Source organism: Dunckerocampus dactyliophorus, chromosome 15, assembly GCF_027744805.1.
Source record: "Dunckerocampus dactyliophorus isolate RoL2022-P2 chromosome 15, RoL_Ddac_1.1, whole genome shotgun sequence".
Lineage (NCBI taxonomy): Eukaryota > Metazoa > Chordata > Actinopteri > Syngnathiformes > Syngnathidae > Dunckerocampus > Dunckerocampus dactyliophorus.
Window position 1 is genome coordinate 1,404,465 of NC_072833.1, and position 483,503 is coordinate 1,887,967.

Consider the following 483,503-nt stretch of genomic DNA (forward strand, 5'->3'; position numbering starts at 1 on the left):
AGGTGGGTCCCATTACGTCCATTCCTAGCTGCCTCTTCTTAGCTGTTTTTATATCTTTAGTACGCACAGGAACGAGAAAGACGTGGGTTCACGTCTCACATACGGATTGTGAATGAAAAAAGTGCACTTTCCCTTGAGCGTACAAGATGTTTTCCTATCGCTTAGCCCAATAAACAGATTCATGCACATGCTGGATAAAACTGCATATTCTAAGTTGAATTCCCGAATAAAGAAATCAAGCTGAGAGGATGATTGTGATGCTGGTGTGGAGTCTGTGCTAGTTCAATGCAGCAGCATCAATCTGTTGCCCCCATGTGGTGGTGAGGCACATTGCCTCTATTACACACACACAAACACACACACACACACACACGCACGCACACACACACACATTTGTCTGTCGTCAAGACCATAAGCCTAATTGCTCGAGTGTCATTACCCACAATACAGCGGCGGGTTGCTGTGGGTGTAATGTGGGATTTGGGATGATGTGTCAAAAAAAAAACCAAGAGTCATTTTTCCATCTGCTTTGCTTGCAGAAGGTTTTCACATCACTATAGAGCACTGTTTTGTGGAACTTATGCAACCAAACTTGAGCTCCCTTCTCGCCAGATGATACCTAAAAGCAGATGTGTCACGGATTCATGGCGAGGCTTGTTCTACATGTGCAACTAATAGCGCTTCTCACTCCCTGTCCAACAGTAATCTGACAATCTCATTTATCGCTGCTTGTCCTGAAGGAGGTTCTGCACATTGGGCGCTCTCGCAGCACATGTGCCCCCACGAGGGCTTGCGTCCACCACATGGCCACACGGCAGGGACAGAAGGTGGCGTCTGGCTGCTGTCTGAGAGTTTATTAGAAGACTCAGTGTGTCGGTGCCAAGGATAGGTCCCAGAATATCCCTGTTTGCTAATGCTCAAACCTGGGGAGACTTCCTGCTGTTTAAGAGTGTTTCTTTGCATGTATACACTAGTGTGTGTGTGTCAGCTTATTTTATCACATTTGCTGCAAACTTTGCCTCGTACGCTGGTGATAAAACTTTCGATTTTGCTGCAGACTCATCACTCATCCTCTCCAAGCGTCATGAAGACATGTTATGATTCAAAATAAAATGGATATTCCTAATTTGATTTCTTAGGTGCACATTGAACCCTGCAAAGAACCCCCGCCCCTAACCCCTAACCCTCAGCCTATCATGACCCTATCATGGAAATGTAGCCATTGCATAGATAACTGCACATATGTACATTTATATGGAAGTTAACACAGCACATATTCTTGCTAGCATCAAAACTGGAATTTTAGACCACAACAGATGGATCCATGGACTAAATGAGTTATGTGTTTGTCGGTTACCTAGAAGCACGTTTTTCATGCCTGAAAAATGCTTCTCGTATTGATAGTTTCAGGACTTTGGCAGTCGTTCTCTTAACATAGTTGGTAGACCCTCCAGTTCGAGTATTTCAATGACTTTTGTTTGAGAGATTTCCCCATACCCTGCCCTTGGTGGAGGTAATGTTTTGAACATGTGTGAAATCACATATACACGCTGTTCAAAGTGACTACGACAGGTCTGGTATGCGAGTAGAAGAAAGTGCGACCAATCCAAAGCATCCGCGGCGTCCCGGTGTGCTTTGACAGCGTGATGAACGTCCACCCTGGCAAATGGGGGAGGCATTTGGATTGTAAAAACAACCCCCTCCCCATGGTCAGTTGTGTTTTGTTAGTGAATGTTGTGGTGTAAAAGCTTTCCAAGCAAAGCCATCTGAGATCAACAGTGTTACGGAAGACTTCTCTGGGCAGGTTTTGGTGTTTTTCGACAGTTTTGCCAGCATACCAAGGTGATATTCACCGTGGGCATGCTAGCAAAGGTGACACCTGTTGTTGTTTTGCACACTTCCATCCAAACCATCTTTTCCATTCCCTACTCCTCTGCCATCCTCCTCTCCTCCTCCTCCTCCTTCTGTTTCTCCATCTCCCCCCAGTCTGCCTCTCTCTCTCCTCCCCCTCTCTCTGTCTTTTTCCCCCTCTTCTTGTGTTTCTCTCCTGAGAGGTCCACTTTTTTTTGAACACTACGACCGACTGGCCCTCCACCCCACGCAGACAGTACGTCGTGAGAGGAGCGCAGGTAAGCCAGGATGGAAGGATGGATGGATGGATGGATGGATGGATGGAGAGTTGGTTTGTTGTTTGGATTGGTTGGTCTTTTGCGGGTGTGAGCTTTGAAGATAAATATGGGCTGGTGCTGCAACAAAGAGCATGGAAGAAAAGGGACTAGTCGGGATTGTAGTCTTTGCATTTTTAGACTTCTGTTTAGATCTGCATCATTCTAGTCGGGATTGTTAGGATTTGTAATGCCATAATCTTCCTGTGTTTTAGCGTTAAAGGAGTCTTTGCACATCTGTGTTGCGTTATCGCAGCAGGAGGTGATAGATGAAGTGGTGTTGAGGGTCGACTTGAACTCTTGAACGATTATATAATCCTTTGTGGAGTGGGTGTGGTGCTGCTGCAAGAGTCTCCTCTGGTTCTTGCCCTGACATCTTGTTCCCCACTTCCCCGTCCCTCTGCAGAAGCCATGTTTCCTCTCCGTGTACACCTGTTGGCAATGCTTGTCAGCCTGGCGCTCTGCCAGTACGAAGACTATGACTACGTGCCCATGTCCATGCTGGGACCCTCCAGCTCCAACTGCAACCGCGAGTGTGAATGCCCCATCAACTTCCCCAGTGCCATGTACTGCGACAGCCGCAAGCTTAAATTTGTCCCCGACGTCCCGTCAGGTATCAAGTATCTTTACCTCCAAAACAACCAGATTGATGAGATCAAGGCAGGCGTGTTTGACAACGTCACCGCCGAGCTACGCTGGCTGGTGCTGGACAACAACCAGCTCACCAACGGAAAGATAGCAGCAGGTACGATCGACAAACTGACCGCCCTGGAGAAACTCTTCTTCAGCCATAACCTGCTCACAGAGCCGGTTATCCCTCCCTCCAAGGCCCTGGATGAGCTGAAGATGACGAACAACAGGATGAGCAAGTTCCCCTCTGGGCTGCTGAGTGACAAGGAGAACCTGACCTCCATCAACGTGCAGTACAACCAGCTGACATCCGATGCCATCGCCGGGGCGTTCAAAGGGGCCAAGAAGCTGCTGTCCCTTGACGTGAGCCACAACAAGCTGAAGAAGCTGCCAGCCGGTGTGCCGAGTTCTCTGGAAATCCTCTATGCCGACTACAATGATATTGACGGCATCGGATCGGGATACCTGAACAAGCTGCCAGCTCTGCAGTACCTGAGGATCTCTCACAATAGGCTCGTGGACTCCGGGATCCCTGCGGGAGTGTTTAATGTGACATCTCTGTTGGAGCTGGACCTGTCCTTCAATAAGCTGCAGTCCATCCCTGAGATCAACGAGCAGCTGGAGCAACTTTACCTGCAGGCCAATGAGATCAACAGTGAGTGGGAATCCATCCAACTTTATTTGGTTGTTTGAGTTTAGCTTTTCAAGGCCAACCTGAATGTTCTCTTCACTTGTCTCCTCAGAGTTTGATCTGGCAAGCTTCTGCAAGTATGTCAGCCCCGTCAACTTTTCCCATCTGAAGCACCTGCGTCTGGACGCCAACAACATCACCCACCACAGCATGCCTTCCGAAACATCCAACTGCCTCCGCGTGGCTTCCGAAATCATGTTCGAATAAGGACGTTGCCTATCTCCAACAGTCCTCCTCCACTGTTTATGGATCTATGCTGGAAATAGTTCTCTCAGCAAATCACCAGTTCCATATTGCAGTATCAAATTCAATTAAACACCAATATCTCTATGATACAGTAGCCTATGTCAGGAGAGAACATGATATGTTGTTTCCTGTTTTTTTTCCAGGTTAATTTGTCAGCCAAACATTTGTACAGTCAATACTCAAATATATACCAAAAAAATGCTGTAAAATTTGACAATGACAAAAAGCTTAGAGGTGCTGTAGCCAAGTTTGCTAACCAGCTAACAACAAATTCTAAGATCACAATGAGTAGCGCTAGCTGGTTAGCAACCTCATCGACAACAGCATTAACGTGTTGAAGCTTCGATTATTGAAAACACACACTACAAACATTCCAACTTGACACGCTAGTGTGTCAAACAGAGACACAATGGAGTAAACAGCAAAGTTTGCATCTCCACCGTCTCAGCCGTAGCTTTCATTTGTCGTCTGTCTTGTGTGTTCTGTGTTTAGCATTTATTGTGTTATGTTTAAATAAGCCAATTGCTGTGCAAAGGGCCAGCAAGTGTGTAATTCGTGAAGAAATTGTAAAATACTTTTTCGGTATACTGACTTCATTCACAGAAAGTAAAGAGTCACACATGTTTGTGTATTGCTGATTTGTATTCTTCCCATGACTTGCATGAATTAAATGGTATCATTCTTTAATAATAAACTACAGCTTTTGCAGTTCTGGCGCTTCCATTGTTGTTTAACACGTTTATCACAATGGGTGAACTTGTTGTGGAAAACACACATTGTTTGGATCATTTCGTGACTCTGAATCTCATGAATTTACTGTGAGGAAACCCAACTCAGTTGAATAAACATTGTTTCCAATACATTTGTATGGTGCCTTTTGATATAATACGTGTCTGTCACATAAAAACACAGTGATAAAGCCTGAAATGATATCTGACTTGAATGAATAGTTAAATTAACAAAAGAAACCTTTAAGAAGGCACAGTCCATAGCTAGGTTGAACCTAGCTAATTGTTAACTTGCTAAGACTGCTGTACTCAACACAAAACACATAACAAATAAAATGAAACAACCACATTTTGATTGGGTATAGTCAAGATGACGTTTTCTGTTTAAAAAAAAAGAGGCTGGTGTGTGCTTGCTAACAAGGTTAGCCACTAACATTAGCATCTGGCTTTCTAATTTCATAAGCTTTCAGTGGAAGTCACATTGTTTTAAGTGTTGGTAAACTCATTTTTTATGGATCAAGTTGAAACTGACGTCTTAAAAGCTAAGTATCTCCAGTAGGTAACAATCTGCATGACAGGGTACTCATTGACACCACTTGCGACAGCGATGGAACTGCAAAATGTCGTGCTGTTGCTCTTGGCTTGTCACACAACACCATGCATGCACTTTCACATGACGGTATTCAATAGATTTGGGAGCACATTGTATTTCGCATTGTCTTTGTCTTTCAAATTTGGTATTTCAAAAGCGTTTTTTTTTTTTATCGTGGTTGGAAGACAATGTTGAGAACGTTAAGTGGTGTACTTGAGGGGGAAAAAAACATTTTTTGTGTGGTTTTGGCTTCATTTTTTCAGCAAAAAAGAATACAAGAGCAACATGACACAAAAATTATATAATGAGAGACAGCTGGGGCACACAAGAGAGGGGAAGAAGCTTATTGGGTAACAAGGAGGGCATAACAAAACCAGAAAGTAACATTTATTTCCATATATGGCACCATGTACTGTATGTATCTTACATACTTTATGGCTGTCTATGAAATACTTAGACAGCCTTTTTTTAAATACAATATCCATATTCCTACGAGTGCCAAATGTAACCGCATCATGTCCTGATATGTACCACATGTGCAGGAACCAACAACTATATACTGTATATGTATGCATATGTGGCAGCCATTCCCTGTGCTCAATTAAAACAAATATTGAATTCACTATAAGAATATTTACAATGTATTATTAGTATTCTTTTATGTGAGACCTTGTTTCGAGACAATGTAGTCCCTCATAGACAGAGATCAAGAGATGGTTTTAAAGTATAATCTAGCCTCATTTTGAAACATTGACAGACGTTTTTTTTGGTCTTAGTCTTTTATCCACAAAAGAAGCAATCAGGGAACGGTAAGTTGGGCACCTAGCAAGTACTGTATGTACTGATAAGGTCTGAGAGGTTAAATGCACTTTGCATTTAAATGCATTTTAACTCACAAGCAAGTCCAGATGAGTGGAGACAAACCATCTGGACCGGCCCCCAGTTTCCGCACAAACGTCCACCCTGCTGCACTACACATGGTGGAATCCAAACAACAGCGGGACAATCGTGTCAGCGCAGACCGTTGGAAGAAAACTCAACGTCGGATCGCAGGTAATGATGTTTTTTGCTGCATAGAAATAGTGCCTGGGTAGAGCTTGACTCTAGTCAATCCTGTTAAAAGTATCCTAGGACAGGTCCAGGCTTGGTGTCATTATGTGTCCTATGTACAGTTATTTGCATTTCACGCACCTCTCCCAGAATGTACTCACAAGATGGAAAACGTGCAAAGAATCTCTTTAAGGACTTGTTGCTGCTGTCACACACAAGTCAAGTTACCAAGGATTATCTTGTTGCATTGCATCGCTGGATGGAGCTGCCGTTCAACGCTGACGTCTTCCAAGGTCCGAGGTGACGCCATTGGCCTAATGAGACTTAAAGGTTAAAGCTAGGGAGTGGATAATTAGGGTCAATATCAGGAATATGCAATTCAAAAAACACAAGTTTAAGTTTGGGCTAAAAGACAGGACTCTCTCAGGTGTCTGCATAAAAGACTCTGAGGCTAATTAATTGATGGAATTAGCACAAAGGTTGGTAGTGACCTTCTGGGGATTTGTTGGTTCACAAGAGATCAACTGGAGGAAGGAAGCAAGTCCTGTGGACATGTGGACGCAAGCAGACTACAAGCAGGTATAATGGTGCATTAGCCTCGTTGTAAGTGGGACACCAGTCTCGCAAAAGACTTAGCGTGTGATTCTACACCTTGGGACATCTGATTGGCTCGAAAAAAGCGATGGTACAAATAGAAGGAGGTGAGAGGAGCAGTCCGTGACGACTTGCAGGAGGGAGGACACTTCTTTTGACAAAGTCTAAGGTAGGCAAACTTACATTAACTAACACTCCCTTTTGGGGACAAAGCTCTGACCCCCTTAAAACAGGTGTTTTTGTCTTTAAAAACTGTCCATCCACTCACTCATCAGTGGAAAGGTCGAATTTGTTCCGGACTGCTGCGAGAAACAAAAGCCAGATGTCTTCTCCATGGAATCAGCTCAAGAGAAATATGAACAGAGAGGATGGCAAAGCTGACCTCATCATTTTTCCTAGCTTCTGTTGTGTTGGACTACATTTATGTCCTATTATTCCTTACAGATGTTTATCTTTGCTAGTGTAGACTGTGTAGAAAGGAAACCCACAACCTATGGCCTAACAAATTAAAGTTGCAGCCTGTCTGGGGAAAAAAGTCCTTGGTTTCCTTTCATTGTTTCTGTGTTTTGTGTCGTGTATTACCCTAAGTATGTTTTTAATCACATCATTTACTCCATTCTATCATAGGATGTCCAGCAACATGGTACTCCTCTGCATTGTGTCCCTGCTGGGCATGGTCCTCAGCCAGGACATGCCCTACGACGAATTAATGGCCCAAATCCAAGCTTGCCCTCAACAGTGCCACTGCCCTCCCAACTTCCCTCGCGCCGTTTACTGCGACAACAAAGGCTTGAAGAGCATTCCCCAAATCCCTCCCTTCACTTGGTACCTCTACCTGCAGAACAATCAAATCCAGGTCCTCTCTGCAGACGCGCTTCGCAACGCCACCCAGCTGCGTTGGATCAACTTGAGTCGCAACAAAATCACAAGCGAGGGAGTGGAAAAGGGTACCCTTGATGCAATGCCGCGCCTGGAGCACCTCTACATGGATGACAACCTTTTGTCCTGGGTGCCGTTTCCTCTTCCAGCCAGTCTGGAGCGTCTAAGCCTCTGCCGCAATCGGATCTCCAAGATCCCTGACGGAGTCTTCTTGGGTTTGGATAAGCTGACCCTCTTAGACCTCCAGGGGAACAAGCTGATGGATGATGCCGTGACTGAGGTGAGCTTGAAGGGTCTTAGCAACCTGGTCCAGATTAACCTCGCCAAGAACCAGCTCAGCAGCATGCCTCTGGGCCTGCCACCCACCACCACTCAACTTTTTCTGGATGGCAACAACATCGACAAGATCCCTGTTAATTACTTCAAAGGTTTGCCCAAAGTGGCGTTCCTCAGGCTCAACCACAACAAACTTGGCAGCAGCGGCATTCCTCAGAATGCCTTCAACATTTCCAGCATTTTGGACCTGCAGTTGTCCCACAATCTACTGACGGAGGTCCCCCTAATCCCCCCGGGCCTTGAGCATCTTTACCTGGACCACAACAACATCAAGAGTAAGTTTCCCAAAGCACTCTATTAAAGAATTTGAAGGGCAAGTCGAATTGTTTTTCATTTCAGGTGTTAGCGGCTCCAACATTTGCCCTGTTGACGTGGAAACAATGACCGCAAATGACAGCACCCCACGACTGCGCTATCTGCGACTGGACGGCAACAATATCGAACCCCCCATTCCCAGGGATGTCATTCTGTGCTTCCGTCTCCTGAGGTCCATTGTAATCTAGATTAACATTGTGTAGACACATACTATTTTCTGCCACTAATTCAGGTTAATGGACCACTAGTTGTGCCTTATATACATGTCACACGAGTGTGTACATCCCTCACATTTCATTGTATCTTCTCAAGGGACATTACAATAGAAAAGAATCTAGAAATTGTTTTGCAGTCTAGATTTACTATCCACTGAACACACAGCTAGATTGTCTTCCTTCCTTTAGAGGATGCCCCACAGGTTCTCAATTGGGTTGGGGTCCAAGGCCAAGGTCCTCAGCAAGGCATTTGATCGTCTTGAAAGTGTGTTTGGGCTCTTTATTATGTTGGAAAACTGCCTGACAATGACACAGTATACATTGGAATTAATGTTTCCCCTCGTGCAGCACATGTGCAGCCCCAGACCTGATGTTGCCTGACTGCAGGCAAGACACAATTATCTCGCTACACTTGTGCTGCCAGATAGTTAGACAATACTGCCTGGCTGGTGTGTTCACTGAGAATTCATGTTTTTCTCAATGAACCGTAGCTCTTGCAGTGCCGACAGCACTCATGCAGCCCCAGCCCATGTTGCTACCCCCAGCACCATGCTTGACTTTAGCAAATTATCTTGCTATTCACTTGTGTTGCCAGATATTTAGACAGTAGTGGCTGTGTGCTGACTCAGTGGATATTAAGTTTATATTGCTATACAAGCTGTACACTGGCTAATCTGAAGTACTGTATATTGATTTTTTTTTGCATTGTCCCTTGAAAAGATATACTTCTGTGAGATATTGTATAAACATAATTTAGATAACAAAGATGATGAAGGCTTGTTTTCTATTGTTCAAAAAGGAGTCCAGTACGTTTGCTACAGTAAATGCGTTAGTAATTTATTTTATATTCATTGAGTTTCCTGTTAACGTCTATGGCCAAAATGTCAAGATGGCGTCTTCAGTTTTAATAAAAGTACTGAAAATACCGATACGCTGTCCCTCCAAGATCTACAACATTCCCAACAGGTGTCACAAGGTCAAGAGTTCCTCCATGCTTGTGATTGGCTGACACCTGCTCTCAGATCTGCTGTTTTGAAGCGAGCTCGTACCCAGCAAGGAGGGCCTTCCTCACGAACGGGGACTTCCTCTCAGCTTCATTCTAATGGGGGCTCCGCACAGAGGTCCCATTGTGTGCATGGGCCTCCGCATCACACACACACACACACACGCACACGCATATGCCAACTTCAGGAAGTGAAATATTTTAAGTCTGATTCAAACACACTCCTAGTAAAATAAGGCATACTCTTGTAAAAGGATAAGACGCTGCGGGGGGAGCGCTCTTGTTCTTTGTGTCTGATGTCTGAGAGATGTGCCGGGGTCTGGTTGGGTGGGTGCCCCCCCCCTTCCCTCCCCTTTGCCAGAGTGACCAAAAGCAACCTGCTCCGGTCCAATCAGCCTCAGTGCCTACCTTCACACGTAAGCGGCACTCAGGTCCGTCTGTCTGGTCGGACCTACACATGCACCCGCCGCATACACACTCTCGGACACGCACGTCGCTATAGGCCCCCTATAGCCCCCGCCCTCATCTTGAGGCCACCTCTGCGCGACCCCTTTGCCATTGGCCAAGACGCCGAGCCCTCAGCATCTCCATCGCGGCTGAAGGGAGCACTGGGGAAGGTCGGATACACAGGTAAGCTGCTATTAAGGGAGGGGTCGGTGGGGGGGACAGGTGACTCTTGGCTTAGGTTTGGGGGTGCTGCCGGAGAAGGGGTTGTTTGTCTCGATGATGGGATTATGTGATTGTGACCTATATGCTTGGCATTTGCAGTTGAACTCATCCTGGATAAGATATTCCCAATGAGATGTGGATGTCTCTACAAATGGCTACATTCTCTATGAGGTTCTTTATAGCGTCTTTGTAAATGGATGCTGTTCATGGCTTACACTGATGATTGGGATGCACTGGGCCTTGCTTTTGTGACCTATATGATGGATGTTTGCAGCTGTATTCATTTAGTTGTCCTCTCTTTGTATTTTGGCATCTTGCCCTGAATTTAAAACAACTCCAAATATGATGGGGAGCTCTCTAAAAATGGCTACATTCGCAATGGGGTTCTTTATTGCAAGTTTTTAATGAATGCAGCTCAGACCTGTGGCTATTAAGGGTGAAAATGGAGCACGTCAAGAATGTCCTGCATGGATCCAAACATAACACGGCCGCTATCATGGCGGCTCTAAAAGCACGCCTTCTTCACTTTAACAATCATGATCAAATGTAGACAAATATGATATGCGAATATGCAGCGAGAGAGAATAGCATTTGAGGGGGTAATATTCCCGAGACAGTGCGCATCTGTGAGAAGAAGCGCCGTTCCAAGTGTGTGTGTGTGTGTTTTAGGTGTGTGTGGTTGTGTGTGTGTGTGTACTGAATGAAGCGTTTCCTTGCAGCCCCAAGCTGACTGCCATCCTGTCCACAAACCTCGGTGGAATTTGGAGTTTGAGTGCTGAGACAGGCAGTGACCAGGCCCTCCTCATAAAGGCCCTCTGTCAAGGGCCAAGGGGTCGAGGAGCAAGCCTTGAACCAAAAAAAAAACCCTCCCTCCCTCTCCTCTTGCAAAAGTTCTCCGTCTAACCCTGAGGGCCAACATCTTGTCTCCCTCTCCTCCCTGTCTCACCCTTTTCTTCTTTCTTCTTCTTTTTCCCCCTCGTCCCTCGCGCTCCGTTTCTCTGCCCCGGCCTGGAGGACTCCGCTAGTGTTTTTGGACGCATGCTGAGCCTTGGCCGCACCTGTCAAATACACGGATAGAGCCACACGCTAGTGCCTTCCGTGCAAGCTGATTCGAGGCCTGTGGCTAACCATGCTAAAATGCTAATTTCCTCACTTTTCAGCATTCTGCAGCTGAATTGAACAACTGAAGACCCCAGAAGTAAATGTGAGATGCAAAAAAGGGTGGTGATGGGGAGAAAATGAAGGAATCCAAAGCAAATAGTGCACATGCCAAACCTAGCATTGAACACATACGCTATTTTCCTAATGTAAATCTAATGTAAATCCTATTTTCCATCTTAAATGTTATTGCCTCTCACTTGGCATCAGCCCTGCTGCCAGAAGACAATAAACAGAAACTCCCCTACATGGCTTGGGAAGCTTATAAGGCAGCTCCTGACCTTTGACACGGCAGAGATGGTTGAGCCAAGATGGCCGCCGCAAGCTAACTGAAAGCTATGACCTGTAATTATGACGCAATACTTGTTTATCGTCATGACAAAATCCAAAAGGTCAGTCAAAAACAGTTTTTGCCAAGGGATAATACATAAAGAAATGACAAATGGATGGAACTAATGGGCTCCACACACGGAAGGCAACAAACAAATGCGATTGGTGAAACTTGGGGGTATCAAAGTGGTTCAGAGGAGAAAAAGCGGCCTTTGTTGATCAAGTACCGGTACTCTTGCGAGTACCTGATCTTGCTACCATAGAAAACAAACATACATAAATAAACATAAATAAACTAATGTGAACTAATGTGAACTGGCGCTAACAAGTTCCCTTGCTGCTGCTTTTTTCTTTAAATCTCTACATTCTTTTTTTTTTAGAAAAGTCAAATTTAAGTTTATTTAAGTTTATTTTTTTCCTCCATGTTTACCTGCGAGAGAGAGCGCTGAATAGCATCCTGTCCGCTCATTGGTCAGTCAGTGAAATTCCCGCTGAATGGTCTTCTTTGAAATGTTGAACATCTTCCACTTATCCGAGGTCAGGTCGCGGGGCCAGCAGCTTAAGCAGAGAAGCCCAACTTCCCTCTCCCTGGCCACTTCGTCCAGCTCCTCCCAGTGGATCCTGAGGTGTTCCCAGGCCAGTTGAGAGACATAGTCTCTCCAACGTGTCCTGGGTCTTCCCCGAGGCCTCCTACTTGTCAGAGGCATCCTGACCAGATGCCCGAGCCACCTCATTTGGCTCCTCTCAATGCGGAGGAGCAGCGGTTCCACTCCCAGTTTCTCCCGGATGACAGTGCTTCTCACCTTATCTCTAAGGGAGAGCCCAGCCACCCTACGGAGAAAACTCATTTTGGCCGCTTGTACTCGCGAGCTTGTCTGTTTCCACAAAAAAACACATCATACAAAAAAAGACCGATGTTTCACTGTATGTACCATAAGTCTCCATTTCTCGTCAGGTGACTGTCTTTGTCCCCCGCCCCCCTTTGTGTCAAGGTGAACAATGAAGACGCTCGTGCGACTCGTGCTGGGACTCGTCGCCCTCAAAGCAGTGCTTGCCGGACCCCGGTTTTCCCGTCAAACGGACTTGGACACGTACGACGGCGGCAACTACGACGTGGACGATCTGAATTCGGAAAACCAGGAGTATGACTACGAAGACGGGCTGACCATCGACGATCCCGAGGTGAGAGTCGGTTATGGGCTAGAGCTGGGCCTGCTGATGTGGCCCATGAAAGACTTCAGACAGGTCCCAAAGCACTTGACATGAGGAACAGCAACATGGCGACTAGCACTACTGTCTAGCTACACAGCATACACAGTCACTTCCTGTTCAGTGCAAATTGTGGCAGTATTAAACTTGATTCTACCACAGAGAGCAACGATTTCGAAAAACACCTGAGAGAATTCTAAGGTCATTCAATCGATCGCAGCTGGACTGTTCAGGTTGTCCTAGAAGACTTTTCGTCTCTCATCTGAGCAGTCTTCATCAGTTCATGCGTAAGGACTTTTGAGACGACCAAAAAGCCAAACCATTCCTGTCTGGTCCTGCCTCCTCCATTAGAGGATACATACATTGGATCTTGCACCAAGCTCTCAGACTAGAGCTGTCCTATCTAGTCTCACTGGTACGTGTCCAACCTAGTCTTTGAGCATTAACCGATGACACCTGCTCGGATGAGAGACGAAGCGTCTTCTAAGACAGCCTAAACAGAAAATTCACAGGCATAGACCTGAGAGGATCTTTGAATAGCGTAGAAGATCTTATCTTATATTAGGCATTTGGTGGGGTTAAAAGATCAGGGAAGGAAAAAACACAAGATGAGGCATTTGGAAAGTCACTGAGTTGAGTCAAGTCGGAATAATTACATCAACAGGATTTAGCGCTCCCGTTCAGGCAGCTGCAAAAGACACCAAAGTCCCTCCAATGTCGACAAATCACATTAACAGCGTGGATGACAGGAAGGTGGACAAACATCCTCTCCAACCACGGAAGGTTCCTTTCGCATATGTTGACTCCGCGGGGTAGGGTGTCACGAGACAAGACGATACATGAGATTGGGTGTACGAGAGCGAGACGAGGCGGGATTTTAACATTAATTTTAAGAAAAGTGGAATGAAAAAACATATGTCAATATACGTAGATCTACTCATTTCACTTCTACTACGTTACAGTCTTCTGTACGACAGAACATTCGGGTCACATTGAAAAAAAAATCTGATTTCCAGGATGAAGTCAATTGACAACTTTTTTCTCGTAAATTGAAAACCTTATTTTCGGAAATTGACGACTTTTTTCCTCGTAAATCTACAAGAATAAAGTCGTACATTTATGGGAATAAAGTCATATTACCTTTGCCCAAGGCCAAAGGTCACATAAGTACCCCCTTTTCATAGCTGTCTCAGGCAATGCCTGTTATGACAAAGTGTGAAAATAATCAGAAATTTGGAGAATAAAGTAAAAGTAAAAGTAAAGTAAAATAATAAAGCTAATGTCAACCCCGCGACCGTGTCCGATGGTTGTCATTAGCAACAATGGAGGCCCGCTTCTTCCTGCTTTGCTCGTCCTCCTCACACTTAGTTTGCTTTTTTTTGCTTTTGACAAAGGGATTCCACAACTGGTTTAAATCATCTCCAGTCGTCTAATGTGGCGTTCCTGCCAGCCCACGCTGCGAGGGCTGCATTTCACGCTTTCATATATCATGTGAACGCTTCACGGCTCAAGCGTTCAAACGTGGCGAATCCCGGGAGGGAACGACTTCACCCCGTTGGTTGAAAAATGCACGTGGGATTGGATTTGTCAAATCCTGTCAAGAGAAGAAACAAAATACGAGAAAAAGACATTTTTTAAAAATGCTAAATAGACTTTTGGAGATACCGCTTAACAGAAGCAAACAAAACAAGAAACCAAACCAAATATATGTTTGATATATTCATTATATTCATTATATACATTATTTTCATGATAATATCTACTACACACAAAAAATATATAGTTTTTTATTTTGTATGAATTTACTTTATTTACTTTATTACCTTATTTTTATGAATTGCAATTGTTATTACATTTTTAAAAATATAACGCACAAAATGACAGTATGCGTTTGAAATTGTGTTTATTTATTGATATTATTCTTGAAATTCGCTGTTGTATTTTTTAAGTCACTAACATGAAATAAAAAATTTGTAATATTTTTACATTTGTTTATTTGTTGTTATTATTATGTATTATATCATGTAGTTACTTATTTTATTATAATTTCCATTAAATGAAAATAAATATTAACAAAATATATTTAAATGTTGTCTAATTTTATTTATTTATTCATGTTACTCTTTAAATCCATGATTGTATTTTTAAGTCACTATCATTTCATTAAATCAAAAATGATAAGATAAAAGGGAACCATGCACACAAATGTTTGTTGTTTTTTATTTCATTTATTTGATGTTATTATTATTTATTATTTCATGCAGTTACTTTTGATTATTTTATTATAATGATCTCTAGATGAAAATAAATATTAACAAAACACTAAGAAACATTTATAAATATAATTCATTTATTCATGTAATTCTTTAAATTCATTATTGTATTTTGAAGTCACTATCATTTTATTAAATAAAAATTATCATTTATTATTTCATGTCGTTACTTTTGGTTGATACTTTATTATAATTTTCGTTGAATGAAAATAAATATTAACAAACAATAAGAAAAAAAATATTATTTAAAAAAAAATTAAAATTGTATTTATTTATACCATTCTTTAAATTCATTATATATTTTTTATATATAATTATTATATATATGTATTTTTTAAGTAATTTTATTTATTTGCATTATTCTTTAAATCCATTATATATGTTTTATATTATATGTTTTTTGTTATTATTATTTATTTAATGTACTTTGTTTTTATTGATTATTTTATTAGAATTATCACTATATGAAAAGAAATATAAAGAAAACATGATGTATATAGATGTCAACATGTCATTTTTAAACATTTTGTATGTATTTGTTTCTACTTTACGACGGAGTATTAGGGCCACACAAAAATAAAATAAAGTCGTAAATAAATTTACGAGAAAAAAAGTTTGAAATTTACAAGAGAAAGAGTCATACATTTACGAGAAAAAAAAGTCATACATTTACGAGAAAAAGTCAGAAATGTATAAGAAAAAATTTGTAATACTACGAGAATAAAAGTCGTAAAATTAGGAGAATAAAGTGGTAATATTACGTGTCAGGGAAAATAGAGCATAGCTCTTCAGGAAAGAAGGAAACTTTCCTCTTGCTTTTATTTATAACGTGGCAGCAAAACAGAGCAGTTGAGACAGATTAGCATGGCTAGCCCCTCTCACTTCCGCCTACCTTATCCCACCCCCTCCACATGCCCAAAGCCAAAGGTCACATACAGTAAGTCCCCCCTTTTCATAGTTGTCTCAGGCAATGCCTGTAAAAGAAACGCACAAGTTTTTTTCGCGTACATTTAGTGTCGTTATTTTTACATGGTTATTTTAGTTTTATTCTATGAAAAAAATATGAACAAAAGCGTAAGAAAAAAAAAATAATAAACTACCACAATTACTCCATCATTTCATTCAGCTGAAGGAATGAATGCTGTATAGCGTATATGAAGTGACATATACAGTAGCTACTGGCATCGTTAGTCCAAGTGGTTAAATCCTGGTTGCTTGCTGGCTGTTAATTAGACGGCTCTCAAGGCCTGACGTGTGTTTTTAGTCCATGTGCATCAGATGTCAAGGGAGAAATGAACTCCATGCTTGTGGAATGCTGAGTCTTGACTTTCCACTTCCAAAGCTTTTTTTGGGGCGATTTATCTCCTCTTCTCTGCGATGTAACTCGAGCAAATCCTCAGTCTAGTCTGCTCGCAGTTTTTAATAACCTACTTTCTAATTGATGATGTGGATTTTTTTTTTTTAGACGTTCTGTCTGCTTGGCATGATGGAACTGAACTCTTAATGCAGCTTGAATTAATTGTGCATTGTCACATCAACAACAGTAAGCCTGATTGTGTTTCTCCTGACTGCTTTCCCAAGTTAGGTGTTTGTCTTGTGATGTGGCCCGTCTAAGCTTTATTTTGGACAACAGTGCACTTTGTCTGCTGCTGCTGCTGTGGTGGTGCAGGCCACAAAAATGTGTAAATGATACAGAACATGACACTGTGTGAATCAAGCATGTGTGGTATGATTCTATCTCTAATTATTTCCAACCAGTGGAGCTTCCCTGCCTCAGCTGAATGCATTCACTGACTAATTCTAGTAAGGCAGCAGCAGCGCTACATAATATTTGGCTTTGACTTGCATGCTTACATTGACTGTGCACTGCCGTGCTGTTTTTTCTGCACTTCTGCTTGCCAGTTTTTGGCCTCTTCTTTCCCCCTCGGGGGTATGTGTTTGTTTTGGGTTGGAGGGAGGGTGGGGGTGCAAATGGGTGCGCTTTCAAAGGCCTGCCTTGTTGCACCCTGCTTTATGAGAACATCCTTTAATTGCTGCCGTTAATGACCCGGCATGGCTTATTATTTCACTTACAGCTTCTCTTCTGTTGTATTCTTACCCATTTGCCACCATTTAGCATGTAAGCTGTTGTGGATTCTTGCAGCTACCATGTGTGTCTTGGTTCCACAAGGACCATTTGAGTGGATGTTGAAGTGTCAGGTATTACCTGCCTGTGGGCGGTGTGTGGGGGTTCATCGCCACCGTCTGGAGGAGGTTTGAACTGCACGTTGGACACATAAAAATGTCAATTATACACTAAAACATACGACGGAGTATTAGGGCCACATTGAAAATAATCTGCGCTTTCGAGAATAAATTTGTAACTTTAGGAGAATAAAGTCGTAATATTACGCGTCAGATGGAAAATAGAGAATAGCTCTTCAGGAAGGAAGGAAACTTTCCTCTTGCTTCGGGCAAGCTTTTATTTATAACGCCGCAGCAGCAAAACAGAGCAGTTGAGCACAGATTAGCATGGCTAGCCCTTCTCACTTCCGCCTTCCTCACCATACCCCGCCCCCTCCACGTGCCCAAGGTCAACGGTCACATAAATCCCCGTTTTCACAGCTGTATCAGGCAATGCCTTTAACATAAAGTTACGGCTTTTTCTCGTCAATGTACCACTTTATTCTCCTAATATTACGTTTTTTTTCTCGTAAATTAAAGATCTTATTCTCGTAAATGTACGACTTTATTCTCAATATTTCAATATTCTCAGATATTTTTTTTCAATGTGGCCCTAATATGGCCCCAAGGTGGTGTATTGTATGCTCGCATTTGTAGACTTCCAAGCACGTGCAAAAGCAACAGGTGGCGCCATTAATATTAACAAAAAATAGGACCCATGCACAAAATTATGTTTATTGTAATTATTTTTCATCATAATATATATATATATATATATATATATATATATATATATATATGTATATATATATATATATATATATATATATGCTATATATATGTGTGTGTGTGTGTGTATATATATACATACTTACTTTACTATTTTACTCCTATATTTTATTTTATTTTTACTCACTTTGTGTAAATATGCAAATCTTGTTTATCTTATATTCTTTCTATTTTATTCATATTGCATTGAATTTTATTTAAGCAAGCAATTTCCCTTGTGAAGCAATAAAGTCTGTGTAAATCTAAGTGTAAGGCTAACTGGGCTTTCTGCTGACACCTAGTGGATAGCTGTGGCTGTAGGCAGCCTCCTGGAGACATCTCTTGCTGGAGTTTTAAAGTCGTAATTCAGTTTTTGGCTGTCAGGGGTGTCCAAAGTGCGTCCGAGGGGCCATTTGTGGCCCGTGGCTGTTTTTTTATGGCCTGCGGCACATTCTAAAAATATAATTTAACAAAAAGCTAAAAACTGTGAAAAATTGAGAAATCGGCCTTAATCGTACAAGATAATATAAAACCATGAGATGACACTAATAATAGGCTTTGTCTCCTATGCCACAAAGCTGAGATGCAGTTTAAATGTAAGTTGCTGAGCATATCTACATGTATACAAAATATCAAAGTACAAAGTTGCTTCCTTTCATTTTTCACTATGTGGCCCTCGCTGGAAGAAGTTTGGACTAGGAAATAGAAGGGTTCATGTCAACATAAGATAAATGAGGTTTTGTTGGTTCTCGTATGCCCAATCAGCCGTCTGCCACTGGGGTCTCAGGTATGTTGTCTTCTCCTCAGATAGAGATTGGCACAGTGGCCCCGCCCGACTACAACTACCCAATACCAGAGGCGTCCTTGGAGGAGCAGGAGGGCCAAGAGGAGGAGGAGGAAGAGGAGGTCCCCCTGATGCCTCAGCTCATTCCTCAGGGCTCAGGAGGGTCCGGAGTTCTCATGGGCCCGGACACACAGAAAGGTCTGAAAAAGCTCACAAACGTGAAGTGTTTTTTGCGTTAAAGGGGTCTTGGACTTGTGCAAGCAGCATTGGCCTTAATCAATAACTAATCAATTGTGATCTTTTGTCTGTGAGAGCATGTGTTCCATTTAACTGGCTGTCCATGGTTAAATGTCTGTCCATTAATACCTCATCTTGTCTCTAACAAGAGGTGGAGCTGCGTCTGACACCCATTGACTTCCTTCATGTCTCCGGGGATTTTGGGGGCTCGGTGGGGTCTGGTGTCTCGGGAGCCTTGGGGGTTTCCGGGTCAGGAGGCTCAGGGGACCCGCTGGTCTCAGGCGCCTCTGGGGGCTCTGGGGATATAGTCTTCATCTCTGGGGCTTCTGTGGAGATCCTCAGCGGCTCCGGAGGATCAGGGCAGTTCTTGGCATCCGGGGATGTGGATTACTTGATATCAGGGGATCTCTCTGGATCTGCGGAGGTCTCCGGATCAGGGGACCTCCTGATTTCTGGGGATGTCTACGGCTCAGGGGATCTCCTAATATCTGGGGATTTTTTCAGTTCTGGGGATCTCTTGATATCAGGAGATCTCTCAGGATCAGGAGATCTCTTGATATCTGGGATGGGGTCCGCAACTTCTGGAGCCTCTGGAGACTTCTCCTCTGGGGGATCTGGAATTGTAACTGAACTTGGATCCGGGGTGTCTGGTATTGCCACTGGAGGGTCTGGGGACCAGTCTGGTTCTGGGTTCTCGGGAGATATCCTGACCTCAGGTGCCTCGGGAGGCTCTGGGGTTTCTGGGGACACTGATGAGTCCGGGATCTCAGGGATAACATTATTACCTGGAGGTTAGTACTTGAGGGACTTGGGGAACACCGCCTCTTCATTTTGTTTGGTCTTCATTGTGAGTGAATGAATGATTGAATGTCTATCCCACCTCTCGTCCTCCTAATGTGTCTCCTAACTCCTCCACCTTGGCTTTAACAAGAGGAGGAGCTGCCACTCCTTCCTACAACTATCCCACAAGAGGCATCAGGTGCTTCTGGGGAGTTCTCAGGAGTTTCAGGAACCTCAGGGGATCTGGGAGTCTCCGGAGACGTAGAGGTCTCCGGAGCCTCTGGAACTTCTGGTGTCTCTGCCTCCGGAGACACCGAGGAGCCTGGTATAACTCTGATCCCTGACACTGAGAAAGGTCAGTATTTAATCTACATCCAGAATGACAGGAGTACAGTTGTTTTTGCTTATTAACCAAAGAGTGATTTCCATTTAACGCCTGTTAAATGCAACAAAACATCCTGTAGTAACACTGCTAACTACCGCGGCAAACAGCCCCCCCGCTGGTTGCCAGTCTTGTGATCCATGCTCGTCTAACCTGTTTCCTCAACGCCTAATCTTGTCTCTAACAAGAGGAGGGGCTGCTTCCCACACAAGAGACCCCTCAGGAGGGTACTGGTGGTGTCGAGGAGACACCGGGCTCTGGCCTTCCAGAGCCGGATGAACCTGAAGAGCCTGAGATTGACAGGACAGGTGAGCAAGAGACCGGCGGAGCTCCAACAAAAAGTCATTTCCAAAATCATTTGTTCCAAAATCTTTTATAGACCACGCATTCGGCCTCCACAGAAGCATTCACAGTATGTAGTATGCGTTCTTTGTCTTCTTATTACTCTCGTTCTCCTTGCGTTCTCCAGGTATGCCCACATGCTTGCTGTGCACATGCCTCGGCGGTTCGGTCTACTGCGACGACTTAAAGCTGGACAGTGTTCCCCCTCTGCCCAAGGACACCACTCACTTCTACGCCCGCTACAACAGAATCACCAAGATCAACAAGTCCGACTTTGCCTCAATGAGTACGTACCCCGTGACCTCGGAGTGATCTTCCATAGCAAAGAGCTGACAGTGTGGTCTGATGTCTTTCCAGACAAGCTCAAGAGGATCGACCTGACCGCCAACGACATCACGTCCGTCGACAGCAAGGCGTTTATGGGTCTGCCTGAGCTGGAGGAGCTGGTGATTCGGGAAAATCACATCTCACAGCTGCCCGCCCTGCCGGAGACCATGACCCTGATTGACGCCAGCCACAACAACATTGAGTCCAAGGGGATTGTCAAAGAGGCCTTTAAGGTGAATATATCCACTTTTACAAGAGATGAAGACATTAAAACCTGAAAATGAATCTTTTGTGTGTATTCAGGACATGACCGGACTGCTATACTTGTACCTGACAGACAACAATATTGACTACATCCCTGTTCCTCTCCCAGACAGTCTGAGATCTCTACATCTACAGGTATATGGAAATTTCATTTTTGTAAAATAAAATAATGTCTCACACTGTTCAAACTGTTGCTGTTGCGCTTGGCTGCTTATTTTGGGCTGTCAAAAATAGCACATTAACAGCAGTAACTAATTTATTTCATTAATTACGTTAACATTTTTAGCATCATTAACGCACACGCATCATGTCAAGCCACAGCAAACCACAATAGTGTCCCCACAGCGTCACACAGAGTCTGCCGCGCTTGAATAGCTTAATTCTGATCTGAACACATTTCAACACCGTATATCTATGTCCAACTCACAAACACACGTATAGTCAGCTCCTCCTGGGAACGACACTTCCTCATCCTCCACCAGACAGCGAGGTGCGTTCACTGACACTCCAAAAAATCTCACTTATGCGTGTACAGTGTGTATGGTCTAAATAAACAGAAATACAAAGAAAAACACTAAGTGGATATTATTGTCTCCCACTAATGTACTCTAACTCTTATTTCAGAAGTACAATTTGCAAAATTTACGTATGCTCGGAAATCACGTGAACATGTGAATTGAACTTACGTTATGTAGTATCTATTAACCTAATACTGGTTTCTTTAATAGCAGAATATTTGAATCAGGCTTTAACTGTGTTTTTATGAGCAATGAGGAGTGGCGTTCAAAGACATAACATCATTTAGGTTGAAATCACATGTTTTGAGTGAATTTTCTGGGATTTCCGAGCAAACGTCAATGTACTAAATTGTACTTCCACATTAAGAGTTAGAAAGTGAGTGATAACAATATCCACTTATTGATTTTCATTGCATTTCTGTTGATTTAGACCACCCATACACACAATAAAGACTTTATTGTGATCTGACAATCATCATGTGATCATGACAAGTGTCGCTTGACGTGTTTGTTTGGCGTTGGAGTTACATATTATTCATATATTCTGTTGTTGTTGCTTAATTTATTGGTATATATGTTTATGTGTTTATGTTTCTTATGTTCTTATTCTTTCTTGTGTTTTCTTTCTTTTCTTGGGAGAATGAACAGAATAAGATTTTCATTGCATGGTATAACTGCTGTTTTACCATGCACATGACAATAAAACTCTCTAGAATCTTGAATCTTGAATATATGGTGTTGGATTGCACTGCTGTTGATGTGTTCAGATGAGAATAAAGTTATAAAAGAGCGTGACTCTGTGGGGAGCTACACTGTGCCGGCCTCTGTCGCCATGATAGAGAGCCGGCTTGCCATGATGCGTGTGCTTTAACTTCATTAACTCAATATACAGTATTACTTACCGCCGTTAACGCGCTATTTTTGACAGCCCTCATTTTAAGTAAAAGAAATGTAATCAACAAACTCATTTGTGAACAACTTAACGATATATAAATACAAGTATGTAAGACAATGTAACAATATCAACATAATAATACAATTATTCCATTTTTTTACATACAATTGTTTCACCTAAAATAAAGTCAATAGTTTTTTGTGTGTACACGGACGGACTTATTCCCTGAGTTTGTGTACAATATTCTGTACTGTAACAATATACAAAGATATAAACATATACTGTATGTTGGAGCGTCGAGTCTAATACTGAGAGTAAAATGTTGACGTCAATAGGTTCGCGAACTGTGAGTGTTGTCATCGTCCCTGATTGGTTAAATGTTGAAAATGCTAACGAAACCGGAAGCAGCTGAGTGGTCTCTGATTGGCTAAAATTTGTGAATAACGTACGCTGATTGGGCCATAGCACCCGGAAGTTGGTACACTTTTCTGTCGTTCATGGCGGGGGAATGGGCTTCGACTCCCGGACAGGGAAGGATCCCCGGCATAAAAACTAAACCAAAATACAATATGAACAATTTAACAGTATGACGTAAAGTACAACCAAAACACAGATATGGGTGAAACTGAAAAAAATATCGATCTGATAGCTCTGACGTCGAGCTGATGAAGCTACTATCAATGATATGAATACTCAGGGGTGCAGCCAGGAATTCTATTCCCCATGAATTGATATGTGGCCCGAACTGTTCTTGATTGTGACGTTAATATGGTGATGTGTAACTATGTAAGATATTGTGATCGGCGATGTATACGTCCCTTCGATAGCTCAGTTGGTAGAGCGGAGGACTGTAGTGGTTAATGCCGAAATCCTTAGGTCGCTGGTTCAAATCCGGCTCGAAGGAAGTTTTTGGTTTTTTTTCAACCCCGACTTTTCTGCTTTCACTTCACAGCGTAACAACATCCAGTCGATGCACGACGACACGTTTTGCAACCTGCACGACTTTAACTACATCCGGAACGCTCTGGAGGACATCCGCCTGGACGGCAACCCCATCAACCTGAGCCGAACCCCTCAGGCGTACATCTGCCTGCCCCGCATCCCCGTTGGGGACCTCATTTAATAACCACGACGAGCATGACCACACGCACGCGTCCTTGTACATATACATGCATATATGTTGACCCGTCACGTGCACGAGCATGCGGACACGCGCACATCACCCATACCACTCTGCGTGGATATTTCGTGTACCAGAGGTCTTCACGGTCCATAAACGCGTGACGTGAGTGATCATGCACACACACACACACACACACACACACAACAAAAAAAAACTGTTCCACAACTTGAATTAGGAGTAAAAAAAAAAAAGAAAACCCTCAAATGAATGTTTCTGTCTGGTGTCTGCTCACTACCGCTCAATTTTTGTTTAAATATTGTTTGTTTTGTAAAGATTAAAATATAAATATTATAAAATAAATGACGAATTGAAGGCCGGAGCTCTATGGAAGGTCACGTTTGAGTATCTTAATGCAATAAAAGACGCATTTTAAACATGAATCATTTGTTGTAAAGTCTGTGCTGTAGCTTAATTTCTACATCAGGGGTGTCCAAAGTGCAGCCTGGGGGCCATCTGCAGGCCACACCTCCTTTGTCATTCATCTGTGGCATATTGTAGAAATATAATTAAACCAAAAAGAAGCCAAATTGGGAAAAATAGAGCAAAATGGACCCACGTTAAGAGAAAAACCTGAAATGTTTACGCTAATAACAAGGGGTGTCGCAAGATCTGGCGAGACTGAAATGTGACAAGATTTGTCAATCAGGGAAAAAAAATGTCTCACGATAATACATAAATGAATTAATCACACGATAAATGCTGGTCTCTACATATTACCATGAGCATGTGTCTGTTTTCCTCATCTCTTGCCTCCTAACAGGCAGGAAGCATTGGTTTCAGCACCTTGATGCTCCATAGAACAACAGAGTGAGACCTCTTGTCAGTCAAACAGATGCTTTGTCTCTGTGGAGGGGAGGCGGGGCGGCTAGCATACACACACAAACACACACACAGTGCAGCAAGGAAGCCTCATGAGGAGCACTGCAAGGTAATGTACTAGAAATCAATATACAGGTAATAACAACAATGAGCAAAGTGAGCCCATCAACACGGACAAGCCAGTGTGCCGAATTTGTTCCAATGAATGTTAAAATCTCGTTCATCGTCTCTTCTCGTGAGTTGGGTGTCTCGTGACACCCCTACTAATAACGGAAAGCGTTTGGACCCCCCTGGTCTAGAGAATTGCTGAATTATTTGGGAGGAGAGTTGTGAATAACGATGCTAACAGCTTGCTATTGTGTGCTCTGTATGGAATAACCACAAGTCAATAAAGTTGTTTGACCTCTCCTCTTTATTATTACTATTATTATTGAGAAGGTGTACGACAATGCAAGCGTGTCCGTTTAATTTCCCAGCTAAATTAAATAAGATCCAAATAAGAAGACTGCAGCTGAATGAGTTCATTTAGAAAAATATGTCTCTCAAAACGAGTCTTTACAAAAATCCAACTTAAAGCAAACACGCAATCCTGTCACATGCTGTCGATGAGTTTTTCAAACAACTGCAGGAAGCGTTCCCGCCTGTCCTTAGAGCCGTCGTCTGCCTCGGGTTTCCCCATCGGCGCGGCTTTCCGGCGCTCCGAGGCCAGCCGCTCCTTGTCCCTCGCCACCATCTCCCTCTCCCGCTTCAGCGCCGCTGTTTCCCTCTCGATCAGCAGCTTCTCGCGCTCCAGCAGGACTCGGTCCCGCTCCAGGATGGCGATCTCCCGGTCCAGCAGGGCTCGTTCTCGCTGTAGGGCCAGGTGCTCCAGCTCTGTGGTGCGCCCTTCCACGTCCTCGTCTTGGTGGATGCTGTTGAAGTCGGTGCTGCCCTCCATCCCGTCATCCTCCTCCTTAGCCCCGTCTCCATTCAGCGTGACCTCAATTTCTGCGTCTCCATTCTGCACTTTAACTGGAGAGGCCGTCTTTGTGCTTGTTCTTATTTTCTTGACCTTAGAGAGTGGGGAGAAATAGCCTTTATCCTCAGGAGATATTCCCAGAATGGGGGCACTGCCTTCCAGCCTGCCCTCCATGGCGTCATTCATCAGGTTGAAGTGGGGCCATTTATCCCGATGGTCTTGGTCCTTGAGCGCCTGTGGTGGAAAAACGTGTGTCAAATGCATCAATAGAGGTGATTGGAATTTCCTTTTAAAGTGCTACCTTGTATTTTTTACGCAGGTTTTCCCATTTTTTGGAGGCTTGTCGGTGGGTTATCTTATCTTGCAAGCCCATATGTCTGATGATGGCAACGATCAGATTTACTCATCCATTTGAACGACCGTGAAGTGGACTCCATACATACCTCCATGCATACAAGGCAGTATTTTTCTTCCCAGAGAAGAGATAATTATTTGACACCCTCAGCTTCACAAAGTCTTCGGTTTCTTTTAAGTTGACTAGACGAGAAAGCAAACGAAACGTCCAAAATTACACGTCCACATCCAGAACCCAGTTGTCAAGTTTACACGGCGTCCTGAACGTGGCACAAGCACGGAAGTCCTACAGCTAGCCGAAGTTAGGACACGAACAGTCATTCATTTTGCATACTGTAAAATAAATGAAACCACCAGCATAAAGATAAAGTATCGAGACAGTTAACAATGAAGACCAAATCCGTACAAACTTAAGTACTGCAGCCGTGTCCTGAACATTGATTACGTACTTCGTAGGTCGCCATTTCAACCGTTCAAGAACACGTGTAGACATTTTATTTTATTTAAAAAACAACTAACATTTATGAACAAACTCCGCACGGTTAACGTTGTCGTGTGTTGTACTCGTGTAAGCATGGTCCTGGAACTCCATTTCGACTAGGGGTTAATAAATACCATGAAGTGCACTTCATAGACGAAGGGTGCCCTTCCGAGCAAGAGTAAGGGACCCTACCTTCTTCTTCTGTTGCCTCTGAACCGGCCATTTGCGAAATAGTGCCACCTGTCACCGTGGAGCGGTTAAACAAGATATTAACGTGGTGATGTTGCAATTGTATCAGTGTTATCTTTACGATGCTAAGCTCTCTCAACTAATATTGTATTTTTTGCGTACTTATTACAGTAGCATAACTTTCACATTCACTGTCATTTAAATGCTTTGCAGTACCTCATATCACCTGGTAGTGGCAGCAGCGCGTTTAAATGTAGACCAGAAAAAAGACGACGAAGAAGGCTGGTGACGGGAGGAGGCGGAAGTGACTGTCGAATGCTCGAGGCGCCAAAATTGAAGCGCGAAAAGTGCGAGATAAGGAATACAATAAGTATTGAATATACAGTTGAGAGATTTGATATCTGGACTGGAGGTGGGTTGTGGGAAGTGGACTGCATAGGTCTCGGCCGACGGCCTATATGGGCCCGGTACGACGAGACCGGTGCGCCACGACCTCCAACAAACCAAAAGAGATACGAAGAGCTGGTGGCGGTGGAGCGGAGGGAGCTGAAGTGCGAGTGCAACCAAACTGTACCGTGAGTGTAACAATGGGCTGTAGCTCAGATGATGTTAGCGACGAAGGGGCAGAGGAGATGGAGTACACACAGGTTAAAATAGCAAGGAAACAGTCATGGTCAGAAGCAAGCAGCGGGAAAGATCATGATGGAAGACAAACAAAGAAAAAAATACGAGCTAAAACAAATGGCAAAGAAGAGTCAGATGAAGAATACAAAGTTCTTATTACAATGAGCAAAGATAAAGGACATTTTCACCCAGTTCATCTGACTAAAGCAATTGAAAAAGAAATAGGGAAAGTTAAATACGCCAAAATGCTCAATAACAGAAGAATACTAATTTCGACAGCAAATAAAAGACAGCAAGAAAACATTATGAGATTGAAGTACCTTGATGGAGGAGAAATAAAAGTACACATACTAGGAGAGGCAGCAGTAATAAGAGGAGTTATATCAAACGTACCGTTGGAAATGTCCATGGATGAGGTGAAGAGAGAAATAAGAGGTGGCAAAATAACAGAAGCTAGACGACTCCAAACCAGCAGAGGAGGAGTAAAAAGTGACAGTTTGTCTGTATTACTTGTATTTGAAAAGACAATACCGACAGACATACGTATAGGATGTATGAATTTTAGGGTGAGGGAGTACATTCCTCAACCACTAAGATGTTACAAATGTCAGAGAATGGGACACACGGCACAGCAATGTCAGTGGAGGCAAAGGTGTGCAAAGTGTGGTGGAGAACATGACTATGGGAAGTGTGCTAGCGATGCTAAACTAAGATGTTGCAATTGTGGAGGAGAACATAGTGCCGCATATGGCGGCTGTGAAGTGCAAAGACATGCCAAAGAAGTGCAAAAATACAAAAGAGAAAATAAGGTATCATATGCTGAAGCAGTAAAGAATATAGGTATGTGTGTAATTAAGCAAAATAAACCAGTAGAGAATCAGGAAACTCATATAGACCAGACAGGACAAGTAGTAGGGCTTCCTCAGAGAACAGACCATAGAAGATCTCAATCAGAATGGAATGCTCCTCAACAGAAATGTAATCATAAGTGTGCAATTGAAGAAGACACATTAGTAGTAAATAAAAAGAACTTTGTAGCTTTTATATGTAAAGTCATCAATGTGGCCACGAGGCAGGAAAGGAAAAGTGACAGGATCAAAACGGTTGTGGAAGCGGCAGAACAATATTTAAACATCAAAGACGTGAAAGCAGAAGAAATACATAGTATGTTGACTATACATAATGATGCAGGACCTCAGAACGGTAATTAAAATCACAATGGTACTCCACATCCTACAATGGAATGCAAGAAGTTTAATAGCAAATGGACAAGAACTTAAGAAATATATAACAGAAAGTAGGAAAAGACCTGATATTATATGTGTGCAAGAAACGTGGCTTAGACCACAGCTGGATTATGTGTTGCATGGCTATGAATCAGTGCGATTCGATCGAAAAGAAAACCAAGGGGGAGGGTGTGCAACATTTGTGAGGGATGGAATAATATATAATAGAATAACAACAGCAAATGAAATAGAATGTGTGATTGTTGAAATACATCAAGCAAATACAAATATAATCATTATTAATATATATAACCCCTGTAAACTACTAGATGTTGAAACAATGGAGAAGATAATAAGGAGGCATGGTGGTAGAGAGATCTGGTGTGGGGACTTTAATGCACATAATAGTTTATGGGGAAGTAAGCAAACAGATCACAATGGAATAGTAGTAGAAGAACTCATGGATATCAGACAGTTAGTATGCTTAAACAAGGGAAATGGAACAAGAATAGATATACGGTCAAATACAATGTCATGCATTGATTTAACTCTGGTCTCACATAGCTTGGCAAGTTCCTGTGAATGGTATGTAAATGAAACCACAAGTATAGGAAGTGACCATTTTCCGATAAGTTGTACAATAAACGCAGAAGTAGATATCAAAGAAAGACACAGACATAAAAAGTGGTGCTTTTCAAAAGCGGATTGGAGAAAATTCAGGGAGGAATGTAGTAAAGCAGCAAATTCAATATCAATGGAAGGTGGCATAGAGGAATGCACAGTTAAGATCACAAATAAGATAATAGAGGCAGCAATGAAAAGTATACCGTGTAAGTCAATTGGAGGGGAAAGGAAAATGGTTCCATGGTGGAATGAAAAGTGCACAACAGCTGTAAAAGAAAGAAATTGCGCATTAAGAAGGTTAAGGAAGAACCTCAGCCAAGAAAATGTAATAAATTATCAGAGGAAAAAAGCTATAGCCCGAAGAGTAATTAAAAACAGTAAACAAAACGCATGGAGGGATTATTGCTCTGCCATAGGAAGGGAAATTAAGATAGGAGATGTATGGTCAATGTTAAAGAAGATGAGTGGGAAAAACGTGTTTACTAAAATACCTATATTAGAAGATAAGGGAACAATGTATGTGACTGATAAAGAAAAAGCAAATGTGCTGGGGAAAAAGTTTGCAGGGGTGCATAGTGGAGACCATCTGGATGAAAATCATAGACGAGGGAAGGAGAGGATGATAAAAAAGAATAGGGATGTGTTACTAAAACAGGATAGTGAGGAGAGTGTGATGGATGTTGAAATTAATATCAATAAATTGCTAATAGTATTAAATAAAAGTAAAGATACTGCAACAGGAGAAGACCAATTGAGTTATATTATGTTCCAGAATCTACCAGAAAATATGTTGGGAAAAATATTAGATTTATTTAACAAAATATGGGAAGAAGGGATAATACCAAAGCAATGGAAAAGTGCATTAATTTTACCATTTAATAAACCCGGTAAGGATCCAAAACACCCTGAGAACTATCGAGCTATTGCTCTTACATCACATCTATGCAAATGGATGGAGAAAGTTCTAGTCAGAAGACTTAACTATTTCCTTGAAAGTCGAGAGTTACTTACAACTTATCAGTGTGGGTTTAGAAAAGGACGATCAACAATGGATGCTGTAGTTAGAGTAAGTAATGAAATAGAGAAAACCTTTAAAATGAAAGAGTTGATGAATATTGTATTCTTTGATATTGAAAAGGCTTATGATTCCATGTGGCGGGAGGGTTTATTGATTAAGATGAATAGGATGGGAATTAGAGGTAGGTTCTATAACTGGGTCCTTGATTTCATATCGAACAGAAAGTTCAAAGTTAAAGTAGGATCAGAGATGTCAGAAGAATACAGTATAGCAAATGGTATACCACAGGGGAGTGTAATTAGCCCAGTGTTGTTTAACATAATGATAAATGATATATTCATGAATCTGGATAGAAGGATTGGGTCGGCCCTATATGCAGATGATGGAGTGATTTGGGCAAGGGGACGAGATTCTATAAATGTGACAAGTAAAATGAAGGAAGCAATAAAGAAGATAGAACAATGGTCATATGACTGGGGATTTAAGCTATCACCCAATAAAACATGTTACATGACGATTACCCGGAAAAAAGGCATAAAAAATCAGAACCTGATGCTATATGGACAAAACATGATAAAAGTAGATCATTTTAAATATCTTGGTATGTGGCTAGATCAGAAAGGCACATGGAAGACCCATGTGGAAAAGGTAGAAGAGAAATGTAAGAGGATAATAAACTTAATGAGAGCTGTTACAGGTAAGGAGTGGGGAGCAGATAAACAGTCACTAATATATATATATAGAGCTTTGATGAGAGCAAATATAGATTATGGAAGTTTTGTATATGGAGCTGCAGCTAAAACACATTTAATGAAAATAGAAAGAAATATTCACAAAGCATTTAGGATATGTACAGGTGCAATCATATCAACACCAATTAAAGCAATGCAGGTTGAGTTAGGAGAAGTACCGTATGACCTGAGAAGAGATCAACTTATGTTGACATACTGGAGTAGACTTAAAGGATGTAGGCATGGACATCTGGCCAAGAATGTGATAGAGGAATGTTGGGAGTATAATACAACTAAAAGTAATAGCTTTGGGTGGGTAATTAAAGATAAAATAGATAAATATAACATAAAAAATATACATATTAATAATTCTACACCCATAAGCAATATTCCTATCTGGCTATTTCCGAAACCTGAAGTAGATATACATATAACAGAGTTAAAAAATAAATGGAAAGATAATGAAAAAGGACATAAGGCAAGTCAATATATTAAAAACAAATATTATGGTTACTTAGATATGTATACAGATGGATCAAAAAGCGAAGAAGGGAAGGTGGGGATTGGAATTTATGTACCAACAATGAATTATAGCATCATTAAAAGATTACCTGACCAGCTATCGGTTTATACAGCAGAAATGATGGCAATTATTATAGGCTTGCAATGGATAGAGGAAATAAAACCAGATAGAGTGGTATGCTGTGTGGACTCTCTGGCAGCATTATATAGTATTAAAAATATGGAATCAAGTCGAGAGGATTTATTATTAGAAATACATCAAAACTTATTCCAACTACATATGTTAAAAATAGACATAAGATTTTGCTGGGTGCCTGCACATGTAGGGGTGGAGGGGAATGAGGTGGCAGATAAAATGGCTAAAATGGGAATTAGAAGGAATGAAATGATAGATATACCTGCTGGTAAAGGCGAAGTAAAGGCAATAATCAAAAAACAAATGATGGAGAAATGGCAAAATAGGTGGGATGAGGGTAGTAGCGGGAGAAAGTATTATAAAGTACAAAAATCTATCAGCACACAAGGGGTGAAGAGAAAAAACAGAAAAGAGGAAATAGTGTTAACTAGGATGAGGCTCAATCACACCGGGTTAAATGACAAGATGTTTTTGATAGGGAAATGTAAATCAAAAGTATGTATGGAATGCAAAAGTATAGAGAACGTAGAACACATATTACTACACTGCAAGAGATATAGGGAAGAACGTGTAACGTTAAGGAAAAGAATTAAGAAGATAGGAAGGGAATGGAGCATTGAGGGTATCTTAGGAACAGGTGGGGAGGGGGAAAGAGATATACAGAGGGCAGTGATAGAATATTTGAAGGACACAGGATTATATAATAGAATATAGATAAGTATTAGAATATTTTAGTATTATATTATATAGTATTATATAGTAATATATAGTATTATATAAGTATTATTATTAGGATTATTATTAGTAGTAGTATAAGTAGTCTCCTCACTATCTAAGATAGCATAAAGTAAGATACTGTATATGGCCCATGTTACATACTCCGGTACAGTAGGTGGCGGTATGCACCTTTTCAAGTCATGGTTGCAACCCGCCATTAAACTAAAAGAAGAAGAAGAAGAAGACGACGAAGAAGACACCAATGACGTCACAGGTGTAGCAAAATGGCGGTTGATTTGACTCTTCGATTTAGACGCCTCAACAGTCAAACGCGAAGTTTTCGTGAAAGTTTGCAGGATAATGGTAAGATTGTATTTTCTAAGGTAGGTATTTAAAAGGTAGTGGTTTAGGGCTTATATAATTCGAGAAAATTGCAGCCGTATGATGTGTTTATGAGCGACGAAGGAAAGTGTCAACGGTATATACATTGCAAGATAATACAGTTCTATTTAGCTAGCACTTTAAAACACAGACGGAGCATCATTAGCATGATGGCCATATAAAGAAAGTTCTATTTTGACGACGTCAGCAGCAGAATGAACCAAACTGGCCTCTGTGTCTTCCAGTAGGTTTCTCAGGCCCCTTTGGTGCCACTCAGCTGTGGCACAACATCATCCACCACCTGCACAGCCAGGTGGAGGTGCGCCGCCACCGAAGGCACCTGTGCGTCCATGCCGAGAGCTTCACTGGCTCGGACGCCGTCGACGCTGTCCTCAGCTACCTGATGCAGAACGCTGCCTTTTGCGCAAGTGACGTCTCCCGTCTCAAAGCCGCTCGCCTCTGCCAGGCCCTGATGGAGGCCAAGGTGTTTGAGCCGGTGGGCGCCAAGCTCTTTCGCCGCGACAAGGAAGTGGCGTTCGAGGACAGCGGTGGAAGCCTTTACCGTTTCCTGGAGTCTAAATCCGACATGACGCCGGACGTCAGCAGCGACGCAGAAAACCAAACAAAAGAGCTGACAATGAAGAAGAGCAAGCACGCCAGGTAGGCTTGCATGCTTGTTTATTTGTCAGTTGGCGTCCTACACTGGTGTTTGTTTTGCAGGTTGAATGACATGCACATGATCGCCAATCCTCTAGCTGTGGGATTATCTGACAAGAAGGTGGAGACGTTGCTGAGGTCCCTCAATTTGCCGCCTTCAACCACTACGTCCACTACCTTTCTTCCCAAAACCGGTGAGCTCTTGAGTCCAATTGAGGTTATGGAGTGAATATCTGACGTGCTGCTTTGATCACAGTGGTGGAGGAGGTGTGGAAGCAGCAGACCTTGCTGCAGCTGCTGCATATAGTGGAGCTGCCCGTGCTGGACAGCATCCTGGCTTCACCAGCCAAGAGGGGGAGGCCTCCACTGGGCAATCAGTACCTGGTTATTCCCAATACCTACCTGGAGAGAGAGCTGCCAGACACCCTCAATCTACCCCTGTAAGTCCTCCAATATTTTTTCTATTTTTAAATAAATGCACTGATGTCATGGCGTGTCCTCAGGTGGGATGGGTGGCTGTCAGCAGCCTTAGACTGCCTGGAGCTGTTCCCAGACCAGCTGATCGTGGTTGCAGGGGAGCAGCTTCGGCGTCAAGATGGCGTGGAGACGTCAGAGCAAGCGGCGAGCCAAAAGAGAGTCCTCTTCGACACCATCGCCAAGTACTACAGCGGACGGGAAAAGGCTCCAATTCTCTCAGGACTCTACCTGGACGTATATGTTGCCATACTTAAGCTGCTGGGTAAACACCACACTGATAAGACTCTCATTTGGGGGCAATTTTTGGGCAAAAAATATAAGAAGTTTATTTTGGAGCATATATATTTTTTAGATTATGTACAAAAGGGATCTTTCATTTATTCATACTAAGTATTATGCTTGAAAGGAAATTAAAATGGTTTATTTTGCTATATATTGTGATGTAAAGGAAAAAAGAACTATGAACAATTATTCTCTGGGTTTAAAAATATATGTAAATATATATATACTGTATATTTTTTTAAGCATTTTGCAGACTGTATCAAGTCTAAGCCTAAAGTCATAAAATGAAAAGAAGTGAAATTAAACAAAGGGGCAATAAAACCTAGAAAGAGACAGAAATGGCTTTCCTCGGGTTGCCTTAAATGAGCATACAGATGCATCACAATAAATTAGAATTTTAAATCATTTTTTGAGCAGTTCAATTCAAAAAGTGCAACTCCTAAACTCTATGTACTATTACATCACAGAGTGAACTATTTCAAGAATGTATTTCTTCATTGCTTAATCCAGTCATTTGGATGATTATATCTTACAAGCCAAATTCAATTCAATAAATAATAATATATAATAAAAATTGAAATATTATATTATTATTATTATGTTATATAATTAATAATGTATCTAGATTAATATTTTATACATTTATTATAATGTATTATGGATATACAGTATCAACAAATATATTTATATATAGCAATAATTTATACAACATTTACAAAATTATATATATATATATATATATATATATATATATATATATATATATAAATTGCCATTAATAACTATATATTTTTAGTTACATTTTTTATTTTTTTTTAATTATAATAATGTATTTGTTTATTATATTAATACTTTATTATTATTATTATTATTATTATTATTATTATTATTATTACAACTTATTTATTACAACTTTAAACTTGATATATCCTTGTTTACTTGCAGAAGAAGCCAAGGTGCGGGACGCCATCAGAGCGTCTCAACTGTGTCTCCGTCTCCTGCAGACGAGCTCGCGGGACGAGCTCAGACGTCTTTTAGCCTACATGGCTGCGGCGGCTCGCCCGCACGCCTGCCGCCTACAAAGACAGGTAGCCGCCCACAGCGTGACCTCCTGCACACGCCCAAGGCTAGTAGGTTGATTGTGGTTGCTTTCCAGAGCAATAACCGCATGGTGGTCAGCCGCACTTTCCAGAAGGCCATCGTCCATGATGCTGAACTCACTAAATCCCAGAGCGAGACCTTGGTGCTGTTTTTCATGGACAACCACACAGATCTCTTTAAGGTGAGTTTTCTTTATCTCGTATATTTCATGCAAAAACATTTACTTTGATTTTGATTACAGACCCCTACGTCCCTCATTGAAGCTGTCCACAGCACACTAAGGAGCATGCAGGAGGGTAAAGATGCCGACTCCATTGCCAGTAAGACTCATTTAACTTCTCAATGTGTGACCTTCTGCACGCTACCCTCCTCCACGTTCTCTCACGTCCTCTTTCCTGTCATGTGTGATTTTTCCGTTCAGCTCTTATCAAATGCACTTCTACCACCTTGTGGCAGTTTTCATGGCTTAAAACTACTCTAAAAGTGACATCCATTAGTGTGCAGTCATCACCTCCTTTTGCCTCTCGCGCCAAAAAAACATAAAAGACGTATAAATCCGTTTTTGGGTTACGCGCACATAACAGGCTTTACTCATGGCGCTCGTTCCCTTTTTGTTTTCACATCATCCAAGCGTTCACCTTCTGCAAGGAGGTGACGCCGCAGCAGTACCGGGAGCAGTGCGAGGATGCCACGCTGGATGGTCTCAAGCATCTCCTGCGGGACATCTCCTCCATCAGCGGCGTGACTGCTAAGGAGAGGAGGAGGCTCCTCAAGGAGTTTGAGAGGCATCACCCCGTGGTCTTCCTCCAGCATCTCTCCAGCGCCTTCTAAACACAGCACTATTGGAGTCGGTACTCTGCCGGTGGCAACTTTATGGCTCTTAAAATATCACTTTTACTGGTTCTATTGAGATTTTTGTCAAATTCTAAAGGAGCTGTTTCGAAGCAACAGCTCAAGTAGACCCCAATGATGAGCAACATATATGGACCAATGAGGGAAAGGCTTCTTGAGGCGTCATCTGTACTTCTGTGAAGAATGTGTCAGACGTTTCGCTCCTCATCCGAAGAGCTTCGTCAGCGAACTAACAAGTGCTGGTAGCCTAGGCCTTAAATACAGTAAGAGTGGGTGGAATTGGTGTGCCAATGCCCTCCTCCTATTGGTTCCTTACACTAAGGAACTCGTACTGTATTTAAGGCCTAGGCTACCAGCACTTGTTAGTTTGCTGATGAAGCTCTTCGGATGAGGAGCAAAACGTCCGACACATTCTTCACAGAAGTACAGATGATGTCTCAAGAAGCCTTTCCCTCGATGGACAACTCCTGTACGACTGAGAGCCTACACAGACGTATATGGACCAATGTTTCCCTCGCCCAGACGCGGGTCATCAGGGCCCCCCTCAGGAGCCAGGCCTGGAGGTTGGACACGATGGCAAGCGTCTGGTGGCCGAGCCTGCGCCCATGGGGCCCGGCCTGAAGAGGCAACATGGGTCGGGGTCGGGTGCAGAGTGAGTTGGTAGATGTATTGAAAGTAGTGAAATAGTGCTGTGCACATGCCAACGCTAGTTTGGGTTTAATTTTGCATTTTCTGGACTACTAATTTAATCTATGGTTGGTTGTAATGATGTTTTATCAATATTTGTTCTTCCCTCATGCTGAAACCAAGTTTGAATGCACTTTGTTTGATTTGTTTTGCTTGAAATTATGTCTTTAGTACATATCTTGTAAATGTAATTAGCCTTTTTGTGTTGATTGAATATGTACAGTAAATTTACTGAACATGATGTGCTCATTTTACAATTGTCCATTTTTCTAAACATTATATCGGCAGTTATTGCAATTTAAAAAAATATATTTAGTATTATTGTTATTCATTATGTATTACTGCACTACAAATTTGACGTGATCTGTCCGATATTTGTATTGTCTCTCATGTCTTGCCTTGTTTGTTTTTTTTAATTTTGTGATTAAACTCATTATAACTTTTTGCAGAGCTGTTGGAAATGTAAATTTCTCTTAGAGATTAATAAAGTATAATACCGACGAGCCCAAACGTGACGTCGACGCACACGACTCAACCCGGAAGTAGCGTTGTGTTCTTGCTAGCCTAGCAGGCTAGCTAATTCTGTATGCGACTTGAAAACATGAGCGCTCTGAGTCACAGCCTTCAGTGACAGCGCTCCTTTTGGAGTCTGCTTTAATTTTTTTTAAAGGGGGAATCACTTGAAGACATCTTATCAATGTAAGCTACATGAATATTTCACCCTGGTGGTGTTTGTGTCAATCAAACGGGACTCTTGTCATGACTGGTTTTACTGCGCATTGTCGGCTAGTTAGCGTCGGTGAATTATTTGAATCACAAGTCACAACACCAAGCAGAATTCATGTCTACTATGTCCGCGTTTATATTTGACTAATATGGATGAGTTCAAATGAGATTTAAAGGGTTATTCGTTGCCAACATCAGTGTAGTTGGTGAGGCGTACTGTTAGATTGAATTGTCACATTCGTACATACAATAGGTATCGATATGCAGCAGATATCAAGTGATATCTTCAATTGTGTTTAAACGTGATGAAGTGGACACATGTCACCGAGCTGTCATTAATATTTTGTCTCTTACGCCAGCTAATGCTGAAAGCTAACAGATAGCCTGCGCTACTAGCTGACCAGCCATAATGTGATTTGTTTATTTAATAAATGGTCCACTTAGTGACATTAGAACGTCCGAACCAGACAAGAACGTGTGAGTAATTGTCGCAAAGCCCCTTTGTTAGAACGTGATCAGAGCGTTTATGAAATAAAAGATGCACCAGTTCTGCTTTATTTGTCCTCAGTTGTTGACAATGAGGGCAGGGAATGTGATAATGCCTGAAAATGAAGCGACATGCATACACAGTAATTGAATCTTTGCGTTTCAGTGTGTAAGATGAGCCTATAGCGCTCACCCTCATCTAATTCATTGTAGCATATGTACGAAATGTATTTTACTCTACCACCAATGTATCCAAAGTGCTGTGCAGTGACGTCAAAATGTGTTCAGATGTGTTCTTTTGTCCGACTTCCTGTTGAGTAACAGCCCTTCAAGTTCCGTCTGAGGTATTTTGAAAGTCTTGTATGGCGTCTAGTTTTGTGAAGCTGTAACAAAGAAGGGGGTAGGTGGGGGGAAGTTAATCATCTTCTAACCTGAGAGTGCAGTTTGCAGTCTGCCGGGAGATGCTAACAGCCCCGGGCTTCCTTCCAGCTGCCTGGTCCGCCTTCGACATGGAGTCAATGCTGAACAAGCTGAAGAGCACAGTGACCAAAGTGACGGCCGACGTCACCAGCGCCGTCATGGGCAACCCCGTGACGCGGGAGTTTGAGGTGGGCCGACACATCGCCAGCGGCGGTCCCGGCATGTGCTGGAGGATCTACAATGGCACCAAGAAGTCCACCAAACAGGTTATTTGTCTCCCCTCGGACATAAACCCACCATCATTTACATGTCTATAGCTTCCTTGGGGTGTTTTTTGTCCTCTCCAGGAAGTGGCCGTGTTTGTGTTTGACAAGAAGATGATCGACAAGTACCAGAAATTTGACAAGGACCAAATTATCGACTCCCTGAAGCGAGGGGTACAACAGCTGACGAGGCTGCGGCACCCCCGCCTCCTGACGGTGCAGCATCCTCTGGAAGAGTCAAGGTGACACAAACATCACTATCCATCCATCTTCTATACAGCTTGACCTCATTAGGGTCAAGATTCAAGATTCAAGATTCAAGAGAGTTTTATTGTCATGTGCACAGTACAACAGCAGTTATACCATGCAATGAAAATCTTATTCTGTTCATTCTCCCAAGAAAAGAAAGAAAACAAATGAAAGAATAAGAACATAAGAAACAAACACATAAACATATATACCAATAAATTAAGCAACAACAACAGAAGAGACATTAATACAAGTAAATAATACAAATAAATAAATAAATAAAGTGCTATGAGTGTGTGCGTGTGTTGCGTGCGGCGTGTGCGAGTGCTTCGTTGAGGAGCCTGATGGCCTGTGGGTAAAAGCTGTTTGCCAGCCTTGTGGTCCTGGACTTCAAACTCCTGTAGCGTCTGCCTGACGGTAGGAGTGTGAATAATGAGTGTTGTGGATGTGTGCTGTCCTTGATGAGGTTGTGTGTTCTGCGTAGGACTCTAGTTTTATAAATGTCTTGCAGTGAGGGGAGGGCTGCCCCAACAATGTTCTGTGAGGTCTTGATCACCCGCTGGAGTGCCTTCCTATCACGTGTTGTACAGTTACCGTACCAAACAGTGATGGAGGCGGTAAGGACACTTTCGATAGTGCATCTGTAGAAGCAACTCAGGATTGTGGTGGACATGCCAAATTTCCTCAGTCTTCTCAGGAAGTACAGTCTCCTTTGGGACTTCTTCAGAATTTGTTGGGTGTTGTGAGACCAGGTGAGGTCCTCGCTGATGTGTGTGCCAAGGAACTTGAAGGTTTTCACCCTCTCCACCTCAGTCTCATCAATAAACAGGGGTCTATGCGGCTCCTTTTCCCTTGTTCTTGGGTCGATGATCATCTCTTTAGTCTTATCTGTCTATATCTATGTCTTATCTGTCTTTAGTCTTATCACGGGTGAGCTGGAGCCTATCCCAGCTCTCTTTGGGCGAGAAGCGGGGTACACCTTGGACCGCTCCCCAGCCAATCACAGGGCAAATATAGACAAACAACCATTCACACTCACATTCACACCTATGAACAATTTAGTAGCCTGACATAAATGTTTTGGGGATACAGAAGGAAGCCGGAGTACCCAGAAAGAACCCACGCAAACACGGGGGAGAACATGCAAACTCCAGAGATTCAAACTGGGCTCTCCAGACTGTGAGGCCGACACGGCAACCGCTATTATCTGCTCATGTTGTGTTTATTTTATTTTTGTTATCAGTAAGCAATTTATTGCAAAGAAGCATTAAAGTGAAACAGGCTGTTCATCAGCTGATCAAAGATTTTTTAAGAGTACAATCTTTAAAAGGCAAAATCTTGGCAAAAATGCAGCTTGAATGTGATTTAGTGTCAGGTGTTCACTCTGTCATGATCTCTTGATGGCAAAGGCAAAAAACCTTGTCTTTGAATGCGGTGGGATTGTTGAGCTGCATAAGCCGTTGCTGCTGAGGTTGGACGCAGTAAGACAGTCATTTCAAAGTTCTTCAAACATCCCAAGGCTCATGGAACAAAAAAGTCAAGTGGTAGACCCAAAAAAACGGCATCAGCCCTGAGCTGGAGGATCCCATTGGCTGTCCGTCAAGACACGGGACCATCCTCGGCTCAAATGAAGGTTGTTACTGGTGCAGTGTGCAGTCCAATAACCATCAGAGGCAGTCTGCCAGGGAAGGTTTTTAAGAACAAAGTAACATCTTCCAAGGCCTCGTCTTCTTCAAGGCCACAAAATTGCCTGTTTGCAATTTGCAGGAGAGCACCAAACATGGGACATTGAAAGGTGGAAGAAAGTTTTATTCTCCCTTGACGGTCCTGATGGCTTCCAATGTTACTGGCATGTCAAGGAGATTCCACCTGAGATGTTTTCCACACGGCACAGTGGAGGGGGCGGCGTCATGATCCTTCAATGGAACAATGGAGCTTCAGGTTGTGCAGGGGCGTCCAACGGCAGCTGGCTATGTGGAGATGTTGCAGGGGGCATCCCTCATGACTGAAGGCCCTCGTCTGTGTGGTAATGACTGGCTTTTTCATCCTGCCTGTCCCCTGGATCTAAATCCAATGGTGAACATTTGGGGATGGATTTACAAAAATGGACATGAGTTCCAGATGGTGGATGCCCTCCGTGAAGCCATCTTCCCCACCTGGAGCAACATCCCACTAGCCTCCTGGAAACACTGGCATCAAGCATGCCCAAACTCATTTTTCAGGTGATTAACAAGAATGGCACTGCTCATTACTGACACTTTTTTCCAACATTTTATTTCAGTTGTAGGAGTTTTTTGAGCTATGGTCTTAAACTTTTGATCAGCTGATGGACAACCTATTTTGCTTTAATGCTTGTTTGCAATCAATAGCTTACTCCAGAATGTTTCTGTCTCTCATGTCTTTTATTTGCATTTTGAAGCCCTACTTAGAACCCTCTGAAGATCCCACAGTGCAAAATTACAATAGACTACGCAGACCTTCTCTAATGCCTTTATGAGCGAGGGCAAACGGGTAGCGCCAAATTTTTCTGTGGCAGTCGAAATGTAATCGCAGTGTTCTGTCACAAGTAAATGAGTCCATTGGTTTGGATGTAAAGTTCATTGATTGGAAAGTTGACACCAAAATGAGGGTTTCATGCATTTATTGCAACAAGTCCAGCTCCATTCATTGGATTTGCTGTCATTTTCCCACCGTCAGAGACTGCCTGGCCTTCTGCACAGAGCCCGTCTTTGCCAGTCTGTCCAACGTGCTTGGCCAGTGGGACAACCTGCCCAGCCCGGTGCCCAATGACATCAAGGAGTACAAGCTGTATGACGTGGAGACAAAGTACGGCCTGCTACAGGTGAGTGAGTACGCAGTCGTCGTTGGGTGTGTGTGTGTGGCTGAAACGCCATCAGATTCAAAAGTTGTTTGTTAAATCTCTCCAGATCTCAGAGGGGTTGTCCTTCCTGCACAGCGGAGTCAAAATGGTCCACGGCAACTTGTGCCCAGAGAACGTTATCCTCAATAAGAGCGGGTCGTGGAAGATTATGGGTTTTGATTTCAGCATTTCAACAAGCAACCCGTCCGATGCTGAGGTGAGTCCTCGCGTGTCTTTGACAACAATCAGTCCCGTGCAAATCTGCTCTTCAACCCCCCTGCAGCCCAAGTACTCCTGCAAGGAATGGGAGCCCAACTTGCCGCCGCTCTGCCTCCCCAACCCCGAGTACCTGGCCCCGGAGTACATCCTGTCCGTCAGCTGCGACACGGCCTCCGACATGTACTCGCTGGGCGTGGTCATGCACGCCGTCTTCAGTGAGGGCAAGCCTGTTTTCCAAGTCAACAAGCACGACATTTTTAAGAGCTTCAGCCGGCAGCTCGACCAGGTGCGGGGGCGACAGGTGGAGGATGGTGACTTAACGCTGACGCACACTTGACCGCCATTGTAATGTCGGTCTCGTCTTATTGTAGCTCAGCAACATCAGTCCGGCGCTGCTGAATAAGATACCGGAGGAGGTGCGAGACCATGTCAAAATGCTGCTCAGCGTCACGCCCAACGTCCGACCAGATGCCGACCAGATGACCAAGGTGTGCGTCCGCTCATCACACCTCATCATCATGACGACTGGCAGTGTCTTGACAGTTTTCTGTTGATCGTGTGTGTGTGTGTGTGTGTGTGTGTGTGTGTGTGTGTGTGGATGCCAGATCCCGTTTTTTGACGACGTTGGCGCAGTAACCCTCCAGTACTTTGACTCGCTCTTCCAGAGGGATAACTTGCAAAAGTCCCAATTCTACAAAGGCCTCCCCAAAGTCCTGCCCAAACTCCCCAAGGTAAGCTCTCTGATCATGTGACCATGACTTTAAAGATAGCGTACATGTCATTGTACCTCAGATACATTGCTGTACTGATGAACAGATGCATTATAATGTGCAGGTCAGTTATGGTATGTGCGTATGTGAAGCGTAAGACCATGAACTACAGTATTTACAATTTTCACATTTGGAACTTAACTATGTGCGTGCGTGCACGTGTGTGTGCATGTGCATGAATTAATATTTCCCTACAATGGTAACTTCCTGCACTCTACACTCCTGCGTGCTCTCCAACTTTACGGCGTAAAATTGCTCTAGAGTGGTGCTGAGTTGCACCATCACCTCTTAAAAGACGTATAAATACCTCTTTGGTATTGAATGAGTTAATTCATTCATTTGTGATAGCGAGGTAACCGTGATATTGCGAGGGATCACTGCACTGTTACACTCCTAGTGCCCACCCATCAGGATATCAAAACATTGGTCTTATTTCGTTTCTGGCAGAGAGTGGTGGTCTACCGCATCCTGCCGTCGCTCACCTCTGAATTTGTCAATCCGGACATGGTGCCCTTCGTGCTGCCCAACGTGCTGCTCATTGCCGAGGAGTGCACCAAGGAGGAGTACGTGCGCCTCATCTTGCCCGACCTCACACCCGTCTTCAAGCAGCAGGAGCCCATCCAGGTAGAAACGACAACAACAAAAAAAAGAAAGCAAGAAATGGAACTTTTTCAGACTTGTCTTCTCTTTGTGATGCTTCCCATGCTTCCTCAGGCTAGTAACATGGTAGGCCCACAGCTATGTCTGCCCACATGCAGTAGTTGATGCGCGTCCAAGTTGTCCTTTCATAACTGTGTCCCTGTGCAGATCCTGCTCATCTTCCTGCAAAAAATGGATCTCCTCTTGACCAAAACACCGGCGGAGGACATCAAGAACAGCGTGCTGCCGATGGTTTACAGAGCCCTGGAAGCGCCCTCTGTGCAGATCCAGGTGCAGCCACTTTGTGCCTTTGCAATACTTTATTATGTTTGTGATCACTTACACCGTCTTGTGTCCATTTTGTAACGTCTTCCAGGAGCTGTGCCTCAACATCATCCCAACATTTGCCAACCTGATCGACTATCCCTCCATGAAGAACTCCCTCATCCCTCGAATCAAATCAGCCTGCCTGCAAACCTCCTCGCTCGCCGTGAGTTTTTCTAAGCACTTGTCACACTTCACACACACGCATTTGGACTTTCTCCCTCCTGGTCGCCGTGCAGGTGCGTGTGAACTCGCTGGTGTGTCTGGGAAAGATCTTGGAGTACCTGGACAAGTGGTTTGTCATTGACGAGATCCTGCCCTTCCTGCAGCAGATCCCCTCCAGAGAGCCAGCAGTACTCATGGGGATCCTAGGTGAGCGCCACACTACCTCCTCCTCCCCCTCATCGTGTTGCTGAAAGACTACAATACTGTTCTCGTTGCAGGAATCTATAAGTGCACCTTCAGTCACAAGAAGCTGGGCATCCCCAAGGAGAATCTGGCCAGCAAGAGCCTGCCGCACCTCGTGTCGCTCAGCATCGACAACAACCTCAACCTTAATCAGGTAGCCTTTTGTTGGTCCTACAAAGATGTCCGACAGTTGCAACTCTTCAGGCTTATGTATATCATGCAGGGCCCTATCAAATCTGATTTATATTTTCCGAAAATTCTTTTTTTTTTTTTTTTACCTTTTACACGTATTTTACCAGCATAGAGTGTGTACTTTTGTGACTTTTGTGAGTAAATAAAATGTCCACTAATTTAAATGCAAAAATCCATACATTTATTGATGCAATGCATCATTGGCCAATTTTTCCCACTGGTTCAGAAAGGGCTGCAGCTTGGTTAACGTTTCTAATGGGAGGTCATCCTCTGCACACATTGCTACAAAATCCTCAGACTGCAATGCCCGCTTGTGGTAAAGGAAGACATACTTACCGATGCAATTCCAATTGTGTTACTAATGTATGATATTTTTTATGACACCCTTATTTTGTTGATAACACAGGTGTCCAATTCAAGGACCAGGGGCCGGATTCAGACCGCCATATCATTTTATGTGGCCCGTGCAAGCCTGGAGGTTATGCACGTCAAAAGGATTTTTTTAAAACATGATTTTATGTAATTATTTTCATGTTATTTTTTTTTAAATATTATTATTAATATTATTTTAATTATTGTTATTATTATTATTTTTTATATTTTTATATATTTTTGTATATATTTTTCAATTTTATGAATCAATTTTTTTGTTTTTAGTATTATTTTGGATAATTTTTTTAAAATATATTTTTTAACTTAAAATATATATCTTTTTTTAAATCAAAAAGACAGATACTTTATTCATCTCCAAGAGAAATTCACATTTCCAACAGCTCTGCAAAAATGTCGTAATAAACATTTTTTAAAAATCAAACAAAGAATAAGAGTAAACATGGAACAGATCACTTCAAATTCAAGTGCACAATAACACATAATAAGGGAATAAGTCCAGCCTTGTGTGTGTTTTATTAATCATCTTTCTAGCTAAATGTATCTGTTCTGTCAATTTTGACAGCAAAACTCGTCGAGTCCAAGTTAAAATGAACTATACAATATTTGTATACTCAAATTTGCGATTGATAGCTTGACTTTGTTCAATGTAAGTTTGTTGGTAAAACAGTACGAAGTGAAAATGATCATGAAATGTGTCATAATATCGTTAGGCGCGTATACATGAATATGGTTTTGTTTAAAGGGGGCAGCCCCCTGAGGGTTGGTTGGTTGGTTGGTTGGTTTAATTTATTTCGAACACGCATATGTCCGAAAAGGAGTAGGAAGAAGCAGAGCTTATTTAATCCTACCCCCTCTTCGTAGCACATCAATTGCTAATACATGTGTGTACATACAAACACGTGCATACATATATATACACCTACATCTGCACCTACACAAGTACGCACATTTTTACATATACAGTATACAGTATACAGGTACACAAATGATAAAAAAAAAAAAAAAAAAGTTTTTTTTTTTTTCCCTTTCTCCATTTTTTCCTCCTTCTCCTTTCCTTTTCCCTTTCTATTTATCCTGTCCTTTCTCTCCTGTTGATATCCACATCGTCTTTAGTGTTGCACTGCTAGTGACGCTGGGTTTGTATACAAGAGTTCCTTTTATTAATTATGTCGAGGTTATTGCTGTGGAATGTAGTCCTTCTCTGTCTTGTAGGGTGTTTCCTCCATTATGCTTATTATCATAGTAATATAATGTTTAATATGCATCCAGATCACTGATATCTTGGACAACAAACACTCTTGCGACTCCTGGACTTCCGTTTAGTTTGATGTAGATTTTCCCGTTAATTCTCCAAGTGTTTTGAATCTTTCCTTGCTTCCTCAGGTCTCGTGCTTTCCTGGCGATGTCGGAATTGCGTTTTGTGAGATACTCATTCACGTAGATGTTGGTGCCTCTTAGCTTCTTTCCCTGTTTCAGCAGTGCAGTTCTGGATTCCCTGTTGGTGAACTTAATGATGACAGGTGTGGTGTTGTTTCTGCCATGGAGTGGGACGCAAGTGTCAATACTGTTGACATCGACATCCACCTCCTTCGAGTGTAGGAAGTTAGCAATCTGTTGCTTTATTGAAGGAACATCTCTTGACTTGGGTGTGATTTGGAGCCCTGTGAGGACCACATCATTAATTCGTGCCATCTGATCCACCTCGTCAATGAAGTTTTTAATTTGCTCCTTGATATTCTCCTTTGCTTCTTTCTCTTCCTCAAGGGTGGTGCGAAAGTCAGCATTATCCTTCAATAGTGCCTTGATGTCATCCTGTAGAATGTTGATATCATTGCATAGTGCTCTATTTTCTTCCCTGGGGTCTTTAGCGTCCTTAAGATCAGTACGTGAGGTGGCTTCCATATGGTTTATAGCCTCCTTGAGAGCAGTGCGCAAGGCAGCGTTATCTTCCAATAATGCCTTGATATCATCCTGCAGAACCCTAACATCCTTGCAAAATGCTGTATTTTCTTTACGGTTTATCGCTTCCTGAAGAGCAGAGCGCAAGGCAGCATTGTCATTCAACAGTACCTTAATGTCGTCCTGCAGAGCCTTGATATCTTCCAAAGGGTATTTAACCTCCTTAAGAGCAGCGCTCAGGTCTGCAGTTTCATCTTGCAACTTCTTGACCTCTTTTCTTAGTTTTTTGATATACTTGTTCTGTGCTCTATTTTCTTCCATAATGTTTGTGATTGACTTACTCTGTACTCTATTTTCTGCCATAATGTTTGTGATACCATTCCTTATCACTGCATTTGAAGCTGAATGTTTCTCTGCCATTGAATGCAGTTTCTCAATTGCTTGCATTATTCGTGGTAGAGTGATCTCTCTACCCTCGAGGAACTCCTTGGTAGCCTTCTGAAACTCCAGGTATCCTGGAAAAAGGGCTTCTATTTTTATGTCCACGTCAGAGCCTGAATCATTTTCCTCTTCGAGTTCAGAGCCAGTATCATTTTTCTTTGTGTTTGACATTGTTGCTAAGCAACCTCTTTGAACTTCAGCAGTTCGCTAACTAGCTAGACTTGCTAGTAGCAGGTATCTATACTTGTATCTGTACCTCTCGACTATCCAAGTTAAAGGAATTCAGATGGGGGATTCAGCCATCAGCACTGATCCTGTGCTCATGAAGTGTAGTCAGGAAAGCACCAAAATAGTTAAAATTTCCAGTATCATCAACAGAGCTCCTGCCATACACGTCCTTCCCCGTCAAGGGAAAAAAAAAAAAAAAAAAAAAAAGCCATAACAGCAAGGTGGCCCACGGTGAAAATGACTGCCTCTCATCCTTATTTCACTCAGAATGTGCATGACGTCAGCGGGCATCATAAAGCGCTTGTTGGCACCCCTCTCGATTCTCTTCTTGAAAAATGTGGGCCAAGAGGAGACGCCTCACTGGGATCCAATGTGATGTTTAATGGGACTCCTTTCATTTCCCTACAGAATGTTCTGATGCTATTATGATGTGTGTTCCAGTTCAACTCGTTCATGGTGGTCATCCGAGAGATGCTGAGCCGCATGGAGGCCGAGCACAAGACCAAGCTGGAGCAGCTGCACATCATGCAGGAGCAGCAGAGGTAGGTCATCGATTAATCTATCCATCGAACGATGCAAAAAAACCCAACAACAAACGGGTCGATAATGATGACTCCCTCGATAAATTGACATGTGCATGTATGCGTGTGTTTGTGCGTCTGCGGGTCTCTCTATGCCACACAGGCTGGATGACAAGAGGGTTTACTCTGCTTCTGTCTGTGTGCGTTGGTTCTATAGTGGAATGAACAGAGAGAGTGGGCTCTCATCTCATTCAGACTCTTTGTGGAGGCGAGGCTACGAGCTACTACCTACCACCTTACTACCCTAGCAGCAGTTAGCTTCGTGAGCCAGCATACGCTAACATGAATGACTGTGTCAGGCTAATGTCTTACACAGATAAACCGTATGCTATACCTGAGTACCATCTAGTGGTTCAAATGTGAATTACACCTCTCATGACAATAATTAATGAAAAAAAAAGGTCTCAAAAGTGTTGCCGATAATATCGAATATCAACTCAAATTTTTAGCACAATTATTGACCAGCAACATTTGTTATCGTGACAGGCCTAAGCAGAGGTGCCATGTGATTTCAATAAGAAACAAAACAAAAGGCTCCTTCTTCTAGAATTGTTTTTGTTATCTTCTATCAGGAGTCTGAACATCTCCAACACAGGGAAGCAAACAGAGGAGACCAAAAGCCAGCTGTCCTCTGGAAACCAGGTGAGTCGGGAGCAATAAAGACTCTCATTTGCATTTCAAAGGTGTGCTTCATTCAGCCTGTATTTATTTTCAGATCGATGACATCTTTGGCAGCGCAGGGGTCAACGGGAAGGAGAACGGGTCCTCGGCGGCGGCAGCAGCCCCGCAGCCCAATAGGGTACAAAGATTTGATTCAGCATTTTGTGTTATTTGCATCTCGTCCACCTGATTGACATTCTGGCCTTTCTGTGTCCACCTCAGATGTCTCTGACGCTAGAGGAGAAGCAGCGACTGGCGAAGGAACAAGAGCAGGCGGCCAAACTGAGGAGTCAGCAGCCGCTGGCGCCGCAGAGCATCAAACCGCCCGCCGGGACCAACTCGCAGGCAAAGACGGCATCCTGCAGTCTACATTTCTGTCAGCCAAAATACTTTTTCTTGACTGGCTTGTCTTGTGTGTTGCAGACAAAGGATCTGACCAGCAGCCTTCTAAACAACATGGCGTCTCTAAACAGTATGTCCTTAGCCAACAAGCCTCGGCCATCTTTGGGGCAGGGTGCCCCCGTCTTCCCCGTGGGCTCCATGGGCACCCCGGTGTCCAACGGCTTCAACCCCGGCATGGGCTTCCACACGGCCGGCATGGGGATGAGCATGCGGTCTCCAGGCCCCAACGTCTACGGCGGCATGGCCACCACCACCAGCACCCCCAACTTTGGTGCCCTTGCACAGAATCAAACACCCGCCGGGCAGATGAACAAAGGACCGGACTTGTCAGCGCTGGACAGCCTTTTCACATCCAACAAGCCCAAAGTCACGCTCAACCAAATTGTTCCAAAGACGGCACCTGGAAGCCACACCCCTTGGCTCGGCCAGTTTGGTTCGGCCCAGAACGCTCAGAATGCGATGCAGGGAGCTTCGGCGGGCATGGGCGGGTTCGGCATGCAAGCGAACCCTTTTTTCAGCCCGCAGAACTTCTCTCAGACTCCCGTGAGCATGAACCAAAGCGGGCTTAAGCACAGCACGTCCGCCAACAATGACCTGAAAGACTTATTCGGCTGAAAGGGAACACAAGGCAGACGGGTTCTCGCACAGGTGACACTGATTGAATGTGAAGAGTTGAATTGAAAAATCCTCTCAAGGGTCTTTTGCTGTGTCTATTTTGGATCTCTGTCACATTCTGCACACTCTCGATTCCATTTCTATTTGACCCCAAGGACAAATTCTTCTTATATGCTGTCTTATACAAAGCTGTGGGTTTCCTACTCTTTTTCTACTTGATGAGATAAATCCCAAATGTTACTCTCTGATTCTGAGTCGTCTTTTTCCAGCTTTCAGTCTATTTGAGGATGGTCCGCATGTCTGGGGTGAGTTAGCCGGACGTGTAGCATCCAGGAAGTTCCCCTCGGACAAATGTGGAAACAACGTCTGCAGCACCAGTAATTTTGTTTTTGTAAACATCATTCCTATCCTGTAACATTCGAGGCTTGCTGCCGATGTTGCATTCTCTCACTTATGGTTTCGGTCCCATTTCAGCTCCTTTCTAGTTGCAGTATGACTGACTCCTTTGTTATATGGAGTGTTCCCCAGAGTGAGATGCTAATGCTGAGGGTAACGTACAAGGTGAAACAGTGCGTAGGCTGTTGTGCCTTACAAGGGTGAACTTGTATTGATTTGATTGTCATGCATTTTTTTTTTTTTTTTAACCAATGAACATTTAGCATTTTTTTTCTTCAAATGATTCCTGTTTTACACACACACACACAAACTGGAGTGTACCAGTCCTTATTTTTCACATTTAAATAACAATATATTTAGATATCGTCACTTTTCAGCAGTTTGAGGAGCCATGCCGGTGATACTAAGAAGTGGAAACATGCTGTTGATTTTAAAAGTGGCCTCTGCATTTTTATTTTTGTGTGATAGTTTAAAGGAGGTCTTAGAGTGAATCTTGTGCAATAATAATGATGATTTCTGATGGGATGGCACTGACCGACAGCGTCCACTTAACTGCCTGATGCAGTATGCTCACTATTTACTCTTAGGTTTTTAATGAAAATGCACTGTGGTCATGTTGTGTTCCTCTGAATATGTCAACATACACTACTGCTGTCATGTTTGTGTTGTGTGATTCCATGATGATGGGCCTCAATGCAAAGGAAAGCGTTACATATAAAGGAAAGTACACGATCATTACCATGTGCTCATTATTTACGACTAGCACCGTGACATTTGCACACGTGTACATAAATATTTGGATATGGCTATTTTCTGGAGGCATATCACACAAATGACAATCTGCAACTTTAGAAAATATCTGGAAAGCAGAGTAATGACGAAACTAACAATAAACGACAAAAATGTGCTATGGTGGCTTGATTTCATTTTAAAAGGTTTTGTTAAATACATATTTGAATATACTGTCATCAAATACGACGTGTAAGTTGATCCTTTAGTGAAGTCATATCCGTAAACAAAGACCTCCCACATGAAGCCAGGCCGAGCGTACCATTTAATTAAGGAGGGGTCACTACGAAACATACTCCATCCTCATTTGATCAAAATGTATACACATTTTAATTTATAGGTAATTTATAGGTAATGCTTAACTATTTTCTTGATATACTTTATCATAAAATGTCATAATCTATTCTTATTCTTTGTACGTGGTCTTGAACCCTACACCCCCGCGTGTCAGAAATGGTTTCTTCCGTTTGTCCTGGAGCTCCTCTGTTGGAACGAAGGACCTTTAAACCGTCACCATTACAACAGGAAGCGGACAAGCTTGACTTCATAAACTGACCCTTTCTTAACCAGTCTCATTCCAGGAGACTCTAATAAGGTAAGAACACGTTTTAATGTATGTATACGTACATAATTATATCTTATTGCAAATCATTGGTTTGTCGTGTGCAGCTGCACTCGAGTTGTGTTTTAATTGTGTTTGCATGTTTACAATCGTCAAATTAGCAACTGGGGACGTTTGTTTCCTCCACTGGACTGAACAAATTCATCATCCACACTTGTTTTGCTGCTCGTAAACACGACTGTAACAGCGATATTATTCACCATAAAAAGACAGCAAAGAGCGTTAATAAAGCGCCACAAAAGTGCTACATTAGTTTTATGCGTGTAACGGCTGTCGTTCTTTTGGTCTATTTTGTACAATGTTTCTGGCGCTTGTTGTTGTTTTGGGCTTCGGCCCAAATCACGTGTACCTGGTACTCGGCCGTGTGTGGCTATTCTTTGATCCATGTGCACGGCCACGGAACCAAAGAGTTTCCATCTAGAGATGATAGACGGGCACTGCACGCCAATGGAGAGTGGCCGTGCTTTTTAAGCCCCGCCTCCTCGACCCCCTGCTTTGTTTAATTTGTGCTGCAGCAACGTAAACCTCGCAGTGCTGTCTTTGTTCATACGATTGAACATAAAATGCTCCTAGAAAATAAATTTAACATTGAATCAAATTTTGCTGATAGTATTGACAAAAATATTTTTTATGATCATAGAATTCTCACGAGTTTGGCAGTGGGCCTTATTGTTAGCCCATGATGTGGGCGATGCAACACATTCTGGTATTTGACAAGCAAGATACCGATACGTTTTACTTTTTTTCAAGATCATTTAATAATTATGCAAGTTTTGCCTTTTAATTTAATCAACACACTAATTTGTGAACAATCTTCCAATATTTAACACAAAAATATTATGACAATGTAAAAATATATCCCCATTATTACATTACATTCAATTGTATGAGCGAAAGACGGTGAAAAGCGCAAAATACATTCCTGCATGGTTTTTCTCGTTGAGTCACATTCCAAAAATAATTGGAGGGTCTTAATTGTCCATTGGTGCGAATCATACCTGTGAACATTGAAAATGAGGGAAATTTTCTGGAAAATAATAATTAATTCTTAAAAAATAATTTAACAAGAGAACGTTTAAAAAAAACAGCAGCAACAATTGGAAACATTTTTAGTAATTTTACACGAATGAAGTCAAAATATTAAGAGGAAAAAAGTTGGAATCTAATGAGAAAAAGTCATAATTTTACGAGAATAAAGTTACAATGTTTGAGGAAAAATAAATATAACATATATTGAAAGAAAAAATGAAAGCAATGAATGAATTTGTAATTTTTAGAAAATTAGGCTGCGGGAAAAAGTTGTAATGTTACGAGAATAAAGGCAAAATATTGTGGGAATAAAGTCATCATTATGAGAAGAAACAGCAGAAATGGGGAAAAAAAGTGGGTGAAATTTTACGAAAATAAAGGTAAAATATTAAGAGATAAAAGTTGTATTCTAACATGAAAAAATACAACAAAAAAAATGTTTTTTGACCGTCCGTGAGTGCTGAATCTCGAATGTGCGGGGATTCACTGGAATTGTGTATCGTGTAATTATTATTCCTGGATTCAAGATGTCAAATTCTAGTTACTTACTTGAACTCTCTTTTGTTTTTGGGTCTTGTCCGTGAAAAATGACAATGTAGCAACTCGCTCAGCTGCATCCATCTCACGCGTGACCCTAATGAGGACGAGCGCCGTAGAAAATGGATGGATGGATTTACAGTGAATGTGAACTTTTAAATTGAGAAATGTCGTAGTTTCGAGACTGTCACCCACTTGTCAGGAAGGGACATCAGATGACAGACATAATCCCCATGTCCGTTTTCCGGAATCTCTCCGGATAATCCGTGAAAATTGGCCTGTTGCTTTATCCTGTGACCCAGCTATCTGCTGGTGCGGATGATGTAATAAACGCAGCAAGCATAGCATACGCGCACCCCCCCCCGTGCTATCTTTAAACCAAATGGGAGTAGGCATTCATTTTTGGCTCCAGATAACCAAGACCAGGAACATGAGCGTCCTGGGGGAGGTCACCCTGCCAGCGTGCACTTTGTAGATAATATGAGACACCTGCCTCACGTTATTAAACCTTTGAGAATGCCCGCGATGCAAAGAAAACAAGCAATCCCAGGTGAGATTGCGGAACGACATATCAGACGAGATAGCGTCACTCTCATGTAAAGGTGGGCGCATCGATCCAAACACCGATATTATCATTACCAGTGCAGTATCAGCATCTTTTTTTCCGTTCTCATGTATGCTGATTTTCCACAAATATGTGTGTGTTTTCTGTTGTGCATATTCTATACAGGTATATGTTATATACAGTGGATCGCCTCTACTCTGACATCATCCTGTATGCTACTCACGGCCACTAGGGGGCATATTTGCACACTATCAAGAGAAAGGGAGACCTGGCAGCTTGTAACTGAGCCTGTGCTTGGTTGAGGAGTCCTGTGTTTGCAACTGTTGCCATGGAAACACAATTGATCTCACCTGAGTGTCATTATTGCCCAAAGAATGCCAGCTGCTGCTTCGCAACTGTTCCAAGTTTGCTTGACTGCGGCTTTCTGTGATATTGAACCCGGCGGGAGTTTTTAAGACAAGCTTATCTTCCGACTTTACTCTCCTACCCCCGAATGCCGATAAGCCCTTAAGTGATGAAAAGGCGTGCGGCTGTCTCTCGGTGGGACGTTATACAAAATGTAACAAAAAAGTGTCCCCCCCCACCCCCCTTGCAGCTGTAAACCAAGATGCCTCTGAACGACGAGCGGCCGTCCTCCACTTCCAGCAGCGACGGGGAGTCGTCGTCGGAGCGCTGCGACAGCGCCACGTCGGCCAGCGACATGGACTGCTCCCGCGAGAGCTTCACCAGCGAGGGCTCCAGCAAGCACTGCACGCCCTCCTGTGAGTGTCCCCGCCCTCTACGGTCCTCAGTAGACACGTTCTCGTTTTATGCGCAGGTCTGTTGTCTCCCCAGCGAGCCCGCCTAAAACGCTCACCCTGGACGAGGTGATGGGCTCCGCGAGGGACCTCTCCAACCTCAGCTTGTTCCACGAGATCGTCGTGAACCGCAACTTCCAACTGGAGCCGCACAGACTACCCGAAGACAGGTAACAATCACACCATTAGACAAGACTTTTTTACTGCCAAACCTCTGTTGGACTGGTGTGGGGTGTAATGCTGGAAAAGAAGCAAAATATCCAAGTGAAACACTGCACAACACACACAGAATGAATACTGATACACCATTGGTGCCAGTTTGTCTAGTTTAGGGATGCTTCGATCAGGGTTTTATGCTGCCGATTCCGATACCGATCATCCAGGGCTGAAATCAACCGATACCGATCACACGGAATTATAAATTTTTCAATTGATTCACAATGAATGCTATCGGCATGGGTGCCGTTTTGAAGGGAAAAGTCAGGACAATTCCAAGGTCCCTTGACTGCCAGGGACCCCAAAAAATAGGTAATTTTCAATCAAATTAGTAATTAATAAGGTTAGTTAGGTACTACACTTCATGAAAGGGTTGCTGCGGACTGCAATAGTGCTAGCCACAGGTGATCGACTTTTTTATGATCGGCACTGAAAGGCTTTTATTGGCATATGCCGATCACGCAACTTTTTTTTAAAACTTTGATCCATAATGATGGAACATCAAACGTCTTGAAGGGGTGTGGCGCATGAGCACGCCTGGAAGCCCATCCATCTGTCTTCTTCTGCTTATCTGAGGTCAAGACGTGGGGGCAGGAGCATAAGTAGAGAAGGCCAGACTTCCCGAGGTGTTCCGAGGCCAGTTGAGAGACATAGTCTCTCCAATGTGTTCTGGGTCTTCCCAGCGACCTCCGACCGGTCGGACGTGCCTTGAACCCCTCTCCAGGGACGCGTCCGGGAGGCATCCTGACCAGATGCCAGAGCCACCTCATCTGGCTCCTCTCACATTATCTCCTAGGGAGAGCCCAGCCACCCGAAGTTGGCCTGGAAGCCAGGAAACCGTATTAGAAGTAGCTGCTAGGGAATAGGCGATATGGCCAAAAATCCATACAGGCAGCCTCTTGTAATAGCAATATGTTAGAGTTGGCTAGAATGAAAGAATAGAAGTACTGTAGAATTAAACAATGGAAGCACTGCTGCTTGTATTTTGCACAGGCAGGTTGCTCGGCATCCTCGTTAGCCTGCTACAGCGTGCACACGAAGAAGGCACACACTCATACCCTAGACTGACACGAGCTGGAACCAAACACATCGCCACACACCACTGATTGTCGTAGGAGAGGGGTACCACCCCTGCGTGGGTGGGACTCGGGAACAGTATAACAGAGTAGGCACTTCCTAGTTCGAGGCTTCTTCCTTGGATGGATTGCCTGTCAATTTCTTCACTAAAGACTGAAAATACAGAAGAGAGTGTCCCACTGATGTCTTCTCGGGATAAACTGATCAGGATGTAGTCTTTGGCAAATAAATGATAATAGAAGCATTTCAGAACAGGTTACATCGACCCGAAGGAAAGCCAAACTCTCTTTTTTGATGAAAGAAACATAGTATGTAGTTTTGAGAGCCCTTATTGTGGAAAACTTGAATTATTCAACATGATGTTGCAGATGAATTAAAAACAAGAAAATTCAAGTACTTGTGTGTAATTATTAGGGATGTCCAATATGCCAATATTGTCCAACTCTCAAATACTGCTGCAAAGCAGTATTACTATTAAATAGCAGTTTGCACATTATTTCTTAAAGGGCTATACTGTACATTTACATGTAATTCAAGGTATTGTAGTTATTTACAAGACGTTAGAATAAATGTGCGCCCCGTGCATCAGACTATTATTATCATGTCACTTTGTCAGGGAAAGGTGCTGGGACTTCCACTCACGTTCGCTCACAAATATTTGCACAAGTCGGGCCCGCTGATTATCTCCTGTCAGGGCTCGCAGTGCAGGCACGAGTCCAGCGACACGTCGCACAAACCCAACGGCGCGCGGCAGCTGCAAAACCGGTGTTTTTAGTTTTCCGAAAGGATCTTTGCAGCAGTTGCGCAACAGTGAAAATGATGTGATGCAGCCATTCTGTGTTTTTGTGGCTCTAGGTTGCAGGGGGGACCAAAAGTGGCGGCCCAGGGCTGTTTTTTTTTATTGTGGAAAATAGAATTTAATGCGAAAATTTGAATTCACGATGTCAAATTGACTTCTGTTTTGTTTTTAGTTATTATCTAATAACCATCGGAGTTTTAGTTTTAAACATGTTTTTCCGTACGTGAAAAAGGTTTCACGCCGCTGCGGTATTAGTCAGGAAAAAGATGTTCTTTCATGAATGCACGCTCGTGTCTGTTTGCAGCTTATGGAAGATGGTGCGCGACAATGTCCACAAGGCCTTCTGGGACGTCCTGGAGTCTGAGCTGAACGACGACCCGCCAGAGTACCAGCAAGCCATCAGACTGCTGCAGGAGATCCGAGAGGTGTTTTTATTTTGCTCGTAGTCCAAAATCACCTCTGCGGTAACTCCATTCAAACTGTCCCATCCTTCCCCACCTCGTCGGATAGATCTTACTGTCCTTCCTCAACCCGGGCGCCAATCGCATGCGGAGCCAGATCGCGGAGGTGCTGGACATAGACCTGATCCGGCAGCAGGTGGACAACGAGGCGGTGGACATAGCGGGCTTGGCCTCCTACGTCATCACGGTGATGGGCAAGCTGTGTGCCCCAGTCAGGGACGAGGAGATCAAGAAGCTGCGGGAGAGCACGGACAACATCGTGGCGCTGTTCAGGTAACGCAAAATGCAATGAGCAACATCACTGACTGGATGAATTAGCGATTGGTCGGCTTGTTTACCAGGGGATTACAGATGGAAACTAAGCAGTTGGGCTATGATCTGCCATATTTACATCTGTATTGTTTACAGACGTTCTTTAATATGCATTGTCCCTAAGAAAGAAATAAGTAGGGATGTAAATCGATTTGATACGGAACTACAATAACTAGATCCATTTTTAAGTAAAGGGATATCAATTTTGGAAATATGGGTCATTATTTTATTAAAAAAATAATACACACTTAAAAATCCCCCAAGACATTTACTGAAACACACACGAGCAGGCGTCTTATTTACTGTATGTCTTGAATGGCTACGATATTCAGCAATATGAGTGTAAAGGTAACTGTAGGGGTGTTATTTCATGCCTAGAGGGCTCTAATAATATTGAAAACCTAATATGGAAGATGTTAAACAGGTTTTCTACACTCTAACTATGAAAATATTTGATTTATAAATAAGAAATCCTACTTAATTGAAATCTGGTCTGGATCCAATCATCGATAACGAGGGATTACTGTACAACTCGCCCAGTGGGCGTACAGCCCACTTTTGCACTATCTGTGTATCTCCAACTCACAAACTCATCTCTAGGCCGCTCATCCTGGGAACGGCACTTCCTCATTGTCGCTAGACGACAGCGAGTTGCATTCACGGACACTCGGAAAATCACAGAGAAGTCTATTATGTGTTGTCGAAATGAACAGAAAGACAAAGGAAAGCAGTAAGTGGATTTTCCTGCCTCTCACTAGCGTAACTCCTACTGCGGAAGTACAATTTGCTGCATTTAAGTATGCTCCCAGAAAATACATCTACGCTCAAAACCTGTGACTTCAGTTAAAGTTACGTGGTGTCTTTGAACGCAACCCTTCACGGCTCGTAAGAAAAGTGTGAATCTGCTTGCATTAAAGAGACAAGTGTGAGACAAATACACTTTCAGACGTGTGTGGTGTCTTTTAGCTTGGTTTAAATTATGTTCATTTTGAGCTGTTAATACACACACACACACACACACACATACACACACACACACACACATACATATATATATATATATATAGCCCGAGTTGTAACACATCAGTTCCAGCTCAACAACAACACTCCCAATCAATCTGCTCGAGACGAAAGAAGCTAAGAAGCTTGAATTTCGGTAAACAGTGCCCCTAGCGTTTTGTCAGTGAACTACACATTACGCACTCAACCCGATGAAGATGCATAAAAGCATCAAGATGGTGTCGAAGGGGACGGCGCAGCAGCATAATCCAGCTTTAGGAGTGCATTGTCAAGTTTTTAAATGCTCCACACTAGGGAGATCTTCCGCGTGCTGGACCTGATGAAGGCCGACATGGTCAACTTCACCATTGACAACATGAGGCCCGTGATGCAGAAGCAGAGCATCGAATACGAGAGGGCCAAGTTCCAGAGCATCCTGGACAAGACGCCTGGTGAGTGAGCGACAACGCCAGCTTCTCCTCAGCTCCTGACCACGACAAGTGACAAAGTGGACCTTCTCCAGGTGCTTTGGACAACACCACCGCCTGGATCAAAATGTCTCTTGAGGAGCTGCTCACACAGGAGACAAGCAGGCGAAGTAAAGGACAGCAATGGGTGCCTGGACCCTTCCAGGTCCTCAATGTGGCCTTCCTCCGCATGCTCTCATGGGACTCCAGCAAGCACCCGCTCCCGGAGGTTTGACTTTTTTTTTTTTTTTTTCAACTCCATTGAAAATATCTAGCATTGAAGCACTGAAGTTGTGCTCTGGTCCTCTCAGACCTGGATGACTGATGAGACGCGTCTGCGAGAGGTGCAGGGCCAGCTGAGGCAGTGCCAGGCAGTCAACCAGGTGCTGCTCATCATCTTCAGCACCATCGGGGGCCCCATCCAGGGTCTGTCGCCCTTGTCAGAGCGCCTCAAGAGAATGACAAGTGTGCTGCTGGACGACATGCATAACCCGTAAGGACGCTTAACTCGGGTCCGTGGCGGCTACGCAGTGGCGTGCGGTACTTAGTTTCTTCCCGTTCTCTTTGTATTTAGGAATTTCAGCCTAGAGGAGGCACTGGTGGGTGTCAGCGCTCAGATCTGCAACGAGCTGAACAAGTCGTTGGCAGAGAGGAACTACCCGACGCTGACCCCGGCGCTCCAGGCCACCCTCACGGGACAGATCTGCAGCATCGCCCACAAGGACAACCCCATCCGCACACTAGTTGGTACGTTATGTCGTGTGTCTGTCTGTTTGACTGGAGTGTCCTAATGTGTCCTCTGGCCCCCTGCAGAGGACCGCGTCCAGCAGTACTTCACGGCGCTCATCTGTGACCCGAAACCCCAAGCCAGACTTGAACAAACACCAGCCGGCCTGTACGCCATCCGCACTGAGCTAGCATCGCTGGCGGCCAAGTTTGTCTCCCTGGTCCACTACAACAAGGCCGTCTATGGACCTTTTTATGCCGACATCATCAGGAAGCTGATGTTCAACAGGAGCCCGCCAGCGGCTTCTCCCCCTCAGGACTCTGCTCAGAACTCTGCTCAGGACCCCGTTACCTCCAACTGAACCTCGTCACCGTGCAGCCTGTTTTTGTCCTTTTACTAGTCACGCCAGAATAGCAAACTGGACTTCCGTCCTTTCCGCTACCTGCAAGAACACTACCAATTTAGCAGTGGGAGGAACTGCAGTGTTACGATAATCTGTTTTCTTTAGTTTTTTAAACTACTATACTAACATGTGATGGTAAAAGGGCAGGGGTTTGCTACATTTCTTACATGCAAATGTATGTCGGAGATCCAGCAAGAACATTGCTACACAGCAGCGTTTCAGATTCTTTATGTACAACACATTCTGACTATTTAAGGTTTTATATAGTAAGTCTGATCTAGAGGCACAACGGAAGCTGACACTTTTGAGAAATACTATAAACCAACAGCACTCTCCTCATGGAATACATATTTGAATAGCTCTTCCTTTAGCTTCTTAAATGAGCTATTTTTAAACTATGTTAGGGATTTCTAAAACATGTTTTGTCTGCATGAATGCATTTTATCATTTTTGCTTGTGTAATTGCAGAACTGTCTGACAGATGTTATGCCGTCTTATTCAGATTGTGTCATACGGATTTGGTGTGACTGGTTCGATTTTTGCGATACCTGATGTTACGTTACTGTAGCTGTTACAGTATTTCTGCAGTGGCTGAGAGAACCAAAAGGTGCTGAACGCTGAGGGATCCTGTGTTAAATGTGGATTCAAAGATGCACAAAGAAAAAAAATTATTTACCTTAACTGAAGTTTACATAAATATGTGGGAAGTTGTTTTATTCTGTACTGCAGTTAATATAATAAAAGTTAAAAGGATACAAAATTGTGGCAAGTCTGTATATGTATTTAGTGCACGGTAATATTTCATTATCAGTGCAATAATACGTTGAGATAAACACCTTTCCTGTCTCCAGGCAGAATGGTACGTTTATGTTAACTTGTACGTGTAAAAACCGCAACAACGCCGTGACATTATTCACAATTCTTCCTCTACTTTATATGGAAATATCATAAAGTCGGTGGGAGGGATTTGTTTTAAAGATAATATGTCGTAAATAAAGGTACACAGAATTATTTAGTCGAATGAATATTAATTTAAAGACAATTCAGTAAAAATTCTCTGACTTCCAAGCAAAACAGTAGTCTTTAAAGGCATCAGCGGTCTGCCCAGTTACAAACAAGGAAAACGGATTACCTCATACCTCACGTGGTTTACCACTGGCACACGATTGGTTAATCTCCCGCCGGGGCTGGTTGTTGTTTTCTGAACCAGGAAGTAGGCTGTCAGAATTGGGCGTGAGGCTACAATGATGAGTAATATAATTTAGTTGTACTCATTGTTTTTGTTAAATAGTAATTTACAACTGCAGCCGTGTTCAGTTGAATAAATAGCCTTCCCAGGAGAGAAAAGAAGAAAATCGTAAGTATGCGTCTTGGGTTACTTTCTTTGTTTCTTTTCAGAGAACACGTCTCGACATGTAGGATGTGTGAGTTTAAATTGTAAAGTGAATGACGATAATGAAGTTTTGTTTCATTTTTAGTTTGACAGGGCAGTTTATATGTAGGAGAGAAGTCGATTTAAATCAAATGAAGCTACAAATAATTGAGTACTTGTTTTGCATGTGTTTACAGTCATCGTTTCCCGCATGTATTTTGTTACACTACCTGATATATTTTAGCTCTTCATGCTAAGATATGTTTGGAAATTGTTTGCCTTTAATTACAGTGCAGCTAGCAAAGTTTTTCATTCATTGTGATATTTTCCATCTTGGCCTCCAGTAGAAAACACAGCTTCCGGAAGTTGTTGATGTTACGCCATGTCATTTCAATTCTCTTCTTAGATCAACTTGTCACTCTAGTTGTAAGTCAGCGTCTTGGTTCGAAAATTGCCGCATAAAACCAAAGAGTTGTAACATTAGAATTCCATTTTGCAAGCATATAACACAACAATATGACCTTCCACAGTTAACGGTGAGGTTCCTCCATTGCCTCAACACGACCCTGCATGGTCCGTGCACCGGGCGGACATGGTGTTGGAGGAAGGCGCGCGGAGCTGCCTGCTTCGCCACCGCCGCAACCTGGAGCAGGACATCAAGGCGTCCTACCTGATGGATCACATGATCAGTGACGGCGTGCTGACTGGGGAGGAGGAGGAGCGCATCAGCACTCTGGTTGGCTGAAACTCTACATCAGGGGTGTCCGAAGTACGGCCCGGGGTCCATTTGTGGCTATAGACACACTTTTAAAAAATATAATTTAACAAGACAAATACAAAAAAAAAAACCCTAGTAAAAGTGGAAAAATCAACAGTAATTTTACAAGAATAAAGTGAAAATACTGAGAGAAAAAAGTCTAACGAGAAAGGTCGTAATTTTACAGGATGACGTTGTATTACGTCATTTCAATAGCATAAAGTCAAAATATAAAAAATATATATGTTTTTTAAGAAAGTTGGAATATTATGAGAAACAAACAAAGCTGTACATTTTTGGGAAAATTAGAAAATAAAGTCAAAATATTATGGGAATAAAGCCATAATTACAAGAAGAAAATTTACAAAAAGAAAGTTGAAATCGTTGGAATTTGGAAAAAAGAACAGTAAAAAATAAAGTTAAAAATGAGGAAAAATAATGTTTTAGTAGCATGGAGTTGAAATATTAAATAAATATTAAAAATATCTTATTTTAAAAAAATATTATGAGAAACAAATAAAACAAAATAAAAATGTAGTTTTTGGAAAATTGGTTGGGGGAAAAGTTTTAAGAATAAAGTGGCAAAGCTGCATCCTTTCATTTTTCATTACGTGGCCCTCGCTCGAAAAAGTATGGACACCCCTGCTCTCCATGATCGTATTTGTGTTTTACTGAATATGTGACTAACGTGTGGATCTTAATGACAAAATTCAGCCGACCAGGAAAGATCAGGCGGTGGCGCTGCTGGAGCTGCTCCTCAAGAAGGACAACAATGCTTTCATTTCCTTCTACAACGCCCTGGTCAAGGAGGCGTACGACGATTTGGCCAATTTGCTCCATGGCGGGCTTCCCGGCGCCTCGCCCGAGTTGTGCAAGGGTTCTTCAGATAGCTACACATCCTACGGTGAGAAAACAACTTCACATTGCGGCGTAGCGTTATGTGTAATCGTGATTTCCTCGTCCCGTGACAGTCCAGACAGTACTCAGTGAAGGCGGGGTCCCCCAGAGGCCTGTGGTCTTCGTCAGCCGACCAGAGCTGGTCAACCGGATCCGGGATAAACTCTACTGGCTCCAAAAGCAACCGGGCTGGGTGACGGTGTTCGGCATGGCCGGGTCGGGGAAATCTGTTCTAGCCGCTGAAGCTGTCAGAGACCAGGGACTCATTGAAGGTGACTAATTGCTGGTTGGACTCACCCGAAATCCAACCACCAAAATGCCCACTTTTGTGGTGATGACGTCATCAGTGGAAAAAGTTTGGACACCCTTGCTTTACCGCCTTCCCTCTCTGGTGTCCATGTACAGACTGCTTCCCAGGAGGCGTCCACTGGCTGTCCATCGGCCAGCTCGACAAAGCCGACCTGCTGGTGAAGATCCAAGCGCTGTGCTTCCGCCTGGAACAGAGCCTGGACTCCCAGGCCCTCCACCGGACTCCCACCTCTCTGGACGAGGCCAAGGAACGCCTGCGCTTCCTCATGCTGCGCAGATACCCCAGGTTAATCTTCACTCATACGCGAATATTTGCAATAAAGGCAGAATTCCGCCATCTAAAAAACAATGTTTGCTGTTTGTTCGTTTGGAATAATGTGTCTCTCCTGGCTCTCCAGGTCTCTGCTGATTCTTGATGACATCTGGGACGGCACGGTGCTGAAAGCATTTGATATCCACTGTCGTATACTGCTCACCACTAGAAACAGAAGCCTGGCTGATTCCGTTAGCGGTGTGCGCTCTGCTTCGCTTGCCTATGGCTCATCTCATCATCAAGTTCTACCTTGTAAAACGTGCTTGTGACACTGTTTTCCCAGGGGCTAAGTATGAAGTAGAGGTTGCCGGTGGTCTGGATGACAAAAAGGCACTGGAGATTCTTGCCCTGTACACTAGAAGCGCACCTGAGGGACTACCTGAGGAGGCTCGGAGCATTGTGAGAGAATGTAAAGGTAATTGCACTACTAACGCAAGATCGACAGGCGGCTTGCAGTGATGCGGACTCTGCATCGGCCCGTTGTGGTGAAGAGGGAGCTGAGCTGAAAGACAATCAATCTACGTTCCTACCCTCACCTGTGGGCGTGAACCTTGGGTAGTGACTGAAAGGACAAGATGGCGGGTACAAGCGGCCCATATGAATTTTCTCCGTAGGGTGGCCGGGCTCTCCCTTAGAGACACCCTCCTGGGGAGGTGTTCAGGAGGTGTTCAGGGCATATCCGACCGATAGAAGGCCTTGGGGGAGACCCAGGACACGTTGGAGAGACTATGTCTCGCAACTGGCCTGGGAACGCCCCAGGATCTGCCGGGAGGTGCTGGATGAAGTAGGAAGTCTGGATGAGAGGGAAGTCCGCGACCCGACCCCGGATTAGCGGAAGAAGATGGATGGCTGGATTTAAAAAATCGTACAATTGTTACTGCTCGTTTCCCCCTACAGGCTCTCCTCTGGTGGTGTCGCTGATCGGAGCACTGCTCAAAGAGAAACCCAACCGCTGGCGCTACTACCTTGCCCAGCTGCAGCAGAAGCAGTTCAAGCGCATACGGAAGTCGTCCTCGTACGACTACGATGCGCTGGACCAGGCCATGTCGGCTAGCATCGAGGTGCTTCCCGACGAACACCGAGAGCTGTACAAGGACCTCGCTGTGTTGGAGAAGGACGTCAAGATTCCTGCAAAGGTAAGTACTTCATCAATATTTATTGATTATTTTCCTCATGAAGGTTCAAATAAAACTTGATACGCCAATCAGAAGCCTGAAGAAAGTCATTTCTGGAAAGGACAAAGTAACAATAAAGTGCAGCATGGGGGCCGTTTTCAGTGCACAGCTTGTTCTTGTTGGCCCTTGGCGTATTGTGAAAATAAAACAAATTTTATATATATATATATATATCCTAATCAATCATCTTCACGGTAAGATATATTATTAGATATTACACAATTAAGTATAGTCATCTCTCGCTCCATCGCTGTTTGAACATTGCTCCCTCACGCTATTGCGTTTTTTGAAAAAATAATCAATAAATGATTGCTGTTTCATGGTTGAAAATGCATATATAAGCAAATGTTACATATTCTTGGCCTAAATTAAGCATTTTCAAAGCATAAAAATGTTCTAAATGAACAAAAATACTAGGGTGCACGATAACCATGAGGGAATTATGACCTCATACCGATAAATCCGATAACATTAAAATAGCACAGATACACACGCTCTGAGCAGCCGGTGTGACGCCACGGAGGTCTCTGGCAAACCTTTTGCACTTTTCAAACGCCGCAGTGCTGCCGTTTCAGGTGGCTGATAAGGTTTTTTTGTGTGCTAGCATGCAAAATGTGTCCTCGGAAAGTGAATGTTTGTTTACAAGTGAGGTCGGGGAAGTTACGACAGGCAGGAGAAAAAAGGAGCGCTTAATCTGCTCACCTGCACAGTACAGGTAATCTCACCTCACAGGAGTGTTTTTTTAAATTGCTGGTTATTGGCGATATTTATCGGATGGGTATTTATCAGTATGGCGTCGTAATTCCCTCATCTCGGTCCGAAAATTATCGGCACCCCTAAAACAAGGTGTTTTTCATATTATTATTGTTTGATAGCCAATATCTAGGTCCACTTTTGTCATCCACATGACTCTTCTGGTACTGTTGGTCTCTCCAGGTCTTGTCCGTCCTGTGGGATCAGGAGGCGGAGGAGGTGGAGGACATTCTGGAGGAGTTTGTCAACAAATCTCTTCTCTTTGTGGACAGTCACAACAGACCGTACTTGTACTACCTCCACGACCTCCAGCTGGACTTCCTGGCCGAGCAGAACCGCACCCAACTGGAGGTCCGAACGGAGGTCAAGTCTCTGTTTGTGACTCTCTACGTGCATTTTGTTGAGTGTGTGTGTGTGTGTGTGTGCGCGCGCGCTTGCTTCAGAACCTTCACACCAAGGTAGTGCGTCAGTACCAGCAGCACTACAGCAGTGCTCCGCCCACATCGGGAGACGAAGAGTGCCTCTACTGGATCCGATTCTTGACCTACCACATGGCCAAAGCTAACCTCTCCCAGGTAACACACACACACACACACACACATGGCATCCATATTCCTGATGATAACAGCTCCTCCTCGATCCAGGAGCTCTTCTCCCTCATGTTCTCTCTGGACTGGGTCACCCTCAAGGCCAAGATACTGGGTCCAGCTCACCTGATTAATGACTTTGTGGACTATGGACCCATTCTGGATAAAAAGGTCTTAAATATGATGTGGATGAGCGTAAATAAGGAGTGTTTCTTAAACATGTCCCCGTTATTAGAACAGCGAAGTGCGCAGTCACTTCCAGGAGTTTTTGTCGCTGAGCGGCCACCACCTGGAGCAGCGTCCCTTTCCCGACGTGGTGCAGCTTGCTCTGTCGCAGCCGCAGGCCTCGGAGGTCTACAAGCAGGCTGTGGAGCAGGCACGGGACCAGGCCAGAAGTGGGAAACTGTACTTTGATTGGCTGTAAGCGAGGAAAAAAAAGCCTGTTTTGACCCACCTTTCCATTTGATACAAGGTTTGGTTTGTGTGTACAGAAATAAGAGCAGCGTGGAGAGTCTGTCCCGTCTGGTGATCCAACCTCAGCAGAGTTCCGTCTACGCCGCCTGTTTCTCCCACGATGGCTCCAGGATCGCCTCCTGCGGCGCCAGCAAGATGGTCAAGGTATCCCGTTCAGACAGACGACAAGTCAGGAAGTCAACGCTATGCTTGTATCACGTCATATCCCACGTGTCTCCAGGTGTTTAGAAGCACCTCTGGCGAGAAGCTCACAGAAATCCAGGCCCATGATGACGAGGTGCTCTGCTGCGCCTTCTCCCCCGATGACCGCCTCCTGGCAACCTGCTCCAGCGACCGTAAAGTGAAGGTGAACCCGGCGTTTGGAACTCTGCTCCCTTCTTCTCCACACTTTTTATTTATGAGAAGGAACTTTCTTTTTGTCTTCTTAGGTGTGGAACGTGGAGCGCGCCATGCTGCTGAGGGCCTTTGAGGAGGAGCACGAGGAGCAGGTCAACCACTGTCAGTTTACCAACACGACAGGCCGCCTCCTGCTGGCCACCTGCTCCAATGACAACTTCCTGAACGTCAAGGTGCTTAGAAGGCCACCAGCCTGTACGGTTTTGCTCAGGAAATTGACGCCTTGTTTCCTCCCTGCCTTTGCAAGCTATGGAACCTCAACAAACCTTCCTCACAGAACACCATGTTTGGCCACTTCCAGCCTGTCAACCACTGCTGTTTCTCCCCCGACGACGCCTATCTCTCCACCTCCTCCAACGACGGTACCGTGAAGGTGACTGACACCGTCACAAAGCAGTGCAAGCTTTGGAAAAACACACATAAACTGCTGCTTTGCACCCACACAGCTCTTTCAGGTGTCCTCCGCCAACGAGTGGAAGACCATCAACGTGTGCCAGTGGTGCATGGACGCCAGTGAAGAGGTCCCTGTCAAGTGCAGCACGTGGACCGGTGACGGCAAGCGCGTCGTGTGCGCGGTCCGGAGCGCCGTTTTGGTGAGCCTTGTGCAAATCTGCGTCTACGTTGTCCACAGTGTGATTGTGCTTCAGTGTCGTGTGTGTGTGTGTGACAGGTGATGGACGTGGGGACGTCGCAGTTGCTGTTGGAGATCAGGCCGGGTCGTTTGAGCATGGTGCAGTACTGCCACGCCTGTCCTACCAGCAACCTGCTGGCCATCGCCTTCTCAAACTACGCGGTGGAGGTACAACACGGCCACCACACTCTCATAGCATTGATTCACTGGACTACTTGTGGTGGTATGTTGGTTCCATTTAGTGTAGCGTTTCCCATGCATTCATTTGTGGCGGCCATATCTGCACACCGCAGTACAGTCATCCCTTGTTTATTGCGGTTAATTGGCTCCAGACCCGACCATGATAAGTGAATTTTAATAAGGATTCCTTATCTATAAATCAAATATTTTCATAGTTATAGCATAGAAAACCTGATTACGACCTTCTAAATATGGCGTTTAACATTATTAGAGCCCTCTAGACATGGAATAACACCCCTATAGTCACCTTTACATTCCTATTACCCAATATAGCAGACTTTAAAAGACAGAAAATAAGCCATTTAAGACCTAATATAGACTCACACGTTAGCATTGGGAGAGTCACGTCTAGTACTTCCTCCAGTGGCTATTGTCTCATCAAAGTAACGTTACTGACACTTAGTGACCAGTGTAGAATACTACATCAAAACATGTATTTGAATGCATCTTCTGAATGCCTTATATTTTTTATTTGACTTCATTTAGGCATTCTTATGCTTGAAAATGCTGGATTTAGGCCAGTGGTTTTCAGTTATTATCTGTCATGCCCCAACTGGGGGACAGAAACGTTTTCACGCCCGCCAATGCAACAAAATGAAGAGAAATGAAGCACACAAGCGTATTAAAGAGTCAAATTGCATACATGTTGGCAGGTCTGCGCATATACAGTCAAACCTGTCTGAGCGGCCACCTTTATAGAACGGCCACCTGCCTATAGCGGCCACTGAAAAATCCCCCACAGCAAATTTACATGTTATAGACCCTGTGTATAGCAGTCACCTGTCCAACGCGGCCAGCGGCCACCCATTTTGTCTCCCTTGGTCAATATCTGACCGCATATAGCGGCCAAATTACCAACTCAAGTAGAAGCTTCATGCACGAAAAAGTTTCGTTTTTCAATCAATGAAAGCGTCGTGTGTAGACTTTAATTACTGAGTCCTAGCTCAGTCACAATCATTCACAAGATCCACACAAACTGTCAGTTATTCCACAAAAAAAAGGCGTCTTCTTTTGAGCTTGCTATTTCCTGGTCAAACATGTAACTTTAAGAGCATTTGCACCAAAACATTACCGCAAAGTATGCTGGGAACAGGACGTGCTCCCAGCGACGCTACAATAAAAAAAAACATACGCTAGCATGCATGCGGCAGCGGGAGCAAAACTGAGTTGGGTTGTACTTAATTGAAGTATGTTAGAATGTACTCACGTTATTTTTCATCAATCCTCATCCACAAATCCATCAAAGTCCTCATCTTCTGTATTCGACACAAACAAAGCCGTCTTCTTTTCCGTTCGCTACTAGTCTGTTAACTTGTCAGTGTTATTCAGCTCCGAAGCAAAGAAGGAAACTTCTCCTGTTGCTTCTGCCAACTTTATTTCTTGAACGCGGCCACCAGACAGCAGCTCAGAACACACACACATCTCTCGGCATCGTCTCTCCTTCCTGCTTGCCCACAAGGCAAAGGTTAAACAAGCCCCACTACATAGCTGTCCAGCCAATGCCTGTAAGAAATGACACCGTTTATTTCCTGGTGTGCACTGGTCAATACTGTAACGCCGCTTGTTGTGGGGAAGGAGAGACTCACGTCGCCGATGCACTTTAATGGCTTTATTAACAGCGGAGAACACTGCAGGACTTTACATCCACGCCAACATAAACACACTTCCCAACTCTCTCCAAACTCACAGCTAGCACTGAGCCTAGCTCTCCTGCTCGGGACGCCCACCGTCACTTCCCGTCACTTCCTGATGAACTAAAGCTGTAATGACACTCTGCCGTATAAAAAGTAAAATATTAAAAACAAGCGTGAGACATTACTAGCACAGCTTTGTTGTGTGGGTCGTGGATAATAACAAGCCCAAGATTCAAGAGTTTTATTATCATATGCATAGTAAAACAGGCAGTTATACTATGCAATGAAATTCTTATTCTGTTCATTCTCCCAAGAAAAGAAAGAAAACACAAGAAAAAGATTAAGAACATCAGTAGTGCTGTACAACTTTTATCCGCAGTCCCACAGTGCCCTCTACTGGTCAACATTATTATTATTATTATTATTATTATTTTCCCTTTTTTTTTCTTTTTTTTCCTCTACCGGTCAACATTCAAACTGGACGCCAACCTGTCTATAGAGGCCACCTGTCTATAGCGGCCACTTTTGCAGACTCCCTCTAGTGGCCGCTATAGACAAGTTTGACTGTATTGAAAGTACGACCTTCCTCTCACCTTTTTCTGACTTCCTGTTTCTGTATAGTACTTTCTGTAGTGGCTAGTGACTCATCAATGTAACGTTACTGACCAGTGTGGAATACTACACATTATCACAATGTGTTTGAATGCGTCTTCTGAAGGCCTTATATTTGTATTTTACTTAATTTTGCCATTTTTATGCTTTAAAATGCTTCATTTAGGCCAAACGTATGTAAAATTAGCAATAAATATGCATAATTTGACCAATAACAGGCCGTATTCAACCAGGAAATAGCAGGATTTATTCATTGAAATATTGTTGAAAAACCGTAATTTAGTGAAGCCGTGAAATTCGAAGCGCAAGACTGACATTAAAGCACATTTCTCAACGAGTAGCGGGTCCTGGGTCCTACTCTGTTTTTCAGGGAGTAGCGGAGCCCCCACCTGGATTATATCCTTTAAAAAATGCCTGTTTTAGATGATGAAAAGGGATGCGTGTCTCTTCCAGCTGTGGGACTTGGAGGCCAATAAGAAAATGGCCGACTGCAGCGGCCACCTGAGTTGGGTCCAGCGGGTCCAGTTCTCCCCCGACGGCTCGCAGCTCCTCTCCTGCTCGGACGACCACACCGTCAGGGTAAAGACGTGCTACACCCGTGCTTCCCTACGAGTGCGAAGAAACGGAAATGTGTTTTCCTTGCAGTTATGGGAGACCAACAAGGTGCACACCAACTCAGCGGTGCGCCTGAAGCGGGACTCTGACGTTTACTTCAGTGAGGGCGAAGAGGAAGGAATAGAGTCTGAGGAAGTGGTGATCTCAGCTGCAGACAACTGCAACAGGCTGCAGGTGAGCTGGCAGCAGATTAAAAGTTGACAGGGTGGTGTATTTACGTGGTGTGTGTGTGTGTGTGTGTGTGTGTCAGGTGCGTGATGGCAGGGCAGGCGTGCTGCTGTTTCAGTCGGAGGAGAAGGCGTCACGGATACGATGCACCTGCTTATGTCGGCAGCCTTTCGCTGTGGCTCTCGGTCAAGAGGACGGCACCGTGCAGGTATCAAAAAACACTGCGTCATACTCACATGAGTACCGAGTAACACTTTTTGGGCGGTTCCTTTTCTCCAGGTGCTGGCCATACCCTCTGGTAAGGTGCTTGCCACCCTGCAGGGACACACCAGGACGGTGCTGCACTGCCAGTTCGTCCACGGCGGCCAAACGCTGATCACATCATCCGAGGATACCACCGTCAGGGTTTGTCTTCCTCACTTGGACACGGGTGGGCCCGTGCACAGCAGCATTGCATGCACACATACGTGCACATAGAATGACTCGAACACTCCTTGCAAGTTCTTAACTCATTCAATATCAAAGACGTAGTAATACGTTTTTAAAAACCCCAATGCCTGATCCCAGCAATGTCTTTATACGTCTTTTACCTTTTTTGTGCGAGAGGCAAAAAGAGGTGATGACGCAACTCTCCACTAATGCACACGCGTGCACGCGTACACACACACATGCACACACATCGTTCGGATCAATTTGTTGGTGTGTGGCGCCCCTGCAGGTGTGGAGGTGGCAGACACCTGAGTCTACGGTGCTGCAAGGCCACAAGGAGCAGGTCAGAGGCTTCTCTCTGCTCTCACACTCGCCGGCTGAGACAAGACTGCTGTCCTGGTCTTTTGACGGCACGGTCAAGGTGAACACTCACTTTGTCATTAAAATGGAAAAAAAAAAAAGTAGTGATATGTAATCATTCTCTCTCAGGTGTGGGATCTCGGAAGCGGAGAGAAGCTGCAGGACGTGGAGGCTCACCGAGGGGCCGTCTTGTCCTGTCACGTCTCCTCAGTTGGACGTTTCTTCGCCACCGCCTCTGCTGACAAGACAGCGAAGGTATCTGGAGCTCCCGTGCAGAATATATGTGTTTTTTTTGCTGTACTCCACATGAATGAGTCTTGCTTCTGTGCTTGAAGCTTTGGCACTGCGAGTCTTGGCAGTCTGTCCACACGCTGCACGGACACCAAGACTGCGTCAGGAGCTGCCGATTTTCGAGGGATGGGCGCCGACTCGCCACTGGGGACGACGGCGGTGAGATACGGGTAGGTTCTTATATATAATAACTCCTTAAATACAGTATATTTGTGTGTTCCTTGGCACACACATCAGCGAGGACCTCACCTGGTCTCACAACACCCAACAAATTCTGAAGAAGTCCCAAAGGAGACTGTACTTCCTGAGAAGACTGAGGAAATTTGGCATGTCCACCACAATCCTGAGTTGCTTCTACAGATGCACTATCGAAAGTGTCCTTACCGCCTCCATCACTGTTTGGTACGGTAACTGTACAACACGTGATAGGAAGGCACTCCAGCGGGTGATCAAGACCTCACAGAACATTGTTGGGGCAGCCCTCCCCACACTGCAAGACATTTATAAATCTAGAGTCCTACGAAGAACACACAACCTCATCAAGGACAGCACACATCCACAACACTCACTATTCACACTCCTACCGTCAGGCAGACGCTACAGGAGTTTGAAGTCCAGGACCACAAGGCTGGCAAACAGTTTTTACCCACAGGCCATCAGGCTCCTCAACGAAGCACTCGCACACGCCGCACGCAACACACGCACACACTCATAGCACTTTATTTATTTATTTATTTGTATTATTTACTTGTATTAATGTCTCGTCTGTTGTTGTTGCTTAATTTATTGGTATATATGTTTATGTGTTTATGTTTCTTATGTTCTTATTCTTTCATTTGTTTTCTTTCTTTTCTTGGGAGAATGAACAGAATAAGATTTTCATTGCATGGTATAACTGCTGTTTTACCATGCACATGACAATAAAACTCTCTTGAATCTTGAATCTTGAATCTTGAATCTATATTAACTCCTTCAATACCAAAGACGTATTTATACATTTTTATTAAACCCCAGCAAATACGGGACTTTTCATGCAGTTTTAAGCCATAAGCATTCGATAAGGGCTCAGTGTGGATCTTTTGCATGTAAAAACACACTGGACAGCAAGGAGGAAGTGAGAGAGCGTGGAGGAGTGTCGCACGCAGAAGGTTACACATTGTAGGGAAACTTTAATGTATGCACGCGTGCACACACACAGTTTAGTTCCAAATGTGAAAGCTTTAAATAGTTTATGGTGTTATATTTGTAAATAAATGGTTATTTTGATGTAAAACAACCCTTTTTTTGTGTTGTTTGTGTTGTGGTATAGTTGTTTAGATATTTGAGCTGTCACAAAAAGCTGGTATTTTCCTGAACCTATGTTCTCCTGCTGATTACTAAAGAACGGAAAAAGGTTTTTCTGATGAAAAACAGGAGTCTAATCTTTCTTTTGGTAGGTTCCATGTTTATGTAGCCATAGAACACAATATTCCGTGTGCCTTGAAAAATCTGAATTGTCTAAAATGGCTCGTACTGAGGGGGATATTACATAATATGGGTTTTTTTTTAAAAATTGCCTATTTTGGGTGAGAAAAAGCACAATTGGGAGGGTTTTACCACTAATATAAAAAAATGTGAGGCTGTGAATGTTTAAAATCTGTTTATTGGTGATTTTGCCAGCTGTGGAGCGTCAAGGAGGGCTCCTTGTTGAAAATTTGCTCACGAGACGGAAAGGACGGAATGGACTCACTGCACGGGGGCTGGGTGACTGACCTGCACTTCTCCCCAGACGACTCTCTCCTGGTGTCCACTGGCGGATACGTCAAGGTACGTTGACACGGACACCTCATGCTGGAAGCATACTTCCAAGTATTTTTATTGGTCTTGGTGTTGTCGTGTAGTGGTGGGACGTGGAGCAAGGCCAAGCCCTGCAGACCTTCTACCCGACGGGAAGCGCATTAAAGAGGATCCACGTGTCACCCGACTTCTCCACGTTCGTCACCATCGACAACATCGGGATCCTCTACATCCTTCAGAGGGTTAGCAGTTAGCTGCTTTAACAGCAGCTTCAACATTCAACCACCAGCAGCCTAAAAACACAAAGTTTACATCTGTGAGGTCTTTTGAATCTTTAACCCAATTCAATGCTTGATATCAGCCTGTCAATTCTTTTTTTTTTTTAACATTAATTGCACGTGAGGGATTTTCCACTCTTTGCGAGTTTCTTCTGAGCCACGACAAGTCATTATTATTCTTTATTATTCTTATTCTTTATTTGTGTCATTGTGAAATTACACGGTTGCCTTTTGTGAATTACTATCAAAATGAGAAGTACATAGGTTTAATGCTTAATGAAGCCTGTGATAATTATGATTATCCCTCTGAACTGTTGGTACACATGTTTTCTATGATGAAATGACATGTTATTAGTCTGACAGGTAAAACGGTGCATCTTTATTTGCTGTGATCTATCAGAGACGTTCAACATAAGGACACATTTTGGACATGCTTTTGTTATTATGTGCTCTTCTGACTGGTGCTTTAAAAGTCCATATTCCCTTCATCCTGCTCACGATCCATCAATAACTGTTGTGAGTGTCATGAACCCGATGACCCACTGAAATACTGTATGTGTGTCATTTGTGAAGCTAAATCTGCAAGCTAGCATTGCGAGAAGTCCTTTTTAAGAAGTAAAACTTGACAATCAAACTTTAAGGCTGTTTTATGTGCTTTATTTTGATGCAATTTACGTTTGCACAATAAAATAAGAAAAGTAGGCTAATTAGAACAGAGCCTGAAGCTAATGCAAAGGATAGCAGCTATTGGTTAGTTGCATGCTAAATCGAAAGTAAACAAAGAAATTGACCGGAAGTGGCAAATGGCGCCACTTTGGCAGCAGCTACACACAGTAGCTTATTAAAGACACCAAAGAGCGGTGTAAGAGGCGACACCAGAAGCATTTAGTGACAAAAACAACAAAAACCGAGAAGACGGAACGTTTAATATCAACTCAAAGAACATAAAACCACAATGTTTACATACGTGGATGAAAAGACGCTGGGATCCGCTGCGGATGAAATACACATCAATGGACAGGCGACGGCACGAAGTGATACGACGGGACAGAAAGTAACGCCGAGAGATTGTGAGGTCTGATATTTTTCGAGAAGGCACTTTTGTGATGCAAATGCATTACTCTTTTGAACGCACGTTGTTTTTAGAAGCCAAACTCTTTACTTAAGCGGCCCCACCAACTAACCGGAACTACGTTCCTCATCACCGGAATCCGACCAGAACTCGGCTCACGGGACGGAGTGCGGGGTAAGTCACGGCTGATACACTGCACTGCTGATGGGGATGTCATACAACTTCATATGGACTAAAAAATGACAGCCTAGCCTCACTCACTTCACTATTAGATGCAACAGGGTTCTTGTCCCAAGGAGTGGATGAAGCTCCCCACTGTCATAATCACATCGATGTTAAACACTTCATAATATTTCCACAAAATCCACTTTCTCATCACATTTGAAGTCCAAATAGCTAACTACATACCAGCAGACAAAACCGTAGATGCCGATAATGGCTCTAATTCGTAAAAAATAATAAACAATACCATGGTACAGGAACCGAAAGAAATCTTTCCCATGGTACAATTCCCATACCAGTGAGCTCAAACATCAAACACAAACTTTAGAGAAAAAAAATGTTCCACCCGCTCACAAGAACATCATTCAGCCTGGAAAGAGAACCTTGAAAATGATAGACAGGCCAGAACAGCCTACTGCTTGTCTTTCACTGAACAAAATAAAAATGAGACAAAATATCACCGTGGTTAAAAAAACAGTCACATTTGGAGTCCGTGGAGCAGAGGCTAGGCAGATAACTATAGCTGATTCCAGAGCAACAGAAAAAATGAGAGCCAGGTAAAATATGTAAACAAAGACCATAGAAAAGTCGATCGAAGACGACTGCTGACAAGCTGCGGTTAGGAAGCACGGTGAAGGTCGTGGACCAAAACATTTCATGCAGCTATGGATGGGGGCGGGGTCAGTCAATATGGAAGATTGCTTTTGGCTAATGTAGATATTTTAACTGTTACTACCAAATACAAGAGATTCTTTTAATCACTTTTGGAATACATGAAAAAAAATCACAACCAGAAAACAAAATTAGTTAACCTATTTACTGGGTTTGGAATTGTCCCAACTTTTCCCCCCTTTGCGGCGCCCCTGACAAGGGGTATAATTTGTCTCGCTGACCTAAAACCTCAAACGGAAAAAGAATGATTTTCTATCCCACCACTAGGAGGAAGTGTTTGTACAGAAAAAGTAGGCCACACTTGAGAGAGCGTATGTTTGCCACTAGAGGGCATAAGCAGGCCACACACAGAGCCCTCATTGTGTTGTGGAGTACAAAAGCCCTGCAAAACGCTCCCCCTCCGCATGGTCCCCCTCTCAGGATGAGTGCTTGTGTGATTTGCTGCCCTTTAAAGTGCTCTTGCTGCATCATCAGGAAAAGTGGAGCACAGAGCAAACCATCTTCAAGGCTTCAAATATGCGGGACTGTTATCTGTTCTATGTAATGTGCGTTGTGAAGGCCTAAGCAGATGTTGTGGCTCTAGGTTGCAGCATTGCTGCTATTTCAAATATGCTGGCTTCCTATCACTGAAGGTCAGTATTGGTGTAACACACAGAGAGCGGTTAGGCATCCTGTTTATGCGGAAGCCACACTGCAATCAATACAATGCCACTAAATGCTCGCTAATGGAACAAAGTCTTGTCTTTTCCCCAACGTGTGGGATGTGGCAGGTGTTAAGGAAGTCCGAATTAAGCACATTTACAAAGTCAGTTAGTGTGCTTGCATGTGTGCTGCCTGCTTCGGAAGCTGGGCACAGTTCAAGTTTCCTCTGCGGTGTGGCGCTTCGCTCAGCAGAGTAGAGAAGGGAGGGAGGGGCCGAGCAAGGAAGGGAAATGGCACTGGGCCCAAGGGCACCGTCGTAAAAAGTCTTCACCCGGCGCGCCACTCTAGCGAGCAAGCAGCAGCAGCAGCGTTATCCATGATGCGTGCGTGTGTCTGCTCAAAGATAAAGAGGTCCACGCCCTGCACATGACCTTTGACTGCCAACACAACACACTCCCCTCTACTGGCTACCCCACAGCACTGCAATGCAGTCCACGAGCAGAAAGGTCAGGCCAGGCGGTTTATTTATGTGCCTGCATAAGTACGACAACGCAAAACAAGCAGCAGGAAGCTCCTGATTCTGCAACACACATGGTCACAAATCTGCTACCTGTGTGCGTGTGCGTGCATGTGTGTGCGTGTGTGTGCTGAAAATCCTGACTGTGACCCTGACAGGAGCAGGACGTGTCTAAAGAGCTCTATAAATATCCCCAAGCAGATCTGCTGCTTGGTGCGAGCAAGGCTGCAGCCTCAGCACCCACACATGAACGCACCTTCTCCCTTTCTTGGACAAGATGGCAAGGAAAAGGAGAGCAGAAGGAGGAGGAGGAGGAGGCGTGGGAGGTAAAATGCCCGGCTGTGTTTCCAGTTAGTGCTTGCAAGGCATGATGGGGAGGAAGACAGAAAATAGTGGTGACGTACTACACTGGAATGAAAGGTCTCTGTGAGGTACGGGTGTCTTCAACACACTTTGAATCGCATTCATCAGTCATTCCCAGTCTCATGCTGTAGCTGAGGCAACAAGGTCAAAGGAGTCAGGAACTAGCTTTTACATTTATGGGGCGATTTGTGTACACTTGTACTTTTCCCCCCTTCACCCAAAAACTGTTACTGCACTTTCATTGCATGCATTCTTTTTTTCTATGAACTTTTTTATTCTGCGTCAGAATACAGACCCTTCACATCCATCCATCCATTTTCTTCCGTTTATGTGGGTACGGGTCGGGGGACAGCAGTCTCAGTAGGGAAGCCCAGACTTCCCGGTCCCCAGCCACCTCTTCCAGTTCCACCGCGAGGACACCAAGGTGTTCCCAGGCCAGCTGTGAGACATAATCCCTCCAGCAGGTCCTAGGTCTGGGTCTTTTCCCAGCCGGGCATGCCCAGAACACCTCACCAGGGAGGCGTCCAGGAGGCATCAGGACTAGATGCCCGAGCCACCTCAACTGGCTCCTCTCCATGTGAAGGAGCATTTAAGCATTCGCCCACAAATATGGCAAGACGTTCTCCCGTCAGTATCGAGTCGTTTCCTCGTAAGACTACAAGACACAAACTGATATAAATGACAAAGTATCATCATCATCCTCCGCACCAACAACGATGTGGAGGGCTGGCACCGTCATCGTCATGCTCTGCACTTTATGCCCCAAACTAAAATGTGTAACTATAACTTCCACATGAATAGAGAATGTGCATACATGCGTCAATAAACTTCGATTTAAATAAATTAGTGTCGGGTAGTCTGACAGGGAAACGTTGTGCCATTTTGTGGGCAAATATTTGACAGGAAATCGTCTCGGGAGGGAAACGACAATAACCTGGCAACGCCCCCCAAGCGAACGCCACCCTGGGCCATCACCCATATGGGCCATAGCTAGAACCGCCACTGATTCCCATGATATTCAAAGCTCATTTTTTTCAAAAAGGACAACTTTATTTTGTTTTGTTTCTCCTAATATTCTGACTTTAAAAAAATACATATTATATTTTTTGGAACATTTCGACTCCATGCAAATAAAATGACATTGTTTTTCCTCCTAGTATGATGAGTTTCTTGTTAAATTACAACGTTTTTTTTATGTTAGAATACACTTTTTTCTCTGTAACATTTGGACTTTATTCCTGTCAAGTTACTGCTGACATTTCCAGTTGTTGCAGTTGTTTTTCTTGTTAAATTATATACAGTATGTAGAATGTGCCACGGGGCAATAAAAAAACATCTGCGGGCCGCACTTCAGACACCCTCGGTTTAAAGACTCGCACCTTTTCATGAATAAAACCCAAAAGAAGCTGTCCATGCGACAGGAAGAAACTGTGACTGCGTTTTTATTGCGTGCATGCAGCTCTTCTTTCTGTTGTTGTTCTGTGTTGTTGTTGTTTGACGGTAACGTTTCATGCATTTGTTCCGCCTCTGGGTGTGTGGTAAAGGCCTTCCCCGTGAGCATAAAGGACAAGGATTGTGTTCTACCTTTAGTGCCGGATTGGACTGTAGGAGAAATCCCATGACTAGTTCCGAGCCAGGGAGCTGGTGGGGGAGGGACAGAGAAGGGAAAATGGGGGTCTAATTTTCCCTTCTAAAGACTTTATTGTTCTGACGAAACTATTGCCAGTCCCTCCTCTGTTGTCCCCACTTGACTCCTTCATCCCCCCGGCAGTGAAAATGCACAAAGATGAGCTTTTGTTGTCACGCTCAGCAGTGGGTGTTGAATGTGAGGAATTTGTGCTTTATAGGAAGTGGGAAATTAAGTCCTAAATGTACACCGGTTACGTGCAAGGGGCATCTCCTTGTTAAGCTGCTTTCTGTGGACAGCTTCCAAGAGGCTCCCTGTGGTAAATTATGAATTTGATGAGAAGGGGAGGGGGTGAGAGCCTTCTTGGGCCGAGAAGAAAAGCTTATTTGGTGCCATTTGGAGCAGCATGCTAGCATGCGATCTACTGTACAAATAACCACGGGAGGTCATCGTCTTTTATGGAGCTGCACTCGTCAGGGTAAAAAGCTACACTCGTCTGCAAAAATGGAATTTGGAATGAGACAATCTTTGGAGGTGTTTCGAGTGTGACGTACATATATGTCACCCTGCTTTGTTGCTCTTATGTACAATTGTCATTGTTAGCCTGGACCACATTCGCATTTGAAAATAAGGCACATTTTCCACAAAATAAGAAAACAAGGAAAATCCTCTTCCCTACCTTTGTCACTCACAGTACAGGACGTTTTTCTTTTTTTTGTTTGTTTGTTTTGAGGACAGTTAAAATATGGGAACCTGTTGAAACGGGAGGCTATGGAAGCCCGCTTCCATCACTGAAAGAAAAAACAATCCCAGTTGTAAATCAGAATTATGAGATTAGAAGTCAAAATTCTGAGGTTAAAAGTTATAATTATGAGATTAAAAGTCACAATTATGAGTGAAGTCAAAATGACGAGATATAAAGTCATAGTTCTGAGATAAAAATGTGAAATTACGAGATAAAAAGTTGAAATTAAAAGATGAAAAGTAAAACTTCTGAGATAAAAAGTCAAAATTATGAGATACAAACTTCATCACATGGCAGTTGGCACATGCACAGTGTATGTAAGAATTTGGACTTTTTACCTCATAATTTGGACATTTTTATCTCATAATTATGACTTATTATCTTAAAATTTGGACTTTTTATCTCATAATTATGAATGACTTATTTCATACTGTTGACTTTAGCTCATCAGACAATTATCAACATTTGTACTTTTGAAGTCATAATTATGACTTTTTACCTCATAATTTGGATGTTTTATGGGTTTTCCTTCAGTGTCAGAAACGGGCTTCCGTAGAAGGGCGACAGGAAAAAATGGGGAAAAAGCAGGAGGCTCGTGTGGCAGCTTGCACAGCTCCGCTGCTTCTTTTCATGCTCTTCAAGGAGGAATGCTGCAGTAACGCTCTCCTCTCATGAATTGATTTCTTGCATATACCTCCTGTGAGCCCTCCAGCCCTCGTGGGGTAGATGGAGGGGGGTGCATTGCAGTAGTAGGCCCAAGGGCCGCTTCCGGATGTAATCAGAGATGACTTTAGGGAAAACTGGTGCATTTGCATGTCTCAAAAGGCGGTCAGAGGGTTTCAAGGTGAGTCGCCGCTCTCGCACATCGACACACAAAAGTGCAGTGGAGTGATGCATGCTCGGCTGATCTCACTTTGTTTTGTCCCGTACCATGTCAAATCTTTCTGTCAGGGCCTCATATTTACTGTAGGTGAAGCATCGTATCCAATTTTATTTTATTTTCCTTTTCATTTAACAGTTTGTGTTTTGAAAGTTTTTTGTTAGTTTTAGCTATATTGCATTCATTTTCTTCTCACTGAGTTTATATTTTTTTTAATTTAGTAAATACTCAGTTTTGATATTCAGGACAAACTATTTATTTTTCCTTTTTATTGACTGATTGATGTTTTTGTGCAAATATTGGACTGTGACATCCAGGAGAAACACTGATGTGCCAATGTTGTCATTGCGCCTTTTCCACTTTTCTGATTGGCTAACGTGGACTTGGTGCTTTGGACTGGTGATCACTTTGAGCCCAAAATGTGTTATTTAAAATATTCCAATGTAAGATGAGCGACTTCATATCTTCAAGAAAAACTGCACTTTTTTTGGTGAAATTTTGCCCACCATCCACAATTCTTATGCGAGACACAAACACACGGGTTTTTTTCTTGTCTGGGTGTTTTAAGGATAGAAAAACATAAAAAGAGCCAGCTCATTGCTGCATGTATGGGACTTACTTATTACGCTTATTATGCTGCCACTACTGCTGCTGTGTTTTTATTTCCGAGTTAATTGGAGTTAGTTGGAGTTAATACTCGGTGTAGGCGTTCTATGTGAAATCAATGCGCCCTAGAATGGCCAAAATATGCTAAATATTGTAAGCATTACATGTTATCATGAATGTACCTGTTACTACATTCTCACAGCATGGATAGAAAACCATGAAACCTTGTTGGAGGTTTCTCAATAACGGGCTTCGTAGGCGGCATGGGTGTGTCCAGTTACGCGCACTACTGAGCTGTGGCTTTTCAGCTGCTTTTATGTCTTAGAGAAAGACGTGTGTTCATGTCTCACATAAGGATTGTGGATGATGGGCAAAATAAAAAAAAAGTGCTCTTTTCCTTCAAAATGTGTGTTGAAGACACATTTTACAACAAAGAGGATGCACTCGCCCGCCCCAATCACCTACAAATCCAACCTTTAATCGAAATCCAACAAATCACGTCACATCCCAACAACTCTGCCTTCACAAGAGTAAAAAAAAAAACAAAACAAAAAACAAAGCATCAAAAACTACAAATGAACTTTCTTGCCGCCTGCTGGTTGAAGAGCGATATATGCTTTCATGTTAGTCGCCAAAATACTCCACTACAGAGGTGGGCAAACTTTTTGACCCGCGGGCCACTTTGGGTTAAAAAATTTGGCGCCGGGGCCATCTGCACACATGGGTGGTCATCAAAGAGAACAACATACTTACTCACACCGCAACGAAACCAAAATCGTCCACAGCACGTTCACGCATCACACGTATCAACTACTATTACTACGACGTGGGTGATAAACAACAGCTAAGCAGTAAACACAACGCCTAACTTAAACTGTTATTTACATGTGCCCGCAGGGCATGCTGGGTCGTCCGTAATATGATCTATGAACAACAAAACATCGCATATCCAGAGTACGTTAACATCTCTCCTCGTTTACTTCCCTGTCGACCTCCTCAGCGTATTTTGCAATCAAGCAACAACGCGACAAACACTGCAAAATGTTGGGAGAGAGAATACCACAAGCTACCCAGCATGCCTTGCGGCAGGACTATATGATGGTGATTTTGGCATGGGTATTTTGCATAGATATTTATTTGTAGGTAGGTCAGTAGGCAGGTTACGTTGTGCTTCACGTCTTGTGTTGGACCGCCTTTTTCTACAAGCAACAGATTGCAGCTGACTATGCCTCGTACGAATCAAGCGTGCCTTAACAGCACGGCAAGTCATGTTGCTGGATACAGCTTCCATGTTAAAGGTTGTAAAAAAAGGAATTTGGAAACGACTGGTGAGCCAGATTCAAACGCTTGGGCCACAGTTTGCCCCACCCCACACCACCCATACCTCCTGCTACGTCTTCTTCTCCGGCATTCCAGGTGCCTTATGTGTTAATGAGCGAGGGTGAAACTCAATGAATGTATGGGGAAACACGGGGAAATAGACAAGACCAAATATACACCGTTGAAAGCCCTCCTCCATGACCAAGTCACATGACGGCTCAACAAACAAAAGTTAGTGCAAGTAAACAGCGACAAAAAAAACAAATACACGTCTGCCGTGAACCGTCACAGGACAATGGGCACAAACACGACATCATCGGCTGGTATCTCAGCTGACCGTATGGCACATTCACACTTATCACCCTTTGCACGCAAAAAACCGCAAAGGAGTATTTAGCTGCTCTTAGGCATCGTGTTTGGCTCTCGTGCACATGCACCAAAACACAATATTTCTATGAAAAATACCGGAGGAGAGGGGACAGGAAGATGCCAAATAATAGTAAGACCGCACACAGCGTGTCTGAGAGTTGGCAATAAGCTAAATATTTCCCCTTCTTGTCCCAGGAGGGTTCAACTTGGGTTGACTTGATTGGCCACCCGTGGCTCCTGTCTTGACCGAAAGCCTTATTTGGCATCTGGACGACAACCGATTGAACTATTCCCGCAGCTCCTCCCCGCCTTCTGTTTGACAACTGGGGGAGGTAATGGCGATGTAGGGGGTGTGGTCCAGCTGCCCCATATGTCAAAAAGATACAGTAACAACTCCCCGCCCCCTTAGAAATCCACCTGAATTAGTCCCAAGAGGCTTGGATGGAGCTATGGTGAATATTTATCTTGGCATTAGGGAGGGTAATGTATGAGCAGTTCATGTTTGCATTAGGGACGCTCACTGGCGGCGCACTAGCTCCCCGGCTCCTCTTGAGAGCAGCGTCCCAGCCTCATCCGCAGTGTTCCGCTCTTGTGCAGCTCCCACAGCTGCACAAACTCCTCAGACATGGCGTGGAACCAGCTGTTCTGCTGCACGTTGTCGTAGTAGTGGTGGCTGATGGGCCGCTCGGCCAGGTCCACCGAGAAGGGCCAGAAGCCGTACACGACCACCTCCTCGCACAGCCCCAGCGCCAGGCTCACCATGAAGAGCCCTGTGGAGAGGCGCCTGGCGTGCACGTTGTGGGCCTTCCAGAATTGGCCCACGCTGCGCAGGAAGGCCGGGTTGGCGAAGAGCATGGTGAGGTTGGACGAGGAGTCCGCCAGGGCGTAGGAGGCCCGCAGGGACGGGTCGGTGCCGGGCCTCATGGAGAAGGCCGGCATGTATATGTAGCTAGAGCCGTAGGCCTTCACGCTGTCCACAAAGGACTTTCTGGACCATAGGAGGCCCTGGAATCTAAAATGGAGATCACAGTACACTAATTATAGATTATTATCATTCATGACTGGACGTCTTTTGCTGTTACATCAACACAATGCAAAAAGACGTAAATACAATTACCTTAAAAGTTACATTTAAAAAAAGGAATAAATAAAAGTGAATAAAATAAAAAAATAAATAACAAATTTTACAAAATGAAATGAATAATATGGAAGTGAGTTTCCACCACAGAAAGAAAAAACATCCTGATAGGAAGTCATAATGATGAGATAAAAAGTCAGAATTATGGGGTAAAAGGCAGAAATTACGAGATAAAAAGTCAAAATTACGAGATAAAAAGTCATTACGATACAAGACGGTCATAATTATGAGATCAAAAGTTGATAAAATTCAGAATTATGAGAGAAAAAGTCATAATTATGGAATAAAACATTGAAATTATGACATAAAAAGTCACAATATAAAAAAGTAATTATTATGAGCTAAAAAGTTGTAGTTATGAGATGCAAACATGCAAGCATATATATTTCTTTCCTGTGAAATAAACCATAATGTGATGTTCTATGAAGCCGTCAACCCTTAAACACAGGTTACATGTGGATCAAACATCACAATGCATAGAAAAATGGGCCTTTTGCGTCACCTTTTGTCAATGATGCTGGGGTTGGCCGTCACCAGGTGGGTTTTGCTTCCCACATCCTCCACGAATTCCTTGGAAACGGGCGGAAGGTTACACCTGAATGTGGGGGAAAAAACATCCCAGCAATGAAAATGCGTTTCATGATATCTTTTCATGGGATGTGTCATTGCTTCGGTGAGATGAGAGGTTCAAGTTTTGCAGTGACTATGCAAAGCAAGGCCACTCAAATAAGACACGCTATTTCCTCCTCAAGCACCCTTCAGCTATTTGTCATTGGCAGCTCCTCCGTGCTCCTCCCCTGACTTGTTGACATGTTTGGAAGGCCCTAAATGCCAAGCAAACAACCTCATGACGAAGTCGAACTGGTCGATGTTGCGCCCGCATCGGCTGTGCCGCAGGATGCCTCCGTTTCCCACCACCGCACATTTCTTCAGGGGTAGCTGCAAAGGGTTGTCCTGGAAAGGAATCATAACAAGCGCACATCACTTCTAGTGAAACATGACTCATCTTGGCTTCACTCAAATATTGCAGCAGCTTTGCTCCAAGTTTCTGCTACAGCCTCAGAAGAACAGAGAGATTTGATCAGGAAGGAGATGGCTGCCGTTATGGAACTGCCTCCAAATGTCTTCACTTGGGCCGCCATCTTTGTTGTTTTTGCCTCCTTTTCACCCTCTCCGTCACATTTGATTGACCTTAGCGTGCAATCGCAGCACGTGATTGCCGATGAGATGTATGCACACGCACACTTCCTTCCTTAGGGGCTCCTAGGGGTTTGGAATTTCCATTATTTTGCCTCTTTCTTTCAGGTCAAACCCCTCCGACTAAAGCCAAACTTACCCAAAACCAGCTACGAACAGTTTTGTATTCTTTCATAGCAGCCCTCCACTTGTCACTTACTGCTGGCCCTATCAGAACACAGAACACTATCAGAAGCACTGACCTACATTTACACAACTTCCATTCTAGCGTTTCTTCAGTGAAATTGTATTCATTTACCCCAACAGCCAATTCTTTTCATTTAGTAGCATGTCTCTTGGCTGCACTGCTTCCGCTAGTGTATTTGTATCTTCCATATTTGTACCCAGAGCCTTCAGAATCAGGAGTGCCGACCCGTGTCACATACACACTATTAACAAAGGGGCTGTTTTTTTTTTTTATTTGGCCAATCAGACTTCAGATTCACCTCTCAGGGCCAGCAAGCCGGCCACAGTGACGTCAGCGCTTTTCTGTTCTCCGATTGGTTGATCGGAGCAAACAAGCTAAATTTCGCCCATAACGGTTGACTGAGCCATTAAACCGCAACACCGAAAACCGACCAGAGCTCGGCTCACGGGACAAAGTGGGGGTAAGGTTACCATTGATGCACTACACCGCTGATGGGAGGTCATACAAAAGCCCAACTGTCCCTTTCACACTTGTCCACCAAGACACATTCCTCTGAGGGGCGGAAAAGGTTCGTCTCTGATCAAATCAATATCTTGCATGAGGATATCACAAAGGATACAATAGCTTGGTTGTAAACTGGGGGGCTTGGTGGCCTGTGTGTGAAATAGCCACAAATAACCCATTGGTCATACAGGTCAGGGGTCTCACGGAGCCACGCACAAAGACCACAAAGCTAGCGTACTCGTCCTAAAATAAGATACGGGGAGAAATTAATTAATAAGAAAATTCCAGAATCCCAAGGACGAGGACCAGAACAGGACGCGTTGCCGTGGGAACCAGGTCAGAAGGGAGCCCCTTTGTGCTCTAAGGGGGACCAGGACTAGAATTGTCAATGGAAAAAAGAGAAGATTTCTAGAGGAACCATGAGGAGCTGGGACGTCTCCCTTGAACTTAAAATTGTGTCTTTTTGCTTCACACCAATAAATCTAAGATGGTGAAAATGAAACTGACAGATACTCGGTGGTACTGTGCTTGTGTAATAATAGCCGTTGAGGCAGCAGTGATGATGGCTGGGTTTGCTTGGGAGATGAGGAAGTGACAAGTGGATCAGAGCCGGTATCGTGGAGACAGGGATCTGACAGGGATCACGAGCTCAAGGCTCATGACCGTAGATGAAGCCACTAGTCCTTATGTTTACAACGCTCATAGACTAACATCCTTCCTGTGCTCGACCACTGAAACACATCCCGGTGTGTGCGCACATTCCTAATGAAGCCGCCGCTAATAATAGAGCGCACGTTAAGGGAGGTGACCGCAACATGCAAGGTGTGTCTGGATTTTGGCAAACATGCAAATGATGCATTCACTGTCAGACCGAAAGTGGTTTGTCCAGTTCACCCACATAGCCCTCAGATGATGTTGATAAATACTGGCCAGGAACGCAGTGCATGTGGAACTCATGTTCATTTACTAACTTATGTTTGGACACTATGAAACAATTTCCCTCCACGCAACACTGAAAACAAGAAAAGGCCAATGTTATTCACAAGAACACAAACTGTGGGTGCACACAAACAAAAATGTCTTCCTGTTCTTCAGTCTACTGCGCTTGGCTTTGAGTATTGTTTAGGTTAGCATGCTAACAGGCTAACACCTAGCTGGGTGCCTGTATTTTTTGTGCAGTGGAGCCTTGGGATAGATGAACATTTATTTTGATAAAAATGTGAGAAACACTATTGAATTCAAGAAACTAGAAAAGCACTGGGAGAGCACAGACCTCCGCCAAGCGCCACAGTTCACCCCATATTGTGACTTACACCATACATATTAGTCCTACATGTATTTTATCTACATATTTAGATTCCTTGACCGTGAAAACGCACCGTTAGCAAGTGGATTCTTAATGATATCAATATTAGTTCAGTAGTTATACACAAAAATGGCATTTTCCGTAATGGCGGTTTTGTTCCGATTTAGCTGCATAGCTTTTGAAGATACTGTAGAACACACTCCAGATTCCACAGTGTCTTGGCTTATATAATAGTGTTTGCTGCATGTTTATAGCTTCTTTGGTTGTCTTCCTATAAATGCCAAAGGTCCCCTATTTTTTCATATTCTGGATCATAGTATCCGGAATGATTCCATGATCTGGAGTAGTCTTTGATATTTTCTAGAACCTGTTGGAAACTTGTCCTGCATATTTTTTCCCCAAGTGCTCTGACAATTTCTTGTGGAGTTATATGCACAGATAGCGAAAATAATCTTCTCACGCGGTGTTAAAGAATTCCTGGGTCCTGGCGGTTGATCTCGCTGCCACACCATGCCTTTGGGAACAGTTATGTCTTCATTGAAGGTTAGGGTTAGTAACCTTAACTCATTTATCCCTTTCATTTGTCATTTATGTGCATTTACAATTGATTTACGCATGTGGACGGGTAACATAGCTGAGGAGGATGCACGCAAACCGAGGCAAAATTGTGGCGTGATTTTTTTTTTTAACGTTACCCGAAAAACAAGCTAATTGGGGAGGATGCTAACCAAGGTTCCTTCCACTGTATATGACTTGTTCAGAAAATAGTACTCACAGACTACCAAAATATATCGTCCATGGGTAAATCGGTACAACAATGTAGAAACTGCCCCTATCTGCTGAGCTTGTTAGCGGGTTGCTAAACACTTCACCTTTCAGTAGGATTTTGTATCAAACATAATGTAAAATGTCTGGATTTGTGTTATTGATGATTGATTTTGAACATAAATAGTGCTCGTCATTATTAGTACAATTTCTTATAGAGAATTGGGTGAATTAAAACAACTTGGATGGAAGTGTTAAGCATATTGTAATGTGTAGAAACCGTTTTTTTTGTTTAATTCATCAATGTTAGACATACAGCCTACTGAATAAATGATAAAACTGTGTATTTTAAATATAAATATGTCGAAACTGCCCCTATCTGCTGAGCTTGGCTTTGAGTACCGCTTAGGTTAGCATCCTAACACCGAGCAGGATGCTGAACACTTCACCCTTCAGTAGGATTTTGTATTAAACATATATGTGTGTCTGATTTGTTTTTATATTTATGACTTAGTTTACACTAGCTAGCAAAATACAGTATTTTTAGTAGCATACTTGTGTGTTTTTAATGTGAAATACTACCATGTTTGTAGCGTTTTAGTCATAAATAGTGCTCATTATTAGCAAAATTACCTACAAAACACCAGGCTAACTCTCGCCACCGCTCCTGTTATGATCTCCATTTCTTTTCACCTCACCTTCCCCCATATCCTTTGTGAACGAGCATGCACAGATCGCGCCTGCAAATTAGGGTCACATATTCATTGCATTTCTCCCCCACAAGCAGGATATTAGTGCACCGCTCCAAGGCCTTCTGGTTTAATAGTGCTGGTCTACTCCACTGCAAAAAAAAAACAAAAACACAACAATTCTGGCCACAGATTCACATGCCGTTGTGGAAGCATGCAAAAGTAGAGCAGAGAGCTTTATCTGGCTACAAACAAACACCCACTGGGACCATTTTTTCCATTGCGGTGTGCATGCAGGGACGTCTGTTTTTGGATTTCCAACAAACGCCACTCGAAAACAGAACCGTTCTGCATTTGGGTTGCAAGTAAAAGAGAAACAATGCCATCTGATAAATGCTCAACTTCGTTTCTGCACATCTCACATCCCTGACACCCACCAGCGGGCTCATATTGTGCTGAGTGCGTGCAAAACAATCGCCATCATACGCTCTCGGTTGCGCGGCCAGCAGCTCACCTGCACAAACAGCGAGTGCGTGTCGTTGTTGACCGTGTGCGAGTAGTAGAACTCGCCGTCGTACCACAGCACTTTGCCCAACGGCGTGTTCTCCTTAGTCAGCGCAAACTGCTTCTGGGGGTCGCAGCAGTCCCTCATCAGCTTCCTGTTGTAGAGGGCAGGGGGAAATCGTATTATACATCCAGAACATTTTGGTGAGGATCCTGATATACGTGCAGATAACCCCCATCCCCTCATTTATTGTCATTTTTTTCTATATTTTGTTCAAGGAATAATGCATGTGTCTTATTCTAGTTCCTAGGTTCCCAAAATGGGGTACGCCAATTGTAATGGGGGTACGTGAATACTAATAAGTATCAACAGAGCATGAAGCTGTTCATTGCTCTGTCATGTCACGTTTGAACCACTAGATGCTAGTCAAGTATCGTGTACATGTATGAAGTTGGCTATTGTGGCACTGAGTTGGTGAGGAAGAGGTAACTCATTACTTTGCAAGCAGAGGAACATCACTGCTCACCCACTGAAATCGAGGCCGGCAAAATTATCGAGTTCATTTTCATTCATTGGCTGATTCTTTCATTCATTTGCAAGCTGAATTTGCAAAAGCCTGTGACACTGGACAGCGAACGGACGGACTGAAAAGAGCTCTGCACCGCACTGATTCAAAAGATTCAGGCTATTTTTGGTATGCCTCCTGACCACAGATCTGGACCATAATGACAGGTCTGTTTGCCAACACACTGGCTTGAAGAGCCAACCTTCGCTCACATCCTCAGTTCACAGCCACTGACCAAGCAATAAGAGCTCAATCACATGACGACATTAAGTGCTCAGCAAAGAACATCAGGGAAATGAAGAACAACACTGCGTCGCTTCATCAACACAATTGATTGGCTGGGAGAAAATGTGGCAAAATGGTGAAAAAATGGTCCCATATGTCGCAAACGATGTGAAGGACTGACGATTGGGAACAGTACACATGCGTGAACATTGTGATTGTGACCGGGCTCCACATTACACGCAGGTCTTAACAAGATGTTGCTTCGACAGAGCAACAGGCGGCCACTTTCCCAATCAAAGGGGGCGGATGTGGATGTCAACAACATCCATACATGCACCCCAATGTCTGGCGAGAGGATTTTAAACAAGGTGGCACTGCTAAGGCAGAAAAGCAAGCTGAAAGGAAGAAGCATCTAGAAAAAAGCATGTGCCAATGACTTTACACCAACAACAGATTACACCAAATTCAACAATACAGTTCATTCACTTTTAACCTTTTCAACACCTTCCTTCTTTTCACACACAAAGTGAACCAAATGTAAAATGCAATATGTAAGCAAGCACATATTGCGTCCACGTGTCAGTTATGGTGTGAATGAGTTATCGGTAATTAGACAGGAGAGGAGGTAGCATTAAATAAGTTCCTCTTTCCTCCTACGCTTCTGAGACGTGCTGGAATGTGTGCCAAATGTAACCACGTCATGTTCCGTCATGTAACTGGTTAAGCATGTCGGAAACAAAATCATATCACACCAAATTGTTGCACACGATCCAGGTTATCATAAGAATTGTGTAGTATTTTCTACACAACTACTGCACTGCAACTTGCACAAAATGTAACCACCTTCAAATTCTAATTACAAGTAGGAGAGGAAATTGTGATTTACGATCACATTTGTCCTTTTTCTTGAGACACGTTAAGCCGGTTGTGAAGGTCGCTTATTGTTATTATACTAATCTTTATCTCTAAAGCTCTAAAGCTTTAGCTTGGAGAATTATCCTCTCAATTGATGGGCTTTATTGATACAAATGAAAAGCAAAAGTACCGTTGTTGTGTAGTTTCTTTACAGGAGGATGGATACAAGACAATGGGGGTACCTGTACAAGTCTATGCCCGTCTGGTTCCTCTTCCAGGCGTTCCCCTGCCTCAGCACCTCTTCCACGATGTCCTTTTCACGGGGGAGCCTGTACACCGGGAACACATAGAACCAGCACAGTACCAGCACGAACACAGCGGCCCACGCCGACAGCCTGGCCCGGTAGCACCGCATCAACATCTTCCCCTCTACGCTGCCTTTCTCGCTCCCTCGCGTCTCGGTCTGTCGGTGGCCTTCAGAGCGGCCGGTGCATGGAGGTCGTCTCCACCGAGCTGCCGCTTGCAGCAAGCCGCCGCCTCGTGCCGGGCACGGGGTGGAGAGTGACTGATGGCTCGGAGGCAATGGGAGGGCAGACGGTGGAGACGCCGCACGCAGGGCTGGTTTGGAGTCAAGCAGGTTTTGCTCACACGCAGTGCGTCTTCTCGGTGTACAAACGCTACCGCAGAGAAGCCATTCTCCCTAGCCTCCTTCTCGGCGTGGCGCCCTTTCCTTTCTCGGGGCCTCTCATCGGAGGTCCTGCAGCAAGGGGGAGTAGGCACTAGTGATGGGTCGTTCGCGAACAATCCAGCTCTTTGGACTGAACGACGAGAGCCGGTTCCTTGAAATGAACGAACCGTCGTTTTTTCTCGTCTTTTGTCCCCCCGTTTTTAAAACAAACAAGCAATGCGGTTAGTTTGGAGCTCGTTTTTCTCCTACGGGGAAGTGGATATTACGTCCATTGTGTACATACTAACTTTTTCAAGTGTCTTTTGGCGTCATTTACATGAAGCTATATGGTAAGAACTGCTTTAATAAGGGAGTCACTAAGTCCTGCAATAACAATGAATGTGCAAGCCATTAATATTTGGTGGACACTGGCAGCTTGGACTTAGGTCTTGTTATTGATTACTCTGTGCACTTTTGTGTGAAATTAAACTATAAAAAGGTTCTTTATACTTGATTCATTCTACTTACTGACATTTGGTTGGTGGATGCGGTCTAGTTTTGTCGATTTCCGGGGATGATATTTTGCTGTCCTACCACCGAGCTCCACACGAGGGAAGTATAGGCCTTGCGCATGCGCGTGTCCTCGACCCACGGGACCAAACAGTGGGATCGTTCATTGATCGTTCGGCTAGCATGACGCGGAAACGTTCTGAATATGTTTGCTGCGAACTTGAGGGGCAACATTCATAGAATGTTCCAAGAATGTTACATAAGTTTTGCACATTGCGGGAGCAATAGGAGAATATTATTTTAACGTTGGGTGTTACGTGGGTGTCCCTTGAAGCATACAGCCAGGCGTTACATGAAATGAAAAACTTTAAATCAGAGCAAATTCTTCATTTTTTAGAGCCTTCTTGTTGTCAGGTTTGTTTATAAGTTGAATATATTGTTCAAAATCTTTGAGGAAAAAAATGAAAATGTTTTTTTTACTGCAATATTTGCATTTGTGGATGAAAACTTGGCCAAAATAATAAATAGACAAAAGGACTAAAAAATGCCTGTATAGGAAATGATCAGGAACGCAAGATGGACAGGCGGATTGGTGCGACGTCTGCAGTGATGCGGACTCTGCATCGGTTCGTTGTGGTGAAGAGGGAGCTGAGCCGAACGGCAAAGCTCTCAATTTACTGGTCGATCTACGTCCAACCGGTAGGTGGCCTTGGGGAAGACCCAGGACACGTTGGAGAGACTATGTCCCTAAACTGGCCTGGGAACGCCTCGAGATCCGCCGGGAGGAGCTGGACGAAGGAGCCGGGAAGAGGGAAGTCTGGGCTTCCCTGCTTAGGCTGCTGCCCCCGCGACCCGACCTTGGATAAACGGAAGAAGACGGATGGATGAGGAAATTATCATTCAACAAGCCAAAGAAGCAGAAAAACATATCAGACATACGAAAATAAGTTGACAATCTTAAGCGTGTGTAAGAAAGAATATCACAGTCAATTATTAGACAAAAATAAAAACAATATTACAGCAACTTGGGGCTTTCTAAACAGTATTATAGTACTAAGAAAGCAGACTGTCCTCATTATTTTATGGTTGGAAACACCAATAATGATGATATGAATGAGGTAGTTGAAAAGTTGAATAACTACTTTGTAAATATTGGACCAAAACAGGAAGAAGAGATTCCAAAATTCTGGACAGTCGAGGAAAGGAATGAAACAATAGACAGGAATCTTAATTCCATGTTCCTCGCTGATGTGACAAAAAAGGAAATCACTGATCTTGTCAAGAACTGTCAAGCAAAAACGTCGGCTGATTGTAATGGAATTGAAATGGAAACGATATAAAAGGCTTATCAAGGACATCGTAGAACCGCTGAGGTACATCAGTAACTTATCATTCCAGACTGGTAAATTTCCTAATAAAATGAAAACAGCTAAAGTAGTTACAATCTTCAAAAACGGAAACAAACATAAATTTACAAACTACCGACCAGTTTCCTCATTACCACAATTTTCTAATAGCAGTTTGGACAAATGTATTAATAAGAATGAATTACTTGCGGACAGCCAATACGGATACAGAGCTAGCATTTCAACCCCCATGGCACTGATTGAAATGACTGAGAAAAGTACCAACGCTATAGACCAGCTGCAGTATTTATGCATCTGACAAAAGCTTTCCATACAATTAATCACAACATCCTAATTACAAAGTTGGAAAGGTACGGAATCAGAGAGTTAGTTTTAAATTGGGTTAAAAGTTACCTAGCAAACAGGAAGCAATTTGTAAAGCTAGGAGAATACACATCTGCAAGTTTAATTATTACGTGCAGAGGACCACAGAGTCAATACTGGGTCCAAAATTGGTTACATTGTTTATTAATGACATCTGTAAAGTGACTTAAAGTTGGTATTATTTGCGGATGATGCTACTGCTTTTTGTTCTGGGGAAAGCACAGGAGAGCTAATGAATAAAGTCACAGATGAAACGGCCATACTAAAAAGATGGTTTGATAAAAATAGATTATACTTGAACCTAAGTAAAACTAAAATAATGCTATTTGGTAATAGCAGAAAGGACATGTATGACCAAATACAAATTGACGGTGTGGACATAGAAATGGTGAGCAAAAATACATTTTTGGGATCATGATAGATGAAAAACCGAGCAGTAAATCTCACATTAACAATAGACAACATAAGGTGGCGAGAAACACCTCAATATTGATAAAGCAAAATTTGTTGAAATGTACGGTACTCCTCTTTCTTTTTGCCATCTTCTTCGTCAAAAGTGTTTGCACTAGCTACAGAATTAGCTAGGTGGAAAATTTACTTCTTGCTCTCTCTTAATGACCAGGGTAGGCTACCATATTATGGCGCCTGACCCCTAAAGCATCCGCATTGCAGTAGAAAATGGATAGACAGATTAAAATGCTTTATAAGTAGAGATGCGCCGATCAGGGTTGTAAAAGAGGTGTTGGTATATTATCCAAACGTGTGACCTCTAAAGGACTCTATAAGGCAACTGATTAGAATTTTCAATCTCCCCAGGTTGTCCGGCTGGAATAATGATCGCAGACGTCCCGTCACATTCATGCCACTCTTTTTATGAAGCTGTTTGTTTATGGTTTCTATAAGACACAAATAAGATAGTCGTAATCACATTAACCATGCAAAGCATATGCAATTATATCTAGACATAGATAGATACATCTAAATACAAATGTAACTGATACCAAAATACTGTAGGGCCATTAGGAGAATTACTGTCTTTGTGTATTCTCGCCAAGCGCTGAAAATTACAATTGTCCTTGAATGCACCGTTGGCTGGACGCAAATGAAACTTTAAGATTACAAAAGGTCAGTGAAGGCATCACCAGCGAATTTACACAACAGCAATAAAATGGCCAAATTAGACAGCTGAGATGAATTACACCTTCAAAGTGACATATATGATTCTAAAGAATTTTATGTCGAAAAACACAGCAATAAACAGTTGAATTAAGTATCAAACCGACTACTTCGCACTGTGAACTCATTATTGCACTCCACTTGTGCAATTGACCAGGCGAGGAAAGAGGGGAACCTCATGGATGCATGAACATTGCTGAGGTGAGACGTGTGTCCACATGGAAAGGAAAGGACTTTAATGACGAGGAGTCGCTGTTCCTCTGATGGCTGCCACCTGCAGACTGATGGAGGTGATCACACTGAGCAAACGCTGCTCGATTGAAGTGGGTGGAGCCACGTCCCAATGAGGAGGATATGATTACTTTGGGATGCCGATGCGTACAGGACGTCCAGGAACTAGTAAAGCTTCAACCTCTTGAGCAAGGGTTTTATGCTGCCGATACCAATCCTCCGTACGGATACTGAAACTCATCGATTGTAAATGTACTATTGACTTTATCAGGGGGTAAGCAACATTTTTTTTGTGAGAGCTACTTTTACAAATTGCCAAGAGCTACTCATTTTTGCAACATTTATCTTCACGGCTTATTTCAAGCCAAACAATGCAAATGTGCTTGACTTACCAGAACATTAAAACTCTGGTATTTACAACTCACATTTTTAGATTTCAGAATGCGTTTCTTTCTAGTCTTCCTCTAGCCAGTAACTAGGACCTCAAGATGCAGAGAAGAGTGTCCGTGTAACTAAAGTTTATTACAAAGAGTCCAAAAACACAAAAGGAAAAAGTGTAACATCATCCAGGCCCAGCCACGGGTGAAAAAAAATACCCAAAAATAACTAAACCTAAAACACTGCTAGACACAGGGATAGCAGCATCCAAAAACACATCCGGGAATATCGACACGTCGGCATATGTGTCGACCTCAAAGAGCGAAACCCCAAACCCCAGTGAATCGCTTCAAGAAAACGTCACGTGACCAATAAAGATGCCCTTTTGTAACTTAAAGAAACGGCAGAGAATCAGCGGTATAATGTATTCACTTATTCTTAAAAAGTTAATATTCTATAGAATGCTGTCAGTTTTTGTGAAATCAAAATAGTGGCCAAAGATAGATATGTGTTTGTCTCATAGGGGTTGAGGCGGATGAGCAAAAAATTAAAAACAAGTATAGCTTGTTCAAAATAAAACTTACCTATGCAATGTGAGGTTTTCTTGCATCATTTCACTTTCAATGTTTGACAATTTGCAAAAGGATAACAAAAAAAGCTTTTGTACACATCAAGCGCCTTTATTTGGACATTCATTTATAAAATCAACTTTTGATCACACGATCCACATCTATCCAAGCCAAATTTGAATATAAACATAATCCGAAATCGATCCTAGGTACAAGACACGTGTACAAGCGTCTTTTATAGCGACTACAAGTGTCTTATGTTAAAAGGTCACCTTTCATGAGTCTTGGAAGACCGAGCGAACTCCAGGGTCTCCCGCAGCAGAGCCTTTAGTCGCGGCAGGGTTGACCTGGAAAACTCTCAGACAGTGACAGAGGTTGCATGGAACCATGAAGGACAAAGCAGTGCAACAATACCTGCCCAGTGTTACCTGACTTGCAACCAGTGGCCAGACCACAGCTGAGGTGCGTTTGGTCCGCTCGTCGGGCCAGCGCGTCGGGAGGCTTGGGAGCGCTCCCTGACTGGGCGGGGCGGCGTCCAGTGCGCCACTGTGAGACAAATACAGCCCATGAATCGTGCGACACACACATGTAGTGCTTTCTTTCGACTCGGTAACATTGTAAATTAAAAAAAAGGTGTAAATGTACTATTCACACCTTTTCCAACAGGAAAAAGTTCCTCCGCCTTGGAATGCGAGGTCACGTCATTCCCCGACATCCGGGTTACCAACATGTGCTAAACATGTCCTCAAAGTCCCTCTGTTGGAAGGCAAGACAATTCTCATAATATTCAGAATCCAGTGCTGTGTAAACACTACTGGGTGAAAGGCATTCGCCGTAAAGAAGGGACGGTGTACCGAGCGAGGCGATTGGTTTCTGCGAGTCATTGCTATTCGACGCCATGTTGTCTTCGTGCTCGCTTATCAAGTACTGCGTGGTGTTCTCCGGCGCCATTGCTCCAGGATGAAGTTGTCGCGTGCAGGCCGCGGCTCGTCTGTCCTTCCGTTGATCCACGCTGTAAGGGAGACCGACGCATCTTACTGCCCGTCGCCCATCCCGTCGTTGGCGCTTCCCCGTGTTCTGCTTCGCCGTGGTGCCTCGACACGATCCGAAGTGCTCGTCCTCCTCAGCGGCCATGCGCAGCTGCGTCCAGCGGACCTTGGTTGTGGGTTTCAAAGTTAGCCGGAGAGCTTCCATGTGTTCAGCGTTGCTCACATCCATCGTTTCAATGCACATCGCAAGATTGTGGAGAGAAAATTTTACAGAAAATATATATTATCTTATAAAAGTTTACAATACTCTACAAGGACAAACTGGCACTACGACCTCGTAGCTTCAACCACACCAGTGCGTCAGCAACACGCCGGTTTTATGCAAAGGTGTTACCCATAATGCACTGCGTTGGCTAAACTTTGTGTCGCTACTGCCACATAGTGGTGTGGAGGTGCGTCACACTTTGAAGTATTCGTTCAGAGTCCCTAGAAAAAAACAAGATCATAGCCGGTACGCTTTTAGATCGGCTATCAGATGTGGAGCCGGTCACAGCCGCCAACCCTCCCGTGTGTGGCGCCCATAAGGCGGATAGCTTTGGAGATTTAGAATGGGTGATCCAGGAGGTTCGATAAATCAAATGCATATGTGACGTATTAGTTAAAAAATGCAAACTTGAAGTTAAGCACAAGTCACAATAGTTACCTGATAATTTGCATTTAACGAGTTGCAAGAAAGGCAAGGGGTATCGTTAAGGCCCCGTTTTATACAATGATCCACCAATGTAAGCTTTTGCATGAACTGGAAATGAAAAAATAATTTCAGATGTCAGTGGTAGGAAAATCAAACACCCTCAGGAAGATATTGACAGTCCTGAGGGTGCATGGGGAGCTGCCCAACCAGTCCACAAGTGTTTTGTGGGCTTGGAGATTGTATTCAATCATGTTTCCTAAAGGAGTACTTTGGGAGCTTGGGGTACCAGACCACCTACAGTAATTCAGGCGGTGCACTCCCTGTAAGAGCTTGATCCGCATTGCCAGCAATAAGTCTGACTCATTTTCAGTGATGGTTAGACTCCACCAGGGTTGTGCTGAGTCCCTGTTCATGACTATTATGGACAGAATTTCTGGGCACAGCCAGGGCGTTGAGGGGATCCGGTTTGGTGGCTGGAAGGATTGGGCCACTGCTTTGTGCAGATGATGGGAGCCTGCTGACTTCATCAGGCCGTCATTGTCACCTCTCAGGATCGGTTTGCGGCAGAGTGAAGTGGCTAGGATGAGAATCAACATCTCCAAGTCAGAGTTCATGGTTCTCGCCCGAAGAAGTTCACTAGTGAGGGAAGGATAGAACGTGAGATTGACAGGCAGATCGGTGCGGCGTCAGTCCGATAAGATGAAGAGGGTGCCGAGCCATCAATTGACCGATCTACTTTCCTGCCCTCACCTATGGTCATGAGCTTTTGGGTAGTGACCGAAAGGACAAGGTCGTGGCCAAAATGAGGTTTCTCCGTAGGGTGGCTGGGCTCTCCTTTAGAGACAAGAAAAGTCACTGTCATCTGGGAGAGACTCAGAACCGCAGCTCCTCCGTATTGAGAGGAGCCAAATGAGGTGGCTTGGGCTTTGTTCAGGATGCCTCTCAGACGCCTCTCTTGGCAGGTTTTCAGGTAGGAGGCCTCGGGGAAGACCTGGGACACGGTGGAGAGACTATGTCTTTCATCTCTCATTTCCACACGCAGAATATATGTACAGTAGGGGAGACTGGGGACAGTTGCAACACTTTTTACATTACTCTCAATTACTCAGAGATTATTTAGACTAGGCACACCAGATCCTTCCATAGTAAACCTACATCTGTCTGCTAAATACCCACACCATTTAAAGATGGCTACATATAACATATCCATCACAATATTTATTTGAATAAAAAGATGTTGCAACTGACCCCAAACCAATCAGGGACGGTTGCAACATATCAAAAAACGGTAAACTTCACCAAAATGTTATGCTTTTTGTTTAAATAACCACAGTATATAATATTAAAGTATTTAATAAGTTCAGTTTTGTGTAAAACATGGGCCTACTTTGAGTCAATGTGCAAATGTTACGGAAGCTATACAAACTCAATATTTCAGTTTGGGACAAAAAGAATAGAATAATTTAGAGTGCAAAAAACATTTATTACACATGTGAACAAACAGTGAACAGTTTTAGTGAACAAAATTCACATTGTTTTAAAACTCCAGTGAATATAAAGTTTGATTTTTAAGTTTTGTTAAAGGCACACAAATGCTTAAAAAATAAAACTGCAACACTCGCCTCTTCCCCAACAAATCTGCTGTCTTGTGAACTATTCCAGCAGCTTCTGAACAATTCTGCAGAACCCAGAACATTTCTGCTAACTCACAGAAAAAAAACAGACATCTTTTTCCTCTTCAGAGTCTGATACTTCTCTCTTCTTTTTTTGTTTTCTTTACACTTTTCTTTGTGGTTTGATGTTCTTGTATTCTTTTTTTTTGCCTTCCTCTGTTCAGATTTTGAATTATTTTGTTTATCATTCGCATTAATTTCTTATTATGATTCCCTATTCTGCCCATCATGAGCAGTAAAATATATTAATTGAGCCTAGTGTGGTCTATTTTGATATTAGCATGGGGACAGTATCAGTCAGGACAAAACACCATGTGCCAACTAGCCACAGTGACATTGACAAATGTAAGCAATGTTGCTGGATAGTCAACAAAACAGTGATTCAAACCAGGTAGGTTTGGAGTAATTCATACAAAATATTAGGATAGTATGACAAAAATACAGCTACTTTCATTCCTCCAAAACAACTTTGTCTTGATAGAAGCTGGACCAGATGCGCAATGTGGCCGCTTTCTTCTTGGCGAGTAGAGGGCCTAACTGAGCATGTGCAGTTTGAGTGTCATCACTCTAGCATGTTACTGATTAGACAAATAAGGCTTGTTGCAACCGTCCCCTGTTGCAACTGTCCCCAGTCTCCCCTACTATAAAACCATTTTGGGCCATTTGTTTAGACCGTTGCAGGACTTTAAACTACCACATGGTGGCAGTAGCGCCTCGTGCGTACAATTAGAAGGTAATTCCAGAGACTTTATGTGTGAATGCAAAGCGGAAGGAAGTGTTGATTGGTGTTTCAAGGTGTTATGGGTCATCTTTACCGGCTCCTGTAAAGCCCCAATGAATATCCTTGTCTTTGTGATGGCCTGGGGTGGGTGATGTTACTGCTGGTCGCCATGTGGTCACCGTGTGCTGCTGTGAGTGATGGCCAGCAATTACACCTGAAGCTTCACTGTGGATGTGTGCACTCGCAGAAGGCCGCTGTTGGGAGGATTAATGAATGCGCCTGCAGAGCTGCCACACCATCCATCAATTTGTGATTGGTGCAGTCCATACCACCCAGCAACCCCCACCCTGTACAGGTCCAGGTGTCACATCTGTGTTTCTAACTATAGTCTCTTACCAAACAATCCACAGTTAAATTCTTCCATGAGTTAACATTAAGAGGAATGGATCTGCTCATTTCTGTCAAACCTGCACTTCCATTGTAGGTGGCTGCTTTTAACTTTATTCCAAAATGACAGAAGAGCAAACTTCTCCCCACACAACACGCTGTAAAAGGTGCTCAAAGTTTGTTTTAAAAACACAGTGGCACAGCTGTGTGGTGGCGGCAGAGGAGTTACCATGGCAACCGTGTGCAACACAGGGTCAGCTCATTTAAATGAGACGAGTGCATTGTCAGGGCAAAGGCGCAATTTGTTTTACACCGGCCTTCGTGACAAATGTGCCAGGTGGTCATGTTAACCTACCTGCGCTCAGAACCAGAACATTAGGCACACCGAATGCATCTGCCTTCCTGGAGGTAATAGCGCTCCGCTTTGTTTGGTTGCAGTGGTGCAGAGCTGCAGCGCATGTCCTTGACATAGTTTGACACACATGCATGTGTCTGACTGCCAGGTAGCTGTCCAAGAAAAAGGGAGCTGGGGGATGGAAATAGATGTGGCACAAATGTCCCTTTAGTTTTGTGACAAATGAGTCGGGCCATCTCCCAAAGGTGGGGCCCCCGCTCCTTGTCCCACTTTCCTCTATTTCTGTTATTTAGCCCAAATAAGTTCACCAAAAAAGCTCTGGTTGTGTATGTGTGCCTAATATTGTGTCCCATTTTGTGCATTGCAGCCATCCTATTCCAGTGTCCTTGCTGGTGTTTACTGTTTGTGTGTGTGTCTGTGTGTGTGTGGGTGTGTGTGTGTGTCAGTGTGGACAGCTGTGTCATTGTCGACAAGTAAACAGCAGATGCCCGGTACCTGAACGCCTCACCTTGCCAGAAGTGAGCAACCATCTTTTGTTCCCTCTGCCTGCGGGACTCAGGTGTGTGTGTTACGGTTCTCTTGTAAACCCACCGACCTTTGGGCTCGACCTTGTGCGAGGCATCTAATGAGGCAGGAATGCCTTCTGAGACCACGCGGTAAAAAAGAAACGCCAACCACCACCACCTTCTGTTGCACATGGGTCCAAAACACTTAAAAAATAACAATAAAATAAAAATAACAAGGCCGAATGTGCTCCGGCTGGACACTAGGTACAGCAAGGTACAGCTGCACAATCAGTTGTGATTGACTGGCACTGTCAGAGCAGCATTAAAATAACAGTGTGCAGTAGGGGTGCTGAGAGATGTTTCTAATACTTCCTTTAGCCATACGAGGTCACCAAAATATTAGGAACACCCTTCAGCATGATGTCCTTCCGATGTCGCGTAGTTCCAAGTTGCCCACGATGCCGCTTGGCCAAAAGTCGTATCCCAGTGCCCTGTCGCCTCTCCGTTCTTGTGTACGTGATGAAGACGCTCGCATCTTCTGCTGTGGAACACACGTAAACAAGATGGCCGCAGCGCTCCGTCGCGGAAGAAGATGCGAGCGTCTTCATCACGGATACAAACATAACGCCGAGCCTAATTTTTGTTCGAGCAAGCATTTTTATGTTGCAAATGTATTACTCTTTTGAATGCATGTTGTTTTGAGAAGCCAAACTCTTTACTTAAATGACCCAGCAACTATGCGGAAGTACGTTCCTTGAGCAGCTGCAAGAATATAATGTTATAAATAAAATACAAAAACAAAGAGCCATCTCAAAAGACAAATTAAGTCAAAATAGGTCAAATCTCTTCATGCAAATTTTTCACGAACAAATCGGCTCTAAGAGCACGACAGCGTGTGTTTAACCCCGCCCCCTCGCCCTGCCCAGTGTGGACACAGAGACGCCGCCACACATCTTGGCCAACGACATTCGCCTTTGACAGAAAAGAAGAGGAAAAAAACGAACCGGCTCCCATTTGGCTCCCAGTGACGCGAGCCGGCTCCTGTTGTTCATTTCAAAGAGCCGATTCGTTCGCAACCGACACATCACTATATACTCTCTAATATTATGATTTTGTTCTACTAATATTTGGTCTTTATTTGTGTAAAATTAGTGCTCTTTTTCACATTTTTGCTGTTTTTTTTCAGTTTTCTTTAATTGTATTTTTAGAACATAAAAAAACAGCGGCGGGCTATAAATGGCCCCCAGGCTGGAGTTTGGACTCCATTCAATATTTGTTGAACGTGTTATACTAACTAAATTCAATGACTCACTTGATATAATTAAAATTGTGCAAACCACACAAGCCAACTTCAACTTTCACTCTCGTTTGATTGATAGCGGCTTTATTTAACATCCCAATTTGCGGCATGAAATATGCCAAGCAGCAGCAGATGGCACGTTTCCATGGGATTCAACCCCTCTCGGCAATTCATTCCGTTTTGTAATGAAAATGAACAAATTGTTTTTCTAGCTTCTCTCCATTCATGGCATTTTCATGAAAATAAAACAAGAAACTAGAGCTTCAGGCCCGTTCAGTACAACCTGTTGCCCATAATATGCTTGGCTCGCAACGGTTGGGCCCAAAAGCCTCTCAAAAGAAAACGCCTGAGTCGTCTGCAGTGATCAGTAATAATCTCCTGTCAATATGGGGGAGCTGTGAGTTTTGGCAGCAGCCAAATGAAGGAGATCGATACCACGGACAGGACAGTGTGAGCCTGAGCCCTCCCACCACCACCACCCGCCCGCCAAAAACCAAGCAACACCTGCCACCAGACACGCCGCCTGTCAGCAATTTGTCACCCGATGCACACAAGGAAGACAATGTCAGACATTTGTCCTTCCACTACTGCATGGAAATGTTTGAAACGCATCGCTAACATCCGCCCTCGTCGATATATAAGCTTCATTATGACAATGAAGGCTTACACTTAGAGAAAAAAAGGAGTATCATTTGTTATGCTGGTGGTCATAGGTCATGCAGTACCGCTTTGTGCCATAAGGGGGTGACAGTCAGCACAACTTCCTCTTTACTGTTTGTCAACCAAACTGCGGCCCGGGGCCATTTTGGCCCACAACTCTTTTTTTTATTGGTCCTCGGCACGTTATAAAAATACAATTAAAGGAAACAAAAGAAAAAAAACAACAGCCAAAATGGAAAAAAGAGCAGTGATTTTGCACAAATATTAGGACAATAAAGTCATAATATTAACAGAAAAAATAGTTGAAAAATAAAGACTAAAATATATATTTAAAAAAGGTATAGTATTGTAACAAACAAAACAAAGAATAAAGTTTCAATTTAGGAAAATTAAGTTGGGTAAAAGTTATTGCATTACAATAATAAAGTCAAGGTATTATGAGAATAAAGACATAATATTTTACGGGTCTTTTAATATGTTTTGACTAATAATAGGCCATGGTCAACCACGAAACAGCCGTCATATAACGAGGGAGCGATATTCGAACCACAATATAGCGAGGGACGACTGAGATTTTTGGAGGAGAAAAAAGGACGAATCTGTGTTGCATATTTTCAAATGATTTTTTTCTGTAATGCACAAAAAACAAAATAGCTCGAGCCACACCCCTGCTTGCAGTACCGCATTTTACCAGAGAGGGCCGCCTTGAGCACACTTGGGTTACCATGCAGGGCAAGGAAATCTAGCGCACTTTCCTGTCCACAGTTTCAATATTTCATCCTGAATTTTTGGTGAGGTATTCCTGACATTCTGCAAATTGTTTCATAAACAAGACGATCAATGTCCAGATATTCCACACACAAAGCCTCAGGGATAAAGTCTGTGCAATCAATGACACTAACACTGTCTGTCCAGGCCCTGGAAGAGGGGAAGAGAGAGAGGAAAAATACAGAAAATTGATTTTCGCTAAATTCTCTGCAGTAAAGGATGACTCACTGTCTCGCCGCCTTGACGTGAAAAAAAAAGTGTAAGTGTCAGTACAGCAGCCCCAAAAAAAAAACAATCCTTGCCGTGCACTTTGCAGGGAAAAGATGGACCTTCAGCACCATGCTGCTCGAGTCCATCTTACCTCGCAGTAGCACTTCACCCCGCAGAGTTTGTTGGGAATTGGTTTTATTGAGCGTGCAAGGGGAAGGGTGGCCGTGGGAGGCTGGCTGAGGGAATGAGCTGTCTCGGAGAGGCAGGTTGAAGCGGCGTGGGTGGGCGATGACACAGATGGGAGAAGAGGGCATCCGCCAAGGGCCAGCAGCGCTGTGTGGCACACCGAGGGAACGGTAACCATGGCATTAATGGACCGGGGCGAGGAAGTCACATGCACGCGTGACCGGACCGGGCCGTGACACCCTTGCCGTCATTCCAGTCAAACCTGAGTGCCATCGCAACCGCAATATGACATCTTATTTCCTCTCACAGCTTCTGATTTGCTCCACCGGGCTGAATGTGTCAACTCGTCGTTCTGGATCAACAAGCCAGTCTCACACGGGCCGGATAAGTAGTGCAACTTTTCAGAGTGAGTCACAAACAGACAAAATAAAATCTTATTTAGTAGTCATAACCTTTATCAAGGGCAGGGCCCCATCTTGCAATACCACTTTGGGTCACACGGAGGCAACAAAGAATAGAGTAGAATAGAATGGGTTTATTGTCGTTGCATTTTACAATACAATGAAATTGAAAAGCTCTTCCCGAGCCATTCATTCCCAGTCTCTGGCGTGCCTTCTTTACTGCAACCATGGTGTTGACGCTCCATTCTAACTTGAAACTGGACACCTTCATCCACTTCCTGGACTCCGATCCTCAGCGGTAGCTGCACGTTCTTGTTCCTCCTGAAGTCCAATATGAGCTCCTCAGTTTTTGTGACATTCAGGGACAAGTTGTCACGGACAAAGCACAGACAAATCTACATACAGTATGATCTCTTTTTACCGCTGCATCCATTTGTGTGTAACTTCCTTTCTGCAATTTTTCATATATGATGGATCCCCGCACAGTCTTGACCAAGAGTTTACGGCCCCTGATTTTAGGTCAAAGAATAGTTTTTTGTTCATTGTTTTATATTTGGAAAACGCATCTTGTAGCAACTATCTAGTCTTACCGCTTTAGTCGCTTCTGGTCGCGGGGGATTCAGGTCATAACACGCTCCAAATAAACAGTCCAGACAGATGATTGGTATGGTATGGTCCCGTTCATTGCTTTATCCCGTTGTTTAGAGTGGTAGAGTGAGCATGGGTGGGGCTGATTGTCATTAAGTGAATTCCTCTTGTTTATACATTCACACATGCACTAATATACTTGGGGAACAGTTAGGCACCAAAAACAATCACAATGACATTCTCCAAAAACAAAAACAATTTCCCAAGTATGTTAGTGCGTGTGTGAATGTTTAAATGAGAGGAATTAACTTCAATTTCTTTGTAGAAAGGCGCTTTATGAAAGTAAATACATTTATAGGACAGCCTTGACCCATCCAATATGGCGGCGGCGTTGACGTATGGCTCAGATGCGGCGTACCACACCGCAGCCTCGTGAACTACAACACTCACCTTCCCAGAATGCAGTTCTTCTTAAAGGGTACAGCGTTTATATGCTGTAAAAAAACACACACACACACACACACACAAAAATCCACGAAACAGCGAAAGGTGAACCGCGATAGAACGAGGGAACGAGACAACGAGCTGCACGTGAACGAGACAGGAGTAGAAGGAGAGTGCTGATTGGAGGAGACACAAGGATCAGGGCAAAACCCAGGTGTTACTAATGAAGGGACACAAGGAGCAGAGGAGAAAACACGTCAAGAACATTTTTATTCACGTTAGAAGTCAGCAAGGTATGCCAACATATTATTTACAATGATACAATTTCAGTGAACATGATTACGCGTACAGATATCTGACTTGTACTCGATACAATAGATTCTGCTAATGTAACTCCAAGGCTCCCCCCGCCCTTTGCTGGAATATGTTGCGTCTTTGCTCAGCACCGCAGCGTTCTCTCACATCTCCCTGGTCCGTTTCCCCTGACAACCGTATCCACTATTCATGATTATGCAAATAATATGGCTCGCGCTTGCCAAAGAGGCACTTATAAACACCACACTCCTTAAATCGTCCGCGTGTTTGCCTCTCCCAAGTGGCAGTTCGATGTGGAGGCTCGAGCGTAATTGAATGACACAGCTCATTAATTTCCCCATATTTGCACTTATGAAAAAAGTGAACACAAGCACGTGTGGGCGTTGTTTCATTTTTTTTCCACCTTAAATCCAAGCCTCCTACTCGGTGGGAAAAGTAGACTTTACTCTTACTTTGAGGCAGGAACAAACAAAACAGTTGCCTGCTTTTGTTCCATGTTTTGCCCTTCGTGCATCCATCAGTGTAATGATGGGGGAATAGAAAGGAGGTGCCTCTTTGTGCCAAGCCGTCGCTTCACTTTTAGCTTCCCTACACACGTTTTTGAGGATTTTGGTGAGAGGGGTGTTCTAAAATGTGGCGTTAAGATGATCAATACTTTTGGTTAAAGCGAAACGTCAGTTGCAAGTGGACGCCATCCTGACACACCACCAGGAACCCTACAATCTTAACCAACAATAAACACCAAAAGGCATGACGTGAGGAGAAAAAAAGCAGAAATGTTGATACTAAAAACTAAAACAGGCGTGCTAATAACTAATAAATTACAAACTGTAAATGGCTAATAACTCATAATAATGCAAATCTTTGTTTTTAAACAAACACACACACAACACACACATACATACAGTGGTGTGGAAAAAGTGTTTGCCCCCTTCCTGATTTATTTATTTTTTGCATGTTTGTCACACTTAAATGTTTCAGATCATCAAACAAATGTAAATATTAGTCAATGATAACACAACTCAACACAAAGTACAGTTTTTATATGAAACATTTTATTATTAGGGGAGAAATAAAAACCCAAAGGTAAATGGTCCTGTGTGAAAAAGTGATTGCCCCCTAAAGCTAATAAGTGGTTGGGCCCCTCCCAGCAGCAACAACTGCAATCAACTTGCAATGAGTCTCTTCCAGCACTGGGGAGGAATTTAGCAGAATTGTTGTCATTCAGCCACATTGGAGGCTTTTCCAGCATGAAGCGCCTTTTTAAGGTCATGCCACAGCATGTCAATAGGATTCGGGTCAGGACTTTGACGAGACCATTCCAGAGTCTTCATTTTGTTTTTCTTCAGCCATTCTGAGGTGGACTTGCTGGTGCATTTTGGATCATTGTCCTGCTGCAGAACCCAAACTGATGGCCGGACATTCTCCTTCAGGATTTGTTGGTAGACAGCAGAATTCACGGTTCCATTTATCACAGCAAGTCTTCCAGGTCCTGATGCAGCAAAACAGCCCCAGACCATCACACTACCACCACCATATTTAACCGTTGCTATGATGTTCTTCTTCTGAAATGCCAGATGTAATGGGACACACACCTTCCAAAAAGTTCAACTTTTATCTGGTCAGACCACAGAGTATTTTCCCAAAGGTCTTGGGGATCATCAAGATGTTTTCTGGTAAAATTGAGACGAGCCTTCTTTTTGTTCAGCAGTGGTTTTGGTCTTGGAACTCTGCCATGCAGGCTGTTGTTGCCCAGTTTCTTTGTTATGCGGGGCGAGGGAGCAATCACTTTTTCACACAGGGCCATGTAAGTTTGGATTTTTTCTCCCTTAATAAAAAGTTTCATTTAAAAACGGTATTTTGTGTTCAGTTGTGTTGTCATTGATGTTTCATATCATCAAAGACATTTTAATATTTAAATGTATTTGAGACATTTAAGTGTGGCAAACATGCAAAGAAACAAAGAAATCAGGAAGGGGGCAAACACTTTTTCCACTGTATATATACAAGTTGTCCCAAAAAAATGTATACAGTCTTCCCTCGCAATATCGCTGTTCCAGAGGCCTCGCTTATGCAGCTTAACAACCCCCTGCGTTCAAAGAGAGACATCTGTTTTGCCTTTGCCATCAAGTGTGAACACCTGACACTAAATCACATTCAATGCACGTTTTTGCCAAGATTAAAGGCCGTGGTTGCACACTTTGGATCAGCTGATGAGCAGCCTATTTCACTTTAATGCTTGTTTGCAATAAATTGCTCACTCAGGCTTTTTTTTTGGTGTCTCACTCCCCACTATGAAGCTTTACTTCCAACCTCCTTAAGATCCAACAATACAAAATGTAAATTCTTGCAAGTTTTCAACTGTGAGTGAGCATGTTATACGTTCTTCTTTCATTCATTAGCAAAACATTATGGATGCCATATCGGGTGTACAAGTGCCCAGCGCACACATTTTGATGCAGCATTCCTTATTTTCCATAAGGTGTGCATAAATGGCACATGCGTGTGAGTCACTGGTGTGTTTGCATGGCGTTGCCGGGCAGCACGCTCTCTCTGCGGGGATATGTGCGTGTGAGTGTGTTTTGTATAAATGACGATGGGAGGCTGCGTAGTAACCCTGCATGACAAAATCGTTGTGTTGACTGTGTGGAAAATCTATGACACGTCTGTCCCTCGTTCCACATGGTGGCACTCAAAGCCCACCCCTCCTTGACAGACCACAAACACACGTCGATAAAGATAGCCGGTACGGTTTTCTAATTGGAAGAGAAATAATTGCGTCAGAGATGGCGGGCAGCAGCAAGGAAAGAGTTGCTTAATTCTGTCTGAGCTGCAAGCCGCAGCCTCCAGTCCCAACATGGGGGCCTGTCTCTTCTAGTTTGAGAGTGTGCAGTGAAATGCCCTGCAGAGGAGCTGCACGGCACTGTGTGTGTGCGTGTGTGTGTGTGTGTGTGTGTGTGTGTGCTGAGCACTCGCACGCTTGTGTCAGGGCTAAGGATGTAAATCTCTCTGTGATGGACGACTGGATTCGGATCTAGAAAAATGCGATTCCAAAATGTTATATTTTAAAAACAGAACGATTTGATACAGTGTGCAAACGATACGATTCAATTTGATTCTATGGTTAATGTTTGCTGATGCAGACAATCTTACATTATAAAATAAAGAAGCCGATTCTATAAAAGTGGCATTCTTACAGTATTTTCAAATGTGCAAAAAGAAGGCAGAGATCCCCAACCACCCAAACTTTCAGGCATAGTGATTGAAATAAAAAAAAGTAAATATTTATAGCAAATTGTACTTATAAAATACAAATACAAGGCAGAAGAAGCATTTTAATTGTGAATGTAGTATTCTACATTGGCCGCTGGGTGTCAGTAATTTATTGGTGAGACAAGCACCAGACCTGATCGTCAGAACAGGCATTTGTTGCAGGCACAATAATAATAACATAATCATAATGAACACGCCCTACTGTCCGGGAATTAACCCACGCCTGTCATGCTCCGCAGGACAGGAAGGGTGACTTCCTGTCTGGTTCTCTTATTTTGTGTGGTGTACTTCCTGCCGGGTGTAGTGGATCTGTGCGCGGCTGGTTTCATAGGCCATTGCAGTTCATTGCATCTGTTCTCCTCGCCTGTGCTGTCACAGAGACATTGTTCTGCTACCGCCCAAGACTACCGTGCCACCAAAGTCCGTGAGGGAAGGGGTCCCCAACCGCCAGGCTGCGGGAAACTTTCAGTTGTTATGATAAAAAAAAAATGTAAATAACTACATCAAATTTGATGTAAATGGAAATCAATTTAGGAAATATGGGCCATTATTTTATAGAAAAAATAATATACAGTTAGAAATCCCACAGTTTTGCAAACAGTATGTTGTTTGTTACAAGCGGCGAGATGTCCCATTTTGTTCGACAGTCCCTGAAGGCACCATCTAACTTTATCCCACATTGCGCAGATAGACTACTATACTGTATTTTCTCCCTTTTTCTTTCACCTCGTATATACTATGTGGGAATGCATAAAGGTACGCTTTGATGATGTTATTGAGTGGTAATGTGAATATTTGTGTGTTGTTTTTGTGCACAAACTCAAGCTAATTCATGCTAGCAAAGAGCGATGTATAATCTCTCCAGGCTTGTGGATAGTGGCTCTGTAGTCACGAGTGCATGTAACTCGGTGTTGTTTTTGTCTTAGTTTTACACAATACCTCATATTTGATGTAATGTACGCATTGCTACTATTTACATCCATTCTCGTCGTCAGCCACAGCTACGGTGAATGCGCCACAATCCTTTCGCCGGCTCTGGCGTTAAGAGACGGACTGGATAGTCTTCGATACCCGGTGCATGTCTCTACAATTCCTGGCGGATTCTAATCGATCTGGGAGGCTTCCACCGGTGCAACTGTATCGCTCGCTTGTCAAATCAGATATCCTGTCGTGTCGGTTTATTGTTGACAACCCTCGTCAGGGCGGGGGTTCTTAATAAGGGTGCTCAAATGTTGTGATTTGGACGTGAGTTGGAGGAGTGATTGACTGTGATTAGATTTAGCATCCCGTAGCCTACACACTGCATGGTTATTTTTAGACCCCTTTTTTGCCTCTCACACAAATCCCCATCATGCAGGAAAAGAGACATGCAGGGATTCATTGTCAGCCCTTCTTCTTATTCGCTCATTACACAACACCGAAGCTCTTCCCACCCTGCGAGGGATGTGAAAAGACAAAAACATCCATCCCACAGCCTCGCATTTGTGCCTGCCGTCTTGTGTGTTATTAACATGTGTTGTCCTCTTCCCATCAATCCCACACACTTCGACTTATTTGCAAACCTACACAAATAATTGCAAAGCATGCGCATCCTGGCCAGACACTAAATGAGGCAATTTCCATTTTAGTCACACTCATGTAACAGGATACAGGCTGACAGAGGAATGAATATATCGCTCGTGCTCTCTCCATGTTGGTGGAGAGAGCTTTTTACAGACAAAAAGTCCGCTAGACTGATAGAAAAGCGTGATAGACTGCCGTTGACCTCAGCTTGTTTGTTCAATGTGTCACTTTGACATCAGTGTGGTACACTTTGCCCTTCACTGCAGCAGCCTTATCATTCACTTTGTCACGTATTAAGCAACCTCTTCAAAGCTTGGCTCGATTCCTTCTGTACTTGTTGTTGTTCTACTGTGTTCCACAGGAGGGTGACAGTGAGGCAGTTTCTAGCACAGGAGCATTGAATACTTTTCTTATTCTTTTTTTTTCTTTTGCAAATGCAACAGTGTTGCAGAATCCTGTCAAGGGCTTTGTCCAAGAAGCTAATTTGATCATGTACATATGCCTTTTAGTCATTACTTGTTGACACTATTCTGCTTTGATCCACAGGAGGGCGACAGTGAGGCAGTTTCTACCACTGGGATACTTTTGTTTCTTCATAGAGAAATGCAACAATGTTGTGAATTGTGCACAATCCTGTCAAAGGCTGTTGCCAAGAAGCTAATTTTATCATGTATATCTCCCATTTAGTGTTTGTTTGCTATAATTGTTGACACTATTCTACTTTGATCCACAGGAGTGGCTTGATGGATCAATATCTATCGCTAGCTCTACCTGAAGTGCCTCAACTGGGTGAGTGATGCAACTAAATCCACTGTTTTTCCCCTTTCTTTGTTACCATGTTGATGTTTCCGGCCACATGCTGCCCTCTATCTGCTCGGAGGATGTAATAGTAACCTCACATGTACATTGCTAACCTCCACATTGCATGGATTGTGCCACATCCTGTCAAGGGCTGATGTCTACAAACTAATTTTGTCGTGTATATCTGCCTGCCATCAGCATACACGCATGTACTGTCACATACACACATACCAGCATCCTTAGGGAGTCAGTTTGCTAAGTTTGGGTGCCGCTAAGTCTTGCAGAGAAACTTAATACCGCTCTCATTGTCCCCGGGAAGCTAACACCTCGCATGTGACATTTGAAGCAAGATGGTGCCACAAGTGGGAGGGCGAAGGTGATTTGTGGCTATCAGGGATGTTGTTTGTGTCGGCGTGGGGGCTTGTTGCGCCTGCCACGCTAATTGAAAGTTCAGCGCCAGTTGCCGCGCGCCAAAGTAAACCTGTGGCGAGGTGTGAGGGCTTTGACGCTGGAAGGAGTACCTCGGCGAGAACTTTGCGTCCGTCTCGGGGCAGGTTAACTTTAAGCAGGGTGACATTGGTCCAAAATAACCAATGGTCGCTAGGCTATGGTCCTTGGGGGCGTGGTCAGGTGATGCCGCATGCTGCCCTTGTCGACTAAAAAGCTCAGATGTCACATCCACGTTTGCTACAAGTCAGAATGCTTACGGTCACCTGAAGGTCCTGTGAGCGTTCATACTCTGTGCAATCTTTATTGTGTACGCAGTAAACTCTGGCAGCTTCACTCTACTGCATCCAGATTTGTCCTAAATACATTCATTCATAAATCATTGCTGTTTCGTAGTTAAATACGTCAAAAAATAGGCTCATTTAAACACATTTTACAGATATTTTTCAAGTATTTTCAAGCATAGACATGGCTAAATGAAGTAAAGCACAAATATAAGGCATTCAGAAGACGCACTCTAAGACATTGCGATGATATGTAGTATTCTGAACTGGTCACTAGGTGTCAGTAACGTTACAATGATGAGACTATAGCCACCCCAGGAAGTACTGTACAGAAACAGGAAGTAAAAAAAGGAACCACAAGGAAATCTCCCAATCCCAACGTGTGAATTGATAATATCTGTCTTTTTTGTGCATTAGATGTATTATTTTCTCTCATATTATGTCTACTGTATTGGGTGATATGAGTGTAAAGGTGCCTATGGGGTGGAGGGGCCTTTAATAATGTTAAAAAACATTAGAACAAAAAAACATGATTTAGACGGTTGTAAACAGGTTTTCTATGCTCTAACTATGAAAATATTCCATTTACCAAGAGGGAAATTCACTGATCACAGGCGGGTGCGGTGCCAATTACCTGCAATAAATGAGAGATTACCGCATCGTATTTGTCGGACAGGCCTTAGGTAATGCTGCAAGAAGAGGAAGTCCATTTCACAACAAGTAATATGTTTGTAAAAAATATCCTTTCAATTCATATTTTTCAACGGTCTTTTGTCACCTAAAAACCAAAATACTTTTCATGTGGATTTTACTCTTGTAGTGTGAAAAGCCACTCGTCATTCTAGTGTTTTGATTTCGATATTATCACGTTGTATTGTTGTGTTTACATTTTTTTGAGTTATTTGGAAAAAGATTTGTGGAATGTTTTCAACGATCGAGGTATAGTTTATAAATATGATACAGTATTGTTAATATGATATAAGTGTTGCTAAATGTATCAATCTGTGTTTATTACTTATATTCGTATTTATACTTTTGATTCAAGTCTTTCTACTTGGAATACTCACAATTCTCAGTTTTCTCAGTTTATGTTGCATTTCTTTCCACAAATGTCATTCTTCGGGCTTGTGGTTTGCGAGTATCGCCTTATGGATAGGCGTTACAGCGCCCTCTGTTGCTTTGGCATGCACATGACAGCCTGTTATTACGTTTTGTCCTAACAAAGAAGATATCGCTCAGTTTTAATCAAGCATTGTGTTATTATTTTGGGAGCATAAAGTGGCCAAGTGTGTGTTCTGGTAATCCATCCGACGACGACGGCGTCTCCAAAAGCTGATTTGAAAGCAGAGGCGGAAACGAAACACACGGTGCCCAGCGAGCCATCCTCCGAGGCTTTTAGTCGTCTAATTAATTGCTCGGCTGATGACAGAAAACAATTCCAGCGTATAATCACCAATCAATTAGTGTTTACTACAAAGTCGGGAGGCGGTCGCTCCTTAAATTACACTTTGCAACATTCAGGGCGTGTGCGGCTGTCCATCAGGTCCTGAGGCTGTTGCCATGGAAACTGTCCACACATTCCCCACAGTCGTTTCCGGCGACTACTTGCATCTCAATACTGCCGTTTTTTTCGCTTTGTTCGCCCAACTTTGGGGCAGCGGCGGCGATTATGCAATCAAAGTGGCAGCTACTCATTTATTTTCCATTATGAGTGAAGATAATTGGAGGGAAAACACAGCTGATGTTTTAAAAGACGCAGTCAAATCCTTAAGTGTGTTGCTTTGTAATATGCTTTTAGCTTGTATCTTTCACCTCACGTGGGCAGAGGTGGCAAAATAAAAGCTAGAAGAACGCGCAGCGGCACTTTGTCCTCACCTGCAGGTAAACACGGGAGCGTGTGGACGCGAGGCATCAATAAAAATGTGTCATACGCCACAACAGTGACTGTTTACTCGTGGCCGAGTCATGTTTGTGCAACGTGTCACATCCTTCGCCGCGTCCGCTTATGAATTTCCAAGCCTCAGACATCCAAAATGTCCTTGACAGAGGTCAGAGGGATCATCACCTGGACAAAGTGCGCCTTATTCCTGAGCAAAGACGCAGGAGTACGCTGCATTAGTGCCGAGCCTTCACAAAGGCCTTTTGAAAAGGCGCCGCATAATGGAGTGACGGCAGCAGTGTATAAAAAAAGGAAAAAAAAACCCTCACTTTGTTATTTGCCAAGGTAGCTGCGTCTTTTCATCAGACGAGAGATGCGGCCTACCCTCCAGAGAGCGAGGAATAATGCGCTGCTCTGTCTTTATTAGGAAGATGGCTTTCATTCACTGGCTGAATGCCTGCCCTGATTGCTGCTTGAATAAGTGCAACACGCTTGATTTACTGGCCCACATTCGGCCTAACAAAACGGGCCCGCGTGTGCGCACCGCGCTCGAAGGACGTGTGAAAGCATCACTTCAGTTTCCATGGTGGCAGTCAAACTGACCCGGACCAGCAGAACGGACAGATGCTGCGACTGATGGCCCAGGACATTCATCCACTTCCCATAGCGCTCGTCCTCACGCGGCTCACAGGTAAGATGGAGCCTATACCAGACTCACGTTTGCACCTACAGACAATTTAGAGTCTCCAGTGCATGTTTTTGGAATGTGGGAGGGGTACCCAGAGAAAAGTCATGCAAGCACGCCCCACAAAGATGCCACAAGGCTGGATTCAAATACAGTTGTCCCTCGTTTATCACTGCTCAATATTAATTAACAGAATATTTTCATAGTTATGGCATAGAAAACCTGTTTAGGTCCTTTCTAACTACGCCTTTTAACATCATTAGAGCCCTCTAGACATGAAATAACACCCCTATAGTCACCGTTACACTGTACTACCCAATATAGTAGATATCATCAGAGAAAATAAGACCTATTAGACATAAGATAAGATAAGATAAGATAACATACACTCACATGTTAACAGTTGCTTGTTTTTTTTCTGGACAGCATCTCATCAGTGTACTGTAATGGTGGCTGTACACTCGTATTACCAATATAGTAGACATCATAAGTGTAAATAAGCCACAGCAAATGTGTTCCCGAGGAGACCTCAGTGGTGGGTGGACAGGAAGTGACGTCGGTGGTTCAGAGATGAGGTTTAGGTTGTGGCCCCAATAGCAGCTTGTGTTATTATTACGATGATTACGTTATCAATAAGTGGTTGGCATGTCAGGATCAAGGACACCAGACTTGAGTAAGACAACTTATAAGTCAACAAACATCCAGCATCGGCGGGTTTGGCCGCCATGATGGTGAGAAGAATCCTCGGCACACTGCTCAGCCATTAATTGCTCCAACAGGCGCTCCAAAGGACCACATTTGTCATTTCTCAAGCTCCCCAAAACCAAGACAGGTATGTGTGGTGAAAATGTTGTTGTACGTAAACAGGGCAGTGGACAAGACTCACAAAGGCCGTATTGTGGGGGTCTTTGAGCTCATTTGTTTCTCTGGGTGATTAGTTGAATTTGTGACACGTCAGCTGGGCTAGGCTCCAACCTACCCCGCTACCCCAGGGTGGCTTTAGCAGCACAGAAAGTGAACGAATGAATGAACACTATTGTCATGAATGAATGGTATTATTATCGTGCCTGTTATGAGATCATTTAAACCTACAGTATATTGCAGTTGTGGCGATCAGGTTTTATTTTTATTACTGACCCCTAGTGGCCAATGTAGAATACTACATTCACTTTTAGAATGCTTCTTCTGCCTTGCATTTGTATTTTGGTTTATTTAGCCATTTTTATGCTTGAAAATGCTGTTATTTATTTTTTACTAACAATAGGCCGTGTTCAACCACGAAGCAGCATTTGTTTATGAATGAGTTGATTTTTGAAAAACACGATAGAGTGAGGGCACAATGTTGGAACTGCAATGCAGCGAGGGACGACTGAATACAAAAAATAAGTCCAAGGCTGCCATGCGCATGCCAAACAACAGGAGGCGCTATAACCCATAATGCAGAAGTGTGGAAAAGGTGGAGTAGACTGTTTGCAAACTACACTTTACAACCGTCACAGGGATTGCTCCACATTTGATTCTTCACCCTGATGTATGTGCGCTACTCGCTGTCATCCTTGCTTGTGGTTATTTACTTTATTTGGAACATGCTTAACAACATGACGTACATCAAAGGAGTAGGAAAAGGCAGATCTTATTTACTCCCATGAAGAAACTGGACGTTTGCTGTTTGTTGAAGAGGTTTCACCTTTAATCCAATACAGTGTTTATGTAGTGAAGATTGCAATGACCTCTACACTGGAGAGACCAAGCGACCTGAATACAAATGCATGGCAAAACATAGGAGAGCAGTTTCTTCGGGCCTGGAGTCAAGAAGGAGGGACATTCCTTTGAGGACAATGATGTCCAAGTTCTGCGGTATGGCTCAGGCGGTAGAATGGTCGCCTCCCAACCTGAAGCTTGCTGGTTCGATCCTCCATCCTCCCGTGAACATGTCGAAACGTCCTTGGGCAAGATATTGAACCCCCGATTGCTCGTGATGCTGCGTTATCGGCGTCAAACTGCACCGGATACCTGGAAGGTGAAAAGGAACACCACATGCTTGTGCTTTTTCAGAAAGTGGATCAATTATTGAGTTTTTTGCTCAATCTGTTCCATCCTTCTCCTCCACATATTGTGTTTTAGTACAGATGTTTTCCCCTGGGGTTTATTTCTCCTCCCCCACGCACCGGCGGGTACTGTACGTAGCACCTTGGTGCCGTCCATTTATTTCCTCATGAACACAAACGCACCCGTGTGAGGTCACCCACTGATGAATACCCTAGTGGCCTGTGAAGTGACATCATGCTAGGAAAGGCCCCGCCATCTATTGATTCCTGCGATCTATTCCCCTTTCTGGCTCGCAAGCGTCATGGCGACATGTAAAGACGCATGCGGCGTGCAGATGACCAGCCCTGAAATAGATAACCTTCTTCTCTCTGCTAGATTTTGCTTGGCCTACGAGCTGAAATAAAATGGATTACGCCCATCGAGATTGTGCGGCGTCATGGGTCAGTATGAAGAGGCCGTATCCATCTCATGTCTCCTTAGACTTAAATGTCGCAGCGCACGTCTGTGAAGGCAACGCCACAAAAAATTGGATCTGGATTGGCCTTTGATTTGGATCCTTGATGGTCAGCCTCCGTCTGCATGGAGTACTGCTCGCTCGTTTTCCTCCACAATAGCAGCTGTCAGAGTGCCAAGCCGGCTCAGAGACAACGCGGTCACCTGTCCTCTTCGTGTTTACGCCTTGGCGTTGCGAAGCTTGCTGCCTTTCTTTTGCCTTCACTTCTCTTTGAGACTGGAGCCGAGGTAGCGTGGTAAAAATATAGGGACGCTGGTAAGACATATTTTGTTGTCTCTCTCCCGTTCTTTCCTCCGGGAAACTGACGTATTTTGCCCCCCTCCAGTTTTAATCGTTTGCCTTATTTCAGGCCTTCAAAAAAAGCACACCAGAAAAATAACACAGTTGCTCCACAGACGGCAAAAAGACCAGAATTTCCCTTATTTTTTCTCATATTCATATTTTCTCACTTTTTATATCTTATTGTGCCACAACTGATGATGTGATTTACGAACAAAGTTGAAAACGGGCCACTCGGTTCGGAAGCCCCCCTTCAGGCCACACCGTGCATGCAACAAGCTAGCAGAGGTAAGCAACAGGCAGGCCCATTCAACATTTTTGCTGACATTTTTCGTTTTCAAATGCTTGGTTTGATTTCCCCCCTGGCCTGACAGTTGGCAGGTACTTCGTATATAGTTTGTAAAGTACGTTATCAAGAAAGGACATGAGCACGTGATGGCGTGGTGTGGCGCCATGAGTGTGGCAAACTGGTTTCATTTGATTTTGTCATGTGGATTGTTGGCGTTTTTGTTGTCTTTCTCCCATTTTTCCCCGGGAAACTCCCGTATTTTGTCCTTCTCACCCAGGGCCCTGCAGTTTTAGTCATTTCCCTTATTTCAGGCCTTCAACATAAAATGGTCAAAAATAAAAGCCCACCAGTAAAATAAAACAGTTGCCCCACACCAGCCTGAGGCCCCCGGCTGGAAAAAGACCAGAATTGTCCTTACTTTTCTTTAATATTCTGGAAATGTCCTTTATTATGGGCCTGCCTCATACTCGTTACTTTATTTTTGTTATATCTCATCGTGCCGCAACTAATGACGTGATTGATGAACAAAGTTGAAAATGGGCCACCTGGTCAGGAAGCCCCCCTGCAGGCCATAGAGTGCATGTAACACGCGAGCAGAGGTGAGCACCAGGCAGGCCCGTTCTAAATTTCCACTGACATTTTTGCAGTTTCCAAATGAAAATGTATTCTCCGCTGATCTGTCAGTTAGCAGCTAGTTTGTAAGCATAGTTTGTTCGTTATGTTATCAAGAAAAAAAGAGATGAGCACATGATGGGCATGGCGTGATGAATGTGACAAACTGGTTTCATTTTATGTTGTGGATTGTTGTCGTTGACAAAGGTCCAGGGCCTTGTGATGAAACCTGCTGTCAGTGGGAGTGTGTGGCTGGTGTTGGCTTTAAGCGTGTCATTTGTCAACACACACACACACACACACACACACACACAAAGCTCTCCTGTACTCAATTTGTCATCCAAGGCCAGAAGAGGAGGGAAATGTAGTGCGTTTGTTGCTACTTGGTAGTTCTGTCTTGATCATTTTGCCATTTAGAAGTTTGTTCGGCAAAGATGTTTCTTTATTTCTAAGAAGCCATGCTAGCATAACATTAAAACAAAGTACCGCACTCCATGACTTTGACTTATCTATCTTATTAAATCTCACAGCGACATCAATCAAACATGGAACACAAACGGTGTTGTTGTCATGTGTGCCAAAACAAATATTTCTGCACTAAGATGATATCTTCAAGCTAATTTACCACCTGTCCTCGTGCGATGATGCTGCTGTCGTCCTCCTCCAGTCGCTTGACTTCATCCGTTTATCACGACTCTTGCTTTGATGCACGGGACAGCTTGCATGCTGATGTGCTTATAAAAAATCTAAGAATAGGGGCTAGAATCCCTCCTCAGCTAAACCGGAAGCCGCTATTTTTAACTCCTCCAAGTCAGGTTAGTATGACGGATGAGGGGCGTGCGTCCCGTATATTGCATTAGCTGGGCACTCTTACAGACTCCTCTCTGGCCTCAAATGAGGTTTGGAGATGAGATGGATAGCGAGGCTCATCATCTATAGGAGTGTAATCAAACAACCATGAGGCTGGAAGTCTCGGCTCGCTGTGCTCGTGTGAGCCAGTTGGATGCTGGACGACGTACTCTTCTTCTTCAGAGAATGAAAACCTCCACTCGTGTGCCGTTTTTAGGTCAGATGATTCCATCACTGCGCAAAGATGAGGCCCTGGGGTGGGAAGGGGACACGGTGATGTAATACGCGCGTCCAAAAGTGTTTATGGAATAGCGTATATTCAATGAGAAATGGTAAACTCTATTACATTTTTCATAATGTATTTACTTTATTTATATATGTTTTCAGCATTTTTGGAGTACCCAGAAAATTGTTACGTTCTGGGACCACGAGCAAATGGCAAGAAACTGTGGGAAATGAGGCTGACGTTCTCTAGTTTCTGATCAACATTGGCAATAAAATGACTATTGGAATGATTATAGTTAGTTTCTAAAAAATTAGATTGAGCTCTTGAAGCGTCTCCTTCAGAAATGAATGGATGAATGAATGAATGAATGAATGGTGGCTGGTAGTGGTGGTAGACTGGTCAATGGTGGTCTATGATTCGTCCAAACACACTGAAGTACCTGCAGTTCAACTGAAGTGAGGACACAATGGGGGGGGCATACGTGATTGTTCACTTGGCAGGTCCTCCTCGTCCTGCTCGTGTTTTGGAGACAAAGTAATTGAGAGAAATCAGATTACATTAGATCAACACAAAGGATTATATTGCTGGGTCAAATCTCGGTAATCCGTACCAGATTACATTTTTTAAAAGGAGCCTCCGCCATGATGGACGACCCCGTGATTGAGCGGCGGAGGTGTCGCGTCTGAAGATGAGCGGAATCGCTTGTGACGTGGCGCTCCTCCACGAGCGTGCGGGGGTCACACGAGGACTGATCCTGAAAAACAATTCAGTCATCACTAATCTACCGTTTTTTCCTCTCTCTCTCGTTTTTATTATCTGAAAGCTCAGAGTCGCGTGGAAGCCCGTTTACGCCACGGAAAGAAAAGAAATGGTAAATCAGAATTAGAAAATAAAAGGTGGAAATTATGACAGAAATAGTCCAAATTATGAGATAAAAAGTCAAAATTATGAGGTGAAAAGTGGAAATGATGAGATACAAACGGCACATGCGCCGAGTGCCATGCGACGCAGGTGGCACGTGCGCGCTTTGGAGCTCATAACGTCCACTTTTCATCTCATCGTTATGACTGCATAACTAGGACTTTTTATCTCATAATTTTACTTTGTGTCATAATTATGACTTTCTTATATCGTACTTGTGACTTTGTATCTCATCATTTACACTTTTTATCTCATAATTGATTTTGTTATCTCATAATTTTGACCTTTTATCTCGCAATTTTGACTTTTTAGTCTCATAATTATGATTTCCCATTGGCACAGGCTTCCGTAGAGTCAAGCATTTGTCAATGAAAAATAATAAATTGAAATGAATAAACTGCGCATAATATCGTCATCATTTCCCAACGATTCAAACTACAATCAGTGGCAAATCTGTGCTGCTCAATCAAGTCAGATGAGCTGTTATTTTTCTTCCAACTATGTTTGGCTTCCGGGGTATTTATTTTTTAAAATACCATCTCCAGTCGGATTGCTCTGACGAAACTGATGTCATCGCCTACGCTGCTTCCAGCCACTAGGGGGCATAGTGGTGCAACATCAAGGCCTTGCTATGTTAGTTTCATAATGTTAGTGTTCATAACACATAAGATGTCCCACTCCTGTGCTAAAGTTTCCGGGCTGATGTCCAAGTCGCTAACTTCACGCGATTTATCAAGGCGGGCCGCGGAAACACATTCTCGACGTTCTCGTCAGCATCCTTGTAGGAGAGGCCAGAGTGGGCTTGACGTCTCAGCACATTAGCGAGCTGGCCGTGAAAGCAGCATGTGTGCACGCCCGTCTCTCGTGACGGGAAGGGTCCGCGCGTGGGTTGCGACTCCTTTCATGCGGCTTTCATTGCCATTCACGTCACATTGCTCACACGCCTGCAAAATATCCCAATAATAAGACGTTCAAGCGAGGACATCGCCGATGTATTTCGTAGAAACATTTGTCAGCTAATTAACTGGGAGGGTATTAGGACATGAAGTTGTTCTGCTTGAGTGTGTGTGTGTGTGTGTGTGTGTGTGTGTGTGTGTGTGTGTGTGTGTTCTGCCTTGAGCTGTGTGTATGGCTTAGCCAAGTTCACACCTCACGGAGCGTCAAATGGACAAATCAATTTGAAGGCTCATGGGGAAATAAGTGTGTATGCGCTTGTGTGTGTGTGGGCGGGGTTATGCAAACAGCATGCACGCCACACCACACGCATAATCGATGGCAAATGTGCGCGCGTGCGGCTGCATTAGCATATTGCGGGATTATGCGGTGGAGCGTGCTGAATGCTGAGCTGCACGTGCGCCACACTGATTGTTTTTATCGTGTAGTGTGAGGTAATGTTTGGCGCAATGACGTCATCTGAGTTGTGTTGTGTCGTCACGGCGGTGCTGACGGCACACTGCTGTTGCGTGGTGACAGACTGACACGGTGTCCTTCAGGGGGAAAAAAGGGCACATTTTCCAAAACGCACACGCACACACAATGTAGCGCTACTGTAAAAAAAAATCAAATAAAAAGTAGGCAGGGTCACGCCAGCGTTAACGCCACAATCTCAACTAACTCTGGCCGCCTCCTTTGCTTCCTCTGCAACAAAGTAATTGCATCTTGGCTCCAAATGTCAGCCTCATCAACTCGATTACCCGCCGACTTCCTTAATTGCAACTCAGTCATACTCATGTTATCGCCTATATTTGTATTTTACTTCATTTAGCCATTTTTAGGCTTGAAAATGCTTCCATCCATCCACTTTCTATGCCGCTTAGCCTCATTAGGGTGGCGGGGGTATGCTGGAGCCTATCCCAGCAGACTCCAGGCAAGAGGTGGGGTACACCCTGGCCTGGTCGCCAGCCAATCGCAGTGAAAATGCTTCATTTAGGCCCAAAAACTGACAATGAGCCGTATTCAACCACCAAACAGCATGATTCATTCATTCATATCTTTTTGGAAATGCCGTGATAGGGTGAAACGACAAAATTCAAGCCGTGAAGTGGCGAGGGACGACCGTAAAACGCACCTGGCACCCCTTTCGATTCTCTTCTTCCAAAAAGTGGCTCGCGACAAATCTAGTGAGTGTGGCTCTTCTCAACAAGCAGCGAGTGGTGCTGCTGGGGGCCCCTCCCCGCCCAAAAGCGCTCGCAGGAGGCCACAGAAGACACTTCATTTGCGCTTGTAAAGATATTTGTTTTGCTTTTCGTGTTTTGACCCGCTTTTTGCATGTGCGTCATGGCCAATCATGCCAATTCCACCTTAGAGATTCCGGATAGCTCCTTGTAGCTTTCATCCAAAATGACGGAACAACAAACTTCCTCCCCCACACGACACACGCAGTTATGAGCTGCATCAGCATGCGCTGCATGGACGCCAGCAACGTTGACCTGGAGGTGACATCCGGGTGAAATGAATGGATAGTTGGGGTACACACCCCCGGCTCATGCGGGTCCTCATCCCAAACAAAAAAAAGAATATTTCCCATGAAGGGGGGGGCGCTGTCACTCAAACCTGGTTCTTTCATTCACCTCGTTGATTCCGTTTCCCCGCCTTCACCGTTCCCAGCTCTGTGCCATCGTCGTATTTCTGGATCGGCGTTTACAGAGAATAGACTCACTTTGATGAGTCGAAGCCCCGCCGGAGGAGACTTGTGATCTATTTTGGTTGCACACAGCACACGGGACTCACGTGCACGCTACTAAAATGCCCTTGATGCGTTGCCCTTTGTGTCACAGGGGGGAGGAAAAGCTGCACATGCATGCATAATAGGAGGAGTGGGGGCGGGGCTATTTGGGAAGTTTTTATTTTCATTTTTCACCTCTTTTTCTCTTGGCGGAAAAATAGATGCGAATCATCCAACAGCCGTTCTCTACACACAGAATCATGCAGCTATTCTTGTGCGGCATGTTGCGCACTCGTTTAAGTCGTTGACACCCGTGATGTGCGGTGAGGTTCATGGCCGGTGACGCACGGACTCCTTTGGAGTTTTTTTAAAACTTTCAATTCTTGTAGTGCAGCTTGCTGAAGAAAAAGAAGAGAAGAATTGACGTTAATCCCATTTATGTTTACTATAACTGAAAAGCATTGGAGGGCATACCTTTTATTGGTACGTGAAGTACGTTTGTTGCAAAAGTCATCCTTATTTTTCCTTTTTATAAAAGGCCTCCCAGCCGCTTTGCATCTCTGTAGAGCAGGGGTGTCCACACAATAAGTTGGACATGGGAATACCAGAGAGCAATGGAGCCTATGGATTAATTTTTGGTCCACAACTAATTTTGCTTTGTTCAGTATTGAGGTATTCCTTGCCACTTATATTTTCTTATATTTTTACATATTTTCATCTATTATGACCCCCAGAACTTGTAGAACCGGAGCAGGAGCCTGGTTGGCATTGCCAGCAGTAAGTCAAGCCTGTTTCCGGTGAACGTTGGCCTCCGCCAAGGCTGCCCTTTGTCACTGATTCTGTTTATAATTTTCATGGACAGAATTTCTAGGCGTAGCCAAGGTGTCAAGGGAGTCCAGTTCGGGGGCACTAGGATCTCATCTCTGTTATTTGCAGATGATGTGGTCCTGATGGCCTCATGGGGCTGTGACCTGCAGCGTTTACTGGGACGGTTTGCATCTGAGTGTGAAGCTTCTGGGATGAGACTCAGCACCTCCAAATCCGAGGCCATCCTTCTCAGTCGGAAAAGGGTGGATTGCACCCTCCGGGTTTGGAATGAGGTCCTGCCCCAGGTGGAGGAGTTCAAGTATCTCGGGGTCTTGTTCTTGAGTGAGGGAAGGTTGGAGCGTGAGGTCGATAGGCGGATCGGCGCAGCGTCTGCAGTAATGCGGTCGCTGAACCGGACCGTCGTGGTGAAGAGAGAGCTGAGCCGGAAGGCAAAGCTCTCAATTTACCGTTCGATCTTTGTTCCCACCCTCACCTATGGTCATGAGCTTTGGGTCATGACCAAAAGAACGAGATCGCGGATACAAGCGGCTGAAATGAGTTTTCTTCGTAGGGTGGCGGGACTCACCCTAAGAGATAGGGTGAGGAGCTCGGGAGGAGCTCAGAGTAGAGCCGCTGCTCCTTCACATGGAGAGGAGCCAGCTGAGGTGGCTCGGGCATCTAGTCCGGATGCCTCCCGTACGCCTCCCTGGTGAGGTGTTTCGGACATGCCCAACCGGGAGAAGGCCCCGGGGAACACCTAGGACACGCTGGAGGGATTATGTCTCACAGCTGGCCTGGGAACGCCTTGGTGTCCTCCCGGTGGAGCTGGAGGAGGTGGTCGGGGACCGGGAAGTCTGGGCTTCCTTACTGAGACTGCTGCCCCCGCGACCCGGACCCGGATAAGCGGAGGAAAATGGAATGGAATGGAATGGAATGACCCCCAGAAATGTATTTTTGTTCACCCTGTCAGTGTCTACGCCGTCGCGTCGCTCAACACATCCAATCCCAGCCAAGACAAACCCTTTAGCACCGTCCATTTGTGCAAGCCCACCTCCTTTGCGCTTTCCACAGGCTCTTGTGTCCCTGTCCACTCCGTCGTACGTCTCTGATGTGTGACCCAGTGGTCTAAGCTGGTTAAAGCCTGTCGATACTGAGTGCGGGCAAAGGGGTGCGATGAGATAAAAATGCAAGGCCAAGGCAATGGAAAAGTAGAGCGAGTAGACAAGTCTGCTGTGGCCACGCTATCGAACATGTGCCATCATGTACCTACTGTACAGTACATCTAACACCTGTAAATGTGTAAAAAGAACAAACAATATGCCACTGAATGGCTGATTTGACGTCCTTCTGGTTCAATCTGTCACCTCCCCATGACAAGATGGCGACCTACATGTACTGTATGTCACAATAAGCAGCAAATAGATCCCAGGCACACTCGACATCTTCATCTTTTCTTCTTCCACCCCCTGAAGTGTCGCCTCTCGTCTTGCAGCTGCAGCATCACCGACACTTCTCCTCCTCTGCAGTGTCCAGCTAATGAAAGCAGTTAGCGTAAGGAGCTTTGGCTAATCGCCGCAATTTACCAGAGCAAAGAGGCCGATGCGGCGAGGTTACACCTCTCTCTCCCTACTTACACTTTATTGCACATTTCAGCGAAATCCTCGCAAAGCTCTGCGCTGGAGAAGATAACGCAGCCTCGCCCTGCGAGTCTCATGAATGCATCATGTTGCACGGCTGACAGGAGCCTTGACACCTTCCGAGGGCGATTAAACCTGAGTGCGAGCCACGCAGCAGGGGAGAAATGAAATGCTTCACAAGCGGAATTTGGCTCGTGTACTTATGTTGATATCTGCTATCTTACTCTTGTCTGGACACGCCCTAATTATTATACAGTCCTCCCCTGTCTATTGCGGGGGATAGGTTCCCAAAATAGCCCGCAATAAGTGAAATCTGCAAAGTAGTAATTGTTATACAGTGTATGTTTTAAGGCTGTAAAAGCCCCCACCATACACTTTATACACTTTTCTCAGACGGGCATTCACATTTTCTCACATTTCTCTCTTGTTTAAATGCTCTCAAATTCACATTTGGTTAGAATTTTAATGTACTAGGTTGGACACAAAAAAATTATGAAGTGACTTATGCTTATTTCACTCCTCTGATCGTGCCTCTTCGTCCTGGCGCCGTTCGGCTTGCTCCTACTGTCGTATTTTCCTCCTCCTCCTTGTCCTTCTTGAGCTGAAGATTCATTTACAGCATTCTGGAACTTCTGCCTTTCTTCAGCACGCTACTGCGCCTTCGTCTGCCGTCATAACAGAGAGGGCTGGCTTGGCGTGCGTTAATTACTCTGCGTTAACGCGCTATTTTTGACCGCCTTAGTGTTATTTATAGATGCAAAGCCTGAGCAGATCAGGCCCTCAGTGTACGTTGAGACACGTCCTTACTCTCGTCCAGTACAGCTGCACTTGAAATGATTCATTGCACATCATGTTTATTTTCAAAGTCTATACGTTTGCAAAGAAAACGAAAAACAATTTTAATAGCTCAACACATCTAAAAACACAAATAATCACTTGTTAAATGTTTTTACTTTGAAAATAAATGTCACTCTCAGCGGGCGCGGAATCCTTTCATCTGCTTTGCAAGTGAATCTTTGTCTGGCACACACCTCAACAACGACCCAAATGAGCTCTTTTATTGGCATCCTTTTTGACGATATTAATAACGGCTGTGTTACGGGGCCAAGACGACTAAATAGACCCAGAGCGGTATTTTGTTGAACAATTAGACGCCTGCGGAACCCAGCACGAAAGGGCTTATTAGCCAAAGAGCTAACAGTAATTACTTTACACCAATATCATTTTTTGCCATCCGGGAGGTTGCATTCAGGGACACTCGTGTCAAGTGGATTACAGTACAAGTCTGCAAAAGTTGCACGTATTGGCCCTGACTTGAAGGGCACTTCAGGGTCAAGGTGGTATGTTTGACAGCACCGCAGCCACGCTCGTGCTGTGCTGTCTTTTTAGTTTCTTCCAGTCAACTGCCCCCTCAACCCCCGCCAGCCCTCCTCGCCGCCTCATCCGTCTGTGCGCCTTGCTGATAAGAAAGTGCCCACCCCGTCTCGAAAAGGGGGAAACCATGGCAACGTACCATGCCACGTGTTGACATCACCGCAGTTAAATGTGGCACCACACCGCCCTGCTCCATGCCACTAGTTGTTCTGCCTTTGCTCCTCGGCTGGCTATAAATACATGCTTTCCTTCCCATAATTGCACATCTGACAGCCTTGTTTGGATGGCGGCAGGAACGAGAGACGCCTGGGAGGAAGAGAACCAGTGTGTGTGTGTGTGTGGGTGTGTGTGTGTGTGTGTGTGTGTGTGCGCGTGTGTGTGTGTGTGTGTTGGTGGAGATATACAAACAGTATCTTGTTCCATGCTCACAACACTTGCATGAACTGCTTCATTTAAGGGTAAAAAAACAACTATGGCCACAACATTAGCCGCCAAATTCAGCCTTTGCAAGGATAATAATAATAATACAATAAAACTACTACTACTACTACTACTAATAATAATAATAATTCATGCATTTTATTTTTAAGCGCCTTTCACAAACCCCAAGGACGAGGGTGTGCGGGGTTAACAGATGCAAGCAGCACACAACATAAAGTAGATGAACTCTTGTACTCATTCATCCCAGATGGAGGTGCCCAAAATCTTTCCACTGAAGAAAGAAAAAACTCACAGGATGCAGAGCGCGCTTTGATATTTTTATATATTATAGGCTATTTAAAGACAAAGCTTTGTGTTATTATTAGTCGTTACTGTCAATTAGTAGCAACATTTCAGCCTTTCTTTTTGTTCTATTTTTCTCGTTTGTCCCTCCTCATGGCCCCCCTGCTGCCCCCTGCTGCCATATTGTGATCATCTTTGAACGGCATCAACGGGCATGTGACCATCACATGTTTTTTTATAAATATTGGCCGATCGATGGGACCATCCCTCACATATCTCATAAACCTTTTAAAAACTGCCTGTCAGCATTGGCGGACTCGTATTACTGCATTTTACTGCAATTTAAATGTCGAGACCCGTCAATAATCCGGGGGGTGGACCGCGTCAAAGCTGTCATGTTTCACCTGAAGACAAGACAGCTCGAGCCAAGTCCGAAGTCATAGGCTTGAACTTTCCGACAATTCTCCTGGCTTGCATGTTGTGCCAATCACTGCCACTCTCCAGCAGTGTGGCGCGCTCAGCAATATAAGCCACACCCTCGTTGTCTGTTCTTAAATCTGATTTGACCAGAATCGATCCCACAGCGGGATCTTGCCTGTGGGTGTTAGTATCGGCATCAGTATCGCAACTGAATTCGCTGTATTCCCTGTTCAACACATGCGATGGTAAGTCAGGGCAGCTTTTGTCCTGAATCGGGACGACATTCCCGCTAAAAGAAGCTGACAGAGCGTGAATAAAAGCGGTGAACCAAGTAATGAAAAGGCTCTGGCTTCAAATTGTCACAATATTTCCATAACACTTGAATATGTCGGCCCCAGCCTCATTAGAGGCTCATGTTTGTCTCTCGTATTAAAAGATAATTCACCCACATAAAAAAAGTGTTCGGATGGGACCGGAGGCAGACGGGACGTGACAGTAATGTGTGTTTGTCCTAAACGTGCTTAGCTGTCACTGCCGTGCGCTGTTGTTGTTGTGAGCGTCCCGTGTTATGACTCAGTCTCTTAGCAGCCGCCTGGCCCTCACCACCACGCAGGCCCCTGGGGGCCCGGAAGCCACCACAGCCTTCATACTTCACTTCTACAAGTACAGATAGCGTGGAGGCTGGGAACTACTTTATCTGAATACAGGTTGGAGGGGAGAGATGGAGGGATGTTAACCCATCAGCCTGCACTCCATTAGCCGCACTAGAGCAGACGAGCCGTTAGCTTTGGCGATCACGACTCATTAGGCAAACACACAGCGACACGCACGTAAGGTCTGGCCAAACTGAGCATCCCGGGGTTTGCGCTTCCTATTCTGCATGCCGAAGCAAGCGGAAACATTACGGGAGGGCGATCACCTACGAGGGCCGTCAATTAGACTGCGGAATTACCTTTCGGACTCATTCATCCTGTTCCAATCATGTGTGGAGAGTTCCACTGCAGCCTGAAGACACACTAAGGACTTCTTATGCGTTGCTGCTTTTTAATTTCCTGGCCTCCAGTTGAGTGCTCCAGTGTTTTATTGCTTCTCATATTGATAAGAATAAATATGCACCAGGAGAGCCTGTTTATCCCGTTTGTTGCTTGGAGCAGCAATCAGTGCGCAAAGCGGCCGAGAAGGACGGATTCTTTTAATCTAGAGCGTTACCTCCGCCAGGGAGGTTATGCGTCTGCTGGCATTTATCTGTTTGTGTTCAAAATAACTTGAAAAGTTCTGAATGCATTTGGATGACATTTTCATGAACATGGAAGGACATGGAAGAACCGATTGCATTTTGGGGGTGATCTGGATCACCGTCTGGATCCAGGAATTTTTAACATTGCGATGGAGGACCGTTTTCGGCATTTGTGCATAGAACTCCACAAACAATGGGCAGAGCAAAAAAAATACAGGGCAAGTTTCCAACAGGTTCTAGAAAATATCAAAGACTGATCCAGATAATGGAATCATTCCGGATAAGATGATCCAGGATATAAAAAAATACCTTTGGAATGTTCATCATCAGAAGACAACAGATGAGGCTATAAACATGCAACAAACACCATTATACAGTACAAGCCAAGACACTGTGGAATCCGGATGTGTTGTATCTCCAAAAGCTATCAGCTTGATCCAGAAGAACACCACCATTACGGAAAATGCCATGTTTGTGAATAACTACTGAACTAATATTGATATCATTATGAATCCACTGCTAATGGTAGGTTTTCATGGTCAGAGAATCTAAATATGTAAATCAAACAAATGTCAGACTAATATTTATGCCGTAAATCACGATATGGGGGAACTATGGTGCTTGGCGGGGGTCTGTGCTCTCCGAGAGCTTTTCTCGTTAAATATGCTTCGTATTTTAACACTGATAGAAAAAAAAGTAGCGAGAAACAAAATATAAAATATGTTTTTAAAATAATATGTTAGCATAATCACATGAAAATAGTTCAATTAAGAAATGAATAAGAAAGAAACAAAAAGTATCAGCCCCCTCCCCCCGTTGCGGCTGACTGTCTTGATGCATTATATTAGGAACAGCTGTCATACTATTCAATGACTTTCATGATTTTGCACTTTTCCTACACACAAGTCCAAGTCTCTAAAAAGTGACCCGTCTTACACGAGTCCAACATGAGCACCGACTCATTTATAGCAGCACGGAGTGGGGGGGGGGGGGGGGGGGGGTCACCGTCATGCACTCTAAATATGCATGGGTCGGGCAGACGGGAGAAGGGGGGTTACCGAACTGTACGCAATGACATTTGGATTGGGTGGATTTAGAGAAATCCCCCCCCACAAGCCCTCCATGTTTTCCTCATTTTAGCGGATGCACACTCTTCACCAAATGGGGGGGTGTCTTTTATTGAGGCAAATGCAAACATAGCATAAATGATTATTATAGCTGATATCCAATATACTGATATTGCTCAGCACTTTGTTGCCAATAACGATATCAACCCATACTGATATTGGGAGGAAAAGACGGGGACAAAAAAGATAGAGACATGGACAACAGCAACAACAGTAATTGTGACAACAATAACAAAGAGATCTCAGAGATCTCTCTTCACCACAACGGTCCGGCACAGCGACGCATGTCGACCTCACGCTCCAACCTTCACTCGTGAACAAGACCTCGAGATACTTGAACTCCTCCACCTGGGGCAGGACCTCATACCCAACCCGGAGGGAGCATCCACCCTTTTCCGACTGAGAAGCATGGCCTCGGATTTGGAGGTGCTGAGTCTCATCCCAGAAGCTTCACACTCAGATGCAATCTTCCCCAGTAAACGCTGAAGGTCACAGCCTGGTGACACCATCAGGACCACATCATCTGCAAACTGCAGAGGCGACATCTTAAGGCCCCCAAACTGGACCCTCCTCAACGCATTGTTGCATCGACAAATTCGGTCCATAAAAGTTATGAACAGAATGGGTGACAAAGGGCAGCCCTGGCGGAGGCTAACGTGACATGACTGACTGCTGGCAATGCCACCCAAGCTCCTGCGATTAACAATCATTCCAAATTGCACATTTACGATCTGAGGTGCCTCCTGGAAATAATTCCAGACTGCGGACATACTGAGCAAGCAGGCTTTGTGGATGAGGTTGATGCTGATATGATCCAATATCTCATTTTTATGCCAATGTTGGCCCATCCCTCATTTTTAGTTGAGGAAATGTTGGAGGGTAAATAAAGCAACGTCTTCTCTCGCTGGTATTTTCCACATCAGCTACCCCCCCCTCGTCACGAAAACCCCCCATCCAGCCTTCCATGTCCCCCGCAAGGTCACATGACTCCCTCTCTTAAGATCCCACCTCTGACCCCCCCAACAATCTGTTATCAGTCGTCTCCATGGAGACGCCTGTCATCAGGACCAGTGTGGCATCTTGAGGGTTGGGGGCTATTTTAAACTATACAGTCGGGGCTAAAGTTGAGCAGCTGGGGGAAGTTCCACCCGGGGGGGCAGGAGGGGTACTTCCCAGCTCCAGTGGTACCATCCATGTCCAGGGCGTCCTTGCAGGAATGCCAGTCATCCCGAGCACATGATCCGTTAATGTAACGTTATGTCAGCAACCTGGAAAGTCCTTCAGCGAATAACAACTGGTCGTGGAGGGGGAGGTTCACGGGGTGGGGGTCGGCTTTGGAAGTTTCTGAATGATTTTCCTGACTGCTAAAGGAGGAGGACTTCCTCTCATACTGCAATACGACAATAATCTATCTAAGCAAGGGGTGTCTTATCTGAAAGGTTCCAAGGGCCACTTCGATATTCTGTAAAGCAACACATGTACATATACTACAAACTATATTGGGGTTTTTTGATGCAACTCAACTTTTTGGTATCGGTGAAAAAGGCTATTATTCCCCCAATCTAATTTTCCAGAAAGTGCAACTTTGTTTTGTTTTGTTTGTTGTAACAACTTTTAAATCGTCTTTTAACTCCCTTTTCCACTTTTCCACCTCCAAGGCACGCACAGCGCTTTGACACCGCCAGCACATTTACCTTCTGATGACGCAGCATTAGGAGCAACCGGGGGTTCAGCGTCTTGCCAAGGATACTTCGCCAGGATCACGGGAAGATGGACGATCGAACCGCCAACCTTCAGGTTGGGAGACGTCCACGCTGCCACCTACCGCCGCCGCGCTGTGTTCTATGCCCATATAACGATGGAAACTGCCAAAAGAAAGATTAGACTCCTGTAGTAATCAGCAGTGGGTAAGTTTCAGGAAAATATCAGTTCCTGACTAAAAAAGCAAGAAAACCAGCTTTTTGTGAAAATACACATTTCAAGCATAACTTTCACTTTGACACAAATATCTAAACAACTATACCAACATAAACAACACAAAACAGGGGTTGTTTTACATCAAAATAACAATTTATTTACAAATATAACAACATGGGCTTTTTACAATAGCTCTCTCACGTCCGCCTTCCTGCCATGTGTGATTTTACCGTCCACACGACCCCTGCCGAGCTCTTATCAAACGCACTTCTGCCATCTTGTGGCCATTTTTATGGCTTAAAATTGCATTGCATTCGTGGAGAGCTGCATCATCACCTCTTTTTGCTGCTTGTGCAAAAAAACGTAAAAGATGTAAATACGTTGTTGGGATGGGGCGTTCAGGTTTATAAAAACGTATAACTGCTGTACATCTTTGGTATTGAATGAGTTAAAAATAAGGTTAATAACTTTTTTTCTCGTTAGAATACATCTTGTTTCCCTTAATGTTTTGACTTTATTCTTGTAAAATTACAGCTGTTTTTTTCATTTCTACTGTTGTTTTTTTTCCCCATCTTTTTCAACTTTTTTTCTGTAAATGTTTTTCTCTTTACTACGACTTTATTCTCGTAATATTTGGACTTTGTTCTCGTATCATCATAACTTCTTCCGCAACCTAATTTTCCCAAAAAATGCCAACTTTATTTTCTCTTTTTTTTGTACTAGGGATGCTCCCATCAGGGTTTATGCTGCTGATTCCGATACGAATCATCCAGGACTGAAATTGTCCGATACCGATCACATGGATTAATGATACATTTTCCATTTATTTATAATGAGTGCCATTGGCCAGGGGTGTCGTACAAAGGGGAAAAGTCAGGACAATTCCAAGGTCCCTTGACTGCCAGGGGGGCCAAAAACTAGGTAATGGCTAATAAAATTTGTAATTAATTAATAAGGGGGGGGCAATGTGATTTTTTTTTTCATGGGACCCAGAATTCCTGGCTGCAGCCCTGCTACTGGATATATGATATAAAAAAAGGAATAAAATCACCTTCATTTAGACAAAACATATTGGTCTTACTTTCTGAAGACAACTCGTGAAACTTCCAGAGGACGAGACGCCTTCTTTAAGGAGACTTTGGTGGACCCGGTATCATCCACCACTGAGAAAGGCTGCTCTCGTCCAATGAATTCAATTCTTTTTTGGGTTATTAGCTTAGCTGTCTGACTGCCACACACATACGGGCGAGTGTTAGCAGACGTGATTGCTTTTGTTTAGAGGGAAAGTGGGAGGACGACGCTGCCCAAGATGTTAGTTAGGGCAAGACGCTACACTGCACGAGAGGATGGCTGCGGATGCAACGGTGCTAGCCACAGATGATGGGCTTTTGTCGATCACATGATTTTTTTACGGAAATTGTCCGATACTGATCGGTGGACGATCTATCGGAGCATCCCTAAATATTACAACTTCAAATAAATACCTTTTTCTGTAATATTTCAACTTTATGCTACTAAAATGACATTATTTTTCCTCATAATATTATGATTTTTTTTCCTCTTAAAATCACGACTTTCTCTCATTAGATCAGGTTTGACTTTTTCTCGTAATGATTGACTTTATTCTGGAAAAATTACTGCCAATTTTTGTCCGTATTTATTGAAATTCAAGTCCAATGAACAGCTTGAAATGGTACAAAGGTAAGTGAAGTGCCAGAGGTTTAACAAAAGTAAAAATGAATGTGTATTTCAGAATGATACTGTTTCAGAGACCACAAAATGGGTCAACAATTTAAATCTGTTGTGCAGAAACGGAGGCTGATCAAGCCTTGGCAGTTGGTGCAGCTCATTCCTGCATGCGTTCCAAGTTGTGGAGTACTTACTACCTCCTCTGTCTGCATAAAAACGGTGTTGGAAACACACTGTGGTACTACACCCTCGTGAACGTCAGTTGAACAGCACTGCGCTGGAGAAAGTCGTCTGTTGCTGCAAGAAGAAATGGAATGAAGAATGGAGGAGAGAAAGACCATCTTCACACTTCCAAACGGAGTTTTTCCTCCAGAGAAGTTGGAGTGTTCTAAAACATTTGACCGGTCGTGTATATTTTTAGATAAAAAAGCAGCCGCGGGCCACAAACGGCCCCCAGGCCGCACTTTGGACACCCCTCTAATGTACAGTATGCTCAGTCAGGGTTGAACTTGTTGTGTTGTGCGTACTGTGGGCGTTAAGTACTTGTGTAAAACTTGGCAGCTTGCGCAGCACCTGTGACGTTCTTGATGCTTGTTTCACATTCCGTTTGTCCTTCCTCTAAGTGCTGAAGTAGGCTGCGCAAACATTTGAAAAGTACTTTCAAGTAGTTAGCGTCTTGAAGGTCCCACACAGTGACGCAGCACGGATGGCTTCCAGAGGAGCAGCTCAGCCTCAGAAATGTTTCCTTTACTTGAAGAAAGTGTGTTTTTAGCAGGTGTAACATTGTTCACATGGGCCACATGTGATGTTTGCTCTTTAAAGAGCACACAGTTGTTGCGGGGGCGGGGTGGGGGTAGTGGGGGTCGTTTGGTAACGGTGTCAAGTGATGCCGCTGTTGTGTCACGTCGCTCGGCTTCAAACGCCGATCCACGAGGTCACTCTGACACCTCAACCGCATTCTGTAAGCAAACGGAAACTTCCGCCGGCCATCTTTTGTCGACCCATCATCATCATCATCATCATCATCATCATCATCATCATGTAAATCAGGAGAGTCCGAAGTTTAGCATTTAGTTTGGTTAGCATGTATTGACCTACAATGGTTTGGTTTTAGCATCTTAATGCTTTAACGTGTCCCTCACTGGAGAAAGTGAGCTGATGTAAAACCTGAACTTAGCCTAAATATAGAGACCGAAAGAGGAAGTTAAGTTATCGCTAAGAATTGTGCAGTCTGATACTGGACAAATTTACTGGATTGGATACTTCAAAAATATACAGCCGTCAATTCAAAGGATTCAATGTTAATAAACGGAATATTTTTGTAGTTAGAGCATAAAAAAACCTGTTTAGGACTTTCTAAATACGGGTTTTAACATGATTAGAGCCCTGTAGACATGAAATAACACCCCTATAGTCACCTTTACACTCCTGTTATCTAGGGATGTCCTGTGCCACATTTTTTGGCTTCTGATCCGATCCGATTTTTTTAGTAGTCTTGCCGATCTGATCCGATCTGGTACTGATCCTCTTTTTTTTTTTTAATAATAAGCTTTTGTTACAAACATTCATTTGTGGAATTGAATTTGGTTATGAAAATAGCGCTTCAAAGCATTCAAAATAATGCAAGCAAAGTATTGCTGAATGTACTTTTTTGTTACACAACGTGACCAACAACATTGTTTGTTTTTTGTAACAAACCTCTGTGAGTCCGGTCCCAATCCAATGAAAGATCCAATAAACGAGTGGTCCCCAGCATTTTTTGACCCACGGACCGGCTTGTGTTTCCACAAATCTCCCACGGACGGGGAGGGTTTGGGGGGCGAGGGGGGTTCTTACATTATAGCGATCCAGTGTATCTTATTCATTATGTATTGTGTAAAACTAAGACATGATCAACATAAATTAAAAGCACAAAATGAATGCAGACCCACCATCTACCTGTTCAAGCCTGGAGTTTTTCAAAGAGATGATTACATGGCTGTTTGACATGTGAGGTAAAAGCCAGGGTGCTAGCATGAATTTGAGACAAATGTGCACATTAGCACTCAATAAGTCATCCAACTTACCTTCATGCATTCCCACATAGTATCAGCATTTACACCACATATGAGGTGAAAGAAAAACAGTAAAAATACAGTAGTAGTCTATCTGTGCAGCATGAGATAAAGTTAGCACACGCACGATGTTGCGTTCAGGGACTGTCGAACAAAGTGGGATGGGTCGCCGCTCGCAACAAACAACATATAAATGCCAACTATGGGATTTGTAAGTGTGTATTATTTTAGGCTAGCGAGCTAAAGGCGTGAACTGAGTGAGCCCTCTTGTTGGTCATACAGTCTCTTTGTCTCGGTGGGTGTAGGCGGGGCTGCTAGCGTACATGCACACGTTGCAGAAGAGAGTAACATTGTAGAAATGCTTTTAGTAGAGTCTATGATTGTGATTTGTTGTATCGATTTTCATTGTACTTTTCTTAAAAGTAAAGTTAAAATCGCGTCTCGTCTCGTCCTCGTGTGTGGTCTCGTCTCGTGACACCCCTTGTTCTCACCCCAATTGTGTTGGTTCATTTGGGCAAGAAAGCACGAAGTACGATGGAACTTGTGGACATGCGGTCTATTACTCTATTACTAGATTTTTAAAAGGTTTTTTCTTTAATCTCAGTGAATAATGTGTGGTTGGTAGTGCCGACCCTCGTACTTGTTCGTATTGGTAATGATCTGAATGACTGCTAGCTTTCCTCTTTATTGAAGGCTGTTGGAGTTTATAACAGGAAATGTAAAAGCTATATGGCTTCCACTGTGTGTCCTGTGCCAAAGTATTGGGACTCATGTAGTCCCCCCCCATTCCTCACCTAATGGTCTGGCCCATGACGACGAGGGCGATGATGTGAGTGCAAAGCGGCTTTGGAGAGACGAGGCTTGTGCAGAAAACGGGACACAAAGCCGGCAAATAACAAGGAAAGAAATGTCACGCGTTGCATCTGGACGGGAGTGAAATATTGACTATCACACTGAGAAAGTTACTTATGGAAAGATTAAGACGCGTGCGCGCGCGCACGCACACACACACACACACACACACACACACACACACACACACACACACAACAAGATCCCAGCAAGGGAATAGTCTCACCGCCACATCTATCATCAGATCAGCAGGGCACTGCTTCTGAGATGTCACAGGAAGGTCACATGACTGAGTGTGTGTAAAAAGAGGGCGGGGGATTGCGTACTTGCAGCTCGCCGTGATGTAATGTTCACAGGCACGCCATGGCACTGCCTCATGCTGCGCCGCATCGCCGTCATCCTCTGTGCCCTCACACTGGCTGAATAAACACTCACAGAGGGATTTTAGAGATTTGAGTAAACAACTAAGGGGCGCCACTATTGGACAAAGTGGAGTTTCCCCTTCCCCCCTCCTTGTCATATTAACTATGTTCCTATTGGTCCAAAATTTAAAAAAATCATGTTTGGAAAGATTTAAAGCTTTAGCCACTGGATTTGAGCTCTCGCTCGACTCCCCCTGCAGTATTAGCAGAAGTCTTCTGCCCGCATGAAGCCTTTTGACAACAATTTGGACTTTAAATTCATGGAAAGAGCGATAGAGATGTGAAAATAAGCGAGGCCCCCCTCAGTGTTGTTTTAATGAGGTGCACTGGCATCGTTGTGGCAGTGGCATCACCTGAAGTGGTGTTCATTCGGGTAAACAAGCTGTGCTCCACAGATAGCACTCAGGCCATTCACCCCACCCTGGCACTCGGCCCGATTGCGACACGCACTCACACACGCGCACACAGCCTGCTGTCACATCCCAGAGAGGATCCCCAAAATTCCATTCTTCCCTCTTAAAGGAAAACTGCACAGTTTTTGGAATTTTGCCCGTCATCCACAATCAAGATTCAAGATTCAAGATTCAAGAGTTTTATTGTCATGTGCATAGTAAAACAGCAGTTATACCATGCAATGAAAATCTTATTCTGTTCATTCTCCCAAGAAAAGAAAGAAAACACAAGAAAGAATAAGAACATAAGAAACATAAACACATAAACATATAAAAACAGCTAAAAGCGTAATGGGATGCAACTATTCCGCCTATAAAGCCTTCAAAAAGCGCCAACAAGGCTCCATTTACATAATAAATATAAATATTAACCAAGCTACAGCAACACTGCTGTTGTTAACATTGTTACGTCAAAGAACTACTTTCCGGCGTAGTGACGCCTCGCCACACCACAGCTACCAGCCGGCCGGCGACTAGCCTTCACCGCACACTCGCTCACACTCGCGTCTGTGCCGCTATGGAAAGGTAACGCTTCATATTGGAGCTGCCGCCGCCGCTGCTGTGTTTTTGTTTTTAACGCTAGGTGTGGCGCTCCTTTCCTTTCTATGTTGCTATGTGACACCAATACATCCAGGAAGGTGGGGGCTCTTACAGCCTTAAAGCATGCAGTGTATTTGTATTTGTACTTTATTTATCCCACAGCAGGGAAATTCACTTGTTACAGCAGCAAGCAAGATACACAAGTAAAGAATACATCGTGACTACAACATGGTTCAGGTGGTGCAGGTGTTGTAGAGCCTGACAGCGGTCGGTATGAAGGACCTGCGGAACCTCTCCTTCTTACACCGTGGGTGTAACAGTCTGCTGCTGAAGGAGCTGCTAAGGGAACCCACAGTGTCATGTAGCAGGTGAGAGGTGTTGTTCATGATGGATGTCAGCTTAGCCAACATCCTTCTCTCCCCCACTTCCTCCACGGAGTCCAGAGGACCGTCCAGGACAGAGCTCGCTCTCCTGATCAGTCTATTGATCCTGCTCCTGTCCCTGTCCGTGCTGCCCCCTCTCCAGCAGCCCACAGCATAGAAGATGGCTGAGGCCACCACAGAGTCATAAAAGGTCCGTAAAAGAGTCCTGCACACACCAAAGGACCTCAGTCTCCTCAGCAGGTGAAGGCGACTCTGGCCCTTCTTGTAGAGGGCGTGGGTGTTGACGGACCAGTCCAGCTTGTTGTTAAGGTGAACAAAGTGTATAATCATTATAAAAATACCAAGCTGGCGACTTTGCAGATTTCACTTATTGCGGGCTATTTTGGGAACCTATCCCCCCGCGATAAACCAGGGAGCACCATGCGTGATCACAGCATGGATGTGAAACCACAACACCTTGTTGGAGGTTTTAATAGCAGCAATGTAGGCTGAGTAGCATGCATACAGTACGTGCATGCCTCTTTTTAGCTCTTTTTATATCTTTAGAACGCACAGAAGAGAGAACGACGCGTTCATTGTGGGTGATGGGCAGAATTCCAAAAAAGCGCACTTTTCCTTCAAGGGTCCATTATTTGCTGCTTATGAAACGGGACCGTTCCAACTGTCCAAATTCAGGGGTTGTTGTTGTGCAACTGGAGTGCAGGACCGCAGCGCTTCTTTCTTTGTTCTTTTTTAAACGGTGTGATTATGCAACAGGGGTTCACGTTGTATCAGCAAGTAACATTCAGGAGAATTATGAGTCATGTTGTCGTGCACCCCGTAGATGCACGTTCGCCTATCCTGCACACGCACACACACACACACACACACACACTTGAAGGTCTTGCCACTTGTGAACAATAGATGGATAAAAGTCCTTGGGGCGGCCTGGAAACAGAACACAGATTAAAATGTGCGCGACCCTGACCTCACAAAGACACACACACGCACACACACACACACACACACACACACACACACGAGCACGTTCGGCATTGGTGACAGCATTCTGACACGGACCAATAAGATGAGAGGCAGTTGCTGAAACTCGTGTGTGTGTGCGTGTGTGTGTGCGTGTGCGTGTGGGTGTGTGCATGTGTGTGCGTGTGCGTGTGGGTGTGTGCATGTGTGTGCGTGTGGATGTGTGCATGTGCGTGTGTGTGTGTGCGTGTGCGTGTGTGTGGATGTGTGCGTGTGCGTGCGTGTGCGTGTGTGCGTGTAGGCCTGCTGTGCTTAAATGACTGTCATTGCTAGAGTGGAGGAATTAGCACTCGTGAAGCTAATTACAGCTCATATGGATTCCTTCCTTTACTTCTCATCACTCAGTTCATCCAAGCCGTGCTTTGTCAAAAGGCAATCCCCGCCTCCGGCCTTTGTTTTTTCCCATTTCACTGTAATGAAAGCAAACATTACACCTGTGCCATGACTTATGCATGTTTTTGCGTCTAGTTTGAGGCCATTTGTGAAATGGTCGTTCGCATCAGAAGCAATCCGTCTCCCCTTTTTTCCACAGCCGCCGTCGCACAAGGCGGCGCTCATGTTCACGTTTGGGCCGCCCGGTGACCTCATTGTTGATAATTGGGAGGCTGGCTCCGCTCCGTCCCTTCAAAGGAGCGCTCGGTGAATAATGAATGAGGTTTTGGCATCATCGTTTGTTCAGGTAACAATGTTGGCATGTCAGGCCGAGCCACCCGATCCGCTCGCCCGGTGACATGATGGAATATGTTGGCCGGTGTTGGCTTTCGCCAGGTTTCACGGCTGCAATATTGATGAAGGCATGTTTTTTTCCACGGCTTCCTTTCGCACCGGCCTTGCCCCGATTGGTGGCGGCGGCGTTGGCGGCTAAGATGGCCGCACGAAGGACGACGCGTGGCGTAGCGTGGCTGCGCATTTTCCATCTGTCATGAAAGTGGAGCAGCTCATTACAACAGAGTGCTCTCTACTGAGCTGACCTGAAAACACAAGGAGTGTGCGTGTGTGCGTGTGTGCGTGTCTCACAGAAGGTTTTCAACCGTACCTTTCTTAGGTAATGTGTTCTTATTGAAGACATTTTCATTGTGTCTTGACGTTGATCCCGTGGGGGGGTTAATGTCCCTGTGGAGAACCCAGCAGGGTAGATCCGGCTGGCGGTGCTTCTGATAAGCATCGCAGGAAGAGCAGCCGAAGGAAGGAAAACGGCCATTATGGGAATGCGTTTACAACACGATTGCATCAACGCTTCTTTTTTTGCAAGAAGATCAAGGGACCGCCCAATTAGATCACCCCCCAACATCTTGTCTAAGCTGCCACCAGGGGGGCATCCAGGGTGTGCTATGATATGTGTAATGTAAGCCCCCCCAACATGCATGATGATTGATGTCAAGGTCTGCTCGCCTCTCAACTCCCTTTCCTCCTCTGCGGGGTGCACAGAGCGGAGAATGGCTTACCTGCTGTGTCCTTGTTATTGCTACATCCTCACAGCTGCGGGGGTGGTGGTGGTGGTGGTGCGGGGGAGGGAGGGGGGGGGATGTTGTGTCACGCTTCCATCTCGAACGACTGCCATGTTTTTAATCCGAAAAAACAGGCCCACGTCACTGTCCGCTTCCAGCTTGAGCCACGGAAGGGTAGTGGAGCTTATTTATCGCTCTCAAACAGGAAGTGAATTAAAACCCAGAGAGGGCGCGTCGCCCTCTCAGCCTCTCAGGGTTCCTCAGCCTCGAGAGAGAGCGCTTCTGTCGGGCCTCATTAAGGCTCCGTGAAGACTGCAAGAGAATTTCCTGGCTTCTCTCGTCCAATCAATACGACTTCTTTATTGTTTTACTGCCAGGGGGTAAATAACTCCTGGGAGGGGGCCAGAGGGAGAGATATGCCGTCCTATCTCCGATCTCCTCCACTCATCATATATTCCGCTTGCTAAGCCGTTTCCTTCCTTGCCATAAACAGGCTGACCCAGTAACACCAGGCTTGTTTCTGTTCAGCCTGGTGTTAGCGATAGGAAGGTGAAAGGTCAGCTGCCTGTAACTTTGACCACGACGTGTTGTCTTGTTGACATCTCACTGTGTCCCGAGTTGACCCAGTTAACGAGGAGGATCGTCTCCCCCGCGCTGCAATTGCCTGTTGACTCATTCTAGGGGGAGGAGGAGGAGGAGGAGGAGGAGGCAGAGGAGCAAAACACAGTGAGCTCATTTTAATTTTGCCTGGTCAACATCTCCTTACCGCTGTGGAGCTTTGATCTTATAGCGGCCACTCTGTGTATTGGTGCATACAGCGGAGGTTAAAGGTCACACTCTTACTTTCTGAGGCATGGATTGTGCGTCTGCGCTTCTGCGTAGTCAGTATGACGTCCTCTCTGGTGCTGTTTTCATCCTTTGTGCAACCTTCTACCGAAACACTCTGTTTTCCCTCTCATCAGCTCGTTAGCTGTTTAGCTTCCTTCGTCGTGAGCGAACGATGGTAATTAAAGAGAAAAGGGGATGTGTCAATGTGTAAGAACTAGCGGTGCTCCGATCGATCGACCACCGGTCAGTTTTGTGATTATTGGTTGGGCGGCGGCTAATTAGCCAAAGTGTGTGTGCGACAGTCGGAGGTCTAAGGCTCGAAAATTGTTTGGATTCGTCATCGCCGTCAATGGCGGTGGAAGACACCGAGTTTGCCGACTGCCTGGGGGTCCTCTTGCATCTGAGGTCTCCCTAGAGGAGGTGCCTGATCTTCTAAGTTTCACTGGTGATTTTGAAAAAGCAAGTCAAATATGTTTTTGTGTAAATTTGATGGTTCCCCTTTCATGTCATATATCACCAACGTGAGCCGCCACCACCACACGAGGCGCCTGCGAGCCTGCTTTTCATTCAGCTCTTCAGTGAATAATGTGAGAAGACGAGAAAGAAACGCATTGTGAAATAGAAAAGGTGAGTTGTGGACAGCAGCACGTTGCTCATGTTGTGGTCAAACAAGCACGTTGGCTTTGTTTGCCTTGAAATAAGCGACCTCTGGAGGTGCACGTCCAGCTACGCATGAGCACTATTTTCTTCCCCAAATGTCTGCAATGTTAGCGTGGGTTGGCGTGCTGCAGTTTAGGCGCAGCACCACCAACCCTGCACTCCGTCCTGACAGCAATGGCAACAACAAGTTAACACGTGCGCGGCCCCCGCTATAGCTCAGCGTGACAAGCCGTGGCACCGAGACAAGCAATGATGTCAACGTCCCAGCGGTGGCCGTCTCCATGTTGGGATATCATTTTTCCCTCTCTGTATTTATGGGCGAGTTTGTGTAAGGTGATACTGGGCAAGTCCCCCCCCCCCCCCCCCGTGCGTGCGATGATGAGAAATCAAAAAGCTGACTTATTAACACGCACGCCGCTGACTGCGCTGTTTTGCCCAACCTGAGACTCCTTCACTGTCAAAGCTTCAAGCCATCAGTGAGGCTTTTAGCTGATTATGGCTAGTATGAGCGTAATGTCACATATTGTTGGGTGGGGAGAACTATTTTATTTTGAAGGAAGTGGATCCCCACACATTCACTGTCAAAAATATGCTTTTTTCCCACAGAAAAAACGTCATTCATGCGGTGCATAATTCATGTACAGCATCCATGTGCCACTGTTAAAAAGGCTCCCGTTTTTACATCTTTATGCCTTCATGCTTCACTGATAATGTTTTTTTGTCAAGCGCTGAGATTTTACACTTTGATGGCGGTCCTTGAATGCACCTTAGTTGTGTAAACCGGAAATTGTTGCCAGAAAAGTAGTGTGGATTACGTAGAAAGGCCTTCTCTAGCCTGCCAGTCTCGTGCGCTAGCCTGACAACCCTGCTAAAGGTGACTCCGTGACTCTGTGACTCCGATTCCATGTGTTCATCGATCATCTTACGTTATCATTCATACGTTTTATTCTTTAAAATGCATTTAATAAGAGTGTGAGGCGCATTTAGGGCTTTAACTGGGATTGTGTCGCTGGTGAACAGTGGCTTTGGAAGAGAGAAGGGGAGGCTTCTGCAGCGGAATATAATCTAATAATTACAACAGTCACTTTTTATTTATTGCAAATGTTGATCCGAAAATGGAAGGAGAATGTCACATTCAAGCTAGCACGAGAGTTTGGAGGTATCTACTACAGTGGTGCCTTGGTTAACACCATTAATCCATTACAAGGTCCAACTCAAACCAAAACGGACTCTAACCAAAGCAAATTTTCCCATGGAAAATAATGTAAATCCAAATAATCCGTTCCACACACCCTAAAATCTTAACACAAAACACACTTTATAGACAATAATTCTAGTTTTACATGCAGGAAATGATGCAAAAATAATTCCAAATGACAAATGGACAACTGAACATTTAACATCGCTTTTACCTAGTTTCGGTGCACAATCCAAGATAGCGGTCGTGGCGTAAGCAAACCAGACGCTAAACAAGTGGGTGAACGCAAGCCGAGGCAAAATGTCAGCAAAAATTTGGGATGTTAACCGAAACGCGTGCTAACCGGGGCGGACGTTAACCGAGGTACGGATGTACCTGTACTCATTTTTCGCCATTCACTGGTGCTCCCGGAACATAACGCCAGCGGAAAGCAGGGTTCTTGGCTCTTTTGTACTCTGAGAGTTGTCTGCGTTGCGTATTTATTTGACTGCATCCATCCATCCGTCCATTTTCTATGACACTTGTCCTCACTAGGGTCTGGAGACTATCCCAGCTGACTTTGGGCGACAGGCGGGGTGCACCCTGGACTGGTTGCCAGCCAATCGCCAATCGCCAAAATGGTACATGCACACGCTAAAGCAAAGATAGTGTGCCTCAGTTCAACCCCCTGGAGTCCACTGTCATCTCATTCCCCGGCATGGTGCACAGCCTACACATCTTTGTGTGTGTTCTCACATGTGCCTCCCCACCTAAGCATGACTTGTTTTATTTTGAAAGACTCAGGAAGTACACTTACTGGGATTCTTTAAAAGGCTTCCCCCTCCTAAGTTTGTGTTTGGGTGTAAATAAAGGCTTGACATCTGGCCCGTGGTGGGCTATGTTCCACGTGAGCTTGGTGAGTCAGCGAGGAAGAGGGAAGCAACGTGTTTTTTTTTTTGAAAGGGAAGAGATGAGGGGTAAAGATGCAACAGTGGACGCAACATGAGCGGAGGCAAACACACGATAGCGGGATGCACGCAGCAGATGGAGATGGAGCGTTCACTTCAGTGACATCATTGGATTTCATGTGTGTGTGGGGGGGGTAAGGGGGAGTGCGCATGTGTTGCAAGTAGATGTGAGTTCACTGGAGCGTGCGCTGCATCCAGGAGGGAGGAGGAGGGGCGAGGCGGTGACGTTATTGTAATCTGGAATACTGAGAAGCCCAGCTGTGCAGAATCAGGGCATCGCCAGGGCTTATGTTACGTCACACACACACACGCACGCACACGCACACACACTGGCGCTACATGTCGCCTGCCGCGAGCCCTGAAGGAACTCAATGAAGGGCAAAGGTCAGGAGGGTGAGGGCTGCCTTTGTGCACGGTACCGTTCATAAAACATCCTCTATAGGGAAGTACTGTACAAGTATACTCATATGTCTTTTTAATGCATCTAGTATTATTACTATGATTATTCCTGGTCATGCCACACATTTGTCACGCTGTTGCTAGACAGAATTCATGAAGTCCCAAAAAAAATAGAATGTTAGGATGACATTTGTCGTTAAAAATGCTTTAGAACAGGGGTCCCCATCCACCGGTTTAAGGTGGGGCTGAAACTTTCAGGTGCAATGTAAAAAAAAAACAACACTTTTTTTTTTAATAGATTTTTAAATAGCTACATCAAATTTTATGTAAATAGATATCAATTTTGGAAATATGGGGCATTATTATATTTAAAAAAGAATATACACTTAGGAATCCCAGCACTTGTGCATGTTTACGGTGTTTGCTGCGAGCGGCAAGCCGTCCCACTTTGTTCGACGGTCCTTGAAGGCACCATCTACTTGTAACTTTCTCCCACGCTGCACAGATTTTTCACCTTTTTCTTTCATCTCATATTTGGTCCCAAATGCTGATACTATGTGGGGATGCATCAAGGTAAGGTTTGATGACATTATTGAGTGACTAAAGTAAATATTTGACCGGTCCACAACCTCAAGATAATTCACGCTAGCACATGCTAGCTTGTTATAACACATATGAAACATAAAAAACAAACTCCAGGCTCGTACTGATGAATTTTGTGCTTTTAATCTGATTTTGTTCCAGTCTTAGTTTTACACACCACAAAATAAATGAATAGCATTTGATCACTATAATGTATGACCGCAAATGGAACGAGAGCCGGTCCGAGTGTCCAAAAAGGCTGGGGACCACTCCTTTAGAAGACATGCTAGCATACATGTAATCACGATTATTTTAATAACCGATTAGTGGGTCGATGATTTTTTAGATTAATTGACTAATCAGATTTTTTTTTAAACGCATTTTTAAATTCCGCCTCTTTATTCAGAAACAGAAGATTTGAAGTGATAGAGCAAAGAAGGTCAGAAACACCAGATGGCCGCTTGAATATTCTGTTAAAATCATGTTAAATAATAAAAAAATGGAAATGTTTGCTAAATAGCTTCAGTAAAACAATAAATGTACACAAAAATACAATCATGATCATTTTCTTCGTCGATTAATCTGAAGCTTGTTGTTTGACTGAATGGAGGAATGGGGTCGACCATAGCAGTCAGTGGTTGGGTCCACAACGTATCAGAGAACAGGCAAGAATGCCCATCACTGTTTTCCAACGTCAAGGCTGATACGTGTGAATATCTTGCTTTGGCTAAAACGCATAGAAAATAAGTCTGCTTTCATGGATCACTCAGGAAATTAAAAAATATTCACATTTGAGAGGCTGAAATCAGAGGATGTTTACATATGTACATGAAAAAATGACGACTTGATGACCAAAATAGTTATCATCTGGAGGCAAATGCTGATTGACTTGCTAAGTCCGGCCTGGGGAACCCGCAAAGACATTTTGCGAATCGAGCTGTGTGAGAAATTTCAAGTCAAACACACTCACGAGTCAAACATTGAGGTTTAGTAACAGCGCCGCCATGTGGTGTATTTTTTAGAAAAATTGCAGCACAGGTTCCACAGTGCACGCCTCGATACGTTTTCACCCAAGAGTTTGATAACGCAAAAAATGCAGAGATAGATCCCGAAAAAGACGCCATAACAATGTCTATTTTGACGCTGTTACGCGAACCACCCGTCAAAAGGGCTCCCTCAGTGCAACTAAAAAGAACACAATGCAGGACACACACCGACCACGTGAGTATTGAAATCAACGCTTACAGTACACGTTAATGTACATGCACAACAATACTATGTTATACAAATGTACAACCCACAAGGCAGCAGCATGCCTTGCGGGTTCTAAATGAGCATAAACTAGTGTTGTATTGCATGTATGTTGGCGGGTAAGCGTCCACGAATGAAAAAGTACTGTATGGAGAGGACATGGGAACAGTAGCGTCGTGTGTGCATATTATTAAAGGCACAGTTGTCTTTCATAAGAGGAGTGTGGTTCCTGACCTGCTCAACGTTTAAAGTTTCCAGAAGAAACATTTGGACTCCACACGCGGGCAGAAATGTGCCCTAGGGGGCAAAAAATATCTCCCTTGCACTGGACTGTTTTAATGCACCTCGACGCAAACGACCAATGGCACCGGGTGCGGCAAAATGAGCCGTGGGGAGCCAGCGCCGTGACCGTATTTGGCAATGACCCCAAGGAGAAGGAAACAGCTCTACCCCTGCCGGCCTCCCATCTTCGCTGGTTATTTTCGACCTTAACCTCCAGCTCTTTTGTACTCGGCTTGATAAACATCAAATACCTTTTTTTTAATAGCCATGTAGAAGTGACTTTTATGGGCCGAAGACTATCAGACATGGCTGTGGGTTTTTATTAGTGTGTGTGTGTGTGTGTGTGTGTGGATGCGTCCCATGTGGTAAAGCCACTTTGCAACTTGTGTAAGGGTGTATTTACCCTGAGGGCCATCATGAAACAAGGTCATTGCGCCACATATTCAACATAATGAGCTATAAATAGAGCACGTGTATATGCTCTGTTGCATTATGCATCTATCTCATTCAGTCATCACGGCCTCACTACGTGTTGAAAGGAATTTATGTCACAGGAAATGTTCAAGCGGTCGCCATTGCTTTATGCCTTGCATGTGTTATACATGTTCCATACATCCCAGGAGGGCAAATTACCGTAGGAGAGGATCTATGCTCCTCAACTCTTTCAGCTGGAGTCTGCTTGTATGTACCGTATGTATTACAAAGTGCTGACTGTAGTGGACCTAAGTGGACACTGAGTGCTTGGTGGGGCGCCGGCCTCGACCGTCCACAATCGCATCCTCATTTCAGTGAGACGTTCAATACTTTGGCTGAAGTAGATCAGCAGATCCATGCGGGTTACCTTCAGGGACCACCATCAAAAATGGCAAGTAATTGGCAGGCCCATAAAAATTTCTCGTTACAGTGCAGTGCAGAAAAATTGAAGGACATGGGGGACTTTGATGTGTACATGAAATATGCAATCCAATGTAGGTGAGGGTATTGTACTATACGCTATATAAGACTTGTCTTTTAGGTCACAAAGCAAATGAGTGTAATATAGCTAATAATTGGGGATCTAAATCGGTTAAATATTTAATTGTGATTAATCACATTTTGACCATAGTTAACTCATTCAATACCAAAGACATACTTATACGTTTTTATAAACCCGAACGCCTAAACCCAAAGACATATTTATACATCTTTTACATTTTTTGCGAGAGAGGCAAAAAGAGGTGATGATGCAACTGCACACTAATAGATGTCACGTTTAGAGCAGTTTCAAGCCATAAAAACAGCCACAAGGCGGCAGAAGTGCATTTGATAAGAGCTCGGCATGGATCTTTTGCATATAAAATCACACTCAACAGCAAAGAGGAAGTGGAAGAGCGCAGCGGAGCTGGTTTTTTCCCTTTTTTAGTCGGGAAGTGATATTTTCCTGAAACTTGCCTATGTTCTACTGCTGATTACTAAAGAATGGAAAAAGGTAGAAACAAACTTTTTTTTCTGAGTCTAATGTTTCTTTTGGTAGGTTCCATGTTTCTATAGCCACAGAACACAATATTCTGTGTGCCTTGAAAAATCAGTCAAAATAGTCTAAAATGGCCGCTACTGAAGGGGTTGTCTTTTGACAAATGGCTGGGATTGAATGAGTTAATTAGTAATTAATCGCAGATAGAAAGAAGGTTTCATCTATAAGAAGTAGAGATGTAAATCTCTTTGTGTTAAACAATTCCATACGCATCTAGACACACGGCTTACGATTCAAAAACCATGTATTTTAAAACCGGAATGGTTCGACACGGTGTACAAACAACGTGATTGGATGCGATTGAACTTTTATGTTACGTTTGTTGATGTAGTCTCACATTATAAAGTAAGGAAGCCAATTGCATTAAAGTGGTGAAAGTTACGGTATTATCAAAAACGTTCAGGCAATGACAAACATAAATTAAATTAAATAACATAATTTGGGATATCAGTTTTGGAAATATGGGCCATTATTTTATTCAAAAAATAATATACAGTTAGAAATCCCCCAGTTTTTGCATGTTTAATATGAGTGGAGACCACTTTGTCCACTTTGTTCGATGGTCCTTGAACACACCCTCTAGCTTTTTCCCACGCTGCACAGATAGACTACTATACTGTACTTTCCCCGTGTTTTCTTTGTTGTGGTTTTTAAACAGTGGTACATGTGGTACATTCATTCATTCATTTTCCATGCCGCTCTTTAACAGGGTCGCGAGGGTACAGTATGCTGGAGCCTGTCTCAGCTGACTTTGGGCAAGTTCACCCTGGACTGGTCGCACATGTAGACGCTCGCCTCACATTCATACCGAGTCCCCAGTTAACCTAACATGCAAAGAAAAAGACTAAAAATAAAGAAAAAAGATTTATTTACCAAATATCTGCAAATTTGCAGGGACATGAATGCTGACAAATGTGTGCGGATCCGGAGCATCCGCAAGGAACTTTTCTTGAACACTTCCAAGCTATCTTTGAAGTCCGAAGTGCGTACTCTCCCTGCACTTGTGTGCGTTTTCCGCACGTCCAAAAACGTCTGCAAGGTGAGCTGCATTGTTTAAATTGTTTGCATCGTTCTGTCAGCCCGACAATAAGTACTTCGCCCTTGTGGTGACCTTGCATAGACCCGGTGCTATAGAAAAGCATGTGCACTTGCAGGTGAATAGTGGTGATTCCACACAGGACGGCTGCATTCACAGCAGATTACAATAGAAGGACCTAAACAAGGAATAAAGGACCAATTTTGCCACTGGGAGAAAGCCGCAAAGAGGCTGACCTTGAACTATGAGTCATCGCCACTGTAAAGGCTAGAAACAATTTCACAGCATTTCCTGTGCATTATCAGCTCTTCCTGCCACCGGCGGGAAGTCTCAACCTTGACGCGAAAGACACCCGAGCGCCATTGACAGACACAGTAAGGTCATTATTGCTTTGCTCGGAGGTGAGAGACCTCTCCCGAGTCTCTTAAGTGCCTCCTCCATCTACTCGACCGTTCTTCTTGTCACTGCCGGCTGTCCGTGAGACAGCCTCTGTCAAAATATGACGCCTGTCATGCCCAGGGAATCCTGATCGTTTGGTCATGGAGGGTCACCTTCAGTGTCCTTGTTATCTCCAGCAAACAGAAGCAGGTTTTTGTCAATCAAGGCGCGACATGACTTCACACAGATGAATGTATTAGCTGTGGATCCCGATGATGGTGACTTGGAACCCACAGCAGTCATGCTTGACCGTGTTTGCGTTGGTGTACCATAATTAGCGTAATGAGTTATTTATAGCCAGCTGTGGAATTAGCTGTGGAATTGCCAGGCAGCCTCGGGGCTAATTAAGCCACTTGCCAATCAATTATTTATGGCTTCCTGCAGGACAGTCGCTTGTCCCCTTTTGAATGCACACCATGGAAACACAACAGGAAGCAGAAAGCCCGTGGAGAGGAAGTAGTAGATGATAATAGCGTGGTTTGATGTGCGTGAGTGACAGGAGCAGTGTGTTTTTAACCATCCATTATACTGTAGAGTCTTATTTTGGTTGTGGTCAGCACCCAAAATCCAGTTTTGCAGTTGGATGGGAATGGCAACAATAGACAATCGAATAATTGTCTATTGCTTATTCTATTGCATGTCAATGTTTTTTGCGGTCGGGTTCAGCCCTGCACGGGTCACGACGAAGGTTGCGTATTGTTTGCATATCATCCGATACCGGTTCCAAATCAATCATTTGAAAACGGTGCTGGTGCTTAAACGGTGCCCAAACAGATGCTTAAAAAGAGAAAAACATACAAATTTTGTCTTAAAACAATGTCTTTTTATTTTTGCGGTGACGTGTGTGACATGCAAGTTGATCAGAAAAGTCATTTTCATGCTTCAATAATGTGAATGCTGTTTATAACTAAGTACCACATTCACCAATATGAAATCTAATCCACAACATAGTTACCAGGAGCAATACGGAACGTGAAATGTGTTAGATTTGACAGTACAGTACAGTATGGCTTAAAACTGCTCTAAAAGTACCATCCATAATGTCCAGTTGAGTCATCACTTCTTTTTTCCTCTCACGCAAAAAAACGTAAAAGATGTACAAATACGTCTTTGGTATTGAATGAGTTAATGTAACGTTAGTGACACCTGGTGACCAGTGTAGAATGCTACTGTAATGCCGGTGTTTGTGGTTAAGGAGTGACTCACGATGCACTTCAATCACTTCATTGCCAAGCGGAGAACACATATGCAGTGAACATTCACACAGGAGCTGCTGTCAGCCACAACTCACGCCAGTCACTGAGTCTGGATCTTCTGAGGTGAGGTACACCCAACCTTTCCAGCATTTTAGCTAGATCCAGGTGAAAAATGAACGTCAGGCGTAACACTGTCGCTACAGTCGACTCGGTGGAAACTATACCTCAGTTTTGCCTCATTTTGGTGCCACAAGCACATAGTCCGGTTGCTGCCATTTCCGTCGGCACCAAGTTTTGGTACGCATTCCTAGTCACGGTGTAGTGGTTGGGGACCCCTCAGCTCAACTATCTATGGGCCCCTTCTGCCAAGAAACATTGTGTCAAAAAAATCAACACCCAAGGATAAAATTAGATTATTCCCAGCTGGTGACATGAAGGGGTCAGCAGAAATCAGGTACTTTTAATCCACTCATTGCTGAGATCACCTGAACCGCATCTAGCTGCTAATAAGCACATTTGATGAGGTTGTAAAGGTCAGGAAAATTTCCATTTTGCACCTTTTAATTGTTTGGGGGCACTCAAAAGAGCAAGTAGCGTGTCCAGGATTTATTACAACCATTGCAGAAATGGTCATATTTTAGTCACACAGGACCAAGGATCTGGTGGAAGATGCAAGAATGTGTTCTCAAAAGCTTAGAGTTGACTCAGGAGGTCGGTTGGAGGCCAACAAAATCCATCTGCCGTCCCCTCAAAAGCACTAATGAACTGTTTTTCCCACGCACGTGTGATTGGATGGCGCTGTTTGCAAACCTGCAGGCTCATTTGTTATACAATACAGTTCGGCCTCCAATGGCGTCAACGTGTATGGAACAAACAAAGCTGGCCCACGGCAGAAGTTGTGCGAACGCTGACATCACAAAGTCCCACGTGTTTGTCTATTTTATCACATCCTTTCTCCTTTTCTCACTTTTCTTCTCACATTTTGACTCTGCGAGCGGTACATTCATCGCCACAGTTGCACTCAAAGCACATCTGTTTACTTCGAGACTGGTCTGTCCCAGCAGGCCTGGCAGTCGCCCAACACGCAGTGTGTGTGAGTGTGTGTGTGTGTGTGTGTGTGTGTTTGTGTGTGTCTTTCCTACCTGCTGCCTCCCTGTTTGCAGACCAGTCATCATGTTCTCGTTTTGAGCACTGAGGGAGATGACACATGGATGAACGTGTTCTTCCTGTGTGATTACAAAACACACCTGCAATGGCGTAGGGGAGAAGCAAACACGTTCCAAGTAGGCAGTCGAGTATATATAGAATATCATCAACACTGCACAGCGCAATTTACGCTGGCTTTGAAAGACCACTGTACCGCTCATCTGTTTCTCTCCAAGGACAAATGTAATCTCTGCCTCGGTGAGAAGCTGAGAAAGCTGCAGCATGCGTCAAAAGGTGGGAAAGCGTACTTTGTGGAGCTGCTCCGTGCAATTACACAACGTGCAATACGAGCTGGAGTCACAAATAGCTGCTGTTAATTCACTCACAGCGTGATGCGGTGTGTATCTTTGAATTTCGTGGTTATTTTAGTACAGATGCCGGTAAACTGCGGCCCACGGGCCACATACGGCCCATTAAGACGTTTCCAAATTATATTTTCAACCTTCAACATTGAAGCAAGTCTTGAACTATGAAAATGATTTCAATGGTTTCTGAAGCGAGAGGCTGAGCTTTCCAGTGAGACTGCATACGGGTCATTACGGTAGTCATAGGGACTCGTCACAGCAGCTTCAGGAAGATGAGGCTTTGATAGAAAGCAGAGTGGGGGGGGTTGTCACAAAGAGGGTCAGCGAAAGTTCAGCAGAAAAGTGGTAGAAGCAAATGAGGTAGTGTTTGAGGGAGCGTTGGGCATCAGACCATACAGATTTGAGCCATATCTTGACAAGCAACAGAGCAACATGGTGAAGACCAGGCAGCCAATCATCATCAAGGCGATGTGAATGTATGATATACGTAACACACAACACACATAAATCACACTAATAAACAGAATGCTGTTTTGCTGGCAGTGATTGCCACAGAGATACGGTGGTGTGAAAAAGTCTTTGACCCCTTCCTGATTTCTTTTTTTTTTTGCATGTTTGTCACACTTTGAATGTTTCAGATCATCAAACTTATGTAAATATTAGTCAATGACAACACAACTGAACACAAAATGCAGTTTTTAAATGAAACCTTTTATTATTAAGGGAGAATTTTTTTTTTTTTTGGTAGACAGCAGAATTCTTGGTTCTTGGTTATCACAGCAAGTCTTCCAGGTCCTGAAGCAGCAAATCAGACCCAGACCATCACACTACCACCACCATATTTTACTGTTGCTACGATGTTCTTTTCCTGAAATGCGTCGTTACTTTTACGCCAGATCTAATGGGACACACACCTTCCAAAAAGTTCAACTTTTGTCTCGTCAGACCACAGAGTATTTTCCCAAATGTCTTGGAGAGCTTCAAGATGTTTTCTGGCAAAATTGAGACAAGCCTTAATGTTCCTTTTGGTCTTGGAACTCTGCCATGCAGGCTATTTTTGCCCAGTGTCTTTCTTATGGTGGAGTCATGAACACTGACCTTAACTGAGGCAAGTGAGGCCTGCAGTTCTGTGGATGTTGTTGTGGGGTCTTTTGTGACCTCTCGGATGAGTCGTCGCTGTGCTCTTGGGGTCATTTTGGTTGGCCGGCCACTCCTGGGAAGGTTTACCACTGTTCCATGTTTTGGCCATTTGTGGATAATGGCTCTCGCTGTGGTTTGCTGGAGTCCCAAAGCTTTAGAAATGGCTTTGAAAACACTTTTTCACACCACGCTATATGCAGACTAGAAGCCATGAGACCAGTGAGCAGTGATTTAGGAAAACTGATGGCTGTTTAGCTTGTATGCTAGCTTGTATGCTAGCATTGAAATTTGCCATGAAAACACATCTTATGCTAAGATTGGGTGAATATTTCTGGTACAAATATGTGGCTTTACTTACTGTCACCTTGGCACGCTTTTCCATGGTCGAGCGTATTCTGGGTTTTGGACTTTTTGTATTTCCGTCTGCGTCGGTACTTGTGTTTTCACTCGCACCCGGTCTGGGTTGAGGAAAGAGAGTCAGGACAGCTCATGGTGGAAGAACCCTCTGGCAATAGTCCCAAACTTCCTTCCACTGAGGGATAGTATCCAGCCTCCCGCCCAGCACAATACCGACCAATCGGACCATGTCCATTTTGCTCGAGTTCGATGCACTTGCCTGGTCCATTTATAGCGGCGAATTAGGTCTTTTGGAAAGGTGAACAAGCTTACTCCTTCTGTTGGAGTGTTTGAGCAAAAGCCTGCCACACAACGCTCAGGCATCATATCAAATATGTATAACAACAGAAATTCAACACAAAATGTGGCACCACAAAGCTGGAAAGAGACTGTTTTTACTGACAAGACCTTTACAAAAGTCGACATTTGAGCCCACATCTAACATAAGATGAATAATTAATAAGGGAGTGTTGTCCCCGCTTCATCAAATGTCCCCAAGTGGCTCCAAAAGTAAGACATTCTACCTTCTCTTGGTTGTTTGTTTTTCTTATTCAGTCGCCGTGTTAGGAAGTCATGTTGGCTTGTTTGTTGTGTAGTAGGACTGTGCAAACCATCAGCAACAGTTGCATTATTTTCATTATGAAAAATATGCACACTTGTTCCACCCCTTCCTCTGTACGCTGCTATTTCTGCTCCCGTGTCATGCTCACATTTGCATAATCCCCTTTCTAGCATTCAGCAGTCAGAAAAGAAATGTGTGTAACTTCATTAAGCCACTTATTCATTCCCATGAATTTGCATTTGTATTTAAATTGCATTGTCCATTTTTAGCAGCGGAGCGTCATTAATTCTTGATCAATAGCCACTCAGAGGGCCGCAACTCATCGTCTGTAAGCCACAGTTTGTAAGTGGGACCGGTTTTACGTGAAAACGTCCTCTTGACTGGCGGATGACGTTTTCCTTATGTGCGGTGTATGTCTGCAGCCAGAGTGTGATTGCATGTGTTCTTATTCCGTCCATCCCGAGGCTCTATGAATGTTCTCTACTGGCTCCTGCTGCCCCCTCAAGCAGATGCTCACTCACAGATGCACACACACAAACGCACATAGCATTAAAAGCACAATGTTAACTCGACGTGAATAACCCGGCCATCATGGACGGTGTCTAAAAGAGCACACAAACACATCTTGTACTGCACGGCGAGATGGCGTTTGAGCTGCTCATTGCTGTGGAAACGGCAGGCTGGTCAGCGGAGGGAGCGCGGCTCTGCGGAGTAACAATGTTATCAACGCACCCGGGTCAGCTTAGGACAGACCACCCCCCCCAGGCCTCCCGTGTGCAGACTCCTCACAGGACAGGAATGTGCACTTCACTGGCCATGCTAGATGGAATTTATGGGATGCAAGTGGATGGAGTTGCATAACCTCGCTAATCTTGTGCGTACCTATGAAGGAGCATGATTACCGGGTGTGTTGTAGTCTTCTTGTGCTGAACACCACTTGTTCACTTTATTTACCTTTGCATTGATTCAAATTGCACTGTACGGAAACACCTGAGCTTGTTCAATTCTTCAAAATCTTCAAGATTAAACGCTCATAATTCACAAAATAATCATCAAACTTACTTACCTGGTCCCTGAAGCTGAAACGTGCTGGTCTCTCCCGTCAGCTCCTGGCAAACTTCTACTGAGAAAGCATCCTTTGTCTCGGTGCAATAGTGTGGTACGGCCGCTGCACAGCTAAGTACAGAAAGGAGAAAAGTCCTCTTCCGGACCTGGACTCAACATATGCGGGCCGGGTCCAGAGCCGTGTGGAAACACAAGGACAATAAAGACTCTTGATTCTTGACAGAACAAGCAACATCTTCACGCTCTGTCTCCTCTCCTCGCACACTCTAATTGTTTTTCATTTTTATTCTCGTACCCCCTGTCACAATTGCCGTACCCCTGGGGGTACGCGTACCCCACTTTGGGGGCACTTTTTTTTAGAACTTGTCTTGCATGCTTCCATATTTGTCGTGTTTATTTGTGAAATGCATCCAGTGGCATCACAGCAAAAGACGCATAACACGAAATGAGACCTGGCATTAGTTTGGGGGAGGAGCTTGCACATGTATCAGCTGATATCTGTATCGGTAACGAAGTGCTGATAATTTGGGTATATGGGTATATATCTTGGTAAGAAAGCAATATCGAGCCTCTCTGTTCATGATTATGTTGTTGCCCTGGTGGTACGAAGGTGCACACACCTGCTTTTCCTGGCCATGGAAGATGTCCAGTGTTGGGGAATGGTGTAAAATCACTGACATGAAAAAAAGAATGATACTTTATGTTATCATTAATTCCCGTCACGTCGCAGGGACTACACTGATGGCCAGTGTGCATTCGTGTGTGCGCGCTCCAAACTTGGAATGCAAATGCATGTGTCTCTCAGTTATTTATAAAGTGTTTTTGTGCTCAAGGGTGCGTACAAGACTTCCCCCCCTATCCTGTGTCATCCGCGTCCCCCGAGAGGCCACGTTACGACGACACACACAGCAAAACCAGGTGTGGACTTGAATAGTTGTGAATGATGCTGCCTTTCATTCACGATGAGATAGCCTCCCTGCGGGCTTGGTGTTGTGTCGCCATGGTGTACAATGGATGCAATAAAAGCCCGCCGTTGTCCTCCAAGCTGTCTGATATGCAAGACACGCACGCTCGGCCAGAGTGTCAGCAAATGCCATTATTGCAACACAAGAGAGCATCCCCGTTATAGGTTGATATGATCAGTTAAGCCACATGCTGGCATGTCAGCTGTGTTAACCTCCTGGGAAAAAAATAGGTCACTGTATTGAGATATTCACCAATCACATCGCACTGGATTACCACATGTAGCCAAAGCCCATGGGGATGTACTATTAGATATTGAAAATTAACTGGTGGATTTGGTTAGGAAGGGGAAAAAAATCTCCTCTTGTGTCTGAAGCGAGCGGCGTGTCACGCCGTCACATTTAATTGTGGTCAGTGGGGGTTTGTGGGGGAGGGACTTGTGGAGAAAATTTCACAGGCGGTCATTTGTCAAAACTGTGGCGAAAAATTACACGGACGAGCTCTGGAGCCCTTCAGGCTGAATAATGAATGGATTTCCTGCAAATGATTGCTGCAATAACACACGCAGACAGGAATCTTTCAATCCTTATGTGGGACGTGAACACACGTCTTTCTCGTTTTGGTGTGTTCGGAAGGTATAAAAACAGCTAAAAAGACACAGCTAAGAATGCACGTGATGGGAAACGCAATCGATTCTACGCACGTGCAGAACACGTCTACATCCGGTCGGCACACACACACACACGCACACACACACACACACACACACCCTCTCAAAAACGTTATTAAGATTTGAGAAATGAATGTCATATCCATGGTGCAAGAGGATAATTTGTATGCCCTATTTTCTTGGTTCCATAAATTATTTTAAGTTTTTTTCTCCACCAAAAAAAAACAGACAAAAGCATTTGCGAGCAAAAAATGTTTGGATGGATGGTATTTCTCTGTTTAGGAAAAAAACCCTTGAGATGAATCCATCATTGCACTCTGCTTATGGTCGCTTACATTCAAATATGCCTCATTTGATACTGTCAGAATGCACCTGTTACTGCTTGCTCACAGACGGGATATCAAACCATAAAACCTTGCTGGGGTTTTTGGAGGTGTTTTAATAGCAGACTTTCTAGGCGACATAGGAGTGTTCCATTACATGCATTAGTTACCTGTCTCATTTGATCTGTTTTTATGTCTTCAGAATGCACAGAAAAGAGAAAGTCGTGTGTTCATGTCTTACATAAGAATTGTGAGTGCAGCTTTCCTTCAAATATTCAGGGTTACATTACCATGCACTGCACTGTGAAACCGAGTTTCATGCTGATTTGATCCACATTGTGATTTCGGTGCCTCCGAACAATTTATTTGACTAGTAATGAGTCATCAGTCACTGTCGGTAATCAAAGATCCAATCAAAGGGACCTTGTCAGTGTCACGTCTGAACCGTGTTTATCTTCTGCTTGGACACCATCTTTCCCATACGCATGTATCATCCGTGTAAGATTACATCGAGATTAAACGCCCAGTAGGTTATTAACTTAATCAAGAGTGTGACCTTGGAATGTGCAGCTTGGACAGTAGTTGGTGGGCAACATTGAATGTTTCCATCTTACAGTGACGTTCCCCATCTTTGGGATGCGAGTGCACGCTTCCTGCCTTGACTCATGGATTCACGCGCCACGTTCTCCCGAAGAGACACAGAATGTGCGAAATGGAGGTGTCAAATGGAAGTGAGATTTGGCAGCATTATCAGTGTCACAATCAGACTTGGACATGTTGGGTTTTTTAATGTCATTGTTATGTGTATGTGTGAGGATGATTAGCCAGAAAGCCTGCGAAGATGGGGGAAAAGCTGTGCGAGCATTGTGGGGATGCCATGTTGCCTAACATACCTCACTCCAGCATGAAAATGATCCACTTTGATTTGCTCTGATTGCAGGAAAGGGTTAGGGCTAAAGGTCAGAGGTGAGAGGTTAGAGGTTAGGGTTCGACGCTCAAATGTTTGCTTTGGAAGTTGATGTCCAAAATTGAGCGCACTCAAACTCACCCTCCCACCAAACAGTGATGTTTTATTAATTAATTGATTTCTGGAAAAAAAAACACAATATTGTGAGGGAGCGCTAATCGAACCGCAGTATTGCGAAGGACGACTGCACTGAACTTGTAACAAGTTGGTCAATCGCACTTCGATTAGCATTAAAGCGACACACAAGGCTAGCATGCGCTGTGCTGTCCTGCACATGAACTAACCATTGCACTTCTTATTCACTCCAGTTTGTCAGTATTGGTACAAATTGAGTGGGGCATTTTTTCTCCTAATTTACCCCCCACCCCCCGCCAACACCAACATCGACATCGATGGATTCATATTCTCGCGTGGTTATGATCCATTTTCTGGGGGATTTATCCCAGCGGCGTCCAGCACTTTGCCGTGTAATCAGGCAAAGTCTGCCGGAAATCCTTTTGGACCGTAACACCTCAAGGTTCATCAGCTCTTTTTGCCCGCTCACAAGCATGCGGTGACATCACAGTCCACTGTGGGACTCAATGGACTGACCGCCTGGAAGGTCTAATTGAACGAGCCAAAGCTTGTGTTGTAATAAACACACATATACTCTCACAGTCCATCAGGTGTGTGACTAAGCGTGCCGTTGTCAGCGTGACGGAGGATGAGACTCGATAGTGCCCTCCCACACACACACACACACACATGCACATACACACAGTGGCCTCCCCGTTCCCCATCTGTTACCCACAACTCAGCAGGCCGTAGTGTCACCTGTCAAAAGTGCTGGTCACTGATTGCTACTGGAGGGTGGGCTGGCCCCGCTACTGAGTTTCAAACAACTGTCATGAATCCCGGCAGCTGTTTGGGCACAGGGCTCCTATTGTGGCGAGCCAGCCGACTTTAAAGAGCTCATCACGGACAGCTACTGTAATAGTGGGTCGGCAGATAAACGACCTGCTCAGACCGCGGACGGTCATTTCTTCAAGCGCCTGTCCTTTCATGTTTGATCTGAAGGAGCCCAATTAGGAGTAGAAGCTGCACTCGTCTTGGAAAGAAAAGTCTTGTGAAAATGTCCACGTGACTGTAAAGGACAAGACATGTTAGCATACATCAGGGGTGCCCAAATCTTTCCCAGCGAGGGCGGCATGCGGTATAATCAAAGGATACGGGGCCCACTTTGATATTTTACAGTTTGTTCACCAGCCCATGTAGATGTGCTAACAAGTTATTAATGTTGGCAGAAAAAACAGCCTGCAACTCAGCTTTGTGTTGTGGGTGACTAAGTGTACCATTACCTTTTCTCCACTGCTTGTTTTTCCACTTTTGCTGTTGTTGTTTTTCAATTTTACGAATAGTCCAGCTGTGTTTCCTAACACGACACGTGACTTTCTTCCCATAATATTTTGACGTTATTCTCGTAATGTCACAACCTTTTCCCAACCTAATTTTCCCAAAATATAAAACTTTATTTTTTGTTTTTTTACTAATCTTGAAAATAACATTTTTATCCTCGTGTTTTTCAACCAATCTTGCTCAAATTGGATGGCTAAAATGCTAAATATGAACCATGGATGAACTTATTAGCACATCACTGCATGTGCTGCTTTCATCCAACTCGGAAAATGCTTCATAATTGAGTTTTGATTGAGTTTGCGTTGACAAATGGTTAAACATGTTGTGTGTAAATGTTAGCATCAATGACATCACCTGGGGCACAAGACCAGAGTAACATTTCTTTACCGTGTTGTACCAGCTTGTTTACACTCTCGTATATAGATTTAATAGCACCCCCCCCATGTTTCCAAGGTGGCGTCATGTTCTTTGTGAGAGGCTCGTCGGCTGACGACAGGAGAAGCAGGAGGGGGAGGTGGAAGGAAGAGGAGACCGTGAGTCCAGTCTCCGTGTCCCACCGCATCCTCAAGTTACTCACGGGTCTCATGCATTATTGCTGGCCCTAATCTATTATGGATGAGGCAGGTACAATGCCACATAACCCCCGGAACCGATGCTCCCGTTGCACTCCTAAGCCGCTGGTGCCGCTTTGCCAGAAAAGCTCCACACCGCCCCGGAGCTTCGCAGTCGTGTCTTTCCAGGCTGTGACCTACATAAACAGGGAGCGGGGACAATGTCTCCAGGAGAGAGAACTAATGGGCGATGAGACAAGTGGAAACTTGGAAGTGACTCAACGGCAGAGTAAAAATATTAGGCAGTGGTGATCGCATGCATTATTCTGCATGACAATAGACCGCATTTAGCCGACAAAACAAGGCTGATGATTAGCGTGAACTTAAACTGGCCTTCATGCAGAAACATCGAGTTCCAGATAACAACTGTCGTGACAACTTGCAGACGCTTGCGAGGTACTCCCCCCTCTGGTCTTTTGCCTTTTTTAGCAAGATGCTACCACTCTGGGGAATGTGTTCAATCCCGCACTCCCCTCCTACGTTTGACACTCCGCTGTTTGACATTGGGAGGTAAACTGGAAAGATGGAGCACATCACCAAGCATGGCCTTGAAACTGGTCGACATTTTGATGATGCCGTCAACGTTAAGACACGGGATCGCCAGATGGATTGCCGTATTAAGAAAAGGATGTTCATCCTAGGCAAGTTCTGCACTGCAACAACTCAATTTGAGGGCGAGGCGTCCCGCGTTAGCTCACAGTTGCCATGACTTATTTGGACTCCTCTGGGTGGTTCTGGAACTGGGCTAGCTGAAAGTAGGGTAGCTGTTAACTAGGCTACGGACGACCATGTGGTCTGGCCTGTGTGGACTGTTTCCCCACTCGAACAAGAGGGTCGGCTACAACAGCTTTCCCCAACCTCTTTGAGCCCACAGATCAGCTCGTTTCTGTCAAACCTCTGATGGATGAAAAAAAAGAGTGAAAGAGCTGCGGTCCAGATCTCACAGTATTCTAATGCTCATGTTACATTACGGATACTTTCTTTAAAAAACTTTAATAAAAAAAAAAAAACTTCTCCACAAGGGATTTGACGCACACCGTAAATTCTGGAACTGAACGACTTCAGAATTCCTTTGTCACACACTTTGTCAGCCTCCCTCCTTGGTAGTCACTCTTGGTGTCACTTTTGTCTCCAGGCAAATTAGCCCTGGTGCCTGAGCTGTCTTCTTTATCACGCAGCAGTCCAGCCTTTGGAAACCCGTCGGTGATAGGGATGTAAATCTCTTTGTGATAGACGATTCCGTTCGAATCGAGATGGACGGGTTACAATACGATTCAAAACTATCTTAAAAACAGAACGATTCTATACGATTCAATGCAGTGCACAAACGATATGATTCTATTTGATTTGATTCTATGGTTAATGTTTGTTGATGTAAACATTATTATAAAATAAAGACGCCAATTATATGAAAGTGTGATTCTTGCGGTATTTTCAAATGTGCAAAAGAGCACATCATATCCCCAAGCATCTGGAAGGCACCGGCAAAAGTAAGAGAATAAATAGAATAACAGAATCAAACATCAAATGTATTTATTGTTTAGAAACAGAACAAAAAAAGACTTGCTGAATGAACATCTTTTTGTTTGATGGGATCAATAGTTTACATTCTATATTTTAGATCTATGTTTTTATGCCTGTTACATTTGGAACGTTTAAGTTTTAAAATGTCTTAACGTTGTTTGCCCATATACAGACATGGAAAACATGCTTAGACCCCCCTTGTTTCTTCAGTTTATTGATTTATTTTAATGTCTGGCACAACTAAAGGCACATTTGTTTCAAGATTCAAGATTCAAGATTCAAGAGAGTTTTATTGTCATGTGACCATGTTTGGACAAATATAATGATGATAACAAGTGTAGCTCAAAAGAGTTGAATTTCAGAGCTGATATCTAGCAACTTCCGTGCTTTTCTTAATCAAAACCAAAATCACCTAAGTTTTTACATGAATAGCTGTTGCATTGTACTGCCAAAAAATGTAACTCTTATGAGCTATTTTTGTTGTCATCGTTATATTTGTCCAAACAAAGGTACCTTTAGTTATATCAGGCATTCAAATGAACAAGAAACTGAAGAAACAAGGCTGCTCTAATCATGTTTCCCATGACTGTATGTGCCCTGCGATTGGCTGGCGACCAGTCCAGGGTGTACCCCGCCTCTCACCCGTAGTCAGTTGGGATAGGCTCCAGCATACCCGCGACCTTAGTGAGGACAAGCGGCATAGCAAATGGATGGATGGATGTCTTCATGTTGCTATATTCGTTGTATAGTGTGTGCAATGACAATAAACCTAACCTACCTATCAAAAAACCTAAGTCTTAACCTGCAGGCCAATCAATAATACAAAATAAATAAATAGTGCAAAGCCCCTGAAATAATGACACATCTCTTCAAAAGTGGCAAACATGTGTCCAAGCACAGATAGAAGTATTTGTCACATGGGTGTAATGAAAATGCTGTTAGCTTGGAAAAGTAAACAATCCCATACTCAAGATGTCATAACAATAGTTAGCACGCAACATTTCAGACTGAGCATCGTGTCTTCCACACTCCAGGTAGGTCACAAAGGTGCAACATTTCAAAGTAAACAAGTTACAAAACAAAAAGGCTACCGTACTCGCCTACGTTGGTCTGGCTGGTCAAGTATTGCGCCCTGCTTGTGAAATCCAAGACATTCCAAACTTTAGTTTTTTGTTTGCTGATGTGTTGAAAATCTTTTGCGGTGACTCACTAGCTAGCTAGCTAGCTTCCCTGCTACTATTTACGTCCATTCTCGTCTTTAGCATGCGCGACAATCCTTTCGCTGGCAGCCTGGGCTCTTGCGTTGTTTACCCGGTGCATGTCTCCACAGTCGATTAATCCGAAGACTCATGGCTGATTCTTATGGACACAGGAGGCCGCTACCGGCGCAGCTGAATTGTTCACTTGTCAACCCGGATATCCGGTCGCATGGGTTCATCGTTCACAACCCTCCTTGGTGACGGTGGATTTTTTTGACACTGCTCGACGCTGTCAGGATGCGCTGGCACACTTGAGCAAAAGATGTTAGGTCGATCGCCTTAATAGCTCGAAGGCTGCATCATGTGCATTTCTTTGTGTGTTTTCCATGATGATGGTGTGTGCATGAAGCGCAAAATGGCTGTTCTGAGGTATACGAGATTAGCGTATATTAGCGTGATTAGCGCAGAAATTAGCCGCGTCACAGTATAAGCTTCAGATAAAAAAGTAGCGGCTTATACTCTGGAATTTATGACACAAACAAAGCATATTTGAAGTAGCTCCTGTCATAACTACCCTCATTGGCCTGGGGAGCTCTTTCAGCAGCCCCAGTGAGAAAGCTTGTGAACATAGATAGTCTCCTCATGTCCGCACTGGCCGGTAGTGATAGCGTGCACACCCAACGTTGACCCCCAAAATGACGTATAATGCTGTCCTTACTAACTAGCAAGCTAGTTGGCAAGTCAAATGTATTGGGACAACCGGCTAAAGCTAATCCCATCGCTGAAGACTGGACGGCCTAAGTAAGTTGAATTGGCTTGCTCAGTCTGTCCTGCAGCTAAGTGAGTTTTCCACAGACAGACCAAAGGGGTAATTGCCACACACACACACACACACACACACACACCCACACACACACACACACAGAGGTCATTACATTACCACTAAGCGTCTCTATAAGCATCTCTATAAAGCCATGCAGGCATATCTGACATATCCATCTGCTACAGTAGATATCTGCCCCCCCCCCCCCCCCATCTGCCCCCCCCCCCCCCCCCCCTTTTGGGCTTAGGGGTGTGTCAGTCTGTGGTAATGGTGACGGAACATAAATATCATGATGGGGCTGTAAGTGTCCTATGTAAGTCTCATATGTCCACAATGGACTTAAATAAAGTATTGCTTGCCACTCTAAGGGTTTTACCTAAAGGAGGCCAAGGTGTATGTTTATGTAGTTATCTTGAGCGTGCACACACTGTGTTTTTTCCACTAAGTAGCATATGCCCTGCCTCTCTTCCTCTCCATGCCCTTCTCGCCTCCCAGGGGAAAAGCCCCCATGCGAAAGGGAAGAAATGGGGTGTAAAGGGCATGGAGTTCCCATTGGATCTGCCCCCAACTTTGCCCCATCTGTGCCCGGTGCAGGCTAGGCCGCATCTCTCTGGAACAAAACTCAATTTCATCTATCTAATTGCACACCCAAACCTTACAAAAACAGTTTTTAATTGCCGTGTGTTTGCTCCAATTTACCGAAAGTCACCTTTGCCGCAGGCAAGCGTTCCTCTGTGGGCTCATTTTCTTCTTGCTTTTTATAAACACCTTCCACGTTTCTTCTGCCTGATATTTTGGTCTGCTGTGGTTTTGTTATTTTTTCCACTTTCACTCCAGTTCTTCATGTCGTCATCTAAATGCAGAATCTCAGGTGGTTTCTCAGCCTTTGCTGTAACTAAATCAAGTCTATTTGTGTGCCCCAGATTCTGTGACATGTTGGATGCTCACTGGCCGGAATGAAGCCAGCTCCGCCTGTCTAGCAAATATGGAGGCAACTGACGGAAAACAGAACGTGGAAAACATGTCCGAGGTGGGGCAGCGACGGCTGTAACCAAACCACGCTGACACCCTTCTATGGTACCGGCGCACACTCGCACATGCACTTTTTGGGCCGGCTGGGAGGGTCACCGTCCTCACAAGCCAAGTTTGCACGTGAGGTGACTTATTATCTGTGAGTGGAAACTTGGCCCGGTGCTGCTGCTAACATGACGCTGGGGAAAATCTCAAATTTAGGTTATTACCACCAAAACCAGACCTGACAGAAAAAGATACTCACATTGGTGGTTTTATGCTACAGTACCCTTAGTGTCTGCTTTTTGGGGGGGTTTAAATTCCAACAAACAAATGAATTGTCATTCATTATAAAACTTCATATCAAAATTAGGGCTGTCAAATAGTGCGATTAATCACCGTTCATGATTAATCACCATAAGCAACTATGTCTGAAATATGCCCATTTGTACGGTATTTAATGGACAGAAAGACAACTGACAGGACAGGGTTATATCTATTTGTATAATGTCAATGGACGATACCACGTTATAAAAGGTAATGTACTTGTTTTCAGTGTATTTTCCAGCGTACTTAAATGTAGCAAATTGTACATCCGAATTAAGAGTTACGGAGTGAGTGATAAGAATATCCACTTCATGTTTTTGTCTTCCCGTTTATTTACACACACACATACACACGCGTGCATTATAAAGCCGTTTTTGTGATGTTCGGAGTGTCCCCGAATGCATCTCGCGCTCTTGTAATGAGAATGAGGAGGTGTCGTTCCCAGGTTGAACGGACGAGAGCCGCGTGTGAGTTGGAGATACATCCAGTATGTGGTGTTGGGATTGCGCTGCTGTTGATGTGTTCAGGTCAGAATGACGTCAGAAAAGAGCGTCAGACTGTGTGTGGCCGTGTGGGGACGCTCCACTGTGCTTCCGTCTGCCACAGCAGAGAGGCGTGCTCGCCACTGAGCGGCGACCCAAATTGCAGAATTATTTCCACTCAAACTTCTCAGATATCCTACATCTATACACAGGGACTGTTTGCATCACGAAGTGAGCTGCAGCGATGGGACGCCGCCCTCTCGTTATGGCACGCTCTTCTCTAGCAGATATCTGCAGCTGTGTGTCGGAGTCCCCACTCGATGTCCGTCCCCTCCTGCTCAAGCTTCATGCAGTCACCCACAAACATGACCCCCCATTGAAAACGGCTCCACAGCCCATTTTCGGGTCGTGACCCACAACTTGGAAATCTCTGACTTAGCCTGAACTGAATTCCTGAAATCGCTTAACTTTCGCACCAGACTGAAATGGGTCACAGCGCCACCTACGGGTGAAAAGGTTTTCAACACACTTGGTTGTATTTCATGCCTATTTCTAGTCCACGCGTCTTTCACAATAACTCCTTGTCTGTCACATTTTATTTTTTCTCCCTCGCACTCCGCACAACTCCGGCCTTTGTCCCGTCGGACGGTGCAGCCCTCGCCGTGCGGCTGCCCTCGCAAGTGCCTGCAGTAAATTCCTGGGGCGGTTGGAAACACAAACATTCCCAGTTCACGATAAAACCAACAACACCTCCTCTGCTTTCCTTTCCCGCCGACCACCACCTCATGCACACAAGCGAGGCTTTGTGCGACAGACTCACAAGGTCTCCCTTCAGACCTTCACACACCTGTATTATTCATTCGTTCATTCGTTGGTATCTGCCAGCTGTTTTTGCCTCACTAATCGTTTAATTGGAGACGTACTTGGGACAAAAAGTGATTACAGTCATTTCGGCAGACTAATGACACGCTGGCCAAGAGAGGTTTGTTGTTGCAATTTGCAAGAGAGCACAGCGGTGACTGATAGAGCCGCCGCTCGCCCAAATGTGATAAATAAAAAGACCCAGCAGGTTTCTAAACTGAGGTGTTATTCACCCGCCCTTTTGGAAACTCCTCACACATCATAAGTCTCTCTCAAAAGTATGCCACACTACTTTTTCGCCTTCAAAAAGGAGGAAGCCTAGAGCGACCCCCCCAACCCTGAACATCCACCCGCTACACCAAAGTGCTGAGCAAGTGGAAAATGCGACGAGCAACAGAGTTGCGTAGAAAGATCAGATGACCTAAAGGAAGCAATGTTCATGCGGCGCTTGAGTAAGAAGAAAAGTATCATTCTTTTTCCACTCCCTTTGACCTAAAGAGGAACAACAAGGCTGCACCAGTGCAACACTGCACTTTCCAGTCACATTTTTAAAGATGTGTCTTGAGGAAATTTGCTGGTGGACTTTTTCCATCCTCTCGGGGTGTTTGAATTGGACATTGTTCCATGTGTAGATAGCTCTTTAAATGTGTGATAAGACGAATGATCACATCATTCTTACCGTAAGAGAATGTATGTGTCAATATGACAAAGTCCTCTACGAGACTTAAAATCCTTCTTATAAGAAAGATCATGTCTGTGTTACTGTGCTTCTACTATAATAGCAAAGCTTTTGGGACGCTGACAGTGATTATAAATGGAACTGGCATGCCTTCAGCAAGCCCCTAAGTCCATTCAGACAGAGCTACAGTCAAACTTCCATCCATTTTCTATAGCACTTGTCCTCATTAGGGTCTCAGGTGAGCTGGAGCCTATCCCAGCTGACTTGAACATGCCGTGAGAGGCGGGGTACACCCTGGGCACAATCAAACATCCACACTCACTCACATTCATACCTATGGACAATTCCCGGTCTCTAATTAGGCTAACGTGTATGTTTTTGGATTCCAACCCTCGAGCTCCTGAATGTGAAGAAAACATGCTAACTGTTATAGAGTGGTCCTTCGAGCTGGATTGATGGGCATCTGAAGATAATATGGAGTCAGAACAAGCCTCTTCAGACCCAGCAGTGTGTCCCAGACCCCAGCGGGGGAGACACGGTGCATCTGGATGATTATGAAGTTGGAAAACACACACACACACACACACACACACACATAAGATATGTAGCCTTTGTTCAACTCGTCATTGACAGTTTGCCAGGGAAATCTCTCGGTGTACCGTCAGATCAGCATATACAGATACAGATTCAGCTTCCAGACGTAGCCACGGTAGCCACTTTACCACACTAACCACTAATCCACCAGGCGGCCTAATAATAACCAATTACATAGAAAATACATGTAATTATAAACTGTACAAGTTAGGTAGAATTTAAGGAAAAGAGCTGCAGCCGACATCTTCTCATTGTGTCTCATTGCTCTTGAACCTTTAATTATTAGTCAAGTTGGCTTGTCTCATAGCCCAGCAATTAAAGTTCTATGTTGGGACGATCTCACACACACACACACACATGCACACAACCACTGCAGCTAATTTGGTTCATCCTAAAAACCACTTTTCCAAACACTTTTTTTCCATTCTTGAAACTCTGTGAAAGTAGTACACGGTTTGTTTTCCATCCTTTTTGGAGGGGCTTTTTTAGGGCGTGCCCTGTCACTCACGACGCCGGCGTGTGAATAATGACAACCAGTGACGAGGCACGAGGAGACGCATCAGCATGCAGAAGGACTAATGGCACTTGACATTTACTGTAGTTCCCGAGATGCTCCAGAGCATATGGCAAGTTTCCACCTGGGAACCGAGTCAACAAACAAGACAACAGCTGTAGGCTAAATGACTGGGCTCCCCAATGTGAAAAATGCAAAGATTTCCTTGCAAAATCAGATTTTCATCGGCGTCAGGGATGGGATACGATTTATTTGGAGCGATAACTCACAAAACCAGACATTTTTGTGCCTCTCGCCAAAAAGCCTGCAGCGGATGTTAAGCGTGTGTAATAGATTTGAAGCGCAGATTTGATTGTATCGTGAAAGGTTCTGTTAAAAAAAAGTGCACCTCATACATTTAACTATGTACACACTAGAATGTTATGTGGAGGAAAAGTTATTAGGGGTGTCATCAGATCTTCTCGCAAAATTAAAACTTGACAATATTTCTTGTTTAGAGAAGATCTGTCTCGCGGGAACAGGGCAGCCAGACGTCTTATCAGACTGAGCTATGGCATCGCTACTGTGAATGATAATACACAAAATATGGAAGTGGCAGTGCACATGGCAGGATTGGAACCGCACATGCAGTGCTTTAGCACACCGTAAACCTTGCAATCCGACCTGCACTCGGCATTCCCAGCATCACTCGCTCCTGATGAGGATCGGGCATCGAGTCTCGAGCATCGATGGAAGCCGGGACTAACGTTGTGATTCTCTCCAGATTGTTCAATTTTTTTTTTTTTTTTTTATTCTTAGTTTTGATGCGCACTTCGTCGACCGCAACAAATGGCCGCCAACACCAGCGAAGAAGAAGCCGGTGAGCACCAACTAAGAAGAAGCGGCTAAAAAGTTTGGCTGAACTTCTTAAAAAAAAAAAAAGATGTCGTCTCAGTGCAACATTTGCAACGCAACGATATCATGCAAAGGATCACAAGAGTGCTTTCTTCTTTCATGCGCCACATCGGGCTTCCTCTGTCTCATGCCAATGTTGCCCAGGGTTTCAGGATGCCCGCTGATGTTGTGGAAGTTTGGTGTACAGTAAATAAAGGACGGGACCTATGGCTGCGGCTAGGCAAATTTATTCATGTGCACAGCCCGTCTCTATTAGCAACAGTTAAGGGACCTTCTCAACCCACACAACACACTTCTGGCCTTCAAAATAAGAGTGCTTTGGGCTACATCCTGTTTACTTGTGTTAACAAATAAGGGTGCCATTAAAAATAGCTCACACCAACATTGACGCAGTCAACCAAGTATGCTACTTTTCAAAAGTAAACATCTTTTGTGAAAATGTACTCCTATTAAAAGAAACTTCATAACCTTTATATTCAAGTTGAATGCTTTGATATTTATATGCTGCTTGGAAATAGCCCTCTGACAAATTCATAGTAAAGTTGATATCATTAAAAAGAACTCTTGGTAGCGCCCTCATTTAAACCGTTCAAACTTTTATGACCCTGACTCTTAAAAGCATCGGACTCGAGAATGACTGGGAACCGGAATCGAAACAAAGAATCAAAATCGGATCCGGATTGGTTTAAATTCAAACAATGCCCAACCCTACTTTTGACGCGTGACCACTTATTTGGTCGGAGCTCAACAGCTGCCGCGGTGTTAATATAGCAGAAGCTGTAGTAATTCTGCATTTGATCAAACTTACTGAAGATTTGTCAGTTCTAAACACGATCGCTGCGTATGACGTCTAACAAAACATGTGATAGTAGAGTCTTGTTCGAACCTCAGCATCATGGGAACTGTAGCTCTTTTAGCGTGAACATAAAGCTAATCTACTGCAATCTATTTTACACATGTCTTTATATGACTACACATCAGCATAAATGATTAGCAGTAGCAGCTACAACTGCCGTCCTTGTTTTAACTTGTATACTTTTTTGGTTTTGTTTCAATTTGTGGAAGGAAGTTGAACAGTTAAAGGCATCATGCTTGGGTTATGCATGCAAGGTTAGAAAATGCACCCTGCATTGTTTTGTCACTCAGTTAAATAAAAAGGTCTGTTTGTCCAGTTCTATATTTTGTATTGTGACACCCCTGACAGTTATGCATTTTGCACCACATGTTTACCTAGTGGTGGGCCGCCAGGGCCAGCAGGGCGTTTTCTGCTGGCCTAAACACTTTCAGAAGCACTGAACCTACATTTACAACTTCAATTCTAATATTTGTGCCATGAAATTGTATACATTTATTCACTACAGTCTATTATCTTCATTTCGTAGCATGTGTCTTGGTGACATTGCTTCCAGTACAAGTACACATATGTTAGATTTTTTTGTCCAATAAGATTTCAGCTTCCATCTGTTCCCATGCCAATCTAGTCTGCCCAGGGCCTTCAGAATCAGTAGTGCTGGCCCATGTCACTTAAAATCAATTAGCAATTGGGCTAATGTCTCTACCCAATCAGACTTCAGATTCACCTCACAGTAACATCAGCATTTTTCCGTCCTTTGATTGGGTGATCAGAGAACAGTCTGTGGCGATGTGGAAAGGGGGATGGATTGTCTATAAATAATCAGCATCTCTGGTGAGTATGATGCATTCTGTTGACATGTTTTGGTCATGTTATTTGATAAATGTTGATTCTGAACCGCTCCAGATGACTTGTTAGAATTGGCTGAGCACCAGGCAGCTTCCACCAGCGATGGTGGAAGTTACGTAATGCTCCAAGTTACTGACAGAAATGTTACTTGCCTTGTCATATTACGTTTATGTATATTATTGATGGTTTGTATAATTGTGACGTGATAGTGGTAGCATACCAAATGCACGGCCCGCCATTGCGCTTACCATACGTTACCTAAGAATGTTTACTTTTGTCATTGTTTATGCCTGCTTTTTTTTTTTTTTGATTCTTGCTGACAAATCTAACTGACAGTGATTGCACAAGCAAACTTAAAGTCATCGTCCTATTCATCCTGAGCTTCCTCTTTTCTTTTCTTTGTCTCTCCCTGACTCAGATGTTCCCAAAAATGTGTGCAAAATTTTCAAACTTTGCATTAGCTCATTGAACTAGCCCCACCTACTTGTTTATAGAACTGCTGTGCGGTGGAGGCACTCGTGCACACTGAGGCGTTAATGATAAGTCCCATTATGTCGAGGCAGCAAGTATAATACACACCGAGGTTTGACCCCAGCAGGCCTCGCTGTTTATCATCTACCACCACTAATGACGGCTTTTAACCCGGTGATCATCATGTAAAACATGCCTTCATTTGCTCTCGACCTGAGACATTGCAACAATGTGCCAGTGTGTCAAATATTAAAAAAGGCAGTGCTCTCTGTTTGCATTGTTGCAAAAGCACTTGTATTTATTTCACTTGTATTTCACTTGCAACTAGCAGCACTGCATGAATAAATGTGGAGACTCCTGAGTCACAAAGACTACAGGCATTGAAGGCGAAGAAGAAAAAACGCTACGTCATGGAAAGAATGACGTCAGGTTTGATTAGGGGCAAGGGGGACGTGCCGAGTGAGTAGCTTAGGTGGAGTCAGTGCAGACTGTGAAAAACCATGGAGGTGATGGTGACTGATTTTCGCATGCTACATCATACGGTGCTGCGAACGCTTGGAATAATCCCGTTATTATACGGCGATGTGGGAGTACGAGAACGGGCGGGGGTGGGGGGTGGTTAGACGTAACCGTTTCCATAGGCGACTGATATGCAGGCTGAGCCAATGGGAATCCACACCAGCCGCTTAGCCCCTCCTCTCCTTGACGCGCACCACAGGTCCCTGGTGGAGTTGTGGAAAAAAGAAACATGGAGGAGCGAGATGAGTGGCTCCGAGCACTTCCGCTTTTGCTTTAAGTCATCTGACACAAACGTGAGCAAGTCATACACGCAAGTAAGTTCGTCGTCATTAGATGCCGACAATTCACTACATTCGTCGCATTCTCCTCAAACGTGGCATTTGTAATAGACGGAGTGCTCGGGGGATTCTTTGACACAAATAACCATATGTGAGCGTTAACTTAGTAGCACAATGCTCGTGCTTTGTCTATAGGCCACTTTTAATGCGCGAGATAAATGTGTTTTCGAGCATTCTTCAAGGAGGGGAACTATCTTGACAGCTCGCTACACTCTGTACGCTCTGATCGTGGTTGGGACGTCACAGTGGGCGGGGCTTGCACCTCAGTCCAGAGGACCGAGCCTAGGAGTCTGTGAGACTGAGGGGGAGTGAGAGAGGTTGAGTGGCAGTCAGGGCGCTCTACAGAGAAAGGAGTAAGTATTTTCTCTTGTCCTACCCTCTATTACCACTTTAAAATTGCCTCAGGACAACGGCTGTCTCAGTTTGCCCCCGATCGCCGTCTCGGAGAGGAAGCTTCTGCGGACGAGTCTCCCATTTTGCAGGCAATGTTCAAACGAGACGCGGTGATCAAGCTGCGGCTGGTTAGCCGCAAGTCAGGCTAGTACGGCTAACCCCCTATCCGGGGTACAGACACTGACATTGGGCGTCTCGTCTTCCAGCCCAGTTGTCTTATCAGCCGGGATGCTGCAAAATCTCCGATGCACCTTCCTCGTTTGCTTTCCCTCCTTCGCCCTCCCTGGTTAAGTATCTCCCAGCTGTCAATCTGTGTGTTGCAGCGCTTGTGTGTTCTTTACAATCAGCATATGCTAACGCCTGCGAGCTACTAGGCTAGTAGTGTGAGCTAGCGTGGGTCGCTGTGGGCTTTTAAAACTGTTCTCTTGTCAGGAAGATTTCATTGAGGATTTTGGCTAGTTTTTGGCGATAAATGAGACAAAGTATTATGTATAAATTACACATAGGTTCCATTCTGCCGGAGGCGTTATTATTTCATATTGATTACCTGAACTAATAAGTCTTGATCTGTAACTTGTGATCTCCTCCACGGAGCACCGTGTTAGGGCCAAGCTGTCAGGCCAAGTTACCCGACCACCTGAAGTGTCGACCTGAGTGTGACTCTTGCAACCCCCATCCTTGATGTTGAACGACGGCTCCAGATGTCCAAAATATCCCCATCTACTGCAGCCTCATTAGGCATGTTAGCCTTTTTCCCATGACCTTGATGGATCCTGGAACGCTTTTTGCATTCCTTCACGTTACCTGCAAGCTTTGTCTGTGCGGTTCTGCAGCCACCGCGGAGCCCCTTTTTGGTGTCGAGATGAAGGGATCACTGCTCATCCAATTAAACGATGCAGCGCTGCCGCTGCAGGGACACCATATGGTCCTGTGCAGCCATTTGCAATTGCAATGTTTATTTATAATTACATGATAAATAAACATGATGAGGCTAATTGGCCTGCATTCAGTGATGCAAGGCGTGCCACTGTAACATGGTTTAGTTATCTTGAGGCGTGATGTAATGGGATGATGACAGCTAAGCACTTCCCTAATCAACCATTGTGTCCATAAAGGTGAATGATCAGTGTAGCGTTAGAACAGAATTGCCGTATTACGAGAATCAGGTTGTGGCTTTACAGGGATACTGTTGTAATTTTGTTAAAATGGAAGTAATTTAAGATGAAATAAAGAAAAAAGACGTAATTCTGCATGGAGAAAATGTGTATGACTGTATTACAAGAATGTAGTAGTCATTTTGCCAAGATAGGCTTGTATCATTACAAGGGATACGTTAAAAACTCTAAAGTAAAAATGTGTGATATGAGAAAATGTATAAAGTTGTCCAGTATGAGGGGAATTAAGCTTTGATAATAAATGAGAAAATACACAATTTTATGATGATCAATTGATAATGTCACAAGCTAACTACTGAGGATGTTGCAAGTTAGTTTTGTTTCAAGGCTGCATCGGCAGCATCATAAGTATGTTCCATAAAGGATTGTTATTGTCTTCATTGTGTCCCTAAGGCTCCTTTGCTTGCTGTCTCTTTCAGCCTAAAGAGCCACATAGTAGAGCGCGTTTAATGATTTATGTAAACCAACAGTAACACATTGTGTTGCTGTGCCTGAGGCCTTTGGACTGGGGCTGTTGCAGTCACTCAAGATTGATGAAAAAAAAAAAAAGATTGATGCCTCTCATCTTCCTCGCTGCAGACTATTGACAACACGGACGCTGCTGCCTGTCCAACAAAACAAAGGATATGAGTCAGTAGTTGTTACACTTGTTTTGGAAAGTGGTTCTATGGCACGGTGGTGTATCATTTGACACTCCTTGGCTGCGCGGCACATTTGGATCGCGTTCCCCTGCTTACATTTGTAATCCAGACTTGTTACATTTTGTACAGGGCATCAGCAACAGCAGCAGCACACTTCTGCTAATTTCCCCTTTGCATAAAATACTCTGTCCTCTTGACGGCAAAGGAGGGCATTCAGTCAGTTGAAAGCTTCACGCTGAACGCTTCCATGGTGGTGCAGTCCCACTTACAGCTGCCTCGTGTGCTCTGGAGACACTTACAAGCGGCTCCAGGCTCCAAAAATAACATTTTGTGTTGTCAATAAGCACCTTTTTGCTGTAACATATCTTGTTCACGAGGTACTGATGAGAGCTTACATGTCACTAACCTCCAGTGACGTGTGCTGTGTACACCGACATTGAAAGACACATGCAGGCTCTTAGTGTTTATGGTACACTTTGGTCACACATTACGAGGTAGGAGTTACATCAGCCAAAACGTTACTACCCCCGTTACTACCCAGCTACATCGCGGCATATCATAGAAATCCTCAAAAATCATCAAAATAATCACCCCTCCGTGTCAAATTAAGGTTATTTTATTGTTGCTTTTTCATATCATGTAGCCAGTAGCAGGGGTGCAGCCAGGAATTCTTGGCCCCATAAAAAAATCATGTTGCCTCACCCTTTTTATTAATTAATTACAAATTTTATTGGTCATTACTGGGGATATTTGATAATATTGGCCACTAATATTGCCATAGAAATGTAATATAGTTTTTGTATGATTCGGTGTTTGTTGAAAAATTTTTCCAACATTTTGGTATAACGTTGCACTTGACAAACTAACATTACAAGGTTTTTATTGTAATTTATGTTGTGACCTTCTCGAGACACTTTTTGCATTTTGAGTTTTTTTTTTTTTTTTTAACAAAAAATATTGGTCGTATTATACTGTATATAGTATATATAGTGTTGTAATTTGAGTTGTAGGATTAGCCACAGTTGACTGCATTTTTAGAACTGCATATTATGTATTCCTTACTTGTTAAAACATTTTTATTAAGGAAATGGGGAGAAAATTACAAGTCACTTGTTTTTGCTAGGGATGCACGTGATCGGCATATGAAGATAAATGCCTTTGAACGCCGATCACATGTGGCTAGTATAATCATGTCTGCCAAAACACGCCACGAAAACTATCTTACGGGGGTACTAACGGCAGCTAACGCACCCATGTGGGCAGCTCTCACCCGTATGTGTGTGACAGTCAAAAGGCTGAGCAAATAACTCGAAAGATAATTGAATTCATCAGACGAGATGACCAGCTTTTCTCAGCGGTGGAAGACACCGGTTTCGCCGAGTGCTCTCTCACTTACCTGGAAGTCCTGCTAGAGCTCCACCAACATACTCTCACATCCAAAGCCGTGTCTCATCCTCTGCAAGTTTCACAAGTGATTTATGTTCTCTTGAAAAAGTAAGTCAACAAATCACTTTGCCTCCCCTTCTTTATTAATGACTAATTTTATTGGTAAACACTAGGAATGTTCGATAATATCGGCCCACCGACTTTGGCATGAAATGTAATATCGGTATAGGCATTTTTCCTTATAATGAAAACCGGTAATAAGCATAATGCTGTACGTAGGTCTATGGGTATTTCTTCTTTATTTTCCGGCGGACAAATGATGACCTCATCAAACTGCCTCTCAAGCGTGTAAACAACCGTGGGTGGCTCGTTCCTTCTATTCTGTCCGTCCATTTCTATGTCGCTTATCCTGAATAGTAGGAATGTTACAATTCCCGGAAGTAAGCGACGGTAAAATCTGACACTGTGTGCTTTCCGGATGAGGACAGTCTGTGGAGACGTCCGTGAAAATGCTACTTTTTCGTAGGATGTCGGGTGTATTTTCATTTGAGATTACTTCTTCTGCTATTTTGTATCGGATTTGAGTGTTGAACCATATCCACTCATACGGCGGCTTCGATGTTAAGTCCAACTAAGTCTTTCAAACTCATGGATCAGAGAGCTTCAGGACAAGATAAAAGGTATGTAGGATGTAAATTCCCTTAAATATCTGCAGATGAAATTTCATTCAAATCTGATGGTGTGAAATATGTATATTTTGGCCCGGAATGACTGAGTATTTGTCGTGTGGCGTGGAAACCGATACAGCGTGCTGCTGCACTAAGAGTGCGAGGCATACATGAAAGTTAGGACCCTTGAATTTCATCCCTGGACTTTTTGATGATCAAAAAAATGTAAATGGATACTTTTTTGACTTTTAAAACATATGCCACAGCCTAAGACTAATGGCAAGTATTTCTCAGATGCTTTTCAATGTTGTTTACCGTTGGTGATATCGGTATCGATATTGGTAATGCAATGCTGGACAATATCGGTGTATGGAATATTGGTAAGAAAGCCAATATGGAGTATCTGGAATGATCAAATCAGCGTTCATAAAAGAAAGTGGCTGTTAGCTTTATAGGCTGACATGAGAGCCGGGACATCACTGTCACAAGAACATTCACTTTAAGGACACTTGGATTACGCACTACTGCGTGTCATTGACTCATACTGACGCTTTGGCCATCTTTCCACTTCCTGTCGTCATTCCCTTGCACTGCCTCTCACGTGTTGGTCCGTCGTGTCACAATGTAGGCACCCCCCGCTGTTACACAGCGTCCCCGTTGTACAGTGGCCCGGGACGACGGGGTCAGACAGCGAATGGAATGGCGGACTGGCCTGGGGCGGGGGCCTAGAACGGCGTGGCATAAAGAACACAGAGCAGGTCTCTGCTTCAAAGGCCGTGCTGATGAAAGATGCTCACCAATGTCTGGAGCTGCTGCATAACATTGTCAGCAGTGTAACATGCTCACACTTAATGAGTACACGTACATGCCTTGCAGCCTCTTTGGAAACACATTAGCACCTTACCCTGATCTTTTAAATAGAGCTTTTGTAAGATGTGGCACTTTCTTATTCAGTTAAAAGTGCAAGAATAGAAGGAAGCTCACATTTATTTATATTGGGGATGCTCTGATCAGGGTTTTATGCTGCCCATTCCGATACCGATCATTCATGAGTGAGATCGGCCAATACCGATACTGATCACATGGATTAACTGTACATTTTGGAATGTACTTATGATGAGTGGTATTGGCCAAGGGTGCCGCATGGGGAGGAATTTAGGATAACATCTTTTTTTTTTTTTCATGGGACCCAGAATTCCCAACAACACCCCTGCTACTGGCTCTCAGGCTCTTTAAAGAAGGAACCCTAAATCACCTCCATTTAGACAGACATTTTACTTACTTTTTCAAGAGAAGACATATCACTCACTGAAACTTACTGAGGGTGAGATGCCTTTTTTAAGGAGACTTTTGATGTAAGCGTACATGTGTCTGGTGGACCTATGGCAGTGCTACGTCGGTGAAATATTAGCAGGCAGGCAGCCAGGCTCCAAGTGAGAGAGCAGTCGTCGGAACCTGGCGTCTTCCACTGCTGAGAAAGGGTGGTCTAGTCCTTCTGATGAATACGATTATTATTGGGATTATTTGCTTAGCCTTCTGATTGACCTCTTGGCAGTGGCCTGAGACGCTGTGAGTGAGACGCTGTGTCACTACACCAGAAAGGTAGTTCTTCGGTGTTGGCGCCTACAATAACAATGTTGCTGTAGCTTGGTTCATATGCACGTCATGTTAGTGGCGTTTTTTTAGAGGGCTTTATAGGCGGAATAGGTGAATCCCCGTACATTCATTGTTAGCTGCCTTGTGCTATCAATGATGTTGTGTGTTCATGTCTCACATAAGGAATGTGGTTGATGGGCACATTTTTTTTAAAGTTCAGTTTTTCTTTAAGAAAAAAGCATGTGGTCTTTATAAAGTATATGGAAGAAAAGTGCTGAGAACCATGGTATCTTCAATAATTTACTGCATTTTAGTGTAAGTCCAAACTCATACCTAAATTGACACTTAAGTCACTCACAGAGAACACATGCAGGACATAAAATAAAACCACTAAATAAAGAATGAAACAGGACAATTCCTTACCTTTATTCCTTGTAGAATCTCAAGGGCTATACACACGGAAACGTTTTTGGCTCAAAACGGCAAAGTATTTAAGCCTTTCAGCCTCTCATCCACACGGGGACGGCATTCTGGGTGATGGTATTTTTTTTTAAAGTGTGGGAAAATCAGAAAATCTGAAAACGCCGGCACTACAATTTAAAAAAAACAATGACGTCACGCCCCTGTTGTTGTCACGTGACCAGAAGTGAGCTTTGACGACAAGCCAACATGTCTGAATATTTTGAGTGTCATGACTCACTGCAGTCGACATTCTCCCAGTATTTCCATGCCTTATACTCCCAAAATGGCGCATGTAATTCCAGGAGCCTAGCAAAGCTGAAGACAGCAGACTTATGCGCGTCCGTTCTTTCTTCTTCTATGGTTTGGTGTGTCAGGTGATTCTTTTCGGGTATCTGTTCACAGCGCCACATGTAGGTGTGCCTTGTGGATTACATCGTTTTCACTCTTATCCGTTCCCGTCTGGATGCAACTATTTCCGGTCACACTTTACAATAAGGTATACAAAAATACAGCAATTAGGAACTAATGACTAAGGCACACAAATTTAGACTAGTTACTGAGGAACTAATGAAGAACTAATGTGTCGAGTAGTTACTGAGAACCTAATGAAGACTAATGTGTTGAGTAGTTACTGAGGAATTAATGAAGAACTAATATGTAGAGTAGTTACTGATGAACTAAGACATCAGTTTAGAGTAGTTACTGAGGAATTAATGAAGAACTAATATGTAGAGTAGTTACTGATGAACTAAGACATCAGTTTAGAGTAGTTACTGAGGAATTAATGAATAACTAATATGTAGAGTAGTTACTGATGAACTAAGACATCAGTTTAGAGTAGTTACTGAGAACCTCATGAAGAACTAATGTGTCGAGTAGTTACTGAGGACCAAAGGCACGTCAGTTGAGAGTAGTTACTGAGGAACTAATGAAGAACTAATGAGTAGTGGTTAGGTACGTTCGTCCCTGATTAACTTTGTATACCTTATTGTAAAGTGTTACCCTATTTACTAATCTGGCACAGTGTGGAAGCGACTTTTTTTCAACCTGCCAAAAAAAATCCCCGTGTGGAAAGGGCGTCAGCCAATGCACCTGGAAACTTGATAGTAGCCTCACTTTGTACGTTAAGGTTATGCAAATGAGTACAAGTCTTAAACCACATGAACCATCCTTGAATGGCCATAAACACTTACACTTTTTACTTTTCAAGGTTTCAAACCATCTTTTAGCCTTCACCTGAAGCAACATAAGGCTCACTGGGATGTAGCGTGGATTCTGGTCTTCCAGCCAAAGCATTACCAACCTTTCCATCTCAATAATGAGACCACTCTACTGCTTATTATTACCGTCACTTTCATATGAGCACATCCTCATGATGATCCTAATGATCATGTGATGAGGTCTTTATGACGTTCATTTTCACTTTTGATTGCTTTTCTTTTCTTTTGGCGCACTGCCACCAATGAGCCTGCCTTACCTCTGAATTACGCTGCAGCATCACTGCTCCCATGTCGGCTATGCCGGCTGTCTTATATCAATATGATATCGGTTTCAGAGCAACATGTACAATAAAAGTGACTGATCGCATCGATTAGCTCCAGCTCAAACAAGGATTCGGGTTTCGCCGTCGCCATTGTTCACTACGACATCGGAACCTAAGTAGTAGGGGTGTCACAGGGTCTCGTACCACGAGATCTCGCAAGATTAAAACATGACAAGATTTTGTGACCTCGTGGGTACTAGGACTGTGACCATAATAAATAAATAAATGAATTACACATTAATGAAAATAAACTCATGATTGTGCTGGCCTCAATATATTGCCATGTGCATGCATGTCAGCTTTCCTCGTCTCTCGCCCCCAAACAGGCATGAAGAGGGTCATTGTGTGCATTGGTTTCAGCACCTTGGCGCATTTGTTCCATAGAACAGCATGAATGGAGTGAGCGCTTTTGTCAGTCAGTCTTTTTGTCTGGGGGGGTGGAAGCATGGCGCATAGGAAGAGTGTAGCCTCATGAGGAGCAATGTAAGGTAACGTAGTAGAAATTAAATTAGTAGATTGCAATATATGATGTATTTTTTCATTGTACTTTTCTTAAAAATAATGTTAAAATCTCATCTCGCCTCGTTCTTGTAGACCCGATCTTGTGTATCGCCTCGTCTCGTGAACCCCTACTGAATAGCTAGTCAAGCAGCGTCGTTTTGGTGGAGAATTGCATGTCACGCATCAGACCCCGCCGACAAGCTATAAACAAATCAAGATGCCATCGTACGGGCTGACGTAGTGACGACGCTGAAACTTAACTCATTCAATCCCAGCCGTTTTTCAAAGTTCAACCCCTTCAGTAGCGGCCATTTTAGACGATTTGGACTGATTTTTAAGGGCACACAGAATATTGTTGTCTATGGCTGTATAAACATGCCAAAAGAAAGATTAGACTCCACAATCTTTCATCAGGAAGATACCTACCTTTTTTCGTTCTTTTGTAATCAGCAGTAGAACATAGGTAAGTTTCTGGAAGATATCACTTCCCAACAAGAAAAGGGGATAAAAAAACAAAACAAAAAAACCCCGCTTTTTTGTGAAAAGATATATTTCAAGCATAACTTTCACTTTGACACAAATGTTTTGCTTTTGTGACAGCTCAAATATCTAAACAACTGCACCACAACATAAACACAAAAAAGTGTTGTTTTACATCAAAATATCAATTTATTTACAAATATAACGACATGAACTATTTACAATTTTCACATTTGGAACTAAGCTGTGTGCAAGCACACGTGCGTGCGCATGTGTTAAGATTTCCCTACACATGTAATCTTCTGCACTACACTCCTCCTTGTGTATCTTGCTGCTGCTGTAACAAGTGAATTTCCCTGCTGTGGGGTAAATAAAGTACAATACAATCTCCACAGTCTCTTTGATACATGCAAAAGATGCATGCTGAGCTCTTACCAAATGCACTTCTGCCACCTTGTGGCGGTTTTTATGGCTTAAATCTCCTTTAACAGTGACATCTTTTAGTGTGCACTTGCATCACCATCTTTTTGTCTCTCGTGCAAAAAAACATAAAAGACGTATAAATACGTCTTTTATGTTAGCATTGGGGTTTTAAAAAAGGGTATAAATACGACTGCGGTATTGAATGAGTTGATTAAGGCTTTACGCTTGGGAGGCATAATGAAGTGCAAAAAATTAACTAGCTTTCTCAGTGTAGCTGCACATGAGGCAAATACGGTATTCTTCCAACGCGTGCGAGGTGCATACCGCATTCTTGCACCACATGTAGTTTATTCTTCCGCCGTGCGGGCTGTAACTAGTTCTCGAGTGATTCTCATATTTAAATTTTTAGAATGAATTTATGAGAGCACATTTGTAATGACAAAATGTAACACGGAATGTCGTAAAGCCATCACTCCTGTATTTATTTTCATTACTTAATAAGCAATCTATCCATCGTAGCACATTATTCTTTTCTTTCCCTACTCTATTGAAAACACAGGAAATGAACAATCTGTCATTAATTGCGCACACATACGCCGTGAATGGGTGGGGTTAATAAGCTCTGCTTCTTCTTGCTTCTTTTCAGACATGTTGAAATGTGCAAGTGTAAACGTGATGTTCCTTAATGTCTTCTTGTGAAGCATATTTGACCTTGAAATAAGAAGTGTTACCTAAAGAAAAAGACTATTTGATAGCTTGTAGATATTTGTTCATATGTCGCTCCATGATCTCAGTAGGGGAGGGGCTGGAAGATGGAAAGTGTGTGCTGACTGCTGACACCTCCGACTGCGCCTTCGTAGGCTTTTTGGCTGGCTGACAGCGCTGGAGAGCCTCGTAGGGCTTCCAGTGCGCACGCTGAAGTAGCTCTCTGCTGCGAGAGGAGAGCCGGGTGTCTCTGCTTTGTACCCTCCACATTTACATGGCCTGACCCAGTTCGCGGCAGGCTAGAGGCGGCGGGAGGGGCAGGCCGGGGAAAAGCTAAAAATACCACCAGGCCTCATGTTAGGCGGCTTCATTGCGGAGGGATCCCGAGAATTGCTATCTTGGAGTTGTTGGCTCACGGAGGTGTACAAACTGCCAGAGGGTTTCCTTAGAATGAAGACTATTCTGCAGACGCTGACCACCGTTCCTTTTAATTGTCTCCATTTTCTGCAGATTTTCACCCGCACGTGTGTCGTAGCAGCCTCGGAGTAGCGGTAGCCTCTCCGGTGGTGGCGCGCTAAGGGTTAACCCCAGTCGCTGTCACTCAACCTTACCACGCCAGCTGCCAGGCGCTGAGATCCAATCGCAATGATTTTCCGCTGTTGTGACATGTGACCGGCTCCGCAACCCGAAACTGTCGCAGCGGAGCAAATGTTGGCACATCCCCATCACACTGCAGGGCTGAGGTGTCGCGATGGCGGCCCACTGGCAAACCAGAATTGCGTCCAGTCGAGGTGCAGCGTTTGAAATGAGTGCAGCAGAAAGCCGATTCTTCTGTACCGTTCTTTGCTAACTGCTTTGATCCTCAGCTACAAGAGGGAGTTTTTCCCAAGTGTCCTTGAGCAAGAAACCAAACCGCTAATTGCTCCTGAGTGACCCGTTTGCAGCCACCCGCATCACTGAGTGCTGTTAGTATTATTATGGAGGAAATGCACCGTGATAAATATATATGCTAGAGGACAAAGCTGTCAGGTGTTCCAGGAACGTTATCACAATGGACCGTTAACAGTGCTGGGCGTTCTAGGTGCTGACAAACCCAAACCTGACACATGCCAATGTGTTGTCTTTGGTGGTTGATGCTGTGGCATTTACTGTCTGAAGAGTAATTGTTTAAGCCCGCAATAATCTACGAGGAAAACCAAATTGAAAGCTAGGATTATGCGTGATGCTGTGATGTGTCGCCTACCTTTGCAGTCTTGTGCTGGTAGATATTTTTAGCCAGCTGCGTTGGCCATTCCTCTCATGAATGTCTTCAGTTTTCACAGTTTGCTTCAGGAAAAAAACATTAATAGGCAAGGCTACATGCAAGGCACACAAAATAATGACACTTGTTGGTATTGGATGAGCTGACAAGCATGTTTCCCCATCTATGCCCACTAACAAGCTCCCACCCTAGTAATACAAGCCGGCCCTGCTATTATGCTGCCTAATAAATAATAAATTCTGTCCTGTTTTTTCCATAGCAGATGGCACCAAGTAGAATCTCAACATGTGACAGAATAGTTTCCAAGAATCTCAATGGAACAAGCGGCGAGCCTTCATTTGTGCAGCGAGTGCTAATGCAGGCTACATTTGCTGTCGTGCAGCATCCATGTCCCGCTTTTATTTTGTGACATATTTGGAGTTGTTACTTTTTATTTCAGTTTAACAGCTTTGAGGAGCTCCGTCTCGCAGAGATGCTGACCTTTAGACGAGCACAGCTCGACTCATAAATGAATTCAAATCCAGTCAACTCTGAATGAACCAGGCCCGTTGCGTCGGTCATATTGAGGCTGAATGGGCGCCAGCCGCCGGTTACAATGGGCTCCCTGCCGCCGAGCACCCTGGAGCTCCCCAATGCCGCAGATAGTCTTAATTAGATTTAACGCGAGGCTTTTCCTGAAGTAATCATTCAGCTGGTCCCAGCTCACCGGCGGTGTGACTGCAGAGAAGGGAATTTTGTTCCCAGAGAGCGACCTCGGTACATGACAGAACACGTCTGCATGAAGAACGCATTAGCAGAATCCACTGCTGCGTCTGAAAACACACGTTAGATGAGCACCTTTATCTGAGCACCACAATCGAAAGGGTTCTTTGGTATGATCATGTGTAGTGTTGCCATTGCTGACAGTGTTTCCTCTTCTCTTTTTAGATCTGACTGCATGGTGATCTTCCGAGTCTCTGAGTTCTCCGTTGCCATGAAGGGCCAGGAAGACTCAGCTCTCCGAGGGAAATGGCTGGTTTTGTAAAGACCCTGCCCCGCGACCTGCTGCCACATGACTCCAGCTGCCTCTGACGGCCCTGTCGCCTTTTTTATGGGCGCTGCTACTTTGTGCACACTCGTGAGGATTTAAGCTTTTCCAGGAGACTTTTCTTTTTCTTTTTTTTCCCACCCCCACTGGTAACTCGAAGCTTTGCATTAGCGTGAGGAGCTAGCAAGACAATGGCGAACAACTCGTACAGCGGGGTGAAGAACTCCATAGTGGAGGCTAACCATGATGGAGAGTTTGGCTGCACACTCAAAGAACTGCGCTCCCTCATGGAACTGCGAGGCACAGAGGGGCTAAACAAAATTGGGGAGTCATATGGGGACGTTCAAGGATTCTGCAGCCGGTTAAAAACCTCACCCACAGATGGTAAAGTAACCCTTCACCTCACTTTAGGGCTTCAATGCGGATGTTTTGTTGAGAGAATGGTAACGTGGTCTGCACATAGTTTAGAAAGCTTGTCAAAAGCCGTGTTGCACACATCATCGGACACCTTGACATCACTTCCTTGGAAAACTCATATGTCAGACAGGTGGCTGGGCGGCCATGCTCTGACCCGGGCCACTCCGGCTCTATTTCAGTGCCTGTCCACAGCCCCTCTCTCCTGTTTCACCTCTGCGTCTCTGGTGTGGCCGTCTCAGACAGACCAGCTGTCCGCCCGGGCACAGCACCAGGCCTCAGCCAGGTTAATGTCCCACATGTGGGCCGGCAAAAAAGGAGGCTTTTCGCCCGCCAAGTAATGGCCCAAATGTGTTGTGGAAGGAGTGAGTTCATCTTTGGGGAAGCGATCGTGAATTAGTCTGTCGTCACCATGTTGTTCACCAGCTGGGTGTTGTGAAGATGTGATGTTTGGCGACATTGGAGCTTCAGCCTCCTTTATTCCTGCTACTCGTGAGCGCTCTGTTTCAGCATCTCTCTATAGACAGTCTAGTGCCTAATCGCCAGTATGACCTTGACTGAACTCTTATGGGAGAGGATTTTCAGTTTGATCCCAGATTAAAATGGCACCGCGTATTCACTGTCGCAGCAACAGTCCTCTGTATGCGAGGAGGGGGAAAAAAATTCCCTCGGCTTCATCTCGCCAGAGGGAATGCCGTAAATACCCCGCTGCATGGCAGCACAAATCATCTCTGGTTACCTTAACGACATGACGAGTGTACGCGGCACACTGTGCCATCTCCTGCTCTCCTGCCAGTGTACGATGGTGGCAGCCACGAGGAGGAATGGCTGAGTGTGCTGGGAGAGGCGCGAGTTGTTCTAACACGTATGTGACCGTGTCATACTTGGGGGGGGGGGGGGTGGCCCTTAAAGAGGCCTGTCATACTTTGTAATGTGAGTGACACGAGCTGAGATGCGCACTCGCTTCACCCCACCCCCGCACTGCGAAACATCCCAAACGCGTTCAATGCCACTGAGTGGCGAGCTTTGATTTTTAACAGTTCCATTCAGCTTGTTCGTCATTGCCGCGGGATTACAGGAGCTTGACAATTGAAAAGGGATTTCTAATTAGTTGGACGGTTACGCTTCAAAACCTCTTAAGCCAATCCCTCCCTAATCCTCCACATTTCCAAGCTCATTTTCTTCACCCAAGTTTTACTCAACTTTGGTGTTGCAGCAGCTTATCCATACATACTCGTGCATGTAGCATGTAGCACGCTTGGTTCCGACACCCACAGTGACACAGCATACCTGGTGTTTGTGTTTTTGCACAGCATAAAACAGCAGTCAGTGTGGGGTTAACAGGGTTATGCTTGGGTGGGCCAGGAGAGTACACATTTTGGACTGGAGGAATGCGTTGTGTGACATCTATAGTCTGACTCTTAGGCCCTGTCCACACAGGAACGTTTTTTTTGTTTTTTTTTTGGCAGGTTGAAAAAAAGGTGGCGTCCACGCCGTGTCGGATTAGTAAATAGTTGCATCCAGACAGGAGCGGATAAAAACGATGTAATGCACAAGGTACACCTAGGTGTGGCGCTGTGAACAGACACTTGGACAGAACCACGTGACACACCAAACCATAGAAGAAGAAAGAACACGTGCATAAGTCTGTCGCATAATCAGGAGAACGTCGACTGCGGTGAGTCATGACACTCGAAATGTTCAGATATTATGTTGGCTTGTCGCCAGAGCTCACTTGTGGTCACGTGACGGCGACGGGTCGGTGACTTGATTGTTTTAAAAAAATGAGCAGATCGGTAGTCCATACTGTTTTCAAAAAATACCGTTTCAGGGCACCCAGAACGCTGTTTCCGTGTGGATGAGAGGCTGGAACGATCAAATGCTTTGCCCTTTTGACCCAAAAATGTTTCCATGTGGCTAGTATGTGGCGTTTTAACACATACTGCCGCTCTCCGCTTTGAACGTCACATCTCAGGGTCACAGTGTCGCAAGGCGAAGTGCACCCGCATCTCTGCACTTGAGAAATCCTTAGATGCCAAAGAGCCACCATCATGGGCAGCTGCAATGTTCAAACGGTCTATTGAAATACCCGCAGCAGCTTTACTCTTAATGGGATCCCCTGAATTCTGTGCATGATGAGGCTCATTAAATGCAGAAGGCGCCTCCACATCGATATTATTGACTGGGCTCACCTGTTCCCCCCCCTTCTTCAGCTGACCTGTGTTTGATTTGTGTATTAGCAAAGTCAAATATTTGGGTTTCAGCTAGTTGATCATGCAGGCGCTGTGCTTTTGGGAGGCTCCCGTCGTTGGAATGTTGGTCACAAATCAGCCTCATTGTGTCGGATGTTGCTTTTTGACTCTGTCATAGTGGACTGATTTGTCAGCACATTGTGGGTCAGTGTGTTTACTTCTAAAGGTGTCTGTGTTAGTGTCTACACGAGGGCAAGAGTACACCTAAACCATTATTTTCAGAGTTAGTGTTCCCTCGTTTATCGCAGGGTTACAATTCAAAGCATGAGTAACTGAGATACCAATAAAAATGACTGTCAAGTTCACTGATTTCTATATTTCTAACAAAAAAAAGATTCAGCTACAGAACTTCTCACTTCAATATGCCTCACACACTCATCAAACACATTTAAAGTATAAAATGTGTATGTATTCACCACTAATGAATGGTTATGTAAAATGATTGGTGCACGGATGGAATTTAAGGCACAGTGTAGCCGTTAGCCTGGTCGTCAGGCTAGCACTCGAGGCTAGCAGACGAGAGAGGACGTTTGTCCAAGCCGCGTTTACATAACCCACACTGCTTGCTTGTTGTCATTCCAGCAGCGACTTACCATCGTATATTAACCCGTGTTCATCTCGCTGCAACTTTTGAGGCCGGATTGACTGCTAGCCAGCTGGTGCTTCATTCACTTTTGCGTCTCACATCTATGGTGCGTTCAAGGACCGCCGAACAAAGTACAAAAGCTCAATGCTTGACTACCAAACGTTATCAGTGACGCATAAACATGTAAAACTTTGTAACGTAGCGTATTTAATTTGTTCCGAAGGGTCCGACTCTAATTGAAACGGACCAAATAAAATTTTCCCATACGAAATCATGTCAATCCAATTATTCCGTTACAGAAAGTCAAAAATCTTAAGACATAACAGTTTTTTGTAGTTTTACATGCAGGAAATGCATAGCAAAGAGAATACACGCAAACCAAGGCAAAATTGTGGCATACATTTTTGACGTTAAACGAAAAACACGCTAACCGAGGTTTCACTGTACAGTCATCCCTCGCTGACAGCGGTTAATTGGTTCCAGACCCAATCGCGATAAATATGTTTTTGCGATGTAGAATTCAATATTAACACATTTTTTGTACTTAGAGCATAGAAATCCTGTTTATGACTTGCTAAATATGTTTTTTTAACATTCAGAGAGCCCTGTAGACATGAAATAATACTCTCTAGTGACCTTTACACCTATTATTCATTCGTTGTTTGCGACACATTATGCAACTCTTATGCTGCAGGGACTCGAGACAGCCGCTAGCTAGCGAGCTAACCAGTTAGCCTCAATTGTATTTCTTCTAAACTTAAGAAGCCAAAAACTTACCACTTCCACACGGGATGAGAGCTTTTTTTCACTCTTATGTGGCACATGCCATGGCCTACTTCATGCAGTGTTAAGGTAATGTAACGTAAGCTAATGTCTCAATGTTTTGTGTCATTACTACCACCTAGTGACCAGAATACTACATATCACTTGTATTTCAAATGTTTCCTATATACTGTATGTTTTAACTAATAATAGACCATAGTCTACCACCAAACAGCATTTCTTCATTTATTTATTCATTCACTTCTGAAAAAAACGCAGTGCAGTTGAGGGAGAAATAATGGAGCCGTGATATTGCGAGTGATGACTATAAATTATTATTGACTTAAGGTGAATGAGATGTGTTTTCTGTAGAAAAAATGACTTACAGCGGACCTTCGGTTCATATCATTAACCAATTCCAGAAGGTCTGATTCAAACCGAATCAGTTTTTCCCATAAGAAATAATCTAAATCCAATTATCCCACCAAACAGTTTTTTAATTATAGTTTTACATGCAGGAAACTATTCCAAATGTATATAAATACATACAAATGACAAATGAAAGGGATAAATGAACATTTAACTTGACATTTACCCTGATTGTTGACAAAGATGGCAATGACGAGCAGCAAGCGCCCCTCGGACACCAGCCGCCTTCATGAGGTAGTTCTTGAATTCAGTAGTGTTTCTCACCTTCTCCATCAAAGTGCTGGTGCTTGCAACTTTCTTTGGCTCCATTTTGGCTTATCTTGCAGCCGCGATCGAAAGAAAAGCAGATACTTGGGGTGTAACTGTTTGTTAGCAAAGAACTACAGTCAACTGCTGATGACGTCAAGGGGGCAATGACTTCCGGTTCTGGTTTCCACGCTAACAGCTGTGATGACAACAGGGACAGTTTTGGGACACATTGAGAACACAGTTGGACTCATGCAGTGTATTAATAACACCACAGGATGCACCAGACGGAAAATGTATGCAAACCGAGGCAACCAGAGTGTACGCTAGCTGAGGTTCTGCAGTATTTTTGGAGAAAATGAATGAAAAATGGAAAAATAATTTTCTGGACCAAAGATCCACAAATTTGCGGAGTCATGAATGATGAATGTGCAGGGATCCATTGTAAATACAGTACAGTTGCTGCCTATGTTTGAAACTAATGATGAACTTTTATTTCATGTATAATGCTTTTTTGTTAGGGTTGGGCGATATGGACAATATCATAAATTTAAATAGGTTTATAAAAAGCTACAAACCTTAACTCATATAATTAAACACACTTGTCTCAAACTGAAAAGCACGTTTACTGATTTATTGGCAACAAGCTGTGCAATACAGCAAGTGCATTTGGTGTCTACCAAACTAGATCAGTGCAAAGTATTCAGAATTCAAGTATACTCTTTAGTAGCAACTGCAAATTGCAAAACAGTAATGCAGCTAAATAGTGTCCTTTTCGACTGAGTATAAAGGCATCATGTCTTTGGCAGAATAACATGTCACTTCATGCCATCGTTTACTTGTCTTGTCGTAAGGAAGGCCATGAGCAAAAGCGTTTTGTATGTTTGAGTGAGTAAGTGTAGACGTGCTCGCTAGCTGACTGTTGTCTCTCGCGTCATGACAACTCTTACGTGTTTGCTCTTGAGATGGTACAACAAATTTGCCGTGTTCCTTCCTTTGCCGTCACCGTTGCTTTGCAAGCGTTGCATATTATGGTCTCTAGCGTGCTCTATGGAGACCAAACCACCTCCATATTACAGCGGTACCTCCCGGTATTTGCTTCTCCTCCGCCTTCGGCCTTGCTTAAATACAGTGCGCTGCGGCGCACAGTCACAGGAAATGCTCGGTAACTATCATTTATACCCGTTTAAGTCATATACAGGTATACCGATATATAAAAATGATCGCCCAACCCTATTTTGTGTGCATTTTTTGCACGTTTTCAAACCCTGGCTCTTTGTACAAATATTCAGGTTTTTAGCATCTGTACTGTAACGTGATGGCCAAGCCTGTCTCTCTGCATTCATTCAGCGTTCTTCCCAGAATTCTGAAGTCAGATGGCAGCACAAGTTATTTACCAAGCACACTATATTCTGTGATCGTAATCGTTTTGACTGATTTTATCCGTATGTTGTTAGACAAGCTGATGAGACCATGAACGTCACCTGCTCTTGTGACATCTCAAGAAGAACAGTATGTCATTCTGCCGAGAAGAGCTGTACGTGTGTGACATAGCCGGTGCTGTTATCTTTAGGAGTGTCCTAAAATGCGGTGCTCAGATCTGAATCAGCGCTTGTTGCGCTGGTGGTGTAATAACAAGGCCAGTGAAGGCTGTTTGCTGCCATGATTGATTAGTTAGTGGCAAGAGTGCAAACACTCAATCCCATCAGCGCCAGAAAAATGAAGAGTCCATCCATACAAGACTTTCAGGTGACTTACATTTGTTTTTTTATTACATCGTGCATACTCCTAAGGATGGTGTGACTGGCTGCCCTTGCATCTAAATGGCATTTAGAGTGCAAATATCCACACTCTCCTGCACCTTTTATTTCTTTCCGTCTAGGTGTCGTGTCCATGTACTGGACAATGCAATGTGTTCACACAGTCTTGTGGAGGGAGTAAAAAAAAAAAAAAAAAAGCACGACTGCATTGTAACCTTGACCCCTTCACTGGTGTCCAAAATGACAGTACTGGCCCGAGGTCAACCGTGGACAAGCGTCCAAATTAAGCAGTTAATGATTAGCCCCCTGACTCGACCCTGCGGTCCAGGCGGCCAAGGCCTGCGTATTTTCTGTTTCCGTCGCAGCGATGAGGCGTTGACTGCTCTGTCACTTGTATTTATTGCGCCAGCACCGAGGGAAAATGTGGCATAAAATTGAACGGGGTCGTAGCTGTCAGCATGATTTCATTAGAGGCTTAAGGAGTCAAAGCAGACGGTATGAAATGGCGAAGGAGCCGAACGGGCAATTATTGCAAGGTACACCCCGCAGCCTGTCATTCTGCTGGCAGTGACTCACTGCTACGCTCCCGTCTGCTAACAGACCTTATGAGAAGGATGCGTTCTGGTTGGAGTTTTATATGCTGGGCCTCAAAATGACATCTTCGAGCTCGAGCGATGGATGGCCAACCTCAATTTAGGTATTCTTTTGTGGCATTTACTGTTGGCTTGTGTGACAAGATGAGTGAGGTACCTTATTTGCTCCATCCGTGAGCTAAACAGGGTTTTGTAGGACCCTACGACACCTGTTTTTTCTTTTTTTCTATTTCCGTTTTTTCCATTTCAATTGTTTAGAATTCCGTTTTTTACCTGTAACACTTATTTTAGAGTGTGTGCTTTTTGTGTCTGTGAAAAAAATGGCCATTAATTAAATGCAAAGGTCCGTTCATTTGCTGATGCATTACATGATTGGATGATTTTGCCCGGTACAGTTGTCCCTCGCTACATCGCAGTTCGAACGTGGCTCCCTCACTCTATCACAGTTTTCCAAAAATAAATTAATAGATGGTCGCTGTTTTGCGGTTGAATACGGCCTCTTTAATCAGTGGTTCTCAATGATTTTGAGCTGCAAAGCATACAGTGCAAGAGTATTCAAGGGTCAAATTGCATGTTGAGTACGATAAATTAGTTGGCAGGCCTGCACTAACACTGAAGGTACTCTCTGCCCCTCTGGATGTACAGTATGAGTGTAAAGCCACTTCATGCTGCCATTACAATACACTGATGAGACAATAGCCACTGCAGGAAGTATGTCATCCAGAAAAAACAAGCAAAAAAAACAAAAAAACAAAAACAAAACAACAAGCAACTGTTAATGTGTGAATAATAATAATCAACAAACTTATGTGCCGTTATTGTGGAAGGAAGCCGTAGTCGCTGATGCAATTGCTTTGTTAATTGTTTGCACAATTAGGATGTGCACCGCTCTTATTTTGAAGGCCAGACTTGCACAGAGTCAGCGGGCAGCCTAAAATGCTGGGCTACATTAGCAGGCGGTAAAACACAGCTTGTACAGCCTGAGTCAGCCAGCCGGCTTACGCTGTCCGTCGCTACACGGAAGTTTTATCCCACGCTCTGTGACAAGTGAAGAGTTTCAACAGTTTTTTTCACCAACTTAGGTAACCGCGTCGACATGTTTAGTTTGGGAGGGGGCTGGTTAGTGTTTATGAGGACATGCCGCAATGAATGAGCGGTCCGCTGAGGAAATAATTCCCCACACAAACGTTCCTTCTCCTCACAATGACAGCATTTCCTTCACACTAAGTTAATTTCCACATTTCCGTCTGTGATTTCTGAAATGATAGGGCCTTAGTTTTGTGATTTGCCTGTCCTGTTTCCAGCGCAGCATTCTTTCTGTGTTCGACGCCCTCATTGCAGCCCGTCCGCTTTTGCACAGTCATACGGCCCTCAAAATTCTGCTCCACCTCCTCATCGCTTCACGCCGGCCACCCACCCACACAAAAACACGCGAGCGGTCTGCATGAATAGAGCTGAAAATCTGGTGCATCATCAAATGCGTGTAGGCCCTTTTAGAGTGTGTGCGTGGAGGCATCTGAGTGGGTATGGTGGGGGTCTCTGCAGCACGGTAGAATGTGAGGTGGCCAGGCATTTGTCGTCTATTCTTGTTGAGTTTGACTTGTCTATAGAATGTCACCCCCAGTGCTGCTGATTTCCCCGTGCAGATAATACTTGAGTCGTTGGGTTCAGCTGGTGACTTTTAGCCCACACAGTGCTGCATCCATCTGTTGCCAGACAAGATGGCTCCTAGTTAAGACTTAAGCATACTTTTCCTGATGTGTAAAGATGTAGCGTGGCACATTCATTTGAAACCTGTTTCCCCTCCCCCCCACCCCCCTCCCCTCCGCAGGTCTAAGTGGGCAGCCTGCAGACATCGAGAAGCGGAAAACAGTGTTTGGGCAAAATTTTATACCGCCCAAAAAGCCCAAAACGTTCTTGCAATTAGTGTGGGAGGCGCTGCAGGATGTCACCCTGATTATCCTTGAAGTGGCAGCCATAGTTTCACTTGGCCTTTCTTTTTATAGACCTCAAGATGTTGAAAGAGAAGGTAAGAATGAGTTTTTATGTAATAACCGGGGCTTTCAATACGCCACATTATGCACTCGTGACCATTTTTATTTTTTCTGCAGACTGTGGGAAGGCTGCTGGCGGCGGGGAGGATGAAAACGAGTCAGAGGCAGGCTGGATCGAGGGCGCCGCCATCCTGCTCTCGGTCATCTGCGTGGTGCTGGTGACGGCGTTCAACGACTGGAGTAAAGAGAAGCAGTTCCGTGGCCTCCAGAGCCGCATCGAGCAGGAGCAGAAGTTCACGGTCGTCCGTGGGGGGCAAGTTATCCAAATTCCCGTGGCCGAGATAGTCGTGGGCGACATTGCACAAGTCAAATACGGTAAGATGGGTGTAATATGGTGGTAACGTCATTTTAGTACAGTGCAGTGTCACAGCGGTGTTTCTTGTGTGTGACATTTAGGTGACCTTTTGCCCGCTGATGGCGTCCTCATCCAGGGCAACGATTTGAAGATTGACGAGAGCTCGCTCACGGGAGAGTCGGACCACGTCAAGAAAACGCAAGAAAAAGACATAATGCTTTTATCAGGTACCGGAAAGCCATAATGAGCACTTGCTAATAAGCACGACTGCTATGAGGTGGCGCCGCTTCAGTGCTCACCACATGCTGGCCTGTCTTGTAATGTTCTTAAACCAGTGCAGTGACTCATCGCCACTTGGGTGCATCCCTCCAACACTTCGTTTTGTGTATTGCTCTTGTTTCCTGTTCATGAATCACATGATAGCCAACCCCTAACTGCCATGGTTGAAATCAACACTTCCTCAATGCTATCCCTCCGTTTCCTGTTTAATATTGCTTTGAATTTTTTTTTAGCTACGTATTGGGCTTTATTAAAGCCTGCATTGATGTACTCTTCGGTGTCCCGCTCACTTAGCAAATTAATCTGCTGAGGCTGTTTGTGTTGCTCTTGGTAATTGGAACATGTGGGGAACTTAAGTGCTGTTTTTGCTTGCCTCCTCGCTCCAAAGGCACCCACGTGATGGAGGGCTCGGGGAAAATGGTGGTCACGGCGGTAGGCGTCAACTCCCAAACTGGAATTATTTTCACGTTACTCGGGGGTGGCGAGGACGACGACGACGAGGAGGAGGAAAAGAAGAAGGAGAAGGAGGAGAAGAAGAAGCAGAGGAAAAGTGAGCGTCCAGTCACCTGATTTGTGTCTTGGTCGTCTGTACGAGTTACAGCTTCAGAAAGAGTAGAAGCATTGCTTTCCTCACGACTTCTCTCTCCCTTGCAGACAAAAAGCAGGATGGGTCCATTGAAAATCGTAAGAAAGGTAAGATGCTGGTCAGACACTCGCAGGCCGCCTTGTTGTTGCGTAACGCAACTCTTGTAGTTCAACCTTGAACGAGCTGAACCGTAAGCTGATACGGAATTCATTTGGGATCTTTACTGGATCAGCCCTCACTGATGTTCAAATGATAAAAGTCTTTGTCCCACTGAATCGTCTTTGCAGAACAGGAAGTGGATCTGCAGAGCAAAAAACTGAATTATTGATGGTGGAGCCAGGAAAACAATGAGGACACCAAGGAGTGTAACCTTGTCAGAACACACACCCAAACTATGACAAAGCCAATCAAAAATGTCGATGTGCTCTACAGAACACCCACTGTAATTAGGGGGTATTTAGATGAATGACCATGAAATTGGGTACATATGGTTAGGGTAGTGGTTCTCACCTGCTTTGTCTGTGGGACTCACCATCACCAATGAAAAGCAGCAACATTTTTTAACGTAAATTTCTCAAATATTTTATTTATTTAATAAATTACTTGTATGTATTTACATTTTAAATGTGAAAAGACTTTGCTTAAAAGTTTGCAATGGTTAGGGGGCTGCCCACAGGGTGCTAACTTTTGTAAGGTGTTGCAAGCAGTATATCCCGCCCTTTTCCTGCTCGGAGCATGTAGGCTGCGCCCTAGGTAACACACACATGCGCAGGAGCCTTTGCTCAACGCTGGCGGTGTCATTTCGAGCCAGTTGCAAACAGTCCCTTAATGAACAGACATTAAAGTTGAGTTTGAATTTGATGTAGTGCAAAATAACATTGTGTGCTACCACAAAAGGTTTCATGATCAGTTCAGCAACAATACGTTTTTATCCACAAATTCATAAATTATTTGGGGGGGGGGAAAGTGTGTATAAAAGTTTTCAGTGTATGTTTATACCTGGGGAGTTGAATCGGAGCATTTGCACAGAGAAGTGCTGAGAAATGAAACAGGGAATAAAAAATCAAGCGAGTCTAGTTGCGCTGATGCAACACTCAGCTTTCAGGTAAAAACGGCAAAGTAAAAATGTACTAAAAGCCACTAAAATGAGTGATTTTAAGAAACAGTACAAGCAGGTGATGTTTCTAAAGTACAAGGAAGAAACACACAACACTCAATAAACAATGCAAAGTCTAATCACTCTTACACTGCCCATTAACTCTTCATTCTGGGGACTACATTGTCTGTACTCACTCATTATCGTACTCTCTGTCTATCTATTTATTATCATTAACTCTGCTGTATCATTTATTTGCAGTAAGTACAGACTTTGACTGTCATTGCACCACAGTCATGGAAAGAATGATTAGACCACCCTTGTTTCTTCAGTTTATTGATCCATTTTAATGCCTGCTACAACTAAAGGTACATTTGTTTGGACAAATATAATGATGATAACAAATATAGCTCATAAGAGTTTCATTTAAGAGCTGATATCTTGCAACTTGTGTGCTTTTCTTGATGATAACCACAACGTTCTTACATGAATAGCTTTAGCATCTTATGTCTTATGAGCTATTTCAGCAATTAACAGTCGTCGGTGTCCGCATCGCGATGCATCTAAGAATTGATTATTCAGCCCACCCCGAATTGTTGCGCTGACTTTCAAGTACTGGCGATCATCTGCTTCACAGCACACCTCATACATAGAAGAGATCCATGTTGACAACTTGGTGACAGGAAGTGTTTCTTGCTTCACGCATTTGTTAGGTACAGTAATGAAATACAAGGCATCAGCAAAGGTGAAGAATCAGTGCTGAGCAGGCAAGCGGGAGTGAGCGCCACCCCCGTAGCGCCGTGCAATGCACATCTGAAAGCCGTATAGCCCTTGACGGAGATAAGAAGCTAGAGTTTCCAGCAACAGTGGAAAATAGAGCAAAAAGGCATAATGTAACTAGAAAAAGCTAAAATGTTGATACTAATGAAAACACGAAGGTTTGTCTTTAAATGTACAGTATGTGTATGTATATATTTTTTATTATATATATTTTTTTAATTTAAAAAAAGTACAGCTGGACAGCCCTGATGTAAAAACACAAGTAGATAAGAGAAAAACAGTGATCTGTATTATTATTATTATTATTATTATTATTATAATTATTGGTCTCATATGTTGACAATAATATCTTTGAGCGTCATTTTGTTGGGCAATAAACATTTAAAAACGCAACTGCATTGTTTTGTGACTCTGTTAAATTAAAAAAAAGTCTGTCCAGTCATATTTTCTTTGTACTTTTCTTAAAATTAATGTTAACAATCTCGTCTCGTTTTGTTCTCGTGGGCCCAATCTCGTGCGCCGTCTGGTCTCGTGAGTTGGGTGTCTCGTGACCCATGACACTATTTACATCGAAAACAGCGCCGCGACCCACCAGTTGAGAATTGAGCACGCGTATGTAAAATTTGAGCAAGATTGGTTGACAGACATGGCTGCCATCAAACAAAACTGTTAGAGATAGAAAGATGGATGGCTCAACACAAGACTTCATGGCGTCCTAACTATTTCACCTGACTGCATATAGACGCAAGGCCTGAGGGAACTGCAGGGTTGTGTTGTGTGTCAAGTGCATTTCCTTGGCATTCATCTGGAATGTGGTGGAACAGGTCAGGAAGTCTGTCCTGGATTTACGGTGCTAGCGCTGTGCTGCAGAATGTCACAGCGGATGTGATAGCAGGTGAAACACAGGTGTTCCCATTAAAGCAGCCCCTCTGTGTATTATTACTTGGCACCGTAGAGCCCATGTTTAGTTGCCAGTGCCCCTCTCACCCATTTTACATTGCTGTGTAATTGGCTACAGTGGTTTTATAAGAGTGATTTTTAGATTTTAGTGTGACCCCGTTAGACACGGCGCTACCTGTCCTGTCGGACTCCCCTCTTTCCTCGCCTGGCACATTGTGCTTGGGGCAGCAGGTGCTACCGAATCCAGTTACAGCGATTAGTGATGAGGAGATTAAAGCTATGCAACAATTCCAGGGCCAGAACATCTGCTCCCCCCCCCCCAATGCCCTGACTCTCCCTGCGGCCCCCACCATTTAATGTCCCAATCTGAACCATCATTTAGAGTGGGACGAGCAGCAGGTCCAATTTAAAAGTTGACAACCACGATAACGAGGATGTTTCAGGGCAAGCAGCGAGGCCGGGCTCGCAGTCTGCTGGGACGGTGATCGGTGGTGCTCAGGTCTGTGACCACAACCCTGGCGATGGTCCCTGGTGCACGCATTCCCTCTGTCTGCCAGGAATCAGCCGTAATCCTTTAGACTGAGATTACTCCGGCCGTGTAAGTCCAGAACCAACCACAGTCCACAGCAGCTGCAATAGCCCAGTGCTAAACCCCCATGCTCCCTTTCCCTGCACCGTACCTTCACACACAATGCAGATAAACCTCGTCAGGGGTGCATGATTTGCCAGATGCCTGAACGAAATCATGCAAAGTTTGAGAGAAGAAAGCTGTGATCATTCTCCTGCAGGAGTTTAGAAGCTGTATCCTGACTGCCTGGCACAGCTAATGATTTTATCACGGCACTCATATTTTATCTGCTTGCGTGTCTCTGGGATTCCCGTCTGTTCTGCCTGCGAGAAAGGGGATGGCACTGCGAATATGGAGACACTCCCATTTGGCCTTCTTTTGTGCAAATACAAGGGTTTATGCATTATATTTTGTCCCATCAGCCACAATCCTTCTTGTTTCTGCTGCGTTCTAAAGATATAAAAACAGCAAAAAAAAGAGACAGCTCAGTAATGCAGGTAATGGGACACACCTATTCCCACCTACAAAGCCCGCCCCTAATAAAACATCTCCAAAAACCTCCAAAAAGGTTTTATGGTTTTCTACACATGCTTTGACCGTGTAGTAACAGGTACTTTCATGTAATACTTACAGTATTTTGACATATTTTGGCTATTTTAACAATTAGCAGAACTTCCTGCCGGGGTGCATTGATTTGACATAGCAACATGGAAAGGAACGCTACTTTAGCGTTAACTTTTCCAAACTCAAAAACAAGAACACTGCAGCAGTGGCGGCAGCTCCAATATGTAACGTTACCTTTCGGTAGTGACCTTGAGGCATTGTGAGCACGCCGCTGCGAGCGAGTGTGTGATTAAGCTAGTTGCTAGCCAGCTATTTGCTAGCCGGTGTGGTGTGGCAAAGTGTCACTATGCCACTAACCTAGTTTTTGGGTGTAACAATGTTCATGACAATAATAACACAACATAGCTGTAGCTCGATTAATATGCTGGTCACATGATGTAAATGGAGCGTTGTTGCCGCTTTTTGGGGGGTTTTCCAGAAAGCTTTCTATGCACACTATGTGCATCCCATTACATGCATTTAGCTGTTTTTATACCTTTATAATGCATAGAAAAGGATCATCAGGATCAGGATTGTTGATGATGGGCAAAATTCCCCCCAAAAGTGCACGTTTCCTTTACGCCATTTCATAAAGTTCTTGTTTGCTGCAGCTAAAGCGCAGGATGGCGCTGCGATGGAGATGCAGCCTCTAAACAGTGATGAGGGAGCGGATGCAGAGGAGAAGAAGAAAGCCAACCTGCCAAAGAAAGAGAAATCTGTTCTCCAGGGCAAGCTGACCAAACTCGCTGTACAGATCGGCAAAGCAGGTGAGGGGCAGTTTGGACTGCTTCTAAGCTTTTGATGGATTTGTACCCTTTTATTCCCAATTTCATAGTTTGCACCTGTGATTTCTTTCAGGATTGGTGATGTCAGCCATTACCGTCATCATCCTGGTGGTGCTCTTTGTGGTCGACACCTTCTGGATCCAAAACCTGCCCTGGGTCAAGGCCTGCACGCCCATCTACATTCAGTTTTTTGTGAAATTCTTCATCATTGGCGTCACCGTGTTGGTGGTGGCTGTTCCTGAGGGCCTCCCGCTTGCCGTGACCATCTCTCTGGCATACTCTGTCAAGGTATAGTCTCACAACTCGTGTGTGCCAATGAGCCAATTGCTGGCAAACAGATGTGAAGTATGTGTAAACTGTGGGGCCGCGTGGCAGTGTGCAAAGACCAATTTTAAATGTTACAAATTTGTCACACGCATAATTTTTGTGAACCAGTTGTGAATGCAACGTGAACGAACCGCGAATGCACCGCAACCTGTGTGTAAACAATGCGGGCGGTGCGTATCAGTGTGCCTCCGCGTGTCTCCTTCACATGAATGGGTTAACTTTTCCACCACCTCTTGGAGCAGGTCGGGGGGGATTCTCAAGCCATTTCTGTAGCCTCTTGGAGCTTCCTTGTGATTTTCTGTTATTAAGTGATTATAATGCCCAAAGCGATAGTCAGCAATTCCCTCTCGCATACTCTCCATGCTTTTTTTTCTAGTTTATTGCCTCCTTCCTGCTCCTAAAGCAATGTCTTCTACTCAGCAATTCCCTCTCCCACACTCTCCATGCCTCTTTTTTTCTAGTGTATTGCCTCCTTTGCACATTCTCTACCTGCAGCTGCAAGAAAATATAGACTTGCCTTTCTTTATTGCATGAGCTTCTGTCTTGTAGGTCCCTTGCAAATAGAGTAATTAATGAATAATGCCACAACTGCTTCACAGAAGCGGGAAGTGGTGGTGACAAGGCATACCAAGGCATGATAAGGGAGCGTGGTCATTTTGTGCCAATGCACACCATTTTCAGTCACGAATTTTGTGCCAAGTGCGTAATTTATGCGTAAACAGAACGCAGTGTGCAAAATAGTCTTCGCGCTTTTCATGGGGTGCCATACATAAATAAATGACACACATTCCTTCCATCTTCTATGCCCCTTATCCTCACAATGGTCACGGGGGTATGCTGGAGCCAATCCCAACTGACTTTGGGCGAGAGGTGGGGTATGCTACACCCTGGACTGGTCGCCAGTCAATCGCAGGGCACATACAGACAAACAACCAGTCAAAGTCATACCTATGGACAATTTAGAGTCACCAATTAACCAAGCATGTATGTTTTTGAAATGTGGGAGGAAACCGAAGTACCCGGAGAACATGCAAACTCCACACGGAGATGTCTAAAATGGCACGCATTGCCACGGCCAATTGCAGGACAATGCAGAGCAAAAACGAACGCAAGTGTAAATGCCGCTTTATCCTTGTGGCCAGTAGCTTAACACTTTAGCCCCTTAAAAGTAGCTGATAGCTTGAAGCCAAGCTACGTATCCACTCAGGATGCTGTTAATTCTCATCCTTCCAACAGAAAATGATGAAAGACAACAACCTGGTGCGCCACTTGGATGCCTGCGAGACCATGGGCAACGCCACAGCCATCTGCTCTGACAAGACTGGAACACTCACCATGAACCGCATGACCGTGGTGCAGGCCTACGTGGCCGACAAGCACTATAGGAAAGTCCCCGAACCGGAGAACATCCCCACCTCCATTTTAGACTTTCTGATTGTGGGGATAGCCGTCAACTGCGCCTACACTACTAAGATCATGGTACACCTGGTGCTTGTTAGTGTTTTTTTTTTTAATGCTCATTTAGCAACGCTCACCTATCTTCCCACCTTCCCCTCTGTAGCCTCCAGAGAAAGAAGGGGGCCTGCCTCGACAAGTGGGTAACAAGACCGAATGTGCCTTGCTTGGATTTTCTACCGACCTCAAGCGCGACTACCAGACCATTCGCAATGAGATCCCGGAGGAGAAACTGTACAAGGTCTACACCTTCAACTCCGTCCGCAAGTCTATGAGTACTGTGCTGAAGATGGCCGACGGCAGCTACCGCATGTTCAGCAAGGGCGCTTCGGAAATCCTCCTGAAAAAGTGAGAAACTTTTTGCTCTTTGTGACCTGAGTGGTTTGTCTCGTTGTCTCAACGGAAGATAGGTCTTTTCTTCTTCCAGCTGCCCGTGAATGATAATGTCTTAAAGCAGCTAAGAAGTTCAAGTGCATCCCACCCAAGCCCTTTACTTTGCGACTTATAAACAGGCGCTGAGAAAATGAGCTGGTAACAACTCGGTAAGCCTCTTAACCGAGCAGGCTTCTTTCTAACCCACAGAGGGCTTAGCGTGACGTCACTCTAGTGCAGCTCGCCATTCAAATGCTTTTGTTTTCTCCTTTGCATGCCCGCACAACTGTTTGGCTATTGTGCTCGCTTTTGGGAAGGGGTTCTACTTTTCTGATATGCCATGTTTTCTGCTCCCAAGGTGCTATAAAATCCTCACAGCGACTGGCGAGTCAAGGGTGTTTCGCCCTCGAGATCGAGAAGACATGGTGAAGAAAGTGATCGAGCCCATGGCCTCTGAAGGCCTGAGGACCATCTGCCTTGCATACAGAGATTTCACCACCGCCGACGGCGAGCCAGACTGGGACAACGAAAGCGACATCCTCACCAGGCTCACTTGCATTTGCGTGGTGGGAATCGAAGACCCCGTGAGGCCGGAGGTACATTTTGGCAAAACAAATGACATGTTTTGCACGCTTATTGAACGTGAACGAGCATTGTGGTTTCGCTCTGCTCCAGGTGCCGGACGCTATCAGGAAATGCCAGCGTGCAGGCATCACCGTGCGCATGGTGACTGGAGACAACATCAACACAGCTCGAGCCATCGCCACCAAGTGCGGCATCCTGCAGCCTGGAGACGACTTCCTCTGCTTGGAGGGCAAAGAGTTCAACCGACGGATACGTAACGAAAAAGGAGAGGTGGGTTGCAGCAGACCTCCTCAGATGCTTTAAAGCACAGGTGGCCATTACGTCGACCGCGATCGCGAAGGCAATGTGGTGTGATTGCATGGCCACTCTTACGTGCTGGCTGTGGGGGCGCTGCGGGGACATAAGAGATGACCATCGCTCTACGCATACAGTCTAACACAATACATCACGAACGAACGAACTCCAGCAAGCTAACGAGCTAACAAGTTAGCTTCCAGTGTATTTCTTCTAAACTGAAGAGGCTGACTATCAGCAGCTACTGTCTGGACGATGCATCCTTGGAGTTGCATTGTGCCATATGGGTTCATGCAGTGTAATGCAAGATACACATACGGTATACAGTATGTACAGTACATATACAGACCCTTTCCAAAAAATTAGAATGTCATGGATAAGTTGTTTAATTTCCATAATTCCATTCAAAAAGTTAAACTTTCATAGATTATAGATTCAGGGCCCACAATTTAAACGGTTTCAAGTGTTTATTTGTTTATTTTTACGTAATTTGGGTTTCCAGCTCATAAAACCCACGAAAACAGGAATTCAAAAAATTAGAATACTGTGAAGAAATCACCATTTACTTCTCAGTTTTTGCAGGAAAAAAAAGAAAGAAATTAGGATCACATCAAATCAATCAAAATATGGTACTTTCAAAACGATATGTCAATCTTCAATACTTGGTTGGGAATCCCTTTGCCTTAATCACTGCCTCGATGCCACGTGGCATTGAAGCAATCAGCCTGTGGCATTGCCTGGGAGTTATGGAAGCCCAGATTTCCTTGATGCTTGCTGTCAGCTCTTCTTTGTTGTTGGGTCTGGTGCCCCTCATTTTCCTCTTGAGAATACCCCATAGATTCTCAATGGGGTTTAGGTCCGGTGAGTTGGCTGGCCAGTCAAGCACTGTGATGGCATGGGCATCAAACCAGGTTTTGGTGCTTCTGGCGGTATGGGCAGGGACCAGGTCCTGCTGGAAGATGAAATCTGCATCTCCATACAGATCCTCAGCAGAAGGAATCATGAAGTCCTCTAAAACATTCTGGTAGACTGTTGCGGTGACCTTGGATTTAAGAAAGCAGAGTTTACCGACACCTGCACCGGACATTGCACCCCAAATCATGACGGACTGTGGATATTTCACACTGGACCTCAGGCAGCTTGGGTTCTGTTCCTCACCCGTCTTCCTCCAAACCCTTGAACCTTGATTCCCAAATGAAAGGCACACTTTACTTTCATGGGAAAAGAGGACCTTGGACCACTGGCCAACAGTCCAGTCCTTCTTCTCCTTGGCCCAGTGGAGACGCTTCCTACGTTGGCTCAGGTTCAGAAGTGGCTTGACCCGAGGAACCCGACAGTTGTAGTCCATCTCCCGGATGCGTCTGAATGTGGTGGTTTTTGAAGCTGTGACTCCCGCCTCATTCCACTCTTTCTGGATCTCTGCCAGATTCTTGAATCTTCCCTGTTTGATAATCCGCTGAAGCCCACGGTCATCTCTTTTGCTGGTGCATCTTCTCCTGCCACATTTTGCCCTTCCTCTAGACTTTCCATTGATATGCTTGGACACAGCACTCTGTGAACAACCAGCCTCCTTAGCTATGAACTTTTGTGGCTTACCCATCCTATGGAGGGTATCAATGATGGTCTTCTGGCCAGTTGGCATGTCTGCAGTCTTCCCCATATTGAACCCAACTGAGACAATTGAACCAAACTGAAGCAATTTAATGACACCTGGCGAAGCCTGTGCAGGTGATTTGAGTTTAGTAGATGATTAGTGTGTGACACTCACTTTAAAACATTCATGCCCTGCAAAATTTGGGCTGATTTCTTCACAGTATTCTAATTTTTTGAATTCCTGTTTTCGTGGGTTTAATGAGCTGGAAGCCCAAATTATGTAAAAATACACAAATAAATACTTGAAATCGTTTAAATTGTGGGCCCTGAATCTATAATCTATGAAAGTTTAACTTTTTGAATGGAATTATGGAAATTAAACAACTTATCCATGACATTCTAATTTTTTGGAAAGGGTCTGTATATGTACTGTACATACTGTATACCGTATGTGTATCTTGCATTACACTGCATGAACCCATATGGCACAATGCAACTCCAAGGATGCATCGTCCAGACAGTAGCTGCTGATAGTCAGCCTCTTCAGTTTAGAAGAAATACACTGGAAGCTAACTTGTTAGCTCGTTAGCTTGCTGGAGTTCGTTCGTTCGTGATGTATTGTGTTAGACTGTATGCGTAGAGCGATGGTTTACAACTTTTCCATGATATTCTAATTTTCTGGAAAGGGTCTGTATGTAATACAAATATATAATATAATATATATACGTACATATATTGTACATATACACTAAGTCCCCAACCAACAAACACAATTGGTTCCAGACGACCGTTCTTATGTCGAATTGTTCTTAAGTAGGGGAAAGGTAATATTAGCAATGATATAGCTACTACATGTATGTGTGTACACATATACAGTATATGTGTATGTATGTAAATATGACTTTGGATGCAGTAGTAATATTAAACCAGGATAATTAATAAAAAAAACAATAATAAAAGTGATATAATATGTAATGATAAATGTTATTTACCTTTGAAGAGGAGTGGTCGAGCATATGTCGTTGTGGTGGAGGAGGAGGAGGAGATATTGAAAAAAGAGGACAAATGGTCGTCGTCGTTAGACTCTTCTAAAAGAGGTAGTGTTCTGTGGGTGGTGTAGAATTAAGCAGGCCTATTAACTCTTCATAAACTTTAATCACACGCTCTGTCCGGGTCATATCATAGAGCTACAATGTAGGTTTCTCTATCCTCCCCTCCTCCCCTCCTCCTCCTCTTGTTCTCCCTGTTGGTCCCATTAGCAGTGTCACAGTGCCCTCTGCTGGTCAGGCATGTACCAGTATAAATATGGACTTATAAAGCAAAACACATGAAAATATAGACTAGTCGGCTTGTGCTCGTATCTCCGAAAGTTCGCACGTCGGATGTTCGTTAGTAGGGGACTTAGTGTACTCAATACATATTATATTGGGAATTAAATATATTTTATGTATATTATATTTATGAAATATTTACAAAAAATATGTACAAATATTTTATATAAATGATTTCATTTTTGTAGCAGGAGGTAGATCAGTTTGATTTTTTACAAGGAGCTTGCATGCTGAAAAGGTGTGCTTTAAAGAAATACTTTTCACAGGATTCATTCAGATTTTTCTTACTTCTAGATCGAACAAGAACGCATCGACAAGATCTGGCCCAAGCTGCGGGTGTTGGCGCGGTCTTCCCCCACTGACAAGCACACCCTCGTCAAAGGTATGTTTTTGTCTGATTCATGGATGCAAATGAGACTGAAAAATCAAGCGATGGACGGGCCTCTTTGATATTTACATTTTGTAACCCCCCCCCCCCAACTTTATTCTCATAAAATTGCTGCTGTTTTTTTTCCCCATTTTTCATTTTCTTTCGGCCTGCACTTTGGTCATGCCTGAGCTAATGTGTTTTGCTCCTCTAGGCATTATTGACAGCACCGTGGCCGAACAAAGGCAAGTTGTTGCCGTGACGGGGGACGGCACCAACGATGGTCCCGCCTTGAAGAAAGCCGACGTCGGCTTTGCAATGGTGAGTCGTGCTGCTCGTGGTGAGTGCGTCCCATGATGGAGTACAGCACACGCTTCACGATGCTCCGCCCTCTCCGTCTCCAGGGTATCGCCGGCACAGATGTGGCCAAGGAGGCGTCGGACATCATTCTGACAGACGACAACTTCTCAAGCATCGTCAAAGCCGTCATGTGGGGACGCAACGTGTACGACAGCATCTCCAAGTTCCTGCAGTTTCAGCTCACGGTCAACGTGGTGGCTGTCATTGTAGCGTTCAGTGGCGCCTGCATCACACAGGTGAGGCTTGCTCAATAAGTGCTCGTCTTCCTCCTCCTGGTCCTAGATCTCGTTTTGTCGCCCGTCGTCCTGCAGGACTCTCCGCTGAAAGCGGTGCAGATGTTGTGGGTCAACCTCATCATGGACACCTTCGCCTCGCTCGCTCTGGCCACAGAGCCGCCCACAGAAGCCCTGCTGCTCAGGAAGCCGTACGGCCGCAACAAGCCTCTCATCTCCCGCACCATGATGAAGAACATTCTGGGCCAGGGCGTGTACCAGCTGATCATCATCTTCACGCTGCTCTTTGCTGGTAAGACATCAGAGTGTTTTGGTTCATCAGGTGGTATTGCAGCTGGCCAAACTCCACCCTGTCTTGGTGTGCAGGCGAAAAGATGTTTGACATTGACTGCGGCAGGAACGCCCCCCTGCGAGCCCCTCCCTCCGAGCACTACACCATCGTCTTCAACACCTTCGTCCTGATGCAGCTTTTTAACGAGATCAACGCCCGCAAGATCCACGGAGAAAGGAATGTCTTTGACGGCATCTTCAACAACCCCATCTTCTGCACCATTGTCTTTGGCACCTTCATCATTCAGGTGTGCAGGATTTTGAGCAATGCACCCAGAACACCTCTAACCCCCACTCTTGTCCTGCAGATCGTCATCGTGCAGTTTGGAGGCAAGCCGTTCAGCTGCGTGGCCCTCAACATTGACCAGTGGCTCTGGTGCACCTTCTTGGGCTTTGGCTCTCTGCTGTGGGGGCAGGTAAGACGCTGGGATACCTTTTTGTGACGCAACACTGCCCCCCTGTGTTGAGATTAGCTCGGCGCACTCCTTTTTAATGCCGCTTCTGCTGACATCAATGCCGACTTCTTCCAGGTCATCTCCTCCATACCCACCAGCCGCCTAAAGTTCCTGAAAACGGCGGGCCACGGCACCCAGAAGGAGGAGATCCCTGACGAGGAGCTGGAGGAGCTGGAGGACATGGATGAGATCGACCACGCCGAGCGGGAGCTCCGTCGCGGCCAGATCCTCTGGTTCCGTGGCCTCAACCGTATCCAGACTCAGGTAAAGAACCAAGGGGGTCGTCTCTCCCGGCACGGCGCACACTCCACCATGGGAATCAAAAGCCATAAAGTCTTTTAACGCTCCATTGCTCTTACAGCGCCACTGCTAAAGAACCTAGCATTCACTGCTGAGAAGAACTGAGCTGATTGGAAAGAATTATGGTTACAAGATGTTCCATCTTGGTCTGATCGGTGCCTTTTTAAAGCCAGCTATCCTCCTTTTTTCCTCTTTTAACAAATCAAATGTCTTATGGTGCCTTCTATGCTCTGTTGTTGTTATTATTTCACTTTTCTGTCTTTCTCTCCCCCTCGTCTGGCTGTCTTTTTGTACCTCCTTGGGCTTTCTGCTGTCACGCTGTCTGGTTCTTTGCAGATGGATGTAGTGAGTGCGTTCCAGAGCGGAACTTCCTTTCAGGGGGCTCTGAGGCGGCAGGCCTCCAACTCCAGCCAACAACAGCACGATGTAACCAATGTTTCTAGCCCTACACATGTAGCCTTTTCCACCTCCTCCTCCTCCACCACCACTACTTCTCCTACTACCACCAACAACAACAACACCACCGCTGCCGCCAACTCCGCTTCTGACGCTGTGGGGTGTGAGTGCGTGTTCTCCTCTCGTGCATGAGACGTCTCCTCCTTCTAACATCCTCCTCGACTTTCTCTCTCTCTCCCTCCCTCTCTCTCTCTCTCTCTCTCTCTCTCTCCTAACGTCATGCTTATTCCTAATGTTTTCTACCAACAAACAAAAGGCACCCGCATCCTCCCATCAAGCTTGGATGACACCGCTCTTCTTATCTATGTGCCATGCGACCAGTCGGTTTCTGGCGTGGAGATGTCTACTCCTCTGTGTCATCACTTTGTCTCACGTTCCGCTTCTGCTTGAGGTGTTTTTTTGACTGTGATTAATACGGGAGGGCGGGGAATTGTGTGCGTTCTTCCAGTTTGACCCAAAAAAAAAAAAAAGTGATGTTCTGGATTGAGCAGGTTGTGTCTGTTGCAGTCTGTGACAAAGCCCCCCACCCCACCTTCCCCCGCCCCGCCCACCACCACCAGTGTGTAGCGCTCATGGGTCTGTGTCGCTGTTTTGAGTATACGCCCATGGACACGCTGTTAAAGTCCCAAAAGTGGCAGTGGGGGTGTGTCGTGTTCCTAAGTGCGGATGATGCGGGTCAGCATCCTGTGACGCTTTTCTCTTTTGCAGATCTTCTTGATTTGGACCACGCGAGGAGTTCTACAGAGTATGACTATAACTGTAGATTCCATGTTTTTACAGGCCCGCAATAACTCCACTTTCCATTGCAGCTCCACTCTTGTCCTTCAAAGTGTGTGTGTGTGTGTGTGTGTGTGTGTGTATGTGTGTGTGTTTGTGTGTGTGTCGGTCCAAATCCCACTGACCCGCCACGTGTTCTCCTTCAGATTCAGTGAATGTGTGATGGGTGTCATGGGCTATACTCAAAGGTTTGCTGCCGTTAGAGCACCAGGTAGCACATGCTCTGCATGGGTCTTCACTCTCGGCTCTCGTTTGTGAACTTTGACCTACTTGTGACGTTTTTGTTTTCTATTGACTTGCCAACCAGCTTGTGGACGTGCTTGGCTGCCGCAGCTTTTCTTTTTCTGTTGTTGTTTGGACACCAAAAAAAACGCTTCTGACTGACCATCTGTCTCGAGCCACGCCCCCCGCCCCCCTTGCTCTTCTGTCTCCTGTCCTCTCTCTTTCCTGTCTCCTCGCTCTTGTCTTCTGTCTCCTCTGTCCTCTCTTCTAAGCATGTCCAGCACCTCTTAGGCCTCCTTGTTCTTTTGCATTTTGAGTCATCAGAAGCGGGCCTCCCGCCAAGCGTTTTGAGTGATGCACTACCACTCTACTCACTCACGAGAGCACGCTCCTTTGGGTTTGACGCCCTCTCACGTGTGCGCTCTGTCCCGGAAAGCGCTCCGACACACGCCTCAGCAACGTAAAAATCAAGTTGGGCTCTGTGCCGTTAGACCCATAGTCCCTAAAAAGGTGAATGTTGCTGCAGGCCAGTAGACGAGGTTGCACGTCTCCCAAAGCCACACCCCCTTGACGAGGCCACTAAAACCCACCTCTTATTGACCCAATAAACTGTGTGCCCTCGGATTTGAACCGTCCAGGTGAACATACGCACATCCTTACATCCGTGTCTAAAACCGTGTTCTCTCCACCCCCTCCCCCGCAGATCCGGGTGGTGAATGCATTCCGCAGCTCCATCTCCCTCTATGAGGGCCTGGAGAAGCCCGAGTCGCGGAGCTCTATCCACAACTTCATGACCCACCCGGAGTTTCGGATAGAGGACTCGGAGCCCCATATTCCTCTCATAGACGACACGGACGCTGAGGACGACGCCCCCACCAAGCGCAACTCGGCCAGTCCTCGCAACACCACGCCCACGCCGCCCTCGCCGGCCTCTGCCTCCCCTGTCCCCGTCGTCGCCGTGGCGCCGCTGTCACCCTCCCCGAACCAGAACAATAACGCTGTGGAGAGCAGAAACCACCTCCTCCCCGAGGGCACCAAAGCAGGCGGCACCTCCGTGCCCGGCAGCCCCCTACACAGCCTGGAGACCTCCCTTTGATCAGAAAGCACGCCCACCTCTCCTGCAAGGCACCTTACCACTTTTCTACACGGGGGACAGTAAGCTTGGGGGTGGGGCTGTGCCGGGCTGTGGCCGGACTAACTTTGGGAGGAATGTAACGGCTTGTGTGGATGCTTTGTTCTTCTCTTCGGTTCTCCTTAACACCGCCTCCGCGCCAGGACTCTGCCCCCTGCCGCCCCCACCTCTCCCCGCCGCCCCCTTGGCTTTGGTTTGTCTGGCTCAACAAGGTGTGATTATAAACTCTTGATTGAAAGTGACCTGTTTTTCTTCTTATTCTGAATATAATGATTTGAATTGCGAAGAAGAGGAGGCGGTCCTCCCGGCTTGAACACGACGGAACCTTTTAGCTTCTCTTGAATCTCAGTGGTGTTGTATATTTAGCTCTTTGGCCCCCGCTCACACACAACTCGTTTCTGCTCCATTTGGCTGTTAATATTTTGACTTATTTATGTTTCATGGAGGAAAAAAAGCAGGTCTGTTTACAAAGTTTGTAGATACTTTTTTTTCTGTTTGTAGGCAAAAGAGCTTCCTGATGTATGATGCAGAAACTGGGACGGAGTTTAAAAAAAAAAGTGAATGAGGGGGTTATTTCCGATACTGCTGTATTTTCAGGAAAAAAAGGGTGTTTCTATTGAAACTTAAGTATTTTTGCCTGCAAGTTTTATTTGTTATATATTTGTAGATAAATATAGAAAGTTCTAGCCAAACCAATAAACACTAAGTCTTGTACAGAGAGGAGGTCCACCGGCCTGATGAGTCGGAACCACACGTTTGGGGCCTCGATGTCGCTATGAATATTTACTCTCGTTTCCATGTGCACAAAACCTTCCGGAAAAACCCTCTTTTTCATTCATTTATTCATTCATTCTTTTTGTGTTCAAAGATTTCCATGTGTTGAAAGCTTCTCAAAAAAGGGAATCCTGGGGGGGCTGGCATATTTAGCAAGCATCGCCTCTTCCACAACTGGACAAAAAGGGAAGGTTTATGCACATTCTGGCTTGTTTCAATGTCATTTTTGCACACGAGTGGCTAAGTTATTTATTCAATCAGACAAAACGTGAATGTGCCTTGGCTTTAGTAAACGTTGAAGCTTCGGTCCAGTCGCTTTATTACCTGACGAAACCCTGCAGATGCTTGCTAAATATGAAGCCCTGCTCAGTTGTATGTATTTTCATTGACTTAGTTCCTCAGCCCCCCCATTGGAGAACATTTGTTCATAGATTTAACGCGGGATGCTTGTGTATTCCATGCTACATATACTCCTGCACACACACCGGGACACCGGCACGTTTTTGGACACCTGATGTACTGGAAACACACACAAAAAAAATTGGACGTGCTTTTTTTTTTTTGAAGAAGAAGAAGAATAAAGACGAGGCATACACTGGTATCTATCTGCACAGGGTACTTTATTTCCTAGCAAGAGTTTTGATACAGTTCATTGAAGACAAATTTGTATTTTTATGAAGCTGATGAGACCTTTCATCGTACTCACAGTTTTTTGCAGGATTTGACACAGCGGGGAGGGTTTTGGCCACTAAAGTAAATGTGTTGTTCTGGAACATTCATCTCAGGGTGCAAATAAGCGTGAGGGAGAGAGAAGAGGCCTCGTTGTTTTGTTTTCAGTTTTTTATTACCACGTTTGGTTGGTTTGGTGGCTGCACGTTCTTACCGCAGCCCCTCCTGGCGGTCTTCACCTTGAGGCCCGTGGATGTGGAAGAGCCCCCGTGTTGGACTGAGAGGAGCTCGTCTGTTTGTTTGATGCTTAATGACAAAAATAGCAGCTGGGCTTGTGAAGAAATGTCTGAAATACGAGTGGAATCCATACGAGGAGTTTGTTCTGTAGCTTCATCCTGTAAGGGGAATGAATGTTTTTTTCCATCTGTTTTATGGATTTTTTTTTTAATCTTTTAACATTTGGAAATAAAAGTACTTCATGTCTGTTTATCTTGAGCATTTTAAATGGATATCGTGATTGGATTTACATTTGAAACCTGTCGAGTAATGTGTATGGTTTTTAAAAATAAAACATGTATTTAGCCTACGTGCGGGGCCCGCTCTTCATTTAAGAAGCCACAGTTTGCAGCAACACCAGAAGGAGGAAAAGCAACTTCCTGTTTTTAACTTAGTGATATACAACTGCCAGATAGTCTCTTAAATGTCTCAGTATCTTACAGTGCCATCCAGAAGTGAGGGCACGGTACTTTTTAAAGATTTTTCTGATTCAATACTAAGTTATACGGGCACTAACAAAGGTCAATGTGTTGTGATGAGGCAAAGGCCACCACAGAGCATTACACAATGGCAAATGTATTGCTCTATTTGCAGCGTTAACCATTTTTTAAAAAGAACACGTGTAAAGCTAATTAAAATCCTAGAGACAAATTCATGTATTTTTGTGGGTTTTGTTTTTTGTTTTTCACAATTTGCTGTTGATAACTATTCGAAGGTCGGTTATTATCATTTTAATTAGATTGTACGGTATAATTGTAGACAGCTGGGCCGCTAGAGGGCGGTAAACGTTTGTCCGCTGCTTTGTGGTCCCTGACACATGAACGATCGTAGATCGTGCAACCCGAAAAGAGCCGCACTATTGTTGCATAACCACTGGTGACATTTGAGCGAAAAACAACAAATGTAAACCAAAAAAACACATTTAATGACATGGTTATAGTTTTTTTTTATAGCGGAATTGATACAAAATGCAACTTTTCAAGGCGGAAGTGTGAGAACTCGCAGAGCTGGAACGCGAGCAGAGTAACGCGTCTTGATCTTGTGGCTATCTCTGCACTGCCTGTAGCGGCAGCGATGGAATCTGATCACAGTTCGAAGGTCTTCTGCCTGCGTGCGACGTTTTATGTGAGTTTTTAAACCTAAACACGCCTTACGTCTCCCCGAAACCACACAACTACACAAACCATAAACACATGCTTGGTCGTTTGGAGCTGCTTTTTTGTTTAAACGTACTAACCATGCCACTGAAATCGATGTGGTTTTAAGCTAGCGTGTATGCTAGTCGCAGTGATAAGCTGGAGGAGGTGAAAGCACAACACATTTGACTTCTAATGTTTATTTTTTGTTGTCTTAAAGGAGGCAGACATGATCCCCCACCGTCTATAAACTCTCCACAATGAAAGAGTGGTGGATACACGTCTCTTTGATATGCATTCCGCTGCTAGCCGTCTACCTGCATATCCCGCCGCCCCAGCTGTCACCTGCGCTGCACAAGTGGCACAATGGCGGCCGAGTGTTTACGTTCAGAGGCAGCAACATCTTCTACAGAGGTACGAGTCACAATAACCAACGCAAAAATGCCTTTTAGTGATGACTGTGTGTGGGATAATTGTATAAATGTATAAATAGCAGGTTTCCTCTCTGGAGCTGCTGAATAAACTTGCCAGGCTGATGAGGATTCATTCAAACCCAAATTATGACAGCAGTCTTTTCCAGGGATGCTGATGCGCCAAATCCTTTACGTGATGTGTGCGGAGAGAAATTAGTTTTTCTGTAGTTTTGCATCAAACGTTGCCCTCAGACTGGATTTTGCGCCACGACCAAAACTTTATTTTTGGGGGCTCATTTTTCATAACGTGTTTCTGCTGCCCTCCAGTGGCCAAGTTAGTCATTGCAAGTATCTTCCTCCCTTCGCGACAGACTCGCATGGCGCTTTGGGGAGCTCTGACGTCGTCGTCCTTCTCCACGGCTTCCCCACCTCCAGCTATGACTGGAATAAGGTCAGATCAACAAAATAAAAAAGCTTGGGGATGTTTTTGTGACACAATGTGTGTAACAGATTTGGGAGCCACTCACTCAGCGCTTCAACCGGGTCATAGCACTGGACTTCCTGGGTTTTGGCTTCAGCGATAAGCCTGTATGCAAGTCAAATGGTCAAATAATCTAGTACCTTTTATCTTTTTCAACAGCCATGTTGTTGTTTTGCTTAGAGACCACACAGGTACTCCATCTTTGAGCAAGCTAGCGTGGTTGAAGCCCTGGTGGCCCACTTGGGTCTGGCCAATCAACGGGTCAACCTGGTGTCACATGACTATGGCGACACAGTGGCGCTTGAGCTGCTCTACAGGTGTGTTTGGTTAATGGATGTATGTAATTCTATCAGTCAGTTTACATTGCTTATGTTGGTCGCAACCAGCAGAGGGTGCCAGTCATTTAGACCCAATTTATTTTAAAATGACAAATTAGAGGAAGGAAAGTGCACAGTTTTTGTTTTTTTAACAAAAAATGTAATAAATGTGTTGACAAACAGTATGACAGATTGGTGTAATGTGAATGCTCAGGAAGCACTTCTCTCTTTCGGACAGGAGTGACCAGAACCGCACGGGCCACCTGACCATCAACAGCCTGTGTCTCTCCAATGGAGGTGTGCTGTCTGTACAAGCGTCTTGTGAAATGTTCTGATTCGCTGTTGTAACCTGCTTCTCTTGGGGTTCCGACAGGCTTATTTCCAGAAACCCACCACCCTCGCCTGCTGCAGATGGTCAGTCCCGTTATAGCTCTCCCTCAAAGGGGTTAATTGGGTCGCTATAATTGATGAGATGGCGTCTCAGTGAGATCCATTTTGTCTTCCAAAGCTCCTCAAGGACTCCAGTTTCCTGGCTCCAGTCCTGATGCGTCTCACCAACTACATGATCTTCCAGAAGGGGTCAGTCCAGTCAAGCAGATATTTTTTTAAATGTAACTATACCCAAAACTTACTGTGTTTGTATTTCTGCACTGGTAGGCTCGGGGAGGTTTTTGGGCCGTACACACAGCCCACAGACGCCGAATTCTGGGACATGTGGACGGTTCTGCGCTACAATGATGGCAACCTGGTTTTGGACAGGTGTGTGTGCCTACGTTAACATTCTAAGTCTGTCCTTGTGGGTATTTCATTCTCTAACAACGATGAGCATGTGAAAGCAGCAGGTGGTGCCAAGCACAGTCCTCCTGTACATAAGACATGTCTGACTTATCTTCTATATGACTTATCTTAAATACCAGCCTTTGTGTAGACACGGTCCCTTTAATTCATCGTATCTTGTCTTTTGTATCAGTGTTCTGCAGTACATCAACCAGAGGTTAAAGCACAGAGAGAGATGGGTCGGCGCCCTCACGTCCACCGTCGTCCCGTGTAAGTGACAACATGCGCTCGCGCTCATTCACTGTTAGACATATGAACATGGCGGCCAGTAGAGTCCGTAGCTTCTAGGTTGTAATGTGTATGTGTTACATGCGGCACAAGTGTGATCACAGCGCTTCCTTTTCGTCATTTGCTGATTTAAGTGTGTTGTAGTTTGGATACGCCCATGCTGCTATCTAACTCCGCCCTCATCCAATGTCTTGACCTGCCCCCAGTCTCTAGCCCATCCCCCTTTCCTGTCTGACCCTGCCCTCCATCTTGTCTTTCAGTGCACATGATCTACGGCCCCTTGGATCCTGTCAACCCCCATCCCCACTTCATCCGTCTTTACCAGTGAGTACCTCTCCTACTTACCTTCACCGATATTAGTCAAATTATAATCGTGCTGCTTTTCAGATAAGGGTTAACGCTGTTGAAAGGTGTTCAGTTAGACTTCCACTATCACTTAAGTAGTACCTCCAGACAGCGTAGATGTTAGATGTAGTACTTTAGAGGTAAAGGGTGTCTACTGTGGTTCCTGCAGGCAGCTGGTGAAGCGGTCAACCATCACAGTTTTAGATGAGCACATCAGTCACTACCCTCAGCTGGAAGACCCCACTGGCTTCCTCAATGCTTACTTTAATTTCATTCACTCCTTCTGAGCCCACCATCAACATTAAATAGTTTTTTACAGAAAGGTTTTGTTGTAATCTCAATTTATTTTGCACATTTTAGAACATTTGTTATAGCGTAGAAGATTAAGTAGCATACGTTCCACCAAAAAAGTGAGCACATTGAGAGGGGTTGTGTCTTCAGCCCACCGACGCCAAGATAACATCGACGACCGTCTCCTCATTGCTGCGGACAGTCACCTGCATGGTGACGCCATCGGCCAGCGCAAGACGAGCACGGACCAGCGTGTTGTGTCCTCCTCGAAAAACACCTGAGAAAAGAGAAGAGCTGTAAGTTCAACTTCTGAAGATGGTGACGAGATAAAACCTACCAGCAAGGAAGAGGACGTGCGAGTTCTTGTTTTCAGGGACTTTATCGGAGCGTTCACATGGCTGCATTCCCAGGAAGCTGACGATGTTGCTCACAGCCTCTGCAAGAAGACAAAATCCAGTTGATGAGCTCCAAACAAGCAAGACATCACATGTACTGTGGAGACAATCATACCGTCCAAAGTGCGTACGGACGCCAACGCAAACGTCTCCTCCTTCTCAAAGTCATCTCCCACTTCTTCCCAGGCTGCTCCAAAGTTTGGCTTGAGAACCTTCTGGATGTGGTCCGCCACCGTCACTTCCAGGTCTTCCAGCTGAGGAAGAGGACAAGAATGAGAGGAAGCAAGCAAGAAATGCAGGATGGCGTGGGTTTCCATACCTACCACGTACTCGTCGTCATAGCCGTCGTCGTCAGGCTCGCCAGTGTTTGGGTCACAGTCTCGGACCAGGTACTTCAGTGTGCAGCTGAACGTGCACGATACTGTGGACAGCAGAAGACCATTATTCCTATTAAGTCTGAGCAGCCAATCTTCATGCCAGCAGTTCCTACCGGCTGTGGGGTCGTCGTCAGGCAATCCCACCAGCGTGTAGCACGATCCAGGTTGGCTGTACGGGAGACTGGCGGCTGGAATGTACTGTAGCACCTCATAGGACTCTGATGGCTCCATCTGCACCAACACCTGACACGACAAGGAACACATTGGTATTCCATCCCAGGAATGTTCACCGACTGTGGGCTGCAACCTTCTGTAGGAGCTGGTCGTTCAGCGTGTTGGTGCAGTCAAACTGGAACACCATGTGCCTGGCGAAGGTGTGCTTGATGCACCGCACCACATATTCTGTCTCAGCCTCTGTTAGCTGCACCGGCTCAGCCGACTTGAAGAGCGGACCCAGCCCCTTGAACTCTGGAATGGACGCCAGTTGTTCTGTGAGGAGTCAAAAAGCGGCGCTGGTTTAACAACAACAACAAAGGGAAACTGTTAAAACACCTCCTGGAAAACAAAGTCACACCTTGATAGATGTCCTGGCGTGAGGGCGCCAACTTTTCCGGGAGCTTGCTGGTCGCCATAGGAGCGATTTCTGGAAACCACGTGATGTCAAACATCCCCTGAGCAATCAGCACTTCACCACATTATGTAACCCTACCCGTTTTCTGTTCTGTGATGGGAGTGGTGGCGAGAGGGACAGTCTTCATGTCGAAGGGCTTGTCTGAAGGCTCCAAGGTGTACTGGTGCAATGCCTTCTCTAGGCCGGGGATGGACACAGACATACCTGAACACAGCACCACAAAAGATGAGGGCTGGAGGAGGAAGACCGGACCATCATGTGCGTCTCACTATTGAAGATGTATGCGGCGTTAAGGGCCTTCTGCTTCTGCTGCAGCACGTTCATGAAGAACGTCGCTCTGTCACGCACTTCGTCGTCGCTGTCCATCATGCACCTGCAACAGTACCATTGGCAGTCAGATATCCTGTGTAACTAAGTTGCAAAAAAAGGAGTACCTCTGCATCAGGACTAGAACACTCGGCAGCAGATCGTCATTTTGGGCCCCAAATTTGGCTAAAGCGCTGACTGCAGCTGAGGATGCAAAGAGGAAAATATTTGATTTGAAAACAAGTGCAATCATTCATGTGGCGGTAGAGAAACGTGAAACCAGCCAAAGCATGTCCACCTGCTCGGACAGCCTCGCTCTCCAGCACCACTCGGTTGAAGATGAAGCGGATGTACTTGGAGGGTTGGGGAGTGCGTGGGCCTTCTTTGCCCAGCAGGTGCAGGATCTTGGTGGCCAGCACCGTGTGCTCACAGTCCTCGATGAACTCACACAGGTGGGCCAAACCCGTCTCTTTGCTCTCTGGGTTCTCCTCAATAATGCTGATGATACAGTCCACGATGGCACGTTTGTACTCGAAGCCGCCCTGCAGGAATGGTTTTCAAAACCAGGTGAGCGCTTCTCTGCTTTAACCTCTCGAGTGAAAACATCAGTTTGCTCGGCTTACGTCGTCTCTCAGCATGTTGGACAGAAAGTTCATCATGACGCCGTGCTTCCTGGGGTACTTCTGACACAACGCGCTGATGGCCTGCACCACCACCACCTACAACGACAAAAACAAGCTCCTACTACAGCACAAGCATGAAATGTTTCCAAGTCCAAAGTATTCCGAGAGTGGGACCTTAAACTCATCGGAGATTTCGGAGACAAAGGAGGAGATCTGCTTCATGAGCCTGTCCACGCTGCTCTCGCTGCCCGTCTTCAGCAGCGTGGTGATGGCCAGAGTGGCGATACTTCGGTTGGAGTCTGTGATCAGGTTCTCCAGGTCCAGGTTGCACGCCGTCACGGCTGAGGGATGCTTCATCGCCACCTGGTGGACGCGAGTGGAAACAAAGTATGACAATGGAAGCGTTTCCTGCTCAACATCCACCTACCGTATTTTCACGACCATAAGGTGCACTTAAAAGTCTTCCATTTTGTCCAAAATGGGCGGGGCGCCTTATAATGCGGTGTGCCATATGTGTACTGAGTTTCAAAATACATAAGTGTTGCTGTGTGACTTTTATGAGCGCTCCACTTGACTGTGAGTGTCTCCTGCCGACACGCTGCTTGTAAAGTGGAAAGGGATGTGGACGTGACTGAAGACGCTAAAGGCATGCCCCAGTAGTTAGATAAGTATGTTTTATGAAATGTCGCCATCTATCCTTCAAACATTGCAGACAACTACTACTACATCACCAACATGGACGACGTGCCTCTCACTTTCCACATCCTGATGAACCACACTGTAGAGAAGCATTACAGCGATACACACAACGGGACACAAGAAGTTGTCTTTTACTGTTGTGCTTGGTTGCCATGGTAATGGACAGAAAGTGCTACCTGTAGTAGACACTGACTCCGCCTCAAGAAAAGTTTCCAGCCGGACTAAAGCGGCTGGAAGGACGATGAGAAAATGACAGAGTGACGTGTACGGAAAGAGATTGGATGTTTTTTCACACGCGTCACCACAAATGAAGCAAATGAACTTGGAGCTTAACATCATTCTGGGAGGCTTGACGAGGGAACTCCAACCGCTGGACATCGGTGTAAACACGGCGTTTAAATTGAAGTCTCGAGTGGCGTGGGAGCGATAGATGACAGCTAGCGAACACAGCTTCACTAACACTGGGAAGTAGTGCCGTGCGAGTTTCGCCACAATTTGTGAATGGATGTAAACACGGCATTCAAAGTTAAGTTGCGAGCGGTGTGGAAGAGATGGATGACAGCTAGCGAACACAGCTTCACTACTGGATTGTGGATGCTTGGGGTAACGTGTCTGATGTTGTTGGAGCTTTCACAAAAGCCAGCATCATTTCTGAGGCGCCGCACGGCAACAAGACTGACTGACAACGACGACAGGGAACCTGGCGTGTTTGATGGAGAACTTGCCCCGCTCTTCATTTGGGATACAAAAATGAGGACTTTGATGGATTTGTGGATGAGAATTGATCAAAAACAACGTGAGTACATTGTTAAATACTTCAATAAAGTACAACCCAACTCAGTTTTACTCTCGCTGGCTTTTTAAAAACATACAATAGCAAGCATGCTACCATATTGTAGCGTCGCTGGGAGCACTTCCTGTTCCCCAGCGTGCTTTGCGGTAGTGTTTTGGTGCAAATGCTCTTAAAGTTCCATGTTTGAGCTACATAGTTGTTAGTTATTGTTCTGCAAAAGTAGTGGTAGTGTCTTGTCTGTTTTTGCGTTGCTGTGTGATGTTTTTAGTTGTGCACCATGACTGAGACTGAGACTGTTGTGTTGAGTGATGACCTTCCTGATTTCAAGTGGGTCTGATAAACTGAATGAGAGTTCTGCTCTGAATTTATCTAAAGAAATAAAGCATTGTCGCGCCCTCACTGACTTCTGAGCGTCACTGTTTGTTTTGTGCATACCTGCGCCCAATAGTATGGTGCGCCTTGTGTATGTGTTAAAATAGCACCTGTAACTGAGAGTGCGCCTTTTAATATGGTGTGCTTTATGGTCGTGAAAATACGGTAATTACTCTGATTGAGTCTTACTGCCAACATGTGACGTGTTGATCTAATACTTAAAGTGCGCTTTGGGGGGCATATGATCCACATATGATTCATGATTTATTATCCTAATGTGCTGTGTCACCTGTAATACAAAGCTAATTGTTCCGGTAGCTTAGCATATATTGACCTAGTTCAGGTGTGTCCAAAGTGCAAATTCAAAAAATACAATTTAAGAAGAAAATGTTCAAAAACAGCAGCAAAAATGGAAAAATCAGCAGTAATTTTACAAGAATAAAATCTAAATATTAAAAGTCTAAAGTAATTTTACAAGCATAACCTAATATGAGAAAAAAAATAACGCTAGTAGCATAAGACTGAAATATTAAAGAAAAAGATGTCATTTTTTTAACATCCTAATGTGATCATTTTTTGGAAAATTAGGTTGTGGAAAAAGTGATTATGGGAATAAAGTTTTAATTATGGGTTTAAATTAGGGATGCTCCAATAGATCAGCATCGGCCTATTTCCGTAAAAATCATGTGATCGGCTTATACTGATACATGTCTTTCACCTGTGGCTAGCACGAATGCAGCCTGCAGCGACCCCTCCGTGCCGTGTAGTGTCTTGTCATCATCATAAACGTGTCAATATGTATAATTAATCCATGTTTTAATCCTGGATGATCCGTATCGGAATCAGCAGCATAAAACCCTGATTGGAGCGTCTCTAGTTTACATAGAAATAATAACAATAGTAATATTACAAGAACATTTACAAGAAGAAAGTTTAAATAGTTGCAAAATAAAATTTAAAAAGCACCACAAATGGAAAAACAGCTTTTGCAAGAAGTCAGAATATTAAGAGGAAAAATCAATTTTACAAGAATGAACTCGTAATATTAAGAAAAAAAGTGTCATTTTTGTAGCATAGAGTTAAAATATTAGCAAAAAAAAAAAAGTAATTTTATGAGAAACTAAACCAAATAAAATTGTAATTTTTGGAAAATGAGGTTGAGGTAAAAAGTTATGGGAACAAAGTTGTAATACAATGAGAAGAAAATGTACAAAAACTATTTAGACAAAGACTAGCCTGAGGAGGTCCATACGAGAGGCCAAAAGACAGTACAGACAGAAGCTGGAGGGCTACTATTCCACCTCAGACCCTCGGCGCATGTGGGCGGGGCTCCAGCACATCACAGACTATCGACAGCAGAGTAGCGTAGCCACGTCCAGCCAAACCACACTTCCAGATGAGCTGAACGAGTTCTATGCCCGCTTTGACACCCAAACTCCTGATGAGCAGAGAGGGTGGCTGGACTTGGGGAGCACACAGGACTCACCTCTCATGGTGACATCAGCTGATGTGCGCAGGGTTCTGAACAAAACAAACCCACGAAAAGCAGCAGGCCCGGACAACATCTAAGGACGTGCACTTCGGGTTTGCTCATCAGAGCTAGCTGATGTGCTTGCTGACATATTTAACCTGTCGCTTGCACAAGCATCTGTACCGACCTGCTTTAAGTCCACCACCATAGTGCCCGTACCCAAGAAGAGCAACGTGACCTGCTTGAATGACTATCGCCCTATAGCACTCACTCCCTATTGTTATGAAGTGCTTTGAAAGAATAGTCATGACCCACATCAAAAAGAGCATCCCGGCCACTGTGGACCCTCTACAGTTTGCATATCACCAGAACCGGTCCACGGATGATGCAGTCAACACCGGCATCCACACAGCCCTTTCTCACCTACAGGGCCAGGACACATATGTCAGAATGCTATTTATAGACTATAGCTCTGCTTTTAACACAGTCAGCCCCCACAAACTCACAAATAAGCTCCTCACACTTGGCCTGTCACCCTCCCTCTGTAACTGGGTGTTTAACTTTCTAACAGGCAGACCCCAGTCAGTCAGAGTCCACAATCGCACATCCAGCTCAAGAATTGTGAGCACTGGGACCCCACAGGGGTGTGTGCTGAGTCCACTCCTCTACATGCTCTTCACCTACGATTGCGTGGCCTCCCAGAACAACACCAGCATCATTAAATTTGCGGATGACACTACAGTCATCGGCCTGATCACTGGTGGTGTTGAAACATCATACAGAAGAGAGGTGGTGGACCTCATAGCTTGGTGTCGCGATAACAATCTCCTTCTCAATACAGATAAGACTAAAGAGATGATCATCGACCCAAGAACAAGGGAAAAGGAGCCGCATAGACCCCTGTTTATTGGTGAGACTGAGGTGGAGAGGGTGAAAACCTTCAAGTTCCTTGGCACACACATCAGCGAGGACCTCACCTGGTCTCACAACACCCAACAAATTCTGAAGAAGTCCCAAAGGAGACTGTACTTCCTGAGAAGACTGAGGAAATTTGGCATGTCCACCACAATCCTGAGTTGCTTCTACAGATGCACTATGGAAAGTGTCCTTACCGCCTCCATCACTGTTTGGTACGGTAACTGTACAACACGTGATAGGAAGGCACTCCAGCGGGTGATCAAGACCTCACAGAACATTGTTGGGGCAGCCCTCCCCTCACTGCAAGACATTTATAAAACTAGAGTCCTACGCAGAACACACAACCTCATCAAGGACAGCACACATCCACAACACTCATTATTCACACTCCTACCGTCAGGCAGACGCTACAGGAGTTTGAAGTCCAGGACCACAAGGCTGGCAAACAGCTTTTACCCACAGGCCATCAGGCTTCTCAACGAAGCACTCACACACGCCGCACGCAACACACGCACACACTCATAGCACTTTATTTATTGATTTATTTGTATTATTTATCTGTATTAATGTCTCTTCTGTTGTTGCTTAATTTATTGGTATTTATGTTTCTGATGTTCTTATTCTTTCTTGTGTTTTTCTTTTTTTTGGGAGAATGAACAGAACAAGAATTTCATTGCATAGTAGAACTGCCTGTTTTACTGTGCATATGACAATAAAACTCTTGAATCTTAAGAAAGTTGAAATATTTGGACAAATAAAACAGCACAACTGGCTTTATACTAATATGCTGACTTTTGCCTTCTTAGCGTATCTGCATGTGTTGCTAAATAAATCCTTTCATTTTTCACGATGCGGCCCTCCCTGAAAACGATTGGACACCCCTGAGCTATTTAATGTGCAGGATGTATCAAAGTGGCACCCCACATCCTATTTTTCTGTATTTGGTTATTTGGTGTAAAAAGCCCCTGCAGTACTGCATACAAGAGAGCGGGGGTACCTTGTTGAGGGTCCGGACTGCAGCATATCTCAGTGCAGCTTTGGGGGAGCTGCAGAAGAGCTGCAACACTGTAGGAAGACAAGCGTCATGATGAGTCAACTATGGACAGCATCAGTTGCATGTGCTTGTTTTGCAGCGCGTTCAAACAAACCAGACACGGCGGGGGCCAGCTCCCTGGCCGTGCAGTTTGGCATGTGCACGATGGCAGAGGCGGCCTCGTAGACCACCATCTCATTCTTGTTCCTCAGGCAGCTCTCGATGAAGTCAAACAAGGGGCTGTCGTGGCTGCAGACGAAGCAGGACGTCACATGAATGGTAATGGGAAATCCTACCCCCCATCCGTTTTACATCAAGTGCAATACATCTGTTCACTTCCTGTATTCCAAATAAACTCTTCTAGTTGAATACATGCACAGCTGATGAGATAAAGTAATAATGTGATAGTCAAGTTTCAAATGTAGTCCAATTTCATGTTGATTTGACAGCCCTAATAAATAACATGAAGTAGACGTAAGAAAAAAAATGAATGGAAGCAAGAGGATAAGGAGAGTCATCTTAGAGCTCCTTACCTTGCTTCTGTCTCGTCCAAAAGTTTACTGGCGATCCTGATGAGCATGCAGTAGGCGAACGGCGACTTGAGGCCCGACTTGGTGAACTTATTGAGCATCTTGGTGACGGCAAGACGGTCGTTCTTCCTCAGGTGATACAACAGGCCGAGGGCGTGGTACTGGAGCACCAAACACAAACACTTTACTGTCTTCTATTGGTTTGAAAGAGCATCTACTTCAGTGGTGTCCAGCTCTATCACATGGGGGGCCAAACCTCAAAGACGACTTTAGGTTGTGGGCTGAACTGGACATTACTCCCTCCCCACAACTTTGTATCTTTCTTATTTATCCTAAAATTTTTAAACACTTGTATATTTTTGCATATTGAAAGTATTAAAAAGGTTAAAAACCTTCTTGTCTTTTTAACCAACATACCTGGTGAATGCAGCACTCATATGAATCATCAGTAAACGCACACACACGCATGACAGGACATGCCCTAATAATCCAGGCTGAAAAAATAGTAGTTAGATTTTCAGAAAAGGCTTCATTTGCACCGACGACTCGCTAAGTCAGCAGCCTACACACCTTTTATCCCGGTTCCCCCTGTGGTTGCATTTTCAGGTTGGGACAAACAACTGAGGGACAGTTTTGACAAACGCAACTCTGTGGTGCAGAACATTAGTTCAGCCTAACTGCCGTTTCCACTTGGACACATTTCACTGCAGCACACAACTTTCCATGGGAGAGCAGAAGAGAGCTGGCTATTTTGTGGAGGAGCAGTCAATAAAAGCACGTCTTGTGTGAACTGCAAGCGGGAGGAAAGTTTTCCATGATTACTGTGGTCGGTTGTGGTCAAGTTAGTGTGGAATGAAGAAACCGATCAAGTACTTCAGGACTGCTTTGGCTGCACAAACTGGGATGTGTTTAAAACTGCAGCGGGGAGGGAAGATTGTACTGTTGATTTGGATGAATATGCTTCTGCTGTTACTGGCTACATTAGCACATGCATAGAGACTGTTAGCACCACCAAGTATTACAGAAAATACCCTAACCAAAAACAGTGGATGAACTGTGATGTAAGGGCTAAGCTACGTGCTCGTTCGACTGCATTTGTCATGGGCACCGCTGATGACTACAAAGGCCAGATATGACCTGAGGAGGTCCATACGGGAGGCCAAAAGACAGTACAGACAGAAGCTGGAGGGCTACTATTCCACCTCAGACCCTCAGCGCATGTGGGCGGGGCTCCAGCACATCACAGACTATCGACAGCGGAGTAGCGTAGCCACGTCCAGCCAAACCACACTTCCAGATGAGCTGAACGAGTTCTATGCCCGCTTTGACACCCAAACTCCTGATGAGCAGAGAGGGTGGCTGGACTTGGGGAGCACACAGGACTCACCTCTCATGGTGACATCAGCTGATGTGCGCAGGGTTCTGAACAAAACAAACCCACGAAAAGCAGCAGGCCCAGACAACATCTCAGGACGTGCACTTCGGGTTTGCTCATCAGAGCTAGCTGATGTGCTTGCTGACATATTTAACCTGTCGCTTGCACAAGCATCTGTACCGACCTGCTTTAAGTCCACCACCATAGTGCCCGTACCCAAGAAGAGCAACGTGACCTGCTTGAATGACTATCGCCCTATAGCACTCACTCCTATTGTAATGAAGTGCTTTGAAAGAATAGTCATGACCCACATCAAAAAGAGCATCCCGGCCACTGTGGACCCTCTACAGTTTGCATATCGCCAGAACCGGTCCACGGATGATGCAGTCAACACTGCCATCCACACAGCCCTTTCTCACCTACAGGGCCAGGACACATATGTCAGAATGTAGAATATGACAATAAAACTCTTGAATCTATTTTCACTTTGGCTTCAATTGCGAAGCGTGATTCAGCACATGAATCTTAATATTGGAAGCTCTGTAGCAGCATGAGTGAGCACGTAAACCGAAGTGTCTAGCGTTAAAACAGGAGTGCTGATTGGCACCCACTTGCTTATTATGCCCTGGCCAGGTTTGGCCACCATGATGGTGAGCAGAAACTATGTATTAAAAACACGTCTTCGGCACACCGCTCAGCTGTTAATTGCCCTCATAGATGGTCCAGAAGCAGTGGCGGCGGTACCACCCCCGGTCACTCTCCAACCACCCCACTGGCCATCTCAACAATTCAGGTATCAACTTATTGCCACCCCCTAACACAATCCGTCAGACGCACAACCCCAAAGAGTTTGCAGCTGTGGAACGGGCACATTATGCATTTCCCAGCATGCTTTACTGTAGTTAAAACTCGGGATGTCCGATATTGGCTTTTTTTGCCGATAACCGATATTGTCCAACTCTCAATTTCCGAATCCGATAAACAGATACCGATACGTGTAACATCACATATCATGTCATGTCACTGTGGTGAGCCACTATATTCTTTTAGACCTTTGTCTTGGAGATGAATAAAGTATCTCCCTACCAAGTCTACGTTTGTTTCCGCATCATGAGGTTGTCGTAGCCACTTAGCTATAGCTAAAGAATTGTTGCTCGTTGTCGAGTTGAGCGGAGAGTAAACCAATCAGTGCCACCTACCTCCACTCCTGTCCCGTTGTGAATCTGGTGACCATCAATGTGGGTAAAAATGTCGACTGACAACAGCGGCAACGAGCCCGTGGCAGCGCCGCTACAAGCTAACGAGTGAGCTCACGTTGGCGCTATCTGTGGCACACCGACACCCGTGGTGTCAACATATCAAGCCCAGTTCCGACTGCGAGGAATAACACAGGACGCCTACTGGCGCCGTTGGATGCCTCGATGACGGCAAGTACGGGAGCCCATAGGCCTAAATATACACACAATATCGGTTTTTATTATGGGGAAAAACCCAACACTGATATCAACTGATATTGTATTTTTATGCCAATATCGGACATCCTAGTTAAAACTTTGGACTATCCTATGCCTTTTTAAGGTGTTATTTGTACTGGGAAGGTATAATAGTTTAAGTGCTGCTGTTTTTAGTCAGGTACAGTTAAATTCTTTTGAATCTTTGTTTGAATCTGGCACCCTTATTAAGTACGGTTGTGAATTTCGTGGTATATACAACATTGTTAACGCTTTTAACGTTGAAATGCCAGGAGTAGTTTATACCGGAGGAGCCGCTGAATGACGCAGATCGCTGTAAGCACTTTGTTTGCCAAGTCAGTGAGGGGGGCCAACTCAATACTATGTTCAGTCCCACGGGTCGGATTAAATTGCAGCACGGGCCACATTTGGCCCCCCGGCCTGAGTTTGACACGTATGATCTAGTTCATCTTCAGTCAACTTCATTTATCGGGTAAGTGAGATGCAAAATAAGAGCTGTTCCCACCTGCACCATGATGTTATCGCTAGAAGCCGCCTCTTGAGCTTCATTGACCCAACGCTTCACCACGTCGTAGCTCATCTTCACCATGTGCTAAAAAACCCATCAAACACTCCATTAACGTTGCATGTAACACGTTTCCATTATTTTGATGTACGAGTGGGTCTCACCAGTGAGGACACCAGGGCTGAACTGGACACACTAGGCACCTTGTCCACTATGGCCTGCTTCATGTATCTCTCTATGGCCTGAAGCATGGTGGTCTGTGTCAAGGTGGCACAATTTTAGAGGTATTGAGGAACAAACACAGGAAGGCAGCAGGGTACTGCAAGCTGCTCTTACATCAGTGATCCTACAGAGGGCTCTGATGGCAGGTCCTCTGTACACATCCTCCTTGCCCGTCATGTCTTTGGTCAAACTACATAACAAAATTACGTCAAAGCTCAGGAGGAGGAGCCACTTTATTAGGAACCTAATGTTGAATACCTGCTGGTGACGATGATGACGTCCTCAGAGATGTTGGCCATCTCCTTGATGGTCAAGTAGCACATCCTTCTCAGAGTTTGCTGATAGGCGAATAATGTGTATTAATATGTTTACAGAACATCTATCTTCTAAAATAATAATGAATGAATGAGATTTTATGCAGCACTTTTCAAGGTACGCAGAGCGCTTCGCAGTAAAGTGATTCATTGAAATGCAAAGTCCAAAATGATGCCTCATCTTACGTCATTGGACTGAAAAAGCCTGGTCATGGCAAAGAAGGCCTCTGTGGCTTCTGTGGTCCCAAAATGTTCACCCTGGAAAGACAAAAGAAACCATTACGCTACATTCCAATGAAACGAACTCAACGCAGTCCAACCTGGTTGAGCAGGTAAATGATCTTTGTGAGAATGTGAAGACATCTCCGTGGGTTAATGGGGGTCTCGTTAAAGATGCGTGCCTGTGAACAATGAATGAGACATTTTAGGTAGAAGTTTGTTCATTAAGTCAAAATTATAATTACTATTTTAATAATGAATGAATGAGCTGCAGAGTGGCCGACCTACCTCCTGCAAAACAGCACTCTTCTCCAAGTGCTGGAAAGGGTTGGAGCCACTTCCTACAATGATAGTACATCCAATTTGATTCATCTAGTTGACTGGTAAAAGTATAAAATCGCACAAAACGCGCACACACATTAGCTGCATATTACGTTCCGCAGCTACCTTAATGCTAACTTTATAAGTGACGTCTTGCAGCAGACGCTATAAAGTTATATCAAAAACGACTCACCGCTAAGTGATTTAACACCATGTACATTTACACTAAGCAATATATGTGGAATTAATTTGACATTGTGTCATTTACGCGTACAGGTTACTCCGATAGGAGGTTCAGTTTTAGCTCGTCGGTTAGCATGCTAGCAAGGTGTTAGCCACCAGCTTAGAATCCATCTTGCAATGTTTTTTCCTTACGCAGTCGCCATTTAAAGATGGAAAACTCTCAAATTCTTACCGGACTCCTCGTCCTTCTTGTCAAATTTTTTAATCATGTCGTCGAAGTGTCGTGCAATGCCAACGAATTCTTTTACGTGTCGTGGCTGAAAGAAAACACCTTCCACGTAGTCATAAACCCAATACACTTCCTGTGTACACGTCATCAATTGACTCGAGCCAGGGTTGTTTTTCCCCCGCAAAACTTTATTTAAAATGTCGTTTGTAGCATTTACTTTTTAAAGTTATATTTATTTTTAACTTGTTTTATGTATTAATTATTTTTTATGTATAATGTGTTAGTGTGTTTATATATAAATATAATATTTGCAATAATATTATTTGTAATTAGAATTTGAATAATTAATTATATTTTTTTTAAATTCGTTTACAGGTTTACAACAAATAAAATGTATTTTTTAAATAGTGATTTATGCAAATAGGGGGAATCGCTTTTCCCCACATCAAAGCCAAACTATCTGTCATCCAACTATCTTGTGCCTTGCAAATTTGCACACTTTTTTTTACACAATATATGCATTAAATGCAGAATGTTTGAATATTGCTGTAGTGATGGATGAACATAAATGCCTAAAATTAAAAAATATATACTGTGCGACTAAAATTATAATTGAAAAATAATCTTCCAAGTAGAGGCGAAGTGGTCAGGGGGCGTGGTTGAAACTATCGCCCAAACTATTGATTGGCGGAATCATGTACGGGTTTTGCTGGCTGGGAGGACGTAGAGTCCCTTCATAGAGATACATTCAGGGACTCTAGGAGGACGGTCACTTTATTAAGTACACAGGAATTAGCCACACCCTCAAAGGCTGATCCACCAATCAGCTTTGTGGGGCTGTTCCTCATTTAAGCGGACAGGTAGGAGGGGCTAAAGACATGAGTGGCAGCAGTGCAATACCTGACACATTTGCCTTTACAGGTATAGAGGTGAAGTACATTGTTACTGTAGTTACACTAGGTTGCCACAGGGGGCAGCACTTGTCCACCTGAATGTAGTTATGCTAAATTGCCACAAGAGGACAGTATTGCGTTGTATTTGATGTGTACTTCATAAACAAATACACTCAATGACTTTGTTAGATTCTTTCCTATTTATTTAAAATTTTTATGTTTTGAAATGGAATGTTGGGTTATGCAATAATGGATTATAAATGAAATATAACAAGAAAATGGGACAAAAAGTGACGGCAGCATAGTTTGTGACTTCTGCTTTATTTGGGGAAAAATAATCCTTTGTTTTTTAGTATAAAAATAACACATCTGATGAGCACACACTCCTCGTATCTCTATCTGACACCGCTGCAAGTGTTCCTCACCGCTCTCGGGAGAACCGTCGAACATCTTGAAAATGAATTCAAAATGAGAAGATGAAATCAGTCGGAATTAAAATGATAAAAATATATTCCACTAAGTTTTTTTTCCTGGGAAATAATGTTGGCCTGCAAGGGGAAAGACGCAGATTTAAACTTATATAAGTGCCTGCATAATGTGTACATATATATTTACTATATATCATTGTACATACAGTACAATGCTGAATTATTGAACACAAATGAAGTGTAGTTTGACAAACATAAAATTAAGTTTTCATGAACACAGGAAGGGCGTGCATAATGGCGCTGTTACCTTTGACCTTCCGATCAACCAGTCATTTCCTTTAAAGAACAACAAAAAAAGCGTTGCCACCGCGTTACTTCCTCCGGCCGATCTGAGCGAGTAGGCGAGCGTTCTCTGCCGCCTTGGCGCGCTGGTTTTGGGCTTTGGCCACGTCGAAGAGGACGCTCATGATGTTGGTGGGCACGTCCAGGGACAGAGTCAGCCGGCTCCTGCGCGCCCCCTTAAGGCTGTTGCGCGGCAGAGGGCCCCCGAGCTTCACCCGGCTTTGGAACCGCGACTTTGCCGGGTTGTAAGTCCTTTTCTCTCGACTTTCAGACTCGGAAGACGAAGAAGAGAGGTACTCTGCGGGCTGCAGGAGGCGCCCCCAGCCGTCCTCGGGGGAGGAGCCGGTCACGTCGTCGTCACCCCGGAAGCCGATGGCCATCTGGTGGTCACACAGGAGGGAGGAGCGTCCGTTGGACAGGCGGAGGCAGAGGCCGGAGGAGGGCGAACACACGACAGACAGCAGCAGCAGGGTCTTGAGGGACGACAACATCGTGTGTGTGGGTGTGTCCTCTGCAGGGGGGACAAGTATCCAAGTATGTATTTTTAACGAGTGGAGCAGGACACTTTATTAGGTACACGCGCACATTGTAATGAGCACCAATGCAAGAGCTGCCAGTACAACGATCATTCTAATGTATGCAGTATTTTGTGTAATAATTTTATTGTTATTGTCCGTTTTCGATGCAATCAGCAACCATAAAAAAAAACATATTATTCAATGAATATCTCTCTGGCAAGGTCAATAAATATAATCTTGTACTGAATCTCATTAGATTGTCCAAGTTTACCAAATGAAGTGCATTGATACACTTTTGAGGAGAAATATTTGAACCAAAAACATTTCCTAACACTTCACTGAACAGTTTCAATCTCCAAGAAAGTTAACAAATATGAAAGCATGGACTTACCACACGAGTCCTGGAGTAGAAGGATATCGAGTGAAGAAAGAAAGAAAGTGAAATAAACCCCCAGCAAGAGGTGTATGTGCGGGCAGGGTGAGCAGCAGCGTGTTTTTGCGCCTTCATTTCCTGCAGCCTTCATTTAGTAGCAGCCATCAATGTGTGCTCGTGACGTCATCCCCATCTCACATTGTGTGATATTTTATTGCCTTTCTCCATGCTCCTTTATGGCCTGCCACGCCTTCATGTGGTCACAGCCCATCCACAGACACTTATCATGGTAAAAATGTTACTTTTGGGGGGGGATTAAAGTAGCTGTGAGTGTCAGCACCATGGACAGCAACAAAAGAAATGTGTCAAAAAATAGTATTTTTTGAATGATGAAAACTATGCTGTTGTTTATTTATTTCATTCATGTTTACTTTTGTGAAGTCTTATTCAAGTCCAAGAAACTAAAAATTGCATGTGGACTACAACACAATAAAGTGTTAACCCTACACGACAGTGTGCCCCCGAGTGGCTATGAGTAGAAAAGGTACAGTCAAAGTGTGTTCCCTTGTGGCTGTGAGGTGTATAGATACAGTACATGTGTACCATTTAGTGGCTATGAGTGGCATAGACACGGTCAGTGTGCCCCCTAGTGGCTGTGAGTAGCATAGAAACAGTCCAAATGTGTAAATAGTAGATTCCATCAAAATGTAGCATAGATACCATCTAAGGGTGCCCCTGAGTGGCAGTGCGTAGCATAGATTCAGTCAAAGTGTGCCCTCTAGTGGCTGTGAGTCGTATAGCTATCGTCAAAGTGTGCACCTGGTAGTAATGAGCAAAACACAAACATCAAAGTATGCCCCCTAGTGGCTGTGAGCAGCATACTATAGACCAGGGGTGTCCAAACATTTTCCACCAAGGGCTGCATACAGAAAAATCCTATTTACATATTATTTTATAAAAAGGCTTAACAATAATAGTCGCATATATTTAAAGTCAAAGCTTTGTGTTATTAATGATTTGTATCAACCCGACTGCTTTTTTATTACATGGTGCCTTTTTTTTTTTTTTTACTTTTCCCATTTTTGTTGGGTTTTTTTTAGTGTTTAATTTTATGTCGACAACATGCCATGGGCCAATAATGAACGAGACGCGGGTTGCACTTTGGGCTCCCCTGCTGTAGACGCCGTTCAAATATGCCCCCTAGTGGCTGTGCTGTGAGTAGTATAGCTGTTGTCAAAGTGTGCCCTCTGGTGGCGGTGAGCAGCATAGGGATTGGATAAGGGGGAAAAAAAGCCAATTTTTTTGGTTTTGGTTCCAATTCAAGCATGCAGGTGTGCATAATGAAGTGTCCAGTGAGTGCAAGGGGAAATACATCAAAGTGAAATGTTTGCTATAAGTGTATAATTACTTTATGGAACAATAGTAAGGACTGTAACATGTTCTTAGCAGGCCAGGCTGTGTGTACCTGCAAGGTGACGTGTTATAAAGCGATGGTATTTGAAAGCGCTAATAAGGCATTAAAGTGTTATGTCAACACGTTTCAATGCTAAAGATTTGCTCTCTGAGCAATGCCGGCCAGAGACGATCAAAGGACATCAGGGTTGTACACTAACGAGCGCGGTCGGGTTAATAAGGACGCTGCAACGGGCGTAATGGGCCTCTGCGACACTTGTCCTCCCACACTGCTGCTGATTTCTCCGAGGGGGGAACGACTTGCTCTTCTTCAACTTTAATAAGGGGACATTTGCGGCGTTATTTCTGGTTCCCTTGTGATGCTTTGACTTTAAAATGTGATAATCACATGTTGTGCTGAATGCCAAAATGAATGTCCATCTTTCGACATCTGACAGCATCTTTATGCAACTTTGCAGGAACAATACGGACAATACAGACTCACTCGAAAAGATGCTGTTTTTGGCGGGACATGAGTCACAGAGTTATTTTCAAAGATGACGCACATTAGCAATTTTTTAGTTTGGGTCAGGGTGGCAGGGTGGGGGTGCGTGAGGCGTCCTCTTAGCATGTGCCAGAATGTTACGCTGCAGAATCGTGAGAGGAGCTGAAATGTAAAAAAAAAAAAAAAAGGAAATAATAATAAACTGGGGCGTGGCTTAGAACATCAACAGCAGTAACCCCCCTCTTGCGAGCGCCACTGGAGGGGCATATGTGGCGTTGGAGCTGCCAAAAGACAGGAGAAGAAAGGCGCTGAGAGTGAAGTGTGACCCAAGTTGACACACTTAATGACTTTTGTAGCACCAAGTGACGTATAAATAAGAATCCTGTGCAGTGGCTTTCCTCATGTCCAGGCGCCACCGTCTGTGAAAGTGAAATGACACTCATTAAGAAAAGTCAACGTCCATGTTTTGCTTGTGGAGAGGCGCTATTGTCTTACCTTCTCCCTCCTGCCTCCTCCTGCCTGCCACGCACCAGCTGTGGCAGGCCAGCCTGGAGGGGAAGCGGTTACGGCTTCCACCGCAGCCGCCGTACACAAACGGACGGCACTCGCCAGAGTCGGCGTGGAAGTACCAAAGGAGGGCGTAGTCAGAGCAGACGCCTTCCGACATGGCTTCCAGGCAGCGCTCTGACCCTAGGAAGAGATGTGGAAGTTGAAAATACTGTCTTTACTTGGAACGGCACTGTTTGCAGTATTTTGTTTTGGTGTGATCCCTCGTCACAGGTGGTGTAATGGTACAGCTGCTGCCTTTTAAGGCAGACGGCGAGGGTTTAAAAAATTTAAACTTAAAAAAAAATTCTGTTAATTTGTTATTTAATGTTCAATAATTACATTTCATATTTATTTCACAATTTATTGATTTGTTTCCCGTGTATTGATATTTGATACCGTGCTACCTCGGTCAGCGTGTTTTGCGGTTAACACCCAACATTTTTGCTAAAATTTGCGCCCAATGTGAAATCTCGCGATACTCACACGTGATCATGCAACGCATTGTGGGCCCGCTGGCGCCATTTTAGGACACCAGCGTTTGTTTACATCAGAGTTGCTGTATTAACATTTTTGGGTGTCTGGAACAGATTAATTGGATTTACATGATTTTCTATGGGAAAATTTTCTTTGGTTGAGTCGGTTGTGGTTTGAGTGGGACCTTCTGGAACGGACGAATGACGTTAACCAAGGCACCACTGTATATGCATCTAAGTCAAACAGTCTACAAACAGCTTTTAATGGGTCAGTTTGGTTCTCTTTTTTTTCACGGGGCCCAGAATTCCTGGTAGAATAGAAATAATATTGGGCACAGGGCCCCATTTGTCGTATGTAGTATGATGCAGTACCACAGTACTACACAATCATGGCAATGTTGCATATGCAAAGGCAGATGTCAAATAAGTCTGTCTCCGCTTCTCCTTGCGTCAAATCTAGCACACGCCGTCAAACATTCATGGATTCCCTTTTTGCTTGATTTCAACAAAACTCATGACTGATAGATGACGGGAAAATGAGAGTGAGTAAACACGAAGAAGAATGCCAGTCGTCTTGGAGACTCACCAGAGGCTCCCGATCCAAAAACCCTTCTTTTTGTCCTGGCGGCCCCGCCCTCCACGGGATCTGAACACCGGAAAGACGGCGGAGATTGAATATTCATGCAGGCGGGACTGAAACATCACTTTTGGAAAAAGATAGTTATTTTGACTTGATGATATAATGACAAAGTTGGGTTGTATAACAGTGAGCGTCTTGTAAATAATAATGGCGTGTAACGGCGTACAGTTTGCTGCCTTTCATGTTTTGGATCACAATCAGTTGGGCTGCAGATTGGCCGCTAATGAGCCGTGTGAAATGTGCTGCTGCTTCTTGCAGCACTTTAACCCTCATCACCTGACTTTATGACTCCACTATGCTCATGGTGAGACCATGCCATTGCTCCTCTAGTAGCTGCATTACGGTACTGTCATTACCAGTGCTGTTAGATGAGAGTCCTTCCAGGTCCCCCAACTTTTCCCCCTCTTTGCCTCTGTCGTCTTCATCTTTTTCCACGTGAGCCTCATTGAGGTCGTAAGAAAGGTCGCCGTCTGCGGTTCTTCCATCAGGATCCACTGATCGGACCATGAACTTGTAGTCTAAACCTGCACAGACACACACACACACACACACACATACTTTAACACACTGGACTCTATGGCACTGGGAAGCCACTGGTTGTCCTGTGTGTGTTTACGTGTGTGTGTGGCACCGTGGTGTGTGCGTGTTCTTCTGACGGAACACAACAGATGGCCCCCACACATGCTGCTGCCACAGGAGTTCACTCACACACACACTCACACGCACACACACGGGAACGTTTTGGCGCAAATAAGAAAGAGTTGAGCGTGCACACTTACCACACTTGTGCACCACCTCCTGAGCGACTATGTTCTTCACTTCATGAGCCTTCACACAGAGGAACATAACCAGTGTGTGTGTTCTATCACAGTGTGTGTGTGTGTGTGTGTGTGTGTGTGTGTACATACTGAGAGGCCAGGCTCTCCCTTCTCCCCCTTCGCACCTCCAATGCCCAGCATTCCCTATGAGGACACGCACACGCTCACACTTATAATGAGCATATACGGGTGATGACAATTATGAGGGGCGACTCTCACACTCTGTCCTCTCAGCCCAGGCGTCCCGGGCTCTCCTTTTTCACACGCCTTCACTTTGCCTCTCCTGCCTCTCACACCCTGCACACACAGACACACTCCCAATTAGCATCCCTTGTGGGCATGTCCTTATTAGACCATTGCAGACACTGCCAAGTAGCCACGTGCAATTCGATACTGAACTATCGATACTTCCGACATCCGCTCTTCATGCTCCTAAAATGGATTCTCAAATCAAAATATCGATACATTTGATACTTCAGTCTTTGAGGTAAAGTTTGCCTGAAACGTTTGTGTCGACTGTGAACTGTGAATAAAGTTTTCATTCTTTTGGTAGTTCTTAATAATGAACCGTTTATTCCATCCATCCATCTTCTATGCCGCTTATCCTCACTCGGGTCGTGGGTATGCTGGAGCCTATCCCAGCTGACTTTGGGCGAGAGGCGGGGTCCACCCTGGACTGGTCGCCAGCCAATCGCAGGGCAGAATCATTTATTTGAATGGTTTGATTATTGAACTTATTGTGTTTTTTATTGTTTAATATACCTTTTTCACATCTTTTATATCCAATGTATTGTAATGGTGGCTTTACACTGGTATTACCCAATACAGTAGACATAATTAGAGTAAATAAGCCATTTAAGACGTAAATAAAACCCCTGTTTGTGTTTGTCACAGTAAATGTGTTCCTCAGGGGACCATAGTGGCGGGCGGACAGATGTGTGGGGGACCTGAAGCGACGCCGGAGGTTGAGAGGTTATGGCCCCAACAACAAGAGTAGCCCGTGTTATTATTAGGATTATTATGTTCTTAGTTGTCAGATCGTTTAAAGCTGCAATAAATGCCTGCTGGCGATCAGTCTGATTCTTGTCTCACTGAACAGTTACGGACACCTAGTGGCCAATGTACAATACTACATAGACAATGCTTCTTCTGCCTTGTGTTTCCTGAAATATGCTTTTTTTTTTTTTTTTTTTACTAATCATCGTCCGTATTCAACCATGAAACAGCAATCATTAACTTTTTGGAAAAAACCACGATGTAGCGAGGGACGACGGTACATCCAATTATATCGTACCTTGGCTCCTGTGTCCCCACGCAGGCCTGGGGCTCCTGGTGGTCCTCGGCCTCCGTCCTTTCCTGGTTTACCTGCTGAGCCCTTGAACCCCGGGAAGCCTGGGAAACCAGTGGCACCCTGCACAAGAAGATACAACACATACACATGAACCCAAAAACACAACATTTTGTGGACAAATAGCATGTCTAAGTGTTCTATACATAGTTCCACACCTTTATTCCTTTTCCTCCCGGGTCACCATTAACGCCGTCAATACCGGCATTGCCTTTGTCACCCTGATGGAACAAAACATTATATAATAAACAATGCAAAAAAAGAATGTAAACATGGCGTACCTTCCGTCCAGGCAGTCCATTCAAGCCAGGTATGCCAGGTGTGCCAGGTGTCCCTCCATCCCCCTGTTCAACAGAAATATTGGTCACACAGCATTGAGGACAAATTCAAGTGCAGGTGATTTACAAACCTTTTCACCATCACTGCCGGGACTCCCAAAGCGTCCCGGGACGCCCCGGAATCCCTTCTCTCCTTTCACGCCTTTATCTCCTGGTGATCCTACGCCTCCTGCGTCCCCCTACGGACAGGAAATGAAGTAAGCATGATGGTAACAAGACTTCAGGAGCATAGTTTGTTCTCCACAGTACCTGCTGGCCCCTCTGGCCTTGCAGCCCTTTGTCTCCTTTGTCCCCTTTGGCACCGTTCACGCCATCAGCTCCGTTGTAACCCTGAAGACAGCATCGTTATCTTAAATAATAGCACATGTTTAAGTCACGTACAGCATGTCTTTACCATGACTCCACTGACGCCTGGTTCCCCTGGATCTCCCTGGAGGAAATCAACACAATTGAATAGAATCACTAACAAAGCTCAGCGACATAACTTTACAAACCTTCTGGCCGACTGGTCCCCGAGGTCCAAAACGTCCCATAGCGCCCTTAATGCCAGCATCCCCCTTCAGGCCCTGGAAAACAATGACAGTGCAACCACAACGTACAGTATGCATTCCATAATGCAGGGGTGTCCAAACTTTTTCCATCGCGAGCTGCGTACTGAAAAATGAAAGGATAGACGAAACACTTTGATATTTACATTCTGTAAGCCACCACTAACGTTGATACGCTATATATATACTGTATATACAGTATATATATAGTATAGTGTACCTGTACTGTATACCTGTACTGTATATGTACAGGTGAAAAAGCGTATAATTACACTTTTTTTGCTTGTTATAATTGTTGTTATATTGTAATATTTGTAATATTTTGTCTTTATTCTTGTAAAATGACATCTTTTTTTCATCTTGACATCTTTTTTTCCATGACTTCCATCCATCCATTTATTCTCCTAATATTTAAACTTTATTCTCGTAAAAATTGCAGCTGTTTCTTTCATTTTTGCTAGTTTTTGCCCTTCATTTTCTTGTTTTATTGTATTTTAGAATGTGCCATGGCTGCGGGCCGTATTTTGGACACCACTGCCGTAATGGCAATTTGTGCAGAAAGTGCTCTACCTAGTGGTGAAGTTGTAGAATTACAATGCTGCCTGTCATTCAGTACCTTGACTCCAGGGGGCCCGTCCTCGCCCTTCTCTCCTTTATCGCCATCAAAACCCGGGGAGCCTCGCTCACCCTGGAACAGACCCAATGGTTAAATCGGCTCTCATTCGGACGAAGGAACTCCAAGCTCTCACCGTGTCCCCTTTGGCACCCTTAAATCCACGAGGTCCTTGAATCTGAAGCGCACTACCCTGCAAGCCATGGATGACACAGTTACCATCTAACAGAGATTATAGCTGACCAAAACAAACATACCCGTTCTCCTCTGACTCCTGGGAAGCCACGTTCACCCTAAAGTTATACGTGAAAACATACGATTATTCAAAAGTCTAAGCATCCGAAACACAACATCTCACCTTGACGCCTTTGTAGCCTCTCACGCCCTTAGCACCCTAAAACAGTGGAAAGAATGGATACTTTTCCATAGCTACGTGTCAATCATTTTGAATTCAAGGGTAAAATAAAGTGCTCACTATCATTCCTGGAGCACCTGACACACCCGGGGTCCCTGTGTTGCCCTGAAATAGTAACCACCAGTCAGCATAATAATGAGAAACATTGGAACATGTCAACATGAACTAAAACCTGTTAGATATCTATCATTTGCCGGGATCCGTCACCTTTTTTCCAGGGAAGCCGGACAAACCCTGAGGCCCTGGCTCTCCAGGAACACTGTCACCCTTAGAGGAGGAAAAGTTATACAGTATATCATTACATTGTTTATTATTATTATTATATTGAATTATTTGACATTTATATTGTTATTATTTTATTCATTCATTCGCTATGCCACTTAATCCTCATTAGGGTCACGGGAGTATGCCGGAGCCCAACCCAGCCGACCCCTGGCGGGAGGCGGGGCACGTCCCGGACCGGTTGCCAGCCAATCGCAGGGCACATATAGACAAACAACCTTTTACATTCATACCTATGGACTATTTGGAATCACCAATTAACCCAGTGGTTCTCAATTATTTTCTGTCAGAAATGTTTTCACACCCCCCGATTTGGGAAACTGATGAGTTGTGAAGCATATTAGCGTATTCCAGAGTCATAAGGCATCTTGAGTACAATAAATGTGTACATGTTGGCAGGTCTAACACTGGAAGCACCTCCTGCCTCTCTCAACCCCCCCAACAGTTCACTGCGCTGCCCCAGGGGGGCCCGCCCCACTATTTCAGAACCTAACCTAACCTAACATGCGTATTTTTGGAATATGGGAGGAAGCCGGAGTACCCGCAGAAAACCCACCCACGCACACACGGGGGAGAACATGCAAACCCAACACAGAGATGCTCAGGTGCACTATTATTCTTTTATTTTCACGTACCTTTTCTCCTTTCATTCCAGGCACGCCAGGAGGCCCCTATGAGAAAACATATACTAGAGTCATATATAGGAGACTAGAGTGCAAAAACATGTCAGTGTTATTTATATGTGGCCCTACGTCAGGTCCCGCTTCTCCTGTAAGTCCGGGGGCTCCCGGTGTCCCGTTTTTCCCCCGTCTCCCTCGCTCGCCCTGCATGGCCACACACCAAACATCCCATTTGCATCACCTTCAATGCGAAGCGTCCAAGCCGCTGGGAGCAACTTGGAAGAGGTTTTGTGTGTCCGTACTTCTCTGCCTGGCTCTCCCGGGTCCCCTGGCGGGCCTTTCACGCCCGAGGGACCCTGAATCCCGGCGCTCCCAAGGATGCCCTGGACGCCTTGAGCGCCAGGCGGGCCCATCTCCCCTGGTTCTCCCTGGGGGTTTCATGGAAGTCGTGCAGAGAATTGCATTTGTTTAATTGCTTTTGAAAAATACACATTTAATGAGACATTTGTCATCTTCTCTTGTCAGCATTACATTTTTTTTTCCAGAAGCAGACAAGATGTGATTTAGGCCCATGGATGCTTTGGAATAATTGCTTTCCAATTAAGCCATTACGGATTCATGTGCTCATACTCAACCTTCAATGAGTCACTGGGCAAATTAAATTTCCCAAATTGAAGTAGTAATGAGAAGCAAAGTCAATCAAATTTTAAAGTGATTGTGTTTTCATCTTTTATTCGTGTGTCACCTTGTTGCCGGGCGGACCAGCTTGGCCTTCAGGCCCGCGGTGGCCGATTCCTGGCTCTCCCTGAACACGACAATTTAAATCTCTTATCACTTCAATCATCATCTTTATGTAACTGCTTGATACATACCTTTTGTCCCTTTTCTCCAATGTCCCCCTGCAGAAAAATAGCACAGAGCAGAGAGCGGGAGAACACCTTAGACATCACAAGAGGAATGTGAGAACATCAGCGTTGTTTAACAAGGGGAATTATTCATGCGTGTGCTTCTTTAATCTGGCGAGCCAAGGAGGCTTCAAAAGGCAGGCCAGTGATGTCATGCACTGATGCAACATGGGTAATGTGGGCACAGAGAGTGGCCTGTTCAGTTTGGTTTTTAATTATCATTCCCGGTCCAAGCCCTTGGGATGGCGATAATGATGCTTGGAAGTGTTACAGTCCCTAAGATGACGCATGACTGACTGGATTTAGAGCAGGGGTGTCCAAAGTGCAGCCCAGAGTTTTTTATTGGCCCGTGGGACATTCTAAAAATATAATTTAACATGAAAACTAAACAACTGTGAAATTTCACAAGCATAAAGTGAAAATATTAAAAGAAAAAAGTCGTAATCTAATGAGAAAAGTTGTAATTTTATGACATAAACGTATAATTACCATAAATAACACCATTTTAAAACCATAAAGTTGAAATATTAAAGTTGTAATATGAGAAAAAAAACAAAATTTTGTAATTTTTGGAAAATTAGGATGGATAAAAAGTGAATGAAGGAATGAAGTCAAAATATCGCAAGAACATTTACAACAAAAAAGTTGAAATAGTTGTAAATTAAAAAAAACCCTAACACCAGAAGAAATGGAAAAAACAGCTGTAATTTTAGGAGGCTGGATGGATGTGTGCTATCTTTTAGCTTGATTTAAATTGTCAGTTCATTTGGAGCCGCTAATACATGCAAATATATAGAATCCTGTTCCGTCATGTATCTTTCTTTCAATAAAATACAGTAAAAATGGGCAGATTTCAGACATAGTTCAAATGCTGATTAATTATGATTAATTAATTTGAAAACCGTGATTAATCTGATTAACAATTAATTTGGAACAAGTTGCATACTGTCCCTTAAAATGGGATCAGATTTGGATGGGATTTGTATAGTGTGTGCAGGGGTTTCAAACCCAATTGAATCCGGATTGTGCATAGAAGAGCCATGTAAATGTGATACTATTTACCTTTGGACCTTGTTTTCCATCCTCCCCCGGCTGCCCCTTTTATTGCAAGAAATATATAAATGAGCAAGACGTCAATGTGATTTTAAACTGCTAGGACATTATGACAGGATGTGCGGCCTTACCTTGAGGTACAAATACTCAGCGGGGTACGGGTAAGGCTGTCTGGGTTCTTCTTCACCCGTCCTCCTCTCCCACTCCTCCCGGTCTACATCTTCCACCCGTGTCTCCCAGTCGCCACTCCACTCTTCATCATCAGGCCGAGGACCCTCTTCTTTGAAACGATCCTCAGCTGGACGCTCTTCCTCCTCCAAGTCAATGTGCCGCCGCCTCCCTCCTCTTGTTAAGTCTGTCTAAATCACAGCACAAGTCACTTAAACATGTTGTCTCCTTGTCTGGCAAATGAAAGCGCCATCATCTGGCCGAAGCTGACTCTTACCATGGAGCCAGGCAAGGGGCGACTCCTCTTGACCCTCATTTGGGACGGAGGTACCTGCCAAGGGCCCATCATGCGCATGAGCACAGTTCTATGCTGTAAAAATAAACTTTGCGTGTGTTTGCAAGCAAAAGAAGAAGCCAGAGACTTGGGCAGGGTGATTTCAACATATTTCCTTTTACTGAATAATACACATGAACAAATACAACAATGAAAATGTTCACCAGTGACACTCTAAGAGTAGGTTACAGTGTGGAAAGGTTTAACATAAGAATGACAGAAGAATGACTGAAATAGCATCCATGTTTCAATAAATAAAAAGTAAAGACAAATATACTCCTGATCAAATTTTAAGACCAGTTGAAAAATTGCAAGAATTTACATTTTGCACTGTTGGATCTTAGGGAGGTTAAAAGTAGAGCTTCAAAATGCAAAAAGAAGAAATGGGAGTGAGACAAAAACATTTTTTGAGGAAGCAATTTATTGCAAACAAGCATTAAAGTAAAATAGGCTGTTCATCCGCTGATCAAAAGTTTAAACTCTTGGGAAAAATGTGGATTGAATGTGATTTAGTCTCAGGTATTCACACTGTCATGATGGCAAAAAAGCTTTCTCTCTTAGAATGCAGTGGGGCTATTGAGCTGCATAAGGCTGCTGAGGTTGGACGCAGTAAGACAGTCATTTGAAACTTCTGCAAACATCCAGAGGGTTATGGGACAAAAAAGTCGAGTGGTAGACCCACAAAAGTGTCAGTGGCTGTGAGCCGGCTGTTCATTAAGACACGGGACCATCCTCGGCCCAAGTGAAGGTTGTTACTGGTGCAGAGTGCGGTCCAATAACCATCAGACGCCACCTGCCAGAGAAAGCTTTTAAGAACAAAATAACATCTTCAAAGGCCTCATCTTCTTCAAGGCCACAAAATTTGCAGGAGAGCACCAAACATGGGACATTGAAAGGTGGTAATGATTGGCTTTTTCAAATGGACGCTGCACTTCACAGAGGACTTCTTCTAGAGGAATAAGCTCACTCTTTTGGAGCATCCTGCGTGTTCCCCTCATCTATATCCAATGGAGAACATTTGGGGATGGATGGGAAGGCAAGTTTGCAAAAATGGACATGAGTTCCAGACAGCGGATGCCCTCCATGAAGCCATCTTCACCACCTGGAGCAACATTCCACTAGCCTCCTGGAAACACTGGCATCAAGCACGCCCAAACTCATTTTTCATGTAAGTAACAAGAATGGCGCAGCTACTCATTACTCACTCCTTTTTTCAACATTTTATTTCTATATCAGGGGGGTTCAGGTTTTTTTGTGCTATGATCTTAATCTGAATCTGAATGCTTGTTTGCAATAAATGGTTTACTCAAGACTTGTTTTCTCTCACTGCTATTTCTTATTTTGGGATTTTGCAGCTCTTTAAGATCCAACAGTGCATAATGTAAATTTTTGCAATGTTTTAACTGGTCTTAAAATTGAATCAGGAGTGTAGGTGCTGATGTAAAAAGCTATCTTTATAAATAACAGGAAGAATGTGACGTCTCACGCATTGTCCATGCAGTGCCGTTGTGAGAGTATATAACTCTACTGTCTGTAATTAAATGAGCTCCTGTTTCAAAGGGTTGATGTAATTTTGGAAAGTATTTTGATAAGTTAGACTGCTCATTTCCATTAAGGCAAGCAATAAATCATGCTGATTCATGCTTTAATGCTGATGCACTGGAAAAAATTTGACCAAGTCAGAAAAAAAGACAGCAGTCCTTTGCAAGAGCTTTGCATATCTAGACATGCATGCACATGCATCCATCACTGTGTGCGTGTGTGTTAATAAAATGAGGAGTCCACCTTGTCTGCTTCCTGTGTGCTGAGTGGAGGAGTTGGCAGTGACACCACATCCTGTTTGTGGCATTAAAAGAGAAAATAAACAATTTCATATTGTCACAACATTTCCTTCACAGCAAAAAGCTCAGCTGTCGCGACTGCTTTTCGATCGGGGAGCCAAATGAGATTCACTGAATCCGTGCAGGTGACAGCACCTAATTTCGTATTGAGCAGACGCCAGAATCAGCAAACTCATCTGTTGTGCCTTCCGGGAGGCACACGATAAGAGCTTTGCATCTTGTTTGTATTCAGACTTTTTTCCTAGCAGATGACCTTTTTCAAGCAAATAAGTTAACACTTTTAGTGGTGTGCTGTGAGAACAACTTGCTTGGCTCCTAAGTAATAATTGAGGAAGTAGGTGTGTAATTAACGCTGCTTCTCAGAGAGACAATGTGATTAAAGAAACAACGGTGTGTGTCTGACAGGCCGAGTAACAAGAAGGCGTCGACGTCATCAGGCGTCATCTTCAACTTGATGCTTCCAACGGCGTGCCAATGAGTCACCTACCTCCTCCTCTTGGCTGTAGTCTTCGCTGTCGTAAAACTCCTCTTCCTCCTTTTCCGGCCCCTCGCTTGTCTGGAGATGCAGGAATAAAAAGGATATAAATGAAGGGAGATATCATTTTGGAAGATCACAATTTGCCAGGGAGACAACAATGCCAAGCGACAGCCAGGGAGCACATTTAAATGACAGCTAACAGAAGCACTCAAACAATTCCTGTTCACACGCTTTCATCTTTCAATCTGGATCAAGATTAAATCCAAATGTAATTATTTAAATATGTTTTTTAAAAGATGGTCTGTTTGCCCTGTACAGCCTATCGTTCCGTGAAATCTAGTGCCCAAACAGTACCCAAGTGTGTCTTTTTAATGCAGTGCAACTGCTAAATAACCTGCCATGGGGACAAAGAAAGTTGTGAGTGCCACCAATTTGATAAATAAGGTGAGAAAAGCTACCGAATTTGATCTCGCCAAGGATGTAAGAAACACAATTGAATTCAAGTATTAATGTGATGGTGGTGTCTGTGTTGATCCCGCTGCCACATTGTGTCTTTGCCAACAATCATGTCTTCACTGAAGGTCAAAGTAACCTTAAATGTTCATTTATCCCTTTCATGTATCATTTATATGTATTTATGTCATGTCAAATTGTAAAAGTATAAAAATGTGTTTCACAATAACATTTTTGGCTTTCGAGAACAAATGAATTTGATTTACATTATTTCTTATGGGTACGTTTCAGTTAGAGTCGGACCTTCTGGAATGGATTCACATCCAGACCCGACCAAAGTGAAATTCAGTGAATTCGGATTCAATATTTATAAAGGAAGATTTTCGTACCTTCTAAATAAGTTTTTTTTTTAACATTATTAGAGCCCTGTAGAGATGAAATAACACCCCTATAGTCACCTTTACAGTCCTATTACCCAATATTGTAGATATAATCTGAGAAAATAAGCCATTTAAGACATGAATAAAACTCTATGACGTTTTCACTTTATTGATCTCCAGGGCAGCCAGTCTGACACGTATGCGTACATGCGTGCACATTTGTAAAATAATGGACTCTGCTGCACGACTGCTGGCTTTGTTTACATCATATTGCGCAACTCTTATGCACAGGCTACGGGATCACTGCAGGGACATAAGAGATGGCCACTGCTTTAAGCAAACTTGCTAGCCTCCAATTTATTTATTCTAAACTTAAGGAAGGGTTTGAAACTAAGTGGGGAAGAAGGTCGAAGTAAGAAACCAAAAACATAACGCTTCAACACAGAATGAGAGGAGAACTTTTTTTCACCATATCGTGTCGGACTCTGCATCATGGCAGTGCAAGCTAAGGTAATGTAATGTAAGGTAATGCCTCGTCAATGTAACATTAGTGACGCCTAGTGACCACAATATTACATACGACTGTAATGACACTATCCAAGGTTCCACTGTATTATCTATACATTTTATATTTTCTTAATTTTTTTTTATTAAAATTATTTCCTGTGGGAGAACATGCCTCGGTTTTCATGTGTTTCAGTTTTTGTCAAACCTTTTATAATAAATTAATGACAAAAGCCGAGGTTCCACTGTAAAATAATAAATTAAAACAATGGAAAATAATGATTTTTCCACTGTGAAAATTAATTAATAAATAGCCATAGTCCATTTCAAATCACATGGAATGTAAAGCAACAAATAAAAGTTTCTACTGCTTTCAAAGCATATTCAGCTGTGTTAGTGAAAGCCAGCGTGAGTGGGACATGCTCAGTGTGGCGTCCCAGTCAAGGACATTTACCAGGGGATGTCTCTGCCTCTTATGTCGTCTTTTATTTCCTTTGCCCTGGTTAACAGCCGTCACACATAATAGTCAGCGTTAATAAGGAGGATTTTCCTCATGCACTTCTGTACAAGTTAGTGCTCCGATAGTTACCTTCCCCCGTTCCCTGTTCTGTCTCCTGTGTCCTGGGCTTTTCCTCCCAGGGTTCATTTGATCAAGGATGACATTTCCTGGTACCTGAGGAAACACAGGCCCACTTAAATACACAAACAAAATGTAAAAACAAACATGTGGATTTACCTTCTGGCTTGTCGTATGATTAAAAGTTGAGTTCACGTTGAGTAAAGATGTTTGAGTCTCCATCGTCTCCTCTTTGGTCGCATTTAGCATTGCATTTAGTCCCTCCACTTGTTCTTTCAGTGGTGCCATTGTCAATGGTGTTGGACCCTCTGCAGTGTCATTCCAGGAATCCTTCAGAATAAGTGCATGTGAGAAAATGAATACTGCACTGCAAACAGCTCCCAGTGTGATGCAAAGTGCAGTCGTGGACAAAAGTTTTGAGAATGACACAAATATTAATTTTCACAAATCTCAGTTTTTATGATGGCAATAAGCATATATTCCAGAATGTTATGAAAAGTGTTAAGATGGATGGCAACTAATTGCAAAGTCCCTCTGTATCATGAAAATGAATTTAATCCCCAAAAAACATTTCCACTGCATTTCAGCCCTGCCACAAAAGAACCAGCTGACATCACGTTTGTGATTCTGTGGTTAACATACAGTAGGTGAAAGTGTTGACAAGGACACATGCTGGAGATGACAGAATAACAGATAACAGAATAACAGACTGGAAACTTTAAAAGGAGGGAAGTGATTGTAATCTTTGTTTTTCCTCTGTTAACTATGACTATCTGCAAGGAAACACATGCATTATTAAGAACTTCAAGGAGAGAGGGTCAATTGTTGTGAAGAAGGCATCAGGGAGCCCCAAGAAAGTCCAGAAAGCGTTACGACTGTCTCCGAAAGCTGATTTAGCTGTGGGATCGTGGCACCACCAATGCAGCACTTGAATGGCAGCAGGCAGGCGTGAGTGCATCTGCTCGCACAGTGAAGTGAAGACTTTTGGAAAACGGACAAAGATGCCACTTCTGTCCAGGAAAAACATCACACACAGACTGGTATTCTGCAAAAGATACAGATATTGGACTCCTGAAGACTAGGATATGAATCCCCTTTCTGATTGTTTGGGGCATCCGGAAAAAACTTTGTCCAGAGAAGAAAAGGTGAGTGCTACCATCAGTCCCGCGTCACGCCAACAGTAAAGCATCCTGAAATCCATCATGTGTGGGGTTGCTTCTCAGCCAAGCAAGTGGACGCAATCTTGCCTAAGAACACAGCCATGAATAAAGAATGGTACCAAATCAACCCCCCAAAGCAAACTCCCCAAACTTTGATCCCTTTGAGAACTTGTGGTCGACCCTCAAGAGGCGGTTTGGACAAACAAAAACCAGCAAATTCTGAAGAACTCCAAGAAGTGATTATATAAGAATGGGCTGCCATAACAACACTGCAAATATTGACTCTTTACATAAACTTTAAGCCTCTGACACGTATGAAATGCTTGTAATTACAGTATACTTCAGCATATCATAGTAACATTGGACAAAAATGCATGAAAACACTGATGCAGCAAACTGTCAAAACCAATACTTCATGTGTCATTCTAAACCTTTGGCCATGACTGTCCTGCAGTCGTACGTCCCTGCAAACTACAAGCACCTTTGTAGGCTGGTCCAACTCAAACCCCTCAATGGTTTCCAGACTGGAAGGGTCAGACTTTATTGAACTCTGTTAAGATGAGCCAGCCAATAAATTCATGAACAACTTGCATGTCAAGTCCCACATTTTGTTGAGTTTGCACTACACACTGTGTACTCGCTGATGACGTTAGACGTTTGCGATTCTGCGGTTGTCTTGGTTTTCTTGGAGCTTCCCAGTGCGTGAAGTAGCTCCTCTATGCCGCCCTGTAGCAGCCTCTCTATCAAAACCTTCAGCAAGGGCAGCTGGAAACAAAAATATACAAGTTTTGGCAAATTTCAACTTTAGCGTGTGTTCATGTAAACACACACCTTGATGCCATAGGCTTCAAACATCACTTCAAGATCCTGAATAGAAGAAACAAAATATGCTGTTTAGTTACTTTTCAATGAAAACAACAGAAAATAATAATAATAGAGAATTCACCTTCATCTCAAGCGATTTTCCGGGGGCTCCGGCATCACCCTGCAGAAGGAAAACACAGTGAAAATAAGAAATATACAGTACATCCAACTCATTTTGACTCATTGCACCTTTTCTCCTTTCATGCCTACGTCTCCTTTATCCCCCTGCGGTGAAGACATACATTAGCAAAACTCCTGGAATTCAAAATCAGCCCATTTCCCAGTTACCTTCATTCCGGGAGAGCCCTAAGCACATGAGAAACAAAAGGGAGGGATTGGAAGGTGTGGTTACTGACACCCATTGGGGGGTCATGTTGTGTTACTCACAGGAGCTCCTGGAGGACCCATGGGGATGGGAAAGGCTTGTCTGACTTCGTCGATGGTGGCGCCCTGTGAACGGACATACAACGCCGTTAGCATCCCCTGCTAACAGAGAAAAGATATCAGGTGATGGTTTACCTCTGCAGTGACGAAGACCTGCTTCCCGGGCAACCCTGGTGCACCTGGCTCTCCTTTACTGCCATCTTTTCCCTGTCAGGCAACACTTCAACTTCAAGCTTCTCACTGTGTTTCACTATACAACCTAAATACCACTTACATTTAAGCCCGTGTCCCCCTTATCACCCTAGAATCAAGAAAAAATAATGAGCAAAAATGTGAAAATTTCAGCAAAAAACAAATTCTCTGAAGTTTGTGACACATTTGGTAGACCTGTTTGCCTTCTTCTCCTTTTATTCCTCTTTCTCCCTGAAAAATGATTTGAAATTCAATTCAGCGAGCAAGAACATCCCGGTCGGTGGGATTTCAAAGCTCCTCACATCTTTTCCCGGCAATCCTCGCTTCCCATCGATGCCGGCTCTTCCCTGGAAAGAAACGGCATCAATCAAAGGGTCAAAACGCCACTCACATTGAGGAAAAATATTCTGGGAATAATCTTTGATGTCTTACTGGAGTTCCTGGTAATCCTGGCATTCCTGCAATCCCCATTCGACCCTGCTCACCTCTTTCTCCTTTCTATTGAGAGCAAAAATAAGGTAGAGAACATATTCCACATGCTAACTTGGTTAGTACACTTACCGCACCGGTCTCTCCCTTTTGCCCCTGCGTTTAAAATCAACCATCAGAAGAGCCCATTAAAAAGTCAGTATACTTGGTGTAAGTGCACGTGTGTTATATATGACCTTCAGGCCTGGTTCTCCTGGCGAACCATCAAGTCCATCTCTTCCAGAACCCCCCTGTACAAGGTGATGCAGGACTGTAAATAGTGCTGACGACACATGTGTCTTTTTAAGGAATTTGTACACAAACCAGAGAAGATCCTGGAAGTCCAGGTTTACCCTCTGGACCCTACGAAAGGATGGAAGGTATTTTGAAAAGGGTGCCTCAAAATAAAAAGTTGGACGATGATTCTACGACTTTTCACATAAGCCTATAACACCTCGGAGCACAATGTACACATTCTTTTACGGCCTACACAATAACAGGAAATGAGACACTCACTCTTGGTCCAGGTAGGCCTATCTCTCCTCTTAAACCTGGCTCCCCCGCCTCACCCTGATGGAAACAAGAGCAGGTTTTCATTGGGGCGAAAAGAAATCAAATACACGTCATATTAAGATACCTTAATTACTCGGGTCAGAATGCTGTCTCCAATCGGCTGCAAAACAGGCAAAGGATTTGATTGAGCGCATTGATTTCCCAGAATTGACTTCATTTTGTTTGGGGGGGTTGTTTATTGTGTCAACTTTATGAGCTCTGCAACAAATGGCCTTGATAAACATGACTGGGCTGATGAAACGCTGTCACACATGATTATAAAAGGTTTGTTTACTTGCGTTCCCGAAGGTCCAGGTTTTCCCTTTGTGATGACGGCAGACACACACACACACACACACACACACACACACACACACACACACACACAAACAGATAACTGTTAAAATCAAATGAAAACGTCACAATGCACACTCAACAGGCAGGACAAGAGGGAATAGAAGGCGCACTGAAGGGTGACACACACACAAAAGGCTAAAAGAAAGAGGCGACATATCAAAACAGTAATCGTGACGAGTGGATGCATCTCGTGTGGAATGACAAAGCAATGCAGTGGATCAGAACCAGGACCGTCTATGCAATCAATGCACGAATGCAAACACACACACCGGCTCGCCTTTTTCGCCTTTCTGTCCATCACGACCCTTTAAGAAGACAAGGAAACCATATTTCACTAGAATGAATGATGGAAAGTTAACATTTCCCATGACAACAATGCTAGATCTTACAGCTAGACCAGCGTTCCCAGTATCCCCTTTCGCTCCTTGGTCTCCTGGTTGTCCCGGTAATCCCAGTGGTCCCTGATCAAATTGAAATGAAACAACAGTTTATGGTCACTGCGAACAGTACAAGCACAACATATCCCTCAATTATGAGTTTATAACATGGATTTGTTTGCAATACAGTAGATCCCCGCTATTTGTGAATGGCAAAAATGCACCAGTAATTGATAGGCCCATAAAAATGTCTATTTTTGACACACGGTTCACTACCCCGACCCCTCCTGCTAGCTTGACGTTGACCTTCTCCTCCAATTTCAGGTCAACATTGGCAATAAGAGTGACTGACTATTATTAGATCACAATAGATACAGCTCCAGAACCATGGGTACCATGGGTATGTGTGGGTACTCGCCACTGATGAATGATACTGTGAGATGATTCATGAACAGATGTAGAAGTTATTAATTTCCAGTTTTGCATTTTGCACCTCACGGCATCTGGTGGTGCGTTCAAAGACCACCGAACAAAGTGTGAAATCTTACACAAACATGTAAGAATTACATGTATTGATGTACATTTTGCATCTTTTATCACGCATTTAGAAATTATTATGGATTTACGATGAATGAGATGTATTTTCTGCAAAAATATTGGCCATTTTTGGAAAATAAACATTACAAAAATAGTTTAAAAATCAGCAAATTCGGGGGGTCGCGAATGCTGAATACCAAGTACAGTCGTCCCTCGTGCAGCGCTGCCTCACTCTATCGAGGTTTTTCAAAAATTAATTAATTCATCCATTCATCCATTTTCTTCCATTTATCCATGTCCGGGTCACGAGGGTAGCAGTCTCAGTAGGGAAGTCCAGACTTCCCAGTCCCCGGCCACCTCCTCCACCTCCACCGGGAGGACATCAAGGCGTTCCCAGGCCAGCTGTGAGACATACAGTAATCCCTCCAGCGTGTCCTAGCTCTGCCCCGGGGCCTACTCCCAGCCGGGCATGCCCGGAACACCTCACCAGGGAGGCGTCAGGGAGGCATCCGGACTAGATGCCCGAGCAGACTCAACTGGCTCCTCTCCATGTGAAGGAGCAGCATCCTCCCGGATGACAAGCTCCTCACCCCCCCCTATCTTAAAAATGCATACTTAAGCAAATGTTACGTATTGATAGCCTGAAAGCATAAAAATGTTCTAAATGAAATAAAATATAAATACAGTCTAAGACAATAGAAGACATTGATGAGCAAGAAAACATGCATGTTAGGTTAATTGGCAACTCTAAACTGTCCATAGGTATGAATGTGAGTGTGATTTGTTGTTTGTCTACATGTGCCCTGCCATTGGCTGGCCACCAGTCCAAGGTGTACCGCGCCTCTCGCCTGAAGTCAGCTAGTATAGGTAGCTCCAGCATACCCCCGCCACCCTAGTGAGGATAAGTGTCATAGAAAATGGTTGGATGGAAGACGCTGTTGAACTGTATTCTACACCGGCCACTAGCTGGCACTAGTAACACGCACCAGTCTTTATCGCCAACGACAGGCTTTTATTATTGTATAATTCTTTATGTTATTATTGTATACTGCTCAAAAAAATTTGAGGAACATTTCAAAAACACATCAGATCTAAACTGGGGGAAAAATGATGTTGAATATGTTTCCTGATAATAAGTGGGTGATGTATTAGTAACAAAATGATGCCACATCATTTGATAGAAATGAAAATGATCACCCTATAGAGGGGGGAAATCAAAGACACCCCAAAAATGAAAGTGAAAAAATGATGCAGCACACTGGTCCATTTGGCTAAAATGTCATTGTAGCAACTTAAAATGATTCTCTGTAGTTTGTGTGGCCCCCACGTGCTTGTACGCATGCCTGACAACGTGGGGGCATGCTCCTAATGAGACTACGGATGGTGTCCTGGGGGATCTCCTCCCAGATCTGGACCAGGGCATCACTGCGGCACCTGGACGCATGGAGGAGATTCCAGGAGACAGGTAGTTACTCCAGGAGAGCTGGACAGGGCCGTAGAAGGTCCTTCAACCCTCAGCAGGATCGGTATCTGCTCCTTTGTGCAAGGAGGAACAGGATGAGCACTGCCAGAGCCCTACAAAATGACCTCCAGCAGGCCACTGGTGTGAATGTTTCTGACCAAACAATCAGAAACAGGCTCCATGAGGGTGGCCTGAGGGCCCGACGTCCTGTAGTGGGCCCTGTGCTCACTGCCCAGCACCGTAGAGCTCAATTGGCATTTGCCATAGACCACCAGAATTGGCAACTACACCACTGGTGCCCTGTGCAGTGTATAATTCTTTATCTCACAATAATAACAGAATAATAATAGTCATCATCATCATCATCATCATCATCATAACACAGGCTACTGTTGTGGGCGTACTCCAGCTGAAAAAACTCAACTCTGAATCTCCGACATCACTTCCTGTCCAGAAGACATTTATTGAAACACACACAAGCACAAGTCTTATTTATGCCTTAAAGGCTTATTTTCTCTGATTATGTCTAGTGTATTGGGTAATAGCAGTGTAACGGTGACTATAGAGGTGTTATTTCATGTCTGGAGAGTTCTAATAATGGTAAAAACCATATTCAGAAAGGCATAAAGAGGTTTTCTATGCTCAAACTACGAAAATGTTCAGTTTATTAAAATCGAATCCTACTTTGCTTTATCGCAGTCGAGTCTGGAACCAATCAACTGTGATAAATGAGGGATGACGGTATTGGGGCAATCCACTGCATTGCTGTTTTATTTGCAGAAAGGGTGTTAGAAATACCCTAATTCCTCTGTCACCAGGTTGTCCATGTAGTCCTTGTTCTCCCTGTGACACACAAATGTAGTTTACTCAAGTTTACAATCCCTTAACATGATGTTAAAATGTTTTGAGTAGACCTTGACTGCACCTTTATCCCTTGTTCTCCTTTATGTCCATGTTCCCCCTAAACACAAGGTCAACATGGTTTTTTGCTGATTAACATTAAATATGTTACGCATAACTAGATGCATTTTTTGCAATAGTGACAAACCAAACTTCCAAATCAAACCACCTCACGTGATTTACTTACATCTTTACCTCTTAATCCGGGCTGTCCAGGATTTCCAGGTGACCCAATATCACCTTTGTCACCTTTAGAGCCGTCCTGTCCCTGTACAGAAATAAATGTTATTAGGATTTATAGATACAAAGCTTTAGTAGATCGTTTTCTCTTACCTTTGGTCCTGGTTTTCCAGATAAACCAACATTTCCCTGTGAAAGATAGAAACAATCGACAGTATATAATCGCAGCAACGTACGGATGATCTATTTAGGGACTCACTCTATCCCCGTTCTCTCCTTTTGGCCCACGCTGCCCTGGAACCCCAAAACCTGGATTTCCCTGGAGACATCAATGAAACTAGAGCTGCAGATTTAAACATGAATGAATAGCCAGCAATATTTTCAACTTTTTAAGCGACCTTTTCTCCTTTGTCTCCTTGTTCACCCTTTATTCCCTGAGGACCCGTAGCGCCGACTGGACCGACGTCTCCCTGCAGGATGGGAAATGCGCCACACATCAATCGCCGGCTTTGGTCATGGGGGATTTTTTTGAACAGCAAATTGTCTTCACTGGAAACGGCTCAAAGGCTCCCAGAGTCACTCAGCAAAAGCTAATGAGGGGAAGTCTTAATTGTGTTTGATAGGAGCACCCAAAGGAGTGGGAGAAGACCCACCATGATTAAATGACAAGGTTCCCAAACAATCACTTCAGCTGAGTGATTCAGCTTCAGTGTGGGTGGAAACAACATTGCGGTGACACATGCAAGCAGGAAGTACTCACCCGAATGCCCTTTTTTCCACTGAGTCCAATAAACTGTTGTGATGGGACAAAATGAAAGAAGACTTAGTGCTGAAATGGTGGCCAAACAAAAAAAAAAGCTAGTCTTACACCCTTGGCAGGGTCTCCAGGGGCTCCTCTGGGACCCTCATCTCCCTTTAAGCCGACTGGTCCTGTTGGCCCCTGTGGAAAATGAAGGCCATATAGCTTTTACAGCCACCAAAACCTTGTGAAATAGCAGCAATGGTAGTTAGTTTTACCGTTATCTCCAAATGTAGACTTTTTGAATAGGGTATTAACTCATTCAATCCCAGCCATTTTCAAAAGACAACCCCTTCAGTAGCGTCCATTTTAGACCATTTGGACTGATCTTTCAAGGCACACAGAATACTGTGTTCTATGGCTATAGAAACATGGAACCTACCAAAGAAAATACTAGACTCCGGGCTTTCAGCAGAAAAAAAGGTTTGTTTCTACCTTTTTCCATTCTTTAGTAATCAGCAGTAGAACATACTGTAGGTAAGTTTCAGGAAAATATCAGTTCCCAACTAAAAAGAGCAAAAAAACAGCTTTTTGAGAAAAGATACAGTACATTTCAAGCATAACTTTCACTTTGACAAATATTCTTTACAACTATACCAACATAAACAACACAAAAAGGGGGTTGTTTTACATAAAAATAACAATTTATTTACAAATATAACACCATGAACTATTTACAATTTTCACATTTGGAATCGAACTATGTGTGCACGTTTGTGCACGCGTGTGCGCGTGCATGCGTTAAAATTTCCCCACAATGTGTAAACTTCTGCATGCTAGCTACACTCCTCCACACTCTCTCACTTCCTCTTTCCTGTCATGTGTGATTTTTCCGTTCACACGATCCCTGCCGAGCTCTTATCAAATGCACTTCTGCCACCTTGTGGCCGTTTTTATGGCTTAAAACTGCTCTGAAGTGTTAATGCATTAGTGGAGAGCTGCGTCATCACCTCTTCTCACACAAAAAAATGTAAAAGGCATATAATATGTAGTTGGGATCAGGTGATCCGGTTTATAAAAATGTAGAACTACGTCTTTGGCATTGAATGAGTTAAAGACAACAGCCAGATAGGTGCCACAATGGAAACCTTTGTGATGAGTGGGAGGGTGGGGGTGGTGGCTGCTTGAAATTAAAATCGGTGATGCAGGACAAAATGTGCCATTTGTGAAAGATACCCATTGAAGCTTTGACAATTAGGCTAACAATCATGTATAATCACCTGCATCTCTGTGACACGGTCTAATTTAAGAGACGGGAACAGAATGACCAGTGTGTGAATGTGTCAGGAGAACAGCCATGACAATAACCACGTATTCCTGTCTGCCTCCGCCAAATATACAGCCATGGAAAACATTAGACCACCACTGTTTCTTCTGTTTCTTGTTCATTTGAATGCCTGAGACAACTAAAGGTACGTGTGTTTGGACAAATATAACGGTGACAACAAAAATAGCTCTTAAGACAATGCCATAGCTCAGTTGTGTCCAAACGTTTCCCAGCGAGGGACGCATACGGTAAAATCACAGTATAAGGAGGCCACTTTTATATTATATATTTTGCAAAGCAACCCATGTAGCTATGCTAACAGGTTAGATACAGTTCAAGAAAAAACAGCCTGTGTCTCAGCTTTGCGTTACAGGTGACAAAGCGTATGATTATTTTTTCTCCACTGCTCAATTTTCAATGTTTGCTGTTGTTATTTTACAGTTTTACAAATGTCTCATTTGTCTTTTGTAAGTTTCATATTTTTACACAACACTGACTTTATTCTCATAATGTCAACGTTTTCCCAAACTAATTTTCCAAAAATTGCAACTTTATTCTTTGTTTTGTTACTAAAGCCTAGATGTGAAACAGATGGGGGGTAGGATTCCTACTCCTTTTGGACATGTGGAACTGTGACTTGTATTATGTGATGTATTCCACTGTAACTTAAATAAAATCAAACCATTACCTTTACCATTACCATGAAGCCTAGGTCGTACGGGCTCCTACGGCCGGCAAGTGGTCTACGTGCAAAAACCCCCCGCAAAACCCACGGAGGTCGTGCGTCCAACGTGCTGATTTGCAAGCCATAGTCTGGCCGCAGAGGTTCTTTGTCATGTCAAACCAACTCTACGGGCGCTTCCGTTTTTTTCAGCTTGCTAGACAAACCTACGCACTTTGGACCTCATCATGCGTCGTCCATACGGCCAGCGTGGGTCTTCGTATGTTTTGCTGGTGTCAGGTTTGGGCAAAATGTCAATTTTTTTGTACGTCGCACTTGCAGATTCCTACAGTATGTGTGTCGTGTGCCACACGTGCACCCCACATACGTAATTAGCGCAGCCAACACATGTTCACATATTTGGTACGTCCTCCATGCGTGTCGAGATCTTACTCCTTCAGGTCACCACAACTAAAATGTTTAGTGTAACGTAATTGACAAAATGAATTAGTTACCGCCGTTAAGGCGCTAGTCTCGACAGCCCTCGTATTGACACAATTAAAAAAGCTACAAACCTCACAGCACATCACTGCTGTAAATACATCATCACTTATCACACTCACTGTGGGTCCTAGTGGTCCAGCGGGTCCCCTCTCTCCTTGTTCCCCCTAAAACAGAATGCATTTGCTCATTTGAGACCTGCAAGGCTGTGCACTCACTTTCACACACCATCTATTACCTTAAAGCTGATGATACTGTATTTTACCTTTATCAAATTAGGTAAAGGCTTTGTATTTTTCTGTCTAATGGACTGACAAGATGAGTGTGCGTGTGTGTGGACTGGAGCTCACCTTGTCCCCTTGCTCCCCTTTGAATCCCTTCTTCCCCTGCAGACAAAATAAATGAGCAGGCATGGCTAATATCTCAAAAAGCATGAAGCCGCAGCTAGTGGGTTTAATCTCGTTAGCACTGAATAATATTCAGGGTAAAATATGCAAGACTTGGTGCTTTGGCTGCGGTGAAAAGTGTTATATAAAATGTAATCCATGATTATTAGTATTATTATTATTAAGAATAAAGGAATCAGGGAGAATAATGTCATACCCGAGGTCCAATGGCTCCTTGGACGCCTTGTTCTCCAAGATCACCCTGGAGAGGTAAATAGAGGCTGCATAACACTGTTGTCATGAAGTAAAATTAAATAAGTGTTAAGCACCTTTGGTCCCACTGGTCCTGTGACGCCCACATTTCCCTGCAAAACAATGGTTTAAACAGTGAACATGTGACATTACTATAGAGTCTAATAACACTATTTAACGCAGGAGTAGATCAAAGCAATCTCCAGCTACCACGCGAATATGCATCCAAAAGATGATTAGTTTGTATGTGCGTCACACCAAATTATTGAACTATTGCTGTACCTTCTCTCCCGGTTCTCCGCGAGGACCCGGAGCACCCTGAATGCCCACTCCAAGTACACCCTGCATCATCAGAGAGGTCACACTGACATGTTACATGTAGATAGTTCTTCAGAGTCCTTACCTTCTCTCCTTTCTGACCCGGTAAGCCCGGTACACCATCAATGCCCATAGGACCGGGCAAGCCTGCAATACCCTTGATTGTCGTGGTCATTATTTGTATGTGCACATTTTACGGTGTGAATGTGGGAAACAGAAAAAAAGACAACAAAATATCTATTTAGATATATATTTTTAGATATTGCATCTTAATGCTTTCTCTTGTCGTTTGTGCCCTTACATTGTTTCCATCTTCTCCTTTGTCACCCTTTGCACCCGGCTTCCCACGTAAACCCTTTAAAATGGATAAAACACACATAAAAATGTTATATATTTATCCTATATTATACATAGGGATGAAAACATCATCCTAATGTACCTTTTCTCCTGGTTCTCCAGTATCCCCCTGTGCAAAACATAGGGTAAGGATGGCTAGAATGCCTAATTCATTACACATTATATTACATTCATTATTATACATTATTGTATAGAAATTAGGGCTGTCAATCGATTAAAATATGTAATTAATCACATTGTCCAAAGTAACTAATTGCAATTAGTCGCATATGGAAAGACGTTTTTATCTACAATAAGTGTACCTTTGAAAGATCATTTTAAAGTTTTCAATACATCTCTCAACGTGAGACTGATAAAATGTTTGCTTTATGCTCATATTTGTTTATTAAACATTCCTTTTTTTAAAACAGCTCAACACAAAATGGACCTCAATGTTTAAAAAGCAAACACAATGTACAACAAGTGGACATTGGTAGGGCAAACTGTCCAGCACTCCAATATCATTCTCTTCAAGCACATCATCTGACAAAAGAGAATTGTGATTAACCTTACAACATTACAAATAAAGCTTTGCAAAAACACCCACCAACTAAGTGAAATGAAAACAGGGTGTTAGAAAAAGAAATACCGACAACTTACAAAAAATATAGTGCTGAAGAGCAGTGAGTAGTTAGTAGAAGTAGGACTGCGCCCATGTACTGTCACGCAGTCAGGCTAAAGCTTGCACTTCACTGCCAAACACTCTTTTACAAAGACATAAACACACACACACACACAAACACTCTTTTACACACACTTTATCACACTTTTTTTTGGTCTGGCAACTTCAACAGCGTGGAAGTACAGTATGACACAACATGCATGTTGTATGCTGTCCTGTTTCACAAACACAGTAGTGTAATGGCTAATACATAATAATAACAATGCTAACAAATTCCCTCGCAAGTCTTTACTACCATCTCATTGAGCGCCGTCTGTGCGTTGTCCTCGCCTACGTCCACCTTTGTCTCCACATAATAAGGTGACACAAACCCTCCAAATAGTTTTCAGCTATGCCCGGATAACCAGCAGCTAGTAATCCAAATTTTAGCTAGCAGCCGAGAGATGGCTTCAATCTAAAAAAACAAACTTGTTAGATGGGACACTCGTATGCCAAGGTACCGCTGTACAAATGACAATAAAAGGTACATGCAGTGCTCCGGCACATTCTCTAACTTCTTCAGTTTATTCAGCTGAGCCCAGCAAGTGGCATTTAAGACTCGACGAACTGCGGTGACAATTCAACTCACAGCGACAGGAGACACGAGTAACTTTGTTCTTGTTGAGAGAGCCAGCTGCCGGGGCTTTGAAGCTAAACTTACCATTCAAAATACCCTTTTCTTTCTCCATTTCTGCTCAATATTTGTTCCCGTTTGTGACTCAACAAAAACTGCAACACCGCTGCGTTTTGTCAAACTACGGTGAGGGCCGTTAACTTTGACAGCCCTAAGGGAAATACATCATTAACAAGTGAAAATATTTATATACATATACATATACATATATATATCTATATATCTATATATAGAGATTTTTTTTTTTACCTTAACAGATATTCCTGGTGGTCCTGTCAGGCCAGGCAGACCAGGGACTCCAATGGCTCCTGGTATACCTGGCGGCCCCTGAGGACCCTGCCACATAATAGAGTATTCGACCAAAACTCATTCCTGCACCATAAAAAAACATTTTTAAGAGGACTCACTGAGGATCCTGGTTCCCCTTTTCGCCCGGGGATGACGTTTGCATCTGGGCCTGCTATCACATAACCGGGTTCTCCCTATGTAGATGTAAGAAAGACATTTCCTGATGATCGTTCCACTCCAGAAATCTATCGATACCAAAGAAATCCAAACGTACTCTCTCTCCCCTCTGGCCCTTTGGACCAGTAAGACCAGGAGCACCCTGTCATTGTCAGATAAAAACAGTTAATATCAATAAACTTGCATGTTTGATGTCAATGTGTGTGTGTGATGGCTCATTTTACCGTATCACCTGGTACACCTGGGGGGCCCTGATAAAGAAAAGCCACACACAACAACACACACACACACACACACACACACATTAATAGAATACACTCAAACAGCGTCAGCGCGGGTTTGTGCTTTTTCACAATGCAGTTACCCGCTGGCCGCCGGAACCCGGGGGTCCAGTTCTTCCAGGCCGTCCAGGCAAGCCAGGAATGCCATCTGTTCCAGGAGGCCCCTGTTAAAGTAAAGCAATATGGCGAGCAAACAGAATCAAACCAAGCGACGTATAACACGCATGACACGACCCACTGAAATACAATTACAGCAGCGAAACGAGTGTGGAGACGCTGACATTTAACTGACTTACGGCCAGTAAAGCAAGCCACACTTCACACGTTTGTCACATAATTCTGTCAGTACTTGAGAGTTGGACAGTGTGTGCATCTCACCTTTTCACCTTTCTCCCCCTTGGATGAGGTAAACAAATCATACGGTCCGGGACTTTGCCTGAACTGCTAAATAAAAACAAGCATCAAATATCTCAGAATTCTGATAGGAAGATTCTGAAGTCTTAGTTGAACATACCAGACCACCAAGACCAGAACTGCCTCCCTGAAAAAGTACATGTTATCATGAATATTTTACTGCAACACAAACATTTTAAATACGTTTAAGTAGGATGCAAACTCACCTTTTGTCCTTTCTGGCCCTGACAAAAACAAGAGGAGAGTTCATATGACGTTAGTATCATCGGTATCATTGTTTCCTATTTGCTATATTAACTTGATGGCCCCACCTTGACACAGTGGGAGAGGCAAGGAAGCTGAGGTTTGGCCAGCTCCTCTGGGTCATCAGTGGGCGTGTCCAGCTGAGTCAGCTAAAAATGAACAAAAATGAAGATGTGGACAGCTCCTTCATAAAAAAGTTTTTACCTTCTCATCATCATGCACTTTGAACTCAGAGAGGAGTTCCTCGCTACAGATGCTCCCCAGGAATTCTCTCTCTACGGAGGGAAAGTCATCAAAGGTGGGCACATAGAAGATATTCTTGTAGCTGCTGGGGGTCGCGATTCTACTCAACTCCTGCAGGTCGGCATTGGCAACACCCACCGCCAGGACGCTGACACCTACACACGGACAACCAGAGAAGAAACCAAAATGTCTCGGTAGAACTGAACGTGGAGATTGGGAAGGAACTACGTTCTGACTGACCCAGAGCTCTCGCAATTCTAGAAGGTGGCACCACATCGTCCTGGGCCTTTCCGTCTGTAATCAGAACCAGAACATGGGCGACGCCCTGCCTCATGCCCAGAGACTCTTGAAACAGTTCCTGCAGGACGTAGCTGATGCCTTTTCCTGGGCGGAGACACAAACATTACACAACATTTGTATGAGTGATGATGATGAATGTGTGTATTTTGTTCACCTGTCTTGGTGTTGCCGCCTCCATAGCGGAGCCCTCTCAGCGCCCTGAGCACTGAGTTTCGGTCTTTGTGATCGTTGAGTCGAAATTCTATTCGAGGCTCATCGCTGAAGAGAACCACGGCTATCTGTGAGGAAAAAGAGTGTTTTTTTTGTCTTCACCTAAAACAGGGGTGTCCAAAGTGTGTCCCAGGGGCCATTTGCGGCCCGTAACACGTAACACATCGCCCTATAGCACTCACTCCTATTGTTATGAAGTGCTTTGAAAGAATAGTCATGACCCACATCAAAAAGAGCATCCCGGCGGCAACTGTGGACCCTCTACAGTTTGCATATCGCCAGAACCGGTCCACGGATGATGCAGTCAACACTGCCATCCACACAGCCCTTTCTCACCTACAGGGCCAGGACACATACGTCAGAATGCTATTTACCCACAGGCCATCAGGCTCCTCAACGAAGCACTCGCACACGCCGCACGCAACACACGCACACACTCATAGCACTTTATTTATTTATTTATTTATTTATTTATTTATATTGTTTACTTGTATTAATGTCTCTTCTGTTGTTGTTGCTTAATTTATTGGTATATATGTTTATGTGTTTATGTTTCTTATGTTCTTATTCTTTCTTGTGTTTTCTTTCTTTTCTTGGGAGAATGAACAGGATAAGATTTTCATTGCATAGTATAACTGCTGTTTTACTATGCACATGACAATAAAACTCTCTTGAATCTTGAATCTTGAATTCTAAAAATATAATTTAACAAGAAAACTCATTTAAAAAAACAGCTACAGTGGAAAAAATGGCAGTGAGTTGATGAAAATAAATTTAAAAATGAGGACACTAAAGGCATAATAGTAACCAAAAAAAGTTGTAACCTTACAAGGAAAAAAGTCTTAATTTTACAATAATAAAATTCTACTATTAAGTGAAAAACGTCATTTTATGAGAATAAAGTTATACTATTATACAAAAAAAAGTAATTTTAGAAGCATAAAGTTGAAATATTAAAATTAATAATTTTTAAAAATTTCAATATTTTTTTAAATTATACTAAAAAAAGTTGCAATTTTTTAAATTTTAGGTTGAAAAATAGTTACTAGTCCAAATATTGTGGGTATAAAGTCATAATATTACAAGAAAAAGAACATTTCAGAGAAGAAAATTGAAATATTTGTAAAATGAAGCAAGAAAGAGCAAAACATTGTCACAGTAGGAACCAAAGTTGAATAATACAAGTACACGCCTACTGTATATCACAAATCTGAGGTGCGGGCTGGTTTTTCTTTAAATATATAGAACTTCTTAGCATATCCACATGGGTTGCTTTGCAAAATGTAAAATATCTAAGTGGCAACTGCAGACTTTGATTTTTTTGGGATGCTGCCCTCGCTGGAAAAAATGTGGACACCCCTGACCTAAACAATCCAACTCAAGAATTAACATCCACTGTTCTGTACGGCGTTTTTGCATGGAGTACAGTCGTCCTTCGCTACGTCACGGTTCAAATATCGCGCCCTCACTCTAATCGCGCGTTTTCAAAATGAATTAATTAATGATTGCTGTTTTGTGGTTGACTACGGCCAATTATTAGTAAAAAATATTGAAATACAAGTAACTGTATATGTAGTATTCTAGCCACTAGGCATCAGTACATTACATCACATTGCCGCTACACCGCATGTAGTCAGCCGTGGCATGGCCGACATGATAGAGTGAAAAGAAGTTCTCCTCCTTTTCCATGTGGAAGTGGTATGTTTTTGGCTTCATATTTTGTCTTGGTTCCCCACTCCATTTGAAACCCTTTCTTAAGTTTAGAGTAAATAAATCAAAGTATAACTAGCTAGCTTGCTAGCATGCTATGCAGCCGTGGCCGTCTCTTGTGTGCCTTCAGTGATCCCGTAGGATGCGCATTAGCAATGTGGTGTAAACAAAGAATAATGGGAGTGTAAAGGTGACTATATTCATGGCTATGATAATGGTAAAAAATGTATATGGAAAGTCATAAAACATGTTTTCTATGCTGTAACTAGGAAAATATTCAATTTTCGTTGCGGAAATTCACTTACGGCGGACCCATTACTCGCGATAAACGAGGGATGACTGTACTCGTGTTGGCACTAACTTGTATGCCTCGAGGGCCAACGACAGGGAAGTAGGTTGCCATCCGGAATATGAAGTCCTTCATGTTGTTGAAGTTGTTTGCACCGATGCTGGACGACTCATCCACCAGGAACACCATGTCTACTTTGCTCTTGCTGCAATCTGACCCAACACAAAAGTCAGCAATTCACGGGCATAATAATGGGAACACGGACTATATAGAATACCTGCTTTTGGTTGTGCTGTGGTCTCGCTGCTAGGTGTGGTTATCTGGGGGGAGGCGACTGCAGTTGCTTTAGTTTCAAATACATTGTGATGACTTGGAGTCTTAGTGGTATTGGGTGTAATTGGTGGCATAAAAACAGGGTGTTTGGTGCCCCTTGTGGCCGTCTGAGGAACTGTGGTGTTGGCTGTGACATGAGGAGCAACTGTTGCTGGCTGGGATGTTGGAGGATGCAGGCCCACTGCACAAAACCATCGTAAATCATCGTCAGTTGAAATGTTTCTGATGCAAGGTGGTTTTCTGGGAGGCTTACATACCAATTCGCTGGTAAACAGTGCTAACTGGCCCCTCCACTTGCCCATACAAAGGCCTGATGGAGAAAATATACGTTCTGCCATATAAGAGATTGCTGATTTTAAAGGAGGTGAAACCAGGACCCAGCATCTCTTTTTTAGTCTCAAACACTGAAACGACACACACAAAGATTACATTATATCAGGGGTAGGGAATCTAAGGCTCGGGAGCCAGGTGTGGCTCTTTTGATGACTGCATCGGGCTCTCAGACATTTCTGAACACCATAAAATGTATTTATTGAATTTTTTTTTTCGTTGACGTTAGAAAATAAAACATTACAGAAATCACAGTGTTAAAAATAACGTTCAAAATCTAAAACTTTCTTATGCATTTTAATCCATCCATCCAATGCTGGTGGCCAAAGCCAATGCCAGCCGTCCTTTCCGTATTTTCCAGGTCAGAGACTAAAACTAGATTATTACCGGACAGTCTACCTGGACATCGAGAGGTCAAGTAGCTAATTCTGTGGAGCCAAGATGGCAAAAAGAAAGAGCGATAAGGAGTACGGCGCAAAACCATGCAGCACCAGAGGCCGCATTAACGGTAAGAAGTATTCTATTTATTATTGGTTCGCTTTAGTATAACGTTATCAAAAAGAATACATTCAGAGACTTACTATATTCTAAAATTGTTGCCCTTGCTGTTGTATTCAGTGTTGAAAAATATGATACGGCACTCACGGAAATACATTTAAAAATATGTGGCTTTCATGGCTCTTTTAGCCAAAAAGGTTCCGGACCCCTGCGCTATACTGTATAATGACACACATCCACTGGATGTCTCTTATCGTCACTATATTTTAGTTTTTAGCAATATTACAACTTGACAGTGAGCCAGAAATGTGAATATTACGGTACGAATGTCATCCCCCTCGCCACTGAAGAGTGCTTATATCCAACACACCCAATGCAATAACATTACGCTCGTCATATCCTGCTTCATCTCTGAGGAGCCCTGAGATGAATGATTCCTCATAATGTCATAACCGAAAAGGATTACTGACAACATTTCGATAAAAACAGCCTAAAGACGAAGGCACAAAACGCAAAGAGGAGCACATCGTAAATTCAAAACAACGGAGGTGTTACTTCAGTGTTTCGCCACTGACCTGAGATGTGCCGCCAGCTAAGAAGGTACCCGGAGACATCTGCCACACGGGTCCAGCTCAGAACTGTACTGCTGTCTGTTGTGTTCATTGCTGTGAAACCCTTCACGTTTGGAAGCTCCACTTAAGTCGATGACAAAAGAAGTACAATTTTACTTTTGACACAAAGATAGGGTATATGAGTTCCGGTCAAAACAAGGCAAAACCTGAAAAAACTCACAAGTGCGTGCTGTGACCAGGACAGAACTTCCCTCCCGGCTGCCCGCTATGGAGGACACTTGGATCTTGTAAGCCGAGCCCTCGCGTAGGTTCTTAATCGTGAAGCTGGTAACATCAGCAGGTACAATGTGGGACTTTTCTTCCCCCCCTAGAACAGGGAAAAGCAAGATGAGGCATGATGAAAGTAGAGATACTCTTTATGGGTCAGGCCTACAATTCGGTGCACTTTGAGCATTGTGACTTAAAAAAAACAAAAGCTTTCCTTTGCAAGAATTTTTCTTACTATCTGAAGGAGGGCTTATTAACTGGCTGAAATTGACATCAGATCATTTTTTACAGAACATATAGTATGTAATGTCATGGGAATATTTAGCTGCATACCCATGAAGTGAATCCAGGAGACTTTATACCCGGATGCACCAGGTGTTGTCCTCCAGGACAGGGTGACAGAGTTGGCTCCAGTGTCCACAACCTTGACCTCCTTCACTGTTTGGAGTGCTTCTGAGTCCAAGTCAGCAGCTGAAGATAAAATATACAATAATGTGATATTGATCTTTAAGTGATCTTTAAAATCAAAGCCTAATCTAATCTAATTACCACCTGTGAGCTGAGTTAAGGAGATTTCTGGCCCCTCTGTGTTGCCGTATAATGCACGGACTGTGATTGTGTAAGTGGACTGTGGGTTCAAGTCCTGGATGTGATAGACGAGAACACCGTAGTCCAAATAGCGTGACTGGGGGCTACCATGGTCTATAAAAACACAAAATAAAATGACATAAAATGCATGAAGCTTCATGACAAAATGCAGGTACAGTTGTCCCTCACTACATTGCGGTCTGAACATCACACTGTCACTCTATCATGGTTTTTCAAGAATGAATTAATTAATAAATAATTGCCTATTATTAGTAAAACAAATGTGCATATTTAAGGAAATTGTATGTATTCTTGCCCTAAATTAAATGTCAAGCATAAAATGGCTAAATCAACTACCTAAATGAAGTATAAAACACAAGGCAGAAGAAGCATTCCAATTGTGAATGTAGTATTCTACATTGGCCACTAGGTGTCAGTAATTGTTCGGTGTGACAAGCATCAGACGTGATCGCCAGAACAGGCATTTATTGCAGATGTAAATGAGCTCAGCCACAATAATAATAAACAGATCTTTCCGCCCGCCAGTAAAGTTCCCTAGGGAATACATTTATTGTGACACACACAAGCGAGTGTTTTATTTACATCTTAAATGGCTTATTCACTGTTATTATGTCAACCATATTAGGTAATACGAGTGTAAAGCCATTTAAAGCCGCCATTACAACACACTGATGAAACAACAGCCAATACAAGAAGTACCCTGTCCAGAAAAAAACAAGAAACCGCTAACGTGTGAGTCTATGTTATCTTATTTATGTCTAATATGTCTTATTTTCTCTAGTTATATCTACTATATTGTTTAATACAAACGTAAAGGTGACAATAGGGGTGTTATTTAATGTCTAGAGGGCTCTAATAATGTTAAAAAACATACTTAGAAGGTCGTAAACAGGTTTTCTATGCCATAACTAGGAACATTTTCAATTCACTTATCACGGTAGGATGAAACCAATTAACCGCAACAAGGGACGACTGTATATGCAGCAGGAGATGTAGAAAAAAATATCACCAGTTTTCCAAGAGAGTTTGTACTCAGTAGCGCCCACTATTGGACTCCACTGCACACTGATGGAGGTGCTTGTGTAGGACGTCACCTCAAAACTGGACACGTAACCTAGAGGAGCTGAGGAGAAAGAAGAGGAGAAACAATTAGGGGGGGTCATGTATTACTAACATGTTGGTTACTTTATTATTTTGCAAAGATTGTGTGTGAGTACGCACATGTTCGGAAGGTGGCAGTGATCCCAGGCCCGACCACAGACCCGAAGAGCACATAGAGAGTAAGCGCATACTCGGTGTCATGGGCGAGATTCTTCAGCTGGTACTCTGCAGTGGTGCCATTCAGAGCCAACTGCCTGGGACGGTCCCGACCAACAAACTCTATGAGCAGACAGCAGAAGTGTGAAAGAAGCTCTTGACAAAGAAAATTTAAGTTTCCAACTGACCTGCGGTGGGACCCCAAGCCAGGCGGTATCCTGTGGCCCCCGGTACGCCATTCCACGCAATGACAGCAGTGCTGGTGCTCACAGCCGATACCTTCAGGGTTTGCACTGCAGGGTTTTCCACTAAAAGAAAATGCATTTCAAATATATATTTATATAGACAGATATACTCCCTTGTACAGTGCAATTATTACATGTCTTGACTTTGGTGGATGTGACCGGCCCCTCTATGTCTCCAAAGATGGGATTCATGGTGATGGTGTACTCAGTGCCCGCATGGAGGCCCTGGATCATGTAGAAGTTAAAGGTGTCCCTGAGATTAATGTTCTCTATGTGGCCATCTGAGAAGCATGGAGGAACAAAAGGAGCAACTACGTCAGTACTAGTACGTGTGGAGAGTGGAGATCAATAACATGTCTATCTATCTATCTATCTATCTATCTATCTATCTATCTATCTATCTATCTATCTATCTATCTATCTATCTATCTATCTATCTATCTACCTTGTTGGACCACTTTACCTGGCGAGGCCCAGGTGAGACGGTATCCTGTAGCGCCTCTGACTGCTGTCCATCTGGCCTGGGCAGTGTCAGTGGTGGCGTTCTGGACCAGGAGCTCCTGAACTGGAATCAGCTTTACTATGAGACACAAACACATCCGCAAAAAAACATTCACAAGCATGTAATAAATATTTAAATGGGAAAAAATATAGCGGAACAATTAAGGACTATGATGGAATAAATCATTAAGGACAAATGACAGCCCTCTATAGCAGGGGTTCCCAACCACTGAACCAGGCCGTGGGAAACTTTCAGTTAGAATGATTAAAAAAATAAACTTGCTTAAAAATACATTTGTGAATAACTTCATACAATTTCATGTAAATGGATATCAGTTTTGGAAATATGGGCCATTAATTTATTTTTAAAAAATACAGTTAGACATCCCAGTTTTTGCATGCTTATGTCATTTGTTGCGACCAGTGAGCACCTTGTTCGGCGGTCCTTGAACACATCATCTAACTTTCTCCCACGCTGCACAGATAGACTGCTACAGTATACTGGATTTTTCCAGTTGTTCCTTTCATCTCATATTTGGTCCCAAATGCTGATGCTATGTGGGAATGCATAAAGTTCAAATATGATGACGTTAATGAGTGCTAATGTAAATTTTTGTCCAGTCCACAACCTCAAGTTAATGCATGCTAGCACATGCTAGCCTGTTATGACACGACGTTAAATCTTCTCTTTGAAAAACTCCAGGTTGCTACTGATGGGTGGGTGTTGGGTCTGTATTCATTTTGTGCTTTTAATTTGACGGTGTTCCTGTCTTAGTTTTACACACCACATAGCAAATAAATAGCATTTGAGCACCATAATGTACGACCCCCCCTAGAGCCAGTCCGTGGGTCCAAAAAAGGTTGGGGACCACTGCTCTGCAGACCAACATTACCATCCTGTGGATATGGGCTGCTACTACAAGTCAATACAACTTACATGTCCTTCCTGCTATGGAAACAGGTTCACTTGGTCCCTGTGGGTAAACTGCACAAATACTGATGGTGTACTTCCTGTCCTCCTCCAGGCTGTCAATCACGTGAGAGGAGGTATCTCCCGGAAGCAGCTGCTCGTACGCAAATCCTGGTCTGTTGGCTGCATTCCAGAACATGACAGACTGTTATTCAACCAAAAATTCAAATTGAAGCGTGTGTAATTGAGTTGAAAAATGAGGTTTACATCTTGGGATGAAGATCTTGAATCCGTTGAGCTTTCCTAGAGGAGGCGTCCAGCCCAGACGGAGTGAGAAGAGCCCTTCTTCAATAATGCGGAAGTTTAGCACTTGGGCCAACGGCACTACAAAAAGTGAGACATGTTGCTCATGGCAGCAAAGTCAAGCTATATTTTGGTGTTTTTGCACTGCACTTACTTGTCAGGACTGTGGCAGTCACAGACTCTCCGATGAGGCTGGGATACATGGCATACACAGTCAGGGAATAAGACGTTTTTGCATCCAGCTCCATCACCATGACTGTTGTCACATCTGCTTTCAGGTCAATCTGAGAAAGGACACCAGGATAAGTATCTAGTTCTTATATTTGGACCTTGTGTTCATCCCCCCCCGTACGGACAGGTACACAAAACAAATTTTGTCGGTAGTACCGAGCACCGATTTAACACCGATCGAATCAAAAGGTACCATGTTTTGGTGCCAGACGGCGTCATGGCGCAGATCTTAACACCATTCAATTCACAAGAGAAGAAGATGAAGCCAGAGGGAGGGGGAAATTAAAATTAATGCTACAGAAGCTGAAATAAGTCACATTTTTAAGTACATTGATACAATAAAACCTACCTGTTTAATAAATGTCAAACTTTAGGTTTAGTTAAGGGTTTTCATGTTGAAGACATTTCTACATCACTACAATGCAAACCAGCTGGAAGTTGTTTTGATATATTTGTTAGAGTTTACATATCCAGTGGTAAATATCTTAGATTACTAAAATGAGTAAATCAGCATTTATTACCACATAAACACACACAGAAGTACAGAAAACTGATACCGTTGAGTACCGGTATCGATTCCCAGGTACCGGGCACCGGTACCGTATTAGTTCAACTGTCAACTGTACCCATCCCTACTCACCTGTCTCTGCTGTGATTGGACAAGCTCTCCTCTGGAGCTGAGAGGGACAACCAGGAGTCGATACCCGGTGACGTCCCCTGTGGCTGGGGTCCACGTCAGTCTAAGGGACCCGTGGGCCAGCTCGCTGACCTGTAGATCTTTAGGACCCATGATGGGCTGTTCGACTAGAAACAAGATGAAAACGTGGAAATTTACATACACCGGACAATTCATTAGGTATACCTGCAGTTAAATGAGACCTTGCAGTGGATGTCACTGTGCAATTAGTTTGAGTATTTTTGACAATGTCCACTTCTTCCTCACCAGGCTGGAGTGTTTTAACAGGTCGCGGCGGCTCAGAGGCGGTAAAACACACCCTGCGGGACAATTTGGGAAGGATGGACTCCAAGAGGGAGAAGTCAGCACTGTGCAAGAAGTGCTCCTCGTAGGGCTGAGACACCAGAGTTCTCAGCTCTGATACGTCGATTCCCCTCACACCTGGACCCAAGGAGAAAGAAGATGTTCATCGTTTTCTAACTAGCTGCTCGAATCCAGAAGGGGGTCAGTGCTTTGCCCTTACGAGCTGTGCACTGGGCGTCAATCAGCACATAAATAATGATGATACTTTGTACAGGCTGACACATATATTAGTTTGGAAATAAAGTTCATTGAGATGAATGGTGCACTTGTTCAAGTCATAAAACAAACACAGACAGAACATGTGTGTGCACATGTGTGTTACGTATGCTGCATGAGAACCCCTCTCTTGTCTTCACGTTTGTTGACGCCCGCGTATCTCCTCTAGGGTGGTGCCGCACCGGGTGTCGTCCGGTGAATAATGGCACCAATTACAGCGCGATGGGCTAATGAGCAGTAATTATTGCAGCACTCCCAGCAAGGGGAGTAAGATGGTGTGTGACAGCAAGTAGTTCAACAGCCCAACATCCAGGGGGAAGGTGGTGTCCTGTACGTATGACTTCATTTCTCACTTATTCTTATATACAGATTTAGTAGATGCTTTGTTTGCACACATTCACTACTTTATCACATACACTTGCTCAAGAAAAGTAAACAAAGGTATTATATGCTCAATTGAAATGATTAAACAAATGGCATTAGAATATGCAGATGATAGCTAGTATCGTGGCCGCTGAGTGTGCTGTATACGCTTCAAATGTATTCACTCAGTGACACTTGGAAACAAGGATCTTGTACACACGATCGCACAGATTCTGGGAGGAATCCCATGAATTCCCACTGAACAGGACATGAATTTCTAACAGCAAGTAGGACGGCGGGGTCCAGATTAGATCTGAAGGGCCACTGCAGTAGGGATGTTGATGGAATTCACAATGGCAGCTCACCGACAGCATAGAGTGAAATCCCGTGGTCGGCCACGTCTCTAGCTGCCGCGTCAGTAGGGTCGTCCGAGGGTCCGTTTGTGATCAAAACAGCCACCTAAGGAGAGGGAAGAAGTTGTCAGGGCCTATACTTGTGATGCTTTTTCATGTATTAAATGTGCAGTCAGCCTTGATTAGGTACGGTATGGGGGGGGCACCAACTTTCGAATGCGGTGCATTCAATAAACATACATACACTGCAAGCCACACCCCACGTAACACAAATGCACGCGCATTGGGAATGTCTGTCATCAGCTATTAATAGGGATTGGGCAAAGTTTAGCTATTTACGTTGGCTGTCATTGGATATATAGCCTATCATAACCACACAATGACCCCAAATTGTTGGTTGAATTGAAGTCCCATTTTAAAAAACAGTTTAAATTGTTTTTCTGAAAAGAAAAGTATCTTGTCTAGAAATTTTCACATGGGAAAAATAATCTTATATTCATCTTTTATGAAGTATATCTAGCCAATTCTTATAAAGATATTTTCTTGGCCAAAAATTGCTTATTTTTTCTAATAACAAGCTAAAAACGTACTGTAATTTCCGGTGTATAAGCTGCACCCACTAAATTTACAGCTTTGTGCATATATAAGCCACAGCGGACTATTTGTCAGGAGCCAATCATGAGCTCTGAGAAAGCTCACAACAAGCTTGTCAACCCACTGGAAATGCAGGAGGTCATTACTCAATCTAACCGCCTCAATGATGTCAGCCTTCCTCTGGGCTCTGGGCTCCTCTGGCTCCCTCGGGTGGACAGATGCAGCACTGCACGCCCCGGCAGCAATAACCAATGAAATGCTTTGCTGGGATGCATTATGGGATGATGTTAAAATAGCTGTTGTTTTTTATTTTGAACTTGTATTGGTACCTGCCTTGTATATTTCTTAGCTACCTTTTGAGTGTTAAGTTGATGTGTGATGATTTTAGCATTGTTTGCTGGAAAGTGCTTGTCACTGCCATCCTTCCATAAAGGAAAATCCAGCATTTTTTTTTTTACAGCAGTAGCGCTAGCTAGCAGAAAGTCAAATGCATTCAAAATATATTTATGATCTGCTGAATGAATGAATTTGATTGCCAAAATGGAGGATTATCTACCTAAGCTCACCAAGAGGTGATCAGACTTTTGCAACAAAGTATCACAACTTTTCCTGGGGAAGGAAAGGCTGCATGTACGATCATATACAGATAAAAGACACAACACAAATGTTTCCCAGTTAATAAAAAATAAATGAATGGGACTATGAAGTATTTGTAAACAAATTGAAACAAATTTTCTTCTTTTCTTGCTATCCTCTTAATGAGCAACCTGAATTAACATAAAAAAAATCAAGCATCAATCAGCAATCATTATATTCAGGCCAAATATATATTTTTTTTGTTTTACAAAAAATTGCAAATATTTACTTGTTCAGTCTGTTCTTTTAAACCACTATTGGTAACATATGCTAGCCGGAGGTGTTTTTAATTTTTTTTTAATATTCTTTGGTTCAAAAAATGCAATAGTTGGAGCACCAAATCAGACACCAAAAATATAAAATTCTCATCTACATTGAGCTCCTTTGATCAACAGTGTGGGTGTTGCTGTTGGAATCAATGGTACAGTTTAAACATTTGCACAGTTGTGCAGCTAAATAATTAATGCACCGACGTCTGAGTAAAAAGCTCCTCATTTGAAAACAGCATCATGCTCATTAAAGCCCCACAGATTTGTTCATGGTTTAGCTCATGATAGAATACATGATTAAATAAATTGAGCAAACGGAACAAGCATGCCGCTGAGACTAGTAATTTGCTCATTAATAAAAATTAACCAAAGTCGACTGAAAGTTCAAGAAAGAAGACGAAAAGGGAGGACGACATCAATGTGAGATTGTAGCTGCTGCTTGCGCGCCCCAGCCACTGCAAATTCAATATATCAGTCTAATCCTCTTCCTGCTGCCTTCCCACGTCAGGTGCAAAATTATTCACAAGCTCACTCAAAAGATAGCACGATGATGGGAATGCTAACCGGCAGCGTTACACCGAGTCTACCGGGCCACTGATAGAGAAGAAAAATACTTCACATTTTATCGTTTGACAAGTTTAGTTGCTGTCTGGCGCTCTTGACTTTAATGTGCTCTTTTTATTCCACCCAAACAGGGCAATCAGAAGGCAACTTTTAGCAAGAAAGGGAGCATTTTTGGTGAATGAAGATACTCTGATGCAGTAGAAGCATGTGATTCCCGGCAGCCAGAAGAAGAATAAAGATAACAACGGCTGTTTTAGCACAATCTCTGTGTACTAAATACTTTTCCGAGCGAGAATAAATGACCCAGTACCTTGGGTGCATGGTCTCGACTGATGGCGGCGCTGAAAGCATGGTCTACAAGAAACTGGAGGGCGACACCCATCTTCCTGGACCCGCCCTCATAGGGCAGGTTTCTGACAGCCCTGAGCACCTCCTCCAGGGAGCTGTAGTCTGTCAACGCGATCCGCATCCTGCAAAGGGACAAAGGTGTGTGAGAAAACAGGAAGTGCTCTATGTGTTTGCATGAGGACTTTTACCTGGGTACGTCCCCAAAGACGGTGACGCCGAAGCGGACCCCCTCAGCTCCTATAACACTGTCCTTGAAGGAGGAGGCCACCGCTGAGATGAAGTCTTTAATCCTGGAGAAGCTGCTCTGGCCCACACTCCATGACTCATCCACCAGAAACACAACATCTGCCTGCACCACTGTCCTGCATGCTACAGGACGTGCCTATATCAGTGCTAGAAGGAGCAATCTTTCCAAATAAGGTCCATGTAAGAATTATTACTCAAAGCTAAGGTTGTGTTAAGGTTAAAGGGTAAATCTGCAACAATTTAGCAATATCCTATTCCACTTGTAACTTGTCACTAGATGGCAGTCTTGTCTCATCAGGTTTGCTGGCATCCTGCAGCAACTGCAAATTCCCATGAATTGTTAATGAGACAGAAGTCAGCCCCAAAAAGAGCATCAGTATTCCAAGCACTCCCACAGTAAAACTTTAGCACAGCAATGAGGAGCGCATAGAATATTAAGGTAAACACAGCCAAAATCGCGCTCAATCCCCCCCCTCCCTTCCTTGCTGAGCCAACAGGCGCTTCTTAATGGCCTGCACATATGACTCCATTACCTGGAACGAGGCATGTAATAAAAGGGACGCTGGTAGAGTAAATAAGAGAATGCTAGATCACTCATGCTACAATCAGCTTTCCTTTGGCTGCAATCCCAGGATTCCCCACAGGTAACATACGCCCCCACACTGACCCAACATTATGTTCCATGTTCTCTCACATATGTCAACAAAACAGATTTCTGCACAAAACACATCAAACACGATGGCAAGTTTGAGCGAGGGAGCAGCTGGAGGCCTGAGATGGACGATGTGATCAATAATCCAGAAGTTTAGCCAGCGCCAGCAAGCCTGTGATAAGGAGCAACGGATGCTGCAGGATGGTCTGCTTTTCAAGGTTATCAATTGTGATATCTCAAAGCTGGCGTGCAAATCTGTTAGACCACCATTGATTTCCACATTAGATCATAGTTGCTCAGTGGATTACTGCACATGATACAGCAGGGAAAAAAGGTAAAGGAATTAGGACAGACATCACTGTACAACAACAACAACAACAACATAGCGTACAGCAAAGGTGTCAAACCCGTTTTCATTGAGGGACACATTGCAGTTATGGCTGCCCTCTGTTACTAATACACAGTATATCAATATAAGTAGCAATATTACCTCATGACGTTATTACACAATGGCCCATGCATTTGATTGTTATATTTTTACTAACCAATCGATGGACAACTTGCTTTGAAATGAGAAGTGAAGTGAGAACGTGAAGTATTTATTTTTGATACAATGGAGTGGCTAAATGATTGAATCTCTTAATGCACACATTCTGGACAGACAAGACAGATGGTTTGAAAGAGGAATGAGGGAAGCCATCTACGTTAAGGTTGAGAAGCCATCTCTGAACAGAGGGGGAGGTCTGCGACACCACCTTTCGTACAATGCTGTCCTTTTATCCCTTCCTGAAAGATTCAATCATTTAGAAATGAACTAGGCACAGCCGCCTTGGTTTCAGGTGGGTCCATGGCCACCATTACATCTGAATGGAATGCTAAAGAAGGTGCTACCATCCATCGTTACCGGGCAGAGGCCCCACTCCATTTTATCCTAATGACCATCATTTGACGCCACAAAAGAGCCAAACCAATCCTGTCCAGACATGCCTCCGCCTTTAGAGGATAAATACACTGGATCTCACACCAAGTTCTCAGATGAGAGCTGTCCTATCTAGTCAGACTAGTGTTTGTCCCACCTAGTCTTTGAGCATGAACTGCTCGGATGAGAGGCAAAACGTCTTCTAAGACAACCTGAACAGCCCAGTAGCGATCCATTCAATGCCCCGAGAACACACAGAACAAATAGATTCAGAAGGAAAAAGGTGAAGTACATTATTGACACACATTATTCCCAGGCAGGAGACATAAAATGATGTGGTGGGCCACATCTGGCCCGCGGGCCGTGAGTTTGACACGTGTGCCGTACAGGCTTTATAGGCTTTATCTACCTCTGTAATGGGCAACTGTTGTTTTAGGATCTTTCTTTAAATTTCTCAATATTGTATCTGTTATCAGCTGCTGATGTGCTCCTTGGTCGACCTGTTTCTTTCTCTTTCTTCTTCAGGACATTCCAAATGGTTGAACTGGCTATGAGCAATGTTTGTGCAATGGCTCTGACTGATTTTCCATCGTCTCTCATATTCATTGCAGCATATTGTTTTTCACCCGTAGACAGCTCTGTGGTTTTCATGCTGTCTTCACCTCTAAATGCAGTGTACACAGGCACAACCTAGCCTACCCAATCCGAAACGGAGCACAGACATTTAGTGCTACTTATTGATTGAATAACTAATGTAAAAGGACACACCTGGGCAACGAAACACACCTGTCAGTCACATGTCCCAATACTTTTGCTCACAGGACAAGGGGATGGGTGTAAAAACTCAGTAATAAAAGCTGAAATGTTGCTCTCTGGTCTGAAATTCATCTTTTGATGTCGAAACCAAATATTATCAGTCTACAGCAAAAATAAAGGAATTGACCTGATTGTTCCAATTCCATCTGGAGGGCACTTCTCATGCACTCCAAATCATAAAAAACGTTTTGATGTGTAACAACGCATCCGTCATACATTCCAATACACAAGTGGATGAAATCACACGTGGAGAGTAGGGGCTCTACCTAGTGGAGAATGGGTGAATTACAGTCTTATTCATGGAGGAAGAGTGACGTCATACCGTCAGCTTGCGCCGTGACGCTCCGCTGGCGGAGGCAAAAGAACAGGAAAAAGAAGCAAATGGAAGAACGGCCCATACTCTTCCTCTCCTCCTCCTCCTTGCCCTGTTCCGATCACCTGCTCCTCCTCCCGCTGATGCTTCGCTTCACAAATCCTCTTCCAGGACGACGCTCCGGGATCATCAATTCCCACGCTTCTCTCCTCTTATCTAGACAGGGAAAGTCAAAGAAAGATAAAAACGTGAGCAGCCTTTTTTTAATGTTATGTTTAACTTCCCTTGATGAGACGTGCACGCATGCAGCGCAATAAATCACTCCCTGTTTATGATCTATTTATTGCCCATTGTCCTAATAAAAACGAGAATAGGACAATAAAAGCTCAGTTCATTGCAGGGTCTAAGTTGGCAGTGTGCAGACAGTTTTACAACACATTCCAACAAGAGCAAAGGTATAAAAGTCCCACACAGCAGCTTTTTAAATGGTCTAATACCAAGCCAGCTATCAGAGGCAATTACTGGGGCGTCTAAACAAACACGCCCCTGTAATTTATGACCCCCAATAATCCACAGAGCATTGCAGGGCTGGACACGCGCCACAGTTCTGCAAGAATATAAAAGAAAATCTTCATGCATGACATTGCCGATGAGGATGTTTGATTATGTTAATCCCTCCTCTGGATGTCAAGAATACTGATAAGAATATTTTATTTTTCTCTGAATGAAAGTACTAGGAAGTGCGGTTGCGTCCGCTAAGCCTGCTGACAGGTTCATTACTTCCAGAGAGGCCAAAGACGGTGTGCACACAAGCATGACAAACCTGAAATAACAGGCAGCAAGTTATCTAGTTAGCGCCTACACTTGCTTTACTTTGTGTTTATGTGTGTGTTTTGACAGGACACAAGTCATAATAAAGTATTTTTCTCTTTCGGGTTAAACTTTTGACGATTATTAGATTCACTCAAAGACAAAGGCACAGTTGTTTTAGCTCTTGTCTCGGCTGTCTCCCTTGCCAAGCAGAGTCTTTCTTATCGCAAGCAAAAGAAGAAGACACTCAAGGTTGTGGTGTCAGACATGAAAAAGAAGTATTGAGCAGCACTCCAGCTCAAGGGCCTTTGGCCGTGTTAAGCCAGTAGAGAGCGGCGTAGATAGGAAGATCTACAAGCAGCATGCTGTCAAGTGAAGCTCATCAGCGGCTGAGTCGTACAAATTCAAACACTCACATCAGCGCATGATTAGGAAGCAGATTATCTCATTTGAAATGAAGCAAACTCCATCAGGGAGCGGCACGGATGGCACATTAGCTGCCTTGCGGAGATGATTTTTGCAGATATGCGTTTAAATTGCCTGTATTAAAAGATTGGAAGATGGAAATCTACGACATTTCCAGGGCTTCTGTTCGTCCAGAGAAGCTGTGAGGTCACTGGAGAGACTATGGAAGACTATGGAGGACTTTGAAAGGGTTTAATAATCATCCTTGAGTAACGAGTGTGTGTTATCATAGTTATCACAACACAATATCAGTGAACGTTTTTATTGTGTTATTGTTGTGAATATATTTTTCTTGGCTTTGCTGAGACTTCATGGCTGCTGTAGCTTGGTTTACATACAGGTCAGTTATGTAAACAGAACACTGTTGGTGTTTTTTGGATTTTTTTTTAGGGCTTTATGGTCGAAATAGGTGTGTCCTGTTACATGCATTGTTAGCGGCCACATGCTAGCAGTTTTTTAGCTGTTTTTCTCTCTTTAGAACGCACAGAAAAGAGAAAGACGTGTAGTCATGTTTCACATAAGGGTTGTGGGTGATGGGCAGTCTTCCTTTAAAGTTCTCCTGACACCAAAACACACGTTAATCTTGTTTAGGCATATTTCCTTTGTCAGACGTGTGCTCGAATGTTGAAATATTTACCATTTTGTGCAATTTTCGTCATGTGTTTGAATCTGGTTCCCTGAACGTGTTCTGGTCGTGACGTCACAGCCAAGATGGCGTTGGTTCAGAAAGCTCGCTGGGGGGTCAAAATCATTTAATTTCAACTGTATTTCATTGTTGTTTATTTATCTATGACAGCAGTATGACAAAAATGTTTTATTAAATGACTACTTTCATTTTGTCTTGTTCAAACTTTTTTTGTGTGTCATAAGCTCTATAAACATACAAGTGACCAATATTAACTTCAAAGGCCTGTCTCAACATGTTTATCCCTATCTTGTAGGTCTATCTTCTACCAGTTAGCATAAAGGTGCCATAACAACTGATTTCCATCAATAGGGAGCAATTCCTGGAAATCCCTTGCAGTCGTTTGAATACTTGGCCCGACAGAAGGCTGCCTGACATTTACAGCGAGAGCTCCTCGCATACCAATGCAGATCTGTCTCTGCATGTATCTTATTAGCGCAGAAAGAAGCAACTTTTTATGAATGGCAGCCAGTGTGGAAGTGGCATGGCTTCAATATGCTGCAATCATTTTTCTTTGGTGGCACTATAATTGTCTGCAGCGCGCAGGCCATCCAAAGACACAATCACAGAAGTTGCCATTAATAACTGCGTGTCCTGCATTGTCTCACACTAAAGAACACTTGCAGAGGAGGGCATCCATCTGCAGGCATATCAAGCCTCGCCCACATTTTTCACAGTCCTTGAGAAGATTAAACAATATTACAAAATGAAGTTTACTGACTCATTTTCTCCCTCTCATGCACACACTTCGCCGGCCCTGCAAGTGTAGCCGCACGTCAGCTATTTCTACATAATGGCATTTTCCACCTCGCCACCTCCCGGAATGGATTATCCCCGCGAGACGGTTAGCGGCGAAAGAAGGCAGCACACGAGTCGGAGGCGATGCACGTCTGCAGCGTTGGAGTAATTCAGATTTTAAAAGCCGAAAGCGGAAAGTTTTCAGGTGCAGCCAAGCACACGTAGACAAGGGAAAATCTTTGCATTAGTGCAGGCATGTAAGGGCATCCTCCATGCATGTTGGAGTGATTCTAATCACAACAAGAGTGTTAGAGCGTGTAATACAAACAAGCTTTAACTATGCAGGGCTCAGGAGATTACCACTTTAGACGCTACCACGCCAAAGTAAAAGCTTGAGAGCCTCCTCCCCATTCTCACTTACTTCCATCCAATCAAGCTCATCAGAATAATCCAACAGGTCCAGGTGATGTCCATGGGGGGAGGACACAGTCCCCTAAAAGACAAAAATGTTATATCCAAGACAAAGCAAAAGTTTCAGACGACATGAACCTCATGTGTGGAGGAGGAGGTAGCTGTCTGTGAGTGAGTGAATGAATGACACTTGTTTTTGGGGCTTGGCTAACACTCAGAAAAGTTTGGGAACAGTAGGGGTGGGGGCTACTGCAACCTGTTGGCTCAGGAGAGAAGCCCAAGACAACACGAGGACAAGAAGAAGTGGGGGTGACTGTTTATAGAGAAAACACCTTCCCTTCAACAAAAGGAATTAAAACAAAGAATAAATCACATTTTTACAAGCACCCCCAGCCCCCTTTAGGTTTGGTTTGTGTTGGGGTTGGACATGAGGTCACCTCAAGGAATGTGGCCACCAGTTTAATGAGTTTTGGCCAGCTGTCAGTGCTGACTTGCTTTGAAAAACAAGTATTGTGTGGTCACATACACTCTGAAAAACTGTTGAGAAATTGCCAGAATTGACATTTTGCACTGTAGGTTCTAAGCAGAGCTTCAAAATGCTAAAAGAAGAAATGGATGCGGCACAAAAACATATTCAAGTAAGCAACTTATTGCAAAGAAGCATTAAAGTGAAATAGGCTGTTCATCAGCTGATCAAAAGTTTAAAGCCTTTAAAAATATTGACAGAAATGTGTATTGAATGTGATTTAGTGTAGATGTAGGTATTCACACTGTCATGATCTCTTGATGGCAAAGGCAAGAAAGCTTTCTCTCTTTGAATGCGGTGGAATTGTTGAGCTGCATAAGCAAGGCGTATCGCAGCGCGCCGTTGCTGCTGAGCTGGGACGCAGCAAGACAGTCATCTGAAATTTCTTCAAACATCCTGAGTGTTATGAACAAGAAGTCAAGCGGTAGACCCAAAAAAATGTCACCGGCTCTACGCCAGGACACAGGACCATCCTCGGCCCAAATGAAGGTTGTTACTGGTGCCGAGTGCAGTCCAATAACCATCAGACACCATCTGCCAGAGAAGGGTTTTAAGAAATAATAACATCTTCAAAGGCCTCGTCTCCTTCAACGCCACAAAACTGCCCGTTTGGAATTTGTAGGACAGCACCAAACATGGGACATTGAAAGGCGGAAAAATGTTTTATTCTCCCTTGACGTTGCTGGCATGACAAGAAGACCCCATCTGAGATGTTTTCCACACGGCACAGTGGAGGGGCCCAATCATGTGAATTTCTCTTGGAGACCAACAAGGTATCTATCCATCTATCCATCTATGATCCTTCAATGGAACAACAGAGTTTCAGGTTGCACAGGGGCGTCAAATGGTAGCCGGCTATGTGGAGATGTTTCAGGGGGCATCCCTCATGACTGAAGGCCCTCGTCTGTGTGGTCATGACTGGCTTTTTCAACAGGACAACTCTGCACTTCACAAAGGACTTCTTCTAGAGGAATAAGCTCACTCTTTTCGACCATCCGGCATGGTCCTCTCAACTAAGTCTAATGGAGAACATTTGGGGATGGATTTACAAAAATGGACATCAGTTCCAGACGGTGGATGCCCTCTGTGGAACCATCTTCACCACCTGGAGCAACATTCCCACTAGCCTCCTGGAAACACTGGCATCAAGCTACTTACTACTGAGTCCGTTTTTGAACATTTCTATTTTCTACTTTGATTCTATTTTAGGGGGGGTTTCAGGTTTTTTTGTTGAGCTACGATCTTAAAATTTGATCATCTGATGAACAGCCTATTTCACTTTAATGCTAGTTTACAATAAATTGCTTACTCATTAAATTTTTGTTTTTCTCATTTTGTCTTTTTGCATTTTGAAGCTCTACTTAGAACCTCCTTAAGATTCAACAGTGCAAATGTTAATTCTTACTATTTTTACAACTGCTCTTAAAACTTGATTCGGGAGTGCATAAACACCTAGGGGGCACAATGCAGCGTTGTAAAGTTGCAGCGATGTAGAAATGTAAAAGTATGTTAGCACATTGATTGGCTTTCTGGCTGTTGAGATGCCCCACCGCTGACCTTCTGCACATCAAAAGAAAAGTTCAAAAAGGGGGAACGAGTGGTTGTGGAACCCCCCCCCCCCCGTGTTAGTGCTCTCCCCTGGAGCCGCAATAGGGATATAAAGCCATGACAACACAAACACTGGTATTTCTAAACACTTCCATGCATTTTGACTTGGCCTGATTGAAATACCAGAAACGCCTTATTGGACATCGACTGCGCAGACACAAGAGCTGCTGCATGGAACCTGTTGGAAATATTCACACGGAGAGGGGGATATTAACTGGGCGATTCAGAACTAATAGCGCTGTTTACCTCCAATGGGTCTAAATTCAACCCCCTCCCAGCAAATACACGACTACACTACCTCCCCAGTGATGAGAGGTGGCAGCACACTTTGATTAAATTCACGCCGCAGGCTAACATGAAAACAATCAAGTGCATTGGGAGTGAACAGAAACAAAAAGAACGAAGGAGGAGGAGGGAAGGAAAAGTAGAAAAAAATTGTGCAATAAATGGGAAAAGCCACAGGGAGTCGAGGATGAAGGGTGTGTGAGTTTGGAAGCTTCAGAGTGGGAGGTGCATTGGGAATACACATGGCAGGCAACAACATCAGCATGTATTACTTCTTTGTGTGCGTGTGCTGTTGTCATTCGTTACAGCAGGAAACATGTGGAAGGTGCAACTTAGCTGGGTAAACATTAAGTTCTCCATATCCCCAAAAAATAACATTTGAATAATGTTATAACAGTAATATGGTTCTCTACAGCATGTTTATTACATAATAATTACATAATAATAATCACAAAGATAACAGGGGCCATTGTTGCAGGCGGAACCGACACCAAGCTAAAACTCAACTCTGAACCCCCGGCGTCGCTGCCTGTCCTCCATACATTCACTTCAACACACACACAAGCACGAGTTGTATTTATGTCTTAAATGGCTTATTTTCTCAGACCACATTTACAATATTGGGTAATACGAGGGTAAAGGTGACTATAGGGGTGTTATTTCCTGTCTTGAGGGCTCTAGTGATGTTTTATAAACAGGTTTTCTATGCTCAAACTATGAAAAGATTTAATTTATAAAGAACGAATCCTACTTGGCAGAAATTCACGAAGAGGCACAGTCGGAGGCGTGAAGTACGCGTGAGTCACTTAATGATTTCTTGTGTCCAACCTCATAGGTTGAGCATTCAAATTCAAAGGAAGGTTTGAACTGAGAGTGTTTAAACAAGACAGAAATGTGAGGCAATATGTGTGAGAAACATGTATAAAGTGTATGGTGAGGGCTTTTACAGCCTTAAAACATATAGAATCATTGTAAAAAAATGAAGTTGGCTACTTCGCGGATTTCACTTATTGCGGGCTATTTTGGGAACCTATCGCACGTCTTAAACAAGGGAACACTGTATATGTAAAAAGTGGATAAAGTGCACAATAACACTTCTTGGAGATGCGCACTCTGTTGGAAACAGGCGTGGACAAACGCAGCTCATTACCATTAAAGCTACACACACACAAAACGGCGTGTTCCCAGTCGGCCTTATTAAAAGCAATTCTAAACTGGCTGAATTGCAAGATCAAGGCTAGATTTGGATAACACACCATTTCCTTTATGTGGCTACACTGCATGGATAAAAGTGTAGGGACACAAGGACATCAAACCTACAGGAAGTCAGTAAATGCATTATATCAGTTCAATAACTAACAGAGTGCAACTCCCAAGGCGAGTGGCGATATATGAAAATGGAGGCGCATGTGATTTAATTACCAATTAAAATTCTATTTAGGAGAGCTTCGGCCATTCAGCACTACACCCGTGGCAGCTTCTCAAGAGGCGACTCCTTTCTTAATTGATGAAAAGCAAATGTAACGCACTTCTCAAATGTTCACCTCTGCTCCATTGGCTCCGTCTCAAATGAAAGGAGAGCCAAGCATCACTCTCTACCATGAAATGAAGCATATCTCATAGAGGCGCTTGCAGTTGAAATGAGTATTTTTTCCATTTAAAGATATTAAACACGTTCTTGCTGAACTTTGCCCGCGCACACGTCGGAGCATTTTGCAATTAAAGTGTCAGAATTGGGGCACGTCAACTTTTGTCATGACGCAAAATCTACCCTGGGGCCTGTTTGCTGGTGCTGTTGGTTTATTGTCTGCCCGGGCTCCTCTAAAGTGTGCATGAATGGACTGACATGCATGTCAGACAAATCTGATGCGCGTATAAGTTGTTGTTTCATATTAGGAAGATGGCGAGCCCTTTTCTGGCTTCGACAAGCAAAAGGTCTGCTGTGAGCCGAGCCTTTTATGAACATAAACACATGTAAACAGCGTAGTAGCTATGCTGCTGCACTCACACTCGGGCACAACATTTCATTTTTGCTGTGATAAATTCACCTAATTAGCCGTCTGTGACTGTGACGCGAGCTGTCATGGCAACATGAGGAAAACAGAGGTTGGCGTCGCGAGGCCTGCTTTTAGAACAGAGCGGCGGATTGAGATGCAGCCGAGGTCCCCGCGTTGAGAGAATTAGTCATGAGTGTGTGCCCAATTACCACTCCCGAGCTGACAGAGAGTCTCGAAATAATGAACGAAAGTGCTCCCGTGTACTGGCACAGTACATCCCATCAACACGGAGAAAACAAAAGGCAAGGCCAACAATAAATATGTACCCCTGGATTCCAAAACAACATTGAAAACTGAGTAGGACATTACTTTATGATTATATTCATGTCAGGGAGCTATATAACTTAAGGTAACGTCTGCACAGACACATGTATTTTAAAAACCTGCCTTTCCTCAGGCTAAAACCACCTTATGGTTTGCAGTTATAGCGCCCTCTGTTGCTCTGGCATGCACTTGACAGCCTGCAAATGGATCGCCACTTCGCGCTTCAAGTTTCGCGGCTTCACACTATCACGGTTTTTCAAAAAGATTTAAATGAATAAATCAGGCTGTTTTGTGGTTGAACACAGCCTATTATTAGTCAATATGCAAATAGCGCATATTGAAGCAAATTTTACATAATTTTTGGCTAAATTAAGCATTTTCAAGCATAAAAATGTCAAAATGAAGTAAAACACAAATATAAGGCGTTCAGAAGCCGCATTCAAAGACGTTACATTCTGTCTGCCCCCTCCTCAGCTCCCTTAGCACAGGAACACATTTACTGCAACACACACGAGCACCAGTATTTATGTCTCAAATGTCTTATTTTCTGTGATTGTGTGTGATTGCATATTGGGTAATACGAGTGTAAAGCTGACTACAGGGTGCTATTTCATGTCTAGAGGGCCCTATAATCATGTTTTCTATGCTCTAACTACAAAAATATTCCACTTATACTGTAAATAAGTAAATATAAATAAATCCTACTTTGCGGAAATTCACTTATTACAGTCGGGTCTAGAACCAACTAACCATGATAAACGAGGGATGACCGTAAAGGTGACTGCACTGGTATACATTCACAAGCATCATTTAAGTTTTACTCTCGTGATAATACCCGAAAAGTGTGACTTGCCTGCAGGTAAGTTGTCATCTCTTTTATATGCATGTGCAGGAACTCCACAGCCCGCGAAGGTCAAAGTGCAGCAGCTGTCCACACCTGACCTCTGAGCCTCCCACAGACCACGCAGACAGAGGGTGAGCAAACGAGTCGGCAACTCTTGCCCAGAGAGGACGGACAGACATGTTTGCTCTTGTGGGGACACAAAGAGATCATTAATAAATTGTTAAGGATAAATTAGGAATAAAGTCCACAAGAGTTAAGAGCAGAGAAGCAATTCTGCTGGCTTTCTGTGTTGCGTGCATTACTTACACTCAATTGGTGTTGGTCCTCACGCTTTGTTGTCCATTCTATGCCTGCAGAGCACAAAAATATCTGTAATGTTGTAGCTGTTCCTACAGCAGTGACAAAGCCGATTAAAGGCGTGTGGAATTAAGTAGGATTCAGTATTAAAAGACATAGTTTGGTTCTGATATTTTGATTGCAATCCCTTAAATGAATTATTAAAATGTTAAACTTGCGTTTTTATGGAAAAATATATAGATTTCTGCATGGCTCGCCAACTCAAAAAAAAAAGTCCCTAATCCAAATTTATCTTTGTCTCTCAATCATCTGCAATCATTTTGGGTGTCCAAAGTGTGCCCGGGGTCCATACTCAGCATACTCTAGCAATACAATTAAACAAAAAACTCAAAAAAAAAGGAAAAAAGCAGTAATTTTACAAGAATAAAGACAAAATATTAGGAGGATAAAGTCATTAGGAAAAAAAATAGCATGAATTAGAATATATTTATTCACAGTTGAATGCTTTAAGTCTTGTCTTAAAACCACACTTTTATTTTCTGGCTTTTAACTCGACGTGAGTTGTGTGGTCCTCTGTGTCTTTTATTGTTTTCTTTTTAGTTTTGATTGAGTTTGCTTATCCTAGTTTTTATTTTTACCAATTTCTTTGTTTGTTTTAAATGTTTTAATTGCTTTTGTTTTTATTTGATCTATTAGTTTTTACTATATGAATTTGTACTTTAAGTTCTTATTTATTATTTTACTACTTTGTGCAGCACTTTGGAACCTGTGTTTCTAATATGTGATATACAAATAACGTGGATTGGACAACATGCATTTATGTACTAAAAAAAGGGAGCTTTCTGGAATGTGTCTCCTTGCGTTGTGTAACAGTGCACGTCGGTCACAGCTGAAGGATGATACAAACACACACACACACAAGCAGAGACAAGTCTAACATGAGCGGGTCAATGCAGTTTTTTATGGCGGGGCTCAATAGAATGGAAAATGGCTGAAGGGCGGGATGATACAGCGTTGAGAGGCAGTTCCTGTTTATTTTACAAGTGTTGGCATAAAGATTCATATAAATCATATGAATCATATGACAGCCTGCACTGTTTTCATGAGCTGACCTTTTGATATGATGGGATCAAGTTAAGGAGCTGGGAAAAAGACTGAGCAGATGGTTAGGTGACAGCAATGAAAGCATGGACACCTGGGAGGGTTTGCAATCTTCAGCCACATAATGCGGAGCGCTGCACTCAGCTCCTCCATCACCCCATGAAAAGTCCCACTTTGAACTCATTTGATATGCACAGCACAGTCAAGACTGCAAGTACAAGGACGCTAGACTGTTTGATAGCCAGACATTCAGTGGATCAATCGCACTGATGGGGAGTGGAGTGGACTGTGAAGGTTCATAAAAAGCAGGAGAGCCAGTGACAAGAGGATGAAAATACAAAGAAGGGATAGCGGCGGCAAAAAACAAGAGAATGACCCAGAAAGCGAGGTTATATCTGATCATACACATACAAAACCATGGTTCAGGATGGAGACAGCTTGACAACTGACAAGAAAAAGTAGCCCCAGGTTGTCATCACCCTTTGGAGGGATGATGTCAACATCCAGACTGGAAGGTCAAATCCTTGTATACACACATCACTAAGTTCTGGTGACGTGGGAGTCCATTTCATGAGGTAACCTTACCTGTTTAACCCACCTGCTGACCCTGGTTGCTGGTTCCAAGATGAGGTTGTCCCACCCAACAGGGGGTAATGTTGGCTCAATTCCACTGAACCCCTCTCTGTCCCTGGAGGGGAAAAGGCATAAAGACTCATAAACACACCCAACTATAACGAAAAGAATGCAAAAGTTGAATACACTCCTGATAAAAACTTTTAGACCAGTTGAAAAATAGCAAGAATGTACATTTTGCACTGTTGGATCTTAAGGAGATTCTAAGTAGAGCTTCAAAAAAAGTGAAAGTGAAATAGGCTGCAGCTGATCAAAATTTAAGACCATAGCTACAAAAAAAACCCCTGACTTACTCCAGGTGGTAAAGATGACTTCACAGACAGCACAGTCGGGAACTGATGTCCATTTATGTCAACTTCCCTTGCCATCTATCCCCAAATGTTCTCCCAAATTGGATTTAGACCAAGGGAACACGCAGGATGGTCCAAAAGAGTGAGCTCATTCCTATGGAAGAAGTCAAGTGCAGCGTTGTCCTGTTGAAAAAGTCAGTCATTACCACACAGATGAGGGCCTTCAGTCATGAGGGATGCCCCCTGCAACATCTCCACATAGCCGGCTGCCGTTGGACGCCCCTGCACAACCTGAAACTCCATTGTTCCATTGAAGTATCATGACGACGCCCCCTCCACTGTGCCATGTGGAAAACTTCTCAGGTAGGATCTCCTTGTCATGCCAGTAACGTTGGGAGCCATCAGGACCGTCAAGGGAGTAAAACTTTCTTCCACCTTTTTATGTCCCATGTTTGGTGCTCCGCTGCAAATTCCAAAAAATGGCTGTCTTTGCTTATGCATCTCAATTATCCCATCATGTTCAAAGAGAGGAAGCATTTTTGCCTTTTCCATCAAGACATCATGACAGTGTGAATACCTGACAGAAAATGACATTGAGTCCATACTTTTGTCAAGACTTTGGCTTTTAAAGGCGGCGATCTTAAACTTCTGATCAGCTGAAGAACAGTTTAATGCAGTGGTTCTATTATTTTCTGTCATGCCCCCACTGGGGGACCGCCATTTTTTCGCGCTCCCCCGATTTGAAATAATATTTTATTTATCTGTACTGTGCAGACTGGACTGGAAACACAAACCAGCAAAATGCAACAAACTGGACAGCAGTGAAGCATACAAATGTATTGCATTCTCAGTGCAACACATTCTTACATGTTGGCAAGTCTGCACTCACATTGAAAGTCCTCCGTGCCTCTCACCCCCCCCCAACAGTTCACATCGAGCCCCCAGGAGGGCCCACCCGACTATTTGAGAAGCACTGGTTTAATGCTTGTTTGCAGTAAATCGCTTACACAAAAAAATCCTCTCATTCCCATTTCTTCTTTTTGCATTTTGAATCTCTACTGAGGAACCTCCTTAAGATACAACAGTGCAAAATGTAAATTCTTGCAATTTTTCAAGTGGTCTTACACTTTTGATCAGGAGTGTACGTGATGTTAACTTACATGATAACGGCGATGCAAGGTAAACGATCAGCAAGCAAGAAGTCAAAGTTTGTCCTTGGAAATTGCTCGCGCTAAGTGATGTTCTGCAAGTGGCGGCGTACGTGCAGGCTAAATGCAATTTAATGACTGAAATGTCATCGTCAAGGTCAGCAAGGACGCTGGTTTTATGAGGCAGCAGACAGGGATGAAACAGCAACATCCTGTAAAGTTATAAATGCTGACTTCTTTAGTATGCACTATGTATTGATTATCACAATTACACACCATTACAGTTCTATTATCCGCACTAGCTGGCTTTAATTACACTGGAGAGCGAGCGGGGCGCGTGGAGGAGGCGATAGAGAGGACGGGGAAGAGGGGGAGGCGGCGTCGGAGGGAGCGACGCAGATAGATGGATGACGCGTCGACACACTGCAGCAAACTAATTAAAACAGAAAGTTTTTGTTTCAAGCAGGTCGACAGCCAATGAATCTGGCAACGAATGAATGTGTCCGCAGGGAAGAGGCGGCGACGAGTTATACGTCCACGAGGAGCACGAGGCGGAGGAGAGCCGTTGCCATGGTGACTGAGCATTGCGCCACATCATGCAGCAGAGCTAATGCGGCCGTGCGTGCTGCCTCGGCCTTCGCTGTGTGACCGTCGTGAACGACTAAATATTTGTCGTCAGTGAGGGGCGCAGTGTATTGCAGCTGACGATACACTGCATTGTTGAGTTACAAAATACTAACACGTACTCACGACACAGGTGAGGCCATGGCTTTGCAGCTGCACCTGTAACACGGTTCTGTGCTTTCACTGTCTATTTTCACAGTCCATTCATTGGCTCGTAAGCGCCCCACTCCGCTAGTGCAGTGCGTTTATGGGGCCTAAAAAAAGGGGGAAACAAAGTAATTGTACAGTGTTACACATCACTGAACCTATAGCATACTCGGTGACAATGGTGTCAAAACATTTTTATATTTTTATATGCAATAATGTGTACAAACAACATGCATTCCTATAGTGATGTTTTTGGAGTCATTTTCTCTGCGTGTTCCTGCCAGCTCTCCCTGTCCTTTTGCTGCTGTGTTACCCAGGAAACCACGAAACTGCATAGTCAGCGTAATTTTCATTGAAGCACATCAACGTAGCAGTTTTCCTAGCATGTAGCCACCTACAATGGCTGGTGATTCATCACTTCCTCCGTATAAAAAGGCCGCTGATTGTTCCACAGGCCGGCACAATGTGAATTCATAGAAGGCGGACTGCAGCGTAACTAGGTTAGACCTCAGGGGGGCTCCGACAGACAATATCTGCCAAAGAATTATGACGGCGCTGCAACATCTGCTGCCTTGAGAGCGAGACAGACAGTGATGGATGGCCAGGTGTGCCTTCCTATTTACGAGGAAACACGAGAGGTCTGCGCATGGCCATTTGTACACCAGTTAAGTAGGCAATATTGTCTTCCATGACCAATCAAAAATGCACCAAAAACGACAAAAAAAAGACCAGACATGTTCAAGCATAGCAGAAGGAAACGACAAGATGAAGTGTTTGTTTTGGAGCAGAGCCATTGACAGACATGGTCTTCAAAACGAAACCTTGACACTATTCCTGCATGTTGGCCCTGTCTTCTGATTCGACGGCGGTGTGGCGGCTGGGTGACGGGATCGGGCTGTTAGCTTGAGGGGTCTTGCGTCCAGGTGGGATTGGCGGCAGGATGGGCTTGACACCGGATCCGGGCCGTCTGTCAGAAAGGGGCACCATGATGGCTGTGGCATCGGGTGGTTGCAATGGCAGGTCACCTGCAAATTACATGTCATTTGTCCGTTCTAAGATGCGACGGAATAATAGCATACAATAACAAAGACATATTTCTACCTTTTTTCACACCCCAACGCTTGCTCCCAAAGACGTATTCATACGTCTTTTACGTTTTTTTGTGCGAGAGGCAAAAAGAGGTGATGACGGCCACAAGGTGGCAGAAGTGCATTTGATAAGAGCTCGGCACGCATCTTTGGCATGCATTTACATGCTGGACAGCAAGGAGGAAGTGAGAGAGCGTGGAGGAGTGTAGAGTGCAGAAGGTTATGCATGGTAGGGAAATTTTAACGCATGCACATGTACACACGCGCGTGCACACACAGTTTACTTCCAAATTGTAAATAGTTCATGGTGTTATATTTGTAAATTAATACTTATTTTGATTTGTGTTTTTTGTGTGGTATAGTGGTTTACATAAGCAAAAAATTTGTCTCAAAGTGAAAGTTATGCTTGAAATGTATCTTTTCACAAAAACTGTTATTCTCCCTTTTATGTTGGGAACTGATATTTTCCTGAAACTCACCTATGTTCTACTGCTGATTAATAAAGAACAGAAGAAGGTAGAAACAAACTTTTGTTTTCTGATAAAAGACGAGTCTAATCTTTTTCTTTTATAAAGCCATAGAACACAATATTCTGTGTGCCTTGAAAAATCTGTCAAAATGTTCTAAAACGGCCGCTACTGAGGGGGTTGAATTTGGAATAATGGCTGGGATTGAATGAGTTAAAAACACTCACCTTTGAGTGTTTGTACTGCAAGTCCCAGGATATCGCCATCTAGCAGCCGACTGGATGCCGAAGTCACAAGTGATTCATCTAAGCTGTTGGGACAAGGATGAATAAATTCAAATGACAAGTGGTGCAGTTTCCCAGAGAAGCTGGGCGAGCTAAATTCCACTTTGTTTTGTTGCCTCGATACAAAAACTATGTCCCTCCGGGACTGTCAATTAATTGACAGCAGCGGTCTCTACGCTGTGACAATATGTGAAGAAGACACAAGCTGGGACGCATCCCCACTCAGGTTAAGTGCAGACAAGAAGACATGTCTGGAATCCTCTGCACAAACACTGAAGGTCTGAGTAATGCAGAAATGCATGATGTCACTTGTGTGTGTGAGTGTGAAGGCCGCAGGGGCATACAATACAAGGGACGTAATTGTAATTAAATTAGGGGTGAGAAGAGACACACTTATGTGAGCAAAACCAGCATTAATTTAACCTTTTCTCGTGTATTGTTTGTTTTATTCCTGTTTTTGAGGAGGTGAGGGTTCTGCTGAGTGCAAACAACAACAAGACCATTAAATTAGGCACACAGCTGGTTAGGAACCATTTCAGCACTCGTACACTTCACCCTCAAGGTCACAAACGAAGGCCAAACAAACCATCCAAAAGCAGTTAGGACAAGTGGGCCAATCAAGCCCATTTTCCCAGCGGCGCAGAGAGGACCACCACTCGGATTTCGGCATGAGTGTGCCGTCAAGTGTGTGTGCTGCTTCAAAATGAACCTTTTGATGAAGCGACTGTAGACCCCTGGCCTCTTCCCCACTACCGCTTCTCTTGCCGGCTGCTCTCGCCGCCGGATGGAAGCCAGCTCCTGCAGCAGGGAGACATGAGAGGGGGGAAAGTGCCCGATGATTGGCAGCGTCTGGCTGTGACCATCATTCACTCGAGAGGCTTCGCTGCCGATTAATTTTCCATCCCGCGTCCTGCAACTCACAGCGGGGGTCTTGCTGGGGGCGAGCTGTTCCCTGATCTTGGTGCAGTAGTTTTTGTAGTGCGGGAGTGAGGGGTCGAGCGCAGCAGTGGATGGGTAGGATGAAGAGGGTGACCTTGGCTTCTCCTCCTTTTGTCCCTCACCTGTGTTGTGGAAATAATATTTAATTACAAACTCACAGACACAAAAATATTTAATGACATCTTCCCTGAGGATGCTCTGTTGTACCTTCTTCCCGCTCCTCCAGCGACAGGTAGTCCTTCACCACCTCCTCCAGCATGTGGTAGGCTTGGTTCAGGTCATCTGCACAGACAATATGCTCAAGCAGCAATGAAAAAGAAGTGATACGTCAGCGCTGCATAAAAGTGATGAGTGTGCTGCCCTTCCCGCGTGTTTGTCTCATTAAGAAAACAGATAAAACGCAAAGGCATGACAAACTATTTGGCGGCGAGCCCTTAATACAAAGCGGTAATGGGACTGAAATTGTGCCGTATGGATTGTAGTGAGGTGCGTTCATTTATCTGAGGCCTTATCAGTGACACAGGGTGTTTGTTTGTTCTGTCTCTTGCTATCCCATCCAGAAGAATCCAAAATCTTCTTAACATATAGCCCAGCTAGGATTTTCTAAACTTTCATGCCCAAAGGACAGTCAAGTGGCTAGTTTAGTTTTTAACTAATATCCTAATACATTCCCACAATTAGTCATCATTTGTGAACCACTAATCTGGCAGGTAATGGCTGCGTTTACAAAACAAAGGTGGGTAAATGTAGTTTATTGAGTTATTAATTTGAAACTACAGCCTTTTAACTGTCGTCTGGACATGGGGGCAGGAGTAAAAGAAAAAACCCTGGTACTTGTAGTGTTTTAAATTGAATGCATGATCAGTATTGGACACTTGCAGTGCAAAGACAGCTCAGAGACGTACCGCAGGGAATGACATTATCAAAAAAGCCGGGCCGTTTCCTGTTGATGTCGGCATACAGCTCGATGCGCGACACCGCCATTTCAATCTGGGCTGGCGTGTACAGGCTCCTGCTTAACAGGTTGGCTGTGTACTTTTCAGGCAGCGTGGGGATGAGGAGAATGTAGCGAGGTTCAAAGATGCTCTTCTTCAGACTCAGCACACCCTAAAGAGAGCCATTAAAGTCATTCTTGGTCATGGACCATGCATCCCTACAGTGTCGGCCCACTCACTTCAAGCTCCATGTGCACACAGCATGCCAGTCCTTCCCTGGCGACGTCTTCAATGGCGTCCCTGCTCAGACCGTACCTGTGGCCACCATATTGGACGGTCTGGACAAAAGCACCCTGCATGTGTGCAACACAGGCGTGTTCCGTCAGGATGAACAACCTGAGGTCATGTGAACTTTTGACCACTCTCACCCATAACCCCTTCACCTTTAGTCTCCCTTTGTGGCAGTTTGAAGTGTTGTCTCTAGACACTCAAGACCAGCATTTTGTGGTAGAAAGTCAACAATGTGAGATTTTATGCTGAAAGCAGCTTATTGAACAATAAACAAACATGCAGGCGGTCCTCCTTTTGCCTCCATTTTTCATGAGCTGAACTCAGAGATCTTAAACTTACTAGACAGCATGATTATTGTACAGGTGTGCCTTAGCTTGGTCACAATAAAACGTGCAATTGTACCGTATTGCTTTGTGGTATTACAATATTTGAGAGACCTGCCTTTTATGTGCATGGAAAAAGTTTCAGCTCATGAAGAATGGGAGCAAAATCAAAAGTGGTGCGTTTATGTTTTTGTTGAGTGTACAGTCCTGTTAAAACTGCATTGAAAGTGTGCTACAAGGCACTTGATTTTTCGACTATGTTGGGTATTGCTGTTGAGTGAGTCTCTCCATTGAAGCTCTAGCTTCAGATCACGGAAGCTCACAGAGAGAGGACCCTGATTGGGCAAACCGACAAAAAACGTCATTTCCAGGGAAGGTGATCTTCACTGGCGGTCTGTGGTTACAGCGGTCATTGATTTTGACTGACAGCAGCCGGAGGAGTGAGTGGAGATTTGTTTCCCCGACGCAGTGACGTACGGGAGACAGCGGTCAGATCAGACGTGAAGCCTCTTCCGGAGTGAATTATTTCACAGCAATTCAACCCTACAGCTATTTTCCCATTTTGTACGTACTACATTGTAAGTAAACGACATTATCCCAGCGTTATTGAGTTTTGCTCATTCGCTGGTTCATTAAATCATATCAATGTAGCCTGCTAGGTAGCCCAGCCATGGCGCGATGGAAGCAGACAGCATTGCTAAAATCATACTAAATGTATACAGTATGTCAGACCCCAATGAGCTTCCCCTGTTTCAAAGACCAGCAGCGGCCACTGCTTTTGACATCCCCTACATATTGTCTCTCAAAATTACATCCTCAAAGACTAAATAGTTAACTGTAAAGCACGCCAGAGGACATAACAAGGAAAAAGACATGAAAGTTACAGGCCATAAATTAGGTGGATGACAACATAAGGAGACAGGAGGAGAGATGAAGAGGAAGAAGGGGGTCGTAACTGTTAACCTGCTTGACAGAAGGCACTTGCACGAGCGTGAAAGCCAAAAAATAGTCAATTACGACATGAAAACCGCTGTTCTTCATCCACACATGTTCAAACTTGACAAGAGCAAACGGGATGTTTCTCATGTTGGGCCTCGTGTCCCCATTCTTTATTACGACTCAGACCGCACCGTTTGTACCAGCTGCTGAAAGTCCTCTTCGTTGACAAAATGGTAATCGTCTCCGTTCTCTTCTCCAAAGTAGGGCCCCCTGGTGGTGTGGCTGATTCTGCGAGAGCACACAAACCTTCGTTTAGTAAAAATGGCCGAGGAAGCTCGTGACGTGTGACACTGACCCATATGCGAAGTAGTCGTCGAAATCGTGGCACAGGCGGTGGGCCAGTTCCCTTTTCCCGCAGCCTTGCGGACCAGTCAGAACCAGCATAGGATAGGGAGTGTCATGGCTGGGTAGAGTGCTGCTTGGACAGACACAGCATTTCTCTCACGTCTTACATACAAATAAAGAAAAGGAATCTTGCACACAAGACGGATGTGTTTTTCCCGTAATAACAATCCGGGGGAATTATCTGCAGCTCAGCAGCTTTCCTTGCCTTTGCCTGTGATGGATGGTTTTTTTTTTAAAGCGATGCTATATGAACTCATATTTTTATTTTCTTTGAGCGAGGCGATAACAAGACAGGCTGCAGATAAAGCCACCCGGCACTCGAAAAACAACTTTTACTTCTGTTTGTTTTGAAAGATATGTCAGAATATAACCACGTGTTAGCTTGACAGAGGAAATAAAGCAGTGCTAGTTTAGCACGAGATGACACCAGGAGGCGATACTAACGTATCATAGAGGAGCTGCGGCTGCATCAGCTGATACATTAGCTGGGTCATGTGATCCCTGGCTGCTACCACATCCATAGGAGGGTCGTACTTGTTGATGGACATCACCTGGACACCACACATTGATTAATATGACATTCTGAGAGAAAGCCATTTCAAAAGATGGTGTTTACTCCAAACCTTTTCTTCAACAGTGACTCTCTCTTGGTCCAACATGGTCAGATGCTGGAGGAGGAAGATCACAGAGAGCCTGTACTCTGGATGCTCCTACACACAGAACACAAGACACAGCATTGGAATATACAGCAGGGGTGTCCACACTTTTTCTAGCAAGAGCCACATAGTGAAAAATTACTATTTGATAAAGCAACGCGTGTATGTGCTAAGATGTTATATTTATTTCAAGAAAAAAATGCATCTCAGCTTTGTCATATACTGTAGGTGAAAAGGCCTATCATTAGTATCAACTTAGTATCAGCTTTGTCATATACTGTAGGTGAAAAGGCCTATCATTAGTATCAACTTAGTATCAGCTTTGTCATATACTGTAGGTGAAAAGGCCTATCATTAGTATCAACTTCATTCTTTGCTCCCCGCCCCCCCCTTTTGCTGTTTATTTTAAATTGTCCAAATATTTCAACTTTCCTCTCAAATAATCTTTGTAAATGTTCTTCTTTTAATATTATGACTATAGTATAATAATAGAATATAATAACATAATATTAGAAGTTTTTCCCCAACCTAATTTTCCAAAAATGGGTTGACTGTGCCACGGGCCAATAACAAAAACATCCGTGGGCCGCAGATGGCCCCCACCCCTGTTATACAGTATGAGTTCCAGTGCGAGGATACCTAATAGAATTAGGTAGAGTAGAATTACCTGTACAGGGTTATCCAGCAGATTCAATTCCCTCAGCAGAAGAAGATCATGAAAGTGTTTGCACTCCTCAATGTCACTAATCTGTAAAACGTATTTATTGTTACAGATTTATTACACTTATTATGTAAGTATTGGATAAGTAAGTATTGGTAAATATTTGTAATTTTTGTCTCTTTTTTCAAATACCTGATTCTTTTCCAGGTTGAGGGAGCCCAGAAGGTGTAGGTTCTGGAGGCCAGAGAGACCAGTGATGTGGTTCATAGCCAAGTCAAGAACCTGTAGCATCTTTAGGTTCTCCAAACCTGCGGTGCTCTTCAGCTGGTTCCCCCTCTGCACATTTAACAGATGCACTTGTTTTACTTCCAAGGCACTCCATGATTCCCTGTAGTTCAAATTAAAAGTGGGCCGCGGCCACTCTGCAGGGTTGCCAAACGCTTTCCCCACCCCCTCGCTGGTAAATTCTGACAGACGAGGCTGGCAAGGTGCTAATTCAGCACAATGCCAAACCTGCACAGGCGCTCGATCCTTTACTAAAGTCGTTATCTCGCTGTTTGGCTGAGCGTGACGCCTGGCAGAGGGTCGCTCGCTGCATGTCGGGAGAAGGCGGGGCCTCTCAAATGGGCCTCGGGTCGGCACTGGAATGGAGATGAGGCTTGCTGACAGGATCATGTTCACGGTGCATGTGCCAGGACCACTACTAGCTGGTCCCCAGACATAAGTGGGGCACAGCAGCCATGGCAACTGCTTTTGGGCCACATGGCAGGCTTCCGATTGACAAATCCAAAACATGAAGACAAAGAGACGCAAACAGGAAGATGAGTAACCCACCAGGTTGAGGTGTGTGAGTGGCACATCATCCAGGCTGCTGATGCTGGAGATGTTGTTGTGTGCCAGGCTGAGATGGGTCAGCTTGCAGCACTTCTCCAGACCGATGACCTCACCGAGTTTGTTGTCTGAGTAGTAGTGAGTTAAGAGTGCTTCATGCAAGCTAAAAATGGCAAATATTTCTGCACCTTACGGGTGTGCTTATGTATCACTCAGCGAGTTAACATCTCACTTCAAAGGCCTTAAAAAGTGCTGTCACTAAGCCTCTTCTAAAGAATCGCGGTCGTGATGCCACGGCCAGTATCATACCTGCCATTCTTGGGAAAAGTCTGAGAAAAAGTTGCATACCAACAGCTTGCTGAGTGCCGACAGATGCGTTCCATACTTTCCAGTCAGGCACAGCAAAATCTAATCATCAGGTAATATCTGGTTGTCAAAATCAAGGGAATAGTGTCTGCTATAAACCAGATTTAGAGAGACGAATCCATGCCTTTGTCTCCAGCAGGCTGGACTACTGTAACGGCCTTCTCACGGGGCTCTCTGAACGAGCTGCTAAACAGCTGCAGTGCATCCAGAATGCTGCTGCTCGAGTCCTGACTAGACCCAGGAAATATGAGCATATTAGTCCAAAGCTCAGGTCCGTGCACTGGCTTCCTGTCGTTCAGAGAATGGACTTTAAAACAGCTCTGCTTGTGTACAAGTCTTTTCACGTTCTAGTGCCAAAGTACATCTCTGACATGTTAGAGCCACATGAACCATCTTGGGCTCTGAGAAGCTTAGGGAGTGGTCTCCTGCAGGTGCTCAGAGCCAGGACTAAACACAGTGAGGAATGATTTTATGAAGTGACTTTGCCTATTTTTCTATTAAGCACTTTGGCACTGTGTGAATTGTGCCTTTATTAGCACCAAACAAGAGTTCAGGCTTCGCTCCGCATGTTATAACGCTCTGAGTGTAATGTTAACGCTGTAGCTCACACAGCTATGCTAGTGCGTTTGTATCTTCCTGTCCCATTCCTTAATGTAACGTTGTTGTATGTGAAATATGGCATCTATTACATTGGACAGAGGTACAGTGTATATGTAAAAAGTGGTGAAGTTATCACTTCCGGTGGCGACACACTCATTCGCATTAAAGCCACAGACACACAAACGGAGGGCGTGTTCCCAGTAGGGCTTACGAAAAACAGTCTAAAGATTTTGGACATCACACTTCCAATACACTATAGTGGTACTCGTGAGACTTATTTAAAATTGGTGAAAAATGGGACCTTGAAGGATACGGTCCAGATCTAGCTTCACAAGAGCTGCGTAGTCTGACAAGTCCTTCATTTGTGTTAGACAGTTGTGGGAGAGGTTGACCTCCTGTAAAAACAGCAAAGAGAGAGCCAATAATCCACACGGATATTCATTTAGGAGATTCAAGGGCGGTGAAACCCTTCTAGTGTAAGCATATTTGGAGTGACGGCAGATGGGATGAGGGGATGCAGGCTCGTCATGGGGGAGTAATGCAGGAGATTGGGAGCCTCAGCCACCACTCAAAGTTTGCCTTCTGCTGTCAGCTCAAGGTCCTGCGCTATACCTTCAGGTTCTTAGGGGCCTGGAAGCCAAGGAAATCCGAGATCTCATTGTGAGAGGCATCTAGGATGACGAGATAGGGCATGTGGCTGACGCAGGACAGATCTAGACGATGAAATACATCAGGATGAAGATTATACACAAGTAAAAATGTGCACGTTATCACGTCTTCATACCTGTAATGTTGTTATGTGGCAGCTCCAGCTGTTGTAGATGACCATAACTACACAAAACAGTGACATCCCTAAGCCTGTGATGCTGGAGAAAATGAATACACAATAAAGTCACTGAAATGTGGTTATGTAAACCCAGAATGTGTCTTACAGGGAGGGCCAGGTGGTAGTATGGGTGCTGAAGTCCAGTGCCGAAGCGACCAAGTTGGGACAAACAGCTGGACACCAACTCAACACTTAAAACACTGTCCTGTAGAAAACATACAGTATATGACAATGGTGCGTTAATCGTAGTTGTGCTATAGTAATACAAATCATATTCCAACGTTATTATACATGTGTAAAACTTTCACAGTCAATAACTGAGGATGTAAGCTCTGTTTTGGGCGTCATGAAATGTTTAGTGTAGCTGTAGTGATGCTCGAATACCTGTCAAAAGTGACTGATAGTCTACTGTAAATGACTTAAAATATATCTTTGTATCAATTAGAGTCAACCAACTGACCATTTTAAACATATTTATCTCCCAATAAGTCTTAGTTAGTTTGCAAAGCACACACAAGTACAAAAGAAACATTTTTTTTGCCGTTTAAGGTGCCACTTACCTCTGCTGCCATGTCCACCTGCCTGGTAGTTTCTTCTTAAGTAGCCACACTATTGGCTCGTTATTGAAACATAATTTAATGACGAACAGTCGTCTGTAAATGTCACTAGACTGACTCGTACGCCGCAGCTGTGACGTTTCCAACTGCTAGCTACCTCGCAATTAGCAGGGCGTGTGTCAGCGTCGCGTAGCAACGTATGGGTCGTGTCGAGAGCACGGGACCGTGGGTAACGTAGTCTACCATTGCGTTAGCCGCCGCTACATAGTGGATTGCGTAATATGTCGTTTTGGAAGGAAGAGAAATGTGACAACAACTGATTTGAAATACCTGTAAAGTCGGGAGAGTCCAATTGTTGACGTCAAATGTATTTAGTTGGGGAAAAAAAGCACATCTGTTGGGAAGACGTTGGGATCCCAGGGCGTCAGACTCGTTTTGACCGTAGGCCACATCGCAGTTACGGTTACCCTCTTACCCTCAAAGGGCCGCCTGTAATGTGAAAGCACACCGTATGTGTTATCACCTCATCATATTATCACACGTTTGATTGTTATCATTTACATTTGTGTTGTTTTACCAGCAAACTTACATTGAAATCAGAAGTCAAGGCGCCACGCGGAAATTGGGAGTATACAACTATTGTATAATTTATTTAAAGAAAAAAGAAACTCCAATTTCACTCAGTAGAACAAATATATTTAGTTTTTTTTTAAAGTTTTTAAAATATTTGATTTATAGTAGATTTTATTTGTACTATAAATATATTTAAAAAGAAATAAAAATATACATAAATAACAGTAACATTTACATATGTATATAAAATATATTTTTTAAAATACTAAAATAAAAAAATAAAAAATAAGTGTTTTTGATTTTTTTTTATTTTCATTACTATGTATACTATAAAATATATATATTAAAAAGAAATACAAATGTACACAAATAGTCATACAATTCAAATAGTATGTATATATACAATATTAAAAAAAATACTAAAAATCATTTTAAAAAAATGCATCTTTCTGATGTGCATTATTTCTATAAAACAATATGGCGGGCTGACTCTGGCCCCCGGGCCTTGGGTTTGACACGTGTGCCAGAGAATGAATAATGACACGAATCATTTATAACCTTATCTTCACTTCTAGTAAGATATTGATGTGAAACAGACTGTTATAGATGTACAATACATCTAAACCCACTTCTATATGTCAATGCAAATACATCAAGTATGAAATACACACATTTGAGTCTGTCTGACCACATGTCTCAAAATAATTCCAACTGTCATCCTCCCAGCGTTGATTTTTGGACGGGTCTCATGTGGAAAAGGTCAGACACCTTCCTGCAACGGAAGAAAAAGGCCTGCTTTGCAAAAACACAAGGCAAAAAACCCTTTTATTGTTTATTTGTTTGTATATCACATGTGCATTAAGAACAATCAGGGGACAAGTAAGCATGATTGGCCTGGTCCAGACGTACGTGCATTATATGTAGATATTACAAAATGGTAAATACAGCAGCTAAATAGTAAATGTGCTAAAGGATAAGGAAGAAAGAGTGCTGGATGGATTATTGACGGCCATTATTCAGTGTGACGTTAGTCATTATAGTCATTATAACAGAGACTGTCACATGACGCAGCAAATTAACATTCTGTTGAAGTTTCCCATGTATCGAGTTATCGAAGCAGCAGCTTTTAAGGGCTTATGCCAAGTTGAGTCAAATCCATCGGGGGCACCCGCAGCTGTTTTCCCATCGATCCCGGCCAAAGTGTCAATATGATGGATTGTGGCGTCAGCTTCAGGGGGACCGGCGGCGGGCCCACTGAGGTATCGACAAGTCTCTCGTCCACCCTCCTCCTCCTCCGGTTAAGTGCTCTTCTCCCAGGTTTATGGAGTGGACACTGGGAGGGTCGCATGATGGGGGAATTACTTACGTGTCAGTTGCATGATTTCAGTGTAGAAAAGTACTGAAACATGATTTGAAATGTGTAATGGTAACGCTCACAGCACAACAGATGAGATTTTTTCCTCCACACCCGAATTATATGGCCTTCATTATTGCAGGTAGGCACAGTGGGCCCAACTCTCCACTGCGAGACGGCAGAGCCGCTTCACACCGTGGTGATCTTCTTGTCTTTGCTGGCCTGCTTGATGGCGGCCTGCTCGCAGATGATCTCCTTCAGCCGCTGCAGACGCGTGTTCTGCGTGCTCAGATCCCCCACGCCCGTCTGGCTGCGGTGGAGCAGCGACAGGGCGTTGATGTACTCCAGCTCCGTGTAACGCACGCCCTGGTCCACCACCAGGTTGAGCAGCTCGTCCGCCGTGTTGTAGAGCATCTCGTAGTACTGCCTGTATAATGAGAGAGGCGATGAGGAGAAAATGAAAGGGAAACGTTATGCAGCTGTGTTTCTTTTCTTGTGTGTTTGTGTTGTTGCGCAGCAGAATCAAAGGGACAAGCACCATAGGGATAAAACACAAAAAGCTAAAGTAGCCGCTATTGCTGTCAAGCCCAGCTTCCTTACAGAGAACTTCAGGGACCTCCCGACGGTGCCGCTGGGAGGACAAAAAAAAACATTCACAACCGAGACACTTTTAATGAAGCACACAAACACAACACAGTGCACCAAAAACAACGCATGCTAAGGGCGCAGAGGTAACAGACTTCAATCAAAAAACAATGGATAATCCACTGCAATCCACACACACACTTCTCTCAAATCTGTCGGATATCATCGTAAATCAGTAGGGTTCTTGCTATGTGGCGTACATGTGGCGGTACAGTCATGCCTCACAAAAATGAATTCATAGCTGTTTCGTACTGTAGTGTACTGCTGCTTATTATCAGCCAAAAATGCATATTTAAGCAAATGTTATTCTGTTATGTTATTCTTGGCCTATATTAAGCATTTTCAAGCATAAAAATGTTCTAAATCAGTGGTTGTCAAACTTTTATACAGTGGCGTACCCCTTCAGACATTTGACCCAAAGCCATGTACCCCATAATAATAATAATGGATTAGATTTTATATTGCACTTTTCAAGGTACCCAAAGCGCTTCACACCCATTATTCATTCACTCCTCAGTTACACACTGGTGGTGGTAAGCTACATCTGTAGCCCCAGCTGCCCTGGGGTAGTTTGACGGAAATGTGGCTGCCAATTTGTGCCTACGGCCTCTCCAACCACCACCAAACATTCATTCACATTCATACACCAGTGTGGCAGCACTGGAGGAAAGGTGGGTCAAGTGTCTTGCCCAGGGACACAACAGTGACTGGGTGGAGGGAGCGAGGATCCAAACGTCAACCTTCCGGTTTGTGGACGACCTGTTCTACCTCATGAGCCACTGTCACCACTATTCCTGCACACTAAAAAAACATAAAGCTTTGTATCTTGGAGTTGCGTGATGTGCCGCTCTGCTGGCATGATGCATGAAAACACTTAAGAATGAACAACATTAACAAAAAGACAAGGCGGTGCCGGCATTGTTCCACACAGCCACATGGCTGCCCGTTGTTTATTGCCTCTGCGGTGGGAAGAAAGCTGCCAGCGTCACTTTCTAATTAAACAACCCCCCCTACACTATCCCGGTGGTCGACAAAGAATATTAATGACGTATGGACACCGCATGTATAGCTCATAGGTGACGTGTGAGGAAGAGGAGGATGATCACAATTCATTTCCAGCTATCGTAATGAGTGAGTGAGTGAGCGAGGAGGCCATTAACGGCATCCTCTGTCAGCGTGTTTGCTGTCTCACATTAGTTAGCCGGGCAGGGAGGGAAGGGAAAGGGGGCGCAATGAGGCGAGGATGGATGGATGGATGGAGAGGCCGGCCCTGATGTTCTCCGTCAGCCTGGACGGCAACATGCAACTGGACCGATGAGTTGGTGCAGCCATGGCAACACTGAAAAACAAGCCTTAATGATGAAAATGCCGTTTAGAATTTATGACTTTAGTGTCTATTTAAATCATTGGCTTGTGTTGCGTGGCTTGATGCAACATTAGGAACACCTTTGCAGTCTAATGAGGTGTCAAACTTTCTCTGTGTACGTTATTGGTGTTGCACTGCATCATAAAGAGTTTGGCTTCTCAAAACAATATGCATTCAAAAGAGTAACACATTTAACATCAGAAAAATGGTTCCTCAAAAAAACAAAACAAATCAGACGTCACAAATCGCTCTGTGCTATATTTGTCCCCACTCCAGCCGTGTGTGTGTGATGGAGACGCTCGCATCTTCTTCTGCTGCACACGTAAACAAGATGGTAGTGATGCTCCGTTGTGGAAGAAGATGCGAGCGTCTTTAAAAAAAATAGTTTCAACCCATTTTATACATTCATTGTGTTTTTTTAGTGCATGTACTGCCTGCAAGCAAGAAGAGGTGCAGGCGGTTGGACAGTCGCGTGCAGAGAGCAGCCGTGACAGCAAAACGTTGAAAAAGGAAGTGGGGAGGAAAGACAAAAAAAAAAAAAGGGGGGGGGGGGGGGTGGGGTGACAGGGAGGGAGACATACGGCTATGGAAGTGACAGTACGCCGCAGCCTGGGCCCTAAATACAAACAGTTTTATCTGTTGACACCTCACTAGCTTCTGACACGCTTGTCAGCTGTACTTATTACCATCTTCTCTCTGGAGACACAGCTCCCACCACACACGCTTCACATCTTAAACACGCACTTTGTGTTGGTGCACTTGAGGCACAATGGCGTCCGTGCACCAGTGTAGTCGCTTCCTGAAGCAGACAGGTGGAGGTGGGGGGGGAGTTCGGCGGGCTCGGCTCCCTCCAGCGAACTTGTTAGGCGGGTGTTGTGGAAGCAGCTTATGACAGCGCTTTGCTACCTGCCTACACGGGTCACTGCACGGTGTTTATGAGAGCGGAGGAGAACAAATTTGAGGGGCCACACACAAACTAACAGCTCAACCCGGATGGGAAAAAGGTCCTTTCAGGCTGAATCTGACTGTCTTTAGGTACTAATGGTGGTCTGTTTATTTGAGACAGCTTCACTCTACCACACATTTTCAAAAATATATTCATTATTAACTCATGCTGTTTCATGGTCAAATATTATGAGTAAAAAAATATGCATAATTCAAGCAACTTTTTACATCTGCTTTGCTGAAATGAAGCATTCTCAAGCAAAAAAATATGAATATAAGACATCCAGACGACTGTTTCTTAAACGGGTTTGTGTTTCTACTCACTCACTGTGTTCCGTAGCTTTACTCTGCATATACAGTGGTGTGAAAAAGTGTTTGCCCACTTTCGATTTCTTATTTTTTTGCATGTTTGTCACACTTTAATGTTTCACATCATCAAACAAATTGAATTATTAGCCAATGAAAACACAACTGGACACAAAATGCAGTTTTTAAATATAACTTTTTTATAATTAAGGGAGAAAAGAAACAAACCTACAAGGCCCTGTGTGAAAAAGCGATTGCCGCCGTTGAAACATGCTTAACTGAGATGAATTGAGATCTATCAGTGTGGAAAAGTTTATAAAGCCATTTCTAAAGCTTTGGGACTCCAGCCAACCACAGTGAGAGCCATTATCCACAAATGGCCAAAACATGGAACAGTGGTGAACCCAGGAGTGGCCAGCCAACCAAAATGACCCCAAGAGTGCTGCGACGAGTCATCCGAGAGGTCACAAAAGACCCCACAACAACATCCAAAGAAGTGCAGGCCTCACTTGCCTCAGGTAAGGTCAGTGTTCATGACTCCACCATAAGAAAGACACTGGACAAAAACGGCCTGCATGGCAGAGTTCCAAGACCAAACCCATTGCTGAACAAAAAGAAGGCTCATCTCAATTTTGCCAGAAAACATCTTGATGATCTCCAAGACCTTTGGGAAAATACCTTTTTGGAAGGTGTGTTCCATTACATCTGGCATTTCAGAAAAAGAACATCATAGCAACAGTAAAATATGGTGGTGGTAGTGTGATGGTCTGGGGCTGTTTTGCTGCATCAGGACCTGGAAGACTTGCTGTGATAAATGGAACCATGAATTCTGCTGTCTACCAAAAAATCCTGAAGGAGAATGTCTGGCCATCAGTTTGGGTTCTGCAGCAGGACAATGATCCAAAACGCACCAGCAAGTCCACCTCGGAATAGCCGAAGAAAAACAAAATGAAGACTCTGGAGTGGCCTAGTCAAAGTCCTGACCCGAATCCTTTTGAGAATATGTGGCATGACCTTAAAAAGGCGCTTCATGCTGGAAAACCCTCCAATGTGGCTGAGGGTGGGCCAAAATTCCTCCACGGCGCTGTGAAAGACTCGTTGCAAGTTACTGCAAACGCTCGAGTGCAGTTGTTCCTGCTGAGGGTGGCCCAACCAGTTATTAGCTTTAGGAGGCAATCACTTTTTCACACAGGGCCATGTAGCTTTGGATCGTTTTTCTCCCATAAATCATAAAAAGTTTCATATAAAAACTGCATTTTGTGTTGAAAAGAAAAAGAAATCAGGAAGGGGGCAACACGCCACTAGATCGACTAAACATGTGCTGTGTGAGCACACAGGTGTTTTTATTTGAGTGCCATTTGTTCCTCTCTTGTTGAAAAAGATTGTTGTACACTCCTTTGGGGTGGGGGCAGGTTGTTGTTTGCTGGGTGCATGAATGAAGCAGCTCTCTGTTTAATGCATAGAGCGTGTCATTATAAGATGCTGTGAAAACAGGTAACTCGTTTAGCTGTTTGAGTTGTTACAAAGAGTAAGAAGCAGCTTCAAATAGCAAATAGTGTGCGCTGCAAAAAAATGATATCGCTATATTGCTCTTAAAAGGCGCTAGCATATGTTGCCGAGGTAAATAATAAGCAGAGCGGGCTGTTGCCAAGCAACACCGACTAACTTTTGTGTTGTGTTTCTTCTTGGCTGTTTCTTGTCTCTGCTGGAGGCATGGATGGTGGACAGGAGGGTGTGTGTGTGTGTGGATGCCAAACGAGAGCTTTAACAACCAGTTACAGGACATAAAGAGTTTATATGGATTGAACCACAAGGTGGCAATGTTTCAACATGTTTGCTGTGCAAGGGAGAAGAGTGAGCGTGTGTGTTGAATTCTTCATGCGTTCTGCAGTGCTGGCGAGTGGCTGGCTCAGTTTTAACTCAGATCAATGCTTATTACTATGCCCTTGTCCAGGTCTCTCTCTCCCTCTTTTCCCCACACAAGCAGACGTATCCAGGAAAATAGCGCATGCACACACACACACCCACGCACACGCACGCACGCACGCACGCACGCACACACACACACACACACACACACACACACACACACACACACACACACACACACACACACACACACACGTGTACATAGTCAAGCATCTGCTGCCTCTCATGAAAGCAGTCTTCTGAAAAAAATAAGAAATGTTAACGTCTCAGACTGCTGGAGGTCTGCCTTCTGCTCCTGTCAGCTCCATCACAGCAAGACTAGGGAAAGGTCAGATCATTAGGTACACATTCCTTATTCCCTGATACGACAGCTTACACGTGCAGCTTGCATGCATGCTAATTGCGTGGCTGCGACTGCACGAGTGTGTGTGTGTGTGATCCAGACGGCCGCAGAATGTGCAAACAAAGCGAGCGGCGATTCCCAATCAACGCCTTGCAATCAGGGCGGCTGAGAGGCGGCGGAGGGAAAGGGGAGAGTAGCCGCCGCCAGCGCTCGCCATAATCAAAGTTGACAGAGGGGAGAAACAACTAATCAATGCTCTTTTTTTTGCACGTTCGTGGCAGCGTCTGTTAACTATTTCTTTGCGCCTCTGCTCTCACTATTGACTGAAACGTTTGCAACAGATTTGTGGTATTTGGTATTTGTGGTATGGTATTATTAAGTTCCTTTTGCTTTCTTGCAAGAAGAATCTATCACAGTTAACATCAGCAAACAAGTGCTGCGAAAGCTACTTACAACTAATCCTCCATGCTAGCTTTCCCTTACTTGGATCACAAGAGAAGATGTGTACCTGGCAAAGTCAAGGTCCGCCTCCCTGGACATGGTGATGTTGGTAAGGTTCTGCTGCAAGACAAAGATGTTCCTGCACATCTTCTTAATGCCAGACTCGCTGATCCTCTTGAAGTACTGAGCCCCGTTGATCAGGATGCAGGAGATCAGATGACCCAGACCTTGATGGAGAACCAGATTTTGATCATGAATGTACTTCAGAGTAGTCAGCGTACAGCTTGCATCGCAATACTACCCAAGATGCTCAATGCTTTCTTATCGATACCCGATATCGTCCGGCACATCACTAGTAAAATTATATTTTTCCCCCATTTTTGCTGTTGTTTTTTTTAATCTTCCAAATCCTTGTACATTTACTTCTTGTTAATTTACAATTTTATTCGCAAAATATTGTAACTTTTCCCCCAACCTAATTTTCTAAAAATGACAACTTTGTTCTTTTTTTTTCTTTTGGATCGGCCACTTTAGGCAACCCTGCTCTAAAGTTGACTTTCTACGCTAAGGTTTCTTGAAAAGCTGCACTGCAATACAAAAGCTTGCTGAAATGTGCCTGTGGATGCCCTGGATTACCTTCAAAGATGTACTGGAACTTGTGCTGCTGCAAGGCCGCCCCCATCACCTCCTCGATGGCTGAGATGTCCTTATTGAGTTTGACCACCAGCGGGTCGTAATCCATGCTCTCCACGTTGGCCACGATGGCGTAGTTGCCCTGCTTGGTCAGCGGGATCAAGTAGTGGAAGCAGTGCACCCTGCGTGAAGGGAATTATTACCTTATTTGGGGCTCTGGAGAGGTCTTGATTTTTTACAGCAGTAATTGTACTTGCAGTGCTTATCACAGCTGGGCGCTATTCAGCGGTGAAATATGATTAGTTAGTGAAACACGCCACAAACGTACAAGCCAGCTGAAACACAGAAGCTGAAGGGGCGGGCGAGGGGGGGGCGGCTGTCTTTTAACATTTTCTTTCACACCCAAAAGCGAATTGTAGCCTTCAAAAGCATTTAATTACAGAAGAATGTGGAGCACAAAGAAGCTTTTGGCACAGCTAATTCCTTATTCATTTGATCTTTTCCCGTTTGAATAAAGACATGAGCTAAGTGTGGGTACAGAACGCCGCTTGGGGGGTAAAACAATATCAGGAAATGTTTGCTATGCGTGTTCATACCTTGAAACTTCAAATGACCAATATAAATAAGACTTAAGCGTCTTATAAGGCTTATAAGGCAGTCACTTCCTTGCCCTGCTATCCTTACACTTGATAAACTAAGAGGTACGAAATGTCAAAGAAGTTTCCTGAATCTACTGTATCACCCTCCTTTGACCCCCCCCCCCCCCCCCCCCCCCCTCCTTTCCTCCGCATGGCTTCATTTAACTGGTACAACCATCGGGGGAAATTCTCTGGATGAGAGGAGCCAATGGAGTGTAGCATATAGCGGGACACACGCCTTGGGGAAGTTGTTTTTTTTTTTTCCCGACTGAAAGCATAAACAACGTTGCATAAGGGAGCTGGTGGGATGATGATGGGGCTATTAAGGGTTTGCAGGAGGGGGAGAAGGGTTATGGTGTGGTAAATGAACTTGCCATAATGGATTGTACACTATATGGGCAAAGTGATTGCCATTAAACCTACAGGAAGTGAAGAAAGTACGCGGCTAAAGCAGCTTCCACTCTTCAAGTCATGTTTTTGTAAAGTTAAAAAAGACTTTTCTAACCTCCCGTGCTCCAGGTGGGGCTCATAAGAAGTATCAAAATAATCTTTTTTTCTGATGAAAGATGAGCGTGTAATCTTTCTGCTGGTAGGTTCCATCTTTATACCTGTATATCCCTAGAACACAATATTCTGTGTGCCTTGAAAGAACGGTCAAAATCGTCTAAAATGGCCGCTACCGGAGGGACTGTCGTTTGAAAAATGGCTGGGATTGAATGAGTTAATGTGTTGAACAGCAATTATTTAGCCTACCTGACTTCCAGGTGCAGCACGAGGAGGCAGCGGTTGGCAATGTCCTGGAAGCCCCTGCACAGGTCACTGAGGGTCTGCAGGATCTGCTCCCTGCTGCGATCGCCGTCGCCCAGCGCATGGCTGTCGGATGCGCACGGAGATATACCTGCATGGTGAGGAAAGCACATTCAATCAAAGATATTCAAGTCATTTGTGAAGGGTTGGCTTATTTAGGATATAAAGTCAATCAGTGCAAGGCTCTGCCGCACCTCACCAAATGGCTAATATTGTTTATGCTAGCCAAAAACCCTCTGCAGTAGATAGCAGGAGTGTCTGCTGTTTGTAAGGATCTACACTACAAGGGTGTCCAAACGTTTGCCACCAAGAGCCACTTGGATGTGTCGTATACACGCACTACAGTATCAAAAAGTGTATCAAGTATGAAGCTAGTATGTTGTCTCGCTATAGAACAGCTTTTTCCTTTAAATATTTGGACTTTATTCTTAGAAAACATCATTCTCATACACTTTTTCTTGCTGGATTACAACTTTTTTCCTTAATATTTTGACTTTATTCTTGTAAGATTATTGCTTATTATTATTATTTGTCCTTTTTTTGCTCAATTATTTTTTTAGAATGTGCTGCGGGCCAATAAAAAAACCCTCGAGGGCTGCAAATGGCCCCTGGGCCGCACTTTGGACATCCCTGATATACTACAAAAGCGCTCGTCAAAGATCCTCTAAATGACAGGAGCGCTCTGCTGTTTGCGGTCAGCTTTTCCTGTTCAAAGTGGGCTGGGACCCATTCAAATATGAACACTGCTGGTTTGACTTGCATTCAATGAAATCAAATCATCTTAGAGTTTAACAAGCTAAAACCTTACATCATCTTACATAAACACCAAGATTAAATATACACAAGCAGTGACCTGCTTCAGTGGATGTGCAATGTAGCTATTCATGTCATTTATGTGTGAGGTTGGCACAGTCACATAAGGCAAGCAAACGGAAAAGCTCAACTTTCACACGCCTGCTGCGTCCTTCAGCTCGTCTTTGCGCGTTCCAGCGTCCGCCGGTGCTGAGGCAGCAAGAGCATGTGTCAGCGCACTGCAGCGTTTGCCACACAAAGGACCTGTGTGGACGAGGGTGTTAAAAAAAGCGCAGAGAGCATGATGAGTGTATATAAATTCAGCCCGGTGTAGATCAATGGTTGTAAATTGGCGAGGGGAGGACGGTGTTGGGAGAGAAATTGGCCCCGTCACTCATATGTAAGTCTATTTGGTCAATGAGGCGAGCGTGCGGCAGTATGAAGGGTGACTGTTGAGCCGGAGAATGCAGGGGTCCTCGATCGATGTGCCGCAGTCACGGCCGACTCCCCTGTTACTCTTCACGAAGGTCACACGTGGATGCAGGCTAGCACCCCACCTCCCACTCCCCATCCTAAACTACACAACGCAGAGGGACAGAGGCTGATCATCTCCCTTCAATGGCTCTCATATGTCTCACCTGCACTGCCACTGCAGCACACCTGCGCAACAACAACACCCTTCCGAAACAGCAACGACGGTGGCTGTAGTGTGAAATGTACCGCATCACGCTGGCAGCTCCTTCTAATATTTTGCCCCCCATGTTCACTCATAAAGAATTGTCTGATGAACAAACACTTACAGTATGGGAGTGGAGATCACTCTAAAAAGGGAAGATAACATAAACATATAAAAGCATAGCCCTAAAATATTCATTAAAAAGCTACTGGTAAATGCACATTTCAAATGTGATCTTATTCACGCCGCATATGGCGTTTTCGTTTACATTCTTTCATCCTTGTGCTCCCAGCAAGACAAACGTTTCTTTATTATGACTTTTATACACACTGTAGGTCCAGCTGCCACACACACTAATGAGAAATGAAAACGAGACATTTGGAACTGAAAAATGAGAAATCAAAGTAGGAAAGGAGAAAGAAAATGAACATAAAAAATGAGAAATGAAAATTGAGAAAGGAAAGTGCACGGGAAATAAGACATTTAGTAGGAACGACAATGAAAACAAACATAAGTAAATTAAAAATAAAAAACGATAAATGAAACCAGGAAATGTACATAAAAATTGTGAAATGAAAACAAGAAATGGGAAATGAAAGTAGGAATTGGGAAAGAAAATGAACAAAAAGATGAGAAATAAATGAGAACGATAATGGAATTGACCACAAAAAATGAGAAATGAAAATGAGAAATTACATTTGAGTAAAGAATGTGGGAAATGAGAAATTAAATGAGTACAACAACCAAAATAAACAACATAAATGAGAAGTAAAAAATGAGAAATGAAACCGGGAAATGAGAAAAAAAGTACACAAGAAATGAGAAATGAAAACAAGGAATAAGAAATGAAAGTAGGAAATGGGAAAGAGAATGAACAAAAACATGAGAAATGAATGAGAACGACACAAAAAAAGAGAAATGAAAGTGGGAAATGAGAAATTAAATAAGAAAAAAATGAAAATAAATATTCAAAAATGAGAAATGAAAACAGGAAATATAGGATTATAGGATTATACCACTGCTCCGCCCAGGCTTAGTGTAACGAACCAATAGGAGGAGGGTGTTGGCACACCAATTCCGCCCACTCTTACTGTATTTAAGGCCTAAGCTACCAGCACTTATTAGTTTGCTGACGAAGCTCTTCGGATGAGGAGCGAAACGTCCGACACCTTCTACACAGAAGTACAGATGACGTCTCAAGAAGCCTTTTCCTCGATGGACAACTCCTGTACGACTGAGAGCCTACACAGACGCAAGGAAATGACAAATGAAAATTGAGAAATGAAACAGTTTAAATGAAAGTGGGAAATGAGAAAGGAAAGCAAAAATAAGAAATGACGGAATAAAATGAGATTCATTTTTGAAACGAGTGAGATTAAATGTGGAAACAAGCGTTATACTGTAGGTGGTATTTGTATTGGAATTCTTCCGTGAAAATAAAACATCAATGCAGGAGTGCAGCTGCCATTGTTGTCAAGGCCAAACTGGCAGAAGTAGTGGTGCATAAACACGCCGATAAACTGAAGAGAAGGGAAGAGAAGTAAGCCTTTCAACTTAAAGCATTTCATCCGGCATTGTGTGCCAGGGCGGGCGCACGTTGAAGAGCAGATCTGCCATGTTTCACTGTGAGTTTTATCAGAGTAATTGTCAGTTCCTTTCCAGAGCGAGAGCTACCTTGTGTTTACACTGGTGAACACCCAATCCCCATTAGAGCGCCTTTAAATGAAGCCCTGATAAGACCAAGGGAGGCCACTGGCGATGGCAAACATTTGCTACTTGTGGGTCACTGCCATCCAATCAAGAAGGCAAACACGGTGCTCCTGTGTGTGAGGGGGGGGTGGATGGCATAGAAGAGATAACGGCTTCCCTGTCTATCATTACCCTCTAAATGTATGTTCTGCATATACGTGCACGGACTTGCTGGTTAATGAACTTCCTATTGAGCCACTGTCATATAACACCAACGAGTGGAGATACGCCCTCGCTTCCTGTCATTGGTTTGATACAAATCTCCATCCCTCTTAATGAATCACACCAATCGGGTCCGGCCTGATTTCTCCAGGGGTGTCTCGTAATGGCATTAATTGACTTCCTGTGATTGTATTTAGGGTGGATATCCCCTGCGGCCAACTTATCAGATCATTAGCACATAAAGAAGTCAGCAGGTTAGACACCAAAAGTGGATAAAAGCAGATTTAGGTTCCCATTGTGCACCATACACTAGATTAAAGCATGCATGCACACGCACAAAAACACACAGATTTCCTATGCTGCTTTGACTGAAGCGAGGGTGGCATCGCAGCATGGGGGCGCCATTAGCGGGTACAAATGGGCATAAGGCTCATGGGCGCAAAACATTGTTGCTCACACCTCCTCTTTTGCCGTGTGCACACTAAAAGATTAACTTTTATGGTGTACATGCATGCAAGCACCTCAATAAACATCTCATAGGACACCAACAACTTTTCTTGTATAGTGGGAAGATGGAGGAATATGAGAGAAGAAGGGTCTGCTGCAGGGGTGGCATGCATGATGAATGATTCATGAGCGAGTAACAGAGAGGAGGAGGGGGAGGAGGAGAGTTATTAATTATTTTGCTGCCTCTGGTAGCGAGGAGTAGCATCTGAGCACATGTCCAGAAGGTTGAGAAAGTATGGAAGGCATGCTTTACACATGCTTTCAAAAAAAAAGTAAAGTAAAAGATCATCTTCTCCTGTTGCACACACGCCTTCAGGGCTGTCTCGACTGTGAATAGCAATGAGCTTTATTAGACTTATCATTTAGAATGGACAGTTGAAGGAAAATACCACAGTCAAGGTTCCTAAATCCTTGTTGTCAAAGAAGGCTGCGGGATAGATTAGAGGGCTACGGCTGCACAAACGAATGGTTTTCATGGCCCCCACGTCTATCAACACACATACTGTAAATATGATGGAAAACTAGAAAAGCACTCCGTAGTTCACTCCATAGTGTGATTTACACCATAAATATCAGTCCTACATTTATTTGATCTACATATTTAGATTCGTTGAGCATGAAAACATCAGCAATTGGATTCATCATGTTATCAGCATTAGTTCAGTAGTTATTCACAAAAATGGCATTTTCCGCAACGGTGGTGTTCTTCTGGAACTAGCGCCATAGCTTTTGAAGATACAACACCCTCCAGATTCTACAGTTTCTTCGCTAATGCTGTTTGTTGCATGTTTAGAGCTTCATTTGTTGTCTTTCTACCATGAAAGGTCCCCTTGTTTCATATTCTGGATCATAGGACCTTGAATTATTCCATTTTTTTGGAATTCAGTCTTTGATATTTTGTAGAACATGTTGGAAACTTGTCCTGTATTTTTTTCCCCAAGTCTTCTCACCATTTTTTGTGGGGTTCTATTCACAGATGCCAAAAATGGTCCTATCTCACAATGTTAAAGAATCTTTTAAAACAGGGGCCTCAAGCTCAATTTCACTGGGCGGCAGTGAAGGTAGAGTCTGGGTGAGGCTGGGCCACATTGAGTATTGGGAGTAGGGCTGGGAATCTCAGGGTACCTCACGATACGATACAATTCACAATACATCCACGTGATAACACCACTGTTAGTTCAGTGTTGGTGTAAAATTTGCCGCAAATTTGAGACCCCTGCTTTAAAACATTCTTGGATCCAGACGGTGATCCAGATCACCCCCAAAATGTAATCAGTTCTTCCATATCCCATTTCTGACAATTCTTGAACATTTCATCCAAATCCATTCAGGACTTTTCAACTTATTTTGAACACAAACAAACAGATAAACGCTGCCAAAAACATAACCTCCGCGCTGCGCTTGCGCTTTGTGCTGCGTTTGGTGGAGGTAACAACAAGTTCATAAGGTTTCATGACTTCCTGGTTGCAAAACACACCATCACCATATTCCCCATCAAACATCATATTTTTTAAATGTATTTATGTACTATTATGAGAATGTAGGGCCGCACGGTGGCCTAGTGGTTAGCATGTTGGCCACACAGTCAGGAGATCCCAGATCGGGAAGATTTGAGTTTGAATCTCCGTTGGGCATCTCTGTGTGGAATATTTCTATTTCTATTTTGGGATCATGCTCCAAAATCTAAAAATAATAATCACAAATAAAAATCTAAAATAAAATAGTAAAATATACTGCAACAACAATATACTGTATTAATTTTGTGGGACACACGGTGGCCTATTGGTTAGCATGTTTCCCACACAGTGAGTGTGTTCGCATTTGCGTTTGTCTATATGTGCCCTGCGGTACCCCGCCTCTCGCCCAAAATCATCTGGAATAGTCCAGTGATGTTCCTTTGGTCTATCAATCATACATTCTAAACAAATTTTTTTTACAGACCACAGTTGTTGAGTGCTTTCAGAAGGGGAAGTGAACAAGCAACGAGCAGCGAGAGATACGTGCTTTCATGGCAGACTCTCCAGAAGTTTTTTCATTAGATTTGTCAATAGCCCCTTTTTTTGAAAAAGCAGGTCTAAGTGGGTCTGATTACACGCTAAATTGGCAACGGTGATCCCTCCAAATGCCGCACCTGGTATAAGATGGGCGAACAGGTAGCAGCAAATCTGTTTGCTGTGGGACGCCACAAATAAATGAGTGTGCATAATAATTTCAGAATAATAAGAATGCATTTGGTTTGCTGAGATTGTTGGGTAAATACTGTATTGTCAAACTGGATTAGATGTGCAGCGCTCTGACAAGATGGGTGATAAGAACAATCCACCTTCTCGGCGAGTCGTCATTGACAGCCAAAGTCACGCAAACACAGCGTGTTAGGATTCTGCAGCATGTTTGACTAAAACAAAACAAGAAATGCTCTCAGGTTGAGAGCTAAACGACAGAGACTGAAGGAGGAAAAGGTGTTTAGGGAAAAAAAAGAGGGAGAGGAAAATGAGTTGTTCATACCTGACTGCTTCTGTAATATAAAATCCAATTTGGAGAAGCATGGACGTGAGGGCGGGCGGGATGAGATAAGGTGGAGTCCTTCCCCCCCCCCCGCGGTAGCCTCGTCCCGTCACACACACGCACGCACAAGCACACACCGCCGTCAACACACATGTGCTCCTTCATCAGCTCGGCAAACACTAAATAATGAACAATGCACAGGCTGTCCCAGCATGATAAGTAAGTGCCCTTCGCCTCCGCACGTGCACACACGCACACACACACAAGAATTAATGACAATTACTTTGTCTTGTCCTGAATTCTTATCTTGGAGTAGGATGGGAACACTTTAAAAAGATACACACACACACACACACACACACACACACACACACACACACACACACACACACACAGGTGCCTGATTTTGATGCGAGAATGGTGATGCAAAAGTGATGACGGAGCTGGTGAAAATGAAAATGGTTTTAAGGGTTCAGATTAGCTCCAGAGAGAGGATAATGAGAGAATGTGTGTGTGTGTGTGTGTGTGTGTGTGTGTGTGTGTGTGCGTGCGTAGAGCGAGAAAGAGCTCTTTGACAACTCCAGTGAAGAAGGTAATGAGTGTGTGTGTGATAATACACTTAAACCAAAACTTAATGAAGCGCAGGTAAGAGGTGTTGCGGCACAAGCTGCGGTCGAGGATGAGAGAACTTCATAAATCAACACCCCCCACTACCTCCACCACGCTGCTGCCTAAATGGGCTGTGGTAGGAATTAAAACATTAAAAGTGTGTGGAGTTTGCATGTTCTCCCTGTGTGTGCCTGGGTTTTCTCCGGGTACCCCGGTTTCCTCCCACATTCCAAATGTGAGAGTGAATGGTTGTTTGTCTGAACGTGCCCTGCGATTGGCTGGCGACCAGTCCAGGGTGTACCCGGCCTCTCACCCAAGTCCGATGGGATAGGCTCCAGCATGTGACCCCAGTGAGGAGAAGCGGCATAGAAAATGGATGGATGTGAAAGCACCACATATCCGTCATGAAATGAAGCAGCTCATCTGTAATCGATAGCAACAAAGACGAGGCTTGCTTGTTCACATCAGCAAATCCTGTCGCAGAGGCACATTCCAAACGGCGGCTCCCAGCGTGTGGAGTTCACAAACAAGAATTGGGAGACTGTTCAAGGCGCCACAGGAGCTTACAGCAGCTGTGAGTGCGCTAACGTAAAAAAAAAGAAAGTCAAGTCTGTGCTATCAGCCGGCAACAGGCGGCAGCGGCCTGAGGCTCTTTTCACGGCGGCAGGTGACTTTCACTGACAAATCTCACGTCTGTGCTGCACAGATTCCACAGGAGTGAAAAAAAATATCACCATCTCTCAAAGGTGACATTTGCCTACCACCACCCCTCTGGGCAGCACTTATCGCTCCCCTAATAACGACTGCAATAGAATCAATGAATCGCAAAAGAGATGAAGATCATACTCACCAGAGCCATGATGCAGGCTGGCAAAGAAAGTCTTGAGGCGGCTGGCGAGCCACTCCATGCTCTCGTGGAGGTTGGCCAGGGCCTTGAGGTCGCTGACGTCACGCAGGATCTCGTTCTGGGGGATGAGCTTGTCTCCGAGGTTGCCCGTCAGCACCTCCGACTCCTTGGCGAACGCAGCCCTACATGATGGGAGATAAGAGAATGACATTACAACACACATCGATGAAACAATTGTGTGGATGCAATATGCGTACGGTTGCCGCTCGCTATGTCACGGTTCGAATATCGCTCCCTCACTACATTGCGTTTTTTCAAAAATGAATTAATAAATCATCACTGTTTTGTGGTTAACTGTGGCCTATCATTAGTCCAAACATATTGCAAGACCAGTTATCAAGTATTGTGGTCACTTAGGCATCACTAATGTTAGAGACATGACGTTAGATTACGTTATCTTTCACACGGCGTGGAGACTGGCTACTGAGACAGCAGAGCTGAGCCGACATGCCATGGCTGAGATCGAGTGGAAAATAGGTTCTCCTCTCATTCCGTGTGGAAGTGGTACGTTTTGGGCTTCTTTTTTCTTTCTTCCCCATTCCGCTTGGAACACTTTAAGTAGGGAATAAGTAAATTGGAGAGGCTAACTAGTTAGCTCGCTAGCCTGCTAGGCGTCTGTTATGTCCTTGCAGCGATCCCGTAGCCTGTGCAATGTGATGTAAAAAAAGAATAACAGGAGTGTAGAAGTGACTATTGTGGCGTTATTTCATGTCTACGGGGCTCTAATAATGTTACAACCCATATTTAGAAAGTCAGATACAGGTTTTCCATTTATTAATACTGCATCCTACATGCCGTAAATTCACTTCTCAGGGTCTGGAACCAATAGGCCACAATAAAGAAGGGATTACTGTATACCGGGTAAAGTCTTCTTCATCCTCTCTTTTTTGGCGAGTCTGTCTGGGTTGGGCCATGTTTGCCCAGTTTGGGAGGGACTGAAGCAGGCGACTGATGTCCTCATCTTTGGACCAGGAAGCACTGATGGTCAGTTTCTCCTCACACTGGACTATTCCCCTGAGGACACAGTTATTCAGCCAGTGAATCTGGAGTAGGAGCTGGACCTCTTCCCAGAATATACCCAAGAATAATTTCCATTTTCTACTTGGGTGTATAAACTGGCCTAGCCTAAATTTAGCCTAGACCATCATAACCATGGGTATACTCAGGGTGAGGGTATATTCTGGGCATTTAGCGGCCATTTGTCCTACTTTACCTGTAGGCTGTGTTGCAAATCTCCTTGTACTCTTTCAGCTTGTCGCAAACCATTTCCAGGAACTGGTTGGAGTAGGCGCTCAGGTCCTGCATAAGATTCATCAAATCCTGGATGGACTTCTCCACCACCACAGTGCTCTGGAGACAGAAGAAGAAGAAGAAGAAGAAATGGGCTGTGTTACCTGCTTGCCTCAGTTCATTTACACAAAGAGAGCAGGCGCTCCACTGGGAGGCGTAATGATCCATGGCGGGCCCGAGCACTGCACGCACTAAGGCTTCGGCTGTGGCCAAAGGCGGGTACATTTTTATTTTTTTGGCGGGTTGAAAAAAAATGGGCATCCACACTGTGCCGGATTAGTAAATAGTTGCATCCAGATGGGAACGGATCACACCTACGTGTGGCGCTGTCAACAGACACGCAGACGAAACCACGTGACACATCAAACTAAGAAGAAGAAAGCGCATGCACATAAGTCCGTCGTCTTCCGGTTTCCAAGGCTCATCTAGACTTACGACGGAGTGGAATTACTTCTACGAGCCATTTTGGAAGATAAGACAACAAAATATCAGGAGAATGTAGACTGGGGTGAGTCATGTCCGTTGAAATATTCAGATATTATGTTGGCTTGTCATCAAAACTCACTTCTGGTCACGTGACGGCGACGGGTCGGTGACGTCATTGTTTCTGAAAAACAACGGTTCGGCTGTCCACAGGAAAACGATAAGCCGGCGTTTTCAGATTTTCCCACTCTGGATGCCGTTTCCAATAAATACCGTTTCAGGGCACCCAGAACGCTGTTTCCGTGGGGGTGAGAGGCTGAAATGATAAAATACTTTGCCGTTTTCACCTGAAAACTTTTCCGCGTGTATAGCCCCTTACTCTCTCTGCAGCAGGGAAGGGGGTAGAAGGACACATGGCCTGCGGGATGGAAGGGAGGCGATAACAACTACAAAACATGGCACTTTTAGCACTGCTGAGGCTGCAAGGACTGCAAAAATAAAACAAAGATGTCATTTCAGCATCAATAGATTCGCTTTTTGCTTATTTTCTTTGAACAAATATTAAAATGTAGTTATTTATTTTTTCCCCTGTTCCTTTGTTAGTAATTAATGCATAAATCTTACTGACAAATTTCAGTCGCATGTTGAACATGTGAGTGTGTGTTAAGGTTTACTAGTTGGCGCCAGATGAGGATTGTCTGGCTTCCCGAGTGAGTGGCTGTGGCAATAATGCATCACAAGTACATATTTCCAATATCACGGGAACAAGATGAGGGGTTCATTATGCAAAACTGAGCAAATGATTGAGAAATGATCCAGAAAAAACAACCGTTGACGGTGGTCCAAGCTGCTGAATGGACAAGAGTAAACAATAGAATGCCCATCTACTGCTTCTCTTCACGCTGGGCCCCCTTGTCTAACTCTGCTCATTTAACACAGCCATTTGTCTTGGCCACCAGAAATCATTAAAAAGTAATCAGCGAAGCGATTGGGGAAGTTTTTTTTTTTTTTCCAAGGTCTACTCTATGTTAGTTGACCATTACATCGGAGAGAACGTGCACTGTCCACATTTCTCTCTCTCGTTCTTAATGATTCATGCTTAAAGGTCAACACACTGTGCTGTGGAGTGAAAAACACCCGTATTGCACTCGGGTGTTGCCGCAATAAGCCTGGAAACCAAGCCCGGCTCACTCTTTTAGAACACCGCCGCCACAGAGGAATACCCGACTTTGCAAATGGATGGTGGCTGTTTGATGGCATGTCATTAAGAGCGAAATAGCACCCGGAGATGCACAGCTGACATCCCGGTGGGGAGAAAAAGGGATTAGAATGCGTCAAGCTGCTGCTAAAAGTGGTTGTTTCCTTTAGTGGAGTGAGTTAAAACACACACACAAAGTGGGAATCACATTAATGTGCTAAAACGATGCACTTTGGTGTAGAAAGAGAATGGGCTTTTGTGTGTTTGTGTGTGTGGTGCGGAATGGATGCCAACCCCTCCTCATGAAAGGGCGATGGGGTGCTCCTCAAGGTCGCAGTGTTTTAACCCAAACTGTGACCCTCCCAAACTGCTCGACACCACACCACCCCGACCCCAGAAGGCTGCCAAAATAATGCACATGACACAAGATGATCTCCCCCTTCTGGCGCACACACACAGCTCGTCCCTCTCGTGGGTGAAGGCGAGGCAGGAAGGGGCCAGTGCGGGAGACCTGACACATCATTCATCAAAGTCAGACGAAGAGTCACACATGGAAGACTCGCTCTCTCTTAGCGACACACGCCTGACGGCTCGCATGTTTGTAACACATGACTACACAACTCAGTGGGCGTCCTGTCAAGAGCAAAGTTCCACATTGAGACAACAAATAGGCACAATATGCGTGTTAGGATTAATACAAGTGATCTAGAATGGCGAGGCTAAACAATCCCAACTGTGGGGTGCCGGGGGTTAATTTCCCACTCCGGTCTTGGGGTGTGCACTATAATGTCACTAATGAGTGACATTCGACATTCCCCACTGGGGCTGCTGAAAAAACATCCCAGGCTATGACTATAAATGTGGAGACATGACAGCAAAAATCAACCTAAATCATGACAGCATTGAATGCATTGCTGCCATTCCCATCCAATGACTTGTGTAAGACTGGATTTTGGGCGCTGACCGCTACCAAAACAAGACTCTGCAGCAAAATGTCACTCAAGCACATCAAACCTATCATGGAAAACAAACTCCAGGCTCGCATTAATGGTGAGTCAGTATTCATTTTGTGTGCTGTACAGTGTTTTCGTTTGATATTTCTTTTATACATTGCATTACATTACTGTGAGGTCTGGAACGCACCCCTCTCAATGGTATAAAAGCAGGGCACTCAAACTCAACTCAACCGGGGCCGCTAGAGGTAGAGTCAGGGTGAGGCTGAGCCGCATCGAGTATCCCACAAGCAGAGTGGAACCTTGGTTAGCGTCATTAATTCATTCCAGAAGGTCCTAAAACGTACCAAAAAAAATAAAGTACAACTAAACCAATTAGGGGTGTCTGAGAATAGTCGACTATTTGACCGTTCGAAGGAGTCTGCTTCGACTACCAATCTTGCTGTCCAATCAAGATTGCACCATTACAAATATACAGTATAGGAGCCACTCACGGCTGCGTACATTTTTTTTTTTTTTACCAAGAATGTCTTTATTTTTGTTATAAATAGCCTATTTTGATAGAAAAACGGCCTAATTGGAGTTCATAAAGAATTGAATAACGTGTGTTGAACAGAAGACCTACACTTACCCCATGTTAATAAAATCCCCCGCTTCAGTGGCACAATCCACAGGAGCTGAGGTGAGCGCTACCTTTGAACGCTGGAAAGACCGTCAACATCAGCGGCCTTTTTCGCTCACGAGGGCTACTAAAACCAAAAAATCGTCCCAAGTGTGGAAGTATTTTGAAAAGGTTAAAGATGACTCCATTGAGAAAAGTGCAACTTGTGTCAGCAAGTTGTCAAGTTGGGGGCCACAACTTTCGGGCCACTGCTATAAAGTGTGTGCCATACCGAGGATCTGGTGGGTCATTGCTGCAAGCGGACTGAAACCGTAAATTTCCCAATGTACACCTCATGCAATGTTTGCGCAGTGCTACAATCATTATGTAAACATGCCAACTAACTACAATACCGGCATAACCTCTCGCATTGCACTTCACAAGTGCGGAGAGGCGCATCGCCGGCGGGCAGACGAGATTGAGTTCATAAGGAAACAATGTCTCTTTCGTCGGGCGGGCCTTCCGACGCGCCGTTGCGTAAGTGTTCTAATTGAAAGATGAGGAGCAATATCACACTTGGCTGCTTGCAGATGGGCTGCCATATTATTACACTTTCCTGCCATTCTCACTCAAAACACACTTACACATGCAAAATGAAATATGGCGTTCTGGCATTAAAACAATCCAAGGAGTTAAGATGTGCAATCTGAGTCCTCGCAGTTGACTAAAAAAAAAAAGCCATTATACTAATTATCTCTTTGTTGGCTTATGTGTTCATTATTGTAATGGATGGGGAGCAAAACATGTAGAAAGCCACGATGCATTCATTGCCACATCTCATTAAGCAAATGTCAAAAAAAAGAATGTATCTTAGTTGAGGAAAGTTCAAGGATACATTCAAGCACTTTTCAGATTAATTTCCAAGCTTTTCCAGTGCATCACAGCCGCACATCAAATTATTATTTTGACTTATAACTAGGGCTGGCAAATGATTAACAATTTCAATCAAATTAATCACAGTTTTCAGATGAGTTAATCACAATTAACACTATTTGCAACCATGTGTGAAATATGCCCGTTGTTAGTGTATTTGATGTACAGAAAGACAATTGACAGGACACAATGATATATATATATATATATACAGTGTATATTTGTATGTATGAACATCTCCAAATCTGAGTCCAAAGTTTGCTCAGAGGATGACTAGAGGCGTGTTTGTGAGTTGGTGTTGGAATTGCTGTTGATGTGTTCAGGTTCTAAAAGAGCGTCAGACTCTGTGTGACCGTGTGGGGACGCTACACGATGCTTCCGTCTGGCGTCATAACAGAGAGGCGTCTTGTCACGATATGTGTGCGATTATTACGCTAAAAATGTTAACATGATTAATGAAACATTTTGTTCGCACCGTTAACGCGCTATTTTTGACAGCCCTATTTATAACATCAGAAGTGACGCTATAAAAAAAAAAAAGTGTACTTTATCAGCCCAAACCTTCCATCCTGCTAAACCAAAGGGCATGTTTGTCGTTGTGGCTGACATTTGGAGCCCTCCCCTCTCTCCTGCACACCCACTTCCAGAGGCAAAAGATGAGTACTTGCTGCACACAGACCTCCTCCCCCAAGGCTGCAGTTTTTGACATTTGGAAGTCACTGTGTTTTCACTGCAAACATAGATGAGCACCATTATAGTTGAATAATGTGCACATTATGACCAAGTGCAGCTTTTTGTGTAGGTGAGGGGAAGAACATCTGCCTGGAGTGCACATGTGTTTGCTGGGAGATAACCGGGCCAAGGCAGGTGCCGCCCACTGCTACCCCTCAAGCACTGACGAAAAGAAATACACTCTTGGGGGAGAGGAGGAGAGTGACTTCAGTGGGAATAAAAGTCTTGAAGTTACAGGCCACGGTGCTTATCAAGGCAGACTAAATAGGCTGTTTGAATGTTATTTTCATGCTAGCAGTGCACAGACTGCACTAACAACACCCCTGCCCTGCTGTTTACTTCACTCAACAGCACAGGTGGGTGTCAGGCAATGTTTTGCAAGTCCCAAGTCGCGAGTAAAAATGTGCAAGTCCAAGTTACGTCTCATGTCATGACAAGACAAGTCAAGACAAGTTCCACGTCATTAACTAGAAATCTTCAAGTCTTTACAAGCACTGTTTAGTAGGGGCGTAACGATTCGTTTTAATAACAATTTACATTTTACATTCGTATCACGATTCCTGGTTGCCGATACGATTCAAAGACAATATTATCATTTAGAACGATGCAATCCAAAACGACTCAATAACTTTAGATCGAAATATTTTCAGAAAATACTTGAGTAATTCTGAGTAATCAGTAAAGTCATAACTTTTTTGCTTTGACTTGACTTTTGAAGGAACAGTACGTGAGTAAATGTTTTTGCGAACCCCACCTCTGCATTTTCTTTGCGTTCTAAAGGTATAAAAACAGATAAAGAGACAGCTCAGTAATGCAGAGACTTTGCCATGATTTTCGGGGAAGAAATGTTCAATGGGTTTGTGTCCAAGAAAGCCAGGATCTTTGAAGAATGCAAGAACATGTACCACAGTGACCGTACAGATGCACTCATAGCTCAGGGTGGCAAGTTGACTTTTTCTTTGAAAGTTATTTGGATACATTTCTGATATACGTTTCTTTCCCCTCGGCTGGGATAGTGACATGCCAAGTGTGTTGTTTTAGTTCACATGCTTACACCTCTTGCGCAAAAAAACGTAGAAGACGTAGAATTGCGTCTTTGGGATCTGGCCTTGGGGTTCATGAAAACATATCAATACGTCTTTGGTATTGAATGAGTTAAATGTTCATTTCTCCATGACATGTGTCATGTTTGTGGCATTGTCTTTTCAATGTCAAACTGTGCATGTTAAAAAGCCCTTTACTGCCCCATGAGTGAGTAAAGTAAAAAAAATTTTAAAAAAGTAAAAAAAAATGAAAATAAATCTCCTCTCTCCCCTTGGCAAAACTAGGTAAAGTGGTCTTAAATGTTCATTTGTCCATTCCTTTGTCTTCTGTAGTCATTTTTGCATCATTTTCTGCATGTAAAACTATAATTACTGTCTATAAAACGTGTTTCTTGTACAAATTTTTGGGTGCCTGGAACGGATGAATTGGATTTACATGATTTTCTATGGGAAAATTTGCTTTGGTTAGAGTCGGACCTTCTGGAACGGACTAATGAAGCTAACCAAGGCACCGCTGTACCGTAATCATCTGGATTCTGGGTAGAAAGGTAGCGTCTTTGCATCACATGCTGCAGAAAAGCTTTCAAATTAAATGGAAGCAATTTGCACTCTTTTCATTAATAGCACATGTTCTTGTTGTGTTGCTGAGATTGAAGCACGTTTACGTGTGTATGTGTACAAATCATCCTTTTCACCCTCCCACTCACACTCGAGTCCCAATCACAGGGCACGGCTGATGAAGCTAACAGGTGTATTGTGTTGTGATTGCTGCACCCGCTGGGGGCTTCATAAAACACACACACGCGCAACACCCCTCCCCATTTGTGTATGTCGGCAATCAGCAGGCAGCAATCACACACACACAAATAAGCATTGCCTACACACACCATCACAAACAATAAAGGTCAGTGTCATTACGGGAGGTGGAGGTTCTGGCGTAAAAAGTGAATATGCGACGGAAAAGGTCAACATCATTAGCGGAACGTTGGCAGACTGTGATACAAAGCGTGCTCCATCACACCTTCAATGGTGAGAATGGAAAAATAAAGCAAGTTTGTAGGCATTGCTTGGAAACAAATGGGAGATATCACTGGTGGGCTGATCAGTTGGTTGTGCATACAAACGTTTTTCATAAAATGTTATGAAATTCCACAATTTGAGCTTTCTATTGTATTTGTGTGACGTACTGCTCTGGAGATTCTGCATTTCGACGTCATTTCAAGGCATTTAGGGGTAAAGATTAGGACATATGTTCCAAAAAGGTGGGAGGTCCTCGGGCAAGGAACCCTATTTGGAAACATCACAGGGTGTTTAAAAATGACCAAATGTGCACAATGTGTGATTTGTTACTGAAGACAGACAATCATAGCATGGAATCTTAAAAAAATTAAATGAACCTAATTATTTCACGTGAAAGTAGACGAAGACGGTGTGTGAATGTAGAATGAATGCTGAAGTATCCTACAAAGGTGTTGAAACCTATTCACCGAACCAGCAACCATCGAGCGTGACATGCAACATTGGAGGTCAAATGAATTTCGACCAATAGGGGGCGACATTGAAATGGTCCATTCATTTTCAATGGGTAACATTTCATGGAAAACATTGAATTATGGGAAATGCGTGAGTTTTTTAGAAAAGGTCCTGATAGGTCCTGACAGCCTACATGTCCTGAATGAGTTGAACGCTTTAATGTCGGAATGGTTTGAAGCAGCTCAGAAATGTGCAAGCAGGGAAAAAAATGGCAGAATTTCAAATGTTGGGATGTAAAAATGACCTTGTCAGCATTCACATGTCATTCTAAAATCAATCATCATGATCATTTTTTAATTATTATGATTTGATTATCATTACATTTAATAATAAAAAAACAATGTTGATACAGTCACAATACATGTACAAATATATGATAGTAGTATAGTTCCTGTGGGGTTTACAGGAGGTATGGGTGGTGGTGCTTGGGGGAGGGGGGCTTACAACATGATAAATGGAGCCACTCTGAGGAGCCATCCAACAGAGTACTCGTACTCCTCGCTCGCCTACATTCTTCCTCCATCTAACTCTAATTAAATGAATCAATCAGAGGCGAAGAGAGCAAAGCCGGACAGATAGCATCTCGTCGTTACGAGTGTTGGATTCCTCCAACATCTGATTCAAATAGAAGAAACATAAAAGGAGGGGGGGGGAGTGCTTTTGGCTTATCAGCGGCAGCATGTGAATGGACGTTCACCTCTATGGACGTGAACCTTATCTACTGGTGCTTGTGGTCTATACAAATATAAACATATAGCCAGGACGTGTCAGGCACGTGATCGTATTATTACTGTATGATATACGTACATGCACGATACACACTGGCCCTGTCTGAAAGCACTGGAGGCTTGTGATAGTCAAATCATCCCCCATATCGATATTACTTATTAACCTGGTGCTGCACGGCTATCGTTTAGTGATGTTTACATTCACCTTGACTCCTGTGCAGTTATTCCCACTGGGTCACTTTGGCTCAGACAGACCAGACACAGAGTTCCAATAGCCACTCAACATGATTTATTAAAAAGCCTTTGCAAAACGGAGCCATAAATAATTATACTGAACATATTTATTATTTATTTCATGACTGAATCATGTATTTTATTCTATTTTTATGAATTTGATGCTATTTACTACTAATATATTTCAAGCCTTGTAAGTTTTGATTACCAACACAATATTTAATGAGTGTGTTTGCGGTTTATGGTGGTGGACAACACCGCTAAGAAGATGGCTTCCCAGAGGGCATCCACTGTCTGGAACTCATATCCATTTTTGCAAACTTGCCTTCCCATCCATCCCCATATGTTCTCCATTGGATTTAAATGAGGGGAACACGCAGGATGGTCCAAGAGAGTGAGCTTATTCCTCTGGAAGAAGTCCTTTGTGAAGTGCAGCGTTGTCCTGTTGAAAAAGCCAGTCATGACCACACAGACGAGGGCCTTCAGACATGAGGGATGCCCCCTGAAACATCTCCACATAGCCGGCTGGCGTTTGACGCCCCTGCACAACCTGAAGCTCCATTGTTCCAGTGAAGGATCATGATGGCGCCCCCTCCACTGTGCCGTGTGGAAAAAAATCTCAGGTGGAATCTCCTTGTCATGCCAGTTTCTTCCATCTTTCAATGTCCCATGTTTGGTGCGCTCCTGCAAATCGCAAACGGGCAATTTTGTGGCCTTGAAGGACACGAGGCCTTTTGAGACATTTTTTCTTCTTAAAAGCCTCCTCGTGCAGGTGCCATGTGATGGTTATTGGACTGCACTCGGCACCAGAAAAAACCTTCATTTGGGCCGAGGATGGTCCTGTGTCTTGACGGACAGCCAATCGGATCCTCCGGCTTCCTCCAGTCACATTTTTTGGGTCTTCAACTTGACTATTTTGTTCCAGAACCCTCAGGCTCTTTTAAAGGCTGTCATCCTTTCCTTAATACGGATCAGCTGATGAACAGCCTATTTCACTTTAATACTTGTTTGTAATAAATTGCTGACCCAGTTTTTTTGTGTCTCATTCCCATTTCTTCGTTTTGCATTTTGAAGATATACTGTACTTATAACCTCTTTAAGATCCAACTGTGCAAAATGTAAATTCTTGCAATTCTTGCAATTGTGATCAGGTGTGTATAAACGCTAACTTTCCCACTGGACAGGACCACATGCTAAATGCTAACACCTTCCTGCTCTTGGAGCTACAGCTCACATTAGCGGCGCATGCTTCAGTGGCCGCAGTGAGCAGATGCGTCCATAAAACGTGCTCCCCTATGGTTTCCCATATGTGTCTGCAGCCCGACTCTGTGAGAGTGTGTTTAATGTGCTGAAACTATATTGAGTTCTCCCCCATCAGCACCCTCAGGTTATCATGCCAGCCATGTGTGTGCATATGTGGCGCTCCATGATAACACCTGGCGCACTTGATGGAGAGCTCACACTGTACATACGTGCACACACACAAAAAGTAGACACAAAGACATCTGCTACCTGATTGGAAACCCTTGCGAGTGTTTTACAGCGCAGTTGCCATAATCTTTAATCATGCGCTGCCGTCACAGAAGCGATGGGTGAGGACATTAAGTTCTTGCAAAAAAAATGACTTAAGTTTATTCTTGCTAGATAAAAAAGTGACTATGTTATTACAAAGAAAAGACAACCAAGTGAACAAAAACTACTCCCCCGAGTTGGACAGCAGTAGGTTATACAATATAATACAGTAAAACTATGGATGAAGCTGCCTAAACGGGCTGCGGCAGGAATCAAAACTAAACAAAGCTGGATGAAGATAGCAGTGTAGAACTACGTGTCACTTAACAAGGTGTTGCGTCATTCTGACTTCTTGAACCAAGTGTGGGACGGTAATTTTCTCCAACAAAAAACAGTTTGTTTGTTACCTAAACGGGCTGCAGCAGAAATCCAAACTAAACGAAACTGGATGAAGATAGCCGTGTAAAACTAGGTGTTCCATCGTTGTGACTTCTTGAAGCAAGTGTGGGACAGTGAATTTCTCTAACAAAAAAAAAGTTTAGCTCCTTTGCTGCCTATACGGGCTGCAGCAGAAATCAATACGAAACGAAAATGGATGAAGATAGCAGTTTAGAAATGTTTGGTTATCATTCAACACAGTTATGCTGTATCCTTGATTCCTTGACGCGTGTGGCAATTTTTAACAAACTTAAATGTTAAACTCCTTTTGCTGCCTAAACAGGCTGCGGCAGAAATAAAAAGAAAATCAAAGTGAAAAACAATGACGTTTGTTGTCAGTAACGCTCAGGAGTACTTTCAACACAGACTGGCAGAAAGAGAATGGAGTGCGGTTCCTGTGCCCTGCAAAATTAGCACACGACTGGAGACAAGTCGCACACAGTCAACCACACAATGACTCAGAAATAAAAGAGCATGTGGAAGCATGCCACAGAATTGTGCCAGACACTTTTATCTAGTCAAATTAAAAAACCCTCCAAAAAACAGACTGATAGAGCGTGAATGGAGTCAGGTTCCCAAGCCTGGCAACATTAGTGCATCAATATATTGGCACCCACTCTCATTGTGGTACGTTGGAAGTTTGTTCTCAGCATGAATCAGTACGCAGAAGTTACTTTATTACCTCACTTGTGCATTACAATGTTTTTGAAAGGTTTAGCTCTGAGCCTCAGGCGCCTTTTTGTTTCGACATTAAGCTTTTTTTCTTTACTGAACATTTCCTGTTTGATTGCCTAGAGAAAGTTTCATTTCTCAGTGTAATAAAGATTTCCTTGTGCCAAAATGTAAAAATTAATTTCCCCAATCACCAATCACGGCATTTTGTTCGTCCCTAAGGACAACACGGGAAAGGCTCTCATAATGGAAGACTAGCCGCACACAGGTAAGCAAACAATGACTCTAGAATGAAAAAAAAAAGTAAGTGAAAGCACGCTGCAGAATTGTGCCGAGCTCTTTTATTCAGTCCAATTAAAACCCACCAAAAAAGCCCAAACAAAAGGAGTGCTTTATTGCGCTCCACACTATCAGCAGAAAGGCTCATTAGCCACAGCAGCATAATTAGCAAGATGCTGCACTCCTCTCGTTAAGGAGGGGCCCGAGCCGTAAACAAACCCTGCTGAACTCCAAACACCCACTGCCTCGCGCTAGTGCTGTAATGAACTGATGTTTGCTGCATGGAAGACAACACACACACACTTTCCTACCTCTATTTGACAGTGTCTTTCTTGACTAAACAAACACAATTAAAGTGTATGCACATGCGAAAAAGGCAACTGGACAAAAATGTTAGCAGGCGGATATCCGCATGCCAACATGTCTGACAGCTGGGCTATGGACGGATATTACTGACTGTTCGGATCCGCACTTGGCCACTGTAATCCTCAACCTGCCGCAAGCCTCTTCCATTGCCAGAACTGGAATAAAGCCACCCAGCGCTAGTAGTGTTGCAGTGTTGTTAACATGCTGGTTCCTCACCTGGAGCACCGGCCTCTGGACACCCAGAAGCTTCATGGTATCGGCGCTGGCGAGGATCTTCAATGGGTCGGCTGCCTTGCTCACTGCCTCGATTTCCTTGTTGATCTCCGTTCGCACCTGATAAGGACGATTTGATATTGACATGTGTGTCAAGAAGACAGGAGTCTGTGTGTCACGTCACCGACCTGGTTGAGGAAAAGGTCGTTGATGTAGTATGTCAGGAAGGTGCGGAGTTGGCACTGCTTGACCTGGCCCGCCCCCATGTTCATCTCGATCTCATGGATGAACCTGAGAAGGATAGTAGCGACATATTACAAAAGGGTAAACAGGTAACGAGAGGAGGATAAGACAAGCAGCAACAGGTCTGCGAGAGCCAGAATTGTTGCTTGTTTGTAGGTGCCAAGTACTTCTTTTACTCAAGCATTTACAAATAGAGTCTTTCAAAATCATACAATATGACTTCCTGGATTTTTTTTTCAAACTCTGTCTCTCACAGTTGAAGTGACCTACAATGAAAATTACAGACCTTTCTCATCAGCGCCGAACCTGGGCGGACAGAGCCTTCTGTGTTGCTGCCCCCTCCCTTTGGATCTCACTTCCGCCACACATCTGTGACACTGCTGACCTTACCACTTTCAAGACTAACTTAAAGACACACTGCTTTTAACAGATAATCTCGTTAAAACATATATACAGTAAAGCCTGTCTTAGCGGCCACCTTTATAGAACGGCCACCTGCCTATAGCGGCCACTGCAAAATCCCCCGCAGCAAATGTACGTGTTATAGGCCCTGTGTATAGCGGTCACCTGTCTAACGCGGCCAGCGGCCACCCATTTCGTATCCCTTGGTCAATATCTGACCGCATAGAGCGGCCAAAATGCCGACTCAAGCAGAAGCTTTATGCACGAAAAAGTTTTGTTTTTTAAGCAACTAAGCCGTTGTGTGTAGACTTTAATTACTGAGTCCTAGTTCGACATACAAAAGCCGTCTTCTTACTTTGCAATGCCGCCCTGAAAAGATTCAATGACGGCCAAAACGGTAATCTTCCCACTTTGCAATACCGTGAATAGATTCTAAAATAGCCAAAACACTTGAATAAAACATCTAAAATATCACTTAATTGCCGACTAATTAGAGATTAGAAGCCCATTCAATAAGAAAGGAGCGATGCTATTGTTAGTTTACGACAATCTTCGCACCTCCTCCGCACTCACTTGTTCACGCACACACCCATTCATGACTGCTTCACGCGTATCCTGTACATATATCCTCAGGCTCGTTCACTAACATTTTTATTTCTTGCTTTTAAAATAGTGTTTAAAAAAAAATCAAAGATGGAAATTTGTGACGTTCTGCAGGACAGGAGCGAGCGTCCCCTGTCCTGCGCTCTCATTTGGCGGGCTGTGCCTTCTCCGGGGAGGAAGAGGCAGCCGCTTCATGCCTGGTGGCCGCGCAGCTGCGGTCAATTAACATTTGCGGCGGATAAAAGGCCAGTGCCGTCGAATGTGCGCCGCTGGTTCATTGTTGTCATTGATATTACTAGTTTCCTCACCGGAGCTGTTACCTAGATTTACCTACCTGCTTATGTGTCAACAGAGCCTTTTCCCCTATGTTTCTTGGTTTTGCTCCAGTCTTTTTGTGAATACATGTTAATATGTGTGCACAAATTCAAAATGGCCGCCGACCTGTCTATAGCGGCCACTTTTGCAGTTTCCCTTCAGTGGCCGCTAAAGACAGGTTTGACTGTATTTAGTAACTACATCACATTGCAATCACTTAATCTGGTCTTTTGTATGCACTTTTGACTGTTTGTTCTGAACTCTCCTTTTAGGTTTTCATGTTCTACTGTTATTTTGCTATTTTGTACACTTGTGTTTGTTTGCTTTTACCGTGTACAGCGTCCTTGAGTTTTTGAAAAGCACTCTATAAATAAACTGTGTTATTATTATTATGATCTTTTTAAGTGGGAAAACCAGCACTTTCGGTTGCTACTTTTTTGCCCCACTGTATGTACAGTATCTCCAACTCACAAACACGTCTCTTGTCCGCTCATCATCAGAACGACACTTCTCGCTGTCATGAGACGACCGCGAGGCGTGTTTATTATGCTTGTACTGTATGTGTGGTGTAAATAAACACAAAGGCAAAGAAAAACAGTAAGTGGATATTTTTATCACTGACTAGCGTAACTCTTACCTCAAAAGTACAATTTGCTGCATTTAAAAATGCTTGGAAATCCCTGAAAATACATCTACACTCAAAACACGTAAATTCACCTTCAATTACATTGGTGTCTGTGATCGCAACCCCTCATGGCTCACAACAACTCGTGTGACTCAAATGTTCTGCTACTATTCGAGTGTTAGGCAAGTACGTTTTCAGACGTGGTATCTTTTAGCTTGGCTTACATTTTCAGTTAATTTGGAGCTGTTAATACAAATGGATTTATCTTTCTGCACATAAAATACAGCAAAAATGGGCATATTTCACACATACTTGTAGTTGCAAAGGGTGATGAATCATGATTAACTGATTTGAAAAATGTGATCATTTGACAGCACCAATTTGTTTTGTATTTTTGTTGTACACTTGATACGGCCCAACCTCACCTAGACGCTACCCCCTGTGGACCCCAGGTAAGTTGAGTTTGAACTGCATTAGATAAAGAGCAAGAACCCTTTTGAGCGCACAAAGTGGCTCATTTCTGTCATTTCTGACAGACTGATGGAAAAAAAAAAAAAGAATGAGAGAGGTGCACTCCAGACCTCATCGTAATCTAATGCAATGGTCGTGCATAAAACAAAGAAAAGCAAAATATTAACAATCTGCTTGCCAGATGTCCAGATATAGGTCGTGCGGGAAACATATAGCTTCACCGAGGCACCTCGTTTGTCAGGATCGCTGGCCGCTGACCTCGTCTCGCACGCGCCACAGGGGCGACGTCACACAAGAGCGGGCGCCTTCTCGAGCGCGCGGCACATATAAATGCGCAAATAAATCAAAACGCCTCGCAAAAAAGCGTTGCAGTGACCTACAAGACGTGCGCTACGCATGACCCCGAGACAGCAAAAACAAGAGGGGGGGCTAGGTGAGGCAAACATGCTGCAAAGATGAAAGATTCCCTTGGTAAACCAAGCAGAAAGATTCCCTTTGCTTGGAGTTGAAATGATGCAGAGCTAAAAGTTGCATCATTGCAAACAAGCATAGACCAGTCGGGGGTAAGCTAGATTTTAACAATGTCGCTGTAGGATGGTTAATATGCAGGTCACATTATATGTAAATGGAGCGTTGTTGGCATTTTTTGGAGTTTTTTTCAGAAGGCTTTTTAGGGCGGAAAAGGTGATTCCCATTGGGCAAAATTCCCCCAAAAAGTGCAGTTTTCCTTTAAGGATTTCAGTACACAGGTCTGATCTTACTAGCTTGCTGCTGTCAGAATTGAAACAGATACTAAAGAAGCAAAGTGTGGTGCTGGACCATTTTAAACTGTCTAACTTATCTAACGCCACAAACCGATGCAAATTGAATGGAGTGAGGTTCCATAGGGTGGCAAAGTTAGCATGTCAATACATCTGCATCCAGGCAAGTCTTGCCTTTATTATTCAATTTGCCTTTATTAATCAAAGGAAACTTTATTTTGTGCATTTGAACATGAAGTGGGTATAGCTCTGAGCCTCCGGCCATTCTAGCAAACTACTCAGCATTTGCACCCAATTAGTCAGCAAGACTGGAGGCCTTTGTGTGTCAGCGAGAGACAGTCTAAACCGACTGCAAATCCTTTATTGATTCTCCAAACTGGACCGCAGCACAGAGTGGGAGAAACTCTTCTGTGGCCTAATTAAAGCTGTCATGAAAAAAACTGGAAAAATAAACAATGGAGGCCTGATAAACAGCTCCTCTCTATAAATATGTACACAACTTAAAAACACCCCCACCCACCCTACACTTTTCAAGGGAAAATTTCTGCTGACAACTTCATCTGTAACAAATCGATTTGGGGACAAAAAGTTGCCACTTTAAAGGCGTGCCTAGTTGCCCCAAGATCCATCTCGGGCTGTCGTTACTGTCATTGTTTTCGATACGAGCGTCAAGATGATGGATCGGCGCGTTTGTGCGTGAGCACAGATGGATTTTTGCAGACAGAGGTGATAACATTTGAGTAATGCGGCAGGGCCCGAGCAGTAAAAGTGCCATCTGGAGCCGAGGAGTCGAGGACACTGGGCAGCAGGGGGCTTAGCCGAGTTAACTGGGATAAAAGGGCTGCGAGTCGCCGTGTCAGGGCAATTTTGTTTATTAGCACTAAAGCTAATCTGATGACAACAGCACTCAGCGGATAATAGAACAGGACAACTCAAACCTACACATCAGAAGCATCAGCCAGGTTGCTACGGTGACCACACAGACCTGACAGCGAGCTTCACACTGACAACTCGGCCCGCCGTGTGAAATCTTAATAACCTTAAATAATTCACTTACCCGGCCTGACGCGCTCAAACAAACACTGACATGCAGCAAGGTTGTAATACAGTAGTGGCCGTCAATTACCACCAAAGGATCATGATTAGTGATCAGCACATAAAACACCGGCCGTGTCCTAGTATGCGGGGTTCCGACAGCATGGCCAAGGGTAAATTTAAACACTTTCAAGACCAGATTCCAGGCCAATTATCCATTTGTTGTGATTGTTACTGCAAATGTATGCATTTCAAGCACCAGTGGGAACCTCGCAGCAATAAACAGTATTGATTGTGTTGACTCCACAGTCTCAAAGCTGGCCTCTAGCATTTACGTGATATTCTTCTCAAGGTGTAGCGGCACCTCCCTCCCCCCCTTTAGAAGCCACATACAAAAAATCCACTTCCTAGGCAACAACTGGTGATTGCGCTTGACAGCATGTAATTATCTGTCATTAGCAAACAGATGTCAGAGTCTATGCTTTGGAGCCCCACAATTGTCCGTGTCATGCCCTGTGTGTTTGTGCGTGCGTGTGCGCAGGGAGTAATACTTAGGCCCTTGAATGGCATTATGTATTTATACCAAAAGGGAATTTAGGTAAATGAGGTAACCTGCCGCATTCTAATGCCTCTCTGATTGCTGGGAAACAGCTCGGGCTTGACTGTCTAAAGCAAGGAACTCCAACCTCCGGTGCACGGCCTGGCAGGTGGAGCTGAACCGGGCAGCAAAACACATTCAGACACCATAGAATCAATATACTGTACAGTTGTCCCTCACTACATCGCGGTTCGAACATTGCTCTCTCACGCTATCACATTTTTAAAAAAATGAATGAACTCATTCAATACCAAACACGTAGTTATACATTTTTATAAACCTGAACGCCCGATCCCAACAACATATTTATACGTCTTCTGGGGTTTTTTGAGCGAGAGGCAAAAACAGGTGATGACGCAACACCCCCACTAATGGATTTCACTTCAGAGCAATTTTAAGCCATAAAACGGCCACAAGGTGGCAGAAGTGCATTTGGCAAGAACTCGCAGGGATCACGTGGATGGAAAAAACACACGATAGGAAGGAGGAAGTATAGGAGTGTGGAGGAGTGTCGCATGCAGAACGTTACGCACTGTAGGGAAATTTTAACGCTTGCACAGGCACACACATAGCTCAGTTCCAAATGCGAAAATTGTAAAGAGTTAATGGTGTTACATTTGTAACTAGTTATTTTGATGTTGTGTTGTTTACATTGTGGTATAGTTGTTTAGATATTTCAGCTGTCATAAAAGCAAAAAATATTCCTGTCCAAGTGAAAGTTATGCTTGAAATGTATCTTTTCACAAAAAAATGGTTTTCTCCCTGCTTTAGTCGGGAACGGATATTTTCCTGAAACTTACCTATGTTTTACTGCTGATTACTAAAGAACAATAAAAGGTAGAAATAAACTTTCAGTTCTGATGAAACACGAGAGTCTAATCTTTCTTTTGGGAGGTTCCATGTTTCTATAGCCATAGAACACAATATTCTGTGTGCCTTGAAAGATCAGTCAAAATCCTCTAAAATGGCCGCTAATGAAGGGGTTGTCTTTTGAAAAATGGCTGGGATTGAGTGAGGTAAGTAAATGATCGCTGTTTTGTGGTTGACTATGGCCTATTAGTAGTCCAAAAAAATGCATATTTAGGCAAACTGTACATGTTTTTTTTGCCCAAATTAAGCATTTTCAAACATAAAAATGGCTAAATGATCTACAATAAAAATACAAATATAAGCCATTAAGAGCATCATTTAACTTGTGAATGTAGTATTCTACATTGGTCACTAGGTGTCAGTGACTGTACGGTGAGATAAGCACCAGACTTGATTGCTGGAACAACAGGCTTTTATTGCAGGTTTGATTGAATCTTTTAGGAAGGGATGAAAGGACAGCATTGTATGTGGGAGAAGGTGGTGCCGTAGACCTCCCCCTCTGTTCAAAGATGGCTTCGCAACCTTAACGCTGATGGCTTCCCTCACTCCTCGTTCAAACCATCCTTTGTCTCTGTCCTGAATGTGTCCTCAAAAGACTGCTGTTTCTCTTTGAGGTGCAGCTAGACCGTCTTGACCTGAGAGTTAGCCCGTCTGTGTTGTGCCATGCGCCCGCTCAGTGGCTGCTTGGCTTCCGGTGCATTCCTCACTGCGCTAGACAGCATACACCAGACTGGTTTTCTGGGTAGCTCAAAGCTCAAAAGGGTTGATGACGGTGAAGAGACTTGGAATTCATGCACTGCACCTAGAAAGTAAGCCAAAGGTAACAAATGCTTCTTGAAATGGAAAAAGGGCCGAGCTCCCATCATCCGTCTCCATTGGTAGCAGAGGCGTAATGATGCCGAAAGAGAAATGGGATAAAGACAAAGACGTGCAGAGTAAGCATCGATGAGAGACTCAGCACTTTTTTTTGTCTTTATCTCCCACAATTCCCCCCTGCAGGCATGAAGCTAGGTGCTGCGTTTTGAATCCTGATTTTGCCGCCTGGAGCGGGGAAGACGGATTCGGAGGGGGAGCTGTCACCCATCAAGGACGAGACACAGCGACTGTGTGTGAACTGAGAGTATTGGAGGTCCATGCTGCTACATCAACATCCAGCGACACTTGAAAGCACTTATCTATTTGCAATTATTCTTTCCTGCAGCACTCCCCAGCCACTTCAGCAAGAATGTCAAAGTCATTAGAGGATTTTAATGGATGGAGACACTTGATGAGTTTTTCAACCAACATTAGCGCTCCTTGCGACTGGCTCGGGGCCCCGACGCTAAATCTTCCGGTGGCGCTTTTTAATTGTTATTCAACTGCACGTTCGATATCGACTCTCTCGCGGATTATCGCAGCGCAATACACACTTGCTTACATTTATGTCGGCGTTGAATCAATTAGATGGCAACGCCGTCGCTGGGCTTGTCTGGAGGTTTCAATTGGCAGCGCCTTGAAGAACAGGAAAATTAAAAAGTTTAATGAAGGGAAATAGATTGCAGTGTGAATGCGTGATTTGGACTATAGATTTGTATACACAGCATACACAAATTAGCTACGCCTGCCTTGATAGTGCCACTTAACACACACCTCCTTTTATGCTTTTATCATTTTTTTTTAAATACCATGTGGTGCAGCAATGCTTGTGCAATCTCCTCTTCTACCACCAGATGGCAGTGTGTCAGCTTCCTTTGTTAGCCTCTGCATCATGCGTTTTGTAGCATTAACAGGAAAAGTTGAGGTGTGTGTTTGTGTGTTATAAAAATGCAGTGCTCGCTTAAATGACTTTTCACACACAGTTTAATGCATATGCTCTTCCCACGTAACACCAACGCCTACAGCTGACACCCTGCTGTTTGCACCCTGATGCTGCCTATGCCTTTGTTGTGTGCGTGTGTGTGCGTGTGTGTGCGTGCGTGCACAACATAACAAAAGAAAGAGCGGGTGTAAAGATGCGCCATGGAAATGATGTGTGTGTGTGTGTGTGTGTCCTTGTGCTTACAGCAGCAGATATAAATTGGCTTCATAATCAGGAGCTTTCCTTGGGGTACAGCGCAGCTAATGGGATATAAAGCGGAGGTCTATCTGCACGGACCAAGATGGATGACAGACAAAATGGACTGTCGCTGTGAGATAACACTTCTCATATTATTGTTTTGCAGCTTGACCCCGGTCGGCCCACATAAACAAAAATGGCAGGTCAGCAGTGAAACTATACACCTTTTCTGACAAATACTCATCATCACACACAGCATTCAAGGTAAACTTATTATTCTTATGCAAATTCGAAAAGTATGAATCTCTGGTGTACCAGAAGGTGTAAGGCTAGGTCCACGACGACGACTACTACTACTACTACTACTAGTACTACTACTGCAAGTTGTGTTTGTGTGTCTGTTCTGTGCATGCGTGCACGCAGTGTAGCGCAGACCAATTAAAAACGGGGGAGATTGATGAGCGCCCGGCAAGCAGCGAGACAGCTGCCTCCTGCAGACAACAGGAAATGAGACGCTCTCGTTTAGCTGACGCCGCCGAGTCACCACAACCTCAAAAGACAAATCGCAGTCTTGCCGCGGCTTCTCCATCTTCCTAACACTTGCCCTCCATCTTTTTTAAACTCCCTCTAATGTTGTGGCCAAGAACACCTTAGCGTTAGCAACATTAGTCTCTTTTTCACAGCTGATGACGTCGCATTGCGTGAAAGAGGCATGCTGCAGATTTGTTGACGCATACTTAATGTTAACATGCTCCTCATGGGAATTACGCCCCATGGAAGACAAATATTGGAGTTTGGACATATGGGATTGACATTATGAATCAAAAGGGTTATATTTATATCAGGGCTGTCAAAAATATCGCAATAACGACAGTAACTCATTTATTTCATTCATTACATTAACATTTTTAGCGGAATGAATGCGTGTGCATCACGTCAAGCTACATCTCAGTTATGACGGCAGATGGAGCCACAATAGCGTCCCCACAAAGTTACACAGAGTCTGCCACTCGTTCATAACCTTATTCTGACCTGAACACATCCACAGCAGTGCAATTCCACCACAATATCCGAGTATGAACTGTATCTCCAACGCACAAACACGTCTCTAGTCCGCTCGTCCTGCATGGGAACGACTCTTCCTCATTGTCACTAGACTACGGCAAGATGCATTTACAATAAAGACACACAGTCTTTATTATGCGTGTATGTGTGGTCTAAATAAACAAAGAAAAACAGTAAGTGGATATTCTTATCTCTCACTAATGCAACTAATTGTGTCCCACCTTATATCTTTCTGTTCGTAAAATACAGCAAAAATAAGCATATTTCTCACATTGCGGCATATTAATCACGATTAATTCATTTCAAAAAAGTGATTAATTTGATTAAAAAATTCAAATCATTTGACAGCCCTAATTTATGTGTTTTTTGCCTCCTAAACAACAGGCTATTCAGAAAACATGCTTGATGAGGAGCAAAGATCTGATTTGATTTTAAAATGTCATTATATTTAATTCTATTTATTTTATACTTGATTAAATTGTTATATTACATTTTTATATTATATATGTTTTCTTTATATATTATGTTATATATTTTTGTATTTATTTTATATTTAAAGACTTTTTTGTATTTCATTTACATATGATTGTATTATTTCTTATGTTGGGTTACTCAATGACTTATTTTCAAATATGTATCTATTTCAATGTTATTAACTTTGCAAGATTTGTCAGGTTTTTTGTATTGGTAGTGGGAAAAATCCCATATAAATATTAAACAACCATAAAATGAAAGAGTGTAAATACACATTATTCATTCATATGCGATGGCGGTGAAGCCTTCCTCTCTAATGCTCCACAGAGCTGATCCAGAGAAGATGTCCCGCTGTCACAAAGGGAGGCTACGGGCTCTAAGCAATGGCTTTTGTGAGCTTTGTGCAAAGTCGGTCAATAGAGACAGGTGACGGCACCCTCCTTGGCTGCTCCTACGGTGTGAAAATCAACAGGGGACAAAATCGCAGTCGGATATGAGCAGGTGGTTGATAGGATAACATAAGTGGCCTTTAAACATCATTCAAACAAACAATGTCATCATTTTAAAGGGGGAGATACCCTGTTGGGCAATTCTGGAGCAAAACTGAGCGAGTATTGGGTGTGGAAAAGTGCACAAGCTACAGTACGTTGTTACTCAAATGGCTCAGGCAAACCCTCAGAAAGCCAAGTGTGAGAAGTCGTGAGGAAAAAAAGCACTTAACCTGCACAGAAAGGCGCTGGCGGGGGGAAAAAGATGAACATGAGGAGTTGATTTGGCCTGTAAAAAGCCCAGCTGAACAAGTGGAGGTCAAATGGGACTGCTGTGAGTGCACGTGGTTTGAAAATGTATACACAGGTAGAAGAGCTACAGTAGTGCAGAATCTACATTTGAGCGGCAAATTGTGAAAAAACGAGGACAAGCCATGGTGGAACTCTTCTACCCCGAACCGCTGCACATAATATCAGGTTTTCAAGTCTTTTGCAGCAATATCATGACGCAAGTTTGATCAAGTGTAGAATTCCTACAGCTATGGACTGCCAACCGTCCACTATCACCAACTGCTTTCGAAAAGCTGGACTACTGCGTGATGACGCCTCATTTGCCTCGAGACGAAAGCGACACTGAGAGCGACAACGAAAGAGAGACTGTGTTACGAAGGAATTATGTGGCTGTTCAATTGTGGTGCTTTTGAAGAAGCCAACTTTAGTGGTTTTAGTTCCCAGCTGGAGGATGAGGATGGCGGTGGATGACCTCTCTGGTAGGCTACTGTTTAACTAGCCATGTTAAACACACTGTTCAGCATTGTTTAACTAGCCATGTTACATGCACTGTTCAGCATTGTTTAACTAGCCATGTTACATGCACTGTTCAGCATTGTTTAACTAGCCATGTGACATGCACTGTTCAGCACTGTTTAACTAGTCATGTGACATGCACTGTTCAGCATTGTTTAACTAGTCATGTTAAACGCACTGTTCAGCACTGTTTAACTAGTCATGTGACATGCACTGTTCAGCATTGTTTAACTAGTCATGTTAAACGCACTGTTCAGCACTGTTTAACTAGTCATGTTACATGCACTGTTCAGCACTGTTTAACTAGTCATGTTAACACACTGTTCAGCATTGTTTAACTAGTCATGTTAAACGCACTGTTCAGCACTGTTTAACTAGTCATGTTACATGCACTGTTCAGCACTGTTTAACTAGTCATGTTACATGCACTGTTCAGCATTGTTTAACTAGTCATGTTACATGCACTGTTCAGCATTGTTTAACTAGTCATGTTAAACGCACTGTTCAGCACTGTTTAACTAGTCATGTTACATGCACTGTTCAGCACTGTTTAACTAGTCATGTTACATGCACTGTTCAGCATTGTTTAACTAGTCATGTTACATGCACTGTTCAGCATTGTTTAACTAGTCATGTTAAACGCACTGTTCAGCATTGTTTAACTAGTCATGTTACATGCACTCTTTGGCACTGTTTGGAAAAAAAGCTTTCATTTAATCAAAAGTTGAAGACAAATTTCTGTGAAACATCCTTCTGTGTACAAAATATCCCTTGTCACGAAGTGGACCCCTGCGGCTTACAGACAGGCGTAGCCTATATGTGCAAATCTTGTTTTCTCTTTAAACTTAGTGGGTGCAGCTAATATAATGGTGCACTCTATAGTATATAAAATTACGGTATGTTGTGCGTCTTCCATAAATGTCATTTACAGTCAGAATGTATGCAAATAAAGTTAGTATTGTGACGACCTGATGAACAGAATAGCAGCAACACATTGTGCCACCTACAGCCTGACATAGATGACACCTTACCCAATGCCTTAGCTAGCTCCATTTTCTGCCCTTTATTTCACGACCGCTGTCATCACTGCTTGCTTATTCCATGTAATGCTCCCCCCCAATGCTGCTATATGTCAAAAACCTCCTTTGCCTCTTTTCCACCTTTCCCATTCCTTCCAGACCTTTATGTTAAACATATTGGGCTTTCCATCCTGTGGGTAATAAATTGAAATAGTTCTCGGGGCCCCGGTGAAGGCCTGATTGAATTTAAAAAGAAAAGTGCAATAAAGAGAACTAGTGGCGAGAGGTCTGTAACACACCTTAGGGCCCCCCAAGCTATCAGGAGAGCAGATGAGGAGTGGGAGGGAAGAAGGTGAGTAAGGGGGCATGAGAGGTAAAACAGGAGGGAGGTGGACAAAGTGAGGAAAAAAGTGAAGAAAGATGGGCGTCACTTTAAAAAACGTCTCAATGAGGGTTAGCATGGCCCGTAGGGCTGTTGGTTGGGGGGGGGTCGGGTGACAGCTCTCATATTGGCGACGGTCCGCAAAATGCAATTTCTACTCTGAGGCTAGGTGTCTGTCATATAAAGCTACAGCTGGGATAATACCGCCACACATCACAACGCAGAGAGTGGGTGGACATCAAATGAAGGCGGATGCCGCTCAGACTGACACCGGCCTTTCTGTACGCATCACAGCCAGAGGGGGCAAAGAATATGATGTGAGGGGTTAAATTATTCATTGATTCTTTGCTGCTGCTTGTCGTGTTTTGGTCAGCGAGCGTCCACAGGCGAAGCCAACCTTGACCTTTAACTTCGTCGTGTTGCACTTTGGCGTTCCTGTTCAAACCCGGATAGAGGGCGAACAACACGTCCGTCAAAAACGTATACCAGCTACAAGTGTGACCAAAGGTGGAAGTGCGGAAGAGGGGAGCAGAGGACTTCCAGGTCCAAATGTTTTCGCTAACATTTTAAAGTAAAATGTTATAAAATCACAGTGTTAAAAAAAGTTCAAAATATAAAACATTATAATGCATTTTAATCCGTCAATCAATTTTCTACCGCAATGCGGATGCTTTCCGGGTCAGACGCCAAAACATGATCATGATTGGATAATGCGGGAGCCTACCGGGTCATTGAGTGGTCAAGAAGTGAACTTCCCGCCTACCTAATTCTGTAGCTAGCGCAAACACTTTTGACGAAGATGGCAAAAAGAAAGAAAGAGGAGTACTGGACAGAGGAGCGTGTCTAATATGCAGTGATAAAATGTCATTGATGAAAGGGTCAAATATAAAGCAGCACTTCGACACACACCATGCTATATTTGCATCTTCCGGTAAATATCCAGCAGGGGACACCCGGAAGAAGGCATGCCAAGAGTTACTCCAAAGTGCAAGCTAGCCAGCAACAACTCCGTGTACAGAGCCGAAAAGCTGACGGGTCTTCAGCCAGCTTTGCTGGTTCTTTAGCAATAGTGAGGAACAGAAAACCATTCATAGATGGCGAATTTGCCAAAACATTCATGCAAGTCAACTTTTTGACGACTTTTCGGATAAAGACATGAATATCAAACGAATAAAAGACATGCCTCTGTCAGCAAGAACTGTGCATAATCGCACCATCATGATGGCAAATCAAGCGGAGGAAACACAAGTGAAGGACGTAACTGCAGCAGAATACTTCTTGCTCGCTTTCGAAGTGTTGACAGACGTAAACCATGTAGCTCCAGAAGTCACATTAATGGTAATATTTTATTCATTGATTAGCTTCAGTATACCAACATTATTAAAAATAATAAACGCAGAGACTTACTATAGTCTAAAATTGTTGGTCTTGCCTAAAAATGCATGCATTTATTTGTGTTCAGGCTTGAATAAATATTACATGGCTCTTGAGGAAACAAACATTTTTTAAAATTTGGCTTTCATGGCTCTCCTAGCCACAAAGGTTCCCGACCCCTGCTTTAAAAGAAATATGATATACAGTCGTATGCAAAAGTTTGGGCACCCCTGACAACCATAATTTCCATGAATAAATCATCGAGCGTTTGGAGCTACTATTACATTTTGATATTTGACATAACTGATGGACATATTGTAGTAATTCTTCATGAGTGAAATGAGGTTTATTTGATTAACACAAGATGTGCAATGTGCACCAAAACAAAGTTGGACAGGTGCAGAAATTTGGGCACCCCTGTCATTTTGTTGATTTCAATAACTCTACCTCGCACTTGTTATTTGGAACCCAAAATGGCACTGGGTGAGCTCATTAAGCTTTGTTTTTCTCTTTGAATCTGCTGTGAAGCTGGGAAACATGTGGTCCTCCAAACAGCTGAAAATAAACATCATCGTTTACGGGAAGGCCACAAAAAGCTATCGGAGAGATTTCAGCTATCACTTTCCGCTGTGAGGAACATAATGAGGAAATGGAAGACCACAAACACGGTCATTGTTAAGGCCAGAAGTGGTAGGCCAGAAGTGGTAGGCCAGGAAAAATATCAGACAACGACAGTCAAAGACAACCCACAGACCACTTCCAAAGAGCTACAGCGTCAACTTGCTGCAGATGGTGTCACTGTGCATTGTTCAACAAATAGAGGCTACAGGAAGCATCTAGAAGCTGTTATTTTTGCAAAAGAGGCTCTACTAAATATTCATTTTTCCGTTGGGGTGGCCACATTTTTGCACCTGTCCAAATTTGATGGGATGCATATTTCACATCTTGTGTTAATCCAATAAACCTCATTTCATTCCTGAAATACTACTCTGTCCATCAGTTATTGGATACATTCAAATGAAATTGTACTGTAGTAACAAACACTCAATCATTTAGAAATGATGAATGACGGAAATTGTCAGGGGTGACCAAACTTTTGCATACGACTGTATAAGTAATAGATTTTATACCGGGACATAACTGCATTGTTGTAGAAAAATATGAATCTTTTATATATTTATTTCAAAACAAATACACTATTAGATGAAATAAATATTTTATTTTAACATTTTTCGTTGATTAAAAAAATAATACTACGGTCATGAGCTTTAGGTTGTGACCAAACAGACAAGGTTGCGGGTACAAGCGGCCAAAATGAGTTTTCTCCATCGGGTGGCTGGGCTCTCCCTCCATTAAACCTAGGTCACAACTGGTTGTATGGGCTCCTACAGCCGGTCTACGTGTAAAAAACGCAGTGGGAACGCCTCGGATCCGCCGGGAGGAGCTGGATGAGGCAGGGAAGTCTGGGCTTCCCTGCTTAGGCTGCTCCACCCACAACCCTACGTCGGATAAGCGGAAGAAGATGGAAGGATAGTAAAAACAATTACATTATTATCATTAATACAGTAATAATAACACATTTGATATTTATTTGTATTTAAAATGTTGAGGTTTTTAGTTATTTTTGGCAAAGCTGTTGCATTTAATGCAGAGGATAACACAACAGATCTAAAAGAGAGCTGCCACTGCCAATAGACTCGCTGGCATTATCTGTCATTTTTTCCCTGGCTGCCTGTCTTGAGCTTGAGAAATATTTTGCCACTACGTCGTGGATGCTCGGGATGCTCTTATTACCTCTGCTGTTTTTTTCCCCCCCTCAACTGAGCCGGTGTGATATTCAATACTTCTGTTTCCCATCCTTCCAATCTCATTTACACTTGACACCTGACATTTGCATAATGGTTTCGCTCCATCTTCTAGCTTGTGAAACACAGGGCGATGGAGGTTGTGTGTGTGTGTGTGTGTGTGTGTGTGTGTGTCGATCTCCACCGCATCTTTGTGTGTGTGTGTGTGAAACGACTTCCTTCTTAATCTAACTCATTAAGCTTGCAGAGAACTCACGGTGCACTGCATTGGCTGATTTAGTGCAATTTGTCGGTGGGAACACGTAAATGTGCATGCTAATCACAGATTGTGTAACCCTAATCAGTCGCAGGTAGACAAAAGTGTCTGCCAAGATCAACAAGAAAACTTTTCTTTTTTTCCCTCGTAATAAAAGTAGCAATAAATGCTGATGAAGAGCTGGGGCAATAACACAAAACTCTGCTTCACACAACCCTTCCAGCCATGAGTGAAGCGTTGTACTTAGCAAACAGCATTGGAAACCAGCAGGGAATAAATATTAGAAATAAAGGATGTTCTAATGTGCTCAAATCCATTCGAAATCTCATATTCGCAAGACAGCAATCACATTACAAGATGCCCCTAATGTCATTTCACATGGGTTTTTTTTTCTGTGAGACATCAAACATAATGGATTTTCCTGTTTCCCCCTCTCTCTCCCTACTGCTGTTCATTCCACATACACAGTAGTCACCATTCTGGCTCAAAGTCCCATTGAATCGCCTTTTTGGCTCTAAGACCTTTGAGGCAACTATGAGACAATTTGGTATATTTCTGCTAGCCTTGAGAGAACTTTTAAAAGGACTAGAGGTGAGTTGGATGCAATCAGTCTGCCGGTTTGACTTTTCCACTGCTTGCACACTCTGTGGGCCGCTGCAGCATGAGCGGCTGGGGATCAGACCGCCACTGATGGGAGGGAGAAGGACGAACGGGACAGAAGCATTCATCTCCTTGACAAATGTAGCTTGTACACTTTCCAGTCTTCGCTCTCCTTTTTTAAACTTGGGATGACTCAATACAGGAAAGGAAGATTTTGAAAAAAGTGTTGCCTGAGAATAACAAACTATATGAAGTCAGAAAATCACAAGCATTGCAGACGAAGAATTTGAGTTTCTGTGACTTGTGGATTAGGTGATGAGGAGCCTTCAGTGAGGGCTTGAAAGCATTTACAACTGAAAATTCTGAGAGTTCAGAGGAAAAGTCCCGCTCCACTTGGGGTAACCACTGTAGAGTACTGTTTCCAACATCCCTTCGGAGGTCCTCCATTGTTGTCCTTTGTCTCTTCTTTGTCCGTAGCAGAAACCAGATCGAATGTTAAAATGTACAGCGCTTTCTTACCTTCAATGAACTTAAACCACTTTGACGCTGTTATCTCATTCATCCACCGGTGACACATCATCAGAAGCAACTGGGGGTTCAGTACCTTGCCCAAGACTACTTCATGGTCAAAGCGGACTGAGGATCAAACCGAGAACCAACAAGTTGGGAAAGGACCACCCTACCACCTGAGCCATTCAGCCCCCGATAGATCAGGACTGACCATTCCAGACTGTAACTTGGCAAATCGCTTGGTGTAACTGTGATTTACAGTACACATATAGTAGATAAACCCTTTGGAAGTCATTATTGTTCTTTGTCTCTTCTTTGTCTATGGCAGAAACCAAAGAAGGATCAACCACTCCAACTGTACTATGGTTAGCCAATGTAAGCCGTGGAACTGTGGTTTCAATTATCACCCATCGCAGTTTACTTGGGGTAACCACTACCCACTTTCCAGTTCAGTTCAGTACACATTTTTGGCACCATTTGGATGTGCTTCATTGTTGTACTTTGTATCTTCTTTGTCCATGGCAGAAACCAAATAAGGACCAACCCCTTCAAACTTCAAACTGTACCTTGGCAAGCCACTTGGTGGAAATGTGGTTTAAGTCATCACCATCGGCATCTGTCTCAACTTGAGCTTTGTATAGTATGTCACGCACGCATCCATTCACTCGCATCTGCGCGGGCTTCTTCAAAAGCACCACAGAAAAGGGCGAGCGGATCAATCAATTACATCTCTGCTCCAGCAATCAAACAAGGTTATTATCAGGCAGCCGCTCGCCGACCTGGAAAGGCCCGGCCAATCAAAGGCTGCTGTGATGTGGGGGTTCGGCGCTCGCTCATGTGGCAGTAACACCGAGTGGCAGCTCATGTTGTCAGGGGGATTGAAAAGGATGGAAGGAGACGGAAATGGAAAATCTAAAAATCAGCCGTTCACAATGTGTCTCCTAAGAAGGGAGAAAGTTTTGTATTTTAGTCTTTGTGTGGCTGATTATCCTGGCACATGGGCAATAAAGACAACACTGAGCACAATAAAAAGAATGAGGGCATATGGTAAAAATGGCTCCTCATTGTAGTCCAGTAATTCTACTGTATGAGCATTAGGCAGCATTCCGGCCTCCCACGTTTGTCCCTTCATAGCAACGGCTTTGAGGATATTAGGGCTTAATTGAATTGTTGTGTGCTCAAAATAGGAGAGAGTTCGCCTCATTAAATTGTTGTGGGTAACACAATACACAAGGATTCTGGAGGATACAATCTTATCTCGTGCAAATATTACCAAATGGAGACAACTGGGCATCACGGGGGACGAAGCGGCGACACATGACCTGGACGGGATTCCTGTGTGTGCGATACATATTTATATAAATCTTTGTTTCCAACTACTAATCAGACCAGGCATCAATTCCCAATATTCTACCACCCACAAAACCCTCGGGGAAGCATCAAAGCTGACTTCAGACAAAAAAAAGGCCTCCTTGAGCACCCCTCTCATATGACGACTGCCATCTTCATATGTTGCACAGGTTGCCCTGGGAACCCAGTGTGATTCCATTATGGGCTGGATAAACAAAATCAAAGCGTTTATACACCTTGTATAGCTGGAGAAAAGACCCCCGCAATGATGGATCTAATCTCTTGCACGGTATCTCCTGTGTGTGTGTGTGTGTGTGTATTGTTTTTATGCGTGTGCTTGCCAAAACATGCTGACGTCTTTTTCTCGTGTTGTTGAGGTGTGGTGTTGAGTATGTAATTCAGGACAACGGTGGAAATTCATTTTTCACCCAAGTTAATCCAGTCCAACACGTTTTTTTCATCTCTTAAGTGCACTTGTTTCATTTTGTCCCGTGGCATTGTAGATGTACATTTCCAAGGCTTTCTTTCCTTTCTTATTTGTCCGTCTGTGTTTTTTTCTATCAGCTTTTTTTCTTTGATCACTCCCATCTGCTCTGTTGTTGCTTTCTTTCGGTCTACTTTTATTCATCTCGCTCTCCCCGTGACCTTTCCAGGTCCCGGTATTTAATACATGTGAGTTAGAAAGAGATTGCTGAGCTAAAAATCATGTTGATCCATAAAGACAACACAGGAGAAAGAGCCAAGAGAAGGGCTGCAGGAGCAAAACCCCAGCAAGAAGGGCAGGTTGCACTTTTACTATCTGCAGGAGACCACTAATAGGCCCAATAGGAAGTACAGCTGATAATTGACAATCCAAACATGTCAAGGTAAAACTAAATCCAATACGCCTAAAATTTGCCTGAAAATAAGAAACTAAACCGATACACAAATTTACACTTACAGGTCAACGCAGACCGCACTGTGAGTTTAATATGCAATTATACACTACTCATTAACATTTTAAGACCAGTTGAAAAATTGAAAGAATTTACATGTTGCACTGTTGGATCTTGAGGAGGTTCTATGCAGAGCTTACAAACTGCAACAAGAATCTAGGACTGAAACAGAAAAAATAATTGAGCAAGCAATGTATTGCAAACAAGCATGAACGTGAAATAGGCTGTTCATCAGCTGATCAAAGGTTTAAGAAAACGGCCTTTAAAAGCCAAAATCTTGACAAAAATGTGGATTCAGTGTCATTTTCTGTCAGGTATTCACCCTGTCATGATCGCTTGATGGCAAAGGCAAAAAAGATTTCTCTTTGAACGTCGTGGGATTGCTGAGCTGCATAAGCAAGCTGCTGAGGTTGGACGCAGTAAGACAGTCATTGGAAACTTCTTCAAACATCCTGAGGGTTATGCAACAAAAACAAAATCAAGTGGTAGAACAATAAAAATTTCACCGGCTCTGAGCTGGAGGATCCCATTGGCTGTCCATCAAGACATGGGATCATCTTCAGCCCAGATGAAGGTTCTTGCTAGTGTCAAGCGCAGTCCAATAACCAAACAGCATCTGTGAGACAAGGCTTTTAAGAACAAAAAACGTCTTCAAAGACCTCGTCTCCTTTAATGCATGTGACAATGAAATGTGGAAGGAAGTTTTATTCTCTGATGAGAAAAAATGGACGGTCCTGATGGCTTCCAAAGTTACCCGAGATGTTTTCCGCATGGCACAGTGGCACACACTTCATGATCCTTCAAAAGAACAATGGAGCTTCAGGTTGCGCAGGGGCGTCAAACTTCAATGCTTTATGCTAATGTTTGCTAGGGGTGTCACAAGATCTCTCAAGATTAAAATGTAATTTAAAGTATTCCCTTGCAAATAGCAATTATCATATTGACCCAAATATGAGATGGTATCCCCTCAATCCCCAAAAAGGGTCGTCTTATATTTAAGGTTCAGATGCTCTTTAAAAGTATATTTTATAAGCCTTTACATAAATCTGAGCTGATCAAAACAGCAGAATATAAAAGTAACCACCTTATACCTTATTATGTATTGTAATTATTATGTATTATTATTATCTATGTTATTTATATATTACTGCACCGAAAAAATGACGTGATTTGTTCCCTATTTATTTATTCTTATTCTGTTTCGTCTTTTTCTTTTATCTCTCCTGTCTTGCCTTGGTTGTTTGATTTTGTGATTAAGTCTATTATGACATTTTTGCAAAGCTGCTGAAAATGTGAATTTCTCCTGGAGATGAAAAAAGTATCTATCATATTCAGGGTTGGCTTCTGTTCGGGTCAATACGGTAATTAATACTGAGAGTGCAACACACGTCCCAACTGAATTCTCCAGTCCAACTTTTTTCCAACTTCTTTAAAGATACCCCCATTTCACCTTACGCACTTTAGCGCTTTGTATTTGTCTTCTTTGGACTGTCTGCTCTTCGGGAGGGGATTTAATGAGAGTGTGGAATTAGTGCAGTGTCATGTGTGTGTGTGCCGTTTTCACCACAGGCTACGTCTGTGGGTGGCAGGGACCTTCTGTCCTCTTCCTGTCATCTAGCTTTCTGTCGGCTCCTCATTACTTTCATCACTTGTTCCACTGTCCTTCCCCTCGCCGCTCCCTCCGAGCGCCTTTTGTCACAGAATGACCTTGTGGGTATTTTTTTTTTCTTTCATTCGAGTTTTTGAACAAACTTTACCAGGGCCATGTATGCATAAATGTTAGCTAGTTTGGTTTAAAATGACACTAATGTATGTCTTCGGAGCATCACCTTGCCTGGGCCACCAGTGAAGGGTGAGAGATTGGTGGCCCACACCGAAGCCTTTCAAAATGCCAAAGCCCATCTTGTGTCGATAGAAGACACCACAAGTCAAATAAATTGGCTGTGATACTCTCCTGTGTAAAACACCTCGTTTTTTATTATTACCAGGCATATTTACAGTGGGGGAAAATAAGTACACTGCTCAAAAAAATTAGAGGAACACTTCAAAAACACATCAGATCTAAACTGGGGGAAAAATGATGTTGAATATGTTTCCTGATAATAAGTGGGTGATGTATTAGTAACAAAATGATGCCACATCATTTGATAGAAATGAAAATGATCACCCTATAGAGGGGGGAAATCAAAGACACCCCAAAAATGAAAGTGAAAAACTGAGGCAGCACACTGGTCCATTTTGCTAAAATGTCATTGTAGCAACTCAAAATGATTCTCAGCAGTTTGTGTGGCCCCCACGTGCTTGTACGCATGCCTGACAACGTCGGGGCATGCTCCTGAGACTACGGATGGTGTCCTGGGGGATCTCCTCCCAGATCTGGACCAGGGCATCCATGAGCTCCTGGACAGTCTGAGGAGCAACCTGGCGGCGCCGGATGGACCTAAACATAATGTCCCAGAGGTGTTCTATTGGGTTTAGGTCAGGTGAACGTGGGGGCCAGTCAATGGTATCAATTCCTTCATCCTCCAGGAACTACCTGCATACACTAGCCACATGAGGTCGGGCATTGTCGTGGACCAGGAGGAACCCAGGTCCCACTGCACCAGCGTAGGTTCTGACAATGGGTCCAAGGATTTCATCCAGATACCTAATAGCAGTCAGGGTGCTGTTATCTAACCTGTAGAGGTCTGTGCGTCCTTCCAGGGATATGCCTCCCCAGACCATCACTGACCCACCACCAAACCGGTCATGCTGAATGATGTTGCAGGCAGCATAACGTTCTCCACGGCATCTCCAGACCCTTTCACGTCTGTCGCATGTGCTCAGGTTGAACTTGCTCTCATCAGTGAAGAGCACAGGGCACCAGTGGTGTAGTTGCCAATTTTGGTGGTCTATGGCAAATGCCAATCGAGCTCTACGGTGCTGGGCAGTGAGCACAGGGCCCACTACAGGACGTCGGGCCCTCAGGCCACCCTCATGGAGCCTGTTTCTGATTGTTTGGTCAGAAACATTCACACCAGTGGCCTGCTGGAGGTCATTTTGTAGGGCTCTGGCAGTGCTCATCCTGTTCCTCCTTGCACAAAGGAGCAGATACCGATCCTGCTGAGGGTTGAAGGACCTTCTACGGCCCTGTCCAGCTCTCCTGGAGTAACTACCTGTCTCCTGGAATCTCCTCCATGCGTCCAGGTGCCGCAGTGATGCCCTGGTCCAGATCTGGGAGGAGATCCCCCAGGACACCATCCGTAGTCTCATTAGGAGCATGCCCCCACGTTGTCAGGCATGCGTACAAGCACGTGGGGGCCACACAAACTACAGAGAATCATTTTAAGTTGCTACAATGACATTTTAGCCAAATGGACCAGTGTGCTGCATCATTTTTTCACTTTCATTTTTGGGGTGTCTTTGATTTCCCCCCTCTATAGGGTGATCATTTTCATTTCTATCAAATGATGTGGCATCATTTTGTTACTAATACATCACCCACTTATTATCAGGAAACATATTCAACATCATTTTCCCCCCATTTTAGATCTGATGTGTTTTCAAAGTGTTCCTCTAATTTTTTTGAGCAGTGTATTTTAATATTTAAGAATATTTATTCCCCAGCTGATTTTGTAATTTTTCAGGTCACAATGCTTTCTGATCAATTACTTATTTCACTCACTGGAGTACAGATTAATTTATAACCTTGTTGATATTCTGTCTTTTTAAATAAGCCTACCAAAAAACATCTAGGGTTTCATCTATAAAGCTTGCATACGCACAAAACATGGCTGGAAAGTTGCATACACCGTTTTCCACAAAAAGTATGTAATCTATAAAAACTAGGGCTGTCAAAGTTAACGTGTTATGAAATTTCCTTTAACAGCACTTTTTTTAATGTCCTATTTGACCCTCGGTCCACACCGTAGTTTGAGGAAACGCAGCGGTGGATGTGGAGCCACAAGCGGGAACAAATATTGAGCAGAAAAGGGCAAAGAAAAGAAAGCAGAATTCATGCTTCCATTTATAACAGCAAGTCTTCCAGGTCCTGAATCAGCCAAACAGCTCCAGACAATCACACTCCCACCACCATATTTTACTGTTGGTATGATGCTCTCATTTTGAACTGCAGCGTTACTTTTACGCCAGATGTAATGGGACACACACCTTCCAAAAAGTTCAACTTTTGTCTCGTCAGATCACAGAGTAGTCTTAGGGATTATCAAGATGTTTTCTGGCAAAATTGAGACAAGCCTTAATGTTCTTTTTGTTCAGCAGTTGTTTTCATCATGGAACTCGGCAATGCAGGCCGTTTTTGTGCAGTGTCTTTCTTATGGTGGAGTCATGAACACTGACCTTAACTGAGGCAAGTGAGGGCAGCAGTTTTTTGGATGTTGTTGGGGGGGTCTTTTGTGACCTCTCGAATGAGTCGTCGCTGTGCTTTTGGGGTCATTTTGGTTGGCCGGCCACTCCTGGGAAGGCTCACCACTGTTCCATGTTTTCTCCATTTGTGGATAATGCCTCTCACTTTGGTTAGCTGGAGTCCCAAAACTTTAGAAATGGCTTTATAACCTTTTCCACACTGATAGATCTCAATTAATCTCAGTTATGTTTTAACAAGGGGTGGGGGGCCAATCAGTTTTTCCACATGGCCATGTAGGTTTGGATTTTTTTCCTCCCTTAATGACAAAAAGTTGTATTTAAAAACTGCATTTTGTGTTCAGTTGTGTTGTCATTGACTAATATTTAAATTTGTTTGATGATCTGACAAACATGCAAAAAAATACATCAAGAAGGGGGCCAACACATTTTCACACCACTGTATGTCTGGCTAACCAGGGATTTGGAGACCCCATCCAAGGCCCTGCGGAATAACTAATCCCCTCAGAATATTCACAGTCAGACATGCACAACCTTGAAGGCACCCGAGCATACATTCCCAACTTTTCTGCTGCTAGACGGTCCAAGACGGAACAGTAAACAAGCAACAGCCTTGGCGGGGAATTCAGCGACGCAAGCAAGGGATGCACGGCTTAGGTTAGGTGCCAATGACACACCGTATTGTCAGAGTAAAGCAGCCTAAGAGTGCACGCATAAACACAAGCATCTTTTAAAAAACCTTCTTTCTTGGAAAGTTTGGATGCTTCAATGGGAGAACTTGTCATATTACACAACTTGGCACGAGTTGTTTCAGCTTTATGTGGCCACACAAACAGATTGTGCGCAACCCGACTGCTTTTGTCATTAAAGCTGCCGTCGAGCTGCACGGCTGGTTGCGGGAGGTGCAGCGATCCATCAGCAGAGCTCTGCCATTAGAAAGCCATCTGTAAGCCGCGGCGTGCCAGTGGCACTTGTGGTTAGACGAAGGCCCCGCCTGCTAAACAACTCGGCGTGATTGATATGAATCGTTACAGACAGCATGAAAGACGAGTTTTGTTTTGGGGTTGTTTGACTGGAAAACGCCAGATGGTGAAGTTGAAAGAAGGGGGGACGTAAAAATGTAGCAAGTTGCAAAGGAAAAAGTAAGGGGGGGCCGCGATGTACATACTCTTGTTTGTCCTGTATTAGCCAACAGAGCCACCATCCAGATGGTCGCTGTGTCGCTGTAGTACCTTCAAGATGCTTTAGGAGTCAAAACATCTGCTGAGCTCGCCACTTGTGCCAAAACGTTACAATCATCCCACCCCTGCGCAGTGCAAATCGACATGGTGTGCATCAAATTGCGTGCCAGGAAGAACTATGAGAAAAAAAGGAAGCATCGCGCTTTAATGGATCCTTGAAGGTAATGTATCACAGCATCACAATTCAATAAGGCATCTTGGTGATTAGATTTACACCAATCTCATGGGAGCTGAGCTGAAAACTACCAGGCCTTCAGAATACTCAAAGTTAATGGCGAGGAAGGCTGTCGATCCCTTCGATTCCTGCAGGGTATCAACGAAACATCTCGTACATTGCATCAAAGCTGATTTACGGCAAGACGCTCAATGTTAAAAAAAAAAAAATCACAAATCGATGGATGGTGACTAAGAGGCTTTGTAACTCAATAAGTTTACTGGAATTGAGTCATGCGTCTTAAGCGTCTCGGCTTCTGCTTTCTGCTTCTGGCTTCATTGTGCTCGATGTTGAGACACATCAGGAAGTTTGTGTGGCGTACCTGTGAAGAGGCTGGAAGATGACAGTGATGTTCCTCGCGCCCGGTTTACACACAAACTTCATTTCTCCTCCTTCCATCAGGTTGTCGTCTGCGCCGCCTGCAAGACACGCAGAGACCCCATTAAAGACAGAACAATTGTAGCAGGGTTGGACCGATGTGAATGCATGCTCACACTCCTGCACCCCAGCTAACAGGGGTTAATCAGGAAATCACGTAACAAGCTCCGACAGTGATGGCACAGTACAGCATTGTGGGGAGGGGGTTTCTGCGTAAAGGGGAAAGAGGAGGATATCGCATGGGGGACAAAGAACACTGAAGCTCATTACCTCCGCTCATGCTGAAGTAATCGATATAATTGACGGTTTGTCGTCGATACGGAAAACTGCACAGCGGAAAGAATGAGCAGTCGCCCGGGTGTGTGTTCACGTATGCACGTCTTAAAGGAATAGAATTCACGGATGACTGTGCATGTGTTTGCATGCAAATTGTGAGGTACAGTATCTCACAAAAGAAACATTTTCTTACTGCCGTACTCATGGATATACTTTAGAGTAGTCAGTGTACAGCTACTTACTAGCCACTGAAAATGACACACAGCCATTGTCATTGCGTCTCAGTCTGAGGCTGCATGAGTGCAGTCAGCACTGGGGGATCTGTGGTTCATTGAGGCAAAGCTGAATTCCAGTTCCTGTAACAAGGTGCATTGGCAGCTCTGCCCAAGAGGATGAAGGCTGTGTTAGATAACAACGGCGCTCACACTAACTGTTGACACTTTGGACAAGGCATGGGCCGGTCAGGGCTTTCAAGGTATACCACGGTATGAAAAAGTCCATCTATCCACCCATCTTCTACCACGACAACGTGTGTGGCGAAGGAATTGTGAGGCTGTTTAACTGTGATGCTGAAGAAGACGACTTGAGTGGTTTTAGTTCCAAGGAGGAGGAGGAGGAGGGCGGCGATGAATGACTTACTGTTTAACTAGCCATTTTACACGCACTGTCCGGCACTGTTTAAAGTGTCGTGTTACACGCACTGTTTTGTTTATTTAATCAAAAGTTTTTTCAAAGATCTTTCAGTGTACTAAATATCCCACGTATGACGTGTTATGACACCTGCAGCTTATAAATAGATGCGGCCTATATATGTACAAATCTTTTAATCGTTTAAATTTAGTGCGGCTTACATTACGGTTCGTTCTTTAGTCCGGAAATGACAGTACCCTTGGGCAAGATACTGAACCCCCAGTTGCTCCTGATGCTGTGTCATCAGTAAGTAATTGTGGTAACAGTGTCAAAGCGCTTTGAGTACCTTGAAGGTAGAAAAGCGCGATACAAGTGGAAGTCCATTTACATGTTCATTGTCCACCACTTGCTATTTAGACAATGATGACTGTGTGTTGACTAATTTGTAAACTAAATCTATACTGCAATGCTTTACTACAACAGGAACTTACATTCAAGTTTACTTTCAATAGTATTGCCCCTTGAGAAGATAAAATAAAACGGTTGCTGAATTGTGAGAGTGTACTCACCATTGTGATTTGCGAGACTTCAATCAGCGGTGCCCATTAAGTCGATTTTATGTGTCACCCACATCATAAACGGCACTTTGTAGATCAAGGGTGTCCAAAGTGTGGCCTGCGGCTGTTTTTTGTACTAACTTTGTAAGATGCCTGTAACTATAACAAAAGTTATCCGTTCACTTGTAGCGGCTACGTGTCCTGAACTCCACTATAGAAATGTGTGTTTTCTACACTTTCGTTTGTGAAACTATTATTTCATGATGAAATGGAAAGTGTTCCCATTGCTTAAACCTTTTTATCATGTTGCCTTGACTTCAGCTGCACTGTCCTTTTCATTTCTTCTATATCTGTAATGTTTGATAGCAAATACTCACTGGACGTAATACGTGAACTATATGTATCATGAATGCTATACATAGCTATTTTGACTGACAGGGTATGTACTATGCAACTACTGAGGAATTGTGTGTAACTATCTTTATTGCCAAATTTAATTGAATTGTGAATTGCTGACTGATAACAATTTTGACAACCGGCAAACTTTAGAAAAAAAATATGAGCCATTAGTATTCAGTATAGCAGTTTCAGATTTTACCTGTTTTATAGTGAGAGGCAGATCATTTTGACTTGAAACTTACATGCTGCAAAAGTGTGTGCACCCCTGAAATACACGTACATAAATCGATAATATTTATAAATATTCTAAATATATAAGTTCTCTATGTTTAAAGTAGAAGTTGAATCTTTGGGACTCGGCCATTTTAGTGTGAGCACCCCTGCTTTAAATGATGGCAATGAGAAATCGCACACCATGAGAGTTGACTGGAAAAGTGATTTTTTTTTTTTTTTTTTAAGGAATAAAGCCTCAGCCTCGTGTTTTTTCTCCCCTTTCATTTCCATTCCCAATATGGCCTTGCAAAGCTTGTGTGATATAACACAAAGACACATCGATGTGTTCCATATTGCCTCTGCGGCGCGTGTGGAGCTGCGCATTCAAATGCATATCAAGCCATTGTTCCCGGGGCTGCTCGGGCTCAAAAACGTATTTCTAATCAAACGAGTTTTCTCCGAGACAACTGAATTTTCATTAAAAATGACAAGGGCAGCCTTTGCTCCGTCTCAAACTTTCTGGGTTTGATCTGCGTGATTCCCTGTGACTCCATCCACGGTGCCAATTCAATTAGGAGTCAATTACAGAAATATAAACAAAGCTGCCAGCAGGGCACTCTCCAGCTTCCTTTCTTTGTCCAACTTTTGGGAAGTTAGCGTTACCTGTCCAAGCCTAAACTACTTCCCTGTGCATAAACAAGCCCATGTGTGCAGACCCGATGACAATGACCAATTTAATTTCATGCTCTAAACATCTGCAGCCGTGTCAGACGATGCGAGCGAGTGGGAAGCCTCGCTGAGGGTCTGGGACCAGCTGCCAACAGGGGCATAACACTGATGAATATTAAACAGCAGCTGCCATTAATATGCATGGTCTTCTTCAGACCTGTCTGGACGTGACAGGGTGGGCTACGGTTACGGGTCAGGATGGCACCCAACGGCTGGCGGGCATCTCAACATAATCGTGGAAAAGTGTGATGATTTTGTTTGCCTGACGTGTGTGTGTGTCTCTCAGAGTTGGGGTTTTGGATAGGGATGTCCGATAATATCGGACTACTGATATTACTGGCAATAAAAATAGATATTGGATCATATCGATACAGTGGAACCTTGGTTAGCGTCATTAATTAGTTCCAGAAGGTCACTCTCTCATCGAAACAGACGTTAATTGAATTTTTCCCATAGGAAATCATTAAATTCGATTAGTCTGTTCCAAAAAGCCAAAAAACAAATTTTTATATGGAGTTTTACAGTAACAGTTTTACATGCAGAAAACAATATACAGCGTTCCCTCACTACATCTCGGTTCGCCTTTCGTGGATTTGCTCTTAAGCACGTATGAACATGCATTGTGTTCTGCGTCCTTGTGGTGTATTAGAGTGATCTAATGGTGCTCTGTTGCATGTGTCTGTTATTGTATTTACTACTGCTGCAAGAAGAGGGTGTTGTAGACGTGTCCAGGCGTGTCCAGTTTGTCTTAGTAAATATAGAGCCACAACAGTCCTGATTGGCTGAGGAAGAACCCGCCCATTGTGTTTTGCTTTCTGATTGGCTGTAGACCATTGTCAATCAATCTCAATCTTGTGCAAGACTGCCTGTTTCCTGTTGTAAGATCGCGAGCTGCTCGATCATACATGCTGAATGAAGGCAGACGTTACGCGGCTGTAGGGCGCCTGGGATACCGAATCTTTGGTTCATGAAGGACGAGGAGGAGGAATATGTTTTAACAAGGATACAAAAACGCTACAACCTAACACCGCCAGCGCAAGCCACAATCAGAGGAGTGAATACGCGCGAGTCACTTGAAATTTCTTGTGTCCAATCTCGTAAGTTGCAAAATTCAAATGAAATTTGAACAGTGTTTAAACAAGAGAGAAATGTGAGAAAATCTTAACGCCTATCCGAGAAAAGTGTATAACGTGTACGGTGAGGGGTTTTACAGCTTTAAAACATATAATAATTTTACAAATGTATAGTTGGCGACTTCGCGAATTTCACTTATTGCGGACTATTTTGGGAACCTATCTCCCACGATAAATGAGAATGAATAAATGGGATAAATGCACATTTATGGTTACTTTTACCTTCGTTGAAGATGCAATTCTTGGCATGAATGAAAACAGGAAGGGGGTGGTGGTTGATCTCGCTGCCACATCGTGTCTTTGGTAACAGTCACGCCTTCAATGACGGTAAAAGTCACCTTAAATGTTCATTTATCTCTTTCATTCCGCATTATGCATTTACAATTCTTTTATGGGTGTAAAATTATGAAAACGTGTTAGTGTTAACATTTTTGAGAGTCACCCGCTGGTGTGGTAGCTACAGTAATGGGATGCTAACAAGGAAGGAGGTTCCATCCATCCATCCATCCATTTTCTATACCGCTTCTCCTCATTAGGGTTGCGGGGGTATGCTGGAGCCTATCTCAGCTGACTTCAGGCAAGAGGCGGGGTACACCCTGGACTTGTCGTCAGCCAATGGCAGGGCACATATAGACAAACAACCACTCACACTCACATTCATATAAGAATGGACAAGAATCGGCAAGGAAGGAGGTTTTGGGATAAAATACATTCAGAACACAGTTGGGCGCGCGCCGTATTGTATGCTAACTGGAGAATGCATGCAAACCGAGGCACAATTGTGGCATAAATTTTCGATGTGAACCGAAAAACACACTAGCTGGGGCAGACGCTAATCGAGGTACCACTGTATAGGTCAGGGATGTCCACAGTGTGGCCCGGGGCACATTTGTAGCCCGCGACTTTATTCTCATTATATTGTGACTTCATTCCCATAATACTTTGACTTTATTCCCATAATATTATTTAATATTTCAATTCTATGTTACTAAAATGACATTATTTTTCCTCATAATATTCCAAGTTTATTATCGTAAGAATACGACTTTTTTCTTAATGTTTTGATTTTATTCTCGGAAAATTACAGCGGGTGTTTTTTCCAACTTTGTCAACTTTCTTCTTGTACATTTTCTTCTTATAATATTATCACTTCATTTCCATAACATTTTGACTTTATTCTGTTGTTTTTTTCATTTCATTTCTTCATTTTTGTTCTTTTTTTTTTTTAAGTTTTTGTCATATGCACAGTAAAACAGGTAGTTACACTACGCAATGAAATTCTTACTCTGTTCATTCTCCCTAAAAAGAAAAGAAAGAAAGCATGCGCTGCGGGCCACATTTTGGGGCACCCCTGGCAAAGAATGTCACAGATTGCCGGACACCTGTCAACAAAACATGTTGTTTGGTTGCAACAGTTCACTTTCAGTCTTTTTAGACACGGGCACCATAACTCTGAGATCATTTTTAATAGTTTGCGTGTTCAGTCAAAAGGGACCCATTTTGGGTGGAGGGAGGGTTGCAAATGTGCCTATGCAAAAGGGCCCCTAAATGTGTTGTCCCTATCATATACAAGAAGAGTGGCTCCCTGTTGTTTGCATTTAGGCAACAGCCACTCTTGTAGGTTGGGGTCCCCCGTGTAGATTGATGCCGAATGCAACACACACACACACACACACACACACACACACACACACACACACACACACACACGACTCCGATGGATCATAACCTGACTGGCTTAAAGGCGTATGCATACTCCGATACACTTACCTACACCACACAAGCATCCAGCCACCCACTCCCTACGGCGACTTGGCACCCGCTCCCCCATCCCACATGTAATCAAGTCAGTCAGTGACTTAGTGAAATTGCATTAGCCACACTTTCCTGGGTTTGATGAGGAAAAAGGGGGTCTGATCCTGCAGATGTAGGCAGCCATTGAATGTATGCGTGTGTGTGTTTTTGATTGTATTAAATCTTAAAACACACATCTGAGTCTCCTGGGACGTGTGTGTGTCTGGGTTAAGGAGAACGAGGAGACAAGCAAAGTGACAAATGAAGATAGGGAATAATCCCTCACTTACAAATTGGGGATGGTTATGGAACATGCTCAATTGGTGACTTATTCTTCCATTTCTATCGCTTTACTTTTTGGCGACAGCATCTGCCAGCATGCAATTTGCTGTTTATGAATAAGCCTGCAAAACTTTTGGCAAAGGCGTACCTATAGCAAACCCACAGAGTTGAAACCTGTGTCTCAATAATGCATGAATCATTGGTCATCCTTGGCGGGGGCACCCCATCACAATCTGTCTCTCTTCATGTCTGATTGGATCTTAACAAGAGATTTCCATTACTGAAATGAAATCTGACGCCACCATCCAGGAGACTGAACCCTCATATGAGAATTAATAGCATCAATAAATAATGGCATAAATAAACTGAGGCGTGAAATGAGTTGGATTAATTATTAAAAGTGTGTTTCTTTTCTGCATGGTGTCAGTAGGCTCCTTGGTGGATTTACTGTGAGTGATGTTATGACAACAAAAGTACAGAGTCCAATGAATACTGAGTGGTATTTAAACAAGTTTACATTTCACTGAAGAAATGCCAACAAAAGATGCTTCCAACTTTCTTCCTGTGCTCCCTTTCTGCCATCCTTTTCCTCCAATCAGCAAAACGGAGATTAAAAGCAAACACAGAGGTGCCAGTAATGACAAGACTTGCTCTAATTGAAATTAGCCTCAGGTTGGGGAAAATCCACCAGGCTCTGTCGATATGATTGAATTTCAGCGCTGTGTCAATGTCACGGGGTTCTACTGCTAGCCCCACAAAACAGTGAGGAAAAGCAATGGCGGAATCAAAAAGATAACTTTTAGGGAGTTTATTGTGCTCTCCAGATAGGGCAGGGCAGTGAAAAAGTGTACAAAAATGTGGAAAAAAGTGCAGAACTTGCAAGCGCAAAGTATTTACAACTAAAAAAGCACTCGGAGAGCACAGACCTCCACCAAGCGCCACAGTTCCTCCCATATTGTGATTTACACCATACATATTAGTCCTGCATTTATTTTATTTACATATTTAGATTCCTTGACCGTGAATTCAAACCATTAGCACTTGGATTCATAATGATATCAATGGGCCTCATTCACGAAACGTTCTTACGCACAAATGTGTTCTTAAAGCCTTCTTACGAAGATTTTTGGCATTCACAAAACGTGTTCTTAACTCACAGTCCTTAGATCTAAGAACAAATTCTACGAACGCTCAGGAGGACTCTTACGCACTTTCAATGCGCAATCGCCCTCATGATGGATTTTGCAACCTGATCCCAAAAAATGTAGTGCAAATAAAATATCCCAACAATTATTTATCATCAAAACAACTAAAATATACTCCATGGATAAATATATATTCAAATCCCAATTCATCAAAAAAAAAGTAGCTGTCTGGACGTGCGCTGCGCAGAGAGAGAATGTAAAGGGACCATTAGATTTATTTGCTGAAAGCCACCAATATTTGATGTCCCGCTTCAGGCTTCAGGCTTCCCTCTCTGTTCTTGCAGGTGTTCAGGATCATCAGAATAACATCGCAATGAAACGTGGTGTGCCTATTGCGCATGTAGCACCCCCAGATAACGACATGCGCCCCCAGCCACGTCTTGAGCCAGAGCACGGGGCTGCTGTATTAATTAGGCAGCGTCTAATCAAATGTAACCACAGAAAAAATACATTGTCACACACAAACTATGTATTTTGACTTTATTTTTCCATCATGATTGTGTAAAATATTTTGTAGAGTTTCTGAAATGGTTTGGTTTCTGATTGATGGCCCGCCTCCCGTTTCCTCCAGATCCCTCCGGTGCAGTCCAATCTTTTTTTTTTCAGTCTATTTTAAGTCAAAACACTTCTTTTTAACCTCTGCGGTGGTGCGTTTCTCCGTGGAAACGGCATTTATGTTTCCTGCAATGGTGCTCCATGCCGACTCTTTTTGGATGGCCTGATGACCGGTGGATACACGTGAAAATAAGGTGGTCTTGTGTTCGCTCACTCCTTGTAAAAGCACCTCTATTTCAGTAGAATTGAAGTTTTTCTTTCGTTTGTTGTCCAGCTACTCCTCAGTCTTGCCCTTGCGCGTTGCCATCTCCGCCTCCAGCTGCCTGTTGCGCACGGCACATTTTTTACCTTATATAGGAAATAATAGGCGGTGACCTATGCAAATTAGGGCTCACATGCACGGGCATCGCAGTTGGCATTCATCAACCTAAGAACACCGGTGCGAACGATTATCCCTACTTAAGAACGTGTCGTGAATGTGGCGCAGTTTCCAACCCGCGCCTTCTTAAGTACACTTCTTAAGAAGACTTTTAAGAAGATGTTCGTGAATGAGGCCCAATATTAGTTCAGTAGTTATTCACAAAAATGTCATTTTCCGTAATGGTGGTGTTCTTCTGGATCTAGCTGCATAGCTTTTGAAGATACAACACATCCGGATTCCACAGTGTCTTGGCTTGTACTGTATAATGGTGTTTGTTGCATGTTTATAGCCTCATCTGTTGTCTTCCGTTGATGAAAATTCCAAAGGTCCCCTATTTATTGATATTCTGGATCACAGTATCCAGCATTATCCCGTTATCTGGATCAGTCTTTGATTTTCTGTTGGAAACTTGTCCTGTATGTTTTTTTCCAAGTGCTCTGAGTTCTATGCAGAAATGGTGAAAACGGTCCTATCCCGCAATGTTAACAAATTCCTGGATCCACACAGTGATCCGTATCGCCCCCAAAATTTAAACAGTTCTTCCATATCCATTTCCGACAATTTTTGACAATTTTATCCAAATCCATTCAGAACTTTTCAAGTTATTTAGAACACAAACAAACAGACGAACACCGTCAAAAACATAACCTCTGTACTGCGCTTGTGATTTGATTTGAAAAAAACGCTTTATTGTATTTACAAAATATTTAGTGATGAAACAACATGATTTTATCTACTGTGTTTCAGGGTCAACACGACCTTCTTGTAGTATAATGCAATGCAGCTCCAACCTACTCCACTCTCACCAACTCTCTGCCCACCCACTACTCCCACCCTGATTGCCCCCTTATAAACCCAGGGCCCCTCCCACCAGGGCTTCCTATCCCATAGCCTGTGCAATGTAGTGCAAACAAAGAGTAATAGGAGTGTAAAAGTGACTATAGGGGTGTTATTTCATGTCTACAGGGCTCTAATAATGTTAAACCCGCATTTACAAAGTCATAAACAGGTTTTCTATGCTCTTACTATGAAAATATTCAGTTTATTTATATTACATCCTACTTCACCAAAATTCAATTATGCCGGTCGGGTCAGGAACCAATTAAGCAAGGGGTGAGGGGCGACTGTACTCACGTTTTTGCCATTTTCCGTCGGTCCCGGTATGGACAACATGTGCAACTCCCCTGTGAATCTACTGTGTATATATTATTAATTTTGACTATATTTTTTCTGGCTGATTTCCTTGTTTTTACCTCCCTCATGGTGAGGTGTGCAGCATTCATTTTTGTAGTTCATTTTTCCTCTGGTGAAAGGGCTGCTTTCGTTGACGCATGATTACATTTGGGTAGGTACCAAGATCATTTACATTCCTTCAGACGCCTAATTATTGCAGGAAGTAAACAACATCTAATGAAAATAGCACCGGGTCTCTAGCCAGCTGCCATATTCAAAAGAGGCACAAATGTATGACATGATATTAACCGCATGTCAGGTAACAGCTTCAATCTTATCTCCGCAGCCAGTTACGTAGCTGCAGGGTGAGAGGCAGAGGTTGGGCAAAGCAAAGAGACGTGTCATTTTTCCCTGACACCCTCATGTATAGAAATACCAACAATGTGTGGTTCAATTATGGCGTGTCGTACACGCTAGATGTTATGTACTGTACGTCATGTATGACAAAACTTGGTCTCGCTGGCAGCCTATGAAAGCCCTCGTCCGTTATTCGTGTGACGTGACTGGAACATTTATATATAGCTCGTCTTCTTAATGGGAATAGCAGACTGTGATATGTTGGTATTGTTTAGTTGATTTTGAACAATCTTAACAAGGTGACATTAAAGTACATCACATGCTTACACTTGCACAATTCAGCATGTCCAAAAAGGAGCAGGATGAAGCAGATCTTATTTAATCCTACCATCCTTGACCATGTCTCAGCAATTACAGATAGGCACTGATTTTCACTTCACTCTATTTTTACTATTACCGTTTTCTAACAGGGAAAGACAAGACTAATAATAATAATACAGAATAATAAATACAAGAGTAAACACTGACAGAAACATTGTATCATCAATAGGGTGTGTTAACTGCGCTAACTATTTTATTTCATTAAAACCAAGTTGAAGAAACTTTGATAAAATAATTTGGATAACTTAATTTCTGAGGTCTCCTCCCCCCACCCACCGAAAGTCCCTGTCAAGTTTGAAGCTTTTCAGGTGGAGTGTGTGTTCATTTAGAAATACATTTTGCAACGTATAGCTCCATGCGGTTGGCGTGTTATGATGGATTCATGTTAGAACATAAATGATACTAGCTATGCCAATTAAGTACATTTCAATTGGATCAACTTCATTTTTAAGAGCAATAAGCTTTAAAAAAGTGATTGAAATGTCCAACTATTAAGTCCAAGCAAGTTCAAATTCCTCTTGACAGAACAGAAGAAGATCGTTCTCCCAACTCAATTTCAGTTGTCCGTTGAACATCATTTTTGAAGATGTTGTCATTACTTAAAAATATTGATGCAAATTGTTGCGTTATTTTTTTCGTTGAGGCAGTGTATTATTTTTTTTTTAGAGTGTAAGGTTGTCAGCATTCTGCTTCCTCCGCTATTTATAAACACCACATGCGTGTGCTGTTTCAAGCCATCCCATCATTTTATTCCACATATTGATATTGCTAAAAGGTTTTTCTGAAACACGTCCTTTTTCTGCAGGTCGTACATTGGTGTTAAGCTGACTGTACAAATAAATTGCATGAAAGTACCCGTGCCTATTGTGTGCAGTAATATTATGTATTAAATATTACATCTTTACAAAGGATCATTGTGCAAACGGGAAGGGAAAAATCTACTTTTTCACCGACAAAGTTCAAATACCACGTGAGCTACCCTTTAAATTAGAATTGTGACGTCAGGTATTGATCAAGCACTCCGGAGAAGGGATGATTGACATGCAAGGCAAATATTATGACTGCTTTCATAATACTATGGCTCTACGCGCACTGGACACTTCATTAGGTACCTCTGCACAATTTTGTGCTTACCTCCGAGCAAAAACACATCAGAATGCTAAGCTCCCAGTGTAACATCACACATCACTTGGCAGGAATAATCCCTTTCTGCTTTATGTCCCACTCAGCATCACCTCCAGCACTACAACATCTCCCGCCAGACACTTTTCCATTTGCACCTCCTTTCCCCAGCCTTTGTACGAACCAGCTTGACACTGAATGCCACTCCTGCTGACCCCTTCTCGCAGGATTACGGCACTTTTTCTTATACATAATCAACATCTCTGCTACTTGTGTTTTCTCCGTAGGCTTTCTAATTGGATTGCTTTTTTTTGTGGTGAGACTATTTTGAATATCAAAAGGCAAAAAACAGAGAATGTGTGAAATACAATAGAAGGAGGGTGGTCAGGGAATGTGTATTTATTAGCATGCATGTGTTGATGGGGGGTGCTATCATGAGGGAGGGGCGAGCTGTCAAGTCCAACGTGCCCTGGGGCAAGGCAATATTACACCTAACACAATGAACAGCCATGACATAATAGCAAATAGTATGTTTTTTTTTAAATTGTAAATACATTTTGTGGTGGGGAGTTATGGATAAATATATTCTCACCTCACCTCCCGGATGACCGGCGTGTCATCTGCCGCCCCACACAGACAATGTAGAGGCAATGAAAGGGGTAACACGTCTGCAGCTGGAAAATTGCTATTTTCATCATTTATTCATAGGAAGTGTGATTGAAACTGGATGAGGTTGTGTAGTGTGAAGTAGTGGTTAAAAAACAACATCCACCAGCCTGGCTGTAGAATACATGTGGCGCCGTCATAAAGATTTGTGGATTAATTGAAGCGTATGAGGCGTGCGCAAGAGGCGAGCAATTAACTCGTCCTGTGTGTTTGCATGTGCTGCACTGATACATGGCCAGGCCTCAACACATACATCACACATTCAAATCCATTAGGCTGAAAGGGTTGAAAACAATAATAACAATATTGCATAGCTTCTCTGGGGGTTCCTTCTTACTGCACACACACAGTCGGACGAGACCTGAATGGAATGTGTTGATTAAAAGCTTGTCGGATCGTCCTCTCTAGTCTCCCCCGAGGGACAGTGTTTCCTGCAGCAAAAAAATGAACCCTATAATTGTTCCTGATGAGGTGTTTGGGGAGGCTGACCATGCACTGAGCCAATCAGTGACTTGCAGTGATGTATACAGTATTCAAAAAGTTAGTACAGCCCACACACTTCAGCAAGCATTTTGATGAGACTATCTTCTCAAAAGGCCAATGGAGTAGACCCCCGCTATTTGAAGGGGTTGTGCCCCCAGATCACCCGCGAATGGCAAGAAAAACACAAACAAGGCTGAAAAGAAGACAGCTTTTTTTTTGTGTCGAATACAGAAGATGAGGACTTTGATGGATTTGTGGATGAGGATTGATGAAAAATAACGTGAGTACATTCTAGAATACTTCAATTAAGTACAACCCAACTCAGTTTTGCTCCCGCTGCGGCATGCATGCTAGCGTATGTTTTTTTTTATTGTAGCGTCGCTGGGAGCACGTCCTGTTCGCAGCCTACTTTGCGGTAATGTTTTGGTGCAAATGCTCTTAAAGTTACATGTTTGACCAGAAAATAGCAAGCTCAAAAGAAGACGGCTTTTTTATGTGGAACAACTGACAGTTTGTGTGGATCTTGTGAATGATTGTGACTGAGCTAGGACTCAGTAATTAAAGTCTACACACGACGGCTTCGTTGATTGAAAAACAAAACTTTTTCGTGCATGAAGCTTCTACTTGAGTTGGTAATTTGGCCGCTATATGCAGTCAGATATTGACCAAGGGAGACAAAATGGGTGGCCGCTGGCCGCGTTGGACAGGTGACTGCTATACACAGGGTCTATAACATGTACATTTGCTGCGGGGTATTTTTCAGTGGCTGCTATAGGCAGGTGGTCGTTCTATAGAGGTGGCCGCTAAGACAGGTTTGACTGTACAAGCAAAAAATCTTATACTGATTTTATAACTTCTTGCAAGATACAAAGTGACAATATTTCTTGTTCAGAAAAAAACTCTCATGGCTACTAGGTCTGGGAGGATAATAAATAAATGATCTAATCACACAACCGAAAATGACCTCGGTGATTTGGACAGTTTTCTTTCATCTCCCACCTCCAAACAGGCGGGAGGAGGGTTCACTCTGTGCTTTGATTTCAGCACCCTGGCACGTTTGCCTCATAGAACAAAGGCATGAACGCAGTGAGACCTTTTGCCAGTCATTTCTTTGTCTTGGTGGGTGGAGGCAGGGCCAGTAGCATAGAAGACTGTAGCCTGGTGAGGAGCAATGCAATGTAACCTAGTAGAAATTAAATCAGTAGATTGCAATATGTTGTCAGATATTTTTTCATTGTACTTTTCTTAAAAGTAATGTTAAAATCTCGTCTCATGACTAGACCCAATCTTGTGCATCGTCTCGTCTCGTGTGAAATGGTATTGTATTGCATGTATGTGAGTGTGTAAGTATCTATTTCACTACCCGCATAGTCCATGTGCTATAATTACATTGTGTGTTCCACATGTTATTTTTGGTTGCACCGTGAGTAAGATAGGCCTTTGGGTTGCTAAGCTGCTGTTGGTTTGTGACGTGTGAGTAGGGGTGTAAATACCAAACAGCATACAAAACAAGAATACGCGGGGATCCACTGCACTATAGTAATGTATGTACTTTACAGTAGTCAGTGTACAGCTTGTATATCAGTATAGGTAGGTACTATGCACTTAAAATGAGTAGCAAGACAAGTGTGTCTTGGTTGTGGTAGTGTCACGGTCTGGCGTCTGCACAATTAAGGCAGTGCTAGATCACTATGGTGCTCACACTAAATACAGTCCAGCCTCGCAATATCATGGTTCGATTATTGGTCCCTCGCTATATTGCATTTTTCAGAATTAATTAATAAAGGATGGCTGTTTGCTGGTAGACTATGGTCTATTATCGGTCCAAACATATTGAAAAGCAAGTGATACATAGTAATGTGGCCACTAGGTAGCAGTAATGTTACATGAATGAGACATCCATCCCTATTGCATTACCCTACCTTGCGCTCCATGTAGCAGCCATGGATGCAGAGTGAAAAAAGGTTCTCCTCCCATTCCGTGTGGAAGTGGTAAGTTTGTGGCTTCTTACTTTGTCCTTCTTCCCCACTCTGACTGAAACCCTTTCTTAAGCTTATAAGAAATAAATTCGAGGCTAATTGGTTAGCTTGCTAGCTTGCGGACATATAGAGTCCCTGTAGCATAACAGTTGTGCAATCCGGTGCAAACAATGAACAGTAGGAGTGTAACGGTGACTATGGCGGTGTTATTTCATGTCTACAGGATTCTAATCATATTAAAAACTGTATTTAGAAAGTCATATACAGGGTTTCTACAAACATATTCCATTTATTAACATTCACACCTACATTGTGGAATTTCATTTATCAAGGTAAGGTCTGGAACCAATTAAACGCTATAAACGAGGGACGAGTGCACTCACCATTCGGACATGTGTTCACTTGGAGAATAACAGCCGTGCGTTGCGTCATTGTCAAAGGAGAGTAACTGTTCTGCTATACAAGCTGTACACTGACTACTCCAAAGTAGTATTGTCCCTTGAGAATGCTGAAATGTGAGGGGTGTACCCGCTGCAATGTTGTGTCCAAACTTGCTAAGGCGCTACATTTCCAACAATCAAACTTGAAAGTGAAGTGCATGTTGGTAAGCTCTTGACTTCAAATAAGTTGCGCCTTAGAGGTACACTTGACTAAGCTTGAAGTAGTCCACTAAATCCTGTCGCCGCAAGAACTCATCAACTCCATCTCTCATTCCGGGCGCCTCGCCTCCCAATTTCATTTGATTCAGGATGTTCAGTGCATGTTTTTTTTTCCTAATTTCTCCCCTCGCAAATCTCTTAATGGCTTCTTCGTTGGACCCTGATGAAAACAATGACTTTTAACCTTCCCTCTTCTTGCCTCCCGCCGTCCATCCATCCGTCCGTCCTCCAGCCAATCACAGTGGACTTATTTCACTTTCTAAATGATTTCTTACTCCTTCAATTTCTTTGCAGCCATTCAAAAGGCTGGGGCCCAGGAAGGCAGGCAAGCATTGGTGCATTGTGACAGGTGAAATGAAAGCTCAGAGAAATCTCATCTTCTTATGAACGCTTCGAGGCATTCAGCCAGTCAAAAAAAAAAAAAGAAAAGAAAAATCCCGCACTGTTCCTTCTTTCTGAAGGCGCAGACAGATGGAAGATGAAAAAAGGGGGAGCTGTTATTTCAAGACCATTTGGGGGTTTTCCTTTATCCACAGTTGATCACTGCTGTTCTTGTTTTCTCCATAGCAGCAAGGGAGGGGGCGCATGACTTGCAGGAATAGCAACTGTATTAAAACATTTTATTAACTACATTGCAACATATGCGCGGCAAATCAACTCTTTCTAGGCTTGTCATTGCAATTAAAAGAAAAGTGCACTTTTTTGTTTTAAACTTTCTCCACCATCCACAATCCTCATGTAAGACATGAACACACGTCTTTCTCTTTTCTGTGCGTTCTAAAGATATGTAAACAGATAAAAACAGTTGAGCTAATTACTGCACTTAACGGGACACACCAATGCCGCCTACAAAGATTAAAACACCTCCAACAGAGTTTTATGGTTTTATATACTGTACATGCTGTGAGCATGTGGTAACAAGTACATTCATGAAAACATGCCCATCCTTGCTCCCTCCATCCAGTCACTGTCTTTGTGCCTCCAACGCTGCCCACACTGGTGTATGAATGTGAATGAATGTTTGGTGGTGCTCGGAGAGGCCGTAGGTGCGGCCACGTCTCCGTCAGACTACCCCAGGGCGGCTGTGGTTACAGATGTAGATTACCACCGCCGGTGTGTGACTGAGGAGTGAATAATGGGTTCACTTCATTGTGAAGCGCTTTGGGTGCCTTGAAAAGCGCAATAAAATCTAATCCATTATTATATATTATATAACACTTGCGGCATTTTGATCATTTTAAGCATTACTGGGCGAATTGATTTTAAATAACATAGAAACCAACGCCTACACCTACTGTATGGGAAAAGTGCACTTTTGCCATAATATTGCGCGATTTCGACCAAGCCTTGTGTTAAATCAACATGGTTTTTGTTACTTTTGTGCAACTTCCTAAGTAATAAAACGTCATTCTCAGTCAAACACCATCAGATTAAGTTATAATTAACTGTGCCAGTGCAGTGTCTGCCCCTTTGATGCAGAAAAATACACCTTGTTTAGCCATTAACATCCCAAATTATAGCTGTTGAGCGTTCTTTTCGGCGCCTTCTTCTGGTGTACAAAAAAAGGGCTTTCCTGCACTTATCGGGACCATTTTTGTTTCCCCTATCTTGGTGGCTTGGTGTGTGAGAAAGGTGGGAGTGGCTGCAGACTAAAGCACTGCAGAGCGATACCTCAAGGTCGCAGGCAAAAAGAGGCAGAGAGTGGAAGCTGTGGGAGCCATGAACAGCAGCTTTGATTCTCCAGGGTCTGACTGTGCAGCTCACTCACCCCACTTTACGTGTGTGTTCACATATACTGTGTGTGTGTGTGTTTAAATGTTTAACTGAGTATACAACCCCTGGCAAAAATTATGGAATCACCAGTCTCGGAGGATGTTCATTCAGTTGTTTAAATTTGTAGAAAAAAAGCAGATCACAGACATGACACAAAACTAAAGTCATTTCAAATGGCAACTTTCTGGCTTTAAGAAACACTAAAAGAAATCAAGAAAAAAAGATGTGGTAGTCAGTAACAGTTACTTTTTTAGACCAATCAGAGGGAAAAAATTACGGAATCACTCAATTCTGAGGAAAAAATTATGGAATCACCCTGTAAATTTCCATTCCCAAAACTAACACGTGCATCAGATTAGATCTGCTCGTTAGTCTGCGGTTAAACAGGAGTGATCACACCTTGGAGAGCTGTTGCACCAAGTAGACTGACATGAATCATGGCTCCAACACAAGAGATGTCAATTGAAACAAAGGAGAGGATTATCCAACTTCTTAAAGAAGGTAAATCATCACGCAATGTTGCAAAAGATGTTGGTTGTTCACAGTCAGCTGTGTCTAAAATCTGGACCAAGTACAAACAACATGGGAAGGTTGTTAAAGGCAAGCATACTGGTAGATCAAGGAAGACATCAAAGCGTCAAGACAGAAAACTTAAAGCAATATGTCCTGAAAACAGAAAATGCACAGCAAAACAAATGAGGAACAAATGGGAGGAAACTGGAGTCAACGTCTGTGACCGAACTGTAAGAAACCGCCTAAAGGAAATGGGATTTACATACAGGGAAGCTAAACGAAAGCCATCATTAACACCTAAACAGAAAAAAACAAGGTTACAATGGGCTAAGGAAAAGCAATCGTGGACTGTGGATGACTGGATGAAAGTCATATTCAGTGATGAATCGCGAATCTGCATTGGGCAAGGTGATGATGCTGGAACTTTTGTTTGGTGCCGTTCCAATGAGATTTATGAAGACGACTGCCTGAAGAAAACATGCACATTTCCACAGTCATTGATGATATGGGGCTGCATGTCAGGTAAAGGCACTGGGGAGATGGCTGTCATTACATCTTCAATAAATGCACAAGTTTACGTTGACATTTTGGACACTTTTCTTATCCCATCAATTGAAAGGGCGTTTGGGGATGATGAAATCATTTTTCAGGATGATAATGCATCTTGCCATAGAGCAAAAACTGTGAAAACATTCCTTGAAGAAAGACACATAAGGTCAATGTCATGGCCTGCAAACAGTCCGGATCTCAATCCAACTGAAAATCTGTGGTGGAAGTTGAAGAAAATGGTCCATGACAAGGCAAAGCTGACCTGCAAAGCTGATCTGGCAAAAGCAATCAGAGAAAGTTGGAGCCAGATTGATGAAGAGTACTGTTTGTCACTCATTACGTCCATGCCTAGTGCAACAAAGTACTAGTGGTGTATTGAAGTATTCTTTTGTTGTTGTTTTTTTTCATGATTCCATAATTTTTTCCTCAGAATTGAGTGATTCCATAATTTTTTCCCTCTGATTGGTCTAAAAAAGTAACTGCTACTGACTACCACATCTTTTTTTCTTGATTTCTTTTAGTGTTTCTTAAAGCCAGAAAGTTGCCATTTGAAATGACTTCAGTTTTGTGTCATGTCTGTGATCTGCTTTTTTTCTACAAAATTAAACAACTGAATGAACATCCTCCGAGACTGGTGATTCCATAATTTTTGCCAGGGGTTGTAGAAGCATTCTGCAAAGTCACACTGCTATCTACTCTCTTCTCAACCGTGCCCCAGTGTTCCATCTCGACCTGCACCACACCTTCCCATCCATCTGTCCCTTTATGGACAGAGGAAGGTGGCTAATTCCAAACACTAATTGACTCCCTTGCCTTTTCAGTGATTCATTTCTTTCTTTTTGCTGATGAATCGTCACAAAGAAGTCATATTTTCCCACCTTTCCCCCTCTGGCAACACCCAAGCCTGACCATCATCTCTCTGCATTACACTCCGAACCGGCCTCCTCACCTTGCAATTCTCCGCTCTTGCTGTAGAGCTCCCGTCTCTGCTCCCTCAGGTAGGCACTCATGCTGATGGCATGGGATGATGACTCAAACCTACAAGAAAAGCAGGGAAGTTGATAAAGGTTATGTATCGGAAGGCTTGATGCTGCAATTTAGACAGGAGAGAAGTGCTTTTAGTGAGCCCTGCTAGGAACACACCATTATGTATGCCGCAGCTTTAATGCTAATGAGCTGTGTATGTCCACGGCATCTCCTACACAGTGTGTGACTTTACCCACTTTTCACAACGCACTGTAATGCTCCTAATCTTCAGATCAGGGGTCACCAGCGCAGAGCCCCCCACGACCACATGAGGTGCCCGCTCGCCTGCTTTTCATTCAGGTTTTCAGTTAATAAGTGTGTAAGAACACTAGAAAGAAACGCCTTCTGAATACAAAATGTGAGCGGTTAATGTTGTGGGAAAACAAGCATATTTCCTTTCTTTGGGCTATGAAAATAAATGTCACAAAAATGAGCAGCTCGTGGCAATTTTCATTTTGTAATTGTGGAGACATGCACCAGGTATTGCGAGAGAGGCCATCGGCCATCTTATAAACAACGTGAGAGCCTGGGCATGCGCCATAGCTTGCCACGGCTGCCGACGAGAATGGATTGTAAACAGTAGCAGGCTAGCTAGCTAGTGCGGCTGCAAGATAGTCACCACAAAGTATTTCAACACATGGCCTAAATGATGGCCTTAAATGGCTTATTTGCTCTTATTATGTCTACTATATTGGGTAATACGAGTGTAAAGCCATTTAAAGCTGCCATTATAATACATTGATGAGACAATAGCCACCACAGGAAATACACCGTCCAGAAAAAAAACAATAAACTGCTAAGGTGTGAGTCTATTTATGCTAATATGTCTTATTTTCTCTGATTATATATACCCTTATATATAAAGGTGACCATATTTATTTCATGTTATTTCCTGTTTTGAGGGCTCTAATAATGTTAAATTGTATTTATTTACTTATCGGCCTGAAACCGATTAACTCATTCAATACCAAAGATGTAGTAATACGTTTTTATAAAACTCAACGCCCGATCCCGACAACGTATTTATACGTCTTTTACGCTTTTTTGCACAAGAGGCAAAAAGAGGTGACGACACAACTCTCCACGAAAGCATTTTACTTTTTAAGTCACATTTTAACGCATGCACACACACACGTGTGCAGGTGTGCACACACATAGTTGGCTTCCAACTGTGAAAACTGTAACTAGTTGGTGTTTTATTTGTAAATAAATACTTCTTTTGATGTAAACCAACCCCTTTTTGTGTTGTTTATGTTGGCATAGTTGTTCAGATATTTCAGCTGTCACAAAAGCAACAAATATTAGTGTCAAAGTGAAAGTTATGCTTGAAATATATCTTTCACAAAAAGCTGGTTTTCTCACTTTTCTAGCCAGGAACTGATATTTTTCCTGAAACTTACCTATGTTCTACTTCTGGTTACTGAAGAACGGAAAAAGGTAGAAACAAACATTTTTTTTTTACAATGAATGATGGGAGTCTAATCCTTCTTTTGGTAGGTTCCATGTTTATATGGCCGTAGAACACAATATCCTGTCTGTCTTGAAAGATCAGTCAAAATCATCTAAAATGGCCGCTACTGAAGGAGTTAACCAAGAGATGACTGTATATTACTCTTATAACGTGATTAAAAAGTACATTTTGCGTATAAAGGGGAACCTATAAGAGTGAGTCCTTACTTGAAAAGTGACTGCTTGGCACGCTGCGGCTTCTTCTTGGCAAAGAAGGCGGCGAACTCGCTGCCCGTGCTGGCGTAGGCGAGCTGGGCCGACGGCTCTGTGGTGCTGCGACTGTTCTTGACGTCCAGATACTCCATGAGAAGCACCTGGACAAAAAAAAAACGTGATCAAAAAGTTACAAGAAACTTCAGTAACAGCTCCTAGTCGCTTTGCTTGAGTGCGCACGGCACCCAATGTTCAGTCTAGTTCATTTCAAAGGGTTCTTAAGTTCTTTCACACCAAACTCACGAATGATCTCCACAAATGTCTTGGTACGATGAAGAATTACGATTTAGGAGAAGCAACGGTCTCCCGCCTAACACTGATTAATTATATAATTGATTAAGAAGTCAGTCATTGCAATGTATTGTAATCTACCCACATTTTTCCAACAGAAAAAGGCCCCCGTGCACGTACAGTATGTACATGATGACCACTATATGCAGAGTGGTGTCGACCATTTGGCCAATGATCCATGGGCAAATCAGTCAATGTCCTATCATGCTTCATAAAAATCTTATCAACTTCTAACAATAGGATGAGACCATCGCGATGCGGCCAGAACAGAGAAAAGTGAACTTCCTCCACTCCATCATTCTATCCTCTCGTTCGCTCGCGCTCATTTTTCAAAATCTCTTTCGCGCCTCATCTTTCTATTTTCTCGCTCGCTCGTCTTAACTTCTCGCCCCCGCGTGGGATACATATGCTCTGAAATAGCACCCCGCACCCAGCGTCAAATGGCTCCATAATTTAGCGCGGGCCATTTAGCCTTGTGTCTAATTCAGAGGCGCGATGTGGGTCGGCCCCCGGAATGGGACATGGAGTAATGGCCGGGCAGATGAGGATCCATCCCCGCCGTAATGATGTAATTAAGGCTGCAGAGAGCAAGCCTGCCGCCATGCATGGGAAAAGCCGTTACATGAGAGCATCCTCTCACACAAGCAACAGCAACATGAGGATTGTTTACTAAAGTAAACAGTAGCTTGGGGCTGCGTGACACCACTTGCTACTAGCCTCACGCTGTGGCTAATCCCATCACTGTATTAATTACTAATGATGAGCTGATGGGGCGAAACCCCCGCTTGCAGCCCCCAAACACAACTTAATGAAATGCCAACGCTGCACTGATGAAGGGAGGGATGGGCTGCGACCCTACTTAAATTGCATTAGCCCGCTGACAGTGTGAACTTTGGAGGCAATTAACTGGACTGCGATGGGGGAATAAAAAGACAAGAAGGGTTCAGAAAAAGGCTATTTTGCATATATTTTCTCTTTTTGTAAATAAATAAATACATATACTGTATATATATATATATATATATATATATATATATATATATATATATATATATATATATATATATATATATATATAAGTATATACATATACATATATATATATGTATATGTATATATATAAAAGTATATATATAAAAGTCAAAGATGGCGCCCTCCGTGGCAGACGTCTCTGTGACACTCTCCCGTGTTTTTCTATTTTTTGCTATTTTATTGTTCATTTTGGACATTCAACACACTCACGCAGTACATTACAACAGGGAGACACTTTTGAACATCGGCAGGGTTCACCATGAACTTTCATTTAGCCTCTCAGACTTTGCCTTTCTTCTGCGCCGGGAGAACGCAGCAGCCTGCGGCCCCGGTGAGCTGAATACCCGGCGAGCAAAGCATCCGAGGCGTAAACGAGGCAAGCGAGCCGGCCTGCATGCTAGGCTAAAAGCTAGAGCGACTAGGCCACCGCTACCAAGCTTGCTGCTAGCCAACGTCCGCTCTCTTGAAAACAAGACGGACGAACTACGAGCAAGGATTACAGCTCAACGTGAGATCAGGGAATGCTGTGTCCTCACCTTCACAGAAACCTGGCTGACGGAGGATATACCGGACTCGGCGATCCAGTTGGAATCATTTGCTGCTTACCGGGGAGATCGGACTTTAGCGTCTGGTAAACACAGAGGTGGCGGCGTCTGTGTTTACGTAAACAAACGGTGGTGCACAGACGTACAGACGATGGAAAAGCACTGCTCGCAGGACATTGAGCTGCTGATGGTGAAATGCAGACCTTTTTATTTACCTCGTGAGTTTAGCGCTGTGTATTTAACTGCTGTTTACATCCCACCACGAGCTAACACTGCTAATGCACTAGGCCTCCTGCATGACATCATTGATAAACACGAGACCAAACACCCAGACGCTGTATTCATTATATCTGGCGATTTCAACCACTGTAACCTCAGGACTGTCCTCCCCAAATATTACCAGCATGTGAGCTTTCCCACAAGGGAAAATAACATCCTGGACCAAGTCTACAGCAACATGAAAGGTGCTTTGAAGGCTGTTCCAAGACCCCACTTTGGAAAGGCTGACCACATCTCTATATTCCTTTATCCAACGTACAGACAACTTCTCAAAAAAGCTCCCCCTGTAAGTACAGCAGTTAAAGTGTGGAATGAAGAAACTGATCAAGTACTTCAGGACTGCTTTGGCTGCACAAACTGGGATGTGTTTAAAACTGCAGCGGGGAGGGAAGATTGTACTGTTGATTTGGATGAATATGCTTCTGCTGTTACTGGCTACATTAGCACATGTATAGAGACTGTTAGCACCACCAAGTATTACAGAAAATACCCTAACCAAAAACAGTGGATGAACTGTGATGTAAGGGCTAAGCTACGTGCTCGTTCGACTGCATTTGTCATGGGCACCGCTGATGACTACAAAAAGGCCAGATATGACCTGAGGAGGTCCATACGGGAGGCCAAAAGACAGTACAGACAGAAGCTGGAGGGCTACTATTCCACCTCAGACCCTCGGCGCATGTGGGCGGGGCTCCAGCACATCACAGACTATCGACAGCAGAGTAGCGTAGCCACGTCCAGCCAAACCACACTTCCAGATGAGCTGAACGAGTTCTATGCCCGCTTTGACACCCAAACTCCTGATGAGCAGAGAGGGTGGCTGAACCTGGGGAGCACACAGGACGCACCTCTCATGGTGACATCAGCTGATGTGCGCAGGGTTCTAAACAAAACAAACCCACGAAAAGCAGCAGGCCCAGACAACATCTCAGGACGTGCACTTCGGGTTTGCTCATCAGAGCTAGCTGATGTGCTTGCTGACATATTTAACCTGTCGCTTGCACAAGCATCTGTACCGACCTGCTTTAAGTCCACCACCATAGTGCCCGTACCCAAGAAGAGCAACGTGACCTGCTTGAATGACTATCGCCCTATAGCACTCACTCCTATTGTAATGAAGTGCTTTGAAAGAATAGTCATGACCCACATCAAAAAGAGCATCCCGGCCACTGTGGACCCTCTACAGTTTGCATATCGCCAGAACCGGTCCACAGATGATGCAGTCAACACTGCCATCCACACAGCCCTTTCTCACCTACAGGGCCAGGACACATATGTCAGAATGCTATTTATAGACTATAGCTCTGCTTTTAATACAGTCAGCCCCCACAAACTCACAGATAAGCTCCTCACACTTGGCCTGTCTCCCTCCCTCTGTAACTGGGTGTTTAACTTTCTCACGGGCAGACCCCAGTCAGTCAGAGTCCACAACCGCACATCCAGCTCAAGAATTGTGAGCACTGGGACCCCACAGGGGTGTGTGCTGAGTCCACTCCTCTACACGCTCTTCACCTACGATTGCGTGGCCTCCCAGAACAACACCAGCATCATTAAATTTGCGGATGACACTACAGTCATCGGACTGATCACTGGTGGTGTTGAAACATCATACAGAAGAGAGGTGGCGGACCTCATAGCTTGGTGTCGTGATAACAATCTCCTTCTCAATACAGATAAGACTAAAGAGATGATCATCGACCCAAGAACAAGGGAAAAGGAGCCACATAGACCCCTGTTTATTGGTGAGACTGAGGTGGAGAGGGTGAAAACCTTCAAGTTCCTTGGCACACACATCAGCGAGGACCTCACCTGGTCTCACAACACCCAACAAATTCTGAAGAAGTCCCAAAGGAGACTGTACTTCCTGAGAAGACTGAGGAAATTTGGCATGTCCACCACAATCCTGAGTTGCTTCTACAGATGCACTATGGAAAGTGTCCTTACCGCCTCCATCACTGTTTGGACCTCACAGAACATTGTTGGGGCAGCCCTCCCCTCACTGCAAGACATTTATAAAACTAGAGTCCTACGCAGAACACACAACCTCATCAAGGACAGCACACATCCACAACACTCATTATTCACACTCCTACCGTCAGGCAGACGCTACAGGAGTTTGAAGTCCAGGACCACAAGGCTGGCAAACAGCTTTTACCCACAGGCCATCAGGCTCCTCAACGAAGCACTCACACACGCCGCACGCAACACACGCACACACTCCTAGCACTTTATTTATTTATTTATTTATTTATTTATTTATTTGTATTATTATTTATCTGTATTAATGTCTCGTCTGTTGTTGTTGCTTAATTTATTGGTATATATGTTTATGTGTTTATGTTTCTTATGTTCTTATTCTTTCTTGTGTTTTCTTTCTTTTCTTGGGAGAATGAACAGAATAAGATTTTCATTGCATAGTATAACTGCTGTTTTACTATGCACATGACAATAAAACTCTCTTGAATCTCTTGAATCTTGAATATATACATATATATACATATATACATATACATACATATATATATATATACATACATATACATACATATATATATATACACATACATATACATACATATATATACATATACATACATATACATACATATATATACATATACATATATATATATATATATATATATATATATATATATATATATATATATGTATGTATATATATATATGTATGTATATATATATATATATACATACATATATATAGCCCCTCCTGATTTCTTATTTTTTGCATGTTTGTCCCACTTATATGTTTCAGATCATCAAACAAATGTAAATATTAGTCAATGACAACACAACTGAACATAACATGCAGTTTTTAAATGAAACTTTCTATTATTAAGGCAGAAAAACAATCCAAGCCTACATGGTCCTGTGTGGAACAAGTGACTGCCCTCCCTGTTAAAACATAATTGTGGTTTATCACACCTGAGTTCAGTTTCTCTAGCCACACCCAGCCTGATTACTGCACACCTGTTCTCAATCCAAAGACGACTTAAGTAGGACCTGCCTGACAAAGTGAAGTAGATCAAAAGGTCATCATGACGAGATGTAAAGAAATTCTGGAACAAATGAGAAAGAAATGAACTGATATCTATCAATGTGGAAACATTTAGAAAGCCATTTTTAAAGCCTTGGGACTCCAGCAAACCACAGTGAGAGGCATTATTGGCAAATGGCCAAAATGTGGAACAGTGGTGAAACCCTTTGTGAGTTACTGAAAATCATCCGGCCAGCTAGTATCACCATCATAAGGCTGGACGCACTATGTGCTTATGTTCCTTAAACAACCACACACTAATAGTGTTTTGAGGACATCATTAGTATAATGACAACAAGGCAGCAAAATTGTTCAGTGACACTTTAAAAATGTGGACGGGATAATACTTCCCCGAGGGACAAACACAAGCTCCAAAATTAACGCATTGCTTGTTTGTTTTAAAAACAAAATATCAATGTGGTAAAAAGTAGGGATGTCCCAATCCACATTTTCTGGCTTCCAATCCGATTTTTTTTTTATAGTTTTGCCGATCCAATCTGATCCCGATCTTGTTTTATTTTTTTAAAATACGCTTTTTGTTACAAACATGAATTTGTGCAATTGAATGTGGTTATGAAAGCAGCTCTTGAAAGCATTAAATAGAATGCAAGTATTGCTGAATGTACTTTTTTATGACCAGCAATATTGTTTCTGTGAGTCAGGTCCCTAATCCAATAAAAAAAATCCAATAACAGTCCATCCAATAAAAGATAAAATTGCAAAAAATGGGCGTGCAAAATACTTTTAAGGTAGGCCTAATCACTGCACATGGTTATGGATCAATTCGTGGTGTGGCTACCACTGCAGCTACGGAGCTGAATATACACGTCCAACGTGACACTAACTTCTGCATGGTGGTGTTGCCTTTTCTTCTTCTTGCAGGTGAGGAGGATTACTGCACCTACCATGATGGAGTGTGGCCCAGAGTTACGAACGTTATACGGTAACCGGATCGGCCCGATCTCATGGCGGAAGCTGCTACTAGCCGATCTTCAAAATACAGCAGATCCCGATCAAGAGATGGGATCAGGACAACCCTAGTAAAAAGTCACATTTGGAGTCCGAAGATGAGAAGATAGGCGGATAATTCTAACCAACTGGCTGGCTAGCTGCCACCAGTGACAGCTAGGCAAAGCATGTAAACAAAGATGCAAGAGAAGTCAAACACCAGTAGGTTTGACAAGGGAGTGATCAAACACTGGCATGGATTGGCGTAGCCTGTGTCAAGCTGTCAAACTGAAACCATTGAGGTTTTACAGGATAGTGTTGATTCTCGCGGCAATATGGGACCGAGTGCGCCACTTGTCGGCTCAATACGGGTGTTGGAAACCCTGCGTGACACAGCGGAAGTGCACATCATGTCATGTTTGCGTTGTCATGACATGAATTGTCATGTCGTTTTTGCGATCGTCGTTGAAAGGCATTATAGGCATATGTATATATACACTAATCGGTGGCCGATCAATCGGAGCATCCCTACCATCCGGGCTAACACCATCCTAAAATGACAACATGCTGGTGCTACAACGTTGTCAATCACGTTGCAGAGCTCACTGACAAGAGATTCTATCCACAACTCTGCAAAAACATTGGTTGATTGGTTTTTGATGGAGTCTCTGGCGGGTTTGATGTAACAGATGTCGGCGGAGTGGGAGAAGGGAGAAGGACGTGATGGAGAGGAGAATTTACAGCTCGTCTTCACCTCACTGGGGCAAAATGTAAATAGGAGCAGAATAATTGTGACACGTTGTGATTAAAATGTTGGACGGGTACAAGGTAGCGCCGTGGCTCCTCATATCTAATTAAAAGACCATCATTGTCTTGTGATGGCGCTCGCCTGGCAGTTCAATTTGCCTCCCTCTCACTCGGCTGATGAGCTGACGCCAGTGATGTACTTGCATGTGAGTGTGTGTTTTGTTGATTTAATTCATAGACGTTAAATAATCATTTTACCAGAGCGATCCAAATAACAGAGAGTTCTGATGGAAAGAAATGGGAGCAATGTGTCAAAAGATACCGCAGAAGAAAAGGGAAATCACAGCAGTGGAAGAACTAAGGAGGACTTATCAAAGTGGAGCCCACATCCAAGAAGCTCACACTTGATGCTTCTGCTTAATCTTGAAATACATCTATTTGAAAAGCACAACTTTGAAGAAGAGAAGTGCAATAGACGGAGTGGAAATGCAAATGGAATAATGATGAAGCACATCTTCTACATGGAAATGCCACAAGATGGGATATTTTGGTTATTTTGTCAGCGGGATTATGCCCAAAGCTACTTATCTTTGCGCTGGTGTGATGCTTCAGCCATTAAACTTTGGTGAGGATCAGGATAAATGTGCAAATCCCGGAATTACAACGCAAGATATTGCACGGCTCTTAATGACATAATTCTGGACTGTTATCTCCGAAGGAAGTAATTCAGACTTAAAGATAAAAATGGATCACTAGTCATTATTGTGATCTTGCGGAAATGACACGGCACGAGGTGTTAGGAAATTGAGATACAATGCAGAACAAGACCGGTGCAAATAAAGAAGGGAAGAAATGAAGGCAACAATAACGTGATGCACATTGCAGAACACACAAGCACACACTTTGATGCAGCCAAACAATGCAGGCGGTCCTCGGGTTACGAACGACTTCCATTCCTAGAATGTCATGCGAGTCCAGTTGTAGTATCAAGAGAGCCATTTGGGCCCGTTTCCACCAAATTAAAACCCACTTGGAGCCACAAAACCTAAACTGAAGGTAATGCTACATATATAGCAGGGGTGCCCAAACTTTTTCCACCGAGGGCTGCATACTTAAAATTGAAAGGATTCAAGGGCCACTTTCTTATTTTACATTAATACAAACTTAGCTCTTTGCTGTCTTTTTTCCTCCATTTTTGCTGTATATATTGAAATTATTTCAACGTTCTTCTTAAATAATCTTTCTTTTCGTAGTATTACCACTTTCAATGTTCCATGCTACTAAAATGACATTTTTCCTCATAACATTATGAGTTTATTCTCATACAATTGCCACTTGACTTTTTTTTGCTTCATATATTTATTCTCATAAAATTGCAGCTGTTTTTTTTTTCCATTTTCCTTCTTGTAAATTCTGTTCTTGTAATTATGACAAAATATCTGGACTATATTCACGTAACATTATATCGTTTTCCACAAACACATTTTCCAAATATTAAAACTTTGTGTTGTTTTGTTTCTTTCTCATAATATGATAACTTAAAAAATAACCTCTTTGCTCTAATATTTTAACTTTTTTGCTACTGTAATTATGTTATTTTTATTCTCATAATATTACGACAATATTCTCGTAAAATTACATTTTTTCTCTTAATATTCTGACTTTATTCTTGTAAAATTACTGCTGGTTCTTAAATGAAATTATATTTTTAGAATGTGCTTTGGGCCAATAGAATAACAGCCATGGGCTGCAAATGGCTAAAGAGTTGCTCAGCGTCATGGTTTCTCACCCAGTTGCCTCACCAGAAGACACTGGCAGAATTGCACAGCACATGCTCAACTCCGACGCAGGACTTTGAAAGGCTCATGATGCATCAGAAGAGACGGTGTAGTGACTACACGGAAGCACACACCCGCTGGAGCCAAAGCAGAAGGATAAAAGAGCCGCGGGTTGCAGACCCCTGTCCTACATTGTACCCAAATGAACACCAAAGTCATTCACACTGAACATCAAACACATATAAAATACATAAATACAGTAATTAAAGGATTCAACACAAGAATTAAATGAGACGGTAATAAAAAGAGAACAACTTGTGGTCGTCCATCCATCCGTTCGTATTCTGTACCGCTTGTCCTCACTCAGGTGGGGGGGGGGGGGGGGGGTATGCTGTAGCCTATCCCAGATGACTTTGAGCGAGAGGGGCAGGGTGCACCCTGGACGGGTCGCCAGCCAATCGAAGTCCCTGTGGTTACCCTACCCTCTTAAAATGTTGTCCCATGCCAGTCTGGAAGGAAAACAACATCTTCTCCCTCCAGGTCTCCTTGTAACAGCACACGGAGTCTACGACTCCGCTACAGTTCACTGCCATTCACTCTTCTTTATCCTTAATGATGGTCACGACAGTCGAGCAGTTGGGACCAAAAGAGCAGCCATATTGGTGGACCTGTCTACTCTTTTTTTTTTTAATGGGGTTAATTATCACTTCCATAGTGTCGGCTTTCCTTTTCTTTGGCACATCGCCGCTTGGGTGACAGTCAAGTGCAAAAAGTGAACTAATAGGTGGTGTTACTCTTCCTCAGTGTGCCTGAGCAGGCACGTATTATTCTGCCATGTGTGTTGTAGTTCTCTGGAAAGTTTCTTGTTTACGGACCAAAATTAAGTTTTTCATGAACTGATGGGAGCGCGTTCCAGTCTACAAAACTTCGTAAACAGAAGAACACATGTACTACATTATTGTCTGCAGTCGAAAACCTCACTTTATGAAGACAGGTTCGTTGTGCAACAACAATCAAACAGGTTTAGGGAATATCCCTCCCCCCACTAAAAACAACAAAAACAAGGACAACTGACTAATTAGGACACCCACACCCACACACACTTCAAGCAGCAATTGCCACACATTCCCCTATGAGACTGGCCATAGGTCAGTGCAACATCTGCTTGGACAGCAAGAAACCTGCATAAATAGCTACCAATTAGAGAACCTCAAATTAATCCAAACACTCGCTTTATTTCTTTCAACTGCTGACAGATGGAATGCCATCTTAGAGTCACCCGCTGCCCTTTTCTCTTCACTGATTAATGTGCTGAGTTTGGTCGTGGCGGTGGATGAAAAACAAAAATGCCTGAGGATATGCCAGGCAGGGAAGTTCAACATTGAAATATTTAAACAATTAGGCACATATATATAATATTATTATTAAGGAGATTCATCGACAGTAGTATTATTAGTACTACAATGAAAGAAATAAAAATTTATTATTCTAATGCTACTAGGAAAAAAATTAATTCATATTTGATTCCACCTTTGCTCCAGACAACTTTTTAATATTCCTGTGTCGCGTCTGACCTGCAGCACCGTCTGGATCTTGGCGGACACGTCGGCCTGCTCGTACAGCTTGATGCCCTCTTCATAGGCGCCCCCGGGGCATTGCACGGCGATCCGCTGCAGGTGGGCCAGCACCACGCTATGCGCCTGGGCCACCGCCTTGAACTTGTCAAACAGGAGCTCCAGCAGCTCCAGCAGCAGCCTGAGGAGGGAGCCAGAGAGCACACAGAGGACCGGAAAGACATCGAGTGAGTGACTTTGCTCCAGCTTGAAGTGTGAGATGCTCCAATAAACGTAGACATGCGCTTCCACATTTCTGCATGGACTTGAAAAGGTACAACAAACCAGACTAGAGCTCCTGTCATTAGTTCTAAGAGGCTGCAGTTGATGACGAGAGCACAACCAAAGCCTAAGTGACATCCTACTAGATCCGAATGCCACTTGTAGCCATCTATGCTCATACTTTCAAAACAGACTTCCTGTTGTCCTCCGCAAGGACCAAGCTTTCCAACACAGGTTACACTAGCTGAGACTACTGGAAGACCCAGTGAAGCCACGCTAGTGAGTGCACAATCCATTCAGTCCATTATAAATAGTTTGGCTGGCTCTGGTACTCTCCTTTGACCTTGTATTCAATCAAACTGCTGCAAACACCAAAAAACATGGCAGCAGATAAAAGATAAGCATTAGTATTAAGATAATGTCGCCAATGACTATAAACACAAGGTCAGAATTATACGTACAGGCTCAAAAACACTCCCAGTCAAAATCTTAATACCAGTTGAAAAATCGCAAGAATTTACATTTTGGATTGTTAGATCTTAAGGAGGTTCTAAGTAGAGCTTCAAAATGAAGAAATGGGAGTAAGACAAAAAAAAAAAACTTGAAAAAGCAATTCATTGCAAAGAAGCATTAAAGTGAAATAGGCTGTTCATCAGCTGATCAAGTTTACGACCACAGCCTTTAGAAGCCAACATTTTGACAAAAATGTGTATTGAATGTGATTTAGTGTCAGGTATTGACACTGTCATGAGCTCTTGATGGCAAAGGCAAAGGATTGCTGGGCTGCATAAGCAAGGCCTCTCGCAGCGTGCCATTGCTGCTGGGCTTGGACACACACTAACAGTCATTTCAAACTTCTTCAAACATCCTGAGGGTTATGAAGCAAAAAAGTGAAGTGGTAGACCCAAAAAAATGTCACCGGCCCTGAGCCGGAGGATCCCATTGTCTGGCCGTCAAGCCACAGGACCATCCTCGGCCCAAAGGGAGGTTGTTACTGTTGCTGAGTGCAGTCCAATAACCATCAGACGCCATCTGCCAGAGAAGGCTTTTAAGAACAAAAAAGGCCTCGTCTCCTTCAACGAAAATGTCCCGTTAGGAATTTGCAGGAGGGCACCAAACATGGGACATGGAAAGGTGGAAGAAAGTTTTATTCCCTGATGAGGAAAAATGTTTTCTACATGGAACAGTGGAGGGGGCGCCATCATGATCCTTCAATGGAACAATGGCGCTTCAGGTTGTGCAGGGGCGTCAAATGGCAGCCGGCTATGTGGAGATGTTGCGGGGGGCATCCCTCATGTCTGAAGGCCCTCGTCTGTGTGGTCATGACTGGCTTTTTCAACAGGACAACGCTGCACTTCACAATGGACTTCTTCCAGAGGAATAAGCTCACTCTTTTGAACCATCCTGCATGTTCCCCTAAATCTAAATCTAAATCCAATGGTGAACATTTGGGGGTGGATCTACAAAAATAGACATCAGTTCCAGACAGTGGATGCCCTCCGTGCAGCCATCTTCACCACCTGGAGCAACATTCCCACTAGCCTCCTGGAAACACTGGCATCAAGCATGCCCAAAGCCATTTTTCAGCTCGTTAACAAGAAGGGCGCAGCTACTCATTACTCACTCCTTTTGTCAACAGTTTATTTAGTGGAGTTTCAGTTTGTTTTTTGGCTTTGGCCTTACCGATAGCTAATATTGTCCAGCAGTTCATTATCAATGTCGAGATCCTTCCCTCAAACAAATATCAGGTCACATTCTGTGTATTGAATGCATTATGCTATTTCATCATACATTTTTTAACTTTTGACATTGTAGTCCATGCTTGGCTCAAAGAAATCATTTAGGGCCCAAAATTGATATGACATTCAGTTCAATGATGAGAATATGTCAACTTCTGACCGCGGCTGGATGTTTGTAATAGCTGTAAAATGCAGTGCGCAGTAAAAACACCATTGTTCCCTACGAGTTCTACATTGGCTGGAGTTTCCATGGCAACAAGGCTCGACTTTAAGTGGAAGTGAACACCGGGAGAAACTGGATGTGTTTGCACCCAATGCAGGCAACATGAGAGCGCCCGTGCAAATGTGGTGTTAAACAACACACACAGGCCATTCTAACAGCAACATGGCCGCCTAATGCGTTGCGGTCAGAGGGGATTTCATGGAAAACAAGGCGAGCATCCCTGACAGAAGACAAGACGCTGCTCTTAAATGGTTCGGGATCGCTGGACTGAGACATGCGGTTTCCCTGGACGACGTCGGCCGACTTCAGCAAACTGCAGGCGGGGACGTGAGCGCTTTTAGGATGCGTTTGTATCGTCCGGTGGGGAATTGTTTGGGGTGGGTTAAAGCGTGACTTGCCAGGGTTTGAAGTGTGTTTTTATGTCTGGTGACAGGTTAGTGTGTTTCGTGACTAAGAACGTATTGCTTTCTTTCCCCACGAAGGCAAGATTAAAAAAACAGCAATTTGCAATAATGATGCAATGCTGTGCTCACCACATGATTTGCCCCTGCCTCTACAAAGAATAATACAGTAAGTTGGCTCTGCAAATGTTGGTTTTTAATAACTAATAATTCATTTGTTTCTTTTGGGTGTAAAAACTCATTCAATACCAAAGACGTATTTATAGGTTTTTATAAACCCCAACGCCCGATCCCAAAGAAGTATATATACGTCTTTTACGTATTTTTGGGCGAGAGGCAAAAAAGAGGTGATGACGCAAATGCACTGTAAAAGATGTCACTTTTAGAGCAGCTGAACGCCATCAAAATGGCCACAAGTTGGCAGAAGTGCATTTGATAAGAGCTCCGTATTGCTCTTTTGCATGCAAAAACACACTCGACAGCAAGGAGGAAGTGGAAGCGTGCAGAAAGTTAACGCATGCACACACGCATATACAGTTTAGTTCCAAATGTGGAAATTGTAAATAGCTCATGGTGTTATATTTGTAAATTGTAATTTGGTATTTTGATGTAAAACAACCCTTTTTTGTGTTGTTTACGTTGGTATAATTGTTTAGATGTTTGAGCTGTCACAAAAGCAAAAAATGTGTGTCAAAGTCAAAGTTATGCTTTCAATTGTATCTTTTCACAAAAAGCTTGTTTTCCCCTTTTTCTTGCAGGGAACTGATGTTTTCCTGAAACTTACACATTCTACTGCTCATTGCTAAAGAACGGAAAAACAAACTTTTGGGAGTCTAAGCTTTCTTTTGGTAGGTTCCATGTTTATGTAGCCAGAGAACACAATATTCTGTGTGCCTTGAAAAATCAGCCAAAATAGTCTAAAATGGCCATTACTGAAGGGGTTGTCTTTTGAAAAATGGCTGGGATTGAATGAGTTAAGAGGAACAAGTTGTAATCTAATGAGGAAAAACTCATAATATTTATGAGAGTAACATCGTTATGAGAAAAAATAATGTCATTTTAGTATCACAAAACTGAAAGAGAAAAAACTTTTTCTGAAGTCATAGTATTATGAAAAACAGACAAAACAACAAATGAAGTTGTAATTTGTATAAAATTAGGTTGCTATTATGATGCTACAAGAATAAAGTCAAAATATTATGGGAAAAAAAAGTTACATTCTAACAACAATAAACTTGCGGTGTTATGCAGAAAATTAAGTCATTTTAGTATCTTAGTAGCATAGCATAGAGTCGGAATATCATTAAAAACAAACAAAAATAAAAAGTTCCAATATTTGGAAAATTAGGTTGCGGAAAAAGTTAATGTTATGAGAATAAAGTCAAAATATTATGGAAATAAAGTCATAATTACAACAAAAACATTTACAAGAACAAAGTTGAAATTAATAACAGCAGAAAACGTTTAAATTTGTTTTTACGAGAATAAACTCGTACTACTATGCAAAAAATTGTCATTTTAGTAGCACTGAGTTGAAATATTAAAGAAAAAATGTAAAGTCGGAATATTACTAATATTATTACAAATGATTATTAATAAAATTTAAAAATTAGTTAATATGATAGGAATCAAGTCAAAATATTATGCCATTAAATTAAACTTTTTTTTTTTTATACAAAGATTGTTTAAAATGATTGTTTGAAAGTTAAACAAAAAAAAAACAAACAACCAAAATGGGGGAAAAGGAGCAAAGTTGACACTAATCATAGGCTTTTTCACCTACAGTATTTGACAAAGCAGACATGTAGTACTTTTCTTGAAAAATACATAACTTATAACTCAGCATATCTACATGTGCTGCTTTACAAAATACTGAAGAGGCAAAGTTGCATCTTTGCATTTTTCACTATGGGGCCCTCAGTGGAAAGTTTGGGCACCCCTGTGCTACAATATGCTGTGATGAATTAACCCCAATTAAGAGTCCACAATTTGTCTTTTTTAGCATTTTGGTTTGGTAACAGCACTGCAAACCTCCGCCTAAGTTATGTTTTCATCATTGGTTGTTTAGCTAGTTATTTCTTCGTGTGTACCGATCCAGTTCTGATGCAGATTTAGATGAAATTGCATATTGAGGAACATAGTTTTACTTCCATTGCAGCCAGGTAGTGCAAGGAGCAGATGCACTTAAATGCTCTGTAATGTGCATTGCACATTGTAATGAGTTGCACATCAAGAATACCTTGGTTGGCTCTCATGAGCCAGGTTTTCTCCTCTCTGGTAGGCGTGGTCCGCTATCTGCGTGGTGGACCTCTTTGCTATTTGCTTGAGCTCAGGCTCTAGCCGCTCCATGATGGCTTTGATGGTCTCTGGGATCTTCTTCAGCTTGGCCAGAGCCTGAGGGAGAGGGCCGCTCAGAGCAAAACATCTTGTAATAGCTGGTCACAGGTGTTCCTGCGTGTACCTTTATAAGGATGCCCATGAATTCCGCACTGTTCTCCTCTGGGTCAATCTCAGGGAGGTCTAATTGGTTCTCGCGCATATCTTGTTGAAGCTCACGCACTAGAGGGGATACAAGTATAGGTTAGATATTTTCAGGCAATAAAAAAAAAGATTAAAAATGCTACAAGACAAGCCTTTTTTCCGAATGCCAAATAACAAGAAATGTTACTCATGGCACTTGGAACACCCCTTTATTGTCTTGCAAATGTGATTGTTCCACTCTGGTGTTTCCTAAAGCTACAGCTTAATAACCTATCTATCCAGAAAAACATAACCAAATTAGTGGCCAAATTGAGAGCAAGCGAGGCTCCAATTTTCACCAGAATAGGCATCCCAATCAAAGCACGTCAAAGCACGTTAGGGGACGTAATGTTTATGGCAAGTTAATGGACTTTGGGTGTCGTCCCTCTTTGCCCTGTTTTCAGCTGCACTTTGCGTAATAACTATGACAATTACCAGCTACAAATGAGGTGCTCTAATGCTATTAGGCAAAATGGCCACGCTTAAGCCACTGAGGAGGCGGGCTGCTGCGCTGCTGGACCACAGCTGTTAGCGCACCGTGTTAGCGTATCAGCACTTTATGGCCTCAAGGCCCGTTAATTGCGGGTCTCTTTGAATAATTTAGGAAAACCTGCGGTTTAGCGTTTACTGCTCGGGCGCGTAACAACTGACTGAAAAGTCAGCGACGTGAGTGGAAGACGTCATGACGAAAACGAGCAATGGCATGAAATGTGAGCTTGGAAAAAAATGATGCCGATAGGAATGTTCAACCTTTTCATGAAGTTCAGTTTTTTTGGTCCCTGCGCATTTTCATTATCCGCATTATCGGCGTCAGTTACCAATCTGAGCACTACAAATGCCTCCCTACCAACCCCCTGCTATGATGACAGCGACGCGGTATGACAAACGACACAGATAAAGGCGGACAAGATGATTATGATGGTGGTGAGGGGGAGCGTACATTACCGTGGCGGCTGAAGATGTTGTGACAAGGGGGAAGAGAGGCAAACTTCCTATGCTTTGCACATGCAACAGCCCATAATGACATGCAAATGGCTGGAAGCTACACTGATGCTAATGACTTCATTATCATTAATATGAGCATGGCACCAGTAAAACTGAGATCACACCCTGCGCTCGACATGAGAGACCGTGCACACTTGGCGTTACGTTGATACACATTTACCGTATCTCACAAAAGTCACTACGCCCCTCACATTTCAGCAAGCAATTTTATTTCAGTATATGGAGGGTTAATATCATAGAAATGAATACACTTTATATTAACTGCAGTTTAGATTTACTATCCACTGGAAATGAGTCAACACACAGCCACGACTGTCTAGCAAGATAACCGTGTCAAGCATGGTGGTGGTGCAGTCATGGTACGGGGCTGCATGAGTGCTGCCGGCACTGGCGGTGCTGCGGTTCATTGAGGGAAACATGAACTGTGGCTTCAAAATGTCACAGTACATGTTGGAATTCATGTTTGCCGGCAGCACCAGTCATGGTCTGGACGCTACCACCACCATGCTTGGCTGTGGGCAACCTTGCTACTCACAATAATGGCGTGTGTTGAGTCTTTTTCAGTAGATGGTAAATCCACACTCCTTAAGTTGCTAAAGTATTGTCCCCTTAGAACAGCAGTCTCCAACCTTTTTTTTTTTTTGTGAGAGCTACTTTTACAAACTTAAAATGGCAGAGAGGAACTGATTTTTGAAACATTTATTTTTAGAGCTTATTTCAACCCAAACAAACTGAAGATGCTTGTTTTTGTTTTTGGTCTCCACAACTCACATTTTGTATTAAAACAACAAAGAATTGGCCATCTAAATGCATTTCTTTCTAGTGTATCTCACATGAACCAAAAACCTGATTGATTGTTGATTGTGTGCAGTTTGATTTCGTGCATACCGCTGCTTGATCCTGGCGTGCTGAACTGCGATGAATCCAGAAGTTTTCTGGGCGTGGAGAGGCCGCTGATGTCCAACGCCGGCATGGGAGATGTGTCTTTGTTCATGGAGCTGACACAGAAGAATCAAATGAGTCTCGTACAGGAAGTGGCAAGCTTTCATTACAAAAACAAACCCACAGTATCAATCTACTGTTTAACCTCTGTGGGAGGAACGGCTCCTGCCTCCCAATGAGCTGTTTATCCCGCCTTAAGCTGGAGGTGGGAGCAATTTAGACCCTTAAAAGTCTGGCAGTGTGAACACAGCCTGCCTGCTAAGTGAGTGGGCTGTATGAGGGGTTGGGTTTGTTGTTAGTGGCAACCCAATGCAGGGAGACCTGTCACTGCCCGACCCTCTGTAATAAATCACTGTAACTTGCTGACCCACTGCCACCTTAATTACTGCACCCACCCGCACCCACACACCTTAACATGTACGTGTAAACAAAACAAAGTAAGTAATAAGTTTCACCGCCACATGCAGGGAACAAGAAACTTGTTGAAAATTGAAAATGATCCCGCATCTGAGGCTTTGAATATTTTATTTCCGGAGTCTATGATGCAAAATATGTGGAAATGAAGCAACAAGTCACACACGCTCTAATTGCTTTTTTTGTCGGTAATTGTTCAGGAAATAACTGGCAACTCGCACCCGCTCGTCTTAGAAATGTGAGAACTTATAATGAGCCGGCCACAACTTTGCGGAAGCATACTTTTAACCTCATAGGCACAGAAAAAAGGGTTTTAACACCTCAGATGAAACACACAGGATTTGTCTTTATACGCTGTCTCTATCCGCCTTGCACATTCATTCGTATCTGTCAAACGGGTGCAGTCTAGCAGTCATGCATTGGCAGTGTCTTCTTACCCGGGAAGGCGTGCCGCATTCTTGTCCTTCTTGTGTCCCAGGCGACTGGTGGACTTGATGTAGAGGTGCCGGTGCAGCTCGTCGATGAGCACCAGGTGGATGTTGAGCTTCTTGCTGTGCAGCTCCAGACGCAGGTCGCTCAGACCCTCTACCTGCAGCAGGGGACCCTCCAGGGACTCCACGGCAGACACCTGCACAGGGACAAAGGACATCACCATCTCGTGCCAATACTTAAATCTCACAGCCACCCCCCTGGTAAAGCAACTAAACTAACTGTGAAAGGATAGAGAAGAAGAAGATGCTCGACGGAATACATGGTGGTTGGCTACACACAGAGGTTCTCAACTAGTGGGTTGGGACCCAAAACTGGATAGCAGGACCATTTTCAGTGGGTCAAAGCTCTTCGCCTGGGGAAAAATAAATAAATAAATAATGTGATGACCAAACGTCTGTGAGTGCACCTCACGTTCTTGTCTACGCTCTTTGCTTGCTACGCTGCCGCGAGGTGCATGTCATGTTTCTGGGCGACGGTCGAGCTTGAGTGGGAGAAGAAGGACATCGAGTGGAGACTTAGCGTACGGTCCGATGCACGCAGCTGCAGATATCTGCTAGAGGAGAGTGCGCCATAAAGAGACAGCGTCTCAGCGCTGCAGCGCATGTTGTGTTGGAAACAGGCCCTTCAAATATAAGATACATGAAAAGCTTCAGTTGAAAAATTCCCGCAAATTGGGGCACCACTTATTAAGGAGAGGCGACGGCGGGTCTCGCTGCCAAACCAGTTGAGAACCACCGGTGTACAACCATGCATTTTTAGTATCATCTCTCCTGCTCAACATACCATTTTATCTAACATTAACAAAAAGGACACTATTTATATATTTAGATTTATATATTACTTATTCCTGTATGAAGCAGAACCTGCATGAATCTGTTCCAAATGTGAACCGAATCAATTATTTCCATTGGAAATACTGCAAATTAATCTGTAATTAATTATCTGTAATTAATCTATAATTAATCTGTTCCAGACACCCAGACATTTCAACAAAAAGAACTTATATAACTTATAAGAAATTATAATTATTAATATTCATAATTTTACATGAAAAAAGCAATGCAAAATACATATAAATAAGGAATGAAATAGATCAACGAACATTTAACATTACTTTTACCTTTACTGAGCCATGCGGATGATTTTTCGCTCTAATCCCATTAGAAATTTTACGTTAACGAGTGGATGGTTAGAGCTGTACACTTGCTCACTCAAATTTTATTGCAAACTTCAGCAGCGGGTACAATCCTCATTACACACATCTGTTTTGTGTCTCCGTTAAACCATTCCCTCTGCAACCTGTGTTAATAGATTCCTACCTTTACATTCTAATCCTATTGTAACAGACTCTACCTTCGTACTTTGCTGCGACTCCTTTCTTGCATTCAATACTCTTTCTCACCTTCTTGGTGGGTGATTTTGCCGCGGTACTCAACCAAAGACAGCACAGTCTGTCTGACACTCAGAAACATGCAGGGCGCTTGAACGCCTCATCATCACAGGACGCACAGTGCTTATTAGGGGGAAGGAAGGAGACAGAATCTGAGTTTATCGTTCTGTGTGCATTCTATGAACAAATATCACCCTCCCACACATAATAAAGACGTTTAAAGGACTCCCTGGTCGAAAAGAACCGCTAAGCTCTCTGCAGAGGTTGAGTCACTAATGCTTTATTTCAGCACTCAATTCCACGGGTAGTTTGTTAAGGGCGCTGTTTGGCTGTATGATAACCGAGCCCATGTACCTATTTTTGTCATTTTCATCAAACTCTGAATACTACGAAAACCAAGGTTCCGCTGTAGTTGTCGCTCCATTGATGATAGTTCTTGCTGGTGTTACTGACAACGGCACATAGTGTACAGGGTTCATTCATCGGTGCACAGGTGCCCCGTGCTGTTTTTTTGTTTGCATGAATGAATGCTTATTCTGTTCCAGTTGCATTCCAAAATGAAAGCCGTATTAGATAAGCTAATGTGTCGTATACTTAAAAACAAACCTGTTGCATACCTTGAATAGCAATGCAATGCATATCTCTGTATGTCCTGTATCACATTGTATATTGTTTAAGATTAGTGGTCATATTATGAGCGCTGACGAGAGATTTGACCTTCAGTAAAAGTTAACAAAAATAAATTTGGCATATCAAAAAAAAAAAAAAGACAAGAGAAAGAAACGGAAAGGGACCCAGTCTGGTTTTTATCCAACACCAAGAGGCTTAGGACTGCAGGGAGAACTGAGAAGAATTCTAATGCTCTGAGATAAGCCTCTCTCAAACACAGTTTGAGTTCAGTTTGAGCTAAGCCACCACTTTCCAGCAAGAAATATCTGTGTAAACCTATTTTGGAATGTCCAGATCAATTAAATTAAGCACATTTTATGTTTTCAGGAAAGCACCGAAGCGTCTGACTGACTTTGAAGTCCTTTACAAAAACCTGTCAAAGCTACCAAGCGCAGGTTGAAGGAAGTTCTGCTTCGTTTCCGCCCTCGCCAGGAGGATTTTCACGCTCTTTTTGTTCTCACCACCGCCACCCACCTTCCACTGGAGATAACTCCATTCAAGCAGACCAATTATTGCCAAAGTCAGAAGATGTGTGGGAGTGACAGAGGAAGAGAGACATCACAGGGGCTGGTCGTCTGGCTACAAAATGCACATCAAACGCACCTGCACAGCATCACACTGCATTTATATGCGCACCGGAATTTAAAAAAGGCTACAAACTGGTCGTTTAGCGTGCAAGAGGACTGAGGAAATCAATCTAAAAGGCTTAAATATTGTTGTTTAGGACCCACAAAATGACTTATTTACCATACGAACCAGGTCAAAACCATGTTTCAATAAACCTGTTTTTAAAATAAATCTGTGTTCAAATTTACAGTTTGTACATGAAGATGTGTTAAGATGTGCGACATGGGCCGAGGAAAAATACTTTTTGGTGGGGTGCCCTCTAAATAAATGCAGGACTCACCAGCATGTCCGTGGCATGGAGGTAGTGCTTGCTGGCCATATAAGCCTCCAGGCGCTGAGGCACTTGCTTGATGCTTTCAATTTCATCCAATAACTGCAGAACGTGCTTGTGCTCAATGCCTTCAATCCACAGCTTCCTCAGCTCGTCCCGTTTGCAGTGCAGCAGCATTTTGCAGGACAGCAGATTCTCCTTCACCTGCAGAAGAAAGTGACTTCCTTGTTACGGTGCTCACTTGTTCATGTTTAGTATGACGCCTCTACCTGCTTGATCTTGTTACGGGAGGTAGTGATGCGCTCAGTGATGCTCTGGTACGTCCTAATAGCGGTGGTGAGCTCCGCATAATTCTGGACGATGAGCTCATCCAGATCCCGGTCACACGTTTCAAAAGCTTCCTCGAGACGGCCTTTCTCAGTCTCCCTGTCCTGGACATCATCGCTGCTGGACAAAGTCCTGGATGGAATAAAAAGTGGGAGACAAATACACATGTATATTCACAAATATGTACTACTAGGGATATGCACAACTGTTATGTTAAGAGAACAGCAAGTTTTTAAATATTATTATTATTATTGTTGGACATCTGCATTCAAAATTACAGAAGCTCAAGTTAAGTTCACCTGTCAAGTTTCCACAGTTCATTTTAGGTTCATCCTGAAACGTATCTGAAATATCCCTGACTTTTTGTGAATAGTATATACTGTATATAATAGATTGGTGCTATTCATGTAAATAGTAGACTAGAACCCAATAGCCGGCATTACTGTAACCCCTTAAACGACATTTATGCGGCAAAAAGGTAATCACCGGACTGTAAAGGTATAATCATCTTGAAGGGAGAGAGAGGAAATAATACTAAAGTAACAGTTAGCCGACACGTCATATTCGCTAAACACACGCAAATGAACCGAACAGGAAGGACACAATGCTAAAACAGCTTTAGCATCCACCTAGCATATTATCCGTAAGCGCAATCAGCCTCGAAATGCATTGCCTCCACTGTTAACTTGGTAAAAGGAAATGAAATATGTTACAAAGAATACCTTATGACAGAGATGAGAAGACCAGAGGGGTCTTTGTTTTTGTTGACAGCTCCCCTGAATCGCCCTGTGTCGGTCGCCATCTTTCTCAGTTGCGGCGGCGCCCAAACCGGAAATACGAAGCGGGTGTTCCCAAGCAAGGGATTGTGGGAGTTGTAGTTGAAATGGCGATTGCAGGTTTCGTGTCACTGTCGAGCAGCTTTAACACGTTTTTTTAGGGTTTAAGGTAGGTGTTTTTAATTCTAAAACATAATGTTAGCAGTACTATTACTTTAAATCATCGTGTTTTTAATTAGCACCACGTTTATCATTTTTTTATATGTCAATCCCCCCATTCCTGTTTAGGGTCACAACAGATGAGTCAATGGCATGAATGGTTTTGGCTTAGTTTTTACACCGGATGCCTTTCCTGACCCATGCCTTCTGCCATTAAAAGGCAGACTGATGTCCCATTACACCAGGGATGCACATATGTCAGTGACCACAATTAATTATGTATCAATATTTATTTCCTATTATTTCACATTATCAGTTTTACAGATGTCAAATAAGTGTGCCTGCTGTGTTACAAGCTGTATCTAAGTACTTGTTTTAATGCAATATTGATTTTTGACAGCATGTGCAGATAATAATAGACCCCCTTTATTGGAATGTTCGATCCATATCTCTTGAGATTGTAAAAGGAAAGCCAGCAGAGAGGCAAGTGTTTGTCACTTGGTTAATAACCTCTTCCATTTAGAGCATCCTTAGTGTTAGATTTGGCAGGGCTTTGCTTGGTCTTATCTCTGACAATCTTTGCTGTACCAATGACAATTGCAGGGCATTGATTCTTGGCACAGGTCAATTCTTTGTGGTCTAGACCTTGATTGATGTGCCGGTGGAATGATGAGATAACATTGTGGGTGAGCGCTATACGTCTTCTCTCACCTAGCCAAATAAAGGAAAAGATGCTGACGGTTTTCTTTTGAAAAAGAAAGGAATCCACTGGTTTACCTTTGAAATTCTTATCACCGAACCCTGCTGACCCTTTCTCATCGGCCCAACTAATCTACCTGCCTTCTCTTCACCAAGGTCATTCCACTCGACTTCGTGTGTGTTTGGACACAACTGATTGATTTGACTGTTGTAGAGCTTACCTTGTTGCCCTATAAAAGTATGTTTTTTTTTCGTGTTTTTAAAAAAATATATATATACGGTATATATCCAGTACAGCCAAACAGACTACAGTTCTAATCTTTAGCTGTTATTTTATTAAGTCACAATTCCGTCATGTATCTGTTATATAAGCCTTGTTAAAAGCCTGAGGCTTTTCAAACAGCACCCGGGGGCATTGCTGCATATTCCAGTTCTTCATTATGTAATCTGTGATCATAATAGATTCAGAGATGAGGGATTCCCCAGGGATTCTACTGCAATGCACGAGAACTCTATTCTTCATTCACAACGGAAGAAGTAGAATCAAAACATGTTCAAACGACGCCAAATGACATCTGGGAAAAATAGAAACAGATGTAGTGTCCAAATACCAAAATTACACCTAAGTATGACATATGAATCACAAAATTGTCTGATTCCTGACGTTTGTGGTTATAATGATGCATGTGTATATGTAAATATGGAGCAATTCATGTACAAAATTCAATATGCAATTGTATTAATATTCAATACATTAGATATGCAGATGAATTGTAACATAAATGTGTGGCCAACAACAATAAATGCTTAGAAAAGTCTTTATTGACCTAGTCTATGTGTTTTTACAGCAGCCCCAGCTTGCAAAAATTCAATCATCAGAGGCAAACAGCAACAACATAAGTTTTTTTTTTTTTTTCTGTGTTTACAATATACAAGAAAAATGAACTGTCAATCCAAATGATAGCCTTTCTACTCAAGGCTAATCAAATTGTGGTGTGGTACTTTTATATCCTGCAAGGCTGCATGACTTTCTGGGACATTTATGGTTTTGATTAGGAAAAGCAAAGCTATATTTTTTCATTTTGAAGCTGACAGGCTCCCAAACTTTGAATCAAATTGTAAACTGAAAACCCTAAGATATGAAGACACAGGCGTCTTTATGATTTTAGAAGGAGTTAATGTAATTGTAAGCAATATTGTTGTTCATACAAAGAAAGAAAAAAAACTCTGAAATGAGTAATGATACAGTGTAAACAACAGATTGTTGTTGAAAATGCACGCACCTGTACACTGGACAAAGATATGCCCCTCGTGTGCAAGTGAAACTGACAGTAATCTGGGCAACATTCCAAAGCCATAAGCAATATGTTCTGTTCAGTCTGAATTACAATAGGTCATCTGTGGCAGATACGCCTCTTCCTTCCTCCTCCTCACCTTCTGTCTCTCGCTCTGCTCCATAATTACCTCACAGTTGCATGCAATATATCCTTGTATTAATGTCCTGGCAAATGAAAGACATATCTACTCATAAGCTCCAAAAAAACACTTGATATTCATCTCTTAAAAGCACAAACAAATGTTTTTTTTTTTACCAGCAGTCCTTGTCCAATTGTTGAAATGTATTCAACATGGTGGACACTCGTAGGGTGACAACAGAGTAAATGTGCAAGAAGCAGATGTACGGAAGTAATAATTAATAATATAAATTCAAACATATTTTAAAATGTGAATTAATTCCTTATAAAATGAATGGGAGGAGAAAATACGTGAGCTCCTAGTGTTTTAAAACTTCCGGATACATGGGAAGAAATGACCAATCAGAATCGTTGATGTTTGGTTTAGAAATGCTGTTGTCCAATCACATGCGGTTTTCTTATTACGTCATCCTACCAAACCGGAACAACTGCGTGCAGGCCTGTGACAACTCCAAACGTTTGCTAACTATGCTAGTGGATGCTTGTGTTTTGTAATTCATGTAGATATTTTTAACCCATTTTGGGCGTTCGTTCTGACGATGGGAGCTAATAACAGTACCCGTCGTGTGTCGTATGAGTCAGACGAGAACGAGAACGTAACTGTGGTGAAGGGCATCAGGGTGAGTTGATTTGCACACATGCTTGCAAAGCGTTGCACTGTTGCTGGCAGGATGCAATGATTGTGAATGAAAATGAGCATGTTAGTGTTATTCTTTCAAAACGGCTTCATCTCTGTACGTGCGTTGCAAGAATAGTCGTTTTTTGATGTTGTTGTCTACTCGTCACAATTTATTCTGAAGCCTGCATGCTCAAAATACATTCACATGCATTCAGTTAGTTCAGTAAATGTGTTTAAGAGGGGGATATAAAAGTCATGGGAACGTTGATTTGACGTCAGAGGCCACGTGTATTTTCATGAGTATTTTGCTGGCTTGCATGTTTTGACACTTTTTCCACTTTATCATGCCAAGCGTACAAACCTGTTGCAAGAAGGTTGCTGTTAACGTGCAATAACTGCTGTGAATATGTGTACATTATGAGGCCATAGCTGCACCAATTGTAGCATCAACAATACAAACAAGACTGTGGTCACTTGAGCTACTAAGTAGTTCAAAATGGCTTCTAAAGTGAGCATGCGTGCGTTTAAATTTAGAAAAGAGAGGCTTTAGCCAATCAGCTAAGACTTGAGTTGGCAGGAGTCACTTCAGCATAAATGCATAATCCCATTCATGTTAATGCTGCACTGTTCAGTGTCAAAATGCTAAATTAAATCATGTCATTTCTGATTTCCAGCTGTCTGAGAATGTCATCAACCGAATGAGAGAACCTACCGTGGCGCCCCCCTTTGTCCCAAGTCCCAGGCCTGCACCTTCTCTCTCCTTGGTTCCTCCACCACCTCCCCCAGAGACCGTACCCTCACCTACGCACCCTTCTCAACCCGAGCAGGTAGAAGCGCCCACCATCATTGACATGGTGCTGCCCTCCTCGTCACCTGCAGCTTTTGAGCCTCTGCCGCCATTATCGACCCCTGCTACTCCTCCTCCTCCTACTGTTGCTGCTGTCGAGCCGGTAACTACAAGTACATGCTTCACTTCTCCCGCACCCGCTGATGCAACCATCCCCGCTGTAGTGAATGCAATAACCCCGCTTGCTCCTCCTCTAATTGAGCCTACTGCTCCTTCACCTGTTGCATCCTCTCCTGCTCTCCTGCTTCCTGATTCACAACTCCTCTCCTCCCTCCCTGTTTCTGAGCCTGTCACCACCCTGCCGGCACCTCCACAGGCTCAGGCTCCAGCGGGGTCAGAATCTTCTTCTCCTGTGCCAGAATCTAGTCCAGTACCTCCGCCGCCACCTCCTGCTGCACCAGCCAGTAAGTTTTCCATCCAGTTTGCATCCCAAACACATCTTCCACATAACTGGTAAAGTTGGTCAATATACATTAAAAACATGTCAGTATAAACACAGGTACAGTCGTCCCTCGCTATGTCCTGTTTTTTCAGAAATTCATGAATAAATGATTGCTGTTTGGTGGTAGACTATGGTCTATTATTAGTCAAAACATATTGAAATACAAGTGATATGTAGCATTCCGGTCAGTAGGCGGCAGTAATGACACAAAACATTGATATTCACCTTAACATCACCTTAACACTCCATGACGCCAATAGGGGTGTCACAAGATCTCACGAGATTAAAACGTGAAAAGATTTCTTGTACAGGAAAAGAAATGTCTCATGGACACTAGGCCCGGGACGGTAATAAATTCATTAATCCCACAATAAATGAAAATTAGCTCCATAATTTTGCCGGCCTCCGATGTATTGCCATGTGTATGCATGTCTGTTTTCCTTGTCTTCTGCCTCCCAACAGGCAGGAAGAGGGTTCACTCTATGCATTGGTTTCAGCACCTTGGAGCTTTTTTTCTGTAGAACAACGGCATGAAGGGAGTGAGCCCTTTGGTCAGTCATGCAATCTGTTTGTCTCGGTGGGAGGAGACGTGTTAGCTTGCTAGCTAGCGGCTGTCTCGAGTCCCTGCAGCATAAGAGTTGCGCAGTGTGTTGTATACAATGAGTAATAGGGGTGTAACGGGGACTGTAGGTCACTATGTATGTTATTTCATGTCTACAGGGCTCTAAAAATGTAAAAAAAAAAAAAGCACATTTAAAGTAATAAACAGGTTTTGTATGCTCTAAATCCGAAAGTATTCCATTTATTAACATTGAGTCCAATGCCGTGGAAGTTCATTTATCGCGGTCGAGTGTGGAACCAATTAACCGCTATGAACGAGCCCTTTTTCTATTTGCCATTGTCAGGATTGTGACTGACAATATGTTGTTTACCTTTTTAACGGGCAGACAAGCCTGTGTCTCGTCCTCCCTACGAGAACCAAAAGTTCATCATTATTAGAACAGTGCACTCCTTCGCTGTAATGACTCATTTCATTGTGAGTTACATAAGCATGTGATGCTTCGTCAAAGTTAATTAGAGGTTACGTGAGGATGAAGTGTCCAGGGATTAATTTGATGTGCGGCTACATTTTGAATTTTAATCATGTTTATTGTGTGGGTGTTTGCTCCAAAGCTTTTTGTCTTCAACGTTTTAATACTACTATATATTTGGACTGCATAATTAGTCTTCATTTTTATGATTCATTGTCAGCCTCTGATTGCTAAAGAAATGATTCATTCTTTCCCCTATTAATGTCAATAAAGTGGTAATTAGTAGAGCCTCGTCACTGCCGCTTGTGCACATTTTACATGAACAAGTTGACTGAATGTAACTAACTAACAAACTATTCATAATTTACACGAGGTTGTTGCACCTTTGCAGCATCTTTTATTTACTTTCCCCTCTTAAATTTGTGGCCAGAGTTTACCTCTAGCTTGCTCCCTCCCTGCTGCGGACATACGTATTAGGCAGAGGACATTTGAATGTTGCTCATTACGCCACACAGACAAGCATGTGGGCTGCAGAGTGGGCACAGAGTGGCGTCCGGGGCGTGGGCAGGCAGCCCCGTCCTTCTTCGCTGTGCTCAATCAACATGGTAATTAAAAAAGGCCAACTTATGCCATGCCACAGTGACTCCAGTGATTAAAACGACACCTCTGCAGCCTGGCGGGCTGCGGTAGAAGGGAAATGTGTTGCGTTTTTGATTTGCCCTTCCTTGACACCAGACAAAATTTTATCTGAGCCGTAGTGATCACAATCAGACAATTTAATTTACTCGCGTACAGTATGTTGCACAAAAGCATGTTTTTTTTTTTTTTGCCATTTGCTGTTCCCCTGGCAACGGTCTTCCTATCCACTTAAATGATCCCACCATTGTTTGTGCTAATTGGTTTTCAGATTAAAAGATAAATACAACAATAGTTTGCTGTATTTTGAAATGTGTTGCGTGCAGTTGGCGAGACAATGTTATTTCATAGCGCAACAGCGGCTTTTAAATGGCGGTTTAGTGTCTTTGTGATGTATGTAAGCAGTCAAAAGTTTGCAATCGTGTGCACATTTAACAGTTTTTGGCATACTGCAAATTCTCAGCTGTGAATGTCAGAGAGAGGGAGAGAAGCTGCTACTTGCACATTTTGAAAACGTATTCTTTAAATTGAAATCACGATTTGGAGTGCACGAGAAAGTGGAAAGGAAAACGTCATTCATTTCCAGGTGTACTTACACAGCAACAGAACCAATGAGTAAATTGCTCAGCCAGCATTAATGAGGTGAATCCGTTTTATTTTTTCCCAAATTCAGTTTTTTAAATTTTTTAGAATTCAGTTTTGTACCTTTTCCACTTGTTTTACCAGCATAGAGTGTCTGCTATTTGGGTTAGTAAATAAAATGTCCATGAATGAAATCCTTGCATTTATTGATGCGATACGGTACATCATTGGCCCATTTTGTCCAGTCAGCTTGGCTAACATTTCTATGTGGATGCCAGCCGCAGCACATATTGCTACAAAATCTTCAACAAACTGTAATGCCCGCGCTTGCGATTAAGGAATATGTAGTCATGGATTCAATTCCAATGACACCCTTATTTGGGTTACACGATTAGACAAATGCGACAGAACGCTTTTATTTTGAAGGCCGGAAGTGTGTTGTGTGGTAATTGATGGTTGATACGAGCCAGGTGCAAGAATAAACGTGCCTCTTGTCTTTTTTCACTCAGAACCTGCATGTCGACAGTGGGCATTGTAAAATGGTCCTTACGTTAAGGCGGTAAAACACAACACGGTGAAAATATACTCATCCATCCTGAGGCGCACGCGCACACGCACACAGCTGCTTTAGCACACTCGGCTAAACTAAGTTAACCCCGCTAGCTTCCATTCGCGCTCCGTAACAGAAGAGTTTCAAAGGTTTTTCGTTGCCGTGTCGACATGTTTAGTAGCGTTTGTGAGAAGATTCCGCCACAGTTCCTCGCCGGAGAAATGCCTGCACACAGGAACTGTCCGTCTTCCCACGACGACATCATTTCATTCACGTCACTTTCCATGAGATTTTGCGTTTAACAATAGATTCCATTTTTATTGGCCAGTTCTGCGAGTCTGTCGCTGATGACTTTATTGTAAACAAGACTCGGGCAAAGTGTAACGCGCACCAAGAGCGGCGTACCAGCATTTTACAGTGCATGCAGAGGTAGATAAAGCTGCTGGATGCTGACCACTTGTGATACCTCAAATGTAGCTCTTGTCTTCACTCTAGTCCAGTAGAAACTTAACGTTAAAGAGTGGACATTTAGAGGTTATGTACAGTCATTGCACTCATGTGCTGTAATGTGTTCCCCTGCAACCTGTGTGAACCTTTGCATTACAATCCTATTGTAAAAGAATTCAGTAGTGTTTCTCACCTTCTTTATCAAAGTTCTGGCACTGAAAATTAAAGGATGGTGGGGGCGGGGGCCACTTTCATATTTGGATGTATTTTATTTTTTATTTTGTGAAAAGGCAAAAAAAAAAGATTTAAAGCCCCTGTGGACATCCCTGTTTTAGGAGGAAGAAAGGAGACAGAAGTCAAGTTGTTTACCGTTCTGTGTGCTCTATGAACAAATCACACACACATAATAAAGAGTCCCTGGGCTAAAATCTGTCTGTAGTGTCCCACGTCACAAAGAACCTCCATCGGAGTCACCAACACATGGATGCTTTGTTTGGACACTGGACTCTGCGGAATGATACACGGGCAAAGGGTGTAGTTTGTTAGGCGTACTGTTTGGCCCTACGATAACAAAACATATGTTTTGTCAAAAAATGAATCCTATGAAAACCGAGGTACTTCTGTACTACTACGGTCGTCCCTCATTTATCGCGGTCAGGTGGTTCCAGACCCGACCGCGATAAGTGAATTTCCGCAAAGTAGTTTTTAGGGCTGCAGCTATCGAATATTTTAGCTATCGAGTAGTCCACTATAAATGTTTTCGATTAATCGAGTAATCGGAAAAAATATATTTTTGCTTGGTTAAAGTGCAATTGTAAATACATAAGAGAAAATAAAAAATGTCACTAAATAGTGAACGACCAATTGGTTTTCATTTTTTTACATAATCAACCGTTTTATTTCTTAAATTGACAACGTGCATAGGAACAAAGTGTGTTTTCTTGGGTCCGATGGTGCTTTTGTAGATGAATTTATCCATCCCAGAATAACTATTTATTGGAAAAGGAGAAAAATAATGACTTTACTAAGACGAAATGACATTACACATTATGTTGATGGCTGTGCAACATAGACAGGCTAACTAGCAATAAGACAAATATTCTTGATAAGATATTCCGTGTTAGCAGTGTTCAAAGTGAAATGAAGGCACCCGTAGTGGAACACATTACTCTCAACTCCCAAGGAATCCCTTGTTCCGTTCCACAGTATCGTCTGCTAGAAATGAGCAGCTACTGATTAGTGAGGCAAAATGTTTTATTTTCCATCACAGCGCTGCGTTTATGCAGATGAAATAAAGCCTGCATGAAGTCGCGTTACCATTGCAATGAACTTCCCACACATTGGACAGTAGTCATAATTAAGAGAAAGCTAGCCCTCCACACGGATAACGTTATGTTAGCAAGGTACATTAACCGTAATCTCACTGATTTGCGCTACGTTAATTTAACCGCGTCTTGCATCTTGCGCTCCATTCAGGAGGAGATGATGCAACCGATAAGATGTGCTGTCAGGGCCTGTAAGTGCCGCGTTACAATGGATACACGTCACGGTGTTCAACTTGCTGTTTAGCCACAAGTTTTCTGGTGACAAAATTGTAACTTGATTCTTTGTTTTCCTTCGTTCCTCCTCCTCCTTCCCGTGCCATCCGCTGCCTTCTTCATCCTCTGCGTGGGTGATGTAAGAGATTCCCCGAGCCAAAAAAAATAAATTCTCTGCAATTCTTTGTAACCGAGGTACTCAAATTATTCGAGGAATCTTTGCACCCGTTGTAGGATTCAGCATTAATAAAGGCAATATTTTCTTAGTTGGAGCATAGAAAAGCAGTTTATGACTTTCTAAATGTGGGGTTTAACATTATTAGGGTCCTGTAGACGTGAAATAACATCCCAATAGTCACCTTTACTCTCCTTTTAGTCGTTGTTTACGCCATATTGCGCAGGCTACGGGATCACGACCGCTGCTAGCACAGCAAACTATGGAGATAACAACAATAGTTAACCTCTCCAATTTACTTATTCTAAACTTATTCTAGAGTGTTTCAAATGGAGTGAAGAATCCAAAAACTTACCACTTCCACACAGAATGGGAGGATAACTTTTTTCCCACTCGATGATGTTGGGCATGCCATGGCTGACTCTGCAGCGTGAAGGTAATGTAATGTAAGGTGATGTCTCACCAGTGTAACATTACTGACACCTAGTGACCAGAATACTACATAGAACTTTTTTTTGACTAATAATGGGTCATAGTCAACTACGAAACCAGGATAATTAATTATTTAAAAAGTGCGATACAGTGAGGGAGCGATGTTGGAACTGCGATGTGGCGATGGATGACTGTAATGTGGTCTGTATTTTTCTGTCTACCCAAACAGTCGTGTGTGTGCCATATTGTGCATCATTGCAAACACCTTAGGAATGAACTACAGTGGTAACTGAGTGCCAGACCCTCAATAAAACTAGCTTTTGGAGGAGGGGAACTATGAAAAATGAGCTCGGATAACTCAAAAAAGAATGCTTGAATGACTTTTAAGTTTTGTTCAGCCCATTTTGCACTACGACTCTGATAACGCCTGAAGATGTGTCAGAATGTGTCCAGATTCCACCTCTGTCAAGGTGAAGAACCTGCTGACCTTCACCGCTGTGCTATAAATATTCATATAGCTGTGCCCACTTGCTGCACCGGACTAATAGTCTGCTCTGCAGTGTTCGGGTATTCCCACTGGGATGAAATGGAGTCAAACTTGTGAAGTGTGGACCCTCTCCTTTTGACGTCCCTTATTATCTGGAGAAAGGCCTCAACTGTCAGTTAAGAGCGTTCTGATGAACAGGAATGTGAGTTTAAAAAAAAAAAGACTTAAATGGCACCTGTCTGCTCGAGGCTGGAAGAGGTTTTTTCATCTTTGAGCACGGTGAAAGGTGTGCGTCGACTCCACTGGAATCGTGAGGAAGTGTTAATGTTACAGATTATGCCTTCCGTGCGGGTCCCGGGGGTTAATGAAAGTCCTGATGAGAAATGCAATTTGCCTTCGTCTATTATCTCCACTAGCAATAGTCGCCCGTCTCTTTTCTCCCACGTGAGGTTTTCCACAGGGCTCGCTGATTGGTGACGAGGCGAGGAAAAGGGACGACGGGGCCACACGTCTAAGACGATGATGAGTTTTTAATCTTTTTAACATTTACACGTCCTACTCGGGATCGAGCGGGCTCTGTCGATCCGGGATTGCGCCAGACGCAAGGCGAGGACCTCGGAGAGTGTTTATCATATCAAGCGCTGGTCTCTGGCTGACCTCCGTGGGTGCCTGCTAGCTACCACAGCCTTCTCTCCGGGAAAGGATACAGCCATAAGTGGGGAGTTTTCACAGCTCACCTGAACTCTACGGACTTTTAAGTATTACTTTTCTATTCAGAGTGCACGGACAAATGGTTTATATTTCCAGTGTAAATAGGGGAGCGCTGAAAGGGCAGTTGAAATGCCAGTTTTACATTCTGGGAGAAAAAGTTTCGAATGCCGATGCTTGAACTCTTGAGTTTGAGAGTTAGAGTCATCCTTCAGATCCTGTAATGAACAAAATCATCTTGTTTTTTCAAGATAAAGCATAATTCTGCATTGCGGCTTCAAATCATCTGAGGTTGTTTTTCCTAATTGATAGTGTGGCAATAAAGGGACAGACTACTGGATGGAGGAGACGTGTACCAGAGGACTTTATATGGAGCTTGGGTCGTTACAGGAGACAATGAATGGATGACGCACAACGACAAGCAATGAATGACAGGGATTCCATCTTGCAGCGTGTGAATATATACCCTCCAGCCCTCTTCTTACGATTCCCAGCAGCCGAAGCAGGGAAGCCCAGACTTCCTTCTCCCTGACTACTACATCCAGCTTCTCCCGACAGATCCCGAGGCGTTCCCAGGCCAGTTGAGACATTGTCTCTCCAACGTGTCCTCGGTCTTTCCCGAGGCCTCCTACTCGTCATCCTGACCGAGCCCGTAAATACACAGGACTTGATGGAAACAGGCCTTTGTGCCAATAGATGGAACTCACATGAGATGTGGAACTTCATCTCAGCCATGGGAAGGATGTACATTTTGGGACACATTATCAGTAGTGTGTCTTTGAACCTTTCAACTCTAGACACCCTCATCAAAAGCGGACAACTACAGGGTGATCAAGCCTGAGCCTGTGTCCCAGTTATATCCCTACTGAGAACCAAACACTGCCCCGCCCACCGGGTCGTCACTCAGCTCCCCCCTGTCTTGCCCCCGCACCTTATCCTTGGGTAAGGGCAGGAAGGGGTTTCAGACTTCTTTTGGGCCGTCAGACCAGATGTCCGACCCACCTCAACGCCACCCTACGAATAAAATTCATTTTGGCCGCTTGTACCCGCGATCTTGTCCTTTCGGTCACGACCCAAAGCTCATGACCACGGGAACGAACGATAAACGAATAACAACAAACTGCCCCCCGCACACACACACATTTCGCACACGAGCATGCCTGGAAGCCACGATCTGGATTATAGTTTTTAAAGTACCAAAACATAAAACTCCCTGAGCTTTTTCAACGTATTTATTGTAGCTAACATTTCTGGCAACCGGGAGACTGGTATATTTCTCACATCCACCTTCTAAATGGAGCATGGCTGATCCTGATGGAGTCGTAATGAAACACTCTCTGTTGCTGATCAATGATGCTTCTTGCTGCTGTCAAACACGACAGCTCAGGCATGAAGGATGGTTTCCCGACGTAGCGTTACCTCTCTATTGCACTCTGCGGATCATATATTCTGTCCCTTGTTAGCCGACGTTTCACTGACACGTGGGGGGGGTGGAGAATCTTTACAGTTAGCGTTTTGTTTTGCTTAAGCAGGTGAGTTGCCCTGCAGCCAAGTTATGAAGCATGTGGGTGTGCTAAAACTGCCGGGGCAAGGTGAACAGGATTATGATGATAGAAGGTAGCAGGGGGAGATAAATGCTAATGAGAGTGGATTTTATGTATTCGCTGCAAAGCTGCTAGTGTGCTGCAAGCCGGTAGGTTGCCATCCCTTCTGCATCAACAACACGGGCACATCATTCCACGAAAGAGTGAACAAGCAGGCTTGAAGCTAACTGTGTTTCACAAGGTTTTAGTGGGATTCCTACAAAAACTTCCATTTTGAGGGTCACACACGCTCCCTCACTGGTAACATTTTATGTCCTCATTATGTCCTCCTAAGCTGTCAAGATGGGCTGTGAATTGTATTGCTTTCTGACATGTTTTTGATTAGTTTTGAAGAAACTTGCCAAAGACGTTCAGTATGCGTTGTGTTCATCCACAACCGTGTGTTGCTTTGTTTGCGTTGCATTTTAATGATCGAATACAGTCGTCCCTCGTTTATCGTGGTGAATTGGTTCCAGACTTCTCAGACTTTTCCCAGGAAAAACAGGAGAAGTACAGTATAGTAGTCTATCTGTGCAGTGTGGGATCAAGTTAGATGGTGCATTCAAGGGCCGTCGAACAAAGTAAACATGCAGGAACTGTGGGATTTCAAAATGTTTTTGTTGATGTAGTTATTTATAAATTAATTTTTAAAAATTAAGTGTTTTTTTCCCCATTGCAACTCAGTTTCTGCCACCCGGTGGTTCGGGACCCCTTCACTAGCAGACCTTAGTGGTGGGCGGACAGATGTGTGGAGGACAGGAAGTGCCATCGGAGGTTCAGAGTTGAGTTTTAGCTTGTCGTGGTTTATGGCGCCAGCAGTAGGCCGTGTTATTATTATCGTTATGTTATTGTTGTTATTATTATTATTATTATTATTATTATTATTATTGTGAGATAATTTAAACCTGCAATAAATGTCTGTCTGGTGCTTATCTCACTGAACAATTACTGACACCTATTAGCCAATGTAGAATATCTTTTAGCCGTTTGTATGCTGAAAAATGCTTAATTTAGGACAAGAATAAATAAATATTTGCTTAAATCTGGATATTTTTAAACTAATAATAGGCTGTATTTAACCACAGAGCAGTGATCATTTATTAATTCTTTAATAAAAAAAACGTTAGAATGAGGGCACTGTGTTCGAACAGTGATGTAGCGAGGGACAACTGTATAGCATTTCCAGCGCGTTAGTACGTTATCCAGTTTAACTTGGCCGTAAATGTATTTTCTTTCATTGCATTGTTCAGAAAAGGCCATCTCGAAGGAAATTTGTGCATTTGCGTGTCGTGCCGTCATGACATTTTACCAGGTGGTAATAATAATAGCCGCTGACAATGGGGATAATCCCATCTAACTAATGCAGTGTGAGTGCAGTCTCCGCACTTACACACACTGCAGCACACCGTGTGCCTCTTGTGCCTTCAGAGCACGTTTTGGCCTGGTCGCCGGCTGCCATCTTTACTTTCATGCTTAATTACCTGCCAAGATAGACCGGCGAGGACACAAGTGGCGTCCGCGTGTGTGATGTCCCTGACATGGATATAGGTAGATAAAGGTTGCGGGGATTTGAGCATATAGAAGATGTCTGTGCTTGTGTGTTGTGAAAGGTAATGTCGTTAAAGTGTACAAGGTCTTTGTCCAAGCAAATCCCTCTCCAACACCTTTTCTGTCACGTTTTAGTTGATGAAGAAGCCCTGAAGAAGAAGATCAGCGATGAGTTGTATGAAGGCCTGGAGAAGCAGAGAGTCAAAACAGAGCAAGAGCTGCAAGCCTGGTGAGATGCACACACAAACACAATGTTAGGTACGCTTGCACTGTGTCGAAAGTAGTCATTTTATTTCATGTTTTCACATGACTCTAAACGACATTTGTGGTCAAAATGCTGGGGAAGACATGTAATACCAGCGTTTCCATACATACATTTATTTGTGCCAGGCTACGTGTTCGCCCTTGCACATAAACACACTGTGATGGGATGCCTGTGTAGCTTGTCGTTACAACTCTGTGCAGTAGGTGGCATCGTAACTCTTCTTCTTAAAACACCTCATACGCACCACAAGGCTACACATTCACCGGCTGCCATGCGCATTATGGTCAACCAGAAGCCTGAAAAAGCTGCCGCAGTTGACTTGATCGCGCATCGTAACGTCTCTGTTCATCAATATAGTGAGAGATTAGATGTACAATGATGTGTGCAGTATCTTTAAAATCAGTGCACGCTTCCATGGAACCCAGGAAACATCATGAATGTTTGTTTTCATCGGCCGTACACGTTATGAGGCCGCTGCACCAAATGAAACCAACACCCGTGAGTCAATAACTTCATGTTCTGTTGTTAAATAAGGTTTGAAAACATGAGATGATATCACACATTGCTTTTGACACAAACCAAAAAGCTCCTTTTTACCAGTCCACACACACAGTTTTCCAAAAATCGTAGTTTCTAAGGACAAAAACAAAAACGCACAGAATAATGTATGTTTATAAAATATCGGTATTCGTGCGGACACCGCCTCAGAACAATCATGTGACATGCATCAGCTATGCAAATTGCACAATGATGTCATCTTCCCCCTCTTGCATCTCAATGCCACAGATTTTTCGCAGTCCTGTGGGGAAACACTGTACAGTTGTCCCTTGTTTGTCCTGGTTTCTTGGTTCCTGACCCGACCGCCATAAATTAATTTCAGTGAAGCAGGATTCAATATTAATAAATTGAATATTTTCATAGTCAGAGCATTAACAAAAAACCTGTTTATGACCTTCTAAATACGCTTTTTTTTACCATTATTAGAGCCCTGTAGACATGAAATAACACCCCTGTAGTCACTTTTACATTCCTAGTGTTCTTTGCGGGGTCATAAGGGACTTTGAGCATAGCAAGCTACCGAGCTAACTAGTTAGCCTCTAATTTATTTATTCTAAACTTAAGTGTTGCAAACTGAGTGGGGAAGAAGGACAAAGGAAGAAACCAAAAAGGTACCGCTTCCACACGGACTAGGAGGAGAACTTATTTTTTTCTCTATCATGTTGCAAGTTAAGGTAATGTGAAAAGGTAATGTCTTGTCAATGTAACATTACTGATGCCTAGTGACCAGAATACTACATACTACTTGTCTTTCAGGATTTTTTAAAACTAATAATAGGCCATCGTCAACCACGAAACAGCCATCATTAAGTCATTCATTTTTGAAAAACCTCTAGAGTGAGGGAGCGTTGTTTGAACCGCGAGGGATGACTGTATGCAGTTATGAAACAAATTGTCTAATGACTTATGGGCAGTCGGTTGCACTGTCCCACCCCTTTGCTTGATAGCAGCCATGTTTTTCAACCAAACTTGCTCAGATTTTTCAGACACGTGAGACCCCAGATGATGTACCAAACTCTGTGGTCATTTGGCTAAACACCTTCAAGACAGTGGGTGTTGTGTAGAGGCACATTGAGTGGTGTGAGAAATTACAAGTCAATCCGACTTATAGGGGGATTACAGCTAAATTGCTGTTCCAACATCGCTCCCTCACTCTATTGCATTTTTTTTAAAAATGGCGACCAGTCCAGGGTCTACCCCGCCTCTCGCCCGAAGTCAGCTGGGATAGGCTCCAGCATACCCCCGTGACCCTAGTGAGGATAAGCGGCATAGAAAGTGGATGGATGGCATGGATGGAATTAAAAATGATGGCTGTTTCCTGGTTGGCTACGGCCTGTTATTAGTCCAAAAATATTGAAAGACAAGTCATACGTAGTATTCTGGTCACTAGGTGTCAGTAATTGATGAGACATTACCTGAGCACCGCATGGAGTCAGCCATGGCATGTCCGACATGATAGAGTGGGGAAAAAAAAAGTTCTCCTCCCATTCCATGTGGAAGTGGTACCTTCTTGGCTTCTTACTTTGTCCTTCTTCCCCACTCCGCTTGAAACACTTTTTCGTTGGCTTGGTAGCTTGCTATTTGCTATGAACGGCAGCCATCTCTTGTGCCCCTGCAGTGGTCCCGTAGCCTGCGCATTTGTGTTATACAATGTGGTGTAAACAAATAAGAATAGGAGTTTAACGGTGACTATAGGGTGTTAGTTCATGTCTACAGGGATCTAGTAATGGTAAAAAAGCATATTTAGGAAGTCCTCAATAGGCTTTCTATGCTCTCACTACAAAAATATTCCATTTGTTAATATTGAAGCCGACTTTGTGGAAATTTCGCAATGTGGTTTATTTATCAGAAAAATAATAGCATTTTTTGACAAATTTCCAACTTTTTGTGCGTAGCGGTTTAGGAGTAAAAGAGTTACACCGTTTTTTTCAGTCTATTTCTGAGCAGGTGTCAATCCAATACCGGATATAATTAGGAACATTTTCGGATGTTTCCCACTTTCATTAATAGTCAGAAAGGTCAGCATCCGTCTTCCAATCTGTGTTTCCAATCTGCATCCCTTCCGAAGCACATCAGCACTTTACTTCTCCAGATCAATTAATCATGCCTGCGAGAGGAAAGGTGCTAACCTGAGGTAATTTCCTGAGCGTTGGAGCAGGCCATCCGTTCAACCTGCTGGAGGAAGATACGCACTTTCCTTGTGAGGAGTTCACTTCCTTTTTGACCATCAAGAAGCAAGCAGGTGCAATAATTGTGTTCCCCACCCCCCTTGCTTCCCTCCGCTTTAATAGACCTGGATACTGTCCAGTGGACCCAAGTGACTAGACAACTGTGATTAGCTGCTAAACACACACCAAATCAAACACACACACACGCTCTCAATTCAGGAGGAGGTAGTGTTCGGTTATTGGGTTATTGATTAACCTCCTCCTTTAGACTCATTCAAGAGAAAAGTAGCTCGGACAAATCGTTGTTTTGCGCTCTCATGTTTTATTTTTTTTATGCAGGCCGTGTATTGATGTTCCTTCAAAGGCATAAGTGCTTCAGAATTGCTCCCTCCTTGCAATTAATGGACATCATGTTGGCTTTCAAGCCCTCGTTTAGACTCGAGAGACCAAAAAAAATGCACGCCTAAACAAGAAAGCAATCATCAGCTGCACTTGTATGTACCTCAGTGCACGTGTGTGTGTGTGTGTTTGTCTATGTGCACGCGCGCGCATGTCACTAAACTCCCGGCCTGAAAATAAATCTCAATTCTGGAAAATAACACACTTTTACAAGTCTGCAAAATGTTAAATGGCTGCATTTGTCACCCGTTCTCCCTGCTTTTACTGCATGTAGGGTGCTGGCCATAGACGGAGCAACGGTGTTCAATTGCCGAAGGGGAATCAAACAACAAAATGCAACCTTTCCTTTTAGATTTTATGAAGGTAGTGTGAGCTGAACCACTCCTGCATTTACGGGCTCTGGAAGTTACAAGCTTTGCCCCGGTTATCACCTCATTCGGGTCAATATGAGACTCAGTGCTTTGGCCATTTCCACTTTTCTCACACAAAAATCAAGTGAAAGACAAAAACATGGTGGCTGCATCAATGTGTGGGTGGTTGGACTCGCAACACTTGGGAATAAGTGTTGTCTCCTAAGTGAAGGAGTTTGATTGGCTTATTCAAGTGTTTGCGGTTAAAGATACAAGGTAGTTAAAAGTTTGCTTCTGTTGGGATGCAGCGATTTTGCTGCAAAAAGTCTGAAGGCTTTATTGGCTCGGCAGAGCTTTCAAGCCATAAATGAACTGCCCTTTTTTTTTCCTGCATGCGAGCAAAGTTAGGGCGCAGCGAGGAGTCAATTTGGATGTAGACCCCCTAACTCATTTGTTTGCAGGGTGCAGCTTTGCCTCCGCTGCCACTCTCTGCGAGGCATCGGAGCAGAACCACTTCCAAGAAATGGAATGAGTGCAGGATGGAACTGCTGTCGCTCTCATATCAACCCATCGCGCCCTTTTGTCATTTGTTCATCGGGACATGCTTGGTTGTTTGTGTGGAGATGATTAAATGAGTTCCACTTCCTGCAGGTGTAATGGTGATGTTTATGCACCGCATTGCATAGTCGAGGGTGCCACAGCTGACCATATGCTACTAGCCGTATACTAAGACCATTGCAGTTGACTTTTTATAGCTGCATGCATAGGATAGCTAGGAACAGCTTTTATGTTCCTTCCACTTCTAAAATGAATCATCTGCGTGCATGTGGCCTCGTCCCATTCAGGTGTGTTTATGTGCGAGTGCATATGTGTCGGGGAGCGTGCGCACGGGGCCATCAAATATTCATGGCCAGCATTCAGCGACATTATTCCTAACATCAATATTGCATAGGGCCTCTAAATGCCTTTGTTTCAGGGTGCTTTCTGCTGGACTCCATCCTGCCAGACAAATGTAGACGACTGTAAACGTTCATGAGACAGAGGGTGCATATTGCAGAGGCGGGATTTTTCAAATGCGGTTGGGCTCGTGGTAAAGGCGCAGATAATGCATACGGATTTATTTGCACGGTAGGCTTAGTGGTTAGCACGTGACATGTGAATTCTAATCTTTGTTGGAGCATCTCTGTGTGGGGTGTGTGTGCCTGGGTTTTCTCCGGGTACTCCGGCGCCCTTCCACATCCCCAAAACATGCATGTTTGGCTAATTGGAGACTCTTAAGTTGTTCATATGTGTGAATGTGAGTAAGGTAAAGATAAGATAAGAGACGCCTTTTATTAGTCCCACAAGGGGAAATTCCAGGTTTAAAGCAGGAAAAAGTACAAGAGCACACAAGCGCAAATAAAGTGCAAAAACAGGATAGTACCGATCAGAAGTTGTATCCACTATTTACAGCTGTATACATGTTGAGCAAGCCACTGGTTTATTGCATTGTTAATTGCATGTTCATTGCACAGGATGTTTTTTTACAGGACGTTTTTATTAGAGTCTGCAAAGACCTGCGATATCTCTCCTTCACACACTTTGGATGTATCAGCCTGTCATTGATGGAGCTCCTTAGTGCAGTGAGTGTGTGTTGGATGGGGTGGGAGTCTTTGTCCATCATGGAGGACAGCTTGGCTGTCATCCTCCTCTTGCCCACCTCCTCCACCTGTTCCAGAGGACATCCCAGGGCAGAGCTGGTCTCCTTTATCAGTTTGTCCAGCCCCTTCCCGTCAGCTGCTGTGATGCTGCTCCCATAGAAGATGGCAGAGGCCATCACAGAGTCATAGAAGGTCTTCAGGCATGCCCCCTTCACTCCAAAAGATCTCAGCCTCGTGAGCAGATAAAGCCTACTCTGACCTTTTGTATAAAGTGCAGTTGTGTCGTCAGTCCTGTCCAGCTTATGGTTCAGGTGAGCACCCAGGTACTTATAAGATGTTCTAGTGGGAATGGTAGCCCAGGGTGTAGCCCACCTCTCGCCCAAAGCCAGTTGTGATAGGCTATGGCTTACCTTTGACCTTTTAATTAGGACAAGCACTATAGTCATCCTTGGCTGTTTGCTCCCTCGCTATATTGCGTTTTTTCAAAATCTAATTCTTAAATGATGGCTGTTTTGTGGTTGACTACGGCTTATTAGTCAAAACACTTTGAAAGAAAAAGTTATATGTGGTGTTGTGGTCACTAGGCATCCGTAATGTTATGAGACGTGACATTAGATTTAGAGCTGCAACAATTAATCGATTACCCAATTGATCGACAACTGTTTTGATTGAAATATGTAAACATCCTCTGATTTCAGCCTCTCAAATGTGAATATTTTTTAATTTCCATAGTCATCCATGAGACCTATTATCTTTGTGTTTTAGCCAAAACGAGATATTCACACACATCAGCCTTGACGTTGGAAAACAGTGAGGGGCATTTTTGTCTCCATTCTGATACGTTGCAGACCCAACCACTAACTGCTTCATATTCATGTGGTCCATCTATGGTCGACCCAATTCCGCCATTCATTGAAACAACAAGCTTCAGATTAATCGACTAAGAACATGATCATGATTGTATTTTTGTGTACTTTTATTGTTTTACTGAACATTTAGATTTTTTTATTATTTAACATTTTAACAGAATATTCAAGCAGCAACCTGGTGTTTGTGCACTTCTTTGCTCTGTGTTCTGAATGAAGAGGCGGAAATTAAAAATAGTTTTTTTTTGTTTTGTTTTAATCCGATTCATTGATTAATCCAAAAAATAATCGAACTATTTGAGCGGTTGTTAAAATAATGGTTAGTTGCAGCCCTCGTTAGATGACATTACCTTCCACACTGCGTGGAGATTGGCTACTGAGCCAGCAGAGCCCAGCCGACATGCCATGGCTGAGAGAGTGAAAACAAGGTTTTCCTCTCCTTTTGTGTGGATGTGGTACATTTTTGGCTTCTTTGGCCGTCTTCTCCACTTGGTTTGAAACACCTTAAGTTTAGAATAAGTAAATTGAAGGTTAGGTTAGTAGCTTGCTATGCTAGCAGCCGTCTGTTATGTCTTTGCAGTGATCCTGTAGCCTGCGCAATGTGATGTAAAAAAAGATAAGAGTGTAAAAGTGAGTATAGGGGTGTTATTTCATGTCTACTGGGCTCTAATAATGTTAAAACACATATTTAGAAAGTCATAAACAGGTTTTCTATGTTCTTTTCCATTTATTAATATTGAATCGTACTTTGTGGAAATTGACTTCACCAATTAACCGTGATAAGCGAGGGCCAACTGTGGATGGATGAGTCATAAAAGAGACATGGTTCGTACCACCTTACCTTGTCCTCCATGATCCACAAAATGGATAAACAATAAACGATAAACAATAGCACAGCATACTTGTTACAACCCGGGGCTAAGTAACTTATTTGCAGTGGGAAAGTCAACTCACCAAAGTTTAATGAATTAAAAAAAAAAAAAAAAAAGACAAAAAGCCCTTCCTGTTCCCAAAGAAAAGGTCCCGATGCGCAGGACAGTGAGGTGAACCGGCCAACCCCATACAGGGCCGTCGTCCTGTTGCCTCACCGCTACACCTAAATAAGAAAAAAGAAAAACACAACTGAAACCGTTAACAAAGCAAGAGAGCAAAGCAGAGCACACCTGCGCACATTTATATGCTCCGGAGAGGGCGGGCCAATCATCTGCTTCCTGAAAAAAATCCTAATTAGACAGTTTGACATGTCCATGTTTTGCTTCCAGCTCCCAAAGACAACCCCAAACAGAACCCAGGTACCGCTGGACAGTGGCTGATGCCTACTATCTCACCAAGCGTACCGACCCTAGATTCAACAGTGGAGCTGCCAGAAGGTCAAAAGCCTGCCGCCATACTGCATGACTTCCTGTTAGGTGCTGCCCCCTCTTGGGTGCTTGCGCCCATAACCCCATCAACCCGACAGCACAGACTGCCAACCCCAGCTGTTCTCTTGGAAGTGTTGCCGCTTCATTTTAAGCAGTCCTTCAACATCATTCCATTACTTGGAGAGATTTTGTTTTTGTTTTTTTTACTCACTAGCCTCTTCCCCACCTGGCCCTGTCAACCTTTACAGCCAAAGGAAAAATGTCTCCAATATCCCAGGCAGAGTACAATAATGGCTAGAAAGCAATTGAGCTGAAGCAGACAGATAGCATCCAGCTAGGCATAGCAGTACTTTGCTCAGAGGAAACCCAGTTTTTTTTTGCCAGCCTTTCTTTTCTACCATCTTTTTATCTATTTTTGCACAGTGCCAAAACCAGTTCATGGCTGCAAATCATGACCTGGAGTCTTCTTGAGTAAAGTAACGGTGCAGTGACCAGGCAGGGATTGTGGGGAAATGGTGAATGTAAAAGGTCATTAGGAAGCGCCCCCCTGTGTGTGTTTGTGGATGTTTGTGACTGTGTGGGAGCCCAAACCTTATGATGGATGGGGTGTGCCGACATGTGCAGCCCAGCAGACTGTGAGTGGATGTGGCTGGCCTCCCTCCCATCTCTTCCACCAACTCCTCACTCCCCTCTTTGCTTGGTTTCCTCCAGGGCCAAACATGTCATGTTGCTGCTACTCACTTCCTTTTTTTCCTTTTTTTTTTTATTTGAGGGGAGCGAGCCACCCACCTCCTGCTGTTCTCCGGTACTCTCTGACATTTAGTCCGATTGCGGGACACATGGCGACTTGGAGGCATCCGACGTGACCTACCTGCCATCTTCTTGTAATCAGCGTGCCGTGTTAGGGTCATCACGTTGGCCTGTCTGTCCATCCGGATCCAACATTGACGACCTTACGGCTTTGATAAAAAATACTTTGCATAACATATAATTGAGGGGTGCCCTCAGCCTTTCCCAGCGAGGGCTGCATCACGAGAAATGAAACGATGCAAGAGCAACTTTGATATTTTGTAAACCAACCCATGTAGATATGCTAAGAAATTATATATATTTTAAGAAACAACTTTGTGAAAAAGCTTATTATCAGTATGAACTTTGGTCTTATTTTCCAGATCTTTCAACTTTCTTCACAAATAATCTAATCATAAATGTTCTTATTATATTTTGACTTTATTTCCATATTATAACTTTTTCTCCATCCTAATTTTTCAAAAATTACAACGTTTTTGGTTTATTTCTTTCGACTTTAAAAAATGCTATTTTTTTCTTCAGTATTTCAACTCTATGCTGCTAAAATGATTTGTCCTCATAATAAGAGTGTATTCTCATAAAATTGCGACTTCTTTACTCGTTCGAATATAACTTTTTTTCTCTTAATATTTTAACTTTATTCTCTTAAGATGTCAGCTAATTGCAGGCAATAAAAAAACAGCCACAGGCTACAAATGGCTTTTGAAAAGTGCAAAAGGTTTGCCACAGACCTCCGTGGTGTCACACCGGCTGCTCGGAGCGTGTGCCCGAATACAGTGCACTTTTCTGGGCCACAGCAGATGGCTCCCTCCGCTCTATCCTCTGGTTCTCCTGATAGTACGGTGGTATGTGGTGGTAATGTCATCATATTTGATTAGGACAAATCAACAGGTATTTCCTCTTACCTCCAGATGTGCACAAACTACATCCATCCATCCATCTTCTATGCCGCTTATCCACACTATCCCAGCTGACTTTGGGCAAGAGGCGGGGTACACCCTGGACTGGTCGCCAGTCAGCGACAGAGCACATATAGACAAACAACCATTCACACCTCTAGACAATTTGGAGTCGCCAGTTAACCTAACATGCATGTTTTTGGAAGCTGGAGTACTCGAGAAAACCCAAGCACGGGGAGAACATTCAAACTGCACACAGAGATGCCCACCACAGAGATTTGAACCCAGATCTTTCAGATCTCCTGCCTGTGTGGCCAACATGCTAACCACCATGCGACCACACAAACTACAGTTAAATGTAAAAGTAAAAAGTAGATATAAAAATGTCATCGGTACATATCGGTCTTGAGAAGCAGAAAGAAACGATATCGTGCATCTGTACATTCAATAGTTGAACGTGGAAGGAAATTCTCACTGAAGCAAGTTTCACTCTGAGCATTTGCATCCGTCTACCTATCTTTAAGTCTTCGCTCTCTGAGGATTCAACTTGAAGTTTATTGGGATCCTCCGCTGACGTTCGTTCAGTCTGCCAGCTGCCAGCGCCGTCTTTTCTGTCTTCATTGTACCTGGTCGTCACCACTGTTTGTTCCAGGCAGAGGAGGATGTTTCAGGGTTTCAGGGACGTTCCTCCTTTGCTCTAATCAAGCGCACCGTCGCTGCACCAGGAAGCGCGTTGCTAGGTAACTGCAAGAACCCAGCGACGGGGTTCAGATAGTGGTCTCGGTGTCTGCCGAGAGCTTAATGCCACTGTCTTCCAGACGTTAAATATTGACGGAGTATTTGGAAAAGATACATATTCATCTCCGTTCTTTGTTTTGTGTGCAGGGGCTTGTGACACGTATGGCTTGTAAGTGAATTAATAAGCAAGTAAATTAGCCTTTATCTATGCTTCATTAGCTCCCTAATTGCATTGGTGACCTTTTTGAATCATTTTGGTACATGCTGCACATATGTCACACCAGGCTGGTGTTGAGGCTGTCGGCTGATAAACACCGATCACACTTTGATACGTGGCAGTTGGATTATGCTAATAAGAAAATGACAGACTCCCTCATCAATGTGTAGATTTCCATAAAAATGATATCTTTGGAAGATGACCTGTGTTGTCAATGCCCACAGGCTGGAGGCCGAGAAGGCCCGCGCAGCGGCGCAAGCTCAGGCTGAGACCAAGCGCCACGTGGAGGACGAGGTGTCCAGGATCCTGTCTGCAGAGCGCACCGTGGCCCAGGAGAGCATCCAGCAGGCCGTCCTCAGGGAGAGGATCGCCACCGAAGACGAGAAGCTCCGTGCTCAGCTCTATGTGAGTACACCCGTGTTTATATTCATGTACTGACTCCATGAACTTTGGGAAGTTTTTTCATGAAAACTCTTTCTGTGCACACGCCGAGCTGAATCTATGTGCCGCAATCGACAGGTCATGCCTGGCCCACTGACAAATGTCAGGGTTTTTGGCGTGTTGGCAACACTGTGAGCGAGAGTTCATTGATCCTCAGCTTCCACTCACAAAACACTTTGCACCTCAGAGTTGAGTACACACGAACACAACACACAGTAAGTAAATATCTCAGCCATGTCATTTAATATTCCCCATCTGTGCCTCTTTAACTTTCTCTTTGTATTCTCTTAAATTGCCACTATAAGCATTTGGCAGTGTATTGTTTTCGGGACTAAACACATTTTCTGTCCTCCAAACCAATGCTATTGATTATATAGCTCATTTCACACACTCATGGCCATAATAGGAAACATATTACTTTTTGGAGCCAGAGAGCGAGCTCGAAAGAAAGAGACTTGTGCACATTATTCTTCATTCTCGCAAATAAATTCATTGAGATGTCCTGAAACAAGTTCAGCTGAGAAAGCATTTGTCCTTCATTGTGGTACGGCCGGACATGTTGTTATTAAGTATCTTTAAAAGCCGGGTCAATATTCAATCAGGTGCTTTGACTGTATTTCCGTGTGCTTTTAATTGAATGTGGATTGACCTGAAGTCTGTTCTCCACATTCACTGCCGCTGAAAACATTTGTCATTGGAGCTCACTGCTGCTGTTGGGCGTGCTATCGATTAGCTACAACCAGCCCCCCCAACTCCTCCAACACACCTCTACTCATTAAGATACAGGTCACGGCGCCCTTCTTGAACAACATGCATTTTCTCGTCTTCGCAGCCAATGTGAAGAGTTATGCCTCCCCACGCTCAACTATAACAGGCGGAACGTCTGCAGCCATGCCACGTTACAGTTGCAGTCCAGGGCAAAAAAAAAGGTGTTTCGGATTGAAATTCAGTCCATTGATTCTGCATCGCAAGGCCCATCTTTGCTCAATTATAAGCTTTTGTTACAAACATGAATTTGTGCAATTGAATATGGTTATGAAAACAGCATTAAAATTAATGTAACCAAAGTATTGCTGAATGTACTTTTTTTGACACAGCTTGACCAACAATATTGTTTGGTCGCTAATCCAATAAAAGATTCATTAAAAGTCCATCCAAGAAAAGATGAAATTGGAAAAGATGGGCGTGCATGGTTATAGATCAATTTGTGGTGTGATTTAGGATATGACTTTTTATTTTTATTATTATTTTTAAGAAACTCTCTTCAACGCAATAGCCCCTAATTCAAACAACCAGTGGTTAGACCAGCACTTCCCATGCGAGCTCCCCAGACAATGACACAGCAGTCCGAAGGGGACGCAGCGCTGTAGCTGCAGCCCGTCCAACGTGAAAGTAACTTCACCACGGTACACCGCAGACATGTCCGCATGGTGGTGTTGCCGTTTCTTCTTCTTGAGGGTGGAAGGAGTCGAGTGGCAACCAGCTTTGTGGTGCATAACCGCACCTAGCATGTTGGAGTGTGGCCCAGACTCACGAACGTTATATGCCAACCGTATAGGCCCGATCTCGTGGCGGAAGCCGATATTATCTGCTCTTCAAAATACAGCGGATAAGCAGCTGATCCCCATCCTGAAGATCGGATCGGGACATTACTCTACTCCCCATACTTGAAATTGGAGAAACTTCTACTGTAAACATACAGAATATACATACGCATGCAGTATAGTTTTAAATATGAATATTTATGTACACTTATACATGTATATTGGGGGTGCACACACTTTTTCAGAATGCAAGATGCAAGTCAGAATGATCCTTTTTTTGCTGTAAAGCATAAAATGTGTATAAACGATAACCTTACGGTAAAAAATAGAAATGATCAGTATTTCACATTAACAGGTCATCAAAACAGTTAATATGATTCAATAATTCACAATTCAGTTCAATGTGGCAATAAATATAATGTCTGAATAGTTGTGTACGTAAGCTGAGTAGTATGTCAATAAAATAGCTACATCGTATTCATGAGACACACTTCATGTATTGCGTCCAGTTAGCATTTGCTATCAAACATTAGAGATATACAAGAAATGAAAAAGATTATGCAAAGACAATGCAGACGAAGTCAAGGCAGCATATTCAAACGCTTTCAGCAATGGGCACATTTTCCAATGCGCCGTGAAATAATAGTTCCACAAACGAAAGTGTAGAAAACACACATTTCTACAGAGGAGTTCAGGACGTGAAGCAAAGCCACTAAACAATTGATTTTGTGGACCGCTGGTCTGGTGTGGGTACACCCTGTGTTTGACTTCTGTGTGGTGTATGTGATGAAAGCCTAGCACCCTATCCTTCAGACCTTCCTGCCAGCACTCACTCCCCCTACCCGTGACAATCCTTCCATCCAGTCAATCCAGCAGTAATTGAAACGTCACAGGAGCGTGGGCAGGGTTGCTTCTTGTCACTCACTGTTGTCTTCCACGAGAAGAAGGCATGTTCAGTGTCAGGGTTCACACGTGTTCTGCCACTAGAAGACCATGGAGAAGGACTTTGACCAGTGGAGTTAATTGGGAGACTCGTTAGGCGTTCATTGGATTTAGGAGGTCAATACCAGGGAAGGTTAGTAGCCAGAAAGACTGTTGTGTAAAAAATAAGCTCACTCTTGATGTTCCCCTGAATGTAATCATGAATAATGATAAACGCTAGCATGCACGATTAATGTACTCTCTTCTTCACAGTCCGGAGTTAATTAAATCACTCAGGGAGCTCCATCATACCCCTACCTTTTTGGATGTTGAACGACGTGGCCCCTCGCGCAGCCAAACCCCGGTCCAGTGGCCAATCCATCACTGGTCACATGCTTTCACAGGCTGCAACCTTAAGGCGGTATTTTCAATCAAACCCAGAGCCATCAATCTCCCTGAGATCCAAACTGGCCCGAGCAGGTTCTACCTGGTGGCAATCCTTGGGTTATTTGCTAGTCCAAAACATCTTTTCTTAATGCCCGCCGCATAACATCAGGAAGTTCTTATATGATACTTGCAGGACGTATATGAAAGGAAATGTGCAATTCATTCATACTAGAGATGTCACCAGACAAGACGACATGAGAGTCGAATGAAAATATACATGACAATATATTGCAATCTACTGCTTTAATTTCTACTACGTTACCTGCATTGCTCCTCACACTGTGTATGCTAGCCGCCCCGCCTCCACGCATCAAGACAAACACACTGTATGACAGACAAAAAGGCTCACTCCATTCATGCCGCTGGTCTATGGAACAAACACGCCAAGGCGCTGAAACCAATGCACAGGCTAAACCATCTTCCTGCCTGTTTGGAGGCGGGAGACGAGGAAAACAGACACGCATGCATTATTGAGTTCATTTTCATTCATTGTCTGGTCAGTTCATAGGCCTCGTGCCCACGAGAAATCTTTCTGTCGTGTTTCTAGTACAGTAGTACCTCGCATAACGTAAACCTCCTTTTACGTAAATTCCACTGAACGTAAAGAATTTATGTACATTTTTTGCATCGTATTACGTAAGGAATTCCATATAACGTAAAGCGTCAAGTCCGTGCAAGCGACAGGGAGACTAACAGAGTACACTAGGTGACGCCTTCTGACTTCACGCTCTCATTAGCTGATTATCGGGGCACCGCCTATGCTCTCATCTCACTGGCTGATTATCGGGGCACCGCCTACGCTCTCATCTCATTGGCTGACTTATCCAGCGCGTCCATGTTTGTGTGTGAGCTCCCTTCCTCATCGTAGTCGCCCTTAAACTAGTTTGCATGCATTGAAATCTCTTCTTAATTTCATGACTTTTATTTGTGTTAAAATGAGCGTAGTCATGGGCCCTAAACCAAGTGGAAGTCGTAAGAAAAAAGGGAAAAGTTGTCGATCGAAACGAAACAGGAAGTTATGCAGAAATTCTGATGCTTTATGCTCTCATTGGCTGATTATCGGAGCACGCTCTCACCTCATTGGCTGACTAAGACATGCTGCTGCCTTCCTCATCGTAGTCGCCCTTAAACTAGTTCGCACGCATTGAAATCCCTTTTTAATTAGTTTTCTTTTCTTTGTGTTAAAATGACCGGAGTCATGGGCCCTAAACCAAGTGGAAGGGATAAGAAAAAAGGGAAAAGTGTCGATCGAAACAAAGCAGGAAATGATCCAGAAGCATGACGGTGGTATGAAATGAAGTGATGTTGCTAGACTATACGGCCGTTCCCCATCGACCATACAAACAATAATCAAACTTATTTATTACCTTATTTTATCTTGGAATGTTACTTTACTATGTTTATGCTGTTTTCTTATATTTTCCCACCCACATTTTCCCATATTTGGTGTACTTATTTTTAATATTTTGAAGGCCCAAAGGTGTGAGTTTGGAAAGATCTTGGAATGGATTAGGCTATTTACATGTATTTTACGCTTGGTATAACATAAAAACCCTATAACATAAAGGTTCTTGGAACGGATTATTTACGTTGTAGGGGCGTCTACTGTATTCTGTAAATTTCAAATATTCATTTATCATATTTTATTCATCATAATTCACAGAACAACATGCCAATGTTGTCAAATGTTACTTTTCCCCTCATCAGGTGTTCTATTATAAGCTTGGATGCATTTTTCCTACATGGCTACCTTACATAAACTAGTCTTCACCAGATGCACTTTTCCTCCCCCTTCATGTTTCTTGCTGTCGCATTTCAGATACAGACGACTGGACCAGGCTGATAACATGCTGACAATTTAATTTCCTCAGTATTAAAGGAGACTTGCTGGGTTTTGAATTGCTGCCCCTTGGTGGTATTAAAAAAAAATCTTTAAGAATCTTTTTTTTTTGTCAGATGATGGGAAAATTAGGAGTGGGGAGGAAAAAAAAGATCGCGTATTATCTTTTGTTTGAGATAAAAAAAGGTGTTGGGAGGGGGGTCCATTTTTTTCTTCCCTCCTCTTTCTCTCCCACGCTCTCTTTGTGATTCTGCTCGTGGACGGAATCCACTGAAGCATATCTTACATGTCGGCGGGCCCGACCTCACCGCTGCCCAGGGTGTGGTGCCCACACGCCGTGCCAGTATTGGGGTGAGTCGGGAGGTCAGTGCTTAATTGGCAGGCCATTTGCTGGCACTCACCCTGTTAGCTAATTGGCACTGCAAGTGGGCATCAACGGGGCTGTGAAACGGCAGCTCGTCCAGTGATTGATGGATGGATGGATGGATGGATGGATGGATAACGACGTCGAGTCAGCCTAGGCTGCACAGTAAACATACTGCCTCAACGTCAATGAATGGTGATGGGCGTTGTCATTGTATTGTATTGTATGTACTTTATTTATCCCACAGCGGGGAAATTTACTTGTTACAGCAGCAAGACAAGTAAAGAGAACAGTGTAAAGAAAGCATAGTGACTACAACATGGTTCAGGTGGTGCAGGTGTTGTAGAGCCTGACAGCGGTCGGTATGAAGGACCTGCGGAACCTCTCCTTCTTACACCGTGGGTGTAACAGTCTGCTGCTGAAGGAGCTGCTAAGGGAAACAACAGTGTCATGTAGCAGGTGAGAGGTGTTGTTCATGATGGATGTCAGCTTAGCCAACATCCTTCTCTCCCCCACTTCCTCCACGGAGTCCAGAGGACCGTCCAGGACAGAGCTAGCTCGCCTGATCAGTCTATTTATCCTGCTCCTGTCCCTGTCCGTGCTGCCCCCTCTCCAGCAGCCCACAGCATAGAAGATGGCTGAGGCCACCACAGAGTCATAAAAGGTCCGTAAAAGAGTCCTGCACACACCAAAGGACCTCAGTCTCCTCAGCAGGTGAAGGCGACTCTGGCCCTTCTTGTAGAGGGCGTGGGTGTTGACGGACCAGTCCAGCTTGTTGTTAAGGTGAACACCCAGGAATTTGTAGCTGTCTACCAACTCTATGTCCGCTCCCTGGATGTTCACCGGTGTAAAGTGAGATGTTTTCCTCTGGAAGTTAATGATCATCTCCTTTGTCTTGCTGGTGTTGAGCTGCAGCTGGGTAGGCTCACTCCAGCTGACAAAGTCCCTGATGACCGTCCTGTATTCCAGATCATTCCCCTCTGAAACACAACCAACAATGGCTGTGTCGTCGGAGAACTTCTGGATGTGACACTGTGTGGAGTTGTGTGTGAAGTCCGAGGTGTAGAGGGTGAAGAGGAAAGGGGAGAGCACCGTACCCTGAGGGGCACCTGTGCTGCAGAGTACCATGTCAGACACACAGTGACGGAGCCTCACATACTGTGGTCTGTTGTGGTCTGTCATGTAAAGGGACATTAGATTCCACCCCAAAAGCATAATGAAGAGATGACATTTTAACATTCATTTTAAGAAAACATCACTGAAAGTAGTCAAGCGCGTTTTTGAAATGAATATTGTGACACAAATTGATGCCAAACAAGATCTTTTTCAACATTTTTAAGACCAAATAAACCACTTTTATGGTAATATGATAATAATAATAATAATAATAATAATAATAGTATCCTTCAGTCTGTAAAGTTGCGAAATTTTACGTTTGTGGCATGTATTTTTTTTCCTCACAGTTTGTACTGTCTAACGTTTGCAGCATTTCTTGAAGTGCTGACTTTTCAGAGGCATTAAAGAGCAGCATTTCTTTTGTGAAGACTTTCTGTGCAGTGTCATTTTTGTCACCACCGCATAGACCTACACACACACACACACACACACACACACACACACACACACACACACGTGTGTATATTATGTTGAAGACATGCTACACTTACTTGCATTTGATTTTGTGTCCACCTGTTGACCATTACAGGAGGAATTGTAGCCCCTCTTTTTTCCTCATTCAATTTCTAATAGTTAGACATAAATGATTTATTTTTACTAAAACTAGTTTAACATATTTTTAGTTTTTGTCGACTAAAACTAGACTCAGATATTTGAAGTTTTTGTTGACTACAACGATCACATATAGGACTGACTAAAATGTGACCAAAACAAGAATACAGGTGAATATATGGAGGCCGGTTCATTTTCATTTATCGTGTGATTCATTCATTAATTTATTATTGCAAGACGAGAAATTTTCGTTTTATACCCATGACATTGCTAGTAATAAAACATTATTTTGACGTTATTTCATTAAAGTCTTAAATTCCCAGACAAAACTTTGAGACTTAATTGAGTTTATGTTACTATTTGTTGCCTGTTCTATTATTTTCCCACCAGAAGGTGTCTTGTATCTGCATCATGAACTCCTGATCAATGAAAGCTTCATCTGTGTGTGTGTGTGTGTGTGTGTTTGTGTGTGTGTGTGTGTGTGTGCGTGCATTTGTGCTTTTTGATTTGAATAGCGTGCTTTCGTCGGAACCTCCTTGCTCATTCTTTCATGAATAGTTCCTCTTGCTTCTGACAAGTGAGTTGTATCAGTTAGCTTCAGTGGAAGTGAATGTTTCCGCAGGAGCTAATGGTGCTGGCGGCTCGGGTTTTGATTGAAGGCTGGAAAAACTTTGACATGGAGAGAACAAAGACGGAGTGGCGTCAGGGAGGCTGTGAAGAGCTGAAAAATCTGGGTGATGTATGTGCAGGAGGCAGACAGAGAAGGTGGGGAATAAATAGAGGCGCCTGGAAAGAGCAGACAAAATACAGATATTGATTTACCAGGCAGTTTTGAAACAACCTCCAATTAGGAAACAAACACACACAAAACTGCATAAAAAGTGCAAACTTTGAACAAGCCTCAAGGGGGATACTTTTAGTACAATGGCTCTACAAGAAGCTATTTTGGGAAGGAATAGGGTGAAATAAGAGTCAGGCAGATCATCCAGGTGACCCTGGATCGTGCAATCTTGATAGACAGAAGCTGGAGGTGGACGGCGAGCCCCCTCCCAGCTTCATGAGGCCTCGGAGGACCACCTGCTGCGGAATGAATATGCATGTGTGCAGACAAGGATGCAAGCATATGGAGGCAAGTAGGGATCCTAAGGCTGCAGGTACAAGACAGCTGAGGCACATTCAGTCGCCGCCGTGTGAGGTCCAGTGTCAGCAACACATCCTGACGCTGTCGGTTTCTTGCCACATGTGTCTTTGCCCGTGTCTTGAGTTGGACATTCTCCTCACCTTCTACCTGACACAGGTTGTCCTCTTCTCGCCAGCATTCACTTCTGTCCCCGGGGGCCTCTGTTGTCCAAAGCTAAGCAGACCTTCCTCCGCTTCTGGGTCTTTCATATGTCCTCTGCTGTCAAGCGAAGGAATTTTCTGTGTGTGCTTCAAGAAGAATGTGTTCAATCTTTCGGCATATTCGGCACCTCATCTGGCGCCTTCTTCTTTTTGACTTGCTATGGGCCCCCAGCACTGGAGGCGACGTCACCTCTCGTCCATTCATTTTCAATGGAACCTGCGCGACGGTGCGATTATCACCAGTCTCCGTCCAGCCAAGCAACACACGAACGTGCAGGTTCTGTGCTCATGCATGTCATCGTGCACACGCTTGCTTGCGACGAGATCCCAGAAAGTTGAAACTTTCCATCGCGACGTTTCATTGACCGACCAGTGAGCGGACAGGATGCTATTCAGTACTCTCTCGCAGGTAAACGGGGGGGGAATACTTACCTAGAAAAGTATGGACAATCGGAATTCAAGTATGGAAAAATATTCAAGTTTCCATGATTGTTACCACTATTCTGTTTTCTAAAAGATAAAGTTATGAATAACGGATTGATCTGTTTTTCAAGGCACTTGCTAGGGCAGCTAAGATGTTGGTATCAGACCACACAGTGGACGACACATCCCAGAAAGCATTTGGGAAGATTGACAAGTTGAATGGCCAACGCTCCGCTCTTATCCTCCTCCGACCCGTTGTACGAGCTACATTACCTTGCTATAATCTCCTGGAAGTTCTATGCTGACATACAGGCGTACACATTCAGCATGATGAAAACAAACCATTAATTCTATAATTTACTTACACCATACTAGAGCTGCAACTAACGATTATTGTCTCAGTTGATTCGTCTAAAGCTTGTCGTTTCCATTAAATAAGTAATCGGTTAGGCCCTAGATGGTGCAAACCAAGATGAACTGAACACAAACAGTTAGTGGTTTGGTCCGCAACATATCACAAAAGAGGCTTGAATGTCCCTCACTCTTTGCCAAAGTCAGAGCTGAAGTGTGTGAATCGATCGCAACTGGACTGTTCAGGTTGTCTTAGAAGACGTTTTGCCTCATCAGGCTTCAGGCTTCATCTGTTGATGCTCAATGGCTAGTTGGGCCAAACACTGACTAGATAGGACAGCCCTAGTCTGATACAAAGATAATAGGTCTGCTTTCATGGATAACTAAGACAATTTCAAAAATATTCACATTTGAGAGGCTGAAATCAGAGGATATTTATTTTTAATCAAGAAACAATTAATCAAATACCAACATAGCTGTCAATTAATAGGATAATCGATTAAATAACTGATGCAAATCTAATCTATTTACTAAGTCTGGAAAAAGCATGAAATCTGGAAATGTCAAATCCGTAGGAACCCTGAGCCCAGCATCCTGGTCGAGACCATCTAACATATGCCCCCTCCCCCCCACGTCTTGGTAATGAAGGTTCAGCCCTTCGTATCTCATGCGTGTTGGAAGTGACAGATGATCAGGGGGCCTCCAGAGGTTGCGCTCCCCTGAGCTCGCGACAAAAGGCAGCTCCACCTCGAGACAATCAATCAATCAGTTTACACTGCAGGCGTCCGATCAGCCACTTAATCAATCCGGGAGGGGGGGATTGGTGTGGGGGCAGATGTTGTTGCCGCCAGTGCAGCGGTGGCGTCGCCAGCAAAGGCTGTGGGGCTTGAGGTGTCAGAGAGTAGAAAGGAAATTGATTTTTCATGTTTGTACCAGGATTTTGCAAGCTTCTCAGAGAGTCATTTCCCCAGATGTGTTCCCTGCTTTCCTGAAAATATCTTTAGAAGAAGCCAGCCCTAGTTATCTCTGATGAGATTATATATTACCATAAACCCCACTGTTTATGTTTGCCCAAAATAAACGAGCATATTTTTCAACAAATTTTGGGGGCGACTGCAAAAGGGATGTAAATAAGGATGTCCCAGGGTCATTAAGCCCTCGTTTGTGGTCAAAGTCAATGAGGTCCAGACTACACAAGGACACCACGTACATCTTTTGCCCTTTTGGCCTCCTGGTCCCTGACCTGGGCAGGTCAGCCATCTAACCCAAGAGGTCATTGGAGCATTACTGACTGTACAAAGAGATCCCAAGGGACGGTATCTCTTGTCTGGACCTGAGGTGTGCTGATGGCTTTATCTAGCACACTTCTCCAGGCATCCTTCATTTGTTTAGGGATCATTCTGGTTGCCATTTTGAATATGACATCTGTCAATTGTCATTCTTATTCCGTCCACACTCTTGGCCTTCATCCATCTCTCACCTGGAAGCTACACCTTGACCATGCCAATTAGCACCAAAGCACGGTCACATTGCGCTGCCCTTTGACCCTCCCCTCCTCCTCCCTTCGTGTAGGAGCACATAGTGGACTCCTCGGGTGTGCAGCTTTGCTGTCGGGTTGTCACGGGTTCCCAAAGGTTTGTTATAGATGGGCCCCCGGTGAGCAGCTCTGACCCCGCCGTGCTGCAGCACTCGCTTGGACGGCGTGAGGGAGCATTGATTGTGATGTTACTCCTGACAGGGGTGAGTCGGACTAGAGAAAGGTGGGGCGAGGCAGAAGGCACCGAGGTTATGGATGATGCGCTGTTAGATAATGTGATGATTTCATTTGAGCACAATCGATCTTGGCAGCCTGCATCTGCTGTGATTTATATGCATCAAGTGTAACTTTAAGTCTTCTCATTATATGACAATGCAGATGTCTTCATCATTGAGGTGTGAAATGAGGAATGCATGCCGAATTGCTGATTCTTTCTCCCCCGAGGGAGCCATGGATTTGTTTTCATTTATGTAGAAACTGAGCCAAAATGTATTAAAAGTTTGATTGATCCAGAGTTCCTCTCAAGACTGCGGAACCCCGCATCCGATTTCCTGCTGTGGTATTACTTTTGGTGTCAGAACACCCCACCAAATCCGTGGGGGGTAGCACAATCTCTCTGCCATCCTCCACCTTGGCTCAAACTTGCAGGTAGTTAAAAAAAAAAAAAACATGGTTGTCCTTAATTATTCACCAGCTGGCTAATTGATATTCACCTCGCCTAAAGGATCCGTTTAATCTGACCACCACAGTCTCGGTTCTATTGCCTTGTCACCCTGAGCCATTGTGCTACCATACTTAATAGGAACCCAGGAGAGGGTGGCCACAAGTTGAGGGCGATTTACAAGTTCACGCTTTATTACGTTTTAAATACTGCAGCCATGTTTCGCTCTCTCTCTGGTCATGTGAAAGTCTGTTTGTCTTTCCAGAAGTGAGTTCTCTGTCCAAAGCTTTTATCCTTTTTACTTTTGAAATTGCGTTAGCGATCGTGAAAGTGCGAGCTCAGTGGCGTATGAAACAACCGCGTTTTCCATTCCTGGTAAATCGCCTTTTATTGTCCTCAGTCTGTCGCTTCTTTCCTCTCTCGGATTCACTTTTGCTCCTCTCATTCCTCATTCCCTCAAACCCACACCCCGGCTCTTCATTACGGGAACAAAAGGTATACGGGCAGCGGTGAGGCCTGCGCCATTGTTTGGCCTTTAGCATGATTAGATTATCTTTTAAAATCGGCTGAATAGGGGCGATCATTTGGAAGTAATCCTGACATAGTGTACGTGTCCGGGACTGAATGTGTCGTCAAGGAGGCGGGCCAGCATGCCCGCGAGCAGATTTAATGTGCGCTCACAAGAGAGGGGAGAAAACCCCCCCAGGGTACTCATTTTCTATCACAACCTCTCCTCCTTTAATGGCACCTTAAGTCTCGCCTTCAGCACACATTTATCTCCCCGCCTGCCCGCTCGTCCTCTGTGGATACAGCTGCTCCGGCTACTGTGAGTATCTATGTGTGCTTGGGATCAGCGTCTGAGGTTCTTGCTTGTGTCCTGCCGTCTGAGCGTGTCTTTTGTCTGCAGAGCTCTCCAGCCGCAACGTTGAACTTGAACACTTGACTCACACCCCCAAATGAGGTTTATTGGCTTCACACAAGATATGCAATGTGCATCAAAGTAGACAGGTGCAGAAACTTTGGCAGCCCTGTCATTTTGTTGATTTGAATACCTGTATTTACCTAGCGCTGGTTAATTGGAACAAGAAATGGGTTTTAAGCCTTGAATTTCATAGATAGATGCATCCAGTCATCTCATCGAAGGTATTTCAGGTGAATAGTTGCAAGTTGTTTTTCTCTTTGAATCTCCTGTGAAGACGGGCAACATGGGGTCCTCCAAACAGCTGTCAAATGATCTGAAAATGAAGATTGTTGAACACCATGGTTTATGCGAAAAAAGCTATCCCATAGATTTCATCTATCAGTTTCCAGTGTGAGGAAAATACACAAACACAGTTATTGTTAAGGCCAGGAAAAATATCAGACAAAGACAGTGAAAGAAAAGCCACAGACCACTTCTGAAGAACTATAGGAAGACCTCGCCTGAGGTACGCAACATTTGGGCAAGCAAGCTTCATTTTGGAATAAAGTGCTGTGTCACTATTACTGTACACTCCTGTTATTCTTTGTTTACACCACATTGCGCAGGCTATGGGATCACTGCAGGGACATCACTGCTAGCATAGCGAGCTAACTAGTTAGCCTCTCCAATTTACTTATTCTAAACTTAAAGTGTTTTGAATGGAGTGGGGAAGAAGGACAAAGAAGCCAAAAACTTACCGCTTCCACACGGAATGAGAGGAGAACCTCCCCCCCCCCACTCGATCTCAGTCATGGCATGTGGGCTCAGTAGCCAGTCTCCATGTAGCGTGAAAGGTAACGTCATGTTTCAAGACATTAATGATGCCTAGTGACCAGAATGCTACAGTACATATATAATGTGTCTTTCAATATTTTATCATAATAATATGCCATAGTCAGCCATGAAACCGCAATAATTTATTATTAATTTTTTTTTAAATCAGTATAGCGAGGGACAACTGTAATCTGATTACTTGTTTTTTTGCTGATACCAATATTGGATGGGGACACCCCTACTGAACAGTTCAGCCCAGTACACCATGGAAAAATCCTGACCCATGACAGGCATACCAGAACACATCTGGAGGAATGGGTCACTATCAGATATTGCAGACCGTGTACAGAAACCCAATCAAATGTGAACCATACCAACAAGAACCCTGGCCTTGATGTTGGACTGCATCGCAGGCATAACGCATGCAGCTCCACCTGCAAGTCAATTGCGTATTTCAACACTGATGGTTATCACTGCACAGGGAAATTGGACGAGCTAATGCATTTTTTTCTACATTAGGTGTACTTCCTTCATTATCTCGTTCTCCTTCAAACAAAGCGCTCAGCTTCAAGGCCTCATTTGCATTGCTGTTATCCTCCAGGACGATCCTTTGCAGAATGTCGCCGTATGACTTTAATGCATACATATGAAGAAGGGTAGCCTACATAGGTTATATAAAGTGGAAAAGTGAGTATTTACGTCCCGAAATAGTGCATCGTAAACCTCCCCCTCCAAAGTCATAGCTGAATACGTCTTTGCTTCAATATTCTTTTTCTTCTCTGCCCCCTCACTTTCTTTCAATTTGCTTCCTAATCAGGAGATAGGACTTAAGGTGAGTCTTTGACAACTTCCCATCAGTCTGGTTCTCTTCCATGATAGAGCCAAGGATTTATTTCTTTCTTGCTGTATTTTATATATAGTATCAGCCGTATGTTTAGTGATGGTCACAGGAGACAGAAGACAGGTAGGCTCTGTATATACACCCCTGTTCAAAATTTTAAGACCAATTGAAAAATTGCAAGAATTTTCATTTTGCACTTTTGGACCGCCATCGCTGGTCCTGTGGGGGGTGCCACTCGGTCCTTGTACGACGGGAGCAGGAACCCGGTTGGCATTGCCAGCAGTAAGTCCAGCCTGTTTCCGGTGAACGTTGGCCTCCGCCAAGGCTGCCCTTTGTCACCCATTCTGTTCATCATTTTCATGGACAGAGGCATCGGGAGTCCAGGTAGAGGGCCTCAGGAACTCGTCTCTGCTATTTGCAGGTGATGTGGTCCTGATGGCCTCATCGGGCTGTGACCTTCAGCGTTTACTGAGGTTTGCAGCTGAGTGTGAAGCTTCTGGGATGAGATTCCTCCAAATCCGAGGCCATGGTTCTCAGTTGGAAAAGGGGGGATTGCACCCTCTTGGATGGGAATGTAGTCTTGCCCCAGGTGGAGGAGTTCACATATCTTGGGGTCTTGTTCATGAGTGAGAGAAGGTTGGAGAGTGTTGGTGGGGTGTTCTGGTCATGCCCAGCCGGGAGAAGGCCCCAGGGCAGACCTAGGACACGCTGGAGGGATTATGTCTCATAATCTGGCCTCGGAACGCGTTGGTGTCCTCCCGGTGGAACTGGATGAAGTGGCTGGGGACTGGGAAGTCTGGAGTTTCATACAGAGACTGCTGCCCCTGCAACTCGAACCTGGATAAGCGGAAGAAAATAGATGGCTGGATGCATTGCTGTCACATAACCAGATGGGAGCTTTGACGACAAGCCAACATATCTGAATATTTTTTCTGGCATGACTCACCCCAGTCGACATTCATTCTCTTGATATTTTGTTGTCTTATACTCCAAAATGACTCTGAGAATTTATTCCACTTTGTCATAAGTCTAAACGAGACTTGGAAAGTGGAAGACGACGGGCTAATATGCAGGCCAGCCAGTGATCACCCGGTGATCCGTTCCCGTCTGGATGCAACTATTTACGAATCCGGCACAGAGTGGACTTTTTCAACCTGCCAAAAAAAACAAAAAGTCCCAGGAACGTTTCGACAAGGACAGGACCTTAGAACCTTAAAATCCAACAGTGCAAAATGTAAATTATTAGCATTTTTCAACTGGTCTGAATATTGTGATCAGGAGTGCATATACCTGTACGTTCGTACAGAGGACTGATGTTATCCTTTTGGGATGTACAGTACAAAGAAATGGTCGTATCTAAATATCATGCTCAATGCTGCTGACCTAAATGCATTTTGTGGATGTTTTGCAACACTGATTACATGTTCCCTTTGTGTGTGCAGGCTAAGCAGCTGGAGGCTAAAGAGGCAGACCTAAACAAGCAGGAGGCTTTCTACAGGGAGCAGGTGGCACGGCTGGAGGAGAGGGTGAGCTTTGAACAGTTTACATCAACCTTAATGTGACTGTAGTTGGAGTCAACAGGGCACTCAAACATTCAAGGGACATATTGGTGGGACAACGGTTGGCTTCGTCGAAAAATCAATACTCTTAATTAATCTTCTGTCTTCATCTTTCTGAGACATTTTTGGGCAATTCCTGACCTCGACCTCATCAAATATCGTTGTTGTCAACCTCATCAGTCACCTCTGACCCCACACTTCTGGATGATTGGGCAGAAAAATTCCCATAGATCCAAAATCCCATAGACTCCAGTATATTGTAGATCTTGTACTTCAAGGATGAAGTAGGACAAAGGGTGAATGTTGTTTTCCCCCCTCCCTGAAAGCAACACTAACCCCTCACTTATATATCTGATTGAACCCTGTGGAGGGATATAAGGCCCTGTCACGTTGCCCAAACGGCCGCTCCATGCCATCTCTCCCAGTAAGAGACACCTGCAAGGCAAGGGACCGGGTCAGCAATAAGAAGACACATGCGATCGTGCTGCTTTCAAATCCTGCAATAGAAAAATGCCCTGTTGGTGTGGTCAAATGTCACCTTCAAGGGTAAATGGAAACTGAAAACAGAACCATTTCACAGCTACCAACACAAAAAAGACTAAATAAATAAAAAAAAATGTGCATGCCTGTCAACGACTTCCCCCCCCATGCCCCGCAAAGGTGTTTTGTTTTGCTTTGTTTTTCAGCCAATCTTGCTAAAATTTTAGGCATGTGCTTGCCAGTGCCCTTAAAGGAAAACGGCACTTTTTTATTTGGCATTTATCATCCACGATGCTTACGTGCCTTTCTCTTTCCTGTGCGTTCTAAAGATATAAAAACAGCTAAAAAGAGGCAGCTCATTGATGCATGTAATGGGACACACCTATTCCTCCGCTATTAAAACCTCCAAAAGCATTTTATCATTTTAGATCCATGCTGTAACCATGTAGTATCAGGCACATTCATGATAACATGTAATGCTTACAGCATTTTGCTGTACTTTGGTCGTTTTAGGCTTTCCCAGAACTTCCTTCCTTGGCGCATTGATTTCACATAGCAATGTACAGTAGAAAGGAACGCTACACCTAGCGTCAAAAACAAAAACACTACACAATGTGTAGCATTACCTTTTGGTAGTCGCCTGAGGCGTTGTGAGCGAGTGTGTGGTGAAGCTAGTTGCTAGCCGGCTAGTAGCTATCTGGTGTGGTGAGGTGGCACTCCACCAGTGAAGTAGTTCTTTGGCGTAACAATGTCATAACAATACTAATAACAATGCCGCTGTGACCCGGTTAATATGCAGGTCACATTATGTAAATGGAGTGTTGGAGGTTTTGTCGGAAGGCTTAAGAGGCGGAATAGTTGCAACCATTACGTGATTTTTTAGCTGTTTTGATATCCTTACAACTCAGAGAAAAGAGAAAGCAAATATGTTGCAGTACTTACCCAAAACAGAGTGAGGAAAATATTGCATTTCTAACACCCCCATAGGGGACTGGCAGTTTTTTTCACACCCCCAATGTCTTTGGAAGTGTTTGAAATGGCCACGTAATCGCTACTTTGAATCACCTATGGGATTTCCAATGGAAATGGAACTCAACTGGAGTTTTTACTGAGAACCTGTTACCTGTCTGCTGAGCAAGCAAGTAGAGGCCAAATGGGGGGGGACGCACCCCACTATTTGAGAAGCACTTGCTTACCCCTTAATTTGTGGAGCACTTTTGTTGAAAAAGACAAAAGGCACCCAGGGATTGTATATGTCTTCATTAAAGCCCATAGGAGCACATTGGTGATGGTTAAATGGATGAGTCCCAAATAAGAGCATTATCGACTCCAAGCACCGACCATCCATCAGCCATGTTGGCCCCTGATCGATATCACTTGGATCAAAGTGTCAGCAGATCACCTTCACATGTCAAATCCAGGCTGAGAAAAGGGAATCGGAGAGGATGAAGGTTGAAGGGGGAAAACAAGCGAGTCCAGCGAAAAGTTTGGAGAAAAGTTCGTGAGCAGGAGGCGCCCACCGCTCCTCTCCTTTTTTGCTTCTGTTTTTCCAGCGAGAATGCACCAAATGTCTTTTTTACGCTTGCTGTCTTTACAGTATCTCCCATCACCATTCTTTATCCTCTAGTCTGTTTTACCTCAGGCTTCTCCCAACATATTTCACTCTAGCGGAAAGTAGGAACACAAAGCCAGAAAGAGCAAGAGAGCAAATATAAGCCTGATATATATTACATGTCTGTTCCAATCCAACATGGCCATTCATCAGAGAGGCTTCCAGTGACAGCCCATCAGCGGGTTCGCAAGGCAGCTCGGCATCGGGGCCACAAATAGCCTCTGAAAACAATATCTATATATTTATTACATCTTCACTCAATACCTGCCCGCTGTAAAACAATCTCATATTTAACAATCAACTGGCAACTTTCTTTCTTGTCTTTCTCCGATCAGCATTTTCCCTCCACTCCTCGTCCTTTTCTCAGAGAGGACTTTTCATCTTTTCTATATGTCTCTTCACTTTGTGTATTGATTTAATTGCATTTTTCAGCTCCCTCACGATGGGCCTAGGTGGTTGCAACAGTGAGAGCAATACTTCCTCAGCAAAGGAAGAAGTAACATACTGACCTGAATACACGCAACAAAAATATGAACCCAGCACAACCTCCGATATTGCTGACAAATCTGTCTAAATCTGTGTTTCCTAATCTATCCACCTCACAGGTGTGGCATATCAGGATGCTGATGAGATAGCATGATTATTGCACAGGTGTGCCTTAGTTGGCCACAATAAAAGGCCGCTCTGTGTTGGAGGTGGGGCGGAGGGGTCCGAAAACCAGTCAGTATCTGCTGTGACGACCATTTGCCACAAATCCCTCATACACCTGAAAGTTTTTGTCGCTTTTGCTTCATTATCTTTAATGCTTGGAAATAAGTCTCAATTTGCTAGCCCAGTTTGAACGATTGAAAGTACCAGGAAGAATGCGAGGACAACACAGCTGCTGAGACTCGTCTTCTACTGCACTGCAGGAGCAAGTCTGAGGCACTTCTGGTCACATGTTCTTTTACCTACCTTGGCGCTCTTATTTTGAAGGCCGGAAGTGTTGTGTGTGTTGAGAATGCCCGCTGACGGTGAAGAGGAGCTGGGTGCCTCTCGTCCTTATTTCACTCAGAACGTGCACGACGTCGGTGGGCATCGTAAAGCGCTCGCTTACATTAACAAGCGTGATGCACAACGCGGTGTAAACGCACTTGTGCTGCCTGAGTCGCGCCAGCATGCTCTGCCAAACTAAGCTAACGCAGCTAGCTTCCATTCACGCTCTGTAAGAGATGAGTTTCAAAGTTTTTACGCAAGCTTTTGTCGCCGTTTTGACATGTTTAGCTGGGGAGGGGACGGGTTAGTGTTTGTGATGAGATTCCGCCACAATTGAGCGGTCCGCTTCCCCACTCAAACCTTCTCCTCACATTTCATTCACAATTTCATTCGGTGTTTACCAGTAGATTCCGTTTTTATTGGCCAATTGCGTGTTTCTGGACTATAAGGTCCTCCTTATAATCTTAGATCTTCAAATCTGTTCTTACGATTCACTTAAAGTGCCGTTAAAATACTCAACTCGACTGATCTGCAAACATCGTATGTCTATGATTCAGCCAGAGAGCGTATAACAGCTGTAAGTTAGCGGAGCAGAACAACGCACCACATTTCATGCAGGTAATGGCGTTGTAATGTTTGACATTGTAACGGACGCCGCAACAACTACTTTCAACCTTGCAGCACCTGCGTAACTGCACCGTGTGCAGCAGCAGATAAGCCAAGCCATCAACACCTGGAATTATTTTCCCCCATTCATTAAAAAATGCTCGTTTTCCTCGCAAATGAACCTGGAGGATGTTTGTTTTTTTTAATGCCACTTCTATCTCCTCCATATCGCCTCAGTGTATTAGCGCTAACGACTTAATTTGTCTTTCCACACCCCCCCACCGAGCAGACTTTTGTTTGCCTTAAAAAATACACGCCTCGGGTAAAATGGAATTTATTCCATAGGCGGTAGCTGTTGATTTGTACGCGGGGCTGAACGCAGCACCGCAGTCTGTTCATCCAATGGCAGGAATTCCATGATTTGCTGTCCTTTGCGCCCATTTATGATATTTTTAGACAAAATGAGCGTGGCCCCCCTTGGCTCTCATCTCTGAGCTTATAAAAGGTACAAAGTTTTTCCGTGAATCACTTGGGAAAATAGCAGAAAAGCGCACAGGTTGTCTGCTGCTGAGCAGGTGACCACATTTAGAGTGGTACTACAAAGTGTTATTGTGCAGGCTGTGTGTGTGTGTGTGTGTGTGTGTGTGTGTGTGTGTGTGTGTGTGTGTGTGTGTGTGTGTGTGTGTGTGTGTGTGTTTAAAGTGGCAATCACTGTCACCAGTGGCCTTTTGTCTATCCCAGATGGATTAGCAGGTCGATTATTGCCATTAAGCTGGGTATTACTGCTTCAAATTTAGCATTCTAGACATCTTTCTGTCTTCCAGTGGCTTCTTTTTCAATTCCAGCACCCAGAAGGAGACTGTATTTTATCTGTAAAAAGGATTTGCTTTTTTTTTTTTTTTTTTTAATTCCTGAACTGTAACTTTGTCTAAAATGAAAGTCAATCTGTTGAGGGCCAAGAGGGCACAGATAAAACATGAGATTATGTTATCAACTTAACATTTCACAACTTTGCTTAGTTTTAGTCTTACAAGTCGACATCCTTGGCTTGTATTTTCTGTCCTGTCAGCACTAAGATATTCCTTTAGGGTTGCTAAAAGCAACAGGGGTGTTCACTGTGGAAGGCGGGCGTCCCGAAGGCACAGCTTGAGGGAAAAAAAAATAAAATAATGTTCATATCTGATTGGATAACTTTGTTTTGTGTTCGGTAACCAAAGACTTTAGGAGAAGCACAGCTGGAGAAAAATAAAAATATATATTTATATCATGTTTAAACTCTCTTGGACAGTGGTGTCCAAAGTGTGGCCCGGGGGCCATGTAGGGCCGTGGCCCCCAGCACATTCAAAAATACAATTTAACAAGAGAAAAAAACAGCAAAATGTAAAAAAACAAAAAACAGTGATTTTTACAAGAGTAAAGATGAAATATTGGGGGAATAAAGTAATAAGAGAAACTAGAGAAGCCCTCAGAAAGCACAGACCTCAGCCAAGCGCCCCCGATCCCCCCCATATTGTTCATTCACACCAAAATAATAATCCTACATTTTTTCGATCAGTCTTTATTTTGTAGAACCTGTTAGAAACTTGTCCTGTATTTTTATTTTTTTATTTACAAGTGCTCTGACCATTTTGTGTGGCGTTATATGCAAATGTTATAGAATGCTTTAAAAAAAAATTCCTGGATCCAGACGGTGATCCGGATCAGCCCCATAATGGAATCAGTTCTTCCATATCCCATTTCTGACAATTCCTGAAACTTTCATTCAAATCCAATCAGAAGTTTTCAAGTTATTTTGAACACAAACAAACAAAGAAACAAACATCAGCAAAAACACCACCGCCGTGCTGCACTTTGCAGAGGCAAAAATAGCATAAAGTTGAAATGTACTGTATGTCATTTTAAAACAAATTTTGATATTATTGTTGTCAAAGTTGAAATAATACGACAATAAGGTGAGAATACGAGAAGAATGAAGACATAAAACCAATGCTTTAATTAAACAGTCATCCAGGGACAGCGACTGTCTTGACCTAATGGAAAATAATGCTCCACTTCAGGTTCCTGCTCACATTTCAAGCATACGTGAAGGTTGTATGAAATGCAATTTACATATTGATGTCACCGAATGAGCCTCATCCTTTTTAATTATGCCCGCAGCAGCAGAATGCAGCACAGGTGTCCAAAGTGCGTCCAGTCCGCGTTTTTCAGCGTTGTCATGTCCCATCTTGCTTGGGCTCGCCAACATGACTATCGATTTTTTTTTTTTTTTTTTTAGCTGTGCAGCTCATTCCCATTGATCTTAGCCCAACTATGATAAATGTCTTCCTCAGGAGAAGCGGGGCCCATAGGGCCCGTGTATCTCACCAGATACCGAAAAGAAGCCCTAATCCTGGTTATTTTGTGTAAAACATCTCAGGTTCCTGACTCCACTCCATCAAGTCATCCACTGCATTTTACAACCTCTCACAGTTTGATCATAAATGTGCACAACAGCCAGCGAGGGCAAGGAAGCAGGCCTTCCTTGAGTAGTATAAATGTAGCACTGAGGTTATATGGCCGTGTTTGAAGAAGTAATTCAGATGGAGTGGCCCTGCTTCATTTACGGCAGGCCGCCTGGGGGAGGGGATCTTGACCTAGCGTCTGTACAGTGTTGACTAGTAACCTTGTGACCTTGCAGGACTGCTGTTATTACAACCTGCAATAGACAACTTGTCCTCTCCGTGCAGTTTTTACCGTAGAGGAGAAGGCAAGCATGAAGTGTTTCATTCAGCCTTGATTGCTTTTAGCTGAAAAATAGCTGCTTGTGATTTTGCTCGACAGACAGTTGTTTTGTAAAAGCCCCCTTTTTTCTATTTCAGAGTGCTCAGTTCTACAAGGTCACCACAGAGAACTACCACACAGCTGCAGATCAAGTGAATGCCAAGTTCAAGTAAGTTCTCCTTTTGTTCCTTTTAAAGTACAATGCAATTCAAAGTAACGAGGGAAAGGCTTCTTGAGACGTCATCTGTACTTCTGTGAAGAAGGTGTCGGACGTTTCGCTCCTCATCCGAAGAGCTTCGTCAGCGAACTAATAAGTGCTGGTAGCCTAGGCCTTAAATACAGTAAGAGTGGGCGGAATTGGTGTGCCAACACCCTCCTCCTATTGGTTCCTTACACTAAGACTGGGAGGAGTTGTGGTCTAATCCTCTCCTTCCATTAGCACCTCCGATCAAAGGGAAGTGTAGCTCCCTGTAGTTGGGTATGAACTCTTACTGTATTTAAGGCCTAGGCTACCAGCACTTGTTAGTTCACTGATGAAGCTCTTTGGATGAGGAGCGAAACGTACGACACCTTCTTCATCTCAAGAAGCCTTTCCCTTGATGGACAACTCCTGTACGACTGAGAGCCTACACAGACGCAATTCACAGTAATGTGAAACAACCCAATGCTGCGACAAAAATGACACATTCATCACAATTGGGTGCCTTCATATTGAATTCTGAGGGCTTTTAATCAGGGCAACTTTAGCTGATGTTGATGATGCAGCTGAGCGATAAGCCTGATGGTGTGTGTGTGTGTGCGTGTCCGTGTTAGACCGCGCTGCTCTTTGAAAGTGTCAGTATCACAAAGGCGAGAGATCATTGTCACTTGCTGTCTGATATCATGAATTTCTCTGCACCGCTGACAGTAGCTCCATATAGATCAGACATGGCAGGGTAAAGTAACCCCTCTCCGCTGACACGCATCAGTCAAAGAATGCATCATGAAGAGGAAAAAAATATATATATAAGTCACACTGGACTGGACTGGACTGGACTATAAGTTGGACTGGACTGGCCTGGAAGTTGTTGACTGCTGTGGGATTGACAGGGAAGTGAAAGGAAAAAGGCGGTACGAAGACTGTACGGTATGACAACACACTAAAGAGCGTAAAGATCACAGTTCACCACAGCCTGTCGCCACGTGTTCTAAGCAAAGTCACCAAACAGAAGGCAAACCCACCAGGGGGTATCTTACCCTTTCACGCCCTCTCAGTTTTAATTTAGTCGCAGTAATATAGTGTGCAGTTGAAAAATAAGACATAGGATTTTCTAATATCATATGTTTAATAATACATCAAAGATATTTCATTGCAAGGTTCATGGTTTAGAAGTGGGCAGGAAGGGGGTACATGACTTCCAGTCAGATGTGCTAAGGGGGTACATGACTGTGAAAAGTTTGGTTGAGGGCACGTCCGACCGGTAGAAGGCCTCAGGGAAGACCCAGGAGACGGAGAGACCATGTCTCTCAACTGGCCTGGGAAGGCCTCAGGATCCGCCAGGAGGAGCTGGACGAAGGAGCCGGGGAGAGGGAAGTCTGGGCTTCCCTGCGGTAGAAGATGGATGGATGGATGTGGTAGAGATTTCCACGTACAGTAGGTACGTAGCACCACAAAGCTTGAGCTTTTCTTCCTGTCACTCCCCGACCTGCTCGATATGTAGGTTTGGGGCAGGTCAGCAAACAACAGCGTTATGATGCTATGTTTCAAGACGATGGTGATCAACGAAGCAGAGTCATCCTACATAGTGTTTTGTGATCTACCAGTTGTTGAAGACACGATGATGTCGTCTTGTATTTGGGTTAATACGGTATTTCGTATTCCAGAAATTGTGAGTCCAGGCAGTCATGTGTCCAACACAGACATGTAACCCAAGAACTTGAAGAACCTTCTTCCATCCTGGTTCCATCTGTCTTCTTAATAAGAGGCCATTAGACTCCATAGTAATGCAGGGAAAGTGGATGAGGAGCCCGCAAGCAAATTGGGCCCCGGCCCTTGGGAGGTGGGGCTTATTGTGTTAGCTTGTCATTAGCCAGTGCTAACACTGGGATCATTGTCTCCCAGAGAAATGCTGGAAACTGATTAGCGCAGCTCACCAGGGGCGTTGTGCTCGACTCACGGAGGCTGGAGCGGAGTCTTCCCAAATCGCATTAAAGCGGGCTGGTAAAAAAAATATATCACTCACTGGAATAACATTAGTGCTAAATGATGGCGCTAACTGCGAGGGGTGGCGAGTCATGTGACACAGGCATGTGTGCAAAGAGTTTCGATTGGATTAAAGGGGGTGCATTTGTGACTGGATTACAATAGTAAGGTGTGTGTGTGTGTGTGTGTGTGATAATGAAATGTCAGGAAGGTCTGGTGTTACAAGACCAGGGCAGGGATGCAGTGAGGGGATCAAAGCTGAGGGTTAATTGGATGTAATGAAGCATCTTTGGCCTCAGCATCAGAAATGTGAATGATGGGATAGATTTTGTTGGGTGTTGTGTTGTGGTGCAAGCCTCCATTGTGTAAATAAATGTTATTTATTTACAGCAAAGTGAGAGGTTTCCGCCTCTAGCGTCTAAATACTTCCATTCCGGAGGCGCACATGGCTATTTTCCTCGTCCATGTTGGAAAATAAATGAAAGTGAGAAAGGAAGGACCTCATGGGAGGGAAGTTTGTGTGTGTGTGTGTGTGTGTGTGTGTGTGTGTGTGTGTGTGTGTGTGCACGCATCGAGGTTGTGCGCTTACATTTGTTTCGGTGTGCGCTGCAGCTGTTCCGTGCCATTTTTTTTTTTTTTTTTTATTCCCGCCAGACTTTTCGGAATATGATGAAGCTTCCCCAACCAGAACGAGACGGCGTCGCTCCGACCTCATTACATCCTCTCTCTTTTCAATATGGCTGTTGAGAAGAACTTTGGGGCACATCAGGTTCTAAAAGTTTATGCAGTGACGAACAAAACATATTGTTGCCTTCAGTACATGCCCCCCATGGGACCTTGACTTTTTTTTTACACCCCCCCACAACAGAATAACTCTCTAGCTTGATGGATAAATACAGTAATCCCTTGTTTAGCGTGGTTAATTGGTTCCAGACCCAACTGTGATGAATGAATTTCCGCAAAGTAGGATTCCTTATTTATAAGTGGAATATTTTTGTTGTTAAAGAAAACCTTTTTAAAACCTTCTAAATAGGGTTTTTAACATTATTAGAGCCCTGTAGACGTGAAAAAACACCTCTATGGCCACCTTTACACTCCTATTACACAATGTGGTAGACATAATAACAGAAAATAAGCCATTTAAGACATAAATAAGACTCGTGTGTGTTATAAATGTTTTACCTAGGGGAGCTGAGTGAGTGGCGTTGGGGGTTACAGCCGCAAAAGTCGCCCGCATTTGTATTTGGGATCATTCTGGCTGTTGTGAGATAATTCAAACCTACAATAAAAGCCTCTTGTCCCGGCTGAACATCACAGTACCATTACTGACACCTAGTGACCAGCGTAGAATACCACGTATCATTCACAGTGTCTTTGAATGCGTCTTCTGCGTGCCTTACGTTTTCATTTTTGATCATTTTGCCGTTTTTATGCTTGAAAATGTGCTTCAATCTGCATGTTTTTGGAAGTCGCAAAGTGGTGAGGGTACTAAAAAAAAATTAAAATAATTTCTAACAAAACCAAAGTGGACGTGCACATTTGTCCAGATCTGCACCAAAAGAGAAAGGGGCCCATGCCCCACCCCTCCAAAAGGTTGAGCTAGTTTTAATTGCTGTTGTTTTTGCATATTTGTGCTCACTGACAAACTAAGCAAGTCGGATGACAACATACCCTCCTTGACTACTACAGTATTTGCATCAATGTGTAAATTCCATATCAAAGCCTGAAAAAAAGGCTCTTGAAAATGCATGTAAAGCGTTTGAATTTGATCCAGGAAGAGGTTATTAACATTATCATAGCAGCTGAGCGTCATCTTGTCCTCTTGGACCTTTGCTGCACATTTCTTCCACAATACGGGAGCGATAATGTAACAACACGCTCGCTTTTTACTTTCACACGCCTTCCTCGAGACACCGACTGGCGATAAGCCCCTGCTGGTTCCCTGTGGAAATAGTACGTCTTCCCTCTGCATCTGATTTATATGTTGCCATATTCACTGCTTGTTTTTTTTTTTGTTCCCCCCCCACCACATCTGATGCATTATTTCACTGTCCAGTGTTTGAATGTGTGACCTTTCCTGCATGCCAGGCATGCTGGATGAAGTGCGAGCATGTCATGCCTCGGACTCCCAACGGGGGCTCTGGCTGGGGCCAGGCAACAAAGTGATAGATGGAAGATTATGCAAAGCCGTATGAAAGAATAAGAGGCCTAAGCCTCCTGTCAGTGCCGACCTTACGGGGGACTTCTTCTCTCTCTCTTGAACCCTGCCGACTGGAGCAGGGACATAGCACAGAAACGAATGAATAGCGCTGAAAAGCACGCCTCCGCCACATCTTACCTTGAAGTTTGCATTCACGCCGAGATCAGACTGCATTGTTACGCCTTTGTGTTTGCCACTGATTATGTACGCGCGGAACATTTTCAGCTTTGCCGCAGAGAATAAAACCTCATTTTACTTTCACTGTCGCCCGTCTCCTCCCTCAGGCTACAAAACTTACTTTGTCTATTGTTTATTTTTTGCCTCCCTTGAATAGATCTTTTTTTTTTTAAATTTAATCCTGTTGACAATAACAGTAGCCACAGTCCTCGCTTTATCTCAAGGTGAATAGAGATTGTTGCGGTCAAGAGAACACGAGGAAATACAACTTTTTAGGACACAATATAACAGCAAGCTAACAAGCAGAAGTAAATCTGTGAAAACACTGGAAATATTTAACAAACATTGCACCAATCATGCACTGTTATTAGTGGCATGATCACTTAGCCAAATTGTCTCCCATAGTTGGCCGGTGTGTGGTCTACAAAAACAAATAACCACCGGGATCCCCAATTAGCACCAGGCCCAAAAACATTGCCATAAAAGCTGTGGCTGTAGGCAACCACCCGATACATACAGTTTACTATGTGTATATATTTATTTATTTTTTGTATTAACTCCACAATAAAGCAGTCAGCATCCAGCAGCCTTTTTTTTACAGGGATATTTGGGATTTTTTGACATGAAATTGCATGACATCCCCATCAGCAGTGTAGTCCAATAATAGCGACTTACCCCCCACTTGCTCTCCTAAGTCCAGTTCTGGTCACATTTCTGTGATGAAGAACGTAGTTCAAAAGATTAAAACATTTGCGGAAATCACGGAAATCTGACCAGAAGTGGACTTAGGAGACCAAGTGGGGGGGTGGTAAGTCGCTGTAATTGGACCACAGTGCTGACGGGGATGTCTTACAGTACAACTTCATGTCAAAAAATCCCAACTATCCCTTTAACCTCTGCATGCACTTTAAAATGTTGCCACGCAGAATGAGTTCCATGTGTGCTGCACTGTTGTTTGCGATGAAGTTTGCTCCTTACAGCATTGGTTCTGTTGCTGCTGTGTTGTAAGATACGCTTGTTAATAAGTGACCAGTTGTCCACTTTCTCATGCACTCCAAATAATTATTAAGGATGAAAAAAAGTCATGATACACACTACTGATCAATATTTTAAGACCAGTTGACAAATTGCAACAATTTCCATTTTGCACTGTTGGATATTAAGGAGGTGCAATAAATTGCTCATTTAATTTTTTTTTTGTCTCCCTCCCAATTCTTCGTTTGGCGTTTTGAAGCTCCACCTAGAACCTCCTTAAGATCCAACAGTGCAAAATGGACATTTTTCAACTGGTCTTCAAATTTTTATCAGGAGTGTAAATGAGCCTTTTTCCAAGGAACGCCCCGCCCTCTTTGCAGTTTAGCTAAATAAACGTCCAGGCTATAATTGGAGCATTTGCGGTAGTTGTTGCTCCTTAAGTATGCAGCGTAACCATCAGCATATGAATGATACCAAAATATAACACCCTACTGCAAACTAATTAGAGGAATTAACTTGCTCAAAGTGCTCCTCTGTGGCGTCCGTTTACTTACTTTTTGTTTCTTGCAGAGGATGGAAGAAATCCAAAGACAAAATGGCCTAAATTAAAAATCTACCCTGCAAAATGTAAATAAGGTGTTGAGCCAGAGCTCTTATTGCTCTTGGCATTGCGCCTATTAGTTCAAATGAAAAATAGCCCTGCCTCAAAAATGAACCAAGCAATTAGTTGTTGATTATAAAGCAAAAAAAAAAAACGTTCACTCAGCAGATTAATTAGTCACAATGACAGGAGTTTACTGGGAGTTGTTTTGGTCTGAAGTAGTCTCATTTTGTCGCTAGGCAACCGAGGTGCAAAGACAAGATGGTGCCAGAGGAGGTGACGGAAGTCAATAACTGCTCTGAAAGCTCCTCACTGGCTGCGAAAGGCTCGCCGTTCCGTTCAACCCTGGCACCTTTTAGCAAGTGATGCTTTGTCTCCTCCGACCCCCAAGTCACCTCACTTCCTGGGATGCACCCGCGCCCATGGATCTCAGGGAGAAGGTGGGGGGGAGGTTTGGGGGTTCACGCAGGTCCGCTTTTAAAAAGCAGCGTGAGCAAAACGCCCCTCATTTTTCTCCTTAACTGCATCATTTATATTTATTTACCCCCCCTCGGTACTGACACTTGCTTTAACTGGAGGGAACGTGAGAGCTATTTAAGGGGCCACCGGCACCCACCCCTTAACCCTGTTAACCCCTAAGTGGACCCAAATGATGATGAATAGACAACGTGGTGATTGGGAACTCAATCTGGCAGCAGACCAAAGTGATCCATACTGTCCACAGAGTCACTTTATGGCTCACTGCTGCGTGTCTTTGTTCTTTATTTGTGCACGTGATTAAAAACAGCATGCAGTTACTAGGATCTGGTAGTTAGAGCATCGGAAACTTTTTTACGGCCTTTTTCGCATTGCTAGAGCCCATTATTAGAGACATGAACTAACACCCCTATAGTCACCTTTGCACTCGTATTACCCAATTTTAAAGACATAAGAGCAAATAAGCCATTTAAGACATAAATAAGACTCATGCTCGTGTGTTACTGTAAATGTGTTCTGGTCCTCGGGGAGCTGAGTGGGGGGGTGGACAGGAGTTGACATCAGGGTTTCAGATTTGTTTTGGCTCGGCGTAGGTTATGGCCGCAACAGTAGCCCATGTTAGGAATGGTTGTACCTGTTTTGAGATCATTCAAACCTTTTATTCTGGCGATCAGTAACATTAGTGACACCTAGTGGGCAGTGTAGAATACCATTGAATGCATCTTCTGAATGCCTTATATTTGTATTTTAGTTCATTTAGATATTGTTCTGTTTGAAAATGCCTAATTTAGGCCAAAATACATACAATTTGCCTATTTTTTTCACTAATAACAGGCCGTATTGTGAATCACCAATGTGTGTATGCGGACTAGTTTGTTGGGCGTGCTACTGAGCCGCTTAATAACCGAGACAGCAATCATTTTTGAGGAAAACCAGAGCGCATGAAAACGGAGGTACGGCTGTAATATCATCCATAAGGGGTCGACATATTTCGGCCGTTTGTATATCACTGAAGTAGGCCTGTCGCGATAACACATTTTGCTGGTAGATAATTGTTCTGCAAATTATTGTCATTTGATTTTATCGACATTTTTTTTGACAATTGTTTAAATGATGTCATGAGAGGTGTTCTTCACATCTGAACCACTAGGTGGTGCTCAAGTATAGTGTACGTTGTACCTGTGTGAGACATTAGCTTGACACAGAAGTTGCCAGAACGTATGTTTTTGCAATGTAGCCCGTGACACTGTTTGTGAGCGCGCACCATTTGGTTTATATTTGCAGACCAAACGCCTCAGTCAGCGTTGACGGTCGTGTACGAAAGGCTTGTTTTTTTGATCGTTCGATTAATCGACTCGTGACAGGCCTACATCGAAGGTATAAAAATGGTATACTTCAGTTTATAAGCCCTTTGAAATTGTGCAGAAATACAGAATTCCAAGTGCGCCATGATGTTCCTTGGAGGTCCGTGCACTCACTTTGTTAGAAGATGCTTCTCTCCAACTAAACTTCATGAATGTAGAATTTTTCATCCCTAATAACTTCAAATGATGGCTCAGCTTCAGCTGTGCGCGTGCATTTTTCGCACTGCATTGATCACAATATTGTCCTCGGCTGGCAGTCAATAAGTCGTGTAACCGAGCGAGCTCACGGAAATGTGCTGACATGTACTGCCGAGCTTCCACTTAATGATGAAGGGACACCTTGAGGAAGACATTTTGAAGGGAGGCGAGAAGGTAATCTATTCTAGCTAATTATATGTTAAATGGGACACGTTCGCCCTCTCTGCCCCTCCTCTCAACCTCCTTTTCTGTCGTCTAAGAGCTTATTTCCCTGCTTTCTTTGTGTCCTATTTTCTATATGGACCTTTTTGGGCTGCTCCAGCGCCTTGCAGTGGCCCCTCTGCTCTCTCTGCTTTGATTTATGACACAGCGCTGAGAATCTGTAATGTGGATATCTAAAGCAGCCCCCTCCTCCCTTTCATTCGCCCCTCTATCAGTGCATCACGGCAAGAAGGCTTAGTGTGTGTGTGTGTGTGTGTGTGTGTTGATATAGCGGCCTTTACCTTTAGCGCTACTGATGGCACAAGGCGACCCCCCCCATATAGTGCTTTAAATTTGCTGTCTCTTGGTTGCAGCACGCTAGCAAACATACACACACAGGCGCACATAAAAGGCATCTGTATCTGGCTTGATGTCTCCATTTGTGTCTCCGACCTCATGGAATTTTCTGAAACGTACCCATGAATCTCTGGGGGAAGAAGGAAAAGGTGAAAAACGCAAGCGCCTCCGTGACATCCTTCCCTAATTTGTAGCGACGTGGCCAAATGTCATGATACTTTATTTCCAGCAGCGTCATTTGTTTTAAAATAGCTGGCTTATGCATTTAAAAATGAGCGTTTCCGTTTCCATTTCACATTTGCTGCTGTCTGTACTCACTCCCCGCAGGAACTAAGAACCATTTCATTTTGCCTTCAAGCATAACTAAGTAAGCTTAGCAGGTTTTGGGGGGGAAACATGTTTTTTTGGTGTTTTTCTCAAGCTGCTCTGCCTCACACTTTGAAAATTGCTTGTCTACGCAACAGCGACAACAGAAATCAATAAATGCCTGTCACAGTAGGCTCAAAAGGATTACATTTAAAAGGGTAGTACAGTTGTCCCTCACTGCATTGAGGTTTTACAGAAAGGAATGAATAATTGATTGCTGCTTGTGGTTGACTTCGGCCTATTATTAGTCTAAAACATGCATATTTAAGCAAACATTACATATTCTTGATCTAAATTAAGCATTTTTAAGCAGAAAAATGTTCTAAATGTACTAAAACACAAATACTGTTTAAAGCAAAACTGCACTTTTTGGGGGAATTTTGCCCATCAGCCACAATCCTTACGTGAAACATGAACACATTTCTTTCCCTCTTCTGCGTGTTCTAAAAAGAGAAAACGAGTTAGCTTGAGCCAGCTAACAATGCACGTCATGGGAGGTACAGTACCTATTTTGACTATGAAGCCCTCTAAAAGAACCTCGAACAATGTTTATCGTTTTACGCGCCTGCTGTGATCATGCAATACCCGCTACATTGATGATAACGTGGTTCTTACGGTGTCTTGCCGTATTTTACGCAACTTCTTTCCTAGGTTTTGACGTAGCGCACAGGAGCTAGCGCTGCTTCCGTGATGACACTTGCGATGTCCGCTCTCATTGGGAGACGTGTTCTCCAGGCTGTAAAAGCCCTCACCATACACTGTAAACACTTTTCTCAGACAGGTCTTAACATTTGCTCACATTTCTCTCTTGTCACTCACATTTTGTTTGAATTTTAATGATCAACCTACGAGGTTGGACACAGGAAATGATGAAGTGACTCACGCGTGTTTCACTCCTCTGACCTCTTCGTCCTGGCGCGTTTTTGTATTCTTGTTAAAACATGTTGCTCCTGTGGTGGTACTTTCCTCCTCCGACTCGTCCTCCTTGAACCGAAACAGCCGCAACATCTAGCTTCCTTCAGCATGTCCTGAAGTCCAACTTTTTGTGCAATGGCTGGCTTCCTCTGCCTTTCAGGTGCACAACGTTTCGTCAACATTCTGGGTTTTGTCAGGGAGAAAACTTGCAACCATAGAGCATTCAGAGTCACATGGTTAGCTTCTTCTGTTTCTGCTATTGTTTGTTGCCGGTTAGCAAGCAGCTCACACGCCATGACCACAGTAAGAGACGGCACGAAGGAGATTGATTGACAGTGGTCTACAGCCAATCAGGACGCAGAAGACAATGAGCGGCGCAGACAGAAAAGAGAGAATAGAGAGAGACACCGCCAACCGTGCTAAGGCACACAACTACAACACTCAACTTCCCACAGTGCAATTCTTCTTAAAGGGCCAGGCGCTGCCTGTGACGGCATTCATATGCTGTAAAAAAACAAAAACATTGCACTTTTTAAAAAAATCAGCGAAAAATAATAATAATAATTTGTTTAGTCTTTTGTATTATTTATGAATGATTTCTGTGAGTTATTTGCAACAGGATGTCTCCAGTATTGAAGTGATCTTTTTAAATAAATGATGAGCGCAGTTCAAAAGGTAAAGATGGAGGGTTATTGTGCCGCTAACAAGTTATTGCTTGGTTAGCTATCCCAAACTCAATTGTTGCTGTGTGAGTGACTTCTTTAAGTTCCCAGTGTGCCAAAACGTAAGACTATGTGGCGATGAAGCATCGTGTCATTGTGTTGTATTGTAGCTGCCGTTGCAGTGACGATGTTCTTATGTATGAAATTCTTACGCGTGAAATGCGTGAAATGCTGCATTAAGTTGTAAATGGCACCAGGGCGGCTCCTGTGAAGCCAAGAAAGAGTGGCGGATTTGTCGCCGCAACTTTATGTTCATTTTAATGATAGATGATGCAGGATTGTCTGTGTGCTTAGCGGTGCTCTTGTCATCCAGATTAACTTCAGCGCCGTCTCAGCTTCTTTCCCACAGAGCATGCAAAAAAAAAAAAATCCCGTCTCCCTTTTCTCTCTCAGTAGTTCATTTACTGGTGATAAACACGGTGGTTTGTATCAGCAGGATGCACCTGGCATTACCAACAACGCCTAAGAAAGCAATTAGCCGCCACTCCTGCCCCTGTAGATGCCCACGGGCGGTGTAACAAATGAGCGCCGGGGTTCCATATAAGGAAGGCGGCTGTCGTCGTTCAGTACCCAACCTGACGCAGGGGGACGGCTAATATTCCGGACGGATCCCAAAAGGCCAAGCACGGTATCGCTGACCTGCACAGCCAAGGACAACTGGAACACATTTAACCACGTGGCGATGCATGGACGCGCACACGTCAGCTGCACTGGCTTCCTGCTGCAGTGCACTCTGGGTAATGACCCATGTTTTCCCCAATCCCCAGCTTTGCATCCAACAGAGGGATCATTTCTCTTCCCGGGGAGGCAAATCAAACATCTGATTCTGACAACGGGGGCCTTCAAGTCGCTGACAGGCAGAAAGTGAAGAGTTTGAGAGTTTCCTGTGCATTGGCGTGGACAAAGTGATGACGATGCCATTAATGCAGCGGTGTCCAAAGTGCAGCCCGGGGGCCATTTGCTGCCCGCTGCTGTGTTTTTTTTGTTTTGTTATTGGCCTGTGACATATTCTAAAAATAGAATAAAAACAACAGCAGCCAAATTGGAAACATCTGCAGTCATTTTACCAGAATAAAGTCAAAATATTAAGAGAAAAAAGTTGTAATCTAATGAGGAAAAATGAGTGATTTTATGAGCTTAACATTACAAGAAGATGGCTGAAATAGTTGCATCTGTCATTTTTTACTATGTGGCCCGCGCTGGAAAAAGTTTGGACACCCCTGCACGAGCGTAGTAGGCACTCACGTGCGCACATGTCGTCATTACGCATCTTTATGGGCTGCGCCACGCGATGGACAAAAGCAGCTACCATTGGTCGAGACACCGAGTGCGTGCCTCTGGTGTGCCCCGGCATCTGCTACGAGCATTTTTAAAAGGAAAGGCAGCACACGGTGATCTGCTGTCGTGGACGTGGAATATGGATGGACGCCTTGCTGTGTCCACGTTTGCCAAGGTTGGCCCTTCCGTTGTCATACCAGCAGTGCCTGGATGGACTCTTTTCCATCCCTCAGCGCTTCTGTTAATGCTGATCCTCGCTTCAGGTGACTGGAATGGTCACAAGGGGGAGGAGAGAGGCAAGGAGGGTTCTGCTCAGCAGTATTATTGCTCAATGGGCCGCGCTCGCTCCCTCAAGGAGCACAGATGTTCGTTACATTTGCCTTAATTTTTCCTCCCCTTCCACCGTGTGCTGCCTCATTTTCATCACCCTCTTTCTTTCCCTGTCCGCAGGCGCTACGAGGCGTATCCTGTGTGTGCAGACCTGCAGGGCCAGATCCTGGCGTGCTACCAAGAGAATGCAGGCAAAACCCTCCATTGCTCCAACATAGCAGCGCTGTACCTGCAGTGTGTCAACAACGCCAAACAGGTGTGCACAATGTTTAGGTCGAAAATAGCAAAACACTCAACAAACATTCCATTTCATTCATACCAAACACTTGTTCTGTCTGTAAAGAAAAATAAGCATGCAGCGTCACGGACAGATGACACGTAAGTGGTCACACTTTGTTCCGTGGCTGTCTGTGATTGGTGTGTAGCGGTTGGTCCTCGTGAGCGTTTAGTAGGATGTTTCCACAACCTCACCACAAGCACATCTCACCAGCGCAGTTGCATATCCACGCTAGGTACTCACAAATAGTCAAAAGAAATGCAAATGTTATTAAAAATACCATCAATTTATCTACAAATAATAATGACAAATACATTCAAAATAAGTCACAAATCCAAATAAATCCTCGCAAGGCCAAACCCCTCCATCAGGCTACCTCATCGTGTGGCCTTTCACTTCACTGAAAAGACAAACTTGCATTATGCGCTTTTATCAGGTAGAATATGATTTCCAAATCATTCCAGATGCCCTGGGAAAAAAAAAAAGCTACTTTAGCCGTAAGGCCTTATTTCCCTAATACCTGTCGACACAGGCGGCCTTTTGTGTGTGTTTGAATGTCATTAGCGTCGGACGGCACAAGTTCTAACGTGTTTTTGCAGTCGCACAGTGAAGCCACTCAGGTGGATGCTAACCTGATTTCCCGGCACTCACTCTGCGATACATAACAACCCAAAAGACTTATTTACATTCATGGAGCTTTTCTATTAGATTTACTTTTCCTCACAAATGACTTAAATTGGCTTTTCTCGCTCATCCTGGTGGGGCATTAGTATACATCTTTTTTAAGCTATATAGTGTGCATCATGTAAATTGGAAGGATGTTTTATTCATGGCGTGCGGCGAGCCAGGCGGCTACCTGTAGCCTCGTCAAGATGGGGTGAATTATGCCATCTTGTGAATTGTGGCTATGGTAACCCCGGCTCCTTGGCAATCATTGCCCAAAGCCTGAATTACGCTTTGGTGTAGACACTACGCCCCCCCCTCCAACGGCATCTTGATCTTTTTCGAGCTCTAGACCAGGGCTGTCCAGACGTTTTTCCAGCGAGGGCCACATAGTGAAACATGGAAGCATGCAACTGCGCCACTTGCATAGTTTGTAAAAGATATGCTAAGAAGTATCAAGAAAGAGTGCATCTCAGCTTTGTGATTTACTGCAGGTGAAAACAATTTATCGTTTGCTCTTTTGTTGGGTTTTTTTTTTTACATTTTCCAAATATTTCAACTTTCTTCTCAAATAATCTTTGTAAAATGTCCTTCTTGTGGTGTTAAGACTTTATTCTCCTAATGTTTTCACTTTATTCCATAATATGATTTCATATTTCAACTCTATGGGACTACAATGACATTATTTTTCCTCATAATATTGTGAGTTTATTTATGTTATAACCTGACTATTTTTCTTCATGTTTACACTTTATTCTCGTAAAATCGCAACTCTTCTTTCCATTTCTGCTGTTTTTTTTGTTGAATTAAGTCAACGTTTGTCTTGTAAATGTTCTTCTGGTAATATTATGATTTATCTGCGTAATAGTCTGGAGCGAGAACTCGGTGAGCAACCATGACACTCGTTAGTTTCTTTTGTCGCGAGCGAACAATGGTAATTAAAGAGAGAAGGGGAGTGTTATTGGCGCTGGAACTCATGGACGTGTTAGCACTCACTTTTATTGCAAATACTGACCTGAAATCGGAGGAGAAGGCGTCGGAAGGTTGGCCGTATGCCCTCCAAACGAGTCGTATGCACACAGGAGGGGATGTAGCCAAAGCCGACCAATCACTGACTTTACAGTCCGCGTCCCTGCAGTACGAGGTTACATTTTCCCAAAGCAGGAGGGGTGTGGAGGGGGAGGAGTGAGGCGGGAGCATAATCCAGACTTAAGGCGTTTAAAGTCATTACACTTTTGCGATAAGGCTCCCAAGCAATAAGTGACAAGCAAAGAAGAATGAGGCTAATAGTCACAGTTGGGATGTTTACACTGCTTTATCGGAGCCAAGCTGTGCAGGCAGCAAAGGTCAAAGGGCGGGACTTTGACCTCCGCTTTTTTCTGGCTTTGTCCTTCTCTGCCTTTCATGCTTTATGCAGCTGAAAAGTGCAGAGACGCCGGTGAGGATTCAAGGAGCAAGTCAGGATAAAGTCAACAGCAGTGCTAATTAGCCTTATCAGTGCAGTCGCTGATGACATTTAGAACCACTTTCACTTTCTTTGACGCCCTCCTCCTTCCCTCCTTAGTCACATTCCTAATGCATTCAGCACTTAACACCTCCAGATAGCAAACAGCCAGCCGGAGGCAGCCGGAGGGCAAGAAGGATAAAACCCGTCTCTTTCTCTCGGCCTCGCTCTCGTTCCCTTTGAATGAGTTTATCGTGCGGCCCCGTCACCGCGTCCACGGCCGTCCGCCTCATTCCGTATTCCCGCCGCAAGAGTGGCCCCTTGCTCCCTATCTTTCCCTTGTCCACTTCATTTCTCCCACTGCCCCTCCCACTCCCCTCTCAGGGCGGTGTTTGTGCTTTTAGAGCGAGTGTGACAACGGAGAAGGAAAACTCCTCAAAAACTTGATCAATTCATCAATCCGGGACCCCGCAGAAGATTCCATGCTGCCAGCTTTTTGGGAACAGTTTGAGCAGGACCATTTTCCTATTCTCTGCTAAAGTTTGACCTTGACAAAGGTTCCCAGCAGCCTGAGTCGATTTTGCTTGGTGCAATGGAAACAGCGCGGAGCGCGGATTGGTCACAGAAAATTGGCAGCTTCAAACGAGCACTTCTTGTCTTGTCGATGGCATCTTCCCGTCTTAAAAGAAAGGCTTCTGCACACAAGGGGGTAAACTGAACAACAGTTCCCACCATCAGTATCCCGCACCAGTCATCCCCAAACGTCGTAGTAATGTAGCAACGTATAAAACAAAGAACACTCGAGTGATTGGATGGGAATAGCAGCATGTCTTCAATGCGCTTGGAGATGCTTCTGGAGAGCTCCTTTTTAACCTGAATCCAAAATGACGCAGCAATGAAAATCCAGTTTTGTATAAGTAATTGGTCGGGAAAGGCAACAATGTCTCGCATGCAATTGCGGAAAGTTCAGAAGAGTTATTTTTTACTTTTGTGGAACGTTCTGGATAGTTATTTTTCCACTTTAATCCAAAATGACCAAACAAGGAAAATCCAGTCTTTCACAAGTAATTGGATGTGAGTGGCAACAGCATCTTCAATGCTAAGGTGGAGCATTCTGCTTAGCTCCTTTTAACTTGAATCCCAAAATGACAGAACAACGACAGTCCAGTCTTGGAACACTAATTGGATGGGATTTGCAACAATGTCTTCCATGCTTTTGGGGGAAATTCTCAATAGCTCCTTTTAGCCTTAATCCAAAATGACAGAAGAACACACGAGGGTTTTAGCACGTAAGCACACCTGGAATGTGTGCATGTGTGCACGTGATGTGACATCACAGTAAAATAAATTGACTGTAAAAGAAATCCCAATGTTTACTAAATGCATGTGTATTTACATTTAAAGTGCAGTTTTTCCCAAAATAATAACATGAAAAATCCAGTTTAATGTTGCTTCTGAATGCGTTTTGTGGTTGTGTGGTTGGGGGGGCCCCTGTCCTATCCTGTGTCTGTATCCTTTGTCTATGGACGCTGCCCTTACCTTTTGGGTGTCATCATGGGTCCCATGGGGTGCATTAGAGAAGAATGTACTATTTATGGCAGTGCGACCACTTTGGCATTATGGCGACAGTGTTACAACCGAAAGGGCCAATTGACAATAACGTGGAATCGCCCTCAAACTGTGCACTTTTACAGGCGGCTCAATAATAGGAGGAGCATTTTTGGAGGATCTGGACTTACTTCTCACTCCCTCGCCGTCATTTCCAGCCTTCATCTCTCCTCTAAGGCGGTGTTCATCCGGCGTCTTTAGCTGCAGCAGCTCCCAGTTCAAATGGTTATTGACAGCTAGTGCCGGGGATTTGTGGTCGCACTTATCGCGAACACGGAATCCACTGCCCTTGGGTGCTCTCTCGATGGCTCAGCCCTCCCTCCTCCTCACCACCACCACCACCTCCTCACATCCCTGTTCGCCTTTATTGTACTCCTCTTTGTCTTGTCTACCCCGTGTGACATAATCCTCTTGGTCTATTTTCATTTCTTGCTTAAGCTTGTCTCATTTGTTTGTCTGCAGACCAAGTTGAGGACCGGGGGTTAGAGGAAGAAAGGGAATAGGAAAGATGGAGCAATGAAGAGTTTTATTGTGTGGGATCTCTGATTATCGACCCACTGACAAGAAGAGGAGAGGAATGAGTCAGCACCAAGATGCACACCCTGAAAAAAAAAAGAAAAAACTCTGTGAACACCGGACCTGAAGCCCTGTCATGTGTCTCTCCTGTGGACGGCGGTGACACTTTTCCCTGTTTGGATCCACCGAAACGCCTTAGACGGACAATCACACGGTAGCAGATACAGTAGCTGACATTTCAGCAAGCATTTTCTTCTGCATTGTCAAGGAACGATACTCTAGGAAGTATTGTACTTGAGAGTAGTCAGTGTGCAGCTTGGATAGCAGTATCGATTTACTCTCCGCTGAAAATGAGTCAACAAGGAAGCATTATTGTCTAAATAGCTGGCAACACGAGCCAGTGGGGACGTCGCGATACACGATAGTGGCTGCACGAGAACAAGACGGTATTTTTAACATGACTTTAAGAAAACTACAATGACAAAAGGCAGGACTGTTACTTAAGGAGGTCACAAAACAATGCAGCTACATTGCATAGCTTTGCATGATGCCTGTAACTGATGAATTGAAACAAAAATGAAAAATGATAAAAGTTGAAATAATGCTGACAGCTGTAGCTGCTCCTACTAATCATTTATGTTGACGTAACGTTATGTCAAATAGATGGCAGGAGATGAGCTTTCTGTTTACTCTCAAAGAACGACCGTTGCAATGATGCTTAGAGTGCCTTACCAGGCCGTAGGTCCGTTTTGATCTGACAAATCTAGAGTAACTTTGATCAAATGCAGCTTCTGCAACTCCAACGGAAAAAACAGCCACATGTCACGAGCGGGTGACGCTAGAAATGCTGAAAGCAGACAGGATTGCAAGGTTTATAGTGCGCGTAAAGCACTTAATGTGCGGTTCCAGTCCTGCCTCGTGCACTGCCACTTCCGTTTTACGTGTATGAGCGATCAGTCTTCCCACAGGACGAGAAATCGAGGTCTGGTCACACCCCTACAAGCGAATAGCAAGAGAAGTGTGTTTTGATTACAGAAGCTCGGTGGTGGCGGGGGCATGATCTAGGCCTGCGCGAATGCAGCCGCAACTGGGGGAGCTGTGGTTCATTGAGGGCCGACCTGAATCGGCCACTCAATCACCTTCACCTTCCTCAGCAAGGAGAGAGCGTCCATGTCCAGTTTCTGCTTCCGAATGTCTCAGCCCTCGATGGAATTCATGTTTCCCTCCGTGAATGCCGACGCTCCCACAACCTCATGCGTGGCTATTCAGGCAATAATGGCCGTGCGTTGACTCGTCTTCAGTGGATAGCTCATCTATGCTGCTGTACAAGCTGTACACTGGCTGCTCTAAAATATATCCAAGCGTGCTTTTGGATAGTATAGTCCCTTGAGAAAAGGTTCCGTCATAAAAATGCTTGCTGAAATGTGAGCATCGTACTCGTGTCTCTGAGCTCTGAGATACTGTATCTGGACTCCTCCCACCCTCATGTACGCCATTACCCAGAGGAAGTATTTTTACAAACCTCATTGCTTTCTATGCACCCCCCTGCACACAAATACACGTGTTCACATCTGTGTTGTGCTTATTCGTGTAACTCCGATCAGAGGAGAAATAAAAGATGCAGCAACTCTTGTTGAACTTTTCTTTCCATTAATATGCAGCGGGCGCCGTCTCTCTGGCGTGTTTTATGCTAATAACGCGCAAGCCTTGATGGATGCGCGGCCCCCCTCGTGTTTGTCACGTCGATACTTTGCCAGGCGGAGCCCAGGAGGCTGGCAGTTGGGAAGTATTCGCAGGGCAGATCTCGAGCTTCATAATCTGTTTTGTTATTTCTGTCTTTATTTCTCCAACACCCCCCCCCCCCCCCCCCCCCCCCCCACACACACACACACACACACACACACACACACACACACAACCGTACTGGTGTCCCTGCTCAGTCTCTTGGAGTAATGTTGTCTTGGAGGAGGCAGCTTCTTCATGCTGCCCGCACCACTTTTTGTTGGGGGTGACGTGCAGGCAGGTGATCTTAATTCAGAATCGGGGGAGGAAATGAGCGAGTGGGACGGACGGAGGCAGAGAGGGGAAGGCTGTGTGTTCAGGAGAGTCTTTGGGATTAATCCCCCCCGTCCGTCAATCAGCTGTCCTTTTGCTTTCTGACTTTTGGAGTCCCTGAGGGGTTGGCTTCTGTTATACTGTTTGGGATCATGGCTAGTGGAGCTCACAGCAGGTGCTCCCGAGCTCTCTCCGTGTCTTCTCAGGCCAAGCTAAGTGATTTAACAGCAAAATCCCGCCTGCAATGAGGTTATGTCCCCTCAAATCAAATTAGGAGTCGACGGGAGGGGCATGTGATCAAAGCGGGGGGGGGTTTATGAAAGCCTGTACCATCTCAAGAGAGTTATTCATTTTCCCTGGAAAGTCTCAACAATGTCTTGGTGTTCTGCGTAAATGAAGTCATGTTATTTCATTTGATAGATGACGATCAGGCTTGTAAGTTGCATGTTCTGCTATTTTTATGTGCTTTTTGCACAACGTCCAGCAAACGGAAAAATTCACAACAGGTGACCTTTTTCCCCACAAAAAAGCAGATCTTCTATCAGTTGTTACGTCGTCGTCTCGGCCTCACGATGTCTCTCAGTGCATCTGTCTGTCTGTCCATCCGTGCATTCGGACGTTTAGAGAAGCTCAAATAAAGCAGGTTCATCCTCCGCTTTTAGTGAGTAGTGTACATCAACACCGATCATCCAAACTTTAAGACCAGCTGAGAAATTGCAAGAATTTACATTTTTGCACCGGGGCCATCGCCTTTTTTGTGTGTGTGGTCAAATTTTAAGAGGCGTCGTCAAGATGCCCTTGAGTTGTAAACACTGAAATAGAAGTGCACGGTGTTGAAATTCAAATCAGACGACGGCAGGAACTCCCCGCGGGGGACTGAGTAGGCCTGCGCTGTGATGGACGTGGCGAAGTGTGTGAAGGTGAGTTGAAATTGACTTCTTGGGGGAAAATAGAAATGTAATCAAAAGGCAAGAATGCTCTGGTGTGCGATAACTAGTGGTATTATTTGCTTCTCTGACATGAGTGAGTTTTTAATTGCAGAATGTTGCTTAAAACGTCTAATTTGACATCAGTTGGTGCTTGGCGGCTGACATTGAGCGTCTCCGCTGCTTGCACCGCCCGCACCTTGATGGACATGGCGCTGATCTCTGCTGAAGGTGAGTTGAAAATGACTTCTTGTGGGGAAACTCAAGTGTAAACAAAAGGCAAGAATGCTGGTGATGGGGGGGGGGGGCAATTGGTAGTGAATGACTTGGAATTTAGTAGGATTTTGTACAAAATGTAACAAAATTAGGAGGGATGGGGTCCACGTTTTTTGGCTTCCGACACGATACGTTTCTTGCTGATCTGGTACCGATCTTTTTTTAAAATAATAAAATAAGCTTTTGTTCCAAACATGAATTTGTGGAATTGAATGTGGTCATGAAGGCAGCTCTTCAAAGCATTGAAAATAATGCAAGCAAAGTTCTGCTGAATGTACTTTTTCATTGCACAGCATGAGACACTATTGTTTGGCTCACCTCTGTGAGTCACGTCCCTAATCCAATAAAAGATCAAATGGAAAACATGTCAAATACTTTTAGTGTAGGACTAATCATTTGGCATGGTTATAGATCCATTTGGGGTGTGATTTACAATACATTACTTTTTTTTTTTTAACTCAAAACAATAATTTATTGACAGTCCCTAGCATAGACGAGCAGCACTTCCTTTGCGAGCTCCCCGCACCATGACACAGCAGTCCGGGCGCAGTGAGGGGGACCTACCACTGTAGCTACGGAGCCGAATATCCGACGTCCACCGTGAAACTAACGTCACCACGGTACACCGCGGACACGTCTGCACGGTGGTGTTGCCTTTTCTTCTTCTTGCGGGCGGCGGGAGTGGCGTGGCAACCAGCTTTGAGGCGCATGATGGAGTGTGGCCCGCAGTTCCGAACGATATTATCCGATCTTTAAAATACAGCGGCCGACCTTCAGGATTGGGATCAGCTGCCGGGACATCCTTAAAAAAATTAGTAGAAGATGGCTGAGGTTTTTTTTTTTTTTTTGCTGCCATGAAAGGAGTGAAAAATATCAAGTTCTTCTTCAAAATGTTGTTTTTTCAGCACACCGTTGATGGAAAATGTAGTTTTGTGTCATTTGCGTTGCGCTAAGGTGAGGCAGTGAGGATAAAGCAGTGTTCTTGATTGCGGTCGAGTCTCTGTAACGATAACCTGAGCATTACTGGAGGACGCTAAGTGGTACACCGTAGATACCATCAGTTTCCTGTCATGGTCATTCCTGTTTCTGTTCTTTTCATTTCATTTTCGCTTCATGCGGATTTGATAACCCTCTGGAAAAAGAGCGCGCGTCATCTCTTTGTGCTGTTTGAATGTTTCTCCCACATCCTCTAATGTTGCATTGATTTTCTTCTCCTGCGCTGCGCCTGCATGTTGCTAAGAACTCCCAGTCCAAGTGCGTGCACACGTAGGAATGCTTGCAGGGTAAGTGATCCAACTCTTCATTGTAGTAATGGGCGGCCAGATGGCAAGCTGCTCCTCCTCATCCTCTGCCCGGGATGATGGTTCCATTCATCAGGCCCGGGCGCTTCCCCGAAAGCTCCCCCCCAGGCTACAACTCACTCCCCTTCACACCCCTTTGCTATTCACTCTTATTTATTTATTCTTGTTTTTTGTTTGAGTCTACCTTTCTTCTACTGTCCACTTTGTTTGTGTGCTGGTGTGTTTGCTTGGCAGCATAACTTCTGCTGTCACGGGAGGGGAGAATCCTGTCTTTACAGCGAGTAGGAACACAAAGAGAAGTAAATAATCCACCGCTCATCAGTCGCATAAGGCAGGGGTGTCCAAAGTGCGACACGGGGGCCGTATGCTGCCCAGCGGCTGTTTTTTTTTTTTTTTAATTAGCCTGCGGCATATTCTAAAGATATCATTTAACCAGAAAACTTAAAAAATGAAAGGAAAACCCATCAGTAATTTTACAAAATTAAAGTCCAATATTAAGAGAAAAATGTGTAATTTCATGAGAATAACGAAAGTAACTTCACTTCAGTAGCATAAAGCTGGAATATTGAAGAAAAAGATGTTTTGGTTTGTTTTTTAGTCATAAAAGATGATGAAGGTAAAATGATGGCAAGAAGGTACACGTGCGGGAAGAAAGTAGACAAGAAGACATTTCAAATAATCGGAAAATTAAAGAAAAACAAACATATGAGAATAAAATCCAATCAGAGTAAAGTCAAAATATTAAGAGAAAAAAGTCTCAATTTTAACAGAAAATGAAATGATTCCATTTCTAATCCTTCTCCTTGGAAATGGACTCCCAGTATCACCGTATCGCAGTATCACCGCGCTGAACAAGGCGTGGTCGTACTTGTCAGTCTCGGACCACATGTCCTCCTGTCCACTTTCTCATGCACTCCAGATCATTATGCATGTTACAAACTGGTTAACTGAAAGGGTTTCCAAGTTCCAGTGAAGCCTGCATACTCAGCATATCATTGGCCATGCTGATATCAGGATGGCTGTGCTGTATTGTGCTCCCACCACTAGAGGGCACATTCACGCGCTCTATTTTTTATGGGCTCTTGCTTCTGCACCGCACTGGTGTGTACCCCCAAGTTAATTCCACAAAAGAAAATAGAAACATTTTAGCGTTTGATGACATTTCCGCGGCGCTAAACCTGTTACACGGCCCCCGCATAAGCCCATCCAGCCGTGAACTCCGAGAGGCCAGTTGAGCCTAATCCCTTACGACTGTAAAATATGTTTCCTCACCCTTCACGAGGGGATTTAAATTACTTTTGCGACTTGTGTCGAGCCTCTGAAGCCAGGAGCTTGTTTTGCCCGCAGCATGCACACCCCATGTGGACGGGGGGGCTGCCGGATTGTAGAGTACGATGTTTCTATACATGGATACACAGTGCGGTGTTATTTATTATTTACTGTGTGGTGGGGGTGCATGCTGGAGGGCAAACAGGAGATATTGCACGATAAAACACACAACAGCGCGTCGTGTTCAATGCCCCGGTGTCTTCACGCGGCTGCCAAAATGTGCCTCCAGGCCTTCCTGTTCCCGTCCAGGCTGATTGTCATCGTGTGGTGTCATGTGACTGAGTCATGTTGGGTCACCACGGGCCTTTAACTGCCATCATGGAGCACAACGCATAGCTGGACACCAGACACACTAAAGAACACGCTCACATGCTGGCGCCCGTCTGTCCGTCCATCCATCCATCCATCCATTCATTCATTCATTCCATCCATTCATTCCATCCATTCATTCCATCCATCCATCCATCCATCCATCCATCCATCCATCCTCTTTCGCTTATCTAGGTCTGGGTTGCGGGGGCAGCAGTCTCAGTAGGGAAGTCCCAGGCCACCTCCTCCACCAGGAGGACACTGAGGTGTTCCCAGGCCAGCTGTGAGACATCATCCCTCCAGCGTGTCCTAGGTCTGCCCCGGGACCTTCTCCTGGCTGGGCATGACCACAACACCTCACCAGGAGGCGTCCAGACTAGATGCCCAAGCCGCCCCAACTGGCTCCTCCTCCATGTGAAGGAGCAGCGGCTCTACTCTGAGCTCCCCCCCCCCCCCCCCCCCCCCCCCCCCATCTCTTAGGGTGAGTCCAGCCAGCCTACGGAGGAAACTCATTCCAGCCGCTTGTATCCGCCATCTCCTTTCAGTCACGACCCAAAGCTCATGATGAGAGGTGAGGGTGGGGACATAGATGGGGGGGTAAACTAGGAGCTTTGCCTTCCAGCTCAGCTCTGTTCACCACGACGGTCCGGTACAGCACAGCAGTGATACGGTCGCTGTTGAAGATTGAAGTTTTATTGTCATGTGCACAGTAAAACATTAATACAGATAAATAATACAAATCAATCAATCAATCAATCAATCAATAAAGTGCTATGAGTGTGTGCGTGTGTTGCGCTCCAACCTTCCCTCACTGGTGAACAAGACCCTGAGGTACTTGAACTCCTCCACCTGGGGCAGGACCTCATTCCCAACCCGGAGGGAGCATCCACCCTTTTCCCACTGAGAGCCACGGCCTCGGATTTGGAGGTGCTGAGTCTCCTGCAGCACCCCCCACAGGACACCCTCCAGTACCCTTGCAAGGGTGTAGAGCCGGTCCAGTGTTCTGCTACCAGGTCCCGGTCGTACCCTTCTCTCCAGCACCTTGGAGTAGACGTTCCCAGTGACCCCCCCATAGTTGGAACACACCCTCCGGTCACCACCGCCAGTCCAGAGGTACTGTTCCTGACGTCAGCCAAGACGCTCCCTCAACATCCCGGGCCTTGAGGAATTCAGGACTCGTCCGCCCCTGCTTTGCGTCTGCAGGAATGCCATCTACGCTCCTTCCCTCACCTGCGGCCACGAGCGACCAAAAGAGCAAAATCTCAGATCCCAACCGCCTGAGTTTCTGCCGCAGGGGGGCTGCTGTCACCCTCAGATGGGGACTTTTGGGCTAATTGGAGTCCACTTTTCTTACCCAGTCCTACAAATCATATCTTATCTTATCACTGTTTTACATTAAAACAAATATTTTACTCTCATTTTGTACTTGATTGAAACATGACCCAACATATGCACATTTTTTACTAATTGAAGTGCATTTTTATACTAAAACACACATTTAAAAACGGTTTCTTGCATTTTAAAAATGGTGTTGGATAGCATCATTCCTTCTAAAAACAATCATAAAGTGACAAAAAAGTCACTTTTTCTAACTAATTGGAGTCCACTTTTCTTACCCAATCCTACAAAATCATCATGACTATTTTCCATTTTTAAAATCACATTATTAAAAAAACAAACGTATTTTATCACTTCATTTTTACAAATCTATACTTTTACTTGACAGTAGAATTTCTGCAGGTACTGCAAATACTTTCTACATTTATGCAGTTTTTAGTCATTCAAGTGCATTTTTTGTCCCAAATGCCAGGACAGTCCCATAAATTGTCACCATAACTAATTTTGCTGGTCGATAATCGGACTACAGATTATCGGTGATAATCGATGTTATCGACAAAGCAATTGTCATGAGAGGTGTAATGAACATTTCAACCACTAGATGGTAGTCAGTGTAGTGTAGTTGTGTGAGCCACGTTAGCTTAGCTTGACACAGGGTTGCCTGTGCATACAAACTATTCTGTATGAGCGTATCGAATGCTTGCATTTCTTTTGCAGTAGCGAGCGACACTGTCTGTGTGAGCCATTTCGCACTGTTTTGTTTTCATTTGCCGACCAAACGCGTCAGTAAGCGTTGACCTGTAGGCTCTGCTGCCCGGGGCCCCTCCATTGGTAGTTTTTTTTCCCCCAGTTGAAAAAACTGTGATGTCGGTCGTCGGAGTTCATGCGCTCACCGCGTTCGTTCTGTTTAAAACCCAAATATTCCCCACCGTGGCTCAGCGCATGTTAGCATACGCCGCCTCGCCAGGCTAACTGCTAACCCTCTGAATGAGAGGACAGGAGGTTCGTTCCACCGTAGGACAGGCGAAGGAAGGAAGGCGTCTCCTCGTGTCCACCAGCAGCAAGTCTTACTTGATTTGGGATTCAATCTGCCAACGCACCTCAAACTAAAATCTAATCTAACTTGAGCGCATTTTTCTTGGTAGCGAATCCAAGCAAGGTCCCAGTCCAGCTGCCATGACGGGCGTCCCCCCCAGGGCTGCTCACGTGTGGTTACCGTATTCCTAAGTGTGCGCACGTGTTCCCGTGTGGGCCTGGGGGCGTGTCCTGGGGGTGTGTCCTGGGGGCGTGCCCAATCAAAGGAACCAAAGGGGTGATGGCTTAATTAGGCCTCCTATTGTTAATTACACTGAAATGTTTATCAGGAGGAATGATTTGGTTTTGCTTGTTGCTGCCGTTGCTGCAGCGTTCAGCCCGAGGCCGTTATCGATTTGGCCAAAGCGGAGGACGTGGTCGCTCTGCCTCAGCAGCACTGGGGGGGGTGGGGGGGGTATGTGCTGGAGCCGCCCGGTGGCGTCGATGCTTTCATGCGCGTCTCTTTCTCGCTCGGTGTCCGCTCAGCATCCTGACTGGTCAAGTGCTCGTTCCACACGTGCACGGCATCACGTCGTGACCCAAATATCTCCTGTGCGCACGAGGGGGCAGCCAGAGGCCGTGACCTCCGTGACTTTGGATCTCATACGATGGCTGCCTGAGCGCTAGCAGCACTAGCGGGCTAATCGGAGCGCCATACGATACAATTAGGCAGCGTCGACTTCAGTATCGCAATCATCAACGCACGCACGCACGCACGCACGCAGCCTGTTCTCCATTGTGCTCCAAGAAAAAATGAATTTGCGTGTTAAAGATAGAAGTTTCCCGCTAACGAGGCTTAGCTTGCGGGTGATAAACATTCCTCAGCACACTGAAGCCAAACATTCCCAATGTGGCCTTTCTGGAACGCAAACCTTCCATCATTTGTTCTTTCTTCCTAAAGCCGCTTTGGCTCGCAGTGTTCATGATTTTGCTGATGTTGTTTTTGTGTTGTTTAAATAGTTTTTCATGAATGATGAAACACCCCCCTGATCAAAGTGTTAAGACCAGTGACAACATTTCCCCTGTTGGAAAACAAAGTCCAAACATAAAGGTCAAACATAAAGGTCAAATCGAGGAAAAGGCTTCTTGAGACGTCATCTGTACTTCTGTGAAGAAGGTGTCGGACGTTTCGCTCCTCATCCGAAGAGCTTCGTCAGCGAACTAATAAGTGCTGGTAGTTTAGGCCTTAAATACAGTAAGAGTGGGCGGAATTGGTGTGCCAACACCCTCCTCCTATTGGTTCGTTACACTAAGCCTGGGCGGAGTAACCCTCCCATTAGCACCTCCGAACAAAGGGAAGTGTCGCTCCCTGAATTGGGTATGAACGACTCTGATACTGGCTCGTTAGCATCTATTGTTCTGGCTCGGCCCTGGCTTCACCTCATTTGCAAGACTAAGAGCTGTGGGTTTTGGTCTCAGTAACCTGCTGAACACAGGGTCCAAATTAAACCTCAAACCACCATTCCGATTCAATGATGGGTTCTGTTGTTTGACAAAAATAGCTTCCTTTACTCCTCTTTCAAACCATCTGTTTTCTTTGGCCAAAATCTTTACCTCGCTGTCCTGAAAAGAGTGATTGCAGGTGTAGATGTACTGCTGATTGAGGACCACTAGCATTGTCCCTGCGATGTTGATAAAGCCTTTTTTGGAGCATTTGCTTAGTTTCCCCAATGTAGTGCTCTTTGCATTCCTCATCTTTACAGTGGATGGAATAGACCACATTGCTCTGTTTCTGGTTTGGAGCCTTGTCTTTAGGATGCACTAATTTTTGTCTCAGGGTATTTACTGGTTTGAAATAGGTAGGAATTTTGTGTTGCCATAAGATCCTCTGGAGTTTTTCGGAGACCCCCGCTACATAAGGGACTACCACTCCTCTCCTTTTTGCTTCTGTGGGCTTTTGGGTTTCTTTCCCTACTCTCTTCTTTTGACATTTGTTAAAAGCCCACCGTGGGTACCCACAGGTTGAGAGCGCTCTCTGGACATGTTGTGTCTCCTTTTTCCTTCCCTCAGCACTAGTTGGTATTTGTTCCGCTCTATGTTGGAGGGTCCTAATAACCCCTAGTTTATGTTGTAGTGGATGGTTTGATTGAAAAAGCAGGTATTGGTCAGTGTGTGTGGCCTTTCTAAAGACCTCACAAGGTCAAACGTTCACAGGGCGTGTATGGACATGAACATGGTGGTTACGTTTTTGAAGCGTGTGATGCTAGCTAGGTGTGCTAGGAGGGAAGAAGCGTGTGATGCTAGCTAGGTGTGCTAGGAGGGAAGAAGCGGGGGCGGGTTGCAATCACGACACGCAGGTCAGGAAGTGACCGCCCACGCGTTGGCGCAATCGGAGCGTTGAATAAAAGATGTCATGTTTAAGCGTCACTGTTTTGCATTTCAAATAAGTGCAAAGCCAGCCCCCACGCTGCCCCCCCTCGTCCTCGTCGCCACTTGTGGAGGTGGAATGGGGATGCTGCTGTCGGGGGGTGTTGCCGACTCCCTCCATCTTCAGGAGTGTATTGGGGGGGGGGGCAGGTGCAAACCTAATTTCACTTTTTTTTATCTTTTCGTCTCCGACATTTGTGTTGCTTTTGATGTTCAAGCTTGCACTTCAAAATAAAACAACCTACAGCACCTCCCACCAAGCAGGGCAATCTCATCTCACAGTAATCATCACAATAATCATCATAATAATAATAATAATGATAAGAATCATAATAATAATAATACACGGCTTATGTTTCTACAGCTGCTGGCTTTAATAACACCTGCAATATGCTCAGTATACATTTTATTCTTTACAAAGTCACTTTAATATTCCATATAAGATCCTAGTATTCTTATTTCAAAGTAAATCTAGTCATGTGCATATTATCATGTATATTATATTGTATTACGCGTGTATTATTATTATTTTATACTAGTATTTAAAACATCCAAATACAGTAATAGTATACAGTATATCATATTATAATGCTATATAGGATATATTTCCATAGTAAAATACTTTTTTTTTACCATTTTCAAAGGAATGCTAGGTGTTATCATGTTAACCATTAGCATGTCAGAATTGGTAGTATGCTAATTACACATTTAAGCTATTTTTCTAGTTATCAACTTGCATAAAGCCAAGCGCTACCACGTTGGGTGTTAGCAAAGCTAGCAGTTAGCTAGCTGTAAGACAGTATAGTAGTTGTTGTTTAGTAGCGGTCGTGTAATCAGGACATCATATTGTTGTGTTGTGTAGGTATAGCAATGCTAACGATGTAAATGTAGTCCAGAAAAGTCAATGAAGTGTGAGTACAAAGTAGAAATAAAGTGTGTGTTGTGTGTGTGTGTGTGTGTGTGTGTGTGTGTGTGTGTGTATGTTGTGTCCCTGGTTTGGTGATAAGAGTGTGAAATGTGAGCCGGTGCCCCCCCCCCCAGTAATCAGCAAGTCACGGGTGCACCAACGATGTTCACTTTTGTCCCGAAGTCGTCCAAATCAGCAGAAGACGTTCCAGCTTCCGATCCCCGAATCCAAGAAGCGCTCATGAGAAGCCCCCACTTGTCCCCCGCAGGCGCGCGTCATCGTCATCCTCGCCTTCATTTGCATCCAAACGAGAACGTCCGAGGTTTCTCATCAGTGAGTCCGCAGTCATCAACATTTTTAGCACTCTGAAATCTGCTTGGTGTTTTTCCTCGTCAATAAAGTGCAGCTCATTTGTCCTCTTGCACCAGCGAGGACACCACAGTCCTCACGCCGTCCTGTCCGGTCCTTATCCTCACGACAATACACGCTTCTACACTTCCACAACAACGCTGGCAAGTCCCAGATGACTCCATTTAACAACGTTCACACGTGTAGCATGCTAACATATTAGCTTTTTCTTTACTGCTTTCGAAGCTATAAACTTGGATGGTGTTTTCATGTTAGGTGTTAGCGTGTTAACCATTAGTACGTTAGCATTGTTTAGCATTGCTGGCATGCTTACATTGGCTTGTTAGCTTTTTTTTTTTTTTTTTTTTTTTTTTTTACTATTTTCAAAGGTAGAAACATACTCAATGTTTCCATGTTAAGTGTTAACATGTTAACCATTAGCGTATTACAATTGTTAATACCCTAATGCTAGCATTTAAGCCATGTTTATAGGTATAAACTTACATAAAGTTAACCTTTATGTAAGTTAACGCTATCATACCAGTTGTTAACATGCTAACAGCTAACTTGTTAACATTGTTAGTATGCTAATGCTAGCATTTAAGCCATTTTCATATAAATCAACTAACATAGAGACTAAGAGCTATTGCGCTAGATGTTAGCATGCTAACAGTTACCATGTTAGCATTGCCAGGATGCAAACATGAGCATGTTAGCCTTTTTTGTACTATTTTTAAAAGGTATAAACTTACTCAGACACTTGGTGTTTTCAGGTTAAGTTTTAGCATTTTTACCATTAGCATGTTAAAATTGTTAATACGCTAATGTTAGCATGTAATAGCATTTACGCCATTTTCATAGGTGTAAACTTACATAAAGGCTAATCACCATCATGCTAGGTGTTAGCATTCTAACAGTTAACATGTTAGCATTACGAACATTAACCTTTTTTGTACAAACTTACATAAACACTTCATGTTTCATGTTTGATGTTGGTATGCTAGCTTTGTTAGCATGCTAATGTTAATATGTCATTTTATCCATTCTCAGATATGAAGTGACATAGACACTTTGTGCTATCATGCTAGGTGTTAGCATGCTAACTACAGCATGTCTGGCATCAGCTCAACAGGATTTAGGTGCGGGATTCACACGCAATTTTTCCAATTTCCAATTTCTGTTGCGGACTTGTGGTCTTTAGTCCAATGTGTGTTCCTGGTCAAGAACGTGACTGAATGTTGGGATATTATCATCACATTCAAATGCCAACAATATAGAATCAATGAGTGACCGTTAAAAATGGTCTAATAGCATGAAAAAGTGGCTCCAAACCCAAGAAGGCGACGCTGAGCTGAAAGAGACGCGTGTTTGCAAGCCTTAGCGAAATGTAAACCTTCATTCTATCAAGAGCAGCCATCATGAATAATTTACACACTTCCTGTTGGCGTGTTAGCGCACGTATTAAAGGACTTGTCAGTCATTCTGTGTGCGGATGTACAGTGAGATTAGCTTGTCTGATGGAAATTGTGACACCTTTCCATGTTATCTTTGCTAGCATGGTAACATTAGCATGTTAGCTTTTTTTATGTATGTATTTACTTCTTTCAAAGGTATATACTTACTCAGATACTTAGTGTTTTTATTTTGGGTGTTAGCAAATTAACTGTTAACATGTTAACATTGTTAGTATGCTAACATTATTACAGTATATTAACTTTTTTTGCTCATTTGAAAGGTATAAAATTACATAGACAGTATTTTCATGTTAGAACTAAGCATGCCAACAAGTCACCATGTTAGCATTACTAGCATGCTAACATTAGCATTTGTAGTTTTTTATTTTTATTTATTCATTTTTTGCTCTTTTAAAAGGTATAAACTTAGACACCTAGTTTTCTTGTTTGGTGTTAACATGTTAACCATTAGCATGTTGAAAATGTTAGTATGCTGTTATGTTAGCATATAAGCCATTTTCATAGGTATAAACTTACATAAAGACTAAGTGCTATAATGCTAACAGTTAACACTAACGCTAATATGTTAATGCAAGTATTAACATATTAGCTTTTTTTGCTATTTTCTAAGGTATAAACGTCCATAGACATTGATTTATGAAGTAACCATGCCAACAATCGCCATGTTAACATTGCTTTTTTTTTGTTGCCATTTTCAAAGCTATAAACTTACTCAGTGTTTTCATGTTAGGTGTTAGCATGTTCACCATTAGCATATTAGAACTGGAAGCTAATTACACATTTAAGCCATTTTTATAGGTATAAACTTACATTGAGACTAAGTGAGATCATGTTAGGTGTTAGCAATGGTAACAGCTAGCATGCCAGCATTACTATCATGTCAACATTAGCATGCTGGCTTTTTTGCCATTTTTAAAGGTCCACACCCACATAGACACTATTTTCATGTTAGGAGTAAGCATGCTAACAGTTGCCGTGTTAGCATTGCTAGTATGCTCACATTAGCATATTAGCTTCCGTCCTGATGGACGGCAGGAGTCCACCTAAACGGCATCAGATGTTTGCAGACGCCTCAGCAGAGAGACGGTCCACGGCCGAAGGTCCAACGTGAGCTTTTGGTGCTGATCCGGTTCAACGAGATGGAAAAACGCTCCAAAGTGGTCGTCACTGCCATCTACAGGACCCCAGCGGAAGCTGTCGTGTAGTTTTTCTTAGTCTTTTGGCCTTGAGGACACACGTCCCCCCCCCTCCCCCGTCTCCCAGCCGCAGACCATCTGCAGTGCCCATGGGGGGGGGGCGCAGGCTTTGGAACGGCTCTCCACGGACCTTAAGTGGGATCTCAGGAGACACGCACACGTGGACGTGGACAGACCAGCGGGCCGCTGATGGCGATGATCCACGGACGCTGAACATCATCAATATGCAAAAGACGGGACGATGCGACACGTGCGACACGTCCGAACGCCTCGCAGGAAGACATCACGTGTCACATTCGGTGTGGTTTACCGCCGGGGTTGGAAAGCCAATCAATGCAGTTTGGGGCGTCATTCATCAGCCCGCCCACGCCCCGAAAATGAGATCTCACGCGCCCTCCTCCTCCTCCTCCTCCTCCTCCTCCTCGGGAGACGCGGCGTGCAGGTGTATCCATGAGGATGGACATGACGTCATCACAGGCAGACGTGCTGCAGAAAGGACCCCAGCCTAGGACGCTTGTTGGCGACAACGTGTCCTCGTCACCTTCGTCGTTTCAGGAGCACTCACGTGCCTCCTTCGTGGAAAATGGAGCCGTTTTGGCCTACGTGCCTAAAAACATTGATTTGATGGAAAAGGTGGCTTTTTCACGTCCCTAAAAAAAATCATTTCAAAAAATGATCTCCGACCTTTCACAAAATGATTTCATTTTAGTAGAAAACTGGCATATTTTGGGTTGCTTTGTTGGACAAATGGATTTTTATGAAAATCACGCAGCTTTTTTATGTTCCTTTATCACCTAATAAGAATTCATTTGGATTTTATGCAAAACATGTCAACTGTTTTTAGTAGGAAAAGAGCTTATTTGGGTTACTTAACAGTTTTTAACGACTAAAATGATGAATTGTCTGAAATGATTCACTCTTGTCCCTTTTTGACCCCCCAGGATGTGCTTGGATTTGATGCTTTTAAACGTTTAACAAGTTGTACTTCACTCACCTTCATTTCGGAGTTTCTACCAAACCAACGCACTTTTTTGGTGGAAAAGTGACCTATTTTGGGTTTCTTTGGTCCAAAAAGATGATTTTATGAAAAGAATCCACTTCTTTTCTAACAAGACAAAACGCATGAAGTGTTTTTAGTAGGAAAAGAGCTTATTTGGGGTTACGTAACGTTTTGAATGACATGTCTAAAAATGATCTCTCACGTGACCTCATGACCAAAAATAACACGCTTTGTCCGTCCTTTTGTGTTTTATGCGCGGGGGGGGGCTTCCCCTGAAACCTGCTTTGCTTGTTGAACTTTTTCAAATGAAATGCATGAAAATGGAAACCTTCTCTACCTTTTCATTTCGGAGAATTTCAGTAGAAAGCTGACTTGTTTTCGGTTGCTTTGTTGGGAAAAAAGGGATTTGGTGAAAAGAATGCTCCCTTTGATGACCCTTGGTGACCTCACAGGAATGTCGGGGGATGTGTGTCATAAAAAATGTGATTTTCAGCAGAAATTTGGCCTATTTTCGGTTGCTTTGTTGGAAAAAAGGGATTTTGTAAACACTGTAAAATACACCCTTTTATCTTCCTTTATGACCGAAGCACAAGTCACTCGGTTTTTAGACGCAATTCCTGTTTTGGTAGAAAACAAACACATTTGAGGTTTTTAAAATGATGTCCTCTTTTCAACTTTGGGCAAAATGAGTGCACTTGTTTTTAGTAGCAAGCGGGGTGCTTTGTGAAAGAATTGGATTTGGATGACAAGGATTTGCTCTTCCCCGTTTGCGCTCACAAGGAAGGAGTTGGATTTCATCCCAAAGCAAAAGTTGTAGTAAAAAACCAACATTTCGGGTTTTTCATGACATTTCTAAAAATGTAAAAATGATGTCCCTTCTAGGTGACCTCAGGACCTCCCTTGAATGTGGTCCAAATGGGTTTAGTCCAAGATGGACAATTTGGGGTTGCTGTTTTCATGGCGTTGATAAAAAGATCTTATTTTGTAGGATTTGACCGAAAATGAGTGAATAGTTTTAGTGTGATATTTGGGTGCTGTAAGATGTGTGATGGCTTTCTGTTCTCTTTTGACATTTATGGGTGGGAGGGTGGGAGGGGGCCACCAGCCCCCTGGGAGGCGTGTTTGGGTCGGGAGGGGGTTTTGGCTAACAGATACAGCTGTGTTCCTTTCAAATAGGACCCCCGCGTCCACTCGGGGCAGCATGAGATGACACGGTGCCAGCTGGCGACACAGCGCGCCCCCTCCCGGGCCCCCGCCGACCCCACGCCTCCCGCGCACTTCACCGCGTTAAGGAGGCGGCTTCATCGGCGCCATTCATACGTCAGCGTCTCATTTGCAAGACGAACGTGGCCGTCAGGCTGGAGGCGTCCCGAATTGGCTTTTTGCAGACCTGCAGGGTCCAACACGACCAGAACACCAAACTAGCTCACTGAAGTCAAACGTCCGCAACTATTGTGGAATTGCACTGCAGACTTCGTCCACTGGGGGCAGCAGTGCATCATCACAGAGCACCCACAGCCTTGAATTCTTATTTCTCATCGATAGTTTGCATGCTTCACCTTCCTTTGGCCTGAGTGTCTTAGGAAGGTTGTTACATTAAAACGATGATGTTGCAAATAAAGCAACATAGCACGCGTCTGCGTAGTAGCATAGCCTGCAGGTGTAGCAGCATAGCCTGCAGGCGTAGTAGCATAGCCTGCAGGCGTAGTAGCATAGCCTGCAGGTGTAGCAGCATAGCCTGCAGGCGTAGCAGCACAGCCTGCAGGTGTAGTAGCATAGCCTGCAGGCGTAGTAGCATAGCCTGCAGGTGTAGCACATGCAGTACAGAGCCTTTGTTTGATGTGCAGAAGCACCTTGAACGTGAACTGGGAGGGGTCACGTGATCCGTGACCCCTCGCTATTGTCACCGTAGATTGTCGTGCTATTGATTTTCCGAGCTATCTGATAAGAAGATCTGCAGACTGTTGACTTAGCTCGCTTCAAGCTAGCAGCTTTGCCCCCATCCGTGCCTCCAGCTGACCAACACCGTGCGTGCACACGTGCGCTGTGTCGGATGCCGCTCTTAAATCGACGTGCTGTCAAGGAGATTTGGGGGGGAATAGCAGCACCCGCCCCCTCCGAACAATCAGGCGTATCTTTAGGTGCAGCGTGCATGCATTTAGAGGTCACATTGACCTTGGCCGTGCATCTTGTCTTCTTTGTTTAGTCATTGAGTCTACTTGATTGACTACCAAATACATCACCTGCAGAAAAAAGTGGAAATGTTGTAATTTATGAACTCCAAAATAAAAATAAAAGCTAATAAGAATCAATAAATAAAGCAGTGAAGAAAACCAACACAAGAAAAATAATACAAGAAAAAAGCTTTTGGGCTTTTTTTTAATCCAAAAAAAAGAAATGATGCATCATAATAATTAACAATAGAGCGGGGGGGGGGGTTTGCGGGTCAGGCGACAAAACATGACTATTTAGTAAAAAATGAAAATAAATCAAATAAAAATAATAATAAAGAAAAACACAAAAGGAGAAATGATCTTTTTTTTTTTTTTTTGTGGAAACAAAAATAAGGAGACGCCCGTGGGGTCAAATAAAAACCCGCCAAGCAAACAAGTGTTGGCCATTAAATGTGAAAATAAAGACATCAAATAAACCAAATGAATCTAACTGGCAACCACACCCAAATTAAATTAAATTGTTGGGGAATTTTAGTTTTCATTGTTTGTAAAAATAATAATCAAATATTCCAAATAAATAAAATAAAACAATAAAGAAAAAAGAAAAATACACCCAAATAAAATAGTTTGGAAGTTTAATTTGTACTATTTAGTAAATAATAATAAAAATAAAATTCTAATAAATTAAAAGCCCAGCAAACAAAAACTAGTCATTTTAAATTGTCTTAAAAAAATAGTACAAATAAAACCACACCCAAATAAAATAGTTTGTAATTTTTATTTAGACTATTTAGTGAAACAAAAATACAATAAAATATTCAGAATAAAGAATAAAGCCACTAAAGAAAAGCGGATCATTTATTTATTCATAAAAAGTAAGTATACTCCTGTATGCCTACAAATTAAAACACCAAGGTTCTTCTTTTAAACAATGAAAAAACATCACTGAAAAAATGTTTTTGTTTTTTTTAAATAAGACCTCCTGAAGCCAACTGACATTTTTATTTGGCCTCTGGCGGGAAACTAAGCTGAAACGAAACAAACAAGGCCGGTAAAAGAATGTAAATAAACCTTGTTGCTGTGTCTCGGATGTTATTGCATTTCTGAAAGAAGAACGTTAGCATTTGAAAAGTCTTCTGCGTCGGCTGGGGAACGTGGCTTGCACGTGTGAACCGGCTGCGATGCTCACACGGCCTGTAGGTGGCGCTCGGATGCAGACTTTCAAAGGCGAGGAGTCCCTGTGGAGAGAGGGAGCTGCAGGGGGAATGGGGGGGGGGGGGGGGGGGCGAGGCAGAGGATGCTCCAGCCTCCCTAAAAAAGCAAGTTGTGTGTCCCAGTCGAGCCGTAATGTTATTATCA

At 43.7% G+C, this 483,503-nt stretch overlaps 17 protein-coding genes, 2 long non-coding RNA genes and 1 other non-coding gene across 53 annotated transcripts; 12 read left to right on the forward strand and 8 right to left on the reverse strand.

Annotated features, from left to right (window-relative positions):
* The first annotated feature begins 1,777 nt into the window (after positions 1-1,777).
* On the forward strand, positions 1,778-4,590 carry lum (lumican). Its single transcript, XM_054752745.1, has 3 exons — positions 1,778-2,129; positions 2,572-3,450; positions 3,539-4,590. The coding sequence occupies exons 2-3, from the start codon at positions 2,577-2,579 to the stop codon at positions 3,691-3,693; spliced, it is 1,029 nt and encodes a 342-aa protein (XP_054608720.1). The 5' UTR covers positions 1,778-2,129; positions 2,572-2,576; the 3' UTR covers positions 3,694-4,590.
* Positions 4,591-6,038: 1,448 nt separating this feature from the next.
* On the forward strand, positions 6,039-9,370 carry kera (keratocan). 2 transcript variants are annotated; one of them, XM_054752833.1, is made up of 3 exons: positions 6,039-6,105; positions 7,324-8,186; positions 8,251-9,370. In XM_054752833.1, the coding sequence occupies exons 2-3, from the start codon at positions 7,325-7,327 to the stop codon at positions 8,412-8,414; spliced, it is 1,026 nt and encodes a 341-aa protein (XP_054608808.1). In that variant the 5' UTR covers positions 6,039-6,105; position 7,324; the 3' UTR covers positions 8,415-9,370. The 2 variants fall into 2 exon arrangements, with proteins under 2 accessions (XP_054608808.1, XP_054608807.1); XM_054752832.1 differs by lacking the exon at positions 6,039-6,105 and adding an exon at positions 6,607-6,865.
* A 448-nt stretch (positions 9,371-9,818) lies between these two features.
* epyc (epiphycan) lies at positions 9,819-24,169 on the forward strand. The gene is made up of 10 exons (XM_054752758.1): positions 9,819-10,074; positions 12,594-12,783; positions 18,822-18,996; positions 19,185-19,826; positions 19,967-20,170; positions 20,386-20,505; positions 20,667-20,825; positions 20,897-21,099; positions 21,170-21,265; positions 23,496-24,169. Exons 2-10 carry the CDS (start codon positions 12,601-12,603, stop codon positions 23,664-23,666), a joined length of 1,953 nt encoding a protein of 650 aa, XP_054608733.1. The 5' UTR covers positions 9,819-10,074; positions 12,594-12,600; the 3' UTR covers positions 23,667-24,169.
* On the forward strand, positions 23,361-23,447 carry trnay-gua (transfer RNA tyrosine (anticodon GUA)). Its single transcript is given in 2 exon segments — positions 23,361-23,397; positions 23,412-23,447. It is a non-coding gene; the product is annotated as a tRNA-Tyr (tRNA).
* An 822-nt stretch (positions 24,170-24,991) lies between the features above and the next one.
* Positions 24,992-26,661, reverse strand: si:dkeyp-38g8.5 (uncharacterized protein LOC568385 homolog). 5 transcript variants are annotated; one of them, XM_054752973.1, is made up of 4 exons: positions 26,531-26,661; positions 25,947-26,040; positions 25,805-25,880; positions 24,992-25,737 (listed from the first exon to the last, which is right to left on the reverse strand). In XM_054752973.1, the coding sequence occupies exons 1-4, from the start codon at positions 26,559-26,561 to the stop codon at positions 25,138-25,140; spliced, it is 801 nt and encodes a 266-aa protein (XP_054608948.1). In that variant the 5' UTR covers positions 26,562-26,661; the 3' UTR covers positions 24,992-25,137. The 5 variants fall into 5 exon arrangements, with proteins under 5 accessions (XP_054608948.1, XP_054608949.1, XP_054608947.1 ...); XM_054752974.1 differs by having other exon boundaries at positions 26,473-26,536; XM_054752972.1 differs by lacking the exon at positions 26,531-26,661 and adding an exon at positions 26,377-26,525.
* A 5,594-nt stretch (positions 26,662-32,255) lies between these two features.
* On the forward strand, positions 32,256-36,049 carry depdc4 (DEP domain containing 4). Its single transcript, XM_054753572.1, has 9 exons — positions 32,256-32,488; positions 32,752-33,166; positions 33,227-33,357; positions 33,420-33,603; positions 33,667-33,902; positions 34,868-35,010; positions 35,079-35,204; positions 35,265-35,343; positions 35,655-36,049. The coding sequence occupies exons 1-9, from the start codon at positions 32,410-32,412 to the stop codon at positions 35,852-35,854; spliced, it is 1,593 nt and encodes a 530-aa protein (XP_054609547.1). The 5' UTR covers positions 32,256-32,409; the 3' UTR covers positions 35,855-36,049.
* A 1,064-nt stretch (positions 36,050-37,113) lies between these two features.
* Positions 37,114-49,585, forward strand: scyl2 (SCY1 like pseudokinase 2). 2 transcript variants are annotated; one of them, XM_054753525.1, is made up of 19 exons: positions 37,114-37,261; positions 38,264-38,460; positions 38,542-38,699; positions 41,404-41,548; positions 41,634-41,783; positions 41,850-42,071; positions 42,157-42,273; positions 42,391-42,516; positions 43,003-43,179; positions 43,270-43,281; positions 43,363-43,485; positions 43,571-43,684; positions 43,758-43,890; positions 43,962-44,080; positions 47,521-47,621; positions 48,233-48,302; positions 48,376-48,459; positions 48,543-48,665; positions 48,744-49,585. In XM_054753525.1, exons 2-19 carry the CDS (start codon positions 38,284-38,286, stop codon positions 49,335-49,337), a joined length of 2,745 nt encoding a protein of 914 aa, XP_054609500.1. In that variant the 5' UTR covers positions 37,114-37,261; positions 38,264-38,283; the 3' UTR covers positions 49,338-49,585. The 2 variants fall into 2 exon arrangements, with proteins under 2 accessions (XP_054609500.1, XP_054609501.1); XM_054753526.1 differs by lacking the exon at positions 43,270-43,281.
* A 1,408-nt stretch (positions 49,586-50,993) lies between these two features.
* Positions 50,994-60,294, forward strand: tcp11l2 (t-complex 11, testis-specific-like 2). The gene is made up of 10 exons (XM_054752539.1): positions 50,994-51,117; positions 53,871-54,036; positions 54,110-54,242; positions 56,469-56,589; positions 56,675-56,898; positions 58,252-58,388; positions 58,460-58,632; positions 58,715-58,896; positions 58,978-59,150; positions 59,217-60,294. The coding sequence occupies exons 2-10, from the start codon at positions 53,883-53,885 to the stop codon at positions 59,489-59,491; spliced, it is 1,572 nt and encodes a 523-aa protein (XP_054608514.1). The 5' UTR covers positions 50,994-51,117; positions 53,871-53,882; the 3' UTR covers positions 59,492-60,294.
* A 445-nt stretch (positions 60,295-60,739) lies between these two features.
* apaf1 (apoptotic peptidase activating factor 1) lies at positions 60,740-74,228 on the forward strand. Its single transcript, XM_054753601.1, has 27 exons — positions 60,740-60,890; positions 61,436-61,641; positions 62,377-62,566; positions 62,634-62,831; positions 62,965-63,154; positions 63,267-63,379; positions 63,465-63,596; positions 64,079-64,317; positions 65,293-65,460; positions 65,553-65,684; positions 65,754-65,867; positions 65,932-66,116; positions 66,188-66,314; positions 66,391-66,516; positions 66,599-66,739; positions 66,814-66,939; positions 67,013-67,159; positions 67,237-67,365; positions 70,137-70,262; positions 70,329-70,472; positions 70,549-70,674; positions 70,746-70,871; positions 71,185-71,316; positions 71,385-71,510; positions 71,591-71,716; positions 73,206-73,352; positions 73,427-74,228. The coding sequence occupies exons 2-27, from the start codon at positions 61,498-61,500 to the stop codon at positions 73,574-73,576; spliced, it is 3,804 nt and encodes a 1,267-aa protein (XP_054609576.1). The 5' UTR covers positions 60,740-60,890; positions 61,436-61,497; the 3' UTR covers positions 73,577-74,228.
* A 7,996-nt stretch (positions 74,229-82,224) lies between these two features.
* On the reverse strand, positions 82,225-97,205 carry st8sia1 (ST8 alpha-N-acetyl-neuraminide alpha-2,8-sialyltransferase 1). Of its 3 annotated transcripts, XM_054753603.1 has the most exons (8): positions 96,687-97,205; positions 96,487-96,588; positions 91,767-96,378; positions 90,814-91,328; positions 88,936-89,080; positions 84,618-84,727; positions 84,276-84,368; positions 82,225-83,647 (listed from the first exon to the last, which is right to left on the reverse strand). In XM_054753603.1, exons 4-8 carry the CDS (start codon positions 90,990-90,992, stop codon positions 83,167-83,169), a joined length of 1,008 nt encoding a protein of 335 aa, XP_054609578.1. In that variant the 5' UTR covers positions 90,993-91,328; positions 91,767-96,378; positions 96,487-96,588; positions 96,687-97,205; the 3' UTR covers positions 82,225-83,166. The 3 variants fall into 3 exon arrangements, with proteins under 3 accessions (XP_054609578.1, XP_054609577.1, XP_054609579.1); XM_054753602.1 differs by having other exon boundaries at positions 90,814-96,378; XM_054753604.1 differs by having other exon boundaries at positions 90,814-96,378; positions 96,487-97,205.
* An 8,622-nt stretch (positions 97,206-105,827) lies between these two features.
* Positions 105,828-133,460, forward strand: LOC129168385 (uncharacterized). The gene is made up of 3 exons (XR_008566249.1): positions 105,828-106,004; positions 111,596-111,651; positions 132,346-133,460. It is a non-coding gene; the product is annotated as an uncharacterized LOC129168385 (long non-coding RNA).
* A 32,434-nt stretch (positions 133,461-165,894) lies between these two features.
* On the forward strand, positions 165,895-213,230 carry atp2b1a (ATPase plasma membrane Ca2+ transporting 1a). Of its 6 annotated transcripts, none has more exons than XM_054753596.1 (22): positions 165,895-166,020; positions 185,497-185,980; positions 194,470-194,667; positions 194,750-195,007; positions 195,089-195,214; positions 195,655-195,816; positions 195,921-195,959; positions 200,411-200,566; positions 200,658-200,872; positions 202,148-202,390; positions 202,473-202,714; positions 203,097-203,334; positions 203,414-203,593; positions 206,836-206,923; positions 207,123-207,229; positions 207,313-207,504; positions 207,580-207,793; positions 207,868-208,079; positions 208,140-208,247; positions 208,362-208,550; positions 208,923-209,012; positions 210,745-213,230. In XM_054753596.1, the coding sequence occupies exons 2-22, from the start codon at positions 185,788-185,790 to the stop codon at positions 211,135-211,137; spliced, it is 3,843 nt and encodes a 1,280-aa protein (XP_054609571.1). In that variant the 5' UTR covers positions 165,895-166,020; positions 185,497-185,787; the 3' UTR covers positions 211,138-213,230. The 6 variants fall into 6 exon arrangements, with proteins under 6 accessions (XP_054609571.1, XP_054609569.1, XP_054609573.1 ...); XM_054753594.1 differs by lacking the exon at positions 165,895-166,020 and adding an exon at positions 173,523-173,688; XM_054753598.1 differs by lacking the exon at positions 165,895-166,020 and adding an exon at positions 173,523-173,688 and having other exon boundaries at positions 208,923-209,145; positions 210,745-210,931.
* A 724-nt stretch (positions 213,231-213,954) lies between these two features.
* On the forward strand, positions 213,955-216,971 carry mest (mesoderm specific transcript). Its single transcript, XM_054752847.1, has 12 exons — positions 213,955-214,017; positions 214,249-214,442; positions 214,813-214,892; positions 214,952-215,029; positions 215,103-215,239; positions 215,478-215,536; positions 215,613-215,653; positions 215,748-215,818; positions 215,897-215,998; positions 216,210-216,286; positions 216,565-216,628; positions 216,819-216,971. Exons 2-12 carry the CDS (start codon positions 214,289-214,291, stop codon positions 216,934-216,936), a joined length of 981 nt encoding a protein of 326 aa, XP_054608822.1. The 5' UTR covers positions 213,955-214,017; positions 214,249-214,288; the 3' UTR covers positions 216,937-216,971.
* Positions 216,972-216,973: 2 nt separating this feature from the next.
* copg2 (COPI coat complex subunit gamma 2) lies at positions 216,974-230,098 on the reverse strand. The gene is made up of 24 exons (XM_054752845.1): positions 229,932-230,098; positions 229,484-229,536; positions 229,297-229,377; positions 229,163-229,234; positions 228,921-229,000; positions 228,777-228,852; positions 228,605-228,697; positions 228,441-228,527; positions 225,092-225,249; positions 224,674-224,807; positions 224,523-224,590; positions 219,447-219,635; positions 219,273-219,368; positions 218,948-219,191; positions 218,778-218,853; positions 218,613-218,716; positions 218,422-218,547; positions 218,287-218,355; positions 218,020-218,201; positions 217,826-217,955; positions 217,659-217,756; positions 217,451-217,589; positions 217,278-217,376; positions 216,974-217,217 (listed from the first exon to the last, which is right to left on the reverse strand). The coding sequence occupies exons 1-24, from the start codon at positions 230,074-230,076 to the stop codon at positions 217,087-217,089; spliced, it is 2,730 nt and encodes a 909-aa protein (XP_054608820.1). The 5' UTR covers positions 230,077-230,098; the 3' UTR covers positions 216,974-217,086.
* Positions 230,099-230,790: 692 nt separating this feature from the next.
* ucn3l (urocortin 3, like) lies at positions 230,791-232,638 on the reverse strand. Of its 3 annotated transcripts, none has more exons than XR_008566189.1 (3): positions 232,501-232,638; positions 231,557-232,102; positions 230,791-231,271 (listed from the first exon to the last, which is right to left on the reverse strand). XR_008566189.1 is itself a non-coding variant. In XM_054752659.1 (2 exons), exons 1-2 carry the CDS (start codon positions 232,631-232,633, stop codon positions 231,621-231,623), a joined length of 615 nt encoding a protein of 204 aa, XP_054608634.1. In that variant the 5' UTR covers positions 232,634-232,638; the 3' UTR covers positions 230,791-231,620. The 3 variants fall into 3 exon arrangements, 1 of the variants encoding a protein (XP_054608634.1); XR_008566188.1 differs by having other exon boundaries at positions 230,791-231,369; XM_054752659.1 differs by having other exon boundaries at positions 230,791-232,102.
* Positions 232,639-232,720: 82 nt separating this feature from the next.
* On the reverse strand, positions 232,721-281,835 carry col7a1l (collagen type VII alpha 1-like). Of its 5 annotated transcripts, none has more exons than XM_054752654.1 (103): positions 281,683-281,835; positions 278,573-278,779; positions 275,806-275,986; positions 275,580-275,739; positions 273,219-273,312; positions 272,179-272,352; positions 271,876-272,039; positions 271,159-271,288; positions 270,969-271,085; positions 270,729-270,884; positions 269,754-269,870; positions 269,425-269,571; positions 269,234-269,353; positions 269,010-269,168; positions 268,798-268,911; positions 267,732-267,881; positions 267,513-267,650; positions 267,133-267,279; positions 266,916-267,035; positions 265,770-265,916; positions 265,457-265,693; positions 265,252-265,391; positions 263,125-263,248; positions 262,911-263,054; positions 262,632-262,825; positions 262,496-262,576; positions 262,391-262,408; positions 262,285-262,311; positions 262,149-262,211; positions 261,854-261,934; positions 261,714-261,740; positions 261,587-261,631; positions 261,432-261,506; positions 261,274-261,360; positions 259,773-259,799; positions 259,635-259,688; positions 259,419-259,490; positions 259,298-259,357; positions 259,093-259,128; positions 258,981-259,025; positions 258,728-258,763; positions 258,500-258,544; positions 256,018-256,089; positions 255,910-255,942; positions 255,548-255,619; positions 255,409-255,468; positions 255,303-255,338; positions 255,157-255,237; positions 254,995-255,030; positions 254,868-254,912; positions 252,083-252,154; positions 251,963-251,998; positions 251,632-251,658; positions 251,422-251,457; positions 251,301-251,354; positions 251,109-251,147; positions 250,982-251,035; positions 250,878-250,901; positions 250,749-250,814; positions 250,619-250,663; positions 250,512-250,547; positions 250,399-250,425; positions 250,260-250,331; positions 250,128-250,190; positions 250,029-250,046; positions 249,930-249,965; positions 249,823-249,861; positions 249,708-249,743; positions 249,507-249,641; positions 249,358-249,426; positions 247,876-248,046; positions 247,729-247,812; positions 247,594-247,638; positions 245,812-245,880; positions 245,269-245,319; positions 243,427-243,480; positions 243,113-243,340; positions 242,991-243,026; positions 241,896-241,922; positions 241,769-241,828; positions 241,326-241,451; positions 241,156-241,227; positions 241,039-241,074; positions 240,329-240,388; positions 240,182-240,226; positions 240,065-240,100; positions 239,964-239,999; positions 239,843-239,899; positions 239,710-239,781; positions 239,040-239,111; positions 238,940-238,975; positions 238,795-238,875; positions 238,617-238,724; positions 238,489-238,551; positions 238,366-238,428; positions 238,154-238,270; positions 237,079-237,156; positions 236,950-237,003; positions 236,821-236,869; positions 236,398-236,565; positions 235,988-236,047; positions 234,875-235,069; positions 232,721-234,798 (listed from the first exon to the last, which is right to left on the reverse strand). In XM_054752654.1, the coding sequence occupies exons 2-103, from the start codon at positions 278,646-278,648 to the stop codon at positions 234,779-234,781; spliced, it is 8,277 nt and encodes a 2,758-aa protein (XP_054608629.1). In that variant the 5' UTR covers positions 278,649-278,779; positions 281,683-281,835; the 3' UTR covers positions 232,721-234,778. The 5 variants fall into 5 exon arrangements, with proteins under 5 accessions (XP_054608629.1, XP_054608628.1, XP_054608631.1 ...); XM_054752653.1 differs by having other exon boundaries at positions 262,149-262,214; XM_054752656.1 differs by lacking the exon at positions 281,683-281,835 and having other exon boundaries at positions 262,149-262,214; positions 275,806-275,979; positions 278,573-278,708.
* Positions 281,836-287,280: 5,445 nt separating this feature from the next.
* On the reverse strand, positions 287,281-290,467 carry LOC129167943 (uncharacterized). Its single transcript, XR_008566190.1, has 4 exons — positions 289,581-290,467; positions 289,240-289,342; positions 287,563-287,606; positions 287,281-287,442 (listed from the first exon to the last, which is right to left on the reverse strand). It is a non-coding gene; the product is annotated as an uncharacterized LOC129167943 (long non-coding RNA).
* A 550-nt stretch (positions 290,468-291,017) lies between these two features.
* Positions 291,018-301,821, reverse strand: lrguk (leucine-rich repeats and guanylate kinase domain containing). 2 transcript variants are annotated; one of them, XM_054752749.1, is made up of 19 exons: positions 301,668-301,821; positions 301,214-301,312; positions 301,066-301,147; positions 300,894-300,994; positions 300,595-300,676; positions 299,319-299,443; positions 298,677-298,820; positions 298,491-298,571; positions 297,791-297,877; positions 297,612-297,718; positions 297,118-297,237; positions 296,954-297,050; positions 295,449-295,562; positions 295,180-295,381; positions 294,482-294,556; positions 294,257-294,396; positions 294,045-294,133; positions 293,279-293,361; positions 291,018-292,463 (listed from the first exon to the last, which is right to left on the reverse strand). In XM_054752749.1, exons 1-19 carry the CDS (start codon positions 301,677-301,679, stop codon positions 292,306-292,308), a joined length of 1,998 nt encoding a protein of 665 aa, XP_054608724.1. In that variant the 5' UTR covers positions 301,680-301,821; the 3' UTR covers positions 291,018-292,305. The 2 variants fall into 2 exon arrangements, with proteins under 2 accessions (XP_054608724.1, XP_054608723.1); XM_054752748.1 differs by having other exon boundaries at positions 291,018-292,521.
* Positions 301,822-302,632: 811 nt separating this feature from the next.
* Positions 302,633-400,870, reverse strand: exoc4 (exocyst complex component 4). Of its 7 annotated transcripts, XR_008573805.1 has the most exons (21): positions 400,770-400,870; positions 399,990-400,179; positions 399,730-399,924; positions 396,709-396,899; positions 395,804-395,913; positions 393,852-393,949; positions 393,630-393,784; positions 388,767-388,947; positions 378,470-378,615; positions 376,716-376,804; positions 357,862-357,958; positions 332,888-332,990; positions 332,703-332,819; positions 320,765-320,901; positions 320,410-320,565; positions 319,495-319,673; positions 311,591-311,735; positions 310,203-310,381; positions 309,634-309,793; positions 303,675-304,018; positions 302,633-303,570 (listed from the first exon to the last, which is right to left on the reverse strand). XR_008573805.1 is itself a non-coding variant. In XM_054800173.1 (20 exons), exons 1-20 carry the CDS (start codon positions 400,847-400,849, stop codon positions 303,781-303,783), a joined length of 2,946 nt encoding a protein of 981 aa, XP_054656148.1. In that variant the 5' UTR covers positions 400,850-400,870; the 3' UTR covers positions 302,634-303,780. The 7 variants fall into 7 exon arrangements, 6 of the variants coding, with proteins under 6 accessions (XP_054656148.1, XP_054656150.1, XP_054656149.1 ...); XM_054800173.1 differs by having other exon boundaries at positions 302,634-304,018; XM_054800175.1 differs by lacking the exons at positions 302,633-303,570; positions 303,675-304,018; positions 309,634-309,793; positions 310,203-310,381 and adding an exon at positions 312,588-312,700 and having other exon boundaries at positions 311,595-311,735.
* A 2,703-nt stretch (positions 400,871-403,573) lies between these two features.
* Positions 403,574-465,710, forward strand: chchd3a (coiled-coil-helix-coiled-coil-helix domain containing 3a). 8 transcript variants are annotated; one of them, XM_054800914.1, is made up of 11 exons: positions 403,574-403,776; positions 404,450-404,725; positions 404,909-405,026; positions 414,917-415,010; positions 425,277-425,457; positions 439,203-439,217; positions 440,669-440,752; positions 447,317-447,387; positions 459,682-459,817; positions 459,905-459,939; positions 464,016-465,710. In XM_054800914.1, exons 1-11 carry the CDS (start codon positions 403,696-403,698, stop codon positions 464,023-464,025), a joined length of 1,101 nt encoding a protein of 366 aa, XP_054656889.1. In that variant the 5' UTR covers positions 403,574-403,695; the 3' UTR covers positions 464,026-465,710. The 8 variants fall into 8 exon arrangements, with proteins under 8 accessions (XP_054656889.1, XP_054656890.1, XP_054656891.1 ...); XM_054800915.1 differs by having other exon boundaries at positions 404,939-405,026; positions 464,016-465,709; XM_054800916.1 differs by having other exon boundaries at positions 404,450-404,602; positions 464,016-465,709.
* Positions 465,711-483,503: the final 17,793 nt, after the last annotated feature.

What these genes read in the sequence shown, in the direction of transcription:
- lum (XM_054752745.1), top strand. Translation starts at nt 2,577, where the DNA reads ATGTTTCCTCTCCGTGTACACCTGTTGGCAATGCTTGTCAGCCTGGCG. An exon ending in GCAGGCCAATGAGATCAACA is followed by an intron (nt 3,451 to 3,538) that starts GTGAGTGGGAAT and finishes TTGTCTCCTCAG; the next exon opens with AGTTTGATCTGGCAAGCTTC.
- kera (XM_054752833.1), top strand. Translation starts at nt 7,325, where the DNA reads ATGTCCAGCAACATGGTACTCCTCTGCATTGTGTCCCTGCTGGGCATG. An exon ending in GGACCACAACAACATCAAGA is followed by an intron (nt 8,187 to 8,250) that starts GTAAGTTTCCCA and finishes TTTTCATTTCAG; the next exon opens with GTGTTAGCGGCTCCAACATT.
- epyc (XM_054752758.1), top strand. Translation starts at nt 12,601, where the DNA reads ATGAAGACGCTCGTGCGACTCGTGCTGGGACTCGTCGCCCTCAAAGCA. An exon ending in GATAACATTATTACCTGGAG is followed by an intron (nt 19,827 to 19,966) that starts GTTAGTACTTGA and finishes GGCTTTAACAAG; the next exon opens with AGGAGGAGCTGCCACTCCTT. An exon ending in TTGTCAAAGAGGCCTTTAAG is followed by an intron (nt 21,100 to 21,169) that starts GTGAATATATCC and finishes GTGTGTATTCAG; the next exon opens with GACATGACCGGACTGCTATA.
- si:dkeyp-38g8.5 (XM_054752972.1), bottom strand. Translation starts at nt 26,449, where the DNA reads ATGGAGTTCCAGGACCATGCTTACACGAGTACAACACACGACAACGTT. An exon ending in TGCGGAGTTTGTTCATAAAT is followed by an intron (nt 26,041 to 26,376) that starts GTTAGTTGTTTT and finishes TTTCTCGTCTAG; the next exon opens with TCAACTTAAAAGAAACCGAA. An exon ending in ACCTGCGTAAAAAATACAAG is followed by an intron (nt 25,738 to 25,804) that starts GTAGCACTTTAA and finishes TTTCCACCACAG; the next exon opens with GCGCTCAAGGACCAAGACCA.
- depdc4 (XM_054753572.1), top strand. Translation starts at nt 32,410, where the DNA reads ATGGCGGTTGATTTGACTCTTCGATTTAGACGCCTCAACAGTCAAACG. An exon ending in TGAAAGTTTGCAGGATAATG is followed by an intron (nt 32,489 to 32,751) that starts GTAAGATTGTAT and finishes TGTGTCTTCCAG; the next exon opens with TAGGTTTCTCAGGCCCCTTT. An exon ending in GACACCCTCAATCTACCCCT is followed by an intron (nt 33,604 to 33,666) that starts GTAAGTCCTCCA and finishes GCGTGTCCTCAG; the next exon opens with GTGGGATGGGTGGCTGTCAG.
- scyl2 (XM_054753525.1), top strand. Translation starts at nt 38,284, where the DNA reads ATGGAGTCAATGCTGAACAAGCTGAAGAGCACAGTGACCAAAGTGACG. An exon ending in CATCCTCTGGAAGAGTCAAG is followed by an intron (nt 38,700 to 41,403) that starts GTGACACAAACA and finishes TCCCACCGTCAG; the next exon opens with AGACTGCCTGGCCTTCTGCA. An exon ending in CAGCCCCGCAGCCCAATAGG is followed by an intron (nt 48,460 to 48,542) that starts GTACAAAGATTT and finishes TGTCCACCTCAG; the next exon opens with ATGTCTCTGACGCTAGAGGA.
- tcp11l2 (XM_054752539.1), top strand. Translation starts at nt 53,883, where the DNA reads ATGCCTCTGAACGACGAGCGGCCGTCCTCCACTTCCAGCAGCGACGGG. An exon ending in CTGGACGACATGCATAACCC is followed by an intron (nt 58,897 to 58,977) that starts GTAAGGACGCTT and finishes CTTTGTATTTAG; the next exon opens with GAATTTCAGCCTAGAGGAGG. An exon ending in CCCCATCCGCACACTAGTTG is followed by an intron (nt 59,151 to 59,216) that starts GTACGTTATGTC and finishes GGCCCCCTGCAG; the next exon opens with AGGACCGCGTCCAGCAGTAC.
- apaf1 (XM_054753601.1), top strand. Translation starts at nt 61,498, where the DNA reads ATGGTGTTGGAGGAAGGCGCGCGGAGCTGCCTGCTTCGCCACCGCCGC. An exon ending in AGGAGCGCATCAGCACTCTG is followed by an intron (nt 61,642 to 62,376) that starts GTTGGCTGAAAC and finishes GACAAAATTCAG; the next exon opens with CCGACCAGGAAAGATCAGGC. An exon ending in CCACTGGCGGATACGTCAAG is followed by an intron (nt 73,353 to 73,426) that starts GTACGTTGACAC and finishes GTTGTCGTGTAG; the next exon opens with TGGTGGGACGTGGAGCAAGG.
- st8sia1 (XM_054753603.1), bottom strand. Translation starts at nt 90,992, where the DNA reads ATGTTGATGCGGTGCTACCGGGCCAGGCTGTCGGCGTGGGCCGCTGTG. An exon ending in ACGGGCATAGACTTGTACAG is followed by an intron (nt 89,081 to 90,813) that starts GTACCCCCATTG and finishes CCTCTACAACAG; the next exon opens with GAAGCTGATGAGGGACTGCT. An exon ending in CAGTTCGACTTCGTCATGAG is followed by an intron (nt 84,369 to 84,617) that starts GTTGTTTGCTTG and finishes CCCCACATTCAG; the next exon opens with GTGTAACCTTCCGCCCGTTT.
- atp2b1a (XM_054753596.1), top strand. Translation starts at nt 185,788, where the DNA reads ATGGCGAACAACTCGTACAGCGGGGTGAAGAACTCCATAGTGGAGGCT. An exon ending in TCAAGATGTTGAAAGAGAAG is followed by an intron (nt 194,668 to 194,749) that starts GTAAGAATGAGT and finishes TTTTTTCTGCAG; the next exon opens with ACTGTGGGAAGGCTGCTGGC. An exon ending in TCAACCGTATCCAGACTCAG is followed by an intron (nt 208,551 to 208,922) that starts GTAAAGAACCAA and finishes GGTTCTTTGCAG; the next exon opens with ATGGATGTAGTGAGTGCGTT.
- mest (XM_054752847.1), top strand. Translation starts at nt 214,289, where the DNA reads ATGAAAGAGTGGTGGATACACGTCTCTTTGATATGCATTCCGCTGCTA. An exon ending in ACCCTCGCCTGCTGCAGATG is followed by an intron (nt 215,654 to 215,747) that starts GTCAGTCCCGTT and finishes TGTCTTCCAAAG; the next exon opens with CTCCTCAAGGACTCCAGTTT. An exon ending in CACTTCATCCGTCTTTACCA is followed by an intron (nt 216,629 to 216,818) that starts GTGAGTACCTCT and finishes TGGTTCCTGCAG; the next exon opens with GCAGCTGGTGAAGCGGTCAA.
- copg2 (XM_054752845.1), bottom strand. Translation starts at nt 230,076, where the DNA reads ATGACGTGTACACAGGAAGTGTATTGGGTTTATGACTACGTGGAAGGT. An exon ending in GTCATCATCGTCACCAGCAG is followed by an intron (nt 228,853 to 228,920) that starts GTATTCAACATT and finishes TTTGTTATGTAG; the next exon opens with TTTGACCAAAGACATGACGG. An exon ending in GTCCGTACGCACTTTGGACG is followed by an intron (nt 217,377 to 217,450) that starts GTATGATTGTCT and finishes GTCTTCTTGCAG; the next exon opens with AGGCTGTGAGCAACATCGTC.
- ucn3l (XM_054752659.1), bottom strand. Translation starts at nt 232,633, where the DNA reads ATGAAGGCTGCAGGAAATGAAGGCGCAAAAACACGCTGCTGCTCACCC. An exon ending in TCTACTCCAGGACTCGTGTG is followed by an intron (nt 232,103 to 232,500) that starts GTAAGTCCATGC and finishes TCCCCCCTGCAG; the next exon opens with AGGACACACCCACACACACG.
- col7a1l (XM_054752653.1), bottom strand. Translation starts at nt 278,648, where the DNA reads ATGGGCCGTTCTTCCATTTGCTTCTTTTTCCTGTTCTTTTGCCTCCGC. An exon ending in TTCCATAGCAGGAAGGACAT is followed by an intron (nt 269,871 to 270,728) that starts GTAAGTTGTATT and finishes TGTGTCTCATAG; the next exon opens with TAAAGCTGATTCCAGTTCAG. An exon ending in CTGGGCTGAGAGGACAGAGT is followed by an intron (nt 237,004 to 237,078) that starts GTGAGAGTCGCC and finishes GTGTCCTCATAG; the next exon opens with GGAATGCTGGGCATTGGAGG.
- lrguk (XM_054752748.1), bottom strand. An exon ending in AGGCCCCTAAGAACCTGAAG is followed by an intron (nt 300,677 to 300,893) that starts GTATAGCGCAGG and finishes CTGTTTTTACAG; the next exon opens with GAGGTCAACCTCTCCCACAA. An exon ending in GCTGGAGGAGCGGGAAGAAG is followed by an intron (nt 294,397 to 294,481) that starts GTACAACAGAGC and finishes TCCACAACACAG; the next exon opens with GTGAGGGACAAAAGGAGGAG.
- exoc4 (XM_054800173.1), bottom strand. Translation starts at nt 400,849, where the DNA reads ATGGCGACCGACACAGGGCGATTCAGGGGAGCTGTCAACAAAAACAAA. An exon ending in TCCATGCCACGGACATGCTG is followed by an intron (nt 396,900 to 399,729) that starts GTGAGTCCTGCA and finishes GTCCCTGTGCAG; the next exon opens with GTGTCTGCCGTGGAGTCCCT. An exon ending in GCGGACCTTGACTTTGCCAG is followed by an intron (nt 304,019 to 309,633) that starts GTACACATCTTC and finishes CTCATTATACAG; the next exon opens with GCAGTACTACGAGATGCTCT.
- chchd3a (XM_054800911.1), top strand. Translation starts at nt 403,696, where the DNA reads ATGGGAGCTAATAACAGTACCCGTCGTGTGTCGTATGAGTCAGACGAG. An exon ending in CAAGTGAATGCCAAGTTCAA is followed by an intron (nt 447,388 to 459,681) that starts GTAAGTTCTCCT and finishes CCCTGTCCGCAG; the next exon opens with GCGCTACGAGGCGTATCCTG. An exon ending in GTGTCAACAACGCCAAACAG is followed by an intron (nt 459,818 to 459,904) that starts GTGTGCACAATG and finishes CTGTCTGTAAAG; the next exon opens with AAAAATAAGCATGCAGCGTC.